The 541999-nt window shown below is 46.6% G+C and overlaps 1 protein-coding gene across 1 annotated transcript; it reads left to right on the plus strand.

The window, feature by feature from the left end:
- Nucleotides 1–23853: 23853 nt before the first annotated feature.
- On the plus strand, nucleotides 23854–480167 carry CHST8 (carbohydrate sulfotransferase 8). Its single transcript, XM_084812220.1, has 5 exons — nucleotides 23854–24226; nucleotides 121685–121738; nucleotides 134327–134549; nucleotides 476593–476630; nucleotides 479022–480167. Exons 3-5 carry the CDS (start codon nucleotides 134438–134440, stop codon nucleotides 480165–480167), a joined length of 1296 nt encoding a protein of 431 aa, XP_084668346.1. The 5' UTR covers nucleotides 23854–24226; nucleotides 121685–121738; nucleotides 134327–134437.
- The last annotated feature ends 61832 nt before the right edge of the window (nucleotides 480168–541999 follow it).

Here is a 541999-nt window from a genome sequence, read left to right on the forward strand (position 1 = left end):
GGAATTTATTGAAATAAATTTACTGAACAAATAATAATATTAATATTAATAAATAATTAAATAATAATTTTAAAATAATAATAATAATAATAATAAAATACTAATGAAATTAAACTAAATTTTATAATAATAATAAAATAATAAATAAATTTATTGAAATAAATAAATAAATAAATAATTTCTGAACTGGAGGGGCTGATATTTGGAAAGATATTTGGAAGATATATTTCAAAGATATTTGGAAAGCCTACCATGTGATCTGGAAGTCCCCCAAGGCCTCTAGCTTCTGTTTAGACATTGTCTGTTGTCTCTCAGTGAGGGGGGAAGTACGGTTTGCATTTGCTCTGTGGCACGTTTGCCTAAGCTTCCTGAGTTCCAGGGTTAAGCCCTGGAAACACCTTCTTGAGCTGAGCCCTGGTGAGGTCTGGCTCAAACTGCATCCTGAGGTGAGAGGTCAAGCATAATCTTGTCTTCCGAAGTCCCCCAATGCTGAATTCACCCCCATCACAAGTGGACAAATCTGCTTTCTTTCCCCACTTATTGTCATGATCAGTTAGGTGAATGGAAAGAGGTGTGAACCAAATTGATATTTATTTTGGTGCCTGATTGGAAACAGTTTGCCAGTCTAGGGAAGAAGAATAAATAGCAACACTAGCACCATCTTTTGCGGATTAAGCGTTTTCTACACGTGTCTTGCATATATGTGAAGCTCTGTGGGCACAGGGTGGATGTGCAGAAATATTGTGTGGGGAAATAGTTTTCCCCCTGTTCCAACCACCCTCAAGTGAAAATCGAGTATGGAAAATATGGAACTACTGAAAATATTAAGAAAAACTTATTTTTTAATGAAATAAATTTTGCTGTTAGTTGTATTATAAGTACATCTAGTTCTGAGGAGGTTCAACCCTCCCCCGCAACCCAATGACTAGGGATATGTGAATCAGCAAAACCTGCACTCGCCGAAGTTCTCCAAATTCCATCTCAAAGCTCGTTATGACTTGAGTCCATATCATATTGTGAGCTTTGATTTTTTTCTTTTTGCATGAAAACCCATGCAAATTTCCCTGCATTTTTTCCAAATGTATGCATCAATTGTGCACATCTTCGAAGTGTACATATTCTTCTCCCATTGATTAAAGCATTTTGGTACACATTTTTCAAAAGTACACCTTTCTCATGTACATTTTCCAGATGTATGCATGCTGTTGCATGCTGTTCACGAATCATGTTCACGAATCAAAAACCCCTAATTTTTTGATTCATGAATCACTTGGAGCACATTACAGCTTGGAAATATATGGACTTTGACTGCAGTTTGCAACCAAGTTTGGTCTGGAAGGTGCAAACTGGGTAAATCCTGATAAAAAATGAACTGAAATGAATTTCTCATATATCCCTACCCATGACTTATGGACTTTCTTCTCTTTCTGGCTGCATGATAATATTCTATTTCTAAGCCCAGATAATATAACCTTCCTTTTTGTTTACTTTAATATTTCTATTTTCAATTTCTATTTTATTTTTCCCACTTGCCAACTGGCAAAATATGCTTAGGTTCCTTAGGGTGCAAAACTTACAGCTTCATCTCTAACAAGGGGTATATTTGAAATTATTCTTTGAACAGTTTACCTGTTAACCTTGTAAAAAAAGTTCCATTTTATGTGCTAGCTGCTAACAAAGTTATGTATATTGCATTTGATGTTCTTAAAGTGGTAAATGAAGTTCAAGGCTGAAGGTCAGGCACACTGACTTGGGAGAAAAATCTTAGTTGTTGTTGTTAAGATATGATTTAATTTGATTGCAATTCACTGGGGAACATTGATTGGATCGTGGAATCAGGCAGAAAGGACTTGGCAGATCAGGAGCGGATAAAGTTGTTCTTGTGCTAGGACATCCTTCCCCAACCTAGCATCCTCTGGATGTGTCGGACTACAACTCCCATCATTCCCAGTCCCGTGCTGACTTGGTGAAAGCTGTGCCAGGTTGGGGGAGGCTGTGTTAGGAGATTAGTGAAACAGTTTGACAATTGCTTGAAAGTGGAAACTGATACAGAATGCAGACTAAAGACCTTTTTATTCTCCCAGTAATTTAGCATTTTAGTTTTCTCGTCTTTTAGCTCAGGTGTTTTAAATCTGCATTTTAAATCTCTGCATTGCTGTTATGTCTTATTCTGGTTGCATTGCTATATTGTGGCTAAAGCTTTCATATTTCATATTGTTTTATGCTGCATTCTGTGGTTTTAATTTTTGTGAACTGCCCAGAGAACTTTGGCTATTGGGTGGTATAGAAATCATAGAATCATAGAATAGTAGGGTTGGAAGGGGCCTACAAGGCCATTGAGTCCAACCCCCTGCTCAGTGCAGGAATCCAAGTCAGAGCATCCCTGACAGATGGCTGTCCAGCCTCGTCTTGAACGCCTCCAGTGTGGGAGAGCCCAGCGCCTCCCTAGGTAACTGGTTCCATTGTCATATTGCTAACAGTCAGGAAGTTTCTCCTGATGTTCAGCTGGAATCTGGCTTCCTGTCACTTGAGCCCATCATTCTGCGTCCTGCACTCTGGGATGATGGAGAAGAGATCCTGGCCTTCCTCTCTGTGACAACCTTTCAGGTACTTGAAGAGCGCTATCCTATCTCCCCTCAGTCTTCTCTTCCCAAGGCTAAACATGCCCAGTTCTTCCAGTCTCTCTTCATAGGGCTTTGTTTCCAGTCCCCTGATCATCTTTGTTGCCCTCCTCTGAACCCTCCCCAGTTTGACTGCATCCTTCTTCAAGTGTGGTGCCCAGAACTGGACACAGTACTCCAGATGAGGCCTAACCAGTGCTGAGTAGAGGGGAACTAGTACTTCCTGGGATTTGGAAGCTATGCTTCTATTAATGCAGCCCAAAATAGCATTTGCCTTTTTTGCAGCCACATCACATTGTTGGCTCATATTCAGCTTGTGATCGACAACAATTCCAAGATCCTTCTCGCTTGTAGTGTTGTTGCGCCACGTATCCCCCATCTTGTAACTGTGCATTTGGTTTCTTTTTCCTAGGTGCAGAACTTGGCATTTATCCCTATTAAATGTCATTCTGTTGTTTTCTGCCCAGCACTCCAGCTTATCAAGATCACTTTGAATTCTGTTTCTGTCTTCCAAAGTATTAGCTATCCCGCCCAATTTTGTGTCATCTACAAATTGGATCAGCATTCCCTGCTTCCTCCTTCAAGTCATTAATAAAAATGTTGAAGAGCACTGGGCCCAGGACTGAGCCCTGCGGTACCCCGCTCGTTACCTCTCCCCAGTTTGAGAAAGTCCCATTGATAAGCACTCTTTGAGTCCGATTCTGTAGCCAACTGTGGATCCACCTGATGGTTGTTTCATCTAGCCCACTTGGAGCTAGTTTGCTCATCAGGATATCATGGGGCACTTTGTAGAAAGCTTTGCTGAAGTCGAGGTATATTATGTCCATAGCATTCCCACAGTCCACAAAGGAGGTGACCTGATCAAAAAATGAGATCAGATTTGTCTGGCAGGATTTGTTCTTGACAAATCCATGTTGGCTTTGAATCATCACTGCCTTTTTTTCAAGGTGCTTCCAGATGGATTGCTTTATCATCTGCTCCAGAATTGTCCCAGGGATTGATGTCAGACTGACTGGTCTGTAGTTCTGAGGTTCCTTTTAAATGCAGGATTTAGGCTGGTGTAGATCTGCTCAAAATCTGGCAAGTACCAAATGATTTGCCCCTTCATGGATCACTGCCTTGTTGTGGCGAAGGGGCTTGCGTAACTCAGTGAAGCCATAAGCTATGCCGTGCAGGGCCACCCAAGACGGACAGGTCATGGCAGAGAGTTTTGACAAAATGTGGTCCACTGGAGAAGGAAATGGCAACCCACTCCAGGATTCTTGCCAAGAAAACCCCATGGAACGTATCACAAGGCTAAAAGATATGACGCCGGAAGATGAGCCCCTCAGGTCAGAAGGTGTCCAATATACTACTGGGGAAGAGCAGAGGGTATTTCCAAGTAGCGCCAGAAAGAGTGAAGCGGCTGGGCCAAAGCCGAAAGGACACTCAGCTGTGGATGTATCTGGTGGTGAAAAGAAAATCTGATGCTGTAAAGAACAATATTGTTTAGGAACCTGGAATGTCAGATCAATGAATCAAGGTAAGCTTGGAGGTGGTCAAACATGAGATGGCAAGACTGAACATCGACATCTTGGGAATCAGTGAACTAAAATGGACAGGCATGGGCGAATTTAATTCAGGTGACCATCATATCTACTACTGTGGGCAAGAATCCCTTAGAAGAAATGGAGTAGCACTCATAGTCAACAAAAGGGTGGGAAAAGCAGTACTGGGGTACAATCTTAAAAATGATAGAATGATCTCAGTACGAATCCAAGGCAAACCATTCAACATCACAGTAATTCAAGTCTATGCCCCAACCACTGATGCCGAAGAAACTGAGGTTGATCGGTTCTATGAAGACCTACAACACCTTCTAGAACTAACACCAAAAAAAGATGTCCTCTTCATCATAGGGGATTGGAATGCTAAAGTAGGAAGTCAAGAAATCACTGGGATAACAGGCAGGCATGGCCTTGGTGTACAAAATGAAGCAGGACAAAAGCTAATAGAGTTTTGCCAAGAGAACACGCTGATCATAGCAAACACTCTTTTCCAACAGCACAAGAGACGACTCTACACATGGACATCACCAGATGGTCAGTATCGAAATCAGATTGATTATGTCCTTTGCAGCCAAAGATGGAGAAGCTCCATACAGTCAGTAAAAACAAGACCTGGAGCTGACTGTGGCTCAGATCATGGGCTGCTTCTTATTGCAAAATTTCGGCTTAAATTGAAGAACGTAGGGAAAACCACTAAACCATTCAGGTATGACCTCAATCATATCCCTGATGAATATACAGTGGAGGTGAGGAATAGATTTCAGGGATTAGACCTGATAGACAGAGTGCCTGAGGAACTATGGACGGAGGTCCGTAACATTGTTCAGGAGGCAGCAACTCAATCCATCCCAAAGAAAAAGAAATGCAAGAAAGCCAAGTGGCTGTCTGATGAGGCTTTACAAGTAGCTCACGAAAGAAGGGAAGCGAAAAGCAAGGGAGAAAGGGGAAGATATATCCAACTGAATGCAGAGTTCCAGAGAATAGCAAGGAGAGACAAGAAGGCCTTCTTAAATGAACAATGCAAAGAAATCGAGGAAAACAACAGAATGGGAAAGACTAGAGATCTCTTCAAGAAAATCGGAGATCTCAAGGGAACGTTTTGTGCAAAGACAGGCATGATAAAGGACAAAGAAGGCAGGGACCTAACAGATGCAGATGAGATTAAGAAGAGGTGGCAAGAATACACAGAAGAACTATACAGGAAAGATCTAAATGTCCCTGATAGCCATGATAGTGTGGTCACTGAACTTGAGCCGGACATCCTAGAGAGTGAAGTCAAGTGGGCCTTAGGAAGCATTACTAACAACAAAGCCAGCGGAGATGACAGTATTCCAGCTGAGCTATTTAAAATCCTAAAAGATGATGCTGTTAAAGTGCTGCATTCAATATGCCAACCAATTTGGAACACTCAACAGTGGCCGCAAGACTGGAAAAGGTTAGTTTACATTCCAATTCCAAAGAAGGGCAACGCCAAAGAGTGTTCAAACTACCGCACCATTGCGCTCATTTCACATGCCAGCAAGGTGATGCTCAAAATCCTACAAGCTAGGCTTCAGCAGCATGCGAACCGAGAACTACCGGAAGTACAAGCTGGGTTTCGAAGAGGCAGAGGAACTAGAGATCAAATTGCCAACATTCACTGCATCATGGAGAAAGCAAGAGAATTCCAGAAAAATGTCTATTTCTGCTTCATTGACTACACTAAAGCCTTTGATTGTGTGGATCACAACAAACTGTGGCAAATTCCTAAAGTGATGGGAGTACCAGACCACCTTACCTGTCTCCTGAGAAACCTGTACGAGGGTCAAGAAGCAACAGTAAGAACCAGACATGGAACAACCGAGTGGTTCAAAATTGGGAAAGGAGTACGACAAGGCTGCATATTGTCACCCTGCTTATTTAATTTATATGCAGAGTACATCATGAGAAATGCCGGGTTGGATGAATCACAGGTCGGAATTAAGATTGCTGGGAGAATTATCAACAACCTCCGATATGCAGATGATACCAGCCTAATGGCAGAAAGCGAAGAGGATCTAAAGAGCCTCTTGTTGAGGATGAAAGAGGAGAGTGCAAAAGCTAGTTTGAAACTCAACATTAAAAAAATGAAGATCATGGCATCTGGCCCTATCACTTCCTGGCATATAGAAGGGGAAGAAATGGAAGCAGTGACAGATTTTACTTTCTTGGGCTCCAAGATCACCGCAGATGGTGACTGTAGCCATGAAATTAAAAGACGCTTGCTCCTTGGGAGGAAAGCTATGGCAAACCTAGACAGCATAGTAAGAAGCAGAGACATCACCTTGCCGACAAAGGTCCGTCTAATCAAAGCTATGGTTTTCCCAGTAGTAACGTATGGCTGTGAGAGCTGGACTATAAGGAAGGCTGAGTGCCGAAGAATTGATGCTTTCAAACTGTGGTGCTGGAGAAGACTCTTACGAGTCCCCTGGACTGCAAGGAAGTCAAATCAGTCCATCTTAAAGGAAATCAACCCTGAGTGCTCATTGGAAGGACAGATACTGAAGCTGAAGCTCAAATAGTTTGGCCACCTAATGCGAAGAGAAAACTCTCTGGAAAAGACCCTGATGCTGGGAAAGACTGAAGGCAAAAGGAGAAGGGGACGGCAGAGGATGAGATGGCTAGATAGCATCACTGATGCAATGAATATGAACTTGAGCACACTCCGGGAGAGAGCGCAGGACAGGAAGGCCTGGCATGCTATGGTCCATGGGGTCACGAAGAGTCGGACACGACTGAACGACTGAACAACAACAACAAAATGATTGGTGGTTGGTGGAAAAGGGGTGTGGGCCTTTGGGCAACCCCAGTGGGCAGGTTTCAACCCCAGGCCTGAGGCTCTGCACCCCTGCCCTAAATGGTCCATTTCCCCTATGTAGCTGCCATCTCCTGATCTCTCAAGATCTCCTTGCCTGACTCACCATCCCAATTAACATTCTTCCAGGAATTACAGTCCGTTCTGAAAACAATAATAAATAAGAATTAATAAGAGAATGTGAACATGGCAAATCAGAACTGAAAAAGAAAGGGAAAAATGACAAAAGGTGATATTGGGGAAAAGGAGCAAACATTTGTACATGGGTGAGTTACCAGTAAAAGATCAACTTTCAATTAGAGAAATTTTCTAGGAAAAATAGCCCAATTGCATTGAATTTCTTGTATTTATCCCTCCAGCAATACATGATTTATTATTTGATGGACATGTTTAAGAGGTTTTTAACCCAATTTTCAACTAGAGGCACCGGATTTGACTTCCAGAACAGTAAAATAATATGCTTCTCTTCAAACAACTTACTCTCAATCCAAGGTATTGAAGGTTTGGGAGCTGTCAAGGCACAGTGATCTACTCCAGTTTAAGGAACAGATCCCCTTAAAAAATCCCAAATTCAAGCCTCATGGGATCCTGAGCTAGCGGTGACCGGTGAGCGACCAGGAAAGAGATCTTGGGGTTGTGGTGGACAGCTCAGTGAAGATGTCAACCCAGTGTGCAGCTGCTGTAAAGAAGGCATAATTAGAAAAGGAATTGAGACTGAAACTGCCAGTATCATACTGCCCCTATACAATTCTATGTTGTCGTGGCCACACTTGGAATACTGTGTCCAGTTCTGGTCACCACACCTAAAAAAAGATATTGCAGAGCTGGAAAAAGTGCAGAAAAGGGCAACTAAAATGATCAAGGGGCTGGAGCAATTCCCCTATGAGGGAAGGATACAGCAGCTGGGCTTGTTTAGCGTAGAAAAAAGGAGGGTAAGGAGAGACATGATAGAGGTCTACAAAATTATGCATGATGTGGAGAATGTGGATAGTGAGCCATTTTTCTTCCTCTCTCAAAATACTATAACCCAGGGTCATCCTATGAAGCTGATTGGTGGGAGATTCAGGGCTGAAAAAAGGAAGTACTTCTTCACACAGTCACAGCGCAGAGTTAAACTATGGAATTCGCTACCACAGGATGTAGTGATGGCCACCAGTTTGGATAGCTTTAAAAGGGGGTGGGACAAATTCCCGGAGGAAAAGGCTATCGATGGATGCTAGTCCTGATGGCTATGTATGACCTCTAGTACCAGAGGCAGTGAGCCTATGTACACCAGTTGCTGGGGAACATAGGTGGGAAGGTGCTGTTGCGCTCATGTCCTGCTTGTGTGTCCAGGGTCGACAGCTGGTTGGCCACCGTGTGAACAGAATGCTGGACTAGATGGACCCTTGGTCTGACCCAGCAGCGCTCTTCTTATGTTCTTAAGGAGTTTTAAATCCATGAGAATCCATTCTGTCAATTACATTTCCCCCCAAAGATCTGATAATGGTGCATTTCCATGTTATATGCACCAGAGTAACTTTGTGAACCATCATAATTCCAGCATCAACCAATGACCAAGCTGGCTGGGGATGATGGGAGTTGTAGTGCAAAACATCCAGAGGGCGTCAGGTTGGGGAAGTTGCTACCAAGTGTTAGAACACCTTGCTCAAGAATGGCAAATTAGACACAGGCTGGTAATTATTCAGGGTATCCAGTCAGAGCATTTGAAATGAAAGTTTCTACAACAACACCTCCATTTTACATGTTTTCTGAAACAACAACACCCTGATGCAGAAAACAGGATTTTTTTTCTCCACTATGAGCTTCAAAAACGTTGGGAAATACGACATTTCTAGCCGTACATTAATCCTTTATTTACATCAGGCACCAAAGAAAGTGTTCTTCTGTTCAGCTTTCATATAGCTGGACTCTGAATGTATGTGGATGAGAAAATAAGCTCAGAATTTGAAAACTGTGGCATGTCTGTATGATATAGACTTATGGCATGGCTAAGAGAACAGTTGCAAATCAGGAAGTCCTTGAATAAAATCTTGCCTCTGCTATATAAATTCACCAGAGAAGCCACTCAATCTCTTATCCTCATCCCCCTCCCACTCTACAATATGGGTGACAATAATAGTGGGCAAACTTTCAAGGTTGCTGTAAGGATTACAATGTATGCAGTGTGCATCTATATGTTGGAATTCATGTGAGCTGACAAAGAATGACCAGGCTCGCATGATCATGAAGAGGGAAATAAGCCACCATGGTGTATTTCCTCTGCTGCATGTGTCAGTTGCATGCCAGGGGGATTTGCATAATTGCCCTCACTGGTGCAACTTACCATGTCACCCAGCAAGGGTGGCTTGTTCCTGTGGTTAACAAGCTATCCATGGATTGTTTTAGCACCATGGCTTATTTCCCCCTCCGTGATTGTGCGAACAGGCACAGAATTTGTAAACACCAGCTGTTACGCACACAGACCTGAAGAAATGGAGAATAGGCTCATAAAGTCAGTATGAACAAGCAGCAGTATTTTATTGTTTGGTCGCACATGGAAGTGTGAGAGTGTGTCATGTCCAAGTGGAGGATATGGATAGTGCATGAAATGCTATATTTGTGCTGTCACGTTCTGAACATTCTCCATGATCATTTGAACACTTTGCACATTGGCCAGGCAAATGGCAAATCCTGTTTCTGATGCTCATTTGTGCACATTTTCACCATGTCTGGTAAATGTGCACAATGGACACTCTTTATGTGCATTGATGTTTGTAAATTCAGTCCTGTTTAACATCAGGTCCTGCACCGTGGGTCCGAATGGGTCCGAAGCACCCTGATGGGTAACCAAGCTAATCCCAATGGACAAACATCACTACAGACAAAATTGTAAATTGAAATCTATTCAATGCTTTATTTCAGAGAAATACAAAATATAAAGAAAGTGGCATGGTGGCTATATGGGCGTTAGAAACTTTCTCTATAATTACAGGGAAAGAGAATGCAACAAAAATAGACGATTAATCAAAAGGATTGCAATTGCCAAAGCTGGTATTATGAATTTGGCCAATAAGATAATGGCTTGAGTTTCTAACATTGTTATGACTCCTCCTTCCAGCTTTCTCCTGTTTACTACTTGCTGTTCAAAGCTAAACTAAAACACCCTAAATTAAGTGTTAACCCTCCCATTACCTCCTCCTGCTTCTTACTTAAATACAAAAGCTATGCTAAAGCATTTCTAAGTTCCTCTAGGCATATGAAGAATAGAGGTAGAAGTCAGAGTGAAAGGAAAACCCAAGACCTGGAAATAATTCCATTGCCACCTCTGAAGATGGGATTCCACTATCCCCTCCTCAGAAATAACCTCCAAGTCTCAAGCTTAGAAAGCACTCTAAGTCCTAAACTCAGAAATAATTCTAAGTTCTACTTTCAGAAAACATCCTAAGTTCCCAAGTCTAAGAGTCTAAAGAGGTCCATAGTTATTAGGGATGGTGGAGAAATCTACCACGGACTCCAATGAGGCTGGATTCTTTAGAATCCGGCCCCCCGGAGTCCATGGTGGAACAGAATACTCCCCCCCCGCCACCCGACGAAGTACAGTTGGGACGGACCCTACCTGTCGCCGGCCGGGTCTGGGTCCAGGTCGGTCCTCCTCAACCCTCAGCTGTCTGCTGCCAGGCTGGGGATGCAAATGGCGTCCGGTGTAGCGGATGCCATTTGCGTCCCTGCTCTTTTCATGATAGGCTACGTAAATATTTATGTAGCCTATCACGGCAAAAGGCAGGGATGCAAATGGTGTCCATTACGCCAGACGCCATTTGCATTCCCAGCCCGGCAGTGGATGGAAGTCTGGCTGCGGATGGGATGGCCAGCGGTTCTGTGGAGTCGCTGCAGAGTGGAGCTGGCCGGGGAGAATTCTGGGGAGAGGGACAGATTGCCTCCCCCCGCACCAGTGGACCCCGCAGCGGAATGGTAAGTGGGGTTCGTACACCTCTAATAGTTACTCAGATCCTTGGGTCTGGTGGCATGGCAGAAAGAGTGAAGTGAAGTAGCAGCAGCAGCAGCAGCAGGAACCAGAGCAACAGGAACAAAAGCACCCCCCCCCCCGGAGCTCCCATTCCCTGGGCTTTTATATCCCTACTCTGGTCAAAGGTCGATCAGCTTCCAATCAAAATAGGATGCACATGGTTGCTCACCAATCAGAAACAAGGTGTCTCATCTATCTCCCACAATTCATGTGTCTGGGGAACGTGTCTGGCACCATTACAAACAGGTTACTTTGAAATGTCCCAAAATATGACCCAAAGTCTCCCATCTGGGCATGTTTTCTTGATTGACGCACTTCTCTCTGGTATATCTTCTTTGAACTCCTGGTCATCTTTGGCCATTTTTGGTCATATCCGCCCAAACACCTCCTCCTAGTTGTCGCTCGTGCGCAGGGCTGCACTTCTCTGCCCAACTAGCATCTAGTAAGGACATTCTCTTATCAGCAGGTGTACACCACGACATGTCAAAACAGTACTTCTCCTCCTCTTAGTAGGCATCTGAATATGCTCAGTTCTGCTGTTCATCTCACGTAGACACTCTGCCAGCACGCTGTGGCCTTGAATAAGCTCTGTGAAGCCGCTGGTAAAGACAGCTGCATTTTTTCTCCTTTCTTCAAAGACAGTCCTGCAAAATCTCAGTTAGAGTCTCAGTTAGTGAAATAATATCATTTAGCATAGGATCAAACTTCAAGGTCTTCTCGCCCAGGGGTCAAGAGTCTGGAATATAAAGCTGGTTATGAATCTGGGGTCTTCTAGGGGCTCTTCTTGTAGGTCTTCCCCAGATCAAATCAGCCATCTTTACTCTTTGTTAACCCTTTTAATACCAGATTAACAAATGTTCTCTGTTCAGCTCACAATCTCTCTCTCACACTCACACACTGGGTTTCTGAGCAGAACCTTTCTAAATCTCACTGCAGAATGTGCCTACTACTGCAGACATATAATATTTACCATCTATATAGCACTTTGGAATATTCAAAACACCTCACAAACAATTTTGTGTTGTGAAACCCTTAGGTGGGCCACTATTATTATCCCCTATATTGCAGATGGGGGGTTAAGAATGACAGAGAGAGTCTTACTAGAGGCCAAGGGAAGGACCTGTGGGCACACTCAATGCCGAGCATCCCCCAGTTTCAGGCTGGGAAAGACTCCCACCTGATACCCTGCAGCCACTGCCGGTCAGTGTAGAAAACACTGAGCAAGATGCATTAATGGTCTGACTCAGTGTGCGATGGCTTCCTATGAACTGGGGGCTTCAGGGTGTTTCTAAACCCAGGCTCATGGGCCCCATCCCTGAATCTATTTCCCAGGGCTCTGGATCTATTCCACAGAGCCCTGAGTGCCCACTGGTACCAAAGGAAGGTGTCGTTCTCAACTTAATTCCCATGCTGGGGGCCATTTTCAAGGGGGATTGCATCTTGGGAGGGAAGGGTTATCTCTCCCCTTCCCACATGCTACCCCCCCCCCCAAATCTTCTCCTGCATGGCAGTTAAGCTGAGAATAAACCAATTTTCCATTGGTTTGGGATGATCTGGTCAAAGGGCAAATTAGTCGAAGACTTCCTTTTATTTGAGATGATTTGGTTGAGGAAATTACTTGGCTGGCTTTGTCTCTGGTGCAATGTAAATGAGTTCTAGTAATTATTTCTAAATTTGCATATAGAGATATAAAGTAGCATATGCAAATTTGTGTCCTATGGACCTGTGTCCTGAGGGCCCCAAAACACCAGCTATGTTTTGGCCTCTAGAACCCTGGGCAGTTACGCATCTTCACCCCTTCCCCACATCTGAAGCATCCCTTCAGCTTTGAAATCTCCTTTCCAAGACTGGGACAGATCAGATGTTTTAAAGTGTTGCATTTGGTGAAATTTTTGGAGCAGCTCTTTCCACAGCTTTTTCCTCATATCTGTTTCTTTGTGGGAGAGCCACTGAGGGGCTTTTGTGGACAAGGCTGCAAACTTCTATACTAGTGGGATTAAATTTAAAAAACAAAACAAAACAGATGTCTGCTTAAAAGGAGATTCAGGATTTCACAGATACCCATGAGACAAATTATTACATTCCACTCCTCAGTTTCTTTTTTGAGCTTTTTCCATCTGAGTGCCTTAAATAGCGGAGAAACGTTCATGAGGAGTGGGCAGGAGGGTGCGTCCCATCAACATTTCAGGCTTAGTTATCAGATTCAGAGGAATCCAAGACTTCCTGCTCCAGCGTTGCATTTTGAGGCTTCAGATTCTGTTTTGACACTTTAGACTCTCTGTGCATTGCAGAGCGCCTTATGTTTTATTAACTATTTGATCAGACAGACGAGTATTTTAATATTTATTAACTTTATGAAGAACTAACCAGTTTTCCTCTTCTTTTCCCCCTTCAGAACAAAGATTCACACTTCTTTGCTATTTGTGGGCTGCCAACATGGTATGATGAAGACGATGGAAGGCACCATATGCTCTGTTCCCTCCCCGCTCCCCCCAGAACTGTTTTCTAGAGGTGAATAGAGACACATGATACGATGAACAACTGTCATTCATTGGCTGTCAAGATTTCGAAACACACACTTTTAACACTGTATGTAAGTAACCACCTGGGCAACTACTTTTGTGTAGTGGTGGCTGTGTACATTTTTCACAGCACATGGGCAAGACCCCCTCCATGGGCACCCTCCCTCAGTGAGCCCCCCTTCTCACCTCCATTGTCACCAGCTGCTCGTGCTCCCCTTCCTCTTTCCCATCATCACTCCCACTGGCTTGCTGGAAGGCAGAGAGCCAGGGAGCAGGGGGGCCGTGGCCTCTCCTGCTCCTCCTCCTCCCCACCTTTGTTCCAGGGCCAGCGCGAGAGGCAGGCCGACGAGCAGGTCGCCATGCTGCAGAGGAGGCGCAACTCCAGCGGGCTCTGGTCAGGGGGCCCCTGCTGGAGCGTGGGCCCTTGGCAGGTGCCCAACCATGCCTATCCCTGATGCTATCCCTGGTTCGGTGAATCATGCTGCCAAGCAGTAAGGAGAATTTTACCGCACATCACATCCCAAGGAGCACCTTCCCCCATCCCATATGGTTCTCTTTGTGTCCTTAGCTCTGCAGATGAGAACTTGCTCAGTGTTCTTTACTGGGGGAGGCATGGAGGCTGGCAATGAGATCCAGGAATTAGGATTCTGTGAAGAAGGGCCATAGCTCAGTGGCAGAGCAACTGCTCTGCATGCTCAAGGTTGTAGTTTCTACCTACATGATCCTCCCCCTTTCCATTTTATCCTCACAACAACCTTGTGAGATAGGTTAGGCTGAGAGTCACTGGTGGGCCCAAAGTCACCCAGTGAACTTCCTGGCTCAGTGGGGACTTGAACCCAGGTCTCTCTGGTCCCAGTCCAACACTACACCACACTGGCTCTCAACCGTATGCCAATTGCTGGAGAATGTGAGAGGGAGGATGCTGTTGTGCTCATGTCCTCCTTGTGGGCTCCCACAGGCACCTGTTGGGCAAACAGAGAGCTGGCCTAGAGAGACCTTTGGTCTGATCCAGCAGGGCTCTTATGGCTGAGAAAACTCCTAGCTGATGCACTGCAGAGCCATTGTAGAAAATCCAGGCAGCTTCCTGTTTCCCTGTCAGATGTGCTGGGCAGTAGCGAGGGGCACGCAGAAGGTCCGACTTCTAATCCCCGGGATCTCCAGGTAGGGCTGCAGGAGAAGATTCCTGTGTGAAACTCTGCACTGCAGCTGCCAGTCCGGGTAGACGGTACTGGGCTAGATGGGCCAATGGTCTGGCTCAGTGTAAGGTGGCTTCCCATGTTCCCTTAAGAGAAACCTGCCTTGTTCCCTGCCTTGTGTAAAGCTCAGGGACGTTTCCCTGAGAAACTAGAGGTCACCAAGCCACCGCCCAGCAATGGATTTCCTTCCCGCAAGATGTCCACCAAGTCAGAGGAAATGTGCTGCTGTTGCTCAAGAAGAGAATGGAGAAGCCCGCAGAGAAGCCCTTCCTAGCATTGGTGCCCTCCAGATGCCAATGCCATACAGTCTTCTGAAGGCCTGTGGCCACTTCCCATGCACCTGCATCAAACGTGCGTGTGTGCGTAGCTGCCATTGAGGTTACTGAGGAATCCGTTGGCAGTCCCAGGTTGTTTCAGGACATTCCTCTGCAGTATTTTCTGCAGTTTTTGTTCTGATAAGTAGCAGCCTCAAATAGCTGCTTTGAAGAGGGGGAAGAAGCACTGGGGGAGGTACCCAGAGCGTTTCCCCAAGGAAAATCCCCAACTTCTAGCTTGCCATCCCCGATTCTGCAGGGAAAAAGAGACAGGAAATATCTCCGTCCATTCTTTCTTTCCCTTGCAGAGCTGTAACACCAGGCATTTTGCAGATATGACCTATTCCTTCTAGAAAAGATTGGTGTTGTGTGTGCGCACATTACAATGGCCACATGCTACTTAAATCCAATTGGTCCCATTGATTTTAATGGAGTTATATAAGACTAAAAGGATGGTGGCCAGCAGCCAGTTTTATATGATTGGGTAATGAAAATAATTCCATTCTGCTGTGGTATCCCCTCCTCCACCCCTTCTTGAGGAGACTCCATTCCACATCCCTTATGGAAGCAAATGCAGACAAAGCAAGTGGTGGAACGACAGAGAAGTCAACAGGAAGTAGTGATCGATCTGCAATTACTGCTGGGTCTGACAACAGTGAGAAAATGGCAAAGAGGAAGAAGGAAAAAACTTGCTGGGGGGAGAGGACACATAATCAGAAGGGAGAGAACCACAGACTATCTTGAAAGCAGGGAGCAGTCTTTGAATGAGCTTCGGGGAAGTAATGGTGGAATTTTCCTAAAGCCCATCTAATCCAGCCTTCCCCAACCTGGTGCCCTCCAGATGTGTTGGACTGCAACTCCCAGAATTCCCAGGGCCATGCTGGCCATAGGAATGATGGGAATTGCTGTCCACCCATCTGGAGGGCACCTGGTTGGGGAAGGCTGATCTAGTCCAATTGTCTGTTGCAAGGCATGAAAGGCAGGGCCGGCTCTATCATTAGGTAGAGTGAAGGAATTGCCTCAGGTAGCAGATGCTGGGGGGCAGCAGCAGCCCCTCAGGCATTCCTCAGGAGTCTCTCGGCCACTCCGCTCTGCTGGGAGACAGAGTCATGTGTTAAACACAGCCTATTCCACAATGCCTACACTAGACTACTGCACTCAGGTGCAGTGGAGGACACTGCTGAATTAGAATCACCAGTGTGGAATTAAAATTCAATGGCCAGTCTTATCCTTTGCCTCAGGCAGCAAAATGTCTTGGGCTGGCCCTGATGAAAGATCATCCACAAATCATTTGAGGTTGCCAAGTCCAAATCCTGAGAGGGCACGTGTGCCATCAAGAGTTGTATAGAAGGAAATACTCCTCCTGATACGGCTGTTCCCATCATCAAAGGCCTGTGGGAAAAGTCATATCTGACACATTCAGCTAAAAGAGCATTACAAAGCTTTGCAGAGGATGCACCTGTCAATGGCTTTTAGGCTAAAAATGGGACCTCCCTATGTGGAGGTACGTCAATGTCATACCCCAGTGCTGGGGCCCAATAGCAAGGAATGGCTCTCTCCCATTGCACCTGGCGAGTGAGCTTTCCAGGGGCATCTTGCTAGCTAACGCTGGAGCAGAGCGATGGACTCGAGGGGCCTTTGTCTGACCTGGCAAGGCAGTTCTTATGAAGGCATTCTGGACTCTGGGCGAGGTGCCTGTGCAGCAGGGGTGCTGACCGCCTTTCAGCCTGCGGGCTGAATTCAATTTTGGAGAAGCTCTGGGGCTGCATCCCAGCAGGGCCAAAATGCCAGCGTGGTTTAGCGTAACACTCTTGCTGCTGGTGACTCAGCCTTTGGAGAGGCTTTCAGAATGGGGGAAACATCTCTGCAAAACTTTGCCTTTGGAGAGCCTTTCAGAATGGGGGAAACATCAGGCCTTTCAGGGGAAAGAATGGGGGAAACATCAGGCCTTTCAGCCTTTGGAGAGCCTTTCCGAATGGGGGAAATATCTCTGCAAAACTCGGGAAACCACTAAGCAATGCTGAAAACCATAACGATTTAAAAAGTTATAATAACGTGTCTTGATCCCCGTCCTAAACACACACAGAGAGGGGACCAGTCACAGCTCCAAAGGAAACCGGCAGCTTTCACATTCATGCCAAGGAGGGTCCCAGTCCCAGTGGGAGGAGCCGATAGCCGCTTTACACGAGCCGATTGCCATGCTGTGAAGCGTTGGCTGCATCATTTTGTATGACATTCAGTGCGTGCTGCAGAAAGTGGCCATGTGACTGCTTCAGCATGCACACCCAACCCATATTTATGGTGCCACTAAACAGACAGCCGCTTCCAAAGACTTTGCAGAAGGCAAGCTTAAATGTGGGATCGATGCGCACCTAAGGCGTCACACACCCTCTTTCTGCAGTGCAGGCTGAACAGGGTATAGGTTGGCCGCTTATGAATCAACAAAAAAGGACATGGATTTGCATAAAATTTGCATATGCTGATTTATGTGTATAGATTCAAATTTAGAAATAATTATTATAATTTAAATAGAAATGCAGTACAACTCAGCACAGTGTGGAAGATTGTGATCAGGGGACTGGTGTGCCTTGTTCAGTCTGCTACCCAGGGGCTAAGTATTGATGGGCAACTTCAAGGCCCTTTAGCAGTTCTTTCTGATGATTCTTTCTGTTTAAACCAGACTTGGACTGGGCAGTCCTTCAAACAGAGGATGCCTTCAAAATAGGGGACAGTGCCGACAGCCATTCAAATAGAGGACTGTCCTGTGTAAAAGGGGTTGCATGGCCAGCCTCCAAGCCACTCAACTCACATTAAGCAAATGCCCCAGTTTGTCAGAAAAATGCATGACACATTAATAATCCATTTATTTGGCATACCCTGAATAATCAGCCAGCTTGCTCCTGGCAGAATTGATCCTGTAAGGCATATTTCACTGTGTGAGGCCTTGTATTAAAGATGAGACATGAATCAAAGTCTTCTTTAAACAAACATATTTACTTTATAGCATGTTTTCCTAAAGCAACACCTGCTGTAAAACTGATAGAACACTCCATAATCCAAAGATCAGTTAAGTGACAGTTCTATTGTTCTGTCAAGGCCATAGTGACTATGAAGGATGCAGCACAGGGACTACAAAACTATCCCATCTACTCCAGACAGACTTGCTTGTGAGTGATATTTATGGGGTTAGAGGAGTACTCTGTTGCCACCTGTTCCAGGTAAGTATCACCACCTGTTCCAAACCAATATAACCTGAGGAGGAGCAGTAATTCCATAAACTGGAACCAGTCACAGGTTGTGTAGTTCCTATAACATACAGTTCTGCATAACAGCGGGATTTTCTGTCTTCAAAAATGGGGGATCAGCTATGGTTTGCTTGTTTCCCCATACCAGAAGCTCTTGGGAAAGGCCTAGGTTCAACCTCAGATCATCTCAGTGCCTGCTAGAGCCTTGTTTAAACATCTGCAGCCTCCTCCCACATCCCATCTTAGTACTGTAACTGCATGCAGACTCCATGGCTTCAACATCAGCCATCTTCCCCCCACCCTTCTTTTGCTTTGTTCACCATCTTGCCTGATGAAGAGTTCTGGGGAACTCAAAAGTCAGCACACTATTTTGTGACCTTGAATTGCCCTAATCAAGGTATCATATTGCCCTAATACAGAGCTTGGTTTTTTTAAAAAAATCGTATGGTCAAGTTGGCTACCTTTGCTTTTCCTGTACTGTTCTTATTGAGGGTGGATTAATTTATTTTTCTGTCTGTCTATCTATGAATGATATTTATATACCACCCATACCACAAAGTTCTCTGGGTGGCTTACAATAAACAAACATAAAACACTTTTAATATAGAATTTTAAAAATAAAACCCTAAAATTAAAAGCAACATAAAACATGACAACAAAACAAGACTCACAGCTAGGATGACCACTGAGAAATTAACAAAAAAGAGGAAGCACATCACTAAAAATGAGGATGAGAAAAGACACCAATTTGCATAAAGTGTGCATATGCTAATTTATATGATAGATGCACATTTAGAAATAATTATTTTAATTTAAATAGAGACACAGCACAGCTCACCACAGTGCCGAACATGGCAACCAGGTGCCTTGTGTGCGCAAGGATCTGTATTGGGATGAATGCTTTTCCATTTATTCATAAATGATCTCGAATTAGGAGTGAGTAGTGAGGTGGGCCAAGTTTGCTGATGACACAACTTATTTAGGATGATTAAAACAAAAAGGGATTGTGAGGAGCTCCAAAAGGATCTCTCCAAACTGGGAGAATGGGCATAAAAATGGCAAATGTGGTTCAATGGTAAACAAGTTTAAAGTGACACACATTGTGGCGAAGAATCCCAACTTCACATATATGCTGATGGGATCTGAGCTACCAGTGATGGACCAAGAAACAGATCTTGGGGTCATGGTGGACAGCTCCATGAAAATGTGCAGAAAAAGGCAACTAAGATGATCAAGGGGCTGGAGCAATTCCCCTACGAGGAAAGGTTACAACATCTGGGCCTGTTTAGATTACAGAAAAGGCAAGTAAGAGGAGACATGATAAAGGTGTACAAAATTATGTATGGTGTGGAGATGGTGGAGAGGGAGATCTTTTTCTCCCACTCTCATAGTGCTAGAACCCGGGGTCATCCCATGAAGCTGATCAGTGGGAGATTCAGGACAGATAAAAGGAAGGGCTTCTTCACACGGCGCACAGTTACACTGTGGAATTTGCTACCACACATTGACCTGGTTTGGGCAATCATCGTAGGCTAAGCGAGCCACGGTGGCTTGTTTAAGCCAGGGCATGTGCCAGGCGCAGTTTGCATAATCACCATGGGCTGTTGCTGGGTTATTTGAAAGTTGCTTCCCCCTCAGACAAGCCATGCCTCCCAGGTTCGAATTGGCCAGGTGGGCGATTATGCAAATTACACCTGGCAGTGGCACACTCTGTGGCTTAAACAAGCCACCGTGGCTTGTCTAGCCTGTGATGGTTTTCTGAACTGGCTCAGTGTTGTGATGGCCACCAAGGGGAACGGCACCTGTCCTGACTTCAGACTCCAACCAGCAGAGCTTGGGGTGGCTGTAAAAGAACAGGTTTATGTTGAGCGACCAGAAGTTTTCCTTGCTGTCTCCTTCTCAGAAAGGCACCCCCACAAAGGATGCCCTGAGTACTGCCCCCATGCAGGAGGGTGTGGGGATGCCACATCTGAGCCACCAAGTTCCAGTACCAACCCAAGAAGACTCTTAAACCTGACATAATCTCCACCCTTTTAAAATAAGATGTTATTAATTTTCAAAATACGAAGACAAACAAAAAAGAAACGGAAAATGATGACATCAAGTTTAAGTCTAAGTGTTGACTGAGGACAGTACATTTAACATATCTCTTACCTTACAGGCACAAATACGGTTGAGATCTGTTGGCTGCTTGGAGAATTTCTTTGTGGTTCTTCATAATAGCAAATTATATTTAGTCCCTTTTACACAATCCGAGGAAAAGATATATGTTGCTGCATATATCTCGGATTTGTATATGAAATAATATCATGCCATATTGTATAAAAATCAGATATTTTATCTTTGCCTTTAGCTAATTTACGTTGATGCTTCCATTTCTCTGCCATGGCTCTGTGCCACAGCTCCACGTACCAAGATGTCAGTGTCAACAGTTCTGCAGTTTTCCAACTTTTATATGATGCAGTTTTGAGCTGCTCTGGTGTCTATCCAACAGTTCATTAAAGCTGCAATCCTATACCCACTTACCTGGGAGCAATCCCCATTGAACTCAATAGGGCTTACTTACATGCATAGGATAGCACTGTAAATTATTTTTTATTATTTCTTGCATGCCACCATGTGACCGTTTTTCTTTTGAATGGTGGCTCCTAAATTTCATAAATATATAAAGTGCAAAAGTGCCTTGGAGGATTTAGTGCCCATTGCCTGGGGAGGGGCTGGGCTGGGCTGAAGGGACCCCAATTGTGTCATTTATGTCAGACGTTCTCCTCTCCATGCCCCCACCATCAGAGGTTAGGTGCATGATGACTGGGGAAAGAGCCTTTTCAGTGGTGACACCTCTCTCCAGGCAGCAGTGGAGGCTCGTGGCTCTGATGTCAGTGGGGCGGTGAATCTGCTCCGGGTTTCAGTCAGAACCAGTCCAAACTCCAAGGAGCTATCCAAGGTGCAAAGCTATCCAAGTAACTCCTTTACCATTCTGACTGGTTCTGACTGAAACCCAGAGCAGATTTCCTACCCCACTGGCATTGGAGCCACCAGCCTCCACTGGTTACATTTTTACAAAGAAGGGTGCTTAAGGCTGACCACTATGGTGGTCACTGTGGCCACTCAGCAATGGTGCTATATCCATCATCAGATGTAGCTTCTGTTGCTGTTATTATTATATTATATTGTTATATTATTATTACTATTATTACTATTGTTGTTGTTGGTAGCATTTCTTGCATTTATTTATTTGAAGTATTTTCATCCAGCTGCTCAGCCCACAAAGGCAAAAGGCTCCTGGAGTGGCTTAGATGTAATCAGCAAAACAAGACAGCCCATGCCTCCAGGTTTACAGTATAAACAGACATGACACACAAGGAGAAAGGGATGGGGAGGGAAGAGGAAAATATGGAAGTCTTCCAGCAGGGCTGGCTGAACGGCCTGCGCCCCCCTTCCATCTCCCTCAGTAGCACCTGCTGGAAGGGCTGCTGGTGGTGGCAGATGAGGGAAGAGGAGCCTCCATGGGGGAGGCCTTTCAACAGGGCCAGCGGCACAGCCCTGCACTGCCTCTCCTCTCCCTCAGTACCGCCTCCATTAGCGTTCCGGAAGTGCCAGGGCTGAGCTCTGCCTGATTCATCTTGACTCAGGTCACACTGAGCGTTCCCAAGGGAATACAGCCGAGAAGAGCTGAGCAGGAGCACCTGCGTCAGTGGTGAAAGCACCACCTGGTACCAAGTACTGGCATACACGCTGGAATATGCTGCCGCTGCCATGTCCCTTCAGTGCAAGGGCACGGAATGGTTTTCTCGCCATAGAAATGCTGGCAGGCAACAGCTATTCAGTGGTGAGGGAAAGGCGCTTTGCACGGCTCAGGGGCATTGTCTACATTCTTTCAAGACTCTAGGATCCACTGTGTGCCAGGTGAAAAGGCCATGCTACAAGATCATGCCCCCATTGCTGACACCCCCCCACCGCACATACATCACATAACCGGTGCATCGCCTGCTTGCTGAGAACCAGGCACTGTGGGTCTTCTGTTCTGGGGTGTGTGTGGCGGAGGAGTGGCCCGCCGCCCTTCCTTTGGCCAGTTTGCTTCCTAGATCCTGGGCAAACCTCCCTGCCTCTCTGCACACCGGGCACCTCATCACGGCTGGACATTTCCTCCTTTGCTTTCCCCCCAGCTCCTTCTCGCACTTACCCGCTCGGCGATTAGTCACCATCTCACCCTCTGGGGGATGAACCCTGGGTTTCTTGCTTTCATAACAATAAATCAAAATTTAGTTAACTGTTAAAGTGGGAGGAAGCATTGTGAAGAGAGTTATGTCTGGAATAAAGTACAACCAATTCAGTGAGGTTTTCTGTTCCCAGCTAGGAGTCTAGGACATATTTTTCTGCCCAGGCAACCAGAAACAAAGTGCAAATCCACCTGGGATTACCTTCCTTGGGATTTCAAAATGTTTCCATAAGTCAATGCAATTCTAGGTTATTTTATCCTGAAGGTGAGCAGTGCCTGGTTACAGATTTTTTAAACATATAAACAATGCCTCCTCCCATCAAAATTAATTTCCATCTTTAGGTGATGAATAATTCAGCAGCTTATTATATACTATGTCGTGATGGGTGGGGGGGTGGGGGGCATGCTACATTAAAAAACAAACTCATTCCATATTTTGAACATAAATTTTTATAAACAGCTCCCTTTGATCAAAATTAATTTCCTTGGCACATGATACACAAAAGCCGTTCAAGCTATGGTTTTTAATGTGTGTGTGTGTGTGTGTGTGCGCGCGCGCGCGCGCGTAACGAACAGCCCTCCTCCCCCACACCCTTTGGATCAGAATTCATGCATTTCTTCTACAGACAGCGCGTATGGATAGCGAGAGGTTCCACTACAGAAGGTGAGATGTCGCTCAGCGCGCAGTCTGACACGGCAGGCCGGAATGCCGAGCGCCGGGGTTTCTGGCGGTCACGACGCCCGCCCGGGGGGTGCACTGTGTGCGGCGCTCCGCGCGGGCACCCTTAACACGAGCCAGAGGTAGGCAGAGGGGCCGGCGTTCTTTGTCACACCTGCTTTGGGAACACATGGCTTGCTCGCGCCTCAGCTTTCACTGCGTGTCGGCGAGAGCTGCGGGACACGTCAAACTTCACTCGCATTTTGTTTACTTGGAAGGAGCTCCCTGAAATGAGCGTCTTTCCGCAGCTAGGAAGTTCTTGGCAACTTGGGTGCGCGCGCGCGCGACCAATACCTGGTGCGTGGGCAAAACTTTAGAAGAGGAGGGGAGATGCGGCCCGCCACACGCGCCCGCGCTGCCTGGGCGGCCCACGCGGGGAGGCGCGCACGGATCCTGCGCGCGCCAGGGGCGCGTCGCGAGGCGGGTCCCCGCGCACCTGCTCCCGGGGCGGGCGGGTCTGGGCGCGGTCCGGGCGCCAGGGCGGCGGCGGCGGCGGCGCAGAGGCGTCCCCGCGCGGAGCCGCAGCCTCCCCGGCGCCCAGGCGACGCGCCCGCGGCCCGGGGGGCTGCTTCGGGCAGGGCTCGCAGTCTCGGCCCCCTCCCCCGCGGCGTGTGCGGGGAGCGCGGCAGGTTCCCTGCCATGTTGCTATGGCGGAGCCGAGCAGGAGGGAAGGGAGCCCGGCGGCGGCGGCGGCGGCGGAGCCTCGCCTCGCCTCGGCCCTGCAGGCGGGGAGCGAGCGCCGCTTCGCCGGGAGCCTCGGCGAGAGAGGAGGAGCGGGGCGGGCGCGGCGGAGGGGAGGGGAGCGGAGGGGGCGGCGCCGCTCAGCCCAGCCCAGCCCCGCGCGCCGCGCGCCGCGCTCGCAGAGGACGCGGAGGAAGGATCGCGGCGCGCCCACCGACGGGGCCGGCACGGCGGACGGCCCGCCACGGCTCCGGGCGAGCGCCGGGATGCGCGGCTGAGCGCCCGCCTCGCCCCGCGCTGACGGCACGGCGCTTCGGCTAGGTCAGTGGCGGCTCCGGCGGGCGGGCGGGCGGCTCCGGCTGGCCGGGCAGCCTGCGGAGGGGCGCGGCGCGGCGCGTCTTCCCCGCGGAAGTCCCGCCCGCGACCCGCCCGGCTGCCCCGCACGGGGGGGACCCGGGGGAACTCGGCGCGGCTTCGCCCGAGCCAGCCACGCGCAGGGCCGGGCTGTGCCAGGCGAGGTGCCGCGGCTCGCGCCTTCCGCCCCGTGGGAGCCTGTCCAGCTCCGCTCGTGAGCGGCCAGAAGAAGCGCGCTGCGTGCGCCCGGGAGCATGTCGGCGCCCCCCCCGCTCCCCTCTCCTCGGGAAGGCGCTCTCCGGGCCCGGGCGGAAATCAGCTCCCGGGGCTCAGACTCTGCCCCGCGGCTCCCTCGCGCAACTTTTCCCCGACGCCGGGAAAGAACCGGGGCGGCGGGTGCGCGGGGCGCATCCGCGGCGGGGCGGGGCGGGGCGAAGCGCGCGGCGCCCGGCGGAGCGGTCCGCCCCCCCGCGCCGCTGTGGCCGAAGGGCGGGGGCCGGGGCGGCTTGCACGCGCCGAGGAGCCGGACGGGGCGAGAGGAGCGGGGGAGGAAGTTCGCGAGAGCCGAGGGAAGGGCAGGGGGACCCCCGCGCCTCTTCGGGGCCTGCGGGCGTCGCCCTCCCGCCGAAGGCGCCGCGCCTCTCGTCCGGGCCGCGGGCGCCGCGCGCGGGAAGGGCGCTGGGGCGCCCGGGCGGGAGAGGGGCGCGCGGCGAGCACGTGCTGGCCCCGCGGCCGGCGCGGAGGGCTCGGCGGCGCCGTGGCGGGTCCCGCGCCCGGGGCCCGAGTGAGGGGCGGCGCGAGGCTTCTGCGGGAGGATTTGCCCCGCCCTCGAACCGCTTCGCCCCGGTACACCAGCTGCGGATACCGGTGCTCGTCCATGGGAGCGGGGCGAGCCAAAGTAAATAGTAACAGCAACGGTAATAATAGCAAGAATACATTTATTGTTAATCTCTCTTATTAAAAATAAATATTAAGGATCAATTAGTTATTTATTTGTTTATTGAATCTATCAAATGTCTCATAACGTAGATTTCTCTGGGCACTTCAAAATAATAATAATAATTTAATTTATCCTAATAAATTTAAATGTAAATTTTATATAAATAACATTATAATATGATTTAATGTTTATTTAAAATGTATCAGGCGCAGTTAAAATGACCCAAGTAGGTGTCATGCATAGTGCTTTACACTGCTTCATGTGTAGTGGCCTAGAATGTACTCCCAACATGGTGACCCCTACAACAGCCCTGTAAGGTAGGTCTGAATCATTATTCCCATACTGCAGATGAGGGATTGAGGCTGAGGGTGGTTAGCTCAAGACCACCTAGCCCAGCCTTCCCCAACCTGGTGGGCTGCAACTCCCATTCTTCACAGTCAGCACAGCCATTGGCCATCCTAGCTGGGAATGATGGGAGTTGCAATCCACCACATTTGGAGGACACAAGGCTGACCTTGTGAGTTCATGGCAGAGAGCGGCATTCGAATCCTGGGCCTCTGAATCCATGGCTGAGACTCTTGGCAACATCATTATGAGGAGGCATGGATATAGTATTGCAGCCTGATCGTTCCTATGTTTACTCAGAAATCAGTCTGATTGAACTCAGTTGGATTTACTCCCTAGTAAGCCTGCGTAGGGTTACAGCCTTGCTGTGCAGTCCTGTGCATGCTTACTCAGAAGTGCATCTCGCTGCATCCCCCTGTAGCAATCCCTGCGACTTAGTTTCTCGAGGTCAGTGCAGAGCCAGCCAAGTTAGGTGCTACATTGCGATTCTCGCCCTTTCTAAATGCACCGCGTGTATCAGTGCAACATCGTGGGAAGTATCTGGGTTTCCTTTGGAAAAGTGGCACATGCCACCTTCAAGGGCAGGGCACAAGGGGGCAGCAGGCAGGGGGAAGTGGTCCTGGAAACAAATAGGAGCTCGGCAAGGTCCCCATTCATTTTCATGGGGCTGGGACATGACAACTCCTCCCTGGAGCGCACCATCTGAGTTTATGCTCAGATGTTTATGCTCCTGCATTGAGCAGGGGGTTGGACTCGATGGTCTTGTAGGCCCCTTCCAACCCTACTATTCTATGATTCTATACTATGATTCTGTGCTTCCATTCAAATAAATTCCCATAATCCTTTGGAGGAAAATGATATTTGGTCACAGACTCCCCTCCCCCATAGGTAGAGCTTTTCACCACAAATTTGGACCTAAGTTTGTGTCACTTGCAAACATATGTCACTCAGTCGAGGCTGACATTTTCTTTCCCCTCCCAAGCACAGGCGTTTTGGGGCAGGGCAACTTAGAGGAAATGTGTGTGGGGGGAGGGTTGCTGCTACGTTTCCCCACCTTTCTGCTCCATTTCCCCCCTGTGCAAAAGTGTGCTTGGAACCTCATGTGGAGATTGTCAGGCAGCTTGGAGTGAAGTGATGGGTGGGAAGAGGGTTAAGGTAACTCCTCCTTGAAATGCTTCTCCTCTCTAAAAATCGTTGCGGGTGTATGTATCTTATTTATTTACTGGTGTGTGTACATGATAAAGGAAGCAGTTTTTCACTGGTTAAATGGATGAGAGTTTTGTGGGTTGAACTCGAAACCAGAAGTTTAAGGAAGTTTAAGGATATTCAGTCGTCTCCCTTGGGAACAAGGTAGCGTACGCATTTTATATGATATGGGTACTTTATAAAAGGTGTTGTCGGAGCAAACCTACGGACTGTCCTGCTTAGGGATGTACGAAAGTCACTTACCTTGAACGAAATTTGATTCGCGGTGGGGGGGAGGCGCTCCGTCCCTCCCCCCGAAATTCTGGCGGGGGGGGCGCCCCGTCCCTCCACCCCCCCCCGAAATTCTGGTCGGGGGGGAGGCGCTCCGTCCCTCCACCCCTGAATCCTGGCCGGCTGGGCCGCAAATGGCGGTGGCCATAGCTGCCGCCGTTTGCGTCCCTGCAGTCAGCCGTGATAGGCTATGTAAATGTTTACGTAGCCTATCATGGCTGAGTAAAAAACAACAACAACAACCGTGTGTACGCAAATGGCGGCGCCCATGGGCGCCGCCATTTGCGTTCCTTATTTTGGCACGTCTAGTCTACGTAAACATTTACGTAGACTACGGCGAAAATAAGGGGAACACAAATAGCGTAGCGTCTATGCTATTTGAGTTCCCCTTATTTTCGCTGTAGTCTACGTAAATGTTTACATAGACTAGACGTGCCAAAATAAGGAACGCAAATGGCGGCGCCCATGGGCGCCGCCATTTGCGTACGCACGGGGTTTTTTTTTTTTTTTTACTCAGCCGTGATAGGCTACGTAAACTTTTACGTAGCCTATCACGGTATTTTTTTAAAATCTAGCCATGATAGGCTACGTAAACCTTTACGTAGCCTATCACGTTTTTTTGGGGTTTTTTTACTGGAAATGGTGGCCGCGGCAGCCGGTCGGAAGACCAGCCGCCGCCGGCGGACCCGCCGCCGCCGCCAGGAGGATTCGTCCAAGGTAAGTCCCGTCCGGGGGGGGGGGGGGCTGGGGGCAGACCGTTTCGCCACCAATTTCGGGGGGCCGAATGCGCTGGCATTCGGCCTCCCCGAGATTCGTGGCGAAATTCTCTGACATCCCTACCTGCAATACCTTATAGCCACCTTCCCCAAGCTGGTGCCCTCCAGATGTGTTGGAAGACACCTCCCATCATCCCCATTGACCATGCTGGTTGGGAATGACAGGAGTTGGCTGGCCTAAGCTATTTGGCTGCCTGAGGTGACGGACAAGATGGTGCCCCTCCCATGCCGTGTACAAAACTCGACTGGACTGGCAGATGAATCTGCCTTCAGCCCTGATGATGGGACAGCATTCCCCAGAAGGCAGCAGGCTAGCTTAGGGGATGCAGGACGGACCACATGGCATCCAATTCTCTCCTCCTCGTGACCACCTCCCAGTATCTGCTGCCTACTCCCAGCTTTACTTTGCCTATGGGTAGGGCCGGCCTTACCAACCCATCTGGACTACATCTGGTTCAATTGTACTCCACATCTGGATTTTAGTACTCTAGGCCAGATGTTTTATTGCTGCTGTTACTAATTTTTGATCTTTTATCACCATATCGTTTTTACTATACGGGACTTTATTGTTATCAGCTATGCTGGGGTGGGGGGCTTCTTCCCTGAAAGACAGCCTAGAAATATTTTAAATAATTATTTTAAAATAAATAAATAAGAAAGAAAGAAAGAATCTCAATGGTGCCAGGCTGGGGAAGGTTGCTTTATGGAGTCTATAATGTAGACCTGCCTTCCCCACCCTGGTGCCCTCCAGAGATTTAGGACTTCAACTCCCGTCAGCTCCAGCCAGCATAGCCAATGGTCAGGAATGCTGGGAGTTGTAGTCCAAAGCATCTGGAGGGCGCCAGGGTGGAGAAGGCTGGTCGTCGACTAATATAGGCTAATTAGCCAGGCCGCATTGTTGGTGTTGCTGCGACAACCAGTGCTGACCCAAGACGTTTGCTGCCTGATGCAGAGCCCAAATCTTCCCCCCTGCCCCCCAGGACCCATTCTTGAAAAAGCCTTGCTGCACCATTTCATCATGAAATCCTGCCTGCATCTATACCTGCCCCCACACCCATGTTGCCACTTGAAACAGGTTGTTTGACCCTGCTGCATGGCCCTGGTGGAAGCATCTCCTGCAAATGCAACGGTTACCTTTCCGTCCAGTGCATGCATGTAGGGCAGGAGCGCAGCTGCAACAATGCCTCTGTGTGATGTGCCATCATTCAGTGTGTAGATAAGCAGCTCACACATACAACAGTAAGGGCTCATATCAAAAAAACACGGGTGCAGTTGTGAGTTTTCACAGACAAAAGCCTACTTGCATCTGATGGATGAAGGAGCATTGTTTTTAAAGCAAAGCTACAGTTGTGTGCATTTTTTAAAAAATGAGTAGCTCGTGGTCAGGGCAAGCTGCTGCTATCATGAATATGATGTTTTTCTTCCTTGGGATGTTCAGAGGTATCCAGAGATGGAGATGGTTAGTGAGTGAACTGGACTGACACTGAAGAGCTAAGATGCTGTTTGTTTTTCAGGGATCTTAAGGGAGATCCTGGGTGTAGGGATGCCCCTTATTATATAATTGAGAACAAGAAGGAAATTCCCATGTGAATTTGAGCTTGAGGCTTTCCCCCTTTCATATGTGGCCCAGTTTGCTTGCCTGAGCCTTGTGGGTCCATCTGAGCCATGTGGGTCATCCAAGCACCCCAATGGCAATTTCCACCTGGGAGTTACATGGTTGTGTCTCGCTCAGTCCAGGCTTCTCCAACCTGGTGCCCTCCAGATGTGTTGGCCTCTTATGCTTAGGGATGTACAGATTTTGAAACATCAATTCTGTCTGCATTTTGTAGATTGTCAGGTGCCTTTAGTTCCATCATCTACTCATTGGCAGAATCAGATTTCCCCCCCACTTTCTCAAATTTGCACAAATTCACGCTTGTGAAAATTTGCACTTGCAAAACTACACATTGTCATGCTTTAGCCTATGGGGGAAATGGACATTTTTGGCTGGTGGGCTTTTTTTACACATTTTTCTATGACTAAATTTGCATAAAATTCTTGAAAGTATAAAAACCCAGTCCAGAAAGCCCGTCCACTACTGAATATGCAGGTCAGATTCATAGAAATCCAAACTCATTTGATTTCATTGCAGATTTCTCCAGCATCCCTACCTGTGCTGGCTGGGAATGATAAGAGTTGCAGTCCCACACATGTGGAGGGCCCTAGGTTGGGGGAATTCTTGCATTCAATAACCCTTTCAAGCCCTTTCAAGTGGAAATTGCAAATGCACATCAGCTGCTATGCATATTTGATGTCTCATCTGTGTTTTGTGATCCCCTTCATGGATCACTGCCTTGTTGTGGCAAAGGGGCTTGCGTAACTCAGTGAAGCCATAAGCTATGCCGTGCAGGGCCACCCAAGACGGACAGGTCATGTCAGAGAGTTCTGACAAAATGTGGTCCACTGGAGAAGGAAATGGCAACCCACTCCAGGATTCTTGCCAAGAAAACCCCATGGAACGTATCACAAGGCTAAAAGAGATGACGCCGGAAGATGAGCCCCTCAGGTCGGAAGGTGTCCAATATGCTACTGGGGAAGAGCAGAAGGTATTTCCAAGTAGTGCCAGAAAGAGTGAAGCGGCTGGGCCAAAGCCGAAAGGACACTCAGCTGTGGATGTGTCTGGTGGTGAAAAGAAAATCCGATGCTGTAAAGAACAATATTGTTTAGGAACCTGGAATGTCAGATCAATGAATCAAGGTAAGCTGGAGGTGGTCAAACATGAGATGGCAAGATTGAACATTGACATCTTGGGAATCAGCGAACTAAAATGGACAGGCATGGGCGAATTTAATTCAGGTGACCATCATATCTACTATTGTGGGCAAGAATCCCTTAGAAGAAATGGAGTAGCACTCATAGTCAACAAAAGGGTGGGAAAAGCAGTACTGGGGTACAATCTTAAAAATGATAGAATGATCTCAGTACGAATCCAAGGCAAACCATTCAACATCACAGTAATTCAAGTCTATGCCCCAACCACTGAGGCCGAAGAAGCTGAGGTTGATCGGTTCTATGAAGACCTACAACACCTTCTAGAACTAACACCAAAAAAAGATGTCCTCTTCATCATAGGGGATTGGAATGCTAAAGTAGGAAGTCAAGAAATAACCGGGATAACAGGCAGGCATGGCCTTGGTGTACAAAATGAAGCAGGACAAAAGCTAATAGAGTTTTGCCAAGAGAACATGCTGATCATAGCAAACACTCTTTTCCAACAGCACAAGAGGCGACTCTACACATGGACGTCACCAGATGGTCAATATCAAAATCAGATTGATTATGTCCTTTGCAGCCAAAGATGGAGAAGCTCCATACAGTCAGTAAAAACAAGACCTGGAGCTGACTGTGGCTCAGATCATGAGCTGCTTCTTGCAAAATTTCGGCTTAAATTGAAGAACGTCGGGAAAACCACTAAACCATTCAGGTATGACCTCAATCATATCCCTGATGAATATACAGTGGAGGTGAGGAATAGATTTCAGGGATTAGACCTGATAGACAGAGGGCCTGAGGAACTATGGACGGAGGTCCGTAACATTGTTCAGGAGGCAGCAACTCAATCCATCCCAAAGAAAAAGAAATGCAAGAAAGCCAAGTGGCTGTCTGATGAGGCTTTACAAGTAGCTGAGGAAAGAAGGGAAGCGAAAAGCAAGGGAGAAAGGGGAAGATATACCCAACTGAATGCAGAGTTCCAGAGAATCGCAAGGAGAGACAAGAAGGCCTTCTTAAATGAACAATGCAAAGAAATCGAGGAAAACAACAGAATGGGAAAGACTAGAGATCTCTTCAAGAAAATCGGAGATCTCAAGGGAACATTTTGTGCAAAGACGGGCATGATAAAGGACAAAGAAGGCAGGGACCTAACAGAAGCAGATGAGATTAAGAAGAGGTGGCAAGAATACACAGAAGAACTATACAGGAAAGAGCTTAATGTCCCTGATAGCCATGATAGTGCGGTCACTGAACTTGAGCCGGACATCCTAGAGAGTGAAGTCAAGTGGGCCTTAGGAAGCATTAGTAACAACAAAGCTAGTGGAGATGACAGTATTCCAGCCGAGCTATTTAAAATCCTAAAAGATGATGCTGTTAAAGTGCTGCATTCAATATGCCAACAAATCTGGAACACTCAACAGTGGCCACAAGACTGGAAAAGGTCAGTTTACATTCCAATTCCAAAGAAGGGCAACGCCAAAGAGTGTTCAAACTACCGCACAATTGCTCTCATTTCACATGCCAGCAAGGTGATGCTCAAAATCCTACAAGCTAGGCTTCAGCAGTATGCAAGTTGAGAACTACCGGAAGTACAAGCTGGGTTTCGAAGAGGCAGAGGAACTAGAGATCAAATCGCCAACATTCGCTGCATCATGGAGAAAGCAAGAGAATTCCAGAAAAATGTCTATTTCTGCTTCATTGACTACGCTAAAGCCTTTGATTGTGTGGATCACAACAAACTGTGGCAAATTCTTAAAGTGATGGGAGTACCAGACCACCTTACCTGTCTCCTGAGAAACCTGTACGAGGGTCAAGAAGCAACAGGAAGAACCAGAGATGGAACAACCGATTGGTTCAAAATTGGGAAAGGAGTACGACAAGGCTGCATATTGTCACCTTGCTTATTTAACTTATATGCAGAGTACATCATGAGAAATGCCGGGTTGGATGAATCAGAGGTCGGAATTAAGATTGCTGGGAGAATTATCAACAACCTCCGATATGCAGACGATACCACCCTAATGGCAGAAAGCGAAGAGGATCTCAACAGCCTCTTGTTGAGGGTGAAAGCGGAGAGTGCAAAAGCTGGTTTGAAACGCAACATTAAAAAAACTAAGATCATGGCATCTGGCCCCATCACTTCCTGGCATATAGAAGGGGAAGAAATGGAAGCAGTGACAGATTTTACTTTCTTGGGCTCCAAGATCACCGCAGACGGTGACTGTAGCCATGAAATTAAAAGACGCTTGCTCCTTGGGAGGAAAGCTATGGCAAACCTAGACAGCATAGTAAGAAGCAGAGACATCACCTTGCCGACAAAGGTCCGTCTAATCAAAGCTATGGTTTTCCCAGTAGTAATGTATGGCTGTGAGAGCTGGACTATAAGGAAGGCTGAGCGCCGAAGAATTGATGCTTTCGAACTGTGGTGCTGGAGAAGACTTTTACGAGTGCCCTGGACTGCAAGGAGGACAAATCAGTCCATCCTAAAGGAAATCAACCCTGAGTGCTCATTGGAAGGACAGATACTGAAGCTGAAGCTCAAATATTTTGGCCACCTAATGCGAAGAGAAAACTCTCTGGAAAAGACCCTGATGCTGGGAAAGACTGAAGGCAAAAGGAGAAGGGGAGGGCAGAGGATGAGATGGCTAGATAGCATCACGGATGCAATGAATATGAACTTGAGCATGCTCCGGGAGAGAGCGCAGGACAGGAAGGCCTGGCGTGCTATGGTCCATGGGGTCACGAAGAGTCGGACACGACTGAACAACAACTGTGTTTTGAAGTGAGCAACACTGATCCAACACCAACAAAAGAAAAAGAAAAAAGAGAAGTTGTATCCAAAATTGTTTTGGAAAATGTATTTCTTTGTTAGAAAGTCCCATGTGTTTCAGCTCTTCTGTGGGGGATTTCTTCCTTTTACCCCCAAGAAATAACTTCTTAGTCTGAGCATGCTATGTTTTCTAGAATATTGCAGCAGCGTATCCCCTCTGTCCTAAATGGAGTTCCAGCCAGCTACTTCTTCCAGTCATGGCATTCCCTCCTCCTCTCTGCCTCCCTGACCATGTTCCATTTTTTCCAACTGTTATTCTACATTCTGTGGCTACTGAGCATGCTCAGTCTTCAATGCGCTATTTGGGGGGAGTTTGCCCCTGTAGGATGTCTTCTTCTTCTTCCCCTTCTCCTTCTTCCCGAAATCCTCAGAGTTCTCCTAAAGCTACTGATAGCCCCCTTTTGTCTCTCAGTAGCACCATTCTGGCTACAATCCTGTCAGCACTCACCACCACCACCTGAGTTCACTACTACAAGGAGTGATTCCATAATATTTGGCCCAAAGCAAAATATTCATATATAAATTGTGAAGATGCAAAAATGATCCTTTCTGTTGAATTCATAATGCAATCATTTCTTATCTGATTTCTTCTGTTGTACATGATCTGTTGTACAACAGATCTGTTCCATATCTGCACAGCACAAGCCCCACAAAATGTCCAGAATATTTAAACCCTTTGCTTCCTGCAATCCCACACTCTGTGCGGTGAAAAAAGCTCAAAAAGTGGAGGCTCTGTGGCAGTTTCTTAGAGAAACTCCCTTTGAAAATTCTCCAAAAATGATTTCCTGTAATGATAATTGATAGTTTAATAATAATATAATCCTAAAATGTTTTGAAATCTGTTCTGGAAAGAAGAAGAAGCAACAATCTGGTATTGCCCCAGATATACATAAAATGCTTGGTCATTGTTGGGGTTTGGGATGTCAAAGAAATCTGCAGTGGATTCAAATGAGTTCAGACTTCAGCAAATCCAACCTGCGGATTCCACAGTGGAACGGCTTTTTCTGAGTCACGCGGACTCAGTGCTCTGCTGAAACCCCACCTGCCATTTTGCAGCTTCTTCCCTGGGAAGAAGGAAGAAACTTCCCTGGCAGTTGTTTTTCTCCCTCTTTCGTTGGGTTGCTGAGAATTTCGGAGCCATTTCCCAGGGCGCGGGGCTTTGGCGCTTGCCATACTGCGAGGAGGTGGCCGAGGGTGGCTGCTCTTTCTGTCACCATGCCCCCGGTCTGTCCTTGCAGCCTCTCCTGCTGCTTGAGCTTCTTGGAAAGCCCCCTAGAGGCCTTCCTCCCGAGGGGCTTCCCTGTGCCGCCGCCGCCTGCTGGGAGCCTGAAAGCGGAGCAAGGAGTTATCGTTATTTTTCTCACTATCGTTCTTCATGTTAATCGGACTTTTAATAACAACAAAGCAAAACCAGAAATGCCCCTCTCAGCTTTCAGGCACTCAGCCGGCAGCAGCACAGGGGAGCCCCACAGGAGGAAGCCTCAGTCCTCCAAGGCTTTTCCAAGAAGCTGAAGCAGCTGGGGAGGCTGCAAGAACACAATGGGGGGGGGATGGTAAAAGAAAGAGCAGCCCACCCCCCTCAGCCACCTCCATACAGTAAGGTAAGTGCTGAAGCCCCATACCCTGAAAAATTTCTCCAGAATTCCCACCCCTTCCCACAAATTTTCAGGTGCAATTTCTTTTTGCTCCTCCCCCTAATGAATGGTTGAAAAGAAACTGATCAAAAAATTCAGCACAGTGCTATATGGACTTGATGGACTTGCCAACTGGTTTTTCATGGGTGTGCGTGTGCGCGTGAGCGCGCTAATTCATATTAATGCGCAACTGTGTATTAGTACTAATGCAAATTAGCGCAAGTAGAACAAAATTCTGGCCAAAACCCCTGATTCTGTCAATGAGCGGATGACAGAATGAAAGATGCTGGCAATCCATGAAACTCAGACAGAATGGATTTAACAAAATCTGTACATCCCTAGTTGGGGTGAGACTGGATGATTTCCTAGTGACATCATACCATCACTCCTGTCATAGGTTTCCATTAACAAAAGCTGTGTTTCCCTTTAGTTTTTCTTTTTTCCTACCCTTGATTTTGAATATGTTTGGCAGTTTATACTGACTATCAGATCTTACAGTCTCTGCCTCCTCCACTTGAGACACTGAAAAAGTGCACCACCTGAAACAAAAGAAGGTGAATGCTACAGATATGTAAGAAGCAGCACCAGAAGAATGGGCTTCTATGGGGTGTTTTTGGTCTCTAAGGGCCACACTACACATGATATTAAAACACATGATTTAACATTGTGTTTACCTCCTTGTATGGAACAATAACTGGTTAAAGAACAAAAAGCAGAGCGTAGGAATAAATGGTAAAATCTCCCAATGAAGGGATGTGAACAGTGAGGTCTCACAAGGATCTGCATTGGTCTGGTGCCGTTTAATTTGTTCATAAATGATCTGGAGTTAGGATTGTCCAGTAGGGTGGCTAAGTTTGTTGATGACACTCAATTGTTTGGGTTATTAAAACAAAACATGATTGTGAAGAGTGCCTAAAGGATCTCTCAAAATTGGGAAAATGGGCTTTAAATGGTAAATGTGGTTTATTGTAAGCAAGTGTAAAATGATGCACATTGGGACAAAAAATCCCAACTTCACATATAAACTGATGGGATCTTAGCTAGCAGTGACTGACTGAGAAAGAGATCTTGGGCTGTGGACAGCTCGATGAAAATGTTGACACAATGTACAGGCACTGTGAAAAAGGCAAATTCCATATTGGTCATAATTAGAAATGCAATTGGGGGAAAACTGCCAATATTGTAATATCTTTATACAAATCTGTGGTGTGACCACACTTGGAATACTGTGTACAATTCTGGTCACTGCACCTCAAAAAGGATTTTGTAGAGTTGGAAAAAGTGCAAAAAAGGGAAACAAAAGTGATCAAGGGTTAGAGCAACTCCCCTATGAGGAAACGTTACAACATATGGGACTGTTTAGCTTAGAAAAATGGTGAGTAAGATACGATAGAGATGTACAAAATAATCTGTGGTGTGGAGAAACTGGATGAGGAAACATTTTTCTCCCTCTCACATAATACTAGAGCCCAGGCTCATCCCATGAATCTTAAATGCGGGAGACTCAGGCCAGATAGAAGTAAGTACTTCTTCATGATTCTTGAGATTATTATTTTTTAAATGTGGGAAAATTCATAGGCATTTCTGTGTGCATTTCCTCTAATACATGCATTTTTATATGCAATGTTTGCCTAATATACACATTTTTGCAGCTACTTCCTAATATAATGCATTTTTGATGTTCTGTTCATGAATACACACATGTTTGTGTGTGGTTTTTGATTGGAGAACTCCATTGCAAAATTCAGGGAAATGCAAATTCTGAAGGGTAACAGAAGTTTGGTTCACGTACTGGTTTGAAAGTCCAAAATTAGTTAAGTTTGCATTAAAATGTGAACTGAATCCATTTCTCCACCATCCCTAATTAGGAGTCAGATTACACCTAAGCAGAAACTTCTAGCAAACTTTCAACTTGAAACTGGAGTTGGGGGAGAGATGCCCACCAAAACCACCTCCTTTTTTCACTGTTTATTTATTCAATTTATAACCCACCTATATACAAAATATTCTAGGCAGCACACACAGAGTTAAAAACAGTATTACAAAACCCCCAAACAACCTACAATAAAAACAGTCCTGGCTAGAAACAGTGTATGACAATCAGCAAAGAGAAATAAGGATTCTAAAAAGGGAAGGCCTGCTGGGATAATGGAGTCTTTAATTCCCGCTTAAAAAACTTCAAAGAGGTCAGTAGGTGAATTTCAACCGGCGGGTCATTCCACAGCTCAGGGGTGGTAAAGGAAAAGACCTTCTTGCATGAGGCTGCCAATCTCACATTAAGCACTGGATCAGATCACCCTCAGAGGACTGTAAGTGGCGAACTGGGACATAGGGGAGGAGGCTCCCTTGTACGTTTTGCAGAGACGGCACACTGCTCGGCAGTTTGCTTTCACCCACCCTCCCCACCTCCAAAATATATGAACCCCCCCCTTTTCCCCACCTGCAAAGGGGATAGTGAAACTGGGGTGTCATTTCAGCTCAGCCCTAGACTGGGACTCATGTTAGAATCCAGGGAATGTTAGCATTTTTGCAGGACGAGAAAAGGGTTTCTGGTCCTCATGTTTCTAAAGATAATTCTGAAAACACCTGTGTTAGTTATGGGCTCAAAAGTGCTCCAGATTTAATAACAGCATTGTCTCAGCTGGAACTAGAGCTTGATCACACGTATGCATGTGTGTGTAACGCTACCTCAGCAGCTTCTATTATACAGACAAAACCAGCTAACAGTTTGTAGGAGTGTGTTGCTACATAGGTTGCAGTTCTGAGGCGCACACTGCCACAGCAGACAGACTCTGCATGTTCTCCTTTCCTTTTGGGGGAGGAATTATAGCTTAGTGGTAGAGTGCATGTCCTGCATGCAGAAGGTCGCAGTTCAATAACTGGCATCTCCAGGAAGGGCTGGGAAGGAGCCCTGTCTGAAACCCTGGAGAGCCCCACTGTATGGGGCCATTCTTGGGCTCATGGGAACATTTGGGATTTGGGGAGAGTGTCATGGGTGCCATCACAAAATGGCTGCCATGGAGGGCCAGGTCCATTCACAAAATGGCTGCCATGTCACAACCAGACCCGGAGAGAGGAGCGACACGTGCGCAGACTCAGGTCAGGGACAAACAAGGACAACACAGATGCATGGACCCAGAGAGGGCGATGGGGTGGGGAAAGACACAGATGGACATGCTCTGGTCTGAAGCAGAAGCCCTCGGGGCTCAAGGCCAGAAGTTGCAGCAGCTCGGAGAGCTCCTGGGGAGCACCTTGCCCTGGTGAGACCGGACTGAAGCGAGTAATGCTTCAGTCCAGAAGCCCTTCTGCAGCTCCATCCCTTGCTGCCGAATGGGAAGCCCTACAGGCCTCTGGTCTGGAACCTGGCACTACTTCATCTCTCATAGAGCTCGTGCTTGGTGCACTTGCTCTGCGGACCTCGGGCCTCATGGAGATGTGGGTGCCAGCCCAGTGCTGGAGCTAGGCTCGAGGGCTACAGTTGTTAGTCCAGGACGAAGGACCTCGGGTTCAGGGGTCTCTGGCCTCTCGGGGTCAGGGCAGGGGTCTTTCTTCCGCAGTGGTGCTTGGGCCCAGTGCCTGCCCTGCTTGTACTGCTGGATCCTCAGCCAGGGGCTGAGTCTGTGACCAGGTCACTGTTGTATTCTGGGGTCATGACGCCAATACACAGACTTGGTGGAGGGGATGTGGGGAAACCACAGACACATCCACAGATCCAGAGTGGGGTGACCTCCCCACCCCGCAGAACCAGAGAAAAACACTCACAGATGTTCTGCGCTTTCCCCTTTCCGGCTGGGTCACTCAGTGCCCTCCCCACATATGATAAGCTAACCATTTACTCTCATTTTAAACCTTTTTGCAGGGTAAATCCTGGTTGCTTCCCTTTCTGCTTGGCGCCTCATCTAATTTTTTGAAAAGTACATAGAGTTGAAAGAGCAGTGGGGAAGAATTTGGAGTGGAAGATTTGGAGCGGAAGGTTGTGGAAAGGATGGGGAAAGGATTAAGCACTTCCTTTCTTTGCTGCAGGGGTGTTGAACCCCTTTCAGGCCCAGGGCTGAACTTCAGTTTGGAGGTGCTTTCGGGGGCCACATTCCAATGGTAGGTGGGGCCGAAGGCAAAAAGGGCAGGGCCAGAACTGTCACTTGAGGCACAGGTGAACTCAGTGGCACGGAGCACTTTTTATCAGCTTAGGCTGGTATACCAACTACGCCCTTATCTGGACAGAGATAGCCTAGCTACAGCGATCCATGCTCTGATAACTTCTCGTCTGGATTACTGCAATGCGTTATACGTGGGGCTGCCTTTGAAAACGGTCCGGAAACTTCAGCTGGTCCAAAATAGGGCAGCAAGATTGTTAACAGGGACTGGCCTGCGAGCTCATATTACGCCAGTACTTTTTCAGCTGCACTGGCTGCCAGTCCATTTCCAGGCCCGATTCAAAGTGCTGGTGTTAACATTCAAAGCCCTTAACGGCTTGGGGCCAGGTTACCTGAAGGATCGCCTCCTCCCATATGTGCCTGCCTGGACCTTAAGATCATCATCAGCGGCCCTTCTCCGTGAGCCCCTGCCAAAGGAAGTGAGGCGGGTGGCTACTAGGAGGAGGGCTTTTTCTGTTGTGGCACCCCGGCTCTGGAATGAGCTCCCTAGTGAGGTTCGCCTGGCGCCTACATTGTACTCTTTTCGGCGCCAGGTGAAGACCTTTTTATTTTCCCAGGCATTTTAGCTTTCTAAATTTTTATCTTTGCTGTTTTAAATCTGTATTTTAAACTCCTGTACTGCTGCTAGGTTTTATTGTGGTTGTATTGTTATATTGTGGTTTTAATGTTCTATATATTTTAAATTGTTTTATTGTGTGTTGTTTGGTTTTAATTTTTGTGAACCGCCCAGAGAGCTTTGGCTATTGGGCGGTATAGAAATGAAATAAATAAATAAAATAAATAAATAATAAATATAAGAATGACACACTTCTCACTTCCTCTCTCACTTCTGTTTACTTCATGAGGCTGAGATCATTCCCTCCCCACTTTGGAAGGAAGGGCGGAATGACCGTGAGCTCAGGGAGCACAGAAACGTCACTGGTGCTGGCGGAGGTCTTTAGGGGTGCTTTTGCACCAGTGGAGGGCATCCTGGAGATGCCCTCCCAAGACTGAACACAACACTGAACGGTTTGACTGTTGTAAGCACCTTCCTAAAACTGGTGTGGAAGGGGGGCGGTTTGGATCAGATAAGCCCTCTCAGATGGAATTCTGCTGCGGTGGGGGAAAGCCACTGTGGAGAGATTTGAAGCGGAAGGTTGTGGAAAGGATGGGGAAAGGATTAAGCACTTCCTTTCTTTGCTGCAGGGGTGTTGAACCCCTTTCAGGCCCAGGGCTGAACTTCAGTTTGGAGGTGCTTTCGGGGGCCACATTCCAATGGTAGGTGGGGCCGAAGGCAAAAAGGGCAGGGCCAAAATACCAGAAGTATCAGCATGTTTCTGCTGAAAGCTCTTCCTGCCAGGCGCTAAGCCTCAGGAGGGGCATTTCGAGTCGACCTTTCAGAATGCAGGGGGGGGGGGTGCATAAAACCAGAAAAAATAGGTGGCTGGGGGAAGGGTGTGTGGCCAGGGGAGGGGCATGGCTATCTGGGGAACCTCAGAGAGCTGGATTGGGACCCTGGGTGAGCCAGATTTGGGCCATGGGTCTGAGGTTTGGCACTGCTGCCCTGCCATTTATCCCCCTGAAAACATAAAGTGGTGGTTGGATACTATCACAAGGAGTGTTGCCAGAGCCTTAATGTCCATGGCACTTGCCCCAGAAGAGTTCTAGGAGGTGTGTAGACCTAGGCAGGGAGGATTTGGATCTGCAAAGCAAGTTTGGCTCTGGTTGCATTTTATAGTTCAACATGCTTCAAAACAGCAGAGCAGCACTGACTGGTTATGTCAGGGAGAAAGAAAACATGGAATGGATGTGGAGCAGACAAACGGTCCTGAGTCAGAGCGTCCCAGACTTCCGAGAGCCGAGGCAAAGCTTTATTCCTCCCTGAGTGAAAACTGGAAGAACATTTTATTGTTGCAGTAAAAGAGGTTTGTTCTAGTTACCTTCCATTGGATGATTCATCTCCTGTGTTTCTGTGTGAGTCATTGATCTGAGCATGAATCCTGATGGGAAGGAGTCCAGTCGAGATGAGCAATTCATGCAGAGACTCGGTGGGCAGCTTCCTCTGGGGCATGTAATTCTGCTGGGCCTTAGCAACAGGATGCTGAAAGATGCAGTCACACAAATGCAGTGGAATTCTCCGCTCCCTACGGATTGCAGCGGCTGGTTCCCACTGGGCCTGGTGTGGTGGTAGGCACAGACCGGATGGGAGATTCTGTCGTGTTCGGTGTGGTCCAGCCCATGCTTTGCCAGGCTCTCTCAGAAGCCAGGACTCTCCCCACCAGAGTTAGGGAGGGGTGAGCAGAGTGATGCTGATGCCAGCCCATGCTGGGTCAGGTGACCCTCGTGCGAGGTGAGGCCTGCCTCCACCCGGGGGGGGGGAAACTTCAGTGCAGAGGGGCCCCCATGTGGGCCTTGTCCTCCAGCATGAGCATGAACAGACAAACTCGGGGGCGGGGGGGAGGAGAGAAGGGCCTCTCCTGCATGGCCAAGTGCATTTTTTAAAGCAATTATATAATTATTAATGGCAGAATACAATAAAAGTTCAATTCCTAGAAACCAAACACAAGCTTTATTGGAGCCTTTTCAATAAAAGGCAAATCACTGACCAGCGTTTACAGAGTTTCCCATTCCTGGCCCAACACCCTGCCAGCCCCAGGGGGCACCAGCCATTACTGCCTATGGAGGCTGCTTGGAAGGACCCGAGCTAGAGCAGTGACTCATACAGAGAGGCTGCGGGGAATCCCTTCTCTCTGTGCATCTTTCTGTGCGTGAGTGCACGCTCTGAGTTCACAGGAACATTTAGTCATTCAGTCTCCTTATTTCTCACGGCACATGAGCAGTCCTGTTGTGCCACACTAGCGTGCCCTAGCACACAGCTGCGGGAACCGCTGCCCTAAGCAAAGCTCTCCCAAATTAGAACAGTCCTGGCCAAATCCTTGTTATTTATTGGTGATGCTGCCATTTGATGAAAGGATCTCATTTTGTCTGACAACTGCCTTCTCATCAATTCCCTTCATGTCTGCAGGATTTGCTCTTTATTCCAGGAGGAGGCCTTGAAAAGCTCACTGTGTTGGAGAATAAGCTCTTTTGAATTCATGGGTTTCCAAATTAAACTTTGGCTGACACCTGCTACCTAGACCAGGAGAGGAAAAATGTCATTGTGAATGTGAGGGTTACAGGCAGGGCCTCTCCTGCATGGCCAAGTGCATTTTTAAAAGCAATTATATAATTATTAATGGCAGAATACAATAAAAGTTAAATTCCTAGAAACCAAACACAAGCTTTATTGGAGCCTTTTCAAGAAAAAAAAGGCTTGGAACAATTCACCTTCTAGGATGCCTTAGGAAGAGATGCTTGATCAATAGTAAGCCAATATCTTGAATAAAATCAAATGTATTACAACAAATGTATAAATTAGTATTGACACCCCCGGTTCCATCTCGTCTTCCCAAAGTGTGAAAATTTAGTGCACGCTAGTTCCCAGGTCTGAAAGATTTAGACAGCTGCATAACATAAGGTCAAAGCTTAATTATTTACAGGGGGACAGCTATCAGCTTGTGCACATGATTTATTTATAAATTGCTGGAGCTGTAAAGTGAAAAGGTGAATTCTGATTCTGCTTTTTTGTTGTTGCTGAACTTGGGGCGGGGATGTGTAAAGACCATGCTGGCCACAAGTTCTGTATGGGATGGAGCAGGACAAGGGGGTCTCATGTAAACATCATGACGATAGTTCGGAAGAGTTGTCTGCTTCCTTTCAGTAATGACATGGAATACTTAATTATTTCATTTCTATACTGCCCAATTGCCAAAGCTCTCTGGGTGGTTCACAACTTGCTAATTGAACCCATTTGCTGGTCACAACTTTCCTGGAAGGATTTCATGTTTAAACAACTCCATTCCTCCTCCTCCTCCTCCTCCGCCATCATGCCTGGAGACAGTTTGGGAAGGGGAGAAGCCAATAAGCCGCTGTCTCAGCCAAGCTGATGGGACGGTCCTTCAGCCCCACCACTCCCTCTGCTGCAGCCAGTGAACTCTTTATTGAAATCTTCATGCTCATCTAAATTGTTCTGATTTTTAAAATAAAAATTACTTGCTTTACAGCAGCTGTCCTCCAACGGGGACCTCCAGATGTGTTGAACTACAACTACCATCTTCCCCAACCAGTGGCCAACGCATCTGAAGGGTCCCAGATTCGGAAAGGCTGCTTTAGGGGTACTATCCACGTGGTAAGGTGACACTGCAAGTCTTAAGGTTGTTGAGGCTTGCATTATGGTCTGAAAAGGTAGGAAAACAAGTTTCTAGCTCTTGTTGAGCTAGGCATGATATGGATGGACATTTCTTTTATTCACATGTTTGTCTTGTGCACGAAAAAAGCATGGGGTGGCGTGGGGATCTGTGTTTAAGACAAGGAGAGGTAAATGGGCATGGCAAACAACCCCACACACACACCTTTACTCCCTATGGCCTGTTGCTTCAGGGACTATTCTCCCAGCCTGGCCCCAACAACCTTGCTATCAACCTACAGTGTGGGTACCATGCATCCAACCCCTAAACGTCCCCAAACTAGGGCCCTCCATTTTCCACTGACTGGGGACAAAAAGTCAGCAAAGTGATGAAATGTGGTGGAGTAAGGCAAGGGTGGCGTCAGCTTTTGATGTTAAAATTAGCCCCCCCTCTTCTGGTTGTGGAATGCCCTCCCCTTGGAGGCTGGATTGGCACAGACATTGGTTTCATTTCGGCGCCAAGTTAAAACATGGTTTTTTATCAAAGCCTTTGAGGACTAAATGCATTCCCTAAAGTAGCACACTGTTTTAACTGTTTTATTGTTTTAGATTTTAATTGGTATTAGCTTGCTTAATGGTTTAATATGTTTTTAGCTGTTTAAATTATTTATTATTTTATAATGTCTAAATTGATTTTATCTGTACACTGCTCTGAGATCCTAATGATATAGGGTGGGATATAAATATTTTAAAATAAATAAATATTTATACATCAGGGGTGTCGAACCTCAGGCATGGAAGGTTAATCAGGCCTGTCCTGAGACAGCTGAAATCTGTGACAATTTGTTGATTACTTTGGTGACATTCTAACTGTGTTGACTATTCTCCCGTTTTGACTTTAGGATCAAAAATAGCAATTCATTCATTCATTCATTCATTCATTTCATGTCTATACCGCCCAATAGTGCTATAGCATTTTCCCAGATGGCTGTATCTCCTTCTCCTGGCCTTTTCCTCCAATCACTAATAATTAGGTGGTTTTCCAGTGTTTGTATCCCCCCCCCATTTCAAAGGGGTTATTTGCCATCAGTAAGAGGCTTAAACTCAAATATCCTGGTATTTTTGGTGCTTTTGGAATTAGGGCTCCACTCATTTTGTCTTTGGCCCCACCCACCACTGGAATGTGGCTCCCACAAGCTTTTCTGAAATCAGATTTGGCCCGTGGGCTGAAAGAGGGTTCAACACTCATGTTATACATGAATAAAGCAGATACTTCAGCAGTAGGTGGGGTGATTAATTTTGCAGCACGATGGCATACTGTTCCATACTGAGCATCCCTAAGCGTTCCACAGGAGAGAGGAGATGGAGAGACAGGGCCCCTCTGTTTGGTGCAGCCTCGCATTTGCCATAACATCTAGTTCCAGCTACAGAATCAGACTATCATAAAATAGGTGCATCATATTGATGAAAACGTTATGCAAATCCTTCAAGGAGTGGAGTAAGCTGCTCCGAAGAGAACATCCAAGGGTGTTCACGAATCACCTCAAAGCAATAGTGTGGTTTTTGCTTATTTGGAAAGTGGAAACAGGCAGGGTTTTCCATCTCACAAGGAATGCTCCAAATCAGTTGGCTAACCTGCTTTTTATGTTTCTGCTGATCACAAACAGGATGGCTCTGTAAAAACATTTATAGCTGTCTGGTGCAAAACAGCATTGAACACGCTGACTCCACTTCAGTGATTTCTGTGTAGAAAAAAGGCACAGAACTGTCTTGTGTGCATGGAAATCAGGCCAGTCCTTAGACAGTAGAAATCTGTGACAATTTGTCGATTACTATGGTGAAATTCTAACTTTGTTGACTATCCTCCCTTTTTGACTTTAGGATCAAAAATAGCAATTTTATTTATTTCATTTCATTTCTATACCACTCAATAGCCAAAGCTCTCTGGGCAGCTCACAGAATTACAAACCATAAATACAGATAATAATAATAAAAAAATAAGATCTCTAACATACTGAATTTAAAAAAACAATTTAAACAGCTAAAGCAGTTATAGTGAGATACTGAACCTGATAAAAAGAGCTGAAATAAATGTCCCATCGTTTCCCATCAGATGCCTGGGAACAGAGGATGGTCTTAACCTGGCAGTGAAAAGATGACAATGTTGGTGCCAGACTGACCTCAATGGGGAGAGATTCCATAATCTTCACAATTCCATAGAGATTCCATAATCAAGGGACCACCACTGAGAAGGCCCTGATGGGGCAGAAATTTACCCTGCTGCAGATATTGACCTATTTTCAGTCCCTTTAAGAACTGTTGTTTCTCCATGTTGCTGTTTCTACTTTGGTGTGATTTCTCCCTGGCTACTTCTTTCTTCTTCCTGGTTTAGTCACATAGGTGATCCCAACTAGTCAGTAGTCAGAGACCACATAGTGAATGGGATGACATCATTATGCTATATAGTCAATGAGATTTAGCTGTATGATGATGTCACTGAGGACAAGTGAAGGCAACAGAGAGGGAGCAAATGAGAGCAATGCAAATAAACATTTTTACATGGGGTGCATGGGAGGGTTTTTTGTTTGTTTTTTACATTGCCAAAATGTTCACAAACATCTGTGAGGAGCCTGAGCCCCCAGACCTTTCAAGGGCCTGATGGGAAGATATGAAGAGTCACTTTGCATCCCCCTGAAATGTTCTCTTTTCGGATTGCCGCTGGTGTAATTACAGCACAGGATTCACCCAACCATCCTCAGTCAAGTTGAAATGTAGACTGCATCTTATTTATTTCCTTGAGCTCTAGAAATGTCAAGATTAAATTAGCTGTGGTGGAGAATGAAACGTGAAGAAAATAGGGACTGAAGAAAGGGGGAGACAGCATACAGGGAGGAAAGAGAATTTGCAAAGGGAATCTACACATGTCACCTGGGCCTATATTTCCTCCCTCATTTCATCTTACATTCTATGTTCCGGGGATGACCAGTGTTTGTATTCACTGTGCTCCACTCCAGACAGCAGTCTAATGATGTCTTGGAAAGTATTTTGTGACATAACGTGACTTCACTGGTGGTTAAACTCTATAAATGGCTTCACACTTCTCTATTTATTCACTAGTGAACAGACTCAGCTTCTCGTGGGTTGGAATAGCCCGTAGTTTGAAACAGTGAACCTTCAAGCAAATGTATGCACCCGCTGGAGTTGGGCACACTGTGCCTGCCCCATCTGCATGGACCCATGCCCACTGGTACCCCTAGGCATGGCCCCTGCCATGGTGTACCCCTCTAGTCCCCAAAGGCAGGGGTCTGTCCACTCCATTCCCCTCAGGGGGGCTGACACATAGCAGGGCAGAGGCATATCACTGTGTCCTTGCATCTTTTTAGGCTGTGGCTTCTGTCGGTGCCCCTACATGGTATTCTGGGCTGCAGAATTCTGCTCTGGGTCAGATCTTAGCAAGGGTCAGGTTGGGTTTTGCAGGGAAACAAGACGAAAAGAGATCAGCACCATGGAAAGCAGCAAAAAAACGAAACATTCAGCAACCAGCATACATTTGGAACGTGTATAGAAAAAGCACACAAACATGCTGTAGTCATATAATCATAGAATAGTGGGGTTGGAAGGGGCCTACAACACCATCGAGTCCAACCCGCTGCTCAGTGCAGGAATCCAAGTCAAAGTGTCCCTGACAGGTGGCTGTCCAGCTTCACCTTGAATGCTTCCAGTGTGAGAGAGCCCACCACCTCCCTAGGTCATTGGTTTCATTGTTGTATTGCTCTAACAGTCAGGAAGGCAATGGGTGTATGTACACAAGCATGTATATTTGAAACAAGTGCATAAGAAATGCACACAAAATACATATGAACTTTTGTGCAGGAAAGACAATGCTTGTATGGAAGTTGGACGGAATGTGCTTGGGAGTGGAAAGATGAGAACCTGGACCAGATCACTTTTGACAGATTCACCTAACTGTAATAGAAGGTTGGAAGCTGCTTGGTGCAGGTTCCTTTCCACTAATTGCTAGAGAGGAAAGGTATCTGCAGGGAGGGGTTTCCCACCTACAACTGTGTGTGTGATATAGTGTGTGTTTCTCTGAGCATCACCAGTTTGCCTTCTGTGAAATTGGTATTTTGTGGTGCTTTGTGGGGGCAAATACGTGATTTGTCATTTGGGGCACAGCCCCTACCTCTGCTGTGTACTCGGTTTCTTGGCCCAAGCTACTTGCCTCCAAGCCTCATCGGATTGCCTTCTGTGAAATGGATGCTGGAGCAGAAAATGGGAATTCAAAAGAGTGGCTTTGTGTTTTGGATCTCAGATCCCCTCTCTGCCTCATCCTTATATTCTTGGGCAAGTTTCATTCATTTTCATTTCACCATGTTGCCTCCAGAGAAATGTGTGTTTGGTGATTGGCCATGCCACAATGGTAGCCATTTTATGACCAGGCAAGTCCCCCATGGTAGCCATTTTGTGAGAGCACTCATGACACCCTCTCAAAATACAGGTCCACCAACCTAAAAAGTTTGGGGACCCCTGTTCTACTACTTTATAAAGCATCATGCACACTGATGACACCAGATCAGTAAATATACAGCTACTACAATTACTGATGTAATTGCCAGATGATGCCAACTTTAGGACAGCTTGGCCACCTGTGAGAAGGTCCTGTGTTGCAAATTGCACTCCCAGGCCCTGTGCTGTAATGCAGCATAGAGAATCCATCTTTCTCCAATCCAGTGGATCCCAGACAGATGGGAATATCCCTGAGCAGGGGCTGCAGCAGTGGTGGCGGCCATAGCAAGGCCCCTCCCATTCCTTTTGGGGAGGTGGGATTGTTGTGTGTCTGTGGGGAGTTCATAGCATTATAAACAGAAAGTTTCTTCTGGAGAAGTTCTTCAAAGTAGGGATGGGTGAGAATTTCATTTGAGTTTGGTATGATAAAAATTAACAAAATTTTGCAAACTTCTCCCTGTTCAGGACAAAAAGAACTTGAGATTTTAAAAGACCTGAAAATGACAGAGTTGTTGATACAGGCTCAGGGTGGTTAGCTTTGAGTGGTTAGCTATTGAAAGTCTGGGTTTGAATCCCTGCATAGTCAACCATGTTCGCGTTGCTGAATTAGGGTTGCCACCTCTTCTTTCTGACAGGCTCCTCATCTTTCACAGCTTTGTGGCACACAGATACAACATGGTCCCCTCCAGGCTGGTAATAGTTGTACCTATTTAATTTTGCTGGCGCGGATAGGTGAGAATCTCATTTCAGTTCATTTTTGATAAGAACACACCAACATCTGCAAAGTTTTTCATATTTAAGAGAAAAAGAACTAGTGATTAAAAAAAGAACTGAATGTGGGAGAAAGCTAAACTGGCAGATCTGCCCATCCCTAATTCAAAGACATTTGGAAGCTAGAGTCAAAACTTTTCTTTGGAGAACCCCACCCCTGCGCCCACCATTGGAAATTGGTTGGATGTCCCTATCTTGTCAATTAAATTGTGAATGTGAAGCATCATATTCAAAATCTGAATCCTCATGGTGTTGTGAGTGTGTCCCTTTAACCTCAGAATTTGAAACAGAATGCTTTAGACTTGTTTTGATTTTGGCAGGCTTCAAATATGACATCTCTTTAGCTCTCAACTGTCAAATACTGATAAATACTATTGCCATTCCATGCTAGCTATCAGATGCAGTGAGATTCCAACTGCTATTGCATGTTATCTATTTATCAACACAAGTACATATCAATGATCAAGTACTATCAAGTAATACATATCATTGCAGGTCAATTATCAAATACTGACAAGTGTCAAATTTCAGATATCACATATTAGAACTGTATGTCTAACGCAGACACCAGATTTGAAAATATTTGAGCACATGGAGAACTGGAGAATATTGGACATTAAATCTGTAAAGGAGAGTTTTGGGAAGCAGATTAATTTCATTTCCAAGTAGGAATATTTGTGGATGTTGACCATTGTGCATTCTAATACAAGCTAATCTTTTCTGCATCTTCTGGACTAATGTCCTCATCTGAACTTTGTTATCCACCAGCTTTTGGTACTTCCTGGGTGATCCAAGGCATTCAGCTCCAAAAAAATGTATCAAAATGCATTTCAAAATGCATGTTTTGAAAGAAAATACATTGAGAAATGCACATTTTGTAAGGAAATAAGTTTTTTAAAATGTATTAAAATGTGAATTTGGGTTCAGAGGTTTTTTTTAATGATGAGCTGTCTATTTTTGAGGGAATGGGATGGAGCAAAGTTATGAGTGAACATGTGTAAAAGTGACGCAGACCACAAATAGACTGATATGCCCATCCCTAGTTCCAAGAAGTACCCATGAAGAAAGGCTAAACATCCAGGGAGGGTGTGTCTTCTCTGCGGCGAGAAAAAAAGAAACCCCCCCTGCTTTGTCTTGTTCTGTTGGTGACATGCTGTTCAAAGTGGGTGTCATGCAAACCAAGTCCCAAGGTGGCAGATTTTGTAGATTAGTCATGGCCAAAGCAGGGAATTTCACACCTCCTACTGCATAGGAGTTAAGGGATGATCCACCACCAAGTGATTAGTGGAGTTCTAATTGGGTAGAATAATAAATGTGTGAGAATTAGTCATCAGGAAGGAGCTGGTGTTTCTCTCTGCTTTCAGATGAACAAAACAGGCACACATATACAAGAATGCTCTGGCCAAGACAACTTTTTCCAGTGTTGATTAAGGTTTTGGCAAGGGGAGAGGAAACACATAAAGTTGCCTGGTATGGCAGATGAAGTTTTGGCCCCCCCAATTGAAATTAGCTTCATGTGCAGGGTGCCCCATTCTGTGGCTCCTTGAGGCTTGCAGGGCAAGTTGGTAGCAACATCAAGGCAGGAAGGCAGATCAAAGCAGGAAAAGAATAGGACCTTGGATAGCTCCAAGTGAGTCCTGCTGGCTGGAACTCTCTCCTAGTAGGATTGTCTCCGACCCCCAGTTCCAGAGGCAGTGAGCCTATGTACACCAGTTGCTGGGTGGACAGGTGCTGTTGTGCTCATGTGCTGCTTGTGGGTTCCCAGTCGACAGCTGTTTGGCTACTATGTGAACAGAATGCTGGGCTAGATGGACCCTGGGTCTGATCCAGCAGGGCTCTTCTTATGTTCTTATGATGTTGTCGCAGCAGGTAGCTTAACACCAACTGAAGCCTTCTATAGGCAGGCAAGACCTATAGTGTGGAAAGCTCTGCTTCTCCTGATGGAGCTGACTAGAATGTTAAAGGACCCTCAACTGACTTTGTAGGTTGAGGCTTCTGTGAGGATGAGGAGATGGAGGTTCTGCTGGGGACTTATCCTCTGAGCCAGAAGACAATGGCAGGGCTACGTGTTCTGGGGAGGAGACCTGCTGACTGTCCTCCCCCCATGGACATAGCCTGTGCCTCATCCTTATCAGAATCCTCTGCTGCACAATGGAAGGCACAAGGACTGGGGGTCCTGACACTGGGTGCAACTCCACCCTGCCAACGCCCCCAGATGCAGGAGCAGAGGCCGGGATGAGTGGGGGAGGGCTGAGTAGAGTGGCAATCTTACCACAGAGGTGGCTGGTGGCCAGGTCTGTCCATCAGCTTGCTTAGAACAGAATGGGCAGGCAAAACATGCCTGTGATAGCAGCCTGACATGATTCCTTTGATATCGAGCAATGCCTCTTAATGAGTAAAGGATTGATGAAAAGCAAGGGCCTACTCCTTGGGATGCTGGGGACATTTGAGATGGGCTAAAATGAGCTCGGATTTCTAAGAATCCGACTTGTGGAATCCGCTGTAGACTGACCTCCTCAGGCCATGCGGAGCCCGTGGACTTTCGGATCTTTTTTTTTTGACTTTCCTGAAATTTCTGTATATTTATTCATAGAAAAATATGCAAGTTTCTGCTGAGACTGGTAAATATATGTGGAAAAAAGTTGAATGGAATGGGGGACAATACGCTAAATGTTATGTACTAAGGTAAATTATGTAAATTGTTGTGAACCCTCTTACGGAATTATTTGCATTTTTTTCTGCGTATCGGAAAAATCAAATCCATCTGTGAATGGATGATGGAAGGAAAAGTGCCTGACAATCCATGAAACAGAATGGATTTTGGACAATCCATACATGCTACCTACTCCTGAGTAAGTCAAGGCAGCCCAGGAACAGGTCTGGCTGGAGAGACATGTAGAAAATGGCAGAGGGAGAGAAGCCTGAGAGTAAGGAGGTCTGTAACTCCTCGTGATCAGAGATGGAGCCTCAGGAGAGAGGGTCTCACGTGACGATGGCCATTTCTCCTCTGACTTGAGGCCAAAGGGACCCGAGGCTTGCCTTGCCCTGCTTCCTCAGACTCCGTGCGAAAAGCCTAAGTACCAGCAACCAGCAAGGGGAGCGGTCTGTGGCTCAGGCATGCGGTTCCTCAGGCCTGGGGGCCAAATCTGGCCAGCCTGGGGTCTCTGTCTGGCTCTCTTGAGGTTCCTCAGAAGCCCATGCATGGTTCCCTTGGCACCACCCCATTCCCCCAACTGCCGCTTGTTTGGTGGTTTTCTGGCTTTTGTGCAGCCCCTTCTCCCTGCCTTAAAGGTTGAAATGCCCATCCAAAGAACTTCAAGTTAAAATATGCTGGTAGTTTTTGTAATTTTTGCCTCCAGTTTTGCCTTTGGCCCCACCCGCCACTGGAATTCCACCCCTGAGAGCGTCTCCAGAATGAAATTTGGCCCTTGGGCTGAAAAAGGTTCAACAACCCTGGGCTAAAGACTGGAGGAGAGCATGCGCAGCATCAGTGCTGCACTGGGTTGCTGCTGCTTGAGCCCCTAACATCTGTTTGCTCATCACCAATGAGAAGTTTGTGCTGAGTTCCTCCTAGAACACACAGCAGTAGATCCAGGTTTCCCAACTGATACTGCAGTTAAAAGCAAATGTAGAGTGGCCTGGAGTTCTGCCTGAGGCTACAATCTCATGTCTGCTTACAAAGGAGCATGCTCCCCAGGGCAAGGTGGAATGGACTTCTAAGGAAACAGCATGCATAGGGCACGTGTGTAGAATTTGGTTGCATGTCCTCAACCTGCCGGGGTGAATTAGCAATTACACCAATGCAAAAGGGAGAGAAAGAAAATGACGTGTGTGCAATAGTGCATCAAAGGAAGACTGGAGGAGCTCCCGAGGCAAGAATAACTCTGGAGTCAGGGAAACCAAGTTGTGGGGGGGGGGCATCTGGGTCAGTTGTTCCCGTGCCATGGGTAGAGTATGGAGGTCACATCACCTCAATTTACAAGGGCCTCACCCTGGCATCCATATCGGAGGAGAGCCCCAGTTTGAGGAGCATGCTTTCTTTGCTTAGCAAAGAAAAGTATTCTGCATTTTGGCCACAACTGTGACCTTAGGTTAAGACAGTCTTTGTCATGCTCCTACTGGAGGAATCCTCTTCAGAGAAAGCGCTAGAGCAAACTGCATCAAGGAGCAGCCCCTGCCAGGAGACCGGGGGCAGACCAAGAGGAACCTGGGCCCTCAGGGGGGGTGGCAGTGGGTCCATCCCCACAGGAGGAGGCTGAACAACCACCTAGTGCCTAAGAGTGGTGACATCTCAAGAGGTGTTCTGATGAGTCCTAGGTGGGGCTCTGAAAATTTCAGCATACAAGCTTCAGTTTTGAGCAGGGAGGGCTCCTAGAACAATGCTGTTACATGAGCTCTGGCCCTGATCTCCTTGTCTCTGACAACCTAGCCATTCCTCTGCTGGACCTACTGTGAGTAGACCCTGGATTGGCTAGTGACCTTGTGTTTGGACTGTTCCTTGCCTGATGCTGTACTCTTTGCTTGCTGGCATAGACCTGGAATTGCTCTGTGACTTTGCATTTGTACTCATCTTTGTCTAGTGCTGTGCTCTTGGGGTGAACGCTGTTGGCTTGACCTGACTGCATCCGTCTTGGCATAAGGATCTCCTCCAGCCTTGACTCCCTGCCCTGCCCCCCACTCAATAAGCAGGATAGTCTTTCCTTATCTGGTGTCGTCCCGGTGTTTTGGACCACAACTCCCAGCATTTCTGATCATTGGCTATATTGGCTGAGAGGAGTCAAAGTCCAAAACATCTGAAGGGCAGTAGGTTGGGGAAGGCTGGGTTATGAGCTGACGATTATTCTTTGGCCCAAGAAGGAAGTAAAAGATGGCAGGAACAGTCACAGACTCCCAGCTTCTCTCTTTTGCACGGTCTGAGCCAAACTACATGTAACCATTCTGCAGGGGATTTTCACAGTTTGCCAGTGTGCCCCCCCATCTGGATTGGGACCACCCTAGCATGGTGGGGTAGAGGAGCTTTCATGCCCCCCCACACTGTGGCCCTAATCTGGATCAGCCCCCCAGCAGCTGCAATTTGCATTCCCAGTGGGACTTTTTTTGGGTGGGGCAATGTAAAATGCAAGCATGGGGCTCCTGATCAGGACAGAAGATGGGTGTGTGGGTGGGTAGCGGTGGCTGCTTCCCCTCGCTGTCCTAGTTGCCACCTGTAGTGGAGGCTGGTGGCTCTGATTTTGGTGGGGCTGTGAATCCATTCTGGGTTTCAGTCAGAACTAGCCAGAGCTATAAAGGAGCTTTTCAAGGTGCTGATCCCTATCCTCAAAATAGGTTCAGCACCCCCGGTCATTCTGGCTAGTTCTGACTAAAACCCAGAATGGATTTACAGCCCCACCAAAATTGGAGCCACCAGCCTCCACTGGTAGAGGGGCGGCGGTGTCCTGTTCCAGGCCGGCGGTGGCAAGGGTGTACTGACCACGCACATCACGGGAGATCAAGACCATGGTCAGCTCATGGTGGATCTCTGCATAAGGCTGGCCAAGAAGCAGAGAGCTTGGAATGTTTCTCCAGCAACAGCCTGGACCCGGGTGTGAACTTAGGTACACCTGCAATAAGGTGGGATGTTTCAAGTTCTGCTCCTTCTGAGGAGAAGGAGCAGAATTTGCCATATTCTGCAGAAACTGGTTTATTCCGGTGAGAGAGTGGGTTTTCACCTCCCTGGATTACGGGTGTACGAAACCTCACTTACCTGGCTCTGCTGGGTTCCGCCGGGGGGGGGGGGGGGCGATTCGGTCCTCCCCCCAGAATCCTCGACGGGGGGGAGGCGATCCAGTCTTCTCCCCTGGAATCCTGCCCGGCCGGCTCCGCAGAGCGGAGCAGCAGGGCCTCCATCCGCTGCCGGCTGCTGCGGACACAAATGGCGTCCTGCTTAGGGGATGCCATTTGTGTCCCTACGCTAGGGCGTGATAGGCTATGTATATATTTACGTAGCCTATCACAGCTAAGGCAGGGATGCCAATTGCATTAGTGGCTGCCATTTGCATCCCCGCTTTAGCCGTGATAGGCTATGTAAATATATACGTAGCCTATCATGGCCTAGCGTAGGGACACAAATTGCGTCCCCTACACAGAACGCCATTTGTGGCCGCAGCAGCCCGGAAGACGACCCGGAGCTGCTGCTGGAGCCGCCGCTGGAGCTGCCGCCAGGTAGGTCTGTTCTGGGGATTTCGGGGGGTGGCGGGGGGGTAGTCCATTCCGTCACGGACTCCAGGGGGCTGGATTCTAAAGAATTCAATTAAAGTGAATTAAAAGTGGCGGAATTAAAAAGAATTAAAGTGGCGGAATTCTCCAACATCCCTACCCTGGATGTGGTGTGATACTGAAAGAGTGCTCCAGATGAGTTCCTAGAGGAAGGGGCGTGGAGCAGGGATAGCTCCTCAGGCATGGAGGTTGGAGGCAGCACTAGTCCTTGGGGCACCCCTTCCATGGGCGTCTCTGGCAAGGTGGCTATTTCAGAGGCGTTCTCTTGGGATAGTAGGGATGGCCGAGAATTCCTCCACAGACTCCAGTGAGGCCAGATTCCAAAGGATCCAGCCCCCCGGAGTTGTTGGCGGAACGGAGCACTCACCTCTGCCTCCCCGCAGAATCTGTCTGGGTTGGATCCCTCTCAACGTCGATCCTGTGGAGCCGGCCACCTGCTCCGCATCACTGGCCATTGCCATGCCGTATCGCTGTATAAGTAAGTCTCCGGACACAAATGGCGCCCACTATGCCATTTGCAGCTGTAAAACTGGTAGATTAGCCTAAATGCAGCCATTTACGGCTGCATTTAGGTTAATCTATCAGCTTTATGGCCACAAATGGCGCGCGCTACGCCATTTGCGTCCAGAGACTGACTTATACAGTGATACGGCACAGCAATGGCTGACAGCCGCCTGTATCAACGAAATTCACCAGCGATGCGGAGCTGGCGGCCGGCTCTGCAGGATCGATGCAGAGCGGAGCCAGCCTGGATGGATTCTAGGGGGAGGGAGGGATCACCTCCTCCCGCGGGTGGATTCCCCTGCGGAACGACAGGTAGGGAATCCGCCCATTCCTATGGGATAGTTCCTGAATCCAGTTTTCCCCATCCTCTGTCATCTGTCCCCTTCACAAATAGTAGGAGCACCTGGGAGTAGTAGGAACACAGGTGGTAGTAGCACAGAGTAGCAGGGAGTAGTAGGGAGTGGTAGGAGCACAGGTAGTAGGAGCACAGGTAGTAGGAGTAGCAGGAGCACAGAGGAGTAGGGAGTGGTAGCAGCTGGGGGTAGTAGGAGCACAGGTAGGAGCACGTGGGAGTAGCAGGAGCACAGGTAGGAGTAGCAGGAGCACAGAGTAGTAGGGAGTAGTAGGAGCACAGGTGGGAGCACCTGGGAGTAGTAGGAGCACAGGTAGTAGGAGTAGCAGGAGCACATAGGGAGTGGTAGGAGCACAGGTAGTAGGAGCACCTGGGAGTAGTAGGAGCACCTGGGAGTAGTAGGAGCACAGGTAGTAGGAGTAGCAGGAGCACAGAGAAGTAGGGAGTTGTAGGAGCACAGGTAGTAGCACCTGGGAGTAGTAGGAGCACAGGTGGGAGCACCTGGGAGTAGTAGGAGCATAGGTAGTAGGAGTAGCAGGAGCACAGAGTAGTAGGGAGTGGTAGGAGCACAGGTAGTAGGAGCACCTGGGAGTAGTAGGAGCACACGTGGGAGCACCTGGGAGTAGTAGGAGCATAGGTAGTAGGAGTAGCAGGAGCACAGAGCAGTAGGGAGTGGTAGGAGTACAGGTAGGAGCACGTGGGAGTAGTAGGAGCACAGGTAGGAGTAGCAGGAGCACAGAGTAGTAGCACAGGTGGGAGCACCTGGGAGTAGTAGGAGCACAGGTAGTAGGAGTAGCAGGAGTACAGAGTAGTAGGGAGTGGTAAGAGAACAGGTAGTAGGAGCACCTGGGAGTAGTAGGAGCACAGGTGGGAGCACCTGGGAGTAGTAGGAGCACAGGTAGTAGGAGTAGCAAGAGCACAGAGTAGTAGGGAGTGGTAGGAGCACCTGGGGGTAGTAGGAGCACGTGGGAGTAGTAGGAGCACAGGTAGTAGGAGTAGCAGGAGCACAGAGTAGTAGGGAGTGGTAGTAGCACAGGTAGTAGGAGCACCTGGGAGTAGTAGGAGCACAGGTGGGAGCACCTGGGAGTAGTAGGAGCACAGGTAGTAGGAGTAGCAGGAGCACAGAGTAGTAGGGAGTGGTAGTAGCACAGGTAGTAGGAGCACCTGGGAGTAGTGGAGCACAGGTGGGAGCACCTGGGAGTAGTAGGAGCACAGGTAGTAGGAGTAGCAGGAGCACAGAGTGGTAGGAGCACCTGGGAGTAGTAGGAGCACAGGTGGGAGCACCTGGGAGTAGTAGGAGCACAGGTAGTAGGAGTAGCAAGAGCACAGAGTAGTAGGCAGTGGTAGGAGCACCTGGGGGTAGTAGGAGCACAGGTGGGAGCACATGGGAGTAGTAGGAGCACAGGTAGGAGTAGCAGGAGCACAGAGTAGTAGGGAGTGGTAGGAGTAGCAGGAGCACTGGGAACAGGTGGCGAGATGCAGCAGGGGTGGAAAGTGGCTGGCTGATGGCAGTGAGGACAAGGAGCAGCATCAGAGGTGGGGAGAAGGCTGGTAGTGACTGCCTCACTGCCATTAACCACCCACTTCCCACCCATTTAAAAAATTGATTGTATCTTACTGATACTTCTAAGCCACTCCAGGGAAATTCCCTTTGTAGGATGGCATATAAATGTTACAATCGATAATAAAATAATCAGAATTTTGATTAGACTAGAGAAATTCCTGCAGGATGTCCTGCCCTTCCACAAAGGTTTTGCCCTTTTCTCAAGTGTTGCAGGACATCTCCTCTTGCTCTTGAGACTGGCCGAGCCACCCTCTGGTCCCACCTGACATTCCTTTCCCACCAGTGATTGACACCATGTCCTCCTTCTGTCACACTTAGAGAGAAATTAACATATTTGACGTGCTCTCTAGGAAGTCCCAAGAAGTACTTCCTTGTCGGGAAGGTTTGCCATATTTTTTTAAATAGAGAAGCCATGGATTGATTGGAGAACTTGGCATAGTTAACAAACCTTTCACTGCTGTTTTTCAGATCAATGATAATTTGATGCCCTGGATGGCTGCCTTATGCCAAGTTCATGTCAAAATGATATTAACCAGACACATTTCCGACAATGTTTATAGCCGGAAGGGCCATTAAGTATGCCAAATTGATAACTGCTCTACACCTTTCAAAACACTTTTTTTGAAACATATATCTCAGGCCTAGTTCTCATGGTGGCTGTGCTAAAGGAATTTGAGTGTTGTGAATTCTGGTGCAAGCTGGCCTGACATGCAGCTTCTGGACAGATTGGAACTCAGCTACCCCCTAGATTTCTCTGAATGTTTCAACACATTTTTGGCAGGTTAAATGCATCCAAATACATTTAATGTGCACATTTTGAAAGAAAATACACGGAGGGCGCGATCCTATGGGGATAGGTGGCCGCCTCCGAACTTGGAGGTGACCGCCTATCCAATGCAGGGCAGGAGAAGCGCAGAGGGGATAGTCCCCTCCGTGCTTCAGCCACCCTGCATTTGCAGATAGACAGCCGAAATCATACAAGGATGTGTCGTGCTGGCATTTCTGCCTTCCCCGCCCTGGAACGCCCCTGGAACTCCCCGTTTTCGCCGCTCCACAATCCTCTTCTGAACACGGAGCGCAGGGCCGTTCCGAGCTGCCTGCGAGGCAGCGCGGGATGGGGGGAAGGTCAGTTCCCGGAAACCGACGTATCCTATGGCCCTCTAGTCACTGACTAGCGGCCATAGGATGGCTCCCTTAAAATACAGGTCTAAATATCTATTTAGGTGCAAATTTTGATTCTGATTTTTTAAAAAAATAAATGTATTGCAGATTAATGCGGAAATGGGACAAAATACACGTGTAGGTGAGTAGATACAAAAGTAACATGGACTGGAAATAGATAGATTTTCCCCTCCTTTGTTTCTGGCCCATCCTGTAGATGGTCTTTCACATGATTCACAGTGCAATCCTATAATGTCGACTCAGAAGTAAGTCCCATTGTATGAGTAAATGGGAGAGCCAGTAGAGTGTTTGACTGAGAGTCGGGAGACACGGGTTCTACTCCCCACACTGCCGTGAAGCTCACTGGGTGACTTTGGCCCAGTCACTGACTCTCAGCCTAACCTACCTCACAGGGTTGCTGTGAGGGTAAAATGGGCAGGAGGAGAATCGTGTATGTCGCCTTGGGTTCCTTGCAAGAGGAAAAAGGCGGAATATAAATGTAATAAATAAATAAATATATATATAGGGTGCAGCCTCATTTTTCAGTAAGGTGAAAAAAACCTCCTCCCCATACAAGGCTGGATGTTCAGAGAGAAGGCCTCGCTTGAGTGCTGCTCTCAAAGATGTTAGTTTTTTCTATTCAGGGCTTTGTTTTGTACAAAGGAGGAACATTTAGTTATCTGAGCCCCCAGGCTGAAGTGGTGGATCCCAGACATAGCTTAGTCACCTCCATGAGAACTAGGCTTAAATGGTATTTTTAGCTCCCCATCACTAAGAAGCATGATGAAGGAGGGTATATCCCCCACACACACCTTAACAGATGACACTGAAAATCATGGGGCCACCCCCTTTCATAACTCTGGCCAATGACATGAGGAAAGAGCTAAGCAGTGCAAACCTATACATGTTTACTTGGAAGTAAGTCCCACTGTGTTCAATGGGGCTTTCTCCCAGGAAAGTGTGTATAGGATTGCAGTTAGGAATGTCGAGGAGATCTGCAATAGATCCAAATGAGTTTGGATTTCTGTAAATTTACTCGGCGGGGGGGGGGGTTGTGCAAATTTGCACTTGCACTAATGTTCATTAGCTCATTATTTGAAGGGGTTTTTGTCCAAGTCAGATGGATTCTGAGGACATGTACTTTTAGTTCTGGGGTGGATTTGTGCAAATTTGCTCTTGTGCTAATGCTCATTAGTATTAGTGCAAGTGGGACAACGTTTTGGTATATCCTTAAAAAAAATCTTATTCCACCAGCGAGTGGACAGTGGGATGAAAGACAATCCGCAAACACACAGATGGGCTGGATTTAAGACTGTGCCTCTCTAGCTGTAGCCTAAGGCAGCAATAACAAAAATGCTTCTTGGGAAGCACATCCCATTGACATCAATCAGCCTTACTTCTGAGCAGGCATACATGGGATTGGACTGTTAGAGCATTAGAAGGGATGGGGTATCCTAGTCCTTTCAGAAGGGTCCTCGGGACTCTGGATCCCAGCTATTTTCTGTGGACAATTTAAAGTGTGGATTCAACTTTCCAAGCCCTCAGTGGCTTGGGCCTGGGATTTCTTAAGTGTTGCTTGCTTCCATATGAGCCTCCTGAGACCCTATAATAATTAGATGGACCCCAATGTGAGAGCTGCCCCTGTCTTTGGGGTATTAGGTAGACCTTTGTGCAGCTCTGCAAGGCAGAAACCCAGCGGGGGTGGTGCTTTGGTGGGGAGTGCGGGGACTGGCAAAGCAGCTGGTGGGCCATCTTCGCTCTGCAGGCTGGGCGTTTCCTGTCCTTGGGTAAGGGGCTGTTGGGCTAGCCGTGTCTCTTAGTCTGGTGAAGGGGCAAAGGCCCTCTCATGGAACTGGTCCTGATGGCTGTGTGCTACCTCCAGTAACAGAGGCGGTGGGCCTGTGTACAGCAGTTGCTGGGGAGCATGGGTGGGAGGGTGCTGGTGCGCTCATGCACTGCTTGTGGGTCCCTGGTCGACAGCTGGCTGGCCACTACGTGAACAGAGTGCTGGACCAGATGGGCCCTGGGCCTGACCCAGCAGAGCTCCACTTAGGTTCTTATGAACTTGCTTCCCAGAAAAGTGCAGCAGGGGTGCTGGGCGGTGTTGGTCTTTCTTGGAAATGTCTGTCTCCCCCCCCACACACACACACACATAAGCTTTTCTTGATATTTTATGTCTAGTCTTTGCTGCCACTTGTAATTGTTGTCGATTTCTCTGTGAGTTTTTATTTTAATGGGTGGCATGTTATTGTTGTGATTTCTCTCTCTCTCTTTTTTCTTTGTTAGGTTTAACCTTCATGCACTAATGTGGAGAAGGCCAAACTACATTCAGTACAGTGTTGACCTAGCTGCATTAGAAGGAAACAGCAGAAGAAAGACTCATATCTTTGCAATGCTGTTCGTATAAAACAATATGCACCGGCTAGCCTAGGGAGCATGTTAGGAGAATAACATGAAAATAAAATAACATAAAAATGAACTGCTTAATGTAAAGAGTAGAATTCACAGTACTGAATGCTGAAAATTTACTTCATACAAGATAGAATTAAGATGACAGCCATCAGCAATTAATGTTTTTCTTTCTCCTCTCGCTGTCTCATTTCTGATACAATGGTGTAGAATTTACCCAGATCAGAACACTAACTAAAAATGTGGTTAGTCAAAACACAGATGACATAATAGACATTGCAGTCCATTAAATAAAACAACACCCTATTTCTAATTCCTAAAATGTTACAATCCTATACCCAGTTACTGGGAGTAAGCCCACTTGAACTAAGTGGAACTTATTTGTGAGTTTGACATCTGTAGGTTTGCACTGGTAAACTTCTAAACATGTCCTTGTCATTATAATAGGCAGGCACATGCTTCCTTATAAGGTGTAGTAGAAGATCCCATCTACGAACCAATCCTTGATTCAGATTAGAAGGTCTCTATCTTCCTGGCAGAAGAACAGCATGGACTTCAGGGAGAATGGCCAGCTAGCTCCATCTGGAAACTGGAGGACCCTCTTAACCAGAAGAGTAGGTTCTCTATATGTAGGAAGTTGCTTGTAAATTTGACACCATGGCAAGCCCTATGGTTAAGCAAGGTAAAATAAAAGTCAGCCTTGATTTCAACATGTTTCTTCCTAAGGAAGGAAGGAATATTGAGATCTGGATGTAACAAAAGGTCAAACTTGCATGGGAAAATTTGCACAGGAAAAAAATGAACAAAATCCATATTAGTATAATACCTTTATTCGGCCAGCCAAAAGAATGGCTTGATGCTGAAGTCGTGGTGTCTGCAGGACCACAATCTTGAGATGGAATGGGGGAGGAAGGGTCTGCAGTAGGGAAGTGCATTGGGTTTAAATGATGCCTGAAGCCCAGGCCCAGTTGGGCCCCTTTTGACTCTTTCTCATGCTTCCCAAGATGAAGTGGGCTTCCCTCCAAAGCCACCAGAGCTGATATTGGGGCAGAATGATGCTTTGTTACTGATTTCTGCTCAGAGATGCAGACATTCCCTCTCCTCTCTAAATAATGTCTTTTGGTTTTGTTTCTTCAAAACACTGATGGGCGGGAGGGAGTTGGAATGACTGACAGGTCCAACTTCTAATCCTAGGGCATGTTTTACCAGGGGCTCCAATTACTGTGCTTTGGGGGAGAATGCCAAGCTTCACTATGAAAAAAGCCTTAAGCTGGTTTTCAACCATCATATCTCCCTAGCCCCTGCACGTATCCTTCTGAAGTTTTGCTGGCTTCTTGCCAGGAACACCTGTAGGATGTGTGCCATTTTCATACAAATTGCCCCCTCCCCCCCAAAAAAAATTAGGGCGTAGGAAAAGGGAAACGAATAACAATGGCAGTTTTGGTGGAGGGAACTTGAGTTGTCCTCTGACACTTGGCATGATCCAAGAGGAACGTGTCATCATGCTTCTGACAGATCCATTCCTTGATCCTAGCCAGGTTTCTAGAAGACTGCAACATATGGGCAACGTGCACATCATGCAGAATGAGGCAGTAGGATTCTCAAATGTATTACCACTTTGGGGGACGGGACGGGACATATTGTTATGTGTGTGCACCCCACTTCCAAGTGGTGAGAAGGTTTCAGCAGTTCTGGCACCCACTCAGGGTTCAGTTTCCTTAGGAGGAGGTTACTGGAGATGTATGACATTTCTGCGATATAAGTGATTTATGCATACATGCAGGCTGAGCATAAGATGGGGGCTTCACAGCATCAACACCCCAACTCCCCATTAGATTTCTCGGGGGACAGTTCTCTGCCTCCTTTTCAGATCCAGTTCCAACACAGATGGACAGTTACTACAGATTTAGCTTGCCTCTGTTGTTCTCACACCAGACTGAAAGTAGCACGTTCCTTAGGGGGAAGGAAGAGAAAGGTAAGCCCCATTCCAGAATGGTCTATTTATGACCATCTCTGAGGAGGGCCACTGCTCGGCTAATCTCCATAACAGTAGGGAATCTGCCACGCTAAACTTTCCCAACCAGCTTGACCCATTCTAGCAATCTTTTTTCACAACCATGGACTCACAGCACTGGGGGGAGGGGGTATCCTTGAGAGAACCATTCAGACTAACTCCCACCCACATTATTTATATGTGAACTGCATAGGGATTTTATTATATTTAGCAGTATATAAGTACCACAAATAAATAAATAAACAAACAAAATGTAATTACAATATTTTAAAATTGCATTTAACACAGACTTTTGGGTGGAAAGATTTTGGCATCACCCTGAGCGAAAAAGATCAAGAAAAGAGAGGCTAGAGGTGCGCTAATGAAGAGCATATAAAGGATTTCTGTGGGAGCTGTAGGACATCTGCGTCAGAGAGCTTTTCTGTGCTTGTTAAGACAAACTCAAGGATTGTACAGAACTTTGTTCCCAAGGCTTGGGAGATTTCCTGGGCTCACTCATAGTTTCTGGAAGCCTCAAAAATAATCCTTTAGGAGCATTTGCTCAGCTCTGTCTGAGTTGTGATGAATGTCCAGAACTTGGCCCCCCAAATAGATTTAAATTAGCAGCCTGTTACCTGCATGTGCAGAATCTCATCTGTTTCATCCATGTCCTTGTTTGTTTGTTTATTTATTTATTATCGTAAGCATGACATGAACACATTTTTTATTCATTTACATTTTGTCTATGCCATCCCATAACCATTATTTCCTCGATGATGTACATAAAAACACCCAAAGAACATTTGGCTCCAGGATCTACTTTCTGCAAAAGGAAGGTCTCCACTCATGGGAGGTCCCTCTGCTTGATTTTTGGGGAGCCTCTTCCCCCCAACACCACAGCTCAGTTCAATAAGCAGGGTCCTCTGATGATCTGGGTAGTATATTCAGGGTGCTGAAGGGGGGTGGGTGGGGAAGTCCACTTTCATTAGTACAGTTGATCTAGCTTAAATCTGGATCCAACCCAATATGCACAATAAAACAATTTCAGTATAAAACACATCACAGCAAAGATTAAACAATGCAATTAAACACTTAGAACTTTTACAAGTTAAACATCCATGGAAAGGCCCCTGAAAAAACTTGAGAGAATTTTTAAAAAGTTTTCACTTAGCACTAAAAAATGCAAAGAGGTCACATGGCAGGCCGCTCTGGGGAGGGCATTCTACAGCTGCAGTGCCCTCACAGAGAAGCTGTGGTAGTCACCCACTGGAAGCTTCGACTTGGGCACCTTGATGCCATTAAAAGGTGCAATCCTATGTATGTTTAGACACAAAAAAGTTGTACAACTTCCAGCATTCCCCAGCCAGCCAGCTGGGGAATGCTGTGAGTTGTAGGACATTTTTTTCTGCCTAAACATTCATAGGATTGGACCCTGAATGTATCCATTCTTGGTTTATGGGAATCTGCATTTCTAAGTTAATATATCAATAATTATTTGTTGGGGATGTCACCACGCCCTGCGGGGATTTGCTGATGATTTGGCTTGCACTCCACCATCTTATAAAGACCTTTCGTCCATTATTCTTCCTTTATCAAGTGTTGTAAAAGATGAGACCTTGAAGCTCTGGCATCATGTGAATGCCATACACAATGGCATTCAGATGAAGAACATAAGAGCCATGCTGGCTCAAACACAAGGCCTATGTAGTCCAGCAGTCTGTTCACACAGTGGCCAACAAGCGGCCTGTGGGAAGCCCACGAGTAAGGCACGAGTGCAATAGCAACATCTCACTTGTGTTCTCCAGCAACTGGTGTATAGAGGCATGTACTGTCCCTGATACTGGAGGCAATATATAGCCATCATGACTAGTAGCCATTGATAGCCTTCTCCTCCATCCAAGTTGGTGGCTATCACTACTTCTTGTAATAACCAATTCCATAGTTTATAAATGTACGAATAAATAAACAATGTGTTGTGTGAAGAAGTACTTCCCTTTGTCTGTTCTGAATCTCCTACCATTCAGCTTCATGGGATGGCCCCAGGTTCTAGTATTATCGGAGAAGGAGAAAACGTATTTATTTATTTATTTATTCATTCATTCATTCATTCATTCTTTCACTCATTATTGCATTTATATCCCACCTTTTTCCTCTTGCAAGGAACCCAAGGCGGCTTACATGATCCTCCTCTCCATTTTATCCTCACAGCAACCACCCTGTGAGGTAGGTTGGGCTGAGAGTCTGTGACTGGCCCAAAGTCACCCAGGGAGCTTCCATGGCTGAGTGGGGACTAGAAGCCGGATCTCCCAGCTCCCAGTCTAACACTCTCGCCACTACACCATGCTGAGTGTTAGACCACACTGGCTCTCAAAACTTCTCTCTATCCACTTTCTCCACACCATACATAACTTTTGTATCCCTTATCATGTCTCTCCTTACTCACCCTTTTTCCTAAACTATACAGCCCCAAACACTGGAACCTTTCCTCATTGAGGAGTTGCTCCAACCACTTGGTTATTTTGATTGCTCTTTTCTGCACCTTTTCCAGCTCTACAGTATCCATTTTGAGGTGCGGTGACCAGAACCGTCCACAGTGTTCCAAGTGTGGTCCTACCACAGATTTATATAAGGACATTATGATACTGACATTTTTATTTTTATTTATTTTCTAATTAAGTCCAACATGGAATTTGCCTTTTTCACAGTGGCCCCACATTGGGTTGACATTTTCATCAAGCTATCCACCACAACTCCAAGATCTCTTTCTTGGGTAGTCACTGCCCAACAGTGTATCTGTAAAGTTAGAATTTTTTTGCCCCAACTTGCATCACTTTACACTTGCCTATATTGAATTTTAGTTGCAACTTTAATGCCCATTCTCCCTGTCTTGAGAAATCCTTTCGGAGTGCTTCACAATCACTTTTTGTTTGGACCACCTGAAATAAGTTGGTGTCATCCGCAAACTTGGGCAGCTCACTGCTCACCCCTAACACCTGATCTCACAACCATAGATTTCCATGTAGGTGTACACATTCTTTACATACACCACTACTCCCTGTCCCTTTCTGTTGGCTCTACTCTTTTTTTTTTCTTTTTTTTCTCTTTTTAACAAGGTATACCCTTCAATTGCTATATTCCAGTCACAAGTCTCATCACACCAAGCCCCGGTGTTACCTATCAGTTTCTACTTTCCATCCCATATGAGGATTTCAAGATCATCTTGCGTGTTTCACATGCACTGTTCATTAGTGGATAAACATCGGAGGTGCTGCATCTTCCCAGTTTCCCTGCTGTATTTAGCTGCAAATGCCTTGGCCCCACCTCTGCTACCTAGCTTCCTCCTCTGTCTCTCATGTTCTTGCATTTAATACTTGGAATTAGATTTTTGCACCACTTGTAATTTCTGGATAGTGTTCAAGGGCAGCCCCATGTAAAGTGCATTGCTCTAATCCAAACAAGAGGTTCCCAGAACATGGGTCACTGTGGCTAAGTTATCTCTGCCCAAGAGCGGCTGTAGCTGGTGCATGAGCCAAAGCTGGCCAAAGGTACCCTATGTCACTTAGGCAATCTGGACCTCCAGGGACAAACCTACATCATGTAGTACCCCAGAAAAATCCATGGAGGTGGAGAACTTCCCGCAGGGTAGCTGTTTCAGTCTGTGGCAGCAAAAAAACCCCCCAGCAGCAACAGGGAAGATGAACAAGGTACTATGGCACAAGTTCTCATGAACCAGAGGCCACTTCATCAGATGCAAGGAGGATGAGAGCTCTGTCAACAGCAAAACGCAACCTTCACATTCCATACACAAACCTCCTTTGAGATCCGTTGGGGAGGCCTTGCTTTGGATCCCTTTGCATTATGACCAAGAATCTTGTGTACGCCTTTTGGGGCAGGAGCTTTCTTTCTGGTGACACTGCAGCTCTGGAACCAGAAATCCAGAGGTCCTTACAGGCTACCACATGATTAGGATTTGGGTGCAGAGTGAAATGTTTCCTGCTTTCTTTTGCTGACCTTGTATTCCTTTAATACTCTTTGAGCTCTTATTGGCTGTTCTGACATTGTGAGTGAAATAGTTATTTATTATACCTTTTTGCAGGCCTTCCTCCAAGGGGCTCAGGATGGCTTACGTGGTTTTCTATGTCCATTTTCTTTTCAAAAAAGCTGCTAAGCAAAGATATGAATTACTATCCTGAGATCACTCATTGAGTTTTGTGGCTGAGCAGGAATTTGAACCCAGACCTCCTTGGTCTGAGCTAGATGCTCCAGCTCAGCTTGGCACAGGCTGTTAAAGCAGGGCAAAGTGTCTTTTTGATGGCTATGGCATTGTCTTCTAGATCAGCCTTCAGCTCCGTTGGCCATTCTGGCTAGCAAGATGGGAGTTGCAGCCCAACACATCTGAAGGATGCAAGCTTGGGGAAGGCTCTCTAGCTAATGCACCAGAGGGTTGCATCCCACACGTGCTCAAGTAGCTTAAAAGGGACTTGGTGGCCACATAACGCTGCTTCCGAGCCCATGTGCCTGTGCCTCAAACACAAATGGGACTTATTTCGCTGTATTTCTTTAGGCTAGAAGCAGAGTGCCACTTTTTTGTAGGATTTCGCAGTTCTCAGGAGTTGCAAAATAATTAATTTAGGGAAGGATAATAATTTGACACAACAAAAGGGAGAAATGGGAAGGTAAAATCCAGGCCAATAAAACATATGAGCCTTGAGGCATGCCAAATCTGCTAGGACATTGTGAGTCCGTTCTTTGTGCAGGGATTTAGAAGTGTAATTATATTTTTCATTTAGCCAGGTGCTGGGAAAGAAAACAAAAGCCTTTTTTTATAACACAGCTGCTTGGATTCCAGGGAGCAGAACAGTATTGAGTTGGCTTCTCTAGAGAGGGATTGAAGATTCCTTTAGAGCTAAGTGTGGGATCTGCACAAGACAGGACCCACACAAGAAGAGAGGATGAGCAAAGACTGGAAGAGGCTCTAGTCTGCTGAGGGTGGACAGACTGAGTCCCTGGACTGGTTCTGGCTCCAGGTTTCTGGGCACTTTTGGACAAGACCAGAGTGGCCACTTATAAATTTCCCCCCCAAAGGGAATGCATCGCAAAAAAGGGCAGCGATTTGTATAACAGCATATGCTAATTTGTATGCTTAGGTGCAAATTTAGAAAAAAAAATACAATTTAAATAGAAATACAGTACATCTCACCATAGTCTGGACGATTGTGACCAGGTGACCTGTGTGCCTGCCTGCTCAGTCTACTGTCCAGTTTGCGAACTGTGAATGGGCAACAGACCTTATGGTTCATCATCTTTAAACTGGAATTGTATGGAGCAGCCCTTCAAACAGAGGACCGTCCTCTGGAAAAGAGGACACCTGGCCACCCTAGGCAAGACCCCCTCCATGGCCCCCTCCCTCAGCGCCATGGTCACCAGCTGTTCTTGCTCTCCCTCCTCCCGCTCCTCCCCGCTCCTGCTTTCTTGCGTTATAAGCAGAGAATCTGTAGCGAGGAGGCCGCAGCCTCTCCTGCCCCTCCTCACCACCACCACTGTTGTCTGGGCCAGAGTGAGAAGCGGGTGAACAAGCAGGTTGCCATGGTGAAGAGGGGGAGGTGCAAGTCCAGGGGGCCCCTGCCAGTGGGCCCCTGCTGGGCTGTGGCCCTCAGCAGGTGCCTGACCAGGCCCACCCTTGGTGTTCTGGATGAGGAAGGCTGGGCAGCCTCCACGCTGGCAGGAGTCTGGTAAAGAGGAGAGAGAGGGAAGGACAGAGGGGAATTGTGTCCAGAAATGAGAGGGAGAGGCCTTCAGGCATAGCAAGGGGACATGGGGTAGAAGAGATCTTGGACTCTCTTCTGTTGACCGAGAGAATGACCTTTGGTTGTGCCTGATCTGGGGCCTAGTTTGGCAATAAGAAACTATCCAAAGGTGCTCCTGGTAATGCAAGTTGCTATTTTAGTTCACAAAATACTTGTTCAATAATGCCTGATAATTTATGAACTAGGAGAATTGCCCTGGTCAGTTGGTTAGTTACAGATGCACAATCAATGAGGATGCAGTACCTCCCTTTTCTACCCATGCCTCTCGCAGCACCACTCTCTCCACGTGTGCTTACATTTCTGCATCAGAAATACATTCCGGTGGCTTTTGTAGCTGTCCCAAAACCCAGTGCAAGGGATTTCTGTCTATGAAGGCATGGGGGGTTTTTTTGTGCAAGCTTTTTTCAAACTTACACAATATTCTCAGAGCCATGACAACAGCCCCACAGATGACTGTGATTAGAAGACATCACAGATTCCTAGAGGCATTTCTAGGCCATCGGCCTCCAGACTTGAATCTGTTTCGCAGGGTCCCTGACCTATTCCCCAGAATTCTGAGTGTCCATTGGTGCCAATAGAAAATCCCCCCTCCAGCTTAATTGCCACACAGGGGGCAATTTTCAAGGGGGGATTGCAACCAGGGAGGGAAGGGTTAGGTCCCCCTTCCCACATGCTGCAACCCCCCCCTCCCCATCTTTCCCTGCCCAGCAATTTAGCTGAGAATAATAAAATGATTTCCACTGGCTTGGGATGGTCTGGATCAGGGTGAAATTTAATTTAATAATTTAGTTTATTTGAGATGATTTGGATGAGAAATGAGCTGGTTGGCTTTATGCCCTGTCAAATTTAAATAAAGCCTAGTAATTATTTCTAAATTTGCATATATAGATATAAATCAGCATATGCAGATTTCAGGCAGACTTGTGCCCTCTGAGCGTGAGCCCTGAATCTTTTAAATGCCTAAGAGCTTCTCTGCAGACTCTGTGCCCGTTTCCCAAACCCCTGTTAGCTGAGGTGCGTTGTTTCCTGAACTAATAAAAAGAGAGGCACACTTCACCCTGACGTGATTTACTCTGAGTGTGTGAAAACTAAGAATAACCCATCTTCACAGGAGCTTTATTGTTGTTGTTGTTGTTGTTGTTGTTGTTGCATGAGTCACTGATCTGTGCCTCCAGAGCAGCAGCAGGCACACCCGCTGCACCACGCATGATTGATCCAGATGGAAGAATCCAGTTGCACGCAATGCCAAAGCCAGAGTGGCGCCTCGTACAAAAATGCAGCAGGCCTTTAATTATTTGGTGTATAGCTCAGAGCACACTGTGGAAATGAGTGGACAACAGACATATAGAGGTTTTCAATCAGAATGTTTTTATTTATTATTATTAATTAATAATTCATCATCAGCATTTATATATTTATTTATTTTTATTTATTATTACATTTATTAATCGCCCATCTGGCTGGTCACCCAGCCACTCTGAGCGATGTACAACATACAATAAAAACAGTTTAAAACAATAAAATTCTACAATAAAAACATTTTCTAAAATACCCTAACCCACCCCAAATGCCTGCCTGAACAACAACGTTTTTAATGCACGACGGAAGCTCATTAAAGAGTGGGCATGACGGAGTTCCCTAGGGAGGGAGTTCCACAGAGTGGGGGCCACCACAGAAAAGGCCCTCTCCCTCGTCCCCACCAGTCTAGCTGTCCTGGCTGATGGGACAGAGAGAAGGCCATCCGAGGCTGATCTTGTTAAGCGGCCTGTCTGGTGCTGCTGGAGGCGCTCCTTGAGATAGGCTGGGCCGGAACCATATAGGGTTTTAAAGGTCAAAACCAACACCTTGAATTTGGCCCGGAAAACAACTGGTAACCAGTGCAACTCCTTCAGCACTGGAGTGATGTGATCTCGCCGGCGGCTGCCTTTAATCAGGCGAGCCGCCGCGTTCTGTACCAGCTGCAGTTTCCGAACCGTCTTCAAGGGTAACCCCACGTAGAGCGCATTACAGTAGTCTAAACGAGAGGAGACCAGGGCATGTACTACCGATGGGAGCAGATGGTCGGGAAGGAAGGGGCGCAGCCGCCGTATCAGATGGAGTTGGTACAGCGCTGTCCGGCTCACAGCTGACACCTGAGCCTCCATGGACAGCTGGGGGTCCAAAATGACCCCCAGGCTGCGGACCTGGTCTTTCAAGGGTAGCCGTACCCCATTCAACACCAGGTCAACATCCCCCAGCCTCCTCTTGTCTCCCACCAAAAGTACCTCTGTCTTGTCAGGGTTCAGCTTCAGCCTATTCCTCCCCATCCAGCCACTCACCATCTCCAGACATTTGGACAGGGATTCTACGGCCAACCTTGGTGAAGATTTAAACGAGAGGTAGAGCTGCGTGTCATCCGCATATTGATGACACTGCACCCCAAACCTCCTGATGATAGCCCCCAGCGGCTTATAGTGCTTTAGAGTATCCAATGTCCTTCACGTGCCTTATCTCAATAATCCTTACAACACACCTGCAAGGTAGGTTAGCCTGGGGATCCAGAGATCTTTGTGCTTTGCATAATTATTTCATGGTTCTTCCTTCCCCCCTGGCCCCCTGCTTCTTTGGCTACCCAAAGAAGCTGCCCTCCTCTTCCTTACCACTGTGCTACTTCTCAGGGCTTTCAAGAGAAAACTGTGAGCAATATTTCAGTCAACCTGTGCTTGTAACAGATCCCATTCCAATTCCATCCAAAAGTAAGTTAAGGTTTCATCCTGCTGCTTTGGGAAATGCTAAATGTGGCTACCCCAGCCGGGGCCTTGGCTGCCATCCAGCCCTTTGCAATTTATTGCTCTCCTCGCTGGTTTTGGCACTGACCCTGGCACCTTAACTCCATCTAGACTTCTTGAGTTCACACACTGTTCTTGTTCACATTTGATGAAAATTTCAGCAAAGAATCCTCTCTTCATTCTGCAGCCTGCAACTAATAATATGATATTCCCCATTAAAAAAAGAGACAGAACTCCTCTGGCTACAGAAGCGGAGTACAAGACTGAAGTATTATTCATCTTTCTCTTATCCTTCTCCCCTCCCCCACCCCTGTGTCTAATGTAGGATAATAAAATAACGAAGCATAGTGGTTAAGTGACGAAAAATTACGATCTAACTTTGAGTTATGAAGCACTTCTGTAAAACAGCATTTAAATTATATCAGGCTCAGGCATTTCCCATTGAGATTGCTACAATGGAGCTATAATTGCAACCTCCCATCAACTGCTGAGGCTAAATATGCCAGAAATGAATGAACAGGGTTGAAAAATGGATAGATTACACTGTATTATTCATCTTATTTATTTACCTGGTGCTGGTGGTTGTGGGTTTTACAGAGAATTGGAGTCTACCGATCACTTAGTTTTAAATCCCAGACTGTAACATGAAGTGAGCATCTTCTGTAACAATGTCCTAGAACTAGGGGCAAGGGGAGACATTTGTTCAGTTCATGTTCTAATGCAAAGTTACCCAATTTCGCACTTTAGGACCACTATATGAACCAAAATTCAGTTATTGTACTTCTCCAAATGTTGCAATGGAGTTCTCCAATTAAAAAATGTGTACAGAAATTCATATATTTGGGAAAATAACATTAGGACAGCCCAAACTTAAGCCTGGAAAAATTCTCAGAGCTTGAGACTAACTAAACCTAAGACTGGAAAAAACAGAAACTGAGAGAAACTGAAATTGATAGATTTGTCCATCCCTACTTAGAACTGTGTGAGCATAAAAGTGACCACATCTGTCCATGTCTTCCATGTAAACTGTACATAGTTTACATGGAAACCAATAGAGGCAGGTCAGTGGTTGGCAGAAAGCAGAGAGGATGGTGAATGGAACAGACTGTTTTGGGGGAGGCAGCTTTCCAAGTGCCCCATTCCCCCTTGAAGAGAAAACCACAATACCTGATAGCCCCATGACACCTGCATTCCTAAGGGCTAAAAGGGTGGTGGCAGGGGGAGAGGAAGTGTATGCAAGAGGGCGTGCATATCCGCATGCACGGCCATGCACCCAGCGTTGAGCTGCAAGGTCTGAAGGAGGCTCCTGTTCACATTTGCTTCTACTTACATGGTCAGGAACGCTGATAAAGCACGGTTCCCACTTGTGTGGAGGGGTCTACTCTTGTTGAAGCAAATGTGAGTAGAAGCCCCTTCACACCTTGCTGCTCAACACAGCAAGGGGTGTGGGGGGGAAACACGGAGAGTGGCCGCTTGTGCGTGGCCAGAAAAGAGGATCAAAGGAGGTGCAGTTTGCAGAAAATATGCAGGTGCTAATTTATATGGACAGATGCAAATGTAGAAATAATAACCATAATTTAAGTAGAAATACAATACCACTCTCACCCGAGTGGGGAAGAATGAGGCCAGGTGACCTGTATGCCTGTGTAGTCTACTGACCAGGTGCTAATTGTGGATGGGCAACTTCAAGGCCCTGGCCTGCTCTCTCTTCTTGGATCTTTAAGCTGCCCTTTGATGGACAGTCTGAATAAAAAATGCCTTCAAATGTAGGGCTATCCTCTGTAAAGCAGGACACATGGCCAACCTAGGAACAGAGATCATGGAGTTAGGAATGTTTAGGGCAGGGCTTATGTGTAGGGATGGCGCAGGCACCCGACTGGGTTCAAGAGTCTGGCAGACTCCCCTCCCCCCCACGCTTGCCCCTGAATCCAGCTCAGCAACCTGCTGCCCCTGCCTGCCGAGCCATGAGTGCCCGGGATTTACTGGACCCGTCAACTCACACCCAGCAGCCACCCATCCTCTTGTCAAGCCACCATCATTTACGCAAGATGGGGCTCCATATTTTTGTATATTTACTGTTGCGCACAGCAGCAACCATAAATGGCCACTTCCACAACATTAGAGGCCTCTAATGTTGTGGAAATGGCCCTTTATGGCCACTGTTGTGCACAACAGTAAATATACAAAAATATGGAGCCCCATCTTGTGTAAAAAACAGTGGCTTGCATGGAGGAGTGGGCAGCTGCGGCATGCTCCCAGCCAGCTCTCCAAGCCCTCAGGGGCCTTGCGCATCCTGGCTTGCGCAGGCAACAGCAGCAGTGGCTGCTTGAGCGCCCGCCGAACATGGACTCTGGTGAGTCCGTCCATCCCTACTTATGTGTGCCCCCTCGAATCCACCATTTTAGCCTCCATGGGTGCATGCTAAATGCCTGTATAGGGGTTTGTTGTTTTGGTGCAAGAGACCAACAAGCTACTTCTCTGGAAACACTAACGCAGCCTTCCCCACCCTTGAGCCCTCCAGATTTGTTATGTGGGTGTCTCAACAACACTACAAGTGAGAACGATCTTGGAATTGTGCTAGATCACAAGCTGAATATGAGCCAACAATGTGATGTGGCTGCAAAAAAGACAAATGCTCTTTGGGGCTGCATTCATAGAAGCATAGCTTCCAAATCCTGGGAAGTGCTAGATCCCCTCTACTCAGCACTGGTTAGACCTCATCTGGAGTACTGTGTCCAGTTCTGGGCACCACACTTTAAGAAGGATGCAGACAAACTGGAGAGGGTTCAGAGGAGGGCAACGAAGATGATCAGGGGACTGGAAACAAAGCCCTATGAAGAGAGACTGAAAGAACTGGGCATGTTTAGCCTTGAGAAGAGAAGACTGAGGGGAGATATGATAGCGCTCTTCAAGTCCTTGAAAGGTTGTGACAGAGAGGAAGGCCAGGATCTCTTCTTGATCATCCCAGGGTACAGGACACGGAATAATGGGCTCAAGTGACAGGAAGCCAGATTCCGGTTGAACATCAGGAAAAAATTCCTGACTGTAAGAGCAATACGACAATGGATCCCATTACCTAGGGAGGTGGTGGGCTCTCCCATGCTGGTGGCATTCAAGATGAGGCTGGACAGCCATCTGTCAGGGATTGGATTCCTGCACTGAGCAGGGGGTTGGATTCAATGGTCTTGTAGGCCCCCTCCAACCCTACTATTCTATGATTCTATGATCCCCACCCTTGTTTTAAATCATGGATCAAGTCTCCGTTCAAGGGGTCAGGGGAAAACGAGTAACAGCACAATCCTATGGATGGCTACTCAGAAGTAAGTCCCATTGAGTTCTGGAGTTGCTCACAGTGAAGTGTATATAGGATTGCAGCCTTAGGCAGCAATCCTAAAAACAGTTATTGGGGAGCACGTCCCATGGAAATCAATCATACTTCTGGGTAGCCATGCATAGGATTGCACTGAGGCTATTAAAAGGGATGGGGGTATCCTAGTTCTTTGAGAAGGGTCCTCTGGACTCCAACTTACAGTATTTTCCATGCAGAATTTAAAGTGCTGTCTCTGCAGTTGCAGCCTGACTTGTTCACCCTGCTCCAGGATCCCGTCACACTTCTTACAAGGCACTGAAAAAGAAGGAAGAGGTTTTGTGCAGTATGGTGAGGCAGTTGCATTTGGCACTGATGGCACAATTCTGCTCCGCCTCACTCCAGGTAGGAAGGATTTGGGGAAGAAGCCAGCGATGGTGTGCCTGTGATTGGCAGACTCCGTGGCATCAGCTGTATAGTGGGGGCTGAGAAACTCCCAAAGGCAGTAACAGGATCCCCAAAGTTATCCCCATATGTGTTCAAGCCAACTGGATTGTTGCTCGTTGGGCACCCTGCGGAATATGTGTGAATCGTTATTCACTGTTGATATGCCAGGCAGCATGTCACGTGCTTCCTGTGCAGCTGTCCGGCAGGCAACGGGGGGATTCTGCTGGCTGGATTCCACTCCCTTTCTAAGGAGAGCGAGGGCTGTGATGGGAGGACCTGCATCCAAACTGACTCTGGAATCCAAGTTCCAAAAACATTAGTCACTTGTCCTATAGAGACAGCAAGTGTCCTCAACAGGAAGGACGCCTCCTCCTCCTCCTCCTGTCTGTTTTTATTGGTGCAAAGCCCTGTGTATTTTCAAAAGACACCGTTCAATTAACTTCTGTATTTCCTGCATTTGTGTGATGCTGCCTGACTGATCCCTTCTTTTATTGTGCAGATCCAGATGTTAAAGTTTTAGCATTTCTAGGAAAACCCAATCCACCTTTTTCTTCCGTGTGTGTGTGCGTGTGTGCGCGCGTGCATGTGTGTGCACTTGAGAGAGAGAGATCACGCCCCAAGAGGAGATCCTGGAGCTGATGTTTCTCTGAAGCAGAATCAATAACGTGCATTAACTGCAACCCTATTCACAAGTTGTCTATGCATACAAGGTTAGGGATGGGGAGAAAACTGTTCACTTCGTGTACCAATGTATCACTTTTAAGGCAATATGTGAACTAAAACTCAGTTATTCTTTGAACTTTGCACTTCTCCAAATTTTGCAATGGAGTTGTCTGATTAAAAAATGCAGACAACATTTGAAATTTATGGAAAAATGCACACAAAAATGTGTATATTAGTGAAAAGAACTTCCAAGCATTGTTAGGAAACTTGCATGCCAAGAGATGTACATTTGGCAAAAATTGTGTACAAAAATGAATGTATTAGGAGAAATGCACACAAAAATACGTACACATTTTCATGCAGACTTTTTCCCCTCAAAGTTTGGGGTGAACTGAACTTAAGACTGGAAAAATGACAAACAGAGAGAAACTGAAACGGACAGATTTGCCCATCTCTATACAAGTTACACAAAGGTAGGGGGGGGAGCAGGGCCATCTTGCTGGCCCCAACTGTCACATGTGCTACTGGCTCTACCCATCTGACATCTGCAAAAGGGATACCTGCTCATGTTCAGTTGAATGTGTGCAGGGGCTCCATGTGATCAGAACCCCCAAATGTGCAGACATCGAGGGGGCCGAGGGGAGTGGGGCCTTTTATCTCAAGGGCAAGGCCAGTGGCATGACCCCACTTTCTGTTCTCTATGCATACCTTGTCCACATGGATAACCTGTGAACAGAGATGATGTCTAGCCACAAGAAGAATCAGCAATTGTGGGCCCGCTAGACCAAGGGTGCAGAACTTCAGGCCCAGAGGCCAATCTGTCCCTTCTTGGATCCCAATCTGGCCTTCTGGGATTGACTTGCATCATGCATGCCATACCAGTCACAGACAGATTTCCTTCAGGAGAAAGCTCGACTAGAGTACGCCCACACCTGTGTCTTCTACCTGAGTGACAGTGAGCCCTTTTGGGCTGCAGGAAGCTTTTAGGTTTGGATATTCAAAGAGCTACATTGTTCTATAACTTATCCTTTCCATTGGTGGCAGCCATCTTGGATATCCATGTCAGATTTGGATGACAGATGAAATTCAAGATGAAATTCAAGAATATTAGCCTGTGAAAGACCCTCACCTAGTGTTTGGTGCATTCCTCCATCGGGTAACAGTAATTACTAGAGCTGTGTACAAATGGTTTCTCAAACTTCTCCACCCTATTTGTGGGCAGGGAAACTAGGTGAACAATTTCACTAAATTTCTCTAGGGGGAGGAGAAATTCTCCAACTGTTTTGCACAGGTAGCGTTCACCATTGGCAGGTGAGGGCTCACTGTTGACAAGAACCCAGAACCCAATACATGAGCATGTCTCTAAAATGTTCTTTTCCTTTGAATTTCTTTTCAAAGCAATTTCTTCTCTATCAAATTGAATGAGAATAGTGTGTGTGTGTGCGCGCGTGCGCGTGTGTGTGTAGACACACACACACACACACACACATAGATGAGAAATATTCACCACAGTACTAGTAATTATGCTAAACTACCTAAGAATCATTTCAAGGCAAGCCCCTGCCAGTCTTCCTAGCTTCTGTTTCAGGCACGTGAAAAAGCAAACCCATCAGTATTTTATTCATGTTTGGAGGCTGAGAGTATTCATTTTGGATATGGAAAAAATGGCTGGCAGAAGGAGAAAGATTCCAGTCTTGGCAGCAAAGTGGATCTGCCTTGTGATCCCACTTCAGTGTTTGTGTTCATGTTGGATTGATTATTGGTTAGAAGGTCAGGGAAGTGTATCTCATTAATCCAGTTGCAGTTGCAGGGCCTTCCATTCCCGTCTCCCCTGCCCAATACTATAATGACAACAGTTAAGGCTGTTCCTTATTTTATACCTGGAAACAGTTTCCTGAGGAGTGAACCATTATATGCACAGCAGAATTTATGAATGTGTACATTTGCAAGTGGAGGAGAGGTGATCCTTTCCAGGTTACAACTCTGCTATATTTTACAGAGGGAAACTGCATTTGATACACGTGGGCACCAGTTTCAATTTCTATATTTAAAGCAGTTTTATGCCACTCGTCAGCCAAAATGGCTCCACAATCAATCAAAACAAGATAGGCCCTGCCTGCAGGCTTAAAATCTAAAAAGACATGACACAAAAGGAAAAAGAGATGAGGAGGGAAGAGGGGGGAAAAGTGGTCTTTCACCAGGGCTGCTGGAATGGCCATACTTCCCATTTTATCTCCCTCTGCCATAGTATGCATGCACATTTTGTGTTTTATTCTCTGAGCTGAGAGCTGCTGTGTTGTAGTGGTTAGAGTGACTGACAGATTGGAGATACCTGGGTGCAAAGGTGCTCATCAGCAGGTAACACCTGGGCAGCAGACTGAGAAGGCCACCTGGTCACAGTCTTCCTTACTATGGGGAGATGTGTGGTGTTTCTATTCACATTAGAGTCATTGTTGCTAAATTTGCATCTATATGTACAGATTAGCATATGCAAATCAGTGCCCTCTTCTTTTTTTTTAGTGATGCATTTCCATTTTTTGGTGATGCCTAAGTGGCCATTCTGCCAGGTGGGGCTTGGAAAGACACTTATCTGAAACCCAGAAGAGCCGATGCTGGTAGACTGGATGGACTGTTTAGACCCAGACTGATCATTGATTGGATTTGATATCAGACAGCTCCCAGATTCATTTTAGGAATGTGGTCTAGTCTGAAATGAGTCTTGGAGGCAGACTTCAGAAATCCAGTGTTCCCCTCACCTCATTTTCAGCTTCCGCCTCACCACTACTTTGCATTCCAGTCCTTAATTCTACATTATTTGCAAAGAGGGCTCTGAGACTGGTCTATGCTTAATACTCCTTTTCCCAGGGTTGACACTATCTGTGCCTTCTGAAATGGAAGCTGTTTTTATCTTCTCATCTTACTGTAACTACATTTTAGAAGACATCCTTCCTCTTAGGTGGAATGGGGAATTCCCCCCCCCCCTGCAAACCAGTTCTTACGCTCAGTGTTTTGTGCTGGTGCGTGAATTAAGGGTTTGAGTTGTGCCAAATTGTTCCTCCAGCTTCTTCAGCACTCTTTACATTTCCTGCGTGCTTTCCCCACAAATGAAATCATTAAATACACAACCCAAATGACTAGACCTGTCCCATAATCACATACATCTATAACCGACAGCACAAAAAGCTGAGATCGCAGCGACGCATGCTGCTTGCTCTGGCTTGTTCTTGCCGTCCTCCCCTCCCCCAAGTTTAAAGGTCAAGAAGAATATTTTTCTCTAATTTGACAGGCACACGAGAAATAACGTGACTCATTTGTGGTCAGGTAATTCACAAAGAAATCTATAAATCAAGCTAAGAGGAATATTAGATCATGCTCATATCTGAACCCATCTGGCTCGGTTCACGAAAGAAATCAATAAGAGACAGAATGCTCGGAATTATCAGTGATTTATGCCCTTGTATCCTGGGAGAGGAACATTTGCAGTTTTTAAGTCTCATCCACTAGGGATGGCCTGGTTGCCCAAGCAGTCACTTGGGGCCAGAAAATTGTTTTAAAGGCCCCAGTGACGCTGTGTGAAGTCCTGAGCGGTGTGTCCCAGGAGACTGTAGAATGTCACGGAGGATGTTTGTATGCTCCCTGCAAATCATGTGTTGTAGCTGCTTCAGCACAACATTGTGTCTTGGGCCACCCATGCATCAGGGTGCTTAGAGAGAGAGGGTGTTTGCAGTGGGAGCTCACAGCTCGTGGGGAGCCTGTGTCTGCCATCCCCCACATCTATGTGTGAGGGTAGTTTTTTATTTTTTAAAAAACTTCGTAGCATGAGCCGATCTGGAGCAGTGGCAGAAGTGGGGGTAGAGGAAGGGCCTGGAACATGCTTAGGCTCTGATCTGATTCTATAGATGACCCAACATTGTGTGTGTGTGTGGGGGTGCAATTGTATGCCAGTCTCAGAAAATTTTGTTGGCAGCCCTGCCTGCATCTGAAAACTACGTAGGTTGTGTTGGAGGGGGGAAAAGCCTGTTGTAGTTGTTTACAACAGAAAGAGCAGCTTTTGATCATAGCTAATGGGGGAGAGAGAGCTGCTGCTGTGTCATCTCTGAGTGATTCAGCACTCTCAGGCAGGGCCAGCCGTAGGGATGGGCAAGGCGGGTGCTTGCCCAGAGTACCAAGCTGAATGGGGTGCCAAGCTGAGCTTGGTGATTCAGTGTTTGTTGAGTGTTCTGTGTGCAGTGAGCGAGGGCAAAGGAAAGCGGTAAGCATCTTTAACGTTTCCCCGCAAAGTTCTACAGGTTGTTTGGGTTGTTTCAGGTGGTACAGAGTGGTAGGCGGCAGTATTGAAACCGAAACTCTCCCCACGACCTGACTATAAAAATGAACCCCCATCAATTAGCTTTATTTATTTATTTATTTATTTATTTATTAAATTTATTAATCGCCCATCTGACTGGTCACCCAGCCACTCTGGGCGATGTACAACCCACCATAAACAATTTAAAACAATAAAATTTTACCATAATTTTTTTTTTAAAAAAATACCCTAACCCACCCCAAATGCCTGCCTGAACAACCACGTTTTTAATGCACGACGGAAGCTCATTAAAGAGGGGGCATGGCGGAGTTCCCTAGGGAGGGAGTTCCACAGAGTGGGGGCCACCACAGAGAAGGCCCTCTCCCTCGTCCCCACCAGTCTAGCTGTCCTGGCTGATGGGACAGAGAGAAGGCCATCCGAGGCTGATCTTGTTAAGCGGCCTGTCTGGTGTTGCTGGAGGCGCTCCTTAAGATAGGCTGGGCTGGAACCATATAGGGTTTTAAAGGTCAAAACCAACACCTTGAATTTGGCCCGGAAAACAACTGGTAACCAGTGCAACTCCTTCAGCACTGGAGTGATGTGATCTCGCCGGCGGCTGCCTTTAATCAGGCGAGCCGCCGCGTTCTGTACCAGCTGCAGTTTCCGAACCGTCTTCAAGGGTAACCCCACGTAGAGCGCATTACAGTAGTCTAAACGAGAGGAGACCAGGGCATGTACTACCGATGGGAGCAGATGGTCGGGAAGGAAGGGGCGCAGCCGCCATATCAGATGGAGTTGGTACAGCGCTGTCCGGCTCACAGCTGACACCTGAGCCTCCATGGACAGCTGGGAGTCCAAAATGACCCCCAGGCTGTGGACCTGGTCTTTCAAGGGTAGCTGTACCCCATTCAACACCAGGTCAACATCCCCCAGCCTCCTCTTGTCTCCCACCAAAAGTACCTCGGTCTTGTCAGGGTTGAGCTTCAGCTTATTCCTCCCCATCCAGCCACTAACCGTCTCCAGACATTTGGACAGGGATTCTACGGCCAACCTTGGTGAAGATTTGAATGAGAGGTAGAGCTGAGTGTCATCCGCATATTGATGACACTGCACCCCAAACCTCCTGATGATAGCCCCCAGTGGCTTCACATAGATGTTAAATAGCATCGGGGAGAGGATGGAACCCTGTGGCACCCCACAAGTAAGTGGCCACGGGTCCGAAACCTCCTCTCCCAGTGCTACCCTCTGGTACCTGCCAGAGAGGAAGGACTGGAACCACCGCAATACAGTGTTTCCAATGCCCAACCCCTCCAGGCGGTCCAGGAGGATACCGTGGTCAACGGTATCAAAAGCCGCTGAGAGGTCGAGGAGAACAAGGAAGGAGCATTCACCCCTATCCAGAGCCCTCCTCATATCATCCACCAAGGCGACCAAGGCCGTTTCTGTCCCATGCCCAGGCCTGAAGCCCAACTGAAATGGGTCTAGATAATCAGTTTCTTCCAAGTGTGCCTTCAACTGCACCGCCACCACCCGCTCAATCACCTTGCCCCAAAATGGCAGATTTGAGACTGGGCGAAAGTTGTTCAGAACTTGAGGATCCAAGGAGGGCTTCTTTAAGAGCGGTCTTATCACTGCCTCCTTGAGGGCTGATGGCATCACTCCCTCCTCAAGGGAGGCGTTCACCACCGCCTTGATCCCCTCACCCAGTCTCTCTCTGCAGCTCATAATGAGCCAAGATGGGCAAGGATCAAGTAAGCAGGTGGTTGGCCTTACAGATGAAAGCACCTTGTCCACTTCATCAGGAGGAAGAAGCTGGAACCGATCCCACAAAACCGGTTTGCCACAGGCCGCCTCTTGCTCACTAACTGTATCCACAGTGTGCAGAATAACACACCTAATCTGATCAATTTTATCTGCAAAGTGCCTTGCCAAAGCCTCACAGGAGGCCTTAGAATGCTCCAGTGGTTCCGGAGCCACAGGACCGACCAGGCTCCGGACCACTTGGAACAGCCTCCTGGGGCAGCACTCTGCAGACGCGATGGAACATAACTTTAAGGTATGTTCCCTTTTCAATTTCCATTTTAATGTCATTTATTCTCAAAAAAATCAGCAGGATGCAACTTTACTTGAGACATTACCAAGCACTATAAGAACTACAAATACTATACAGCTCTATAGATAATAATAGAATAAATTGAAGGTGACTGAGGGAGCACGGAAGGGGCATCTCACCTAGGGTGGTATTTCTCCTAGGACCAGCCCTGCTCTTAGGGTCAAACTAGGCCTGACGTGGGAGCTCGATGGTTAGAACCCTGCTTTCTTTTTCGGTTATTAAAACAAGTCATGGGGAGAGGGGAAATCCAGAGCAGAGTCACAGTACCTGGGAAAGGGGTTTAAGCCTTTCCTTTTTTGCTATTTCTCCACTGAAAATCCCCTTCCCATCAGCTTCTGTTTCACCCATTGGTAACGTTGCATCTCATTTGACCTCTGCAGTATGTTGGTTTGCTTTCTTCCAGGTATTGCTACTTTGGGGGTTGCTAAGAAACAGAATAGTTCTCTAGAGGGTCCTGAGGTCAGGCATTTGTTGGGCCCTTAAGAAAAGCGTCCACCTCCCCAAAGGCACCACCGTCCTCACTTTGCTTTTTAAATGGGCCACTCAGAAAGCTGGGAGGGCGTGTGACTGAGTTCTTGCCCTTTCCAAGTTAAGGGGACCCACTGAATGTGACTTGTTTGAGCCCCACCCCCCAACCTGAGGCTACACTGAATAGAATTTGCCTAAATTTCCACAGGACCTTGGGTTGGGTCCTTCCCAAATGTGGGGATAACAGTGTAAATACAACAATTACGCACGGTCTGCTTTCCTTCAGAGTTTGCCATTATTAGTTTCCCTAATCCTCACACCTGAAAAATGTATGGTCCAAATTTAATCCTGCCCCATGTCACATCAGACACTGAAGCTTTTGATCCACTTCAGAATGTGCAGGATTTATTTGAAAGCTTTTTGACGTACGCCTCACATCTCTCAACTTAATAAAAATCTCCAGCTGGCCTCGAGTTCAGCTTTCCCAAGAGGCAAAATGAAAAGTGCCAAATTGTCTCGCCGTATTCTGGTCATGCCCAGGAGATAGAGGCAGAAATAGGCAGGTGGAGGGTGAGAAATTCTGCCAAGCAATTAGTATATGGGAAAGTGGGATATCTGAGAGGAGGAGGAAGGATGGCGGGTGAAGAGAGACAGACACCTGGGAAAAGAGGGCTGGTGCTGCAAGTGGGGGCGGCGGAAGGAGAGAAATGTAAACAGCAAAGAAATAGAAGCCTCTGCTTTATATGAAATGTAAGTTGAAAAAAGTTTTGAATCACCAGAGGAGTGATATTTCTAGTATATAACCTTTCCAGAATTGATATGGGAATCAAAGAAATTCATTGGTGTAACAGCGACATTGGATCAATGTGCAAGGAGACAGGACCAGCCCGAGACATTTTGCTGCCTGAGGCAAAGGCGAAAATGGTACTCATGGACAAAAGCTGACCAGACTGGCAGTTGAATCTCATTCACTGCCTATCAAAGGGGCCATACACCAGGGGTGTACTGTCTGAAAGTGGCAAAACACAGAGCCAGCATGGGTGACCTGACATTGGTTCCAGCCAATTTATGATCCCACGGCGTGCCAAAAAGATGGGAGAGCTCCAATCCTAAGGAAGGCAGACGTTGATCTTACAGAGTTCAGAGCTTAAGGAAGCCTCTTTCCCATCAAATCTAGCAGGACCAGACTGCCAGAGACCCACATCTCAACCAAAGTTGTAGGGAATTGTTTTAAAGGGCACTAAGATAGTTTGCAGCTTCTCAGTTGGACCTTCTGCCTATGCTGCTGGGGACCTTTGAAGAGCAAACTGTCCTGGGTGATGGGTAGCCCAATTCATACTCCAAAGATTTTAGCTGGCGCCTCTTACACCCAGGTTTAGAACTCAGTGGAAATTCATCCTCCTCTTAAGAGAAGTTTTTGGGAAATTGCAGGTCCCTCAGACTGAAGTTCTGTGAGACCTCCTAGGCCAGTATTCTCCAGACTGGTACCCTCTAGATGCTTTGGACTTCAACTCCCATCAGCCCTATCCAACATGGCCAGTGGTCAAGAATCCTGGGAGTTGTAGTTCAAAACATCTGGAGGGCACCAGGTTGGAGAAGGCTGTCCTAGGCAAACAGTCATGGCTTGAAGACAACTTTAGGAAAGAATTACTCAACAGCACTTTCAAATAGCATCCCAAACACCAAGCCTCTGGGTATCTAGTCAGAAGCATGCACATCATGTCTACTCAAAAGTAAGCTGGACAAGTCCCTGCATGACTGCTCAGAAGCAAGCAGGACAAGGCTCAGAAAGAAGTAGGATGGAATCACTTACCACCCCAATAGGAAAATCCTCTTATTTCCAATCAGCAGATGCCTTCCCCTGCTAAGCATGGAGAAAGGGAGCCTTTTTCAGAGCTAAGCAGGAGAAGGCTCTTATCTCTGATCTGCTGACTGGAGATAAGAGCTTTTCCCCTCTGTGGCTGAGGGGGCAGAGCCAAGGGCAGGGGAAGAAGCAGCCAGGACAGATGGGGAACCCCTGTGGGCCTTACCAGAGGCTGGAGGTTTGCCATCCCTGGTCTGACGAGTCAAAGGGGGTGGGGTTTACGGAGAGAGGTGAGGTCTGCATGCAGCTCTTGGGCCACAGTTTCCCCATCCTTGGTGTAACTGATCATCCGTGCGGGATGGGATGTCATATCCCCCAGACAGGGTTGTTACCCATATTGCAGATGTCCAGATCCAGATAGCAAGGTTTGCATTGTGCACAAGCCAAATGTGTTAATCAAATACCTGTTTGCAAAATGAGATGGGTAACTAAGTGTAGCGAATGAGTGGGATTTTCACACAGATTCATGATGAAATGGTTCTAAATGAACAAAAGGCTGGATGTGCCTGATCTCGTCTGATCTTGGAAGCTATTCAGGGTCAGCCCCGGTTAGTACTTGGATGGGAGACTGCCTGGGAATCAGGCTTCTTGCACTGAGCAGGGGCTTGGACTCGATGGTCTTGTAGGCCCCTTCCAACCCTATGATTCTATGATTCTAAACCAGAGTAAGAAGAACCTAAAAATAAGGTCTGAGCTAAGGTTTTGTAAACTGTAGTAGTAGTAATAGGAGGAGGAGGAGTAAGTTTATAACAACAACAACAACAACAATAATAATAGATGTATATACTGTTCACCATGTTTAAAAAATATCTCTAAGGGGTTAATGTATTTTCATATGTTGCTGTATCATCATGGGTCACTTTACTCATGAAGAAATACACAGGGCCCACCCACTCTTCCAAGACATGGCCTTAGTAAACATTTCAGGGGTAAGAGTGAAGTGTGTTTGTGTGTATATGTGAAGAGAAGAGGGGAAGAGTGGAAATGCCTCCCCTATCACACATTTGGAAAATACTGGTTGAGTGTTTTTGTCATACCTATTTGGATCTAGAAATACTTTCAGAATACAGGAACACAGGAAGCGTGAGCATGAATAAAGATGTGGTACACCCAGAGATTTTAAAAAATGTAATCCTGTTTCCTTCGACTCTTGGTATATTTCCAAAACACTCGGTCAAGCATGGAATATCCAAGCATCTCTTCCTCAAAGTTTAGAGAAATTTCTCAATCTGTTTCCAGTATAGTGAATACTGACTGGCTATTGAAATGACACTTCGTTCCCTGAGACAAGAGAAGGGCAAGAAAAATGAAAACATCCATATGTACTGTTCATTTCCCACAGAAGAAAACCTGGAAATGAATTGTGTGTGTACTCTCCCTCCAGCCCCAGTGCGGACACGCGTGCGCACACGCACACACCCCCATCTTTACAACCAGAGAAAGGCCATTTCTCTGTGATGCTGCTGGTTGTATTGTAAGCATGTTGAAGATGCAAGTGTGCAAGAATTTGTGGCTGGGACTGATCGTATCAAATCATATATAAATATAGCTGCAAACTTACACATACTATGTAGGTCAGTTCAGGGTATCGATTTTTATTAGATCTCTTCTTCAGAATATATTATGGGCACTGCTTGATTCTGTTATTATGAGTGCTGTAAGAACAACAGTGCCATAAAAAATAATGTAGTTCTCCCTGTCCTCTCTGTCAGCTCACCCCAAGGGCACCATCCATTAAGAGATTCTCCTGCACCATCCCCACTGAAACGAATGGAGTTGCGCAAGAGCTGTGCAGAACCTGCACAGTAGAGATTGTGCAGGAAAACTGTCTAGTGCTTGGTGCACTACTGGCTGATTTATTTCCTTATATTTTAGGGATTTTTTTCTGCCTAGAAAGTAGGGGGTTAAGGAACATTGCTTTTTGGTACAAAAATGTCATTTTATTCAATATTTTGCTGGGGTCATTAAAATCTGAAGGCTTCCCCCCTCCCATTAAATGCAGCAAAATACCTTCTATCAGGACTTCCTTAATTGGTATCCTTCTGCATTGTAGATATGCCCTCTGTAAACTTTATTCTGAGGGTGGGCAGACATCAGGCTTGCAAGATCTACTTGGCTTTTTCCTAGAACGCTGAGGTCTACCAGCCAGAGCCCAGGTGCAAAATAGTGGTGTGGCCAAGCAGTCATATGCAGTGGCGTCGTGGTAAATTTTGACATGCAAGCATTCATCATAACAGTCCCCATAGCCATGCCTCCAAGGAGAGTCCAGAAATGCAGGCCTCTGTGTTGATCCATATCAACAGACCACTTCTAGTTTTATTTACGGATGTATGAGAATTTTGTTTCATTTTGCAAATCACTAAAAAAAGTCCCATTCACAGAGCTGAATGTGAACGTGAATATGTTCTCTGAAAATCTTCTCCAAAAATGTTTGCAAATTTCCGAACTTGCATTCACATCCACAAAATGCGCACTTTAAAAAATGCACAATTTTTAAAATGTGCAACTTTTAAATGCCCAACTTTATGTTGGGCATTTTTAAAGTTGTGAATTTTAAAAACATTCTTATTTTCATGCTTTAGTCAATGGGGGGAAAGTGCATTTTTGAAAAATGGACACTTTTCCCTGTTTGAATTAACAGAAACTCAAAACAGATCACAAATGAGAACGGGAGGGAGCTGAACTAAGCTTTGAAGTAAAATTTGGAAAACTGTAGCGAGCTTGAGCATCCCTGCTTCTCTCATCCCTAGTTTATTTTTACCAGGAGCAGGTCTTTTGTATAGCTCATGGGTTTTAATTACCCATTCAAGACCAACCCCCCCCCCAAATATTTTGCATTACAACAGGGAATAATATATTATTCTTGGGAAAATTAATCTCCCCCCCCCCACAGCTACTGCAAGGATTGCAGCCAAGCTCAGAGGGAATTCTGAGGCGGGTGGCAGGTGACTTCAGCATCTCTGCAATTCAGATGTGCCAGTGCTGTGCCCCATGAGCCCTGCCTCTGCTGTACCACTGGCCATGTCATTGATTTATTTATCCCATTTCTACACTGCCCACGAGCCGAAGCTATCTGGATGGTTCACAAAAATTAAAACCACAAAGTTCAGCATAAAACAATAGAAAATATGAAAGCTTAAAACTACAGTGTAAAACCAGAATAAACCTAGCAGCATTGACCAGGGGGTTGGACGCGATGGTCTTATAGCCCCCCACCCCCACCCCAACCCTACTATAATTCTATGATTCTCTGAAAACAGCGGAGCTAAAAGACTAGAGTGCTAAAATGCTGGGAAAATAGAAAGATCTTCACCTGGCACCGGAAGGAGTACAATGTAGGTGCCAGGCCTACGTAGGTGCCAGGCGAACCTCTCTAGGGAACTCATTCCATGGCTGGAGTGCCACAGCAGAAAAGGCCCTCTTCCTGGTAGCCACCCGCCTGCCCCGACATGCATGTTCACACTGGGGTTCCCACACAGGTCCCCCCTTAAATCAGAAATTTGTCTAAAAATGGGGAATAAGAGTGCTTTACACTTGTTGACATTTTTTAATTGTTTTGGCAGGCATCAAATGTGAAATCTCATAAGCTGTCAGCTGTCAAATCTGATAGCATTACATGTCACAGTCAACTGCTAAATACCAAATCTTGAAATAAAATATGATACGATACGTATCGTAAATAAAATATAATAGAAAAATCAAATCCATCTGAAAATTTTCAAGATTCAGGGAATATCTATACTGTATTGTGCATGTGGCAGTGAAGCCTCTGGAACTGACTGGCCGAGCTGCTGTGGTGGCATGGAATGTTCCGTTGTTGCAGGAACTGAACAGTTTGCAGGCCAGCTTCTGTGGGGGAAATGAAAGTAGTCAGTTTGGTTGGGATTGGAACTTTATTACATGGGAGCAGGATGAGGTGATCCCAGGACAAAAGGAAGTTAAAAGGATGGAGCCCAGAGGTGAAGATGCTGTAGTAAGGGTGTTGGTTAGGGAGTAGACTGAGGAAGAAGTACCTGAAAGAAGGAAAGTGGAGAGAATGAGACTTGAAGAAGTGGGCAAAGGAAGTAGGGATGTCAGAGAATTCCACCACGGATCTCAGTGAAGCTGAATGCCAGTACATCTGTAGCAGAACGAAGCCCCCCGCCCCACCACCCCATGAAAGGTGCGTGAAACGGAGCACTTACCTGGTGGCGTCCACACTGCTTTGCGAATGGCGGCCACATCTGCGGCCACCATTCGCTTCACCGTTTAGGCTGTGATAGGCTATGTAAATACTTAAGTATCCTATCACAGCGAATGCAGGGACGCCATCTGCGTCCCTGCAGAGGCCGTGATAGGCTACGTAAGTATTTACGTAGCCTATCACAGCAAAAAAAGGGAATGCAAATGGCGGCCGCCGTAGCCGCCGCCATTTGCGTTCCTGTTATTTTTGCCGTGATAGGCTACGTAAATATTTACATAGCCTATCACGGCCAAAAACATGAACGCAAATGGCGGCCGCCGTAGCCACTGCCATTTGTGTCCACTGGCTCCAGACGCCTGCGAATGCACCTGGCTGGCGACTCTGTGGAGTTGCTGTGGAGTGGAGCCGGCCGGGTTAGGATTTTGGGGGGAAGTGCGGAGCGCCTCCCCCCCACCGCGAATCACCCCTGCGAAAAGGTAAGTGACTTTCGTACATCCCTAAAAGGAAGCAATTGACTGGAGAAGGAACTCTAAAGAAACCACACAGTGCTTGTCTGCTATAGAGGGTGAGAGGTGGAGACAGGAGTGGTAGGGAGGCTAGTCAACAGACAGGGTGGCCCATGGAAATTGCTGCTGGGACTCAGCCTGATGGGGATTCTGTCAATTGTGGCTTTTATTTTCACTGAAATACTGTGACTTGGCAACCCAAACAGGGCAGCAAGGACCAAAAAGGAGACTGAATTTCACATATTGTTCTACAGTACCAACCAGCCAGTTCAAATATGGAGAATATTTGATGTTGACATTTATAAAGGAGGATTTTGAGGGCCATGTTTGGGAGTTCAGTTGCTTCAGCACTGCCAGTGCAGAGGTAGTTTGCTGTGATGAGTTCTCACAGCTGTCACATTCAAGGAAGAATAATTTGGTGGTCTTCAATTGGAATGGGATGCTATTTCCCCGATGGAGAGATCATCCTTTCCATCTTGTTCAGCCGGTGGTATTTGCTCATTGCAGTGAGATTGGCAGGCTTTTTCCTAATGACAAGGTCCTTCTGCCCTGGAGGTCACCATCATTATTTCTTTGTCAGGCAGCTCTTCTGCAAGGATTAACCTGTTCGAAGGCGTGCTATATATGAAATGTTCCACTATGAAAATACAGCAGTGGCCTTTGGCTTTTCCAGCAGAAGAAAAATCTCTCAGTGGTGCAAAGGGCGGGGGGAGGGTTGGATGAGATGGAGGAGGAGCATTTCTCCCCCTACCCTGCAGAGCTACAAGCATTAATTGGTTTTATCTGTAGATTAATTAACTAAAGCTTGAATAGGAGTTGTGCAAAGGCATGGGGCTTGTGCAGGAAAATGTCCCACTAGATAGTCCTGCCCACTCTGCTGCCAGACAATCTCTCTGGCTGAACTGGCATTTTCTGGGGTGGTCTTCAACACCCCCCCAGAAAATGCCTTTGCCAGCTTAGCCAGAAGCCACTTCTGTGGGACTTAAACGTTCATGCCAGAGTCACCTTGGTTGGGCTGGCTCAGGACTTCATGGTCATCATGACAACCATGGGGCTGATGACCCAATGCATATTCAGGTCATACTCTCATGGGTTGTGTGGGATTACGCCTCAGGATGCTTGTTAGGGTAACCACATGCCCTGTCATGCTCTCCCTGGAGGATTCTTTAGAGCAGACCTGGAGCTCCCTGAGCCAAACCTCGCAGAGTAGCAGCTGGTGTGGAGAGACCTTGTTGAGACAGATCAGGGCTCCTGGGCCAAGGTGGCAGTTGAACCTTCTCCTTAGGGATGGGAGAACCAGGGATACTCGTTTGAATGGGAAAAGTGTGCATTTTCCAAAAGTTGTGTGTTTTCAAAGTTCTGCATTTTTTAAAAATGCACACCTTAAGTTGTGCATTTTTAAAGTTGTGCATTTTTAAAGTTGTGCATTTTAAAAGTTCACTTTTTTTAAAGTGCACATTTTGCAAGCACAAATTTTTTTAAAGTGCACATTTTGCAAGCACAAATGCCTGAAAGCCTTCAGTTGTAGGCTTAGCTTGCTGGAATGAGGTCTGTGTATCAGCTCTCAGGTGAATGTATTACAGTGGTCCCATGCTTACCTTCAGGGTCATTACCAGAGAGTTGCATTGGGAGACTTCTGCTCAGCTTCATGGCAGTTGTGCTGTGGAGTTCTGCAAGGTTCCATCTCATCTCCTATTCTAGTTAACATTTGTGTGATGAAACTGCGGGTGAGGGCCATCTGGGGATCTTGAGCATGGTGCCACCAAGATTTGGATGACACCCACCCATCCATTCCCTTTGAGTCAAGAGAGGCTGTGAAAGCGCTGGACAGGTGCCTGGAGGCAGTGGTGGGCTGGATCAGGGCTGGTAAACTGAAGTTAAATCCTGATATGACAGAGGCTCTCTGTGTAGGTGATTTCCAGGTTCAGGAATTAGGTAGATAGCCTGTCCTGGAAGGTGTAGCATTCCCCCTGGTAGAGCAGGTACAGAGCCTGGGAGTAGCCCTCAATCCAAAGATGGGACTGGAGGCCCCAGTTGCCTCAGTGGCAAGAAGTGCTTATGGCCAGACACAGCTGTTCTGGACCAGGATAACTCAGCAGCAACAGTCCATGCTCTAATAACTTCCTGAGTGGATTACTGCAATGCTGTCTATACGGGGCTTCTCTTGAAGATAGTCTGGAAGCTGCAACTGGTGCACAGTGCTGCTACCTGTGTGTTGGCAGGGGCAGTGAGATGTGAAGTTATCATACCAGTATTGAAATATTGGCTGCCAGTGTGTTACTGGTCCCAATTCAAAGTCTTAGTACTAGTGTACAAAGCCCTAAATAGCTCAGGGCCCAGATGCTTGAAGGAACACCTTGCCCAATACCAACCAACCTGGGATTTAAGATGTGATCCATGGTGATACCACATGTGGCAGGGCCTTCTTGGTGGTGGCAACCTGGCTCTAGAACTCCCTTCCAGTAGAGATTAGGCTGTCCCCATGTGGTTACAATTCAGGTGCCACTTAAAGACAAAGTTAATTGTGTTGGCTTCTGGGATATGGGCAAGTGTTCTATCGGTTTTTTCATTGAGTCTGTTGATGATGGTATTGTATTTTATTATATATTTATAATTGTAGAGTTATGATTTTAATATTTATGTCAGGTGTAGGCGACTGTGGAAGGTCTGGGGGACATTTTGCCTTTTGGATCCCCCCAAGCCATGGTGAGCCTCGCCATCTGCAGGGCACCCCAAAAAACATTTTAAAAAGAGAGAAAAGCACCCGCTTGCCACAAAAATTTGGTGGCAAACTACTCCATTACAATATAGACCGCTACAAGGGTTACATTTAGCTTGTTTCCAAAGTAAACGTAACCCTTTCAGTGCATTGTAGCAGCTATGGAGTGCTGAAACTGTCAAATTTAGCTTGCAAAAAAGCTATATTTGGCTGCTTCAGAGCTCTGTAACCGGCCGCTATGGATGCCATTTTTTGGTTCCCCCCTTTTTTTGGATGTGGTGGGGGCTGCTTGCAAGCTGTGTGTTGCCCCTGGTTTATATGGTATACTGTGTTTCATGTAGGTTGTTCACCACCCTGGATGCTTTGTGAGGAAGGGCAGAATATCAATCAATCAATCTAATAAATAAATAAAAATTTTGCCCTTTAGTTGATGGAGAACAATTTAAAACAGTCAGGGCAGATTTTAACTGGTTATGAGTTTAGAAGTGTACTTTTATTTTTGAGGTTCTTCTGTGTCACAGTGATGGGGAAGTATATTCAAGACGTTTTTTCCTTACTGAATAATGGCTCAATTCTGGCAGCAGGCCAAATGGTGGCTCAAGCTTCCAAACACAGAATAGCAAACCAGCTGCTCGTCTCCTTTTGCTTCCATCCTCTTAGTTCACTCCTGTCTCCACGGCACAGCAGTCCCTGGAGGCAGAGCAATGTCTGTCATTGTGGGTTGCCAGTTCAGATATCATGCAAAACTATAGTTACGCTTCCTTAACCATGGTTTGTCATTTTATTTGCCTTGAGCCAAAGTGTACCTTTTAAATTGCAAGATCATTTCTGTTACTTGCCATGTCTCAGAAAGGTACCTATATTGAGGTTTTTTGTAATCTCTGTCTGTTTAATCGCATCCAGTTACCTACTTGATTAATCGGCTAAAAGGGTTAGTATTCAGTTGACGAAAAGCCCCAGTTTTTTTGTGTGTGCATGAAATCAAGTCTTCTCCTCTTTGCTCTTGAGCTTCTGAGAGACTCATCAATAAAACACAGAGATGGGTGTTCTGGGGCCCATCATCAGTTTATTTTGGACAGCAAATAAACATTCTCGCCCTTCAAAAGCTGATAATTCCATTTGCTCATTTCACCCATATGTTCCACAAAAGGTGTTGCTGTCTTTATTGTGTGTCTGTAGTTACGACAGTTTCCAGATTGTTTCCTTGGCAAGTGAAACAGCCATGGTAGAATTTCCTGCAGGACTTCCTCCCTGTCCCAGACAACTGTCAGGGAACTGGAGGATCAAAACAGACTTGGCTTGGCTGGGACCAGAAAGCCAGGAGGGTGTTTCCCTCCCACTTTGTTAGGGCACTTGAAGGAAAGAATAAGGAGTAGAAGGCTAAGGTCCTGGAGGCACCCTTCCACCAAAACCCCCATATCCACCGTATCCCTCATTTGCTACTAGGCTGACAACATGTGGGTTAGGTTGTATTAGGGTGGCCATGGGTCCTATTTTACAGAGGACAGTCCTCTATTTGAAAGGCTGTCCAGTGACAGTCATATTTTGAACAGACACACAGGGCACGTGGTCAGTCTCCTTCATTATGGTGAGATGTACTGTATTTCTATTTAAAACATTGTTATTATGTCTAAATTTGCACCTATATGTATAAATTTGCATATGCAAATCTGTGTCTTCTTTTTTAGCAATGCATAAGAGGCCACCCTACACCTCCTTCAACCACTGCTGCCATGCCAGCTTTCAGAGACTGAGATGCTTGAGCTAGAAACTACTTTGTCTGGGACTGGGTCAAGTGAACTACCATGTGGCAGGACCAGTGGCCTTTAGATAGAGGACTGTCCTCTTCCAGCTCTCCAAAACAGAGGACCGTTCTCTGTAAAATAGGACTCATGGCCACCCTAGGGAGACATAGAGTAATTACGGAAAAATGCATTTATTTATTTATTTCTATACCGCCCAATAGCTGAAGCTCTCTGGGCGGTTCACAAAAATTAAAACCAAACAGTACACAATAAAACAATTTAAAATATATAGAACATTAAAGCCACAATATAACAATGCAACCACAATAAATCCTAGCAGCAGTGCAGGAGTTTAAAATACAGATTTAAAACAGCAAAGCTAAAAGTTCAGAAAGCTAAAATGCTAAAATGCCTGGAAGAATAAAAAGGTCTTCACCTGGCGCTGAAAGGAATACAATGTAGGTGCCAGGCAAACCTCGCTAGGAAGCTCATTCCAGAGCCGGGGTGCCACAGCAGAAAAAGCCCTCCTCCTAGTAGCCACCCGCCTCACTTCCTTTGGCAGGGGCTCACGGAGGAGGGCCGCTGATGATCTTAAGGTCCGGGCAGGCACATATGGGAGGAGGTGATCCCAAGCCGTTAAGGGCTTTAAATGTTAATACCAGCACTTTGAATCGGGCCTGGAAATGGACTGGCAGCCAGTGCAGCTGGAAAAGTACTGGCATAATATGAGCTTGCAGGCCAGTCCCTGTTAACAATCTTGCTGCCCTATTTTGGACCAGCTGAAGTTTCCGGACCGTTTTCAAAGGCAGCCCCACGTATAGCGCATTGCAGTAATCCAGACGAGAAGTTATCAGAAGTTATGGATCACTGTAGCTAGGCTCTCTCTGTCCAGATAAGGGCATAGTTGGTATACCAGCCTAAGCTGATAAAAAGTGCTCCGTGCCACTGAGTTCACCTGTGCCCCAAGTGACAGTTCTGGATCCAAAGCACCCCCAAACTACGAACCTGATCCTTTAGGGGGAGTGCAGCCCCCTCCAGAACAGGTTGAATATCACCTAGCCGGGCAGACGAACCATCCACTGTCATTGTTTCTGAACCATTGGGCATTTGCCTTCCAACATCTAAGATCCAGAAGCAGCATTAGCAGATGCGTTTAAAATGTTGTTGTTGTTGTTCAGTCGTTCAGTCGTGTCCGACTCTTCGTGACCCCATGGACCATAGCACGCCAGGCCTTCCTGTCCTGCGCTCTCTCCCGGAGCGTGCTCAAGTTCATATTCATTGCATCCGTGATGCTATCTAGCCATCTCATCCTCTGTCGTCCCCTTCTCCTTTTGCCTTCAGTCTTTCCCAGCATCAGGGTCTTTTCCAGGGAGTTTTCTCTTCGCATTAGGTGGCCAAAATATTGGAGCTTCAGCTTCAGTATCTGTCCTTCCAATGAGCACTCAGCATTTAAAATGCCTTCAGGTCAAATAATGCAGACTTGCAGCTCACTCACAAAACTGGCTCTAGTTTCAGGTAGTGAGTTGTGCATAGCATCTGACAGGTGTATCCCTCATGTGCATAAAAAAAGATGCAGCCAGCCAGTTCAAGTGAGCTCAGGTGAATCCTACATCTACCCATAGGTACACGTGTGGATGTCTTCCTTCCAGGGAAGGGCATGCTGGATTTTGGTCGATTTTGTCCTCCTGTGATTTTGATCTGACTGGCAATCTTGCTTTGGCTGGAAGCCTGTGGAGCTGATGTTTGCTCAGTGTTTGCATGCGGCTGTGACTTTGCATCCAGCTACTTAAGCCCACTATATGCAGAGTCACAGCTCCTTGAGTGCCCAGCTGTAAAGTGAATGCTCGGCTCACCTTCTTTTTTTTGTCCTCCACCATTAATTAAATCTGCTCTTTCCTCCTGGGTGACAATTAAACATCTGCAGGATGTGGGGAGCTTTAGCACCGGGCAGGGAAGGAGAACTCTGCATCTTTCTGTTCTTGGCATAATTGCTTGGTTTTTAATGAGGAAGGGTGTGTTTGGGGGGGTTGTGCTGAATGTCTAACTATTGCTGCCATGGCTTGCGGGATTATTTGCATATCACTTCATCAAGTTAAAAAGGGTGTGAAAATGCCACACTCGTTTTCTGTCCCTATGCTAGGTTTTAATGAAGGATAAAGTTTCTCACTAATGACGGTAGGGAAATTAGTTTCAAATCCCTGAGGACTCATGAAAGAAGCACCAAGGATATCAAAAGGACAAAGAGAAAGAAAAGGAAAAAAATTGAGGCACCAGATATCAGGAAGGATGTCTGTTGTCGTGCAAGAGCCCAATGAGTTTGGTCTTTTTATATAAATAGAAATATAAAAATCAGGTAACTCTGTTGGCTGCTCAGAAAGGATTACTGATGTTGCACTGGCCAATAACTAATGCTAACAAGTGCACCATTCATAATCAGTCTCCGACTTTGCTAATATATAAGGACTACTGTGTGGTGTGTGTTTTTTTAACTGCTGCTTGTTGTCTTAAATACATCTTGGCAGGGCTGGCATTAAGGGTTGGCGTGGTTAGCACCTGCTGATGGCCCACATGCCAGCAGGGGGTCTACTGATGAGACCCCCTGGCTTTGCTCTCCTGGCAATCAGAAGAAACATGACTTCCGATTAGTGCTAGAGATAGATCGGAAGAAGTTCTGGCTTCTGCATTTTCAGAAGGAGAGTGGCCATATTTGCACCAGGCAAGATCTAGCTCAGCCTCCCCCGACCTGGTGCCCTCCAGATATGTTGTACCACAAGTCCCATAATTCCCAGCCAGCATGGCCAACACACCTTTCATGCAATTATTTGAGTGATAATCTGCAGAGACCTCTGACTCACATTGAAACCCTGACTGGGGGTAGAGGGTCTGCAATGTTTTGCCTCCATTGTGGTCCTGATCTAAGTCTCCCCTTGCCCCATGCTTGCTATTTACATTGGAAGGAAAGTTCCCATTTGCACAATGGGAGCTTTCCTTCCAGTACAAATGGCAGGTGCGGTTTAGGGGCATTCTGGATCAGGAGTTCAGCAGGAGGCAAAGGGCTGAACTTCTACTCCCAGCAGGATCTCAATTCAGATCAGACCCCCCTCCACTATTTAATATTTTAAAAATTGCTTACACAGTTGTTAACTGTTTGAATGGTGTTGCATCCAGCATGGCTCTAAACCAGCAAAATGCCTCCTCCATTCATTCTTTAAAAAGTTTTTGCAAACTGCAGGTTGGAGGCCTGCATTAGGCCAATACAATTCTTTTTCTCTCCACCTTTTTTGGTGATTTTTGTTTTCTTTAACATCTAGCTAGGGATGTTGCAGGAGTTTGAGAAGAGGGTGGAGTCTGATGGACTCCCCTTGTTTGGCCTCCTGGACCCCGTTTGCTGCGCCACTACCACTTATGGGGTCCATGAGTGCTTGGTGCCTCCCCCTCCCAGCCCCCTAGCAAGCAACTATTTTGCATAAAAATGGGGGCTCAGGGTTTTCCAGATATGTAATGTTATGAAATGACGGCCGTAAAGAGGTCATTTATGCAACATTACAGACATGAATGGTTGTGTAAATGGCCTGCTTATGGCTGCCACTGATGTGACATTGCATATCTGGAAAACCCTGAGCTGCCATTTGTATGCAAAATCGTGGCTCGCGAAGAGGGTGGGCAGCCCTGCAGCGCTTGCTGGGGATTCGTCGGGTGCTCCAGCAGCAAGCAGGAGTGGGTGGCGGTGGTGCTGGTTGTTTAGTGAGCGCCCAATGAAGCTGGATGGAGGTGAGTCCGTCCATCCTTACATCTAGCCTAAAGAGGAGTTCTGGTGAATGCGAAAGTTTATACACTGTTCTATGATTTTTGCTTGGTCTTACTTTTAGTAGAGTTCTTCTAATGGAAGAAGCACCATAGCATCCATGGTTAAGTCTGCATGCCTACAGACCAGAATCCAGAGATGGATGACACAGGCCTTTGCTCTTCTCTTCATCCCTGGTGAAGGACAAGGTAATGGTCTGTAACCAAGGCAGCCATAATGCATTAGTGATAAGATCGTTGAATATCAAGCTCCTCAGCCAGAAATATGGAAGAGGAGAAAAGCTGCTACTAAGCCATTGTATCCTGTGCCGCTGAGCCAGGGGTGCTGAACCTCTTTCAGGCTAAGGCCTGAATTCCATTTCAGAGAAGCTCCTGGTGGGGCTGCATTCCAGTGGTGGGCATGGCCAAAAGAAAAGGGGGTGGGGCAAAATACTAGCATATTATAGCTTAAAGCTCTTACTGCCCAGTAACTAGGCCTTAGGAGAGGCAGTGGGGGATGCATAAAAGCCAGAAAACCACCAAATTATCAGTAGATGGGGGAAAGGGGGTGAGGCCAGAGGAAGGGGCCATCTGGGGAACCCTGAAAGCTGGATCAGGGCCCCAAGTGGGCTGGACATTTGACACCCCTGCACCAAGGGATATTCTGCCTTGTTTCCCAAGGCCTAGCTCATTGGCAATAGCCCCAGTGCAGCCTCAGATGGCAAGGTCCTGCCCTGATAACTCATACTAATGGGGTGCTTCCATTTCAGAATGTTTTTTAAACTTTTTTATTATAACATGAAAAATAGGTGTGTGAATGACTCTTCTTTCTTTCTTTCTTTCTTTCTTTCTTTCTTTCTTTCTTTCTTTCAAACGAGCCACTGCAGTTGCTGCATATTCTTGAATGAATCCTTTCAGTGCTTTTGTATGCTATATGGGGGATATATGCTGAATTTCATTGTATATTAGCTACATATAAAGCTAACTGATCATGCTCAAAGAAAAGATTACAGGTACAATTGCAAAGATGGCTAAATAAAGGGGCAATCAGATTCCAAAGCTAAATACATAGGGGAAAAAACCCACCACTCCAGCTGTGCTCAATAAGAATATTAGACCTAGTTATTTGAGGGAATCTCAGCATGATGCTCTGGCCACTCCCTGATGTACGCAGCAAGCTATCTTCAGGACAAAGCTGTAATTTTCCCCCCAGGGTGTGTGCCAGACTCCAGTCATTGTTACCTGCTGAAAGAGGCTACTCAGCTGGAACATTGCTATCTGCAGACACAGGGGATCCTATAACAGCTTCTCCAGCGTGTGGCATTAAACTTCTGCAGCAATACCCAAGTGCCTGATTGCTGGACGTCCAGGATTAGACATTTCACCACACATTACCCAAGGCTGACTTATAAGTGATCCACAGAACTGACAGGTGAGCCCACCTTCCTACAGCAGTAGGCATGATGAACTGTCCCAGGACCTTGTTGCAGCTGTTGAACCCCCCAAAGGACAGAGAACTGCTGGCAAGTGGCCCAAGCCAGGTATAGTGATAGGAGAATCAGGGATGCTTGAGCTTGCTGAAATTCTCCGAACTTTACTTCAAAGCTCAGTTGAGCTCGCTGCCATTCTCATTTGCAACCTGTTTTTTCAGTTTGAATGGGAAAAGCACACATTTTTCAAAAGTGCACACTTCCCCCCCCTTGGCTAACACGTGAAAATGCACACTTAAAAAAATGCACACATCACATTTTACAAATGCAAACACAACTCTGGGAATTTGGGAACAGTTTTTGAGAACACCTGCTCCTGTTCGGGGTTGTGAATGGGGTATTTTTCAATGATTTGTGAACTGAAACTAAATTCTGGGAGCTGACCTGCCTGACAAAGCCATGCATTGGACCTGGCTTAGAAGAGCCTTCCCCAGCCTGGCACCCTCTTGATGTTTTGGGCTTCAGCACACGTCAGTCTCAGTCAGAATGGCCAGTGGTGAGCAATCTTAGGACTTGAACTCCAATATGTCTGGATGGCACCTGGTTGGGAAGGCTGAACTGGCTAATTACAGACTTAGGCACTGAAAATCCTGAAGTTAGCCTCTTCAAGGAAATTTATAGTGCATATCACGAGAGCATGGAAAAATCAGCTGAGCTTAACCTGCACTGAGATTTTGTTAGCACCAAATTAGAAGCCCAGTTCGCAAAGCCTCACATCATTGTTTCAAAGTGACGATGTGAAGGATGGCATGGACTTGTACACCTTGCTCCTTCCCAATATCCTTGTTCCTGTGGGAGGAGCTTCAGCGCTTAGTACATGGAGCATGCTGGTCTGAAAGGAGCTTCGACACGCATTCAGCTGGATGTGCTTAGAAGCTTTCTGAGCATCGAGAACCCTGATAAGGCAGGGTTACAGTTCACACGGAGGCTTCTAAGCTAGGCTGGTCAAATGTTTGATTGACTGTCTGAGGACAGACCTCTGTTTTGAATATGTCTGCTACTTGAAGGGTTGTCCAGTCCGAGTCCTGTTTAAAGTAGGGAGACCAGTAGACCTTGAAGTTGCCCATCAATATTTAGCACCTGGACAGCATGCTGAGCATCAGGCACACAGCTCACCTGGCCACAGTCTTCCCTACAATGGTGAAGTGTGTTGTGTTACTATTTAAGGGTGCAATCTTGTGGCCGCTACACAGCAGCTAGGCAGCCATAGGATTAGTCAGTTTCCAGGAACCGGCCTCGGAGCCATGCTCTGAGGTCGGTTCCTGGAGAACCACCTCCCCGCCCCTCCCCCACCACCTCATAGCTGATGCGGATCATAAGAGCAGCATAGAGCAGGCGGAAAGGGGGTGTTCCTGGGGGTGTTCCTGGGGGTGGGGAGTCTGTAAGTGCCGGTACAACATTTCCTATGTGTCGTCCAGCCTCCCCACCCCGCGCTCCAATGTCCCACAGCTGGATGCTCCCCCCTATGCCAGCTGCCCCCATATGCGATACGCTCCTGGTCTGTTCTTCCAAGCGTGTTGTGATTTGGTGGAGCCAAGTAGCAGTAGCAGCCAAGTCCCTCATGCAATGGTAAGGCATGGAATAGTGGGGGCAAGCAGAAGAGAAATGTTAATTATGTGCTTCATAACTGAAGTAAGAACATCAGAAGAGCCCTGCTGGATCAGACCAAGGGTCCCTCTAGTCCAGCATTCTGCTCACACGGTGGCCAGCCAGCTGTCGACCAGGAAGCCGGGGGGTTGGACTCGATGGTCTTATAGGCCCCTTCCAACCCTATTATTCTATGATTCTATGTCACAAGCAGGGCATGAGCGCAACAGCACCCTCCCACCTATGTTCCCCAGCAACTGGTGTACATAGGCTCACTGCCTCTGGTACTGGAGGTAGCACAGAGCCATCAAGACTAGTAGCCATTGATAGCCTTCTCCCCCAGGAATTTGTCCAACCCCCTTTTAAAGCCATCCAAATTGGTGGCCATCACTACCTCCTGTGGTAGTGAATTCCATAGTTTAACTATGTTACATTATTATTAGGATTTTGTTTTTATTTTTTTTAATGCAGGTGAGCATTTAAGAAAGTGATTCTCCTGTCTGTAGTGTCTGGTGCCTCTGGTACTGGAGGTAGCACATAGCCATCAAGACTAGTATCCATTGATAGTATTTTCCTCCAGGAATTTGTCTAACCCCCTTTTAAAGCCATCCAGATCGGTGGCCATCACTACATCCTGTGGTAGCGAGTTCTATAGTGTAACTATGTTCTGCATAACGAAGTAATATATGTGACAGTCTAAAGGGCCCCCCAGAAGTCCAGGGTCTAAAAATCCCTGGCTGTACCACTGTGTTCAAGAAGGAGGCTTGTGGGAGGGTTCTGATAGGGTCCCACGGGAACTGTTCTGATAGCTGTGGACAAAGGGTGCAGGATTGTGCCCTTTCTCATTAGAGCGGATTCAGCTTCAAACCACATATCCATTGCAGACTTTTCTAACAGAAAACTGAACTGTTTGTTGTGGCACCACCAGGAAGCTAGTATAGAACAATGATATATACTGAATTGAAGTTTCATTTTTTAATGCCTTGTCTCAGAACTTTTAAAATGGTTTTATATTCTATAGGTTGATTATTAACAGCACAACCGCAGGCAGCAGTTCCTCACCAAGTTTCTCACTAGAAAGAAATTGAGCGTGCAGATAGTCTTCCATCATAATCACAGTGATGGTGCAAAGTAATTCATAAAAGAAGTAGGGATATATTGAGATCCGATATTGTTTTAGTCCCAATCAATATTAATAATTGTTTGCATTTTTAAAGTGCAATATGCAATAGAAAAATGTGCAAAGATCAGCCAGTGGTTGCCAGCACATTAAATTCCTTTATTATACTTAAAGGCGCCATAATTTAACTTACAAATCTTTCTCTCTAAAATAAAACAAAATACAGGAGATGCCATTGATCTGTAGAAGAAAACAGTTACCTTTTATTTATTTGCAAAATCTTAGGCTCTGCTTTAATTATACATGAGCTAAAAAGGTCAGTAACTATTTTATTAAGACCTGCAATGTAGAACTCAAGAGATTTAGACAAATAATATTTATTTTATACAGTGTCAGGTGGCAAAGGTCTGCCAAACCTTCAGCTGCTTAGAAAGGCAGAAGGTTATGCACACATTAGAAAAGGTTAATTCTGGAATATCAAGGGGAGTGAGACCTTTAGCGTCCTCAACAACAGAAATTGCATTAGATATTTCAGAGGGGAGGGGTGGTTCAGTTTGCAATTATGGAAAAATTCTTAACAGAAACATGGTCTTTACTTGAAAATTCATGAAGAAGAAGGATACTTCAAAGGTTAAGATTCAGCTCTTTTTAGTAACTGCTTCAAAGTTTGGAGGGTTTATTAGTTGTGGTTGCTTTTCTTACACTTTGCTTTGATGGGATATCACAGAAGAGTTTGTGAAATGGACAAAGGGCACGGTGGACCAAATCTAAAGAAAGTTACTGTGTAATCCTATGTATGTCCCTCCCCCCCAAGCCCTACAACTCCCAGCACTCCCCAGCCAACACAGCTGCATGTGGAATGCTGGAAGTTGTACTGGTTTTTTCTGCCTAAATATCCATGGGATTGTGCCTGTAGTTACACATATCCCATTGAAATGTACTGTTAGGTAGGGATGCTGGAGAAATCCACTGTGGACCTAAATGAGGCCAAATTCCCAGGAATCTGACCTCTGGATTCTGCAGGAGACTGGCTCCCGCTTACCTGGCGTGTTTGCCATAATTCGTGAAGTGGCTGTCTGGCTGTCTAAAAGGCAGCTGCCATTAGCCTATTGTGAGAGAATTGTAGCCTTAAATTTTGTAGTTTACGGCATTTGCAGCCGTATGACGCTTCCTTCTATGTAAATTGTGGTGTAAAAGGCCTCGATTTACATAGAAGGAAGTGCTTTATGACTGCAAATGCCATAAACTATGCAATTTATGGCCATAATTTTCCTGTGATAGGCTAATGGCAGCTGTCATTAGCCTATCACACCTTTTAGACAGTCAGAGAGCCACCCCGTGAACTACAGCAGATGTGCCAGGGCTCCAGGGAAATGCACAGGGCTCTAAGTGGCCCAGATTTACCTGTGGCAGACACCCCACCCCCTACCAGACATCAAGGGGTTTGCCCATCCCTACTGTTAGGAGACGTGAGAACTAGTCCTGAGTGGATACCTTTGGACCAGTTTTTTTGGAGAGTGGGGAAAATGGGGGAGTGAAAGTGGCCACCAGAAATGGCAACGATTTTCAGGACCTTGCCAAATCCTACTACTGCAGGGGGGGGGGCGCTTGCCTCTACTGACAACGAGGATGCAGGTACCCCCCACCCCACCCCACACACACATTAAAAACCCTCTGCTGTTGCTTCAAGCTGTGGTGGAGTAGCCAAGGAAAATGCCCCAATGGGGAACAATGGCCAACTTCTGTAGTAGGGAAATACAGCTTTTGTTAAATCCATTCCATCTTTGTCTTGTGAATTATCAGGCAACTTTCCTTCCATCATCCACTCATTTACAAAAGTGGATTTTTTTAGGGATGTATGGACATTTTGTTCCATTTGCGCTAATGTGTATTAGCGCTAGTTTGCATTAGCGCTAATTTGCATTAGCACTAATTTGCACTTGCTCTAATATGCATTAGTGCAAGTGTAAATTAACACTAATGCGCATTAATGCAAGTGCACATGAGCACAAGTGCGCAGTAATACAAGTATGAATTTGTGTAAATAATCCCCCCACCCCCAGTAAAGAAAAAGGTCCACGAGTCTGTGGAATACACATGACTTGGAATAAACTGGACTGTTGCTGAACCATAGGTTGGACTCATAGAAATCCAAACACATTTGAATCTTTTGTCGATTTCTCCAACATCCCTACCCTGTAGCAACCCCCATTCAGATCTACTGTGCTCCTGTCCAGAATCAGATGTTTGCAGGTTCAGGCAGTTGCACAGCCCAGACTGATTAAGGTAACAACCCACTAACATCCCACACTGCGATCTAGGTTCTCTCTTGGCACTGGGTCCAGTCAAATTGGAGGAAGCAAACACAGTCACCAGTCCCTCATAGTGAGTCCCAGGTAGGGATGTTGGAGACATCTGCAGTGGAATCAATTTAGTTTGGAATTCTATGAACCTGACCTATGGATTCTGCATTAGACTGACTTTTTCCTAGTCACATGGATTCTGCGGACATGCAACCATTTTTTGTTTTACTTTCCAGAATTTTACACACTTTTATTTATGTATTTATTGCATTCATATCCTGCCTTTTTTCCTCCTCAAGGAACCCAAGGCGGCATACATAATCCTCCTCCTCTCCTTGTTATCCTCACAACAACAACCCTGTAAGGTAGGTTGGGCTGAGAGTCTGTGATTAGCCCAGAGTCACGCAGTAAGCTTCCATGGCCGAGTGGGCACTAGAACCCGGATCTCCCAACTCTCAGTCCAGTACTCTAGCCACTACACCACACTGGCTCTTAGCCATAGAAAAATACGTAAAATTAGGGATGGGCAGATCACTTACCCCATTCCCGGTGGGGGGGTCTGCACAGTGGGGAAAGCAATCCATCCCTCCCCCCAGAATCTGACCTGGCTGGCTTCGCTCCGTGGTGATGCTGCGGAGCTGGCCACTGGCTCTGCAGCACTGGCAATATGGCTGGCTGCCATTGCCATGCCGTATCGCTGTGCTAAGTCTGGACGCAAATGGTGTACACTATGCCATTTGTGCCCCTGTTTTCATGTGATAGGCTACGCAAATTATGTTTTTACATAGATATTTGCGTAGCCTATCACGTGAAAAAACAGGGATGCAAATGGCGTAGTGGACGCTATTTGCGTCCGGACTTAGCACAGTGATATGGCACAGCAATGGCGGCCAGCCGTATCACCAGCGCTGCGGAGCTGGTGGCCAGCTCCGCAGCATCACCATTTGGAGCAGCCGGCCTGGACAGATTCCGGAGGGGCACAGAGGTGAGTGCTCCGTTCCACCATGGACCCCAATGGGTCCGTGGTGGAATTCTCTGATATCCCTATGTAAAATAATAATAAAAAAACACTGGCCAAAAAGGTGCATTTTCCCCATAGCCTAAGCATGAAAAGGTATGGGGGGGGGTGCATTGGGGGGAGGGTTTGCTCTTTTTTTGCAAATGCAAATTTGTGTAAATTTGGAAAATTGGCAAAAATCAGATTCTGTCAATGAGCAGAAGATGGAACAAAAGGCACCTGGCAATCTGCAAAATGTAGATAGAATTGATTTTAGAAAATCTGTACGTCCCTAGTGCCAGAGGACCCTCTGATGGTTTAAGGCAGGGGCAGGTAGGTCAGGATCTGCCTGGTAGATCCTCCTGGGGTTATTTGCAGTAGATCAGCAAGTGGTGTTGATTCCCAGTTGTTTAACAATAGCACCAAAAAATTACTCCCAAGTCCCTAAATTAGGCTGCTGAAATGAAGAAAGCTGTGTGTGTGTGTGTGTGTGGCAGGGGGAAGAGACTACAAAAGAGTGCATTTTTGTGCAAGAGAACTATAAATTCAATTCTGATTTAAACAATGTGTTTCTGGGCTCAGAGGTAGGCTATTCCTTAATTCTGTGTTTTTCTGCCTCCCCATGCCTCCAGTATTTTACACCTGGTGCTGGTTGGTGGGTCTTGGGGTTCTAGTAAAATGATGCAGAAGTGGCCACCATCCTGGCAAGGTGTAATGAAATTGGGCTTCCAACTTCAAAACCTCAGCACTGGTCAGCCATAGGAACATGAGAAGCTGCCTTATCCTGAAACCTCTCCAGGGTTTCAGGCAGGATTCTTCCCTAGCCCTATCTGGAGATGCTGGGGATAGAGCCTGGGACCATATAAATGCAAAGCAGGGGTTCTACCACTAAGCTACAGCCCTTCCCATAAGTGACCTCATGCCAGTCACTCAGTTGTGAAAATAGACTCTAATAATGCCAGGATCATAACTATTATCCTTGCAGAATTAATTTGATTCAGATACATATTACATTAACTTTCTCTGTATTGCAAAGGATCCACTGAACATTTGCCAGACTAGGGAGAACAGAATAGTTGATTTTCTGGCTGAAAGAACATTACTTTTTCTGATATGACCAATGAGCAATCTATCTACATCCCATGGAGACAAATGGCATAATTCCTTTTGATTGCAATGTTCCCAAGACTCTGACTGTGTGCGTGCACGCACGCAGGCGCGTGCGTGTGTGGTGTTAGACAAAATGGCATGACAAAATTCAGAGGACCAGAAGCCACTCTTATAAACAGTATTAGTCATCTTCAATTTATTAGAGTTTCCTAGGAGTTTAAAAGAATGAGAAAACATTATCATTCGTTAATGTCAAAAGTAAAGTGCAAATGAGACATTATGAAAAGCTGCATATCTGAATAGAACCAACAGAGGAACCACTCTGTATGATGACTCTAGAAGGGTTCTTGAAGACCTTCAGCTCCTCTGTCTGTGATTCATTCATCTCACAACTGTCTGCAAGCCATTTTCAATGGCAGGAGTGTGTGTGAGAGAGACACCAGCATGTAAAATGGTCACTAGGGCTGTGCATGGACCCCTTGCTTTGTTGTGGATGCTGCTTCAGACCCTCTGAATCATCTCCACTTGGACCAATTTGGACCCTACCCGCTTCGACTCAGATCCAAATCTGAAGTGAGGTTTGGATATGTGGATCACTCTGTTTGGGTGTTTTCCCATTGACTTGCAGTGGAAAACAAAAATGGTCATAACCTTTTCAGTTTTCTTGATATTATATCCATGAAACTTGGAGGGCTCTCTGCTGCCATGGAGGGGATCCCACCTACAAAATTTCAGACAGTTTGGCCCAGTACTTTTTGTACTCCTACTCCTCCTGCCTGCTCGGCTGTAAACGACTGCTAGCCATCTCCTGCTCATGAGGAGGAGATGGCTAGCTAGTGGCTGGGGTGTGCACCATGCCGCTGGTCAGCTGTCTTTGACAACCAACCAGGTGAGGAAGAGGCCCGGTGCATGCCCCTGCAGCTAGCTGTCTCCTGCTCACAAGAAGGAGTGGGATAGTGGTTGGGGCGTGCACCACGCCTCCTCCTCTTTCCTGGGTGATTCACAGCACTCTGTGTGTATAAGTCTATGTGCACACATACACTTCTATGCAAAAAGTGCTGTGAATCGCCCGTATACTTAAGATTGATGGTGTTTTTTGCGTATTAGTCTAAATGCACATAGACTTCCAATTGCCATGTTTTTTAAAAACATGGCGATCAAGGCGGATGTCAGGGTTGCCTCTGAGCATATAGAGTGTCAGAGTAGTTCAGATTCTGAGGAAGAGCTGCAACATGTGGGGGAGGAACTTTCCCAGGCTTCAGAAGCACAGCTGCATGGAGGGTCCCCCCCTTCACACATCCCTGGGAGTGATAGCAGACAGGGGGAGGCAAGGGAAGAACAACCTGAACTTTTAGACGCAAGATGCAGGCACAAGCGGGGAGTCGCAGGGGCTGAACTTTGACGCTCTGCCCGATATCCGCCACCTCAAGCAGGGCAAGGACTCAGTTTCCAGCCATGCAACCTCTTTTCGCTTGCTGATGCAGGAATGATGCCGCTCTGGTGGCCCAATTTTTGGACAGTTTGAATGACGAGACCTTGGATGAGCTGGCGCGAGCACCCCATCTGCCAACGCTGGCGGAGCTCATCCAATTGTGCCTGCAGATTAACAGTCATTTGGAGGGGCGCTGTCTGGCTCAGAAGAGCTCCGTTAGCTGGGATTTCCCTCCTCCTATTCCCCCATGGCTGCTGCCCCCTCCCCCCCACAGCCCTGCCGCAGGGGCGGAAGAGACCCCGATGCAAATGGAGCAACCCGAGCCACGCTATTGCCGGAAGAACTGGAGAGGTGGCGTGCAGAGCGTCGGTGCTTCAGGTGTGGAAAGCAGGGGCACTTTGCCAGATTCTGTTGCTCCTGACTGACGGCCCCACCCCCTCCTCCACCTCCTTGCCCCCAAGCCTGACTAGGACACCCCCAAAGCCTGTTGGGGGTCTCCAGTGCAGGGGCCCACTCCACATCCAGGGGCCCCTTCCCCACATCCCCCCACCGTCCCATCTGCTGCTCCCTGTGCACATCCATTCTTCCCAGTGGGGTGGGGAAGATGTCCTGGCACTGGTGGACTCTGGGGCTACTACCAGTTTCATAGATGAACCATTTGCTCAGCAATGCAACATTCCTGCTCTGCTCCTTCCTATCCCGTTGAAAGTAGAGACTATCGACGGCCACCCTCTCTCTTCCGGAGCAGTTACACGAATTACAGCTCCCCTCACTCTGCGTTCCCAGGGGCACGTCGAGTAGATTGAATTTCACCTGGCCAAGGTGCCCCAATACCCAGTTGTGCTGGGCATCTCCTGGCTCTCTAAGCACAATCCTCAAACTTCTTGGGAGCGTCATCAAGTGCGTTTCTCATCTCCCTACTGCCAACAGCATTGCTTCCCAGGAGTGAAGATGGCCCCAACCCAGGCCTTAACCCTTTCCACTCCCTCCTCATCTTCCCTAAGCAGTTCTTCTGCTCCAGTGATCCTCCCAGAGAAGTCAGTCCTGGAGCAGCATGGTCATTTTAAAAGGTTTTTTCTTTCTTTAAAACAGCACTGCTTTAAACAAATAGTTTATCGCTCAGGCACAACTAAGACAGCCTCCTTTTGGGAAGCCCCTAGGAAGAGGAAGCGTTTTGGCTGAAAGTAAATGGAGATGGAGGCATTCAATTAAAACGACAACAACAGAAATATTTACGAAAAATGGCAATTCTTACGGAAGTTATGCAGACTCATGGAGACGGCTGGGCACCAGAATTACGGTTGTCAGTACGGATTTATCTTTGTAATTTTCAGAGCAGAAAAAAAAGAGGATAATTCCAGGGGCTTGTGAACGGCGGAACGGAGCACTGGCTGCAAACTGTGGAAGTCAAGTGGCATGGAAGGTACACAATTCGTACATCCCTAGTTCAGCCCTGATTTGGCAACTAGAGTTTCCATTCACCAAAGCTCCCTCCCTCCCTCTTCCTCCCCCCCCCACTTCCCCCCTGAACCTCAATCCCTCGCTGAACTTTCTCAAGTTGTTACTTTTGGCACCAGGCTGTCTAGGCTGCTCGGAATGAATCACCAAATCGGACAAAGTGCTTCATATACAAGCCATTTTGCTTTGGGGAGCCTCGTTGCTGTCCTGCTCTGCCTCATATCATGTGGAGGCACCTCCGAAGTAGCATGCTTTGACTCATTATTTGGGCTTCGGACTGAAGCTATGCACAGCCCTGATGGTCAGCCTCCACCATTCCACCCTGGTCTTCCATCTGGTCATCACAATCTAGCATAGGGGTGGGCAAATCTGCTAAGCTCAAACTATATCAGGTTGTTCTTTTTCCACCACTAGATTTGTTCTGCATCTTGGTTCTGCATAGACATTTGTAAATATTTTTGTGCACATTTTTCAATAGGTGTGCATTTTTGTGTGCAATTTCTTTCTTTCTTTCTTTCTTTCTTTCTTTCTTTCTTTCTTTCTTTTCTTAATTGCCCATCTGGCCGGTCACCCGGCCACTCTGGGCAATGTACAATAATACAAACACTTTAAAAATAATAAAATCACACATTAAAACATCATTTCTAAAATTTCCCTAGCCCACCCCAAATGCCTGCCTGAACAACCAAGTTTTCAATGCGTGGCAGAAGCTCATTAAAGAGGGGGCATGGCAGAGTTCCCTAGGGAGGGAGTTCCACAGAGTGGGGGCCACCACAGAGAAGGCTCTCTCCCTCGTCCTCACTAGCCTAGCTGTCCTGGCTGATGGTACAGAGAGAAGGACATCCGAGGCTGATCTTGTCGAGATGAAAATATGCATCTTTCATATTACACCTTAATGTACATGTTTCTATTCACTAAAGAGTATTTTCTATGTTTTTCAAATGTACACACTTTCCTGTGTGCATTTTAAAAATGTGAACATATTTTCAAATGCATTTCGTTTTGTGAAACACACCGTAAAGTCAGAAATGTACAGGTATCTAACTGCAAATTGTGTTTGGATCTTGAGTTCAGTTCTGGGAGGTGTGAATTGGGTATCTCACATAAAACTGCAAAGCCAATTGATTTCTCACCTATCCATACTCTAGTCTGACCAAGAAAGAGAACTCAGGAGAGGAGTAAGACTGGGGAGAGGCTTGATACTGGGAAATTCCCTAGAATCTTACACATTCCCTAGATCTTAAACAGCGCAGGAGGAGGCTGCATTTTGGTACTCTCACAGGAAGTGCAAGTTTAAAATGCTTACGGCATCTCTTTCATTGCCATCCTGATGTATTATATAACATCTAAAACCACTCTGAGATCCTTCACCTCATCTCTGAGTCTTGGCTCCATTGGACTGTGGCCTGCACCAGGGTGGCATCAAAACAGTTGTGTTGACTTCTCCTTGGTGGGTGTAATATGATGGTTTCTTTGCAGCATTATGTCATTTCTCGGTATGCATATTTATCTGTAATATGTACACAGTTATTCTGCTAAATGTAGCTCAAGCAAGGAGAAAGATGTGTGAAATTTGTATGGGTACCCCTGCTTCCAATTGCCAGCCACAGCCCCAGTTTCTTATTAACTCATGGGTGGCTTGTGTATGAAGGCAGAGTGCATTTTCCAGACCTCTTTTTAATTAGAGGTTTCACGTTAACAGCTCAAATCAAGATTAGTGGGAGATAGTTCATCTCGGAATAATGCATGGAAGTCGAAAATCACCTTGACAAAACAGATGGAGCTCTCAGTCATTAGGGAGAAAGTGTTTGTGCCGTTATGGTGACAGGCAAATTAGTCACCATGACTTTAAAGATTTAAGAGGACTAGTACTGGGTGAAAACAGCCTAGATGTGTTTGGATATGAAGGTTGCTGGGGGGGGGAATTAAAGCATTGTACGTCCTTCACTGCTGCCCACTGTATTGCTTCCTTAAAGCGGAGGAAATCTATAGTGTCATACCATGTGGACAGAAGAAGAGCCCTCTTGCTGGATCAGAGCAAAACTCTTAGGCTAGAGATGGATGAATCTTAGGGATGTCAGAGGGTTTTGCCACGGATCTCGGGGAGGCCGAATGCCAGCGCATTCGGCCCCCCGAAATTGGTGGCGAAACGGTCTGCTCCCCCCCCCCGGGACGGGACTTACCTTGTGCGAATGTCCCTGGCGGCGGCGGCTCTGGCGGCGGTTCGGTGGCGGCGGCTGTGGCAGCCGGTCTTCCGACCAGCTGCCACCGCTGCTGCCATTTCCAAGTTAAAACAAAACAAAACAAAACGTGATAGGCTACGTAAAGATTTATGTAGCCTATCACGGGTAGATTTTAAAAAAACACCGTGATAGGCTACGTAAATGTTTACGTAGCCTATCACGGCTGAGTTAAAAACAAAAAACAAAAACCGCACATACGCAAATGGCAGCGCCCATGGGCGCCGCCATTTGCATATGCGCAGGGGGGTTTTTGTTGTTGTTTTTTTCACTCAGCCGTGATAGGCTACGTAAACATTTACGTAACCTATCACGGCTGACTGCAGGGACGCAAACGACGGTGGCGACAACCGCCACCATTTGCATCCTGGCCGGCCAGAATTCGCGGCGGGAGGGACGGAGCGCCTCCCCCGCATCGCGAATCAAGTTTCATGAAAGGTAAGGGACTTTCGTACATCCCTAAAATCTGTCAATTCCTGTTTCTTTCAGTTTCTCATTTTCCCAGTCTTAAATTCCATTCATCCTGAACTTGGCTATATATTTGTTTAAGTTTCCATGAAAATTTGTACATATTTGTTCACTTTTCTCCTAATGCATACATTTTGTCTGCAATTTTGCCTATTATGCACATTTTGTGCAAGCAATTTGCCTAACATAATGCATGATCAACATTATTTTCACTGATATACACATTATTTTCACTGATATACACATTTTTGAGTTCGCCTTCCCCTAATAGCTGCATTGCCATACACATTGTTTGATTGGTGAATGCCACTGCAAAAATTCAAAAAAGTGTGAACTTCAAAGGATAAATTTTTTTTGGCTCACAAATTGGTCTGAAAGTGCAAAACTGGGTAAGTTCGCATTAAAACGTGAACCAAATGAAATTCTCCCCCAGCGCTAATCTACTCCATCATTCTGTATTAGGGATGCATGAAAGTCACTTACCTGGTCTCGCAGCTTGCTTCGCTGTGGGGGGGAGGCGCTTCGCTGCACCCCCCAAAGTTCAGGCCAGGGGGGGGAGGCTTCCCTCCTCGCCCGGCCGAAATTCAGGCCGGGGGGGAGGCTTCCTGCCTCGCCCGGCCGAAATTCAGGCCGGGGAGAAGCGCCCCGTCTCCCCGGCCATGAACTTCAAAAGAAAAAAAAAAAACCGCCCCTGTGATAGGCTACGTAACGATTAACGTAGCCTATCATGGCTAGATCTGCAAAGTCAGCCGTGATAGGCTACGTTAATCGTCACGTAGCCTATCACGGGTGACTTAAAAAAAAAAAGCGCATACACAAATGGCGGCCCCCATAGGGAGCCTCCATTCGCATTCCTTATTTGGTCCCTGTAGTCTACGTAAAGATTTACGTAGACTACGGCGAAAATAAGGGCAACGCTATTTGCGTTTTCCTTATTTTCGCCGTAGTCTACGTAAATCTTTACATAGACTACAGGGACCAAATAAGGAACACGAATGGCAGCTCCCTATGGGGGCCGCCATTAGCCGTACGCGCTTTTTTTTTTTTTAAGTCACCCGTGATAGGCTACGTGACGATTAACGTAGCCTATCACAGCCGTGATAGGTTACGTTAATCTAAAATCTAGCCGTGATAGGTTACGTTAATCGTTACGTAGCCTATCACAGGGGCGTTTTTGTTTTTTTTTACTTTTCTTGTAATGGCGGCGGCGGCAGCCGGTCAAAAGACCGGCTGCCGCCCCCGCCACTGACGAAGACCTGCCGAACCGCCGCCGGGACCTGCCGCCAGGAGGGACATTCGTGAAAGGTAAGTCCCATCCCGGGGGTGGGGCGGGGGGCGGAGAATTTGTCCCCGAACAACCTTCGGAGGACCGAATGCATTGGCACTCAACCCCCCGAAGTTTCGGGGAGAAATTCTCCCCCATCCCTATTCTGTATCTCCACAGAGTCCAGCCAAGTAAATATTGTTTGCTTGGACTTCCAAAAGGCTTTTTGACAAAGTCCCTCACCAATGACTCCTGAGCAAACTTAGCAGTCATGGAATAAGAGGAGAGGTTCTCTTATGGATCAGTAACTGGTTAAAGAACAGAAAGCAGTGAGTAGGAATAAAAGGTAAATTCTCCCAACAGAGGAAAGAAAATAGTGGGGTCACACAGGGATCTGTATTAATACCAATGGTTTTCAACCTGTTCATAAATGATCTGGAATTAGGAGTGAGTAGTGAAGTGGCCAAGTTTGCGGATGACACCAAACTATTTACGGTGGTTAAAAACAAAAAGGGATTGTGAAGAGCTCCAAAAGGATCTCTCCAAATGGGGAGAATGGGCATCTAAATGGCAAATATGGTTCAATGTAAGCAAATGTAAAGTGATGCACATTGGAGCAAAAAATCCCAAATTCAAGTATAACCTGATGGGATCAGAACTAACAGTGACCAACCAAGAAAGAGACCTTGGGGTTGGGGTGGGCAGCTCTAGGGATGGCGGAGAATTCTGCCACGGACTCCAGTGAGGCCGGATTCTAAAGAAGTCTGTGGCGGAACAGAACAATCCCCCCCCGCCACCCCGCGAAACCTCCCTGGGATGGAACCTACCTTTTGTCAGCCGTCCGCAGGTGCGAATGGTGGCCCTGGACTGTGGCCGCCATTTCCCTTGCTACATTAACCGTGATAGGCCACGTTAGTATTTATGTAGCCTATCACGGCAAAGAGCAGGAATGGAAATAGTGTCTGCTACGCCATTTGCGTCCCTGCTGTTTTCGTGATAGGCTACGTAAATATATACGTAGCCTATCACAGCTAATGCAGAGATGCAAATTGCGGCTGCTACGCCATTTGCATCCCTGCATTGCCATGATAGGTTACGTATATATTTACGTAGCCTATCACGGCAAAGAGCAGGGACGGAAAGAGTGTCTGCTAAGCCATTTGTGTCCCTGCTCTTTGCTGTGATAGGCTACGTAAATATATACGTAACTTTAGGGATGTCAGAGGATTCCGCCATGGATCTCAGTGAGGCTGAATGCCAATGCATTTGGCCTCCCAAAATCCATGGCAGAATGAAGCCCCCCCGCCCCACCAACCCGCGAAAGGCGCGCGAAACGGAGCACTTACCTGGTGCCGTTCGCTCTACTTTGCGAGTGGTGGCCGCATCTGCGGCCACCATTCGCTTCCCCATTTTTGCCATGATAGGCTATGTAAATACTTATGTAACCTATCACAGCTAATGCAGGGACGCCATTTGCGTCCCTGCGGAGGCCGTGATAGGCTACGTAAATATTTACGTAGCCTATCACGGCGAAAGACGGGCACAAATGGCGGCTGCCACGCCATTTGCGCCCCTGTTTTTTTGCTGTGATAAGCTATGTAAATATTTATGTAGCCTATCATGGCAAAAAAACAGGAACACAAATGGCGGCGGCTGTAGCCGCCGCTATTTGCGTCCGCAGGCTCCACACACCTGCGAATGCACCCGGCTGGTGGCTCTGCAGGGTTGCCACAGAGCGGAGCCAGCCGGGTTAGGATTTCAGGGAGAGGTGCGGAGCGCCTTCCCCCACCGTGAATCACCCCTTTGAAAAGGTAAGTGACCTTCGCACATCCCTACGTAACCTATCATGGCAATGCAGGGACGCAAATGGCGGCCACTACGGCAGCCGCCATTTGCAGCCGCAGCCCAGCAGCGGACGGAGGTCCAGCTGCGGGCAGCCCTCGCTGGTGGCTCTGCGGACTCGCCGTGGAATGGAGCTGGCCAAGAAGGATTCCGGGGGGAGGGATGGATCGCCTCCCCCCCCGCATGGATCCCCAGAACGGAGCCAGGTAAGTGATCCGCCCACCCCTAGGCAGCTCAATGAAAATGTTGATCCAGTGTGTGGCCACTGTAAAAAAAGGCAAACTCTATGTTAGGCATAATTAGAAAAAATTGAGAATAAAACTGCCAATATCGTTCTGCCCTTGCACAAATCTATGGTGCAACCATACGTGGAATACTGTGTACAGTTCTGGTTACCACACCTAAAAAATATTGTAGAGCTGGAAAAAGTGGAGAAAAGGGCAACTAAAATGATCAAGGGGCTGGAGCATCTCCCCTATGAGGGAAAGTTACAACAGCTGGGCTTGTTTAGCTTGGAGAAAAGGTGAGTGAGGGGAGACATGATGGAGGTGTACAAAATTATGCATGGTGTGGAGAATGTGGATAGGGAGACATCTTTCTCCCTCTCTCAAAATACTAGAACCCAAGAGAGTCATCCCATAAAGCTGATTGATGAGAGATCCAGGACAGATAAAAGGAAGGACTTCTTCAGACAGTGCATAGTTAAACTATGGAATTCGCTACCATAGGATGTAGTGATGGCCACCAATTTGGATGGCTTTCAAAGGGGGTTAGATAAATTCCTGGAGGAAATGGCTATCAGTGGCTACTAGTCCTGATGGCTGTGTGCTACCTCCAGTATCGGAGGCAGTGAGCCTATATACAGTTGCTGGGGAACATGGGCAGGAGGGTGCTGTTGCACTTGTGTCCTGCTTGTGGGTTCCCAGTTGACAGCTAGTAGGCCAATGTGTGAACAGAATGCTGGACTAGATGGACCCTTGGTATGATCCAGCATCAGGCTCTACTCATGTTCTTATGTTCTCTTGGGGAGCCACAAGCAGAGGGGGCCAGGAGGAGCTTTTTGCTTTGGTTTTATTCTAAGGTTAAAATTTTTATATATTGTTTTACTGTGTTATTGCATTTTATGCTTTGATGTTTTGTTTTACAACCCCCCCAGAGAGCTTCAGCTATTGGGCAGTATAGAAATGTAAGTAAACAAGTAAATAAATGTAAATAAATAAGTAAAAAATGTGCCTGCCTGCCATGTAGCTGTTACGATGTAGAGCGTGTCAGAAAAAAGAGGTGGCAACTCTAATCCAGCTGTTACAGGGCTGAATACAAAGCAGTTCTAGGCCTGGATGAATGGATGAAGCTGTTAGGTTTGGTTTCTCCCACATTTAAATGCTTTTAACATCAAGTTCTTTTCTCCCAAATATAAAGAACTTTGCAAATGTTTGGTAAATTTTGGTAAAACTGAATTGAAATGAAATTCTCACCCATTCCTAGTAGGATCCCACCTGCCTGCCACATACCTTGTCCCCCTTGGGACTGCCTCCTCTCCACCCCCTGATGTAGCATCTGAAGGAGGTGCACAGGCATTCAGTGCAATGTGCATTTGCCAGAAAGCAACCCTCCACACTGAGAAGGTGTTGGGTGCCCCAGATCCATAACAGTACAGTTGTAGTCCAAAGCAAAAAGTCCATAAACTATTAATTTGATATAAAAGATTGATGGGGAATGTGCACGTCCAGCATATGGACACTTCAGAATAACCTTTTGATTAGAGTTGTTGAACCTCAGGCCTGTGGGCCAAATCTATCCTGCCTGGGGACCCAGTCCAGTCCTCCAGGGCTCCCCAAATGGCCATACACCCTTCCCTCAGCCCACCCTCTGTCCCCCGACCAATTGCTTAGTGGTTTCTTGGCCGCTGTGCAGTTTTTTCCCCATTCTAAAAGGTTCAACTGCTTCTCTTGGTGGTTGGGAATAAGGGCATGGCCCTCTGGGGACCTACAGGGGGCCAGATTGGGACCCCAGGCCTGAGGTTCTGCACTGCCAGTTTAGAAAATTAGCATTCTAGTCTAGCATTCTAGCATTCCTCCTAACTGGAGGAAGGGTTTTCCACTTAAATAACTCAGTATTTCCTAGTAGGTGCTGAGTTTTAACATTTGTGTGCTTTATTTTCTGCCTTCCTTTAGAACTATATGCAATTCCCTCCATCTTACATAGGCAATAGTTTAAGAAATCCTATCACATGTCAATCAAGATGCCAATCCCAGCACTTCATAGAATGGCTGTGGTTGGAAATGAAGAGGCTTGCTTTATGAAAGTATTCTTTAATTCATTCAATTTATTGTTGTTGTTGTTCAGTCGTTAAGTCGTGTCCGACTCTTCGTGACCCCATGGACCATAGCACGCCAGGCCTTCCTGTCCTGCGCTCTCTCCCGGAGCGTGCTCAAGTTCATATTCATTGCATCGGTGATGCTATCTAGCCATCTCGTCCTCTGCCGTCCCCTTCTCCTTTTGCCTTTAATCTTTCCCAGCATCAGGGTCTTTTCCAGTGAGTTTTCTCTTCGCATTAGGTGGCCAAAATATTTGAGCTTCAGCTTCAGTATCTGTCCTTCCAATGAGCAGTCAGGATTGATTTCCTTTAGGATGGACTGATTTGACCTCCTTGCAGTCCAGGGGACTCGTAAGAGTCTTCTCCAGCACCACAGTTCGAAGGCATCAGTTCTTCGGTGCTCAGCCTTCCTTGTAGTCCAGCTCTCACAGACATATGTTGCTACTGGGAAAACCATAGCTTTGATTATACGAACCTTTGTTGGCAAGGTGATGTCTCTGCTTCTGACTATGCTGTCTAGGTTTGCCATAGCTTTCCTCCCAAGGAGCAAGCGTCTTTTGATTTCATGGCTACAGTCACCGTCTGTGGTGATCTTGGAGCCCAAGAAAATAAAATCTGTCACTACTTCCATTTCTTCCCCTTCTATATGCCAGGAAGTGATGGGGCCAGATGCCATGATCTTAGTTTTTTTAATGTTGAGTTTCAAACCAGCTTTTGCACTCTCCTCTTTCACCCTCAACAAGAGGCTCTTTAGATCCTCTTCACTTTCTGCCATTAGGGTGGTATCGTCTGCGTATTGGAGGTTGTTGATAATTCTCCTGGCAATCTTAATTCCGACCTGTGATTCATCCAACCCGGCATTTCTCATGATGTACTCTGCATATAAATTAAATAAGCAGGGTGACAATATACAGCCTTGTTGTACTCCTTTCCCAATTTTGAACCAATCGGTTGTTCCATGTCCGGTTCTTACTATTGCTTCTTGTCCCTCGTACAGGTTTCTCAGAGACAGGTAAGGTGGTCTGGTACTCCCATCTCTTTAAGAATTTGCCAGAGTTTGTTGTGATCCACACAATCAAAGGCTTTAGCGTAGTCAATGAAGCAGAAATAGACATTTTTCTGGAATTCTCTTGCTTTCTCCATGATCTAGCGAATGTTGGCGATTTGATCCTCTAGTTCCTCTGCCTCTTCAAAACCCAGCTTGTACTTCCGGTAGTTCTCAGTTTGCATGCTGCTGAAGCCTAGCTTGTAGGATTTTGAGCATAACCTTGCTGGCATGTGAAATGAACACAATTGTACAGTAGTTTGAATGCTCTTTGGCACTGCCCTTCTTTGGAATTGGAATGTAAACTGACCTTTTCCAGTCTTGTGGCCACTGTTGAGTGTTCCAGATTTGTTGGCATATTGAATGCAGCACTTTAACAGCATCATCTTTTAGGATTTTAAATAGCTCAGCTGGAATACTGTCATCTCCGCTAGCTTTGTTGTTACTAATGCTTCCTAAGGCCCACTTGACTTCACTCTCTAGGATGTCCGGCTCAAGTTCAGTGACCGCACTATCATGGCTATCAGGGACATTCAGATCTTTCCTGTATAGTTCTTCTGTGTATTCTTTCCACCTCTTCTTAATCTCATCTGCTTCTGTTAGGTCCCTGCCTTCTTTGTCCTTTATCATGCCCGTCTTTGCACAAAACGTTCCCTTGAGATCTCCAATTTTCTTGAAAAGATCTCTAGTCTTTCCCATTCTATTGTTTTCCTGGCTACATTTCGAACCCTCTGAAGGGCTTACATAATATTTAAGTTTTGCAATAAAATGGGGGGTGGGATTCCAAAGAGATGAGATTTTCTTAAGAACCTAACAGAGATCTAAAACATCTCAGTTGTGGGGAGAACAGCCTGTGCTTAGAGTTGACCGGCCTGGGCCAAATTACTCCTCCCATTGCCCATGCAGGCACAGAGCAACTGACTATCACTGCAAAGTTCGCTCTGGAAGGAAAGAAAAAGCTCCTTAGAAGCATCCTGCAACTGTTGGTCCTTTGGCCAATTGCTCCTTGCACCTGCTCTTGCTCAGAGGGAAAGGTAGCTCTATGTCTTCTGGCCAGTAAGTGAAGACAAGGGGTGGGGGAGAAATTTGTTTCAGCTCATTTTTGACCAGAATGTATCCAAATCACATTATGTTCAAAAAAATGTGTACATTTGAAAAATGTGCATTAAAAATGCATACCTTTGAAAGATGCACATGAACACGCTCAATGGGAGAAAAAGATGTGCATTTCAAAATGCACACAATTGAGGCGTACACTTTGAACAATGTACATGAAAACATACACATGTTTTTGTGCAGAAAAAGAAACCAAATCTTGTGATACAAGTCAGAGTGTGCTTCAATGTGGAATTTGGAGAACCTCAATCAGCCTGAATATTGCTGATTTTCACATCCCTACTGAAGATATCTTTTCCAGAGGTGTGCACTGACTCCCAGATTCCACTCAGACCCTGATTTAGCACTTCAGAAAATGGTCTAAATCTGTTTCAGTTGATTCAGAGGACAACCACTTCAACTTAGGTACTAAACTTTGGAAATTTGAGGTTTTGTGCCTCCCAATGGCTATCATGGGAAATAAAAAAAAATGGGTATAGCTTCTTTTTTCCTTTTCAGAATTGGGCAGTATCTCCATAGGAGGAGATTACACCTGCCAAATGTCAGAAAAATGGGTGCAGGGGGGGTTGTACAATTTTTTTTAATCTAGGATTTTTAAAAGGGAACAATCAATCATTTCTTTATATCTTGGCAGAATTGGATGAAACTTGTAGAGATAGTTGCCCCTTCTGAAGGGATCGAGCCTTCCAAGATTCAGAAGAATAGCCACAGGGGTTTCTGTGCAAGAGGAGCTTTATCATTTTGAGGGTCTCCAAATGTGCCTTATGGACTGTTTTTCTGAGAATCACAGACAGCCTAGAGGTTTCCCTAAGTAAAAAACCAAACCAAACACTAAAACATCTCCTAAGTTTCAGAAAGATAGGTGCAGCAGTTCATATGCTTCATAGTCCTCAAATTGGAGAGATTCTTGTCTCCCACTGGTTTTTTTTTGGGAGGGAGGGGAAATTTATATGAAAATGGCACACATCATAGAGGTGTCCCCAAGCAAGAAATCTGCAAAGTTTCACAAGTATAGGTGCAGGGGATAGTAAGTTATGATGACTGAAAACTAGTTTAAGGCTTTTTCATAGGGAAGCCTGGTGCCATTGGAAGAATGGCCATCTCAGGGTCTCCTCCAAAGCACAATGTCTGGAGCCCCTGGTAAAACATGCCCTATGATTAGAAGATGGATCTACCAGTCACTTAAACACCCTCCCTCCCGCCCACTCTCCTCTCTCAGCATTTTCAAGAAACAAAACCAGAATATACTATTTGAAGAGAAGATGGAACATCTGTGTCTCTGAGCACAAACCATTAATGAAGCCTCATTCTGGCCTGGCTTTGGTTCTGGTGGCTTTGGATTAAAACAAAGCAAAATAAGGGAAAGCTACTTGCCTTGGGAAGCACCAGAAATGGTCTGAAGTGGCCTGCTTTGGGCTCTGACTCCAACGCACATCCCTAATCCTTTCATCTCCCTTCTGCAAAGGGAATTAAACTACCTCCACCATTTCTGTTCTGAAAATGAAGGAATCATGGCCAATTGGCCCTCCCTTTTATCATTTGCAATGTTCCAAGGGGGCTCCTGGAAAATTTTCATTTGAACAACAACTGCTTATGATAGTTTTTTTTTTTTTTATCAAGAAGTAGTATAAACTACTCATCAAGGTCCTTCAAGACTTGCTCATTTACTTGCTAATGGATGTAGTGTGTTATTATGGAGATTAGTAACTCCTGAGACCTGTGGTAATTTGTACCCTGAAAGCTAGGAGGGGAAATCTTTTTGTCTGTGAAAGCAACATAGTTTGTTTACTGAGCTCTGTTGATCATGGCCTTTAGCAGTATATGGAATCAGGCATTTGAGGTATCTGGAGTGATACGTGATTAGAATGTTAGAGATGTTTTGGGTTTGTTTGTTTTGCTATATCTATAACTTTTACAATGCTTTCACATGTTGTATTAAGAATTTTCCTCTTCTCTCATAACAATTAAAAATCCTTGTGGTCACAGAATATGTGGTCTGGAATGTGGAAAACAGAATATATAGTCCCCAGAAGTGTGGTTGTTTTCTGTAAGTCATCGAGAGTGGGCTTGCAAAAGAGGCTTGCAATAATGACAAAAACGATTAGTCTGCTCACCCACAAGACTACCTCTTTAAGGCTTTCTACTCTTCAGGAAGAATAGATAGCTTCTAAAATTAGTAGCCTGCTTACTCTTCTGATAGTCATTGTCAAACACTGGTGATTGGAAAGGATTTTTTTTTTTTAAAACAACCTTCCTATCTGGTCACTTGGAGGAAATTCTTACTCACCAAAGGTGACTGATTGCTAACAAGCATCAACTGATGGATACAAATGTTTCTGCCTGTCAACAGGTGCAGTTTTTAAGGTGTGAAGGACAACCAGTATCTCATGTTTTTCTCTTACAGGTAAGCCCTCCTAGGGGGATGTTCACATGCAAATAGGCTTTGCATTTCCCTGCTGTTCTGGGAACCACATAGACAAGAGTTCTCTGCCTTCCTCTGGTATCCAGCTTAGGACCACTGAATACAGAATTCCCAGTTTCAACTCCAGCATCTCCAGTAAAAAAGGCAGCTTTATCTGTTCACTTAACAAAATGAAGATTTATTTCTAAAAATGAAAAATTGTAAACATCTGTTCATGCCTAATGTAGGTTGGAGCAACATCACTGGATAAACTCATGGTGTGGAGTGATGCATACATGCCAGTGGACTTGAGCTTTTGCATTCCTCCTGCTGGACTGGGATCCACACTGTCCTGTTCATGCTCAAGGTTCCCAGGGGAGCCAATCTGAATCAGTTGCACTTACTAGAAGGGCAAGCCAGTATTAAGCCTGATGAAGCAAAATGGCAAGGTGAGACCAAGAGGGTCTATCAGGACCCTGGACAGATCTATGCTGGCTGGAGCTCTCTCAGGAAGAGCTGTTGCTTCAGCAACATGTGGAGGCCTCTGAGGCTTTATGAAGGCTGGATGATCTGGGCCTCCTGTTAGCCCCACTCCCTCTGAGGGGCTGTCTGTCTCATAAAGGGCCAGTGCCAATTCTGCAGCCACTGGTTCCTCTGGCACACAGGTGGTGAGGACTGCATCATGGGGTGCTCTCTGAAACCAAAAGTTCAGGGCTTCAATCGCAATCATGAGGATGTATCTACTGAAAATATTCTTAAGTTGCTGAACATGTGCTCACATTTGATTTGCACAACTTTCCCAGTTCAATTTAAACACATTCCTGAATCACCCCTGCTTTAGTCTATGGAGGAAAGTTGTGCAAATTAGGAAATTTGCACAAATTTCACATTCAATCACTATTTGATTTGCGCAGTGCTCCTGTTTGTGCAGAGTGAGTAGTGATCGCAAATATGAACAGGAATTGGGCACAACATGAGCAGCAAGATGATGTCTGGATAACTGTGGCAATCTCAGACATCACTCATTCACCCATCCCTAGGATCACAGTCAGAGAACATGACATGCATAGGGCAAGGGAAGCTTTGCATGTGGTTCCCAGCTTTAGGGTGCTGTAACCAGCTGCTGGGCAAATAGATGCATTCTCCATTACTGGATCAGGAACCATATATGCATCACTGATGAAACTGTTGATGCTGTGCACTTGCACCCTAAAAAGGTGTCTTGTCCTTACCGTGAGAGGGGTGGGTGGGCATGGGTTATGGCAGATACTTGAATGGCTAGTCCATCAGGTAGCTGGCAGGGGGTGCAGAACCTTAAACAACTTCAAGCAGACAACTTTCTCAAATAAGTTCTAGAGTTCAGTTTAGCCCTTTTATCTGTCTTAGGCTCCACCCCTTCCTGAAGAACAGATTGCGTTAAGGGGGTAGTCCTCTGGCCTGGACCCTCTCAGGCATCTCTCTGAGTGCATTGCCTGCACCAGTGGTGAACAAGCCCAGGAAAGCAGAGAGTAGGAACAAATGGTCAATTCTAGCAATGGAGGGATGGGAACAATGGGGTAAGGGGCTGCCGTTTTTAAACTTATTAATAAATTATCTGGAATTAGGAGTGAGTCACATGTGCTGATGACGCCAAATTGCTTAGGGTGGTTAAAACAAAAAAGAATTGTGAAGAGCTTGAAAAGGATCTCTCCAGCATGGGAGAGTGGTCATTAACATGGCAAATGCAATTCAATGTAAGCAAGTGTAAAAAGATGCATGTTAGGAGTCAGCAGCCAGTCCAGTTGGGTTATATATGTAGAATGGGGAGGGGCATATTGCCCTTTGCCTCTGGTAGCACAATGACTTGAGCTGGCCCTATTGGGTCTCAGTGTGACTCCAGATGAACCGACAATGCATCTCCCTAAGACACACCCACCTGTCCTCTGCAATTGTACATTATTTTATTTTTATTTAATTAATTACATTAATTAAATAATGAGAGCCAGTGTAGTGTAGTGGTGAGAGTGACGGACTGGGAGCCGGGAGATCCGGGTTCTAGTCCCCACTTGGCCATGGAAGCTCACTGGGTGACTTTGGGCCAGTCACAGACTCTCAGCCCAACCTACCTCACAGGGTTGTTGTTGTGAGGATACAACGGTGAGGAGGAGGATAATGTAAGCCGCCTTGAGTTCCTTGCGAGAGGGAGAAAGGCGGGGTATAAATGCAATAAATAAATAAATAAATAAATACATTTCTATACTGTCCAATAGCCAAAGCTCTCTGGGTGGTTCACAACAAGTAAAACCATAAAATACAACATGATAAAATACAATACAAAAGTTTAAAACTACAGCATAAAATAAAAAGCGAAAAAGACTAAAATGCCTGGGAAAATAAGATTCTTGCCTGTCGCCAAAAGAGCACAATGTAGGCACAAGTAGAGCACAAATAAATGTAGGTTTATTTGTTTATTTAAAATTATTTTTAGGGTAGAACTTTCTCAAGGTGATGTGATCATGGTTGTCAAGCTCTCCTCCATGCAACTCTGTATTTCCTGATGAGAGTCTGAGGAAATCCTTGACTGACAGGATTGAGGTCACTCAACTTTACTCCCTCCCTACTCCCACCCCTGTAGAATTTAGAGAAATGAAACCAAAAGACACTATTTGAAGACATAAAGTCTGCTGGCTTCATTCTGTTGGCTTTGGAGGGAAGTCTGCTTTCCCTCAGGACCTAACAGAACCAGACCAAAGCAGCCTGATTCTTCTCAAGCTTTGGCCTTTGTCTGAATCTGATGCATAGTCCTACTATCAACACAGTCTGAAAACCACGGCTTTTGGCCACAGAAATTGGCATATCGTATCCACAGACAGATCTACATAGGGCTTTTATGCCAGCTGTACTGTGCCCCTGTATGCCCTGGCTATGGGCTTCCAGAATTTAGAGGTGCCAAGAAAGTGATAAGTCAGATCCAGGTTTGCTTACAAGGATATTTTGAGTACTTACAGCACACAGGCATACCCAATCATTGGATCAGACAAAGGCTCTGAACAAAGAACTCTGTCACAAGATGACTTTTATATCATACATGTTATTCAGGCATAGCAGGTAGTATGACAGGTGCAAACATTAATTAGAGTTCATCTACAACTTTCCCAGCATAGCCTAACAGTGCTTAGTAACATATTTGGCAGAAGCAAGACTATCATAATTTTCCCAGCACAGCCACCTGTAGCTTTAAGATAAACATAGCTTCACTTTTCAGGCACATCCTAGGCTCTGATAAGATAAACGATACCAGAGCTCGTTAGCATGGAATGTGCTGAGGTGGCCATATCAACCTTTGACTCATCTTACAAGCCAAGAGGCCCACCTGCAAGGGATTGCTACTAATAATGAACCAAAGCAGAGAGCATTATGGATCTCTAAGCCTCTCTAAACTACTATTAGCTGGCTTACAGGCCTGGGGCCTTACAGCCCTGAAGTTGATAGTGTCAGATGATGCATACCCTTCTATGTAGCCAGCATGCTGTTTCTAGCTCTAAAATCCAGTGTTTCTGAAAGTGCTTTTCTGATGGATTACCCTGCTGTGGAATTTTCATGGTGCTTTCAGAGTCTGTGAGAGCTGAACTGCCCCTGCTGGAGCAGTGCTGACTGGCGGGAGGGAAAGTGGCAGGGAGTGGGCACGGAAAGAGCAGACGCATGTGTACATGAGTCTGTTTCCCGCCTCCTAGCTGAGCAGAGCAGAGAGGAGCAAGCTGTTCCAGCTGGTCCAGGGACTACAGAAGCAGGCAAGCTCCCAGAGAGCGAGCGAACAGAGCGAGCGGACAGGGGGAGCAAACAGGAGTTGGCCAGGGGAGTTGCAGTGGTTGAAGAGACAAAGGAGACAGAGGCTAAGAGGTAAGTGGGTTGCAGGAAGCCCAGGGGGCTGCCCTTTATCCTTCTGATTGGCTGTGAGCTCACCAGGTGCTTCTGAGAGCTCCAACTGAATTGGAGGGGTGTGGCCTGAGTACTCCCAGCAGCTGAGTGGGCGGGAAGCTTCAGTCTGTTTCCCGCCTCCCAGCTGAGCAGAGAAGAGCAGAGCAGAGCAAGCTCCCAGAGAGCGAGCGAACAGGAGGAGCAAACAGGAGTTGGCCAGGGGAGTTCGGCAGGGGAGGTCAAGGGGGAGGCCCCTAACGTTTTTTTAAATTATTTTTATGTTTTATTTTAACTAACTTTTTTCCATTTATTTGTCTTGTAACACACACTTTCACACCAGTGGGACTCTGCTTTTAACCTCTACTGAGTAGAGGAGCAGGCACAGGCTAGTCTAGAACGATCACAAAGCTAGACACAAAAAGGGAAAAGAGGCAATGGAAGGACAAGACTCTCCAGTGGTGGTGACCTGCAAGGTGTGTGCCATGTTTGTTTTCTTGCCTGAGAACAACATGGCCTACACCTGCAACAAGTGCAAGTTGATCACGCTGCTAGAAGAAAAAGTAAGTGGACTGGAGCAGCGACTGTCGACCCTCCGGGGAATACGAGAACATGAAGAGTTCTTGGACAGAATGGGGGAACCACAGCAGCAAAGGGAAGACCAGAAGCTTGAAGAGCAACAGCAAGATGAGGCAGAAGTGGGAAATGCTGAGGTGAAGAAAAATGGAGTAGCGGATACTCCTTGGAAAAGGGTGACAGTTAGGAGAAGAAGAACTAGATGCCACTCTGCACCAGTGGCAGCAGTGGAGCTGTGGAACCGATTCCAGGTCCTTGCGGATGGGACTGGAGGACAGCCTGCAGAGGAAGAATCACAGGGGAACCTGCATGAGAGTGAGCAAGAGGCTAAAGGTCAGTCAAACAGGCGATGAAACCCAGGACTACAAGAAGAAGAAGAGAAGAGTGGCAGTAGTGGGAGACTCCTTGGTGCGTGGGATAGAGACCCAAGTATGTCGCGAAGACCCGTGGACTCGCCAGGTATGTTGTCTCCCGGGAGGACGGATTAGAGACGTGACTGAAGGGTTGCCTGCACTCATAAAGCCCATTGACAGGTATCCCTTTCTTCTCATCCATGTGGGAACAAAAGATACCACCAAGCGGAGCTACGAAGAAATCGCGTCAGACTTTGAAGCTTTGGGAAGGAAACTTGGGAACTTTGGGGCCCAGATAGTTTTCTCATCCATCCTTCCAGTAGTTAGAAGAGGGATAGAAAAGGAACGAAAAATACTCTGGGTGAATGACTGGCTACGAAGGTGGTGCCGACGAGAGAGATTTGGATTCTGGGACCATGGGCTATACTTCCTGGAAGATGGGCTGTTGGCTAGGGATGGGTTGCACCTCACAAAGGCTGGGAAGAATGTGTTTGGCCACAGCATGAAGAACTTCATCAGGAGGGCTTTAAACTGAATCCTACGGGGAAGGGAGATGTAAAGTTGGGAGTAACAATGGATGAAGGCTCATGCACCACAACGGAGAGAACAGCTCTGATAGCGCCCAATAATAGTCTTCAGACACATGTAGGAAGAAAGCCAGACTATGAAGCACATGCTCAGAGTATGGGGAAACAAACAGAACAAACTTGAACTCTTAATACAAGAGGGAAATTATGACCTGATAGGTATAACTGAGACTTTGTGGGATGACTCTCATGACTGGAATACAGCAATTGAAGGATATAACTTGTTCAAAAAGAACAGGAGGAACAGAAAGGGAGGTGGGGTTGCACTATATGTGAAAAATACATATCTCTGCACAGAAATACAGGAGGATGAGCTTGGTAGCCCCATCGAGAGCATCTGGGTTAAAATAAATGCAGCAAAGGATAACAGGAACCTGATGGTCGGAGTCTACTACCGACCACCCAATCAAGGAGAAGACAAGGATGAAACTTTTGAAAAGCAAATAGCCAATGTTTTAAGGAAGCATGATGTAGTAGTAATGGGGGACTTCAATTTCCCCGATATTTGTTGGGAGACAAATTCTGCAAAACATGGCCCCTCCAGGAAATTCCTGACTTGTGTGGCGGATAACGTCCTCCTACAGAAAGTAGAGGAAGGAACTACAGGATCGGCTATACTTGACTTGATCCTAACCAACAGAGATGACTTAGTGGATAAAGTAGCAGTTACAGGAACTCTGGGGGGAAGCGACCATGTTGTACTTGAGTTCTTGGTTCTAAGGGAAGCAAAAGCCGAGTGTAGCCAAATGCGTACCCTAGATTTTAGGAAAGCTGATTTTCATAAACTCAGAACAATGATCAGTAAGGTCCCATGGCAAGCGATGCTAGCGAGAAAAGGAGTCCAAGATGGGTGGGAGCTTTTAAAAAAGGAAATTCTCAAGGCACAATCACAAGCAATTCCAAAAAGAAGAAAAGGTGGAAGACAACAGAAGAAGCCAATGTGGCTTCACAAAAAGCTTAGGGATGACCTGAAAACAAAAAAGGACACATTTAGGAAGTGGAAAGAAGGCCAAGTAACAAAGGAAGAGTACAGGCAGATAGCACAGAATTGCAGGGATGGCATCAGGAAGGCTAAAGCTGAGAATGAGCTGAGGTTAGCGAGGGATGTTAAAAACAACAAAAAGGCTTTCTTCAGCTACGTGCAGAGTAAAAGGCAGAGGAAAGAAATGGTGGTTCAGCTATTAAATAAGGATGGCAAAACGATAACAGATGACCAAGAAAAGGCAGAGGTGCTCAATTCCTACTTTGGCTCAGTCTTCTCCAAAAGAGGGTCTATGACCCCCCTGGCAAAGGCAAAGTACAGGCTGAAGGGGCAGGATTGCAGCTTGAGATCGACAGGCATATGGTGAAGGAACACCTCATTACTTTGAATGAGTTCAAATCTCCAGGGCCAGATGAACTGCATCCTAGAGTCATAAAGGAACTGGCAGAAGAACTCTCAGAACCTCTGTCTATTCTCTTTGAGAAATCATGGAGGACGGGGGAAGTGCCAGATGACTGGAGGAGGGCTAACGTTGTCCTATCTTCAAAAAGGGTAAAAAGGAGGAAGCTGGGAACTACAGACCAGTCAGTCTGACATCAATCCCTGGGAAAATTCTGGAGCAGATGATAAAGCAATCAATCTGGAAGCACCTTGACAACAATGCTGTGATTACTCGAAGCCAACATGGATTTGTCAAAAACAAGTCCTGCCAGACAAATCTGATCTCATTTTTTGATCAAGTAACCTCCCTTGTAGACCGTGGGAATGCTGTAGACATCATATACCTCGACTTCAGCAAAGCTTTCGACAAAGTGCCCCATGATATCCTGATGAGCAAACTAGCTCAAAGTGGGCTAGATGAAACAACGATCCGGTGGATCCACAGTTGGCTAGAGTATCGGACTCAAAGAGTGCTTATCAATGGGACCTTCTCCAACTGGGGAGAGGTAACGAGTGGGGTACCGCAGGGCTCAGTCCTGGGCCCAGTGCTCTTCAACATTTGTATTAATGACTTGGAGGAGGAGGTGCAGGGAATGCTGATCAAATTTGCAGATGACACAAAATGGGGCGGGATAGCTAATACTTTGGAAGACAGAAACAAAATTCAAAGTGATCTGGATAGACTGGAGCGCTGGGCAGAAAACAACAGAATGACATTTAATAGGGACAAATGCCAAGTTCTGCACCTAGGAAAAAGAAACCAAATGCACAGTTACAAGATGGGGGATACGTGGTTCAACCACACGACAAGTGAGAAGCATCTTGGAATTGTTGTCGATCACAAGCTGAATATGAGCCAACAATGTGATGTGGCTGCAAAAAAGGCCAATGCTCTTTTGGGCTGCATTCATAGAAGCATCGCTTCCAAATCCCGGGAAGTACTAGTTCCCCTCTACTCAGCACTGGTTAGGCCTCATCTGGAGTACTGTGTCCAGTTCTGGGCACCACACTTTAAGAAGGATGCAGACAAACTGGAGAGGGTTCAGAGGAGGGCAACAAAGATGATCAGGGGACTGGAAACAAAGCCCTCTGAAGAGAGACTGAAAGAACTGGGCATGTTTAGCCTTGTGAAGAGAAGACTGAGGGGAGACATGATAGCACTCTTCAAGTACTTGAAAGGTTGTCACAGAGAAGAAGGCCAGGATCTCTTCTTGATCATGCCAGAGTGCAGGACACAGAATAATGGGCTCAAGTGACAGGAAGCCAGATTCCGGCTGAACATCAGGAAAAACTTCCTGACTGTTAGAGCAATACGACAATGGAACCAATGACCTGGGGAGGTGGTGGGCTCTCCCACACTGGAGGCCTTCAAGATGAGGCTGGACAGCCATCTGTCGGGGATGCTCTGACTTGGATTCCTGCATTGAGCAGGGGTTGGACTCGATGGCCTTGTAGGCCCCTTCCAACCCTACTATTCTATGATTCTGTGATACCCAGAAGTAATTTCAAATTGCATTTTGCTGAGTACAGGAGCAGAGGGCACGGGAGAATTCCTTTGCCTGTTGTTATAATATTCATTGAGCGCGGGAGTGGGTGTGGTGGAGAGCAAGCCTCAAGCCTGCCGATTCAAAACTACGCACCCGTACATGAAAGTAACTCATCCTTTGTTGCAGTTTACCGCCTGGGGGGTGGGGTGGGGAGTGTGGCCGAGACAAAACCTCAAACAGCAGGAGAGGGAAGGAATGGAAGGAGTTAATCTTTGGCTTCTCCCTATCATGGGCTTGGAAATGCATATCTCCTTATCTGCATACCTTCGAATATGAATGGGGGCAGTTCTCTCCTTTCTCCCTTTTAATTTATTTGACTCAAGAAAAAATGTGCTAGCATAGATAACCATGTCTACTCAGAAGTTAATCACATTTTTTTCAATGAGGCTTACTCCTGAGAAAGTCAGCATGTCGCTTTTGGGTTCCCTTTGTTAAAAACCAAACCATACAGCATCATAGTTTTACACTCATGCCCAGGCCGTGATGCCCTTCCCCTCCCCTCTTCCTGATCCTCAGGTGTGCAGAGCTTTAGTGATTTTAAGAGCTGATGGCCCCCAAATGACCCTAATCCCGCCAGGACCATTGTTGTATAGTATCATCATCATCACGGCTGCCGCTCAGTCATTCACCATACCGCTGTTCTGGAGGTGCGTTGTTGCGCACCTCTGCATTACTTCAGCTGGGCTTAGGGGAGCTGCTGCCGCTAGAGGGAGAGAGAGGGGCAGGAGAGAGGATGTTTGCACGTCTACTCAGAAGTAACTCCTCCACTGCATGCAAGCGAGGAGGGGAAAGCCTGTTGATTCAAAGCTGTGTGGAGATGGGGCGGGGGAGCAGCAGGCTAAAAAATGGAGATGCACAGGTACGCAGAGCTTTATTGACTTTAAGAGCTGATGGTTAGACTATGCACATATACAGAAGTGCAGAACTACACATTTCTACGATCTCAAAAAGCGATCATCCCCCAACCCCCCATTCTTGTCCATTTCACTTGACTGAGCACGGAAAGAAGAACAGGGCAAAAGTAATGTGGTGCCTCCTATTGATGTAACAAAGCACTGAGTGTGGAGAGCAGGGGTGGGGGCAAGCCTGTCTGTCTGCAGGTCCACCGAAATTTAATTCAAGTACTTTAATTCACCCCGACTTCCCCTGAGAGAGGGAGCATGCGAGGGGAGGTGTTCGCTAAATGTTCCTACTCGGAAGTAAGTCATGCGCATCCATTGCCTTTGACTGAGCAGGGAAAGGAGAACAGGGGCTGAGAGCAAGTCTCTGCTCATTCACTGCTCCACACCTACCCACTTCATGAAGTTGTTCTACTCGCACACCCAGCCCCAAACTAATGCGGCTTCAGGTGCCATTTGCCCAGTGCAAGTGGGGTTTTTAAAGGTGTACATCACCTTATCGGCTACTGTGTGCCATGGGAGAAGCAAACTCAAATTGATTAAACTCCAGATTAAACTGGTAACAGATCATGAAGCATCTCCATGTGGATGGGGCCCATGTAAAGAGCTTGTGGCTTTGGAAATAAACACTCAAGATCCCAAGGACAATTTTTAATTTAGATATTTCCTAGAAGTGTACAAGCATTTCAGTGTGTTTGCTAACTTTTAAAAAAGCCCAGTTTGTTGACTTCCTGTTGGTATCAGGTTGGGCACTGTGGGAACAGAATGTTAAACTAGATATGCCTTTGGTCTGACCCAGCAGGGCTCTTCCTATGTTCCTGTGTTCTTATGTTTAACATTCCTCCGACATCACCCCAACATTTTATAGCATGGGTACATTCCAATATGTATACTTCCCATTTCCTGGTAATAAACAGGGCCACGCAGGAACCCCCCAACCTGCTTCAGAGGCCAAAGTGGGATCCCGACAGCCAAAGCACCCCCCCAGCTGTGCAAGCCCAGCATCCACCCCTGGCCCAGCCATATGAGCCCACTGCTCCTTACCTGGACCCATAGGGAATGCCCACAGCTGTTGCTGTCTTGGATGGAGTCGCCATTTTCTTTTAAATTGTAAAATTTCTTCTGGAAATTAAATGCAGCCATAAAGGGCCCATCTGCGCAACATTACAGGCATAAATGGGCCAGTTACACCTGTAAGGTTGCATCGATGGCCCCTTTAGAGCTGCAGTCTACATAACATTTAATTTCCCAGAAGAAGAGGTGACTCCCTCCAAGACAGCGTTGGCTGCGGGCACTCCCCACAGGTCTAGGTAAGGAGCAGGGGGCTCGTGCGGTTGGGCGGGCAGCTGTCCGGATTGGGCTGAAGCAGCCCGAAGTGCTTCAGAGTGATCCAACCCCTTCGGGCTGCTCCTGACCTGCTCTGGAACCAGACTGCTTCAGTCTGAATCACTCTGATCCGCTTTGGGATTCGGACTGAAGCGGTTCACAGCCCTAGTAATAAATGAATACTCAATCCCAAAGCATGCAAGATACTATTGCAAGTTTAATTTCCAGTTAACACAGAAAACAGCCCATGAAATAGCATCCCAGAAAAATATATCCTGGAGTGAGCTATGCCTCAGATGCATGGTGCATTATTGTTTAATGTGGGCAAACAAGGACAATAAATGTAGGTGTTTTATTTAATTATGACCATAATATTGAGCACAATTGCAGCAGCTATGTAGAACATTTTTATTGCTGTTTTAAGTAGAACTGGCAATTTTTTGAAATGTCACTGGTTACCTGTGTGGCAGTTATTGGAGTTGTGCATTTGCAGAGTTTCAGAGAATGCTGAGTAGAGCACCCACCCCCACCCCCAATTCTTCCTTGCAAGTGCATGCATGTGGTCTATGATCTCCCTGACACACGAGCAGAAGGAAACAAGTATGATCTATAGAGTTAGATTTCATGCATGTATGAACTAAGAGGAGATGCCCAGGAGCAACAGCTTTTGCCCTGGAAGTTTCTTCCAGTAATTGCCAGATGTTTTGAGGTTGGTTGTGGTAAGGGAATGCACTTTACACATTTTCAAGGGCATTGCCTTCATCTTCCCCACATGGATAGGGACAAAATAAGACTAGAAGAGCCCATTGGTCCTGGAAGAGAGTGCAACAGGGATCTTACATTAACAGATGAATGCTCAGCAAGTTGGGAGACCTGATCCTGTGCATCTACTTTTGCAACAGCAATGTAATACTATGGTTGAATATAAACAACATTTTTTCATATTGGGGCATATGAAACATTTACTAGTTTTGCCTACACTCTTTTGGCTTCTCTTAAAATTTTGCAGTTTTTTTTTCTGAAGAAGACACTGACTAGCTCATTTATGATTTCAGTTTGGATGGAATTGGATTACCACCTCTACCATTTACTAAGTGCAAAACTAGATGTTAGCAAAACCAAAATGGGCAACCCCAATGTCTGTCTTTCCTCTTCCCTGTATATAGAGAGCATGCTTCTGAATACCAGTTGATGGAGAACATAAGCAGGGGGGTGCTTATGCACTCAGTTCCTGCTTGTGATCTTCTCATGGGCATCTGGCTGGCCACTGTACAAAGAGAGTAGGGATGGATGAATCTGTCCATTATGGTTACTCAGTTTCTCATTATTTCAGTCTTACATTCATTTTGACTCAAATTTTGAGACTTTCTCCAGTCTTAAGTTTGGTTTATCCCACACACACACACACACACACGAGTGTGCATGAACCTTCATAAGCATTTGTGTGCACATTTCACCCAATACATGCATTTTTGTATGCATGGTTGCCTAATATACAGATTGTCTTGCAAGCAATTTTCTTAATATAATGCACTTTTAACATTCTTTTCCCTAATATACACATTTCTGCATGCATATTTTGATTGAAAAACTCAATAGCAAAACTCAGAAGTGTGAATTTTGAAGGATAACTGAATTTCAGTTCACATAGTGGTTCGAAAGTACAAAATTAGGTAAGTTCCTATTAAAATGCAAAGTGAACAAATTTCTCCCACACATACCTAGAACAGAATGCTGGAACAGGTGGGCCTTTGGCCTGATCCAGCATGGCTCCTCTGATCTTCTGTAATAATAGTAGTGGTGGTGGTGGTGGTGATGATCATGATGAATTGTGTGATGTGATGCCACATGGAGTGTTTTCCTGCCTCCACATCATGGATGCCCAGGGCGGGGGGAAGGAAAGATGAGGGAAAGTTCTGATGTGATTTAGGTAGGTTAGTCAAGATCTATGGTATTAGTGGCTTTGTGCTCTCTCTCCCCCACCAGGTGGCACTGGAATGGAAAGCCAGATGGAATGATGACCACAATCTGTGCCTTGGAGACGGAATACCTTTTCTTCTTTCCGTGGGCTCAACTTGGATTGATCTGAGGACGTCAATGATGAAGCTTACCTGCATGTTCTCCTTCATCCTGCTGTTTGGAGCAGCAGGGCTTGTTATTTTCATCCACCTGCAGGATCCAGAAGAAGTTGTCCATCAGCAATCACCGGGTGAGTTTTTCCTGATTCTCTTTTTCATGTTGTTTCTCCTGAGTGGTTTTATTGGACAAAATAATACTCAATGGTAAAGAACATCCTTACATGTTCTCAGTGATCAAGAGGCCTGCATTTGTCTATTGGAAATGTTCCCATTATCAACTAAAAAGTTATGTCAAATTATGATGAGGCCCTTGGAAAGTCATGCTGGGTTCATCCATGCAAAGAGATTCATCAATTCCCAGCAGATGGTGTAATGTTCCTGCTCCAGAGGGAGAGCTGCAATCTTTGATACAAGCTACAGAGCCCAAGAACTGAGCTATCAGTATCTACATGCTGTCATTTGTACTGCTCTCTGTGTATTGCCAATTCTTCAATGACTCGTCTAGCACCAAAGAGAGAACATGTCTGGCAGTCACCTCCCAGTAGTGGACAGCAAAGCACATGAAATTGAAATCCAACATTTTCCTGGGCAGAAAGGGCAGTCCCCCATGTTCCAGGTTTGGACTGTCGCAAACAAAGCAAGGACTGAACCAAAACTATCCTTGAGGTTGCATTGTAATTATTACTGGGTAACATTTCTGATTTCATAGACTTTTTAACAGTCCTTCCTGTGGGTGAGGCAGATGGACTGGGAAAAGGCTCACTCACAGCAGATAAAGGGAAGTTGCTAAGATTTTGCCCAGTCAGGGCTGGAGAGATTTCCTAGGCTTGTTGGTTTGGTCAAGGAATTATACTGTTCCCTGGAGCCCTTAAAAACGGCCTTCTGCGGCTTTCTGTACAGCAGGGGTACAGAATGTCAGGCCAGAGGAGGGGGAAATCCAGCCCTCCAGGGGTCCCAATCTGGCTTTTGGGGTTCCCCATATGGCCCCATCACTTTCCCCCAAACACTGATTGTGGGATGTTTTCCCACCTTTTATCCAGTCCCCCCCCCCATTCTACAAGGTTGAAATGCCTCTCCTAAGATTTAGTTACTGTCAGGAAGAGCTTTAAGCTAACATGTGCTGTTATTTTAACCGTGCCCATTTGCCTTTGGCTCACCTGCTTTGCCTTTGGCCCCTCCCACCACTGGAATGTGGCCTTGAAATCTTGCCCAGAATGGAATTTGGCCTCTGAGCTGAAACATGTTCCACACCCCAGCTGTACAGCTTTCTGTGAGAAGGCTTTGTATTCTAGTCTAGACTTGGATGAAAAAAGTGAAATAATTTTTATTTCTGTAGTTTCATGAAAACTTGTTCCATGTTGAAAATGCACATTTCAATATAAAAAATTGAAACTCATAGAAACTCAGCTCAGTCCGTGACATGAGCCCATGATTAACCTCCAGTGTAGGAAATAGATGTGTATGAATCAACCTCAGTTGTCCCATAGTAGCATACAACCCCCTCCTTTATAGCTGAATGGATTCATATCACTTCCAAATGCCATCTGAACAACTTCTTAAAAACCAGATGCACTCACGTTTTCTGCATACCCTACTTCCTCAAAAGCAGAATAGAATTATACTCTGAGGAGAGAGTCATTGCTCATTGTTAATACATTCAGTCCAGTTTAATTTGGGATGGTGTAGCTTATAAAACAAGGTTAATAAAAGATAGTTTGGTTCTTTAGTTTTCGCTGTCTGCTGCTCTAGAAATGGTTCTTTATTGTTTTTAGCCTGAGTAACCATGATGCAAAACCCTTGATGTACTACTTTAGCCAGAATAAAACGAGAGTCATAAAACTTTAAGTAATGCTTACATTACTTCCCGTCAGCAAAGTACTCCTGACAGTAGCTGTTTGTGTTGATTTGTTACCATTCATTTATTCTTTCCCTGTGCTTCACACTGCAACCTAATTGTAATCTTGTACTGAGAAAGCAATATCAAAGTAATTTTCCACAACATTAGTTACAATTTTCTTCTGATCCTTCAAGTGAAACAATCCCATCCTGTTGGCTTCCCTGAGCATATAAACCTTGATTACATTTATCTGTTGGAAACGAAGGCTTACAATATATATTTTATATATGTGCCTGGGATGGTGCATATTGTGAATACTTTTTTCAGGTGGTTGACAAACATTCCATCCTGATACTTTGATGCACTACAAGGCATTTTTTGCTACATAGACACAGTTTATGACAGGCAGCTCTTTAAAAAGGACAAACCAGATTTCGTGAGCATTTGCATTAATGACAGGACATATTTTGCTGGCTGTGGCAGACGTGGTAGCTTCACTCACAGCAGAAGCTTGTAGGGATGTTATTACTGATGAATGCTGGAATGAAATTTGTAGGGCTGCACTGAATGTTCTGTGAATTTGATATTTGCTTTGGAAGCAATACGTGGGAGGCAGCTGTAGAGACGGCCAAAAAGCATTTGCCCCCTGAACATTTGCATGGTTTCACTGTTGATCTGCACCATTTTGTTCCACTGGTTGCTGCTGCGTCTTGGTCATCACAGCCCTTGGCTGGTTTGCCCACGCTGTTGCAGAATTCATTTGGTGGTGGTCTTCATGAGCATCCATGATGTCGTCGCTTCAGATGCAGTGTTTTGACATCATCAACAAAATCGCATAGGCTGCCACATCCAATAGGATTAAGTCACATTGTGGTTATGAAGGAACAGGACTGTCTTTCATCTTTTTGTTTAGTTTGGTTTCTTGATTCTATGGGGTTAAACCTTTCTTGTGTGTTTGCTGGACAATTTGAGCCCAAAGGTCAATTGTTTACTTAAGTTATATGAGCCAGGATATCTGCAAAGGAAAAAAAAGAAGAAGAAAGAGATTGCAGGAGGTTCAACAGAGGGAAAACTTAGGAAAGCAATTTAGGGCAAAAATGACCAAGAAGCTACCCTCCTGAATGGTTGGGGTTTGGGAGGGGAAATAACTAATTTTAATATCAAAGGCTGAAGCAAAGAGGCAGAGAGAGGGAAGAGAAGAAGCCCAGAAAGAATCAATGCTGCTGAAACAGGAGAACTTATGACAGTAAGATATTGCTTGGATAAACAGGGCCATAGTGTAGTTTGGTTTGGTTGCCTTTAGACTGGCTGGGCCCACCTCCATACTGACTGATGCTTTGTCTCTTAAAGGCCCCTGGCCTGTTTTTGCAGCCACAAGCTATGATGATGTGGGAGTGGCTGTGGCATGCTAGTGTTCTCATGGCCCAGGTCTTCAGAGCCTGAGAATGGTCATGTGATGTGACCTTCTCTGGATGCAAGGGAGGCCACCCTTTGGGTCTTTCTGGAGACTGAGTCCTGGGGAGACCTTTCCATGGTTGGGTCCTCTCCCCGAGACTCTGGATCTACTTCAGGTCCTCTGAAGATGAGGGATCAGGGTCCCACTCTGCCTCCATTCTTGGAGGCAGAGGTTTGTTGGTTTGTTGGTTTGTTTATTGCATGTATTTTCCAGCTTTTTTCCTCTTGCAAGGAACCCAAGGCGGCTCCTCCAGAGAGTCTGTGACTGGCCCAAAGTCACCCAGTGAGTTTCCATGGCTGAGTGGGGACTAGGTTGATCAAAGGGTTAATTTCCGGGGTCTAGGGGGAAGCATCAGAGGTCCTTGAGGGTCTTCCCTGGAGTGGGGTGAATAGTACCTCTTTGGGTTCAGAATCCTCTTTGAGATTACTTTGAGCCTCCAGACCTGGGGCCATCACACACACGAACACACACCATTTCTATTCCTTTTCCTTATTGCTCCCATGCAGCATGTTTTATACTGTTGAGCCTCTGTGATGTACTTATTAGAGTGTCAGATTAGGACTGGGAAGACAGAGGTTTAAATCCCCATTCAGCCATAACTTTCACTGAGTGACCTTGGGCCAATCACTACTTCACAAGGTTATTGTGAGGATACAAACTGGGTGGGTGATGAAATATGTATTCAGCCTTCAGCTCCTTGGAGGGAAGGTGGGATTTAAATGCAATGAACAAATATAGAAATGATTTATTAATTTATAAACTGATGCCCATGGGGCAGTTTCTAATAATAATTTTAAAAAACCAAAATAAAAACCAAAATAATAAATAAAACAATGAAGATATAAAAAATATTGCAGCATTAAGATCACAGTCCTATGCATGTTTTGAATGAGAAATGCACACTTCTCTCATTTGAATGAGATGAAACACAGGCTGAAAATGAAAATCGGAGTGAGCCAAAACAAGCTCAAAGTAATTTCTGGAGAACCTAAGTGAGCTCAAAAATAGCTGGTTCTCCTATCTAGGGGAGACGTATTTAGCTTAGTATTAGTATCTTTTTTAAGGTAGTAGCTTTAGTGCCAGAACACTGTGGAAGTAAAATGCCCATTGTGATATTTGTGGTGTTAGCTGCAGACAGCATGTTATTCTAAAAAGGTAAAAGGTAAAGGTGTCCCCAACCAGTCGTGTCCGACTCTAGGGTGCGGTGCTCATCCCCGTTTCTAAGCCGAAGAGCCAGCGCTGTCCGAAGACGCTTCCGTGGTCATGTGGCCGGCATGACTGAACACCGAGGTGCACGGAACGCTGTCGCCTTTCCTGCCGAGGCGGTGCCTATTTATCTACTTGCAATTTCTTGCTTTCGAACTGCTAGGTTGGCAGGAGCTGGGACTGAAGACGGGAGCTCACTCCGTCACGCAGCACTCGGGTCTCGAACTGCTGACCTGCCGACCTTCCAGTCTGCAGTTCAGCGTCTTAACCACTAAGCCACCGTGGCTTATTCTACCAATCTTTTTTTTTGTGACAAATCATCTGAAAATTTGCTATTGTGGGAATCCTTTTAGGGTTAATCCCACCAAACAAAATGTGACATAAATAAGCTTAAATCCATGTTCTCCTGTTTATATTTTTTGTAGAATAGGTTATTATGTATAGGTAAGTAAATTAGACGCATTGTCCTTGTGCATAGAATTACGTTGCTCATTCTCATTCAATAATAATGGTAAGGACATGCATGAGATCTTCCAGTGTGGTGAAGCATTAAAAAAAGGAGAGTATTACATGTTTCAATTCCTACATCTGCTAACAAGGTACTTGTGTAAGGTCATCCTTTGCACAATAGGAAATTAGTTGCCCCCAAATTGTACATTTGCAGCAATATACTTGGTAATTGCCTGCCCTGTTCTTATCTAGGTGCCACAAAACCAGCCAGCAGGTGCACTCTGTGGTGAAATCTCACAGAATAATGACTGGCCCCCTAAATATGGGGCATTTGTGATGAGTCAATCAACACCTTTTCTTTGCTAGCCAGGTCACTGACCCCTTAGCACTCAGACCTGACATGTTTGCTGCTGTGCAGTCAAAACAATCCGGACAAGTCATAGCAGTGTTAAAAGGAGCACACAGCTGAGGCAGATGAAAAACTGACCAACTATGAACTTTGTCCCATGCTTCTTTGTCTCTGAGGCAGGCTGCAGCAATCATGCTATCTGTCAGATGTTCCAGTCACAATGTTTATCATTCCCTGAAATTTGTTTTTAAATTATCAAAAGGTAACCAGAAGTTCACAGAAGTTTGCTTTCTGTCTTTCTTCTTTTCCTGCACAGATAATTAGACATTTTAGCCATTGCAGCATCCTCAAAGCATACGCCAGTACTTGGAGCTCTCTGTTCTCCATTTTTTCCCCCCAAAATTATTTTTACACGTAACTTCTATTACCCTTTCTGCAGTATCATAATGCCATTTTTTTCCAGCTGATTTTGGTATGCCTATGTGGGGACACTTCAGAGTTCATTTTCAAAATGTTCCTCCCTCCCTGCAAATTATCTGAATATCTTATACACTGGGTTGGATCCAAACATACCATTTGACATATGAAAGTCATCTTTCACTCACCAAAGGACTGTTCTACAGCTTGCGGAAGAACATTGCGTGGGAAAATTAAATAAATATATGAATGAGGAATGTGATTCAGATTCAGCTGAAGCCTCAAAACCTGAGCCAAATCAGGTTTTTGGTGTTTCCTAAGCTTCCCTCTGACATTACCAGGACCAAAGCTGGACCCTCCATGAGACGTTGTTTGCAATTCTATTTCAGAAAAGCAGACAGCATGTCTCCAAAAATTGTCTCTTTTGCTTTTGTTTCTCTAAACATAGATGAGGGGGGATGGAGGGAGGGAAGGAGTGGGGGTGAGTGACTGGCAGGTCCACCTTCTAATCATAGGACATGCTTCACCAGAGCCAGTCCAATGTCTGTGCTTTGGGGGAGGGCAAGGATGGGATTGTGAGATGGCCATTCTTCCAACACCATCAGGCTCTACTCCCTAGCCCCTGTGAAACTTTTCCTGGGGACACCTCTATGACGTGTGCCATTTTCATGCAAATTGCCCCCCCCCAAAAGCAATGCAATTCCCCCCTCCCACCAGAAATTGAGGAATGCCCTTCAACATGAACTGTGGCAACTATACTTCTGAAAACTGGCAGGTTTCTTACCTAAAAACACCTCTAGGCTGTATGGAATTTCTGAACAATAGTCCACAAGGAACATAGGTGGGATAAGCCTATGTCAAACGTGCTCTTGCCCACACACACCCATATCTATCATTCTGGAACTTGGCAGACTTGATTCCCTGAGAAGAGGTGACTATCCTTGCAATTTCTGTCCAATTCTGCTCAGAAATGGTGAAATTATCAGGTTCCCCTTGGAAAACAAAACAAAACACCCAAATGCAAGTAGCACAAAAGCCCTTGCACTTATTTCTATGACATTGGGCAGGCCTAATCTCATAAGGGGCTACTATGGCTCCAACTATTATCCAGTTATGTCCAGGATGGAAAAAAGCCCATGTTGGGATTAGGCAGCGGGAAGCATGGACCCTCAGATATCCAAAACTCGGCTCAGGTTCAGAACCCAAGTTGAAGACTTTGAATCAGTCCAAGCAGAAGTGGGCTGTTTTCTGAAGTGCCCAATCAGAGTCCAACTCAAATTAGGGGGTCAGTGTACATGACCTCTGTATTCCTGTCAGTGTGCCTCTAACAAAAATGTAATCAAAGACGTTCTTTCATTTACCTTTTGTAAAGTGCCCTGATAAACCTAGCTGAAGAGTGATATAACAATCTGTAAAATAAGTTAATATATAAACAGAGCTTGACCAGCCTCTCGTGAAAGCCTGAGAAGTGCTATACAATTTACTTATTATTTCTACATCATTTCTATTTTATTTTTACATGTACTTACTATAGCACTGCGTACATTCTGGTGCAAGTGTAACACTTTTCTTCAGGGTCTCTAAAGGGGCTCACAGGAAAGGCCTTACACAGGGACAATTAACATATATCATTTTAATTTCTTAATTAAAGACAATGATAATGCACATGTAATAATTTTACATGCATAACAATTCACTTATCACCCAAACAATAAAACACAGCACAGCCCTCCCAAAGTTCTGTCTTTCAGCTTGAGTCCACAACAAAAATATAAACAAATCTCTCTGAAGCTTGATTTTTCTGCTGGCCGAGGAAAGAAAACAGTCTCTACTCGGTGCACTCCAGCTCTGCAGCAATCTTCTCAAAATGGACCAGGATCCAGCAACACAGGAACAACTTTGTAAACAGCCCCTTTATACAATATAAAAGAACATAAACAACAAGGAACTCATAGTGTTTGGGGAAAAAAATTCATGACTCGTTTTTTTAAAAAATTCAAAAGGAAACTTGCCTACTAACTTGTCTCAAGGGTTCAGGGGCTTATAGGGAGGAGAAAGCCTGCTTTTTCCACACTGCATTTTGGGAACTGCCTAAAATGGTGTCCACTCCCTATCTCACTCTTTTACTGAGCATGTGCAGGAATATTCCCACTCAGAATTCTTAAAGAAAAATATACCAGTGGGTGCATAAATTCTGGTGCTTTTGCACGAGCATTTGCAGCATAGCATTAGCAATTATTTCTCCTAGTGCTTTGGATCCAACCCAGTCTCCTTCTTGCTTCTTGTTCCTTTTGAAGAGTACACCATCTTTAAGCCATTATATGGTATCATTTTACACCAATTCATTATTACTGTAATTTCCTATTGCTGTTTGTATACCTTGTAGGTGTTTAGTGAAAATGGAGGCTGAAGTGACAAGGTATGATCAGATTCCACTAGGGATATATGGATTGTGTAAAATCCATTCCGTCTGTATTTCGCTGATTGTCAGGCGCCTTTCATTCCATCATCTGCCCATTGATGGAATCGGATTTTTTTGTTTCTGAATTTGTGCAAATTTGTATGTGTGCAAGTGTGCAAATGTGCAAATCCTCCCCAAATGTGCATTTTCATGCTTTAGCCTATGGGGGAAATGCACATTTTTGGCCAGGTTTTTTTTATTTTGTGTATTTTTCTATGATGAAATTCGTGCACCATTTGGGAAAGTTAGAAAACTGGTCCACAAGTTTGCAGAATCCATCTGACAGGAGAAACGCCAGTCCACTGAGGAATCCACGGGTCAGATTCATGAAAATCTGAACTCATTTGGTTCCATTGCAGATTTCTCTGACATCCCTAGCTTCTGCCCTGCTCCAAGCACACAGTGTGCAAGTTCTCCAGGTAAGTGACCTTTCCTCACCACTGTGGCTATTGTCCAGGTCCAGCACCTGAGCAGAACAGTGCTAAATGCCTGCAGCATGTTAACTGAAACAGATTCTCAGTAGAAGTCAATAGCTTGGCTTTGTATGTGAGGGATTTGCTGCCAGAAAAGGTTGATTGATTGATTTAATAGATTTATGTATCACCGACCATATGGTAAGTGATAGGTAAATCTATTAAATCAACCAATCAGTCAAGCTTTTCTGACAGCCAGTTCCCCACATTCAAACCATATATATGTTTTGGAGTAGGATTACCAGAGAAATCCATAACAGATTCAAATGAGTTCGGATTTCTGTGAATCTGACCTCTGGGTTCCGCAGTGGAGTGGCTTTTCCCCGAGTTGTGCAGATTCTGTGAATTTGCAGACTGGTTTTGGGGGGGGGGATTTGTGTATTAGTGCAAATGCACATTTGTGGAAGTGGAATGAAATTCTCTTACATCCCTTGTATGAAAATGTGATTCTGTCAATGAGCAGGCAACAGAAGAATAAGATTCCAGAATGTATTGATCTGGAGGCCTGATTCTGTCAGGTCCCAGCCAAAGTAAATTCTTTTGATTACCAAGATGAAACAAGATTGTGCAAAAAGGTGACAGTTTATGGATAGAAAATGGATGCAGAATAAATATGCAAAGAAAGCTCACACCTCTTTCCAGCTAATCAAGCTGCCATAGTTGGTGTCTATCAGAGGCCCCAAGATAGACAGAAGCCATCCCTTGAGCCACAAGTTTCTCCAGGCTGGGAGTGCACATTGCCCCTGGAGCAAGACCAACTTGGCATGCTTTAAACAGTGCTTATACATCTTTTCTTCCATGCCCTAGTGGATGCATAAAGCACCATAGTCAAGGCAATAAATTACCTTCCTCAAGGGAAAGAGGCCCCAACATTCCAATCTGGCCTTGGAAGCTTCCCAGCTCTTCATGGACACATAACACTACGCTCTTATCTGAGAGGGACCAGAGGGACCTGGCAAGAATCAAACAGCTTCATGCCTGAAAAATTGGCCTTGTCTTGTACCAGCTTTCCTGTTTGAGGCAGCCTATTTAACGATCTAAAAGTTGCTCTCTATTCTAGGTTAACACAGGTCTCTATGCATTCAACAAACTGTGTACAACAACACGACTGTGAAAACTCACTATACTCTTCGCCATCTTCCAGTGTAACCATCTGCACTGACAATCCATTAAACACAGATGGAACAGATTTAACAAAAAACATTTATCTTTAGTTTGGGGGTACATTCTGTTAGAGCAGGGGTGCACAACCTTTTTGGCCCTGAGGGTGTTGGCTGAAGGGCTGGGTCTGTACATGCATGCATGTGCACTCAAATATGAGTGGTAGCAGGAGGCCTGAGATCTCTGGGGTGGGGGGAGGCTGCTTTGGGATCTGCTTCAGGGATGCTGAGTGAAGGGGAGACTAAAGCTCTCTCCCTTCCCTCAGCAATCCTGATTGGGCACACAGCTTCCTCTCTTCCATTAGCAGCACAGAAACAGTGACCTGGGCTGCTGCAGGATTGCTGGGGGAGGCTAAAGCCTCCTGCCTGCCCTACCAACTCCAATCAGGGGTGCTGCTCCCCCAGTGCCATTAGCAGTGCAGATGTAGAGACCCCAATGGGGGGGGGTCCCAGCAGCGGGAGGGGGTCATGGGGGCTGCACAGTAGGCCTTCCACCAGAAATTATCACTGGACTGTTTTTGGTCCATGTATCTGCCTCTAGCCCTCTGGGATGTGACCTACCTGTGCCCAAACTGGACCACCAACTGTGTCCTGTCTCTGGGCTTGGCCAATGTTCAGCTGTTCACAGTTGACCTTCTGCCAATTACTGCTTTCTCACATAGCTGATGAATAGCACTGCACACAAAGGCCTCTTGGGCAGTAATTTGCACCCTGTGCTGGGGCCCACAAGCACATCTGCAAGAGGGTAGTGGTGAGAAACCAATCAACTACTCAATTAAAATCTCTGTGTCTCCAAACCTCCTGTTGCAGCCTTCCCCAACCTGCTGCCCTCCAGATGTTTTTGGACTATGGCCACCAGCATTCCTGAACACTGGTCATGCTAGCTGGGGTTGATGTGAGTCAAAATCCAAAACATCTGGAGGGCAGCAGGTTGGTGGAGGCTGACCTACTGACAGAGCAGGCCTGCAGGGCTGCCCCCCCCCATGCTTGGTGCAGCAGTCTTGTTTGGGGGAAAGTCTATTGGTCCCAGTTTCAATCCTTGCATCCCCTGGTGTCAAGGTCTGAGACCCCCTGGCCAGCATGTAGTCATACCGAGAAGTCGATATCCAAGTGAATAGGCTTTATTATGCTAAGTAATCAGCAATTCTCATCACAGACTTGGTCATCTTTGCAAAACTCCCTGATTACATTGACACACTTCTAATAGCCTATCGCAAGATCCCTTTAGGAATGCATTACAATAGGATAGATGGTTGTTGCAAATCCAACAGTAATCTACAACACAGACCCTGAAAGACTTTCTCAGATCTGCCCTCAGGAAGATCTCTGGTGAGGGGCTACTCAGGTGGAACACCTTACTTGTTTGTGTCTCTCCTCCCTCTTTACTTTGCATCTCAGTCGTGCACCTGCCATGCTCAACTCCCTGTCTGAGAGCTGCTGAGTTCCCGTGGCAGGTGAAGTTATGGCTGGGCTATGAACCAACTGCTCAGATTGCCCTTGGAAAGATTCTTCCCTGTCTCTGTCTCCTTGAGCTCTCTGAGGCTTGGGTTCCTCCCCCTCTGACTCTGACCATTAATCTACTTCCACAGTCTCCACAGGGAGTGTGGGCCCAATCGTGACACCTGGAAAGCCTGGAAAAGAAACGCTGGAGAGCTGTTGCCAGTCAGTGTGGAAAATGCTGAGCTAGATGGACCAATGATCTGACCGGGCATTAGGCAGCTTCTGATGTTCTGCTGACCCAAGTGATTCTGTCCTGCCTCTGCCCCAGACATGATAGGATCATTCAGTCACTCCTGGTGCAGAGCAACAGAGCAACTCCTCTGGTCCTCTTGACAAATGAGATGAGGCAGGTGGCTACTAAGAAGAGGATCTCCTCAGTCGTGGCACCCCCATTATGGAATGCCCTCACCTGAGAGGCTCACCTGGCACCTACACTGGGGTCTTTGGGGGCCAGGTGAAGACCTTTTCATGTTCCCAGGCTTTTTAGTCTGTCACTTTTATGCGTAATTGTGTGTTTTTTTAACTTCAAATTGCTGCTGGTTTTTCCTCTAGTTTTATTCTGTTTTAAACTTTAAGCGTTTTTATATTTTATTGTGTTGCATTTGGAGTTTTTAATTTTTCTGAACCACCCAGAGATCTAGTTATATAAATAAATAAATAAATAAATAAATCTCATGAGGAAACTCAAAGACAGCCTCCTCCAGTAAGAATCTAGTTCTTATTCTTACACACTTTTACCAGACAGCTTTTTGGGGAGTGTAAGAGCTGTGGGCTTCCCAGTCCCATTTTAACATATAAAATCATGTGCTATTCACTCACCTGAGTCTGCACGTAGCAGTTATACTGTTATGTTGTTGTTGTTCAGTCGTTCAGTTGCGTCCGACTCTTCGTGACCCCGTGGACCATAGCATGCCAGGCCTTCCTGTCCTCCGCTCTCTCCTGTTAACATACTGTTATCATAACTATTGGTACACATGACCCCAGTGGGCACCAATAGTTATGATAACGGTATGATAATGGTATAACTGCTATGTGTAGATTCAGCCTGATCAGATAGCATAACTCTGGGAAAACCTGATCCAGGACCAGAGTGGGCTGAGAGATTGGAAAGCGAGCAAGTAAAGAAAGGAAAATAGAGCCAGCCACCATTAAAAAGTAATTTTCTAAGAACGGTGTCATTTCCCCCCTTCATACTGCAGAACTCTGATGTTATCCAATTTTTGCAGTTTTAAAAATAGATAAATAAATAATATCTGGATACAGACGGCATTTCACTGAGCACCCATAAGAAATTCATTCTGTATAGTTAACGATAACCCTGGAGCCCGTTTCATGTGTATTGGAATGGTTTCCCAGCTACTGAGGCCAAGATAACTGTCAGAAAACAGTTCACGTATTACATGTTTATCCCACAAGCCCAGGGTAACACTCATAGTCACCTGCTAAGAGACTGTGACTGGCCCGTGGTAGTCCAATGAGTTTTGGGGCTAAGTGGGAGTTTAGACTCAGCTCTCCCTGTTCTTAATATAACATTCTAACTGCCACACCCCACTGCAACTAGGTGGGGAATGTGAGCAGAATTGTGGCATGTGAGTGAACTCTACATGGGAAAATGTTGGTTGAGTCATGGGCAGAAGGCTAAGTTAAGGAGAAAAGCTAGTGAGGAGGGCATCTATTGACTAGGGCCAGTGACATTACTAACTCTCCAATCCCTGGAACAGTTTTTTTTAAAACTATTTGTAACTGATTGTAAAATGTTTGTAAATTTTGTTTCAGTAAGGAGAGTTGTTACTCTCTCTCTCTATTCACACACACACACACACACACACATTCCATTTAATATTTATTTATTTATTTATTTATTTTAAAGTTTAGACAGCCTCCTTGATGTGTGGAGGATGGGGCAAGATTGAGGACTGACAGATCTCCTTGGTGTGAAATGCAACAAGCAAATCACTGCTTTTAAGTTGCGTGCCTGTGTGTTAGCATGTGCCTGAAATGCAAGTTGCAAGTCCGGATTCACGCTGCAGTACATAACTTTCTGGGACCTCTCTCAGAATGCCACACCTGTCCTCATCCTATCTCTGCTCAACCAGCCTGGTGTTCTCTCCCATTTGAGAGAGAGAGAAAAGGCAGGGAGATGGTTATAAGAGAGAAGACCAGAGATCAGCTCCCTTAAAGTTCATTCCCTACAGCTTATCAGGGCCGGCTGAGCCTCCAGAGCTTCATCAATGCTCCGCTGCAATTCATTCCAATTACCTATTCCAAACACATGCACACACCATGTTGTGTACACCACTCTGTAATTTGCACCTAACGCAGCGATAACTGCTCATCTCCATAATGCTCTCCTACTCTATAACGCACAGCTTGTTATCTTTACAAGGAACTTCAAAAAAAAAAATCCTTGACAAAGCAATTGAGGATAAATGGGAAGCTATATGCAGTTTCGAAGAAGCATGTACCTTTTTAAGCTATAAAAAACAAACGGATAACTTTGTGTGGCTGTGCTAATACTGCCAATACGAGTGATGTTGTCCAGAATCTTCTAAGACACAAAATAAGAAAGAGATTACTTTTTTATTGAAGCAATCTTGTGAAAGAGAAATAGAATATAGGTTAGGAGCCTCTCATGACCATTCCTCAAACAGAAATGAGAATCAAAAGTGTGGTGAATTAAAAGTGTCAAAGAAGGGAGCAAGTAATCAAGAAAACACATAATGCAAATATTTCAGTGCATTGAGATAGATGACATCTCAACAACAGGCATTTAGTCCATGGTTTTAGAAGTGATTTAGGGAGCCCTGTCCTCAGTGACTGTTGCATTGTAGAAGATTCTGGGTAAGTTCTTCTAAACCCAATGAACACTGTTCCTGTGGGCCACTGGCCAGACTTTGTGGCTCTCACTGTTGCCTTGAATGAACTAAGAGTTTCCCCATTTGGTTGTGGTCCTGTCTTGACTACAAGTGGGAATCCAGAGGACACGGTGGTTGCCTGTGGGTTGCTTAGCCGGGCAGGTGGGAGTCAGCATCCAACTAGGGTTATAGGAGCTTGGATAGCTCCAGGCACAAGGGCTGGCTCCAACAGCCCAGTTTGGACATTTTACTTGCCCTTGTGCCCCATGTGTGCAGGAGGAGTGTGGCCATGCCAAGTAGTCATGCCCCTGACAAGACACACGCCGACTCACCCCACCTCCCAGTATCCATGCATACAGTGTAAATGCCCACCAGGGAAGTATGGATTGTGTAAAATCTGTTCCATCTGTGTTTTGCAGATTGTCAGGCACCTTTCATTCCAGCATCCGCCCATTGATGGAACTGGATTTTTTCCACTTTCCAAATTTATGCAAATTCACACATACAAAAATGCACAACTGTGCGATTTTGCACATGCAAATACACACACATCCCCCCAAATGCACATTTTCATGCTTTAGCCTATGGGGAGGAGAATGCACATTTTTGGCTAGGTTTTTTTTTTATTTTGTGCATTTTTCTACAACAAAATTTCTGCAATATTTGGGAACATTGTGGGAGCCAGTGTGGTGTACTGGTGAGAGTGTTGGACTGGGAGCTGGGAGATCTGGGTTCTAGTCCCCGCTCGGCCATGGAAGCTCACTGGGTGACTTTGGGCCAGTCATGGACTCTCAGCCCAACCTACCTCACAGGGTTGTTGTTGTGAGGATAAAATGGAGAGGAAGAAGAAGATAATGTAAACTGCCTTCAGTTCCTCGCAAGACGAAAAAAGACAGAATAGAATCATAGAATAGTAGGGGTGGAAGGGGCCTACAAGGCCATCGAGTCCAACCCCCTGCTCAGTGCAGGAATCCAAGTCAGAGCATCCCTGACGGATGGCTGTCCAGCCTCATCTTGAAGGCCTCCAGTGTGGGAGAGCCCACCGCCTCCCGAGGTAACTGGTTCCAATGTCGTATCGCTCTAACAGTCAGGAAGTTTTTCCTGATGTTCAGCCGGAATCTGGCTTCCTGTCACTTGAGCCCATGATTCCGTGTCCTGCACTCTGGGATGATGGAGAAGAGATCCTGGCCTTCCTCTCTGGGACAACCTTCAAGTACTTGAAGAGCGCTATCATGTCTCCCCTCAGTCTTCTCTTCTCAAGGCTAGACATGCCCAGTTCTTTCAGTCCCTCTTCATAAGGCTTTGTTTCCAGTCCCCTGATCATCTTTGTTGCCTTCTTCTGAACCCTCTCCAGTTTGTCTGCATCCTTCTTAAAGTGTGGTGCCCAGAACTGGACACAGTACTCCAGATGAGGCCTAACCAGTGCTGAGTAGAGGGGGACTAGTACTTCCCGGGATTTGGAAGCTGTGCTTCTATTAATGCAGCCCAAAAGAGCATTTGCCTTTTTTGCAGCCACATCACGTTGTTGGCTCATATTCAGCTTGTGATCGACAACAATTCCAAGATCCTTCTCACTTGTAGTGTGGTTGAGCCACGTATCCCCCATCTTGTAACTGTGCATTTGGTTTCTTTTTCCTAGGTGCAGAACTTGGCGTTTGTCCCTATTAAATGTCATTCTGTTGTTTTCTGCCCAGCGCTCCAGTCTATCCTGATCACTTTGAATTTTGTTTCTGTCTTCCAAAGTATTAGCTATCCCGCCCCATTTTGTGTCATCTGCAAATTTGATCAGCATTCCCTGCACCTCCTCCTCCAAGTCATTAATACAAATGTTGAAGAGCACTGGGCCCAGGACTGAGCCCTGCGGTACCCCACTCGTTACCTCTCCCCAGTTGGAGAAGGTCCCATTGATAAGCACTCTTTGAGTCCGATACTCTAGCCAACTGTGGATCCACCGGATCGTTGTTTCATCTAGCCCACTTTGAGCTAGTTTGCTCATCAGGATATCATGGGGCACTTTGTCGAAAGCTTTGCTGAAGTCGAGGTATATGATGTCTACAGCATTCCCACGGTCTACAAGGGAGGTTACTTGATCAAAAAATGAGATCAGATTTGTCTGGCAGGACTTGTTTTTGACAAATCCATGTTGGCTTCGAGTAATCACAGCATTGTTGTCAAGGTGCTTCCAGATTGATTGCTTTATCATCTGCTCCAGAATTTTCCCAGGGATTGATGTCAGACTGACTGGTCTGTAGTTCCCAGGTTCCTCCTTTTTACCCTTTTTGAAGATAGGGACAACGTTAGCCCTCCTCCAGTCATCTGGCACTTCCCCCGTCCTCCATGATTTCTCAAAGAGAATAGACAGCGGTTCTGAGAGTTCTTCTGCCAGTTCCTTTATGACTCTAGGATGCAGTTCATCTGGCCCTGGAGATTTGAACTCATTCAAAGTAATGAGGTGTTCCTTGACCATATGCCTGTCGATCTCAAGCTGCAATCCTGCCCCTTCAGCCTGTACTTCCCCTTTGCCAGGAGGGTCATAGACCCTCTTTTGGAGAAGACTGAGCCAAAGTAGGAATTGAGCACCTCTGCCTTTTCTTGGTCATCTGTTATCGTTTTGCCATCCTTATTTAATAGCTGAACCACCATTTCTTTCCTCTGCCTTTTACTATGCACGTAGCTGAAGAAAGCTTTTTTGTTGCTTTTACAATCCCTCGCTAACCTCAGCTCGTTCTCAGCTTTAGCCTTCCTGACGCCATCCCTGCAATTCTGTGCTATCTGCCTGTACTCTTCCTTTGTTACTTGGCCTTCTTTCCACTTCCTAAATGTGTCCTTTTTTGTTTTCAGGTCATCCCTAAGCTTTTTGTGAAGCCACATTGGCTTCTTCTGTTGTCTTCCACCTTTTCTTCTTGTTGGAATTGCTTGTGATTGTGCCTTGAGAATTTCCTTTTTTAAAAGCTCCCACCCATCTTGGACTCCTTTTCTCGCTAGCATCGCTTGCCATGGGACCTTACTGATCATTGTTCTGAGTTTATGAAAATCAGCTTTCCTAAAATCCAGGGTACGCATTTGGCTACACTCGGCTTTTGCTTCCCTTAGAACCAAGAACTCAAGTACAACATGGTCGCTTCCCCCCAGAGTTCCTGTAACTGCTACTTTATCCACTAAGTCATCTCTGTTGGTTAGGATCAAGTCAAGTATAGCCGATCCTGTAGTTCCTTCCTCTACTTTCTGTAGGAGGACGTTATCCGCCACACAAGTCAGGAATTTCCTGGAGGGGCCATGTTTTGCAGAATTTGTCTCCCAACAAATATCAGGGAAATTGAAGTCCCCCATTACTACTACATCATGCTTCCTTAAAACATTGGCTATTTGCTTTTCAAAAGTTTCATCCTTGTCTTCTCCTTGATTGGGTGGTCGGTAGTAGACTCCGACCATCAGGTTCCTGTTATCCTTTGCTGCATTTATTTTAACCCAGATGCTCTCGATGGGGCTACCAAGCTCCTCCTCCTGTATTTCTGTGCAGAGATATGTATTTTTCACATATAGTGCAACCCCACCTCCCTTTCTGTTCCTCCTGTTCTTTTTGAACAAGTTATATCCTTCAATTGCTGTATTCCAGTCATGAGAGTCATCCCACAAAGTCTCAGTTATACCTATCAGGTCATAATTTCCCTCTTGTATTAAGAGTTCAAGTTTGTTCTGTTTGTTTCCCATACTCTGAGCATTAGTATATAGACATCGAAGACCATGTGCTTCATAGTCTGGCTTTCTTCCTACATGTGTCTGAAGACTATTATTGGGCGCTATCAGAGCTGTTCTCTCCATTGCAGTGCATGCGCCTATGTCCATTGTTACCCCCAACATTACATCTCCCTTCCCCGTAGGATTCAGTTTAAAGCCCTCCTGATGAAGTTCTTCATGCTGTGGCCAAACACATTCTTCCCAGCCTTTGTGAGGTGCAACCCATCCCTAGCCAACAGCCCATCTTCCAGGAAGTATAGCCCATGGTCCCAGAATCCAAATCTCTTTCGTCGGCACCACCTTCGTAGCCAGTCATTCACCCGGAGTATTTTTCGTTCCTTTTCTATCCCTCTTCTAACTACTGGAAGGATGGATGAGAAAACTATCTGGGCCCCAAAGTTCCCAAGTTTCCTTCCCAAAGCTTCAAAGTCTGACGCGATTTCTTCGTAGCTCCGCTTGGTGGTATCTTTTGTTCCCACATGGATGAGAAGAAAGGGATACCTGTCAATGGGCTTTATGAGTGCAGGCAACCCTTCAGTCACGTCTCTAATCCGTCCTCCCGGGAGACAACATACCTGGCGAGTCCACGGGTCTTTGCGACATACTTGGGTCTCTATCCCACGCACCAAGGAGTCTCCCACTACTGCCACTCTTCTCTTCTTCTTCTTGTAGTCCTGGGTTTCATCGCCTCTGTTTGACTGACCTTTGGCCTCTTGCTCACTCTCATGCAGGTTCCCCTGTGATTCTTCCTCTGCAGGCTGTCCTCCAGTCTCATCCGCAAGGACCTGGAATCGGTTCCACAGCTCCACTGCTGCCACTGGTGCAGAGTGGCATCTAGTTCTTCTTCTCCTAACTGTCACCCTTTTCCAAGGAGTATCCGCTACTCCATTTTTCTTCACCTCAGCATTTCCCACTTCTGCCTCATCTTGCTGTTGCTCTTCAAGCTTCTGGTCTTCCCTTTGCTGCTGTGGTTCCCCCATTCTGTCCAAGAACTCTTCATGTTCTCGTATTCCCCGGAGGGTCGACAGTCGCTGCTCCAGTCCACTTACTTTTTCTTCTAGCAGCGTGATCAACTTGCACTTGTTGCAGGTGTAGGCCATGTTGTTCTCAGGCAAGAAAACAAACATGGCACACACCTTGCAGGTCACCACCACTGGAGAGTCTTGTCCTTCCATTGCCTCTTTTCCCTTTTTGTGTCTAGCTTTGTGATTGTTCTAGACTAGCCTGTGCCTGCTCCTCTACTCAGTAGAGGTTAAAAGCAGAGTCCCACTGGTGTGGAAGTGTGTGTTACAAGACAAATAAATGAAAAAAAAGTTAGTTAAAAAAGAAAAATAATGTTAGGGGCCTCCCCCTTGACCTCCCCTGCTGAACTCTCCTGGCCAACTCCTGTTTGCTCCCCCTGTTCGCTCGCTCTGTTCGCTCGCTCTCTGGGAGCTTGCCTGCTTCTGTAGTCCCTGGACCAGCTGGAGCAGCTTGCTCTGCTCTGCTCTGCGCAGCTGGGAGGCGGGAAACAGACTGAAGCTTCCCGCCCACTCAGCTGCTGGGAGTACTCAGGCCACCCCCCCCAATTCAGTTGGAGCTCTCAGAAGCACCTGGTGAGCAAACAGCCAATCAGAAGGATAAAGGGCAGCGCCCTGGGCTTCCTGCAGCCCACTTACCTCTTAGCCTCTGTCTCCTTTGTCTCCTTTGTCTCTTCAACCACTGCAACTCCCCTGGCCAACTCCTGTTTGCTCCCCCTGCCCGCTCGCTCTGTTCGCTCGCTCTCTGGGAGCTTGCCTGCTTCTGAAGTCCCTGGACCAGCTGGAGCAGCTTGCTCTGCTCTGCTCTGCTCAGCTGGGAGGCGGGAAACAGACTGAAGCTTCCCGCCCACTCAGCTGCTGGGAGTACTCAGGCCACACCCCTCCAATTCAGTTGGAGCTCTCAGAAGCTCCTGGTGAGCTCACAGCCAGTCAGAAGGATAAAGGGCAGCCCCCTGGGCTTCCTGCAGCCCACTTACCTCTTAGCCTCTGTCTCCTTTGTCTCCTTTGTCTCTTCTACCACTGCAACTCCCCTGGCCAACTCCTGTTTGCTCCCCCTGTTCGCTCGCTGTCTGGGACTCCCTGGACCAGCTGGAGCAGCTTGCTCTGCTCTGCTCTGCTCAGCTGGGAGGCGGGAAACAGGCAGGAGGCGGGAATATAAATGCAATAAATAAATAAACATTAGAAAATTCATCTGCAAGTCAGCAGAATCCACCTGACGGGGGAAAAGCCAGTCTGCTGCAGAATCCATGTGTCAGATTCCTGTAAATCCAAACTCATTTGGTTCTACTGTGGATTTCTTTGACATCCCTAATGTCCACAGGGATGGAACACACACATGTACAGCTGTATGCACGAAGACGTCTGCATAATCTGGAACCCCAGTTGTCCAGGGGGCAGGGCTTGTCAGCACATGTGACCTCAGGGGAGAGTGGCCACTCTGGTCACACACTGGGGGAATGCCTGAGTAAAACTTCTGAATAGGGCTGAACTCTGGACCTCAGCTGAGGCCATATATTCTTTTTGGGCCAGACTACCCCTCCCGGGCTCTGCCCCTTCCTGAAGCATGGATGGCCCCCCAGTGCACCCCCCCTCCACAACTGGTGTGCTGACAGCTCATCATTTCAAGACTTTAAACGGGCATTAGAAGCCCATTTATTTCAAGTAGCCTTTTGGTGCCACTGCTCTTTCAGAAAGTCCTTGTGAATATTTAGTGCTGTAAGCCTGGCCTAGTTTTGTGTTATAGTGTTGTTTGAATGAATTGTTTTATGGACATTATGATACTGTCCTTTATGCCTGTGCACGTTGTAGTTTTATGCTTTTATGTAGGATGCCTTGTTGTGAGGGTCTTTACCCTAAACCAGGGATGCAGGGCCTTGGCCTGATCTAGACTGTGGAGTTTCCACTTCTGGCCTGTGGAGCCGCCTGGGGTTCCTCCAGAGTAGGGGTGCAGCCAGAACCTCTTTCATCCAGAGGGCCAAATTCCCTCTGGGGAAGCTCTCAGGGGCCACATTCCAGTGTCAGGTGGGGCCAAAGACAAAAGGGGCAGGACAAAAAATACCAGCATATTGCATTTTCATTTCATTTATTCTATTTCTATGCTGCCCCATAGCAGAAGCTTTCTGGGTGGTTCACAAAAATTTAAAAACCATTAAAATACATTATACAAAGTACAAAAAAGCATTTATGTAAAAACATATAAGCAGATAGCACACACACAGAGACAACATATATCTAAAAACAACTTGTTAAACAATCAGCCAGAGACCATCCAGGACCTAATTAAAACTCATTATATGCTGCCAGATGCCTGAGAGAAGAGGGCAGTTTTAACCTGGTGCCGAAAATATAACATTGGGGAGATAATTCCATAATGGCGGGGGGGGCTCTCCCTTATTGCCATATCTTAGCTTAAAGTTCTTACTGCCAGCAGCTAAGACTTAGGAGAGGCATGTCAGCCTTTTAGAATGAGGGAAAAACTGCACAAAAGCCATGACTGGTGACTGGGGGAACGGGGTGAGGTCAGGGGAAGAGAGCTATCTCTGGCCATCTGGGGAATCCTGGGAGGCCAGATTTGTCCCCTGGGCCTGAGGTTCTGCAACTCTGCTTCAGGGGGTGGGGTTTGGCCTCCAAGCCCCACCCTTGGAGGAATCCCCACTGGAAGAACCCTTGCTGTTCTCTCAGATGGAGCAGTGGCAACGGAGGCAGGCGGGCGTGGACATGGCTGGTGCTGGGATGAGCGGCCACTCTTCCCAGCACCAGTGCCTTTGCATGTCGTGCATCCTCCCCGTTTGCTCGGTGATTATTATTGTAAGCTGCTTCGAATTCTTGTTCAGAAAAGCTAGACAAATGCATATGTCTTCTTTTGGTTTCAGATAAAGAAATAAAATAACCCTCCAGCCTCTGAGGAATCACAGAGGTCCCCAAAACACCATTTGAAAAATGGGGACTGTGCTGGTGAAACGGCAAGATCTGTAACACTGTTGCAAACCACCCCTCAAGGGCACATTCTGGGCTTCCCAGGCATACATGCAGGGTCTTCCCTGTCCTACTCTATGGCTTGAGGGTGCGTGCACTGGATGCTCCTGTGGAACATTTTCCAACTCTGGAATAGAATAAATGGAGCATTCCTGCCTAGGAGGAGTGGAATCCATGGAACTCTGACAAGCATCAGAGTTCCATGGATTGTGGCCATAAAGAATCCACAATGAGTCAAACTGTGAGGAGGCTTATGCATTTTTACGGTTTGGTTCAAGCCCTGAGTCATCTGAGCCCCCCTGAAATGAAACCTAGGGCCACACAAACCTTCTGTGATCTTCCCTTCCCTTCTCTCTGTTGCCTCCCCATTCTGTCGAGATTTTGTTGACCAGCTCCTCAGGAGGCATCTTTCGATGTGCTTGTGTTAATTTTTGCAAAGCACCATGTACACGTAATCCCCTTAGCCTGGTCTCTCTCCTTCGTGCTCTCCCCTCCTCTCTTGTTTCTCCAGTTGTCTCAAGGGTAAACCTTGCCATGCAGCCACTTTCTCCCCTAAACCTGACACACACACACCCCTGCACTGGAGGCTAAAGAAAGAAAAACTCCGTTGGTGCCAATAGAATTTTTTTCTTTCTTTAGCTTCGGGGTGGGGTGGGGATATAGGAGGGAAGCATTTGGGTGGGACAGTTTAACCCCCCTACCTGTGTGTGATTCTTTCAATCCAGATTGGGGCCCCACCAGGGATGTTGGAGACATCTGCGACAGATTCAAATGAATTTAGATTTCTATGAATCTGACCTGCAGGTTCCCCAGCCTACCAGCTTTTCCCATGTTGCATGAATTCTGTGGACTTGCAGACCAGTTTTTAACTTGGGGGGGGGGGATTTGTGCTAATTCACACTTGTGTAAATGCACATTAGCTTAAGTGGAACAAAATTCTCATACATCCCAGAAAAAAAAATCCAATTCCATCAATGAGGGAATGATGGATCGGCAGATGCCTGACAATCCGTGAAACACAGTCAACGGATTTAACAAAATCCATACATCCTTAGGCCCCACACATTTACACTAAAGTAAAACAGGAAGCTAAGATCACCTACATGCTACACATTTAGCATAGTGTGTAGTTTAGCCCAAATGGTGCTTCCAGACAGAGGGGTTCCAGTGCCAACACCCAGAAGGCACTGTGCAGATATTCTGGCTTCTTTCTAAATGGATTTCTTGTGGTCAGAAAAAATATGGAAGAGGTGGCAGGGAAACATGAGAGGGAACCAAATTGAAGACAGTTTTGTCTGGACCCTGCTGCAGAATTCCATGATTATGGTGACATGGCCCTTCCTCAAAAGCCTTGTCTGGAAACACCCTACAGTCCCTGCATCTCGCTCTCTCTCACTCTCTCTCCCCCACTCCACTCTTTGCTTCTGCTATTTTATATAATATTTTATGTACACTGATGGCACTCTATCAATAGAATATTGACTGTAGAGATGGATGAATCTGATCGTTTTGCTTTCTACCGCCATCAGATTTTAAAAAGTTTAACTTCTTTCCATCTTGAATATGAAGACATTTGCAAAGTTTGATAAATTCTTATAAAAAATGAACCAAAACAAAATTCGCACTTATTTGCATCAGCTCAATCCAGTAGGTACAGCTGTTCCTGCCATGTAACTGTTAAAGATGAGGAACTGATAAGAAAAAAGAGAGGTGGCAGCCCCAATTCAGCACTGACAGAGTTGAATGTACAGGGATTCAAAGCCAGATGTCTAAGAGCTAAGCACGCAACACTCTGGGCTTGGATGGATGAAGCTGTCAGTTTCGGGTCTTCCTGCATTCTAATGTTTTTAATCTCAAATTCTTTCCATCCCAGCTATGAAGAAGCGTGTGGATTTTGGCGAATTCTTATCAAAAATGAACTGAAGTGAATTTGTCATCCATCATCCCTAACTGATTGAGCGATTAACTATTCTTCAGGAAGTCTAACAACACACAGGTCAAATAAGGTTGTGAATGGTGTTGCTTCCTTGCTGTTTGCAAGGTCTTTTCTCACTTTTTGCAAGGTTCATCCAGTATTGCTTGGCTTGGTCTAAAGTTCCTCCTTTCTAGGACATTTTGCTGGTCCAAGAGAAACATTGCTTTTGAAAGGCCTGGCATACGTTTGATTTGAGGCTTCCCTGTGTGTTTTTCTCCTTTTCTAACAGTGCCCTTTGTCTTCTTGACAGAGATTTGTTAAAGAGGTGTTTGTTTTCTTCAGACAATTCTATTTTTAAAAGCCTTCAGAGGCTGACACCTTTTTGTTGTTTCTGGCAAAATCAAAAGCAGCGTGCTGTCATGGAGCTCTATTTTTGATTGGGCACTAGGCAAGATATCACAGGCAAAAGAAACAACAGTGCTGTGATGAGTCAAGAAAGATCAACAGTCTAGAATTAGAAGTTTAAAGGAAGCATACTCCTACCCCCCCCCCCCCACAACACAGTTCCAGCCCCGGTAGTCAAGAGATCTTGCTGACATTGTTACCCCCCATATCTTGCTGGGGGTAACAATGGACGTAGGCGCATGCACTGCAACGGAGAGAACAGCTCTAATAGCGCCCGATAATAGTCTTCAGACACATGTAGGAAGAAAGCCAGACTATGAAGCACATGGTCTTCGATGTCTATATACTAATGCTCAGAGTATGGGAAACAATCAGAACGAACTTGAACTCTTAATACAGGAGGGAAATTATGACTTGATAGGTATAACTGAGACTTGGTGGGATGACTCTCATGACTGGAATATAGCAACTGAAGGATATAACTTGTTCAAAAAGAACAGGAGGACAGAAAGGGAGGTGGGGTTGCACTATATGTGAAAAATACGTATCTCTGCACAGAAATACAGGAGTATGAGCTTGGTAGCCCCATCAAGAGCACCTGGATCAAAATCAATGGAGCAAAGAATAAAAGGAACCTGGTGGTCGGAGTCTACTACCGGCCACCCAATCAAGGAGAAGATGAGGACAAAACTTTTGAAAAGCAAATAGCCAATGTTTCAAGGAAGCATGATGTAGTAGTAATGGGGGACTTCAATTTCCCCGATGTTTGTTGGGAGACAAATGCTGCAAAACATGGCCTCTCCACGAAATTCCTGACTTGTGTGGTGGATAACGTCCTCCTACAGAAAGTAGAGGAAGGAACTAGAGGATTGGCTATCCTTCACTTGACCCTAACCAACAGAGATGACTTAGTGGATAAAGTAGCAGTTACAGGAACTCTGGGGGAAAGTGACCATGTTGTACTTGAGTTCTTGGTTCTAAGGGAAGCAAAAGCCGAGTGTAGTCAAACGTGTACCCTGGATTTGAGGAAAGCTGATTTTAATAAACTCAGAACAATGATCAGTGAGGTCCCATGGCAAGCAACTCCAATGAGAAAAAGAGCCCAAGATGGGTGGGAGCTTTTAAAAAAGGAAATTCTCAAGGCACAATTACAAACAATTCCAACAAGAAGCAAAGGCAGAAGACAACAGAAGAAGCCAATGTGGCTTCACAAAAAGCTTAGAGATGACCTGAAAACAAAACAGGACACATACAGGAAGTGGAAGGAAGGTCAAGCAACAAGGGAAGAGTACAGGCAGGTAGCCCAAAATTGCAGGGGTGGCATCAGGAAGGCTAAAGCTGAGAACGAGCTGAGGTTAGCGAGGGATTGTAAAAGCAACAAAAAAGCTTTCTTCAGCTACGTGCATAGTAAAAGGCAGAAGAAAGAAATGGTGGTTCAGCTATTAAATAAGGATGGCAAAATGATAACAGATGACAAAGAGAAGGCAGAGGTGCTCAATTCCTACTTTGGCTCAGTCTTCTCCCAAAAGAGGGTCTATGACCCCCTGGCAAAGGTGAAGTACAGGCTGAAGGGGCAGGATTGCAGCTTGAGATCAATAGGCATATGGTCAAGGAACACCTCATTACTTTGAATGAGTTCAGATCTCCAGGGCCAGATGAACTGCATCCTCGAGTAATAAAGGAACTGGCAGAAGAACTCTCAGAACCGCTGTCTATTCTCTTTGAGAAGTCATGGAGGACAGGGGAAGTGCCAGATGACTGGAGGAGGGCTAATGTTGTCCCTATCTTCAAAAAGGGTAAAAAGGAGGAAGCTGGGAACTATAGACCAGTCAGTCTGACATCAATCCCTGGGAAAATTCTGGAGTAGATGAGAAAGCAATCCATCTGGAAGCACCTTGAAACAATGCAGTAATTACTCGAAGTCAACATGGATTTGTCAAGAACAAGTCCTGCCAGACGAATCTGATCTCATTTTTTGATCAAGTCACCTCCCTTGTGGACTGTGGGAATGCTGTGGACATCATATACCTCGACTTCAGCAAAGCTTTTGACAAAGTGCCCCATGATGTCCTGATGAGCAAACTAGCTCAAAGTGGGCTAGATGAAACAACGATCCGGTGGATCCACAGTTGGCTACAGAATCGGACTCAAAAGAGTGCTTAACAATGGGACCTTCGCAAACTGGGGAGAGGTAATGAGTGGGGTACCGCAGGGCTCAGTCCTGGGCCCAGTGCTCTTCAACCTTTGTATTAATGACTTGGAGGAGGAGGTGCAGGGAATGCTGATCCAATTTGCAGATGACACAAAATTGGGCGGGAGAGCTAATACTTTGGAAGATAGAAACAAAATTCAAAGTGATCTGGATAGACTGGAGCGCTGGGCAGAAAACAACAGAATGACATTTAATAGGGACAAATGCCAAGTTCTGCACCTAGGAAAAAGAAACCAAATGCACAGTTACAAGATGGGGGATACATGGCTCAACAACACTACAAGCAGAAGGATCTTGGAATTGTTGTTGATCACAAGCTGAATATGAGCCAACAATGTGATGTGTCTGCAAAAAAGGCAAATGCACTTTTGGGCTGCATTCATAGAAGCATAGCTTCCAAATCCCGGGAAGTACTAGTTCCCCTCTACTCAGCACTGGCTAGGCCTCATCTGGAGTACTGTGTCCAGTTCTGGGTACCACACTTCAAGAAGGATGCAGACAAACTGGAGAGGGTTCAGAGGAGGGCAACAAAGATGATCAGGGGACTGGAAACAAAGCCCTATGAAGAGAGACTGAAAGAACTGGGCATGTTTAGCCTTGAGAAGAGAAGACTGAGGATAGCGCTCTTCAAGTCCTTGAAAGGTTGTCCCTGAGAGGAAGGCCAGGATCTCTTCTCGATCATCCCAGAGTGCAGGACATGGAATCATGGGCTCAAGTGACAGGAAGCCAGATTCCGGCTGAACATCAGGAAAAACTTCCTGATGATTAGAGCAATACGACAATGGAACCGATGACCTAGGGAGGTGGGGGGCTCTACCACACTGGAGGCATTCAAGACGAGGCTGGACAGCCTTCTGTCAGGGATGCTCTGACTTGGATTCCTGCACTGAGCAGGGGGTTGGACTCGATGGCCTTGTAGGCCCCTTCTAACCCTACTATTCTGTGATTCTATATCTCTGTGGTGTTTCTTCTTTTCTAATTAAAACACTGGACATGTTAGCAATTTCAGAGAAACACAGAAGTGTCGATGACCTGTCCTGTACAACAGTCTTGGATCACAACTAAAGCCCCTGGAAGTAGCACCCAGGCCAGGAATAAGTGAATATTGTAAATAGAGATGTCAGAGAAATCCACAATGGATTCAAATGAGTTCGGATTTCTATTAATCTGACCTGCAGATTCCATAGCAAACTGGCTTTTTCCAAGTCAGACAAATTCAATGGACTTCTGGATCAGTTTTTTACTTGGGGGGGGGGATTTGCACAAATGCAGAGTAGCACTAATGTGCACTTGCACTAAAGTGCATTAGTCCAAGCGGAATTAAATTCTTGTACATCCCTAAAAAAAAAATCCAGTTCTGTCAATGAGTCGATGACGGAACAAGAGATGCCTGCAATCTGCAAAACACAGATGGAACAGATTTAAGAAAATTGGTACATCCCTAGTTGTAAAATATATTTTCATATTTTGTGTGATTAGGTTTTCGGGTGGCCATGTGTCCTCTTTTACAGAGGATAAGACAGATCTTAGGGATGAACAGACTCACCTCCATCTGTCCTTGCCAGGCACTCGCCAAACCACTGCTGCCACCACCCACCCTGCTCACTGCTGGACAACTCGGTGAGTGCCCAGCCGCCCAGCCTCTTAGTGAGTTGCCATTTTGTGTAAAAATGGTGGCTCTGATTTTTCCGTAAAAGTAAGGTTGTGTAAATGGCAGCCATAAAAGGGACATTTACACAGCATTACAGGCATGGCGTAACAGGCATGGAGTGAGCAGGGTCTGGGAAGCCAAACAGGGGGGAGACCACCAGACTCCACCCCCTCTTGGACTCCCGCAACATCCCTATCTGTAATTCAAGACCTTCCAGAGGACATTTATTTGAAGGGCTGGCCAGTCCATGTCCAGTTTAGAGATAAAGAACCGTCAGAAGGGAGAGCAGGGAGGGGCACACCTGGAGACTTATAAGTGGCTCCCAGGACTCCTAGTTAAAAGGGTTTCATTAGGCCAAGCTGAAAGACCTCCCCCTTTTCACCACCCTGTTCCACGACAGAGAAACAGGGTGGCACTGAATCTACCCTGAACAGTCCCCTCGGTTATGGCATTCCCTTCCGCAAGGAGGCCCACTTGGCACCAGCATTTTTATCTGTTAGGCGTCTGGTTAAAAAACCCTTTATTTAGGCAGGAATTTCAAGCGCTGCTTCTGATCTTTTTTTCTGCTGCTTGTATTTGTGGCTTCATTTAGTATGGGGTATTTTCCATGTTCCTCAAGGGTTGTATACTGACCTGGAATCAATTTATTTCAGCAAAGGGAGGGAGAAGGATTGTTAATATCCCAAGGCTTGTTGGTTTGGGACTCACATAGGAGGCTGCAGGCAAAACTCCCTTGAATTAAACACTCTGAAGAGTAATCCATACACAGAATCCTGTAACCATCCCTCACATAGATTCCCTTTGCCGGGTCAGGACCCTGTTTGGTCTGTCTGAATCAGGGGTGAACAACCAGTGGGCCTCATGCAGCTCCCCAAGGCCTGTTGTGAGGACCCCATGACACCCCCCTGCTGCTGATTTCCCCTCCCCCCTCCCCCCGGGGATTGGGGCCACAGTTTATGCAGCACTAATAGTCGCTTGGAAGCAGTGCTGCTGATCTGGGTTCCTGGAGCAAATGAGAGGCTTTATTGGTGTTATCTGTTTTTATGGTGTTTTTTTATAGTATTTTATTGAATATTTTTTATTTATTGCTTTTCTATTTGTTTTTGGCACATTTAAATATTGTTTTATCTTGTATGCCACTTTGAGAAGGTTCTACCCTTAGAGCTGGCCGAATAATCATTGTAAATAAATGAATGAACAAATGACCGCCCAGACAGACGAGATTTCTGCTTCAGCACTGGGGATGGTGAACAGGCGATGTTTGCAATCGCCCAGATTCTCCAAACAAGGAGAGATGATTTGAAGTTCATCTCTCCTTGTTTCTCACATTTGCATGTGCTCTTTTCTCATTTTGCTTGAACAGGAAAAGTTCGCATTTGGAATGGGGAAAATGTGGGGTTTTTTTAAGGCACACCAAAAATGTGCACTTTCCCCCACAGAGTGAAGTATGGAAATGTGCATTTTAAAAAGTGAACATTTCTTCAAGCGCAAAATGCAAGTTTGAGTATTTGGGGACATTTTCAGAGAGCATGTTTTCCTGCTTGTGTTTGTGTTCAGGGTTGCACACAGGACATGTGAACATGATTTGCAAACATAAATTAAATTCTCATACATTCCTTTTCCACACTGCTAATGGTGGTAGTGAAGCAATGCTCCCACTGGGGTTGTGGCTAAAGCCCCCCCCCATGACCTTGAAACAGTTTCCCCCCACTCCCAGCAGCCCTGTTCAGGATCACTGGGATTAAGGCCCCGTTAAAGCCCTGCCCCCATCCCATTGTGTTTGTGCATGTATGTGAGTTGCGTGTGTGCATACATCTACATGTGCACCCCTGGGGCCCCACCTGACACCTGATGCGGCCCTCAGGGCCAAAATGGCTGTGCACCCCTGCTCTTGATAGCTACTAACCTCTTCCTCCCTTTTTGTAGGGCATGTCCAACTTCCATCATGTTCCATGAGTAGCAGTGTGTTGCCTCAAGATGTAGGGAGCAATCTTGTGCTCCTTGGGAGGGCAGTTTGTGGACTGAGGGGACATTCTACAGGCAGAGAGAAAGAGAGAGAGGCTTGTCAGCGGAGCCACCCCTGTGCAGCTGGAGAGAGCTCTGCCTATAAGTAGCTACCTTCTGCCCAGCACTGCTGGAGTTGTTTGCAGCTTGACTCTGCGGCTCTTAACTTGCCAAGAAAAGCAACCACTGATGTGAAAGAAAATGTAAAGTTTAATGGAGCGTCAGCATTGTGATTTGCAAGGGGAGGGCCCCAAATAAAAATTGCAACCACATCCACTGAGGTAACCTTTGTGTATGTTTTTGCTCAGGTCCTAAATCAACAGATTTAAAAAATTCTAATTAACTAGTCTCACTTGTTTGATAGCTTCCATTTATTTAGTTCGGGATAGGGTTATTAACTTGTAAACAGGAGGCATTCTCCAGTAGATACATAATTAACACTAGGAAGGTCTCTCATATATAAGACACCAGTTGCTTTCAACTCTTGATGGAACTGAGCTGTGATTTAGAGGTAGGGATGAGTTGAAACTACTTCCTTTGCTCCAGACTGACCTTCACAAACGTTGCTAATCTTACCTGCCCTCAGTTGGTGCCAGGCCCATGGAGCGGTGAGCATCCTGTGGGGGGTCTCACTCCATGTTTTGAGGGGGCAGTGAAACTATGTTGCCTGAGGACTCCCAAAAACTTGAAAAGGCTCTGTATATACCTAAGTAGGTTAGGTCCTGGACTCAGTTAGGGTGGCCTACTTTATAGAGGATAGTCCCCTGTTTTGGAGAGCTGGGAGAGGACAGTCCTCAATTTGAAGGTGGCCTGCATTTGATGGGCTGTCCAGTCCAAGTCTGGTGTAAAGCGAAAGAACCCTATGGAAGGAGAGCAGGCTGGGGCCTTGGAGCTGCCCATCCACAGTTACCACCTGAGCAGACACACAGGTTTACTTGGTCACTCTTCACCCCTACGGCGAGCTGTATCATATTTCTATTTAAATTGCTTTTGTTATTTCTAAATATGCACCTTTGCACATCGATTCGATGTTATGCAGATTGGTGTCCTCTTTTTGGATGCTGCATGCAGGGCCACCCTAGCCTCAGTTCACAATTTTCCAAGTTCAAACCCAGGATCTCCAACCAACACTGGAGAACAAGCTAGTCACTTGTATTCCTTTCCTCGTTGATGTCAGTCAGTGCCAATCATTGAAATGACATGCTTCCTACTGGGCAGTTTCGAAATGACAAGGATAATTCCTCAGTCATTTCACTGACCTTGAAATCGGCTGTTTTCACAATCAGCTGTATGAGATGACCCTCTTTTGTGGGGGGAAGGGATTGGAGAGTGGCCACCATTTTGTTTTTTACAGAAAGCTGTGTTCTGAGGTGCTTTTTGAATTTTAGGAAATTCAGAATGGTGGCCACCATAACAAAGGGAGACTCCTTTGTCACTCACTGGGGCTACCATTATTGTGGAATACGTACTGAAAAATACATGCTTTTGCAGGCTGGGGGTTGTATTCATATTTAAGTTGGCGGACACAACCCTTTGTGGATTGTTCCTCCAGAAACTCATTTTATTCAGGAGGTGCAGTGTTAAATGCCCCTCCATGTAAAAGCCAATGACTGAAGTAGGCTTGGCAAAAATACACGGTCACAGCATGCCATTATATGCAGCCCTATTTTTAAACCTGAACAACGACTGGAGGTTTTTTTTACATTTGGATTTATTTCTTTTATATACAAATGTCTTGCAAAACCTCCTAAGGATGCATCGTTACAATGCAGATGCAATGGTTTAAAATGCCTCCTAAGCATGCATCCCAACTGTGTAAGGTTGATGGGGAATCAGAGATGACAGTGCATTACTATGCATGCCTAATCAGAAGTAAAACCCACTGATTTCAATGGGACTTACCTTCTTTCCTACACTGGGTCATGTGAATTCCTCACCCATGTAATCACAGCTCAGTAAAACCATCTGGCACACTTCCAAAATGATGATGCATGCACATTTAGCAGATGGATATTGCACTCAATTTTCTGTGTAAGAAGAACACTGTGGAAGTGGCTCTAATTGTGTGTGTGTGTGTGTGTGTGTGCGCGTGTGTGTGTGTGTGTGTGTGTGTGTGTGTTGAGACAAACGAACAAGTGTTCTAACATTTCAGGGCAGTATGACAGAGGGTTCCACCCTTAAAGTTGGCCTAGAAATAATTTTAGCTAGCTAGAAGTAAGTGTGTGCAGTATGGGGCTATATATCACTGGAGCTCTGGTGTGTGTTAGGGATGGATTAGTCTGTCAATATCAGTCTCCCCAAGTCTGTAGTGTTTTTGTTGTTGTTGTTGTTTGAGATCAAGCTCATTCAGTCTCATTTGTACATGAACTTGCAATTTGTTTTTTGCTTAAAAAAAATCTGTGTGGAAATCTGTGTGCATTTTTGTAGCGTATACATTTATGGAAACATTTTGTGTGAATTTGTAAATGTGTACATTGTGGGACATATGCAGTGAATTGCATGTTTGCTTGCATTTTGGAAATATATGCACGATGTCGAATGCTTTTGTTTTATGTATGGATTTCTGACAACAAATTGCATTCCTGTCTGCATTTGGGTCCAGGAAGTGCAATTTTGATAAATCCATTAAAAAAACCCAAAATGGAGCACATTACTCACACAACCCTACTGTGCAGTGCATCTGTCCACATTCTGCACACAGAAACCTATCACATCTTTCCCAGTGGGCTCTGCTCTCTGCTGGTAGAGACTGGCCCCAGCCACCTCAAAATGTTCTGCATCTCAGATGGCAGATCATTCACTTTGTCCCAGAGAATGTAAATGGGAGCTGCTGAAAATCAAATCTGCTTCTAAATGTAAGTCCTTTCCTTCTGGCATGTGCAGAGAAAGGTGGGGGGTTGCACATTGCAAAGGCTGGACTTCAATCTTTGAGAATGGGAGAAAGTGACACAAATGCCAGAAAACCACCAAACAATTGCTGGTTGGGGGGAAAGGGTGGGGACACAGGAGGGGTGTGTGGACGTGTGACCATCTGCAGAAACTCAGAGGGCCAGTCCTGAGGTTCAGCACTCTTGGTCTACAGTGTGTGTGTGTGTATGTGAGAGAGAGAGAGAGAGAGGATAAGATGAGGATGAAACTTTTGAAAAGCAAATTGCCAGTGTTTCAAGGAAGCATGATGTAGTAGTAATGGGGGACTTCAATTTCCTCAATATTTGTTGGGAGACAAATGCTGCAAAACATGGCCCCTCCACGAAATTCCTGACTTGTGTTGCTGATAATTCCTCCAACAGAAAGTGGAAGAAGGAACTAGAGGATCGGCTATCCTTGACTTGATCCTAACCAACAGAGATGACTTAGTGGATAAAGTAGCAGTAACGGGAACTCTGGGGGAAAGCGACCATGTTATACTTGAGTTCTTGGTTCTAAAGGAAGCAAAAGCCAAGTGTAGCCAAATGTGTACCCTGGATTTTAAGAAAGCCAATTTTAATAAACTCAGAACAATGATAAGTAAGGTCCCATGGCAAGTGACTCTAATGAGAAAAGGAGTTCAAGATGGGTAGGAGTTTTTAAAAAAGGAAATTCTAAAGACACAATTACAAACAATTCCAGTAAGAAAAAAGGCAGAAGACAACAGAAGAAGCCAATGTGGCTTCACAAAAAGCTTAGAGATGACCTGAAAACAAAACAGGACACATACAGGAAGTGGAAGGAAGGTCAAGCAACAAGGGAAGAGTACAGGCAGGTGGCATAGAATTCCAGGGATGGCATCAGGAAGGCTAAAGCTGAGAACAAGCTGAGGTTAGCAAAGGATGCTAAAAGCAACAAAAAGGCTTTCTTCAGCTCCGTGCATAGTAAAAGGCAGAGGAAAGAAATGGTGGTTCAGCTATTAAATATGGATGGCAAAATGATAACAGATGACAAGGAAAAGGCAGATGTGCTCAATTCCTACTTTGGCTCAGTCTTCTCCCAAAAGAGGGCCTATGACCCCCCTGGCAAAGGCGAAGTACAGGCTGAAGGGGCGGGATTGCAGCTTGAGATCGATAGGCATATGGTCAAGGAACACCTAATGACTTTGAATGAGTTCAAATCTCCAGGGCCAGATGAACTGCACCCTACAGTAATAAAGGAACTGGCAGAAGAACTCTCAGAACCACTGTCTATTCTCTTTGAGAAATCATGGAGGATGGGGGAAGTGCCAGATGACTGGAGGAGGGTTAATGTTGTCCCTATCTCCAAAAAGGGCAAAAAGGAGGAACATGGGAACTACAGACCAGTCAGTCTGACATCAATCCCTGGGAAAATTCTGGAGCAGATTATAAAGTGATCAATATGTAAGCACCTTGAAAACAATGCAGTGATTACTCAAAGCCAACATGGATATGTCAAGAGCAATCTTGCCAGACAAATCTGATCTCATTTTTTGATCAGGTAACCACCCTGGTGGACTGTGGGAATGCTGTGGATATAATATACCTCGACTTCAGCAAAGCTTTCGAGAAAGCACCCCATGATATCCTGATGAGCAAACTAGCTCAAAGTGGGCTAGATGAAACAACGATCCGGTGGATCCACAGTTGGCTACAGAATCGGACTCAAAGAGTGCTTATCAATGGGACCTTCTCCAACTGGGGAGAGGTAACGAGCAGGGCTCAGTCCTGGGCCCAGTGCTCTTCAACCTTTGTATTAATGACTTGGAGGAGGAGGTGCAGGGAATGGTGATCAAATTTGCGGATGACACAGAATTGGGCGGGATAGCTAATACTTTGGAAGACAGAAACAAAATTCAAAGTGATCTGGATAGACTGGAGCGCTGGGCTGAAAATAACAGAATGGCATTTAATAGGGATAAATGCCAAGTTCTGCACCTAGGAAAAAGAAACCAAATGCACAGTTACAAGATGGGGGATACTTGGCTCAACAACACTACAAGCGAGAAGGATCTTGGAATTGTTGTCGATCACAAGCTGAATATGAGCCAACTATGTGATGTGGCTGCAAAAAAGGCAAATGCTCTTTTGGGCTGCATTCATAGAAGCATAGCTTCCAAATCCCGGGAAGTACTAGCCCCCCTCTACTCAGCACTGGTTAGGCCTCATCTGGAGTACTGTGTCCAGTTCTGGGCACCACATTTTAAGAAGGATGCGGACAAGCTGGAAAGGGTTCAGAGGAGGGCAACGAAGATGATCAGGGGACTGGAAACAAAGCCCTATGAAGAGAGACTGAAAGAACTGGGCATGTTTAGCCTTGAGAAGAGAAGACTGAGGGGAGATACGATAGCACTCTTCAAGTACCTGAAATGTTGTCACAGAGAGGAAGGCCAGGATCTCTTCTTGATCATCCCAGAGTGCAGGACATGGAATCATGGGCTCAAGTGACAGGAAGCCAGATTCCAGCTGAACATCAGGAAAAGCTTCCTGACTGTTAGAGCAATATGACAATGGAACCAATGACCCAGGGAGGTGGTGGGCTCTCCCACACTGGAGGCCTTCAAGACGAGGCTGGACAGCCATCTGTCAGGGATGCTTTGAATTGGATTCCTGCACTGAGCAGGGGGTTGGACTTGATGGTCTCATATGCCTCTTCCAACCCTACTATTCTGTGATTCTATGATTCTACTGTATCGTATTCTTTTTAAATATTGGCATTGTCCTTTATATGTTAACTGTTTGTGAGGCACTTTATTCTTTTATCTGTTTGCAACACACCCAGAGAACATTGGTTGTTGGGTGGATTAAAAATGAAATAATAAAAAATATATATTGTCCCCTCCAAACTTTGCCCCCGCTCCAATATAGAACGTTATGTTCCCTCATAACATTGAATGGCAGCCATTAATGTATGTGAGATTAAGGGGAGAGGGTGTGATTGGGGACATCACTGGGGCCTCAGTTTGCTCCCTGCTTCTGTCAGCTCCAGCCTTTCAGAACTGAGCCTTCTCCCAGCTGCATGGCCCCCTCCCGCTGCCATCTCAGGTTTTGTGTCTTGACTGCAGACAGTAGAACGTGGCACGGTGCTGGGCGCTCCTGTGGCATTCCCATCTTTCTCACCCTCTAGAGGCCCCCAGAAAGTGCAACCCTAAAGAAGATGTGGGCTCAATCTGAGAGTGCATTTTACACAACTGTGTACAGTATATAGAGCAGGATCAGGCCAGTATAATTAAATTTTGAGAGGAGAAACAGAAATGGGTCTCTGTTCATACTTCGAATGTGGTGGGATATTGGCAGCGCCGTGACTAATGTGAAGAGTAAATCAAGTACGATTCAAGCTTTGAAGTCATGTATGGGGGGAAAGAGCAAACCTCGGCTTGGTTTTCTCCTGCATAAATTCTGTAATTTCATGGAAGAAGGAAACCGTGTGACTGATTTCCCTTCAGAAGATAAGCGTGCCTGGCTTACCCGAGAGCTTCAAATACTGTTATCCTCTCCAAATAAACAATGAGAAGCGCGCTTTGCAGTGGAGGGGGAGGGATATAATTTCCATAGGTTGAGGCAATGTATTTTTCCCCTTTAATGCCTCAATTGTGGCCTACTGGAGACAGGAATGTGTCCAGCATGTGACTTTTCTTCTCCCCATCTCTGCTGGGGCATCAAGAAGTGCTAAAACTGGGGTAAGATGTTGCTTGATGAAGAAATGCACTTAAGTTTCTGTCAGGTTGATCTGTGCCTCATTCATACTTGCAGAAATGAAGCAATACAATTATTCCTCAATTGCACCACTTCAGACTACATGTAAGCAATCAGTTTTATTAATGTTTCCCCTAGGGGGGAACGCTGTACACAGAAAGCTAGCATATCAGGGAGAAGGCTATGCTAAGACTCTGACTCCATCCCCCTACTGCTGACATTCCCAATGTTCTGGGGTACACTAGTGTGCTGCAAGAGAACTGCTACTGTCTTGCAAGAAATAATTAAAAGTTCTTATGAATCCAAAGTGGAGAAGGAGGCTGCCTGTTGCCTCTCTGCATGATTTAGTGTTCTGACCTTGACTCCTTATCAGCCTCCTTTGGGGATGGGGACTTCTGTCCATCTCTGCCTCAGGTGTAATTGGATTATTCAACCTCTCCCAATGCATAGATACAACACAGTTATGCATACACAGAAGAGTCTGCTGGCCGCATCTCTCCATGAGTCAGCGCATTAGTCAGGAAAACATAGGGTGGCCATATGCCCTATTTTACAGAGGACAGCCATCTAGTTGGAGGGGTGTCCAAGGATAGTCCACTCTTTGAAGGTGTCCTCTAGTAGAAGGACTGTCCAGTCCAAGGCCAGTTTAAAGATGAAGAACCCAAGATAGGGAGAGCGGGGGGGGGGGCACGTAGCACCTGGACAGCAGACTCAGCAGCAGGCACACAGCTCACCTGGTCACAGCCTTCCTTACTATGGGAAGATGTATTGCATTACTAGTTAAAGTTTAGCCATTCTTTCTAGATTTGCATTTATCTCTACAGAGTAGCACATGCAAATTTGGGTCCTCTTTTGTCCTCTTTTTTTGGCATTGTGTAAGTGGGCACCCTAGGAAGATGCCTAGAGAAGTAACTCATGCAGAAAAGGGAAGATGTAAGAATGAAGGTGTGTCCTCAGCTTAAATTCGGGGGGGGGGGGAACCATGCATCAGTAATCAGATGTCTGGGAAACAGAAGTGTACTAGACTTTGGAGTAGTGGTGGATGAATCATTCTGTTCCATTTTCTCAAATGTTTGTTGCTGCTTTTTCAGGCACAAATTTGTTCCACCCCATTTCAAATCAGTTTGCAAATGTTTTTTTCTAAAAGGTTTGCACAAAAATGTGTATTTTCATGCACATTTCTCCTAATATATGTATAAACATGCATACACATTTTAAACAAAATTTCCCCTAATGTACACATTTCATACACATTTTTCCCCCACTGGAGAACTGTGCTGCAAAATTTGGAGAAGTGAAAAAATTCGAAGGACAGTTGCATCCCAGTTTGCATACTGTGTTTGGCTGGTTCATATTAAAACGTGAACCAAACAAATTTCTTACCATCCCTACTCTGGAGCAGAGTCTGCTGTTTGCACTCAGGATGTGACAAAGCATCCATGTTTTGGCTTGGGAAGGAATTTTGTCCTGGGTTCTCAGTAGTTTGGTGGTATTTTTTTTACCCCCCCCCCCATTCCTGCTCTCGTTTATGATGCACTTGTGTCCTAGTGTCACATCCTTAATTATATAGGCATCACCAGCATGTCACCAACCCATTGCATCCACACCAGGGGTGTTGCTAGGTGCTTAAAAGATCCAGGGCACAGGCACATAACACAAATTTGCAGCTATCTATCTATCTATCTATCTATCTCCGAGTCTAAGCGCACCTCTAATATATATATATATATATGTGTGTGTGTGTGTGTGTGTGTGTGTGGTGTGCATATGGTGTGCTTGCGTGTGTGTATAGATTATATGCATACATAGATGCATAAGAAGTGTGCCCGGCCCCGCCACCCCACTTCAACTCAGACCCCAATTCAACGTTTTGGAAAACATCCTGCTTCTGCTCGGGCCAATTTGTAGTCGGACCACTTCAGCTCAACACCAAACTTGAGTCAAAATGAGTCTTTATGCTTCCTATTGACTACCATGGGAAATTAGAAAAAAACTGTAACTTTTTTCTCTTGGCCAGAACTGGATGATAATTTCAGGCATAGTAGCCACCTAGAAGGGGATTAGACCTGCCAATGTCGGAAAAAGAGGTGCAGGGTTTATATTTTGATTTGCTTTTAAACTGTCAATAACATTGTTATTCCTTGGAAGAATGGATAAACATTTCAGGATTCATTGCCCCATCAGAGGAGATCATGTCTGCCAAATTTCAGAATGATAGCTGCAAGGGTTTTTGTGCAAGGATGGCCTTGACATTTTGAGGTCTGCAAAAGAGGACATACTTCTCTCCTTATTTTCCTTGTGGACCATTGTTCTGAGAATTACAGACAGCCTTGAGTTATCCCTAAGTAAGAAACCAGTGAAGTTTCAGAAGGATAGGTGCAGCAGTTCATGTGGAAGGGGAGGTCTCCAATTTGCGTGAGGGACTGATTTACTTTACTTTCCCTTCACCCTTCCCCAATAGTTTTTGGGTAAATTTGTATGAAAATGCACATGTCATTAGAGGTGTCCCCCAGGCAAGAAACCTGCAAAGTTTCTGAAGGATATACATGCCTGCAAATGTAGAATTACTAGAATTTATTTACATTTCACCAATATTAGTAGCAAGGGAACATGGGTGGGAAGGTGTTATTGCACTCATGTCCTGCTTGTGGGTTTCCCATGGGCTGGCCACTGTGTGAACAGAATGCTGGATTAGATGGACCTGGGTCTGATGCAGCACGGCTCTTCTTATGTTCTTAAATATAGACTGCCTCTGAGCATGTGCAAAATGTTTTTCTTTCACCACTGTGCACTTACATTCTCCCCCTACCAATTCTATTCCCTTCCATCATGCAACCATCCCTCTCCATCCTACCATCCTCCAGCAACTCTTCATAAAAACAGATGTCTTGTTTTGTGTAACTCCTCTCTACCTCCTCTTGGTTATGCACAAGCTCTCATTGTATCTTCCTCCCCATAACTTCATTTGTGCCAAGACGTCACCGGGATTCAGCCAATGAGTCTGTTTTCAAAACTAGAGCTAAGTTATGGAGAAACTCTGAGCATGTACTAAGTGCCTTTCCCTCACCGCTGAAGCTAGAGTTCATGCATTTTTTAAAAAAAACCCACAGACCCACACATGACAAAACATGCATAGGACTGAGCTGAAAGGGTTGTCAGTTCATTAGATGGAATTGGGTAGGCACTGTATTAAGCCTGCAGTACCATGCTCACAACTCAGGACTTATTTCTGAGTAAACATGCAGAACATCAGGGTGCAAACCTCCCTGCAAAAGCAACTTGTGCTGGAATCCTATGCACACTTTCCTGAGGGTAAGCCTCATTAAACATAATGGGGCTTCTGAAGAGGCATACATAGGATTGTATAAATTAGCAGTATTTATCTCCCCTCCACTGAAAAAAACAAACCCAAACCTCCTATTTTTATTAAAGCTTTCTGTTCAGAGGAACACAGGAAGCTGCCTTGTACTGAGTCAGACCCTGGGTCCATCTAGCCCAGAATGGTTGACACTGCCTGGCAGCAGCAGCTCTCCATCATTTCAGGCAGGATTCTTTCCTAGCCCTACCTGGAGATGCTGGGGATTGAACCCGGGACCTTCTGCATGCCAAGCAGGGGCTCTACCACTGAGCTACAGCTTCCTATTGCTGGATAATGGCATCTGACAAACAAAACAGGCCCAGTTTTGTTTCTCTGCAGCCATGTGAGTCCACATTTCTTGAAGACTTGGGTGAGGAGAAAGAGAAAAATCAACCCTCTTGTCTGTTTGTATAAAGTCAAATACGGTTCAGAACTTCTCTTGCCCACCAAAGAGAATTCTTTTTAAGAATTCCTCAAGATATGATCTGGGTGAAATAAAGAAAGAGAGAGAGAGAAAGAAAGAAAGAACAGGGGAGGGGAGGGGAGGGGAGAAGAAGAATGGTGATTGGAAATGCGGGGCGGGGGGGTAGAGAGAATTCCTTAAGCCAAGTGGCTCCTTTCAGAGAAGTAGTACTTCAGAGGAATTTAGGAGGCTGTGCAGGGTTTGCAAGGATTGCATGCACTTAAATGAACTTTATGAGGTGAGGTGGCTGAGGGCTTTTTCTAGCTTTTTTAAAACTGTAGAAGCTTTTTAAAAGCCTCAGCAGTTCCTCGATTGTGACGCCGCGTAGACCTAACCCTCCTTTGGGAATAATTTGAGTGCTACAGCTGTTTAGGAGAACTTAAAGTGGAGGGGGAGAAAGAAGTTTGTGGAGGCTGATTGGATCCTTTGCTGTACTGAAGCTACTGAACTTCTGCAGAATCCAAAGGTTCCAGTTTGGGACAGTAAAATCAGATGCTGGGTGAAACACCAGTATTTCACATGGAGCTCTTTCTTCCCTTCCTTCTCTCTCTTCAAAATGTCATTGCAAGCAAGCTCCCAACAGTGGGCATGTAAGAACAGAAAAGTAAGGGGAGAGAGTTTTTTTGCACCTCAAAAAAAATCTACACCAGAGGTTAGGGATACTGACCTCCTAATGGTCACTTTAAACACTTTCTGATTAGGATCTCTAATCCCCTGTGTGGCATGACAGTTTTTACTTTTTGTTATAGTCTTTGAGAAAAGGAAACTTTACACATGGCTAGCACAAAAGCCACTGGACCTAACTGTCTGAACTTTGGCAGGCTCAGTCAGCTCCATAGGGGCTGCCAGGTCCCCAAATTCCATGCATGTATGTGGAAGCACACAAAAAAATGGCTCTTTGCGTTGACAGATTTTCTTGAAAATAGCAAATTTTACCTGTGACTAGCACAAAAGCCACTGGACCCAAGTGCCTGAAATTGGGCAGGTTCAGTCAGCTCCATAGTGGCTACAGGTCTCCAAATTTCATGTATCTGTCATACAAACTAAAAAAAGTTATGTCCGTTTCTGTTTTCCAATGCAAGTCAATGGGAAAATGTTTTTTTAAAAAAAAAAAAAAAGGCAATCAGGACAGCTCTAAAGATCCGGGGCACAGCTCAAAAAAAGATCTGTGCCCCATGCTCAGCTGGGCCTTTTGATAACGACACCCCTGATCCACGCTTTGTACACAAGTTGTTGGTGCTATTGAGAGAGGTGTGAGTGCAACCACAGGATGTTTGTTGTTGTTGTTCAGTCGTTCAGTCGTGTCCGACTCTTCGTGACCCCATGGACCATAGCACGCCAGGCCTTCCTGTCCTGCGCTCTCTCCCGGAGCGTGCTCAAGTTCATATTCATTGCATCCGTGATGCTATCTAGCCATCTCATCCTCTGCCGTCCCCTTCTCCTTTTGCCTTCAGTCTTTCCCAGCATCAGGGTCTTTTCCAGGGAGTTTTCTCTTCGCATTAGGGGGCCAAAATATTGGAGCTTCAGCTTCAGTATCTGTCCTTCCAATGAGCACTCAGGGTTGATTTCCTTTAGGATGGACTGATTTGACCTCCTTGCAGTCCAGGGCACTCGTAAGAGTCTTCTCCAGCACCACAGTTCGAAAGCATCAATTCTTCGGCGCTCAGCCTTCCTTATAGTCCAGCTCTCACAGCCATACATTACTACTGGGAAAACCATAGCTTTGATTAGGCGGACCTTTGTCGGCAAGGTGATGTCTCTGCTTCTTACTATGCTGTCTAGGTTTGCCATAGCTTTCCTCCCAAGGAGCAAGCGTCTTTTAATTTCATGGCTACAGTCACCGTCTGCGGTGATCTTGGAGCCCAAGAAAGTAAAATCTGTCACTGCTTCCATTTCTTCCCCTTCTATATGCCAGGAAGTGATAGGGCCAGATGCCATGATCTTAGTTTTTTTAATGTTGAGTTTCAAACCAGCTTTTGCACTCTCCTCTTTCACCCTCAACAAGAGGCTCTTTAGATCCTCTTCGCTTTCTGCCATTAGGGTGGTATCGTCTGCATATCGGAGGTTGTTGATAATTCTCCCAGCAATCTTAATTCCGACCTCTGATTCATCCAACCCGGCATTTCTCATTATATATTCTGCATATAAGTTAAATAAGTAGGGCGACAATATGCAGCCTTGTCGTACTCCTTTCCCAATTTTGAACCAATCGGTTCTTCCATCTCTGGTTCTTACTGTTGCTTCTTGACCCTCGTACAGGTTTCTCAGGAGACAGGTAAGGTGGTCTGGTACTCCCATCTCTTTCAGAATTTGCCACAGTTTGTTGTGATCCACACAATCAAAGGCTTTAGCGTAGTCAATGAAGCAGAAATAGACATTTTTCTGGAATTCTCTTGCTTTCTCCATGATGCAACGAATGTTGGCGATTTGATCTCTAGTTCCTCTGCCTCTTCGAAACCCAGCTTGTACTTCCGGTAGTTCTCGGTTCGCATACTGCTGAAGCCTAGCTTGTAGGATTTTGAGCATCACCTTGCTGGCATGTGAAATGAGCGCAATTGTGCGGTAGTTTGAACACTCTTTGGCGTTGCCCTTCTTTGGAATTGGAATGTAAACTGACCTTTTCCAGTCTTGTGGCCACTGTTGAGTGTTCCAGATTTGTTGGCATATTGAATGCAGCACTTTCACAGCATCATCTTTTAGGATTTTAAATAGCTCGGCTGGAATACTGTCATCTCCGCTAGCTTTGTTGTTACTAATGCTTCCTAAGGCCCACTTGACTTCACTCTCGAGGATGTCCGGCTCAAGTTCAGTGAGCGCACTATCATGGCTATCAGGGACATTCAGATCTTTCCTGTATAGTTCTTCTGTGTATTCTTGCCACCTCTTCTTAATCTCATCTGCTTCTGTTAGGTCCCTGCCTTCTTTGTCCTTTATCATGCCCGTCTTTGCACAAAACGTTCCCTTGAGATCTCCAATTTTCTTGAAGAGATCTCTAGTCTTTCCCATTCTGTTGTTTTCCTCGATTTCTTTGCATTGTTCATTTAAGAAGGCCTTCTTGTCTCTCCTTGCTATTCTCTGGAACTCTGCATTCAGTTGGATATATCTTCCCCTTTCTCCCTTGCTTTTCGCTTCCCTTCTTTCCTCAGCTACTTGTAAAGCCTCATCAGACAGCCACTTTGCTTTCTTGCATTTCTTTTTCTTTGGGATGGATTTCGTTGCTGCCTCCTGAACAATGTTACGGACCTCCGTCCATAGTTCCTCAGGCACTCTGTCTATCAGGTCTAATCCCTGAAATGTATTCCTCACCTCCACTGTATATTCATCAGGGATATGATTTAGGTCATACCTGAACGGTTTAGTGGTTTTCCCGACGTTCTTCAATTTAAGCCGAAATTTTGCAAGAAGCAGCTCATGATCTGAGCCACAGTCAGCTCCAGGTCTTGTTTTGACTGACTGTATGGAGCTTCTCCATCTTTGGCTGCAAAGGACGTAATCAATCTGATTTCGATATTGACCATCTGGTGATGTCCATGTGTAGAGTCGCCTCTTGCGCTGTTGGAAAAGAGTGTTTGCTATGATCAGCATTTTCTCTTGGCAAAACTCTATTAGCTTTTGTCCTGCTTCATTTTGTACACCAAGGCCATGCCTGCCTGTTATCCCGGTGATTTCTTGACTTCCTACTTTAGCATTCCAATCCCCTATGATGAAGAGGACATCTTTTTTTGGTGTTAGTTCTAGAAGGTGTTGTAGGTCTTCATAGAACCGATCAACCTCAGCTTCTTCGGCCTCAGTGGTTGGGGCATAGACTTGAATTACTGTGATGTTGAATGGTTTGCCTTGGATTCGTACTGAGATCATTCTATCATTTTTAAGATTGTACCCCAGTACTGCTTTTCCCACCCTTTTGTTGACTATGAGTGCTACTCCATTTCTTCTAAGGGATTCTTGCCCACAATAGTAGATATGATGGTCACCTGAATTAAATTCGCCCATGCCTGTCCATTTGAGTTCGCTGATTCCCAAGATGTCGATGTTCAATCTTGCCATCTCATGTTTGACCACCTCCAGCTTACCTTGATTCATTGATCTGACATTCCAGGTTCCTAAACAATATTGTTCTTTACAGCATCGGATTTTCTTTTCACCGCCAGACACATCCACAGCTGAGTGTCCTTTCGGGTTTGGCCCAGCCGCTTCACTCTTTCTGGCGCTACTTGGAAATACCCTCTGCTCTTCCCCAGTAGCATATTGGACACCTTCCGACCTGAGGGGCTCATCTTCCGGCATCATCTCTTTTAGCCTTGTGATACGTTCCATGGGGTTTTCTTGGCAAGAATCCTGGAGTGGGTTGCCATTTCCTTCTCCAGTGGACCACATTTTGTCAGAACCCTCTGCCATGACCTGTCCGTCTTGGGTGGCCCTGCACGGCATAGCTTATGGCTTCACTGAGTTACGCAAGCCCCTTCGCCACAACAAGGCAGTGATCCATGAAGGGGCACAGGATGTTAGCAGCATATAAATGGATCCTGAGGACAGCCTGCAAACCAGTGTTTGGAGAACTATGCCACTTTGCATCCAATGTCCTATTTTCCCCCCTACTTCTTGAACTATCCCCACCTTTGCGCAGCAAAGTGCCCCCCCCCCAGTCTGGAAGTTAAATCTAGCAGGCGTGTAGTTTGGAGGCTGGTACCCCTTTTAGAATATAAGGCACATTACTCCCAATTTTCCCATCTTCACCCCTTCCTTGCCCTCCATAAATAAATCAGATTATTCCTCCAATCCGCCTTCCCAGAGACATCGCGGGGATGAGTAAGATATAGATTATGAAAACCTTTTGCATACTTGCATTCTTACAGAAATGATAAATATTAATAATAACAGGGATGATGCCCTTTATTTCCACTGGGCCACAATTACGAAGTGGAGCAAAAGCCTTCAGAGCAAGTGACAAGAGCACAATTGAAATATACGGAATATATAATAGGATCTGTGGATTCCAGACTAGAGGAGGAAGATCGTCACAGATATTAAGACTGCTTTGTCTCTCTCTCAGATTCACATGCTATAGAACATAATTTCATCATTATATTGCTGGGGACATTTATTGCCTCTTAAGATTGAAGTTGGCTGTGTTGAAATTCGGTAACGCTTCATATCGGTTCCACATCTCCTACTGTCATAATTTTATCACCCGTGGGAACTTTTAGCAATACAGATTTCTGAGCCCATGGTCTGTTAACATTAATTTGGAAATTGCAGCTATTAGACTTCTGCAGCCTAATTTAATTAGACTTCTTTTTTTTTGCTCCTGGTTTTCATCATTTGTTTATTTTTCCTTTCAACATATTTTAATGTGCCTGGCGAACTGAATCTCTCTGTAGATGGATTTTGTTGTTGTTTTTTCTTCATGAAAGTCAAACAATTGCAAATCCATTCATTATAGAGTAACAAATATACAGAAGTATAATTGTGGTGCCTGTGTGTGTTTCTTGAACCCTTATAATGCTGAGTAATTCAACACATATGGAATACTGATATAGTGAACACCAGTGGGGTACTCCAAAAGATCTGTGATCGCTGCCCTTTTTCTCATTTACTCTGGCTTTGATCGAAAGCTCCATCAAGCTCTACCATGTGCAGTGAGTGGGGGCAGGCCATGTCTGCGACTGGTGGATTGAGCGCCTATTGAGCTCAATTGAGGTGGATTGAGCTGCACTGAAATGTTCCATAAAACCACAAATGCCACTGGCCTGCTTTGCACATAATGCTAAGCCATGGCGTGGTTTGTTGAAATCTGGCTTGCTGAAGTGTCCAAACCCATCCCTGCAAAACAAACCCTGGGTTGCTAACCAGCTACAAGCCACAAATAGAAGTCATGGTTTGTTCTTGGCTTACAAAGTCTGACTTGTTTAAACAACGCCTTGTTGTGATATCCGAACCCAGTACCAAAGCTTATCCCTGGCTTGCTTACGTTGCTGTCCACCCTGAAACAGAGTAGAGATGGGGGAGAAATTAGTTCAGTTTGCATTTTAATGCAAATTTACCTAATTTTGCACTTTTGAACTACTACGGGAACTGAAACCCAGTTATTCTTTGAAGCTTGCTTTCTCTGAATATTGCCATGGAGTTTTCCAGTAAAAAAAAAGTGTACAACAATGCATATATTAGGGGAAATAACATTACAAATGCATTATATTCAGAAAATTGCTTGCCACAAATGAGCATATTAGGCCAAAAATGCATAAAAATGCACATGAATTTTCATGTGAACTTTTAAAAAAAAATCTCGAAGTTCAAACTGAACGTAAGGGAAAACGACTATCTTAGAGAAACCAAAATTGACAGGTTTGTCCATCCCTAAAACAGAGTGCTTTTGGCTATTGGGCAGGATAGAAATGTGAGATGATAGATAGATAGATAGATAGATAGATAGATAGATAGATAGAAACACACACACATATGTGTGTGAGTGTGTATGTGTACACACACACACACACACAGAGGTGCCCAGAAAGAGCAGCCTGAAAACAAACTGCTCTGAAGTTTTGTTTGCTCATTTGCAAGAAAATTCATGGCTAAAGAAACAAACCGCTGCTACCACAAACCATGGCTTAGCATTCTGTGCTGGTGCAGCCACTGTGGCGGTGCCAGCTCCCTGTTCCGCTTCCCTGTGGGGCCACTTGCTGGCAAGGGCGGGGCGAGCCCCTTGCAGCAAGGGCCAATGCAGCAGCGGAGCAGAGCTCTGTCAGGGTGGACGCTGAGCCCATAGAATCCCGGAGTAGTTCTGATTCTGAGGAAGAGCAGTCGCTCCTAGGAGAGGAGCGCGCTCCTCTTTCCCAGGACCAACAGCTGATGGAGATTCCTCCCACCAGCATTCCTAGTTTAGTTAGCAGTCCAGGGAGTGACCAAGCACAGATAGCAGACTTGGTGGATGCGCGACGCAGACGCAGAGAGCGGCGCCAGATGGAGGGCGCGGAAAGGAGGCGCAGTGCCCGGTTGGTGCGCAAACAACGGCTGCGCCCAGAGGCTCCAAGGGAAAAGGGGAGGGACTCTCCCTAGTCCTTAAGTTCAGGGGTCTGCCAGTAATTCCCTTTCAAACGGGGACCAACTGTTCCAACTTAGGGCATAGGTATTGTGCTGCTCAGATCTAGTTGCAATCGGTATAGTTGTTAAGTTGTAAAAGAAGAATAAAGCTTTGAAAGGAATCCCTTTGTCTGTGTCTGGACTTGGCTACTGGATTAGACTGAGAGAGGCCTCCAAGGAGCCCTCGACAAGCTCCCCCCGCTGGCTACCTGCTGTGACAGCAGGCGTCTCCAACCAGAGCACCAGTGTGTTTCAGGATAAAAGCCGACGAGAAGAACGGTTCAGACAATTATTCACATGTATCCAGACCAACCTTTCCCACACACGTACCCCATATTCGCACATCACTCCAGTGCAACCTGCATTCCTATACATGAAGTTTACAAACGAGCCCTATTGAAATGAATGGAGGCAGCAGCTCTGCAGCGCTTGGTGGACTGGCCCAGTTCTCAGTACTGCCCATGTCTAGGAACCGTAATAATACTCAGCCAGAAGGAATGCACAGCTCCACCTGGAACAGCCGACTCTGGGAGGCCTCACCCCCAGGTAAAAGCATCAAGGCATGGGAAGACTAACCGAGCCCCATAGTCAGCCAGAGGAGGGACAGCTTCTGGGAGCTTGCTTTGCCCTTCCTTCCCTCCCGGAACAACCTTCCTTCCTTCCTTCATTTCATTTATATCCTGCCTTTTTTCCTCTGCAAGGAACCCAAGGTGGCGTACATAATCTTCCTCTCCAATTTATCCTCACAACAACAACCCTGTGAGGCAGGTTGGGCTGAGAGTCTATGGCTGGCCAAAGTGAGCTTCCATGGCTGAGTGGGGACTAGAACCCAAGTCTCCCGACTCCTAGTCCAACACTCTCGCCACTACACCATGCTGGCTCTCTATAAAATCTCTGTAACTAAGAACTAGTGCCCAAATTTGCTTTCTTTCCTCCTTCTTCCCTGTCCCTTGTGTGCCATGTCTTTTAGATGGCAAGCTTGAGGACAGGCGTTGCCTTATTAGTAATCTATGTAAAGCAGTCTGGGAGCCTTTTTGTGCCGAAGAGCAGGGTAAAAATGCTGTAACGACGACGACACTGACAGCGTTCCTAACCATTGGCCATGGGGTGGATAGGAGTTGAAGTCCAAAACATCTGGGGGGCACCAGGTTGGGGAAGGCTTGATGAGTTTTCAGCAAATAAGGTGATACATAAATCTTAATAATACATAATAATACATAATGCAACTCTTCTCTGGCACTGATGTCCGCCACAGCTTTGTGGCATCCAATAGTAATGGAGGCCACAATGGTGGATGATGGGAGTTGTGGCCCAACACATCTGGAGAGTGCCAGTTTGGGGAAGGCTGAATCAATGCATGGCAGGATTGGTTTTATGCATAGATCATCCAACAGCTAATGGGAAACACATAGAGAACTCTTAACAAAATTTTCATCCACGATACTCTCTTCCAACATCACTGTACTTGCCCTCAACAATTTACAGTGCAGTAACAGTGGTGTGAGCGCGTGTGTACTTGAGCATGAGAGAGAGTGCTCTTCAATTTGCCCTAAGATCGAATGATCCATATTAACAAGGCTATTAAATAGCAGTCAGAATCCAACAAACAAAATTGGACCAAAATTTACTAGTCACCCATGGGGCAATATAAAAACAGCTCGAGCATAAGAAAACAGTTACTGCGGCAGCAGTCAATGCAAGACTTTCTCTCTGTGTGTATGTGTCTGTGTTTTAATGGAGGATCTATTTTACCAACACAGTCATCTTGAAAATGTCTTGAATTAGATGACTCTGAAAGGCGTCATTTTTGCAAATTGTACATTGTTTGGTGTGGCTTTTTTTCTTCTCCTTTGCCTTACTTAAATTCTCTTTAGAAGTATCAGATCACAGCATCCTTTGGATGATCTGGAAGAGGATGCCCATGTTGTTGTGCCATTGCTAGGAAACTCTGGGCTGTGGTCTCCAAACAGACCTCAGTGTGGTGGTGGGGTGGGGGCGGGGGAGCAAACATGCCTTTGGCACTTCTTATCATCTGCATCCCAGCTTCTTCCTTTTGCAGAGAAGTAAATGGCAGCCAGGCAGGCCGGGGTGCTCTTCAGAAGAGCTGCCAGGCACCTGACCGCTTTGGCACCCCCTGTGGGACAGTTGCCCAGGCTCATCTGCTCAATAGATGCAATATCTACATGGAGGGAGGCTCAAACCTGCGCGGCACTCATGGAGTCTTCACCACACTTCTAATTGTTGTAGGACTGTCATCCGTTTGCTAGATTTTGTACTAACATTAAACACACAGACAGAGAGACAGACACACACACACGCACACACACATACCCTGCATACATCTTACATGTTTACATAAGAAGACTACCAAACCAGCCTACATTTTTGATCTCAGGGAAAGGAAGCCCTCATGTCAATGGAAGCTTTCACACACACCCCGGTTAATGACAAAAAACAGCTTTCAAGGGAAGGGTGATTTTCATTGGGACTGTGGCATGCATGGGAGGAAAGGGTTAACCCGCCCCATCTGCCACGGCCCTGTTCCTGCTTGGGAGGGGTGCTTGTTGTGGCTGCTGTTTATAATTAAAGAAAGAGACACACAATATGAAAACACGGGCGCTCTGTGCCATGTCTGTAGTTTAAGCCACAGAGCAGCCAGGGCTGGCCTGGGTGAGAATATGCCATGTGATGAGCACCATTGTTTCTCCACAGTGAACGGGGAGAGGAGTCCCATGGGAAAGAATGTTCTTGTCATTGCCCAGGTGTCTTTCTGCACTCCTGGCTGTGCACTACAGACACCACCGTCTGGACATGCTCCTGGTTTGGTCATGGATCAGGAAACGCATGGCTATGTCACAGCCGGCATCCCTGATGATTCCCTGGCTTCATCCCCAACTGTTTCTCCGCTGCACCAAATGAATGAGTTTTTTTTAAAAAAATCACATCACCGAGGGGATAATGGACCTGCTGGCTTCCTCCAAGGTATCTTTTCTTTGCAGTGCACCTTCGTAAACAAGTGAAAATGCAGTGGAGGGGGAAATTGCTAGAGGCACCTTAGACCTCACTGCTTCTTCTGTGTTGCCACAAGTTGTGAACAGAAAAACCAGCCTGGACAGCCTAGCGCAGCTGTTGCAACAAGGAAATGGAGAATTCTAAAATGCCCCCTGGGCGTTTCAAGGGGAAGTGGCCCAAGACAGTGTCCCAGCCGAGCACCCCAGGCAGGGCCGGCTCCAGGTTTCTGGAGGGTGCTTGGGCAAGATGCCCTCAATGAGCCCCTCTCTTGGCGAGCCCACTTCCGCACTGCCTGTTTCCCTGGCTGCTCGTGCTCCTCCTCCTCCTTCTCCTCTTTGCTCCCACTGGCTTGTTTGACAGGCAGAGAGCTGGGGAGCAGGGAGGCCGTGGCCTCTCCTGATCCTCCTTCTCACGGCTGTCTGGGCCACAGTGAGAGGCAGGTGAACAAGCAGGTTGCAAGGATGAAGAGGAGGACCACGTCCAGAGGGCTTCTGTCATTGGGCCCCTGCTGGGGTGTGGGCCCTCGACAGGTGCCCAGCCATGCCTGCCCTTGGCACCAGTCCTGACCCAGGAGTCCTCGCCAAGTCCCAGGAGACTGTGTGATCTGGGGTGATCCGGTAGACATTGTTTGCTTGGACTTCCCAAAGGCTTTTGACAACGTCCCTCGCCAAAGACTCCTGAGCAAACTTAGCGGTCATGGAATGAGAGGAGAGGTCCCCTTATGGATCTGTAACTGGTTAAAGAACAGAAAGCAGAGAGTAGGAATAAATGATAAATTCTCCCAAGGGAGGGAAGTAAATAGTGGAGTCCCACAGGGATCTGTTTAGTGTAATAATGGCAATGATATAGGTGTAATTTTTGAAATAGAATGATACTTGAAGTCTGTGTGTAATGAAGTTTAAATTTAACCCACTGAAGTAACTTTTTCATATTTTTTCTTTTCCCCTTTTGCTTTCGTCCCCCTTGTCGTCGTCGTCGTCTTCTTCTTCTTCCTCTTCTTCTTCTTATTCCCTCTCTCTTTTTTTCTTTTTTCTTTCTCCCCCACCCTTCTTTCTCTTGTTATTGCTGTGTCCTCTTTAAGAGTACTGTATTGTTGGAAACTGTAGACATTGACTGGGTTGTTGCTATTGTTTATTTCATTTATAAAAATTAAAAATAGAATAAAAAGTATTTAAAGAAAAATAGTGGGGTCCCACAAGGATCTGTATTAGGACCAATGCTTTTTAACCTGTTCATAAATGATCTGGAATTAGGAGCGAGCAGTGAAGTGGCCAAGTTTGCGGATGACACAAAATTATTTAGCGTGGTTAAAACAAAAGGGGATTGTGAAGAGCTCCAAAACGATCTCTCCAAACTGGGAGAATGGGCATCTAAATGGCAAATGCGGTTCAATGTAAGCAAGTGTAGAGTGATGCACATTGGGCCAAAAAATCCCAACTTCAGGTATAGCCTGATGGGATCTGAGCTAGCAGTGACTGACCAAGAAAAAGATCTTGGGGTTGTGGTGGACAGCTCAGTGAAGATGTCAACCCAGTGTGCAGCCGCTGTAAAAAAGGCAAACTCCATGTTAGGCATAATTAGAAAAGGGATTGAGAATAAAACTGCTAACATCATACTGCCCCTATACAAATCTATGGTGTGACCACACGTGGAATACTGTGTACAGTTCTTGTCACCACACCTAAAAAAAAGATATTGTAGAGCTGGAAAAGGTGCAGACAACTAAAATGATCAAAGGGCTGGAGCATCTCCCCTATGAGAGAAGGTTACAACAGCTGGGATTGTTCAGCTTGGAAAAAAGGAGGCTAAGGGGAGACATGAGAGAGGCATACAAAATTATGCATGGTGTGGAGAATGTGGATAGGGAGACATTTTTCTCCCTCTCTCACAATACTAAAACCTAGGGATGTACGAAAGTCACTTAGTTGATGGGGGGGGGAGGCACTCTGTCCCTCCCCCCAGAATCCTGGCCATAAATCTTGACGTAGACTAAGACGTGCCAAAATAAGGAACGCAAAATAAGGAACGCAAAATAAGGAACGCAAAATAAGGAACGCAAATGGCGGCGGCCGTGGCCGCCGCCATTTGCATATGCGCGTTGTTGTTGTTTTAGTCAGACATGATAGGCTACGTAAACATTTACATAGCATATCACTTTTTTTTTAAACCTAGCCGTGATAGGCTACGTAAATCTTTACGTAGCCTTAGCCTACCACGTCTTTTTTGTTTTTTAACTGGAAATGTTAAAAAAAGCCGCTGCCGCCAGGAAGATCCACCCCAGGTAAGTCTCGTCCTGGGGGGGTGGGGGTGGCAAACCGTTCGGCCACCGATTTCAGGCGGCCGAATGCGCTGGCATTCGGCCTCCCTGAAATCCGTGGCGGAATTCTCTGACATCCCTACTAGAACCTGGGTCATCCTATGGAGCTGATTGGTGGGAGATTCAGGACAGATCAAAGGAAGGGCTTCTTCACACAGTGCATAGTTTAAACTATAGAATTCGCTACCACAGGAAGTAGTGATGATGGCCACCGGTCTGGATGGCTTTAAAAGGAGGTTAGACAAATGCCTGGAGGAAAAGGCTATCGATGGCTACTAGTCTTGAGAGCTATGTGTTACCTCCAGTACCAGAGGTAGGGAGCCTAAGTATACCAGTTGCTGGGGAACATGGGTGGGAGGATGCTGTTGCTCTCATGCCCTGCTTGTGGGTCCCTGGTCGACAGCTGGTTGACCACTGTGTGCTCTTCTGATGTTCTTATGTTCTTATGTGTGTTGGTTCATTAGCAGACTTTGAATACTGCTGTCTCAAGAGACTGTTTGGGTTGTTTGTCCCAAATTCCAGTGGGGTAGACCTGGGAGGCAGAGAAGGAGCCATTTGTGCAGAGCAGGGTCATTGTGCATGAGTCTCTCCTTCCGCTCCCAGGGCTCCAGAGGGGAAGAAGCCACCATTTGCACATGGCAGTGGCAGTGCCAGCTGGTGATGGGCAGCGGCAGGGACTCCTGCCTCTGCCTGCTGCCACTGCCTTGCACAACCCCTCACGCTTTCCTTGCTGGTACCGGCAAGGAGAGCGTGAGGGGATTGTGCGTGGCGGAGGTGGTGCCAGAAGCGGCAGGTGGCAGCAGCAAGCAGCTGCCACCCCCCGCCCTCACTTTACACGAATTACATGGATTTCCCGGGTTTCAGGAACTATCATGTGGCTTGGCTCACAAATGCCAGTCAAGCCAGGTCCGTTGTGCGGATTGGTCGGGCCCCCGAAGGGCTGGGTTTCCCTGGGATGGCTGCCCTTAGCCAGTGTAGACATTAATAAACCAGAGTGACCAAGAGTCTGACCCAGGGTAAGGCGGCATCCTTTGTTCCTATCTAAATCACCCCTTTACTGAGAGCTAAGAGGACTAGAATGTTGCTTTATTTATCTTTTAGAGAGAAGACACTCAGCATCTCCAGGTAGGGCTGGGAAAGGCTCCTGCTGTGACCCTGGAGACCCAATGGAAATCACGATAGCGCAGGGCTGCAGAACATCAGAGGAGGCTGGTGGCTCCGATGTCAGTGGGTGCTGAATCCGCTCCAGGTTTCAGTCAGAACCAGTCAGAACTCTAATGGAGCTTCCGCACCTTGGAGAGCTCCTTTAGTGTTCCGACTGGTTCTGACTGAAACCTGGAGCGGATTCAGCACCCACTGACATCGGAGCCACCAGCCTCCACTGCAGAAGGACTTTCAGCCTGAGGGCTGACTTCCCCTTTGGAAAAGCTCTCCTGGGTCTCGCGGTCCTGTGATGGCATTGGCTAAAGGCAAAAGGGGGCGTGGCAAAAGAGGCAGGGCCCCCAAACCCGAACACATAGTTTCCTTTAAAGTTCTTATGCTGTAACTGAGCATTCCAACCTTATATGATGGTGGGAAAACTGCACCAAAGCTGGGAAACCACGAAATGATTGGTGGTCAAGGGAAAGGGGCAGGGCCAGGGGAAGGGGTGGGGCCTCCTGGGGAACTTCAGAGGGCTGGAGGTGGCTCCCAGGTCTCCGGTTTTGCACCCCTGCTATAGACAGTGCTGAGCTAGACGGTCTGACTTGATGCAAGGCAATTTCCCGTGCCCTCAGATCTAAGACCTTGTCCCCATGGAGACAGCCAATGTGTGTTATGGCTGCACTCCTTCAAACTGTAAGTGTTGAAATTGCACACGTGTTGAAAAGCTTCTCTATTAAAAAAAAAAATCCTTAAAAAAAAACAAAAAAACCCAACCTGTACATGGAAAACAGGTATGTCGGGGAGAAGGCACAGCTTCGCTTTAACTTGCTAATTTATGATAGACAGGGAATGGAAGAGCATTCCATCATGTGAGCACACCTGCACACACCCTCTGAAGTGGTACAGTCCAGACGCTTGACCACCCCCATGTGAACCAGGCCACCGTTTCCCAGTCCGTAAAGTCAGTGCCAGCTTCAGGTTCGGAGGGGCCTTGAGCAAGGCACCCGCAGTGGGGCCCTCCCTCAGTGAGTCCGCGTGCCCACCACCAGTGCCCCCAACCTGCTCCTCCTCTTTCTCCTCCCACTTGCCCGCTTGACAGGCAGAGAGCCGGGGAGCATGGAGGCCGTGGCCTCTCCTGCTCCTCCTTCTCACCACCTCCGCTGTCTGGGGCTGAGCGAGAGGCAGGGGAACAAGCAGGTTGCCACGGTGGAGAGGAGGCGTGAGCCCAGGGGCCTCTTCTCAGGGGCCCCTGTTGGGGCCGGGCACGCTCGGCCGGCAGCTGGCCACACTGGCCGTGCATGAGCTGCCAGGGCCAGCCCTGCGTCAGCTGATGTCAAGGCAGCTCAGACTTGAACTTTCAAACTGCTCCTTAACCAAATGACAGGCTCTAATATGCATCGACAGTATTAACAATTCATAAATGCACCAAGGAGAAATAAAAGGCTTAACGGCTCTTGCAGGCATTGATTAAGCTCTGGACGTGCTGGTCTGTCATTCTAGCAGTTATTCGATAAACTCAGAGTTTGCCTGTCTCTTTCCTTTGTCATTGGGTTGGCTGCCCTGCCCCACCTCCGGCTGGCAGCAATTTCGGGAAATGAACCGCCACCATGGGATAATCAATTAATAAAGCTGTGGACCGCTTGACCAAGCCTTTTAATGAATGTTAACATGAAAACGCTGGTCTGACACGCTGCAAGTCACGGCATTCTGTACGTTCACAGCTTCATGTGCTGGAAAAGAGTCCACTGGAGGCCTGGGCCGAGCATGAGGCGCTGGGAGCGATGGCTGTCTCAGGAGGAGGATTTGGCTTGGATTCCTGCACTGAGCAGGGGGGTGGACTCGATGGCCTTGTAGGCCCCTTCCAACCCCACAGTTCTATGATTCGATGATTGTGCCTGCTGCTAAGGGTGGCAGAGTGGCAGGCAAGACAGATCTGACCTATGTGGCACACTTCCCAGGGAGGGGCCAGAGCTCAGCGGAAGAGGGTCATGTGCTTTGTGAGTAGAATGTCCAGTCCCATGTATTCATTGTCCAGGGGACTAAGGGCTGTTGTGTTGCACGAGTTTGGTGTGAGCGTGTGCTGCTATTATAATCATCATCATCTATCGCAGTGTTCTTCACTGCAAAACCCAAGGGCCACTGGTGGCTCCCAGTCCCCCCCCCCCCGGCTGCTCTCTGTTTTTGCAGAACATGAGTATTCTCAGCAAGGCTCTCTGGCTTTACCTCCTTGTTTGCTTTAGCAGTGCACCAGCTGTTGTGATCAGGGCTACTGGAGGAGACTTGGGGGCTGGGGAGTCAGGAGACCTGCTGTTAGTCAGCTGTAAGGTGGCTGGGGTTGGGGTGGGGAGAGTGCAGGAGCAATCAGCCTATTAGCCCTGCTTGCCCGGGGCAGGGAGAGGAGAGGCCGCCACAGCCAGGGAAAGGCCCCAAGTGGCCTCACTGGCCAGAGCCAAAGGGATTTCTGCTTGAAAAGTAGTGGGGATCACTGATCTCCTTTCATCCATCTTGAGGCAGAATATTGTATGTATTTTTTGAATATTTATAAACCAGCCTTCTCCAAAGATATCAGAACAGTGAACAATAAATATATAATAAAAACAACAAGAAACAAGCATGAAACAAAATTAAAAGGCAGTTTAAAAGCACACACATAAAACAAAGTGATCAGCTTAAAGCGCTCAGAGAAGCAGAGAAGTTTTGAGGAAACAATTGCAAGGTCAACACTGGGCTAGATCAACACTTAGGGATGGAGTGGGTGCCCAGTTCCATCTGGGAATCTGACAGAACCCCCTGCTCGCACCCCCAAGCCCTGCTTGCTGAGCCCCTGCCCCCGCTGGTCCCCTGCCCGCACTCGGCGAGCAGCCCGCACTCTCCCCAGCGGCCTCGCCGAGCTGTACGGTTGCCGTTTTTTGAAAAAATGGCGATTGCAAAAATGTGCATATTTTCAAATGTGCATATTTGTGTATGCATGAAAATGGACATTTTGCAAATGCACATTTTTGTGCATGTGCAAATACGCACATTTTTGCGATCGCCATTTGATTTGTTAAAAATGGTGACCGCAGAGCTCGACGTGGCCGTGGGGGTGAGTGTGGTCTGCTCACCAAGCACAGGAGGGGCTCGAGTGCAGTCTGGGGACCAGCAAGCGGGGGCAAGGGCTGGGCAGGTGCGCAGAGAATGCGGATGGGGGATGTTCACACATCCCTATCAACACTACTGCTTTATACTGGTATTGAAGTGCACTGATGACTGTTGGAGCACATTACACATTCAATATACCACTTTTGTACTTTTATTTCCTGCTTTTTATTCCACATTATCCAAAATACCACAACAAATGTCCTACGAGGTATACATGCGCAAGAAGGATATAGTGTTACCATGACAACATCGTAATGATATGACACAAGATGTAAATCTGGCACCTCCATAGGATATTACACAAATGCAGTGGGGGGGGGGGATGGGGACAACAAAGTAGACTCTTTTCTGAATTGTCGTATGACAAGTAGAAGGTACCTTGAGAAGACCACCTGCTCCCCTGTTTAGAACAGGGGGAAGCTGGCATAAGGGAAGGTGCTCCTTCAGGTATTTGGATCCCAAGCTGTTTAGGGCTTTATAAGGAAGCACCAGCACCTTGAATTGGCCCGGAAGGAAATTGCCAGCTAGCGCAGCTCAGCTCCCATAGAACTGGTAAGAGCTGCATTCTGGCTGTCACATCCTGTGCTAGTTGAAGCTTCTGGGTCATCTTCAAGGGCAGCGCCACATACCGTGCATTGCAATAGCTCAGTTGGGAGATTTTCAGAGCATGGACCCCTGTGGTCAGACTATCCTGGAACGGCCATAGCTGGTGAGCCAGCCAAAGCTGTTAAAAAGCACTCTGAGCCCCTGAAGACACCTGGGTCTCCAGTGACAAGGCTGGGACCAGGAATGCCCCCAAGCTTCACATCAACTACATAAAGTTACTACATACTAGGGCTGTGCAGGGACACCGCAACCCACTTCAGAGGCTGATCCAGAGCTTCTGAATCAGTCCCAACCCACCTCGGCCCGATCTGGAGCTGGGCCAACCCACTTCAGCCTCTGGATCCAAAGCAAGATCAGGACAGACACCCCCACCCCCACCCAGCCCCATGAGCCCCTGCTGCTCCTTACCAGGACCCGTGGGAAATGTCTGCAGCCATTGCTGTCTTGGGGTGAATTGCCATTTTCTTTTAAAATGGCGACTCTTCTTCCGGGAATTAAATATGGCATAGACTGTGGCCGTAAAGGGGCCATCTATGCAACACTGCAGGCGTAAATGGTCCGTGTGCGCAGATGGCCCCTTTACAGCCGCAATCTATGCATCATTTACTCCCTCCAAGCCAGCGACGGCTGTAGGTGCTCCCCATGGGCCCAGGTAAGGAGCAGGGGCTCTTGCAGCTGGGCAGGCAGCGGTCCGGATTGGGCTGAAGCACCCCAAAGCGCTTTGGATCGATCCAACCCACTTCAGGGTACTTCAGCCCAGCTGCGACCTGCTCTGGAACTCGATCAGTTTGGTCCAAATCACCACGATCCACTTTGGGTTTTGGGATTTGGACAGCCCTACCATATACATACATACATATGAAAAAACAAAGGGAGAAAACAACCAGGATCACTCCCCAAATGACACCCATAAAAAGGAAGGTCTTAACAGTGTTTCTAAATACAGCTAAGAGCTTAACTGGCAAGCCTCTCTAGGGAGGGAATTCCATGGCACAGGTTCTTCTCTTCTCTGGGTGAGGTCCAGATTCGAGCACACCCTTGGCAAAGGGCTTGCTGGTAGGGTGGCCCTAACACATTGCCAAAAAAGGGGACAAAAGAGGATACCAATTTGCTTATGTACAGTTATAAGCGTAGGTGCAAATTTAGAATGACCATAATTTAAATCAAAATATATGATATCTCACTGTAGTGGAGAAGAGTGAGCTGTACGTGCCTTGCTCAGTCTGCTGCCCAGGTTCCAACTGCAGACAGGCAACTCGAAGGCCCTGGCCTGCTCTCCCACCTTTGGGTTCTTCAGTTTTAAGCCAGACTTGGAGTGTACACCTCTTCAAATAGAGGACAGCTTCAAATAGATAACTGTTCTGTGCAAGCTCTCCAAAACAGAGGTCTATCCTTGGTAAAATAGGACACCTGGCCACCTTACCTGTTTATCTTCAGTGGCAACAGCAGCAGGACTCTAATGAGTGCCTGTGTCAGGGTCCCCCTTATGACCTGGATCCCCTGAGTAATGCCTTAAGGATCGCTTGCCTCCTTAAGAGTCCCACCTCCCTTCTTTTAATCTTCCCCTTCCAATAACGTGGGGTTTAGACTGTAGACATGGGGTGATTGGCACTTCAGACACTTGGGTTTTAACCACAACAGTTTACTGGTAAAGTAAGCAAGCAAAATTAAAACTAAAGGTATTCACAGAATAGAGCTGAAAGCAAAAGAGAAAATAACGGTTGCAGAAACTCAAGTTCTTCTGCCCGAGCTGCACTTAGACTTCTCCAGGCAGCTTCTTCCTGCTGTCTCTTCCTGCTCTGGTCTTTCTCTCTCTCACTCACTGGCTCTCTCCCCCTTTCTATCCCCTCCTTCCCCAAAACTGAAAGTACTGTTTCAAACCTGGAGAAATGAAACTTAACTCAGGAAGATGAAACTTAACCAGGGAAATGAAACTACTCCTCTCAGGGTTACCCCCTCTCAACAACCCCCCCCCAGGCCTCTCGGCCCGAACCTTTTCTTTTTCCTTGCCCCTGTAGGCCTCAAACCTTCACAGCCTGGTAGCTGGATCTTGGAGCCACCATTTTCATTTCTCATAATGCCCTCAATGTCGCCTTACCCTTGAGCATTGTGGGAAATTAAAATGGTGGCTCCCACACCCCAACTGCTCATTCCAAGGCTCATCAGAATGCCTGGAAAGAACAATGTAAAATGGGGGAAGCAGGGCAGATATCAGCAGTAGTGCTGCCATGGGACTGGGGCTCCAGCAACTGCCTGAAAAGGCTGCATGTGGTCACAGCCTGTTTTACAACAGTGGAGCCAGGTGTCCAGAACAAGACCTTCACTGCTTTGCACAGCAGCAATTGGAGACTGGGGTGGGGGTGTGTGTGATCATATTTTGCCTAATTGCTTGCGTCTCTCCAAATGATTACTCCCAGTTTTAGTTTTATTCGGGGTCAGTCTCTTAGGTTATAGCATTAATCATGCAGCTGTGCCACTACTGTGCATTAAATCATAGGACTGAGCAGCATGCATGAATGCACTGCACTCTCAACTAGAATGTCACTCCCCTCCCCATTCTTTGGGGGGGGGCATAGCGCTCTTTGTGGATGGATGATATTCTGGAGCTGACGGACTTGACCTTGGGGGAGCTGGGGGTGGCAACGGCCGACAGGAAGCTCTGGCATGGGCTGGCCCATGAAGTCACAAAGAGTCGGAAGCGACTGAGCAAATAAACAACAACAAACACATCTCCTCCTCCCACAGGATTCCCCCTAGGCACTTTGGCCCTCAGATGTGGGAGCTCTACTCCATGTGCCAAGTGTGTGTTACAGGTCTGGTTGGTTGGCACAATACTTGTTGCTGAGGAACACGAGCAGGAGCAGGGTTGACAGAATGAGACCACTCCCTCAGAGGGAGGGAGGCAAAGACAGACAACTCCCTCAGGTGGCAGATGATGGGGGGAGGTGGAACAGCAGTAGCAACCCCCTAACAATTCCCCTCTTTTGGAAGACAGAGCGGTGTGTGCCCCACAGCCTCTCAGCTAGCCTGCTATGCCATTACCAGTGTTGTGGTAAGATCCAGCTGCTAGTCCAGCTGGGCTTCAGCATGTGGAATGGAAAGGGGGTGTCATCTTCTCCTTTGCCTCAGATAGCAAAATGTCTCTGCCCAGCCCCGGGCAGGAGGGTACTGTTGCACTCGTGTCCTGCTTGTGGGCTTCCCACTGGCATCTGGTTGGCCACTGTGGCAACAGAATGCTAGACTAGACAGGTCTTTGGTCTGACCTAGGGGTAGGGGAGAAATTTGTTCTGTACTCATTTTAGTGCAAACGTACCTGATTTTGCACTTTCAAAGCAACATGTGAACTGAAGCTTGGTTATCCCTGGAAATCCACACTTCTCTGAGTTTTGCAATGGAGTCCACCAATCAAAAAATATGTACAAGTATCTGTATATTAGGGAAAAGTACATACAAAAATGGATATATTAGTGAAAATAATATTAAAAGTGAAATATGCTAAGAAAATTGCTTGCAAAATGTGTTCATTAGGAAAAACTGCACAGATAAATGCAGGTATTAGGAGAAATGCACACAAAAATTGTACATATGAATGTTTATGTGAACTTTAAAACAACAAAAACAACCTCAAACTTTCAGATGAACCAAACCTTAGATTGGAGAAATTAGAAAATGAGAGAAAGTGCAGTAGAGAAATGTATACATCCCCAGTCTGATCCAGCTCAGCTTTCCTTATGTTCTTAAGAAATGTGGGGCTTCTTTTTGGTACTGAGCTCGGAAAACCGTGGCTTTCTTCACACGGAACTTTTATCCTATGATTGAGATTGCTCCTTCACAGAAGTTTGCGGGCTGTTTACATGACGCCGTGACCCACCAGGGCATCTCCTGCACTAAATGCCCTTGTTCCGTTTCTAAATAGATCGCAGATAATGAGCTATCAAATCACCCCACTGTGTTTCACTTCAGTTTCCTCCGTGAAAAGAGGAAAAGCGGCAAGAAGAGGAGTGAGATTAATGAATGATAATGGAAGACTCAGAGATGGGGAGAAGGAGGGGAGAGGAAGCATGTGAACGAGGGGGTCATTGTGCTCCTGCATTTAAAAGGGAAGCAGAAAGCCCCACTTTAAATGCAGGATTTTAGGCTAGTGGAGAGATGCCCCATGGCAGCCCTGCTACACTGGGATTACAAGGGAAAGCTCCTTGCCTGCACTTTACCATCTGTGAAAGGGTCTCTGCTTTTGCTTTTAGTTTGGTGGTGTTTGGATGTTATGGGGATAAATCATTTTTGTGTGTGTACTGGTGTGTGTGTCAGACAAACTGGAACTGGAGAATTGGTTGGGACCTGGACCTATGACAGTAAGAGATTGCTTGGATAAAGCACCTGGATAAAATAAGGACACAGTTGAGTTCGGTTAGCTGGATGTGTTTATCCCTGGTAAATTTATTAGCCTATTGCTAATGTGGTTGTGTGGATGAATCCATTCAGAATTTAAAACTTTTCCCTGTCAACATTTTTCTTCAGTAACCCTTTAAATGTTGTTGTTTGAAACTTTGTTGTTTCTTTTCTTTATTGGGTTACCCACCCTACGTCTAAGAGCCAGCACCAACACTACCTCATGGAGATATCCAAGGCCCAGAGAGTTTTGGGGCTGGTTTGGTGGAGGCAGCCCGAGGGGGGGGAAAGACAAAGAATTCCACCTGGTGGCAGCAGAAAAGGCAACAGGAAGGGCGAGAAGGAGCATATTTCACCTCTTTTCCTTTCTACTGATGGAACAAGGAGTTTCTGGTCCATGTAACTATCTAAAGAGGGATTGACCCCACATCAGATAATTAAGTCCAGAGTCTTAAATTACCTAATGGCACCAGTGTTTACAAGCCCCCCCACACACACACACACACACCTTACTGCCTAGTGGCTCCCAGCTCAATCCTCTCACTCAGGAGGCACATCATGCATCTTGTAGGCAAATTGTGTTTTACAGACTGAGGCCTTCATTAGGCTCTTTCCTACTGACCTAAGACAGCCCCACCCCCAGCACAATGGTAGGTTTGCTGGGGAATTAGAAGGGATGGCTGGAGACAGTTCACTGATGCTTGGCTTTTTGGGAAAAGCTCAGGAAGAGATGAGTTTTTCATGGGCAAGCCAAGGGAGCTAGGCTCATTTTAGGTACTTGAGTGGGATAGTCATTGCTGTAATGAATACATGAATGGATGAATGAATGGCGGCCGGAGAACATCCAGGCCTACTGGATGGATGGACACATAAACAATTCACAAAGTCAGAAGAGACCCATTATTATGTAGTGCTGATTATCTCTGTTCCCCAATTCAGGTGCACATTGGGTGAATTTGCTGCTGAACTGGAAAGGTTCTTCAAGTTGATTTCTTTCTGGGTATACAATTTACTTACTTGTCCAAATGCATTATTTAGACTGACTTAGGCAATGGCAGTAAATGCTTTTTCTAAGAGTAGAAAAAATAGTAAATCCACTTTTGGTTTTTCTGCACACACAAAGTGGACTGTCTGTCAGAAAGTAGCCTTTTGATTTTAATTGAAATTGATTTTCTAATATCATTGCCACCTCTCTGGAGTTTATGAGACTCTGTGATTGACGCAGCTGCGGCGCATCTTTCATTCATCCCTCAGATTCCAGACTTGCAAAGTCGCAATTCATGAATATTTGTGACATCGAGATGTAGAGGTAATAGCATTCCTACCACCACAAATGAGGTGACTTTCTGTTAAATCCACAATATTCTTCCTTCATCTGAAACTTTGAGGAAATAGCCACAACTGGAGATCAGATCTTGTATGGTGTGGAGTGGTGTGTTTTAAGAGCCCATTTAATGCATCATCAACACAAAGGTTGAAATCCTATATCCTCTTACCTGGAACTTGGAGCAAGCCCTGTTGAACTCAGTGGGTCTTACTTCTGAGTAGTCATGTATAAGATTACACTATCAGTGTGAAGAGCCTGTGAGCTGAAAGTGTTCTGGAGGAATAATCCCACATTGTCTGAAATATGGAGGGGGAGGAGATTACATTCACCTGCCATCCCTAAATAGTGCTCCTGATGGTGTAGATCCGGTGTGGTGTAATGTTTAAGAATGCTGGATTAGGACTGAGGAGACCCAGGTTCAAATTCCCACTTGGCCATTAAGCTCACTGTGTGGCTTTGGGCTTGTCATTATCTCTCAGCCTAAACTACCTTACAAGGTTGTTTTGAAGATAAAATGGGAGGAGAGAATCATGTATGCTACCTTCAGCTCCTTGGAATGAAGATGCCATTCCTATTGCAGCAAGGCCAAAAATTTTGACTAGCTCTCAGTTTAACCATTCGTTGGTCATGCTGGCACAAATTGAAGCCCCACAAAATTGTTCAAGCGGAAAAATACCGTTCCCCCAAATTCTTGGGTAACCTTAACTTTACCTTAACCTTACAAGGCACCCAAGTGCCTCCCTGCCCCTGTTTTTCTTAACGGAAAAAAAGCCCTGTGCCACAAAAATGCTGCTTCCTGCCAGCCACATATCCAGAATAACTTGGAAGTGGTGTGATACGACATCACTACATTTCTCCCAAGGCTTTCCAGAAAGTGCAGCCAGCAGGAAGTGACAGAAAGAGTCTCATACTGTTGTGAGTGGCACAGGGCCCCTTTTTCAGTTTTTGTGGGAAAATTTGAAATTTTGGTTGCTCACTGTCCCATAGTGAAGTCTCTGATATTTTCATGTAAAAGAAGCAGATTTCCTTCCTTACTCAAATCTGCCCAACTTGTATTGTTGCTTCACCTCCCAGCCATTTTATATCATTCATACCTCTTCCTGTCATGAATCTGCTCTTTGTGAAAACCATCTCTTTTAAAGTGAAAAAGTGGTCCACAAGTCCATGGAATCCAGCAACTTGGAAAAAGCCAGTCTACTGCAGAATCCACTGATCAGGTTCATACAAATCTGAACTCATTTGATTCCGTTGCCGGCTTCTCCAACATCCCTAAGTCTCACAACTAGAGATGTATGAATTAAGAAACCTGAGTTCCTCAAGATTCTCTAAATACAACTGAGGGGTGATTGTAGATACTAGAGCAGTTCAGGGCCAGATGAACTGCATCCTAGAGTAATAAAGGAACTGGCAGAAGAACTCTCAGAACCGCTGTCTATTCTCTTTGAGAAATCATGGAGGACGGGGGAAGTGCCAGATGACTGGAGGAGGGCTAATTTTGTCCCTATCTTCAAAAAGGGGGAAAAGGAGGAAGCTGGGAACTACAGACCAGTCAGTCTGACATCAATCCCTGGGAAAATTCTGGAGCAGATGATAAAGGAATCCATCTGGAAGCACCTTGACAACAATGCAGTTTTGTTTTCAAAAACAAGTCCTGCCAGACAAATATGATCTCATTTTTTGATCAAGTATCCTCCCTTGTGGACCGTAGGAATGCTGTAGACATAATATACCTCGACTTCAGCAAAGCTTTCGACAAATTGCCCCATGATCTCCAGATGAGCAAACTAGCTCAAAGTGGGCTAGATGAAACAACCATCAGGTGGATCCACAGTTGGCTACAGAATCGGACTCAAAGAGTGCTTATCAATGGGACCTTCTCCAACTGGGGAGAGGTAACGAGTGGGGTACCGCAGGGCTCAGTCCTGGGCCCAGTGCTCTTCAACATTTGTATTAATGACTTGGAGGAGGAGGTGCAGGGAATGCTGATCAGATTTGCAGATGACACAAAATTGTGCAGGATAGCTAATACTTTGGAAGACAGAAACAAAATTCAAAGTGATCTGGATAGACTGGAGCGCCGGGCAGAAAACAACAGAATGACATTTAATACGGATCAATGCCAAGTTCTGCACCTAGGAAAAAGAAACCAAAGGCATAGTTACAAGATGGGGGATACGTGGCTCAACAACACTACAAGCGAGAAGGATCTTGGAATTGTTGTCGATCACAAGCCGAATATGAGCCAACAATGTGATGTGTCTGCAAAAAAGGCAAATGCTCTTTTGGGCTGCATTCATAGAAGCATAGCTTCCAAATCCCAGGAAGTACTAGTTCCACTCTACTCAGCACTGGTTAGGCCTCATCTGGAGTACTGTGTCCAGTTCTGGGCACCACGCTTTAAGAAGGATGCAGACAAACTGGAGAGGGTTCAGAGGAGGGCAACAAAGATGATCAGAGGACTGGAAACAAAGCCCTATGAAGAGAGACTGAAAGAACTGGGCATGTTTAGTCTTGAGAAGAGAAGACTGAGGGGAGATATGATAGCGCTCTTCAAGTACTTGAAAGGTTGTCCCAGAGAGGAAGGCCAGGATCTCTTCTCCATCATCCCAGAGTGCAGGACACGGAATCATGGGCTCAAGTGACAGGAAGCCAGATTCCGGCTGAACGTCAGGAAAAACTTCCTGACTGTTAGAGCAATACAACAATGGAACCCATCACCTCGGGAGGCGGTGGGCTCTCCCACATTGGAGGCGTTCAAGACAAGGCTGGACAGCCATCTGTCAGGGATGCTCTGACTTGGATTCCTGCATTGAGCAGGGGGTTGGACTCGATGGCCTTGTAGGCCCCTTCCAACCCTACTATTCTATGATTCTATGAGCTGTGCACAAATGGCTTCTCACAATTCTCCAGACTATTTGTGGGCAGAGAAACTGGGGAGACAATTTCACCAAATTTCTCCTAGGGGAGGAGAAATTCTCAAACAGTTTCTCACAGATAGGGCTCACTATTGGCAGGGGTTGTAGCACAGCTTTCTTCTTTTTTCCTAAGGGCTTTGGGTTTATTGCACTATTCCTGCAAGTGGCAACAGCACCAACTAAGTTGAGGCTTCCACTTTTCTGAGGCAGAATTTTGAATTTCTTTTGGTTTTTGAGGTTACCTATTCACTGCGAGGTGGCCGAGGGTGCTGCATGTGTTTTCTCTCTTTATTACACATCTTTCCATTGGTTTGCAGCCTCCCAGGCCACCTGCCATTCCTGAACTGAAAAAGTACCATGGGAGGAATTACCTCATGATGTCTTCCTCGTGATCGCTTTAATTGAAGTGTGGGAAGCTGAGGAGGCTACAGGCTGCCATAGAGACTATTGTACAATGAAAGGCAGGACAGTCATGCACACTCCATGGCCACCTCATGAGTAAAGGAAGGACAAGAACCCCAAACCCAATCCATGAGTATTTTCCACAATTTCTTCTCCTTTGGATTTCTTTTCAAAAGCAATTTCTTTTCTATTGAACAAGAATGGTCAAAAAAAGTGGGAGAAATTTTTAGCACAGCAGTAGTAGATACATTCTCTTGTCTCCCATGCAGGTGCTGATAATACCACTCCTGCCGTGCAGGCCCTGTAGCAGGTGTGAGGGGCTCATTGTTGCATCCAGCTCCAGGGAAGTGGTGGAGCTAGTGCTGTGCTAAAATCTAACCACCAGTTTCCTGAAAGTTAGTTTTCTTCCCCCATTAAAAAGGTTTCCATTTTTCTGCCTCAATATCAGGGTGTTTTATAATGTTTTTTAAAAATTATTTTGGTGGTGTATTTGACCTTACCTAATCACTGTGGGGTGGCCAAGGGTACTGTGTATGTTGTTTACCCCTTTCTATTACACATCTTTCCACTGCTGTGCAGCCTCCCATGCTGCCTGCACTTTCTGATCTGTAAAAGCCCTATGGGGAAATTACCTCATGATGTCTTCCCCTGGGCTTTAATTGAAGTGTGGGAAGCCAAGGAAGCTATAGGCTGCCTGAGAGATGATTGCCCAATGACAGACAGGACACGCACGCACTCCTCAGTGGCCTCATAAGTGAGGTAAGCACAAGAACCCCAAATCCAACCTATGAGAATTTCTCTGAAATTTCTCCTCTGTTGAATTTCTTTTCAAAAGCAATTTCTTTTCTATCAGATTGAATGAGAGCAGTCAAAAAAATATGTGGGAGAAAATTCTGGCACAGCGCTAACACAAAGGGAGCATGCAAAGCATCCCGTTGGACGACTTGCTCTAACTGCCAAATATAGGTTATGTCTTCATAAGTGCCAATAAGCTGTTTGGTCTTAGTTCCGCCCACTCTCCCGCCGTGCTTAATAACTGTTGAGCACAATTAATTGTTTTCTGATTTCCCAAGTGGGCTATAGTCTACACACAGCCCAAGCAGCTGCAAGAGTGCATCACTGGATTGGGGCCCTAATAACTTGCTGAAGGCCATCACGGCTGAAGGGGGATTTGAAGGTGAACTTCCCCAGTCCAAATTCTATGATCTAATGACTGCGCTATAAAAGAGTAATTGGAGTGTACAGGTTGGGGTTATTTGGGAAGACACGCTGCTTTACCTTTGACATAATACCAGGATACTGAGGTGTCATGCCTCACAGTTCTATCATCAGGATGAGGAGGGGCAGGTTCAAAATAACTTTGGAATCAACTCTCCCACACGCATATATTCAATTTGCTCCTAGATTTCACCGAGTAATGACATTCACAAAATAACAGGCATAACTTCTATGTATTTAAATTATTTTTATCCTGCTGCTCAGCCAAAAAGGCTGTCAGAGTGGCTTACATGCAATTCAGTAAAAGAGACAGTTTTGGTCCACAGGCTTAGCATCTAAAAAAGAGAAAACAAACAAGGAAAAAGGGGTGGGGAGGGAAGAGGAAAACATAAAGTCATCTTTCAGCAGGCTCCTTGCAGAATGGCCCTACTTCCCACTCTCATCTCCCTCTGTACAGCCTGCTGGGACGGCTGCTGGTGATGACAGTTGAGGGAGGAGGAGCCTTCATGAGAAGGTCTTTCCTCAGGGTTGGTGGAATGTCCCTGCTTCCTGGTGACAGCTGGTGGCTGGAAGGGCAGATGGCGGGCCACTGGCAGAGCCAAGGGGTCACCATGGGTGGAGCATAGGAGTCAACATTGTGCTCGAGAAACAAAGGCAGATGAGCATAAAAGCTGGCAATCCATGCAGCATAGGAGTTCTCTAAGGCATATCATGGTGCAAGGCAGAAACAAAGGCAGAAGAGCTTTTAAAGGAATAAAAGTTGGTCATCCATGCAGCATAGGAGTTCTGTCAGGCATAACGGAAGTGAGAAACAATAGCATAGCAGTTGTGAAAAACATGAAATTTGGCCATTGAGGAACATGCTTTTAAGTATATGAAATTTGTCTGCTGACGCATGTATTTCTTGAAGACATCAGCAATGGCTTTGAAAAAGATCACCAACAACAGCAAAGTTCTTTCTGTCCCATTTATGAAGACCTTTGTGAATTTTGTTTAAATCCTTATCAAGAATGAACTGAAATTAAATTCTCACCCATCTGCACTGGCCAAATTCAAGAGGTACAGCTGTTCCCGGCATGGAGAGGACTATGACGTACCTGCCTGCCACGTAGCTGTTAAAGATGAGGCATCTCATCTGGAAGAAAGAGGTGGCAGCTCTAATTCAGTGCTAACATGGTTGAATACACACAGATTTGAACCCAGACTTTTAAGAGCTCAGGACCCAAAGCCCTCAGCCTTGTTGGGCAAATCTGTCGGGCTTGGTTTCTCTGCACTTCGAACTGTTCTTATCGCAAGTTCTTTTTGTCCTGAATATGGAGTTCTTTGCAAATCTTGATAAATTCTTATAAAACTCAGACTGAAACAAAATTCTCACCCATCTCTACACCTGTCTAATCCATTCCCCTGCATCATACCTTCCTCTGCTCATGACTACTGAAGTCGCTGAGGTGGCTGAGCAACATTTGAAATGGTTGTTGTTGTTCAGTCGTTTAGTCGTGTCCAACTCTTCGTGACCCCATGGACCATAGCATACCAGGCCTTCCTGTCCTGCGCTCTCTCCCAGAGCATGCCCAAGTTCATATTCATTGCATCGCTGATGCTATCTAGCCATCTCATCCTCTGCTGTCCCCTTCTCGTTTTGCCTTCTTTCCCAGCATCAGGGTCTTTTCCAGAAAGTTTTCTCTTCGCATTAGGTAGCCAAAATATTTGAGCTTCAGCTTCAGTATCTGTCCTTCCAATGAGCAGTCAGGGTTGATTTCCTTTAGGATTGATTGATCTGACCTCCTTGCTGTCCAGGGGACTCGGAAGAGTCTTCTCCAGCACCACAGTTCGAAAGCATCAATTCTTCGGCGCTCAGCCTTCCTTATAGTCCAGCTCTCACAGCCATACATTACTACTGGGAAAACCATAGCTTTGATTATGCGGACGTTTGTCGGCAAGGTGATGTCTCTGCTTCTGACTATGCTGTCTAGGTTTGCCATAGCTTTCCTCCCAAGGAGCAAGCGTCTTTTAATTTCATGGCTACAGTCACCGTCTGCGGTGATCTTGGAGCCCAAGAAAATAACATCTGTTACTGCTTCCATTTCTTTCCCTTCTATATGCCAGGAAGTGATGGGGCCACATGCCATGATCTTCGTTTTTTTAATTTTGAGTTTCAAACCAACTTTTGCACTCTCCACTTTCACCCTCAACAAGAGGCTCTTTAGATCCTCTTCGCTTTCTGCCATTAGGGTGGTATCGTCTGCATATCAGAGATTGTTGATAATTCTCCCAGCAATCTTAATTCCGACCTGTGATTCATCCAACCCAGCATTTCTCATGATGTACTCTGCATATAAGTTAAATAAGCAGGGTGACAATATGCAGCCTTGTCGTACTCCTTTCCCAATTTTGAACCAATCGGTTGTTCCATGTCTGGTTCTTACTGTTGCTTCTTGACCCTCGTACAGGTTTCTCTACATTTGAAATGGACATGTACCATATTGCTCGGATTTTGCAAAATAAGTCCTATGCTATTTCACATGCCCCTAATTGACCCCAGCTTTGGAATTCTCTTCTCTTTGAGGTGTGGCCGGTGCCGCGTCTGTGGTTCTTTCTGTGACAGGTGAAAACCTTTTTGTTCTCCCAGGTCTTTCCCCTGTTTTTTATCCTGTAGCTTATCACCACTGTTTTATAATATAATTTTAACTTATATGTACTGTTTTAATATTTTTATGTGTACAAGAACATTAGAAGAGCCCTGCTGGATCAGACCAAAGGCCCAACTAGCCCAGCACTCTGTTCCCACAGTGGCCAACCATGGCAAGCCCACAAGCAGGGCATGAGTGCAACAGCAGCCTCCCAGTCATGTTCTAAAGCAACTGGTATTGAGAGGCATCCTGCCTCTGAAACTGGAGGTAGACTAGGAGCCATTGACAACCTTATCTTCCATGAATTGGTCTAATCCCCTTTTAAAAGCCACCCAAATTGGTGGCCATCACTACATCTGGTGGAAATGAATTCCATGGTTATCTATGTAAACTGTTTTGTAAAGTTATCATGAAAAGTGGTATATAAATACCTTAAACAAAGAAACAAACAACCCATGTGGGGGTAAGGGTATCTTGGAATTCACTCTATTACTTCCTTCTCCTCCACATCCACACACCCCTATCTTAGTATCTTCTGCTTAGTATGCACTGTGTTTTCCTGTGAGTAACCTTTGCAGCTGCTATAGTAGACACATGGTCAAAGACATCCCATCCCACTCGGTAGGCTGCAACTTTCTCTGTTATTAAGGTAATTGCTGTATTGTTGCTGTGACACAGGCAATCATTAGATGGAGGGAGGGTGTTTTCTCCACCTGTTCTCCATTTACTTCAGTGTTATCCCACAAGCTGGAATGGTAACTTGTATTTTAGCCAATAAATATCTAGAGTTTAGGATCATTATTGCTAATCACAGGGGGGAGTTTTCCATTGTTTTGACAACAGCAACATATTTCTGTCATCATTGCCTACCGTGCTTGCCTTCTGTCTGAAATTAATTTATAGAGGCAATATCATCAATGTCTCTGCCTTCATGCATTTCATTAAGGTGGGGAATCCCTTGACTACAAAGGTGGTAGAGGTGGTGGGGAATCCACTAGAAGTGATTGGTGATAGCTTGAGTGACTGGAACTGATTTTTTCCTTGATGCATAACACTTTTTAAAAGAACCTAAAGGATAATAAACTAAAGTAACTTTACAAGTGTTTTTGTATAATATTTTCTAGCCCATTAAAAATCACTGGTTCCCATTAGAATTTTCATCCAATATTTCCTTTTTCTAAAATCGCCTGAATTAGCCAGAACCATTCTGCAAATGTACTATCTTCCATATTTCTCTGTCATTCCTTAACAGAATCATAGAACTGGTTTACAAGGAATACAGTAGACCATTAAGCCTAGCCCATGCCTTGAACCTGCTTCTAAAGCATCCTTATCAAGACCTTGTCCAATCTTACCTTAAAAACATCCAGAGAGAGAGAGAGAGAGGAAAGATTGCCCCTAAATATTTTCTTGCTTCATTGTAGGCACCATAGTTTCACTTACATTGATTACTTTAAAAATCTAATGTTCTTTCCATCCTGTTTATGGAGAAATCAAGGTTGATATAAATCAATGATTTTTTTTTTAAAAAATCAATTTTTATTTAAATTAAATCAAATTTTGAAATTTTCTTAAAACAATTAGTAAAAAAAATAGAGCCTAGGTGAAATATATCATCATGAATACTAATTATACAACTTCTAATTATATTCTATCAATATGTTAATAGAGGTTATGGAGGTGGGAGATAACCTGATGAGTCCTATCCTTCACTGCAGGTGGTGTATGGAAGTGTGTGCGCTCGCTCTCTCTCTCTCTCTCTGTCTCTCTCTCTTGGCCTTGCCTCTAAGAGCAAAGATAGAGAGGGAGCAATCCTATGGCCACTAGTCATCAGCTAGACAGCCATAGGATATGTTGGTTTCTGGGAACTGACCTCGGAACCCACGCTCCAAGGTCAGTTCCTGGAGAACCAACCTCTCCACCCCCCCCATGCTGCCTCACAGGCAGCTCGGAACGGCTCCATGCTTGGAAGAGGAGCGCGGAGCAGTGAAAACAGGGTGTTCCAGGTGGCGTTCCAGGGCAGGGAAGGTAGAAATGCCGGTAGAACACATCCTATGTGTTGTCCGGCAACCGTTTCCCCCACTCCGCCTTTCTGCAGCTAGACAGCCAAAATCAGCTATCTAACCACAAATGTAGGGCAGCTGAAGCATGGAGGGGATGATTCCCTCTGCACTTCTCCTGCCCTGCATTGGATATGTGGTCGCCTCTGAGTTCGGAGGCAGCCACCTATCCCCAAAGGATTGTGCCCAGAAGGTCAATGAATAAAGAATTTGGGGAGATGGAGTAGATCTGAACAAGGAGGAGGCGTCTGGATATAAATACAAGGGATAGGGGAGGGGAATAGAAAATGAAACCAAAAATAGACATAACATATTCATACAGTCCTTACTCCTGAGGAAACTTCTGCTGCATGTATCCTCCTGAAAAATCCATGTGCATATTTTGCTAATGTTGTGGTTTGTTGAAGAAGGAAACTAACCAGAAGAATAAACAGTCTTATTAGCACAATTTAAAAGCCTCTTTGGTGGTGGTGATTCTAGCACATCAGGACAAAAAATATCATGATTAACTGAACAGCTAGAGCTGGTTCATCTCCTGAATGACTTCAGAAGTTCATCCCGCTTTAGTACTAAAACAACTAAATTATCATCCCATTTTTTGATGAAAATCAATCTGAAAACAATTCAGAATAATTGATTAGTGTGTACCTACCTTCTAATGAAACCTACATCTCTGAATATGTATTAAGGTTATATTAAACAATAATGTACTTCTACTAAAAATGATGATTAAATAGAATCTTCTTCACTAGTGATTTAAACTGTGATTTAAATAATTAAAATTGAGTTCTTCAGAGAAGTGATTGAAATCATGATTGAAATCAAATCAACCCTGGGATAAATTTGTGGATTTTGATAAGTTCTTATTTAAAAAATGAACTAAAAAATTCTCACCCATCCTTATTCATGATAGAAGTCCTTCCTGCTAAATCTTCAGCAGAGGGTGGCTGCAGTGTCTTGATCTTGAAGCAGACGCTCATGAGGGATGATGGGACTGCAAGGCAGCACGTCAGAAAACTCAAAGTGATCAGCTTGTTTCATTGAAAGCTGGAGACTGTCTGAGATCTTATAACTGAGTGCATTTGCTTTTTCCCTAGTCCACCCTCAATTTGACTTTTCTCTGCAGTGCAGATTGTTGCTGGAACATAAAAATGTGTGTACAAAGGAGGGCTTTTGTGTTGCTGTGTGGATCTCCTCTCCACTTCCCAGTTTGCACTCATGATCTTGAAGTGTTCAAAATCTTGCCTCATTTTTCCTTTTCTTTGCAATAGAGATTGTTTCTGGAACAAAAAGATATGGGTCCAAAGCAGTGTAGTTCTCTCCCTCCACTCCCCACCACCATTTTTTTGTTTTGAACCCATGACCTTTCACCATGTTCCTTTTCTGTGCTGCTACGGTTTCAGAAAACTGCTTTTGTGTGTTGCTATGTGGCTCTCCCCCCACCCACTCTCTGCTTTGCAGGCATGATCTCAAAGATAACTTGCTGCCGTTCCACTTTTCTGTGCAAAGGCTTCTGCTTTGTCTAAACCTACAGCAACCCCTTGGCTCTGCATACCATTAGCTACCCTGCCCTCCACCCCACCAGCTCCAGTGGGCACCAGCCACCACTATTCCTCATCATGAATTCAGGATGCATGACCTCCAGTGGCAACCATGGGCTATCCCAAATAGTCACTAGCCATATGGTTTGTGGTGAGTTAATAATTAGATTTGGTGTTTTGCTCTGGCCTTGGAAGAGGTGATCCTGTTATTGAGATACCACTGTTCACCTATCCTGGTTTTGCTCTTCCCTGGATGACACATAGCAATATGTTCTCAGGGTATAGAATGACCCAGGAAGGTTTAACAAGAAATGTGCCCCTCCTCATCCTCCCCCCACCATTATTTTGTGAGCACAAATCTTGTTCACAGAAGAGCTGTCAAGTTAGGCAGCAAAGCCTGCTTAGGTCCCCTGATAATCCCCAACTGCAGTTGTCCATGTATCCTGGCTGACAGCAGCAAGATGAAAATCGAAATGAATCGCTCAACAAATGAAGCACTTTTCAGCATCAACTTTCCAAATGTGACAGTGGCGTTTGTTTTCTCTGTCAGCCACATTTAAAACCTTTCAGAAGCTCAAGCTGGTGTCAAAAGGGGGTTTGCTCGGGAGGGGTGTTATCCTAGAGCCAAGCTGGGTGGGGCTGTCTGTGAACTAAACATTTCAATCCAAAGTTCTGAGCTCCACTCAAATCTCTGCCCACCAGCATTTCGGCCTCTCAAGATAGTTTACTTAAAATTAATCCACAGACCATTTACAGTTCTTTACAAATATAAGGAAAATGCACATGCAAACAGAAATATATGCTCGTAAGAGTATAGGGACAATAGTTGGTATACTGATAATCTTAATTACTATGAAAAACTGCAAGCAGGCTTTTAAAGGAAAATGATGGGACTTCCAAGATGCGTGGTTTGTGCCACTTTACATCTGGAATTATGTACAACAGCAAGCATTGCACGGAAGCAGATATTATGTTACTGGCTGCACCTACATTCGAGTGACTCAATCAGTGGATTTGCTTACCTGACTTTAATTAGGGATGTCGCACGACTCCAGGAAGGGGGTGGAGTCTGGCAGACATCCCCCACTCTGCCCACCAGACTCCATTCCACTGACCCCTGTGCTTGCCCAACCCACCACACACCAATTCAGGCAAGCACTAATATCCCCGACCCCTCACCAAGCTGCCATTTTGCGTAAGAATGGCAGTTTGTCCTTTTTCGTAAATGCCCATGTGTACAAATGGTGGCCATAAAGTGGCAATTTATGCAAAATGACAGGCATAAATGGACCAGTTATGCTTGTAATTTTGGGTAAATGGCTACTTTACGGCTGCCATTTGCACACATGGGCATTTACGAAAAAGGCTGTGGGTTGGCGAGGGATCGGGCAGCTGCACACCACTCACCAGGTGCCCACAGACTGCCCGGCAGCTCACCGCATGTGGCAAGCAGGGACAGGCAGCTGGTAGGGGTTCGGCGAGCTGCACGCCACCCGTACTAGGGTGAGTTCACCCATCTCTGAGTTTAGTTGATTCTTATGAAAGTATTCCTCAGTTATTACACATGCCTGGCTTTCATCAGTGGAACAATGGCAAGCCATAGCTTTAATTAAGCAGAGAACTCAGATATAGACAGACAGACAGACAGACAGACAGACAGACAGACAGACAGACAGACAGAATCAGTTAGCACAAGCTAACATGTTTGTTCATTAGCTGACATTTTCTATCATGTTGCAAAGTAGGGCTGTGCACAGACCCCCTGATCCACTTTGGATGCCACTTCGGATCTCCAAAGAAACCCCGATCCACCTCGGACCAATTCGGACCCCTTCTGATCTGACTTGGATCTGAATCCAAAGCGAGATTTGGAAATCCGGATCATGCGTTTTGGGCGTTTTCCCATTGACTTGCATGGGAAAACACAAACGGTCCTAACTTTTTTAGTTTTTATGATACGGGCATGAAATTTGGAGTCCTCTCCACACCCCTGGAAAATTACACCTACAAAATTTCAGACAGTTTAGCCCAGCGGTTGTTGTGGTAGGCGGAGTTGAAAGCAAAGAGCTGTAACCTCTCCCTTTTTCCACACATGCACATGACACCTTGGCTTCTCCCAGCCCCCCTACAGGGCATTGCACCCCCAAAAGCCCAGGCAGTTTTGCCCACTGGCTTGTGTGCTAGGCACAGGTGAAATTTGAGTTTTTCCAGGAAAACTCCCAAAGCCAATAGCTGTAACTTCTCCCTCTTTCCATGAATGTGTGTGAAACCTGGGCTTCTCCCAGCACCCCTTGAGGGCATCCCACCCACCAGAGTTCAGGCACTTTGGCCCACTGGCTTGTGTGCAAGGCACTGGTGAAATCTGAGGTTTTCCAAGGAAACTCAGAAAGCAAAGAGCCATAACGTCTCCCTGTTTCCACAGATGTGTGTGAAACCTGGGCCCCTCCCAGCCCCCCTCGGGGGCATCCCACTTGCCAAATTCCAGGCACTTTGGCCCACTGGCTTGTGTGCAAGGTGCAGGTGAAATTAGATTTTTTCTAGGAAGACTCCCAAAGCAAAGAGCTATAACTTCTCCCCTCCTCTGCCCCTGCCAACACCCTAAAGATGCTTCATATTGTGCTGAATTGCTTTGCCACACAGTGGACTGCTATTGGAAGAGGAAGGTGATTAATATAAATACTATGTGTCTTGTGCTTTTTCAACACTGCCTTGAAATTTGGATGTAATGCGTTGGTGGAACTACAGCCTAGCACGCACATGCACACATACACGGACACAGACACACAACAGCTAAAGAAAAGCAGAACTACCTAAGCAAAACTACCTTGTAGGCCCCTTCCAACCCTACAATTCTATGATTCTATGAAAAGATGGGTGTCTTTAATTTATTGTTTTATATTTCATGTTATTTTATAGAAGGCAGGATAACTTCAAGAAATATAGGGCGATAGCGCAGGTGATTAGATAACAGCCAAATCAAACCCCCCCCCCCCTTTAACTTCTTTAATTTCTGTTTTGGGAGGATCAACACAGAGAAGAGGCAGACGGTTCACTTCAGCATGGCTGGGGGGACAAACGCGACACACGTAGGCTGCTATAATATGTCTTTCTTTAAGGATTTAGAAAAAAGAAAAAACTGAATGCATGCATATGACTTAAAAGGGGGCGGGGGAACATGCCCAGAAGTCAATGTTGGTTTTTAAATTGCTAAATAAGAGTGGGTTTGTAAAAATCTAACAGACACAGTCGACTGACAAAAACGACAAGAGAACGGAGGAAGCAGAAGCAAGGCTCGACGTTACACAACAAATGCAGCCTTTTCCAGAGTCCAAACTCGAAATAAACAAACAAACACAGGAATGGAGGGGGAGGGGCAGCATGGCAGCAATTTGCATGGAAAAGCTATGTTAGTTTGAAAAAATATGGAAAGGAGAGATAGAATCTCATCAAATACAAATAACAATCAAGTTGTAGGTGCAAAGATATAGGAGAAAGAGGCTGGAAGAGGTGCTGCAAAAGACACTGTCCCAATGGGGACGGACGATGAAGCTGCGAGAGAGAAGGGAACGCTCCCAGTGCAGCCAAGCTGTTTCCTTTTAATTTAAATTCCGAGGAAAGCCTAATGGCGATCAAAATTGAATAAACTGAAGGAACAACTCCTAGGAATGCACACGCACACACAGGCACAAACTATCATCTCCCCACACCAGCCCTCTCTCCCAAAGACACAGCTCGCGCAATGACTGAACACAGCCTTTCACCGAACTACATGCCCCCTTCCTCCAACACTCTCTCTGATTGGAGACTGCTGGCGTCGGTTCTGGCTGAGGGTTCCTATTCACCAGAGCACACTCCCTCCTCCTCCTGCGCTCACCTCCCTGCCTCCCCACGTCCGCTTGCCTTCCCCCTCCCTCCCGCCTCATGCCCCTCCACGTGAGCGTTGAGAAGTTGATACACCTTGGAGACAGCCTGTCTGGACTGCTGAGGCATTCAGTGGCGCTCCGAATATACGAGGCGGAGGAAGCGCTTCGACCTGGGGCACCTCGGTACTGCTCTGAACTGCCTCGTATCACGAGGCTTTTGCTCCAAAACAGCTCGCTTTGCCTCGTTATTTGGACTTCGTAAGGAGGCGGTGCACAGTCCTATTGCAAAGCATTCAGCATTTACAGAACTCTCAAGAACCTGCTTCTTGGGAGGATGTACCCCTTGTTTCTAAGTGGCAGTTCTTAGGGAGAGTTTGCACAAGCATTTTGCAAATACCTCTGCAACCCATCCTTCTGTGGTTGCTCATTCCTGTAGATGCACCAACCTCTGATGAGATACATATACAATCACACTGAATTCTTTCTTTTGGCTGCTGCATTCCTGTCTATCATATGCGCTGGAGATTGCTGATAATTTTACCCTAATAATCACCAACCATGCCCTCTTATAAATTCCTCTGTTGAAGGGATTCTAGGACTTTTCTAGTATTTAGATCCAGCTATCATCTTATTAACCAGAAGCTAGATTTCTTTCTTAATTGACCTTCCCAGAGAATTCAATAAAAATGTTTGGGGAGTCGCAGGACAGGAAGGTCTGGCGTGCTATGGTCCATGGGGTCACGAAGAGTCGGACACGACTGAACGACTGAACAACAAAGAGATTTTCTCCTTTCATTGCCTGAATCAATTTTCTCACTTTGATCCAAAAATTATTAATCACTTTATCTCCCCAACAAATAAGAAGAAAATCTGCATTAATCACAGCACAGCACCAACATTGGTTAGAGGATACATTTTTTGTATCCAAGCCTGGGCATAGTATCATTAGTAGAGAACCATATAACAGTTTTCTCTAAATGCAACATCTACCAAAATCTGTGGCCTTCTAATACGTTTGCAAATGATTTTTGGACACCAGATTTAAGTTCATTTTTGCCATTTTCACATCAGTCTGTGTTTTGTTTTTTTAATTTTGCATGAAAATTCATGAGCATTTTTGTGTGCATTTATCCTTGTTTTTTTTGCATGCAGTTTTGCTCAGTATACACATTTTGTGCAAGTAGTTTTTCCTAATATAATAATTTGCAGTATGTTATTTCCATTAATATGTGTATTGTGTCTGTGCTTTGCCCTAATATATACATTTTTGTACACAGTTTTGGTTGCAGAACTGCATGACAAAATTCAGAAAAGTATGAATAACGAAGTATAACTTTGGTTTGCATATTGGTTTGGAAAATGAAAATGTGTTAAAATTGCATTAAAATGTGAATGAAATGAATTTATCCGCCACCACGACTGAGCTGGCAGGAATCCTCAAACATATTGAGTGTCACAGGTAATCAGTCAATTTGAAAACCCACCTAAACCAGAAACAAAACTCTTTTGGCAGCTTTCCCATATCACCAGTTGCCATGAGGCTAATTAACTCATCCACCTGCAGATTTCTCAGTCTGTAACCTACCAGCTTTCAGGGGCCGCTGCAGAGAACCTTGGTCATAAAGACCAAGGTCAACAAGCTAGAAACTATTTAGTTGCTACCCAGGACCAGAGAAATGCAAAATTCCTTTGTCATTTATAGCCTATTGAGCCTATGATGAACCGAAGTAAAATGTGTAACTGGAAAATAATGAATGATTACATGGATTAGTCCTAGAGATGTATGGAACTCTCTGAGGAATTTTGCTAGTATCAAAAATCAGTAGATTGTGTGGTTGACTCGCAACATTTTTACCCCACCATATGGTGCCACAGAATCCTCAGGGCAGCTTACAGCACAAGATGAAGCTATATAAAACAATACTAAATGCGAAAAGGGTGTGCCGGCCCACAGCTTTGGCTTGGACACTGATTCAGTGATTCAGGAAACAGCCTGATTCAGCTCAAACAGATTTGGAGTCCACCCACTTCAGCCTGACTTGAGGTTTGGAAATCCAAGTTTTCATGCTTCCCATTGATGAACATGGAGAATCCAAAAACAGCTCTATCATCTATCTATCTATCTATCTATCTATCTATCTATCTATCTATCTATCATCTATCTATCTATCATCAGTCTATCTATGGAACTGCCAGTAATGTTCCTATTTCATGGCAGAATTGGATGAAAATTCCAGAAGGAGTTTCCTCTTCTGAAGGGATAAAGCCTACCAAATTTCAGAATTAGAGCTGCTAGGGAGTTGTGCAAGGATGGCCTTGGCATTTTCAGGGTCTCTAAAAGAGGAAATGCGAATCCCGCTATGTTGCTTATAGACCATTGTTCTGAAAATGACTGACAGCCTAGAGGTGTTTCAAAGTAAGAAACCTGCAAAATTTCATAAGGATGTATGCAGCTGTTCAAGGGGAGATCTCTGTGTGTGTGTGCGTGCGCGTGTGCATGCACAGGAAGGGGGGGAGTGATTTGCTTCCCTTTGCTTCCCCCTCTGATTTTCTGGGCAATTTTATGGAAATGGAACACATCGTAGAGGCATCCCCAGGCAAGAAACTTGCGAAGTTTCAGAAGGATAGGTGCAGGGGTTAAGGAGTAATGATGCTTGCAAACCAGCTTAAAGGTTTTTCATATAGGAGAATAATACTACTATAATATGATGATTAATGAAACACACACACACGCACACACATGCATGAAAAACTGAAGGACTAAATTTAAATTATAATTTTTTTCTTTACTAGCAGAGTGGAAAATAGATTCACAATTCTACACAATGACAGAAACAGAGACCTCAACACAGAATGACTGAGTATCTCAAATGGTATCTCAATGGGAAAAGCTTGCAGGAAAAAGTCTGAGAGAGGAACTGAATTAAAAAAGAAAGATTGAAAGCATGAACAAAGAAAATCTGAAGCCAAGCCACTACCCCCAGCCCACCCCCACCCCCCAGTTCACTTTCTACTCCCAAGCAGCTGCAGTGTAGAATGGAAAGAAATGGAAGGCAGTGAGAACTTTTTTGAAACACTCAGTGGAACTATATCCCTCCCGCAAAGCACAGTGATTGGAATCCCTACTAACATGTGCCTTAGGATCCAGAGGTGGACCTGGCAGTCACCCAGCCACCCTCCCTCCCTCACCCCTCACCCAGCTCAGAATTGCAGCATTTAGAGGGATGAAATGGAAAGATGCTATTTGCAGGAAGTCATAACATCTCCATGTCTCCTGCATGTCTGAAGCATGAGTTGTTAATGAAGCTTCATTCTGGAGCAGGTTCAGTTCTGTCAGCTTCAGAGGGAAGCCCATTTCACTTTGGGAAGCAACACAACCAGGCCCAATTCTGCTCAGGCTTTGGGTTTCATCTGAACCCAATGCACATCCCTAATAAGGACACTAAGGGCACAATCCTATGTATGTTTAGTCAGAAATAAGTCCTACATCTCCCAAAAAGTGGACAAAAGAGGGCATAAATGTGCATACAATTTGTATATGTCTCTGTGCGTGTGCGCACGTATGAAAGATAGAAAGACTAACAACAGTATTAAAAATATATATTTTAAGCTAAACCTTTTGGCTTCCACCCTGTGTGTTAAAACAGCACAGCTACTAATGAAGATGGAGGCTGAAACATTTAGCTTAAAATATATATTTTAATACTCTGTTGTTGGTCTTTCTACCCTTATACATTTGACCTTCAGACTGATGGCACCTGCAGGGGGATCCAGAGCCTCCTTGTTGCTTTGCTGCTGTGCCACTTTACACCAACCTCTCTCTCTCTCTCCCTCTCTCCACACACACACGCGAGCTCAGGAGGAATTAAACTACAATACCATAGCGGGGAAGGCCGTGAGCCTCTGAGCTGCGTGCCTGCCTGCTCAGTCTGCTGTGCAGGTGTGAACCATGGATGGGCAACTCCAAGGCCCCTTCCTGGCCCTCCTTCTTCAGGTTCCTTATCTTGGGGCTGGACTTGGGCATGGCCTGGTCAGCCCTTCAAACAGAGGACTCCCTCTGGCCACCCTAGCTGTGAGTGTTATTCAGTCATCCGCTGAAACTGTTAATAATTGTTCTGCATGATGTTAAAGATGCTTCAAGCCGGGCAGTGTGTGAGGAATGGCAGGGGCTTTTTCACCTCCCCAAACTGGCATTGGACGTTGGACAGGCCTCTGAACCTGTCTAAGTCATTTGCCTTGCTGAGGGCAGGGTTGGGAGCTGAGAGGCTTTTGGATCTGGGGGATTCTTGGGCCCTCATCTCCCCTCCCCGCCCACTGGCACATCCCCAGCCCTCCCTCTCCTTCTTCTTCCCAAAGCCAGAGCTCAGGCCTCAGGAGAGGAAGCCATCATACAGCTTCCCATGGTGGCTGGGCATGTTATGTGGGGGAATCCCCCTCCAGATTTCTCCCTTCAGGGCCGTAGCCTTGCCTACTGCCTCAGAGAGGGCAATCTTTAGCATCCTATTGCCCTTCAGACACGGTCTAGGACCATAGCATTGCTCTTTGGATTGCTTAGTGGTTTTGCTAACAACCTGGTTTGTGATACTGTTCCGTGGCATACAGGAATGCATATTCCCGGGCAGCATGGGTGTCTGGATGGGGCTCGAAGCTTGGTGGTTTACTGCCAGCTTGGCCCCCCAGATGCCAGCTCATAGCGCCCTGAACCTGCCCGATTTGGTGCATGCGAAGTCGGGCAAGCTTGCAGTTTTCCACAGCCCACCACCCCTCATAGTCTCCTTGGAAGGAGAGAACAAGCGGTTGACACACGGTGACGGTTCCTTCCTCACAAGGAGACTGTGAAGAGTTGAGAGGTGGCAGGGGCAGGAGTCCCATGCCACCAGCCAACCTTTCATTCTCTCCTTGCAAGGAGAGAACGAGGGGTTGGCAGGCAGGGACCAGGACTCTGGCCACCGCCATTTTGTGCAAAATGGCGACTGGCTGGGCTTTTCCCCGCAGATCCCCCATTTTGTGCAAATGGTGGCCATAAATAGGGCCATTTATGCAAAATTACAGGCGTAAATGGTCTAATTAGAACATTAGTGTAAGTTACAGCACATAGAACAAGCATTCATCCTCCTGTGCCATCCTCCTGCACTGAAAATAACTGTGGCTTTGGAACAGTTCTTTCTCTCTTCTTCCTCATTTTTGTTGTTCTTCCCATTTTTCCTTCAATGTGTGGCTTGTGATGTGAAAAAAAGAACATTATAAATGAGCTCTTGCCTCAAATTCACACATCAAATACATCATCCACTTGTTCCTTCATATTCAAAGGAGGAGAATTTTTTGTTTGTTTCTTTCCAGGGCTCTGTGTATGTATTTGCTGCCTTGGCTTGCTGTTACGCTGGTGGCCGCAGTGGTGGTTTGTTCAGGAAGGGCCAGCTTCTGGTTTGGAGAATACCAGGTCAACAGGCAATATACACTTGTATAACATGCACTCCCTCCCCACACATGTACCCCAATCCCATCCCATACATACCATCTTATGAGTCATGAAAGGAACTTTTCTGTTTTCATTCTGAAACGACATTTTCTGCATTTCTGATATTACACAGTGGCCCACATGGGGGGCAGGGCAGGGCTACCTACCACACCACTAAACATCCCACCTTGTTGCCCATCATTATGAAGAATCTCTGGGCACCAAATTAGGCAGGAGTATCAGATCGGACAAAGAAACATTGGCCAACCGTGATCAAGTATAACTTCCCTCTTAAATTATATTTGTCATTCACTTGTTTTATCTCTCTTGTAATGCACCAAGGAATGTTATGACAGCACTGTAGCCTTCCCATTAATTGGCTGAGTAGTGATGATGTCGTAGACATAGAATCATAGAATAGCAGGGCTGGAAGGGGCCTACAAGGCCATCGAGTCCAACCCCCTGCTCAGTGCAGGAATCCAAGTCAGAGCATCCCTGACAGATGGCTGTCCAGCTTCATCTTGAGTGCCTCCAGTGTGGGAGAGCCCGCCACCTCCCTCGGTAATTGGTTCCATTGTTGTATTACTCTAACAGTCAGGAAGTTTTTCTGATGTTCAGCCGGAATCTGGCTTTCTGTCACTTGAGCCCATTATTCTGTGTCCTGCACTCTGGGATGATCAAGAAGAGATCCTGGCCTTCCTCTCTGGGACAACCTTTCAAGGACTTGAAGAAAGTACACAGATCGAGTACGCTTGTTAGAGAGCCCAGAGACAGGGTTGCTGAAGGGAAAAAGCCAACTAGGCAGTGGATTAAAAAATAGGACCCTGAGTGGAAGGTAGCTGGAGTGGAGGAGAAACACTCTGAGGCAAGGAAGGGATGTGGATGGGAGAACAGGCAGAGGGATATAAGGAAAGAAGGATGCAGGGAGGCCTAGAGAAGCAAAAGGTGCTTGGAGAAGAGCTCAGGAATGAGAGATAGGGTGGCCATGTGTCCTGTTTTGCAGAGGAAAGTCGTCTATTTGAAAGGCTGCCAGAGGACTGGCCTCTACTTTGAAGGCACCCTCTGTTTGAAGGGCTGTCCAGTCCAAGACCAGTTTAAAGATAAAGAACGATCAGAAGGAAGAGCTAAAGGGAGTTGAAGTTGCCCATCAACAGTTAGTACCTGGATGGCAGGTTGAGCAACACCTGGTCACAGTCTTCCACACTTGGGTAAGATGTACGGTATTTCTATTTAAATTATAATAATTATTTCTACATTTACACCTCTCTATATAAATTAGCATATGCAAATTTTATGCAAATTGACATCCCCTTTTGTCTTCCTTTTTGGCCATTCATAAGTGGCCATCCTACGAGCAAAAGGGAGTAGATGAGATAGATTGCATTTGCAACTTCAGGCTTCTTGTATGAATTCTGTTTTGTTGAAAATTTCATTTCTATTCCAGCTTTAATGCCCAAAGATACCAGCAGGCATTCCTCCCCCCGAACCAGAGCCAGATTGCATGAGCTCCCACCTTTTGGTGAAGCAACCAGATGTGCTAAAAATAGTCATCTCCCCGCAACTGCTTGACCTTTTGTCCTGCTACCTAGCAAGCACCACAGGGCCTAATTACCAGACCACCAGTTTATGCATCTTCTGTTTGGGAAGAACGTTTGACTGCCCTACATTGATATAACAGCTCTTTGAATTTGGCAGCTGCCATTTGGAAACCCTTTTCTAAGCCTCAATATTGGTGGATATCAAAATGCTAAGCAGATCGATAAGATCTCAGACCTTGGCCCAAGAGGAATAGAAAAAAAGGGTGTTCCAGGATTAATTGAGTGATGATGGACAGCTAATCATTGCACTTGTAGTGTTGAGCATTCCATAGATACGCTCATCTTTGTTTTCAGGTTGATGCTATGAAGAAGAGAGATGTTGCATCAGAAATCACTTTCTGCCCTACTGCTTGGCCTCATTCTTCAACTGTTCTTTGTATGCATGGGGCTGAAATAAATTAGTTGGCTCCACCACACACCCCAATTCTGCTCTGTGAAGAGGAGATATCTCCACCAGATACTATTGCAGCACTCAAATATTTTGTGAAAGTTCACCAAATATTTCCTGTGTTTGAGAATTGGTATTTGACAACATGTGACCATTGCAACAGTAGTTAGTACCGTAGTTAGACTATTACATAGCTGATAGGCAATAGTATTGAGTTTTTGTCCAGTTTTGGGATTATGAAATTGGGGATAATTCCCCGCCTCCAAGCAGAGGTCATCAATTTAGGAGGAGGGCTGGTTTGTCCAGGTTGGGGTGGGGGGTTACCATAGTGGTGGAGCAGCTTCTTAGTTTTTTATTTATTTCTTGGATCTTTTTTAAAAATGGCCACATGTTCCCCTGCTCCCAACAGGCCTGTGGAATACCAGGGGCATACCTGGACTAGGGAAGTACTCTTGCTCCAGCCATTACAGTTTTAATTTTAAATGGACATGATCATTAAGAGTCTCATCCCAGTACTGAGTAAACAGCCTCCTGAGCTCTACACACTTTGTTGAGTATTGAGATGATATCTGGAGATGCCCGCTCTTCGCAGAGAAGTTGTTATTGTGTGTGTGGGACGGGGGGGATTTTGGAAGTGCTCAGAAACACATGTTGGTATTGGATCTATTCAGAAGTGCTCAGTCTTTATTGGAAATGCCATTGGCTAGCAGCACCTGGGCATTTCAGGAAGAGCTCTTGCAATCATTCCACCCACCTCTGCCCTTTGCAAGTTGGAAGTCCTGCTCAGTCATGATGAAAATAAACAGTGAGGACTGTAAAGGCTGGGCAGGGGGGTGGGGGCTGGGACACCATGGAATGGGTGGTTAACACTAAATAAGGGATCTCACACATTTGGGGTGGGGGGGGTGGAGGATGGAGACATGCAAATCTCTATTTTTTCCCATGGTATTTCCGTTATTCACATTTTTCTTGGATGAAGGATGGGTAGATGAGATCGGGAACTTCACACAGCTGGAGGATGGAGGATGCAGGTTGGGTGGCAGGATCAGCTTGAATGGAGAATGGATGAAGTGGTATCCAAATGAGAAGTGAGGGAAGGTTGGATGTGGATGTTAGATGTGTGGGGGAATTGTACAGGAAATGTGCAGGCAAGGAGGAAAAAAAACACTTGCTCTTGTATGCCTGGAATGTGTCCAAGGTGGCCGCTTATGCATCACCAAAAAGAGGACAGAAGGAGACACCAATTCGCATAACATTTATACATGCAAATGTGTGTGTGTGTGTGTGTGTGTGTGTGTGTGTGTGTACAGTATATATGGGTGCAAATTTAGAAATAAAAACTATACCGTGCATTACATCAGACAGTAGTGGAGAGGACTGACCAAGTGACCCCAATGTGCCTGCCCAGTCCACTCTGCAGGGGGTAACTCTTGATGGGCAACTCCAAGGCCTTTGCTGCTGCCCCTCCTTACGGTTCTTTGACTGTAAGGAAGACTTGGACTGGATGCTTCTTCAAGGAGGATGCCTTCAAACAGAGCACTGTGCTCTGACAGCTCTCCAAAGGAGAGGGCTGTCCTCTGTGAAGCAGGGCATCTGGACACCCTACATTGCATCCTTGGTCTGATATAAGAGAGTTCCCCCCTCCACGCCATCCAGAACTCCATTACTTAGACACCAATGACTCAGCCGCATCACTCAAGAAGATGTATTATCATCTCCAAACTGAAACTTCTAATATATTAAAAACTAACATGCTGTACGTCTCAACTGGAACAAGATTTTTAATTAACAAAGGTGAGCATTCCATGACTACAGACTTGCCCATGTGTGGTTTGGTTTCCAACCACCATCAGAATGCAACCCAGGGAAGAATGCATTTCCCCGGATGGAATGTTGCCCTCAGGCTGGAAAAAGTTTGCCATCCCTCATTTCAGGAATGGCTCTCTGAACATGAATGGTCTTCCCTACCATTACTTCTCACCTCCCTAGGATCCCCATGCATCCTCTTTTACAGAGTGTAGTCCTCCATTTGAAGGACTGTTTTCTATTTTGAATGCATGCTCTGTTTGAAGGGCCATCCAGTCCAAGACCATTTTAAAGATAAAGAGCCATCAGAAGGAAGAGCTAAAGGGCCTAGGGATGGGAGAGAAATCTTCCACGGACCCCAGCGAGGCCAGATTCAAAAGAACACACACACACCCCCCCGGAGTCCGTGGAAGATCGGAAGACTTACCTCTGCCTCCAGGAGGAATCCTTGCTGGCCGGATCCTCCCCGCCAGCCAGCCGGAGTGCCAGCAATACGGCTGCCATTGCCATATCGCTGGCTGGGCGGATTGACTGCGGACGCAAATGGCATCCGGATGCCATTTGCATCCGCAGTCAGTAGTCCCCTTCAGCCAGAGATACAGCATGGCGGCTGTATCGCTGGCGCTTCAAAGCCGGCCGGCAGCTCCGCGGAATTGCCGTGGAGCGGAGCCGGCCAAAGAGGATTCCGGGGGGAGGAACGGATTGCCTCCCCCCCTGCGGACCCTCCCCTGGGATGGCAGGTAAGCGTTCCACCCATCCCTAGAAGGGCCTTGAAGCTGCCCATCCACAGCACCTGAACAGCAGACTCAGCAGGCAGGCACACAGCTCTCCTGGTCATGGTCTTCTGCACTATGATGCGATTTACATTATAATTATTATTTCTAAATGAGCAAATATGCATAGCAATTAGTGCATGCAAATGTGATGCAAATGGGTGTTCTCTTTTTTGAAGATGCATTTCCTCTGTTTTGGCTGTTTATAAATGGCTTGACAGGATCTGAGGCAGGCTGTCATAAGCCTCTCACACTGGTATGATTAAAAAATGGGGCAGATTCCCTTTGTTGCAAAGATACTCCTTGAAATAAAAACTTGGTCCTACTATTTTTGTTGCAGCAGCTACAACCAGAGAGAGAGAGAGAGAGTCTATTTTATTTGTTATCAGGCTATAAACAAGGAAATATGATTCTCTACCAGTCACATTGCTATGGGTTAGACATAATCTTAAATTATTCACTCCCATTTAGGATTTTAAAGAAAGGGGCTACCCAAGCACACTGCAGTTACCATAGCAATAAATTTTTAGGAGGGGATACATTTTCCACACGGGCATCCTCTGGAGACTTCCCTTTGACTCTAGGGCTGCTCATTAAAGCTGGGAGCAGGAGTTATGGGGCTCTACTCAGCCACATCTTTCTGGATCCTGACTTGCTGGACAGGAGCACTCCATCTTCGGGCAGCAGCTAAAAGGCGAAGAGGGAATAAGTGGCACTTTGCACCACTGCTTTGGCACATGCTGCTGGAACTGGGGCCAGAACTGGCCGGATGGTGCTGGCATGATGCTGGCAGTGTTTCGCTTTCCTGAGAAGATGAGGCAAGAGGTTCTGGCGCCTGAGAAGCTGGCACCGAAAGCCAAGGGGGGCTGCGCAGAGGGGCTACTGACACTGCGCAGCTGCAGTGGCCAGCGGATGGCCTGCCAAGAGCGTGTGAGCGTGTTTGTTTATTCATAACACTTGTATACCACTTAATATAATAAAATCTCTAAGCAATCTACATGCAATTAAAAATACCACTGTCAAAATACACTGCTAATAAAGAATTACAACTACAGCAACAAAGGTTAAAGAAGCAATGGAAAGTAACAATTAAACAGAGCCACATCATGAGAAGCAGCTACAAGCTGGGGAACGCTTATGTGAAAAGTACATTTTCAGGAGGTGCAAAACACACCAGATTTTCTGCTCCTGAACTGCACAAGGGAAGGTGCTCTGGTGGGTGGGTGTCACTCCTGAGAAAGCCCACTGCTGAGTTTCTAAGAGGCAACAGTCTGTCAGTTGCAGAACAAACGGCGAGGCCTCCTCTGGAGATCTTAACATTTAGCAGGGTGCATATAGGGGGAGATGGGCTGCTACAGACTCTGGTCCAAGTTCTTCAGGGCTTTGTCTGTCAACTGCAGAATCTTGAACGTGGCTCAGTAGCCAGTACATAGCCAGGGGTAAACTGTAGGTGGCCAGATGCCCCATTGAGAATCCTGGCTGCCGCATTCAGCTTCCAAACCAGGAGCAAGGGCAGTTCCACGCAGAGTGGATTTCAGTAATCTAATCGGGAGGTTCCCTGGGCATGATCCACAGTGGCTAGCCTATCCAGAAACAGGCATTGTTGCCCCAACAGCTAATGATGGTCATGGGTGCTCTGAGTGACTGAGGTCACCTGGGTCTCCAGTAACAAAGATGGATCCTTCCAGGAACACCCCCAAACAATGGGCCTGTTCCTTCAGAGGGAGTGCAACCCCAGCCAGATTAGATAAACAGTGCAATTCCTGAATCTGGGAACCACCCACCCATAGGGTCTCTGTCTTATCAGGGTTCCGTTTCAGTGTATTGGCCCTCATCCAGCCCATGACTTCATCCAGGCACCAGTTCAGAATGTGCATGGCCTCTGTTACAGCAGGGGTGGAGAAAGGCAGGCCTGGGGGCCAAATCCAGGCCCCCTGAGCTCCCAGTCCAGCCCACCAGGGTTTCCCACATGGCCACACCCCCTTCCGCTGGCACCACCCCCTCTCCCCCTGCCTCCAGTCCCCCCCCCCGCCCTCCTAGAAGGTTGAAATGCCTCCCCTAAGGCTAGCTTCTGGCAGGAAGAGCTTGAAGAGAAAATGTGCTGGTAGGGATTGTATTTGGGCCTCACTGCTTTTGCTTTTGGCCCCACCCACCACTGCAATGTGGTTCCTGACAGTTTATTCAAAATTGAATTTAGCCCTCAGGCTGAAAGAGGTGTCCCCCCACCCCTGCATTACACAGTGCCCCATAACTCCCCAGCACCCCTGTTGTAAGGCATTCTGGGCCCTGCTCTCACTTCCTGAACCTTCCGCAGTTAAACATGGAACATCAGCAGGCCCTGCTTTTGGTGTGGCTGATACCTCATAAAATGAAAATATTCCAGATGGCAAGTTCCTCATGTACAGCATCAGCAGGATCTCCATCTGTCCACAGTGCATATACCCCAACAAGAACCACTTTAGGAATCAGGGTTCTGAAGCAGGGCCAACAGAGACTGAGGGCCAATCTACATTGTGCCCGCCATTGCAATGCACCTATCCTCTTCTCCCCCCCACCTGCTGGAGGCCAGGGTGAGAGGCTGGGGGATGTCCGCTGATGCTCTTTTCCCCGTGCCAGCCCTTTGCAGCCGGCGCGAGGAAGAGGGGCAGCAGCAATGGCACCCTGCGCTCAGGTTTCGGGGTGGGGGGGCAGCTGCTAGCTTCTTCGAAGCTTCAAAGCTGCGCAGCTTCGAAGACCACCCTGTTTTTGTCCACCACTCATGAGATGACATTGTATAGCTACCTCAGCACTCAAAGGTTTATCAACAACAAGGAAACGGCTGGATGTGCGTGTGCTTGTCTGATCTTGGAAGCTCATCAGGGTCAGCCCTGGTCAGTACTTGGATGGGCAACCACCTGGGAATCAGGCGTCCTTCAAATGACACTAAGTTTTACCTCCTTCAGGATCACAGCTCAGTGCCTTTACACATGCTGCCTTCCCCCACCCTTCCTCCCATTCTGTAAATGATCTTAAAAAAAAATAAAATTAAGGCATTATCTTCAAATCCTCAGATCTTCAAATCTTTGAAGAATAGTGGCTTCTCCAGCCTTTCTCTGCACACAAGCATAATTTTTTTCACTGGGTACTCTTCGAAGATGCAAGCAGCCCCCCCCCCCACCTGAGCGTCTCTTGCCTCTGCATTTCTCAATCAGAGGGAGAACAGGGTAAAATGCCCCCCCTGCTATGAAGGGAGACACATCTGATCCCCCACCCCACCTCAGAAGCAACATCCTTTGTTGTTTCAGAGCATCCTATTAAGTTCCAAGGGGGTTACTCGAGGCTTGCAGACTTAGAGGGTGATCTTATGTCTACTCAGTAGTAAGTTCCATTGAGTTCAATGTGGCTTACTCCCAAGTAAGTGAGTGCCCAGGATTGGGGCCATGAGAAAACATTACAGCACAAGTTAAGCTTCCGGGAGAATGGGGGGGGGGAGGTAGCATGTGTAAAGGCACTCAGTTGTGATCCCTAATTTAAAACAACAACAACCCCAAAGCAGGGGATAGAAGGAGGTAAAACTTAGTGTCATTTGAAGGAAGCCTGATTCCCAGGCAGTTGCCCATCCAAGTACTGACCAGGGGCGGTCCTGCTGAGCTTCTGAGATCAGACAAAAGCATACACCTCCAGCTGTTTCCTTGCTGGTGATAAATCTTCCAGGGCTGAGGAACCTGCAATCAGCAGCAGGAAGACCACATAGGGGCACTGAGAGCTGTGATTGGACAGGAGGGAAATACAAACAACACCGTATATGGGGAGGCATGGGAGGGGACTACAACCTTATATGGTGGCGAGCATGGGAGAGCAGAGCACATGAATGGGAAATACCAGAATAACAGGGTATTGAAAGCAGGAGCACGGAAGCGGGAAATTCCGGTTCCAATGCGGGGGGGGGGGTGCTGCATAGTGTGAAAGACGGGTGGTGGAACCCCATTGGAGGCAGGAAAGAATGTAAGTGTAGATCGGTCCTGAAAGAACTGGGCATGTTTAGCCTTGAGAAGAGAAGCCTGAGGGGAGTAGGGATGGGGGAGAATTTCTCCCCGAAACTTTGGGGGGCCGAGCGCCAACGTATTCGGTCCTCCGAAGGTTGTTCGGAGAGAAATTCTCCGCCCCCCACCCCCCCGGGTTGGGACGGGCAATAGCGTTGCCCTTATTTTCGCCGTAGTCTACGTAAATCTTTACGTAGACTACAGCGACCAAATAAGGAACGCGAATGGCGGCTCCCTATGGGGGCTGCCATTAGCCGTACGCGGTTTTTTTTTTTTATGTCACCCGTGATAGGCTACGTGACGATTAACGTAGCCTATCACGGCTGACTTTGCAAATCTAGCCATGATAGGCTACGTTAATCGTTACGTAGCCTATCACAGGGGTGTTTTGTTTTGTTTTTCTTTTGAAGTTCGTGGCCGGGGAGATGGGGCGCTTCTCCCCGGCCTGAATTTCGGCTGGGCGAGGCGGGAAGCCTCCCCCCCAGCCTGAATTTCGGCCGGGCGAGGAGGGAAGCCTCCCCCTCCTGGCCTGAACTTCGGGGGGAGCAGCGAAGCGCCTCCCCCCCACCGCGAAGCAAGCTGCGAGACCAGGTAAGTGACTTTGGTGCACCTCTAGAGGGGAGATGTGATAGCACTCTTCAAGGACTGGAAAGGCTGTCACAGAGCCTTTCCGGCTGAACATCAGGAGAAACTTCCTGACTGTTAGAGCAATACAACAATGGAACCCATTACCTAGGGAGGTGGTGGGCTCTCCCACACTGGAGGCATTCAAGACTGTCAGGCTGGACAGCTGTCAGGGTTGGATCTGAGCCCATAGAGTCCCAAAGCAGTTCCGATTCTGAGGAAGAGATGCAATCTGTGGGAGAGGAACCTGCTCGTTTTTCAGAGGCGCAGCTGGAGGGAAAGCCCCCCCCTCACATTCCTGGGAACGACAGTGACCCTGGCATGGAGAGGGAGGGACAACTTGAGCTTCTAGATGCGAGGCACAGGTGCAGGGACAAGCGAGAGGTTTCGGGTGCCGAGAGGAGGCGCTCAGCCCTCTTGGTGCGACGACAACAGTTGCGCCCTGATGCCCCACGGGAAAGGGGGGGACTCTCCCCTCCTACTCCTTAAGTTCAGAGAGTTGCCACGCTTTTCTCCAAACGGAGACCAACTGACGTTCCTAACGCTTAGAATCCCGTGGTAGGCTGCTCCTTTGAGTTTTCCACTTAGTCTCAGGCAATTAGCATCTGTACGCATCAATAGATTGAATGGAAATAAAGCTTTGGAAAAGAGCCCTTTTGTCTGCGTGTTGATTCTGGCTACTTGAGGATTTGAGAAGGTAGCAGGGGCGCTCCTGACAACAGCCATCTGTCAGGGATGCTCTGACTTGGATTCCTGCATTGAGCAGGGGTTGGACTATCATAGAATAGTAGGGGTTCCAACCCTACTATTCTATGATTCTATGAAATACACCATTGTGATATGCCACTATTATTCAGGGCTCTCTGGGAGGCTGGTTTTGCTTGGATTTTTCTGCTTCAGGCCTGTAATGTTAAAGACCATTGCTGCTTTTATTGCAGTTGCTAGATTAGCAATGTTTTTAATTGTTGCTTACAACCCCCCTTGGGCTTCCTATTACAAGATAACAGGAAGTACCTATTTTAATAGTAAATATTTAAATATTTCCCCACTTTACTGATAAAGAACTGAGAGTTAACGACTTGCTCAGGTTCTGAGTCATGGGTGCAGAGGTGAAACTTGCAATTGGCATCTACCAGATCTAAAGCCATTTTGAAATCTAGTAGACAACTTCAGTTGTCCAAATCATGGAAACCAGGTGTCTAAAGCTCTTCAGGTCTGTCCGTGTTCTGAAAAGATGAGAGGCAACCATTCCCTTATTGCTGAAGAGCACTGCTCTCTCCTCTAGGAGGCTGTAGATTGTCACAGTGAGATTTCTTTGTCCCTGTAAAAAGTCTTTTTGAATACATGAATGGTATCAAAGTCTGATTGCTTCCATAATGATGGGCAAAGCAATAGATGTCTTCTGCATATCAAGCCTAGGATGGTCACTTACACACTGACAAACAAGAACTTTGTCCCCCCCAAAAGAGGCTGAAAGTGGGCATCACTATGCATAATATTTGCATATGCACATTTATATGTATAGGTGCACATTTAGAAATAATAACTGTGATTCAAATAGAAGTGCAATACATCTGACCATGACGGAGAAGAATGACTGGGTGACCTTTGTGGCTGCTCAGTTTGCTGTCTGGATGCTAACTATTGATGGGCAACTTCAAGGCCCTGGCTAGGGATGTTGCAAGTGTCCGGCTGGGGGCTCGAGCTTGGCAGGTTCCCGCCAGCGCAGCCCCTGGATGCCAGTCCACAGACGCCCTCGTTTGCTCGACTTCACACGCGCCAAGTTGGGCAAGTGCGGTGGTCTCTGTGTCTCTGCTGAGCCACCATTTTGTGGGAAATGACAGCTTGTCCTTTTATGTAAAGGGCCCCTTTGCGCAAATGGCAGCCGTAAATAGGCCCATTCATGCAACATTACAGGCATAAATGGTCTATAAGTTTGCATGAAAATTTGTATGCCTATTTCTGTGGGTTTCTCTTAACACATGAATTTTACATGATTTTGCTTAATGTACATATCTTTACAAGCAATTTCCTAATATAATGCATTTTAATGTTATAAAATATCCATTTATATTTGCGTTTTTTGGAGAACTCTATCGCAAAATTCAGAGAAATGTGAATTTTGAAAGATTACCCAGTTTTCATTTGTGTCTTGGATCAAAAGTGCACAGTTGAGTAAGTTCACTTTTTAAAAATGAACTGAATTAATTTCTACCCCATCCCTCTTTCCCCTGCCATGGTTAGCATTAGACCCTTAACCAGAAGGGGGTCAGTGCCTTAGCTTAGATGGATCACTCTTGAGCTCCAGTCTGTCTTTGGTGAAACTGACTGATGTGAGTTTGCTGAGCGGGAACTTTTAGGACTGGCCCCATCTCTTCTAAAAGCAGCAAGGCTCATTAGGTTATTTTAGTGATATATTTTGGTGTAAACATGATTAATTGTAAGCTAGTATTCTGTGGCAACTGAGAACAAGGAGCTGTGAATATGTTGTGGGGCAGGAGCAATCCAAAAACATTTGGAAAGGATTGTCAGAGCAAGAGCTTGGAAGAAAGGCTTAAAGAAAAGAAGCTTCTCTCAAACTGTTCTTATTTCTTCTTTCACATTTGAGAGAGAGAGAGAGAGAGAGAGAGAGAGAGAGGAATTGGTCACAGAAGTGCCTTCAGGGAAGAGGGCAACTTGGGAGAGAACATGTATCACAGGGGCGTTGAAACTCTTTCAACCCGAAGGCTGAATTTTTGGAAATGTCCTTGGGACTGCATTCCAGTGGCATGACTATGTGGGGAGCCCCAGGACCTGGGAAAAAGTTTTTGTGGTTCTTGTTGCCTATGGCCCCCAACATCCTTTCCCCTCTGGAATCTCATCTATGTTGCCTTCCCTACATAATTCTTTATGTGTTGGAGAATAGCCCCAGAGAGCTTCGGCTATTGGGCGGTATAGAAATGGAATGAATGAATGAATGAATGAATGAATAAATAGGCTGCAGGGCCTCAATGATGAGGGAAAGGTGCGCTGCACATACTGTACACATGTGCTTTTGTTGATCACTTCACAGATTCCAGGGCTCCATCACAGAACCAGAAGCAGATTCCAGGTCTCTGCTCTAGTACAACCATAACCCTGATCAGGGCATCATTTTCTGTCCGGTTTCATTAGAGTTATGAAGAGCCATGGCCAAAGATGGGAGGGGGACAGTTCAAAATACGTTAAAGGGGAAGGGGGACTTCTAACTGTTAATTCACACAGACAGGTTACGATTAGGGCCGTGCATTCATTTTAAAGATGAATGAACAAGTTAATGAATGCACCCCCATTCATTTAACATTCATGGTAATGTAATACAAACGTAAAAACAAAAATGAATGAGGGTTCATTTATCTTCTGTTTTTACCTTTGTTTTTGGTTTTTCACCTTTATTTTGTTGTCCCTTCTGAAATTTGGCAGGTACACCACGCTGAAAACACCGAGGTTACAGGCAGGTTAGGTCTCCCTTGAATTCAATGGAAAAACAGAAATGAAGGAAAAATGTATATAAAAGTAATTCAAATGAAGGTAAAAGGAAACAAAAGTGGTGCTAAAAAGGAAAATGGAAATGAATGATGAAATTTTTTAAAATCCACTGCACAATCATAGCATATGTAGATGTGGATGAACTGTGGTTTACTTTTGTAGAAATCTAAATATGCCAAATTATCTAATTGTGCATGGTTTTGAAGGCTGCAATCCTATGCGTGTTTAGACAGACAAAAGTCCTACACCTCCCAGCATTCCCCAGCCAGCTGCTGGCTGGGGAATGCTGGGGGTTGTAAGACTTTTGTTTGTCTAAACACACATAGGATTACACCCTAAGATTTCAAACTTATTTCTGTGATCTGCATTTGGAGGAGCATTTGGAAATGGCTCCCAGCAATAGTTTTTAGGATTGTGGCTTAGTATTATCCCCCCCGCCCCCACCCCAGTCTCTGCTTTGCAAAACTCATCACTTCAGAAATGCAGCATGTAATTTATGGCCTGGAGAGGGCATATTTTTGAATATTTTATTGTGTGGAAGTGGCTGGTTGGGAAGTTATATTTGCCCAGGATGTGAAAAGTTTTACAGGCAATGTCTAGCACAGCTTGCTCATGACATCTCGTCCTTTTTTCTGTTGACTGCTCTACTGAAGATTCATTTTAAGAGCAGCACTTTATGTCAGCATCTGTGAAACACTCACAATTATGGAGGCCTGTTTTGAATGCTGCAGTAAATAAATAGAGGCAGAAGAACACAAGGTTATTGGTGGTGGTTGGGGGGGGAGAATTCTATTTGGACATAAAACCCACACTACACAGGACCATATTAACCCTTTACAGGGAAGGCATGGGCCCTCAGAATTTATGGCCACCCTGACAGAACTCAGATCTCCCTATGTGCACTGGTGTCGTAGAGCCAGGGCTCACGGAGTGGCAGCTCCCGCACTTTTCTCTTAGCAGGGATGCTGATGTCACCTGCCCCCCACTCCCATCCCAGCTCAGAGAGAATTCCCTGCTCCCTCCGAGCTTAGCTGCCATCCTCACGGCTGGGGGGAAACTGATTTCCCAGAAACATATTGTTCTTCTAAGCTATCCCTGTTGTAATGCAAAGTATTTGTGGTGGCTTGGTCTTGAATGGGCATTTAAGGCCCTTTAGCTTTACAACAGACCTGCTCCTGGTAGAGAGGAAAACTACTAGAACTGGTTCGTTAATATTGATCAACACAGTTGCTTGCATTTTTGCACTCTCCTTGGAGGTGTGCCAATGGAGACTACCATGATGAAAATCTACCACTGCATCGCTGGGTTTTTGGATTCTTTCCTTTACTCTCCCATCCTCCAGGATCAGCAGAGGAGGTGTGGATCAAACCCATTACTAAGGCAATGGGGCTCAGGTCCAATGGTCCTACTGGACCACAAAGGAACTGGGGAAGTCCAAAAGAGCTTGCAGACCTAAGGGAAGGAGGGAGTTGAAAGACAGGGCAAGGAAAGCTCATTTGGGAAGATTTGCCTCCAACTCCTAGAAGCGATGGAGAGAGGAACCCCCTTTCCTCTGACCCATCATCAGTAGGGCCAACTCAAGAGCAGCCAAATACAATTTAAATATCTATATTTAAATTCTTTCTTCTCCTTCCTATATTTGAGGCAGATTAGAAGGCAACTTAAAATTTAACACCTGTCAAATTCAATGAAAAATAAAATTACAATGATATGCCCCCATTAAAAACAACAACAACACCAAACAAATCAAATTGCCACAGAATCCTGGGTGGCGCAGAAAAGAAACCCAAAGTTAGCAGCACCGGCTTCCAAAATAATTTTCTAAAAAGGCAGGTTTTTAATGCTGCTTTGAGGACATGAAAAGGTTGTAGGCCAGGGATGGGGAAAGCGTGGTCCTCCAGATGTTGTTGGACTACAACTTGCATGTGCCCTAGCCAGTATAGCCAGTGGTGAGGAATGGTGGGAGCTGCAGTCCAACGACATCTGGAGGGACACACGTTCCCCATCCCTGCTGCAGGCAGGGAAGTGCAAATCAGGAAAACTCGAGCTCACCAAACTGCTCTGAATTCCATCATGAAGCTCATTCCAACTCAAGTCTGTTTCAGATGGCGAACTTTGCTGTTTTCTTTTCACATGGAAATCTGTGCATATTTTCATGCATATTTTTCCAAGTGTACACATCAATTGTGCACATTTTTGAAATGTATGTATTCTTCACCCATTGATTAAATTGTATTTGTGCACATTTTTCAAAAGTCTGCATTTTTTCATGCACATCTTTCAAATGTAATGTACACATGCTGACAAACACATCTTTTTTACTCCGAGAATCACATTACAAGCTCAAAAATATATGGACTTCTATAGCAGACTGCCTCCAAGTCTGTGTTCAGTATGGAAGGTGTGAACTGAGTGGTAAAATCCCAATCAAAAACAAATTCATAGAATCATAGAACAGTAGGGTTGGAAGGGGCCTATGAGACCATGGAGTCCAGCCCCCTGATCAATGCATCCAAGTCAAAGCATCCCTGACAGATTGCTGTTGTCGGGATCTCATCTTGAATGCCTCCAGTGTGGGGGAGCCCACCACCTCCCTAGGTAATGGGTTCCAGTGTCGTATTGCTCTAACAGGAGGTTTTTACTGATGGTCAGCCAGAATCTGGCTTCCTGTAACTTGAGCCCATTATTCCGTCTCCTGCACTCTGGAATGATCAAGAAGAGAGCCTGGCCTTCCTCTTTCAAGTACTTGAAGAGTGCTATCCAGTCTCCTCTCAGTCTTCTCTTCTCAAGGCTAAACAGGCCCAGTTCTTTCAGTCTCTCTTCACAGGGCTTTGTTTCCAGTAACTTGATCATCTTCGTTGCCCTCCTCTGAACCCTCTCCAGTTTGTCTGCATCCTTCTTAAAGTGTGGTGCCCAGAACTGGACACAGTACTCCAGAGGAGTCCTAACCAGTGCTGAGTAGAGGGGAACTAGTACTTCACGGGATGTGGAAGCTATGCTTCTATTAATGCAGCCCAAAAGAGCATTTGCCTTTTTTGCAGCCACATCACATGGTTGGCTCATATTCAGCTTGTGATCGACAACAATTCCAAGATCCTTCTCACTTGTAATGTTGTTGAGCCACATATCCCCCATCTTGTAACTGTGCATTTAGTTTCTTTTTCCTAGGTGCAGAACTTGGCATTTATCCCTATTAAATTTTATTCTGTTGTTTCCAGCCCAGCACTCCAGTCTATCCAGATCACTTTGAATTTTGTTTGTCTTCCAGGGTATTAGCTATCCCGCCCAATTCTGTATCATCTGCAAATTTGATCAGCATTCCCTGCACTTCCTCCTCCAAGTCATTAATAAAAATGTTGAAGAGCACTGGGCCCAGGACTGAGCCCTGCGGTACCCCACTTGTTACCTCTCCTCAGTTTGAGAAGATCCCAATGATAAGCACTCTTTGATTCCGATTCTGTAGCCAACTGTGGATCCACCGGATCGTTGTTTCATCTAGCCTACTTTGAGCTAGTTTGCTCATCAGGAGATCATGGGGCACTTTGTCGAAAGCTTTGCTGAAGTTGAGGTATATTATGTCCACAGCATTCCCACAGTCCACAAGGGAGGTGACCTGATCAAAAAATAAGATCAGATTCATTTGGCAAGATTGCTCTTGACATATCCATGTTGGCTTCGAATAATCACTTCATTGTTTTCAAGGTGCTTACATATTGATCACTTTATAATCTGCTCCAGAATTTTCCCAGGGAATGATGACAGACTGACTGGTCTGCAGTTCCCAGCTTCCTCCTTTTTGAAGATAGGGACAACATTAGCCCTCCTCCAGTCATCTGGCACTTCCCCCTTCCTCCATGATTTCTCAAAGAGAATAGACAGCGGTTCTGAGAGCTCTTCTGCCAGTTCCTTTATTACTCTCGGGTGCAGTTCATCTGGCCCTGGAGATTTGAACTCATTCAAAGTCATTAGGTGTTCCTTGTCCATATGCCTATCGATCTCAAGCTGCAATCCTGCCCCTTCAGCCTGTACTTCACCTTTGCCAGGGGGGTCATAGACCCTCTTTTGGGAGAAGACTGAGCCAAAGTAGGAATTGAGCACTTCTGCCTTTTCTTGGTCATCTCTTATCGTTTTGCCATCCTTATTTAATAGCTGAACCACTATTTCTTTCCTCTGTCTTTTACTTTGCACATAGCTGAAGAAAGCCTTTTTGCTGCTTTTTGCGCCCTTCACTAACCTCAGCTCGTTCTCAGCTTTAGCCTTCCTGGTGCCATCCCTGCAATTCTGTGCTACCTGCCTGTACTCTTCCTTTGTTTCTTGTCCTTCCTTCCACTTCCTATATGTGTCCTTTTTTGTTTTCAGGTCATCTCTAAGCTTTTTGTGAAGCCACATTGGCTTCTTCTGTTGACTTCCAACTTTTTGTTCTTGTTGGAATTGTTTGTAATTATGTCTTTAGAATTTCCTTTTTTAAAAACCCATCTTGGACTCCTTTTCTCATTAGAGTCGCTTGCTATGGGACCTTACTGATCATTTTTCTGAGTTTATTAAAATTGGCTTTCTTAAAATCCAGGGTATGCATTAGGCTACACTCAGCTTTTGCTTCTTTTAGAATGGTATGCCCTGGCCGTGGGCTGCTAAGGTTCGGAGGTGCCAAGATAATGATAAGACAGATCCAGGTTTGCTTAGCAGGAGCCTTTATTGAGTGCTTACAGCACACAGGCATACCCAATGGTTGGACAGATAGCTTCTCTGAACCCAGAGCCATGGGGTAAAATGGGTTTTATACCATACATGTCAGTAGTGACTTAGCATGACAGCAGCAAGTGTTAATTAGAGTTCATCTGCAACTTTCCCTGCATAGACTAACAGAACTTGTTCAGAAGGAAAACAATCAGAACTTTCCCAGCACAGCCACCTGTAACTTGGCATAAACATAGCCTCACTTCTCAGGCACATCCTAGGCCCTGGTAAGATACTAGCCTTCGTTAGCATGGAATGTGCTGAGGCCGCGCTATCGACCTCTGACTCATCCCACATGCTCAGAGGCCCACTAGCAAGGAAATTGCACTTATAATGAACCTAAGCCAAGTATTATGGATCTCTAGGCCCCTCTAAAACTACAGGTGACTTGGTTACAGGCTTGGGGCCATTACAAGAACCAAGAACTCAAGTATAACATGGCCGCTTTCCCCCAGAGTTCCCGTAACCACTACTTTATCCACTGAGTCATCTCTGTGGGTTAGGATCAAGTCAAGGATAGCCAATCCTCTAGTTCCTTCCTCCACTTTCTGTAAGAGGAAGGTATCCACCACACAAGTCAGGAACTTCCTGGAGGGGCCATGTTTTGCAGAATTTGTCTCCCAACAAATATCAGGGAAATTGAAGTCCCCCATTACTACTACATCTTGCTTCCTTGAAATATTGGTTTTTGGCTTTTCAAATGTTTCGTCCTCGTCTTCTCCTTGATTGGGTGGCCAGTAGTAGATTCCGACCATCAGGTTCCTTTTATTCTTTGCTCCATTTATTTTAACCCAGATGCTCTCAATTCAGCTACCAAGCTCCTGCTCCTGTATTTCTGTGCAGAGATATGTATTTTTAACATACAGTGCAACTCCACCTCCCTTTCTGTTCCTCTTGTTCTTTTTGAACAAGTTATATCCTTCAATTACTGTATTCCAGTCAAGGGAGTCATCCCACAAAGTCTCAGTTTTACCTATCAAGTCATAATTTCCCTCCTGTATTAAGAGTTCAAGTTCATTCTGTTTGTTTCCCATACTCTGGGCATTAGTATATAGACATCAAAGACCATGTGCTTTATAGTCTGGCTTTCTTCCTACATGTTTTTGAAGACTATTATTTGAAACACATTGCTGTAGGCAACTGTCCATTTGTTTTGACCATGGCTGCACCTTTCCATCCTGTCTACTTGTAGCATAATTAGGTATGTAGGAGAATTCTGCTTTGGGGGTGAAATCTCAATGGATTTTTCTGCTTCATCCCTGGTGGATTTTGTTCCATTTCCCCCACTGATGTCGACTTGATCTATAGTGAGTGAATCCCATATGCAGATTCCTTTTTTTTTTTTTTAAGGGCAGCAATTTGTGCAAATTGGAACTTTTGGTGAAGGTAGGGAATCTTGAAATTGGTCCAAATGGGGTCATTATTTTTTTAAAAATTGTAATCGGCATTCTTGCACAAGCGTGCACAGCCACAAGTCCACCTGTCCGTTATGTCAATTTCATCCTCCATTTCAGCATTTCCCCAGGGAAAGCAGCAGGGGCGGGGCGGGGGAGGAATTAACAAGTTCTTAGACAACTACAGAATATGGCTGTGCTGGGCTACATGAAGTACTGCGTGGAGAGGATAAAACTGACAAGGATATTTACAAGAAGGAATATGTTTATGAGGGCAGGAGGACTTGCAGCTGTGTGCACTTGTGCAAGATCAGTGATTAAATTTTAAAAAAACAATTACAACTCCATTTGTGCAAATTTGAAGACACCCCACAGAAAAAGTTCCAATTTGCCCAAATTCCCATTTGTGCAAATCTTGGGACTCCCTCCCCCAATCCAGAACTGGAAAAAAATCTAGAGTCCACCGCCGTTTATCAGAATGGAAACACTGCAAAACTTCATCGGACTTAAATGGAACTGAATTCAGTTTGCCACACAATTCCCAGTGTCACACATCCCAAAGCACAATGCACATTTATTTATTTTCGTTTGTTAAAGTTATATCCCCCCTTTCCACACAAATACTGCTCAAGGTGGGTTATAGTAAAATACAAGATAAAATAGAAAATTATTATTAAACGTAAAAGCAAATCTATTCAAAACACATCAATAGAATTAAGTTATAGACAGCACCTACCCGTTCAAACTGGGGATGTATAGACTGTGTAAGATCTGCTCTGTCTGCGTTTTGCAGATTGTCCGGCACCTTTTGTTCTGTCATCTACTCACAGATGGATGCAAATTTTTTTAATTATGCGGAGAAATGCACAGATAATTCCATAAGAGGGTTCACAACAATTTACATAATTTACCTTAGTACATAACATTTAGCATATTGTCCCCCATTCCATTCAACTTTTCCTTGCGAATATTTGCCAGTCTCAGCAGAAATGTGTGTATTTTTCTATGAATAAATATGTGTAACATTCGGGAAATTTTAAAAAAAGATCTGAAAGTCCACAGATGCCACATGGCCTCAGGAAGTCGGACCACAGCGGATTCCACCGGGCAGAGTATTAGAAATCCGAGCTCATTTTAGTTCATCTTGAATTTCTCCAGCATGTCTAGTTCAAATCAAGTTCAGCAAGCAGGTCAGCTTAAAAGCCTTTCCACGTAAAAAAACCCTCTTTGCCTGCCTGTGGAAGGAGCTGGAGCCGGAGCTGGCCCAGGCTGGCCTAGCAGGGAGTTCCAGAGCGAGTCAGGGGCAGCACTCAGGAAGGCCCTTAAAACCCAGGCAGACTCACTTTTATATGTTGCCCCGAGAGCTATAGGGTGACTAATGAATTTTAGAAATAACATGGCATTTTTATCTCAATTGTACACATAGAGGAATGTGTCTTGTCTATTTAGGGGGGTTGTTTGTTTTTTGGCCTACATTGAGATCTTCTCCATGTAGAAGAAATATCATATATGAAGCAACTTTTGAAGTCCATTTCCCACTTTCCCCAAAGACTAATGACACCGGTGCTCTGAAGTCTTTGCAGTGGCTTTCTGTTGTCTTCTAAATGCAAATAAAAGTGCTGAGCAGAATAACCTACAAAGCTTTAAATAGTTCAGCCCATATGTAGGTCAGAAGCCACCTCTTCCCTAGTACCCCCAAGACACCCTTGGTAGCGGGTTGGACTCGATGGTCTTATAGTCCCCTTCCAACCCTACTATTCTATGATTCTATGTATCACGTTCAGCCAGCAAGGGTACCAATGTGGCCATGGCTCTCAGTGGCTGCCCTCGCTTACCCCAAATGTGAAATTCCTTCCCATTGCAAACCCACAAAGAGCCTGAGACTTACGTGCTTATGGTAACCTTTGAGAATCAGATTTAACTTTAAGTCAGGAATGGATAGGAAAATGTAATGCATTTAGGGCATGGCTAGTGGGGAATGCTGGGAGTTGGAGGATGTTTTTCTGTCTAAACATGCATAGGATTGCACCCTTAGATGGTTTAAATTAAGGTTGGGGGGGCCTCCAGCCAACAGCCCTAATCCATGGGCCAGAGGTTCCCCATCCAGCCTGCTGAGCCTTCAGGAATTCCTCCTGGGGGTGGGTCTCAGCACCCTGAAGGTATCCCCACTGTTATATCTGATTTGTGATTGCTACAACATGATTTACAAATTTCAGCAAAATAAACAGAGGAACCGGGTAATTTGAGGATTCCCCTGCATGCAAGCACTGCACAAGAGAATCTTTGCTGTTATCTCCAAACACAGATCATAGAGATCTCAGTGTGACGGGCGGGCAGTGAGGGACTCGGCTGGTTCAGAGAGGTAACTTTTGGGAGTCAGGTTTAAGTCAGCAATGGATGGGGAAATTTAATTCATTTAGATGATATCGATGACTTTTCTGCTTTGATGTTCCATCCAAAAAATGGACACAATGGTATCTCTGTAAAAGTGATGGTAACACCTCCCCTGACCCCAACCTTCATGATCGGTTGAGAGAGTACATTTCATGTGCACATTATCCTTTTGTCCTGAAAATCACACTGATGCTAAATGTTTGAATTTTTGCAGCATTATGGCTGAGGAGTTGAGCAATAATGAGTGCAATCAGGTGCCAAGTGATTCAGCTCCTGGGGGAGCCATAATCTAGCATGTACAGTAGCATGGCTCCAAAGAACTGCATCTATAATACAATTAGTATAAACCCACATTTTTAGCAGAACATAGTAATTATGCAATTTGCTCAATTGGCTTAGCAGAGAGAGCTTCCCATAAAATACTTTTTAAAAGCAGCCTAATTTGATCAAAATTAGAACTGAATTATCTTTGCATGGAGCTGTTCAACATTTGATTTGCTAGGAAGTACAAATCATCCTCACAAAGAGCTTGGTTATTTGGATGGATGTTGCTACAACATGATTTACAAATTACAGCAAAATAAACAGAGAAACCGGGTAATTTCATCAGTACTCTTTGCCTTTCTCATTTCCCCTTGTGCTCGCTGTCTCTCTCTCTCTCTCTCTCTCTCTCTCTGTGTGTGTGTGTGTGTGTGTGTGTGTCTGCCTAGTTTGGGTATCTAATAATAGATTAGTTAACAACATGATATTGCCCACAAATTTGAGGGAGGATAACTCAGTGTTAAAGCACATGACCTGCACAAAATACTTCAGATGCAACTCCCTGCTGCTCCAGCTAGAAACAAAAACAAAACCCCAGGTTGCTGGCTAGGGGGAAACCCCCCCAGCCCAGATCCACGAGCAATCATGTTGCAAACAACACTAGAGAGCAAACACCACTAAGCAAGATGGACTAGACTGGATCAATGGACTAAAGGTACTAGAGAGTGACCAGGATGGAGAGGGGTCTGGAAACCAAGTCCTGTGAGGAACGGTTGGAAGACCTGGGTATGTTTAGCCTGGAGAAGAGAAGATGAAGGGGAGACTTCCAAGCCAGGTTCAATTACTTTCTGTGGTATTGGAAGGTTGGTTCTTTGGAATCCCACTTGAACTCAGATTATACCCCTGCAACTCTGGTGAGACTGAGACTATTTCTCAGTCATGTGATGTTCTACTGTAGTTTCTGTAAAGGAGCAAAAGCTGGGTTGCAGTTAAACCTAAAAAAAACCAAGATTATGGCAACCAGCTTGATTGATCACTGGCAAATAGAGGGAGAAAACGTGGAGGCAGTGACAGACTTTGTCTTTCTAGGCGCAAAGATTACTGCAGACGCTGACTGCAGCCAGGAAATCAGAAGACGTTTACTTCTTGGGAGGAGAGCAATGACAAATCTTGATAAAATAGTTAAGAGCAGAGACATCGCACTGACAACAAAGATCCGCATAGTTAAAGCAGTGGTATTCCCCGTAGTAACCTATGGCTGAGAGAGCTGGACCATAAGAAAGGCTGAGCGAAGGAAGAGAGATGCTTTTGAACTGTGGTGCTGGAGGAAAATTCTGAGAGTGCCTTGGACTGCAAGAAGATCAAACCAGTCCATACTCCAGGAAATAAAGCCAGACTGCTCACTTGAGGGAAGGATATTAAAGGCAAAACTGAAGTACTTTGGCCACATCATGAGAAGACAGGATACCCCGGAGAAGATGCTGATGATAGGGAAAGTGGAAGGCAAAAGGAAGAGGGGCCGACCAAGGGCAAGATGGATGGATGATATTCTGGAGGTGACGGACTCGACCTTGGGGGAGCTGAGGGTGGCAACGGCCGACAGGAAGCTCTGGCGTGGGCTGGTCCATGAAGTCATGAAGAGTCAGAAGCGACTGACCAAATAAACAACAACAAAGAACAATTGTCATTTTCTGGAAACTGGTAGATTTCTGCTTGCATTTTGTTTGGATGGCTGTAATGTCAAGGCAACAATAACAGTTTCTGAGTTTTTGAACATTACTATGAACACTAGATCTGTAATGGTGGCAAACGTCATACTCTGAGCATGGTAGCTCTTGCTGTTTTTCTGTTTTTGTACTATGGCCTGATATTAGGATGCAGGTTATAACTTGTTCAAAAAGAACAGGAGGTACAGAAAGTGAGTTGGGGTTGCACTATATGTTAAAGATACATATTTCTGCAGGGAAATACAGGAGGATGAGCTTGATAGCCCCATCAAGATAGGGATGGGGGAGAATTTCTCCCCGAAACTTCGGGGGGCCGAGTGCCAACGCATTCGGTCCTCCGAAGGTTGTTCGGGGAGAAATTCTCCGCGCCCCCCCCCCCCAGGATGGGACTTACCTTTCACGAATGTCCCTCCCAGCGGCGGGTCCCGGTGGCGGTTCGTCAGGTCTTTGTCAGGGGCGGGGGCAGCAGCCGGTCTTCTGACCGGCTGCCGCCGCCGCCAATACAAGAAAAGTAAAAAAAAAAAACCAACGCCCCTGTGATAGGCTACGTAACGATTAACGTAGCCTATCACGGCTAGATTTGCAAAGTCAGCCGTGATAGGCTACGTTAATCATCACGTAGCCTATCACGGGTGACTTTGGAAAAAAAAGCACGTACAGCTAATGGCGGCCCCCATAGGGAGCCGCCATTCGCGTTCCTTATTTGGTCCCTGTAGTCTACGTAAAGATTTACGTAGACTACGGCGAAAATAAGGACAACGCAAATACATACATACACACACACACACACATACATTGCTGTCAAGGCGGGGGGAGGGAGTGTAAAAACAGGCAGGGCTTGAGATGCAGCAGGAAATTGGCTGCTCTGCTCTGCCCCAGTTCCACCCAGTGTTGCTCTGCCTGTTCTGATCCTCACGTTAGTCTAGGACAGAGATAGGCAGCCTTATACACTTGGCAATTTCAGAAACTGTCCTGGGCACCACCACAAAATGGCTGCCATGGAAGGCATGCCAATGGACATGTCACCTGCCCAAAAGACTGGACACAAGGCAGAGGTGGGGTCCGTGCCCCAGCACACCAAACAACTCCTTTGAATGCACAGTTTTCAGCACCAAAGAAACCAATTTCACAGCAATCCCAGCTGCTGGGAAGAAAATGTCTTAATTAAAAAAAAAAAAAAAAAACTATGGGAGGAGTTAGGCCAAGAAAGGGGTGCATAGTGGGTGCCAAGAAGGTATCACTGGTGCTTTGGCACCCACGGGCACCACGCTGCCTACCCCTGGTCTGAGGGGTGTGGATCAGGTCTCATCACAAAGACCGTATTCCTCATGCATCCCTTTTGATGGATAAGCAGTTCCCACATGGCTTGGGCAATGTGAAAGGGCACCTGTGTCTTGCCCTCCTTCTGTCCTGCAGCACAATAGACATCCTCCATGCCTTCTGGAGATAATTAGCGCAAGCCAGTCATGTCTGCGTTGCCACTGATAACAAGCATCTGCAAGGAAAGACAGAAAGGTTGTCATGGATAGAGCTGTAAAATCCATGTAGCAACATGTCTGGTTCTTCTAATCCTGAGCTTGTATTCAAGGATCATGAGCAAGGAGGGCAGGCAGAGGCAAGTGCTGTGCTTTTCCCAAAGTCTTCCTTTGAGTAATGACAAAATGCATCCACATCTCCAGGCCACTTGTGATGGACAGCAAAAGAGATTTCCTCCCTCATTTCGCAAGGTCTTTCTGGAATGTTCCTTCTGTTTATTTTCTTTGTGCAGCTTACGGAGGTATGATAGGATGTCCTCATGTTTTGCATTCTGAATGATGCACCCTGAAGTAGAGCTCTGAAGCCTGAACAACCTTGCAGTAAGCTTGTGGATTTCTTTCCCCTCATTAGCAGCAATTAACCACGAAGGTGATGCCTGCCAAACTGTAGTGCCTGTTTTGTTGCAAGGACACACAGGGAGAGGATGGGTGCAGTGGCATCTCAAAGATGTGTCTGTGTGGAAAGAGTTGTGACATGAAATGGCATTCCCGCTCCCCCTGAAAAATTATCCTTGTGAATGTGTCTCAGGAAAATGCAATGAAGGGAGGAGAGGCTGAGGGCATCGCCTAGAACAGGGGTGTTGAACTTCTTTCAGCCCAGATGCCAAATTCCATTTTGGAGATGGGCTTGGGGACGGCATTGCAGTGGGGGGCAGGGGAGGAAGGCAAAAGTGCAGGGGCAAAAATACTAATGGACCAGCATTCTTGAGCTTCAGGCCCTTGCTGCCAGCAACTAAGCCTGGGAGAGGCATTTCAGCCTTTTAGAATGGGGGGTGGGGCACACAAAAGCCAGGAAATCACCAAATGATGGGCAGCTGGGAAAGGGGTGGGGCCAGAGGAAGGGGGCATGGCCATTTGCGGAATCCCAGAGGGCCAGATTAGGACTCCAGGAGGGCTGGATTTGGCCCATAGGCCTGAGGTTCCACACCTTTGATATAATATGCAGGAGTGAGGACTGACAAAACACCCTATTAAACATTCATGTTTTTTTAAGAAAGCAAACTCTTAACGGATAGTTTACTAAGGCAGTGCAAGAGAGGCTATTGCAGGGTAGGCAAATGGCAGCAAAGAGGTTCCAGCAATTTGTAGTAGTGTGTGTGTGAGTTGGGGGGAGATATTGGGGGCAGTGTGTTAAGACTGACAGGCTGGCCCTCTTCTCAGCAGTGAAATAGCGGAGGGTATCCCATTCCCCACAGGGCTTTGCCAAATAATGCTGGGAAACCATCAGACAATGGGCAGGTAGGAGAAAGGGGGGGAAACATCAGAAGCTGCCATCTACTGAGTCAGCCCATTGGTCCATCTAGCCCAGTATTGTTGATACTGGCTGACTGGGGCTCTCTAGGTTTCAGGCAGGAGTTTTTGCAGCCCTTCCTAGAGATACCAGGTATTAAAAGTGGGAGCTTCTGCATGCAGAGCATTTGCTCTACCACTAAGCTCTACTGCCTCCATGAAGTGGGGCCATGGGAAGGGGGGGTGGCCACCTGGCAACCCGGAGGGCCGGATTGGGACCTGCCTTATACCTAATCAAAGGATTGGCGCATTTAACCCAGGTCAGACTAAGGATGTTTCTGAAATTCTTCCCAATTCAATTTATATATTTTGATGTTCCAAATAACCAGGTGTGTGGATGGGTTTTCAAAGGGAAACCAATATATTAGGAATCCTCCATTATGTTCCTTTTTCTAAAAAAAATTACAGAGTGCTGCACATGCCCCGTTTGCTGCAGTTTTCAATTCCTTCATTTATTTGCAGGCTCTCTGTCAGCTTCAGTACAGTTGATCACTCTCTCTTATTTCTGGGTCTCTGGGATTGTCCTCCGCCTGCTCCGTTGCTATCAGGCTAATTGCTCTGTCCCCGTAGGGCAGATATGGGCAACCTCTCTGTGGAGCTAGCAGAGCCGTGAGAGGTCCCATCCACTTTTCCTGGGCCACCAAGCTGATCAGCCAAAAGAGAGCTGTTTCCCTGCTTCTAATATTCCAAACACTATTCCTACTGGTGACCTTGACTCATCTACCTCAGGTGTTCAAGAGTTTCCTTCTCCCTGAAATGATTCTGTCCTTTCTCTCTTGCCTAGAATTGCCTCCCAGCATGTCTCCATGAGTCTACCTCCCTTCTTCAAGTGCCTCTTCAAAGCCCATCATGAAGCCTTTGGAATAAACCAAAGCCAATAATGCTTTGCATTATTTTATGCATATAAAATATAAAATATTTTATATTTTATTCCATTGCAATAATGCAATGGAATAAACCATTGGCTATGCTGGCTAGGGCGGAGGAGAGTTGTAGGCTAAAACAGCTGGGGGGCCACAAGTTGCCCACCCCTGCCATAGGTGGACAATTAACTGATCACGCTTGATTTCCTCAGAGCAGAATGTCATCTTGGATTCTATCCTGATGCAGATACATGGAACTTATATAAATAATCATACAAACAATCCTTATATGATAACAAGGCATAGGGTATGAGAGCATAGAATATATTCACAAATGCAAAATCATAACAAGCAAAACACATTTGAAGAATCTTTCTAAGCATTGTCATATGTTGCTTCCTTGTTTACCCTGCCTCTCTCCCCTTCCATGCCTTCAGTAGCAGGACTGGATGCCTGTTTGTTTCCAGGCACAATTCAAAGTGTTGATGACTACCTTTAAAGTCCTAATTGGCTTAGGTCCAGGATACCTGAGGGATCATCTCCCCTGATGGCAGCCTGCCCATCCCCGGAGATCTCCTGGGGAGGCCCTTCTCTGAGTTCCATCTGTGCGCTAAATGCTACATGATTAGCAAGGAGGAGGGCAAGGGCACCTTCTCTGTAGCTATGCCCAGCCTATGGAACACCTTAGCCCAGCCTTACCCACTCTGGTGCCCTCCAGATGTGTTGGACTACAACTCCCAGCATGCCCCAACCAGCATGAGGAAGGCTGCCTTAACCTGTGAGATTAACTTGGCCTACTTTCATATTGCTTCTTGCCAACTGGTTCAGACTAGAGCTGTGCACAGATGGCTTCTCAAAACTATCCACCCTATTTGTGGGCAGAGAAATTTGGGGAACAATTTCACAGAGTTTCTCCCAGAGGAGGAGACATTCTCCAACAGTTTCGCATAGGCAGGGTTCACTTATCCCCCCCCCATGTGTTTGTTTTTGCACTATCACTGCAAATGACAACTGCAGCAGCTGTGTTGACAGCCTGGCCCCTCTTTTGCATTCTCCACAATGCCCCATACCTAGCATCATTCTGGGGTATTGTGGGGGCAGCGGGAAGGTGGCCACCACAAACAGATATGGTGAAGAAGAGTTTTATTTGTCAAAAATAAAAGTTTTTGACAATTTATTTTATTTCTAGGGGGCAAAGAAAAGACATATTTCAGAATATTTCTGAGAAAAAAATGTCTTCTGGGAAATTTTGACTCGACTGTAATTATCATTCTTCTGTGTTCAGCACCTTCCCAGGGTCTTCCAAATGTTAAGTTTCTGAGTTGTGATTGTGGATACACCTTGTCTCTCATGCAGGTGCTGATAATACCACTCCTTCCCTGAAAGCCCTGTAGCAGGTGTGAGGAAAAGGAAAAGGTGGAGCTAGTGCCATGCCAAAATCTGTCCTCCAATTTCCTGAAAGTTTTTCTGCTTCATTCTTCATTATTCTCAGTTTATAATTTATTTCGAATTTCTTTTTGGTGGAGTTTTTCAGCTTACCTAATCACTGCAAGGCAGCAGAGGTTGCCATGTGTGTTCTTTCTTTCTATTATACATCTCACCATTGTTCTGCAGCCTCCCAGGCTGCCTGCACTTCCTGATCTGTAAAAGCTGTATGGGAGGAATTACCTCATGACGTCTTCCTCTGGGCTTTCTTTGAAAAGCAGAAAGCCGAGGAGACTGCAGCCTGCTGGAGAGATGATTGTACAATGCAAGACAGGACACTCATGCACACTCCTCAGCGACCTCATACGTTTTGCACAAGAACCCCAAATCCAACCTATGAGAATTTCTCAGATTTTTTTCCTCCCTTTCATTTTTTAAAAAAGCGATTTCTTTTCTATTAAATGGAATGAGAATGGTTGAAAAATTACAGCAGCAATGAATCCCTCTGTGCTTCTCCTGCCCTGATTGGATAGGCGGTCGCCTCTGAGTTCGGAGGCAGCTGCCTATCCAGGTGGGATTGCTCCCTTATTTATTTTATTTAAGCTGTTTCTGTCTTGACATCCTAGGATTTTGAAGTAGTTCACATAAAAACACATACAATACAATAGAAAAACCAATAGAAAAAGAGCATAAAACAATAAATACCTTAAAAACTTTACAAGAAGAGTAGTAAAACAGAGCAGTGTCATGATCAATTACAAGTCAGAGAAAGCCTGAGTGAAAAAAAAAGTGTTTTCAATAGGCATTTGAAGTTTGCCACAGTTTCTGCCTCTCAAACCAGATGTGCCACGTTGGTTGCAAAGCAGGCAATTGGGCCTCCTCTGAAGACCTCGGGGTTGATGTGGTGTGTAGGGAAAAGCGGTGAGCTGGGTGTCCTGGCCCCGAGCTGTTTGGGATTTTGAATGTCAACAACAAACCTTTGAGCATGGCTTTGTAGCTAATAGAGAGCATCTGCTACAAACTCTCATTTTGAGAATGTTTTTATCTGCTGAGCCTCTTCCCATTTTTTATAACCGATGTTCTATTTTCACGGGATTATATTGTTTTAATTGTTGTAAACCAGCTCTGAGGAATGCAGTTGCTCTGGAAGGGCAGAGTGTACTTTTTCTAAAATAAAACAAATCACTTGCCGCCAGCGGTACAGGGGCAAATTTTGAAGTGCAGATCTCATCATGACAGTCTCCTTAGCCAGGCCCCTAGGGAGAGACCAAAAATTCAGGCAACTCTGTTGGTCCATATCAACAAACCGGTTCTAGCAGTCTTATCTCCACCAGGAGCAGGCCTTTTGTAAAGCCAATGGGTCTTAATTGCCCATTCAAGGCCAAGCCACGCCAAGATACTTTGCATTACAACAGGTAACAATATATTATTGTTGGGGAAATTCCTTTCCCCCCACCTGCTGGGAGAAATGCAACTAAGCTCAGAGGGAACAGGGAAGTCTGAAGGGGGGGCAGATGACAAGGCAAGTGCTGGAGCTGTGTCCCTGGGAGCCACCAGTGATTGCTGCCTTTCTTCAGGCCATCTCCTCCATCTAATGTTGACCCTAAGCCCAATGAGCACAGATGGTGTCGGTTCCACGTTCCGCACAGAGTGCAGCTCACCGTTCTCATTATACAGTAGGCCTTGCAATTGTAATGACCCTCTGCTGTCCTCCTAAGGAGCCCTGTTTATTAATAGGCAATGCAGCAAACATGGTTTCTGCCAGCGCTGGAAATAAATATGCTGCTTTCAACGTGAATAAAGGATGCCTTCTGTGCTCCTGAGCCACATGACTCTGTTCCCAGAGGAGCGCCTTCTACCTGGCTGGAAATGTGACGGTGATGCATGTTGGCACGGATGGTATTAATGATTGTCTATTTTTGTATGAAGACAATGGCTGAACCTTTCCTACTTGTCCCTCGAGAATTTGGTCTCGGCCTGTTTTCTTTTTAAACAGAAACAGCAGAAGCACAGTCCTGATTCCCCCCTGGATACGCTTCATATTTTATCTGTAATATATATATTACAAACTACATACGGCTTGGTGTCACTGGTATTTATTAGCAAGTTTCCTGCCTTTCTAATTTGTTAGGCTTAACATTCCATGGAAAAGCAGAAGGCCTAATTCGATCTGGCACTACATGATCTGTTTAAGATCTTTACAAATACCCTTGCCTGGCAGTTGTTGTTTTTTTTTAAAAGGCAGAATATAAAGAGTAAAATCCACCAGGAATCTCCCTCAACTGCGCCTCTGAAATGAAATGAGCAGCAAAAGAACTTGTGGTAAGATTAAGAAGCACAATCCACGCAATGTTCTCCTTCGGCATCTACGGTACATTGAAATTAGTGATGTTGCCAACATCTTGTCATCCCTTGATATGATATGGCTCAGAAAACAAACCAGGGTGGCCAGATACCCTACTGGACAGTCCTCCATTTCAGAGAGCTGCCAAAGGACAGTCCTCTATTTGCTGGTGTTCAGTCCACATCTGGTTTAAAGTCAAAGAACCAGACAGAGGGAGAGCAGTCCGGGGCCTTGGAATGGCACATCCAGAATTAGCACCTGGACAGCTGAATGAGCAGGCACACAGGTCACCTGGGCTGGGCAGCATTCTCAACTATGGTGAGAGGTAGTGTATTTCTATTTAACTTATTATTTCTAAGTTTGCACCTATACATATCATAGAATCATACAATAGTAGGGTTGGAAGGGGCCTACAAGGCCATCGAGTCCAACCCGCTGCATATACATTTGTATATGCAAATGTTAGGCAAAGTGGCGTCCTATTTTGTCATCTCTTTTGGTGATACGATTCCTCTCTTTTGACAATGCATAAGTGGCCACCTTAATGCAACCCTTGGTGGCTGAAAATGCTTGTCTTAAATTGACGGATGCCTCCTGAGCTCTTATCCTGCTTGGATTTTAATCCCCCCCTGCCACTGACCTGGAGGTCACTGTGGGGATGGTGACAGCAGAGGCGCTCTCTCTCCCCCTGAAGGTAGAGCACATACTTTGCATGCAGAAGGTCCCAGGTCCAATCCCTGTCTTCTCCAGGTAGGGTTGGGAAAGGATCCTGCCTGAAACCCGGAGAGGCATTGGTGCCAGTTAGTTTCAACAATATTGGGGTAGATGGACCAAGGGCCTGACTCAGTAGAAGGCAGCTTCCTCGTCCTCCTCCTTCTACTACTTAGCAATAGTGACAGGGATGGGGGCATTTCTCCCCCCCTGCTCCCTGGCATGGGACACCTGAACCTTGGAAGAGTCACCCATCACTAATTGACGTGAATAGGAATTAGGCAATGATATGGTAGTAGACTGAGAGAGCATGGTAGATGCAGCGCTTCTCCTGAAGTGAATGGGAGCTACGCAGTATCTTAGCAGAAGAAAAGGAAACGCATAATCCTCGCTGTAGTTCCCCTTCATTCCATGAATCCCTGTGAGGTTTGTGCAGAAGGTCAGGTGGGTTGTGCTCAAAGCTCCCATGCCTTGACTTCCTCATTTTCTTAGCAGGGCTGACGTATGTCAATTTCCTGCCTGTGGAGCCATTGATGTGTTGTGCTTTTCACTCCGACACATACTTGAGAACTCAGGTGGTCTGAGATGTAAATTCCTCCTTCCTTTGTTTGGGGAATTAAGTCTGCTCCCTCATGCTAAAGTGCTTTTCTGTCAATCTCATCCATTTGAAAAAGGGGTCATGAAAATTCATATCCGTCTCGGATATCCTCTGTACAGGATGACATTTATCTCCATTGGGTCAGCTGAGAAATGAGTCGATATGAAAGAAAGAAGATGTTATGAGCTCCAGCAAGGGCAAAGGAAAAAATTGCAAAGGGAATAAGATAGCAGAGAACATCCCATCGAGACCAGGCCAATCAGAAGTATCTATATAGCGAGAAATGGAGAGTGTTACAGAAAGAGGAATGGGAGGGCAAGGCAACAATCCATGCTTGCAAAAAATAAGAGTTCAGTACGAGAGGGAGTAAATGTTGCAGCCACCCCCTGCAGTAGGAGTGCTGAACCACAGACCTATGGGCCAGATCCAGCCCTCTGTGGTTTCCCAGATGGCCACACCCCCTTCCCTTGGTCCAATGCCCATGCCCCAACTGCCAATTGTTTAGTGGTTCCCCAACTTTTGCACAGTTTTTCTCCCACTCTACAAGGTTGACCTGCCTCTCCTAAGGCTTAGCCACTGGCAGGGAGAGCTTTACGCTAAAATGTGCTGGTGTTTTGGCCCCGCCCCTTCTGCCTTCAGCTCCACCCACTGCTGGAATGGAGCCTCCAAGGGCTTCTCAGAAACTAAATTCAGTCCTCAGACTGAAGGAGGTTCAACAAATTAAAAACCCCCAGCAAAGCAACATAGAGCAAGGACGGCAGCAGCCATGGGCTCTTGATTCCCAATAGCCACCCGAAAGAAAAAGGTTTTCACATTCCTTAGGAAGGCTGTCAGGGAGAAGGTGCAGGGCCTTCTCTCTCTGAAGAGAGTTCCAGAGCACTGAGGCTGCTACGGAGCAATCAGAAGATCCTAAATGCAAGGGATCCAAACCTGCTGGGTGGCCTTGGGTAAGCACTGCATTGCAACATAACTATAACCAGCCAACGTTAAAACAAGCAAATGAAAGAACAAAATATATTTTACAGCAAACCAATAATCATGCCAAGGTATTTTCATAGATAGTGTCATTAAGAAGGGCTTCAGAAGACAATTGTGCACCAATCTTGGCATTGAATTTTGACTCCTGTTTCCCTGCTTCCATTATTGCATTAATCATGCTATTTTCCTTAAAGTTCTCAGAAATTCCATTTCTCCTAATATTCTTTTCCTTCTCTGCCTCATTTCTAAATTGTTTTCATTCTTCTGCTTCTGGCATTGGAGATTTTGCGGATTAAAGAGAAAGGAGGAGAGATCAGCATTTGGGGGCTATAAGGAGAGAAAGAAAAAGCATCTCATGTCTCTGGACCGCATCCATATCGCAAAATCAGCACAAGACACAAAGCAGCCTCTGCCAAGATGGCGTATTTCTTCCCACTAACCTAACAATGGTCACCAGTTGGGGTAGAAACAACTGAGGCTTTATCCTGCCAAACATTGAAATGAAGGAGAATTACACCATAGGGCTGGTGAGCTTGATCCATTACTTGCTGCTTCTTAAGTTCTATAAATTTCAGGTGTGTGCATGCATGCGTGCGCGTGCTCTGTAAATTTGGTCATGTTTAACTTCAGGACCTACACCCAATGTGTTCTAAACCTCCCAGTGGGTAACCAAGCTAAGTCCAAACAGGCAAACATCACCACAGACAGAAGCGAATTCGCATGCTCAGGACCACCCAGGAAACTCATTGCAATTAGAGATGCCAGTAAGTTTGCTAGGCTCGGGCCTGGATATGCACATCAAGGGTACATAATGCTTACCTCAAAGAAGAGGTGAGAATTTCAACCTCATGAGTTCTTCTCCAGCTTGAATTAAAATCCAGGTCAGAGAAGAATTCCCAGTTCATCCCTTCCTTCCACTCCACTCAATCTGAGAAGCTCTGCTTGGATCTCTCTTGGCTATGTGAAACTGTCAAAGGCAGCCAGGGATTGCAGAGTCGTTGAAGCTATGATCCCTATGTAAACTGCTGGTGGGGGAGAGAACGCTCTCATCTAGGGACGGCTGAGATTTTTGGTTCAGTTTGGTTCTGATGAGAATTTGCCAAAATTCACAAATTTCTTCATAGTCTGAATGGAAAAAACTTGAGGTTTTTTTTTTTTAAAGTCAAACGTAGAAGAAACCAGAGCTGACTGATCATCCATCTAGGCCCAGGGCTCCGAGTGTTTTGTGCATAGAAGTCTCGGTTTGAATCTCTGCATATTTAGTATTGAATTAGGGTTGCCCCCTCTCTCTTTTTCTGACAGGCTCCTCATCTTTCACACCTACATGGCAGGCAAGCACATCACAGCCCTCTCCATGCTGGGAATAGCTGCACCTGTTGAATTTGTCCAGGGCAGACGGGCGAGAATTTCATTTCAGTTCATTTTTTAATAAGGCTTTACCAACAATCCTGAATTTCTTCGTATCTGGGATGTAAAGAACTTGAGATTGTAAAGATTCAAATGTGGGAGAAAGTGAAACCAACACATTCGTCAAGCCCTACTTGCGTCCCATAGTGGACCCTTGGGTCAGGACAGTCCTCTGCAAGGGGAGATGTTTGCCCCCCCCCCCGGGCATTTGGGACAGCTGCTGCTTCACTGAATACCCAATTATTCCGTCTAATGTAGCCTGCTCACTCAGTTAGACTGAATGGGAGGGAAACTGAAAGAGGCTGCACCTGCTTCACTTGGCCAGGAGACATCTTTCCTGGAAGCCACAGGTTGGAAGGAAGTCCATTGGGTAGAAGGCCTCTTTCCCCAAGGGCCATCCTCCTCACCACCACCAGCTTTAGGCCAGCCTTCCCCAACCTGGTGCCCTCTAGATGTGTTGGACTACAAATCCTTTCATTCTCAAATGCTTCACTTGGCCAGGAGAGATCTTCCCTAATGGCACAACGCTGCCATTCAAAATCCAGAGATCTGGGAGGTTTACTAGCAACTCTTGAATGCAAGTTGTGGGGAGGGCAGATTAAGATTGGCTCAGAAATGAGCTGAAGGTGAAGGGGGGGGGTTAGCACTGAGACTGAGCACAAAGGAGCAACAACAAGAGAGGCAAAATAGCAAAAAAAGAAAAAAAAAGTGTTTTATAAAAGTAGCAAACTGCCAAATACAGTTCAGTGAAGTCCTTCTTCAGGGCCATAAGAATATGGTTTTCTTTGTCAGGGAACACCTTTTAAATGACATTTTCAGGAAATGGCTTGGCTTATTTTTGAGCCAATGTGGTGTGTTCCATAAGTACCTCAGACTTGTTTCATTGAAATGAAAGGAATTTGAATTGCATCCAGGGATAAGTAACATTAAGATTTTTGCTATTCTTATTGAGATCCTTTTGACTTCTCCTGAAATGCCTCAGAACCTTCCGCATTCACTTGGAACTTCACTTCAGGTGAGATCCAGGGACAACCTAGGGATTTTCAGGATCTGAGGTCAGGAAGATTTCTCTAAGCGTACTCAGTTTCAATTGAAATTCCACCTTAGGAAGAGTCCCAACGTTTGGCCATGCTGCTTGAGAATCACAAGGCTTGTAGGCCACCAAGGGGCTCCACCATGTCTGTGGAGCTGAATTAGGGTTGCTACTTCCTTTTTTTTTTTTCTGACAGGCTCTGAATCTTTAACAGCTACAAGTAGCTCCACTTAGCTCCACTAGGATTAGCTGTACCCGTTGAATTTGCCCAGTGCAGATGGTTGAGAATTTCATTTCAATTCCTTTGTGATAAGCATTTACCAAAATCTGCAAGTTTCTTCATATTTGGAATGGAAAGCACCTGAATTCTTTTTAAAAAATGAGTGTTGGAGGAAGTGAAATGGACAGATTCACTCATAGGTCCAGCACAGGGGGGGGGGGATAGGGGGGGACACAAAGTTGGAGATGGCTGATTTAGGTGAAATGTCACCGGCAACAGAGCTGAATGCAGATCTACAGCCACGCAAAGAAACCGTGTGTGTGTGAAACACTCCCCAATTTGAACTTTGCTTTTCTTCTAATAATGAGCTGAAGCTCAGCTACTGGAAGAAAGCTTTCCAGGTTCATGTGGACAGTAAAGGTAAAGCCCAGCTGTGGGCTATTAAGGCATGAAAGCAAGCATAATGGGAAAAGGTAACCAGCAAGCATGTGCTCACAGTTTAGCAAAGTGAAAGATTATTTGTGAACTTGTTTTGGCTTGGTAATGTTCAGATATTATCATGAATGTAAATAAAATGGCCAGCTATTTTCTTCAGTTACTGAGATATTTATTCACTTCTCCATCTTAGATGCACTTCAGTGTATGATTGTTGTTATTATCCACTATTTTTCTGTGTTCTGTATGACTGGAATTGCTGCCTCCCCCCCCCCCTCCACACACACACACCTGATTTATACAACAGCATTTGAGGGTTTCTTCCATAGATTTTCCAGACGCTTTTCTGTTGCGATTGTTTTTCAGAGTCGGGTCAATTCGCGTGACTTACTAACTTTGGCAGTGTCACTTTCCATTATGGGCAACCTACAAAGTGGCTGCTTTTGCACATGTTCCATATGGGTCATTTTAAATAAAAATTGACATCCTCGGCAAATCAAGCCGAGTGACATGGAAACAGTCACTGGCAGGCCCTGGTTATCGGCATGAAGCAATTTCAAGCAGCGGGAGTCAGGAGAAAGAGTACGACAAGAGAAAACGAAGACAGAGAATTTTCACTTACCGATGCTGGACTCCCCTACTGTTCCTAGAGTGGGGAATAGAAACATAAAAGCCCAACCTAGCACGGGGCCACTGTTGGCAATGAAAACCATCAGAAATTTCTTTTTTTAAGTGGCCAAAAGCATTAATCTTTAAAAGCTTGGGAAATCACTAGCAGACTCACATGGAGAACATACAAATTAAATAGCAAGCAAACCAGATTTTCTTCAATACAGCCACAAACTGCAGGGATGCTAAGCAATGCCAGCTCTAGATTTTGGGGGCTCTTGGGAAAGGCACCCTCAGCCAGTGCCGTGCTGCCCAGGCTGCATGGTGGCACTTCTTGATTAGCAGGGATGCTGAGGTCATCCGCTGCCCCCTTCAGAATTTATGTATGTATGTATGTATGTATGTATTTATTTATTTACTTATTTATTTCTATACCGCCCAATAGCCGAAGCTCTCTGGGCAGTTCACAAAAATTAAAACCAAACAACACCCAATAAATTCCCTCTGAGCTTAGCTGCAATCCCCATCGCAGCTGGATAGGCGGCGGGGGGCTCGTTTTCCCAGCAATAATATAGTGTTCCTTGTTGTAATGTGAAGTATTTTGGGTTGGCTTGGAATTGAATGGGCAATGAAGACCCGTTTGCCTCACCAAAGGCCTGCTCCTAGCAGATTGCAACTCCTGGAATTGGTTTGTTGATATGGACCAATGCAGTGACCGTGCAGCTGTGGACTCTCCTTGAGGATGTGGCTACGAGGATGTGGCTACGAGGAATGTCATGAGGAGGAGCTGCGCTTCAGAACTTATCACTGCCCCAATGCTCTCAGTGGACCCCATTAAGCTGGAAGAAGCAGGGCATGCAAACGGGAAGTCCCCCCATTCACTTTGCGGGTGCCTTGAGCAAAGCAAAAGTGGTGGTGCTGGGGGGTGGGGTAGGCCGGTTGTCGGTCCAGGGGCCCCAACAACTGCCTCTGGAGCCTGCCCCCATTCCATTGGGTCCAAAGCAGCAGTCTTGCAACACCTGTCTTTGGTTCTGACCCCCACCCCTGCCTGTCATATAACAAACATCTGCACACCCGGGCATTCTCTTTTCCTCAAATTGCAAGCATTTCCCCCCTCCTAAAAAGCACTAGTGGCATAATTCAACTCCTCCTAAATCACTACAAGGCTTGGAGGAGACAAACTGGACAGGGAGATAAGGGCAGGATGCTCTCATGCAAAAGGGAGGCTGAAGATGAAAAAACGTGTTCTAAGGAGTTTATGGGGCGGGGTGGGGGGTGGAGAGACAAAGGAGGCTGAGAAAAGCCAGGCAGGGAAAGAAAGACCAGACATTGTTCAGTTTCTTCCTGCTCCTCCTCCTCTTCCTCCAAGTCCATTTCTCTGTGCAGAGAGTGGCGCAGAGCTCCACGCCTCCACCCCTCTCTCTATGTGCAGAAAATAAAAAATTAAAAATGGAAAAGCGGGCAGAGCAGAGCAGAGTTGATGACATCATGTGAGAAGGCAGGGCTTCAGGGCAGCCCCCCCCCAGCATCATCCGACCTGCCAGCTAGGTCGGGGGGGGGGTGTTAATCCAGCCCCTAGACCAAAGGTGGTTGCCCTCCCCGGACAGTATTACTATCTCTGTAGTGAAATAGCCACCATCATGTTGGGTGTGTAGAGGGAAGATCTATATATTGCAGAGATCCTGTGTGCGTGTGCATACGAATGCCTGCACCCCCTCCATGCGGTCCCTGTTGGTGGGAGCTGGGCCATTCAACATTAGGGGTGGCAGATTGGTTTGGACCCTGTTGGAGAGCTTCTGAATGGCAATACTTCACATATACAGAAGAAAGTCAAAGCAGGCTTCCTGGGATGTAAGTAGGGTGAGACTAAGCTTGCCCCCTCTCTACTGAGCCATCCTATCCACTTTGTCTCATAGAATCTTGCTTGGTTCTCACTAGGCCAAAGTGCTCCACACTTCATTAAAGGTACGTTAGCCATAATCAATCGCCTCTAGACTCACTTTACTGCATTTACATACTGAAGGCCACCAAAACTTTAACTTGTTTCTAATAAATACAGTGCAGGAAAAAGAACAGTTTGACTGGACGGGCTGTTACATCCAACTGTGGTGGCAACACTGGAACAGAATGTTCATCTACCTTCAGCCAAGGATTCCCACTGTCTGTACACAGTATATTCCAAACAGATCACGATTTAGCCAGGACCATAATAGGGTAGGGATGGGAGAGAAATTTGTTTAGCTCACCGAGATCTGAACCGAAACTCAGTTATCCTTCACAATTTGGGCTCCTTCAAATTTTGCGGTGGAGTTCTCTAATCAACAATTATGTACAAAAATATATTTATTAGTGAAAATAATCTTCTAAAATTCATATTAGGAAAATTCTTGCAAAATGTGTGTATTAGGCAAAAATGCATGTATTAGGAGAAATGTGGACAGAAATTAATCTGAATTTTCATGGGATCTTTTAAAAAAATTCTCAAACTGATGTAGGAACAGAATGAGCCAAACTTAAGACTGGAAAAATCATAGAATCATAGAAAAGTAGGGTTGGAAGGGGCCTACAAGGCCATCGAGTCCAACCCCCTGCTCAGTGCGGGAATCCAAGGCAGAGCAGCCCCGACAGATGGCTGGCCAGCCTCGTCTTGAATGCCTCCAGTGTGGGAGAGCCCACCACCATCCTAGGTCATTGGCTCCATTGTCATATCGCTCTAACAGTCAAGAGGTTTTTCCTGATGTTCAGCCGGAATCTGGCTTCCTGTCACTTGAGCCCATTATTCCGTGTCCTGCACTCTGGGATGATCGAGAAGAGATCCTGGCCTTCCTCTCTGTGACAACCTTTTAAGTCCTTGAAGAGCGCTATCATATCCCCCCTCAGTCTTCTCTTCTCAAGGCTAAATATGCCCAGTTCTTTCAGTCTCTCTTCACAGGGCTTTGTTTCCAGGCAGTCCCTGATCACCTTTGTTGCCCTCCTCTGAACCCTCTCTACCTTGTCTGCATCCTTCTTAAAGTGTACTGCCCAGAACTGGACACAGTACTCCAGATGAGGCCTAACCAGTGCTGAGTAGAGGGGGGCTAGTACTTCCCGGGATTTGGAAGCTATGCTTCTATTAATGCAGCCCAAAATAGCATTTGCCTTTTTTGCAGCCACATCACATTGTTGGCTTATATTCAGCTTGTGATCGACAACAATTCCAAGACCTTTCTCGCTTGTAGTGTTGTTGAGCCACGTATCTCCCATCTTGTAACTGTGCATTTGGTTTCTTTTTCCTAGGTGCAGAACTTGGCATTTCTCCCTATTAAATTTCATTCTGTTGCTTTCTGCCCGGCGCTCCAGTCTATCACGATCACTTTCAATTTTGTTTCTGTCTTCCAAAGTATTAGCTATCCCGCCCAATTTTGTGTCAACAGCAAATGAGAAACTGAAATTGACTGCTTCACCTATGTTTGGAAGGGGAAGAAGAGGAAGATTTTTTTGCCCTTAGACTTTGCAATTAACAAAAATTTACCTGTAATATAAGTCATTTGACAGCTCCAAATCTCCTTGCTAGCCCACCTGCTTTTACCAATACAATGCCAATCAATTCTCTTAGGGCGCAATCCTATGGGGATAGGCGGTCACCTCCAAACTCAGAGGTGACTGCCTATCCAATGCAGGGCAGGAGAAGCACATAGGGGATTGTTCCCTCTGCACTTCTCTTGCCCTGCATTTGCGGCTAGACAGCGAATTTCAGCTGTCTAGCTGCAGGAAGGTGGAGCAGGGGAGGAGACTGCTGGATGACACATAAGATGTGTTGTATGGGCATTTCCACCTTCCTTGCCCTGGACACCCCCCCCCCCAGAATGCCCCATTTTGGCTGCTCTGCGCTCCTCTTCCTAGCACAGAGTGTGGGGCCGTTCCCTGCTGCCTGCGAAGCAGTGCCAAAGGGGGGGAAGGTCGGTTCTCACGAACCATCCTCGGAGCGCGGGCTCCGAGGTCAGTTCCCAGAAACCCACATATCCTCTGGCTGGCTATCTGCTGACTAGTGGCCATAGGATTGCTCCCTTAAGGAATCATTTTGTATCCTAGTATTAAAACCAAATATTTATTGCACTTGGCAAGTGAAGAGAAATATTTTGCAACAGAATATCTGACGCGGAAGTCTGGTAAAGGAGGAAAAGTTGGTACATGTTTTACCCACATGCTGCAGGCTGGTGTACTAAGTACTGAAAGCAACTTGAGCACCACAAAGTTGGTATCTCTTATCATGGACTCACCTTTCCACACAGTTGTTTGAAATCAAGAAAGCTAAGATGGGCTCAAACTGATGCAGCGCTGCAGCAATGGGATGTCCACAGCAGCTTAGTTTCTGGCAATCTGCTGGTCTTGACAGTATGAAGGAGCGTTATGCCCTTTCACACAGTTTCTCTGCACCACTTCCAGTTAGTTCTTTCTCTTCTGGGTTAGGGATGCACAGGAATTTCATTTCAGTTTGTACATCACTCAAAAATGCCCCCTTCACAACTTTGAACATGAATGCAAATGGGAGTGTATCTTCAAAAATGTTTGCAAATTCCCAAACTTTCATTTGTGTTCTCAAGATGTGCGCTTGAAAAATGCACAACTTTTGAAAAATGCACAACTTGCCCCATTCAAAAGAACTGGAAAACAGGTTGCAAATGAGAATGGGAGCTTTGTTCAGATAATTTCAGGGGGCGTGAGCATCCCTGGTTCTCCCATCCCCATTCTGGGTGTTGTCTCACAATCTGCTGTTCCTGGTTGAATCATTTATTTATTATTCACACTCATGTGGTGCCTTATTTGCTAAAAGCCATCAAGGCAGTGTAGAACAATTTAAAACAACCCCTTAAAACAATGCAATATAGGAACATTACGAATAGTAAAGCATCAAAAGATTAAAACCACAAAATTTAAAAGGCTAATTTAAAAAAGATGCACCTTCACACCTTTTCTGCAAGTGAGAAGAGTGGGGCCAGTCGTAGCTCTTCGGGAAGTGCACAGTACAGTTTGGGAGCAATGCAGGAGACAGCCCTTTCATGCATGTGTGCCTGACTAACAGGTAGGGATGAGGTGGGAGTCCGAAGAGACCCCGTCCAGCCTCCTGGACTCAGCTTGCCCAGCTGTGGGGTGCTGATGGCCTAGCCGCAGGGCACCCTGAGCTCGGCAAGAGGCTGGGAGTGGCGCCGAGGACTTGTCCTGCCCCTGCTGGCTGTCAAGGAAGCCTCTGACAACCGGCACGGGCAGGAGGGGCCTCGGTGGCACCCCAGCCCTCCAGCCCTGTCCTCCTCAGGAGGAGCAGAAGGCCAGAGTGCTTGGGGCGTGTGCAGTGCCGAGGGATCCAGCAGTCAAGCCCTTGTGTGCATAAAGCCCCGGGGCCTGGCTGCTGGAGTCCTTGGCGCACAGAGGAGGGGTGGCTCGCAAGACTCGGCAGGCGGGCAGGGAGGCTCACTGAGCAGGTCCAGGCTGCGAGGGCAGGGCAGCTTGTCTAGTTCCACCGGGCCCCAGATGGACATGAGTCCATCCATCCCTACTAACAGGCCTCTGCTGGTAATCGTGTCTGCAAGAGGGCCTCTCCTGCAGACCTTAATAACCAGGCAGGTTCAGCATGAGACAGACAGCCCCTAAGAGAGCCAAGGTCCTAAGCTGTTTAGGGATATTTGAAATATTTGTATACTGACCTCCAATATAGGGTGGTTCACAGGATAAGAACAACAAAATGCAAAGCAAAACACACGCCCCTCCCCCCAGTGAAACATCAAACAATAACACAGCAGAATAAAAAGCAATGTTTTAAAAACCCAGATATTAAAAACTCTGATATTAAAAATCTGGGAGAATAAAAAGGTCTTCTCCTGGCACTGAAAAGACATCAAACCTGGTGTCAGGTGAATCTCCCTGAGGAGACAGTTCCACAGGTGGGGTGCCACAACTGAGAAGGCCATTTCTCCAGTTGCTACCCAACTCAGCTCAGATAGTCAGGGAACTGGCCTGTTTTAGCAGCCTCAAGCCACAGTGATGTGGGAGTGGTTGTGACTTGCTAGTGTCCTCATGGCCAGAGTCCAAAGATGACAAGGCAACCTCCTATGGATGCAGGGGAGCTGACCCCTAAGATATTTCTGGTGAACTGGGTGCTGGGGAAGAGGAAGCCTTGTGATGTTTTTCTGTGACCAAATCCTCTCCATGAACCATGAACTCTGGAGCCTCTTCTTCAGAGGACAAGGGGTTGGGGTCCCCTGAGGATGAGGTTTTGGGGTCCTGGTCCATGACATCAGTTTAAGCACAAACTCTCTGAGCAGGCATGTCACCCACCAACAACACCTCTGTCTTGCCTGGATTGAGCTTCAGTTAGTTTGCATTCATCCCAAGCATTTTACTGATCCCAGTCACTTTGAGATGGAGACAGGCACGCTCAAAGTAAATTTCCCCATCCCCTACAATGCAGAATGGAAAGTCTGGTGTGAAGTGAATATTGGGGATAGCATTAGTTAATATTGACAAAAAGGATACAAATAAGGGGAAAAGCAGAAGGAGAAGGGATGGATGTTTGTGTGCTCGTGGCCTTATGCTCAGCGCTTGCACTACTCATTTCTCCACCCCCAATTCTCTCCTTTCCCTTGTTTTGCTTTGCTTTGCTTCAGTGCTTTCAGTATACAGTCCAGGCTGGTGTCAAGCACTGAAATCCTCTGATAGGTACTTTAAAAACAACAACAACCCCCCTCCCCCAATTAATGCGATCTAGTCAACCAGTAAAGGCTGAAGTGTTAGTGTTTGCTTACAGAGAAACAATTTATCTTTATTCTTTAGAGGCAAAATGAAATGGAGGTCCACAGAAACGTCTGCTAGATCAAATGAACAGTCCACCTCGTCCAGCACCAGTTTTGCTTTCTCGCACATTTGAATGTTTAAATCTTCTTTCCCAAATATGAAGAAATTGGCAAATTTTGGTAAATTCCTATCAAAAATAGGGATGGCGGAGAATTCCGCCACGGATTTCAGTGAGGCCGAATGCACTGGCATTCGGCCCCCTGAAATCCGTGGTGGAACGGCCTGCCACCCCCGCCCCCCGTGGATTCCCCCCGGGACGAGGCTTACCTGGGGCGGATGTTCTGGATGGCGGCTCCGGCAGCGGCTCCGACAGTGGCGGCTAGTCTTTCGACTGGCTGTCGCAGCCGCCCTTTGCATCCTGGTCTTTGCTGTGATAGGCGATGTAAGTATTTACATTGCCTATCATGGCAAGCCAAGAAAAACACACACAAAAAAACAGCATACGCAAATGGCAGCGGCTACGGCAGCCGCCATTTGCGTTCCCTATTTTTCGCTGTTTTAGTCTACGTAAATATTTATGTAGGCTATTACGGCGAAAAAGAAGGGGAACGCAAATAGTGGAGTGGGTGCTATTTGCATTCCTTTTTTTTCCCGCCGTAATAGCTTACGTAAATATTTACGTAGGCTAAAACGGCAAATAAAAAAGGAATGCCGTAGCTGCTGCCATTTGTGTACGACTTTTTTTTTATTATTGGCTTGCCGTGATAGGCTACATAAATACTTACGTAGCCTATCACGGCAGCCTGGCTGGATGCAAACGGCTGCTGCTATGGCGGCCACCATTTGCATCCACAGCAGCCCATCCGCGGCCGGAAATCCAGCTGCGGACGGCCCTGGCCGGCTGCTCTGCGGAGCTGCCGCAGAGTTGAGCTGGCTGGGCAGGATTCTGGGGGGGAGGACTGGATTGCCTCCCCCCCATCGAGGATTCCTGGGGGAGGGACAGAGCGCCTCCCCCACCACCGTGAAAAATTCCGCGAAAAGCTAAGTGAGTTTCGTACATCCCTAATCAAAAACAAACTGAAATGAAATTCTCACCCATCTGCATTGGCTAAATTCAATAGGTTCAGCTATTCCCAGCATGGAGAGGACCGTAATGTACCTCCCTGACATACAGCTGTAAAAGATGAGGAGCCTATCAGGAAAAAAGAGAGGTAGAAACCCTAATTCAGCAGTAAAATGGTTGAATACACAGGGATTGAAACCCAGACTTTTCAGAGTGAAGCACTCAGTGCCCTGTTGTTTCTATTCCAAATATGAAGAAATTTGCAAATTTTCATTAACAAAGCCAAACTGGAACAAAATTCTCACCTATCCCTAATTGAAGGCAATGGCCATTGCTACATCTTCTAGCTGCAAATTGTGCGGTTCTTCCCTCTTCCTGTCCTGAAGTCACTGCCAATCAACTTCACTGGGTGATCCTAAACTTCTTATTTAATAAGCAGATGTGGGGAATCCTCCCCCCAACACACACACACACACACACCTGTAAACCTCTGTTTAATAAATGAGAATAAATGAGGAATCCCCACCCCTATTTTCCTTTGGTCTATCTTTGAACATTCCGGAGCATAGTCTAAAGGGTGTGCAGGAAATTTCATTAAAGAGTTCTACAACCTTAGGGTTACTGTACAAAGCCCCATGTGTTAGTCTGGCCCTGCTAGGCCCAAGGAACCACTGGATTCTGCAAGACCTTGAGCAGGGGTGGCTTACGCATCCCATGATCCCTCACCATTGGCTATGCTGGTTGGGATGGATGGGAGTTGTAGGCCAAAACTTCTGGAGGGCCACAAGTTTCCCACCCTTACTCTTGAGCAGTGGCAGCCCATGTGGGACATTGGCATCTGGATGGACGAGAGGGACAAAGACAACGTCATGCCTACTAAGGGACTAGAGGAGCAGCAATGGGAATCACTACGGAGGATGCGACCCTTGGGCTGCTTTTAAAGAAAATGCTGATGTGGAACATGCTTATGAAGCAATGGAACAACAATGAAAGAAGCCCTGGTGACGTCTCCCCTAGAAAGACAATGGGCTACGGGAGGTGGAATAACTTCTATGTCTGCCCACATGCTCCGTTATCAAAGTGATGTAGATCTTGAGATGTGATGTGATCCCATCTCTGATCAATAGAAAAGGGGCTTCAGGGCTACTTTTATGGAAGGGAGGAGGCTGCACACGTCACCTCATTCCACTTTCATCTATTACGTATCTCCTCATTTTCCCTCTCCTTTGTTTCGTCTTTCTCCCCCACTTTTTTTTCTTATTGTTCCAGCTCTGATGCAGATTAAAGATCCATGACGCATTGCACTGGATGGCTAGATATGATTCCCCCCCACACACACACACTATTGTAGTGTAATAGTCAAGCCATGAAACTTATGACAGGAGCTGCAGGGAGACACAGACCTACGATTACTATTCAGATGGCTTTGATGGCTTTGTCAATTACACGTCAAGACCATTCTCATGCATGCCATTCTTTTGTTTCCTTGGTTTGTTGATTGCTTTCTTATGACCTTCTCTGATTTATACTATTGCCTAAATATTAGTGCACTGAGCAACTGGTTTTTTTTTGGGGGGGGGGAGGATTGACATAGCATTGCTTACATTTTGGGTAGAAAGGTAGGATAAAAATGTAATAAATAAATAACTGGACAAGATGTTCTGGGGGAAAGAAAACAAAAGAAAGGGGAGGACAAGAGATGGGAAGGGGAAAGTCTTAACAGTCTCTCTGTAGTAACCCCATCTGAATTAACACAAATTTGTGAGGCAAATGGAGCAGATCCATGGGCACCAGATTCTTTCTCTTCCCCATTTCAGGCTGAACGTACAGATAGCTCAATGGAACACTATTCTGAGAACATAAACTTAAGCTTGGATGTAGGATGGAGTTTGTGGTTTATGATCATAGCTTAAGCCAAGCTGCAGAGGAGAGATGTTCCAAACAATTAGCCCCAGCAGATGAAGAAAAGGAATGTGCAAGGTTGAGGCAGAAATCATGTCAAAGTTCTGAATGAGAACTGAAGCAGATAGTAAGACAGAAATTGGGTTTATCTATGAAAAATAAGCAATTAAAGGAACAGGTAGAAGGGGGAGATGAATTTTATTGTGGACAGTTAGGATGGCAGCTGGAGAGAATCAGAGAGTCGTTGATTTAGAAGGGGCTATCAAAGTCTTAACGTACCAGCATAAGGAACAGGGTATGTCAGGAAACAGGGAAAGCCATGCAGCTCCTTGTAAAATTTTGATTGCAAAATGAAAAGGAGCTTTATGGGCTCAAAGACTGATCAAGTCTGTTATTAGAGGCGTCTTTAAATATTGACACAGAGGATTTGGTCCCCTATGAGCAACAATGGGAGCCTGCTTGCAATATATGGAGGAGGGGAGGGGTGGAGAGGGGATGGTCCCCTCTGACTCCATATCTTGTGAGAAGGAGGCTGGGAACAGTGACTCTAAACAAGGCAATACTTTGTTAACAAAATAGGTAAGTCAGGAACATGCTGTAATTAAAACCTCTGAGTCACTGAAATAGCAATGTAAGGAAAAGGGGAGGGGGTGGGATCCAGACAGAGACAAGATTAATCCAGGGACAAGATAATCTCTCAGGTTACAATCAAAGTCCCTCACCGTACAGCCTCATTGTCTGTGAAAGAGACAAAGTATTTAAGTGAGAAACAGACCTTGGCAAAAACCCTGGCTCCTTTCAATGCTAAACACCTTTTTCAATGGGCAGCAGCAGTGTGGTTAAATAGTAATTAAGGGTGCAATCCTATGCATGTTTAGACAGGAAAAAGTCCTATAACTTCCAGCATTACCCAGTCAGAGTGGGGAACGCTGGGAGTTGTATTGTAGGACATTTTCTGACTAAACATGCATAGGATTGCACCTTGACAGGGGCAGGACATACTGACATTGATTGTAACATAAGTGATTCCCAAATGTGCCCCAGAGGTTGGAAAAGTCTTCCAAATCTTAAAGCAGAATTGGTCGGAAGAAGATGAGGAAGAATGGGAAAATTTAGGACCATGTGGAATATAGTATTTATTGCAATACCTTGGCTCCCACTTAATCTCCTCAGATCAGCGAAAACACCCATTTTTGACATCTTCACAACAGGACATGAGGTTGTGTCAGGATATGGCTTATAGTCACAGGACTGATGTCATGGCATATATCTTTGGATGGTACAAGAAAACCAGACATAAGTCCTAGATGTGAAGCATTGTGGTTTGAAATATTGAATTAAATCCAAAGACCTTCCTTATAGTACTAGCGGACAGGGTAGAGAGAGCAGAGTGGTTGCTGGATATCTTGTTCTGTGGTTCCTTAGGGCTTGCAGGAGAAGCTGGTAGCAGCATCTATTCACAGTCAGAACAAGGCAGGAAGAAAACAGGACCTTGGATAACTCCTCCTACTCTCTCTTACCATGACAATAGGAAGATGTTGTCTCAGGAGGGCGCTAAAGCCAACTGAAGGCTTATGTAGGCTGACAAGACCTGTAGTCATCTCCCGCCCACCCCTGGATGAGCTCACTTTACTATTAAAGGGCATAAGCAGAGGAAGAAGATGTTTTCCCTGGACAATAAGAAGTTGGCAGCAAGGGCTGGGCAGGAGGCATTTCAGAGACCATGGGGGCAGGAATGCAGCAGAGGCTCCCACATTTAGAAGTCTGGTATGGCAGCAGTTGGCACAAAGAGAAGAAAATATGGAAGAATGGCATTTAGCACACATGGGTGATTAGCTACTTGCCCTGACTAAATACACAGAAGAGGAAGTGCTATGGAGAGGAATTAAGGGGCTGTGATAGAATATTGGAAGAGAAAGTCCTGACTCTGCATTGACAAGACAACTAATTACAAGTGGAAGAAATAGAAATATCGAGCAATGGGATGTTCATGCCAGAGGGGAAAACTGGTTAAGTAGTAGATGTCAAATTTAGTAACACTTGGTGAGAGCAGGTGGCCCCTAGCTGAAGCCCCATTCAAATGTTTAATTGGTACAATGCCTCATAGTAACAGTGGCTCAAGAGTATCTGACTAAGCCGCAATCTTACCTGAGTTGGCTCTGTAAGAAAATAGCACTTCTGATTTGATCGACTGTTTCAGCAAAAGTGAAACTTAGACAAGCATTTAACATATTTTGTTGTTGCAGATCAATGCTTTCTTGTATAAGAAATATTATTGGCTGTAAAAGGCCGGGGAGCAACTTTATTTTTATTTTATTTTTGTATAGACACATTTATGTAACAGTTCAACTGAGTCAGAGAAGTTGGACGAGAAGATGGAGAAGTTGGAACACTGACGCTATTGTTTATCAAGCTGGACCACTGGTTCATATAATTCAGCCTTATCTATGCCAGAGATGGGGAACACGTTATCGGACTGCATCTCCCATCGTCTTTCACTATTGGCTATGCTGGCTATGGCTAATGGGAGTTGTAGTTCAACAACATCTGGAGGGCCACACATTCCCCTCCATGGGCTATGAAGTGCCGCTCCAGAGTTTCAGGCAGGATTCTTTCCCAGCCCTACCTGCAGATGCCAAAAATTGCAACTGGGACCTTCTGTAGGTAAAGCATATGGGAAAAGCCAAGTTCTGGAACTTGAACACAGTCTGCAAGTTTAGCACATTTGCATAATTTTTTTTTCTGTGTGCAGAATTTATTCTGTTTTTTCTGTTCCTTGGCTCTTGGCTATTGAAGCCCTGTCCCCAACCACTGAAGTTCCATTACCTCTGTAGCTTCTGAGATTTCAGCAGGGCTTGCTCAGACACTTTCGAGCATATTTCCATAGCCATAATTGCAGTGTGCTTCTTTTTAAACAGATGTGCGCATGCCCAAAGAAAGGATCTCCTGAAGAGAATTCTCAGCACCTCCTGTACTGACAACTCCCAGGGTTATTTAGGGAATGCACTGGAAGCTAAACCAGTTTCCAAAGAAACAAGTGGAATCTTGTCCTGTGCCCCTGGAGTGCCCCATGCCCACTGCTGATGCATGTTCACTGGTGTGTGTGCATGTGCACCTCCTATGTCTCTCCCTCCCTCCACTCAGTGCCCCACCAAAGGTGGCAGAGTCCTTCTTCCTGCTTCTCCTCCCTGAACACAGGGGTGGATAATGCAGGGGGGGGGAGAACAACTTTACTTTTTAGAATCTCCCCTTGCTGAGGCAGGAGGAGTTGGGGGCGGGGCTGGCCAGGGTGGGAGGGGATGCAGCCGTGCCTCAAGCTCCAGATGGGTCTTAGTTAATGGTGTTGCAGTGAACTCTCTCCCCGCTTCTTCCCCCTCCACTTTTCTCCCTGTGACCGCGTGCATCAGCAACCATCCTATTTTTCTCTCTCTCTCTGTGTGCGTGCATGTGTGTGTGGTGTTCACCTCTAATGGTTTTTAAAAATGATTTTATCTACTTCTGCAGACCTTGTGGCTCCCCGAGCTGATACCTCCCCCTTGTGCCTGGGTGGGGCCTTCTGAGTAACATAAGGATCAACATGAAACCCTAAACATTGCTGATACAGGGAATGATGTGTAGTGTAGGGATGCTTTTAGTGTCTGACTTCTCCCGACTGAGATTGGCTTGTAATGAACAATGGGAGGGGGGAACTGCCTCCATTGTTTGAAATATCCAAGACTCTTTGTTCTGCAGGTTCACCATCTTGTTGTTCAGTCGTTCAGTCGTGTCCGACTCTTCGTGACCCCATGGACCATAGCACGCCAGGCCTTCCTGTCCTCCGCTCTCTCCCGGAGCGTGCTCAAGTTCATATTCATTGCATCCGTGATGCTATCTAGCCATCTCATCCTCTGCCATCCCCTTCTCCTTTTGCCTTCAGTCTTTCCCAGCATCAGGGTCTTTTCCAGGGAGTTTTCTCTTCGCATTAGGTGGCCAAAATATTGGAGCTTCAGCTTCAGGATCTGTCTTTCCAATGAGCAGTCAGGGTTGATTTCCTTTAGGATGGACTGATTTGACCTCCTTGCAGTCCAGGGGACTCGTAAGAGTCTTCTGCAGCACCACAGTTCGAAAGCATTGATTCTTCGGCGCTCAGCCTTCCTTAGAGTCCAGCTCTCACAGCCATACGTTACTACTGGGAAAACCATAGCTTTGATTATACGGACCTTTGTTGGCAAGGTGATATCTCTGCTTCTTACTATGCTGTCTAGGTTTGCCATAGCTTTCCTCCCAAGGAGCAAGCATCTTTTAATTTCATGGCTGCAGTCACCGTCTGCGGTGATCTTGGAGCCCAAGAAAATAAAATCTGTCACTGCTTCCATTTCTTCCCCTGCTATATGCCAGGAAGTGATGGGGCCAGATGCCATGATCTTAGTTTTTTTAATGCTGAGTTTCAAACCAGCTTTTGCACTCTCCACTTTCACCCTCAACAAGAGGCTCTTTAGATCCTCTTCGCTTTCTGCCATTAGGGTGGTATCGTCTGCATATCTGAGGTTGTTGATAATTCTCCCAGCAATCTTAATTCCGACCTTTGATTCATCCAACCCAGCGTTTCTCATTATATATTCTGCATATAAGTTAAATAAGTAGGGCGACAATATGCAGCCTTGTCGTACTCCTTTCCCAATTTTGAACCAATCGGTTGTTCCATGTCTGGTTCTTACTGTTGCTTCTTGACCCTCGTACAGGTTTCTCAGGAGACAGGTAAGGTGGTCTGGTATCCCCATCTCTTTCAGAATTTGCCACAGTTTGTTGTGATCCACACAATCAAAGGCTTTAGCGTAGTCAATGAAGCAGAAATAGACGTTTTTCTGGAATTCTCTTGCTTTCTCCATGATCCGGCGAATGTTGGCGATTTGATCTCTAGTTCCTCTGCCTCTTCGAAACCCCGCTTGTACTTCCGGTAGTTCTCGGTTCGCATACTGCTGAAGCCTAGCTTGTAGGATTTTGAGCATCACCTTGCTGGCATGTGAAATGAGCGCAATTGTACAGTAGTTTGAACACTCTTTGGCACTGCCCTTCTTTGGAATTGGAATGTAAACTGACCTTTTCCAGTCTTGTGGCCACTGTGGAGTGTTCCAAATTTGTTGGAATATTGAGTGTAGCACTTTAACAGCATCATCTTTTAGGATTTTAAATAGCTCAGCTGGAATACTGTCATCTCCGCTAGCTTTGTTGTTAGTAATGCTTCCTAAGGCCCACTTGACTTCACTCTCGAGGATGTCCGGCTCAAGTTCAGTGACTGCACTATCATGGCTATCAGAGACATTCAGATCTTTCCTGTATAGTTCTTCTGTGTATTCTTTCCACCTCTCCTTAATCTCATCTGCTTCTGTTAGGTCCCTGCCTTCTTTGTCCTTTATCATGCCTGTCTTTGCACAAAACGTTCCCTTGAGATCTCCGATTTTCTTGAAAAGATCTCTAGTCTTTCCCATTCTATTGTTTTCCTCGATTTCTTTGCATTGTTCATTTAAGAAGGCCTTCTTGTCTCTCCTTGCTATTCTCTGGAACTCTGCATTCAGTTGGATATATCTTCCCCTTTCTCCCTTGCTTTTCACTTCCCTTCTTTCCTCAGCTACTTGTAAAGCCTCATCAGACAGCCACTTGGCTTTCTTGCATTTCTTTTTCTTTGGGATGGATTGAGTTGCTGCCTCCTGAACAATGTTACGGACCTCCGTCCATAGTTCCTCAGGCACTCTGTCTATCAGGTCTAATCCCTAAATCTATTCCTCACCTCCACTGTATATTCATAAGGGATATGATTTAGGTCATACCGGAATGGTTTAGTGGTTTTCCCTACGTTCTTCAATTTCAGCCGAAATTTTGCAACAAGAAGCTCATGATCTGAGCCACAGTCAGCTCCAGGTCTTGTTTTGACTGACTGTATGGAGCTTCTCCATCTTTGGCTGCAAAGGACATAATCAATCTGATTTCGATATTGACCATCTGGTGATGTCCATGTGTAGAGTCGCCTCTTGTGCTGTTGGAAAAGAGTGTTTGCTATGATCAGCGTGTTCTCTTGGCAAAACTGTATTAGCCTTTGTCCTGCTTCATTTTGTACACCAAGGCCATGCTTGCCTGTTATCTCGGTGATTTCTTGACTTCCTACTTTAGCATTCCAATCCCCTATGATGAAAAGGACATCTTTTGTTGGTGTTAGTTCTAGAAGGTGTTGTAGGTCTTCATAGAACCGATCAACCTCAGCTTCTTCGGCCTCAGTGGTTGGGGCATAGACTTGAATTACTGTGAAGTTGAATGGTTTGCCTTGAATTCGTACTGAGATCATTCTAACATTTTTGAGATTGTACCCCAGTACTGCTTTTCCCACCCTTTTGTTGACTATGAGTGCTACTCCATTTCTTCTAAGGGATTCTTGCCCACAGTAGTAGATATGATAGTCACCTGAATTAAATTTGCCCATGCTTGTCCATTTTAGTTCACTGATTCCCAAGATGTCGATGTTCAATCTTGCCATCTCATGTTTGACCACCTCCAGCTTACCTTGATTCATTGATCTGACATTCCAGGTTCCTAAACAATATTGTTCTTTACAGCATCGGATTTTCTTTTCACCACCAGACACATCCACAGCTGAGTGTCCTTTCGGGTTTGGCCCAGCCGCTTCACTCTTTCTGGCGCTACTTGGAAATTCCCTCTGCTCTTCCCCAGTAGCATATTGGACACCTTCCGACCTGAGGGGCTCATCTTCCGGCGTCATATCTTTTAGCCTTGTGATATGTTCCATGGGGTTTTCTTGGCAAGAATACTGGAGTGGGTTGCCATTTCCTTCTCCAGTGGACCACATTTTGTCAGAACTCTCTGCCATGACCTGTCCGTCTTGGGTGGCCCTGCACGGCATAGCTTATGGCTTCACTGAGTTATGCAAGCCCCTTCGCCACAACAAGGCAGTGATCCATAAAGGGGAGGTTCACCATAGTGGTGGTCTAAATTGTGCAATTTAGTTGTGCCAGAAAGATTTCCAAGGGCTAGTGGATGGATAGCTTTACCTTGCAGCAGAAGTTTCAACTAAATGGGCTTTTACCCCCTCCTGTCCCACAATTCTATAAGAGACACTGAAATATTAATGCAATATCTACTGCCACTTTCTCTTCTTTATTACAGAGTCTGTCAATAGTTGCATATGGAATTGTAGAGATTCTGTTTGGCTAAAAATAGTTTATGGTGAATTATTCTGACCTTGGCACATCGAAAGCCAATGGACAGGTTCTCAACATGCAAAGGAGGAAACCTGAGTGATTTTATCTCAAATTCCGAAGCTGTGCAGTACCTAAGATGGCACCTCCATCCCCAGCAGGTAGAGACAGCAGATGGAAAGTAGTCAACAGCTTTGGCTGCTCTAAATTAAATGAATCAAGATTTCACTTTCTCCACATAAGTGGGTGGTTAATCACATTCGCCCTTTACATTGCTGACAGATAATGTGCAGTTTTGATAATAAGCAAACCCAAGAATGCTGCAGGAGATGGAAATAAGTTTAGAATTCAGCAGGAGTGGTCAGTTTAGTATCTGAAAGTCACTGCACAGACTTTGTGCTGTTTGCAACATTTGAGGACAGAAAAGTAAGAAGGATTTTTTTGCAGCAAAAGCCCAAAAGATAAGGCAGGGTTGGGGGGCCTCCTTCAGTGGGAAGGCTGGTCTTGATTTGGGGGGATTTCTAAATGGGGCTGAAAGAAAAGGGGTGTGGCCCAAACACTAACAATACCCCAAAAGCCAGGAAATCTTAGCTTGAAGCACTTAGTGTCAGTAATGAAGCCTTATGAGAGGCATACCAACCATTTCCGATGGTGGGGGGCTGCAAAACATACATAACCACCAAACAAAGGTGGTGGGACCAAGGGAAGGGGGCCTGATCTTCTGTGGCCCCCCAAAGCGCTGGATTTGGTCTGTGGGTTTGAGGTTCCCCACCACTGGGATAAGGTGGCAGAATTTATTTTAAAACTAGGGATGGGAGGAGACTTTATTTAGTTCATATTTTAGAATGAACTTACGTAATTTCACACTTTCAAACCAGTACAAGAACTGAAACTCAGTTATCGTTCAAAGGAATTTTGCAGTGGAGTATATATGTGTATATTACTGAAAATAATGTTCAAAATTTTATACTGGGAAAAGTGCTTTAAAATGTGTATATCAGCTAAAATTGCATACAAAAATAAGTATATTTTGAGGAACACACACAGAAAAGGCATGCATGTTTTCATGCAAACTTTTGTATAAATTTGGGATGAACTGAACTTAAGACTGGAAAAATTCTCAAAGTTTGAACCAAACGTAATAGTGAGGAAATGAGAAACAGAGAGCAACCAAAACTGATAGATTCGTCCATCCCTATTTAAAACCAGCGAAATACTCACTACACGATGGGAATCTGAGTGATAATGTGGCTATAAAAGTGGGCTGTAGCTAGAGATGTGAAGGGCTGGGAGGAAAACCCCCAGAAAAATGGATTGGGGGCGGGGAGAGAAATGGAAATTTTCAAAAGAAATTAAAAGATCATTTTTTTCCCCAGGGACTTTGGAACATTTGGAAAAATTTGGTTACTTGGCATGCATGTTGGTTTTTCTGATTTTTCTAATTCCCCCCTTATTCTTACTCTTGGACAAACTTACGCACCTGCTGTTCCTCACTGGCTTTGCCTTGCCCCCCTCTCCATCCCTTGTAGCCCTCATCTATTCCCCTGCATCCTCAGGTCACTCCATTATATATCCAGACAGTAGCTTTGGGTTGTTGCTGACTTTTTCATGCCCACATACATTGTTGACTATTTCCTTCCAGTCCTGTTAAGCAGATCAGTATTTGCTCTGTTCCTTACTGGTTGCTAATCATGCTGCTGATTTCATAAAGATACTGTTACATCTGTATTTATTTATTTAATTAATTTATATCCTACCTTAATGCCAAAGATGGCACTCAGGGTGGCTAACAATAATAAAATACAGATTAAAAACGAAATCTTAATTAAAAATGTAACATAAAAACAAATATAAAACACATCAGTAAAAGGAATAAATGGTACCCAACCCATTAAAAACTCCTTCAGAAGTAGACCAGCTTACATGCCAAAGGTCTGCCTAGATAAAAACAACTGTGTCTGCTGGTAGAAGGACAGCAGAGAGTTCGGGGCTAGTTGGAGGGGGCAACCTAGCCCCCCTTGACAGGGAGTTCCAGAGCCTATGAGCAGCCACTGAGAAGGCCTCTCTTGCATCCCCACCAAATGTGCTTCTGATGGTAATGGGTCAGAGACAAGGATCTCCCCCAAAGCTCTGAAAATCCAGGCAGGCTCATATTGGAGAATGTGATCTTTCAGGTACCATGGGCCCAAGCTGTGTAGCAGGGGGAAAGAGTGTTCGTGCTTATTTCTTTTTTCTTTTTTTCTTTTATTTTGATTTATTAAATTAATTGTAAAATAGAATCCATCAAATCTGATACAAACAGAAAAAGATAACAGCAAACATCTTCTAATTATAACAAGAATAGTCCTCTGTCAAGATTCATATGACCACAGTAACTATTCCAGTAAAGAATTTATTTATTTATATTTATATTTATTTATTTATATTTATTTATTTATATTTATTTATATTTATTTATATTTATTTATATTTATTTATTTATTTATTGAATTTATTAATTGCCCATCTGGCCGGTCACCCAGCCACTCTGGGCGATGTACAACAATAAAAACAGTTTATACAATAAAATTCAACATTAAAAACCACATTTCTAAAATTACCCTAGCCCACCCCAAATGCCTGCCTGAACAACCATTTTAATGCATGGCGGAAGCTCATTAAAGAGGGGGCATGGCGGAGTTCCCTAGGGAGGGAGTTCCACAGAGTGGGGGCCACCACAGAGAAGGCCCTCTCCCTCGTCCTCACCAGCCTAGCTGTCCTGGCTGATGGGACAGAGAGAAGGCCATCCGACGCTGATCTTGTTGAGCAGCCTATCTGGTGTTGCTGGAGGAGCTCCTTGAGATAGGCTGGGCCGGAGACGTATAGGGTTTTAAAGGTCAAAACCAACACCTTGAATTTGGCCCAGAAAACAACTGGTAACCAGTGCAGCTCCTTCAGCACTGGAGCGATGTGATCTCGCCGGCGGCTGCCTTTAATCAGGTGAGCCACCGCGTTCTATACCAGCTGCAGCTTCCAAACTGTCTTCAAGGGTAACCGCATGTAGAGTGCATTACAGTAGTCTAAACGAGAGAAGACCAGGGCATGTACTACCGATGGGAGCAGATGGTCGGGAAGGTAGGGGCACGGCCGCCATATCAGATGGAGTTGGTACAGCACTGTCCAGTTCACAGCTGACACCTGAGCCTCCATGGACAGCTGGGAGTCTAAGATGAGGCCCAAGCTGCAGACCTGGTCTTTCAAAGGTAGCCGTACCCCATTCAACTCCAGGTCAACATCCCCCAACCTCCTCTTGTCTCCCACCAAAAGTACCTCAGTCTTGTCAGGGTTCAGCTTCAGCTTATTCCTCCCCATCCAGCCACTCACCGTCTCCAGACATTTGGACAGGGATTCTACGGCCAACGTTGGTGAAGATTTGAACAAGAGGTAGAGCTGCGTGTCATCCGCATACTGATGACACCGCACCCCAAACCTCCTGATGATAGCCCCCAGCGGCTTCACATAGATGTTAAATAGCATCGGGGAGAGGATGGAACCCTGTGGCACCCCACAAGTGAGTGGCCACGGGTCCGAAACCGCCTCTGCCAGTGCTACCCTCTAGTACCTGCTGGAGAGGAAGGACCGGAACCACCGCAATACGGTCTCCAATGCCCAACCCCTCCAGGCAGTCCAGGAGGATACCGTGGTCAATGGTATCAAAAGCTGCTGAGAGGTCGAGGAGAACAAGGAAGGAGCATTCACCCCTATCCAGAGCCCTCCTCATATCATCCACCAAGGCGACCAAGGCCGTTTCTGTCCCATGCCCAGACCTGAAGCTCAACTGAAATGGATCTAGATGATCGGCTTCTTCCAAGTGTGCCTTTAACTGCATCGCCACCACCCGCTCAATCACCTTACCCAAAAAAGGCAGATTCGAGACTGGGCAAAAGTTGTTCAGAACTTGGGGATCCAAGGAGGGCTTTTTTAAAATTGGTCTTATCACTGCCTCCTTGAGGGCTGATGGCATCACTCCCTCCTCAAGGGAGGCGTTCACCACCGCCTTGATCCCCTCACCGAGCCTCTCTCTGCAGCTCATAATGAGCCAAGATGGGCAAGGATCAAGTAAGCAGGTGGTCGGTCTTACAGATGAAAGCACCTTGTCCACTTCATCAGAAGGAAGAAGCTGGAACCAATCCCACAAAACCGGTGTGCCACTGACCGCCTCCTGCTCACTAACTGTATCCACAGAGCACGGAATAACACTCCTAATACGATCAGTTTTATCTGCAAAGTGCCTTGCCAAGGCCTCACAGGAGGCCTTAGAATGCTCCAGCAGTTCTGGAGCAACTAGACCGACCAGGCTCCGGACCACTTGGAACAGCCTTCTGGGACAGCACTCTGCAGACGCGATAGAGGCAGCATAATAAAATAAATAAAATGATTCCATTTATCAGCATTTTAATTTCCCATATAGTATTTCCCACTTATAGACTCCATTAACATATCCATTTCTGCAATATCCAAACCCAACATTCCTGGGTTGAGGAGAACACAACATTCTTCCAGCATTTTTGTGGCAAATAATAAATTCATAATCCTTTCTGTATGCGAGTGATATCAAGATCATTAACATCAAACAAAACTAACATAGTGGATAAACCCAAATTCCTGCCCACAACCTGGGAAATAATGCCCCAGATTTGCTGCCAATAATTCTGGGCAGATGGACAGTTCCACCATATATGATAATGATCTGCTTGTGATGCATTGCATTTCCAACAGTTAAACCTGTTCACTGAAAGATCCGGTTCAATCATGCTGGTGCTAGATACCATTGAAAAAGCAGCATATACAGAGTTTCTCTGATGGTTAAGCTCAGCGAAGCTGACTTTATAGCTTGAATTAGCCAATTATTATCAGTAAGTACTATTCCCAAGTCTCTTTCCCATGGAAGCTTAAAGTTATGTTTCTGTTTACTCAAGCCACAGACAATGGCATAATATTTTGCTAATAATCCTTTGGGTTCTTGACAACCGTTCTACCATGGTCAAGCTCCTGAGTATACATATAGGGTCCAATATTTTAAATATAAAACTCCAGCTCTGCCAATACTGAAAAACATGCGGGGGGGGGGGGGTCCTGTCTTCAATCCAATTTAATGTCTAGACAATATTTGTCCATTCATGATCAAATATGTAAACCTATCCACATTATTCCTCTCCCATGCCTGGCATTCTTGAGCATGACCTTCCCTATTAAATTAGCCATGTCTAATTTAGGGATGTCAGAGAATTTCTCCACGAATCTCGGGGAGGCCGAATGCCAGCGCATTCAGCCCCCCGAAATTGGTGGAGAAACAGTCTGCCCCCCCCCGCCCCTCCCCGGGACAGGACTTACCTTGGGCGAATCCTCCTGGCGGCGGCAGCTCGGGCGGCGGTGCGGCGGCGGTGTGGCGGCGGTGCAGCGGCGGTGCAGTGGCAGCGGCGGCCGGTCTTCCGACCGGCTGCCGCCGCCGCCATTTCCAAGTAAAAAAACAAACAAACAAACGTGATAGGCTACGTAAACATTTACGTAGCCTATCACGGCTACATTTTAAAAAAACACCGTGATAGGCTACGTAAATGTTTACGTAGCCTATCACGGCTGACTTTGGGGAGAAAAAAAAAAGAGCGTGTATGCAAATGGCGGCACCCATGGGCGCCGCCATTTGCATTCCTTATTTTGGCACGTGTAGTCTACGTAAATATTTACGTAGACTACACGTAATTATGGATGATAGTGGGAAAAGACCTGAGCTAAACATCTATTTCATTTTATCCAAAGTTTTCGAAAGTTGCTGTGATATCATCTTAGGCTCTACTTGATGGCCTCTATTTATCTCAGCTATACATGGTTATATATTCAAAGAGTGATCTATATATAACTGTTCCTGTCCATATGTTGTCTATTGACCAAGGCTCTAGCTGATAGAAGTGAATAAATAGCATTAATTCAATTAATAAACTAGAGTGCCAAATTATAATACTGTAGTGCTTGAAATTAAAACAAAAACAAAACACCATTCCACCCAGTCAAATGCTGTGGCTGCATCAATAAACAGCAAAAACAAAGAAGAAGAAGAAAGTTTGAATTGTACTGATATTAGCATTATCAATAATATTAAGTGATTTCCTCACATTTATATTAAATTGCCTATCCTGGATAAAGTCTGCTTGGTCTGGGTGGATGTAATTTCCTATTATGCTATTTAATCTGGTAGCTAGAATGCCAGTCATTACTTTATAATCTACATTTAGTAGCAATATTGGCTGATAAGAATCTGCATACGTTAGATCATTGCCTTACTTTGGGAAAAAGAACAATTTTCGCCTGATTCCAACTCTCTGGTATTATACCTTCTTTTAAACAACATGTAAACAACATCTTCATTTATGGAACCACTTTCTGGACAAAGACCTGATAAAATCCCACACCTAAACCATCCAGCCCTGGTACTTTGTTCTTTTTAAATTCCCTAATATAACATAAAATTTCTTCTTCTGAAAATGGTTCACATAGAAGCTGTTATCTTGCTGGCTAAACTTTGGTAACTGGCAGATATCTAGAAAATTCTTAACATCATTTTTGGGATTATCTGTTTGATAAAAGATTCATAATATATATTTCTTTTAAATACGTCCTTAACTTTATCTAAATTCTGAGTCAACTGCGCTATTTCTTTCCTCACTGGGGGAATTATGTTACCTGTTTGTCTTTTTGCAAGCTGTTGGTCCAATATTTTATCTTGCTTTGCCCCTTTTTTAAAATACTGCTGCTTTGTGTAGACCAATGCTTCCTGATCTTATCACATCTCCACTAAATCCACTTTTTTCCCTGGCTATCGTTAATTGGTGTAATGTGTCAGCTGACTGATCTATTTTATGTTGAGTTTCTAATCTCTCAACATCTTGTGACAGGCATACACACAAGAAAAATAACCACAAAGAGAAATGCAGCAGTCCATGAACTGTCCATATACTTTTTCTCTACACTCATAAAACAAACATCAGAAAACAAATGCCATACATATAATCTCAACTCAGCTGTCTCCTGAGTGTGGAATTACTTGGAGAATTCACATCTACAACTCCCTGGCTTGCAGTCACAGAGCTGTAAGTGTCGACAAGCATCTCAGTCTGCACACAAAATGGGATTGGCCCAAGATGCTCTAGGGTTCCCTTTTCCAGTCAACCGCAATCACAAAAGGCAGCTAGAACGGGCAAGGAACTGCCATGGGAGAGACAGATACTTCACTTGTGTCTGAAAATCAGGTTGGTTTTGTCAGGTTTCCCCACTGGGCTCTCATATCACTGTGTTGTGTATTAACTTGCCCACATTGTTGCTAAATGTTCCACAGCTGAGTTGTAGACATTTGAAAGTCATAGGCACAGCCATGGGTGAATTTTTGCACAACCAAGATCAGAGCACCTACTCAGTTTTTCACTGAACATGAAAAGACAGAGCAAGGTGAAGCTTGCTTGGAAGTACAGTCTAGTTTGCCTGGGTTGCAATTCTCATCTGCACAAGATTGGTCCCACCCATCTCTGTATGTATTCATTATGCAATATCCAGCCCAGATCACACATGCATTTTCATCATTTGATGGTTCTGCCATCAAATTGTGACTTCCATTTGGGAATGGACCATCAGAGGTCAAACACCATATGCAGAACTTGTGTGTCACCTCAGATATGACACACATTCCACGGCCAGGCATCAGGGTAGAGAAACCAAATCAGGAGCTCATTTAGGTAGGAGCATAGGTCTGCAAAGGGAACCGAGGTTGTGCCTTCTGGCCCCATGCCCATCTTCCATGCATCCAAGGTTTCCACTGGCGCACAACTTATGCATATTTCTGTGCATAGACATGGGCAAACAGGATCCATGAATGCATGGATTGGGGGGGCAGTTGGGGAGTTGCAGTGGGCACAGTTGGTTTCCATCCACTCATTTCTTTGTGAATGAACATGTGAACAGAAATTTGAACTTATATGTTTGTGTGACCCAGGGTTCCTTCAGATCAAAGTCCCAGGGAGAGTCAGAGAGAACACAGCTGCGGAATGCAGGATGCCATTTTTAAATGACTCCTCCAGTAACTCACTGATACGCATTGGCTCACGGCACTCAACTGCCGAACGCTTGCTTTGCATGCAGAAGGTCCCGAGTAAGGATGTCGGAGAAGTCCGCATTGGAATCAAATGAGTTCAGATTTCTATGAATCCAGCCTGTGGATTCCGCAGCAGATTGGCTTTTCCTGAATCACACAGACTCTGCAGACTGGAGGACCGCTTTCTTTACTTTCTGGAATTTTATGCAGATCTAGTCATAGAAAAATATTTAACATTTAAAAAAATAGCCAAACATGTGCATTTCCCTCATAGGCTAAAGCATGAAAATGTGTATTTTGGTGGGATTTGTGCATTTGGGGGAGGATTTGCACATTTTCCCCGAGTGTGAATTTGCACAAATTCAGGAAATGGGAAAATATCCGATTCCACCAATGAGCAGTCAACGGAACAAAAGGCACCTGACAATCCATGAAACGCAGATGGAACACATTCTACAAAATCTGTACATCCGTAGTCCCAGATTCAATCCCTGGTATCACCGGGTAGGGCTAGGAAAGACACATGCTTGAAAACTTGGAGCACTGCTGCCAGTCAGTGTAGACTAGGGATGGGGAACCTCCAGCCCACAGGCCAAATTTAACCTATCAGCCTGGCCCCTCCCCCAAGCCCTGCCCTAAGGCTCCTCCCTGAGAAAGAGCAGGGACAGGAATCACACCTGTCGTTCCCAATCAGTGACTGTATGCTGCTCACCCCCCTCCCACACACACACATCAAGCTGGGAGGGGGATTGGTGCACAGGGGAATCTATGCTGTTATCTCCAATCATGCATCAGAGATAACCCCCAGGATTGCTTACAAAGGGAAATCTGGAAGCTTATTGGGGTTCTTTAAGGGGTAAGATGCCCAGTAATTAGCTTTGACAGACAAGGTTCCCCAGAAGACAGATTGCTCTCTGCTAGTCACCTTCCCCTGCAATACACCAGCACAGGAGGGTGAGTGGTGTGCATTTCTCAGGAACACTCGGTGCAGGAGGAAGGTGTGGCCAGTTTTCTGCATGGAGTATCTATGCATCGGAGAACAAGCCCTCAGCACATTCTGCGATGCTCAGGGTCAATGTGCTGGGTTCCTTCACAGACACATAGAAGGATAAAATTAATTAGGGATGTTGGAGAATTCCACCACGGACTCCAGTCCAGATTCTAAAGAATCCGGCCCCCCGGAGTCCGCGGTGGAACGGGGCAATCCCCCCCGCCACCCCACGAAACTTCCCTGGGATGGAGCCTACCTGGTGTCAGTCGACCGGTCCATCCACTGCCCCGGTCTGCGGCCGCCATTTCCCTCGCTACTTTAACCATGATAGGCTACGAAAGTATTTATGTAGCCTATCATGGCAAAGAGCAGGGATGCAAATAGCCATTTGCATCTTTGCCGTGATAGGCTACGTAAATATATATGTAGCCTATCACAGCTAACGCAGGGATGCAAAAGGCAGCTGCTACAGCAGCCACCATTTGCGGCTGCAGCCTGGCAGCGGACAGAGGTCCAGCTGCAGGCGGCCCCGGCTGGCGGCTCCATGGACTTGCCGCAGAGCGGAGCTGGCCAGGGAGGATTCCGGGGGGAGGGACGGATCACCTCCCCCCCATCGCGGACGCCCCAGACTGGAACAAGGTAAGGGATTCATACTTCCCTAAAATTAATACCATTCATATCAGTGGTCTTACAACTTAAGAGTTGTTTCACATCATTGGCAACTAAAGGATCTGTATGTACAGAGGGATATTATGACCAGGACAGGCCCAAGACATTTTGCTGCCTGAGGCGAAGAACAAGATGGCACCCCTTTCCCATTCCAAGCACAAAAGTCAACTGGACTGACAGATTAATCTGTCTTCAAGGGGCAGCATCATTCACTGCACCTGAAGACACCTGAAGGCAGCAGGATAACTTAGGGGGTAGAGAGCAGGCCACATGGCACATGCGTCTTCTCCAACACCTTGCTGCCACCTCCCAGCATCTGCCGCCTGAAGCATCTGCTTCACTCTGTCTCATGGAAAGGCCAGCCCAAATTATGACTTCTCACTCTCCCCCACCTCCTCATGGATGATGCCGTACATGTTGCTGGGTATATAGCCATACACAATCCGCATCCCATTTTTCTAGTGCTTCTCGTTCAGAAAGGTGAGGGAGGAGGATTTCAAGAAATAGGGCCACCACTAGACAAACTGAACTGAAGACTGGAAAAATGAGAAACTGAGAGAAACTGAAATTGGTAGATTTGTCCATCCCTAGTAAGTACCATTGTGACCATTTCTGTATATTTATTCTAAGAGCCAATTCACACATTAGGTTGGGGCCATTTTGGTTAGGTTCCCCTCCCTGCAATTTCTGCAAGCAACCAAATGGGAGAGGCAAAAAATGTCCTGCAAGAGTAATGCCTGCATTTATTTAAAACAATGGATTCAATAAACTCTCCATTAGATGCAGCTTAATAATTGCAGATAAACAGTGACTGCGGAAACGGAGACTGGTTCTAACACTGGCAGCTGCGCAGGAAGACTTGCAGTGACTGAAGTGTTGGAGGAAAGATCAGCCAGGAGGGAGGGAGGTGTTTAAAAATATATCATTAATATCTTGCATGCAAACTTGATGCAACCCATAATTTATGCTGCCTTTTCTCTCTGCAGAACTTCTTTTACCTTGAGTGTCTGACACCTTTTCAGTAAGCAAATAACTTTTTACCATTGTACTGTCAACAGTTCAGTTCAACATGAATACCAAATGAGGAAAAATAACCTTTCTGCATAACTTGAATACAAAATTAGAAAATAGTGGGTATATTCCACTAGGTAAGATTCCTGCATACGCCTCTTGGAATGAGTGGGAGGCATGTGATGACAGCTCTGTTGCAAAAGTGCCTGGTGGATTTTGCTCACTCTCCACTTCCCCCCATCCCCATGCTCAGCTGCATAAAAAATTGATACCTGCAGGTATCAATCTTTGAAACAGGATTCAAAGATATAGCCTATGAAAATGTCAAAATTGTGTAGCAGATCCACAACAGCCACGATGCACAAAAGTCTTCTAAATACTTGGCTGATTGCATTAAATCGTTAATGATGGAAGGGAGGGAGGTTGTTGCTTTTTTCCACCAGTAAAAAATGATAATTTCATGCTAGGAGCTGTAAAGTTATGTGTAAAGTTATGTGTGTTACAAAACTCGAAGGATGCGCGGGGTCAGTAATGGCATGATGGACTCACAGTTGGTGGGACATAGCTGTTATGTCCATAATTAGCTGAGCCCATGGGTACAGCATGAGGACCTCTAAACAAGAGTTGCTTTCTCAGGGATTTATCTCAACATTTTGCAGGTAAAAAACATTTTGCAACGTAAGACAGTTGATACCTGGGAAACATGAAGAACTATGCATGCAGTAAAAAGCAGCCTATACTTATTAACTTAAATGATAAACTAATTTAGTAGGTAAATCCATTGCACTGGGAAGATCTGGGGGGGGGGGCGGAGGGAAGTATGATTCACATTACTGTAGAGATAGTTTTGGATTGCACATGTTTAGGGATGTCAGAGGAATATGTCCAGCAGGTGGCGCACACTGAGCTTCCATCAGCTTGACCCCCACAGACTTTGGGTCCTTTCCCCTCAAGCTGGCCCAGCGTGAACTGCATCGAGTTGGGCCAGCTTACAGTTTTTCCCTCAAAAAGAAATGTAAATAGAAATATGCACAAATTGCAGGGCACAATTTGCATGATTTACACAAATTTTGGCCATAATTCACATAATTTGAGCAAACTGAATTATGCAATTTGTGGACAAATTTGGGTAAATTACACAAATTGCAGCCAAAATGTGCTTAAGTTATACAAATTGTCCCCCACTGGAAAAAGTTCCCAGATTTTGGCGAAAGCCCTGTGGCTTGGCCCACAAATGTGAGTCAAGTTGGGTGCTCGCTAGGAGTCCATTGAGCCCCCCAAAGGCCAGATTCCACAGTGATAGACATCCCAATACATGTACGATGGAAAAAATAAATTCAAATATAGGTTTAGAGGGGGGGAAATTGCATTGGAGTGCAGAACCAAATCTGACCCTCCTAGGGTCCCAATCCGCCTCTCTGGGATTTCTCATATGGCCACGCCGCCTTCCCCTCGCCCAAGGGTGGTTGTTTGGTGGTTTCCTGGATTTTGTGCCATTTCCCCCCATTCTAAAAGGTTGAAATGCCTCTCCTAAGGTTTAGTTACTGGAAGAGCTTTAAGCTACAATATACCAGTATTTTTTGTGTTTTCACCTGCCCCTTTTGCCTTCAGCCCCACCCACCACTGTAATGCTGCCTCTGAGAGCTTTTTCCAACTGGAATTTGGCCCTCAGACTGAAAGAGGTTCAACACCCCTGATTTAGAAGATGATCCAGTCCCCTCCTGCATCTTTCCCTCCAGTTTCTCCTTCCAGTGACCCACCTTCCTGTTGTATTGCAAGAATCCCAAGACACCAGAGACAGCTACTTAAATGCTTCTTTATTCTAGGCCTTCACTAGGCCTTTCTTAAAACTGAAAGGAGGCTCACTCTCCAATCCTCCTTACTCTTCCCTCCCACGTCCTCTTCCTCCCCACTTCTTTCCATGCCTATACTACAACTCCCAACATTCAGTTCACTTATCACAACACCACATATCCCCCTTATTTAAAACACAATACCTTTTCCCCAACCAACCGATACATAAAAGACTAGCACATCTCTGCAAACAACGCAAGACAAGTTGTCCTCGAATCAACGACCTTGTTAATTGCAGCTAATGTAAGAAAATTACAGAACATATTCTTTAGCCCATGCGGGCTGTCATCATCTGGTGTGTTGAGAACGTTGATCAGGCAAAGGTCCTGGTTGGCTATTCTGTGCATAATATAATATGCCCAAGGAAAGGTAACTGGTAATACACTGGAGTCATCAGTGCCAACTAGGTGACCAGTAGTGTCGGCAACAGGATCATACTGAATAGGAGCCAGGTTGCTGGCATTCCATACCTGGCCATCGGACAGTTTATAGGTGTATTGTCCTACCCTGTTGAGTACCTTGAGGGGTAAAGTGAATCTTTCTGAATGATTCTCAGTTTCTTCTAGGGGTGTACGAACCCCACCTACCCGAGTCCGCTGGGGGGTCTGCGGGGGGGAGGTGATCCGTTCCTCCCCCCCAGAATCCTCCCTGGCCGGCTCCGCTCCGCGGCGAATCTGTGGAGCCCCTGGCCTGTGGAGCCACTATGCCGGACGCCATTTGCGTCCGCAGTCTGGGAGCGGATGGATGCGGACCCGGCGGCGGCAGGTAGGATCCGGCCGGCACAAACTTCACGGGGTGGCGGAGCTGAGTGGTCCGTTCCACCATGGGGGAGGCAGATTCTAAGAATCTGGCCTCATTGGAGTCCGTGGCGGAATTCTCCGCCATGCCTAGTTTCTTCACCCGTACAAATGAACCACATTGTATTCCTGGTTCATTGGCTTCATAACGGTGATCTGTATACCTCTTATACTTTTGTTGTTTCTTTTGTACTGTTTGCCTCACATCTGACTGTCAAGAAGTATCTGGCTTAAGCATTTGTAGTCCAGCAACGCTAAGCTTTGTATGCACCTCATTCCCGTGTAATAATTCAGACTGTGACTTCTGTGTTGTGGCATGCCTTGTGGCTCTATAAACTTGTAAAAACTCTGTAATGAAAGGTTTCCACGCCTTGCCTTCCAAGTCAGCTGATTGTAGACTTCCCTTCCAACTCCTATTAAAATGCTCCATCTCTCCATTTGCCTGTGGATAATAAACTGATGAGCGTCTGTGTTTGATATTCCTTTCTGACAGGAAAGTTTCAAACTCTACCGAAGTAAATTGGGTGCCATTATCTGAGATCAATTCCTTGGGATCTCTTTCTCTACTGAAAACTGAAGCGAGGAACTTGATAACAGTAGCAGAAGTAGCATTTGGAGTAAAAGCCACTTCGGGCCATTTACTAAAATAGTCTGTAAGGGTAATGGCATAACGACAGTCGGCAGGGCCCCTAATCAAATGGCCCCACAGTGTCAATGGCCAGCTGCTCCCAGGCTGAATCGGGTGTGGGACAGGCTGTAGTGGAGGCACACATGTGGTTGCTGTCTTGTCATGAAGGTGGCAAGTCACACAAGATTTGGTAGCAGCCTCAACTTGTGTATCCATTCCAGGCCACCAGTATAAATTACCCAGTCGTTGTTGGGTTCGTACAATCCCTTGATGTGTATCGTGGCCCAATTGTATCAGTTTTGCTTGTAATTCTGGTGGCATAATGAGACGTTGAGTACCCCAGATCACTAACCCATCATATAAGGACAATTCCTCATGAATCTTAAAGAAGGGCAACAGGGCCTGATCCACATTATGCATATTGTGTGGCCATTTCACCATGAGGTAATCCCGTAGTTTGCATTGTACTGGACAGGACAAGCAAGCAGCTTTAAACTGCTCCTTGGAAATAGCAGTCAGAGCAGATGTGATGGAAGCAATCACCTCTGGTTGCTCAGGCCTAAGAAGGAGTGCAGTGTTTGGACATCTTTAGGTGGTAGAGCATCTGTAACTGCCTTGACATGGTCGGGATCAGGTTTCAATCCATATTGTGATATAATATACCCAAGGAAAGGTAACTCCTTCTGTCTGAACACACATTTGGAAAGGTTCAACTTTAGTCCTGCATCTGTTATGCACTGCAAGACAGTTTGCAGACTTTTTCATGTTGTGCTGGGGCCATTGTGTGGCCATTTCACCATGAGGTAATCCCGTAGTTTGCATTGTACTGGACAGGACAAGCAAGCAGCTTTAAACTGCTCCTTGGAAATAGCTGTCAGAGCAGATGTGATGGAAGCAATCACCTCTGTGTCCTCATCTTGTTCAGTTTCTGAGGATGGCAAAGGTAGCCGGGATAAACAGTCTGCAGTAAAATTCTCAGTGCCAGGTCTGTACTCTATCTTGTAGGTAAAAGCCAACAGTTTAGCAGACCATCTGGTAATCCTCATTCCTGCCCTCCCCAAACCTTTAGTTGTAAGCAAGGTTGTCAATGGATTGTGAGTACTTGGATGGGAGACCGCCTGGGAATCAGGCTTCCTGCATTGAGCAGGGGGTTGGACTCGATGGTCTTGTAGGCCCCTTCCAACCCTATGATTCTATGATTCTATGATCAGTATGCAATGTGAATGCGCGACCCCACAAATAGGTCTGTCATTTCTCTGTAGCCCATACGTACGCCAGTGCCTCCTTTTCAACTGTAGAGTAAGATCTTTCTGACCCTTGTAAAGTTCTGGATGCAGAAGCAACTATCCTTTCACTCTTGTCTCCATGAACTTGGGTAAGTACAGCCCCAAGACCATAGTCAGAGGCATCTGTAGTCACAATGGTAGGTAGTGCTGGGTCAAATAAGGACAATGCTGGGCTAACCAATGATTTCACTGTCTTGAAGCTGGTTTGTGCAGCTGATGTCCACATCCAGGGTGTAGATCCCCGAAGCAACAGACGTAGGGGTTCAACTACAGATGCATAATCTGGCACAAATTTTGCATACCAAGATGTATGCAAGGAGGAGTGCAGTGTTTGGACATCTTTAGGTGGTGGAGTGTCTGTAACTGCCTTGGCATGGTCAGGATCAGGTTTCAATACATTTTGTGATACAGTATGCCCAAGGAAAGGTAACTCCTTCTGTCTGAACACACATTTGGAAAGAGCCAGCTTTAGTCTTGCACCTGTTATGCATTGCAAGACAGTTTGCAGACGTTTTTCATGTTGTGCTGGGGTCTGTCCAAATAGGATAATGTCATCCAGATAGCACTGAACTCCTGGCTGATTCTTAAGAATCAGAGACATCATCTTTTGAAAGGCACTGGGGGCTGATGCTAAACCAATTGGGACACGTTTAAAATGAAACAAGCCATCATGGGTGATGAATACAGTGAGGTCTCTGCTGTCCTCATCTAATAAGACTTGATGATATGCACTTTGTAGGTCGAGGGTGGAAAATAATGTGGCTCCCTGCAGTTCAGTAAAGATTTCTTCTGTGTGAGGGAGTGGGTGGCTATCAACTACCATGGCCTTGTCTGGCTCCCTCAAGTCCACACAAAGATGGATATTTCCTGTCTTCTTTGTAATTGCAACAATTGGGGAAACCCACTCAGAAGAATCAATAGCCTCAATGATGTCATTCTGCACTAATTTTTTAAGTTCCTGTGATACAGCATCTCTCACAGCAAATGGTAACCGGCGTAGTTTCTGTTGTACTGGCCTCACATTGTGTCAAATTTTAACTTTGTGAATGAAGCCCTTTGCACAGCCTAATTCTCCTTCTGTGTTGTGAGCTATTATGGTTGCAAGTGAAGTATGAACTGTAGTATTGTTGTGTGGTATGGAGGTGATAGTCCCATTAAGTACTTGCATGCACAGTGCAACAAAAAGATCTCTGCCCAGGATGGAAGTTCCCTCTGGTACAACGTAGAACTCAGCTGCCACACAATTTGTCTCAAATGCTACTTTTGCTGATAGACAACCAAGAACTGAGATGGGATTCCTTGAGTAAGTTACAAGACGCAATTTAGGTGCTGTAAGTGGTGAGCTACTGAAGTATTGTATATAAACAGACTTGGGCAGTATGGAGACTGCAGAGCCTGTATCTAACATCAACTCAATGTCCTGGGACTTCCTTATCGTAGGAACACACACTGTTAACAACGCATGTCATTCTGTCCACTGTAGTAGCTTCAGCAAGTTCTTCCAGACCTAAAACAGTAACTTCTGGCACAGCAGCTTCACCTATAGATTGTTGAGACTGGGCACTCCGGCATACCCTAGCAAAATGTCCTTTCCTTTTGCACGGTCTGCACTGAGCCTCCCTTGCAGGGCAGTTAGCATAATATGCTGTATGTTGTGTTGATCCACAGCGATAGCATACTGTCTGTGCACATTTTGAGGGCTTTGGGCACTTATTTGTAGGGATGGGTGGACTCCCTACCTGCTGCTCCAGGGGGGAATCTGCCCATGGGGGGAGGTGATCCGTCCATCCCCCCGGAATCCTCTTTGGCTGGCTCTGGTCTGCAGTGATTCCGTGGAGCCGGCCACCAGCTCCGTACTGCCAGTGATACGGCCGGCTGCCATTGCTGTGCCGTATCGCTAGGTTAAGGGCTGATTCCGGATGCAAATGGCATCCACTACGCCAAATAGTGTCCACTATGCTAGCCTATTTCGGGAAAAACCACAGACGCAAATGGAGTAGTGGATGCCATTTGTGTCCGTAAAGCCCTTAGTTTAAGCAAAATGCAGCCATTTACGGCTGCATTTAGGTTAATCTAAGAGCTTTACGGCTGTAAATGGTGTAGTGGACACCATTTGTGTCTGGAGTCAGCCCTTAACCTAGTGATATGGCATGGCAATGGTGGCCGTATTGCTGGCAATACGGAGCCGGCCGGCAGCTCCGCAGAGTCGCCGCGGGGAGGATCCGGCTCTGGAGGATTCCAGAGGGAAGCGGAGGTCAGTGGTGCCATTCTGCCATGGACTCCGGAGGCCAGATTCCTTTGAATCCGGCCTCATTGGGGTCCGTGGCGGATTTCTCTACCATCCCTACTTATTTGTACCATCTTTAAACTTGTCCATAGACCTCAGGATTTTCTTGAAATGCAGCACAACCTGTACTGGTTCTATCATGCCTTGATCCATTAGCTTTGCCTCTGCCACTGCAGTTTCTATCCGGCTGGCAACTGTCATGGCTTTCTGCGAGGTAAGATCAGTTTCTAAAAAGAGGCGTTCCCTGATGCGGGGCATCACTGTTTTCCCCACCAACTGATCCCGAATCATTTCCTCTGCCATATCTCCAAAATTACAAGTAACAACCATTTCCCTCAGAGCAGCTATATACTGATCTGTAGTTTCTCCGTGTTTCTGTCCCCGCTGGCGAAATTAATAGCATTCCACCACAATATTAACTTTAGGCACAAAAAGGTTTCTGAAAGCAGCCAAAGCTATCTCGTATTTATCATCCACAACAGGTAAATTATGGAAGATCCTCTGAGCTTCTGCTCCCAAGCGATGGATGAGCGATGCACGCTTCCTTGCATCTGGATGTTCCTTATCGTGAATAGCCAGCACACAGGCCTCAGGCATCCTAGGCCAAGAAGTAAAGGGGATGCCTGGCTCACCCGGGGCTTGGAGGAAAGGGGGTGCTGGCGTCAACGGTGGAAGAGCCACCCCACCCTCCTCTCCAAGTTGTTGTTGCAAGAATCCCAAGACACCAGGGACAGCTACCTGAATGCTTCTTCATTCTAGCCTTCACTAGCCCTTTCCTAAAACTGAAACTCAAGCAAGCAGTCTCCCCTCCAATACTCCTGACTCCTCCCTTTCACGTCCTCTTCCTCCCCACTTCTTTCCATGCCTATCCTACAACTCCCAACACGCAGTTCACTTACCACAATACCACACTTCCCCATCAGCACACTTGCCAGACTCTGGGGCCAATATTAGTAGGACAGGAGGGACTCCACGCTCAAAGTCTTTGCTGGGTAGAAAGCTTTCGGCAGCTTCATTTTCTGTCCTTCAACCAGGGGAGTCGTGGTGGCGGGTCGTGCCGGGGCTTTGCTCCTGTGCTTTTGTTGAAGCCAGCGCCCAGCCTGCCGCGGTCTGCTAGGGGAGGGGGAGGGAGCAGAGGATGGGGAGTGCGGGCGGCGGGCGGCTGTCTGCTGTCTCCCACGCAGAGCTGGCCAGACAGAGGGGGCGGGAGTGGGAGCCCGAGGGAGTGCTGCAACCTCCCCTCGTCTCTTCTGTAGCTCTGGGCTTGTCCGCCTGCCCCGCTCCGTGCTTGCACACCCAGCGCTGCCATCGTCATCCTGCAGCACCAGCCACCCATTCAGGGCTGCTGCTGCTGGCCACGGTGGCAGCAGGAGCGTGGGGGGTGTGTGCTGCCACCACTGTTTACTTGTAGGGCAGGGCAGGCAGCTGGAAGAGCCCTGGAGCAGTCACTGCTGTCACTATTGCTTGCAGCAGCTAGTCCTGATGGTCTTTAAATAAATGTGTTAAGTAAAGCAGCTGTTCTCTTGTTCTGCCTCTTCCCCCCCTCCCCATACATGCTCATTTCCTCCGTATATTTGCTTTGCCCTTACTTGAGAGTAAGCCCCATGGCCATGAGGCTTATTCTATCCATGTGATAGGGTTACTATTTTATCTGAGGTAGAAAAAAATATATCATCACTCTTGTCTACCATATACGATGTATTATTTATTTATTTAATTGATTGATTGGATGTATAGTCTACTTCATCCCCAAGGCTCAGGGCTGGTAACAATACGTTAATCAATCTACTTTATCTTTCCTTGTTGCTGGTCACCAAAAGACAGTTTGAGCAAAACATGTCTTCAGCTGCTTCCGGAAGATGCACAGACTTTGGTGTTTACAATATATGTGGTCCTTTACAGAGAATCTTAAGCAAAAAGGTCAGGTCTCTGCCCCTAGAAGCTTACAATCTAAATTTAAATTTAATTTGTAATCCAAAGTTACATAGCTGTTTGAAACTTATTTTTTGATTATACAGGTTATCATCAGCATCATGTCCTCCTTATTCCTCATATATTCCTCATATATTTAGGAAGTAAGGGTGTGGAGGTGTGAATGGCCCAGGCCCTTGTCCTCCTCTTGAACATAGGCTCCCATTGTTTTGTGCCTTTTATTTAAAACTGAGGATTTAAACCTTAGCTGAGGTTTGCTTATGGTGTGTGCAGCGGGGGGGCGGGGGGGGGTCATTGCTGCATCACCCTTAAGACTCCTGATGCTTAAACTCATTCTTGGCAGTTCTCCAAACTATACCCCGGCACCAGCAGCAGCCAGAGCCAGCTAGGGCACCATCCTATCCCACTCCTACAGTCCCAGGGCAGGAAAGGAGAGCAGGGCCGCAGCAGCGATACACCAGCTCCCTCAGTAAGTGTGTTTAGGATTGGTGCCTTTTTGTGCTTTACAGTGGGGGGATGGAGAAATTTTATGGAAAAGTTTCTTTCACATCTTGATGAACATGAAAAAGGGGGAGGCAGATGGGTGGTGCAAATGAGAAGCAAGATGATGTCTTGTTCAGCTATTGAATTATTAATATTCATTGTAAGAGCTGGTTTGTGCCAGTTTTTAGGATTTATCACACAGTCCTATGCGTGTTTACTCAGAAGTCAGTCCCACTATGTTCAATTGCCAACTGGGCTTTCTCCCAGGTAAGTGTGCACAGGACTGCAGCCTTAGCTGCCTTCCCAAGGTCTCTGTAAATTTAATTCGAAATGAACACCCATTGGATTGCACTGTTAATTCTTGAACATTAATTTCTACACTAAATGGAATTGCCAAATGCAACCTGCTCTGTCAGCTACACTTCTTGGTACAAGGCTGGCAAGTATCTGGGCAAACAAACCCCGGTGGAGGGGAGGGAGATAGAAAAAAAACCAGTTGCGGGGAGAGGAGAAAGAAGGTAGGTGTGTGTGTTTGCGGTTCAATCCAGCTGGGTGTGTGGACGTTTCTGTTGGAGCGGGAGGGGGGAGATATAATGAAGGAGCTTAGGGAAGGCCAATGGGTACTGTTGGGGTGCTAAGGAATGTGCAAGGGGGCTGTTGTGCAAATGAGAAGGGATCTGTCCATGAGGGCTGAGTTGAGAGGGTGACGCTTCCATAGAGTGTCATGTTTTGAAAACCTAAAATGTTTGCGTTTGAGTGAGTGAGTGGGTGACAAAGATTTTAACACCCCTGCAGTTTTTCTCAGACGTCCAGTTGAAATCCCCCTGCCTCACTCTCAGCTGCACTGGTTTTGGATCCCAGTTGAAGGCGGTATATCTTACAAGGTTGTACAATCTGAGGAGGGGGTGTGGCTGTGACTGTAAAGAAGGGACCCTGCACTTCTGAATTTGCCACTACGCTACCTTTAACCACCTAAGATTTGTATTTACAGTATACCTCCATGCTGTGGCCAAAATGGGTCCTTCACCTTAGGTTGATCAAGCAATCTAGTTGTGAAATAGCAATTCATAAATGTACCTATTATAATTGGAAACAGATGATCCTGTCAGCCAAAACATGTGCACAAGACATTCTGGAACCTCTTTGCGCATTCATCAGAGTGTGTTAGAAAAAATCCTGAATGAGCATAGATTCCTCACACTCATTTGGATTTCACAGTATGCCAGTTCCAGTTTCTGGAGCTTCTGCCATGCATTAAAAACATGGTTGTTCAGGCAGGCATTTGAGGTGGGTTAGGGTATTTTAGAAAATGTTTTTACTGTAGAATTTTATTGTTTTAACTGTTTTATTATATACATTGCCCAGAGTGTCTGGGTGACCAGCCAGATGGGCGATAGATAGATAGATAGATAGATAGATAGATAGATAGATTTCTCTCTGTTTCTCATTTTTCCAGTCTTAATTCAGTTCACCCTAAACACTGAGAATTTTTCCAGTCTTCAGTTCATCCCAAACTTTGAGAATTCTTTTTTTATAAGTTCACATGAACATTCATATGTATTTTTGTGTGCATTTCTTTAAATACGTGCATTTTTGTATGCAGTTTTGCTTAATATACACATTTTGTGCAAGCGGTTTTCCTGATAAAATGCTTTGTAATGTCATTTTGTATTTTTGTGTGCACTTTTTCCTAATGTAAACATTTTTGAACTCATTTTTTTGATTGGAGAACTCCATTAAAAAATTCAGAAAAGTAGAAATATTGAAGGATAAATGAGTTTTGGTTCATGTATTGAGTCAAAAGTGTAAAGTTAGTTAAGGTCAGATTAAAATGCTAAGTTGAATGAATTTCTTCCCCATCCCTACTATAACCTTGGTTCTCTGTCACCCCTCATACAAAGTACCTCTATAGATTCTCAGGGATTGGAAGGAGAGAAACTCTTTTAGCAATTCCAGAGTTTTCATTGGTGCATGCTTAACTCCTCCCACCACTTTGGGAGAATTACATGGGCCTATAACTCCATCGCTGCTTGAGGTGTGGGGATGAATACAAACCCGCAAGGGAAAAGGATTTGTTTCCGCCCACAAATTGCATTTCCCCTGAAGTATCATATTCACAAAGTCAAAAGATTGTGTTGTTAATCATTCACTTTGTAGATGTTGTGAAGGAATTCTGCTGCCAGGGAGTTGTTCTCAGTGGAGATTTTTCAGTAATTTTTCCATGTGAGAAGGTCAGGCAGTGCATCCAGCATAAGGCTTGATGGTAGCATGAGGCTGAAAGATAAATTTCTTGGTTAGAAGAATAACTGTTTCATTGGGCAATGCAATATGAACTGCCAAGAAGTTCTTAACATGGAAACTTGATCATTCCTCTTATAGCACCAGTGTCTTCTGATATATGTGGTAGTTCTTTTGATGCAGAAATATTGCTGGTCAATTTTACATAGACATCAGTTCAACTATGGTGCATGCATCTCACATGGTTACATTGCTTTCAAGTCATCTCACAGCATGACTCTTAGGGCCAAATAGTACATGGCATTAATTGTGTGATTGCAATTAATGCACACCTTTAAAAAAATTAAATAGCAGCTCCATGGAGGGACAAGCAGGATCAGGACCATGGGGAGTGGGAGTTTCATGCTTCTGTGGTCCAAATGCAAATTTCCCTAAGCTGCTACTTTTGAGGGGAGCAGAGCCAGGAACCACATGATATTTTTGCAATCAAAAAGAGTTTGTGGCCCCTTAAAGACTAACCGTGTTTTACTAAGTACTAATACTAACCGTATTACCAAGGCATGAGCTTTCGTGGGCTAAACACACTCCCGCCTTAGCAATAGAACACTGTTTGGCTTTAAGGTGCCACAAACACTTTTTGTTTTCATACCACAGACTAACACGACTGCCCCATTTGAATATGATATTATTGCTTGATACCATCAGCAGTACCTAGCATTGTAGGGGCGATATGATCCACCTATAAGTTTGATTTTATTATTGTGAAGCAGTTTTGAGAACCATTACAGCTGAAAAAATAGTATACTAACCTTACAAAGAATTTTTTTTTTTTTAAGCATACATTCTGGAATTCTTCAAACCAGGTTTGAACTTTCAATCCTCAGGCTGAATCCATGAAACTGCAAAGGAGTCTTCTCTGAAGACTCCGTTCTTGTCCAGTAAAAAAGAAGAAAAAACCTGGAAAGAACACTAGAGAAGTATGAGGAATTTGCTCCGTTGAGATTTTTTTAATGGATTTACCCAATTCACACCTCCTGGATCTCCTCCATATTTTGCAATGCAGTTCTCGGCTCAAAAATTGCATACAAAAATGTACATGTTAGGAAAAGCTGCATCCAAAAATACATATATTGGGGAAAATGGTGTACAAAAATGCATAAGTGAGGGGAAAATAAGAATGAGAAAATAAATACATTTTTCTGTGGCTTTTCATTTAAAAAAAGAATTCATACTGCTGTTGAAATTGGACGGAACAGACTTATGATTGAAGCCATGATAAACTGACATGGACCAGAAATAGACTGAATCATCCATCCCTTCTTGTAACTAAGGATGAGGGAGAATTTTGTTTCAGTTTACCAAGAATTTACCAAAATTCACGATGTTCCCCATATTTGGGACAAAAAGAACATGCGCTTATCTTCATCATCATTAGGGATGTGCAAACTCCCCAACGCCCTGTTTGGCTGCTGCTCACTGCGCTCCTGCCGCTTGCCCGACCCTGGTGGGTGCACGGAGAAGCTGCCGGATGGTTTGCAGGTGCCCAGCGAGAGCTTGTAGTTTCCTGGTCCTGATCGTCTTGCGGAAATGGAGAAGAAAACACTTGTGCCAAATGATCGGCGTTCAGTTGGCCACGACAGTGGGGAGGGGAAGGAAAAAGCAGAGTGCTGCTTCCCTCTCCTCCTCCCATGCCTGCTACCGCTATGGCAGTGGCAATGCGGGCAGGCTGGACGCTTATGTCAGTGTCAGACACTTGGGTAAAATGACCAGGGCCTGTCCTCGCTGTCACTGCTGCTGCTGCCACAGCAGTAGCAGGGATGGGAGGAGGAAAGAGGAAACACCTCCCTTCTCTTCCTCCTATCCCTGCCACCACGGTGGTGGCAGTGGGACAGGTAGCTCAGTGAGAGAGCAGGCAGCCGCGGGCCTCTCCACCTGAGTGCGCTGAGTCGGGCAAGCGTGAGCGGCTGTGAACTGGCGTCCAGGGGGCCAAGCTGGTGAGAAATCGCCAAGCTTCAAGCCCCAACCAGACGCCCACGCCATCCCTAATCCTCCTCCTCAAATATGGGAGAAACCAAAATGGGAAGAGGTGTTCATCCAGGCCCAGAGCTTTGAGTCCTTTGCTCTTAGAAGTCTGCGTTTGAATCCCTGTACATGCAATAATATTTGTGTTGCTGAATTAGGATTGCCACCTCCTTTTTTCTGACAGGCTCCTCATCTTTAACAGCTATGTGGAAGGCACGTACCTCATGGTCCTTTCCATGCTGGGAACAGCTGTACCTATTGAATGTGGCCAATGCAGATGGCTGAGAATTTAGTTTCAGTTTGTTTCTGATAAGAGTTTTTTTACCAAAAATGGCAAAGTTCTTCATATTCAAAAGAGAAAGAACTTGAGATTAAAAAAAAAAAAATGTAGGAGAAAGCCCCCCCCCCCAACCAGATTCACTCATCTGTACTTGTAACCTATCTCAGCACTCAAGTATAAACTGATTTTTTTTAAATCCTCTGGTAAAGCATAAAGATCATGTGAGTGTTCCCAGCTCCATTGTCCCAGGACACTCACGCTGCCCCTTTACTAATGTGATCCACAGAAAGGAATGCAAAACATGACATATTTCCTTGTGGCCGTTCTAATTAGAGGCAGCTGGGATCTCTGTTCTGTGATCATGCGGCACCCACGCATTTTGAGAAGAAGCGCTCCTTATTGCCGTGGAGTGCAACTGTGTACAATATAGCTAACTACCCAATTAACTTCCCAGCAAAACAAAACTCTCTCACCCCCACAGAACCCACTTCATTCAAAGTTGTTGGGTGAAGAAAGTCACATCGAAAACAGCGCTTTAAAGATCTCTTCCAACATATTACTTACTTAGATTCAAGGATACATTTTATCTGTTCTCTCAGTTCTTGGAAAAGACAATAATAGATCATGTTGTAAATACACAACAGAACAAAACAGCCTCCCCCATTACATGAGTAGGATGACCACCAGATGGAGAGAAGGCATCTCAAAATGTGGCCACCGTTGGGCCATATCTCTTCCCAGCTAGTTTTGCCGCAGTGTTCTTTCGCTTGGCCAACATATTTTGGATTTTTGTAGTTCTCTCTGGCTTCTGTGCATGGGATGAGGAGAGGACGCCATGTTGTCTTTCGCCACAGGCAGCAAAATATCTAGCGACAGCCCTGGGTAGGGCCGTTTACAATCATGATGGGTCTGAGGATACTGAGACGGAGGAGGAGGAGGACGAGGAGGAGGAGGAGGAAGACTGAAGATCTTTCTGCCCAATTAGAACCAGTTCGTGAGGAAAGGGGCACATCCTCTTTAAGTACCTGCTGTTTCCTTGGGGGTGGGGGACACCCAGAGGCATCAAACGTGTTAATGTGGCTGCTTAAACCCTCCATTAACTCCAGACCTCTACTGGAGTAACATCCATAGCCATGTTTGGGCATTATGCCTGAACGGGAACTAGCAACCCATGTGAGGGACATGTGACTGCACATGCCAGCCCTGTCCCCAGTATGCCTGGCCTCACCCTAACTATTCCCGACCTTCCTACACTGAGAAAGTTCAGAAAATAAGAACTGTAATTAAGACAGCTTCTGTACCTTTACAATGGGGCAGCACAGAGCTGGTGACAAATAGCTTCCCTTCTGCAGCCGCTCCAGAACAGGGACCAAAACATATAAGTGAATAAACATGCATGTGGTGCTTTAAAAAAAAATTAAGCAAAGCTTAAGCTGGCAGCTAGCCTGAAACATCATGGAGGGAGCAGAAAGGGCCGAATCAACATTCAGTTCGCTGGTGTGTACATCTGTCATGCAAACTCAGAGGCTACAAGGAAATTAAGTTGACTCCAGGGGTGAAGAACCTGTGCTATGTTACATTTTTCTTTAGTCCTAGGGCAGGGGTGTTGAACCTCTTTTTTGGGCTGAATTCAATTCTTTGCAAGCTCTCAGGGGCCACATTCCAGTGGTGAGTAGGGCTGAAGGCAAAAAGGGTGAGGCCAAAGATATTAGAAATCCCCCAAATGTCGGCATATTTCAGTTTAAAGCTCTCACTGCCAGTCATTAAGTCTTAGGAGAGGCGTTTCGGTGTTTTAGAAGGGAGGGGGGACTGTGCAAAAGCTGGGAGACCGCCCAATGATGGGTGGTTGAAGCAAAGGTGGTGGGGCCAGGAGAAGGGGTCATGACCATCTGAGAAACCTCAGGGGGCCTGGAACCCCAGGCAGGCTGGACTTGGCCCAGGGGGCGAAGGTTGAACACCTCTGCCCTAGGGTGTCTATATGGGGCAATTCATGTGTGGTGTGTTCATGAAGCTAATGCAACATATATGTGATCTTTCCCCTTAATTTGGGGGCAAACTGTGGACACAGAGATGAGAGTGTATGTTTGGATTCTGGATATTTGCAATATTTAGGGTTTTGCTGCTTTAATATCTTTGCCCAGCAAGGAACTCAACCTCCAGAACTTGAGCAATTTGCACGATGTGCAGATGGGAACGTTGGGGTTGTGCAAGGACTGCTCCCGCTCCTTGCAGTGTCCTGGGGAGCCACCACATGTGGAGCTCTGCACCCTGAGGGGAAAGGGGATGAGCCAGGCCTATGGGGATCGCTTCATGCCAGGGTGATGTGTCTCTCCACTAGCGAGGAACGTTCCCTGTGTTTTCGGAAGGGAGTTTCCAGCAGCTTCACAGGCAACTGACAGTCACATTAAAGTCAGAAACAGAAAGAAGCAACAAGTTACTGATGATAACATGGCTTCAGGGCAACATGCAATTACGAAACAGATAAACTGCTAAAAAAGTCTCTCTGTATGTAGCATTCTCATTCTGAATTAACAGCATTTGCCAATGGAGCTCTTTAGTATTTTAGATTTAATTAAGACCACCCCCCCAAGCCATTTCAGATCTAAAGCATTTTGAAATGTGGCAAAAAGGAGAGGATAAAATGAGCAATTGTTCTTTTTATGTCTATTGATGCCACAGTCAAAGCCACAATGCCTTTGTGTATATCTTTTCCTCTCTTCTTCGCAGTTTTAAAATCTGGGGAATTCTATATCTTACATCAAGCATCTTTCTCTTTTGTTGGGGTGATATATCACACAGTGCTTACTTTCAAAGTCTGTTGTGTCTACTTTATGTTAATTTGCTGTTGGGTTTCTATGCCTTGAGCCAGAGGCCTAAGGCAGTTTGGAATTTAGTACTGAATCTTTTCCTTGTGCCCTGAGGTTCAAAGCGCCCTGAGGTTCAAAATGGTCATTTAGATGTAAGCCATTTCCCATGTGCTCTGCTCAGGAAGCACGGCAATATTGTGAATGGACACAATTCACCATGAGAATGGGCATGGTCCTCCAGAAGAATAGCTCACGTTCGTTACAATGGGGCTTGTCAGGAGAATGAAGCCGAAATTGCTTATAGGTTTTTTGCATCGTTTTCAGGAGTGCCAAAGCATGTCACTTTTATGATGAGTTTTCAGCACTCCTTGTAAAAGTGTTCACCTTTCATCCTCCACATTTTCTTTACCATTCCTTCCTCGCAATTTCCTTCATTTGCTGTCATTGGTGTCATCATATAGCCAAATCCAATTGGCTACATTGCAAGCGTGAATAGACCATTCATGCCTGCAATCTTGCGTAAATGGCTGCTTTACAGCCACCATCTACGTAAAATGTCTTTTCCGTAAAGCAGTGAGCTGCCATTTTTATGCAAAATAGTGGCTCGCTGAGGAGATGGACGGCCGTGCATTGCACAGCGGGACCCGCAGACCACCTGCCAACATAACCAGGGAGCCAAACAAGGGGCAGGTACGTGGCAGAGGTATGGTGAGCGGCACGCAGAGCAGGTGTGTGGTGGTGCATCCCTAATGTTCAGCGCATCTCTAAGTCATAGAATTGCTGCCCTATAGCAGCACTTGAGCAATGTAAACAACATGCTTCAGAATAATTAAAGAGTAGGATGTGTGGGAGGTGTGACTGTGGAAAGGAGCAAATTAATGATACCTGCACATGACAACTGCAGAAGCAGAGTCCTCAGTCCCAGCCAGTCTGTACAGCAGGGGTGGGAGACCTTTGTCAGGCGAGGGCTGGCTGAATTCAACTTCTAAGACATTCTCGGGGGCTGCATTCCCTTGGTGGGTGGGGCTGAAGGCAAAGGGGGCAGCACCAAAGGCAAAAGGGGTGGAGCACAACGCCAGCATATCGTAGCTTACGGCTCGTAGTGCCAGTAACTAAGCGGGGGGGGGGGGGATTTTAGCCTTTTAAATTTGTAAAAAAACTGCACAAAAGCTGGGAAACCATCAAATAATCCGTGATTAAGGGAAAGGGGTGGGGCCAGGAGAAGAGATGGGGCCAGGGCAAATGGGTGTAGCCATATGTGGAATCAGAGGGCCACATTAGGACCCAGGGAAGGCCAGATTTGGTCCCCGAGCCAGAGGTTCCCACTCATGCTGCAGAGGTTGCTCCTGTCCACTTCCCAGCTGACATTTATTCCAGGTACAATTCAGTGGTCCTGCAACTCCGATAGGCCATTCACCTGTCCTTTGAATTAGAGAATGAGAACCAGTTAAAAGCAGCTCCCATCATAGGGATGTGCATGAACGCTCAGCCATGGGACCTGTCCCAGCTCAACTGTAGGGCATAAACTTTTGAGTGCCCCCAGAATGTCTTTGTCTTACCTTGCCTCACCACAACCAGGACCCATACACATGGGGCAGGACTTTCAGCTGGTAGGGTGTGGCTCCCGGTTAGGGTTGTGCTCTGGTGCTTTCCTTCCCTGCTAGTGCGTGGTATAGCTGGCTGGTGAGCCACAATCTCTCTCCAGCCTGCACTATAACACTGCTCAGCTTCATCATTCTTATTATTGTTCAGCTGTGACTTCAGGAAAAGGCACTGTCATGCCTTCCCCTGAATCCATGGTCTCGGAGGAAGAATCCGATTCATAGACAGAGGGATGTGAGTGAGGGCCTAGTCACGTTTCCAGTGGTCTCGGAGGAAGAATCCGATTCATAGACAGAGGGATGTGAGTGAGGGCCTAGTCACGTTTCCAGTGGTCTCGGAGGAAGAATCCGATTCATAGACAGAGGGATGTGAGGGCCTAGTCACGTTTCCAGTGGTCAGGGTGCCGGGAATTTGCCTCTGCCTGATTTCACAGTAGATTTCAGTCAGGAGGAAGGAGCTGCTCCTCCCTCACAGCAGCCAGATCTAGCCTGGCAAAAAGGTTGAATTGCCCCAGTTTAAGGAACATCTTTGACAAGAGGCCAGGAGGCAGGCTCAGCTGAGGAGGAAGGGTCATGTCCAGGGTTGTTTCCCAGGGAACACCACCAGCTGAAAAGCTGAGAGGAAAAACAACTTGTCAGGAAGAATTTTTGACTCCAGGTTAAGTTTTCCCAGGGGGATAGATTAACAAGTGAGGAACTATAGTTGCCCCGCCCCTGCACAAAAGCTGGCCCACAGACAAGCAAGGTTTGTGGGTACAGCATGGTTGATCCTGGACATTCTTTGCTTGGACTACTCTTGAACCCTGAACTACTACATGCCCATGTCTCATGTCTCTGTTGTGGATTAAACCACTGTAATCCCGTGTCTCTGTTGTGGATTAAACCACTGGCCTTTGAGACCCTGCTACTGGCTCATGTTTGGATTATCTGAGTTCATTTAAACTTGGGCTCAGGAAGGACTCTGATCTGTGGACTTTGGTGAAGTGCTTGTGCTTGTGTTGTGCTGTAATAATAAAAAAATAACTTGCTCTTCGTTGACATGTGTTGGATTGCTGATGTTGCGAGGGAGTCAGGTCTGACAGGCACTACCCCTGTAGGAGCTCTAAGGCTTCAACCAGAAAGGCATGGCCTGAGGCTTAGAGTTGGCCTAGTGGGCTACCATCAAGTGTGTGCATTCACTCAGGCTTTGGAGACTCCTTAAGGCACCAACAGGAATAACAGTGTGCATTGTTTTTGTGGTGTACATTGGGAGGCAACATGAAACCTTCGGGTTGCCCAGGCGAGGTATAAAAACATTGATGCCTGGCTGGCCTTCTAGCTTTGTCTGGTCAACAGAGCAGGATCTTCTGTTTCCTGCATGTTCAGCTCTAGAAATTGACCCCGGGGACCAAGGGCTGGAGAATACATGCTCCAGGAATGCATACAGGTAGAATCATAGAATCATAGAATAGTAGGGTTGGAAGGGGCCTATAAGGCCATCGAGTCCAACCCCCTGCTCAATGCAGGAATCCAAGTCAGAGCATCCCTGACAGATGGCTGTCCAGCCTCGTCTTGAATGCCTCCAGTGTGGGAGAGCCCACCATCTCCCCAGGTCATTGGCTCCATTGTTGAACTGCTCTAACAGTCAGGACGTTTTTCCTGATGTTCAGCCAAAATCTGGCTTCCTGTAACTTGAGTCCATTATTCTGTGTCCTGCACTCTGGGATGATGGAGAAGAGACCCTGGCCTTCCTCTCTGTGACAACCTTTCAAGTACTCAAAGAGCGCTATCTCCCCTCAGTCTTCTCTTCTCAAGGCTGAACATGCCCAGTTCTTCCAGTCTCTCTTCATAGGGCTTTGTTTCCAGTCCCCTGATCATCTTTGTTGCCCTCCTCTGAACCCTCTCCAGCTTGTCTTGTCTGCATCCTTCTTAAAGTGTGGTGCCCAGAACTGGACACAGTACTCCAGATGAGGCCTAACCAGTGCTGAGTAGAGGGGAACTAGTACTTCCCAGGATTTGGAAGCTATGTTTCTATTAATGCAGCCCAAAATAGCTGCCACATCACACTGTTGGCTCAGATAGGTAGGGTTGCATGTGCCCCCAAGCAACTCACACAGGCACATTCTCTACATCAGGAGGGTCAAACCTCTTTCAACATGATGGTCAAATTGCATTTCAGAGACTCTCTGGGGGAGGGGTGCATTCCAGTGGTGGGAAGGGCCCTGTGCAAAAGAAGTGGGGCCAAAATATCAGAAATATAATTTTTTTAATACTTAAAGCTTTTACCACCAGTAACTCAGCCCAGCATTTCAACCAAGAAGGCGAAAGATCCTGTGCAAAAGCTGGGAAACCACGAAACTATCAGTTGTTGGGAGGGCAGAGTGCAGCCATCTGGCAGACCCCAGGTGGGCAGATTGGGTCTCCTGGCAGGCCAGATTTGGCCCATGGGCCTGAGGTTGTGCACCTCTGCTCCACACCTTTCCATCCAGATACTCTTCTCCCCCTTTTTTCTCAAGCAGAACTGTCTGTGTAGAGGAGCAAGTGAGCACTATTCCAACTTTCCCAAGTCGCTTCTGTGCCTTTGTTAATACAAAATGGTTAGCTAATCTTAACGCTTTCTCCATGGAAATTAATCAGGAAACCCTGTAGCAGAGCGAGTCAACAAACATCTCAGTAACAACAAACTCATTTATCTCTAATTTCATGTTTGCCCTTTACAGGCAACTCATTAAACAACTGGATGGTGGCACCTCCACTTCTTAGGTTTACCCAGCACATCTGCATAGCTCAGAGTAAAGGTCATTTTACAGGTTGCTCTCTCTTTGCGTTGAAAGCTTCTCATACAACCAGATGTTGTTTTATTCTCCCAACTCAGAGTCCATGGCCTTGCTGTTGTCACTGTCATGCTTTTTGCTGTCCCCTGGGATCATTTCCAAAGCAGAGTTCCATGTCAAGATCACATTTGCAACGTGTACAGACTTCCCCTGGGTCAGCGCTTTGGTCAAGATCTTCTCCCATCTTCATATTAATAAGATGCCCAGCCAGCCTCCAATGGAGACTAAAATATTCATGTATTCAGGATGTATTGTTCAGCTGCTTATTACAAATGATGGTTGTACTGTCCCAGATGTCTTCTTCTCTGGAGATGGTAGATGTGATCAGACGGCTTAATAATCAGTCCAGATTTAATTCCAATAAGAGTGATCAGTCAGGGAGTTTGTTTATTTGTTAGCCAACACATACTACACAGTGTTAAACCATTAAAAAGAACCTCTTAAAACAGTGCTTACACATCAACCCTTTTAAAAGTAAACACCCTGGGAATTCTGCGCTGATTATATTGAAAATGCAATTACTGCTAGTTTAGATCATCTTGGAAGAATTAAAGGTCACCCTCATCATATGAGACTCTGTTCCATCTGTTCAGCAGCAGGTTGTGGAATGTCTGGTCCTAAGCTAATAGAAGCATGTGGTTCTTGCTACTAGAAGGGATGATCTATGTCCCAAATATCCGGCGGGGGGATGTGAAATGAAGCTGCCCTTCACTGTGTGTTTCTTTAAAGCTACAAGCATCCTTGACTAAGATTCTGGCACCCACAGGAATAACACACATCTTCCCCAAGGTTTCCTGAGGAAGCCTTTTGATATATCCACTCTCCCAGAGAAAGCTACAGCCATCTCCTTTTTAATTAATACTTTGATAGTCCAACTCCTAGCTCCAAAAGGTGAGAAGCAGCTCTTCCCGCATATGCCAGTCCTCTGATGGTTGAAACTTGTTGAATAGCTACCCTTGCCCTCCCCACCCTCCCACTTCCCCCAGCCAAACATAATAAAACTGGAATATGATTCTTTTTTTTTCTTTTCAAGGGTCACACCGGTCTCTGGTCACCCCCTCCTTTGACCATCCAAAGAATGCTGCATGTTTTGCAACCCTCCAGGTGACCCCTGCATTGTGGCTGTTTTGCAACCTATTTACCTATTTATTTCTATACTGCCCGATAGCTGAAGCTCTCTGGGCAGTTCACAGAAATTAATTTTGTACTTTGTATATTTTCCAGTACCCACTCTGCTTTTCCTTTTTGTCTCTTATCTCTTCTTTGAACTGTTCAATTTGGACCTGAGGTCTGAGTTTCTGGCAATACCAAGAGAGGCTTCCCTCCCCACCTGCCTAGCCACTTGGATCACCTCCCTGTGTTTACCTATTTCCACCCCCAGGGAAGTACAAGAAAAACAAGCTGCATAGCCACAGTGTTGAGAAGCCTCAGATGGTTGCTACCTAGGAATGTTGCAGGAGTCTGAGAGGGGGGTGGAGTCTGGCAGACTCCCCCCCACTCAGCATCCTGGACTCCCGTCCATGGACTGCCGCTACTAACCCACCATATTCAGCTCCTTGTTTGAGCTGGCAGGTGGTCCGTGGCCACCTGGCAAGTGGCGTGCGGCTACCCGACTCCTCAGCAAGCCACCATTTTGTGGCTTATTGTTTTACATAAAAGACATTTTAAGTAAATGGCAGCTGTAAAGTGGCCATTTATACAAGATTACAGGCATTAATAGACCATTCACACCTGTAATCTTGTGTAAATTGTGTAAATTCACACCTGTAATCTTGTGTAAATGGCCATTTTACAGCTACCATTAATGTAAAACATTAAAACATTACATTAATGTAATGTAATGTAAGAGTAGCTGGGTGACCAGCAAGATGGGCAATTAATAAATTTAATAATAAATAAAATAAATAAAACGTGTTTTACGGAAAAAAAATGAGCTGCCATTTTATGCAAAAAAGTGGCTCACGGAGAAGTCAGGCAGCTGTGCACCACTCGCTGGGCACCCATGGACCATCCGCCGGCTTGACCAGGGAGCAGAACAGGGGAGGTATGTAGTGGGGGTCCGGCGAGCAGCAAGCAGGGCAGGCACAGGGTGGTTCGCCCATCCCTATTGCTACCTCATCCCAGGCAGATAACTAGCTTGGAGTTCTTGGGTGCCGCTACCCAGGATTAGAGAGGGAAAGGAGTCATGGTAGCATCCTTCCAATCAGATAGACATGTAAACAACTGGCTGACCTCACAAGACAGATGTGGCACGGCAAATCATTACAGAGACCATATGACAAAGAAACATTATCCAGCCATGGGGTGAATTTTAAATTTAAATGTAGCTTGATCAAGTTGAGAAAAAAAAAGGGCAGGCCATGATGGCTAAGACAGAAGTATAGGTGGTTTTATGTCTGCAACTGTTGACATTTTTAAGATAGAAGATTGATCACAAGGTGACTTTATGTTATGGGACAAACTGGTCCTATGAATGTGCTCTCAGATGGCAAAATCACAAGATACGATATCCTGAAAACATATAAATCAAGTCCTTTTTCAGGGTGTAATCTTTGAGCACTCTCCTTGTGGGAGTAGTTTTCACAATATACCTTTGGGAGCCTTCAGCTTCCAGTTTTCTCAGCCAAAGTCTTCAAAAGTAAGCATGGGCCCTTTAAGGAGGAAGGCCTCATGATGTGTGTGGGAGAAGCAAGCAGCCTCCAGGAAGCCCAACTCCTATTTAAGGCTAAGTCTGAGTTAGCCACTTGTTGGAGCACCATCCAAGCTGTGCCTGTCTGGCTTCCAGCCCAGGCCCACTTGGAGCTCTCTGAGATGTTATCCATTCCTTGATTCCTCTAACTTGTATCTGAACTTGGCTTCGCCTAATCTTTCTTCTGGACTCTCCCCTGTACTCAGAAGGGCCTATGACCTGAAATTGTACAGTACTCTCAGTAGAGTAGTGGAGACAGGCATGCAGGGTTGGAGCACTGTAGCTTTTTGATTATTTATTTATTTGATTTGTATCCTACCAAGAAGAATAACACTCAAGGCAAATGCATTAGAAGACAATTAACAACACAATAATGACAGAATAAAAATAGCATCCAGCCCAACAGGCCTGCTTACACCCCTAAGGCCTGCTTGAATAAAAAAGGCATTTGCCTATTGGCAGAAGGTCAGCAGAGAAGGAGCCAACCTAGCCTCCCTTGGCAGGGAGTTCCACAGCCTGGGAGCAGCCACCGAGAAGACCCTCACTTGCATTGCCATGAAATGTACCTCTAAAGGCAGTGATCTCAAAAGAAGGGTCTCTATCAAAGATCTTAAGACCAGCCAGGTTTATATAAGAGAAGGCGGTGGTTCAGGAAGCCTGGTCCCAAGCTGTATAGGGCTTTATAGGTCATAACCAGCACTTTGAATTGTGCCCAGAAACAGACCGATAGCTGGTGAAGCTGTTGTAAGAAGGGAGTCAGGTGTGCCCTGTAACCAGTCTTGGTCAACAGCTGGACTGCAGCATTCTGGACCAGCTGGGATTAGCCACCTCCTCAGAATTCTCTGTTCCTTCTGAGCTTAGCTGCAGTCCTCACAGCAGCTGGGGAAAATGGATTTTTCCCAGCAAAAATATATTGTTGTGAGCTATACCTTTTATAATGCAAAGTATTTTGGGGTGCCTGGGTCTTGAAAGAGCAGCTTTACAGAAGAACTGCTCATGGTGGGGGTTGAAAGTGCTAGAATGGGTTTGCTGACAGGAATCATAGAATCATAGAACAGTAGGGTTGGAAGGGGCCTACAAGGGAATCAACACAGCTACCTGAATTCTTGGACAACCTTTGGGGGAACTGTTACGGCGAGCACCTGCACTCCAAATTTGCCGCTACACAACTGAATAGTCCACAGGGCACCACTCTGTGAAGCTCCAAAGCTTTGGGAGCAAAAAAGCTATGCAATAAGGCTGTGCACCGCTTTGATCTGAGACCCAAAGCGGATTGGGGTGATTCAGACCAAAGCAGTCCACTTCTGGAGTGGGTCGGGGTCGGGCTGAAGTGGTCTAAAGTGGGTTGGATCGATCCGAAGCGCTTTGGACTGCTTCGGCAGCCATCGCTCTCTATGGGGGAGTCACCATTTTCTTTTATGCCTGTAATGTTGCATGCATGATGGCCCTATGGACACCATTTGGACAGGATTGCATTACCAAAGAAGAAGTGTTGACATTGTAAAAGAAAATGGTGACTCCCTCGTAGAGGGCGGTGGCTGCAGGTGCTCCCCATGGGTCCAGGTAAGGAGCAGGGGGCTTGCACGGCAGTGGGGGAGAGCCATGTGGCTTGGCAACTGGGGGACACAGCTTGGCAGAGGGTGGGGGGCTGATTCAGGTGCCTGAATCTTGCTTTGGATATGGAGACTGAAGGAGGTCGGACTGGGTCTGAATCAGCCCAAAGTGGGCTAGGGCCAATTCAGAAGATCTGAATCAGCCTCCAAAGCGGGTTGTGGGGGGCGGGGTCCCTGCACAGCCCTGTGCAATCCCTGACCTTGTCTGAACAAGCTTGGGGAAACTCCCAAATGGACTGAGCCAAAGCTGACTACAGTCATAAGAGAATAAGAAGAGCCCTGCTGGATCACACCAAGGGTCCATCTGGTCCAGCATTATGTTGCTTCCTGCAGGGAGCCCACAAGTAGGACATGACTGCAACAGCACCCTCCTGCTCATCTTCCCCAGCAACTGGCACACAGAGGCATACTGGGAAGGGGAGCACAGGACTTACCAAGAGCATATAAAAGAACTCTGACTAAGCTTTAGCTCACTCAGATTAAGGAGCTTTCCTGAGCATGGCCAGACTTTTTCCAGTCTTTCAGTTCATAGCGACCTGAATTTCTACCTCAGCCTTCCCCAACATGGCACCCTCCAGATGCGTTGGACTACAACTCCCAACATTCCCCAGACAACCATGCATACTGGTCACCTGGTCAGAATGGCCATGCTGGCTGGGGGATGTTGGGAGTTGAAGTCCAACACACCTGGGGGCACCAGATTGGGGAAGGCTGTTCTACAGTCATAGTTCAAGTGTCCTGAATCCCGATCCTGACAAGACCGAGGTACTTTTGGTGGGAGACAAGAGGAGGCTGGGGGATGTTGACCTGGTGTTGAATGGGGTACGGCTACCCTTGAAAGACCAGGTCCGCAGCCTGGGGGTCATTTTGGACTCCCAGCTGTCCATGGAGGCTCAGGTGTCAGCTGTGAGCTGGACAGCGCTGTATCATCTCCATCTGATACGGCGGCTGCGCCCCTTCCTTCCCGACCATCTGCTCCCATCGGTAGTACATGCCCTGGTCTCCTCTCGTTTAGACTACTGTAATGCACTCTACGTGGGGTTACCCTTGAAGACGGTTCGGAAGCTGCAGCTGGTACAGAACGCGGCGGCTCGCCTGATTAAAGGCAGCCGCCGGCGAGATCACATCACTCCGGTGCTGAAGGAGTTGCACTGGTTACCAGTTGTTTTCCGGGCCAAATTCAAGGTGTTGGTTTTGACCTTTAAAACCCTATATGGTTCCGGCCCAGCCTATCTTAAGGAGCGCCTCCAGCAGCACCAGACAGGCCGCTTAACAAGATCAGCCTCGGATGGCCTTCTCTCTGTCCCATCAGCCAGGACAGCTAGACTGGTGGGGACGAGGGAGAGGGCCTTTTCTGTGGTGGCCCCCACTCTGCGGAACTCCCTCCCTAGGGAACTCCGCCATGCCCCCTCTTTAGTGAGCTTCCGTCGTGCATTAAAAACGTGGTTGTTCAGGCAGGCATTTGGGGTGGCTTAGGGTATTTAAAAAAAAAAATTATGGTAAAATTTTATTGTTTTAAATTGTTTTATGGTGGGTTGTACATCGCCCAGAGTGGCTGGGTGACCAGCCAGATGGGCGATTAATAAATTTAATAAATAAAAAAAATGTAATTTAATAAATAAATAAAATAGTTTCAGTTCATCTGAACATCATCATCATCATCATCATCATCTAATTACGTTTCTATACCACCCCATAGCTGAAGCTCTTTGGGCAGTTTACAAAGGTTAAAACATTAAAAGTACAATATACAAAATTTAAAATATAAAAAATGCACCAACAGACAATTTACACAAAGACAACATGTATCTAACATATATCATTGTCTTGTTTTGAAAATAACCAGAGAGGGGATGGAATCATGTGAGCTGCTTTGAGGAGTTTCCTTGAGGAAGAACGGTCAGATAAAAATGTAATTTTTGCAAGGAGTTTAAGGTGTGGATACACAGCATAATTGCTTTTGTCCCTTGCTTAAATTTATTTGTTCATTAATTTTTGTGAACCGCCCAGAGAGCATTGGCTATTGGACAGTATAGAAATGGAATGAATAAATAAAATAACAATTTATAATAGTTTCTTTTAAGTTGAGCATGCCCAGTACAGTTCTCCAGTGTTGTAACATTGGCTGGTAAACTAAAAATGCGTGTATATAGCAAGAGAAACAGCAAGCTGCACCTGTTCACTTTTAGCTTCTGCTTTTGGTATTTAAAACAAACCATCATGATAATTATACTGACACAGGAGTTTCCCCATTGTAAAAAAAATGGCCTTTTTGCAGAGTTCTTGGGGTTTGGAGAGAGAAGTTAGAGAACTGGGAATGGTTGGACAGATTGGGTTTTATGAATAGCCAAACATTGGCAAAATTGCACTGAGATTGGTTCGTTGTTGTTCTTCTTAATTAGCTGTCAAGTGTCCTGAATCCCGATCCATTCAAGTCAATGGGAACTTCTTACCACATAAGTCAAGCTGCCCAGTGCAAATGTGAGTGTATTTTGCAATGGTGATTCAAAAAGTGCACATTATGGAAAAGTGCACCCTTAAAAAAACACTTTTTGATTAAAAATGCATGCCCAAATGTACACTTTCCCTGTTTGAACAACAACAGTCCATTGTGACAGCCAGGCACTGATTCAGCACATCCACAGCCTCACCTGAGGAAGATGAAAAGGAGAAATAGAGCTACGTGTCATCAGCATACTGATGACAACGCACTCCAGAACTCCTTGACCGCACTCAACCGTTTCATGTAGATGTTGAACAGCATGGGGGACAAAACCGACCCCTGTGGAACCCCATATTGGAGAATCCATGGGGCCGAGCAATATTCCCAAGCACCACCTTCTGGAGCTGACCCTCCAAGTAGGAGTGAAACCACTGCAATGCAGTGCCTCCCACTCCCAGCTCTGACAACCGTCCCAGAAGGATACCATGGTCGATGGTATCGAAAGCCGCTGAGACGTCAAGGAGAATCAACAGGGTCACACACACCCTGTCTTTCTCCCAACATAGGTCATCATACAGGGCAACCAAGGCTGTTTCTGTGCCAAAACCTGTCCTGAATCCCGATTTAAATGGATCCAGATAATCGGTCTCATCCAAGAGCGTCTGGAGCTGGTTGGCAAACACTAACTGAAGGACCTTGCCCAGGAATGGAACATTTGCAACTGGCCTATAATTATTAAGATTTTCCAGGTCTAGGGAGGATTTCTTTAGGAATGATCTCACCACCACCTCTTTCAGGCGGCCCAGGACCACTCCCTCTCGCAAGGAGGCATTAATCACCTTCCTAGCCCAGCTGGCTGTTCCTTCCCTGCTAGTTTTTATTAGCCAAGAGGGGCAAGAATCCAATATGGAAGTGGTTGTGTGAACCTGTCCAAGCACCTTGTCCATGTCCTCGAGCTGTACCAACTGAAGCTCATCCAAGAAAACTGGACAAGACTGTGCTCTGGAAAAGTCACCAGATTCACCTGCAGTAATACTGGAGTCTAAGTCTTGGCGGATGCAAGAGATTTTATTCTGGAAGTGCCTAGCCAATGCATTACAGCAGGCCTCAGATGGTTCCATAGTGTCCTTAGGGCCAGAATGTAAAAAGTCCCGGACAATCCTAAAAAGCTCCACTGGGCAGCATATGGATGATTGAATAGAGGCAGTGAAATACGTTTTCCTCACCACTCTCACTGCCTTTGACTGTACCTGGCCATAGGCACACACCAGGGTTCAATTGCATCCACTAGGAGTTTTTCTCCACCTGCACTCAAGCTGTCTCCTATTTTGTTTCATCACTCTCAGCTCTGGGGTATACCATGGAGCCATACAAGCTCTACTCTGGAAAGGGCACTCAGGAGCGATCATGTTAATCGCCTGGGTCATAGAATCATAGAATCACAGAATAGTAGGGTTGGAAGGGGCCTACAAGGCCATCGAGTCCAATCCCCTGCTCAATGCAGGAATCCAAGTCAGAGCATCCCTGACAAATGGCTGTCCAGCCTCGTCTTGAAGGCCTCCAGTGTGGGAGAGCCCACCACCTCCCCAGGTAATTGGTTCCATTGTCGTATTGCTCTTACAGTCAGGAAGTTTTTCTTGATGTTCAGCCGGAATCTGGCTTCCTGTGACTTGAGCCCATTATTCCGTGTCCTGCACTCTGGAATGATCAAGAAGACATCCTGGCCTTCTTCTCTGCATTCTGCAGGTTGACCAGGGCTTTGACAGGAGTGCCAGCCATATCAGCCAGCAACCCCGCCAGAGCCCTCTGGAAACCATCTGGCCCATTAGCCTCCGGGGATGGACCATCTTCATAGGTCCCCCGCTCTTGCAGAGGGGGAAAACTGCTGTAAGTCTAAACTGCAGCAAGCAATGATCTGACCATGACAAGGGGACTGGTGCAAAGTCCCCCACCTTCAGATCACCATCTCCATGTCCAGTTGAGAAAACCAGGCCTGGGATATGCCCTGCTACATGGGTTAGGCCAACTACATGTCAGGACAGCCTCATGGCTGTTATGGAGACCATGAAATCCTGAGCCAACCCCAGACAAAGTGCCCTCAGCATGAATGTTGACTCTGAGATTTTTTGTTTACATTTGTATGAAAATTCATAAGCATTTTTGTACATATTTCTCCTAATACATGCGTTTTTACCCACTTTTGCCAAATATACACAGTTTTGTAAGCAATTTCCCAATATAATACATTTTAAACGTTCTTTCCGCTAACACATGCATTTTGCATGCATTCATTTACTGGAGAACTCCATTGCAGAATCTGGACACATGCACATTGTGAAGGACGTCTTAGTTTCAGTTCGCATCTTGGCTCAAAGGTGCACTATTAAAATCTCCCCCATCCCTGAAAATTACATGGGGGCAGTCAAAAGCACATCAGAAATGAAAACGCTTTCCAGTGAAAAGGGGACTTAATCGATTGTTCTAGCTCTACTCCAGTGGCGTGTGGATCCAGGGCTCAGAGGGATGCAGCACCAGCACTTCTTTATGAGCAGATATGATGCTGAGGGCATCTGCTGCCTCCCTCGCTCTTCACTGTTCCTTCTGAGCGTAGCTGGGTGGAAATTATTTTCACAGCAACAATAGATTGTTCCCTGTTGCAATGCAAAGAATTGTAGGGCGGCTTGGTCTTGAATAGGCTGTTCGCTTCACCAGAGAACCTGCTCCAGATAGAGGTGAAAACTGCTAGAACTGGTTTGTTGATCTGGATCAACACAGCAGCCTGACTTTTTGGGCCCTCCTTGCAGGCATGGCTACCGGATGGTTGTGATGAGTGCCTGAACTTCCAAATCTACCACTACTCAACTCTTCTTAAAATCAAGTTCCTAAAGTTTCCATTCATGGGATAGATGAGAGGATCTTAGCTTGGGATGAGCTGAAACCGTTCAATGTTTTTTTTAACAAAATTCCCCCGCCTGCCCAAACTCCTGTTATGATTACTTTTTGGCATGCCTTGCAAAAAATCTTTACTTGATGATTCAAAATGCCCTTATATGTTGCCCTCAATTTACCCTAATTGCTTTCTCACTTGATCATGTAGCCAAACCTGATTGGATGCCATGATTGGTCATGGCATCATCCCATTCACTACGTGGTTCCTGATTGGGTGGCATTGTCCATGTGGCAAATCCAGAAACAAAGAAACAGCAGCTAAAGTAATAAAATGTTGCAGCAGCAGCAGCCAGAGAAACAAGAGCACAAAACAGGATTGGGGAAAAGGTGAATGCTTGCATAGGAGAAATTTTTGCCTCACCTATTTCTACCTCAGTCATCTGTTGCAACCCATGAAACAAAAGTGGAGAGTATTTTGTGTAGTCCTAGTTTTAGCTGTACATGGAAGATGGGAACAAGAAGGATAGCCTTTGGACACTGATCTGTACCCAGAAATGTGTTGAAATTCTCTGCATCGTGCCTTATCCGCTTTCTTTGTTGTCCCAGAGATAGAACATCAAAAGCTGTTTCATGGAAGATCTGAGCCATGAATGTAATAGACAAGGAGAGATGTACAGTGTCTGCTGGTTGGAGACGGTGTGGTTCCCCCCCCCCCCGCCAGAGGAGTTAGAGTGGGGAGACATCAGGAGAGCAGAGATGCCTCTGCTTCTTGCCAGGCAAAAGCTAAAGGTCAAAATCATAGATTGAATGCCAAATGGATTTTGCAGTTGAATATTTTCCCACAGTATCTGGGGCTCTTTTATTTTTTTAATGTGACCATTTGAGTATTGCTTAATGAATTTTTAAAAATGTGTTATTGCTGGAAGCTTATCCCAATTTATTTTAGTTGCTCTTGCTATTAACATGTGTCATGGTTTTTCTCTTTCAAAACGACATTAAGCTTGTTTGACTGTGTTGGTATATTAGCAGCTGTTCAGTTATTCTTATGTAAAGCCTGTATAGTGTGTAGCCTGAATGGTGGATGGGTAATTTTCTTGTCTGGTTACCTTGAGGGGTGACACATTCTGTAGCCTTAAAAATGTTAGGCTCTTAGCTACAAACTGAGCTGATTTGAATGGTCAGGATATGATGTTAGCAAATCACTTTTTTCTTGTCTGATGCCCTAGATGTGGAGGGGTGTGTGTGTGTGTGTGTGTGTGTTCATATATATATATGAAAGAAGTTGTCAAGAACTGCATGCGCACTGGTGCCATGATTGACTTTGTGTTTCAGCATATGAACGATGACTGTGTCTGATAATGGGGACTGAGGAACATATAAAGGGAGGCCACTCCTGGTAGAAATTTCTTCCCTGTAAACTCCCAAGGTTTCCAAAATGGTTGGAAAGAATGGTGCCCTTCCAAACTTTTGCAGGTCCGCACCACTTTTATCACTTAAATCAGTCATTTTCAAACATGTTGCCTTCATTGACTAGTTTGCTGGTAGGGAGCACAGCTAGTTCGTGCAAACTGCTGATCAGGTCTGTTAGTACGCATCCTGCTTCACAGAGGACAATCCTCCTTTTGAAGGGCTGCCCAGGCCAAGTTTGGTTACAGATGAAGAACTCCAAGAAGGGAGAGCAGGGTTCTTGAAGGAATCCATTAACAGATAGCACCTGGACAGCGGAGTGACTGATCAGGCCCATATAGCACCTGGTCACATGCGACCCCATATGGCAGGACTGAGGAGGCACCGGAGCGCCCTTTTAGTTAAGGTGAGTTGTACTCAGAACAAGGTTCCACTGTTATAAGCCTCAACATTCTATCGCTTATAAAAATGACATCTATTGAGCTAATAATGGGGAACTTGGCATCCAAGACGTTCTTGATGAGGTCTACAATTGTGTCAAATGTCAAACCAATCTGATAAAAATTGTCACAGGTCTAGCAAGATAAAAATTGTTGAAAATTGACACACTTACCCTTTTCTACTCAATTTTTTGTACCAGGATAGCATATATTTCTGTCAAATTTGGATGAAAACTACTGATGCATTCAGGCTTCCCAAGGAAGGCAATCCTTCACTGGATCAGTGAGGTTTGGAACAGTGGTTCAAAAGTTATTCAGGTTTTCCTACCCCATGAAAGTTCACTGTTACAACAACTACTGGCAAAGTTACATCGCGCATGCTCCATTTTGTTAGGAAGCTAGAATGTTGCCAGTACTCCAGTGTTTTCAGAGGTTCTCGACATTGCAGAGGGAATCCATGGGCAATGTGCATTCTTTTAGTTAAGGAATGTGACCTCACAAAGTCAGACTATGTCACTAAGTGAATCAGGACCCTAGCATTGGGGGATCCTTCACTTTTTATATGATGCCTGGAACACAACCCATTTTGGGCCAAGGGGTTGCCATATGAGACTCTGAGGAATAGTGGAAGATGTGTGAGAGAAACAAGACTGGGGAGACCACAGAATGTGCGAATAAAAAGTACCGACTAAACAAGAAAGAGAACTGCAGCCTGATGCCCTCACACAGCCCTCATTCAGCAGAAGCAGCTTTGAGGCTGGAGCGTGACTGGCTGAGGCAGTGGAGGCTGGTGGCTCCGACGTCAGTGGGGCAGTGGATCTGATCCAGGTTTCAGTCAGAACTCTAAAGGAGCTCTCCACGGTGCAAAGCTCCACTGACATCACAGCCACCAGCCTCCACTGGGTTGAGGCCTGCCACAGCTTCCCAGCCCAGGGCTGTGTAGAAGCAAATCCGCTCCTATTTCTTGTTTGTTCTATTTCGCTTGGAGACCTACCTTAAATTGTAGAGTTTTCTGAATTGTTCTTATTGCTTCCTTTCCTCTTTCCCGTTCCTTACTAGACAAATCCTTATCAGCAAATTTTTTTACTTTCATTAGCATTTTTATTCAATTTTCAAAGTTTCATAGTGGTGTTTTTGGTGAGCGCGCACACACACACACACCTGGACTCCTTATATCCATAAAGGTTTAGAACTATTTATAACGGTTTAGAACCAGTAACTTTTCCAAAGACTACAATCCACTAGATCCTATTTCTGTGTAGATTAGCTGCAGTATTTTTTATGAACAATCACTTGAATAATAAAAAAGTAATCCATTTACTCAAGGTCCAAACATTCCTTATTAAATGTTTGTTAATCAAGAAGCTTGAACACAGCAACAATGTAAGTTACTGCAGTATGGCAGATGTTCTTCCAGAAGTTCCAGGTGAGTGAATGCCATTCATTGAGCAAAAGCATCCTGGGCTATCATCAGAAACCCCTGTATAACACATGTTCATTCTATGACATGCGAATAACTGTATATGCATATAGATCTGTAATCTATATACATTATACATAGATTTTGCACACGATGAATGTTACATATGAACATGTGTACAGTTCAACAATCTGTGTACATATCTACACAGATTATACACGCATTAAATATACTGTGTGAACACTCATATTCTCCCAGCCTCTCCTACATCATCAACATCGCTATGATTATCTATTACGTTTCTATACTGCCCCATAGCTGAAGCTCTCTGGGCAGTTTACAAAGGTTAAAACATTAAAAGTACAATATGCAAAATTTAAAATATAAAAAACACGCAGACAGCTTTTGATACCCGTCTACCCTTTTTCATGCCTGGAACTAGCCTTTCAGTTTAATTTGCCTTTTAGTTTAATTTATCCTTCTAGTTTAATTCACCTGTAACTACACCTTTTAGTTTAATTGAGGGGAGGGCAACATGCCACCACATGAGCTCCCTGCCCTCAAGTGCAGCCCCCGCTGCCCACCGCCAAATTTGCTGTGGTGGTGGCAGTGACAAAGCAACCAGCGGCTCGCCACCCCATTTGATGGCAAAGTATGTCCGAAAGTTTGGCTAGCAAGATGTCCTGCAGACTACCAGTTGTTTTGCTGCTGCTGCTGAAATTCAGCCATGCCTGGCCCCAGCAGGGGTGTAGCTTCCCGGGGGTTCCGGGCGATGAAAATGGCCCTGGCTTAATTGAAATGATTCTTGTAGAGTGGACTTCCACATCTGGACTGTTTCTAGACTTACTCATACTTAGAGTAAACCCATTAAAATCAAACGGATTTAAGTTAGTCATTAGCCATGCAAGTCTCATGGACTTCAGTGGGTCTACTCTAAGTATGACTAAGCCTGGAGCAATCCTGGTGTCTGAAAATATTAATAAAACTATTTTTCTTTCCAAAACAAACTTTTTTAAAAAGCTGAAGCACAACAGGGAAAGAAGTGTTAATAGTATTTGCCTTAATTAGGACTGGATAAGGAATCTCTGTATGCAGTATACAGAAACCTCCAGATATTGTGTGGGTTAAAGCACCAGATTAATCAGTGAAGAGACAGAGCATTAGAGGTTGCGATTAAACTTGTATATGATTTTTTGATGAATATATCAAGTCTGCATGTAATCTCCAACTAAAACAATTGAGCTGCCACCCTAGGTCACCTAATAGCTGAAATTCCACTAGTTAGAAGTGTGTTGTTATTTTCTTAAAGGACGTCCAAGTACTACATTCATTATGATGTCCTGGCTATAATCTCAAAGGGGTTGGAATGGAGGAAGATAGAGAAACCCGTTGGAGGAAAGTCCCTACCTCTCATTCCACTCATTATTATTACTAATTCCAGGCAGTGTACTTAGTAGAGTGTGTTCATGTCACATTTTCTAGAGATGTGGACCAGGGAAAATCAAGCTTTTTTTCTTTATTTTTTATCTTAAAAAATATTGTTGTCACTTCCTTCCTTCATAAAATTTTAATTCATATTTAGTTAACTTGGGGTTAGCTAATTTGGATTTCAATTTGGATTTGAAATCATTACTGCTAGGAGACCCATCCAACTTGTATTCACTAGGGATGGACGAAAGTCACTTACCTGATCCCGAAGTTTGCTTCGCAGTGGGGGGGAGGCGCTCCGTTTCTCCCCCCGAAATTCTGGCCGGGGGGGAGCGCCCCATCTCTCCGGCTGCGAATCCTGTTGTCCTGCTGGGACGCAAATGGTGGCGGCCGTAGCCGCCGCCGTTTGCGTCCCTGGCCTGCAGTCAGCCATGATAGGCTACGTAAATGTTTACGTAGCCTATCACGGCTGACTTTGGAAAAAAAAAAAGCGCGTACGCAAATGGCGGCACCCATGGGCGCCGCCATTTGTGTACGCGCTTTTTTTTTCCCCCCAAAGTCAGCCGTGATAGGCTACGTAAACATTTACGTAGCCTATCACGGTGTTTTTTGAAAATCTAGCCGTGATAGGCTACGTAAATCTTTATGTAGCCTATCACGTTTGTTGTTGTTATTGTTGTTTTTTACTTGGAAATGGCGGCGGCAGCAGCCGGTAGGAAGACCGGCCGCCGCACCGCCACCGCACCGCCGCCGGGAGCCGCTGCCGCGAGGGACATTCGCCAAAGGTAAGTCCCATCCCGGGGGGGGGGGCGGACCGTTTCTCCACCAATTTCAGGGGGCCGAATGTGTTGGCATTTGGCCTCCTGGAGGTTCGTGGAGAAATTCTCTGACATCCCTATATTCAGCCACCTTTTACTTCTTCATTTTAAATCCAAATGGAATGAGATTTTCAGGTGTCAGAATATTCCCTGTGGGCATCATGTCTGGCAGATTCCAGGTAGATTGGACCACGCAGACCCATTTCAGAGGCAATTTAAAAAAGGGTTGACATCTGAGAAACTTCTGAGAAACTTGATAAACTCTGATAAACTTGTTCTCACAATGAGCTGCAGAGGAGAAACGTATCCTGCTAATAGGAAAAATGTTATTTAGCCGCTGTCAGTGGTTGCTGGGCAGAGATTTCACTTAGAACAAAGTTCCCCAAATCTGCCCAGCAACCGTTGACAGCGGCTGGAGTATATTTTTCTGACAGGTGAAATATTGTTTTCCTTTGTATACACCAGAGGTGGGATAAAGGGGGCCAGCAGGCCACAGGTGCCCCCGGCCCCTGCCTTTCTCTGTGCCCCCTGCAACCCCTGCTGCTGAATTTGCTGCCAAAATGTGATGGCAAAGAAGTCACATTTTTTCCTTTAAAACAACTTGTTTTTACACCTTGTTTTAAAACAAAGCACACTTCCAGAATTGAAGTACACAGGGGCTTTGTTGTTGTTGTTCAGTCGTTCAGTCGTGTCCGACTCTTCGTGACCCCATGGACCATAGCACGCCAGGCCTTCCTGTCCTGCGCTCTCTCCCGGAGCGTGCTCAAGTTCATATTCATTGCATCCGTGATGCTATCTAGCCATCTCATCCTCTGCCGTCCCCTTCTCCTTTGGCCTTCAGTCTTTCCCAGCATCAGGGTCTTTTCCAGGGAGTTTTCTCTTCGCATTAGGTGGCCAAAATATTGGAGCTTCAGCTTCATTATCTGTCCTTCCAATGAGCACTCAGGGTTGATTTCCTTTAGGATGGACTGATTTGACCTCCTTGCAGTCCAGAGGACTCGTAAGAGTCTTCTCCAGCACCACAGTTCGAAAGCATCAATTCTTCGGCGCTCAGCCTTCCTTATAGTCCAGCTCTCACAGCCATACATTACTACTGGGAAAACCATAGCTTTGATTAGACGGACCTTTGTCGGCAAGGTGATGTCTCTGCTTCTTACTATGCTGTCTAGGTTGGCCATAGCTTTCCTCCCAAGGAGCAAGCTTTTTTTAATTTCATGGCTAGTGTAGCCAGTGTAGTGTAGGAGAGCCAGTGTAGTGTAGTGGTGAGAGTGACGGACTGGGAGCCGGGAGATCTGGGTTCTAGTCCCCACTTGGCCATGGAAGCTCACTGGGTGACTTTGGGCCAGTCACAGACTCTCAGCCCAATCTACCTCACAGGGTTGTTGTTGTGAGGATACAGTGGTGAGGAGGAGGATAATGTAAGCCGCCTTGAGTTCCTTGCGAGAGGGAGAAAGGCGGGGTATAAATGCAATAAATAAATAAATAAATAAAATGGCTACAGTCACCGTCTGCCGTGATCTTGGAGCCCAAGAAAGTAAAATCTGTCACTGCTTCCATTTCTTCCCCTTCTATATGCCAGGAAGTGATGGGGCCAGATGCCATGATCTTAGTTTTTTTAATGTTGAGTTTCAAACCAGCTTTTGCACTCTCCTCTTTCACCCTCAACAAGAGGCTCTTGAGATCCTCTTCGCTTTCTGCCATTAGGGTGGTATCATCTACATATCGGAGGTTGTTGATAATTCTCCCAGCAATCTTAATTCCGACCTCTGATTCATCCAACCCGGCATTTCTCATGATGTACTCTGCATATAAGTTAAATAAGCAGGGTGGCAATATGCAGCCTTGTCGTACTCCTTTCCCAATTTTGAACCAATCGGTTGTTCCATGTCTGGTTCTTACTGTTGCTTCTTGTCCCTCGTACAGGTTTCTCAGAGACAGGTAAGGTGGTCTGGTACTCCCATCACTTTAAGAATTTGCCACAGTTTGTTGTGATCCACACAATCAAAGGCTTTAGCGTAGTCAATGAAGCAGAAATAGACATTTTTCTGGAATTCTCTTGCTTTTTCCATGATCCAGCGAACGTTGGCGATTTGATCTCTAGTTCCTCTGCCTCTTTGAAACCCAGCTTGTACTTCCGGTAGTTCTCGGTTCGCATACTGCTGAAGCCTAGCTTGTAGGATTTTGAGCATCACCTTGCTGGCATGTGAAATGAGCGCAATGGTGCGGTAGTTTGAACACTCTTTGGCATTGCCCTTCTTTGGAATTGGAATGTAAACTGACCTTTTCCAGTCTTGTGGCCACTGCTGAGTGTTCCAGATTTGTTGGCATATTGAATGCAGCACTTTAACAGCATCATCTTTTAGGATTTTAAATAGCTCGGCTGGAATACTGTCATCTCCGCTAGCTTTGTTGTTACTAATGCTTCCTAAGGCCCACTTGACTTCACTCTCTAGGATGTCCGGCTCAAGTTCAGTGACCGCACTAAACAAGGTGCGTGCCCCTGTGTACTTTGCTGTAAAGGGAAACTGTGGCTTTTTGCTGTTATGCCACTGAATTTTGGCAGCAACTTCCATGCCACAGCAGCAATTTGAGTGGTGGATTGTTTGGGGGTGATGCAAACGGCAGATGCACGTACTGAGATCTACAAGGGATAGTGGCTTTCTTCATCATTTCTTTTTTTCCCAATGAAATCTGGGACTCTGGGGATTATGGCTCACCTGGCAGGGGGAACTCTGACCCCATCCACAGTTTTGCCCCACTGCAGCCTGGTCCACCCGCACTCCTCTTGAGGAGGAGGCTGCTGATATTAAAGCTCAAAACAGGATGGGGAACATGTGGCCGTCCAAGTGATGGACTGCAAATCCCAGCATCGCTTACAGCTGACTGTTCTGGCCAGAGCTGCTGGCAGTTGCAGTCCAACAGCAACGGGAGGGCCACACGTTTTCCACCCTGCTCTGAGACCTCATAGGTTGTGATCCAGGGAGCGCCTGGCATTTGAGGTCAATCCACCCCTTGCACATTGTGACTGGAGGGTGCTGTGGAAGAGAAAACCGACCGAGGGTGTGAGACTGTTGGGTAAAGCTGAGGATAATATGTTCCTATAGGACTCTGGGAGACTAATCTGTCAGCCTCAGAGTCTAAAGCCCTCACAGAAATTTGGCCACATAGGTTCAATTCACCAACTGTCAAAAGCTGCCTGCCACCAAAATGCAAAGTGTGTGCAAAGCTAAATAAACCAGAATGCGAGGAAAATCCAAAAGAGAAACCTGAAAGAAAAAATAATTTGGGATAAATTACTTTAGATTCATTGTAATTCATATATATTAAATCTAAAATAAAGATGAATGGGACTTATTCCTATTTATTTTTCTTTCAGATTTGTAGAATGCACATGCCTAACATTTTCTACTAAAAAAATGTCCAGTTGCTACAATGTACCAGAGAAGCTGTTAATATTTTCTTGCTAAAATAAACTTCCCATAAAACAAAATGGGAAGCCTAGTTACAGAAAAGTGACAAAAGGGCATGCTTTTATCCACTCTCTTGTTCCAACAAACTTTTTATTCACACTCTGGACCATTATTCCTTGTTATACGCTCTGGAATATAGCCAGAAAAATGACCTGTGAATGAACTTCAAAGGGACTTATGCAGGAGAGGGAGTTGCCAGTGGAGGCAGTCCAGGATAATGCATCTTTTAACTTGGGGATTGGGGAGCTTCTTGTTTGGTTTGTATTTTGTAAATTGCACTTCACAAACCGGTACAGGAACTGGATCACTGTTATCCTTCAGTATCTGCATTTCTCAGAATTTTGCGATGCAATTCTCCAAAAAACCCCAAATGTGCATATAACAATGCATATGTTAAGGGAAAGTGTGCAAAAATATGTATATTAGTGAAAAAAACCCACACAACAGCATTATATTAAGGGAAACTACTTGCCAAAAATGCATCTATTAGGCAAACTCGCGTACAAAAATCTATGTTAATGTGCACAAAAATGCATATGAATTTTAATGCAGACATTTTTTTAAAAAAAGTTTAAAAAGTAATGAGCTGATATGCAAACACAATGGAATGAACTTAAGATGGGAAAAATGAGAAACAGAGAGAAACCCAAACTAACAGACTCATCCATCCCTCTATGCCCTCAATATGCGCACCATGACACACGGATGGACATGAGGAGTTAACAAAATATATGCATTTATTGCATTTTTAGTCGGCCATTCCTTCTACAGGCATATTACCACTTTTCCCCCTCCTGCCTCTGGCTCATTAATGTTCACATGAACTAGCTTACGACTTTTTAAAATGTTTAGGATGTTTTAAAGATATTTTAGGATGTTCAAAAGATGAGATTCAGAAACAACAACAAAAATCTCTCCAACCATGTTTCCGTGGGATTCAATATGAAGCGGGGGGGGGGGGGATGCCCTCGCTGTTTCTGTATGTTATAATTCTTCTGAAGTGCAAACTGCCAATTTAAAATGACTGATTGCCTCTAAACCTGCATCCATCGACTTGAGGCAGTGACGTTTTCTGTTTCGGTTTGGTAGAATGTTTAGTCTTGTCACTGGTAGTGGCAGGTATCCTGGGTGAAGCTTGTGAGCACTGGAATGGATGTTGCCTAGTTGTCTGCTGACATGCCTGAGGGTATGGTGACTGACTCCAACATGGAGGGCCAGCAGGGAAGTCCGGGCTACAGAGCTCAGTGGTTTCGAGCAGGAGCAGATCAGACTAGCCTTACTGAGCTGTATCAACGACTCATTTAAACAATTTCTCTATATCTGCCAGGATCAATTTCTAGATGTTTTCATAATAGAAGGGTAGACATGTTAGTCTATTGAAGCAAAGCCAGCGAAGAGCATCGTGTCACCTTAAAGACTAGTGAATGTATCCTGGCATATGCTTTCATGGACTCTACTGACTATATGCCAGAACAAATTTGTTAGTCTTAGGTGCGACAAGACTTCATCATGTTTAGTGTAGACATACTGCAATCAATGGAACATACATTACTACCCTAGGGATGGGGGAGAAATTCATTCAGTTCACATTTTAATGTGGACTTCCCTCATTTGCACTCCCTGAACCAATACATGGTCCAATATTCAGTTCTCCTTCAGTATTTGTACTTCTCCAAATTGTTGTGATGCAGCTCTCCAATAAACAAAAAACAAAACAAAAAGGTCTCCTCTGTAGTAGTGATCTTTGTTGCAGAATACCAACCCTTCTCCTCCAAAGAGGTCCCCCCCTGGGCTCAGACTGGCCAGGAGCCTGTGGAGAGTACATGGTACAGTACGGCCCAAGTTCAGCGTCTCCCATCTCATTTTTTAAAGGTCTTCTGTAGCACCCCCTTGAGAAAAGACCCCTTACCTAAGAGGCTCTAGAGCAGCACTGGCCAACCTTCGCTCCCCAGTTGTTGGACAGACTCTCCTATCCTCCCTAACAATTGGCCATGCTGTCTGAATGGGATTAGAGCTGTACTCCAACAATACCTGGAGTCCCAGGGTTGGGAACCATTGCCTGAGAAAACTGCTGCCATTCACAGGACACAATACAGGGCAAAGACAAACCAGTGGTCTAATTTAATATTAGATTAAATTCCATGCATTTGTGAATGTGTGTGAAGCCTTGAGATTATCATTGTGTATTTATCACAGTCCTGGAGAATTCTTTCCTGTCTTCTTGAGCAACAGGTGGTTGCAATGTTCATAAACAGACAGAAGTCAAAACAAAAATGCACCCCCCCAATAACGCAGAAAATAGATGTGTTGCTTCAGATCTACCGAGGGAATGACTTGACATTTAAATCCAATTATCCCTTCTCCCCTCCCTGATAAAGAACATATATCAGGCAGGAGAAAGATCTGCTCAATAAATCTATTATATTCCTCTGATTTTTAAAAACGTTGCGATACAACTTCTGATATTTTACAGCCCTTTCTTTAAACCACAGTTTGATGAAAGGAGAGGGCCAAAGGTATATAATAAATAATAGCATATGACCAAAAGAAGAAGAAGAAAGTCCATAAATTGAGCAGGACAAGTCTTTTAGGAACCAGTATCTTCCCCCCAGTTAAAATCATTAACTGGAGAACTGGGATCAACGCCACAGCAAGAGAGAAAGCTCTTCTTTGTGATGAATTAAACTATCAGTCATTCAGCCTACCCCTTCATATCATACTGTTTCCCCAAGCTCTTAAATTACCAGCTGAATTTCATTTATCAGCCTTCCGTATGCGGAACAGGATTAATTAAACTCATTCCAGTATTCCAGTAAAGCTCAATGTCGCACAGCACTAAGGAATAATTGACTCCAAATGAATTGGAAAGTGGGTAAGTAATTGTAGTTATTATTCTGATGTAAATATTAGCTCTCGTCTGACATTTCAAAAGATTTAGTGGAGGCACTTTAGTGATAACACAGATCATTACTTTGGCTCCGAAGGAGAGATGGCATGGGGAAAGGAAAAACTATTGCAATTAGTTTAGGTACCTGAAACATACCTGTGTCATTTATTTTCATGTAGTTATATGGTCTGCAAAAACTTTCATTAACACCAGCCCATGATTTATAGTGATCGGTGGATTGCATTAGCAGCAAAGTAATAGATGTTGCACCTCTGGAAATATTTCAGTGTTACTATGTATTCCAGGAGTGCACCATAAATTACTCCACAGCTTTTCTTAATGCTACCAACTGATGGATACTCCTCTGACTTCTAATTGTAATAGCTGCATAACCAATAAAAAATATTTGTCAAGACGACATCTGCTAATGGGGGAGTCAGAATCCTTCAGATAAGGCACTGCTAACAAGGGTTTTGGCTGGCAAGCTGAGACAACTTGAACCAGTAGCCTGTCTTCCAACCCCATCAATCTTTAAAGCATAATTCACCAACTCTGAAGAGTTAGGATGAAGAATTTGAAAAATGTGGAATTGAAATGTCAGTTTCTAGATTGCATATTCAGTTAAACCAAACAAATGACTAGCTTTTCTTGCTGGGGTTCCATGAAAACTCAGATACAGAATATCTTTAAATGATTTGAATGCAGATGTGTGTGTTTTTAAAAAAATGTATGGACTCAGAGCCCTGTATTATTCATCAAATGATCTCCCTGGTGACAGGATCCTGATTTTTCTAGGTTACTTCTTAGAATCGTTATTTCTAGACTCTGTTCCAACCTTGCAAATCCAAAGGCAGCGATTCACTGACATTCCTGTATGTGGCAAGCAGAAGGGTCTCCCATATGCATGTGTATATGTGTGAAACATAGCCAGAAAACACTTTCTCTTTATTACACACGTTAGAAGTTGAAAAGCACACAATGGAAAGGGAAGGAGCTACAGTAACTCGAACCTCCTTACAGATTAAGTGTTCTGTTAATGACACAGTGAAGGTTAATCACATTGTTTTAAATTTCCATTGCATGAAAAAATAGGGGAGGTTCTTCAGACTGCAGTCAAAAGCAGATATGTAATACTGTCTGGCAGGTGTCTTTCTGTGATGCTTGCGTTTTGTGATGCTCTCTCAGGTGGCACTTCATTACCCAAATATGCAAGGCTGCTGACTCCAAATTTCATCAAGCACAGGCTCGTAATGGTCTTTGAGTTAATGGGGTGGGAGATAGAATGGAAGGGGACAGATGCAGCTTTTGGCTTCTTTTCTTAACTCTGCTGTTGTCTTTGGGCTTAGTGAAAATTGCTTAACAGTTTTTTTGATCATTTTTAGCAGAGCCAAAATCAATAAGCCGTGTTTCCATTTCAGTGATTTTCAGCTCACTCTGTGAATTTTTAAAAATTGTTTACATTTCTCCTAACTTGCCTTCACTTGCCTTCAGTGATGTCATCGCATAGTCAAAACTGATTGGTTACATACTGTGGTGATAGAATTCAGTTCCTGGCATGCACCTTGATTGGAAGGAGGCTTCTTCCATTGACCCATTATCTTCTGCTCCAAGGCCTTCCAGGCTAGAGGAGCCAGCAGCTGCAGAATCAGACAATTGCCCTATAACAAGTAGATAGCTCCTCAGAAGGGGCCAGAGTTAACAGCAGGTCCAGACCTCCCAGCCTTCAGAAGGCCTCTACATGTTGCTGAAACAGTAGCTCTTTCTGGGTAAGTTTCACCCAGTGATCTGTGCAGGGTCCTTACAGGCTTTGCCTGGCCTGACCTGTTGGGAACCTCCATTGCCTAACATGACCTTGCCTTACTGGATGAGATCTTGTTGTGCCAGATGTGATCCAGCCTGTCTAGGCAGTACTACTACTGCAACCCAGTTTTGCCTGAGAGCCCTCTGCTGAGCTAGGACAGACCACAACCCTTTTCAAACAAATCTCCTCCATGTCTAGGAGCCAGTGTGGTATAGCTAGTTAGATTATTGGACTGGGACAGGGGAGACCTAGGTTCTAGTCCCCACTCTTCCATGAAACTCACTGGGTGGCTTTGGGCCAGTCACCTCATAAGGTTGTTGTGAGGATAAAATATGGGGGGTGGGGGAGGATCATGTACACCGTCTTGGACTTCTTGGAGGAAAAGGCTGGATGTAAATGTAACAAATGAACAAATAAATGTGTACTGGGAACGCAAGGAAGGGGGACCGTAGATCAGTGGTAGAGCATGTGGTTTCCATACAGAATATCCCTGGTTCAGTTCCTGGCATCTCCAGGTAGAAAGATCAGAGAGAAGGTGATGGGAAAGACATTGTTCTATCTTTTAGCAAAATGTCTGAAGGGGAGCCTTTGTGTATATTGCTGCATGTGAATAGCCTCTCCGTCCCGTTGGGCCCCCTGTGCAACTAGGGTTCCCATTACAGAGCCTGCACATATATATTTTATGTGCATAAGTTCCCCTTTCCAGACATCATGCCAAACACATGGACAATGGGGGACAGGGGATGGTGGGTGTGGTCTCACTTCTACTTTTACATGTTTGCATGTCTTGTTTGCTAGGGATGAGTGGGGAAATTTGTTTGGATCATATTTTAATGCAAACTTACCTCGGTTCTCACTTACAATCCAATACACGAACCAGAACTGTTATCCTTTGAAATTCACACTTTTTCAAATTTTGCACAGGAGTTAAACATTTTAAAATGCATACAAAAATGTATACATTGGGGAAAACATTTTAGTGAAAATAATGGCAAATGCATTATATTGGGAAAATGGTTTGCAAAAAAATTTTGTTAGGCAGAAGTGCGTACAAAACTTCATGTTTTAAGAGAAATGGACAGAAAAAAGTATGCGAAGTTTCATGCAAACTTAAAAAAAAAATCTCAAAATTCAGGACAAACCAAACTTTAGACTGGAAAAATGAGAAACAATATCCAAAACTGATGTCCTGCAGACTACCAGTTGTTTTGCTGCTGCTGCTGAAATTCAGCCATGCCTGGCCCCAGCAGGGGTGTAGCCTCCTGGGGGTTCCGGGCGATGAAATTGGCCCTGGCTTAATTGAAATGATTCTTGTAGAGTGGACTTCCACATCTGGACTGTTTCCAGACTTAGTCATACTTAGAGTAAACCCATTAAAATCAAACGGATTTAAGTTAGTCATTAGCCATGCAAGTCTCATGGATTTCAGTGGGTCTACTCTAAGTATGACTAAGCCTGGAGGAAACCTGGTGTCTGAAAATATTAATAAAACTATTTTTCTTTCCAAAACAAACTTTTTTAAAAAGCTGAAGCACAACAGGGAAAGAAGTGTTAATAGTATTTGCCTTAATTAGGACTGGATAAGGAATCTCTGTATGCAGTATACAGAAACCTCCAGATATTGTGTGGGTTAAAGCACCAGATTAATCAGTGAAGAGACAGAGCATTAGAGGTTGCGATTAAACTTGTATATGATTTTTTGATGAATATATCAAGTCTGCATGTAATCTCCAACTAAAACAATTGAGCTGCCACCCTAGGTCACCTAATAGCTGAAATTCCACTAGTTAGAAGTGTGTTGTTATTTTCTTAAAGGACGTCCAAGTACTACATTCATTATGATGTATTGGCTGTAATCTCAAAGGGGTTGGAATGGAGGAAGATAGAGAAACCCGTTGGAGGAAGGTCCCTACCTCTCATTCCACTCATTATTATTACTAATTCCAGGCAGTGTACTTAGTAGAGTGTGTTCATGTCACATTTTCTAGAGATGTGGACCAGGAATATTTAGTTAATTTGGGGTTAGCTAATTTGGATTCCAATTTGGATTTGAAATCATTACTGCTTGGAGACCCGTCCAAACTGTATTCAGCCACCTTTTACTTCTTCAGTTTAAATCCAAATGGAATGAGATTTTAGGGTGTCAGAATATTCCCTGTGGGCATCATGTCCGCCAGATTCCAGGTAGATTGGACCACACAGACCCATTTCAGAGGCAATTTAAAAAAGGGTTGACATCTGATAAACTTCTGATAAACTTGATAAACTCTGATAAACTTGTTCACACAATGAGCTGCAGAGGAGAAACGTATCCTGCTAATAGGAAAAATGTTATTTAGCCGCTGTCAGTGGTTGCTGGGCAGATATTTCACTTAGAAAAAACTTCCCCAGATCTGCCCAGCAACCATTGACAGCGGCTGGAGTATATTTTTCTGACGGGTGAAATATTGTTTTCCTCTGTATACACCAGAGGCGGGATAAAGGGGGCCCACAGATGCCCCCGGCCCCTGCCTTTTCCTTCATCCTTCCCTATTCATCCTTCCCTATTCTTTAGGTTACTTGCAAAGCACCCCTTAGTAACAAATTCTGCCTAAAACTATTCCCATCTTGACTGAGTTGCTTGTGTAGTTGAGATGCCATTCATTTGAAGAAAAAAGAGAGTAACAGCCACCCCCACCTTCACCACCCCACTGCTCTACCTCAGAACAGAGTGCTGTTGTCACAATGTAGTTTGTGAATCACTCAAGGTGGTGGTGAGGCTATGAACTTAGAACAAATTGGTAGGTGCAGTGGAGCAGTTTTGGAAGCCTGGAAATGGTATGCAGTTGACTTACCTTCAATAAAGAGAGTGGCTTGCAAGAGCTTTTGATCTCAGGCAGTTGTACATTTTTATTTTTCACAGGCAGAAAAATCTGTCTTCCACACTCATTTTCCGGTACAATGCTCAATGCCTTGTCAACATCACTTTGAGGGCATCCTGTCCACCTTACTAGGAGTGTTCCATCTACTTTTTGTTAATTTGGATGTCGAGAGCCAAAATCAGCCCCAATGTAAGCAGGTGTTACTGCCTTTATGTTAGGCGTACATCTCCCCCAGGCCTGGATTTGGCTCCAGGTACCAGGTGTCACTGGCATGCGACAGAGGTGACATGTAGAATGCATTAGCAATGTGAAGACTAGCAGTTAAAATCCAGCTGGATCGCTCTGCTCAGGAAAACGGGAAAGCAAAGTAGGCAGGTATTGGGCAGTCGGAGATGGAGAGAACGTGGCAGAGGAGGGAAAAGCAGTTCTGCTGCTTCGCTGAGCAGGAAGCTTTCAAGTCCCCTGACCCACCCCACCCCCCTCTTGAAGCATACAATAATTGCATTTTGCTAGAGGAAGTGAGAATAAAAGATAAATGAGAAGTAAGTGTTGACGTGAAGGCAAAAAGAGAAAAAGCCAGCTTTCATGTGCAAGTCACTAATTCTTCAGAAATATACAAGAAAAAGTTTTATTCCAACATGATGAAAGCTACAAATATCCATTACTGAAACGCCTCTCACATCTGTTTCTGCTGCAATCTCCACTTTCTGTGTGTGCAAATGATACCATAGTGCCAATTAGTTAGCTAGTGATTACAATTTTATCCCACACTTCCTTCAGGAAGCTCAGGATGATATCAGTAGTTCTCCCGCTCTCCCTCCCCGCAACCCATTTGATCCTCAGAACCATGTGAGGCAGGCGAAGGTAGGTGAAGCCCTGTTAACATAGGCCCTGCATTCCCTGAGGGCTACAGGATTGTGCCAGGTGCCCCTGGTCCCAGTCTGCACACATTTCCACCCAGAGGGTCTCTAGGCACAGTCTCCGTCCATGCCTTTGGCAGGGCACCAGACTACAGAGAGAGCTTGTGTGTAGGTTCTTTTGCACCGGGAATGCACAACCTCTGCTCCGTGGGCCTCATTTGGCCCACAGATGTTCCAGTTGGACTGACGGAGCCTCCTTGCACTCCTCCAGGAGGTCGGAGTTGGCCTCCAACCCTCCCCCCTGCCCCCGAGGAATCCCTGCTGTTCTCTCTGATCTAAGCTCAGAGATAATGTGGATGACAGGGGACTGGGTCAGCACTGAGAGGAGCAGCTGGGCCTTCCTTGGCGTGCCTCGTGCCGCCCGTGATGGGGATGGTGAGAGGTGTGTGGAGGAGGCGCTTGACTCAGCCAGTGCATGGAGGAGGAGCCTCGAAGCTCTGGCCAAGGCTGGCCACGCACCATGAACAGGATGTCCAGCAGGACATGGGCTGGCTCTGGGAGAAGACGCTGTTCCAGAGCCAGCTGAGTCACCCTTTGCACACCTCCTGCACACCTCACTGATGGGGCTACTGGGAGGCACCTGACTCACCTGGTGCTTAGAGAAGCTGCTCCCCCCTGTGCCAGCCACATCCCTTTTCTCTGTGCTGAGAGAGGCGTGGAACTCAGTGCCTCTCACGCCGTGGAGAAAGATGCAATGGGTGGAGCCGGTGATTATGTCAGTGGGTGTGGCCACAGCCACTGATGTCATCCAGCCCACGGAGGGCTAAGTTGGGGGCGCAATTTGGACCCACCTGGAGTAGTCCTGCACTGCTGTTTTACACTCTCACCAAATGCACAGAGGTTGAGGGGAGAAAACAGGTGAAATTCCTCTCCCCCATCCATGTGTTCATATGAATATGTGAATCCCCCTGAAGTGACCAGACCCAAGCTCTCCTACTGAGCTGAAAGGCAGAGTGGAGATTTGAACCTGGGTCTCCCTATGTCAGGGCCAAATCTGATTTTGCCAGGGGGTCCGGGGGCCGCACATGTGTGCCCAATATATGGGCACACACTGGGGTGGGGATGGGGAGACAAACACACACGTACTGGGGTTGCGGGGAGACGGACGCACACGGACACCTGCTTCGGGCTCACTTGGAAAGGGAGCGGGCTGCAGCTTCCTCCCTCCCCCAGGGACCTGACCACTGCTTCACCACTGCCACTAGCCGGCCCCCAGCTCTGTGAAATGTACACTGTTTTAAACAAAAAGCATATTTTCTTGGAACTGCTAAGTCAAAGGGAGAAGGGAAGAAATGAACAGAGAATGGCTAAGTTTTATTTATTCATCAAAATCACTGGAGAATTTAAAGCAGTAGCATAAGTATGCAAAATCCTGAAGGGTGCATGACTGATGTTGCAGCAACAGGTAAACACACAAGTCCCCCAAGAAAACAGTGAAATGGGGAAAATCTCCACAGTAGTTCATCTAGCACAACCTGTGACCAACAAACTGAAAGCAGCCCAATAACACCTGTATTAAAGCTGGTCAAGTGTGTGACAGTTCCTCTATTTTTATAGTCCCCTGAAGGCAGAAAAAAGAGGTTTGGCCCTACTGAGTCATCATACATGGCTGATGCAGCTTTCTTTCTTTCTTTCTTTCTTTCTTTCTTTCTTTCTTTCTTTCTTTCATATCCCACCGTTGTGTCAAAAACTGGCACTCAAGGCGGTTCTATGAGTCACATTTTATGCACAGTTACTGTATGGCAGGGGCCATATTTGGAATTTGGGAACACATTTCAATTTTTTTTTTGAGTGCCATGAGCACTCTCACAAAATGGCTGCCATGGGGAGGGGCTTGTCCATTCATAAAATGGCCACCATGGTAGATATGATCAGTCACAAACTACCCATTTCCCAGAAGGCAAACTGGTGACACTAAAGGAAAAGGAACTTGACAAATACCCTACACCCATGGCAGAGCCTGACCTCCAAAATCCAAAGCCACTCTTTTGAATCCAAATACTGGGTGCTTTGCAGTATACTCCCAGTAAAGGTTTCCTAATATCTGCAGCTAAAGTGGGGCTGATTCACTCTACACAGGAAATTTGCACAAATTAGGAATAGGGAACAAAGTGAACACAAGCACACGTTTGACAATTTGCGAATATTTTCAGTGGACATGTGCTTGCGCTCACATTCGGAGCTTGAAATGAGGCATGCTCACATGTTTTGTGAGCAAAAACAAAATTCTCATGCATCCCTACAGTAAATGAGTTGTATTGCTAAGATCAAACAATTCAGCCAATTCTACTTTTTAGGCAAGATCTTCACCAGCATCTGGTTCCGCTGGAATCAGCTCAGATACAGGGCTTCTGATGTGCTGGATTAACATATTCAGGGCTTCAAAGCGAATGTGTCAATAATATAGTCAAATACAGCTCATAGCTCAGTTTGACCTTTGGGCAGCAGGAAAGATACCCCATCACTCCATATCTGTAGGGTTATAACAAAGAGCTATGATTCACTTGACTTTTCTGTGTCCTTGAGAAAGTGACCTTTTGCAGTTTTCATCTGGAGGAGATCCCTCTGGATTCCATAAATGGTTCCAGGTATTGTGATGGGAAATCTATTGTGTTGTGTCGAGTGAAGGGATAGCCATCTCCTTTGGAGATTTTGCACAGCTTTCTTGCTAAGTGGGCACTGGGCAGTGAGGGCTGGCTAGGAATGGAGATCACGCACCTAAGTGCTCTGGTCAGGGGCTGAACAAAACACTTTTGCAGTGGGGAGAATACTAAGCAAAAGAGCAACAAACATATTTTTGTAGCTGTCTGGGAAGAAACAGCTTTTGGATCCAAAGCAAGGGTTAAGTGAGGCTCATTGGGCTAAAAATCCCCAATGTATATGCTATTGGGATCTGATCTAGTGGTGACTGACTGACCAACCAAGAAACATATCCTGGGGTTGTGGTGGACAGCTTGAGGAAAATGTCAACCCAGTCTGTGGCTGCTATGAAAAAGGCAACTTTAGGCATAATTAGAAAAGGAATGGAAAATAAAATTTCCATTGTCGTGCAGCCCTTGTACAAACCTATGGTGCAACCATACTTGGAATACTGTGTACAGTTCTGATTACCATACCTAAAAAAAAGGAAAAAAGAGGGTATTCTAGAGTTGGGGAAAGTGCAGAAAAGGGCAGCTAAAATGATCAAGGGGCTGGAGCATCTCCCCTATGAAGAAAAGTTACTACATCTGGGACTATTCAGCTTAGAAAAAAAGAGGGTAAGGGGAGACACGATAGGGGTGTACAAAATTACTGTGGAGAAAGTGGATAGGGAGACGTTTTCCTCCCTCTCCCATATACTAGAACCTGGGGTCATCCAATGAAGCTGAATGGTGGGAGTTTCAGGACAGATAAAAGAAAGTACCTATTCACACAGCACACAGTTAAACTATGGAATTTGCTACCACAAGGTGTAGTGATGGCCACCAACTTGGATGGCTTTAAAAAGGGGATTAGACAAATTCATGCAGGACAAGGCTATTAATGGCTACTAGTCCTGATACTACTCCCTGGCCCACCAGCAAGAGCCATTAGGCTGGCAGGAATCAGAGATAGGGCTTTCTCTGTGGTGGCCACATGCCTTTGGCACTCACTCTCCAGGGAGATACATCTAGCCTCTTCACTGCTGGCTTAAAAAAAAAAGGACAACACATTTATTCCAGCCTGACTATGGTGCTTAAACATCATTAGCTGCAGCTGCTGCTGGTGGTGGTAGTGGTGTGTGTGGGTGTGGGTGTTTATTTGTCATTTGTATGTTCTTTCCCCCCAAAAAAAATATTGTAAGCCACCTTATGAGGGCAGTGTGCCCTGAAGGCAGGTTAAAAATCTTTTAAATGCATTAATTAATGTCCATCTATGACCTTCAGTATGCCGCTGTATACTAGTTGCTGGGATCATGAGTGAGAGGATGCTGTTGCGCTCATGTCCCGTTGCGGGCTTCTCATTGGGGCATCTGGTTGACCATTGTGGGGACAGGATGCTGGACTAGATCGGCTGTTGGTCTGAGTCGGCAGGGCTCTTCTGATGTTCTTGGATAGCTGCAAGGCTTACTTCAGAGGGGAATGGGCAGCTCAGCCTAGAGGTGCTGGAGAAACCCACAATGGATCAAAGTGACACTGGATTTCTATGAATCCACCCAGCAGAATACACAGAGGACCAGCAATTCATGTTCATGCAGATTTTGCAGACTTCCAGACCATTTCTTAAACTTTCCAGAACTGTACACAACTTTGGTTGTACAAAGCTAAGGAAGCGGTGTAAAATGCAGCAATGTCTACACCACTTCAAGCACATGCACGGAGCGTTTCACCCCCCTCTGGCCTTCCTTCAGCTGCTGCAGTGTGGCAAGTGCCACCCCTGGCGGTGGCTGGGCTGGGCACCCCACTCCCGACCAGGCATCCTTCCAGGTCATGGAGAACCTAGCTGGGCATCAACCGCTGGTGGCCATGTTCTCTTTGGAATGAAGTGTGGCAGTCAACACTTCAGACAGAACAAGAAGGCCAGTAGTGGCAGCTGCCCAGACATGCACTCCATGGCTGCCATCCCACCGGGCTGGCCAGCAGCTGAAGCACCAGACCTTGCAGCAGCCTTCCCAGAGGTGGAGGCAGTGATTAGGGATGGGTGAGAACTTCATTCAGTTTGTTTTTTTTATAAGAACCTGCCCAAACCCACAAATTCTTTCATAAACAGGATGGAAAGAACTTGAGATTGAAATAGGAATGTGTGAACTCACCGGAGTCAGGGTCATGCGCTGCATGCCAGATCCCCTACCGGCCTCCTGCCCTTGTTCACTGCACTGCATGCTGAGCTGGGAAGTCTGTGAGTGCCCAGTGAAGAATGGGCGGCCTCCTAGTTCCTTGCCAAGCTGCCATTTTGTGGGGAAATGGTGGCTCATCCTCATTCATAAACATCCATTTGCAGAAATGGTCACCGTAAAGTGGCCATTTACACAATGTTACAGGTGTAAATGACCATTTTATGGCTACCAATTGTGCAAATGGACATTTACAAACAAGGACGACTGGCCATTTTCCTGTACAGCTGTATGCACAAGGGGCCCGCTATAAATGCACCAGTGAATTCACATAGATCACGGGACGGGAGGAGCTGCTGCTGTCATGACCCCCTTCTGCATATTCATTCTGCAGGGATGACCAACAAGGGATGGGTGGATCTGATGCAGTTTGTCTTGGAGAAAATGTGCATTAAAACTAGAGCTGTGCATGGACCCCCCAATCTGACTTGGAAGCTGCTTTGGGGCTTCTGAGGCGAGCCTGGTTCAGTTCAGGCTGATTCAGGGGGCCCCCGACCCGCCTCGGACTATAAAGCCAAAGCAGGATCCAGACATCTGAGTCCTGCCTCGCCCCCACACACACACATTGCCCAGCCCCCAGCTCTTTACCTGGGCCCCTTGTTCGGTGGGGGCACCACCAAGGGGACCACTGCTACCACTGCTGCTGGTGCTGCTGGGGAAGCTCCTGCCACCACTGGCAGGGAAAACGCTGCCTGTCACAGCCCACCAACCACCGACAGGCACGATGGCAGGAGTCGCCCTCCAACTGCGCTCTCTCCCTTCCTTGGAAGAACGGGAGGGTGCCCGGTTGGAGGCCAACTCCTGCGAACGAGGGTGGGCTGCCGCTCCTGCCACCGCCAGCTTCTAGGCCCTCTGGATGGGCGTTGGCAGCCATCTTGTTCTGGGGAATGGGGGGAGCCATTTTTCCCTGTTTTGTGCCATGGCTGTGCCTGTGAGTGGCAGATCCATGATTTTTCTGGCTCAGTCCATGGAGGCAGATGTGCTCTGTGACAGGATGGTGGTTTGGGAGATTTGTTCTGCAAAAATCATATGAAATCAAGAGGATCCCTGCCAGGGATCCATGGTTTTGCACTGTGGCCCCACCCATGAGTGGCGGATCCATGACGTTTCTGGCTCAGTCCATGGAGGCAGATGTGCTCTGTGAGAGGATGGTGGTTTTGTGGGTCTCCCCTTTAAAAATCATATGAAATCATGAGGATCCCTTTTTTATTTTATGGATCTTCGTTTTACCCAGTCCCCATAGCACGTGCTTTCTTCTCAGCTTCGTTCTGCCAAAGGGGAGTGGGAAGGGTTAAGGCTTCCTCTGCCATGCCTGGCAGAGACTGGGGCAGTTGCTCCCAGTGGCTAGGACTGGAGCGGAGAGAGAAATGCCATGGAGCTTCCCCCTCAGCTCCCATCCCATCCTGCTGCTGCCGCCGCTGCCGCCACCACCACCATCACCATGATTGCACACAATGGCAGCTTGTCAGCACAGAGGGAGGCTGTTCAATTATCAGGAGGCTCGCACACCCCAATGGGTCATCTTGCACCCCCCCAGGGTGCATGCACCCCACTTTGGAGACAACTGCTCTAGCCAAATAACGTTCAGACAGTCCTCTCTGCTCCAGTAACTCTACCTCTCTCACAATGAGCAAATGGAGAATGACTCAAGCAGAGCTTGCTCCCTCCTCCTCCTCCCCCCTCTCCTCTCCTCTCCCCTTCCCCTGCCTCACCCAGTGGCCAGATCTCTCTCAAATTGATACATTTGGCACCTATGCATCCTCCCACCTTCCCCCCTCCTTCCTCCTCCTCCTCCTGCCCCTCTGCATGATCTTTCAGAAGTTGATACTTTTTGGAGACAGCCTGTCTAGGCTGGTCAGAAGGCATAAGAAGAGCTCCGAGTCTACGAGGTGGATGAGGCGCTTCGTGGAGGAGCCGCTTCACTTCGGGGTAGGGTTGGCGGAGAATTTCTCCCCAAAACTTCGGGGGGCCAAGCGCCAACGTGTTTGGCCCCCCGAACAAGTTTCGGGGAGAAATTCTCTGCACCCCCCCACCCCCCGCCCCCCCCCCGGGACGGGACTTACCTTTGGCGAATGTCCCTCCTGGCGGCAGGTCCGGCCGGCGGTTTGGCGGGTGTTTGCCCAGGGCGGGAGCGGCAGCCGGTCTTTCGACCGGCTGCCGCCGCCGCCATTCCAATCAAAGAAAAAAAAAAACCGCCCCCCTGATAGGCTACGTGATGATTAACGTAGCCTATCACGGCTAGATTTGCAAAGTCAGCCGTGATAGGCTATGTAAATCGTCACGTAGCCTATCACGGGTGACTTAAAAAAAAAAAAGCGCGTACGGATAATGGCGGCCCCCATAGGGAGCCGCCATTCCCATTCCTTATTTGGTCGCTGTAGTCCACGTAGAGATTTACGTAGACGACAGCGACCAAATAACGAACGCGAATGGCGGCTCCCTATGGGGGCCGCCATTAGCGTACGCACTTTTTTTTTTTTTTTAAAGTCACCCGTGATAGGCTACGTGACGATTTATGTAGCCTATCACGGCTGACTTTGCAAATCTAGCCATGATAGGCTACGTTAATCGTCACGTAGCCTATCACGGGGGCGTTTTTGTTTTTTTTTTAACTTTTTAGTTCGCGGCCGGGCGAGGCGAGGCGCCTCCTCCCCGGCCTGAATTTCGGCCGGGCGAGGTGGGAAGCCTCCCCCCCGGCCTGAATTTCGGCCGGGCGAGGTGGGAAGCCTCCCCCCCCTGGTCTGAACTTTGCGGGGGGAGCAGAGAAGCGCCTCCCCCCCACCGCGAACAAGCTTCAAGGACAGGTAAGTGACTTTCGTCCATCCCTACTTCGGGGTGCCTCGGTGCTGGTCTGATCCACTTTGCATCATGACAAGGCACCTCCGAATCCGCCCGCTTCACCTCGTTATTTGGGCTTCATACCGAGGCGGTGCACAGCCCTAGTTAAAACTGTACATATTAGGGAATAGTATGCTCAAAATAGGCATATTTATCCCAGGGATGGTGGGAACCAGTGCTGCCAGTAGGATTAATAGGTCCAAAAAATAATGCGAGTGAATTTCTAGTTCACACACACACACCCCTCAACCAATCATGCAACCATGAACAGCTATGAAGACAATTCAGGCAGCCAGATTTAAGAAAGGGAACTAAAAGAAGTAAAAGTACACTGATCAATCCTTCAGTTTTGCAAAGCAAACAAGGCCATTCAGCAGTCTGGCTCAGACAATATGCTAGCTAGGATTAGCCAAAAAGTTACAAAAAAGTCAAGAAGTTTTGATGGATTCTTTTTCAGAATGGATGATATATTAAACAAAAATAGCACGCACGCACGCGTGCACATACACACAAACAGAAGACTGCTTCAGGATGTGGTGGAAAAGTCGTAGCGTAGGCCATGATATAATTTCAGAAATATAAAACATACAATTTCAGAATTTAAATAGGAACTTTTGTTTCATGACTTATGAGTAGAGAAATTCGTTTTAGTTTGTCACTGATCAAGATTTACCAGGTTTGTACCTTCTGAACCGACATGGAATTGGATACACTCTGCAGTCGGAGTTCATACATTTCTGAGCTTGCAATGTCATTTGTGGACCAAAAAAATTTGACAGCATGTTTGACAGCATGTGTACATTTGAATAATGCTCATGAAAAAATGCATAGTTTTGAAAAATGCACACAAATACACTTCAATCAGTGGGAGAAGAATGTGGACATTTGAAAGATACACATGATTGATGCATACATTTGGAAAATAAGCATGAAAATATGCATGGACTTCCATGCAAAAAGAAAAAAATAAAGCTCACAATCTGATATGGACTCAAGTCAAAAAAGCTTCAAGATGAAATTTGGAGACCTTCAGCAAGCTCACATTTTGCTGATTCGCACATCCCTACTCATGAGGTTGTATGTATGGAATGGGATTCTGGTATGTGCATGAAATACAGCCTGTGTTACAAGTTTATACTGGGCCTCAAAAAATGATGCTTAACTCCTGCCATGAGCAACAGAAACAGAGCATGGTACTGAGTTATTTTTTAATTATTATTAAGCCTCTTAGAGCTCCATGCAAATCCTAAAACAAGGTACAGATTGTAAACTGTGGATTTAGCTGCTTCCTGCACAGTGGGGAAACCCAGCTGCCATATACAAATGGACTCTGAATAGTTTTCCCCTTGGTGAATCGTGATCTGTCATTCAGCCCTGTGAAGGCTTCCTCTCCCCACCCCATGTATATTAATAACATCAAAATCTTCATTAGTATGCAAATCTTTGCCATCTGACAAGCTCCTCTTTTCTTTTAGGAGTTCCTTCCTCTGTTGTTCCAACGGCATGAATTTCATTATGAAAGTAGATTGTTATCAAGCACAGTGTGGGTGAGAGAGAAAGAGAGAGAGAAAGAGAGGGAATGTCATGGAAATTTCACTTTGCGCTTTTAATAATGTATCCAGTTACAGGTTTCAGGGTTGTTGCTTTTGTTATTACTCACAAGAGGTGCTCCCAACAGAAATGGAAAAATAAATATCACACAAGCATATACACATGGAGGAAGATGCAACCTTACCAGGGATGGGGGGGATAATTAGTGATGAACAAGAAGTTCATTCTGTTCATATTTTCATGTGAACATCCTTAATTTTGCAATTCCAAACCAATACGCAAAATGAAGCTCAGTATCCTTTGAAATTCACACTTCCTTGAATTTTGCAATGGAGTTCTTCAGTCAAAAATGCTCATATTCACTGGAAGTGCACCCAAAAATATGCATTTTATTTATTTATTTATTCCATTTTGTATACTACCCAATAGCCAAAGGTCTCTGGGCAGTTCACAAAACAAAGCATGAAACACAATAACACAGTAAAAGACAATATCATAATATAAAATCCTTAAGTTGAAGACAGTATAGAACCAGGATAAATGCCAGCAGCAGCACAAAGATCTAAAAATGCACTAACATAATTTTTTAATCGGAAAGACAAAAAGCCCAGGAAAAATAAAAAGGTCTTCACCTGGTACAGAAAAGACCACAACATAGGGGTCAGGTAAGCCTCTCTGAGGAGAGCGTGCTGGAAATGGGGTGCCACCACTGACAAGTCCCTCTCCTTAGAGAAAATGTTCAGAAATGTATCATATTAGGAAAATTGCTTGCACAAATGTTTGCACAAATTGCTTGCACATTAGGCAAAATTGCGTACAAAAATACATGAATTGGAGGAGATGTGCACAAAAATGTGTGCACATTTTCATGTAAACTTTAAAAACAAACAAACCAAAACCTCTCAAAGTTCAAGACAAACCGAACTTAAGATAGGAAAATGAGAATCTGAAATCGAAACTGGCACATTCGTCCACACTTAAACTGAATCCAGTACAGAGCTGTTATCCTGTACATGGAACCTTCTTGAAATGAATGGGGCTTTATTTCAATGGGACTTGCACAGGAAAACAGGCAGGTGTACTAGATTTCCAAGCACTGGGGTTCATTAAAATGTGAATGCCACTCCAAATATCCTTTGTCCACTCAGGTAGGATCCTCAGTTTCATTAAAGTTGGGAGCTACCTTGGGGCAGGGACTTCTTTTAAATTCTCAATTTCTACAGCGTCCAGCACGCTGCTGGAACTTTAGAAACAACAAAAACAACATGGATTTTTAACATCATGGCTTGCTGTTATCTGCTGATAGTTATTTAAGCTATACATTAAAGCATTGCCCCAATCCTGGGAATATAGAATTGCATAGCATTATTAGAATACACAGTTCTGGTTACTGATGGTTTAATTATCAGACATACCATGATTTTCCATTTCCTCTCACAGAAATGCAGTTTGATAAGTAACCAATGGACTGTTCTTAAAAGGATGTGTTCCTATTCAACAGGTTCTCTGTTAACTTCTTTAGAAACATAGAATACGTACAACTGAGTGCTGCAATAAAATGTTGCCGTGCAGAGTGCTTCTATTGTGGTTTCCAGCCACTCCATTCCATTCCAGTGCACAAGCGCATGTATGCACACACGCACCCCCCCGCCTGACAGTCAGTCTGCCAGCGCTCCGGCCCCTCAGTTGTCATGGTCTGTTTTGGGCGCAGTGGGGGGTGTTCCCCTCAGTTGGGTTTTGTTTCTAAAGGTTTCCCTTTTCACTTCTACAAACATTGGGGCTCTGCTCAGCCAACGGATACCTGCCTCTTGTGTGCGGATGGTGCCATTTTGGCTATGTGACGAGAAGCATTCAGAGAATTCAGTTTGCTGTCAGCATAGCTATTGTTGTGCCACCGTATGGTGTGAAACACAGAAGTTTATTTATTTAATTATTTATGGGATTTATATCCTGCCTTTCAGCAGGTTCCCAGAGGAAGAAGTTAAAATTACAATAAAACTAAAAACATTATTCATTTTCCCTACCTACCGTACCCATTCTGATCACGCTAATATTATTATTTTCGTTTTTCATGCCTGGTAGTCTGAGTGCTTGCTCTGGTAGAAATCCAATATGCCAGACCAATCCATCATTCATTGATTAAGAATGTGTTTGTTGCATGCAAGTCTGGAGAATGACAGCTTTTAGCATTTTATTTAAAAGGAATAATGGCATATATAATATCAGGGGTGCTTGGAACTGTAGCTGATATCAAGTCATGTATTATATGAATTTTCTTTGAGTTTCCAGGCATACTTTATTTCTGAGGCTATTTTGGAATTATTAATTTTTTTCAACCTCATTTCCCCCCAGTCTTCTGCATTACAGTGACTATCATACGTCCAGGAGTTCTGTATTCACAGAACTATGCATGGTCTATGGCAATCCTTTGTTCTATCTAAAAAGCAAAGGAAGTCATGCTGACCATACATATTCTAAGACAATTGGTGGTGGTGAAAAAGGGTCAGCTTGAGATATAGTAGCAGAGGGTTCCTTAGGCTCAGAAATATAAGCATTTGCTGGAAAAATAAGAAACCCCAAAGGTGGGATTACCCAGTGAAGGAGCAGTTTTCCCCATACCTTTAATAGGCCATCTCAACGACTGAAAATATGTACAAGCTTTTGAGAGCTCCAGATATTTTCATCAGGCATGATGTTACAAAGAGCAGATGGGGGAGGAAGGAGAGAAAAAAGGAGGCTGATCTGATGTTGAAGTTATAAAGTCTGCATAGTCAAACTTAAGATGAAATGAGGGAAGAGGTTACAGATATAGAAATCAGGCACTATTGGGTGATGTGATGGTTTCAGATTGCACCTGGAACTGGCCATGGGAATCCTGGGATGAACAAATGAACAATAGTTGATCCCCCATTTTTGAAAGTATAACATCCAGTTGTTACTTGGAAGTGTCTCCATCCTTGGGTGAAACATGCAGGTTCCTTGGTAGTGGAAAACAAAAATAGAGAGAAACTGGATGGGTTTTATATTAACAAAGCTGGAGATAAGTTTAGATGATGTACCAGGTAAAAAAAAGTCAATAGAAGTCAAATTGGGTAGCTTTTCTTAGTAGTTGGAGGGAATATACCCTCAGAAAATAAAGTCCAAGCTTTAGGTGGTATAACATCCTCTTCCTCTATGTAGGATTCTGTTGTTGTTCTACAGTATCTGTTAGAATAGCTTTATCCAATACTAGAGTACCATTCAGGTGTTCTCATAGAATCATAGAATCGTAGAATAGTGGGGTTGGAAGGGGTCTATAGGACCATCGAGCCCAACTCCCTGCTCTCTGCAGGAATTCAAGTCAAAGCATCCCTGACAAGTAGCTGTCCAGCTTCATCTTGAATGCCTCCAGTGTGAGAGAGCCCACCACCTCCCTAGGTCATTGGTTCCATTGTCGTATTGCTCTAATAGTGAGGAAGTTTTTCCTGATGTGTAGCTGGAATCTGGCTTCCTGTCACTTGAACCCATTATTCCGTGTCCTGCACCCTGGGGTGATCAAGAAGAGATCCTGGCCTTCCTCTCTGTAACAACCTTTCAAGAGCACTTCTCTTCTCAAGGCTAAACATGCCCAGTTCTTTCAGTCTCTCTTCACGGGGCTTTGTTTCTAGTCCCCTAATCATCTTTGTTGCCCTCCTCTGAACCCTCTCCAGCTTGTCTGCATCCTTCTTAAAGTGTGGTGCCCAGAACTGGGCACAGTACTCCAGATGAGGCCTAACCAGTGCTGAGTAGAGGGGAACTAGTACTTCCCAGGATTTGGAAGCTATGCTTCTATTAATGCAGCCCAAAATAGCATTGGCCTTTTTTGCAGCCACATCACATGGTTGGCTCATATTCTCTACCCATGAGAGTAGCAAACACATGAAAGGGGAAGTGGAACATGCGAGACTAGCTTCACCTCTTTGATGATGATAGATGTACCGGCCATGCTCCCTGAGAGATGTATGATCAGCTTAGTCTGAAGGGGGCTGCCTTCTATGCAAATAGGCTTTCCTCCATGGGGACAGGACAATCAGGAATCCTGTCCTGATGGAGGAAAATCTATACACATAGAAGGTGGGTCCCATTCAGAATGAGCTGCTCACATCCAAACTGAACATCTGAATGTCCTGGCTGGCGTTGGCCCAGCCAAGGCAACTGGTTAATCAGATGTTTGAGGCAATTCTGATAGCAGGAGCCTGTGATTAGCAAGGCAGAAACCACTAGCACCTTGGGCAGCACTCTGCAAGAGCTGGTAGGCTGGGGTAGAATCATAGAATAGTAAGGTTGGAAGGGGCCTACAAGGCCATCGAGTTCAACCCCCTGCTCAATGCAGGAATCCAAGTCAGAGCAGCCCTGACAGGTGGCTGTCCAGCCTTGTCTTGAAGGCCTCCAGTGTGGGAGAGCCCACCGCCTCCCTAGGTCATTGGTTCCATTGTCGCATTGCTCTAATTCTTTACAAAAGGCACCATTGTTCCAGCAAGGACCTAGAGGCAACTGAGAGCTTTAATAGGACAGTCAGCTCAGGCCCTCAGAAGTACAACCTCCCACTGGATACTGACTTCAGCCTTAAAAGCCCCAGGGTCTTTTCTGTAGTCTTACGCTCCTACATGGTTGAGGGACCTGAGAGGCTTTGGGAGAGCTATTCTTGGAGGCTGAGTCCTTGGGTCTGGGGTTCCTGAGGGTCCCCCCTGGAATGGGGTGATACTGAGCCTTCAGACCCAGGACCATGACACAGAAGAGGGCTAAGCTTTAATCATTAGTCTCAAGAAGTGGGTCAGGACTCTATTCATTGGAAGGGGCAGTTCTGAAGTAATGAATTGGTACAGCATACCTGGTTGATGGTGAGTGGTTTTTTTGACCTGATAGTTTCTCGAAAGATATTTTGTATTAAGTAGGTTAGGGCAGTGAGGTATTCTATTGATTCTGATTGATCCCTGCATTTTCTGCAAGCGTCTGAATAGTGTTTGTTTTTCAGTAGTTATTGGTAGCATCCACTACACAGTTTTCAGTGGCAATATCTTCTGCTTTAGGTTGGCCTACTTGCAGCAGCTTCACTGATGAGGCTTCCTCTTCTAAGGCTTTTTGGGTATTACCCTGGTACCCATGGAAGGTGTTTCCATTCTTTTTCTTTTATTGACAATCTAGGTTGGGTAGCCTGACTGGAAAATTCTTTATCACTGAGGGTTAGGGGTGATATTTTGATCAGCCTTGACCACTGCTTCGAGAACAGGGTGAGTGGAGATCCTGAAGCAGTTTTGCAGTCTTCATATCTGATATTTGCCAAGTACATATATGTGGAGTTAGTTCTCTACCTCTCTCAGTTCTTTTTTTGGGGGGGTCTTTTGGGGGGAGTGTCTTCTGATGGAGGGAATGCAGAAATGTTTTAAATAAATAAATACATTTTAGACTTTCTACTGAGGCATTTGGCTAATACATTCTGAATGTTGTCATCAGTGTGCAGGTTAATCTATCACGCACATTCAAATCAGCATTGGAACATTTATTAGCAACTACAGAGGGACACACCAGTGTCTGTGACTGAGTGGAACTGCATGTAATGAGGGAAACTGATTCCCTTCCTTCCTAATACCAGGGCACCAGAGATATTTGTAGGGGAGAATTTGTAGGGCTTAACTCTTCCTGCACCCCAACATGCCAATCCCCTTCAGCTTGCTTACTTCCAAGTAAAGGGGCACAGGTTTGCTCTATCATACACACTTATTTATAGTATTTATTTATTTATTTATCATTTATTTATTTATTTATTTATTTACGTATTATCTTGTAAATCCCCAATAGCCAAAGTTATCTGGGCAGATCACAAACAGTTAAAGTCTGTCATGCCATACAAATAGTTAAAAATATAAAGTACAATACAAAAGTTTAAAAGAATAAAATATAATATGTTACACATTGACTTGTCAATGGCTAAAACAGGAGATTATACATTTTTCTTCATAATTCTAAAATATGTTTTATGATGGAGAAATGAATTCTGTCCCAGCACCAGCACTTTAAAATGGCAGGGGGGGGGCATTTTCATCTGACAAAAGAGGTCTATATTTAAGACTATTACACATCAGCTTTCCGAATGATATCCTGGTTTTAATAACCTGAGGTCTGCAACTATAACTATGTTTCACATTTTAATATCTAAAAGTCTGTGATAAAATTGTTAATTATTCAGGGGCTGTATGAGCTGAATATGTAAAGCAAGGCAGAACAGCTGAGCTGAATTCATGCGGTGGAACCATTGTTGCAAACACTTTTAAAAGCAGCTCTACAACTTAAATAGGAGGTGGCAGAGAGCTTAGTATTGTATAGACATGTACGCTCTCATGGCTTATCCAGCACCAAATTAAGCTGTTGTTTATTTGTAAAAACATTCACCCCTGCCAGGAAATTGCTTATAGGCCCAAGAGTTCTGTTGCATGCAAAAAGAGTTCTCCTCCCCAGAGAGTGCAGAAGAAACTTGGGTCCACCTCCATTTAAGTGAAGGATCACAGCACCTTGGATAGCATAAGTATTCCCCCCCCCCCTTGCTTGACTTTTTCACATTTTGTTGTGTTACAACCTGGAATTAAAATGGATTTACTTAGGATTTCTTGTCACTGATCTACAGAAAATAGTCCATAGTGTCGAAGTGGTGGTGAGGAATCGACATACTTTACAAAATGATTTACAAATAAAGAACTGAAAAGTCTGGATTGCAGAAGTATTCACCCACTTTGCTGAAGTCCCCACTCACAAGGTGACTTTGGGCCAGTCACAGACTCTCAGCACAACCCACCTCACAGGGTGTGAGGACAAAATGGAGAGGAGGAGTATTATGTTCACCGCCTTAGGCTCCTTAAATGAGGAAAAAAGGCGGGATATACATGTAATAAATAAAATAAATAAATAAGCTCCGGTGCAACCAGCTGCCTTCAGAAGTCACATAATTAGTCAAATGGAGCCCACCTGTGTGCAATTCAAGTCTCACATGATCTCAGATGAAATACATCTGTTTCTGGAAAGCCCCAGAGTTTGTTGGAGAGCATATCTAAACAAACAGCATCATGAAGACCAAGGAGCTATCAAAACAAGTCCGGGATAAAGTTCTGGAGAAGCACCAATCAGGGTTGGGTTCAGGACATTCCCTGCACTCACCCAGACCTGTCCGCAAGTGCCTGCCATCTTGCCAAGCTTATTTTTACAGAAAAAAGGAGGTCATTAATAATGGGCATATTTAAACATGTGCAAATTTGGGCTAGGAAAGCTTGATATGCAATATTAGAGGTGTAAATAGGATGGGATCCAAGCTGAGTGTGGGTGGCTCAGCAAGCTCATGGGGGCTCGAGCCCAGGTCTGGGGGGCTCAGTGGGGGCAGTGCTTCAGCAGGTTCCCACTGATACTGGGCAGGGGTGGGTTCATCTAGCCCTAATCAAAGATAACTATGAAGGACGTTGTCAGTCAGTGTGAATTTACTAGGAAGAAACGTCATCTTTGAGGGTATGGCAGTGAATGCAGGAAAGGATTGGCTCAACAGAGGGCACAGTTCACAACAGCAGCCATCTCAAACCTGGTGCCCTCCAGATGTGCTGGAATTCAACTCCCATCAGCCCCAGCTGGCATTATGTTGGCCATGCTGACTGTAGATGGTGAGAATTAGAGTTCAGCACATCTGGAGGGTACCAGGTTGGAGAAGGATGCACTAGAAGATAAATATATTTATTTATTAATAACATTCATATACCGCTTAACATAATAAAAATCTCAAAGTAGTTCACATACTAAAAAAACTGTTTAAAAAGCTGAGCAGAGCAGAGGAAGCTGCTCCAGCTGGTCTAGGGGCTATACAAGGAAGCAAGCTCCCAGAGAGCGAGCGATCAGAGCGAGCGAACAGGGAGAGCAAACAGGAGCTTGGCAGAGGAGTTGCAGTGGAAGAAGAGACAAAGGCAAAGTGGTGAGTGGGCTGGAGAAAGCCCAGGGGACTGTCCTTTCCATTCTGAGTTGCTGTGTGCTCACCATGTGCTCCTGAGAGCTCCAATGGAATTGAGGGGGTGTGGCCTGAGTAATCCCAGCAGCTGTGTGGGTGAGGAGTTTCAGTCTGTTTCCCACCTCCTAGCTGAGCAGAGCAGAGGAAGCTGCTCCAGCTGGTCTAGGGGCTATACAAGGAAGCAAGCTCCCAGAGAGCGAGCGATCAGAGCGAGCCAACAGGGCGAGCAAACAGGAATTGGCCTGGGGTGTTCAGCAGGGGAGGCTCCTAACATTTTTTTTTCATTTTTTTACATTTCTTTTTCTTGTAACACACACTTCCATACCAGTGGGCCTATGATTTTAACCTCCAGTGAATAGAGGACAAAGCACAGGCTATCCCAGTACCATCAGAAAACTAGAAATAGGGAATAGGGACTATGGAAGGAAAAGACTCTCCAGTGGTGGTGACCTGCAAGGTCTGTGCCATGTTTGTTTACTTGCCTGAGATCAACATGGCCTACATGTGCAACAAGTACAAGTTGATCACGCTGTTGGAAGAAAAAGTAAGAGGACTGGAGCGGTAAGTGTCGACCCTCCAGGGAATAAGAGAACATGAAGAGTTCTTGGACAGAACAGTGAAACTACAGCAGCAAAGCAAAGTACAGAAGCTAGAAGAGCACCAGCAAGCTGAGGCAGAAGAGGAAACTGCTGAGGCGAGGAAAAATGAAGTAGAGGATACTCCTTGGAAAAGGGTGACAGTTAAGAGCAGAAGAATTAGAAGCCACTCTACACCAGTGGAAGCACTGGAACCATTTCCAGGTACTTGAGGATGAGACTGGAGGACAGCCTGCAGAGGAAGAATTACAGGGGAACCTGCATGAGAGCGAGCAAGAGGATGAAGGTCAATCAAGCAGAGGCGATGAAACCAAGGCCTACAACAACAAGAAGAGAAGAGTAGTAGTAGTGGGAAACTCCTTGCTGCATGGGATCGAGACCCAAGTATGTCACGAAGACCCGTGGACTCGCCAGGTATGCTGTCTCCCAGGAGGATGGATTAGAGTCGTGACTGAAGGGTTGCCTACACTCATAAAGCCCCCTGACAGGTATCCCTTTCTTCTCATCCATGTGGGAACAAATGATACTGCCAAGCAGAGCTACAAAGAAATCACGTCAGACTTTGAAGCTTTGGGAAGGAAACTCAAGAACTTTGGGGCCCAGATAGTTTTCTCATCCATCCTTCCAGTACCTAGAAGAGGGATAGAAAGGGAAAGAAAAATACTCCAGGTGTGACTGGCTACAAAGGTGGTGCTGGCATGAGAGATTTGGCTATACCTCCTGGAAGATGGGCTGTTGGCAAGGGATGGGTTGCACCTCACAAAGGCTGGGAAGAATGTGTTTGGCCACAGCATGAAGAACTTCATCAGGAGGGCTTTAAACTGAATCCTACGAGGAAGGGAGATGTAAAGTTGGGGGTAACAATGGATGAAGGCTCATGCACCACAACAGAGAGAACAGCTCTAATAGCGCCCAATAATAGTCTTCAGACACATGTAGGAAGAACGCCAGACCATGAAGCACATGGTCTTTGATATCTATATACTAATGTCCAGAGTATGGGAAACAAACAGAACAAACGTGAACTCTTAATACAAGAGGGAAATTATGACTTGATAGGTGTAACTGATACTTGGTGCAATGACTCTCATGACTGGAATACAGCAATTGAAGGATGTAACTTGTTCAAAAAGAACAGGAGGAACAGAAAGGGAGGTGGGGTTGCACTATATGTGAAAAATACATAACTCTGCACAGAAATACAGGAGGATGAGCTTGTAACCCCATCAAAAGCATCTGGTTTAAAATCAATGGAGCAAAGAATAAAAGGAACATGGTGGTCGGAGTCTACGACTGGCCACCCAATCAAGGAGAAGACGAGGATGAAACTTTTGAAAAGCAAATAGCCAATGTTTCAAGGAAGCATGATGTAGTAGTAATGGGGGACTTCAATTTCCCCGATATTTGTTGAGAGACAAATTCTGCAAAACATGGCCCCTCCAGGAAATTCCTGACTTGTGTGTTGGATAACTTTCTCCTTCAGAAAGTAGAGGAAGGAACTAGAGGATTGGCTATCCTTGACGTGATCCTAACCAACAGAGATGACTTAGTGGATAAAGTAGCAGCCAGTTATGGGAACTCTGGGGGAAAGCGACCATGGGCCGATCTACATTGTGCCCGCCATCGCAATGAATTCGGTGTCCCGTTGGGTTAAACACTCTCGCATTAAAACGTGATTATTCACACTCACCCATTTTCCCCATTGCAGTGCTTCATCGAATGTGCGAGCTCGGTTCACACTCAAGCGCTGTGCTGTTTTCCTGCTGTTTTCCTGCGCGCGCTTGTCTGATCTCAGATGCTAAGCGGGGTCGGCCCCAGTCAGCAGTTGGATGGGCGACCGCCTGGGAATCAGGCTTCCTGCATTGAGCAGAGGGTTGTTCTATCCCTTCAAATGAAACTAAGTTTTACCCCCTCCTATCCCCCACTCCAGATTTTTTTTAAAAATTAAGGCATTATCCTCGCAGAATCGGGGCTTCTCCAAGATGTGTTTTTTAATAATTGAGGCATGATCTTCAAAGATTCAAAGTTGTGAAGCTTCGAAGATCATGCCTCAATTAGAAAAAAAACATCACGGAGAAGCCCCGATTCTGCAAGGATAACACCTTAATTTAAAAAAACAAACATCCAGAGTGGGGGATAGGAGGGGGTAAAACTTCTATTTTAGTCTCTCATTTGAAGGGATAGAACAACCCCTGCTCAGTGCAGGAAGCCTGATTCCCAGGCGGTCTCCCATCCAAGCACTGACTGGGACTGACCCTGCTTAGCTTCCAAGATCAGACAAGCATGCGCACATCCAGCCCTTTGCTTGTTGCTGAGGAAATGGGGGTTCCGGAGGAAGCTATGTGATCAGTAGCCGGAAGAAGACATGGGGCCGTCTAGAGCTGTGATTGGACAAGAGGAAAATACAAACACCATTGTATATGGACAGGCGGGCGAGGGGACTATGACTGGATATGGTAGCAAAGGCAGAAAATCAGAGCACATTAAGGGGAAATACTGGGATGTCAGGGTATTGAAAGTAGGGATGGAGGAGAATTTCTGAGAATTTCTCCACGAATCTCGGTGAGGCCGAATGCCAACGCATTTGGCCCCCCGAAATCAGTGGTGAAATTCTCCGCCCCCCCGCCCCCCCCCCGGGATGGGACTTACCTTTCACGAATGTCCCTCCCGGCGGCGGGTCCCGGCGGCGGTTCGCCTGGGAATCAGGCTTCCTGCATTAAGCAGAGGGTAGTTCTATCCCTTCAAATGAAACTAAGTTTTACCCCCTCCTATCTATTTGCGTTGCCCTTATTTTCGCCATAGTCTACGTAAATCTTTACGTAGAGTACAGGGACCAAATAAGGAACGCAAATGGCGGCTCCCTATGGGGGCCGCCATTTGCGTACGCGCTTTTTTTCCCCCAAAGTCACCCGTGATAGGCTACGTGATGATTAACGTAGCCTATCACACCTGACTTTGGAAATCTAGCTGTGATAGGCTACGTTAATCGTTACGTAGCCTATCACGGGGGTGGTGTTGTTTTTTTCGCAGCCTGGTAGATGGGGCACTTCTACCCGGCCTGAATTTCGGCCGGGCGAGGCGGGGCGCCTCCCCCCCCTCGCATGAACTTCAGGGGGAGAAGCGAAGCGCCTCCCCCCCACCACGACGCAAGCTTCGAGGACAGGTAAGGGACTTTTGTCCATCCCTAATTGAAAGTGGGAGCATGGAAGTGGGAAATTCCGGTTCCAATTTGAGGCGGATACTGCATAGTGTGAAAGGAGGGTGGTGAAACCTCATTGGAAGTGAAAAAAGGTGGTAAGTGTAGATCCAGCCCATGTTATACTTGAGTTCTTGGTTCTAAAGGAAGCAAAAGCTGAGTGTAGCCAAACACGTACCCTGGATTTTAGGAAAGCCAATTTAGGGATGTCAGAGAATTTCTCCACGAATCTCCGGGAGGCCAAATGCCAACTCATTCGGCCCCCCGAAATTGGTGGAGAAACAGTCTGCCCCCCCGCCCCCCCCGGGATGGGACTTACCTTGTGTGAATGTCCCTGGCGGCGGCGGCTCCTGGCGGCAGTGCGGTGGTGGTGCGGTGGCGGTGCGGCGGCGGCGGCCGGTCTTCTGACCGGCTGCCGCCGCCACCATTTCCAAGTTAAAAAACAACAACAACAAACGTGATAGGCTACGTAAAGATTTACGTAGCCTATCACGGCTAGATTTTTAAAAAACACCGTGATAGGCTATGTAAATGTTTACGTAGCCTATCACGGCTGACTTTGGGGGGGGGAAAGGCGCGTACGCAAATGGCAGCGCCCATGGGCGCCGCCATTTACATTCCTTATTTGGGCACATGTAGTCTACGTAAACGTTTACGTAGACTACACGTGCCCAAATAAGGAACACAAGTGGCGGCGCCCATGGGCGCTGCCATTTGCGTACGCGCTTTTTTTTTAATTTTCAAAGTCAGCTGTGATAGGCTACGTAAACATTTACGTAGCCTATCACAGCTGACTGCAGGGATGCAAACGACGGCAGCTACGGCCACCGACATTTGCGTCCCGACAGGAGACGAGGTTTCGCGGCTGGAGGGACGGGGCGCCTCCCCCCTGGCCAGAATTTCAGCCAGAGGGATGGGGCACCTCCCCCCCGGCCAGAATTTTGGGGGGGAGGGATGGGGTGCCTCGACCCCCGCCCAGAATTTCGGGGGGAGGGACGGAGCACCTCCCCCTCACTGCGAAGCAAGCTGCGGGATCAGGTAAGGGACTTTCATCCATCCCTAATTTTAATAAACTCGGAACAGTGATTTACCTAGGGAGGTAGTGGGCTCTCCCACACTGGAGGCATACAGCCATCTATCGGGGATGTTCTGACTTGGATTCCTGCATTGAGCAGGGGGTTGGACTCAATGGTCTTGTAGGCCCCTTCCAACGCTACTATTCTATGATTCTATGATTCTATAAGTAAGGTCCCATGGCAAACGACTCTAATGAGAAAAGGAGTCCAAGATGGGTGGGAGCTTTTAAAAAAGGAAATTCTCGAGGCACAATTACAAACAATTCCAACAAGAAAAAAAGGTGGGAAACAACAGAAGAAGCCAATGTGGCTTCACAAAAAGCTTAGAGATGACCTGAAAACAAAAAAGGACACATACAGGAAGTGGAAGGAAGGCCAAGCTACAAAGGAAGAGTACAGGCAGGTAGCACAGAATTGCAGGGATGGCGTCAGGAAGGCTAAAGCTGAGAACGAGCTGAGGTTAGCGAGGGATGCTAAAAGCAACAAAAAGGCTTTCTTCAGCTACGTGCATAGTAAAAGGCAGAGGAAAGAAATGGTGGTTCAGCTATTAAATAAGGATGGCAAAATGATAGCAGATGACAAAGAAAAGGCAGAGGTGCTCAATTCCTACTTTGGCTCAGTCTTCTCCTGAAAGAGGGTCTGTGACCCCGTTGGCAAAGGCAAAGTACAGGCTGAAGGGGCAGGATTGCAGCTTGAGATCGATAGGCATATGGTCAAGGAACACCCAATTAATTTGAATGAGTTCAAATCTCCAGGGCCAGATGAACTGCACCCTAGAGTAATAAAGGAACTGGCAGAAGAGCTCTCAGAACCACTGTCTATTCTCTTTGAGAAATCATGGAGGACGGGGGAAGTGCCAGATGACTGGAGGAGGGCTAACGTTGTCCCTATCTTCAAAAAGGGTAAAAAGGAGGAACCCGGGAACTACAGACCAGTCAGTCTGACATCAGTCCCTGGGAAAATTCTGGAGCAAATTATACAGTGATCTATATGTAAGCACCTTGAAAACAATGCAGTGGTTACTTGAAGCCAACATGGATTTGTCAAGAACAAATCCTGCCACATGAATCTGATCTCATTTTTTGATCAGGTCACCTCCCTTGTGGACTGTGGGAATGCTGTGGACATTTCACGACTTCAGCAAAGCTTTCGACAAAATGCCCCATGAACTCCTCATGAGCAAACTAGCTCAAAGTGGGCTAGATGAAACAACGATCCGGTGGATCCACAGTTGGCTACAGAATCGGACTCAAAGAGTGCTTATCAATGGGACCTTCTCCAACTGGGGAGAGGTAACGAGTGGGGTACCGCAGGGCTCAGTCCTGGGCCCAGTGCTCTTCAGCATTTGTATAAATGACTTGGAGGAGGAGGTGCAGGGTATGCTGATCAGATTTGCAGATGACACAAAACTGGGCAGGATAGCTAATACTTTGGAAGGCAGAAACAAAATTCAAAGTGATCTGGATAGGCTGGAGCGCTGGGCTGAAAACAACAGAATGAAATTTAATAGGGATAAATGCCAAGTTCTGCACCTCGGAAAAAGAAACCAAATGCACAGTTACAAGACGGGGGATACTTGGCTCAACTACAAGCAAGAAGGATCTTGGAATTGTTGTCGATCACAAGCTGAATATGGCTGAACAATGTGATGTGGCTGCAAAAAAGGCAAATGCTATTCTAGGCTGCATTAATAGAAGCATAGCTTCCAAATCCCGGGAAGTGCTAGTTCCCCTCTACTCAGCACTGGTTAGGTCTTATCTGAAGTACTGTGTCCAGCTCTGGGCACTGCACTTTAAGAAGGATGCAGACAAACTGGAGAGGGTTCAGAGGAGGGCAACAAAAATGATCAGGGGACTGGAAACAAAGCCCTATGAAGAGAGACTTAAAGAACTGGGCATGTTTAGCCTTGAGAAGAGAAGATTGAGGGGAGATATGATAGTGCTCTTCAAGTACTTGAAAGGTTGTCACAAAGCCAGGATCTCTTCTCACTCATCCCAGAGTACAGGACACAGAATCATGGGCTCAAGTGACAGGAAGCCAGATTCCGGCTGAACATCAGGAAAAATTTCCTGACTGTTAGAGCAATACGACAATGGAACCCATGACCTAGGGAGGTGGTGGGCTCTCCCACACTGGAGGCATTCAAGTTGAAGGTGGACATCCATCTGTCAGGGCTGCTCTGACTTGGATTCCTATGGTCTTGTAGGCCCCTTCCAACCCTACTATTCTATGATTCCATGATACTACAATACAACAATGAACAGTTACAGCTCACAGCTCACAGCAACAACATTAAATAAATAAATAAAATGGAGCACCATCATAATCAGTTACAAGCCAGGGAAAGCTTTTGTAAACAAGTAAGATTTCAGGAGGCATTTAAAACTCACCACATTTCCTGCCTCTCAAACCACATGGTGGAGGGTGTTCCAGAGGTTTGGTGCTAGGGATGGATGGAGTCACCTGTGCCCAGCTTTGTTGGGCACTCGCCAAGCCACTGCAGCCACCTGTCCCTGCTCACAGTGTTGTGTGTGAGCTTTGTCACAGCCCACTGATGGCCTGTCCTGCCCAGTGAGCCGCCACTGTGCACAACAATGGTGGCTCCGGCACTTCTGCATAAGTAATGTTGCATAATTGGTAGCCGTAAAGAGGCCGTCCCTTTATGGCTACCAAGTACGCAACATTACCTACCCGGAAATAGGGGTGGCACGAGAGTTCAAGTAGAGGGTGGAGTCTGGTGGACTCCCCACCCGCACCCCATTCGCTGGGCTGCGGGGGGCTCACTTGCCCACTTGGTGACTGGCGGGAAGTGTCATGAGGCCATCCATCACCTTAGTGAGCTCTCATTGTGTGCAGAAATCATGGCTCAGTTACTTCCACATATCTAATGTTGCATCTACGGCTGCCTTAAAGAGGCAATGACTCAACATTACAGGGGTAAAGGGCTGATCAGTCACTTGAAGGGACCAGACAGAGGTGAATCTGTCCATCCCTCCCTGGAGGCGCCTGAGCCTCCATTTTTGCACACAATGGCGGCTCGCTAGGGAGGTTGGGCAGCTGCCAGGCACTTGCTGAGCTGTGGGGTGCTCGCTGAGTGTGTCCGCGAGCACCTCGTGATTCGGTGAGCACCCCCGCAGACTCTCGTGACATTCCTATTCAGTGCCCAGTTGATCATCACAGAACAGCCGACAAGTCCTGCTCTAATGATCTGCAAGCTTGACTAGGTGTACACAGGGGAAGGCAGTCCACTAGGTAGAAAGAATATACTTCTCCTGGAAAGATTTAAATGGGTTGTGCTCTGGTCAGATACTTTCTGATAAGGTTGAGCCAAATGTTCTTTGAGTTTGCTTTTTGACTTAGTGGTTTTGTGGAGCTGAAAGCCCTCCCCTCCCCAAATCTCCTCCATTCTGCTGTTTAGTGGGACTTTGCAGCCACTTTTCTCCCTCTGCTGCTGCTTCGATAGTCAGCCCCGCTTCTGTTGCTCCTCAGGTAATCTCACCCAGTTAGTGATCATGCACTAGATGTGATGATATTGCAGCTCTAAGTATCCTATCAGATTTTGATCAACGGCCATCTGTCAGTGATGCTGCAGTTGCATCCAACACTGAAGATCATGCATGGAGCGGCGGGTGAACTAGACGGACCTCAAGGTCCCCTCCAAGTCTGTGATTTTAAGATCCCACCAGAGATAAGAAAATGAATATTTTCACAACCCTTTCATAACCATCCCTGAAAAGTGCCAAAAGATTCTTTCAATCCTAATTAGGGTTGCGCGACCAATTTCTTTTGGTCCATGAATCACATTGCAAGCTCAGAAATGTATGGACTTTGACTGCAGATTGCATCCGAGTCCATGTTCAGTCTGGAAAGTGGGTAAATCCTGATGAAAAACAAACTGAAATGAATTTCTCATACAGCCCTAATCCTAATGTAGGTTTTGTTTTTTTCCCCAGAACGGGACCCATCTTTCTGTTCAGCCCTATTATCGACACTGTGTGAACAAAGACAAAATGAATGTTTAACAAAAGCTCTGAGTTCAAAAGTATGTCATAAAGTTAGGACAATGTAAAACGCTAAACACTACAAGGTACATGATTAAGGATGTCTCAGGAGTCAAATGTGTAAAAATGGCAGCTCAGTGTTTTACATAAAAGATGTTTTACATAAATGGCGGCCGTAAAGCACCATTAATGCCTACGATCTTGCATAAGTGGTGCTTTGCGGCTGCCAGTCATGTAAAATGTCTTCTACATAAAACAACGAGCCACATTTTATGCAAATGGTGGTTCACCAAGGAGTCAGGCAGGCACCCACAGACACACACCCCCCCGGCAGCTTGACCAAGGAGCCGAACAGGGGTGGGTATGTGGCAGGGGGCCGGCGAGCAGCGGGCAGGCCGGGCAGGGGCAGCTCACCCACCCCTGTTCATAATCCAGCAATATACTTGCACGTCCAGTGACCAGTCTCTGTATACCAGTAGGCTTCAGGACATGCCTGCTTACCGGCCTGAGCAACTCGGAGGTTGTGCTGGCACGGCTAGCTTTAACCTCCACCCAGCCGCCCGCAACATGAGCTGGGTCTGCCAGATAGACAGAGTAAATTTAGCTGCAAGTAATATTTGTATTTACCTTTCTATGCAAGTAATATTTGGGGGCTGAGGAAGGGGCAGGCTTCAAAAGAAATCATCTACATTTAGAACATGACTTGATTTAATCATGCATGAATTTCCACGTGGCGTCCAAATGCAGGAATGGCGTAAGGCAGTGGGTGCACAAATCTTTGCACCCCAGGGGCTGCCTGGGGTGGTGCCAGGGGGTGGTGCATGTGATTGGAGATAAGGAAGGGATTTCCTTGCCTGTGCTAGCAAATGAAACCCCAGGCAGTAGCACCTTGATTTTTTCAGTGGCAGGCGATACAGGGCCACCAAAAATGGCGTGGCAGGCCAGACAGAGGCTGTGGACAACACTTTTTGCAGCCCTGTCATAAGGGGTCTCTGCTTCTTGTAAAGGGCAGGCATGGAGTTAAGACTACTGTGCTCTATATTAAGGGCATGAATTGCTCAGCGTTGCCAGTGCAGGCATGTTGGCATTTGCATTTTCCTAACTGCATGCCTTAATTCTGCACACTGCTTTCTGACTAGTGAGCATACTGAGATTCAGAGTAGTCACTCAGATGTACCATTTCCTCACATCTTCCTAGTAGGAGCCTATTAAGTAAATCCAGAAATTTTGTCACGTGGAAGTCAAACAAAAAACATACGTATTTCCTTTTTTCTGATCCTCATTAAGGGGGGAAAAATGTCATTAGGCAGATCTATTTAAAGTTGCCATGGAAATGTGTTTGGACTTTGATTACAGCAATTAAAAAACTCAGCTATTGAAAGACAGTGTGTTGTATTATTTAAATAACATTCTTCATTCTTGAAACACATTTTTACTAAGGGAGACTGTTAAATTAGGTGATAAAAGGTTACTTTTGTCTTTGAAGTTAAAATATGTAACCATTATTTCTTATCTGTCTTGAATTAGAAAGGCTTCCATGTCATATATTTTAAAGGGCTCATTATCAAAATTCCCCAGCATTCATAAAACAAACAAATGCTTCACTTCTTGCCTTGTTTAATCCCAGCTCAACACTTTATTTGGGGGGGGGGCAGGATTTTTTTGATGTTTGACAAGAAAAGATATCTTTTCAGTTTGAAATTGCATGAAAGGTGCTTGGCAAACTGTAACAGCTTCCTTTCCCTAGCATGAGAAATGGGGCCAGTTGCCAGGGATATATTTTAAGAGGAGAGCTCATATATAAAAGGGGAAGACAAATAGAGCTCTCTAGTTTGTTTAAACCCAACATGACTGGGATGGAATGGCATTGAAGGTCACCACCTCAGTCTGGTCCCTGATGGCATGTGGATTCATCACTCAGTTGCCAGCTGTTTGCCTCCATGCTAATTCTCCCTCACTGTAAAGATATTGGGTGATGGCCAGGTGTAGATGAAGACACCAAGAGATTGTCCTGTGAGTAAGACATACGTGGGTCAGCTCAAGCTGTCTCTGGACCCATAACTGTGGCAGAGAGTGGGAACAAAGGAAGCATGATGGAAACAAGAAGGAAATGGGGATGGGGGGTAAACAGATTAGATACTTATGCCAGAGGCCTAACATCTCCATATTAAAAACATGGATGAAGTAGGGATGGATGGAGCTGAGATTGACTTTCTTTTGTTGTTGTTTGTTTTTTGTTTTGAGGCCAAGCTCATTCTAACCTGTTTCTACATGACCTTGCAATTTGAAAAAAACTGAAAAATGTATGTACTTTTTGTAATACATTTACAAAACACAGCTGCACCTACTGACAAAAAGGTGTTTGTGGACATTTTGTGAATGTACACATTTTTGTGTGGCAACACTTTGCAGGCTCAAAAATGTATGGATTTCTGACTGAAAATTGTTTTGGGGTTTGTGTTTGGATCCAGGAATTGGGTAAATCCAGGAAAAAAAACCACCCCGATGGAATGAATTTCTCACATATCCCTAGGATGAAGTGATTGTGCTTCTGTACTATGGTTCTGTGGGATTCAAAAAGGCACAAGCGTAGATTTAGTAGATTGGTTGGAACCAAGAGCAGGTCTTGAACAGGAGTTGTGAGGTAGGGATGAGTGACTCAGCAAAATTTGACATCATTGAGGTTCCTTGGTTACACCTTGAAGCTCATTCTGACATGTCCATAACAGATTGCAAACCTTATGGGCGGGGTTTCATGTACATTTTCCCAGATGTCTGCATCAGTTGTGTACTTTTTTAAAATGTACGCATTTTTCTCCCATTGATGAAAGTGTGTTTGTGCACATTTTTCATATGTACACATTTTTCATGTGCATTTTTCAAATGTATGCATTTCTTTAATTTTTTTGTTGCATGAATCACATTGCAAACTTGGAAATGTATGGATTTTATACCTTAAATTGCATTCAAGTCCTCATTTGATTCTGGGAGATGTGAAATGGATAAATTCCCATGAAAAATGAACCGTAACAAATTTCTCGCCCATCCCTAGTGTGAGGCAGGTGTGGGAGGCAACCTATTTGCCACCACCCAACTGTGGCCAAAGAAGTGAACTGCAGGGAAGCCAGCCGATGAGTGACAGATGTGCCAGCTACCCTTCACTCCTCTAAAAGCTTTTAGATCAAGCTTGTTCATTGCTCTAAGTAACCAGGAGATCTTCTCTTATTGTTTGTATACCAACCATCTTCAGATCCTGATCCTCAACTGCTCTGGAGCTTGGCCTGGCAATTGGCTACAAGTTCCGAGATAGCTTGAAGGTAGCTCAATGTCCTGCAAAAATCTGCCATTTGCTCCCTCTGAGCCAAGGTGAGGAATAATTCACCAGAAACCATTTTGGCTCAACCTCCCACAGTGCATGCAAAATGCACTGAGTAATTATTAGAGCTGCCATCAAATTCCACTTAAAGTGAAATCTGAGGCAAATTTGGATGGTTTTGCTCAGGCAAGACATCTGTAGGAATTTTGAGATATGCTAAAATATTCTCAAAAAGACTGTGAAATGGGTCTAGAACCTCTCTAGTTATTGTGAATCCACAACATGCATTACCCAAGGCAAGGGATCATTTCAGATACTTCCTGATCATCTCCAGGAACACCAGCCCCAAGAGTAAATAGCCAGGAACACCTAGCTTAAAAAGTAAGGGGTGCCCTAAGTAGGGTGCTCAGGTCTGGCAGTAATTTCTATCAACTATATTGTACTGCAATTCTGGTGAGAAAGTCTCTGACCGCAGTTGATGACACAGAATGTTCACAAACATGCCAGTGTCTCAAGGAAGGAAGCTGTCAGAAGAGTTAGACGGTATCCAGTATCTGTGCAGGAAGGGAAAGTTGTGTTTGGCAGGGAGTAAAAAGGTACCCAGACCCTAGGGACAGGAGTTGCTCTGTGGGGCAGGCTGAGGGACTTGGAAAGATGAGGAAATGAATGGATAGGGAGCCCAGAGGCAAGAAGGCTGAAGGAAGGGTGCCAACTTGGCAATGGGCTGAGAAACAGAAAACTGAGGTTGTTGAAGGAAGAGGGGGCTTGAGTGGAAAGAACAGAGGGGACAGGGAACAGAAGTAAAAAAGGGGGTGCTAATGCAGGGGGTGAGGTTTTAAGAAACCTTGCAGAATTTAAGGTGAGCAGGTCCTGCCTTAATATGCAGCAAGATGAAGCAAGGTGATTCAGGTGGCGTGGCACGATTTAGGGCAAGATGAAGACAGGAATTGCTGTCTGAATGGTGCCATGAGACTTTTTAACATGTTGGCCCTAGCATGGGGAGAGGGCACCATTTGGTGCTAGGCTGGACAGGTATGCATTGCAGAGGAAAAGGAAATGCATCACCAAAAAAAAGAGGACAAAAGAGGACAGTGGTTTGCATAAGAGTTGCCTGTGCTAACTTTATGTATAGATGCATAGATAGCACTGTGTCCCAGTACTGGGGAAAAGGTGGGGTATAAATAAATATAACAACAATACAACAACAACAACAATGCAACAACAACTAAGAAATAATGGCAATAATTCAAACAGAAATACAATTCATCTCACCACAGTGGGGATGACTGACAGCGGGACCTGTGTGCCTGCTCAGGCTGCTGTCCGGGTGCTAACAGTGGATGGGCCCCTCCAAAGCCTCCGCTGCTCTCCCTCCTTAGGGTTCTTTGACTTTAAAGCAAAGTTGGACTGGAGAGCCCTTCAAATAGAGTCCTCTGTAAAGTGGGATTCATGGCCACCATATTTGGTGCTCTGCTTCAGGCAATTCTGCCCAATTCCTTCCTTGAAAGAGGCAAGGAGATTTGGAGAGCAGAGGGTCAGGGAACCTTGGGGGCATAGGCTTGTTGGGGCAAAAGTCTAGAACAGGATTAGACAACCATGTGCCCTCCAGATGTTTTGGACTAAACTGCTATCAGTTCCAGCCAGCATGGCTAATGGCAAGGAATTGTGGGAATTATGATGATGTTCCATAGCTCATTGGAAGAGCCCCTGCTTTACATGCAGAAGGTCCCAGATTCAATCCTGATTCCCGAACATCTCCAGGTAGGGCTAGGAAGCAATCCTGCCAGAAACCCTGGACAACTGCTGCTAGGCAATACTGACAATATTGGGCTAAGTGGACCAGTGATCTGATTCAGCGCAAAGCAGCTTCCTATGTTCAAATGAGTTGCGGTCCAAAACATCCGGACGACACCAGGTTGCCTACCCTTCATCTAGAACCTGATAGGGCAGGGATGGGGAACATGTGGCCCTCCAGATGCTGTTGGATTGTAACTGTAACTCTGTAATCCCTAACCATTAGCTCTGCTGGCTGGGGCTGATGGGAGTTGCAGTCCAACAACTTCTGGAGGGCCATGTGTTCCTTACTTCTGTGACAGGGTGACTCTACCAGTCATAGTGGCTTCTGGCATTACAACATTGTGACCTGACAATCTAAGCAGGGAAACAGGGTCAAAAGCAGTATTGAGGGCAGGATGTCTCCGAATTTCACATATTGATCAAAGTTAACCAGCCAGTTTTCTGGCTCCAGGCTTCTAGTACTTTAATGTAAGACTAAGAAATATTATCTTAATGTCATATTATGCAAAAGAATCCAAATTTATGTGGACTTGATGCTTTTTCCTATATTTGTGAACATTGCTTAGTTCTTTAAAGCAGCCAAAATTAAAACAATTTGCAACTCTTGTTTTATTGCCATTGAAATAAAGCATTGCTCTTAAATAGACTATTACAGCAAAGATTAAAGTGTGGTATAGATTTATTTTTTACAATAGGAACTGATGCAGGAGTCACATCTTAATTATTTCTCTTTTTGTATTAAAGTGGAGAACATTCTCTGAACCCAAATACTTCATCAAGGGGATGTCACTTTTTGCTTTCAGAATAAATTAAATAAATCAGTACAAATATGCTTATTTTGTGTAAATGCTCCCACATTGCACATTCATTCTGTTGTTGATTCTTTATTTTCTGCAGTCTCAATATGTGTAGTTGCTGTTTCTTCAGCTTCTCCTTGTGTACAGGCTGGAATTGGAAATTTTACATAAATAATAGGCAATAGGGGTGTTTGCTTAACACATGTGGGCATGTTGTGGTACTGATTCCTTCCTACACACACCCCATTCACACACACACCCCAAATTTTGCACCATTCTATGAGGAGGAAGTTGCATGAGGAGAATCATCCCTGCCCACGTTCTTCATGTAGAACATGCTCCTCCAAGCCCACTAAACAGCAGTTTGGTAGACTGGAAGGAGCACATTTAAAAGTCGTGTGTGTGTGTGAGTGTGTGTGTGAGGGAGAGAGAGAGAGAGAGAGAGACAGACAATGTGTGAGAGTGTATGTGAAGGAACAGAACAGCCCTCCCTCCATGTTTGCATTTAATTTGGGTTTTTAATATTATGGGGTTAAATTGTTCTTTGTATGCATGCTGGTCAGTTTCAGTCAAAAGGCTAATAGTTTAGTTGTCAAAAGATTGGAAAGAATGTAGAGTTCAGGAAGTTTGCTCAGGAAGCTAGGAGATTATGATGTTTGGTTGGAGCACAGGAGGGGAAAATACTAATTTTAAGATATGAAGGCCTACATCAGTCTCCACCTCAAGGTGAGTACAGTGGTTCAGGGAGTGTATTTGATTTACCATATGAATCAAAAAGTTGTGGGTTACCCTTTTCCAGGCCAGTCCCTCAAGCTCATGCAAACTTCACCTTCTACTCCTGAATGCTATTTATCTAGGAGGGGAAGCCGTCATTAATAGCTTTCACAACAGAGAAAGAGAATGGATTGGGTGAGAAATGCCATTTTATTGTTGGCTCAGTTCATATTACAGGAGTGAAAAATGGATGTGAAGGCTCATTCCACCTTTCAAAGGCAACGTGTTTAAGCAGATTATACTCCTTGGCACTTCAAAGGGAAGGCTGCCTTCAGAGTCTGGGTTTGTGACCTGAAGCACCTTCTAGATTCTTCTACCTTCAGTTGTCATTAAATTGACTCGTTACCCAGCTGTTCTGACCTCTGCCCTTATTATGGTTTATAATTTGCATGGGTGTCTATTAAGCACTTAAAAGACACCCAGAATAGAGTGAAGGCAGCACACTGTTAGCAGTGGAGCTGCAGCCCAGCTATATTGCATTCGAGGGCACGCTGGTTGTACGGGTTTTATTCCCGAGGATCCACTGATGCTACAGCAGTGTACCATTTCAGGCTGCATCAGGTCCTGTTCAGTATGGGGGAGCAATGTCAGGCAAAGCCAAGGCCAGATACTAGTTAGTACCATGAGAGTTCCAAGTGGGCCTGGGCTAGAAGCCAGACAAATTCAGCTTATATGTTGCTCCAATAAGTGGCAAACTCAGACTGAGCCTTAAATAGGACTTCAGTTTCCTAGAGGCTGCTTGCTCCTCCCACTCATGGCATAAGGCCTTCTCCCTTAAAGGGGCCATGCTTGCCGTAATGGCATGGAGGCATCCAGGGTGTGGTGGTGGCTTTGGAACTGGAGTCTTCAGAATCTGAGGATGGGAATACAACCTCCTCTGGAAGCCGGGGAGCTAGTCCCAAGGGCTCTTCTAGGGAGGAGGGCCCTGAGGTGAAGGGATGTTGATGGGTGTTTCTGTGGCCGCATCCTCTTCTGGGCCTGAGCGGTCTCTATCAAAGGCTTCTTCTCCTGGAGAGGGGGAATCAGAACCATGGGTCATAACAGGGATGAATGTATGGCCCTTCAGGTATTGGGCTGCAACTCCCAGCATCCCTCACCATTGGCCATACTGGCTAGGGCTTATCCAACAATATCTGGAGGGCCACATGTTCCCCATCTCTAGGCTACACAATTCCCAGGATGTCCATCTTCTGTCTTCTGTTTGCAGCAGCCACTCTGCCATCCACATGGTGGTGTGATGGCACAGAGGCATACTTTGCTAGACAAACCAACCCCTTCATGGCTCTGTAGTCAGCGTCATGGTTAGAGAAATTCACAAAGAGATGTAGTATTCAAATGTGGGACACCTTAGTCTCTTTTGAAATAATTTTCTTTTCTGCATCAGCAAAAGTGTCAGCAGATTTATACCTTGCATAAAATATGCTGGGATTGTCAGGGGCCAGATCAAATTGCTTCAGGGGCCAGATCCAGCCTGCGGGCAGCCAGATACTTTGGCTTGAAGCAAAGTGCAGCATTTTGCAATATGTTATTTATGTGTTTGTTTAGCTATGCTAAAAGGTTGATAACAAAAGCAAAGTTCTATGCAGGAAATATACAAGATCAGTGCAACACAGCAAACTTGAAAGATGCCCCTCCCTCCATGGCTGGAAGTGGAAGATGTCAAATGCCTGTAACAGGGGTGGCCAATGGAGGCCACCCACGGGCTCTCTCCCTTGCTGGAGGTATTCAGACAGAGGCTAGATGGCCACCTGTTGGGAATGCTATAGATTTCCAGCATCAAGCAGTGTTTTGGACTAGGTGGCCTACATGGCCCAACTCTATGGTTTTGTGATTCAAGGAGAAGGGTATAGAGCACAACCTGCATCAAAAAGGGTCCAACTCTGTATTCTTCTGATGATGGTGAAGATTCCTAAGGTTCCTTGGTGCTGTACAAAAACCAAAATGCTGCATAGGCCTTGCCTGAGGCCTAAAATCTAATAGAGACAATACAGAAGGGATGGGGTTGGAGTTGATATCTGAATGTGCTTATTTTACCAGTTATTGTAAATTGTCACATAACAAAATTGTTACATAATTGTTAGAATGACCGGGTGGAGCAGTCACTGAAGGAGAGGGGCTGAGGATAGGGGGGCTATTAAGAAAGGGGGTCCCACTTTGTCCTGTGAGATAGATTAGGCAAAGGAAGTGTGACTTCCCCAGCACCCAGGAAACATTACAGCTGAGCAGGAATGTTGACCCAGGTGCCCCTGGCTCTACAACCTGACTAATTATGGTTCTTACGTGATCAACATGCATTCTTTCTTCCTAATCCTTGTAAGGCTGATACATACATTCAGCTGATGATATTTATAGGGATGGTGAAAATTTCATTTGGTTCATTTTTTTAACAATACTTGCCATATTACCAACATACACAAATGTCTTCATAAACAGGATGGAAAGAACCTGGGAGTTAAAAAAAAAAAAACTTGAATGGGAGAAGGCAAAACTGGAACATCCATCCAGGACTTTGAGTGTGTAGCTCTTGAAAGTCTGTGGTTGGATCCCTGTGTATTCACCTTGGCCACAATGTGTGGCACTGAATCAGAGCGGCCACCTCTTTTTCCTGACAGGCTCCTCGTCCTTCGCAGCTACACGGGCAGGTGCATCGTGGTCCTCTCCGTGCAAAGAATACCTGCACCTATTGGATTTGACCAGTGCAGACGGGCGGACATTTTGTTTGGTTCATTGTTTGATAAGACCAAGATCCACAAATTTCTTCAAAAACAGGTCTGAAAGAACTTGTCGGTTAAAAACATTAATGCGAGAGCAGATGACACTGACAGATTGGTCCATTGCTAGATATTTGTGTGTATCTACACCCTAGTTATCCTTGACATTCTAATGGCCCACTTGCATTCAACATCTGATTCTCAGAACATTCTGTCCGATTTGCCATGGCTGTGATGGAGTGGCTGGATTATCTCCCAAGGAGCTGCTCCAGAGTACGCAGCAGTTTGGGGATGGTGGCCCACATGAGAGTGGCAAGAGGTGGGTGTCGCTGCTCACAATCAATGGTGCAGTGGAGCCGGGGCTCACAGGGTCAAAGGCACCTTTGGATTAGCAGTGAGAATGGCGCCCTCTGCCACCCCCCTCAGACTTCCTGTCCCCTCTGAGCTTAGCTGCAATCCTCACAGTACCAGGGGGTGGGGGAATCAATTTCTCCAGCAAAATATATATCGTTGTGAACGATGCCTGTCCTAATGCAGTGTTTTGGAGTGCCCTGGTCTTGAATGGGCAATTAAGACCCACTGGCTTTACCAAATATCTGCTCCTGGTGGAGATGAAAACTGCTAGAGTCTGTTTGGTGACATGGATCCACACAGGTACTTCAATCCTTGGACTCTCCATAGGAGTGTGGCTATTGGGACTATCATGATTAGCACTTGAAAATTTCCCTCTACAACACTGCTTATAATCTAAACAGAAGGACTTTATTTAACTAGAGCACAGGTGGTAGCATTCTGCATCATAGCACATTTGCAGAGACAAATGTATCTACACATTTGCAACAGCCATTTAACTGGGGTTGCCAGTATATTTCCAGCAGGAACGCATCCACATATATCCGCAAAAAGGTTTTGCGTTGTCCACTGAATCCAGAGGTGGGGCAGCAGCAGCTCCTCCCATCTGCATGTCCGCTGCCCTGCGCTTTGTTTCATTCACCCTTCTCCTGCAGTCCTGCTCACTGCTCCCAGGAAACAGATGAGACAGATTTTACTGATGTGATGCTGCTTTGCCCAATAGCGGAACTGCAGAGCTGAACACTGCTTTGTAACTGCAAACTTGCAACAGCCATCTAATAACTCAGTGAACAATGATCCTTTAAAAACTGCTGACGGCCCAACTCCAGAGCAGTAACAACTAGCTGTATCTTCTCAGAAAGCACAACAGAATATTAAGTGTTTATATGTTGGAGCTGTTTAGTAAGACAAGCAGTTCACCCTTGCCTCACCAAAGAGTGCCTTCAGTATGATCCGTGCTGAGCCATAAGCAGCCATCCAGACACAGGACCATAAGAACTAAGGGTGGGAAATGCCTGGGAGCCCCAGAAGCATTTTGCCAGAAAGCCAAAGTACGACCCTCAAGCATGGCCAGCAAAGACAGACAGAAAGACAGCGGCTGCAATCCAAGCTAATTACACTTTTGCACCATGAATGTGATCCAGATTATCGCGTTCTTTACTGACAGCTCCGCCAGCATCTCTGAGGTTCTACTTGAATTTTTTTTCATTTTTGAAACAATTTGGGTTCAGAGGGCAACTGATTCTTTCTGGAACTTGTGAAGTGTGGACCAAACACCTCCAAAAGTAATCATGAAAGGCGGGGGCGCTGTGAGCCTGTGCAGAGTGCAGCTACCCATTTGACTGTCCTTGGGGGGGTGGCTATGGCGACTGTCAGGATGAACCTGTCCTGAACTTCAAAATTTACCTCTACACTAGCTTATATGTGCGTATGTGCATGCACCACTTGGATTATCCATCTTGGTTGCCAAAATGCCCTGGGCTGGCTCTCAGACAGGAGTGTTTTGGTATCAGAAGATCTGGCTTAATTGTTATGATTTCTACTTCGAGCTGAGTCATTAAAAAGGAAGAGCTAGCTTGGGAAATTGAAGGTTGTCCCTTCACTTTCCCTTTCTTTTATATGCCGTTTGGCTGATTGGGAATGGAATGCCCTGGAGCAGCGTCTGCTGTAAGGGGACAGGGAAGGTGTCATGTTTCACAGAAAAGGGAGAGCTTTCTAAGCTTTCTCTGCCCTCCTTCTGAGGTATCGCACAGATAGCTGTGGCTTTGAGTGTGCTTCAAAGGAAATGGGATAATGCTCAGGATGCCTCATATGGAGTCTCCCAGCCTTGTGACGCTCGTTTACATGCGCACAGGCACTTACGCAGCCCTCTGCAAAGATGGCTATCCACAAACCAGCATAACACAATTTGTATTCAGCATTCCCTAATTTTCAGGATTTGAGCTCAACAGTTAAGGATGAGGCAAAGCCAAAGGTGCACATCAGCTTACTTTGCCAGTTCCCCGCCCCCCTCTTGACAGAAGTTCAGACTTTGCCTTTAACAGCAATATGGGCAGCAAAACAAGAAATATAGGAAACGAAAACCCAGCACTCAGAGTGCTGATAGTTGCCCCTGTTGGATTTCTGTCCATCATGCAGCAGCTAATGGCGCGGAGCGTCTCTTGGGGGAAAGACAGCAACTGAAGCTTGATGAGTTTTATGATGTTCAAAAAAATCAACTGTCCACAGTTAGCATCCAAGTAACGTCCAAGTCAGCATCGCTAATAGTCCAGTAGAGGCCGGCATTTCATTCCCAAACCATTTTAGTGGCTTTGCTTCCCCTGCACCTGTGCATTGCATTGAGCATAGCTCAGGCACCATTACTGGTCTTCTCTCCTGCCTGTTCTTTTCGGTCCATCCCTCAGTGCGGGCCCCGCTCTGTGTCCACTTGCCTTCAGAGTAGGGAATGGGCAGATCCATCAGTTCTGTTTTCTCCCATGTTTTTTCTCTCCTGTATATGAAGAACTTTGTGGATTTTGGTAAATTCTTATCAAAAATGAATGGAAATGAATTTTTCACCCATCTGCATCAGCCAAATTCAACAGGTGCAGCCACTCCCAGTAGGGAGAGGGCCGTGTTGTTCTTCCCTGCCATGTAGCTGTTAGAGACGAGGAGCCTATCAGAAAAAAAGAGGTGGCAGCCCTAATTCAGCACCAACATGGCTGAATAAACAGGGATTCAAGCCCAGACATGTAAGAGCTAAGCACTCAAAACTCTGGGCCTGGATGGACAAATTTGTCAGTTTCAGATTCTCCCATATTAAGTTTCTTTAAGGTCTCAGATCCTTTTTGGGCCTAAATATGGAGAGCTTTGCAAAATTTGGCAAATTCTTACCAAAACCAGACTGAAACAAAATTCTCAACCATCTTCTGTTCCTGCCTGCTCTTTAAAGTCTACCCGTCAGTGCAGGTCCAGCTCTGTGCCCCCCTACCTTCAGGGATTAGGCTCGTGAGCACATGGGTCAGAGCCGACCTCATTCTGCCTAGGCTCTGGAATTCTTTCCACCAGTACGCTCCCCTGGCCCCCACCCCAAATTCCTGGCCTTTCAACGTTTGATGAAGACCTTTTTATTTGGGAATTAGCTTTTGCTCATTTAAAACATTTGGTGTATCTGCACTATGATTTTCTTTAGAGTCTCCTGTATCTTTTTATTATTGAAAGCTGGAAAGAGAACAGGGAAGGGCCATAGCTGAGTGGCAAAGCGCATGCTTCCTCTGCAGGAGGTCCTGGCTGGCCAGCTCTAGGCTGAGTCCCAGCTCTTTGCAAGCAGATACAGGGGGGTGTAGAGCAGTCAGTCTGGCAAGCCAGTGGTCAAGCACATAGGTTTCAGGCCTGTGGGGTTCAGGCTAAGGCAGGAATGGTCAAGATACAATCAAAAATCAAAACACAGTTAAGCCGCAAGTCAGCATGCACAGGCCGGAAGCAGCGTCAAGAAACAGAGCAAGGGTCCGGAGCACGGAGCATCAGTCACGGGCAAGGCCCAGGGCCCAGGGTGATGGGCGCTGGAACTGGCAGAGGCCTTGTTCCCAGTAGCTCTCAAGTTCCCGGTGAGAGCTGACCTAGCTAGAGCCACCAGAGACCCACCCAGCGTTCAGCTGCAACCCATTAGAGGCTTGTCAGACGTCCTCCTCATGAAGAGAGCCCAGCTCATGAATAATCCCTACAGTAAGTGAGCACTCCTTTGCCTGGCCACCATAACAGTGGATCTTTAGGCGCCAGCGTTCTCAGGGGCCAGGTGATGGCCCAGCACCTCCCTCAGCCTCAGACGCTGAGCTCTCTGCATCTCGAGGAGGCAGATCCAAAGGCATCACCCCCGAGGGCCCCAGACCATCTTGGCTAGCTCCAGGGTCTCCTGAGGGGCCAGCTGGCTCTGAAAGTTCTGGGTACTCCTCTGAACACAACTCCAGTGGTGGCATGACAGCTGGGACCGTGACACTGGCTCCTAGGTTCAATCCCAGCCACGTTCACTCAGGGGTGGGGGAAGACCCGTCTGAAACCCTGGAGAGATGCTGCCAGCCAGCGTTGATCAGCCTCCCTGGACCTCCAGATGTTTTGGACTTCAACTCCCATCTGCCCAAGCCAGCATGTAGTCCAAAACATCAGGAAGGCAACAGGTTGAGGACAGCTGGTGCAGGCAGTACTCAGCTCTAGGACTCCTCGTCTGATTCTGTGTAACACAGCTTCCAATGCACCTGTTTAAATCTGCCCCTTTTTTAGAAACATGAAGACTGGAATCTTACTTTAATCTTAGGGAAGGGGCTGAGTGGCAGCTTTTGCATGCAGAAGGTTGCAGGTTCAGTCCTGCAATCTCCAGGTAGGACTGGGAAAATCCTCTGTCTGAAACCCTGGAGGATCGCAGCTGGGGTGGTCATCGGTGTTGCCACGTCTTTGTCCCGGCTCTGCTCCTGTGCTTTTAACTGCAATCTGACACACAGACATTTAGCAACTAAAAATTTTCCTGGAAAGGAGAGACAGAGCAATGAAGGAACAGCTTCACCTGCTGTACAGGGCAGATGCTTCTTACGCTGGCAAACTGCAAAGCAGGAGCACATGGGCAGCTTATTAAAAAAATCTCTGTGAGAAGAACTGAGAAAAATAATTACAGTATTTACTTCAAATCTAAATTCCCTGACTGCAGTTTAATGAGCATATTTACAGAGTCATGAATAATAATAAGGTTATCCATAATGATGTTTGGAAGCAGCGTCTTGAGTGTTTGGAGATTTGTCTATTATATCTCATAATGGACTAAATCTATGTCATATTTCTATTTGAAGTGGCCAGAAAAGGGACAACAGTGTAAACAGATAAAGACTGGTATATGGCAGGGTGGGGTGGGAGGGGCTCAAACCCCAACATCTGCAGATAGGGCTAGGAAAATCTCCTGTCTGAAATCCTTGAGAGCTGTTGCCAGTCAGGCCAGACAGTACTGAGTGAAATGGACAAATAGTCTGCCCTGGAATAAGGCAGCTTCCCATGCAACTTGGCTCACTTAGCTGAGACATCTAGAGTGGGCCTGTACAACCTATGAATATGACTCACCATGGCAAATACAACTTACCCAGGGGATACAGGCAACCTGTGTTTTGCTCCATTTCTAGGATTGCTAAAAAGGGGAAGAGATTTCTTAGCACTTGGCAGGCACTAAAATATGGATTATGCCTTATGAGTTGTGTCTAGCTTTGCCTTGTTTGAAACCCCAAACGGGAACAGGAGTGCCTTTTTTTAATTGGGAAAAGCTCAGACATTCCCAAATGGACAATTGTGTTAGATAGATGTGTATTTTGGGGGAAATGTGCACTTTAAAATGTGTATTTTAATGCATTTTCATGCTTTAGGGCTCCTTCACATAGAGCTTTTATCCTGCTATTGAGATTGCTCACTCACAGAAGTTTGCGGGCCCTTTAGATGACACTGTGAACCTCCAGGGCATCTCCTGCACTAAATGACCTTTATTCCATTTTTAAATAGGTTGGAGATAATGAGGTATCAAATTACCCCACGTGTGTTCTGCTTATGTTCCCTCCACGATAAAGGAAAAGCCGCAAGAAGAGGAGCAAGACCAATGAAAGATATGGAAGACTCAGATAAGGGGGAGAAGGAGGGGGAAAGGGGAGGGGAGAGAGGAAGCAGGTGCAAAAGGGAGTCGTGATCCTGCATTTAAAATGGAAGCAGAAAGCCCTGTTTTAAATGCTGGATTTTAGGCTGGTGTAGAGATGCTCTTAGTCAATGGGAGGAAAGTGCGCGCTTTTGAAAAATGTGCATGGAAATGCACATGTTCCCCATTTGAAATTTTTGAGCGTTTTCCCATTCAGAGGAAAAGAAAAAAAACAGGTCACTGATGAGAACAGGAGCCAGGCTGACCAAGCTTCCAAGTGGAGTTTGGAATGTCAGCAAGCTCCACCATCCCTGGTTCTCCCATCTCTGCTGGGGAGTGGCTGAAGCTCTCTTGTGGCTGGACATTGAACTATATTCATTTAATCATCATTGTAGCTGATCATCATTGTCGTCGCCATCCCCATCTTTTTGACCCCCTTGCTGATCAGTGGATGGCACTGTTTTTTAGGGGTGTGTGAACCCACCCCCGCCTGGGTTCTCCAGGCACCCACCCAGACCCTGCCCCCGCTTGCCAGTCCCCAGACTGCGCTTAGGCCCCTCCCATGCTCATCAAGTGGCCCGCACTCACCCCGGCCACCTCATCGAGCTCTGCGGTCGCCATTAAAAAAAAAAAATGGCAATCACAAAAATGCACATATTTGCATATGCGTGAAAATCCACAATTTTGCAAATGTGCATATTTGCGTATGCGCAAAAATGAGCATTCTGCAAGTGCACATATTTACATATGCATGAATATGTGCATTTGCAAAATTGTGCATTTTTGTGCACATGCAAATATGTGCATTTTTGTGATCACCATTTTATTTTTCAAAAATGGTGACTGTGGAGTTCGACAAAGCCGCCGGGGTGAGCAGGGCTCGGGGGTGTGGGCAGTGAGGGTTCCACTGGATTCCCAGATGGAATCGGGCACCCACGCCATCCCTAGTTTTGTAGAAGCCTGCCAGAGCTGCTTAGAACATTTCTGCCAGTGCTCCCAGTCCAAGACTGAACACCACCATCATGATTACTTTGGGAGGCATTTGGTCCAAGCTTCACTAGTTTCAGAAAGAGTTTACTTTTCCAATGGTTATACTGGCTGAGAGTGATGGGAGTTGCAGTCCAACACATCTGGAGGACACCAGGTTGGAGGAGGCTGAAATCATGTGCCAGATCCTGTTAAGCCATCCTTCCATTAGCTTTTTTTTTTTTAAGTGATTTTTTTGGTAAGTTGATGTTTATTGTGAGCCAGGTTAGGCACAGTCCACTGTGGAAATCTGGCACAATCCACAGACTGAAACTAAAACAGCCACCGTGTGCTCTTGCTTGAGTAGAGCTGGCCAAATAGCTCATTAGGACGTGGAAGGTCAGATCCTTTTTGAAGCCGTTTGCAGTTGCTTCTTTAGCCAAGCAACCTGTAGATTCACAGCCACAAGGGCCAAAAGCATTCTTTGTTTTGAAACAGAAAATGGCAGTCAATATACTCAGGGATCTTACGCTTTGAAAGTGGGCTCTGGCACTCGCTCCCACAGGGAAACACCAGTGCCATGCAAGTGCATAGCACAGATCCTACATTTCAAATAGTTTTCCCAAGCAGTTCTTTCCTTTCAAAGCAAATGCCCTGGATAATGAGCAAGACAACCATGCAAGAATGTAACAAATTGTATTGCAAATGGGAGAAGATGCCTGCATGATGGAGAAAAATGGCTTCTGTTGAGATGCTGAAAATAAGCTGAGCACCATTATCTGGCCATTTTCTGTTCAGCATTAATCAGACCCCATCACCTGTTTGCTTTAGGTGTTTTCATTCATGTCGGTTTCATTTTTCCTCCCACCCATCTAGCCGTTTATGGTGAGAAGAATGTTTTCTGCACACTGAATCTGTGTGTCAAATATGTGCCTCACTCTGCATGCTCACAGTAACTCCTGTTCTGTAGGGAGGGTATAGGAATGATGAAATCCAGTGCACACGTGTGTGCGTGCACGTGCACACACACACACACACACTTCCCATACTCAACAGCTCAGCTGCACTTTCATGAGTTTCTGAAAGGGACCTGAACATGCAGGTCTGATTGCTGGATCCACACTGCCAGAGCCAGGCATAGGGGTTGGGCAAGCTTCCACTTGCCAGGCTGAAGGGGGTTAAGTGCCGAGCCAAGTGCTCTTTGGCCATTCAATCCTCACATGGTTAGAATTGTGTGAGGGGGAGACCCCAGCTGCACTAATTGACCCCATCCCTCTCATGCCTACCATCTCTGCCCCCCTCCACAAAACTGGAGGAGAAGGTCTGAAGCCGGGAACATGCTGTGTACATGTAGGCTCCCTGCATGATTTAGGACCCCGACTGTTCAGGGCAAGGCATGGGGATGAGATGGAGTTGCAACTGGGGCCATGAGGCTAATGAGCACAGCTCCATGCCCACCCACCCCCCGCCCAGCACTACCCCGCAATTCTAACCAAGTGAGTCGGAATGCCTGAATATAACAGTGGTCAGTATGTGGTGTCCTCATGGAGAAACATCTTCCTCCTTTTTCATTTGTTTTTCTTTTAGCTATCCAGCGTGAGAGAGTTCCATGCAATTCAAAACTTGCAGCTGTAATTCAAAACTTCCCACTCTTCCAATTGTTCTTAAGCTTTAAAACCGGTGCAGAATCTCAGGTCCAGGGGCCAAATTCACCCCACATATGGCCCCAATCTGGCCCTCTGAGGTTTGCCAGATGGCCCCACCCCCTTCCCTTGGCCCCACCCCCTTTCCCCCAACCACCTATTATTTGGCGGGTTCCTGCCCTTTGTGCAGTTTTTTCCCCATTCTAAAAGTTTGAAATGCCCCTCCAAAGGCTTAGTGACTGGCTGTTGGAGCTTTAAGCTAATAAATGATTGTTTGGCCACTCCCCTTTTACCTTTGCCCCCTCCCACAGGAATTCAGCCCCTGAGAGCTTCTCCAAAATGGAATTTAGCCCTCTGGCTAAAAGAGGTTCTGCACTCTTGCTTGAATGAGCATGTTAAGGGGATATGGGCTGCAACTTATTGTGTTAAGGGGAGATGGGCTGCAACTTATTGTGTTAAGGGGAGATGGGCTGCAACTTATAACCCCAACTTATTGTGCAAGTGATTGTCAGGGGCAGGAAAGAGCCAATTCAGCCCCCGCTGTGCCAAGGGTGCATGTATGAATTTGACGGGGGGGGGTTGCAAATTGAGTTCTGCCTACCTTTTGGCGGCCATAGCCACTTTGGTGGCCATTAAGGATGGCGTGGGAATCCAAGGAGGGGGTGGAGTCCAACAGACTCCCCCTGTCCGGCCTCCCAGATCCTGCTCGCCGAGCTGTGAGGTGCTGATGGACAATCCCACCAAACGCCCCAGAGCTTGGCGAGCGGCTGGGAGCAGTGCCAAGGAATCATCCTGCCTCCGCCAGCTGTCAAGGAAGCCCTTGACAACTGGCCCAGGCAGGAGGGGCCTCGGCACGCCCCAGCACTCCAGCCCGGTCCTCCACGGGGGTGCGCCCTGCTGAGGACTCCAGCAGTCAAGCCCTCGTGCGCATAAAGCACAGGGGTTTGTCTGCTGGCATCCTTGGCGCACAGAGGAGGGGTGGCTCAGTGGGCGAGCAGGGAGACTCACCGAACGGGCCCAAGGTGCACAGGTGAGTCCGTCCATCCGTCGTGGCCTTGCTTTTGTGGCAGCCACCATTATCTCCCCAAACCCTGCAGAATGTCTATGTCTGAATCATTCCCGGGTGAAGGACATGGTGGCCAGCCTGTTGCAATTAGAGCTACTGCCAAGGCCCCGCCCCGCCCCACCACCATCACAGACAGCCATGAGATTCGATTTGTTTAAAAAAAAAGAAATCAAGGGAGCTGCCTCGGCCGCCACTGTAAAAGGCAGCCTACAGACACACCAAAAACTGGAGATACGCTAATGAAATTCACACTGTGCAAGTACAGCTGCAAAATTCACGGAGGCATTTCAGCACAGCCCTAATGTTGAGAGAAAATGCACAGAACGTTTAAATACATTATTAAAAACACACATTTAAATACATACACTGGATTGAATCCAGGCTTAGTCATACATAAAGTACACCCATTGAAATCAATGGGACTTAAGTTAGTCATGCTCCAAGTATGACTAAGTCTGGATCCAACCCTTCGAGAGGATTTTTTAAAATTGTAGATTATTGCGGAAATGGAACAGGATAGAATTATGTGACCAAGAAGATGCAAAAGTGGCATGGACCAGAAATACATGTCTACCCTCAGAGATTTGAAGGCAGCTTGAAAGAAGGGTCACTGTTCATGATGTGTAACTCTCCCACCTCTGCTAAACAGGTATTGCTGGTTTTTGCATCATTTCATAACCTATTTGACCAGAGGGAACTGTGGGACAAAATAAATGTGTCTGTGCACCATGGGAAATGAAACCACATTTGGCTGTCTTAAAATCTATTATCTCACTCATGCCAAAGAGCCCAAATGGATAGACCACTTCCCACCTAATCATACTTTCTAGCAATATACATGTTTTAATCATGTTAACAGTGGCTTTTTCTTGCTCCAAATGGACTTTTAAAAGCTTTTCTGCCAGTTTGCTTTTCAGTTTGCTACAGGAGAATTATGCTTGGAGGGCACGTAAGTGTGCAAATGTCGTACATTTTTCTGAGTCATTTCCACTACAGAAGCAGGCAAGCAGCCATTAGATGGACCCGTGAAACTATTAAATAAGGTTTATATTTATCTCCTGCATCTAAAGGGTTCTAGTTGCAGTATTTGTTTATTGCTTAGCCATGCTTTAAAGGCTGACGTTCTGGAAGATTTATTTTATATTCAGACCGCTCACAGTGGTTTGGGCTGTTTTCATATATTTCAGTAGCAAGACCCTGGCAATTAGCATAAAACAATGCATATGCGCAAGTCATGCAGATCTGCTACCCCTTAATGTGTGTATTAACCACTCCAACATATATTCAGAGCAGTTAAAAGTTAGTAAATGGGTGGATTTTAGTTACCCCCTTAACATAAACTTCAGAGAGTTTCTAGTCCAATTCAGATTCCCATCACACACACATGTGAGTGTGGCCACACAGAGCACAATGCTGGAGTAACTCAAGGGTGAAGAACCTCAAGAGTGTGGGCCAGATCAGCCCCACCTGGGTTCCCCAGCTGGCCACACCCCTTCCCCTGACTGCACCTTTTTTTCCTGACCACCAATCATTTTGTGGTTTCCTGGCTCTTGCACATTTTTCACCATTCTAAAAGGTTGAAATGCCTCTCCTAAGGCTTAGCCCCTGGCAGTGAGAGTAGGGGTGCACGAAAGTCCCTTACCTGTCCTCGAAGCTTTTCACGGTGGGGGGGAGGCGCTTCGCTGCTCCCCCCGCGAAGTTCAGGCCGGGGGGGAGGCTTCCTGCCTCGCCTGGCCGAAATTCAGGCCGGGGAGGAGGCGCCTCGCCTCGCCCGGCCGCGAACTAAAAAGTAAAAAAAAAAAAAAACACCCCCGTGATAGGCTACGTGACGATTAACGTAGCCTATCACAGCTAGATCTGCAAAGTCAGCCGTGATAGGCTACGTAAATCGTCACGTAGCCTATCAGGGGTGACTTAAAAAAAAAAAAAAGCGCGTACGGCTATGGCGGCCCCCATAGGGAGCCGCCGTTCGCGTTCCTTATTTGGTCGCTGTAGTCTACGTAAATATTTACGTAGACTACAGCGACCAAATAAGGAACGGGAATGGCGGCTCCCTATGGGGGCTGCCATTATCCGTACGCGCTTTTTTTTTTTTAAAGTCACCCGTGATAGGCTACGTGACGATTTACATAGCCTATCACGGCTGACTTTGCAAATCTAGCCGTGATAGGCTACGTTAATCGTCACGTAGCCTATCACGGGGGCTTTTTTTTTTTCTTTGATTGGAATGGCGGCGGCGGCAGCCGGTCGAAAGACCGGCTGCCGCTCCTGCCCCGGGCAAACACCCGCCGAACTGCCGGCCGGACCCGCCGCCGGGAGGGACATTTGCCAAAGGTAAGTCCCATCCCAGGGGGGGTGCGGGGGGCGAGGGGGTGCGGAGAATTTCTCCCCGAAACTTGTTCGGGGGGCCGAACACGTTGGCGCTCGGCCCCCCGAAGTTTCGGGGAGAAATTCTCCGCCAACCCTAAGTGAGAGCTTTAAGATGAAACATGCTGGTATTTCTGGCCCTGGCCCTTTTGCCTTCGGACTCACACACTGCGAGAGTGCAGCCCCCAAGAGGTTCTCCAAAACTGAGTCTGTCCTTCGGGCTGAAAGAGGCTCACCACCCTTGGAGTGACTCCTCCATGGTGTAATCCCATCCTCTTGGGGAGTAGGTGCTGCTTGCAGCTCTAAGGGCTCAGCCAGTTGTGTGGGCCGGCTTGCCCATGCAGCTGGCATGGAAGATGCTGCTAAAATTCTCCTGAGCCAGGCTTGGAAATGGAAACAAATGTCAACGGCTTATCAGAGCCCATCTCAAAAGCAAGGTGTACTTTATAAGCAACAACATTCCCTGGCTTGGATTTCGATCTCAGCAGGAGGAAAATTTCTGGCTTCCCCCCTCCCCATCTGCCTCTGCTGCCCTCTGCCACATCCCCCAAACACATGCCTGCCACCCCCACCCCCTTTCCTTACCTTCACGGTTGGCAGCACCGGAGGAATGGTGGAAGTGGCAACAGAAGAGATAAAGGGAGGCTTTTTTCTCTCCCTGTAGCCCCCTTGCTCCCCTCGGTAGCTGTCAGGGTTGCCCCTGAGCACAGCGATTGGCAGAGTAGCTCAGAGACTGAAGAGGAACTGCAAAACGTGGGGGAGGAAATTTCCCCAGCCTGGACAGAGATGGATAGGCCTACTCCTCAAGCTTCAAAGGCACAGCTGGATGGAGAGGGCCCCTCTTCTCCCATCCCTGTGAGAGATAGCGAACAGGGAGAAGGGGGGCTGGCAGAGCCTGAATTCTTAGACGCTAGACGCAGAGACAAGAGAGAAATGGCAGGGGCAGAGCTTAGGCGATCTGCCCGATTGGCCTGGAGGGAACAGCTGCGCTTAGAGTCCTCACGAGATAGAGGCAGATATCCCCCACCCCTTAAGTTAGGAGAGCAAGCTCACCTGTTCCTCAGATGGTGAGCAACTTTTGTAGTTTTCCTTTGAACTCCCTGAAGGTATTTCCTTTGTAGACTGTGGGTCACTAACCATTAGCATCTGAATGACCCATTGAATTATGTGGATTACAAGCCTTGGAAATGAAGTCTCTTGTCTGTGTTTTTATTTGGCTTTTGAAGTTTTACAGCAGGGGCAAAGGGAAACGTGACAGCAGCCTTGGTAACAGCATGATGGTCTTGGGGGCCTCGGGAGGCAGCTGCTCTTCCAAGGGCTCCTGCAGCTCCCTTAGGCCACTGTTTGCCAGGACAACTGGGGCGGGGAAAGGGGGAAACCTCTCTTTTTGTTTCTCTCACTACTGTTGCCACTGCTGGTCCCACACCTGGGAGGGAAGGAAGGAGGATGGGAGTTTGGGGCAGGGGCGGCTGGGTAGGGTGGCTCCTTCCACATCACCAAAAAGGAGGAGATGCATCACCCAAAAAGGTGGGCACAGAATCGCATAGCATTTGCATGTGCTATAGAGAGAGATGAAAATTTAGAAAGAATTGCTATACGTAACAATGCAATGCCCCTTGCCATGGTAGGGAGGGCGGTGGCCAGGTGTGCTGTGTGCCTGCCGCCTGTCAGGGTGGAAACTGAGCCCATAGAGCCCCAGAGCAGTTCTCATTCTGAGGAGGAACAGCAATCGGTGGGAGAGGAGCCAGCTCATCCCTCACAGACACAGCAGCTGGCAGAGATTCCTCCTGCCGGCATTCCTGGGAGAGATAGTGACCCTGGCAGCGAGAGAGCACTGGAGGGGGACTTGCTGGACACTCGACACTGACGCAGGGAGCAACGACAGATGGAGGGCACGGAAAGGAGGCATAGCGCTTGTTTGGCGCGCAAGCAACGGTCGCATCCCAAGGACCCAAGGGAAAGAGGGAGGATCTCTCCCTAGCCCATAAGTTCAGGGTCTTCCCATGGTTCTCCTTCAAACGGGGACCAACTGCCTTACCTGGAGCTTAGGCTACTCACCTATCTTTCCCCAGTGCTGTTCCTTGCTTTGGCGCTAGTGATTAGTATCTGAAAGAGTCAAAGAAATAAAGGAATAAAGCCTTGGAAGGAATCCTCATCATCTGTGTCGTGAGTTGGCTGTTGGTGAGGACTGCAAGAGGCAGCTGGGGCACTCCTGACACCGCCAGCCGCTCAGTCTGCTGCCCAGAGGCTCAATACTGATGGGCAACCTCAAGGCCTCTACTAGTCTCCCTTCCTTGATCTTTAAACTGGACTTGGACAGTCCTTCTAATAGTCAACACACCCAAAATAGAGGACTGTCCTCAAGCAGACCTTTACGTAGAGAACTTTCCTCAGTAAAATAAGACATATGACCACCCAATGGGAGGGATCGCCTTGGAGTGAGGAGATATGGTGGAGATTCAGGCAGCGGGGAGGCTACACCTTTCTGAGCCTTTGTATTGGCTCACAAAAAAAAATCAGTTTGTTTCTCCTCCCGTCCCAGGATGCTGGTGAAATCTGCACCCAAATGAGGCCAAATCCCCAGGAATCTGACTTCCAGAGTATGCAGCAGACCAGACCCCGCTTACCTGCGCATTCTCAGATTTCATGCGGAGTGGCTCTCAAAATGATGTAAATGCCCAAAATTTAGGTAGAAGTAAGTGCTTTAAAATATGCCAATTACTGCCATAATTCTCCCATGACTGGCTGATGGCAATCACCATTACCCTACTGCAACCCTTAGAAAGATGGAGAGCCGCCCTGCAAATTCTGGCAAATGTGCCAGGGCTCTAGGGAAATCCACGGGACCCCAAGCAGCCCAGATTCCCTCGCAGCGCCCCTGCCCCAGACCAGACATCGGGGCGTTCACCTATCCCTACCCCCCTATCCACGGAAAACCCAGAAAAGGTACAAGCCAGTCTGAGGGCTCACCCGCATATGGGGTGGGGGGTTGTGTGAAACTCCCCAGAGCAGCCTTCTCCAACCAGGTGCTCTCCAAGTGTTTTGGACTGCAACTCCCAACATTCCTGACCATTGGCCAGGCTAGCTAGAGTTGATGGGAGTTGAGGTCCCAAACATCTGGAAGGCAGGTCACTCAGTTGAGGAAGGCTGCTGTAGAGGAAGAAGGAAGCCTCATTGACTCTGAGTTAAAAACTGAGGGGGTTAGTTATGTCAGTTTAGTGAATGCAGAATGCAGGTGTGTGCTTTTGTGCACCGAGTTCATAAAGCGGCAGTGATCAGGCATTCATACTAAGCTCCAGCTATCTGAAAAATGCCTAAGCACATCCCGGCCCATGATCCCCATTATTGGCTGGATTGCTCATTAAATAATGTACACTTTCAGAAAGATTCTTTATTGACTGAAATGCAGCTCCTCTTCCATAATGCTAGAACCCAACGGGCTCATCCCATGAAGCTGAATGGTGGGGGATTCAGGACAGATGAAAGGACTTCTTCACACAGGGGCATTGTTAAACTGTGGAATTCACTACTACAGATCGTACTGATGGTCACTAACTTGGATGGCTTTAAAAGGGGATTAGACAAATTCATGGAGGATAAGGCTATCGATGGCTACTAGTCCGGACCGGATGGCTCTGTGCTACCTCCAGGTTCAGAGTACAGCAGTTGTTGGGGAACAAGCAGGAGGATACGATCTTGTCCTCCCTGTGGGCTTCCCATGGGCAGCTGGCTGGCCACTGTGGGAACAGAACACTGGACTCGGGAGACCCTTGGTCTGATCCAGCAGGGCTCTTCTCACTTTCTCATGCGCACGGAGACTCCTGGCAACATACAAGCCTTTTGAAATAAAGGAAGGGGGGGAAAGAGTTCGTAATCGTCTTCTTGGTCCTCATCTCAGTTTCACATAAAGGCATGAATATTGTCAGGCTACACTCCCAAGGCAGCTCTTGAACACCGTGGAATTCGTTGTGTGTGTGTGTGTGAAAATCATCTTGATCAGCTGTTCTTTTATGTTCTCATAAAGTGATTCAGACATCAGAATGGCCTGGGCCACCATAAGCGGTTTTCATTTTATCCCAGCGCTTGCAGATAGAGGTTTTCACTTATTAAACTCAACATAAAGACCAATTGCCTTTCACACACATATGAGTTCTGCCTTTGAAGATATATTAATCTCTCCAATAAGACTTCACTACTTGGTATAAAAGTTGATTCAGAGATTTTCATAAAAGTCTGAAATGAAAGTCTGTTGGTCAGGCTGCTTCTTCCTGCTCCCTCTTCAGGCTCTGGTCTCCCCGACTCTGCTGTTATCGCTCTGGTCTTCCTGTCTCTCCCTTTTTATACCTTCCTCCCCCAAAATCAAAAGTACTGCTTCAAACCTGACGAAATGAAACTTAACTGAGGAAATGAAACTGAAACTTAACTGGGGAAATGAAACTACTCCTCTCAGGGATACCCCTCCCAACAAAAAACTCCAAGCCTCAAGGCCTGACCTCTTTCCTTGCCTCTATAGGCCTCAAACCTTCACAAGCAGCCTTGAAGTTGCCCATCGATATTGAGCACCTGGGCTGCGGACTGAGCAGCTGAGTGGCAGGCACACCATTCACCTGGGCACAGCCTTCCCTGACACAATGAGGTGTGTTGTATTACTATTTAAATTAGAGCAATACTTTCCAAATTTGCACCTCTCCATATAAATTAGCACAAGCAAATTTTATGCAACTCTCTGCCCCTTTTGTCTTCTTTTTTATGTATTCCTCTTCTTTGGTAATGCATAAGAGGCTACCCTAATCACACAATCAGAAATCTGAAAATACTGTGTGTGCAAAGTGGAGCAGCAGCCCCACACATCCTACCATGCTTTGGACATCATGTGTGATCACAGAATCACAGAACCATAGAATAGTAGGGTTGGAAGGGGCCTACAAGGCCATCGAGTCCAATCCCCTGCTCAATGCCGGAATCCAAGTCAGAGCATCCCTGACAGATGGCTGCCCAGCCTCGTCTTGAATGCCTCCAGTATGGGAGAGCCCACCACCTCCCTAGGTCATTGGCTCCATTGCTGTATTGCTCCATCAGTCAGGAAGTTTTTCCCGATGTTCAGCTAGAATCTGGCTTCCTGTCACTTGAGCCCATTATTCCGTGTCCTGCACTCTGGGATGATGGCGAAGAGTTCCTGGCCTTCCTCTCTGATGTGGGTGCGCACAGTGTTGTCGTGGACCCAAAGGTCCACCAAGTCGAAGCACCAGGACATTTTGATTAGCAGGGACAATGATGTCATCTGCCCCCCCACCCCACCCCCACCCCACCTTCCCTGTTCCCTCTGAGCTTTGCTACAATCCTCACAGTAGCTTTCCCCAGCAGTAGTATATTATTGTGAGTTATCCCTGTTGTGGGGTGGCTTGGTCTTGAATTGGTAATTAAATGGGTAATTAAAACCCATTAGATTTACAAAAGACCTGCTCCTAATTGGTTTGATTAACACAGCTGCCTGCATTTTTGGACCCTCCTTTACGAAAGATCTGCTCCTGGTGGAGATGAAAACTGCTAGACCTCCCCCTGAGGCAGCGCGGAGAAGCCCCGTCCTCCACCCAGTGACTGAAAAGCGGTGTTCCAGGGGGCATTCCGGGGCGGGGAGAGCAGAGCTGTGCATACGACACATCCAATGTGTCATACAGCAGCCTCCTCTCCTGGTCAGCCCCCCCACAGCTAGACAGCCGAAAACAGCTGTCTAGTGAAAAATAGCAGGGCAGGAGAGGCGCGGAGGGAACGATCCCCCCCATGCCTCTCCTGCCTTGCTTTGGATAGGTGGTCGCCTCCAAGTTCGGAGGCAGCTGCCTATCTTGATAGGATTGCACCCTTAATGTGTTATTGTATTTTATGGCCAGGGTTTGGGAGAGTTGTTTGTGGGATTTTCTGCCTAGGGGTCAGACCTTGAGCAGGGATCTGGGTAGGTTAGATTTAAAAGGGAAGTCAGACAGGAATATATCAGTACCATGAAAAGCTCTGAGTGAGTCTGAAAGCCAGACAGTGTCTGCTGAAGGCTGATCTAAAAAGGAGCAGAGCAAGACTGAGCCTTAAATAAGAGTGTGGGTGCATTTAGGCTGGTTGGTTCCACCTCCACATTAATTGAGGCTTTGTCTCTTAAAAAGGCCTGGCCTGCTTAAGCATCCTCTAACTGTGATGATGTGGGGATGGCTATGGCATACTAGTATCCTCATGGCCTGAGTCATCAGAGTCCAACAATAGAAATGTGGCCTCTCCTGGGATCTTTCTGGGCAATAGATCCTGGGGAGATAGAATCCTTGTGATGCCTTTCCATGACTGAACCCTTTCCCTGAACCACTAACTCTGAAGCCTGTTCTTCAGAGGACAAGGGCTTGGGTCCTCTGAGGATGAGTCCATGATGCAGGCCACGAATGAGCACCAGATAGTTGTAGCGTGCCATTGTGTTAATTCCACAACAATGTGCTCAGGCTCTGATGCAGCACCATTCTGGAGTGATGGTGTTACATAAGGGCCTGGGGACACTGTGGTGGAATTAACATGGTGGTGTGCTACAGCAGCCCAGCACTCCTCTCAGGGCCGGGTGGCAAGAAGAAATTAGAGGGGCCCATCCAGTGCAGGCAGGCAGGATGCAGTGGCAGTAGGACATGCTGGGCACACAGAGCTCTGACATTTGCCTAAGGATATTGATGCCATGTCTGTGCATGTGCATTAGGAACGGGAGAGAAATTTGTTCTTTCACATTTTAGTGCAAGCGTACCTAATTCTGCCCTTTCAGACCACTATGCAAACCAAATCTCAGTTATCCTTTGAAATTCACACTTTTCCAAATTTTGCAAGGGTGTTCTGCAATCAAAAATGTTTCCAAATATGATTATATTAGGAAAATCTCTTGAAAAAATGTCTATATTAGGCAAAAATGCACATATTCGGAGAAATGTGCATTAAAATGCTTATGAATTTTCATGCAATTTTCTTAACATTTGGGACAAACTGAACTTAATGCTGGAGAAATTCTTGAAGTTTGAGATTAACTGAACCTAAAATTGGAAACATGAGAAACAGAAACTGACTGATTTGTCCATCCCCAGTGTGCCTGCACAATGTCCTGGTTTTTGGTGAAGTTTCCATCCCTCTTTTGATGTAGAACAGGGGTGGGAAACTTCAGGCCTGAGGGCCAAATCCAGCCCTCCTGAGGCCCCAGTCTGGCTCTAAAGGGTTCCCCAGAATGCCACACACCCTTCCCCTGGCCCCACCCCCTTTCCCTAACCGTCAGTAATTTCACAGCTTCCTGGCTTTTGTGCAGTGTTTTCCCCCATTCTAAAAGGCTGAAATGCCTCTCCTAAGGCTCAGCCACTGGCAATAAGACCCTTAAACGTTTTGCCAGTGCTGGGTGGGGGGGTATTTTGGCACCACCCCTTTTGCCTTGGACCCTGCCCCCCTTGCCTTCAGCCCCACACATCACACGAAAGTGTCTCCAAATTTGAATTCACCATGGGCTGAAAGGTGGTCTCCACCCCTGAGGTGTGAGAATCAAGTGTACACAGCACACCATAGGTCGTATATTCAGTATGGACATCACATTGACATTTGCGCATTTGGGGTTGTGTTATTAGTGCTGCACCAAATATCCGCCGTGTTTGGCCCTCATGCTGAAGGTCACCGTTTGGGAGAGGCCCGCTCTTGGCTAGATCCTTGCAGTGACCCACCGTGCGGCATCTCTCGGTCTTTATCTGTGTGGGAGGAGGAGCATATTCTGCTGGCGTGAGGGCTGCCATGTCTCCATCATCCCAAGGCCTAAGTCTTGTGTGGCAAGGCATAATGAAGTCATGGTCAGGGCTGCTAAGGCACAGTGAAGCCATGGCCAGGAAAATTGAGGGGGGTGGGGAATCAGGGGGAAAACAATTTGGTTTGGCTTGGTTTTTGAATAAATGGGATTTCCCCCATTTATTCCATTGGGATGAAAAATGGGCATTTAGGGAAGAACTGAATTTTTTAAAGGAAAAAACTGCCTCTTGTGTAATATTTTATCTTTTGGAATATTTGTTTTCTTAAAGCAATGTTTTAAAATAATACTGCTGCAAAACTCCTAGACCCAGTTTTCAAATGTAGGCATTCCAGACATGTTGACAGCCCAGAGATTCCTGAGGCTCTGAGTGTCAAGACCGAACATTGAGAATGGACTCTGAAGGACGATTCTCAGGGCCAGAGCCTGAGACGTGGCGTCCTCCCTGTTCCATTGTACCTCTGTGGTATAAATCCCAGGGTTCCCAGCCCTGCGACAGCTGCCTCTCTTTCTGATGTGCCTTCCATGGTGGAGCTGTCAGGGGTGCCATCCAGGGGGCAAAGGGGGGCATTGCTTCAGGGAACGTGTAGGGATGTACAAAAGTCCCTTACCTGTGACAAAATTTGATTCGCGGTGGAGGGGAGGCGCTCCGTCCCTCCCCCCGAAATTCTGGGCGGGGGGGAGGCGCCCCGTCCCTCCCGCCACAAATCCTGGCCGGCCAGGACTGCAAATGGCGGTGGCCGTAGCCGCCGCTGTTTGCGTCCCTGCAGTCAGCCGGGCCCGTGATAGGCTACGTAAATGTTTACATAGCCTATCACGGCTGAGTTAAAAAAAAGAAAGAAAGAAACCGCGCATACGCAAATGGCGGTGCCCATGGGCGCCGCCATTTGCGTTCCTTATTTTGGCATGTGTAGTCTACGTAAACATTTATGTAGACAACAGCGAAAATAAGGGGAACGCAAATAGCGTAGCTTCTACGCTATTTGCGTTCCCCTTATTTTCGCTGTAGTCTACGTAAATGTTTACGTAGACTAGACGTGCCAAAATAAGGAACGCAAATGGCGGTGCCCATGGGCGCCGCCATTTGCATATGCGCGGTGTTTTGTTTTGTTTTTTTACTCAGCTGTGATAGGCTACGTAAACATTTACGTAGCCTATCACGGTATTTTTTAAAAATCTAGCCGTGATAGGCTACGTAAATCTTTATGTAGCCTATCACGTTTTGTTTTGTTTTTTTTAACTTGGAAATGGCAGCGGCGGCAGCCGGTCAGAAGACTGGCCGCCGCAGCCGCCACCGCCGAACCGCCGCTGAACCGCCACTGGAGCCGCCGCCACCAGGGAGATTCGCCCAAGGTAAATCCCGTCCCAGGGGGAGTGGGGGGGCAGACCATTTCGCCACCGATTTCGGGGGGCCGAATGCGCTGGCATTCAGCCTCCCCGAGATTCGTGGTGAAATTCTCTGACATCCTAGGAACGTGTGATTATTCTTCTGGAGCATTCTCTGTTTCTGCTCCTGCACACGGCATGACCTACTGAAATGCACAATTAAACCACCCTAGATCAGGAGTGGGCAGCACACAGCCCACGTTCTGCAGGTGGCCCACCGGGGCCATTTGTGTGCCCCAACCTGTTCCCTGCTGCCATTGCCATTGCTGCTGCCACCCCTGAAATCCCAGTGATTCTGCATGTGCTCCCTGCATACCTTGTTTCCCAGCAGAAACATTGCCTCTGGAGAAAAACAGAGCCTGCAGGTTCTTTGATGGCCTGTCAGGTGCCTGATTCTCCTGGGATTTCAGTGGTGGGGGAGTAGTGCCACCCCTGCAGTGCAGCCCCCTAAGTCCCAGAAGTTGCCCTCCCACGCTCTATTCTTCATTCATTTCTTTATTTAATGTGTAAATTGCACCCTCCACCTACTAAGTGCCCAAGGCGATATGCAACACAAATACTAAATTGTAATATTAAAGGAACTAACCTGACCTCCTTCAGGAGGGAGTTCCCCAATTGGGGTGCTGCTACCAAAAGGCCCCATCTCTCCTAGCCTCTCCTGGTGGCTGGACATATTAAAGGACCTCCAACCATGATAATAAATTATAGGCAGGTTCAGATCCCTCAGGCAGTCCTTCAGCCATCCCGGCCCCAAACCAGCATCTTGAATTCTACCTGGAAACAAACTGGAATCCAGTAACCTTGATCCAACATCAACATACTATGGTCTACAAAGTGCACTTCTGACAATGCCGCATAATGCCCTAACTCTAGTCTCCAAACACTTTCCAAGGGCAGCCCCACAGCGAGTGCATCACAGTAAGCAAAGCTGCACTGTTAAGACTAGGACTTTCAGGGCCCAATCCTAGGCATGCTTAGACAAAAAAAAGCCCTACAATTCCCAGCGTTCCCCAGCCAGCAATGCTTTTTTCTGTCTGAACATGCCTAGGACTGCACCTTAAACCTTGTCTGAGAATCTTCATCACCAGCACCCAGCACCGCAACCACACACACTGGTGTGCCTTTTCATTTTCCTTATTTATCTATTGAAATGTTTATAACCCCCTTTCTATCAGCAAATCTTTTCACAAAACACATTAAAATGTTATAAAAACCATGCCAAATGTTAAGGATTCCAAATAAAAATTAATTAACAGAAAACTTAGTCTTTGCACTGCTCCTTGGGCATTCCGACATCCCAGGGGTGGGCAACCATTTTTCTGCCAAGAGCCACTTTCCCGGGGGAGTCATCTGTCAGGGGCCCCGCCAGTGGTGGGTGGGGCCTATGTCAAAAGTGGGTGGGCTTCCCTCTCTGTTTCCTCCTGCCAAGCCCCCTCTCTCAGTCGTTCTCCATTTCTGACACCCCTCGCCAGCCCTGTCTAGTGGGCTGCCGGGGAAGGGACAGATCTCTCTTTCCAGTGGTCTGAACTGATTGCTGCAGAGAGCTTTTGAAATTAGACTGGGGGGCTGCATAAAATTAGGCTGGCCCATCCCTGTGTTTTCACTTTATACCAGGGGATTTGAACCTCAGGCTTGAAAATCAAATCCCCACCCCCGGGGTACCAATATGGCCCTCCAGGTTTCCCTTTATGGCCTCAGCGCATTCCCTGCTCTGCAATGCAGCCTCCACGAGCTTCTCCTAATTGACTTTGGCTCTTGGAAATCTACAGTAGTATACTGAAGGCCCAGGACTCAATGTCAGCTGTAGCCACACACGCCGCACGCACACACACACACAGCAAGACTGGGACCGTTCTGGGGGGAAGCCACTCAGCGGTTTGGGAGGCAGCTGTGTTTGTGAGTGGAGGTTGCTTGAGAAACCCTCTTGCTAGCGAGAGACATGGGGGATTCTTGTCCCCATCTCAAGAGGCAGATGGAGAAAGCAAGCCGCCCCTTCCCTTGAGAACACTTTGTTAAGCTTAACTGCAATAAGCTGCACTTTTGCAACATCTCTGTGGCAACAAACTTTTAGGAACAGCTGAGCAGCCCTCTCTCCTCAGCACACTCATCTCCTTGGTGAACCTGATCGCTGAACCCGAGTGGAAGTGTGAGCAGCGGAACCGGCTCTTTGCGGTCGGTAATTCCAAAGGTGATAGGAGCCCTTCATTCCCGTGCTCATAGAGGAGTATCAGAACATGCCGAGGCTGGATTTTGTAATGGGATTTGAGGCCTTTAATCTACCAGGTCAGTGGTTCAGATCCAAGCAAAGTCTACAGTAACTATCAGCCATTACTAGGCAGCAGCCTCTGCAGTGTGCTGTTTCAGTCTCTTCTGCAAGGACCGTTTGAGGAGAGAAAGGAAAGGGGGGACATCCACAGACCTTTCTGCTTTGGCGTCTGATCTCCCAGCTTTGCCATGGTTCCAGTCAGATGTTCCTTTATTGCCACCTCTAAACACTGGCCTTGGTCATTAAGAGAAGGCTTGAAAACGTTGAGCCGCTGACTGTGGCAGAGCAAATGCTTTGCATGTGGGGACGGCACGGGCGTCCAGTTGGGGCTAGAAGCCCAGCCAGAAATCCCCAGCTCGGCCCCCCGGACACTAGTCCCTGGTCCCAAGCAGTTGCCCCGCTCAGCGCGTGCTGAGTCAGGCAAGTGCACAGGCGCCTGCTCCCTCAGCCACCCGCCTGTGGCCAGTGCCACTGCCACCACAGTGGCAGAGACATGATGGGGAGAATGGCGCTATTCTCTTCTCCTCTCCTCTCCTCCTCCCACCCCCACTTCAGCACAACAGCGATGGTGGGGGCGGGCCAGTCATTTTACATAACTATAAGAGACTTACGTCAAACGACCAGCCTGCCCCAGTCTCCGCTGCCGCCACCACTGTGGTAGCAGGGATGAGAGGGGCAGAAGGAGGAACCGCTCAACTCTTCCTCCTGCCATCCCTGTTACAGTGGCCATGGCTGCCTGCTCCTCGATGCAAGACACCCTCTTGCATGAAAATGGCTGCTTGCAGTGAGGAGTGGGAGCTGTGGGGCGCTCCTGGACTGCTCGCCAAGCCCACCAGGACTTGCGCAGCCCAGCTCGCAGGGGCAGGCAGAGGTGACTTGGTGAGCAGCCGCGCTGGGTGAGCACAAGTAAGTCCGCCCATCCCTATTTGCATGCAGAAGGGCCAACTGGAATCTCCAGTTAAAAACAGGGGCAGACAAATCTGCCAGTTTCACTTTGTCCTGGATTTTTTTAAAACAAACCTCAAGTTCTTCCCATGCCATATATCGAAGATGGAGGAGCTCAAGTCCAGGGCTGAGGAGGGGTGGCAGATGATTCGGTGCCCTGCTAATCCCAAAGGGCCAGTGCTGAGACACTGCTTGTCGGAGAGTTGCCCACGCTGCCCTGGCGGCTTCTTAGATGTCTCCTATTTTTATTCTCTCATTGAATCACTTCTGATTGTGCCTTCAGTAATTCTGTTTTCAAAAGCTCCCAACCCTCTTGAACTTTTTTCTCCTTCAGAACTTCTAACTTTGGGATCTCACCCAACTTTTCTCCAAGCTCTTTGAAATTGGCTTTTCTGGTGTGCAGGGCACATATGCAACTTTTCTGTTTCCACATTCTTTCCTGTCACAGATTCCAGGATGACATAGTCACTTTCACACAAGTTTCCACCCCATTCACTTCATCAACCAGTTCTTTCCTGTTAGTTAGAATTAAGTCCAGGATAGCAGATCCCCTTATACCTCCTTACCCCTTCTGAGAGATGAAGGTTGTCAGCAAGGCAAGGCAAGCATTTACTGCGATATGTGTTCTGGGCCAAACACAGAAAGATGTTGAGGCCCCATTGGCCTGACCAGCACCTGCATCCTGGAACACTACCCAGAATCCTCTGCAAAACGCTGGGGTTCTGTGGCAGGCCTGACAATACGGAAAACAGGGCCAATGTCAAGGGTAGGCATGACCAGGCATGTGCTGAGGGCCCACAACCCAGCAGGGACCCACTGACCAGAGCCCCCTGGACTTGCTCCACCTTATCACCATCACAGCCCACCTATTCACCCGCCTCTCGCTCTGGCCCAGGCAAGGGTGATGGTGAAAAGGAGGAGCAGGAGATGCCACGGCCTCCTTGCTCCCTGGCTCTCTGCCTGTCCAGCAAGCAAGTGGCAGCGACGAGGAGGGATGTATGGATTGTGTAAAATCCATTCCGTCTGTCTTTTGCGGATTAGTCAGGCACCTTTCATTCTGTTGTCTGCCCATCACCAGAATCAGATTTTTTTTTGTTTCCAAATTTGCGCAATTTTCACACGTAAGAAAATGTGCAAATTCCCCCAAAATGTGCATTTTCAGGCTTTAGCCTATGGGGAAAATGTGCATTTTTGGCAGGGGGGGGGGGTTTTGCATATTTTTCGACAACAAAATTTGCACACATTCGGAAGGTTAGAAACCTGGTCCACAAGTCTACAGAATCCAACTGACAGGGGGAAAGGCAGTCCACTGTGGAATCCACAGGTTGGATTCATGAAAATCTGAACTCATTTGGTTTCATTGTGGATTTCTCCGACATCCCTAATGAGGAGCAATAGCAGCTGGTTCAATGCAATGAAAAGGTAGACTTAGTGAGGGAGGGGGCTCCTGGGGGTGTCTTGCCCAAGGGCTTTCAGGAACCTGGAGCCCGCACTGATGGAAAGTAGTCCCTGAAACACAGAACCTTGAAAACTCCTGAGCTAGAGTACCATGCTCTGTGTAAAAGTTGGGTTCCGTAGCCTGGAGTGCCTTCAGAACTGATGCTTGTGATGCGTGGCAAGGGTGGAGTGCCTTCTGTCCTTCCCCTCACATGTCTAATGCTTTGCCAAACAGCAAATGATCCAGCACTGAAACTGGCCTGCGAGGCATAAACACACGAGTCCTGTGTTGATTCCAAGTAAAGGCATTATCCGTGCTCTATTCAAGGTGATGGATGCTGCCAGCAATTATTTTCTGTGCATAGACCTGAAATCTGAGTGTGCAACAAGTCTGAGTCACCCCGGCAGCCCTGCCACCAGCTCCAACTGCCCCTGGTCTGCGAGAAGAAAACTTTGGCGGCGAAATCACCTTGAAACCATATTGCAGATCGGAAGAAACCCAGGGAAACTTTCGCTGAAGCAGAACCTAGCAAGGAGCAATATCAGGGGATGAGATGAATGTGAAGGCGATAAGGAATTAATGGCACATGAAAGCATGCCTCTTTGCTCTCTGACTTGGGCTTTAAATCAAGGGCATCGCTCAGGCATATTACTGGAAAGAGAGGTGGAAATTAAAAAAAATGTACAGGGAGAAATTCTGAGATAGATTTGGGACATGGAGGATGACCACAGCTCAGAAGCTTGGGAGGGAATGGACTGACCTGCAACTTGCGAGTCACGTTGACCCACAGGTGGGTGGCAACTGGCCCCGAGGTGGACTATACCAATGCGTCTTTTTCGTTGCTGCTGATTGTCAGGAATGCAAATGAAAAGATGATGCCAGATTTATAGCCAGAAAGCGGTGGGGGTGGGGGGAGATTATTGTAGAATGGCCAGAACATAAATGCACACACAACAGACATACATCTGTATTGCTTTGTGATGAGCAATTGGGAAGGACCCTGCCTGCATACCTTTGGCTACAACTAAAAGGGTTGGAGACTTCCTGCAATTTTTAAAAATAAAAGTTTGTTTGTTTTTTATTATTACATTTATTATATCCCACCATTTTTCCTCTTGCTAGGAACCTAAGGTGGCTTACATGATCCCCCTCTTCTCCATTTTATTCTCACAACAACCCTGTGAGGTAGGTGGGACTGAAAGACAGTGACTGGCCCAAAGTCACCCAGTCAATGTCATGGCTGAGTGGGGACTAGAACCTGGATCTCCCAAGTCCCACGCCGGCTCTTTGTAGTTGGAGGAAGAGGCCTAGAATAGCTCTGAGGCAGTCTACTCCCCCCCACACACACACTTTGTGGCTATGACCTTGCGTGGTGACTGCCGCTAGATGTTTGTTAGGTGTTTGATCGTTTCAGGAGAAGGGAAGCAACAGGATGCCAGAGAGAAAGACAGAAAGAAACAGAAAAGGGTTTTAAAAAGCCAGTGATCCCACACTGAAAGTTGTGGTCAAGGGTGGGATGGTAAAGGACTGCAGGTCAGTGGTAGCGCACCTGCTTTAAAAACGTAAGGCGAGCCAAGCTGGATCAGACCAAAGTCTATCTTGTCCAGCATTATGGTGACATACTTGCCAACCAATTGCCTGTGGGAAATGCACAAGTACAACATGAGTGGAATAAAACACCTCCACCCATGTTCCCCAGCAACTGGCACTGGAAAACAGAAACAGCCATAATGTTTTTGGTTTCTATGATAAGTACATGAAATCTGGAGACATGGCAGCCCCAATAGGGGCAACTGAATCCGCCAAATGTCAGACAGTTAGGTCCAGCGGCCTTTGTGCTAGCCACAGGTAAAATTTGCTTTTTTCGAGAAAATCTGTCAAAACAAAAAGCTATATCTTTTTGTGCTTCCACATAAGTTCATGGAATTTGGGGATGGGGCAGCCTCTGTGGAGGTGACTGAGGTTGCCAAATTTCAGCCCGGAGATCCAGGTTCTAGTCCCCACTCGACCATGGAAGCTCACTGGGTGACTTTAGGCCAGTCACAGACTCTCAGCCCAATGTACCTCACAGGGTTGTTGTTGCAAGGATAAAATGGAGAGGAGGAGGATTATGTACGTCACCTTGGGCTCCTTAAATGAGGAAAAAAGGCGGGATATAAATGCAATACATACATGCATGCATACATACATACATACCAGTTAAAAAGAACTGTCAAACCCCACACAGGGGGTTAGAGATCCTAGCCAGAAGGTGTATGCGGTGTCAGTTAAGAGGTCACTATCCCTAATCTCTGGTGTAGGGTGTTTTGAAGTGCAAAATGAGCCCTCTCCCCTAGTACTACTTCCCTTTTTTCTGTCCTGAATCTGCCACTATTCAGCTTCACTGGGTGACCTGAGGCTCTTCTCATTAAGGGAAGAAAAAAATCAAACCTTCCTTTGGCTGCAATACGCATCACCTGGGAGTAAGTCTCACTGCGCTCGGCACCAGCCTCCTGAAACAGGGGCCTCCGGGCAGGGCTCTGGCTGCTGCTGCTGCCGCCGCCGCCGCCGCCACCACCAAAGAACAGGACACACCATCCAGCCTGTGCTGCAGGTCCCACCAGCACCGTGCCCGTGCCCGCCTCTGCCTTGCCGAGAGCAGCCCCGCTGGTGCCGGGACCCCCGAGATGCTCCCCATGTGTGCTGCGTGTCATGCTTTGCCCCACAGCATATATTGGACTGGGTATGAACCGCTTTGGCCTCACACTGTTTGCTTGTGCACAGTGATGTGTGTGCTGCAGTCACACAGCGCGCACGCCCGCGCGCACACGCACACACGTCCAAGATCAAGAGAAAAGCAGATGCAGAAGGGAGAACTACCAACATAAGCTAAGGAGTAGGACTGGGGGAAGGGGAATAACACTAACACCACCTACCTAAAGCCTAACAGAAAAGGGGTGTGTGTGTGTGTGTGTGTGTTTGTTTTATAAGAATATAGATAAAGAGTTGAAAAATGGGAAGGGAGGGAATAGTAATTGAGAAGGGGGGGAGCCAAAGAACAAGCAATAAACCAAGCAAGGAAACAAACTGAAGCCTAACAACTAGAAGAGAAAGTGTTTAAAAAAAAAAAACTTTTTCATTTGTGTTTTAAAGAATCTTGAAGAAGGATTTAAGGGAAAGGGAAGACTAAGAAATGGAAGTGAGAAGGGCTGGGTAGGTACGGGGAAGAAGCTGCACTAGCACAATCAAGTAACAAGGAACTCTCTCCTCCTCCTACCAACTGTCTCTCTCTCACGCTGGGAAACGAAAGCAGACTCTCCCATTCTGCGCAGGCCCCCCTCCACCACTGTGACTGGAGCCGGCTGGCTTGAACGGCCAGCCCTGGGGGCAGCTAGAGATGTCACTTGCCAAGGCTCACTTGCCCCTCCTGACTCCTCCTCTCCCCCTCCATAATCTTAAGCAAATGGTCACATTTCCGAGACAGGCTGTCTCACCTTTAGAATCATCCGGATCAGTCCAAATCACCCCACTTCGGCTCGGAACTCGGATCCAGAACCAGACCAGTGCACAGCCCTACTATTTATATCCCTCCCTTGGGAGAATTTACCATTTATTCCTACTCTCTGCTTTCTGTTCTTTAACCACGTCCTGATCCATAAGAGGACCTGTCCTCTTACTCCGTGACTGCTAAGTTTGCTCAGGAGGCTTTGGTGAGGGACTGTGTCAGAAGAAGTCTTTTGGAAGTCCAAGTAAACGAAGTCGGCTGGATCACCCCTGTCCACATCTTTATTGACACTCCCAATGAACTCCAAAAGGTTAGTGAGACAGGACTTACATGCTTTGCATGCAGAAAGTGCCAGTTTCATCCCTGGCAGCTCCAAGTAGGCCTGGGAAAGGCCTCTGACTGAAACCCTGGAGAGCAGCTACTTAGACTAATGGCATGACTCAGTGTAAGGCATCTTCCTATGTTCCTAAATGCTAATGGCCACCAGAGTAAGTCACTAATTTTGGAATAGGCTTTGGAACGGATCTAGATTTATGCTGGATCACTTGTGCTGACTGAAGACTCTGCTCCCCCTCCCACAGCAGCCCCTCCAGCCCCCTGAAAATGCTACACAGAGAGTCAGAAGACCCTGCTGAAGGAGGTGAGTGGTGACATGGGAGGGAATCCCCGGAAATTGGGCAGAGGGACCTCCCATGGGTGGAGCACTTCCTCTCATCAAAGGTCCCTTCCTCTGCAGGTGGTAGATTCTGGATCCAACTTCAGAACTTGTTGTTTCTTGCCCTACCGCTAGAAAAGGCACAAGTTTCTCAAAACACTGAAGATGACGTTGCATTTACCCAGAGCCTGCCAGCTGGGCATCCAAATATCTTGGACCAGCCCCGTGTGGAATGCAGTGACAGCCGGCATTCAAAGCATTTGTTCCAAAAATGACTAGCCCCGCTGATGTCAATACAACTGAATCAGTGGCTTGCTGAGGATGGACTGCAGCCAAGGAGATTATGGCTTCTACTCAGCGTTCTTTTTAAGTGGAAATCAATGGAAGTGCAACCAATGGTATTGCTGGGAGCCCCTGTGCAGGATATAAAAGATTTTGTTTGTTTTGAGCTGTTTAAGCCTTCCTTTTTTGGTCAAGAGAGACCCACACAGCAGCTAACATCACAATAAAAACACAGTAACAATCCACAGCAGAACAAATGATACAATCTAAAGCAGGGGTGCAGAACCTCAGGCCCGGGGGCGAAGCCTGGCCCTTCTGGCCCTCCAGGGCTCCCCAGGTGGTCACACGCCCCTTTTCCCCAACCACCAATCATTTGCTGGCTTCCCGGCTTTTGTGCTGTTTGTTTCCCCATTCTAAAGCTTTGAAATGCCTTTCAGAAGGCTGAGTTAGTGGCAGTAGGAGCTTTAAGCTAAAATAGGCTGGTGTTTTTGGCATTTCAGCCTCACTCCCTTTGCCTTCTGCTCTGCCCACCACTGGAATTTGGCCCCGAGAGCTTCTCCAAAATGGAATTCAGCCCCTGGGCTGAAAGAAGTTCGACTCCCCTGTTCTAGGGGAAGTGATAGGAGCATGCCACCTCCACTTACAGATACCCCTGAGCACCCACAGGCCAAATGCAGTGCTGGGGCCAAGCTCTGAAAAGACCCCATGGTGATGGTTGCTCTTCAGAGCAAATGTGTTTCCCGGCACCATGTGCGTATAACTCTCAGTCGGGATATTCAGTCTTTGCTACCTTGATTGGCTCCATGGAAATGGAAGGCAAAATCGAGGCTCTGAGCTCTGCAAATTACAGTGGTCCCAGTGGATGATCCTTGCCATGGCACTGGAAGTATTTTTAGTAACTTTAATACTTCCGTCTCACAGGGCAGTTCCACAGGGTACTGCTGGAAAAAGAACAAAGCTAGCTCAGTCTCTTGCCGGATTCATTATTTCCATTTTCAAGAAACTATCTTGTTGGATTCTCCAGGGCAGCTGACAGCAACAGCCTAAAGATGCAGCTTGGATTTCTCATAAGAGAGAGATCAATAACTGAGCTGCAGCTGAGACGCTGAGCACGTCGGCAACGGCTGAGATTCAAACTTGTCATTTTGGACAATGCCTTTCTATTTTTCTGCAGGATGGATGAGGCAACTGAGGGGGGGGGGAATAGAAAGGGTGTTAGTCCATTTGTTTAAGAAGATTACCACTTACTTACATTCATAACAACTTCTTTTATTTCAACTGCAGGATATGTGAGAAAGCACTCCAGTCACTTATAGACACAGTAGCCCCTGGTCAGCTGTAATAGCACACAATCATTGGGGGGGGGGGTGATCTCGGGGATTTATATCTTGCTTTTCCATTTTAATTACACTTTTCATACAATAAAAGCAGCATACACTAAAAACTAAAACTGTTAAAATATCAAATTAAAAAAGCACAACTGGCAAGTACAAGTAAAATAAAATTAAAATTAAAAGCAACACCAACAGGGCAATCCGAAATGTGTCCCCTCAAAGGAGGACACCGGTTTTCATAAAATTTGCATGGCCTAATATATATATATATCTAGATGCAAATATAGAAGCAATGAGTTGAATTTAAATAGAACTACAATACATCTCCCCACAGAGGACCAGGTAACCTGTGTGCCTGCTCCTCAGTAGGGATGTCGTGAGCACCAGGCAGGGTCCAGGAATCCAGCAGACCCCCCTATGTCTGCCCCCTCCGACCCCCATTCGCTGAGCCGCTGGGTGCTGACAGATCCAGCCCCTGAGCGCCCCGGGGCTCAGCAAGCACCTGACAAAGCCAGGCGCGGGGGAGTCCATCCATCCCTCCTACTCAGTCTGGTGTCCATGCGCTTAGCATTGAAGGGCACCTTCTGGGCCCTCCTCGTCTCCCATCTTATGGCTCTTTTTCTTTCAGTTGTGCTTGGAATGGACAGGCCTCAGAGGAGATCCTCAGATAGAGGACTGTCCTCCAACAGCCCATCATAGAGGGGACCATCTTCTATAATGGCTACTAGGAATGTACAACAAATTTGTTTCAGTTCAATGTTGACCAGAATTTACACAGTTTGCATCTTCTTGAACTAAGGATAGGAGAACCAGGGATACTTGAGCTTGCTGAGATTCTCCAAACTCCACTTCAAAGCTCAGTTCACCTCACTCCCCTTTTTATTTGCAACCAGTTTTTCTTTTTATGTGCACTTTCCCCCATTGACTAAAATGTGAAAACGTGTATCTTTTGAAAAATGCACATTTTAAAGTGCATTTTAAAAACAAAAAACACTTTTTTGAACATGATGGAAAGATGCGAGCTTCTTTACAAAATGCACATTCACATCTGGGATTGTGAATGGGGCCAGTTCTGATGATTTGTGAACTGAATCAAAATTGCCATATATCCCTATCCAGAACCGAGTGCAGAACAGAATGCAACCTGAAGTCTAAGTCCATACATTTTGGAGCGTGCAATTTGGTTTGTGGAACAAATAAAAATTTGTGTGGAAAATGCACACAAACACACTTGAATCAATGGGGGAAATGTACATTTCAAAAATGTGCACAATTGATGTGAAAAAATATTAACAAAGATGTGCATGTATCTTCCTGCAAAAAAAAGCAGGGGAGGGAAGCTCACGTTCTGATACAGACACAGATCAGGACAAACGTGGAGGAGGAATTCATAGAGCCTCGAAGACCTCAGGTTTTGATGCACACTTCCCTAATGGCTGCGCTACCTTGTAACCACAGTTCAGCTCCAAGACTCTTAAGCTGAACTCCATGTTACATTAAATGCCTCTGAACACATCCCCTGTATGTCAGATTTCCCCATCCACCTCTGTAAGACGACTTGTGCATTTCCGCACACAACCGCCCCCTCCTCACCAGGCAGTTAAGACAACCACCTCTGACACCAGACGTGGAACATGGTCCTTCAAATATCCAGCTAAAACAGGGCAGAAGGCAGCCACATTTTTCTACGCCCTCGCCATAGCTGTAGCAGGGATAAGCAACTGTGTTGGGCCTAAGGGCTGAATCCAAATTTTAGAAGGGTCTGAGGGCCACATTCCCTAGTTGGGCAGGGCTAAAAGCAAGGAGGCGGAGCTACTTGCATTGGGTGGGGCCAAAGGGGTGGCTTTTTTTCCAATCCAATTTGTTTTTAGCAATCTATTTTATTTACCAACTTACAGTTACAGTAGGAGTCTGATGGGTGTGATACTACCACTCACAGCTATCTTTCCAAGTTGAAGGACAATTGCTGTCACACTGGTGCATGTTTAGTAAATCCCCCCCCCCCCGCAACACAGGTGCACAGATGGACAGGAAGAACACTTTGTACAATCCTCCTCTCACCATTACAGACAGTTCAGCTCCACTGTTTGCACGTTTACTCAGAGGTGAGAGAGAACACCTTCCCATGTGGAATCTCCAGCCCACACTAATCTTCCAGGTTACAAAGAAACAAGAAACGTACAGGCAAAAAAGGCAGAGAGACTGAGAGAAGCTTCAATGAATTGACCAGGAATGGGCAAAGGAGGGCGCCCCTGGGGCAGGAAATGGCCGAAGAAAGATTGCGCTCATGGGAATGTGATCTTTCCCCCACACACACATTCCAGCTTAGGATCAAGTTAAAAAGAGAGGGTGATCCTTCTAATGCAAGGGTGGGGGGAAACCAGTGATTGCTGGTTAGCCCTTCTTGACAGAGGATCAAAGGCAGAGAGAAGCAACTGGGTGGTGGTGTCAGCAAGGAGGTGGGGCACCCTTCGTGGAGGCTCCCCTCCCTTGTGCTACTGCATGCCGGTCTCCAGGGTGGGGAAAGGCACCATACTGAGATGCCAAGATGTGCATAAGTTGCCCTAGACATTACTGAATGGGAATTCATTAAACACAGCATTGCTGTTTTGGGAGGCAGCTGCACATTCTGCCCAATGTGTTGTTCCAGCCTGAGACAAAGGCCTTGTCTCCGAAAAAACAGTCATGGAGGATGGATCTTTTTCTCACTCTTATCACTCCTGGGTATGAAACTTTGGCTCACTATCCCTGCTTTCGGGAGCATAAAAGCAGAATTTGAGTTGTGTCTCTGAGGTGCAGTTTTCCTTTCCTTGTTAATTGCAGGCAGCATAGATTTCTGCCATGTTTGAAATTAAAAAGAAGGTCATGACATTCTAGGGGGCTTTTTACCATTTATGAAGCTGTCATGGACATTTCAAAAGCCAGAGACTTGAGTTATGCAGGGAAGGGAGCAAATGCATATGGGGCTTCTGGGGGAAATTGCCTTAATTTATTCAGCCTGGAATCTCTTTACGATGCAAGTCAAGATAGATGAATGGCACTTACAAACATGCACTGGTTAGGCATCATCTGGAGTGCTGTGTCCAGTTCTGGTCACCACACTTTAAGAAGGATGCAGACAAGCTGGAGAGGGTTCAGAGGAGGGCGACAAAGATGATCAGGGGACTGGAAACAAAGCCCTATGAGGAGAGACTGAAAGAACTGGGCATGTTTACATTGAGAAGAGAAGACTGAGGGGAGACAGGATAGCATTCTTCAAGTACTTGAAAGGCTGTCACAGAGAGGAAGGACAGGATCTCTTCTTGATCATCCAGGAGTGTGGGACATGGAATAATTGGCTCAAGTTACAGGCAGCCAGATTCCGGCTGAACAGCAGGAAAAACTTCCTGACTGTTACAGCAATACAACAGTGGAACCCATTGCCTAGGGAGGCGGTGGGCTCTCCCACACTGGAGGCATTCAAGAGGAGGCTGGACAGCCACCTGTCAGGGATGCTTTGATTTAGATTCCTGCATTGAGCAGGGGGTTAGACTCGATGGTCTTATAGGCCCCTTCCAACCCTACTATTCTATGATTCTATGGCCACTGTGACAACTACATGGCACACAATACATGGAGAACATCTTTCTTATGTTGCAGCCTTCATGCAGAAATCATGTAATCAGGTGCTCCAAATGGTGAACATAAAAACCTTTCATTGATGGGGATGTTTCTGTCACATTAAAAAAATGGGACAAATGGCCAGGAGAGAGAGTGACAAAACAACCATGATGCCTGGCAGTTACCTGTGTTGCTGTTTGTTAGCAATCTCTGTGCAGATAAATGACACATTAATACGATTGGTTAAAGGTGCATTTTGCTTTATAAGAGAAATGGAGCAAATCATGTTGCAGCCCAAGGTGCTCTTATTATATTGTCTTCTGAGCCCAAGATTATTTAGAGCAGGGTGAAAAATTGCTCAAGGGTCTTAAAATGTTACAGCTGTTTGAAAAGAGAAATCATGTTTTAACGTTGTCCACAGTGTTATTTTCTTCCAGCGCAAATGTTTCCCAACTTTTTAAGCTAAATTCTAAACATTAAGGCTGAAATGTATGATCAACAACAATAATAATAATAACAATAATACTTGTCCAATTAATATTTTGAATTTGATTTTTCTCCCTCAAAATTTGAAATGTGATTGCTGTGGGTGTATTTGTATCTCTAGATTTTTTAAAAAAATTGATTTTACCAGGTGACAAATATGGAATCTCATCAGGTTGTCAACTGTCAAATACTAATGACATTGCATTTCATCTCTCAAACACTACCAGATAATAAATATACCATTATGTGTAATGATGAAGTGCTCCTGAAATAATATAAAGTAATATGAACAGCCAGAAATGTAATCTGGACTCTAGATTGCAGCTCTAGACACTGAGGATATCATGACTACATATAACTGCTTGGAGGACAAGACACTGTGTCAAGCTACTCCTACTCCTAAGCCTACTCTTTTGCCTTGTTATTATTATTTTAGCTTTAATTTCTATTTTCAATACATTTTATTGTATTGTTTTTATCTGTTGTTGGAAGCCACCTTGTAAGGACATCATTCTAAAATGTAAGGTATTTATCATCATCATCACCTAGCAAGCTATGAATTGAGACCCTCCCTATCATCCTTTCCTTTGCATTACTTTCAGAAACATCATGGATGGTTCCATGTGCAGCCTGAACAGCACCAAAGAGCCCTGGGCCCTGGACACCCCCATGTATGTTCTTGTCTGTTCTTTGCTTTTCAAGTTTTCCTGGAGAAAACCAGTTCTCTGGATCCATTTGTCTGTTTTTTGGACTGGTTTTGGAACTAGAATTGCCTTGGTGAAATTGCACCAAGAGAGAGAAAAGGAGAGTTTAACATGGTTAATTTTCCTGGGCCTGTCAGTGGCTTAATACCACAGAGCCTGGTATCCTTCTTGGGGCACCCTACTGAGGAGGGACCATGCTTAAGTGCTCCAATTGTTGCTGAAGGAGAGGTTCCAGATGGTGGTGCTGAAAGACTGCTCCTCCACCTTGTCTCCTAAGGGATACTGCAAGGTTCCATCTTACCTCCCATCTTGCTCAGTATCTACATGAAACCACTGAGGGGTTGTCTGGAGATTTGGGCTGAGACCCGAGTGCCGCGTGACAGAGTGAGCTCCCGTCTTCAGTCCCAGCTCCTGCCAACCTAGCAGTTCAAAAGCAAGAAATTGCAAGTAGATAAATAGGCACCGCCTCGGCGGGAAAGGTGACAGCGTTCCGTGCACCTCGGTGTTCAGTCATGCCAGCCACATGACCACGGAAGCGTCTTCAGACAGCACTGGCTCTTCGGCTTAGAAACGGGGATGAGCACCGCACCCTAGAGTCGGACACGACTGGTTGGGGACACCTTTACCTTTTACCTCATAAGCATGTTGATTTATTTATTTATTTATTTATTTATTTATTTATTTCACTACTATACCACCCAATAGCCAAAGCCAATGATACCCATCTCTGTCTTTCTTTTTGATCAGATCCTAGGGGGGCAGTGGAAGCTTCCATCACTGAAGACGGAAGTACTGCTGATTGGAGGAGGGGTGTGGGGGAACCTAATCCGAATGTGAGTCTACATTCTGGATCTACACTTGTTCTTAAAAGTCAGGTTGGCAGCTGGGGGATGCTGCTGGACCAGATGCTGCTTCTGGATGCCCAGGTGGTGATGATGGTCAGGAGCACCTCCTACCAGCTTAAGCTTATACGGCAATTGCACCCTGAAGGTTGGACTACTACAGTGCACTCTACATGAAGCATCTCTTGAAGACTGTCCAGAAACTGTAGTTGGTCCAAAATGAAGAAGCTAGGCTTGTACTAGGGCTCACTGCATGAAGCATAAAACTTCAGTATTGCGCCAACTGCATTGGCAACCAACTTCATTTGTTTCTATGTCCAATTAAAAATGCTGGTATTATCCTTTGGCCCTAAATGGTTAGGGGCCAAGAGATCTGAAGGACAGCCTCATTCCACACATGCCTACGCATGTCCCCATGCCTTCAGATGTAAGGTAGTTGGATGTCAGAACGAACAAGAACAAGTGGGGCTTGGTGTTTTTTTTACCAAGTTGCACAGAAGAGATTATTTCATCAGTTTAGGCTTTATGGGCTGATCTGAAATTTTCTCTTCTGTGAGTCAAAAATACAGGAGCCCTTTCAGGGTGGATAAGAGCCAGGAATGCCCTAAGCAGGGCATGGATCATGAATTTCCTTGCCCATATGCACAGTCCCATCCCTCAATTCTACTTTGGCCACCCTCCATCTCTAACATTTTTAGCGTTTGGGGGCCATGGGATTTTTGGTTTTCTTTGTGATATTTTCCATAGCCTCCGTAGCCATCTGTTCCTACAAAATGAAGTGTTGCTGTTGTTTTCATTTCTGTACCATTTCAGATCAAGACAGGTTCAAAGCTACATTTCTTTCTTTTTAGCCTCCCTTTCCAACCTTCACACCTCATACTTATCCACATAAACAGCAATAACAAATCAATCACCCTGAAAATTCCATAATGCGTACAGGAAACAAACTCAAAAGTCAGACCAAATATTTTGACCTTTGCTGCTCGGAGTCCATTCCATCCCTCTATATGCCAACATCTGTCAGCTGCTCACTTAGCACACCCGTTTGCCCTTTTGCGTTTGTTCTGGTTTCTCAAGCCAGTGTGGCGCACAGCATGTGTCTTGCAGTGGGGGAGGAGAGATGTGCGATGCCTGCCTCCTTCTATGAGCTCCGCCCTCTTCAATTTCACATGAGGGCCCATCAATGTGCATGAGCAACCCAGGCTGTTCTCGGGGCAGCAATATTTGGAGCATGTAGTCTGTGGGTGTCTCCAAGCACAAAAACATGCATCCTTTCCAGGACTTCCTGCTTTTGCTTTCTTTGTGGGATTAGGATGGGCTTATTCACACAGTAGACACATGGTTTGCATAGGGGAAGCACCTCCCTCCCCCCTCCCTGGCTTGTGTGCAAAGGAGTGGCAGTGGGGGAGTCTTGCTTTCATTGCTTAACTTGTGCTGTACTGTTTCTTCACAGCCCTCGGCACACTTACTTGGGAGTAAGCCCCACTGAACTTAATGGGGAGCTCTGGATCAACAGAGGACATTGATTCTGAGCTTGGTGGGGTGGGGGATCAGATCAGTCTCCCTTTGTTGCAGGGAGGCATTTTACTCTCTTCTCCCTCTGATCAGTGATCGAGACATGTGGTTTGAATCGAGGAAAGTCCTTCCTCGGCAAGTTCATGGCACTAAGCCGGCATTACACACTGCCGATATGGCACCATTAACTTTTATTACTAGTTTATCTCTGATCTTTTTGAAAGTGTGATAAAGTGGAAAATGTGCACAAGGCCTCCTGAAGGTTGACGACATCATGTAAAGGATCCGTAAAATTCCGTGAGTGACCAATCACAAGTGCGCAATGAATTTCGCTCTTATCAGTTGTTTCAGAATGCTGGAATAAAGGGCTGTTTTGATATGTGGCTGTCTCAAAATCTCACGAGGTGATAGATTAACAAAAAGTGGGGCCATCATTACAATCCCATTACTGCCAACACAGATCGGTCTGGTTGAGATTCCTCATCTTAGGCCAGGGAGCTGCCCAGCAGGGCAAAGAGCATCCACAACAGAGTTGCTTAAGCTGGAAGGGAGCTGCCCAGCTCAAGAGACCAAACTGCCCCTCACTGGGCAGAATAAGGTGTGGCACCAGCTGTCAGGGTTGTATCTGAGCCCATAGAGTTCCAAGGCAGCTCTGATTCTGAGGAGGAGATACAATTCGTGGGGGAGGAAATCTCTCAGACTTCAGAGGCGCAACTGGAGGGGAACCCCCCCCCCGCTCACATCCCTGGGAGCGACAGTGACCCAAGCATGGAAAGGGAGGGACAACTTAAGCTGTTAGACACAAGGCGCAGGCACAAGCGAGAGATTGCAGAAGCCGAGCTTAGGTGTACAGCCCGATTGGCTCAATGTCAACAGCTGCGCCCAGAAGCCTCATGGGATTGGGGGAGATCATCCCCTCCCACCCCTTACGTTCAAAAAGTTGCTGCATTTTTCCCAAATGGAGATCAACTGACATCCTAACCCTTAGAAACCCCTAGATGGCTGTTCCTTTGTAGTCTGTCTGAGTCTCAAGCAATTAGCATCTGTATGCCTCATTAGGATAAATGGAATTAAAGCCTTGGAAAGCAGCCCTTTTGTCTGAGTGTTGATTCTGGCTGTTGGAGGATTCAGTAGGCAACAGAGGAACCCTGACAGCAGCAACAGCCAGGCAACATGAGAAGCTTTCTAGGTGGCCCTGCTAGCCCACTCTTTCTGAAGCATGAGTGGGGTGCTGATCTGGCATATACTCTCCTGGCTAGGGTTGGGCCTCAGGAGAAGCAGTTGGTCGGTTGGGTACTCAAGTAGGCTCGGGCACAAGGAAGCTATGATTAGGGATGGACAAACTCACTCAAGCCCACAACATGCCAGACCACTGCCAGCTGGCCGCCCTGCTCATCACATGCAGCGAGCCACTAGGTGGTCTGCGGGTGCCCGGCAAGCAGTGCGCAGCCACCCAATCCCTTGGAGAGCTGCTATTTTGCGTTAAAGTGGTGGCTCATTCTTTTACATAAAGGGCCTTTTACCCAAATGGTGGCTGTAAAGCAGCCATTTAAATGGTCCATTTGCCCCTGTAAACTTGCATAAATGGCTGCTTTACAGCCACCATTTGGGTAAAAGGCCCTTTACGTAGAAGAACGAGCCACTATTTTAATGCAAAATTGTGGCTCAGCAGACCAGTGGGGACGGCCGCACTTGCAAGCATGGTGGTCCGCAGACCGGAGTCCAGGAGTCCAAGGGGGGGTCCGCCGGACTCCACCCCCTCTGGGACTCCTGCGCCATCCCTAGCTATGGTTAGCAGTGCAAGGGTCAAGTTCTGCTGGCAGTTATTCTGGGTAAACAAGAGCGCAGCAAGGCAGAGACAACCAGCACCTCAGCCAGCATTCCTCGGGAGCTGCTAGGCTGGGGCACTTCCTTATAAAAGGAGCGGATGTCCCAGCAAGGGCCCAGCAGCAACTGAGGGCTTTAACAGGCCAGCTGGCTCAGGCCCCCCAGAAGTGCAACCTCCCGCTGGATACTGGCTGCATGCTTATTTTGGTGGTCTTCATCTCCTACATGGCTGAGGGACCTGAGAGGCTTTGGGAGAGCCACTCCTGGAGGCTGATGTTGAGGGGAGGGTTGAGCCCTTGGGCCTGTGGGATGCATCAGGCGTTCCTGAAGGTCCTCCCTGGAGTGGAGCAACCAGCATCTCATTGGGCTAGGAGTGCTCTTTGGGGAGATGCGGAGTCTCCAGACCTGGGGTCATGAGTGGAGATGTTGGAGAAATTCGAGACAGACTAAAATGAGCTCAGATTTCTAAGAATCTGACCTGTGGAATCTGCTGTGGAGCACACATGCACCCCACCCCCCAGGCCATGTGCAGTTCATAGACTGTCAGATTTTTATTTTTACTTTCCCAAAATTTACACATATTTATTCATAGGAAAATACGCAAGTTTCTGCTGAGTAGAGGTGTACGAAACCCCACTTACCTGGGTCCGCCGGGGGTCCGCCCAGGGGGGAGGTGACCCGTTCCTCCCCCCGGAATCCTCTACAGGTGGGAGATGATCCATTCCTCCCCCCTGGAATCCATGCCCAGCTGGCTCCGCTCTGTGGCAAGGCCACGGAGCCACCAGCCGGGCTGATCCACAGCCAGGCCTCCATCCACTGCCAGGCTGCTGCGGATGCAAATGGCGTCCTGCGTAGGAGACACCATTTGCATCCCTGCTTGGGCCATGATAGGCTATGTAAATACTTATGTAGCCTATCACGGCTAAAGCAGGGGCGCAAATGGCGTAGCGGACACCATTTGCATCCCTGCTTGGGCCGTGATAGGCTACGTAAATACTTACGTAGCCTATCATGGCTAAAGTGGGGATGCAACTGGCATAGCGGACACCATTTGTGTCCCTGCGGGTAGCCGTGATAGGCTATGTAAATATTTATGTAGCCTATCACGGCTACCCGCAGGGACACAAATGGCGTCCATTACACACAATGCCATTCACGGCCAGACGGAGGACAGCAGCGGCTGGATCCGGACCTGCCAGAGGCAGGTAGGATCTGGTCCACGCAGGCTTCGCGGGATGGAAGAGGGGATTGCTCTGTTCTGCCATGGACTCCGAGGGGCTGGATTCTTAAGAACCCAGCCTCACTGGAGTCCATGGCGGAATTCTCCGCCATCCCTAAATTTTACACCAACGCTATGTTACGCCAATGCTAAATGTTACGTACTAAGGTAAATTATGTACATTGTTATGAACCCTCTTATGTAATTATTTGCGTATTTTTCTGCATGACAAAAAAGTTTTTTTTCAAATCCGCCTGTGAGTGGATGATGGAATGAAAGGCGCCTGACAATCCATGAAACACAGATGGGGTGGATGTTACACAGACCGACCATCCCAAGTCATGACATATACTTAGATTTATGCATTCCAGTATCACACAGGTTTCAGGATGGAAGACCTCATGCTGCCAGATGTGCTGTGCTTTCTGTCTGGGCATTTCTCAGACAAACTCGATCTTTACTCTTGGAGCTCCAGGAGCAACACTGGGGGGTTGGGGGGCCAGGAATGATGCATGTGCCCCATTGGAGCTCATTGCATGCCTTGGCTCTGCAGATTTCCCAAGTGTGGCTTCAACTGATGTGTCAGGATTCCATTAGGGTAGGCTAACACCCTTGGTCACAGTATATGCTCAGAAAAGCTTAGGACGAAGGTGGTCTTCTGGTTCTGGGCATTGGCTTATCCTGACATATATGAAGAGCTGCCCCCAAATTATTTCAGCTAAGATCTTCTTTTTCAATATTTGCAGTTAAGAAGTTGTTTGTTTGAAGCAACAAGGCCTTTTTTGCCCACTAACGAAGATTGAAAGACTATTGTTTCCTGTGATCTCACAAAAAGGATTATGGTCAAACGTTTGCAAGTTATTGACAGAATTGCAGCTTCTTGATTTTCTACATAAAATACATGGGAAAATATATTCCAACTACAAACCAACTATGATGGTTGTATATATGTATTGATGGACGTCATTATTTTATTGAAAGCAATTCCAGAGTAAATTCCTATCAGCTGTTGTATTTGCAGAACCATACACCATGGAGGGGTCAGAGAATGTTTGTATCAGCCAGCTCTCAGAGCTAGCAGTGCAGCTCTTTAAGCATATCTTGTGGCCATGTAGGGATAGTGGGTTGGATCCAGTCATATCTACTTGCACTTTGGTCCCATTGAGATCAGTGGGATGCCTGTTAGTCATGACTAACTTTTCACATTGATTCGGTGGAATCTAACAGCGATGAGTGGTGTCTGGGTCCAACCCACTGAAAATTTCCAGAGAAATATAGCTGTAACTATGGCCCACTTGGAGTGTTATATGCATGACAGGGGGCACACATTCAAAGGGGCAACAGGACCCCCCCCCCATGTCTGTGTGTTGCATGTGGATGTCTGAACAGGGGGAGTGTGAACACCAGGATTGGGGAAGCCATGATACATTGGGGGAGGCTCAGCATCATGCTCCTGATACTCCTTTCAACATGTGTAAGGTATGATGAGGGTCATAATGAGCATCAGGGCTGGTGGCATGGGTGCTTGAGCACCTCCTGAGGGCCCACACCCCAGCAGAGGCCCACTTAGAGGAGCCCCCTGGGCTTGTTCCTCCTCTTCACCAATGCAGCTTGCTTATCCACTCACCTCTCGCTCTGGCCCAGACAACGGTGGTGGCGAGAAGGAAGAGCAGGAGAGGCCACGGCCTCCCTGCTCCCTGGCGCTCTGCTTGTAAGGCAAGAAAGCGGTAGCAGCGATGAGAAAGCGGATGAAGGGCAAGAGCAGCTGGTGACCGTGGTGGCAAGAAGGTAGACTCACTGGGGGAGGGGGCCCGTGGAGGGAGTCTTGCCCAAGGGCCCTCAAAAACCTAAAGCCAGCATCCTTGGATATAACCACTTTCTTGAACTGAATGTATTTTCATTGGGCTGCCTTACAAGGGCAGCAAAAAGAAAATTTGTTGTAAATGTCCTGACTACTACATGTCTATTTGTAGCACATACTGGATACAGCAAAACCTCCCATGTACAGAAGATGAGCAAACTATGCCTGTCTTGTCACAGAGGTGGAAGTAAATGTGCATGGGATGAAACTGCATGGCATATAATGCTGATGAATACATTTATCATTGTTGGCTGACTGGTGTCCAATTATTATTTCTGGGAGTAAGCCTAAAGCTTCTGAAACTATAAACTAGTACATCCTGGTAACTGTACACAAAACGTTATTAGACAGGGTTTTTTTCTTTCTATATTCTAAGTCTCCAACTCTGTGCACACTTACCTGTGAGCAAGCCCCACTGAATTCAGTGGAACTTATTTCCAAGTAGACGTGCATAGGATTGCACGGTAAATGTCAAGTCTATGTTGTTGTAATTTCTAAGCCGATTAAAAAATAATAACACCACACATACACACACACACACTGCATTCCAGTTTTCCCTACTCGGTATTTTTTAATATGGATTTATCAAAACTGTTATGATAATGTTATGTTTATGAACCTTTCTCTTTTCTGAGTGTGATGTAAGTTATGTATTTGCTATATTGATTAATAAAATGCATCCTTTAAAAAGCTCAATGATTCACAGGTCCTGAGACCAAAACGTTATTTTCATTCATTTGTGTATATATTGTACATCTTTCCAGTCAGCTTTCACGAGGCCCTCAAACTGGCTTCAAAGAAAAACAGGAATATTAAATAGAAAATTGCATAAAACCATAAGAGCTACAAAAGCAAGAGTACACCATACCCGGCATTTCTTTCAAATAACAAAACAAAATCTTGTTTGTTTGTTTGGGAAAGTGCTGGGAGCTGGAAGATGAAACTTCTATGAAGCTAAAGCCACAAGTACATAAATCTGGTGGGGGGGGTGGTGATGGAAGGAGATTCAGCTGTAGGGAAACCGCTGCATCCCCCATCTCCCTTCTCGCCGCCACGGTCCCCAGCTGCTCTTGCTCCGCCTCCTCCTCTTTCTCATCATTGCCACCACTTGCTTGCTGGACAGGCCAAGAGCCAGGGAGTGAGTAGGGAGTGTCTCTGCTGCTGCTTCTCCTCGCCACATCCATTGTCTGGGTCAGAGGGAGAGGCAGGTGAGCAGGCAGGGAGCAATGGTGAAGAAGAGCAGCGACCCCCGGGGAATGTCATCAGTGGGCCCCTGCCGGGGTGGGGCCCCTGGCAAGTGCCCAACCATGCCTATCCTTGACACCTGCCCTGAATGGGAGGAGAAATAAGCCAACTCCAGGACTGGTGTACATCTTCAGCTTTTCGGGCCATGTTGGCAGGATTAGGGATGTTGGAGAAATCCTCCACGGACTCCAGTGAGGCTGGATTCTTTGGAATCCAGCCTCCAGAGTCTGTGGCGGGATGGCACCCCTTACCTGCGCTCCAGGAGGATTCCTGCCGGACCGGCACGCCTGCTCCGGATCCTCCAGCGATACAGCAATGGCAGCTGCCATTGCCGTTTTGCTTTGAGAAAGACAGCCATAAAGCCCTGAGTTTTACGTAAATAAAGCCATAAACGGCTGCAAGGGCTTTACGGCTGCAAGTGGCCTCCACCATGCCATTTGCAGCTGTCTTTCTCAAAGCAAAATGGCAATGGCGGCCGCCATTGCCATATCGCTGGAAGATCCAGAGCAGATGTGCCAGTCCGCGGAACCCAGTGGACACGTGGATGCTCAAGAGGATCCTGGCGGGGGCAGGAACAGTTCGCCTCCCTCCCCCATGGAACACCCCCCCCCAGCATGAAAGGTAGGGGTTCCGCACATCCTTAGGCTAGGGATGTACGAAAGTCACTTACCTTTCGCGGATTATGTTTATGGTGGGGGGGAGGCGTTCCATCCCTCCCCCCAGAATCCTCGACGGGGGGGAAGGCACTCCGGAATCCTCTGCGGCAGCTCCGCGGAGCAGCCGGCCAGACCCAGCCAGCCCAGAGCCGTCCGCAGCCAGATTTCTGGCCGCGGAGGGCTCTGTGAAACCCCCCTCCAAAAAAAAACACATACGCAAATGGCGGCGGCTACAGCCGCCGCCATTTGCGTTCCTTAGTTTGGGCCGTCTTAGTCTGCGTAAATATTTACGTAGACTAAGACGGCGAAAATAAGGGGAATGCAAATCGCGTAGCTGACGCTATTTGCGTTCCCCTTATTTTTGCCGTCTGAGTCTACGTAAATATTTACATAGACTAAGACGGCCCAAACTAAGGAATGCAAATGGCGGCGGCCATAGCCGCAGCCATTTGTGTACACTTTTTTTTTTTTTTTAACCCAGACGTTTTAGGCTATGTAAAAACTTACGTAGCCTATCACGTCTCTGTAAAAAACAACAGCTGGTCGGAAGACTAGCCGCTGCTGCCGGAGCCACCGCCACCCGGAAGATCCGTCCCAGGTAAGTCTCGTCCCGGGGGGGGATCCGCAGGGGGGTGGGGGGGCAGGCCGTTCCGCCACAGATTTTGGGGGGCTGAATGCATTGGCATTCAGCCTCACCGTGATCCATGGCGGAATTCTCTGCCGTCCCTACCTTAGGCAGGATGAGAGGGCTTTGGCTCTGGCAGATCCAAGGTGTCCCTTGACACTATGACTTTGAAACACCTGCTCCACTGTGGGTGGTACAGCAACAGCAGTGCAGCTTTCCACCCTGGAGAGGGAGGCCTGCAGCATCCAGCTGTCCTCTCCGGGAACTTAGTATTCCTCCCCAATGCTGTTTTAATACCTGGGACTGGCTGGGACCAACCAATGTTCACAAACCATAACAAAAAAAGGGGTCCATGTCTCACGGACTTCAGGCTGCCAGGAAATTTGCATTTGTTTGTTTGGGGTGGCAAGATGTATATACAAAAGCTGTTGATCGATTCCATGGATGCAGAAATGAATGAATGGGCTTGCAGCTTCTGAAAATGGTAGACCATGGAACATTCCCATTAGGGATGTCACGGGAGTCTGAGAGAGGGCGGAGTTCGGCAGACTCCCCCCGCCTGGCGTGGCCTCCTGGAATCCAGTCCATGGACCGCTGCCACTTACTTGCCCCAGGTTGGTTCCCTTCACACGCCACCAGGCAGTCGAGCACCCAGGAGGCGGCACGCAGCTGCCCTTCCCCTCAGCAAGCTGCCGTTTCACATAAGAACGGTGCCCCATCGCTTTACATAAAAGGCCTTTTACACAAATGCTGGCCATAACGCGGCCCTTTGCGCAAGATTACAGGTGCGAATAGACCTGTAAGGCATGAACAGGCCAAACAGGGGTGGGTGAGTGGCAGCCGTCCAGCGTGGGGCAGGCGCAGGTTGCTTCGGCCTCCCCTAATATAACAAATACAGAAATGATCATTCAGAAGAGGGAGAAATTCAGTGATATAACCTTCCCAGCTCGTTTTAAATAAGTTCATATCGCAAAACCGGGAGGGAAATCTGGAAGTCAGATTATTTCTGTGGGGGGGGGGGTGTGCGTGTGTGTGTGTGTGTCTCCTCCCTAAGCCATAAAGCTTGAAGTCTTTTTTTCCCTATCACCAGATTATTTCTTAAATTTTTTGGTCACCTTCCTACCAGAAAAATCTGTTATCAAGGCAACTCACAATGATAGGTTATTAATATAAATATAGTTTTTGCAAACATTATTCATAATATAATGCATTCTTTCTTTGGTTCACATATTGATTCAGAAATATGAAATTTGATAACATTACATCAAAATGTGGACCGATGAAGTTCTCCCCCATCCCTAGAATAAGCACAAGGCATAAAATCAGCATGCATCAGCAGCTGTAGACACCAGCCAGTTGGTGAAAAGGCTTGGCCCCTGCCATGGTGCACCCATGTAGCCCACCGAGGGAGGGGTCTGCCCACTCCATTCCTCCGAGGATGTCTGATCCACAGCAGTGGGGGGGGGGGACAATCCCTCCCTGGCTTCAAATTGTTTTGACTGCAATGCTATGGGCTGGTTAGGGATGTCTGCCACTGAGTGAGTGAAGATGGTACTGTAGATTTCAAACACGTGGACATATTTAAATGAATTTAAATTAATTAAGGCAAGTGTGTGGTGGATAACTTCCTCCTACAGGAAGTAGAGGAAGGAACTAGGCTATCCTTGACTTGACCCTAACCAACAGAGATGACTTAGTGGATAAAGTAGCAGTTACAGGAACTCTGGGGGAAAGTGACTGTGTTGCACTTGAGTTCTTGGTTCTAAGGGAAGCAAAAGCTGAGTGTAGCCAAATGCGTACCCTGGATTTTAGGAATGCCGATTTTAATAAACTCAGAACAATGATCAGTAAGTTCCCATGGCAAGCGACACTAACAAGTAAAGGAGTCCAAGATGGGTGGGAGCTTTTAAAAAAGGAAATTCTCAAGGCACAATCACAAACAATTCCAACAAGAAGAAAAGGTGGAAGACAACAGAAGAAGCCAATGTGGCTTCACAAAAAGCTTAGGGATGACCTGAAAACAAAAAAGGACACATATAGGAAGTGGAAAGATGGCCAAGTAACAAAGGAAGAGTACAGGCAGGTAGCACAGAATTGCAGGGATGGCGTCAGGAAGGCTAAAGCTGAGAACGAGCTGAGCTTAGCGAGGGATGCTAAAAGCAACAACAAGGCTTTCTTCAGCTACGTGCATAGTAAAAGGCAGAGGAAAGAAATGGTGGTTCAGCTATTAAATAAGGATGGCAAAATGATAGCAGATGACAAAGAAAAGGCAGAGGTGCTCAATTCCTACTTTGGCTCAGTCTTCTCCCAAAAGAGGGTCTATGACCCCCCTGGCCAAGGCGAAGTACAGGCTGAAGGGGCAGGATTGCAGTTTGAGATCGATAGGCATATAGTCAAGGAACACCCAAGTACTTTGAATGAGTTCAGATCTCCAGGGCCAGATGAACTGCATCCTAGAGTCATAAAGGAACAGGCAGAAGAACTCTCAGAACCACTGTCTATTCTCTTTGAGAAATCATGGAGGACAGGGGAAGTGCCAGATGACTGGAGGAGGGCTAACGTTGTCCCTATCTTCAAAAAGGGTAAAAAGGAGGAACCTGGGAACTACAGACCAGTCAGTCTGACATCAATCCCTGGGAAAATTCTGGAGCAGATTATAAAGTGATCAATATGTAAGCACCTTGACAACAATGCAGTGATTACTCGAAGCCAACATGGATTTGTCAAAAACAAGTCCTGCCAGACAAATCTGATCTCATTTTTTGAGCAAGTAACCTCCCTTGTAGACCATGGGAATGCTGTAGACATCATATACCTCGACTTCAGCAAAGCTTTCGACAAAGTGCCCCATGATCTCCTGATGAGCAAACTAGCTCAAAGTGGGCTAGATGAAACAACGATCCAGTGGATCCACAGTTGGCTACAGAATCGGACTCAAGGAGTGCTTAACAATGGGACCTTCTCAAACTGGGGAGAGGCAACGAGTGGGGTACCGCAGGGCTCAGTCCTGGGCCCAGTGCTCTTCCACATTTTTATTAATGACTTGGAGGAGGAGGTGCAGGGAATGCTGATCAGATTTGCAGATGACACAAAATTGGGCGGGATAGCTAATACTTTGGAAGACAGAAACAAAATTCAAAGTGATCTGGATAGACTGGAGCGCTGGGCAGAAAACAACAGAATGATATTTAATAGGGATAAATGCCAAGTTCTGCACCTAGGAAAAAGAAACCAAATGCACAGTTACAAGATGGGGGATACGTGGCTCAACCACACTACAGGCGAGAAGGATCCTGGAATTGTTGTCGATCACAAGCTGAATATGAGCCAACAATGTGATGTGGCTGCAAAAAAGGCCAATGCTCTTTTGGACTGCATTCATAGAAGCATAGCTTCCAAATCCGGGGAAGTACTAGTTCCCCTCTATTCAGCACTGGTTAGGTCTCATCTGGAGTACTGTGTCCAGTTCTGGGCACCACACTTGAAGAAGGATGCAGACAAACTGGAGAGGGTTCAGAGGAAGGCAACAAGGATGATCAGGGGACTGGAAACAAAGCCCTGTGAGGAGAGACTGAAAGAACTGGGCATGTTTAGCCTTGAGAAGAGAAGACTGAGGGGAGATATGATAGCGCTCTTCAAGTACTTGAAAGGTTGTCACAGAGAAGAAGGCCAGGATCTCTTCTCGATCATCCCAGAGTGCAGGACATGGAATCTGTCCTGGAGGGACCTTCTCTGCATTCGGGAAACAATGCGTCCTCTTGTGGTAGCAGTCTTCTCCCAGTCATATTCTGTAATCGCCTTACAAACTCTGTCCACCTGCTTTCTCCCCTAATGCAAAGTGTCTTCATGAGACAGTCACTCTATCTATGTTTCTGTATTTTCGAAGTAGCAATCCTGGGGTGGAAGCACTCCAGTGATGGTCTTACACGCTAAGACTGGGCTCATCCAATAACCAGGGAGGGATGCCAAAATTCCCCGATCTCGTCTGCAGCACCAGTGAGGCAGTGAGCTGCCATTCTTCTATTCTTGGTTTCCAGACTTGCACGTGCAGTTTTATGTTGAGGAAACAAGAGGACAAAAAATGGAGGCACCAGAGATTTATAAAACTGTGGGGAAAGCGGATAGAGAGAATTTCGTTCCTCCCTCTCCCATACTACCAGAACCCCAGGTCAACTGATTAAATTTGTGGGCAGTAGATTCAGGTCCAACCAAAGAAAGTCCCCCCTCACCCAGTGCATAGTTCGTTTACAGAACTGGCTGCCACAAAATGTACTGTCTTCCAGATGCTGGGGAACACAAGCAGAAGGGCGCTTTTCATGTCCTGCTTATGGGCTTCGCTTTCAGGCATCTGGTCAGCCACTGGGCAAGATGGGTCTTTGGCCTGATTCAGCAGGAGGATTTCTTGTGTGTGTAAAGTTGGGTTGAAAAAATTCATGGAAGACAACCTTATCAACAGCTATCAGCCATTATAGTGAAGTGGAAACTCCAGGTTCTGAGGTAGTGTACCTCTGAATATCAGCAGTGGGAGATGGGAACAAAGGAAGACTGTGTCTTCATGCCCTGCCTGTGGGCTACCCAGAGTTATCTGGCTTGGCACTGTGGGAAGCAGGTGGCTAGACTAGAACATCACTTCATATGAACCCACGAAAAACAACAACCAAGTCAGCAGCAAATAGGGATGTACGAATCCCTTATCTTGCTCTGCTGAGGGGCATCCGTGGCGGGGGGGAGGCGCTCCGTCCCTCCCCCCGGAATCCTGCCCGGCCGGCTCCGCTCCGCTCCGCGGCCAAGCCGCAGAGCCGCCGGCCAGCTCCGGCCACCCACAACCAGACATCCGGCCGCTGGGCAGCCCTGCAGGGACACAAATGGCGGCTGTCGTAGCCGCCGCCATTTGCGTCCCTGTATTGAGCCGTGATAGGCTATGTAAATACTTACATAGCCTATCACGGCAGGGGGAAACCCCAGCGTACGCAAATGGCGGTAGCTGCCGGTTCCCCCCCGCCGTGATAGGCTACGTAAATACTTACATAGCCTATCACAGCCTCTGCAGGGACGTAAATGGCGTCCCTGTGTTAGCTGTGATAGGCTACGTAAGTATTTACGTAGCCTATCATGGCTTGAAGAGGAGGAAGCGAATGGCGGCTGCAGGACGGCCGCCATTTGCAAAGCAGCACGGACGGGAGCAGGTAAGTGCTCCGTTTAACGCTCCTTTCATGGGGTGGGGGCGTCGAGGACTTTGTCCCACACGCCTATCGTGGGGTGGGGGGGCGGGGGCTTCGTTCCACGACAGATTTTGGGGGGCCGAATGCACTGGCATTCGGCCTCACCGAAATCCGTCGTGGAATTCTCTGACTTCCCTGGCAGCAGAGCGGGGGAGGAGTGGCCTGAACTCTAGGAAACAGACACAAAAAGGTAGGATGAAGAGGATTTCCAGCTAGGGTTGGGTAGGGCTCCCCCAAAGCCACTACTGTCACACCAAGAAGTGAACCGAGAGAGCATCTGATTAGGGATGTGAGAACTCCCCGCTGCTCGCCTCTCCTCCTGTTCGTCAAAGCGCAATCAATGATCACCATCGATCACCCCACAAACCAGCTGCAGCTTCGCCGATTTTTTTTTACTCAGTCACTTATATGCGCAAAAGGGGATGTGCGCACACATTTTCCTCGAAATTGCACACTTTTAAATCTCTGAAATGCACACTTTCAGCTACATCTGCGCAACTTTGGTATACAGTATTTCTCAATCAACCGTTCGCCATTAGGGATGTACGAAAGTCACTTACCTTTTTGCAGCTTGCCTTCACGGTGGAAGGGAGGCGCTTCGCTTTTCCCCCCGAAATTCAGGCCGGGGAGAAGCGCCCCGTAAAAAAAAAAAAAAAAAGACCCCGTGATAGGCTACATGACAATTTACGTAGCCTATCATGGCTAGATTTCCAAAGTTAGCTGTGATAGGCTACGTAAATCGTCACGTAGCCTATCACGGGTGACTTTGAAAAAAAAAAAAAAAGCGCGTACGCAAATGGCGGCGGCCCATGGGCGCTGCCACTTGCGTTCCTTATTTTGGCACGTCTAGTCTACGTAAAGATTTGGCGTGCCCTTATTTTCGCCGTAGTCTACGTAAATCTTTACGTAGACTAGACATGCCAAAATAAGGAACGCAAATGGCGGCGCCCATGGGCTGCCGCCATTTGCGTACGCGTTTTTTTTTATTTTTTTTCAAAGTCACCCGTGATAGGCTACGTGACGATTTACGTAGCCTATCACGGCTGACTTTGGAAATCTAGCCGTGATGGGCTACGTAAATCGTTACATAGCCTATGCACGGGTGTGTTGTTGTTTTTTTACTTTAGTTTTTTTTTTTTGCAATGGCGGCAGCCGGTCGGGAGACCGGCTGCTGCCCCCGCCCGCGACGAAACACCGCCGAACCGCCGCCGGGACCCGCCACCGGGAGGGACATTCGCCAAAGGTAAGTCCCGTCCCGGGGGTGGTGGGGGGGTGGCGGAGAATTTCACCGCCGATTTAGGGGGGCCGAATGCGTTGGCGCTTGGCCCCCCGAAGATTCGGGGAGAAATTCTCCACCATCCCTATTCGCCATTGCAATGATTTTGGGGAGGAGGGGACATGAGGAGCATTGAGTTGTTGCTGCGATGTGCTAATTTTTTTCCCCGATTGGATGGACAGACTGGCTAACTTTATTACTGGGGGTATTGATCCTGAAGTACTCCATTATGCTTCTGTCTCCAAGTCTGTTCCCTCTCTAGTCTGCCTGCTTTCCTGCCAGCCGGTGCCTGCCTGGAGTGCCTGCCCTGCTGCTGACACAGACACCCCATCCCCCCAGCCAAAAGAAGAAGCCGATGCTGTAACCGTGGGGCAGGTCCCTGTGTTTCCCACTTGAACAATGATCTTTCCGTGTAGTGAATGAATCCGACCAGTTTTCATTCTGTAAGCCATTAGCATGATGAGTCATCTCTATGACTCACTCATTGATTCTGCCTGCTGCACCTCTCCTCTCCTTTGTTTTGCTAATGCATTGACATTTGACAAGGATCCTCCGGGCACTAGGCACTTGAGTCTTTTGTTGTCTGAGAATATGCACAATTATATGCTGGGGGGTGGTGGTCAGGGGTCAGTTCAGTTCAGTGCTATCGCAGATTAGCAGACATGGAAATTTTTGGAAGAGGTTCTTCTGTTGCTCTAAGAAAACGGAATACTTCTGGTCCAGAAGATGTGTGGGTTGCAATGCGCACTAGCTCCTGTCTGCAGAAGAGGGCTTCAGCCAAGAAAATATATTGCTTTTGTTTGTTGGGAGGAGGCTCTTACAAATTGTAGCTTCCTCTCCACCCCTACTTTTCCTTCTGTGTGTGTGTGTGTGTGTGTGTAGGCTTCAGGCTACAGAACTTGGCTTTTTATCCCTATTAAATTTCATTCTGTTGTTTTCTGTCTTCCAAAGTATTAGCTATCCCACCCAATTTTGTGTCATCTGCAAATTTGATTAGCATTCCCCCATCCTCCAGGATTTCTCAAAGAGAATAGACAGCGGTTCTGAGAGTTCTTCTGCCAGTTCCTTTATTACTCTAGGGTGCAGCTCATCTGGCCCTGGAGCTTTGAACTCATTCAAAGTCATTAGGTGTTCCTTGACCATATGCCTATCGATCTCAAGCTGCAATCCTGCCCCTTTAGCCTGTACTTCGCCTTTGCCGGGGAGGTCATAGACCCTCTTTTGGGAGAAGACTGAGCCAAAGTAGGAATTGGGCACTTCTGCCTTTTCTTTGTCATCATCTGTTATTGTTTTGCCATCCTTATTTAATAGCTGAACCACCCTTTCTTTCCTCTGTCTTTTACTTTACAAGTAGCTGAAGAAAGCTTTTTTGTTGCTTTCAGCATCCCTCGCTAAGCTCAGCTCGCTCTCAGCTTTAGCCTTCCTGACACCATCCCTACAATTCTGTGCTACCTGCCTGTACTCTTCCTTTGTTGCTTGGCCTTCCTTCCACTTCCTATATGTGTCCTTTTTTTGTTTTCAGGTCATCTCTAAGCTTTTTGTGAAGCCACATTGGCTTCTGCTAGGAGGAGGCTTGCTGAAATTAAAAGCTGATCTCTGGTAGAAATGATGTAGATGATGCAGAGAGAGAGATGACCCTGCTAAGGGGAGGTGGTCTCCTGGCCTGTAATAACTCTGACTTGGATTCCTGACTTGGACTCCTGCATTGAGCAGGGGGTTGGACTCAATGGTCTTGTAGGCGCCTTCCAACCCTACTATTCTATGATTCTATGAACTCTCTGCTCATTTTGTCCCTTTTCAAACTCAGGGCGCAGTTGGCTTCAGTCATCTCTCAGGTTGCCTGGGGCGGCAGCAGCACCAAGGGCTGATTCATCTGGGTTCGCCTGGCACAGCCTCCTCCATCTTTTCCGTGCTCCTCTCCATCACTTGGAGAGCCGGTGTGGTGTAGCGGCTAGAATGTTGGACTAGGAATCAGGAGACCCAGGTTCTAGAACTTCTAGTCCCCACTCGGCCATGGAAGCTCACCGGGTGACTTTGGTTTGGGCCAGTCACAGACTCTCAGCCCAACCGACCTCACAGGGTTGAATGTGGGAAGACCCACTTGCTCAGAAATCAGCAATACTGTTCATCTGGTAACTGAGGGCAACAAACAAAATCACCTCTCCCTTGTTTTAAGAATGCATTTCCATGATAAAGGACGGACCGGGGCAGGTGACTGAGCACCTCATTAATTCTCTCTAGCTGACTGCCTAGGCATATAACTGAATGTCTATCGACTACAGTCAGTCAGACATTCATTCACATGCCTGGCTGTGGAAAGGGCAGGGGGGAGGGGGACTGATTTAGGTGCATGCTGCTATGTCTGAATGGAGAGGTGCCTTTCCTTCTCTATACCTAGCAAGCAATACCTCTGCTTGAGAATGTTAAAGTGTACACCTTCTGACACAGGTTTCATGGGACTGGTGTACGGCGTAAGTCACTGCAGACATCCCAGTGCAATAAGAGCCAGGTTGGAAATGGTATTAGTATATATGTGCTCCTTGGTTTGTCCTGGGCTCTCTTCCCATGCCTGCAATCTTTCCTGTCTACACTGGGATGTCATCGCAGAGCCAGCCATACAAGGGAAACTGGTGTTCAAGTAGCATTTCCCTGCCCCCACATGCACACTCTCCATTGCGTAGCACATTCTTCATGCAAACGTGGAGGAATTGCCCCTTGTAAAAATACAGCTAGTTGGAAGCGTTGCCTCTCAGAGCATGTTGAGAGAGAAAATGCCATAGGTCCCCTGTACTCTTCCTTCTTTCAGGAATGCATTGTATGTTTGTGAGATGCCATGGTACCCAAATACCTATTCCAGCAGCAATCTGACTATTTGTTACTGGTAAGGAGAATACTTTTCAGAACATATAGGTAGGAGGGTTAGAGTAATTCTTGTTGTGAAAAAAAGGCACATTTCCGTCTTCTCTTATCAATATTGGGATGTGTTGTTGGTTAAATTCCTCACACAATGGTATTCCGGTATGTACAGCTACAGTTAAATCATAACGAGAAATGAGAAAAAAAGGGAGAGCTTTTTAAAAATGCACTGCACATTCAGTGGGCCACAAGAAACTCCAGCCCTGCCTGGCAGTTCTTCCCACTCATGAAGGTCTTCCAGCTGTTTCCTGTGAGACATCGGGATCCTTGGTTTTGGGGGGGGGGGGCAGAAGTTTTGGCAAGGTCCGAAACTGAAGCGGAATAATTCAACAAGGATTTGGGGATGGGGAAGATATTAGTTCAGTTTGCCTTTTGCACTTCCAAACCAATACATGAACCAAAACCCAGCTCTCCTTTGAAATTTGCACATTTCTGAATTTTGCAGTGGAATTATCTGATCAAAAATACATTCAGAAATGCATATATTAGTGAAAAATAATCCATTACATTACAAAAATTGCTTGCAGAAAATATGACTTAGGCAAAATTGCCTACAAAAATTCATGTATCAGGAAAAATGTCTACAAATATGCATACTTTTTTTTAAATGTTCATGCAAACTTTTTAAAATTTTCAAAGCTAAGGACAAACTAAACATAAGATTAGAAAAAACATCTCCATGATTGGTTTTGTTTTGTTAAAATCACAAAAGACAAAAAAAGTTTAGAAAATGTCTCAAAGTCTGGGACAAACCAAACTCACGAATAGAAAAAATGAGAAACAGAGGGAAAACAAAATTGACAGAATCATCCTTCCCTAGAAGGACCCCGTTTTGTTTTTGGTGCATGTATAGTTTGGACCTGTTATGTAAATACACACCCAAGTACTAGTATACCATTGAAGACCCTCTCCCTGGATCATTATAAGATCGTGCTGACATCTAAAGAGAATGGAATGACAGAGTGAACAATTTCAGGTTCTGTACTGTATGCATCGCAACTAAATTGGCTGTGTTTGGTTAACCGTTGAGTTAGCCATTTTTTTCCCTAATGGGCTCTGTTTAGATACACCGTATCTTGGAAAATTCTATTTAACAATTACCTGAGCAAACTTACCTACATTTACAGGGGCACAGGGGGGAGGTTCGTTGGCAGAGAAAATGCCAAAGCAGCGCCCTGTCATTCTAGTGTAGCCATGGCGGGAGGAGGGGAGGCAGCTTTGCGTGCTTGTTTTTAATTCTCCCTCCCATTGACCGCCATGAGAGGGAATTTACCCTACCTGTCCAAGGGCTGGTGTAGCATCACACTGGTACCTGGAACATGTCTGAGAAATCAAGGGCCTTCTGAGGAGGCACCTCCACACTTGTGCTGACATGTTTCTGCACGCTCACCCCATCCCACCCCCTGGCTGCTCCATTCCACCAGTGGAACACTGCTGGTGGAACACCGAGGCCGGCGGTGCTTCCTGCAGCTGGGTCAGTAGTCCCCTCCAGTGGCAGATGCTGGGAGGCAGGAGCCCAGTACTGGAGGAGAATGCTGCGTGCCAGGACTTCCGGTAGGGGCCATGTCGCCCTGGCAAGCGTCCTGCAGAGGATCCGCAGGTCGCCTCCTCAAATAGCTTTTAAAAGGTTGAAAAACCTTTTCATCTTCCCCTGGAATTAAACGGGGAAGCTAGAGTACCACCTGGATAAGATCTTGGAAGAACAACTCCTTTTGCGGAGTGGCAGAAGAGTCTAAGGTTGGTTTTCTGGAGCGTCATCTACTCAAAGCTGTTTTGAAACTCCTATGCAATAAGGAGACTTCAGGGCTGACAAGTTCCAAAAGTATTTATGGATTAAAAATACCAACAATATCTGAGGACCTGCAAAATATGTTGAAATGACTGTTTGTTTGTAATTATACTTACTTGCTTTTGTTACGTAAGAGGAGGATGGCAGCATCAAGGGGAAGGAAAAAAGCCATGGGACCACCGCCAGCTCCCCCAACACCTCTTTTGGCAAAGGGTTCTAGAGATGCTGGAAATGTACAGGATTTGCTGGCTCTGATAAAAACTTTGTCTTCTCAATTAACAGAACAGGCTAAGAGGCTGGATACAATCCAAGATTCTTCAAGGGGCTGTGGATTTAATTAATAGTTCTTTGCAAAATATGGCATTGAAGGTTAATGCTCTCCAAGACCAGGTGTCTGTGCAAGATACCGCTATGCATGCCTCCCATAATATCTGCGAGAATGTCCATACTGGAGGCATATACTCGTAGAGCAAATCTGTGTATCATTGGTATCAAAGATCTGCCAGCTGATATAAGTCTGTTTAAATTCTTGGATAAATTTCTGCATGAGCTACTCGTTCTCCCATCTGATTTTATTTACTTGATATTGAGCATGCATACCATGCTCCAGGTCCAGTTCGTGGCACCAAAGGGACTGCCTATACTGTTATAGTTCAATTTGCAAGAGTTTCCACAAAAAAAATCATATTTTGTGCTTGGCAAGGGAAGTAGGAAAACTTTTGTGGGGGCCAACATGAGACAAAGTTATGTTATTTCTGGATTACACTAAAGAAATCGCTGACAAAAGAAGGCAATTTACCAAGACAAGAAATCAGGCAAGACAAATGAATCTGCAATATCATATCAAATACCCTGCTATATTTTGCATTCTTTTTGAAGGCCAGATGAAAATGTTTTTAAATCATGAAATGGCGGAGGCTTGGCTAGCTGGCATTCAAAGTAAGGCACGGGAGACAACTTCCCCAGCCTTATGAGATGGGAACTTTTCAATTCTTATTCTTTTTCAGATTTATTTGTGTTATAAGGTCCAGGCAGTACGCCAGTCCAGAGGATTGTTTACATATATCCTTTTTTCCCCCTCTCTCTTTCTTACTTCCTCTTTTTTTTACATTAGACATGATATACTCTATAATAAAATTCCTGTTTGTGTGTGTATAGATATGTATACATTCATATGTAGATTTAGAAATGACACTATCTAAAATATAGATAGCATAAAGTTGTTATTATTATTACTTATCCTTTTAAATTTCCTTACTTTTTTATTATTATTACTATCATTATTATGAGACTTTGTTTAGTAATATTTTTGGCTGGTTAAATTGTCAAGCTTTACTATTATATGTTAACTGAAGGGCAATATATGGTTATTGGAAATGAATTGTAGGCTTGCTTCCCTTGCTATAAGACTGAAGATATGATATTGAAATGTAAGGTTGATTATCTATGCTGAATTGTAATATTGGCAATGTTATAGGTATAACTTTTAAGTAGAACGATACTTGAAGTTTGTGTGTAATGCAGTTTAAATTTAATCCTTTTAAGTAACTTTCTAATATTTTTTTTCTTTTTCTTTCTTGCTCTCTTCTTCCTCTCCCTTCTTCTGTTCTTTTTTTCTTTTTCGTTATTGCTGTGTCCTCCTAAGAATACTGTATTGTTAGAAACTGTAGATAATGACTATGTTGTTTATTTCATTTATAAAGATAAAAAATAGAATTTAAAAAGTATATAAAAAAGAGAAAATGCTGCGTGCCATGCCAATTGACCTGCACCCTGTGAGTCAGCCTGTTGCTTCTGGGCACAGTGGAGGGTGCTATCGCATCATCAGTATTGAGGATGGGTTCCTCTGCCAGTCCAGCTGGCTTTTTGTCCATGGAATGGGAGGGGGCGCCATCTTGTTCTGTGCTACAGGTAGCAAAATGTCCCGGGCCATCCCTGTAGCCAAGGCTAGGGTTGCAATCAAAGTTATTTTTTTGAAACTCAGGTACATAAATACTTTTTATGAGACGGCAAAAACAACTGCCCCACATTGTATGACTTGCCCTGGTAGTGGATATGGTAGTGGATGTGATTGGGCGGTGGGGTTCAGAAGGCAACATGACTTTGCAACCCTCATCCAAGAAGCCAGATGGGATCTAATTTGCATCCAAGTCAGAAATAAGCAGTTCTCATTTACTCTGGAGAACTTTCACCAACATCCAGTTTATTTTCTGCAGAAGGAAGATGCTTTGGGAGGTAATGCTATTACATTCTCAGAAATGGTGTGTGCTATTAAGCAAGTGCCACTTAAATCCTAGCCTGGGCTAAGAGCCAACTATGATGTTTTAATCATCATAAGCACACCTGCAGCCCATCATAATGAGATGTAAAGTCACCCCAAACAGTAAACAGCAAGTTCAGGAACTGGAGGCTGAACAAGATCTGGAGCAGTTTGTACAGAAGGAAATATTTTATGGTTCCACAGAAATAGCATAATGAGCATTCTGCAAGAACTTGCAGTGCTCTGGGGTTGAAATACAGCTGTCATTTCTAAAATGGCACCTCACCTATAGGCTGCTGGGGTAGCGGCTTACAAAATAACCACGGGTCTTCTAGCTTGCTTGTTCAGCCAGTTAAAAACTGTTCATACTTCAAATGTAGGCCCAGGCTGGATGGTATTATTTGCATATTGCAGCAGCTTGCACAAACCATAAATTTGTCAGCTACTTCTTTTGTACAGATGCTTCCAAAATTCCCCCTAGATTACCTGGCCTTGCGTACCTCAGGAAAGGATTAGAGAGGAAACCTTTCCTCCCAGCTCCACCACACACACACCCAAGAGTGCTCCTCGTCTGCAGGGTGGTGCCATACCCTGTGAGGCCAGGCCCTGAGGCCACAAAAAGAAGTTCGGGCCACCCCCTTCTCCCGTACCCCACCCCCCCGCAAATAGGCCTCCAGTAAACAGAGACTTTTAAACTGATGATGATGATTGATTAATTGACTGATTGATTGATTGACTGATGATGTCAGTAAATGTCAATCTTGAATTTCAACTTTTGCATACAAAATTTGAATAGTGAAATTGGGAACTGTGACAAATTCTGAATTGGAAAATTACAAATATTAGTTTCAGGTCCATTTATTTGTTTGCATGACGAATTAGCATTTCCGATTTAGACTTCTCAAATCTAAGTTATGTGGGAAGAAAGTCCCCAAAGAGGTTAAGCTCAATCAGCCTTCCCCACCTGGTGCCCTCCAGATGTTGTGCGCTAATGACTCCCACCGTCCCTCACCATTGAGCATCCTGGCTGGCCCTGGGGGTGACAGGAGTTTTTGTCCAAAACATTCGGAGGGCACCAGGTTGGGGGAGGTTGGGCTAAGCTGATTTCAACTTAAAATCTTGTTACTGCAACCTAGTAACCTTCTTTATTTATTCTCTGGCTCCCACAGAAGGGAAGAATTATTTCTTCCATGCATTCAGTGTAAGCTTAAATTAGAAATGGGCACGTATCTTGCAGCATCATTAGCCATTTCCAGTCTGAGTTCAGGAGCGAGAGGAAAATACAACTGATCTGCTCAGCAGTGGAGTAAGTGAAGTCAATACGCACTGCAGGGGAGTATTTCAATAGTCAGCAGCAGTGGGATCTGATGACGGTGGCTTCAGAATACTCATCAGGGCTGGCCCTCCCATGGGGTGGGCTGAAGCCCCCGCCTCAGGCAGCAAAGTAGGTGGAGCAACAAATCAGGCCACTCCCCCTGCTGCCACCGCCAGGAGGGCCCACCGTGTCCACCTCCAGCAGGTGCTGCTGTGAGCCCCGCCAACCCCTCTCCCGCAACGGCATTTGCTGCAGCAAGAGGGCGGCCATCAAGGCTGTTCGGAAAGCTGGCCAGGCTGAAAGGCCTGGCTCGGAGGGGGCCCTTCCTCAGAGCCAGGCATGGGGGGGGCATCCCAGGAGATCACCTGTATAGGTCATTGGAAAACTAAATTGAATATTTGGATATATTGCTTTACTTCTGCAAAAAAAAACCCCACACAACCCAAAAAACATCATTCTCACATAAAACACGATAGATCAGGCAAACACTAAACATCCGTAACGTGCTTGATTAAGACAACGATCCTTAGCTCTCTGGAATCGGAGGCTGTGCTCCATCCTGAGCCTGACAGAAGTCAGGGGCAGGCAGCACTTTGAGCATTTTTCTTCCATCCATGGAAATGCTGCATTTTTCCTCCCATTGCTGGAAATGGGAGGAAAACATTTAGGCCTGCTCTTGAGCACATTTAAATGTTTGCTGGGACTGGGGGCAGGGCTGGGAGGTGAGAGGTCAAAGAATTCAGTAGATCCATTGCCTCTTCTCCCTACCCACCACCACACCCCTGCCACACCCATCCCCCCTTTCCCCAAGGTTGGAGGTCCGACCTCAGGAGAGAGACCCCCCGCAGAGGTTTCCACAGTGGCTGGGAGAGGGAGCTGATCTGCAGTCAGATCGCCTCCAGTGTCAGAGCTTTGTCTCCAGCCTCAGCGGAGAGATCCCCTGCACCTGGAATGCTGTCTAGCAGCCATAGGATTGCAGCCTAACTTCATTAGAGCTGATTCTTGGCCCACTGAATAGAACAACACTCCTTTGGGATTGTTTTTGCAACAGTTACCAAGATTCCAATGGCTGACAATAGAGGAAAAAGCAGCATCCTTCTCTGAAACATCATCATCTTTGACTCCTGTGTCTCTTGTATAGTTAAACAAAACATTTTGATTGAGCCCATTTATTCAATTTGTAGCATGAGAGTATGGAGCACTTTGGACTCTGGGCAAAAATGATAGTTACCCAACAGCCCAATTGCAACAATGTGCTTTGTGCTTATCATCAATCTTCAAGAATTTGAAGCAAGTCTCCAAAATATGTCAAAGAGAGTGATTGTTCAGATCCTTCTAGCAACATCCTGCTTTCTTCCTTTCATTGTGTTTTTTCAGTACTTTCCTTTCCTTTTCTTTCTTCTTAAATGACAAGAGAGGTATCAAACATGTCATAACAAACTTAGCAGTAGGAATTAATGAGGATGGAGAAAAACAAAGGCACATTTTCAATGATTTATTATTAAATTCTTCAGTAAAAAATCGAGTAAGTTGAATTTTCCTATTAACACAATTGAGAATGTAATGAGCTTCTTAATTTACGACTTCAGTAAGTTTCTCTGATTTGAATTATAAAACTATCATGCAAGCTACATTCTAATTGCCCAAGTGTGTCTGAAGATGAGTTTGTTTAGCTTTCATTCCAGCATCTAATCTAAATAAATTAACAAACAGAAGACAGTCTCTGCCGCAAGTCATTCTGATGTAAGTGAATAAATAGGATTTTTGAAAAAATGGAACGACTCCAAGTTATTAAAATAAGAATAGTAAATGTACCTCTGTCGGAACATTTCCCACCCCCATGGAGAACAGTTTTATCACTGTTATTACCCACAACTATAGCGCTGAGCCCAAATATGAGGTGCATTTTGCAGATATTTTCATGCATTCCTCTGCTCCACACTCCATAAGACCATAAGAGGAGCTCTGCTGGATCAGGCCAAAGGTTCATCTCATCAAGCATCCAGGTTTTCTGCAATAGCCAACCAGATGCTTCTGGGAATCTCATGGGCAGGACCTACAGGCAACAGACAGGGAGGTGGGTGAGGATTTCAGTTTGCTTTTGATAAGAATTTACCAATATTTGTAAATGCCTTAATATTTGGGATGGAAAGAGAGTGAAACTAAAAAAAAAAAAAAAGTGGGAGAAAGCAAAACTGTCAAATTCATCCAGGATGAGAATGACAGAATTTGTTCAGGATGTATTTTAATGCAAACATACCTGCTTTCACACTTTCAAACTACTATGTGAACCAATACTCAGTTAGCCTTCAAAATTTGAAATTCTCTGAATTTTGCAGTGAAGTTTTCCGATCAAAAATGCATATGTTAGGGGAAATAATGATACAGTGAATTATATTATGGAAATATGCTTGCAAAGATGTGTATATATTAGGCAGAAATGCATACAAAATGCATCTATCAGGAGAAATGTACATATGCTTATGAATTCTCATGCGAACTTTTAAAAAGAAATTCTCAAAGACGGAGATGAACTGAACTTACTATCTGCTCTTAAAAGCCTCGTTTTGAATCCCTGTGTGGTCCACCGTGTTAGTGCTGAATTAAGGTTTCCACCCCTTTTTTCTGACAGGCTCCTCGTCTTTAATAAGCAGGTACAACCTGGTCCTCTCCATGCTGGGAATAGTTGCACCTGTTGAATTTGGCTGGTGCAGACGGGTGAGAATTTCACGTTGGATTTTTTTTAATAAGAGTTCGTGAAACCTGCCAATTTCTTCATAGTTGAGCTGGAAAGAATGTGGGATTATTTTTTTAAAAAAATGAACGTGGGGGAAAGCAAAACAGACAGGTCCATCCATCCCCAACAAGCCCTCCCACCTTGTACGCATCCAGGGCCAGGCATTCAGAGGGGTCTTCTGCCTGTGAACATGGAGCCTCCCTCATGGCTAGCAGCTTGACCTCCCCGCCGCCGCCGCCGCCTCCTCCAGGAATCCATCAAATCCACTTTCAAGCTAGTGGTGATTACATGACACGTCTTGTGGCAGTTTAATTGCTGCTCTGAGCTCATTGGACAAAGGGCAGAATTCTTTTTTTTCTCTTTTTTTTAGATGAACATAATGTCCGAGATCCAAACAAAGCATGAACTTGAAAAGTCTTCTAGGTTAGAGAACATCTTCTCCCCTTAGAGACCCACTACACAGCAAATTAAGGCCACAGCAAAACAAACAAACAAACAAACACAAGCCCTGCAAGGCTGACAGTAAGTGACTTGTGCAAGGCCACTCCATCACAATGTCATAATAGCAGCGATCCCTCTCTGCACTGCCAACTGAATCCCAATGTGACATCATCACTCTGACACTCCCAAGAGCTCTAGTGGACCACAGTGGAAGAAATACATGCAAATCCATTGTGAGATTATACATATGCATATATTTAAATGAAAGGATATAGCTGACATTATTCCTGAACTGACTCCCAGTGAGAGGGATTCATAAAATTGGGTGTGACTTCAGAATGACGGTGGACCTTTCTGAGTATTGCTACTAAAATTCCGAGTCATCCTTGTTCAGAAGTCACATCTCTCTAGTTTTCTCCTTCCTGTCAGCAGCATTCAGCAGCTAGATGTGCTTTTACTGAGTTAAGATTTTAATTATTTCGTGGATGAATGTGCTTTACCATGGAAACGTTTGTATCTTTAAAGGCAGGAAATAAATGCTTATGATATATTAAATTAATAAACAAGCAGCAGGCATGGGGACCATGCGGTGATGCAACAGTGCCACCTTTCCTAGCCTTATTGCCTGCATGGGGCCCTGAGCAAGCTGCTCTCTGCCTTTCCACCTAACATCTTGAAAGCAGGCCAAATTCTTCCATGCTGAAAAGGAGATGTTGCATTATCTGACACTGTTTTAATCATCGTCACTACATTAGATGATTATGCCAGGGCAGTTGGGTTGGTCTTTAGTAAAAGCCTATTAACGGAAGTTGCTGTAGCACATAAAGGTCAGTGCCATATAGTGCATCACTGCTCACACCACTGGAGGGCACCACAACTAGGGGGGTACATGCAAGCAAACCCCGAGCTCGTCGGAGTTCTCCGCATTCCACCTCCAAGCTCGTTCTGTCTCATGCCTGTATCAGATTGCAATCCTTGTTTTGTTTTTTTCCCCATGAAAATTCCTGTGTATTTTTGTGCATATTGTTCCAAATGTTCGCATCAGTCGTGCACATATGTGAAATGTCTTCTCCCATTAATTAAGGTTTGTTTGTGCACATTTTTCAAAAGTGCACATTTTTCAGGCACATTTTTCAAATGTAGACTTGCTGTCAAATGCCTTTTTTTAGTCCATGAATCACACTGCAAGTTGGAAATGTACGAACGTCAACCACACATTACCTTTGAGTTCTTATTCGGTTTGGGAGATGTTAACTGGGTAAACCTTGATCAGGTATGAACTAAAACTAATTTATCATCCATTGATAACCACAACAAACCAGATGGAATGGGCCTAGAACTGTCTAAGCAAGAACCTAGCACAGATGCCAACAGAAACCACCGATGGGACTGATTCAGCTCAGACCAATTCAGAAGCCTTGCAATTCAGCTCAGGTACCAAACCCAAGGTGAGATTCAGAAATCCAAAGCTTCATGCCTCCCATTGACTATCATGGGAAATTAAAAACGGATATAACATTTTATTCTCTTTGTCAGAACTGGATGACATTTGCAGGCATCGTATCCCCTTGGGAGGGAATTATGCCTGCCAAATGTCAGACAAATAGGTGCAGAGGATTTCATGCTATGACCCTTTATATTTTGAAATATTTTTAAAAAGAAACTGCTGATAATGCTTTTATTTCTTGGTATAATTGGACAAAATTTGGAAGAATAGTTGCCACTTCTGGGGGGATCATGCCTGCCAAGTTTCAGAAGAATAAGTACAGGGATTTTTTGCTCAAGAGTAGAAGTAACAGGAATTAATTCTGCTTGATCTCTCTTTGGCTTTTGATACCATCCTGGATTGGCTCTGTCAGTTGGGCATTGGAGGTACTGTGTTACAGTGGTTCCAGTCTTACCTGCAAGGTCAATTTCAGAGAGTAACATTAGGTGGCACTTCCTCAGCCCCTTGACAATTGAGCTATAGGGTTCTGCAGGGTACCATCTTGTCCCCAATATAGCTCAACATCTATGAGGAGCCCCTGGGAGTGACCATTAGGGGATTTGGAGCAAAGTGCCATCAGTATGCTGATGACACACAGCTCTTTCTCCCTGTGAGATCTGAATCAGGTGAGGCTGTGCAAGGCCTGGATCAAGAACTGTCACTTGAGGCACAGGTGGACTCAGTGGCACAGAGCACTTTTTATCAGCTTAGGCTGGTATACCAACTATACCCTTATCTGGACAGAGAGAGCCTAGCTACACTGATCCATGCTCTGATAACTTCTCGTCTGGATTACTGCAGTGCGTTACACGTGGGGCTGCCTTTGAAAACAGTCCGGAAACTTCAGCTGGTCCAAAATAGGGCAGCAAGATTGTTAACAGGGACTGGCCTGCGAGCTCATATTATGCCAGTACTTTTCCAGCTGCACTGGCTGCCAGTCCATTTCCAGGCCCGATTCAAAGTGCTGGTATTAACATTTAAAGCCCTTAACGGCTTGGGGCCAGGTTATCTGAAGGATTGCCTCCCCCATATGTGCCTGCCCGGATCTTAAGATCATCGTCAGCGGCCCTCCTCCGTGAGCCCCTGCCAAAGGAAGTGAGGCGGGTGGCTACTAGGAGGAGGGCTTTTTCTGCTGTGGCACCCCAGCTCTGGAATGAGCTCCCTATTGAGGTTCCCCTGGCACCTACATTGTACTCCTTTCAGCGCCAGGTGAAGACCTTTTTATTTTATTTTCCCAGGCATTTTAGCTTTCTAAACTTTTAGCTTTGCTGTTTTAAATCTGTATTTTAAACCCCTGCACTGCTGCTAGGTTTTATTGTGGTTGTATCATTATATTGTGGCTTTAATGTTCTATATATTTTAAATTGTCTTATTGTGTGCTGTTTGGTTTTAATTTTTGTGAACCGCCCAGAGAGCTTCGGCTATTGGGCGGTATAGAAATGGAATGGAATGAATGAATGAATGCCTAGACTCAGTGACAGGCTGGATGAGGGCTAACAAACTGGAGCAGAATCCTGGCAAAATGGAAGCCCTGTGGGTGAGTGGTTCCTTATCGCTTGTTCTGGGTTGCACTCCCTTTGAAATATCAGGTTCGTAGTCTGGGGTACTCCTACATCTATCACTGTTGCTGGAGGCCCAAGCGGCCATGGCGGCTCGGAGTGCCTTTTACCAGCTTCGACTGGTACAGCAGCTACGGCCTCTCCTGGACAAGGACAGCTTGGCCACAGCAGTACAGGCGCTAATAACCTCAAGACTGGACTATGTGGGGCTGCCCTTAAGGCTACTCTGGAAGCGCGGCTAGTGCAGAACGCAGCAGCTCAGCTGTTGTCCAGAGCTGACCCTTTTCAGCATGCAGCTCCTCTGCTGAGGGAACTGCACTGGCTGCCTATTCGCTACCAGGCCAGGTTTAAAGTTCTAGCACTAGTGTACAAAGCCCTAAACAACTTGGGACCAGGATACCTGAGAGAGCACCTCCTTCCTTACCAATCTGCCCAGTCACTGAGGTCATCAGAGGGCTCGCTCCTGGTGGTTCCACGTGGACTTATGGTCCGACTGGAGTCCACCAGGAGAAGAGCCTTCAGTGTGGTGGCCCCCTTTCTATGGAATTTCCTGCCTTTGAATATCAGGCAGGCACCAACATCTTTTTGTTTCTGGCATCTGCTGAAGACATCTTTATTCTAATTAGCTTTCCTTGATTGAGCAACCACAGTTTTTAATGGTATTCTGTTTGTTTGTTTTTAAGAACATTTAATATTGTGTTTCATTCCTTTTATCTTTTATTGTTCAGTGCTCCAGAATCTGTTGAGATGCAGAGCAGTATATAAATGTTTTAAATAAATGAATAAGTAGACCATACTTCCCTCTGCTCCCTCCTGGCCTCATCAACATTACAAAGAAATAAAACCAAAAGATCCTAGTTTTGGAGACAGACTGTCTGCCTTTCCAAAGCCCTAATTGTGTACAAGGCTTCACCTCAGCAAGCACCTGAAGTCGTTCAAAGGGGCGCAATTCAGCTTGCCCTTCAGCCAAAACTGATGCACATCCCTAGTAGAGAATAATCTAAAAAAAATGCATACAAAACTAATTAACATTAATTTAATTCAAGAGAAAATTCCTAAGGTTGGATATAGTCCTGTAAATGATTGTTCTAAAAAGATTGCAAAAATTATCCATCTTTGTAAAGTTATTCTTCCAAGTTCTGCTGTATATTATTTTGGGGCAAAGGAGTCTGTCTCCCTGGCATTCAGAATAGCTGTGAAATATGGATTAAGGTTATCAGAAAAAAACACAGTCAATGGAACCCATACAGAAATGTTACATGGGTATTACTGATAAGACATGACAATGCCGTGTGTTACACTATGATACATGAGAACCACATGTGAAAATAATGCATATTGTAGCCAAAAACAGCTAGATAAATGAAATATACAGCACAGGCTGAACACATGAAGTTACTCCAACTATAAAGTTAAGGCAGAAATGAAGGTGTGGTGGAATTGTTGCTGTTCTTGTTAATGACATCTCCAGATTGTATCTCATTTCATTACTTTATCAAAACCATTTTAGGAATGAAAAAATTCTCATGGATGGCAGCTGCAAATGACTCCCTGCCTCTGGGCCCCTATTTATCTCTTCCAAAACACTGGATGCCAATCACCCGGGGTGTCTCATCCAGAAGAATTGTACCCTTAAGGGGTTTATCCTTCCCCAGAAGCTTCAGGGTGAAAATCAATTAACAGGGGTATAAAACGCTCAAAAATGACTTCAGGCTGCTGGTTTGGGTTCCATCAACTCTGCGTGTTGGTTTTTCTGCATCTTGCAGGCCCTCTCCATTTATTTATTTATTTATTTATTTATTTATTTATTTACAACATTTGTATACCGCTCCACATCTAAAGCCAATTTCGGAACAGTGAACATAAAAGGTAAAATAATAAAAAGATTAGACGAATTAGAACACCATATTAAAATTGTTCTTTTAAAAACAGAATACCAATAAAAACCATGACTGGTCATAGAATCATAGAATAGTAGGGTTGGAAGGGGCCTACAAGGCCATTGAGTCCAACCCCGTGCTCAGTGCAGGAATCCAAGTCAGAGCAGCCCTGACAGATGGCTGTCCAGCCTCGTCTTGAAGGCCTCCAGTGTGGGAGAGCCCACCACCTCCCTAGGTCATTGGCTCCATTGTCATATTGCTCTAACAGTCGGGAATTATTTCCTGATGTTCAGCCGGAATCTGGCTTCCTGTAACTTGAGCCCATGATTCCATGTCCTGCACTCTGGGAGGATGGAGAAGAGATCCTGGCCTTCCTCTCTGTGACAACCTTTCAAGGACTTGAAGAGCGCTATCCTATCTCCCCTCAGTCTTCTCTTCTCAAGGCTAAACATGCCCAGTTCTTTCAGTCTCTCTCCAAAGGGCTTTGTTACCAGTCCCCTGATCATCTTTGTTGCCCTCCTCTGAACCCCCTCCAGGTTGTCTGCATCCTTCTTAAAGTGCGGTGCCCAGAACTGGACACAGTACTCCAGGTGAGGCCTAACCAGTGCTGAGTAGAGGGGAACTAGTACTTCCTGGGATTTGGAAGCTATGCTTCTACTAATGCAGCCCAAAATAGCATTGGCCTTTTTTGCAGCCACATCACATGGCTGGCTCATATTCAGCTTGTGATAGACAACAATTCCAAGATCCGTCTCGCTTGTAGTGTTGTTGAGCCACGTTTCCCCCATCTTGTAACTGTGCATTTGGTTTCTTTTTCCTAGGTGCAGAACTTGGCATCTGTCCCTATTAAATGTCATTCTGTTGTTTTCTGCCCAGTGCTCCAGTCTATCCAGATCACTTTCAATTTTGTTTCTGTCTTCCAAAGTATTAGCTCTCCCGCCCAATTTTGTGTCATCTGCAAATTTGATCAACATTCCCTGCACCTCCTCCTCCAAGTCATTCATAAAAATGTTGAAGAGCACTGGGCCCAGGACTGAGTCAGTTAAGGAATGCTTTCTGGAAGACAGCTGTTTTCAAGAGGTGCTGGAAACAGCACAGTGTTGGTGCCTGCCTGACCTCCAGGGGCAGGGAATTCCAAAGCAAGGGGGCCACTGCACTGAAGGCTCCTCTCCTGGTGGACTTCAATCGGGCCACAGCTCTATGTGGAACCACCAGGAGCAGGCCCTCTGATGACCTCAGTGACTGGGCAGGTTGGTAAGGGAGAAGGTGGTCTCTCAGGTATCCTTGTCCCAAGTTGTTTAGGGTTTTGTACACTAGTACCAAAACCTTAAACCTGGCTTGGTAGCGAATTGGCCTGTGTAATATCTGACCCACAAGGCTGCCCAAATGGTCTCAAAAGCCTCCTGGATTTGTTGCAGGAGGTTGTCCAGTACCTGGAAGGCCATGGTATGTAGGTAGTGGGTTCCATTTGCCTTGGTGGGGCAGAAGTAGGGATGGATGAATTTCAGTTTCTCTCAGTTTTTCTGATCTTTAGTCTGTCTCAAACTTTGAGCATTTTTCCAATTTTAAGTTCCTCTAAATGTGTTCTGTGTGCATTTCTCCTAATACATGCACCTGTATGTACAGTTTTGATCAATATAAACATTTTTTCAAGCCTTTTCCTTAATACAATGTATTTTTCAACATTGTTTTCAGTTATATACACATTTTTTCAAGCACACACATCTTTGTAAAAAATATATTGGATTGGAGAACTCCATTTCAAAATTTGGAGAGCTATGATGTTTTTAAAAGATAATTGACTTTCCAGTCACATGTTGGATCAAAAATGCAAAATTAGGTAAATTTGCATTAACATGCAAACCAAACACATTTCTCCCCCGTCCCTAACCAGAAGTCCAGCGAGTCTGATCTAAGGCCCCTCTCAAGTGCTGGGGAAACAAGTCTTTTCCCTTTAGTGTTTCTGAGATCACTCCAAGAGCTTCTGATCTTGCTGACCCAAGTGGCCCTCTTCACTGGCCAACGCCCAGCGGGCAGGGGAGTGGCGTTTGTCGAAGCGCAAGCAGCAGAGACCGTCGGCGACTGGGCGCCCCCCTGGAGACAGAGAGCAAGCAGCTCGGTGATCCCGTGAGGGAGGGAGAAACATCCAGGCCCAATGGGGCAGTTTGTCACCGCCTAGACCCGCCAGGCATGGGGGATTATAAAAGAGACTATTGGAAAGGTCAAGGATTTGTCTGCAAGTGATATAAAATTGGAATTTATAGCACACGCTTGGGGAGAATAAATGTTCGTGCCAGTGATGGAAAGGAGCTGGCAACAACTCTGTGCTCTGTGCAGCTGCCAGTTGCATCATCCTCGGTCTTTGTTAGGACTTAGGAGAGCCCATCTGCCATGTCACCGCTGAGCAGCATGGCAGGGCCATGTGGGAGCCAGGGTGGGTGTTTGTGGGTGGCTGCATCTGCCTTGTGGCACATCAGAGTGACCCAGGACATCTCTCTTCAGATCTCAGCCACAAGCTGAGGAAACGGCTTGAGGCAAACCACGATTACATTTTAAGCCCACGTAAGTCCTCCCCCACTTTGTCTTCACAACAGCCCTGTGAGGTATGCTAGGTGGAAAGATAGTCAGTTAGCCAGTGGGTTTCATGACGGAGTGGAGATTTGAACCCACGTCTCCCTGTTCTAAGTCCAACCATCCAGTCCCTAATTGACAGCTCCTCTCCCAAGATGGAGATAATCATGGTGGTCCAACTTACAGACTTGTTGCAAAGATTACTGAGATAAGAGCTGTGTGCAAATGGCATCTCAAAATTCTCCACCACCCTATTTCTGGGCACTGAATTTCACCAGGGGGAGGAGAAATTCTTCAACAGTTTCTCGCCAATAGGGCTCACTGTCGGCAGGGGTTGTAGCACAAGTCTTTTTCCTTTGGGGTTTTGGGGTTTCTGCACTGCCACTGCAAGTGGCCACAGCATCAGCTGTGTTGGCAGCCTGGCCCTCATCTTGCATCCTCTGCCATGCCCCGCACCTAGCGTCCTTCCGGGGCATTGTGGGGAGGAAAGGGAAGGCAGCCACCACGCCCCAAAAAGGGTGAAGAAAATTGGGAGAAAATTCTGTGATGTGGCCTTTTATATCTAGGGGCTGAGGGGTAAGAAAAGGAAAATCTCAGAACTTTTCTGAGAAAAATGTACTCTGAGAAATTTTGACTCAGCTCTGGTTGTAATTCTTCAGCTTTCAGCACCTTCCCCGGGGTCTTCCAAACATTACATTTCTTGGGGCTGATTGTGTATACATCAAGCCGGCTCAGGTCGACTCAGCCCTCCATCCTTCCGAGGACGGTAAAATGAGGACCCAGCTTGCTGGGGGAAAGGTAGTCACGACTGGGGAAGGCAATGGCAAACCACCCCGCTACAGTCTGCCATGAAAACGCCAGCGCAAGCGGCTTCCCTGTAGGGGTCAGTAATGACCCGGGGCTTGCACAGGAGGAGCCTTTCCTTTCCTCTTACACAGATGCTTATAATACCACTACACCCCCAAATGACCTGTAGCAGGTGTGAGGGACCCATACTCTGTCCAGATCCAGGGAAGAAGTGGAGCTAATGCTGTGCCAAAATCTGTCCTCCAATTTCCTGAAAGTTTTCTTCCCCCATGAAAAAGCCTTCCATTTTTTCTGTCTCATTCTCACGGCATTTTAGCACTTATTTTGAATTTCTTTTGGTAGTGTTTTTGAGCTTACCTAAGCACTGAAAGTGGCTGAGGGTTCCGTGTGTGTGTTTTCTTTCTGTTATATATCTCTCCATTGCTCTGCAGCCTCTCTGGACTTTAATTGAAGTGCAGGAAGCCAAGGAGACTACAGGTTCATGGAGCGATGATTTTACAATGAAAGACAAGACAATCACTCACACTCCTTGGCCACCTCATAGGTAAGGTAAGGACAAGAACCCTGAATCCAACCCAAGGGAATTTCTTTGAAATTTTCTTCTCCTTTGAATTTCTTTTCAAAAGTAATTTATTTTCTATCAAATTGAATGAGAATGGTTGAGAATAATGTAGGATAAATTTTTGGCACAGCACTAAGATAATGTGCTTGAAGCACTTCAAATTAGCGATGGCACGGATGCCCAATTCAGTCAGGGAATCCGGTGGACCCACTCTTGCCCGCAACCCCGAGCCCCACTCGTCGATCCCCTGCTCCTGCTCACTCTCTGCCCACGCTCAGCGAATGGCCTGCACTAACCCCAGTGGCTTCATTGAGCTTCGCAGTTGCCATTTTTTGAGAAATGAAATGGTGATCGCAAAATGCACACATTTGTGCACACACGAAAATGTGCATTTTTGCAAATGTGTATATTCGCATATGCGAAATGCACATTTGTGAATGTGCATATTTGTGTATGCATGAAAATGCACATTTTCACACACACACTAATGTGTGCCTTCACAAAATGCACATTTCACATATGAGAATATGCGCATTTGCAAAAATTGTGCATATTCTCATGCGCATGTCTTTGTATACAAATAATGCACATGTCTTTGTATACAAAAACATGCGCATTTTTTCAAAAGTGCATATTCTCATATACAAAGACATGCGCATTTTTGCGATCGCCGTTTTATTTTATTTTATTTAAATCGCAACCGCAGAGCTTGACGAGGCCACTGGGGTGAGTGCGGGCTTCTTGCCGAGCATTGGAGGGGCTCAAACGCAGTCTGGGGACTGGCGAACGGGGGCAGGGGCTGGGTGGGTGTCTGGAGAACTCAGACGGGAGTGAGTTCGCACATCCCTACTTCAAATACTTGGAAATGCACTACAGAAATGTTAGGCATTAACTGTGGCAGCAACATGGAATAGATGGCCCTCTAACTTGGAGAAATTAAAAAGAATTGTGAAGACTGCTGAATGTGGTAGAATGTTGAGACCCCCTTGCAATACACAATTTTATGAAAACTCATAGTTGGCTTTATGGGTAGACGAACCGTCGTCAGCATTTCCCTCTTTATGTCCACCTAATGACATTTTAAAGAGCTGTAGTTCTGCAAAAATCAATAAAGAAATAATGGGTTACAAGAGAAAGCATAACCCGCTTGGCGCCTTCAGATCCAGGCCGTTGAAGTAATTTGAGCACATTACCAAAAGTTAACTGTAACTGCAGATCAAAACTCATCACAATTCATCCAGTCCAGGGAGGAGGAGGAGGGGGAGGAGGGACATTCGTCATTTTTTTCCTGTGGCCATTATCACATCTCACCTCTTTATTTCCCCAGTTAGGTGGATTGTGTAAAGCTGCCACATTCTAAGTCAGATCATTGACATCTGTCCCATCTATGGACAGATGAAATATTTCCCACCTCCAGCCTTTTTCATCAACTTTTGTGTGGTTTAGATGTGAACTTCCAACCCAAGGCTCTCTTGAAGATCTGTGAAGGCCCTGCCATTCCCCTCCACCCTCTTTTCAACTCAGTGCACTCCAGAGCCTTTCCCATCTTACTCCCATGAAGGGGGTACCACACACTTACTGGGGAGTGGGCCACACTATGGCCCTGCTGCTAGCATTAGACACACTGTTGTCTCCATGTCCAAATATCCACTCATCAGTGTGGTCATCTGCAATGGCGAAGCTCACACATGAGCAGATGATGGTCCATTAGTTTTCCACACGACTGGAAAATCCAATTGTGCTGATGTACTGATTACGCCAAGCATACATGGGAGAAGCTGCTCATGCAGAGTCTTCTTCACTGTAGACAACAACGCAAACTCATGGATGTCCCAAGGTTGGACCAACCCAGCCATGTGCCTGGTGCCAAGGAAGGGATTGGGATCAAAGCTCCACTCCCCAGACATCACATGACGCCCCTTCCATGAAGTATCTAATCTCCCATCAGGTCCTGACTAATGTCCCATCTACTCAGGGCCGGCCTCAAGATTAGGCATCATTAGGCACTAGCCAAGGGCCCACACCTGGCAGAGGCCCATTGACAAGAGCTCCCCAGAGCTGCTTCTCAACTTCACCGCTGTAACCAGCTTATTCGCCTGTCTTTTGCTCTGGCGCAGACAACAGTGGGGGGTGAGATGAAGGAGCAGCAGATGTGACTGCCTACTTGCTCAGTGGCTTTCTGCCCAGGAAACAACCCAGGGGGAGCGATGAGGAGGAGGAGCAAGAACAGCTGGTGGCCATGGTGGTGAGAAGGTGGACTCACTCAGGGAGGGGCCCAAGGAGGGGCCCTTGCTCAAGGGCCCTCAGACACCCGGAGCTGGTGCTTCTGATATGGTGCTGCTTAGCTAGAGAAAAGTGCCATCTTGCCATTACATGAAGAAGACTTCTCTGATATTGTTGGAGGAAGATAATGTGGGGCTGAAGAACATATTTCAGGCCACATCTCTGCCTCTACTTGTGTGCCAAGTCCCAAGACCAGAGTTCTGCGGCAGCATAAACTGGTGGTTTTTATTTTGTTTTGTTTTTTGCCTTGCATGAGACTCCCATAAGTTGTAGAGTACTGAGGTGAGCCCTTTTGACAAAGAAAAGTGTGACGCAGTCTTTCTGCCCCCTTAATGTTGTCTAGTCAAATCCCGAAATCCTTCACAGAAATGAAATAATAATCCTATAAGACCCACTTAAATTAAGCACACTGCAGCTCTGAATCATCCTTATAGGAATGGAAGCTTTTGGTCAGGACTGGGGAACCCATGGCCTTCCTGATGTTGTTGGATTGCAACTCCCATCACCCCTGGCCATTGGCCATGCTGTCTGGGGTTGATGGAAGTTGGAGCCCAACAACATCTGGAGGGGCATGGGTACCTCACCACTGCTGTGATGGCAACTGTTAGTAGGCCTCATTCTCACCGACCTCCTGGCATTAAATGGGACCCGGACCGACTGGGGGTGCATTAAATGCAACTTTGCAACAGAAATGCAATTTTGCAGGCCCATACAGCAAAAATTGTTGTAAGATCCATTTTCTAACCATCTTCAGTGGTGAAAGATTTCCATGAAAATTGCAGAGCAGCTGATGGGTGACAATTCACCGGCTGCCATAACACACAAAAAGATTCATCACTCCAGATTCCTTCTAGAATAAACCTGTGACACCCTCTCTTCATTCTGTAAACTTTGTTTCACTTTATATCCTTTAGCCTGCAGTGTTTGTGTTTAAAGACACATAAGTTTCAAACAGATTGAAATCCCTCAGGGTGCTTCCAGAGCCTTCAAAAACAAAAATGAACAGCAACATGTAAAGAAGGAAGGACAGAAAAAAATAAAGTAGGTATGCTGGAAATTCGGACAGACATATACACCAGTTCATACTCAGTTTATCTGCTGTGGTATTTTTAGGAAATAAAAATGAGTTAGTTGTTTGAGAATGAACTGAAACTGTCCTTTTAGGAAAGGCTCATGATTAGAAGTGGAAAAGGTTAAAGGGCGTCCTCCGTGCCACTTGGCAGGGGGACATACAAACGTTTAAGCTATCCTGGGGTGAGAGAGATCAGCTTGGGAAAGTTTAGGCCTATGTCTGTGAGCCAAAAATATATTCCTAACCCTTCTGACTATGTAAAAATAGCTTAAGGCGATGGAGACTGTAAATTCTACTCCCACGTCAATACTTATTTATTTATGTATTGCATTTCTATACTGCCTTTCAGGAATCAGTCAAGGTGGTTCACAATGATTTTTTTTTTAAAAAAATAGTAAACTAATACAAACTTAATAAAACATTAAAAACAACCTTAAAACCATAACAGTTTTAAAAGCCACAATTTAAAAATTCATCTTGACCCTTCCTGAATGCAGAGAGCGAGTGGGAACCAGCGGCAACGCCACAGGGAGGGCATTCCAGGCTTCGGGAGCAGTGCAGCAGAAAAGCCCAGGCGTCTGCAAGCGAGGCTGCGTTCAAAAGGGCCTCTGCTGCTGATCTCAATAATCAAGCAGGTTCCTGCCAAGACAGGTGGCCCCCCACACAAGTCAGCTGAAAGAAGTTATCACCATTATTTAATTTCCCAAGAGAGGCATTGGCGGGGGCAGCGGGGATAAAGACTCAGGTTTCTGAATCTTGACCCAAGTTTGGTACCTGAGCAGAATCAGGCCATTTCCCAAAGCTCTGAAGCGGGGTTCAAATTGAGCCTTGTGGTCAGCGCACACCTCTGGTAAATATATGTGGTCATTTACCTAGTGGTAACTCACCACATACACATTTAATTACGGCTTTCTGCTCCTATCCTTGAACCATGCTTCCACCTGCCTTGATAAGAAATCCAGGGAACCAAGAGACATATTGGTGGGTGAGTGGGGAGCATTCCATCATGTAAGCAGTTTGAAGTGAAGGTTAGAATTAAAACATCTGTTTGAGAAAGGTCAACACAGAATGGAAGAAATTGTTGGATAACAGGAACAACTCCGCATGCTTCCAGACACTAGGGGGAGATAGGGAATGTGTTGTATCAACAGCCGCTTGTCTTGTTCAACCCCCTTCTTGTCCTGTAACTTGATCGGTTCCTCCCCCCCCCCACTTCCTCTTTGCCTCTGCAATGGGCAACACATGCTCTCTCCTTGAGGGAAGCAAGTAACTATATCTCATGCTTTTGCTTACTTACACTCACATACCCAGCTTTAGGGGGTGGTTGTAGCTGAACAGTGTTAGATAGTCTTCTTCAATGATGTGTATAAAAGTAAGTTGATTTTAACTTCTTCTAGACTGGCTATAACCTGCATTTATTGCCTCTAATAATAAATGCTGTGTTACCACACTTTCTTTGTATAAGGCAGCTCTGCTGTAAGTCATGCCAGACTCTCCAACAGAAATGAGATAGCTGTGCTTCAAGTGTGTAAAGTGGAGACGTTGCTAAACATACAGTCATTGTTCTGACATCTCCAACCTTGTTGAAGATGAGAGATTTCCTGAACGTGGGCTGCTCTGTGCTAAGTCTGCAGTCCAGAGCCCTCAATACAAGCCAAAGTACAAAAGTCTTTAATAACAGCAGGAACGTTTGCTCTTAAAAATGCTAGAATTAAAAAGGAAGCACTTCTGCCATTAGCCCACAAAAAAACCAAGCCTATTGTAAACTGCTAAGGCTGCAATCCTATACCCACTTACCTGGAAGCAAGCCCTGTTGAACTCAAAGGGACTTCCTTCTGATTGCGCAGTTAATGTGTCCCCCACATTGAAGCCCAGCCACACCACAGCGGCTCTCTGGGAAGCATGTCCCACAACAGAATGTTCAGGGGGGAAATACTAAGTTCAGAATGCACATTCCCTTTATAACCAGAAAGCAGAATCCTTTACATTTTGATTCAAGTGCTATGTCAGTGTAGCTTCCGAATACTACATGGTGCATTTTGAGGCTGCTTTACATGGAAATGTCTGCAATCGGGCACCAAAGCCAAGAAGGCCTGTGTTCTACCAAGCAAAGAGATAAACTTGGAGTAGGGATGTCAGAGAATTCCGCCACGGATCTCGGTGAGGCCGAATGCCAGTGCATTCGGCCCCCCGAACTCCATGGCGGAATGGCCTGCCACCCCCCCGCCACCCCGCGGATCCCCCCCAGGACGAGACTTACCTGGGGCGGATGTTCCGGGTGGCGGCGGCGGCTGCAGCAGCTGGTCTTCCAACTGGCTGCCACCGCCGCCATTTGCAGTCTTGTCGTTTTTTGTTTGTTTGTTTGTTTTTTTACAAGACGTGATAGGCTACGTAAATCTTTACGTAGCCTATCATGGCTGGGTAAAACAAAACAAAACAAAAAACACCGCGTACGCAAATGGCGGCAGCTACGGCCGCCGCCATTTGCGTTCCTTATTTTTAGCCGTCTTAGTCTATGTAAATATTTACGTAGACTATGACAGCAAAAATAAAGGGGAACACAAATAGCGTAGCGGGCGCTATTTGCGTTCCTTTTTGATTTGCCGTTTTAGCCTACGTAAATATTTACGTAGGCTAAAACGGCGAATCAAAAAGGGACGCAAATAGCACCCGCTACGCTATTTGCATTCCCCTTTATTTTCGCCGTCATAGTCTACGTAAATATTTATGTAGACTCAGACGGCCAAAAATAAGGAACGCAAATGGCGGCGGCTGTAGCCGCCGCCATTTGTGCATGCGGTGCTGTTGTTTTTTTACCCAGAGCCCTCTGCAGCCAGAAGTCCGGCTGCGGACGGCTCTGGCCTGGGCCTGGCCGGCTGCTCTGCGGAGCTGCCGTGGAGCACAGCCGGCTGTGGAGGATTCCAGGGGGGAGGAACGGATCGCCTCCCTCCCCCACCATCAACATAATCTGCGGAAAGGTAAGTGACTTTCGTACATCCCTAATTTGGAGCATGTGCTTCAGGACAACAGTTGGTGCATGGCAGGGAAACAGGGAATGCGCCTATTTCATTGCTACAGCTGGGGATGTCAGAAACCATCCATGCAAGCTAACAGCTGTCCTGGGACATGGTTTTGGAAAACATTTGACCTCATTTAAGAAAAGGAATAGATTATGCTCTCTTCGGACAGTCCTTCATTGCAAAGAACATTCACACGTTGTACCACCAGTTTTGTGTTTCCTATGATCCATCAAACAATTTAAATTTACGCTTTTAGGGGAGTGGTGACGTTATTTCTTCCTTCTGTGCAAATCCTAAACATCCTCATTTATGCACTGGACACTCTTTACAGCACCCCCAAGAGCATCCTGGGAATACTGACATAGGAAACCAGCATGCTAAAGAGCCGCTGACTATCTGTCCCTCAGTGAATGCCAGTTATTAAGAAGGGTTTGGCAATCTCCTCCAGAGTTCCTGACAGTCCGTGTGAAACTCACTCATACAGCACTTTGCAACACTGTGCTACCAACGGGGTGGCAATTACCGTTTTCTTAATGGGAGCACACAAAAGATAAGGAGAAATTGGGATTTGACATTTATCTTTCTGCTAATAAATCTCTATGGCGTGCATTTAGATCCAAGGAGAACTGGTAAATTCATAACTGGGTGGATTATGTATCAAATGCATAAAACTGACCCTTCTTAAATCAGGCTAGCTATTCTTGTATCACCATGGCAATTTGCCTAGCTAGCCATAAGAACATTGGCAACATCTTTGTAATATGATAGTGCAAGCAAACAAAATGTAAAAATGTGGCTTCAGATTATATAGTCCTATATATAGCTACGTAGTCATACACTGGACTGAATACAATTTGATCAGACCTTCTTTAGGCAAAGATCTCATCATATGATAAAAAAAGTCCCTGAATTTTATTACTCTGGATTTAAGGTGGGAGTTTGCAGGCTTGAATGTATCTCATGGGAGAAAAATATATCTCTGCACCTAGAACAATAATATGTCAGTGAGAAGGATGGGCTAAAAAGCTTTTCCCCAACTTCTGGCTGGTTCTCTATGTGCAGGAATTTAAGATAGATAGATTAGAATAGATAGATAGATGATAGATAGATAGATAGATAGATAGATAGATAGATAGATAGATAGATATTTCATGACACCTATATCACTGAGTCATGCAATCCCTCAAGTCTGGAGTGAAAAAGGAAACATCGGATTAGTGACAAACTCCCTGTCTACCTGGGGCCTTTTATAGCCGCCCTCTTACAATTTCTTACCAAAGTATTTATTTATTTATTTATTTATTTCATTTCTATACCGCCCAATAGCCGAAGCTCTCCGAGCTCTTCAAACTCTTCAAAGTAGTTTGAAGAGTGTTACAAAAATAGCCCCGTTATCTCAGAATCTTCTGAATTCCTCATCCTGAGAGTAATCTGACCCTGAGGAACTTCAATATAAATTGCAGGCATGGGGCAGATCTGGACTGGACACATAGTGTGTGTGTCAGGGGGGAAGGTTAAAACTCCCCTACCCGCACACTAGAGTCCCAATCCAGATCACGGCCCCTGCACTTAAAAAAAAGAACAAAAGGCATAGCTGCTTGCTACATCTTTAACATCATGCCTGCTTTGGCCCTATGTGCCCATCAGATCCAGTGGTGCCCTCACCCATCCCTTTCTGCATCCGAGGAGACATGTTTGCCGCTAGGCCGGCCCGCCCTTGCCTCTTTGCAGCTCACGGGCATCCAGCCTTGTTCCACTGCGCCTGAGCAGCAACAAATACATCGAGGTGGTGCTGGAAAGACAAGGAATCCATGCTTCTGCGGGGGAAAAACCTTCTGCTTTCAATGTAGTATTGACTATAAGGTAAATTTCATTGGGTCAAGGAGAAGAAGAAAGCGGGGGGACACAGACAGCCAAAATGAGGGTTGTATTGATTCACCGAGTGCAAGGGGAAATATTTATCAATAAACCTAATTGATGCACTGTGAACAAAGAAACGTTATAGATCCAAGGGGTTTTTCTTTAAGGAAAATGAAAGTTTTCCTATCATAATCCAGCCTGCAGTCCAACTGTGATTCTTCTTGCCATATTCAAAATTAGCTTCCATATACAACAGGGGTGTTGGACCTCTTTCGGCCCAAGGGCCAAACTCAGTCTTGGAGAAAATCTTGGGGGCCACATTCCAGCAGTGGGTGGGGCTGAAAGCAAAAGGGGGTGGGTGAAATGCCTGAAGCAAGGTGGTGCAGCTTTCCTCAGGCAGCAGATACAGGAGCACCATTAAAACAGTCTTCGCCAACCTGGCTCCCTCCTGATAGGTTGGACTACAACTACCGTATGTGTTTGTTTATTTGTTTATTAACCATTTTTATATACCGCTTCTCATTTGAAGCAAATTATGCCAATTGCAGCCCAACATATCTGGAGAGTGCCAGGTTGGGGAAGGTTGCACAAAAGGGTAGCAAAGGGCTAATTACTTTATTTATCATGAATTCAACATATCCACCAGGGATATGGAACTTGTTTCTGGTTTCCCTTGCCCATCATAACCAGAGTTGAACTGAGCTGAGCTGAACAGTACATCTTCTGTGAAGCACCAACCACGTTGTTGTGCCCACTGCCATGACAATGTCACACAGCTGGAGAAATGGGTCCACCTGGCCCCACCAACATCACAGCAGCAGCAGCAGAGTAGTAACACTCAGTGTGTCGAAAGCATGTCAGTACATTACTCCTACAACAACCCTGAAAAGTGAACAGAGGGGATGAAAGAGAGAGCAAAGTTTGTCTAAGGCTACGTAACACGTTCATGTCGGAGGTAAGATTGGAACTGGTGGGGACCTTCAGATGTAGAGCTCAGTCTCCAAAGAAGGAGAAGCTGAGGGTGGCTGGCAAGCATACCATGGTGTAAATGCGGCAGCTCCCGAGGCCATGCCACTAGGAGCATTTCACTGGAGTATTTTCAGTGATGAATAGTTATCGCTTTACTCTATCCTTCTCCCAAGGAATGCAGAGCAACACTGGAAGCTAAGAGCGGCATCCATTTGCCAAAAGGCACCCAGTGAGCTTCACAGAGTGATGGTTCTTCACATGCTGTTCAAACGACGAATAAGTCCTGGACGTTTCAGCAGGACTTATTCACAAGCAAATGTGTGCCGACATATAAAATACTCTTGTGATTATGCAGCCTAAGAAGGCTGATGGAAATATCTATCACACATAAAAGTCTGATTGCTCTCTGTTCCCCTGCTGCTTTGCTTTGCAAAGGGAGAAGAATATGTTTCTCACTGGAGGAAGGGATCAAGAGTCGATTCTGCCTCGCCTGATCGCGCAGCTTTGGGCCAAGCCTGCCCCTTTTTCTGTCTATATCCATGTGCTGCAGTCCAATGCAGAACTGCATCCCCCTGCAACAAATGGCTTGCAGCCTTCCTTCGTTAACGTAGGTGAAGTGAAGGATGGCCCTTCCAGGCAGGCACCAGCTTGGTACTTGTCTCCCAAATGCTGGGCTGACATTTGCAAAACCATGCTGCCCATGCAAAGGGGAAGGCAGCAATGAAGGCTTCCAGAGCGGGCCTGGAAGCTGCCACCTTGCTGATGGAGGCCTGCCTGGTGATGCGCCTCTTGGCCCCAGTGGACATTTGGGAACAATAATGATATCTGACTGGTTTATATTTCTGCTGGCTTTGTGATTCAGGGATGGCTGTATCACTCTGTTGCTGCATGGCTGGGATGAGGCAATACCAGCCAACTCAGCCATGCAAATACACATCCGTTAAAAGGTCAGGTAGCTCCTATCGTGGAAAACCTCTGCCTTGGAGAGCTACGGCTAGTCTGAGTAGACCCTCCTGGATTTAGGAATGGGTGAGAAATTTGTTCAGCTCACATTAGCTACCTAATTCCGCACTGTCAAACCAATGTGCAAACTGAAACGCAATTATCCTTCGAAATTCAGACTTCACTGAATTTTGGAATGGAGTTCTCCAAGCAAAAAGAAATGCAGGCAGAAGTACATATATTCGTGAAAGTATATGTTTGGGACAGTCAGAACTTAATACTAAAAAAAAGATAACGAAGTCTGGGATGAACAGAATTTAAGTTTAGAAAAACGAGGAACTAATAGAAACCAACATTGTCACGTCCGTCCATCCCTAACTGGATTAAATTAGATCACATCTGGTATAAAGCAGGTTCCTCTGTTTCTGTTGCTCACATGACTGCTGCAAAGGGACTTCAGGGGGAGGTGATATGCAGCGCAGAAGTGATGGAGGGGGAAACGGGTGTTTTACCTTTCCTTGCCTGCTATTTTCCTACTGTACTTGCAGGGCGCCATATCTGTGTTTACAGTGAAAATGGATGGCCCAAGTCAGTGCTGGTTCCAGGTTTTTGAGGGTCCTTAGAAAAGACACCTTCAATGCCCCCATCCCTAGTGCACCTACATTCTCACCGCTGTTGTCACCCTTTCCATCATTGCTCCCACTTGCTTGCTTGACAGGCAGAAAACCGACGAGCAAGTAGGCAGAGTGGCTTCTGCTGCTCCTTCTTCTTGCCACCACACTTGCCTGGGCCAGTGTGAGAGGAATGTGAACAAGCAGGGTGCCATTATGAAGAGGAGCAAGTCCGTGGGGCCCTTGTCAGTGGACCCCTGCTGGGGTGTGGGCCCTTGGCAGGTGCCCACTAGGGATGTACGAATCCCTTACCTGGCTCTGCGCAGGGGCATCCGCAGTGGGGGGGAGGCACTCCGTCCCTCCCCCTGGAATCCTCGATGGCAGGGAAGCACTCCGTCCCTCCCCCCAGAATCCTGCCCAGCCGGCTCCACTCCGCGGCCAAGCACGGAGCCACCGGCTGGCTCCGGCCACCCGCAGCCAGACATCCGGCCGCTCAGCAGCCCTGCAAGGACGCAAATGGCGGCTGTTGTAGCTGCTGCCATTTGCGTCCCTGTAGTGAGCCGTGATAGGCTACGTAAATATTTACATAGCCTATCACAGCAGGGGGAAAAAACCCAGTGTACGCAAATGGCGGTACCCACCGCCATTTGCGTACACTGGTTTTTTCCCCCCCTGCCGTGATAGGCTACGTAAATACTTACGTAGCCTATCACAGCCTCCGCAGGGACGCAAATGGCATCCCTGCGTTAGCCGTGATAGGCTACGTAAGTATTTACATAGCCTATCCGGCTAGGAAGAGGAGGAAGCGAATGGCGGCCAGGACGGCCGCCATTTGCAAAGCAGCGCAGATGGGAGCAGGTAAGTGCTCCGTTTTGCGTGCCTTTCGTGGGGTGGGGGTGGCGGGGACTTCGTCCCGCACGCCTTTCGTGGATTGGGGGGGTGGGGGCTTCGTTCCACGATGGATTTCGGGGGGCTGAATGCACTGGCATTTGGCCTCACCGAGATCCGTCGTGGAATTCTCTGACATCCCTAGTGCCCACCCATGCCTACCTTTGGCACCAGCCCTGGACCAAGTGTTTGTGTACATGGTTGTAACTTGTATTTCCTGCCTGTTCAACCATATCTTCAGAAGATTTATCACAGGGTTTTGAGCTTTATCCATTACTGGAGAAGACAGATCTGTCCATGGTTACACATGCCTTCGTCACAGCCCATTCAGACTGCTGCAATGTGCTCGATATGGGGCTGCCTTTGAAAAGTGTTGATGAAGTCCATTGGATGCCGAACACTGCTCTCTGGAACCTGTAATGTGGAGCATGTGACTTCACTTGTATTCAATCTGCACTGGCTCCCAGTGTGTTTCCCAGATGAACTCAGACTACCCGTTGCCACCTTTAAAGTCCTAAATGATTTGGGTTCGGAATACTTAAAGGAATGCATGCATCTGCAGGAGATCTCCTGCAGAGGCACTGCTCCACATTCCACTACCACCTCCAAAGTAGGGTTGATAGCTATGCATGACAGGATCTTCTTCGTTGTGGCACCGAAACTCCCATCCTTGGGAGATCCATCTAGCCCCTTTCCTCTGACCTTGTCTTCTCTCTTTTTTTGTGGAGGTTACAGAGTGAAACTGCTTTATTTAGTTGGCTTTTCTGTGTGGATTGATTCTGTCTCCCCAAACAATTCTTGCTTGCCTCTGTGGGTGTTCTTCTGTTTTGCTGCCTTTCTTTCTTTCTTTCTTTCTTTCTTTCTTTCTTTCTTTTAAATGTTTTATTGTATTTTGTTGTTATTGCATGCTACTTTGGGGATTTCATCAAAATCAGCCTCTGTATTTTAAAAATAAAGTAAAATAAAACAAATCAATCTGCATTCTTGGAGCCATTCTATACATGATACAGCAAAAAGAGCCTACAAATGTTCACCTGGCAGGAAGGCACAGACAATCCTAGCTCTCTGATGATACAAGTATTTTCAAATAGCAAGTTATTACATCCACACTTCACATGTTTAACTTCTGCTCAAACTTCAGAGTGGTTGGTAGAATCCTCCTGGATTCCAAGATCTACTCCAGGAACTCCTCTATTCCACGCTGTTGTGTGGCATGATTCAGGTCTTCATGGGTTAGTGAGAACAGGAAGGAGAAGCGGAGCATTCTCCACTGGAAGGGACATTTGCGTTTCTGGTTCAACATGGCAGCAGAGAGCAGAACTGGGAGAGGTCCCTGCTTGGGAGACCATGAAGATATGCTGTCAGTCAGGATAGCTAATGCTGGTCTGGTTAGGCTAGAGAGCCAGCTCAGTTTGGGGCAGCGTCCTGTGCCCTGGAGTGGGCTCCTGCATCCCTTGTGACGCCCAGGAGGTAGTGCCAGCAGTCAGCTCCCAGACCGCAGTCGTAAGGTTGGCCTGGTTTAGTGGCCATGCTAGACCTGCGCTGCATGTTTCTAGAATGTAAAACAGGAGTGCAGAACCTCTTTCAGCCGGAGGGCCAAATTCAGCTTCAGAGAAGCTCTCAGGGACCACATTCCAGTGGTGGGCGGGGCCAAAGGCAGAAGACGGTGGGGCAAAAACACCAAAAATACCAACATGTTTCATCTTAAAGCTCTCGCTGCCAGTAACTAAACCTTAGGAGAGGCATTTCAACCTTTTAGAAGGGGGAGGAGGGGAACCGTGCAAAAACCAGGAGACCACCAATGCACAGATGGTCAGGGAAAGGGGGTGGGGCCAGAGAGGGGGGATGTCCATCTGTAGAACCCCAGAGGGCTGGATCGGGGCGCCAGGCAGGCCAGATTTGGCCCATGAGCCTGAAGTTCCCCATTCCTGATGTAGTGGGTCCCAGGCCTGTTCTGGTCAACTGTCATTCCGACCCTGATTCTGGCCTGGATTCTGGTTTGGACAGAACATTTCTCCATGCTTAATCTAGGTTTTATTTATTTTACAGAACTTATAAACTGCTCTATAGCTAAAAAAAAATTCCCAAGCAGTGAACAGTAAAGAAAGAATCAAAATATGCATTAAACACAGAAACTGGGGCCAGAACGTTTTGAGCAAAGCTGGAATATTTTTCCAGTAAAAGGCAACAGCAGCAACAGCAAGTCCAGTTAGTGTGCATGCCTGAAAGGCATAGGCCCTGCATGCACCCTAAAGCCTACACGTCTCCTATCACTCCTGCATGCAAATTGCAACTTGATGGTCTGTTTCCTATGCAGCTGCTCTTTACAGGCTTTGCTAAGGCAGAGGAAGCAGGGCAGCAGGTGCCCGGAAGAAAAGTGAGGTCGCCGTTTCAGCGTTCGCAGTTACTTCCCTGGGCAGCTCCTCCACCTGTGCAAAACCCCAAGCCAAAGGCTTGGCCCGCTGTGCCTGCTAGGACCAGCTGCAGGGGCCCCCTGGAAGTGTTTGCTTCTCTAATCTACCAGACTCTACCTGTCTTTTCCTGCCTGGGTTCTGCACAGGTCCCAGAAAAGCTGGCAAACGTATACTGCTTTTATTGGATAATAAAAACCTGAACAAAGTCCTGTGCTGTGGTTAGAGTCACGCTTTCTCAGAAGGGTGCCTTTCCACAAATATTAAATGTGACAATGGAGAATAACTGAAAGGTGTTAAGTCAAAACTGCAAGTAAGTGCTGACAGGTCCTGAACACTAATTATGCTATTAATGATATTCCCAGTGATAGTGCTCTAGGAGGACTGGGGAATGCAAGAGCCCTGCTTGGCTTTTCACTTTCAGCTCTGATTGTGGAATTCTTAGTGAATATCAATTAAGTCCAGGAAATGTTGCTCTCTAATTAGGATGCCTAAAAGGATAAGCAGAAACATAAAGTAAACAAGCAGTGCTACCTTCCTCCTTATAATAATGCGGGAAGCTTCTTGGAGTCTCTCAGTTAGGCTTGGACACAGAAAGTATTTTGAATTTCCCATCTCTGTCTCGCATCATATATGAAACCACCGAATAGCCCCCAGTTTAAGTGTTCACATAGAAAATAGCAGTTTTGGTCAGACTGAATTTTTTCTTTCCTGGACTAGTCACATAGGCGAGTCCACCCAATCAGGGATAGGATAATATCACAACAGTGCAGAGCCAAACAGATCTGAATACACAGTGAAATAACTAGGGATATTTAAGATTCAGGGAATTATGCACGAATGTTTTGTCAAGGTGCCAAAAACCAGTGAAAACTGGAGGCAGTATTCTAGGCTCCCCTAACCTGGTGCCTTCCAGATGTGGGTGTTGCAGTCCAACACATCTGGAGGGCACCAGGTGGGGGAAGGCTGCATTATTCAGTACTTCCAAAAAGCTCTCACAGGCTTGTTTCTTGATCATTTCTGTTCTGCTGTAGTATCCTGGGAGCCAGTGTGATGGAGGGTCCAAGATCGGAGAGATGGGTGTTAAGGAGGTGCAAATCAGCAAAACTTGAGCTTGCCAAAGTTCTCTGAATTCCCCCTTGAAGCTCATTCCATCTTGAGTGTGTATGAGATTGCAAGCTTTGTTTTTTTCTTTTTGCATGATCCATGCGTATTTTCATGCATATTTTCCAAATGTATGCGTCAGTTGTGCTCATCTTCAGAATGTACACATTCTGCTATGTGCACATTTTTCAATTTGTATTTCTGCGCATTTTTCAAAAGTACGCATTTTTGTGCACATTTTCAAAATGCGCACGTACTGTCAAACACAGTTTGGGCAGTCCATGAATTGCACTGTATGGACTTCAACCTCAGATTGCGTCTGAGTCTTTGCTTGGTCCAGAAGGTGCAAACTGGGTAAACCCTCACCAACATGAACTGCAACTAATTTCTCTTACATCCCTATGATCAAATCCTTGCTCTGTTAGGATGCTCATTGAGAGGCCGTTGGGTACTCACCACCACTCAGCCTAACCTACCTCATACAGCTGTTGAAAGGATAAATGTGGGGTAGATGAACCACGTATGCTGCCACTGACTTCTTTGAAGAACCTTGGCTTCCTCCTGGTGCCCTCCAGAAGCTGGGAAGAAATTCAGTGCTCACGAATCTTGGCAATTGGGGGAGCGGATTAGAGGGACTCCACAAATCGCTGTGTCTTGCCTCCCTTGTGGGTGCTGCAGCCCCTTTAAAGAGCTGCACTGCCCACTCCGTTCAGTCTCTTGCCGAGCAAGTGGGTGGACCAAACTCTGGCCATGGCCATGAGGGCCTCTCCGAAATGCCTGCAGCAGCCCAAGAGAGGCAGGCTGCAGCCAGATGCAGGGAGACCATTTTACGCCAGGCCGCTGTTGCCTCCAGAACCACCCCGGCCTACCATTTCCTTCAGACAGAAATGCACATTGCTCAGAAAGCACAGTTCCCAAACCCGCAACTACTGAGGTCATATGAACGTAGAGGGTCGCGGCAGATTCAGAGGGAACATTGGCAAGCAGGACGAAGGGGGTTTTATTGCTCCTGTCCACCAGTTTTCCTCTGAAAATTCCCCTCTATCTTTTTTCTAGGGCTCTGCACTGCTTCGGCCCGAGGCCTGAACCCCGAGTCAAAGCGGGCTGCTTCGGGCCACTTTGTGCCCCTTCCTAAGCGAAGCGGAGGGGGCACGAAGTGGCCCAGAGCAGGACGGGGGCTCGGTGCACTTCGGCCCCCGGCCCAGCCCCCCCAGGGGCTCCAGCTCCTTACCTGGGCTGCCATCTCCTCCTTTGCTGCTGCCTCCGATGCCCAACGCCACTTCCTGAGGCCTGGACGTGCGGGACTGGTCTTCTTCCAGGGCGACTCCCTGCAAGAAGAGCCGCCACATGTCCAGGCCTCAGAAAGCCGCAGTGGGCGGCAGCAGACTGCTCCCACTTTTGCCGCCTCTGCCTCCATCCCCTGAGGCCTGGGCGTGCAGCAACTCTTCTTGCGCGGAGTCACCATTTTTTAAATGGCGCTGGAAGAAGACCAGTTGCCGCACGTCCAGGCCTCACAAGGGAGCAGCTGAGGCAGCAGCAGTGGGCGGTGGCATGGCAGTGGGTGGCACGGCTGTGGCGGCAGCAGAGGAGGCGGCAGCAGCCCAGGTAAGGAGCTGTGGGGTTGTGTGGGGGCATCGGGAGGGGAACCCACTTTGGGTTCAGAACCGAGGCGGGTCGGGGGGCTCCCAGATCTGCCCAAGGCAGATCGGGACCAACTCGGAAGCTGCGAAGTGGCTTCTGAGGTGGATCGGGGGGTCCTTGTACAGCCCTACTTTTTTCCCCTCTGCTGCAGGTCTGACCCTACCCTAAGGCAGAGTGAGGACGCTGCCACAGGCAGCCTATTGGGCGGGGCGGGGGGAGTGGGGGCAAGGTGTTGGAGGGCCAGACTGTATGGGCGATGCAGCCTGCCTGCAGTCCCTAATGTAACGTGCTGCCTCAGGGTGACACTGTGCCATCCCCAGCATCAAAATAAGAGTCAACTGCCAGCGCCTGTAAATGGAATGGAGGGCGGCATCTTCTCCTTTGCCTCAGGCAGCAAACGTCTTGGGCTGGACCTGCTCAGCTGGGAAAGTTCCTTCTGGTCTTTGAGCCCAGCTGGGAGGCTAAGCTCAACCGGGGGCATTTGCAGGGGAAGGCTGGAGCAGCCCCTTCCACCCACCGAGTCCTTTCTGTAAATGTCCCATCCACTGGAGGCTGGTGGCTCCGATGTCAGTGGGGCAGTGAATCTGCTCCGGATTTCAGTCAGAACCAGTCAGAACTCTAAAGGAGCTCTCCAAGGTGCAGAGCTCCTTTAGAGTTCTGACTTGAAACCTGGAGTGGATTCACTGCCCCAGTGACATCAGCACCACCAGCCTCCACTGGGCCCATCCCACATTCGGACTGGGAACCTCAGGATGTGGAAGTGTAGCTCCACCCATTACCAGCCTCCCTGACTCTAAGGTTTCCTGAATGCTCCCAAAAAGGTTATGGGAGCATTCTCTCTGGGCTCAGGAAACCTGAATGGAACTTGCATACTCATTAAACAAACGGTTCATTTTCGTTTACTCCAACTTTAGCTGGAAAAGATCAAGGAGTCTCTCGTTGTGGTTTATTTTAATGTGAAATGTATGGGAAGCCCTTGGGGTTCCTTATGGTCCCTTAGAATGCTATGGTGAGCCATGATTTAGCTAAAACTATTGGGGGTCAGAGAATGGGGCTTGTGGATTTTCTTAAGGGCCTGCCTACCTCCCCCCCCCCAATAATTTGAGTACTGGAAGTAATATCCACTAAGACAGAATGTTTCTGTTTGAAGGATGCTTGGAATTTTGGAAACAATGCCTGGCTGGTGTCCAGGAATGGAGGAGAAATTAGTTCAGTTCACACTTCAATGCAAATTTACCTAATTTTGCACATTCAAACCACTATACAAACCGAAAGTCCATTATCCTTTGAAATTCTCGTTTTCCCAAATTTTGCAGTCAAGTTCTCCAATCATTCCAAAATGTGCATATTGAGAAAATAATGTTGAAATATGCATTATATTAGGAAAATTGCTTGCAAAAATGTGTATATTAGGCAAATATACATTATGAGAAATGTGCAAAAATGCTGATGAATTTTCATGTAAACTTTTTTTAAAAATTCAAAGGTCAGGACAAACTAAACTTAGACTGGGGAAACTCTCAAAGTTCAAGGTGAACCAAACTTAAGACTGAAAGAATGAGAAACTGAGAGAAACCATAATGACATCCCTGCTGGAGTCCGGTGGTTCTGCCTTCTCTTCTTTCTGTTTTGTGGTGCAGTCCCCTTTCTGGTTGCACAAGGTGAGCAAGCCAGATGTGGCACAAGCCCACTCATAGGCAGCTGTGGGATGAACCATGCACCATTGCACAAACTTGCAATTTTAATAGCATGCGCAAGACTGCAGAAGTGGGAGTTGACTAACTTCAATTTCTTCAAAGGAGCCAGGTATTTTAGCATTCATTGTAGGACTCATTGTGAAACTGCCTTTCTGTGGAAATGTCACTGGCCACTTGAAATGACACTAAAAACCAGAAAAGATTCATCACACACAGTCTGATAGAAACTCCGTGCATAGCCCCTCCAGATCTATTAACTTTCCTTGCTTCACCCCATTAATTTCCTCTCCCTTAACAAAATTGGGAAGCATGCCAGCGATTGAGCTGAGACTCTTCTCGGTAGAGCTGAGGGTTCATTTGACAAAGACATTACTGACAGGCTAAAAACAAAAATGAACAAGACTGGTGTTGGTTGTTAATCAAACCTGCCTCCCAGTGTTCAGATCCAAGAGCTGACAAGTCAGCACTGGGCTGTGTCCAACGTGCGGTGGGCTGACATGATCGTTCCCCTGGACTGCGCAAGAACAGAAGATCCAAGAGAGTTCATCCAGGCAGGGACACGCAATTGGCTAGCCAGTGTCACCTGGTTCCTAGATCAGGAGGATTCTGCCAATGGTGCTCAAGGACCAGCAAAATGGTGCTTCTGCTCCCTCTGTCCTGGCTAGCATGGCTCAAGGTTCCTAGGGGAGCTGATCTGAAGTAGTGGCGCCTCGCTAAAAGGGCGAGGCAGAGCCAAATCCAATGAAGCAGAGTCAAGTCTCACTATGCAGGATTGCAAGGCAAAGTCTTTCAGGACCTTGGGCAGATCTATGCTGGCCAAAGCTCTCTCAGGAAGAGCCGTTGTCTCAGCAACATACTCAGGCTTTCCAAAGCCTTGTGAAGATTGGCCAGGTCTGGGCCTTCTGTTAACTCTGCCTTCTCAAAGGAGCTGTCTACTTCTTAAAGGGTCATTATCTGGTTCTGCAGCCTCTGGCTCTCACGGCATGGAGCTGGTGAGAACTGCATTGGAGGGGTGCCCTCCGAGTCCGAGGAGTCTGGCAAAGCCATGTCCCCCAACCTGCAAGGTCCCAGAGCAACAAATGGTGGGTTACTGGATGAAGCCTCCTCCCCCTCTGTGTCCTCCTCTGAGCCAGCAGGGGGTGTTGAGGCCACAGAACATTACACCCTCCTCCAGTTAGTGGGACAGAAAGCAAGGAACCAGGACAGTGCCTGACTTCCTACAGGATGCCTGGTTCACACCATGAGGCACCTGACGTCTACAAACTTCACCAAACGTTTTCCAACTTCCCATTTCCTTCATCTGGATTGTACCTCAAGTCTAGAATGGGACGCTGGCATGGTGCTGGCCACCACTTGTCTATCCCTGCTTTGGGGGAGTTTGTTTTTTCATAAAGCTTTGTTTTGCCCTAAGCAACTAGTACAATTTCTATCTCTTTATTATGTTTTTATTATCCGCAGATTTTTAAAAACATTATTTTTGAGAATGTCCTAATTAACCTTTCTAGGTCAATTCTAAAAATTCTGCAAAATGTGTTAATAGGTTTTTATTTGGGAATGTAAACAGTCAAGAGTACCTGCAGTGACACTGGAAAAACCCTATAAAGAAGGTGGTTTAAAGGTTTCTCATTTAGGCAGCAATCCTATGGCTCCCTGGGACCAGGGCTGGCCCTACTGTTAGGCAGGAAGATGCCGTCACCCCAGGAAGCAGATGCTGGGAGGTGGTAGTGAGGTAGAGGAGAGATCTGTGCGCCATGTGGCTTGTAAATTTGCCTGCTGTCTTCAGGTGTAGTGGAAGACACAGTCACATCCTCAGTGTTGAACACAGATTCATCTGCCACTCCAGTCAGCTTTTCATACACAGACTGGGGAGGGGGCGCCATCTTGTTTTTCGCCTCAGGCAGCAAAATGTCTTGGCCAGCCTTATGTGTGTCTCAAGGACTGCTCGGGATTAGCAACCAACTAGCTTCCATTTACCCTCCCTGACAACCCTGTTCTTGTTTTGACCACTTCATTTAAAAAGCTGCTGCCATCTTGATGTCCTTATCTGTCTCTCCAGCAAGTGGAATTTCCTCATTATATGTAACAATTGGAAGTACAGACTGTAAGTGCACAGAACTCCCCTCACCAGCCCACTGTGAAGACGCCACCTTTAGACTCCATTGTTGGCAGCAACAGCATTGCAAAAACCACCGAGGCTTTCGCATGGAGTAGCATAGGACCCTCAAGTTGGGACCATATTATCTAAGACATGTAGCTGCCAGTGAAAATGGCAGGTCACAGACTTGTTCTCCCCTTTTTTGCTGCTCTGTTTAAGGGGGGGCATGACCCTCTCCCCATGTTGAAAGAATGCATGGACGGGGCCCCAGGGCCGCCCAGGCTAGCTCCGTCCACCGACAGGACTGCATGCCACTTTCCCTTTCCTGTGATGAACATGCCAGGGATGTTTATGAGAAGTAGGGATGTCAGAGAATCCACTGTGGATTCAAATGAGGCCGGATTCTTTGGAATCCAGCCTCAGGAATCCACAGTGGATCGGGACCACTTACCTCCACTCCAGGAGGACTGGAGGCAGAACGGCACTCTGCTGCTTCTTGCCAGCCAGAGCCATTCTCCTCTTCCCTGTCCCTGCCGATTGCCATGTCTTTAAAAAAAAAAAAAAAAACAAGGCGATCGGGAGGATGTGCCCAGAGACTTATATGCAAAATAGAGCTGTGAATCTTGAGTATAAGCCTATGGACACAGACTTATACACAAGATTCATGACTCTATTTGTGTATAAGTCTATGGGCACATCCTCCCGATCGCCTTTTTTTTTTTTTAAGACATGGCAATCGGCAGGGACAGGGAGGAGGCGAACGGCTCTGGCTGGCAGGAGGGAAGGTAAGTGCCCTCAAGCCAGTTCCCCCCACCCCCAGAATGTGAGCAGAGTGGAGCCACTCTGGAGGATTCGGGGGGGGGAACGGATTCCCCCCCCCATGGATTCCCCACTGGAACAGACGGTGAGGAATCCACCATTGCAAAATAAAAAAAGAAAGTTAAAAAAAAAACCACACCCATGATAGGCTACGTGACGATTTACGTAGCCTATCACGGCTAGATTTCCAAAGTCCGCCGTGATAGGCTACGTAAATCGTCACGTAGCCTATCACGGGTGAATTTGACAAAAAAAAAAGCGCGTACGCAAATGGCGGCGCCCATGGGGCACCGCCATTTGCATTCCTTAGCTTGGCACGTCTAGTCTACGTAAAGATTTACGTAGACTACGGCGAAAATAAGGGCAACGCAAATAGCGTTCCCTTATTTTCGCGGTAGTCTATGTAAATCTTTACGTAGACAAGAGTGCCAAAATAAGGAACGCAAATGGCAGCACCCCACGCCATTTGCGTATGCGCTTTTTTCCCCCCCCAATGTCACCCGTGATAGGCTACATGACAATTTACGTAGCCTATCACGGCTGACTTTGGGAATCTAGCCGTGATAGGCTACGTAAATCGTTACGTAGCCTATCACGTGTGTGTGTGGGGTTTTTTTACTTTACTTATTTTTTTTGCAATGGCAGTGGTGGCAGCCGGTCGGGAGACTGGCTGCCGCCCCCGCCGAAACACCGCCGAAACGCCGCCAGGACCCGCCGCTGAGAGGGACATTCGGCCACGGTAAGTCCCATCCTGGGGGGGGGCGGGGGGCCGGCGGAGAATTTCCCCAACACTTTCGGGGGGCCGAATGCGTCGGCGCTCGGCCTCCCGAAGATTCGTGGAGAAATTCTCCGCCAACCCTAGTTAGCTATTAGATTTCTTAATCACCCATCCAGCCAGTCACCCGGCCACTCTAGGCAATGTACAGCAATACAAACAGTTTTAAAACAATAAAACTTTACATTAAAACACTGTATTTCGAAAAACACCCACCCCAAATGCCTGCCTGAACAACCATGTTTTCAATGCATGGCGGAAGCTCATTAAAGAGGGGGCATGGCGGAGTTCCCTAGGGAGAGAGTTTCACAGAGTGGGGGCCACCACAGAGAAGGCCCTCTCCCTCGTCCTCACCAGCCTAGCTGTCCTGGCTGATGGGACAGAGAGAAGGCCATCCGAGGCTGATCTTGTTAAGTGGCCTGTCTGGTGTTGCTGGAGGCACTCCTTAAGATAGGCTGGGCCGGAACCACATGGGGTTTTAAAGGTCAAAACCAACACCTTGAATTTGGCCCGGAAAACAACTGGTAACCAGTGCAACTCCTTCAGCACTGGAGTGATGTGATCACGCCGGCAGCTGCCTTTAATCAGGCGAGCCGCTGCGTTCTGCACCAGCTGCAGCTTCCAAACCATCTTCAAGGGTAACCCCACACAGAGCACATTACAGTAGTCTAGACAAGAGGTGACCAGGGCATGTACAACTGCTGGGAGCAGATGGTCAGGAAGGTGGGGGCGCAGCCGCCATATCAGATGGAGTTGGTACAGCGCTATCCGACTCACAGCTGACACCTGAGCCTCCATGGACAGCTGGGAGTATAAAATGACCCCCAGGCTGCAGACCTGGTCTTTCAAGGGTAGCCATGCCCCATTCAACACCAGGTCAGCATCCCCCAACCTCCTCTTGTCTCCCACCAAAAGTACCTCAGTCTTGTCAGGGTTCAGCTTATTCCTCCCCATCCAGCCACTTACCGTCTCCAGACATTTGGACAGGGATTCTATCGCCAGCCTGGGTGAAGATATAAACGAGAGGTAGAGCTGTGTGTCATCTGCATATTCATAGAATCATAGAATAGTAGGGTTGGAAGGGGCCTACAAGGCCATCGAGTCCAACCCCCTGCTCACTGCAGGAATCCAAGTCAGAGCATCCCTGACAAATGGCTGTCCAGCCTCGTCTTGAAGGCCTCCAGTGTGGGAGAGCCCACCACCACCCCAGGTAATTGGTTCCATTGTCGTATTGCTCTGACAGTCAGGAAGTTTTTCCTGATGTTCAGCCGGAAACTGGCTTCCTGTAACTTGAGCCCATTATTCCGTGTCCTGCACTCTGGGATGATCAAGAAGAGATCCCGGCCTTCCTCTCTGTGACAACCTTTCATGTACTTGAAGAGTGCTATCCTGTCTCCCCTCAGTATTCTCTTCTCAAGGCTAAACATGCCCAGTTCTTTCAGTCTCTCTTCATAGGCTTTGTTTCCAGTCCCCTGATCATCTTTGTTGCCCTCCTCTGAACCCTCTCCAGTTTGTCTGCATCCTTCTTCAAGTGTGGTGCCCAGAACTGGACACAGTACTCCAGATGAGGCCTAACCAGTGCTGAGTAGAGGGGAACTAGTACTTCCCGGGATTTGGAAGCGATGCTTCTATGAATGCAGCCCAAAAGAGCATTGGCCTTTTTTGCAGCCACATCACATTGTTGGCTCATATTCAGCTTGTGATCGACAACAATTCCAAAATGCTTCTCACTTGTCGTGTGGTTGAACCACGTATCCCCCATCTTGTAACTGTGCATTTGGTTTCTTTTTCCTAGGTGCAGAACTTGGCATTTGTCCCTGTTAAATGTCATTCTGTTGTTTTCTGCCCAGCACTCCAGTCTATCCAGATCACTTTGAATTTTGTTTCTGTCTTCCAAAGTATTAGCTATCCCTCCCAATTTTGTGTCATCTGCAAATTTGATCAGCATTCCCTGCACTTCCTCCTCCAAGTCATTAATACAAATGTTGAAGAGCACTGGGCCCAGGACTGAGCCCTGCGGTACCCCACTCGTTACCTCTCCCCAGTTTGAGAAGGTCCCATCGATAAGCACTCTTTGAGTCCAATTCTGTAGCCAATTGTGGATCCACAGGATCGTTGTTTCATCTAGCCCACTTTGAGCTGGTTTGCTCATCAGGATATCATGGGGCACTTCGTCGAAAGCTTTGCTGAAGTCGAGGTATATGATGTCTACAGCATTCCCACGGTCTACAAGGGAGGTTACTTGATCAAAAAATGAGATCAGATTTGTCTGGCAGGACTTGTTTTTGACAAATCCATGTTGGCTTCGAGTAATCATGGCATTGTTGTCAAGGTGCTTCCAGATGGATTGCTTTATGATCTGCTCCAGAATTTTCCCAGGGATTGATGTCAGACTGACTGGTCTGTAGTTCCCAGGTTCCTCCTTTTTACCCTTTTTGAAGATAGGGACAACGTTAGCCCTCCCCAAGTCATCTGGCACTTCCCCCGTCCTCCATGATTTCTCAAAGAGAATAGACAGCAGTTCTGAGAGTTCTTCTGCTAGTTCCTTTATGACTCTAGGATGCAGTTCATCTGGCCCTGGAGATTTGAACTCATTCAAAGTAATGAGGTGTTCCTTGACCATATGCCTGTCGATCTCAAGCTGCAATCCTGCCCCTTCAGCCTGTACTTCGCCTTTGCCAGGAGGGTCATAGACCCTCTTTTGGAGAAGACTGAGCCAAAGTAGGAATTGAGCACCTCTGCCTTTTCTTGGTCATCTGTTATCATTTTGCCATCCTTATTTAATAGCTGAACCACCATTTCTTTCTTCTGCCTTTTACTATGCACGTAGCTGAAGAAAGCCTTTTTGTTGTTTTTAACATCCCTCGCTAACCTCAGCTCATTCTCAGCTTTAGCCTTCCTGACGCCATCCCTGCAATTCTGTGCTATCTGCCTATACTCTTCCTTTGTTACTTGGCCTTCTTTCCACTTCCTATATGTGTCCTTTTTTGTTTTCAGGTCATCCCTAAGCTTTTTGTGAAGCCACATTGGCTTCTTCTGTTGTCTTCCACCTTTGCTTCTTGTTGGAATTGCTTGTGATTGTGCCTTGAGAATTTCCTTTTTTAAAAGCTCCCACCCATCTTGGACTCCTTTTCTCGCTAGCATCGCTTGCCATGGGACCTTACTGATCATTGTTCTGAGTTTATGAAAATCAGCTTTCCTAAAATCCAGGGTACGCGTTTGACTACACTCGGCTTTTGCTTCCCTTAGAACCAAGAACTCAAGTACAACATGGTTGCTTTCCCCCAGAGTTCCTGTAACTGCTACTTCATCCACTAAGTCATCTCTGTTGGTTAGGATCAAGTCAAGGATAGCCGATCCTCTAGTTCCTTCCTCTACTTTCTGTAGGAGGAAGTTATCCGCCACACAAGTCAGGAATTTCCGGGGGGGGGCATGTTTTGCAGAATTTGTCTCCCAACAAATATCGGGGAAATTGAAGTCCCCCATTACTACTACATCATGCTTCCTTAAAACATTAGCTATTTGCTTTTCAAAAGTTTCATCCTTGTCTTCTCCTTGATTGGGTGGCCGGTAGTAGACTCCGACCACCAGGTTCCTTTTATTCTTTGCTCCATTTATTTCAACCCAGATGCTCTCGATGGGGCTACCAAGCTCATCCTCCTGTATTTCTGTGCAGAGATATGTATTTTTCACATACAGTGCAACCCCACCTCCTTTTCTGTTCCTCCTGTTCTTTTAGAACAAGTTATATCCTTCAATTGCTGTATTCCAGTCATGAGAGTCATCCCACCAAGTCTCAGATACACCTATCAAGTCATAATTTCCCTCTTGTATTAAGAGTTCAAGTTCGTTCTGTTTGTTTCCCATACTCTGGGCATTAGTATATAGACATCGAAGACCATGTGCTTCATAGTCTGGCTTTCTTCCTACATGTGTCTGAAGACTATTATTGGGCTCTATCAGAGCTGTTCTCTCCATTGCAGTGCATGCGCCTATGTCCATTGTTACCCCCAACATTACATCTCCCTTCCCCGTAGGATTCAGTTTAAAGCCCTCCTGATGAAGTTCTTCATGCTGTGGCCAAACACAGTCTTCCCATCCTTTGTGAGGTGCAACCCATCCCTAGCCAACAGCCCATCTTCCAGGAAGTATAGCCCATGGTCCCAGAATCCAAATCTCTCTCGTCGGCACCACCTTCGTAGCCAGTCATTCACCCGGAGTATTTTTCATTCCCTTTCTAAAACACCGCACCGCACCGCACACCTCCTGATGATAGCCCCCAGCGGCTTCACATAGATGTTAAATAGCATTGGGGAGAGGATGGAACCCTGTGGCACCCGACAAGTGTGTGGCCATGGGTCCGAAACCTCTTCTCCCAGTGCTACCCTCACGTACCTGCCGGAGAGGAAGGACTGGAACCACCGCAATACAGTGTCTCGAATGCCCAACCCCTCCAGGCAGTCCAGGAGGATACCGTGGTGAACAGTATCAAAAGCCACTGAGAGGTTGAGGAGAACAAGGAAGGAGCATTCGCCCCTATCCAGAGCCCATCCACCAAAGCGACCAAGGCCGTTTCTGTCCCATGCCCAGGCCTGAAACCCGACTGAAATGGATTCAGATAATCGGCTTCTTCCAAGTGTGCCTGCAACTGCATTGCCACCTCCCGCTCAATCACCTTGCCCAAAAATGGCAGATTCAAGACTGGGCAAAAGTTGTTCAGAACTTGGGGATCCAAGGAGGGCTTCTTTAAAAGCGGTCTTATCACTGCCTCCTTGAGGTCTGATGGCATCACTCCCTCCTCAAGGGAGGCGTTTGCCAACACCTTGATCCCCTCACCCACCCTCCCTCTGCAGCTCATAATGAGCCAAGATGGACAAGGATCAAGTAAGCAGGTGGTCGGCCCTACAGATGAAAGCACCTTGTCCACTTCATCAGAAGGAAGAAGCTGGAACCTGTCCCAGAAAACCAGTTTGCCACAGACCGCCTCTTTCTCGCTAACTGTATCCAGAGCACACGGAATAACACTCCTAATCCGATCAGTTTTATCCGCAAAGTGCCTTGCCAAGGCCTCACAGGAGGCCTTAGAACGCTCCAGCGATTCCAGAGCAACTGGACCAACCAGGCTCCGGACCACTTGGAACAGCCTCCTGGGACAGCACTCTGCAGACGTGATAGAGGCAGCATAATATTCCTTTTTTGCTGCCTTCACCGCCACATGATAGGCTGAAGATACAGCTCTAGCCCATGTCTGATAGTATTTGGAGCGAGACTTCCGCCACCAGCGCTCTAGCTGTCTCACCTCCTGTTTTAGAGCTCGTAACCGTGGATTGAACCATGGTGCAGTCTGAGCCCTGTTCAGGGGGAGAGGGCTTTTCGGAGCCACCCGATCTAATGCCCCAGTGATTGCGGCATTCCAGCCACCCACCAGGGTCTCAACTGAGTGGCCGTTGGCGTGCTCCAGAGAATCCCCAAGTGCATTCCTGGGGCGGACCATTTTAATGGGTCCTCCACCCCTGCGGAGGGGTGGAGGAACTGATAAGTCCAATGTCACCAGATAGTGATCTGACCATGACAAGGGGGTGGTGGATATACCCCAACTTCCAGATCACTCCCCGCTTCTCCAGAAACAAACACAAGGTCCAGCGCATGACCAGCTACATGGGTGAGCCCAGTTGGAATAGGGTGCAGCTCCCAGGAAGCCATGGTCTTCATGAAGTCCCGAGGTACCCCCATAAGGACAGCCTCTGAATGTACACTGAAGTCCCCCAACACCAATAAGTTAGGGGACTGCACACGCACATCAGAGACTACCTCAAGCACCTTGGCCAGGGAGTAAGTCATGCAGCAGGGTGGGCAGCACATGAGCAGAATCATAGAATGACAGAATAGTAGGGTTCGAAGGGGCCTACAAGGCCATCGAGTCCAACCCCCTGCTCATTGCAGGAATCCAAGTCAGAGCATCCCTGACAAATGGCTGTCCAGCCTCATCTTGAAGGCCTCCAGTGTGGGAGAGCCCACCACCTCCCCAGGTAATTGGTTCCATTGTTGTATTGCTCTTACAGTCAGGACGTTTTTCCTGATGTTCAGCCGGAATCTGGCTTCCTGTAACTTGAGCCCATTATTCCGTGTCCTGCACTCTGGGATGATCAAGAAGAGATCCTGGCCTTCTTCTCTGTGACAACCTTTCAAGTACTTGAAGAGTGCTATCATATCTCCCCTCAGTCTTCTCTTCTCAAGGCGAAACATGCCCAGTTCATTCAGTCTCTCTTCATAGGGCTTTGTTTCCAGTCCCCTGATCATCTTTGTTGTAGGGTTGGCGGAGAATTTCTCCCCGAAACTTCGGGGGGCCGAGCGCCAACGTGTTCAGCCCCCCGAACAAGTTTCGGGGAGAAATCCTCCGCACCCCCCCGCCCCCCCCGCACCCCGCCCCCCGCCCCCCGCCCCCCCTTACCTTCACCGAATGTCCCTCCTGGCGGCGGGTCCGGCCGGCGGTTCGGCAGGTGTTCGAGCAGGGCGGGAGCGGCAGCCGGTCTTTCGACCGGCTGCCGCCGCCATTGCAATAAAAGAAAAGAAAAAAAATGCCCCCTGATAGGCTACGTGACAATTAACGTAGCCTATCACGGCTAGATTTGCAAAGTCAGCTGTGATAGGCTACGTCAATCGTCACGTAGCCTATCACGGGTGACTTTAAAAAAAAAGAAAAAAAAAGGGCGTACGGATAATGGCAGCCCCCATAGGGAGCCAACATTCCCGTTCCTTATTTGGTCGCTGTAGTCTACGTAAAGATTTACGTAGACTACGGCGACTAAATAAGGAACGGGAATGGTGGCTCCCTATAAGGGCCGCCATTAGCGTACGCGCTTTTTTTTTTTTTTAAGTCACCCATGATAGGCTACGTGACGATTGACGTAGCCTATCACAGCTGGCTTTGCAGATCTAGCCGTGATAGGCTACGTTAATCGTCACATAGCCTATCAGGGGGCGTTTTTGTTTTTGTTTTTTAAACTTTCGCGTTCGCGGCCGGGCGAGGCGGGAAGCCTCCCCCCCGGCCTGAATTTCGGCCGGGGCAAGGCGGGAAGCCTCCCCCCCGGCCTGAATTTTGGCCGGGGCGAGGCGGGAAGCCTCCCCCCCCCCGGCCTGTACTTCGCGGGGGGAGCAGCGAAGCGCCTCCCCCCCACCGTGAACGTCCTTCGAGGACAGGTAAGGGACTTTCGTCCACCCCTACAGTTTGTTGCCCTCCTCTGAACCCTATCCAGTTTGTCTGCATCCTTCTTCAAGTGTGGTGCCCAGAACTGGACACAGTACTCCAAATGAGGCCTTACCAGTGCTGAATAGAGGGGAACTAGTACTTCCCGGGATTTGGAAGCTATGCTTCTATTAATGCAGCCCAAAAGAGCATTGGCCTTTTTTCCAGCCACATGACATGGTTGGCTCATATTCAGCTTGTGATCGACAACAATTCCAAGATCCTTCTCACTTGTAGTGTGGTTGAGTCACGTATCCCCCATCTTGTAACTGTGCATTTGGTTTCTTTTTCCTAGGTGCAGAACTTGGCATTTATCCCTATTAAATGTCATTCTGTTGTTTTCTGCCCAGCGCTCCAGTCTATCCAGATCACTTTGAATTTTGTTTCTGTTTTCCGAAGTATTACCTATCCCGCCCCATTTTGTGTCATCTGCAAATTTGATCAGCATTCCCTGCACCTCCTCCTCCAAGTCATTAATACAAATGTTGAAGAGCACTGGGCCCAGGACTGAGCCCTGCGGTACCCCACTCGTTACCTCTCCCCAGTTGGAGAAGGTCCCATTGATAAGCACTCTTTGAGTCCGATACTCTAGCCAACTGTGGATCCACCGGATCGTTGTTTCATCTAGCCCACTTTGAGCTAGTTTGCTCATCAGGATATCATGGGGCACTTTGTCGAAAGCTTTGCTGAAGTCGAGGTATATGATGTCTACAGCATTCCCACAGTCCACAAGGGAGGTTACTTGCTCAAAAAATGAGATCAGATTAGTCTGGCAGGACTTGTTTTTGACAAATCCATGTTGGCTTCGAGTAATCACGGCATTGTTGTCAAGGTGCTTCCAGATGAATTGCTTTATGATCTGCTCCAGAATTTTCCCAGGGATTGATGTCAGACTGACTGGTCTGTACTTCCCAGGTTCCTCCTTTTTACCCTTTTTGAAGATAGGGACAACGTTAGCCCTCCTCCAGTCATCTGGCACTTCCCCCGTCCTCCATGTCTTCTCAAAGAGAATAGACAGCGGTTCTGAGAGTTCTTCTGCCATTTCCTTTATTACTCGAGGATGCAGTTCATCTGGCCCTGGAGATTTGAACTCATTCAAAGTAATGAGGTGTTCCTTGACCATATGCCTGTCGATCTCAAGCTGCAATCCTGCCCTTCAGCCTGTACTTCGCCTTTGCCAGGGGGGTCATAGACCCTCTTTTGGGAGAAGACTGAGCCAAAGTAGGAATTGAGCACCTCTGCCTTTTCTTGGTCATCTGTTATCATTTTGCCATCCTTATTTAATAGCTGAACCACCATTTCTTTCTTCTGCCTTTTACTATGCACGTAGCTGAAGAAAGCCTTTTTGTTGTTTTTAGCATCCCTCGCTAACCTCAGCTCATTCTCAGCTTTAGCCTTCCTGACGCCATCCCTGCAATTCTGTGCTATCTGCCTGTACTCTTCCTTTGTTACTTGGCCTTCTTTCCACTTCCTATATGTGTCCTTTTTTGTTTTCAGGTCATCCCTAAGCTTTTTGTGAAGCCACATTGGCTTCTTCTGTTGTCTTCCACCTTTGCTTCTTGTTGGAGTTGTTTGTAATTGTGCCTTGAGAATTTCCTTTTTTAAAAGCTCCCACCCATCTTGGACTCCTTTTCTCGCTAGCATCGCTTGCCATGGGACCTTACTGATCATTGTTCTGAGTTTATGAAAATCAGCTTTCCTAAAATCCAGGGTACGCGTTTGACTACACTCGGCTTTTGCTTCCCTTAGAACCAAGAACTCAAGTACAACATGGTCTCTTTCCCCCAGAGTTCCTGTAACTGCTACTTCATCCACTAAGTCATCTCTGTTGGTTAGGATCAAATCAAGGATAGCCGATCCTCTCGTTCCTTCTTCTACTTTCTGTAGGAGGAAGTTATCCGCCACACAAGTCAGGAATTTCCTGGGGGGGGCATGTTTTGCAGAATTTGTCTCCCAACAAATATCGGGGAAATTGAAGTCCCCCATTACTACTACATCATGCTTCCTTAAAACATTGGCTATTTGCTTTTCAAAAGTTTCATCCTCGTCTTCTCCTTGATTGGGTCCCCAGACTGCCCTTCTGGCCCAACCTCCAGTACATGCACTCAGCAACCTTGGTCTCCCGGAGAGGGTCTGGTGAAGACCACGGACTCCCAGTAGGTAACAGCCACTCCCCCTCCCCGATCCCCAGCCCTCGGCTGCTGTGCATACGAAAATCCGGCTGGACACATGGCCGCCAGAGTTGGAGCAGCAGCCTCGGCCAGCCAGGTCTCCGTAATACATGCCAGGTCTGCACCCTCGTCCAGGATCATGTCATGGATGAGGGAGGTTTTCTGGGTAACAGACCTGGCATTGCAGAGCAGCAAACGAAGGCCAGAAGATGGGGTCACGCCTCCCCCAGCCATCCTTTGGCTCTGGACAGGCCCGGAGCAGGGGACAGATATTACACATCTCTCCCATGTTCCCCTTACCTGGCATGGCTGCCCCTCGCGCTCCGCCAGCGCCTGCCGCCCAGCCTTGGTATGTTCTGGCTCCCAATGCTCCCCCCACTGCCTCCATCAGGTGGACTCACTCCTGCCTATCAGGCAGGCTACCCACCCCTAAAAACACAACAGAATCCCCCCAAAAACCCAACCCCCACCAACAATTAAACAAAAATCAAAACAATACATCCCCCTCACAAATAATGCCAAACAGGAGTCCACAAGGAGAGCAGTGATGGCGGCAGGCAGGCTCTCCCTCTCCCTCTCTCTCACACACACACACACACCAGCAAGAACAAAAAAAAAGGGAGAGCCTCCCATTAAAAATTAATCTGATGGGACTGAGCTATGTTCCGGCAGTGCCGTGAACAAGAGTATCATGCTGTTGTGTAACAATGTGTTGACCTGCAATTCTCCTTGTCAAAAGTCTAGAGATCGCAAAGCCCCATTAATTAAACTGACGCTTTCTCAGGCAGCACTGACAGTGACAAGTGGCGGTATCCTTACCAGGGAAATGCGCAAAAGAACCAGCCAGATTGCATCATCCTGAAGAAATTTCAGTCACAGAGACTTCATTGCTGGTGGGGGAGCATTTGCTCCCGAGCAGAAGACAAGAGACCTTGGCACGGGCGGCGGTCTTCACGCACGCCCCTAGACAGCCGCGGGAGCGGAAGAGGTGGAAGAGCCACGCCTCGCCTGCCACTGCTATTGTGGTATCGGCATTCCAGTGGTGCAATATATACAGGGAACATTATTTCGCTGGATGGCCTTGTAAGATGATTGAAATGCATGGATGGTTCAGTCTGGGTAGCTGTAAGAGCTGATTGTACAGACCTGTTCAGTGACAAGAGGCTGGGAGACACAAGGAGACCAGGATTCTTCCAGTGTTTGCGGGCATCAGACATGGGGCTTCCACGTGATCCCCTTCTGTGAGGCAGGACCCCTGAGTAGGCCACTGCGGACATGGGTAGACCTAGAGCATGAGTATGCTAGAATCATCACCATCAGAAATTAGGCACTGCTTCCCACTCCAAGAAGCAGTCTCAAAGCAACTTACACAACAAGTACAGAAAGCTATAATATTAAAAAATCAAAACAATATAAACCATAACCGGCACAATTCGAATAAAAACAAACACCATAAAACATGATGTAAAAACAGTATGAAAAGTGCTTTTTAGTATGTTATTTATATCCCACCTTTTCCCCTCTCGCAAGGATCCCAAGGCGGCTTCCATGATCCTCCTCCTCTCCATTTTATCCTCACAACAACCCTGGGAGGCAGGTTGGACTGAGAGTCTGTGACTGGCCCAAAGTCACCCAGTTGGTTTCATGGCCGAGTGGGGACTCGAACCCGGATCCCCCGAGTCCCAGCGCAACACTCCAACCACGACACCACGACAGCCCTCCAGTGATCTTCCACAATACACAAAATCTCTTCCCCTCTCCCACAAAGCCTAAAATGAACACCACCAAAGCTGCTCACAACAATTGGGCCATAACTAGGGATGGCGGAGAATTTCTCCCCGAATCTTCAGGAGGCCGAGCGCCAACGCATTCAGCCCCCCAAAGTTGGTTGGGAAATTCTCCGCCAGCCCCCCGCCCCCCCCCCGGGACGGGACTTACCTTCGGCGAATGTCCCTCTCGGCAGCGGGTCCCGGCGGCGTTTCTGCGGCGTTTCATCGCGGACCGGGGCGGCGACCGGTCTCCTGACCGGGTGCCGCCGCCGCCATTGGAAAAAAAAAAAGTAAAGTAAAAAAACAAACAAACACCCGTGATAGGCTACATAATGATTTACATAGCCTATCACGGCTAGATTTCCAAAGTCAGCCGTGATAGGCTACGTAAATCGTCACGTAGCCTATCACGGGATTTACGATTTATGTAAATCGTCACGTAGCCTATCACGGGATTTACGATTTATGTAAATCGTCACGTAGCCTATCCATGGGACTTTGGAGGGGAAAAAAAGCGCGTACACAAATGGCGGCGCCCATGGGGCGCCGCCATTTGCGTTCCTTATTTTGGCACGTCTAGTCTACGTAAAGATTTACGTAGACTATGGCGAAAATAAGGGCACGCTATTTGCGTTGCCCTTATTTTCGCCATAGTCTACGTAAATCTTTACGTAGACTAGACGTGCCAAAATAAGGAACACAAATAGCGGCGCCCCATGGGCGCCGCCATTTGCGTACGCGCTTTTTCTTTTCTTTTTTCCAAAGTCAGCCGTGATAGGCTACGTGACGATTTACGTAGCCTATCACGGCTGACTTTGGAAATCTAGCCGTGATAGGCTACGTAAATCGTCACGTAGCCTATCACGGGGTCTTTTTTTTTTTTACTTTTTGTTTCGCGGCCGGGGAGACGGGGCGCTTCTCCCCGGCCTGAATTTCAGCCGGGCGAGGCGGGACACCTCCCCCCCCTTGCCTGAACTTCGGGGGGAGAAGCAAAGCGCCTCTTCCCCACAGCGAAGCCAAGCTGCGAAAAGGTAAGTGACTTTTGTACATCCCTAGCCATAACTAACATCCAAATGCCTGGGAAAATAAGAACGTCTTTGCCTGGCTCCCAAAAGATGCCAGTGTCAGTGTTTGGCAAGCTTCCTTGGGGACAGCATTCAATACAGTCAGGGGCTAACACAGAAAAGGCCCATTCCCAAACTGCCACACATACCCCAAGCTTCTCTTGAGGGGCACACGGGGTAAGGCCCTGAAGCCAACCATATCAGGAGAGGAGTTCCTTGAGGTACTGGAGTCCTGAGCCATGCAGAATGGACTTCAAGCTAGGGATGTCGCAGGCGCCTGACTGGGCCAGGGAATCCATTGGGCACCCTCCGCCTGTGACCCCTGGACTTTGCCTGCTGAAACACTGTCCTCGCTCACCCCCCGCTCGCACCCACTCATGCCCTCCTGGACTCACCGCGATCCCATCCGATGAGCACCCACCATTTTCCTGCCTTTGATTTCTACATAAAAAAAGGAAGTTAAAAATGGGCATATTCAAATATGTGCAGTTTGGGTCCGGGAAAGCTTAATATGTGCAATATTGGTGGCATAATCCCTCTAATATTGTGCTTATTAAGTTTTCCCAGCCCCAAACTGTGCATATTTAAATATGCACATTTTTAACTTCCTTTTTTATGTAGAAATCAAAGGCGGGAAAATGGCAGGCTCTCACCGGACGGGATCACAGTGAGCCTGGGCAACTCGCCGAGCTCATGGGAGGCCCAAGCGCGGGTCCGGGAGGGTGCAAGTGGGGGTGCCACTTCAGTGGGCACCTGGAAAAGCTGAGCTGGGGTGGGTTCTCACATCCCTACTTGAAGCCTTCTGAAGCTGCAGATTTTGCTGCCATAGCTGCTAATCACCCTGACCAGTCAGTATGCATGTGCCCCCCACTCATCAGCCCCCACCCCACCTGCATGGAGGAGCTCAATGCATGTGCATCAGGATGCATGCAGAACCCAGCCACACCCCGACCAAAGAGGTGGATGGCAGAGGACGCAGCCACTGCATGCAATGGGGCATGGTTGGGGCATACCACCAAGGGAAGGTTAGCCCAGGTAAGATTGTCGCAGGACTCCGAGAAGGGGGCTGGACAGACCCCCCCCCCACGCTCAGCCTCCCAAACCCCACTCACCGTGCTGCCACCACTGCCCACCCCTGCTCGCCGACGGCCATGCACTCTGCAGGCCCTTTTGCAGGCGGGAGGGACTTGCTCACAAGAAGAGGCGGTGGGCAAGTCCAGCACCTGTCGTTGCACGCAAGACTCCCTCGGCGCCCCAGCAGGGAGAAGGGAGACTTGCTCACAGTGACAGGTGCTGGATTTGCCTTGCCACCTCGTTGCCATTGCTGCCCCTCACGGGTGGCTTGCTCAGGGGCGGGCGGCCCCGTGGTGCTCGCTGGCGCCTGTCAGGCCATCCAGGGCTGGTGGGGGCGGGCGGAGGCAGTGGCTCCACAAGCCCAGCAAGCAGGGACAGAGGGAGGTCCATCCAGCCCTAAGCCCAGGTGGCGCTGCAACCCTCCTGACCCATTCTTTCAACACACAGGCGAGTTACTCATTTATTTAAAGCGTGTTTATCTCACTCCTCAGCCAAAATTGCTCCCGGGGAGAATTACATACAATCCATGAAAACAAGACGCTTCTTACCCACGGGCTTGCCGTCTAAAAGAGAGGCCCATGACCTTTCTGGCCCTGAGGGCTGCGTCAGGCGGCACCAGGAGGCCATGTGTGCAGGTGCACCTGCAGTCACCCGTGCATGCGCTAGCACACACACCAGCACACCCCAATCAGAGGTGAGGAAGGGGTTACCTTGGGAGTGCTGTTGGCTGTTGGCCAGGGAACCCTGTCCTTAGTTCCAGTCTCCCTGCACTAGCCGTGGACACCCCAGGCAGGGCCGCCATGAGTCGCTCACTAGCAGAGGCAGCAGGGGTGGGATGTGCTGCCAGAAGTGGCTTGGCAAGCCGCAGGCCGGCCGCACGCTTTGCGTCCATGATCTAAACGGGCTCGACCCAAAGGGGGGGAGGGATGGGGCAGGAAGAGCGGGGAAAGCGAGCGGACATTCAGCCAGGCTGGGTGACGGATCTACTTCCCAGCCCCTCTCCTTCTGCTGTGGCTTCGAATCCTCCTTACCCCACATCCAGCGGAGAAACATCTCCAGCTGCCACAAGCCATTTCTTCTTTCTCCAGTCTTCTCAAACAAATGCACTGATGTGCCACAAACAGGGACAAAACCACCCGCAGCAGAGGGTTGGTGCGGGCAGGGGAGGGGATTAAGATGCACATCTAAAGCAGGAACCCATTATGAAACTCCTGTGAGCCTGTGGTCTTCAGGAAATAGCTGTGTGTAATCCAGCATTTGCAGAAGAAGAAGAAGAAGAAGAAGAAGAAGAAGAAGAAGAAGAAGAAGAAGAAGAAGTAGTGAAAGGGAAAAGAAAAAGAAAAAGAAAAAAAGAGCACAAAGGGACATTGCACAGACAGAGACTGAGAATGGCCAACTACCATTTGTGAGTGAGCTTCAGCCAAGCAACCTAAGGTGCTGCTGAGTCCATTAGGTGTTCAGACATTTGAAGAAATGCATTCACTTGAGCAACACAACCAGAATAAGTCATACACTTCTATGTTCTCTTAAATGATAAATATTTGTTATTGCTGCTTCCTTTTTCCTTTTCAACTTATCTGCTGCAATACTATTGGCCTCAGTGGATGATGAAGAGTCTCCTAATTGCAAACTCAGGGGGTTACGTTCCAACAGGACTGATGCCAGAATGAGACCACTGAGAAACATGAGGGTGGCATTAGCAGGCCCATAGGAACCCCAAAGTCTGGAGAAGTACAATAAAAGTATTCTTCTTTTTAAAAATGAAGGGTGTCCCCCACTCCCAATAGTCCAGTGAAGGTTGAGCGTACTCATTAATCATAGCATGTTGCATGTCAGTTGAAAAAGAAAAACAGCAAACTGGGGGGGGGGGAGAGAGAGAAAGGAATGCCTATATTGGGAGGGAATGCTAGCGGGATCCTGAGCAGTAACACTCCAGTTAAGAGGGAGGATATGCTGCAATATTTTGTTGCAGAGGCCACTCGTAATAATGCTTTTCTTTCTTCGTTTAGGAATGAGATACAACATGGGATCTCAGCAACCCAAAAAAGTAAGTTGTCTCTTTGGAAAGTTGCATTTGTGACTCACATTTGCAATATTGGAAGGGGAGATAGGAGATGTGGAATGGCAGAAGAGAGGCTCTAATGACTAAGAGAGACTGAAGAAGGAAGGCTGCATCACTATTCCCCAGAATACAAATGTCCTTATTAAATTATCTCCATTTGTTAAGCTGTTGAAATGTAGCTTTCTCATAGTTTGTTAGGCTGGATAAATCTGATGCACTTTGCCAGAGAAATATTTTGCAGATCCACATTTTGAATCAAATTTGACTAATAAAAATCCCCTTTCAAGCAGCATTACAGGCATTAAAAAAGCTTGGTGAAATTGCTCCATCTAGTGGCTATTCCTTATTCGTAACAGCAGGGAGCCATCCTTAACTTTTCCAAGCGCAGGCCATAGGGAAGCTGTGTTTGGAATGACTGGGAGTCGTGCAAGATTTTACTTGCAGGGGGAATTTTGTCCCTGGTATTTGCATAACATGAAATACTAGTATTGGATTAATAATACCAGACATGATCGATTACATGCCTGTCTTTGGACAGGCTGTTCTGGAACACTCAACGACATGGTTAGCATGTTACGGTAGGTTTCTATTTGATCAAGGCCCTTCTCTGTAGAGGCTGCACCTTCAAGCTCCCTGGATGCAGCGGCACAGGGGTCAGTGAGCCAGGAAACCCTGCCAAAGTGAGGGGTCCAAGAAAAGGCCAATAAAAAGAGGCTAATAGGAAGAGCAACTCTTTCAGCCCAAGGGCCAAGTCCCATTTCAGAGAAGCTTTCAGGGGCTGCATTCCAGTGATGGGTGGAGCCGAAGGCAAAAAGGGGTGGGGCCAAAGTACCAAAAATACCAGCATATTTTAGCTTTAAGCTCTCACTGCCAGTGGCTCAGCCTTCGGAGAGGCATTTCAACCTTTTAGAATGGGGGAAAAACTGCCAAAGCCAGGAAACCACCAACTGACAGTTGGGGGAAGGGGGGTGAGACCAGGGGGAATGGGCACATCCATGTTGGAAACCCCCGAGGGCCAGATTGGGACCTGGAGGGGCAGATTCCTGAGGTTCCGCACCCCTGCAATACGTGGCTACTCCAAAGGGAGCTCCATTGAGTTCAATGGAACGTATCCCCAGATGAGTGTCTATAGGATTGCAATATACATCATACGTACTACTTCACCCACAGTGGCCCAGCTGATGCCCTCTGTCTCCAGTAAAACCATGTGGGCAACGAGTGTGGAAGACCTGAATATTTTTACCATGGCCCGACCCCACCTGTGCAACGGCTCCCCATTCCTTCGCACAACAGGCAGGTGCACAAAGTAATGTTCCATTGAATGAACCAAGCACAGCCCTCCTCAGTGAAAAGAATGAGATGCAGCACACACACACACAGTGAGAGCCACTGGGGCGTCGTCTGTCGAGCCTCATCTTACTGACAGTGTTTCACCCAAGCGGGAGCTCCCAAATTCACTCTGACATTTAGGGGGTACAAATGGTAGCCACCCTAGATTAGCATTATTGGTGGGTGAATCCATCAGTTTCACTTTTCCCCACATTCATATTTTTTTTAACATCTCAAGTTCTTTCTCTCCCAGATATGAAGAACTTTGTGAATTTTAGTAAATGATTATAACAAATAAACTGAAACAAAATTATTACCCATCTTCACTAGCCAAATGCAATACGTACAGTTATCCCTCGCATGGGGCAGACCATGATGTACCTGCCTGCCATATCACTGTTCAAGATGAGGAGCCTGTCAGAAAGAAAGAGGCGGCAGCCCTGATTCAGCACTAACGTGGCCTGGGATTCAAAGCCAGGCTTCTCAGAGCTGAGCACTCAAAGCCCTGGGCCTGAACGAAAGAACCTGCCAGGTTTGGTTTCTCCCAAATTCAAATTGTGTTCATCTCAAGTCCTTTTTGTCCCAAAGATGGAGAACTTTGCAGATTCTGATAAATACTTATCCAAACTGAGTTGAAATGAAAACTTCTCACCCACCCCTCATTAATATTAAAGAGGGGAAACCCGCAGTGCAGGAAAACCCGCTTTCAAGCATACCTTGAGATATGGATTTGAGGGCAACACCTTTCAAGCTGAACGCTTCTTTTCTGTCACTCATAAACTATGAAAAGCATTACACCTGTTTCCTAGCCGGGTCTTTCAGGTGTATCTGTAGGACTGATGTTCAGGTTAAGAGCAATACATTCAAAAGCAGAGGGCGAAAAACCATTACTGCAGCACCAAAGCTGCATGGAAAACAATGCCTTTCATGCCATAGTTAGGCTGAACTAAAACGGCACAAATAGCTTGCACCATTAAACTCTACACGCTGTCTATGGTGATGAATGCTCCCTCATTTAGTCATTTCTTGGTCCTTTTCTTCCGTTAGGACTGCACATCCAGTAACAATCATGGACAAATACAGGGAAATGCCGATGATGAATTCCCAACTGTAGACCAGGGGGCTTCATTATACCCAATGCAGAATGGACCTATGAGGCATCAAAGCACAGGCATAAAGCAGAACATATTGGTCATGATTAGAGACCATCAGGGAAAAGGCACAGGAGTTCATTCTGCCAGGACTCACAAAAGAAGGAGGAGATTTGTCATCAAAAAGAGCCCTATCCCAATTGCTGTAAATGGCTCCTTTCTCAACTTCCCCATTATGAAATCAGAGGACAGACATGATGTCAAATGGAAAGGCCTCTATGAGACTCAAGGAGAGCGAAAGCGAATCATGCAGGAGACATGTCTGAAATATAGGAGCAACAACAAAAGAATCATCACACCTTATCACGTTTCCAGGATCTTTGTTGAAGATAAGTACCGAATTTTATACTGCGAAGTACCCAAAGCTGGTTGCTCCAACTGGAAGAGGGTGTTGATGGTTCTTAATGGACTGGCCTCCTCAACCAGAGTTATCCAACACAACACGGTGCATTACGGGAATTATCTGAAACGGTTGGACGGATTTGATCGCAAAGGGATCAACCAGCGGCTCAACACTTACACGAAGATGCTCTTTGTTCGTGAACCTTTTGAAAAATTGGTCTCGGCCTTTCGAGACAAGTTTGAGCATCCCAACAATTACTACCATCCTGTCTTTGGCAGACCCATCATTTCAAAGTACCGCCTTAATGCCACAAAGGAGGCACTGAGGACAGGTTCTGGGGTAACATTTAAAGAGTTTGTTCAATACCTCCTTGACGTGCACCGGCCTGTGGGCATGGACATTCACTGGGATCATGTCAACAGACTCTGCAGCCCATGCTTAATAGACTATGATTTTATTGGGAAATTTGAAACCATGGAGGAAGACGCCAACTTCTTCCTGCACTTAATAAACGCTCCCCCAAATTTGACTTTCCCTAGGTTTAAAGACAGACATTCTGATGAAGAGCGAACAACCACTCAAATTACACAGCAATATTTCACACAACTTTCCCCTTCTCAAAGGCAACGCAGCTATGATTTCTATTATATGGATTATATGATGTTTAATTACTCAAAGCCTTTTGAAGACCTATATTAACCATGGATGGGTGAACAAGCAATGTGTGAAGACGATGAGGTTCTCAGAATCTTCCTCAAAGTTAATTTCACTTTGCTTGTGTTCCTGGATGTGAGCATCTTTTTTTTCAATGGGGAAAAAATGTACATTTTTAAAGTGCAGATTTTGCACATTTTGTAAAGTGCAGATCCCCCCCCCCCGATTTGTTAAAATGCTAATTTTTCCAGACTGAAAATGTGCATTTTCCCCCATAGGCTTACGTGAGAAAATGCTGAAGGGGGGGATTTGCACTTGTGTGCATATGCAGAAGTGCACAAATGCATATTTGCAGAAGTGCACACTTGGGCACTTTCAAATGAAAACACAAGTTTGGGAAATTGCAAAAATTTCCTGAGAATTGCACTCCTGCTCGTGTTCACATTTGGGGCTGAGAACAGGACACGTTCTCAATATTTGTGAACAGGAATGAAATTCATGTACATCGCTTTTGGGAGCCACTGGGCACGATCCTGGTGGAGGTCCTCATATGCATCTTTGCATAAAAGAAGTTTCCAATAAATTGTACCCATCTGCAAATGAGCTTGTACCCATCTGCAAATGAGCTATCTAACCGCCACAGGGGATGGGGTGGGGGCTCCAAAAAAGGAATAAAGCCTCCAATTGCTCCAATGGAAACTGTTTTTCCTTTTTTTAACCCCTCCCCCTGGAGTGGAATCTGGTGGAGGGGGGAAACGGGTGTGGGAAGTTTTAATCCTTCTCCTGATCACTGTAGTCCCTGGTCCAAACTGAGGCCACAGACGTTTACACAAGAGAAGGGAAAACTATCACGCATAGCTACACTATGCACAATTAGCAGAACGTTTAGTTTGGCCCTAAACCAGAGGCATAAACTTCTCCACAGGAACCCTGGGAAGTGTAGTTCTGTGATAGGAGGGGGGCAGAAATAGGGCTTGCCAAACTACAATACTTTTCCAAACTACAATACTCAGGAGTCTTTGTGGCAGAAGCCATGACAGCTAAACTGGTTTCAAACCAATACAGGTTGGAAGTGTAGATCTACCCTAAATAAACTCCCACAGTCAGGACAATTGCTGATATACTCTGGAAGCACACTCTGTCCTCATAATTTTCAAGGATCATTGATGATTTCCAGTCTCCCTCTCTCCATGTTAAAACAAAATCATTTTATACTAAATATAAATAAAAATGGTCACCTTTAACCTAGTCTTAGGCCTACAAAGTCAGTGGAGAAGAAGTCCCAGTTGTCTGTGCCTGTTCGTGGTAATCCTAGGCATTTAAAAAGGGTCTGCTGCACAGCCCTTCCACAGCTGCAGCACAAGAAAGATACAGCATAACTTACAATTAGCGATGTATACATGTGCACTTTAACCGTCTCCATCACATAATAATTTTTTCTATGATTTCCACATTTGTTATATTTATACATCTAATGTCAGGGCTCCTAATAAAGCACACTTTTTTCCAATATGGCGTTAGCGTCTGTTTGCTTTATACAGTAATGGAAGAAAGAGGGAGGGGAATTGATAGTTCTCCATGATATCCTCCTTAATAAGAAAGACAAGCAAGATTTCACAGGAAGATGGCTAGCAAAATGCTGTTTTATGGAACTATTTCTGGTTGCCTTCTGGGAATACCGGGGGGGGTGGTGGAGGGAGAGTCTTTCCATATTAAAGTGTGGTTTCAAGGATGCACCGATGGAAAGCAACTAATATTTAATGAACACAGGAGTGCAAAATTAAGCCAGATGTTAGAATTCGCAGGATATGAATACATTCTCTTCCATCTACAGCTCCCTTATGGCACATTCGTCTGCAGGAAAACGAAACACAGCACATTTACATCTTTATGCATGCTATTAAAATTCTTTTAATCCTTGGCATTAACATAAATCTTCAGTGTAATCTATATAGTCTCAGGGAATATCAAATGTTGCCTTTAAAGTAGCAAATAAATTTAGACGCAGCTTTCTGCTCATCAGGGCTCTTTATTTTTAATGGTTACAAACAGTTAGCTGCCCCCTTAAAAGCCTCAGAGCCTCAATTCAAGGTGCTGTTTTTGCCATATAAAGCCTTAAGGAACTTGGCCAAGGCCACTTAACACATCTGTGTCATATTCCTGCCTAAACCACTGGTTAAATCAGAAGTGAGTGGTGACATTTCAGGACAGGTTTGTTAACCAGCCAGTATTTTACCGGTCTGATTAGTAACACTGTGTTATATCAAAATCAAGTCTGTGATCAGAATTGGGCCCATTTAGTGGTGGTAAACACAGCAAAGAAGCACTGCTTCACTGCCTTGGTTGCATCCTCCCAATGCCGACTGGCAGAACTTTACCGGGAAGTTTGAGCCTATTACACACTGGCCAAAAGACGTGGTTGAAACCTCGGCAACCCACTGTGATCTGTTTGCTCAACATTTTGAGGATAAAATCACTTGCATCCATTGGGGCCTTGACTGCCCTGTTTTAACAGATCGATCTCATGAGGTGTCCAGAGACCTGTTTGGTCCAATATTACTGGATAAGTTTCCGTTAATACGGCTCAAGGATATGGACGAGATGCTTCAACGGGTCTGTGTGACCACTTGCATGTTGTATCCTCACCCTTCATGGCCTGAAAAACCCAGCAGGGAAGGGACAGCTGAGTGGGCCAGGGAGGTGATAAATGCCTCCATATGAGAGGGCATGTTACCAGGTCGCCTGAAAGAGGCAGCGGTAAGACGCTCCCTAAGAACACCTCCCTGGATGCAGAAGATTTGAACAAATAAAAGCCAGTTGTGCAGGTCCCTTTCCTGGGCAAGTCCTCAAGCAGGGGGTCACTGACCAGATCCAGGCCCTCTTGGATGAGACTGATTCTCTGGATCCATTTCAGTTGGGGTTCAGGGCCAGTTTTGATACTGAGACAGCTTTGATTGCCCTGTATGACGTCCTGTGTTGGGAGAGAGCGGTGGGGAATGTGTCCCTGTTCATAATCCTGATCTCTCAGCAGTGTTTGAAACCGTGGTCATGGTATCCTTCTGGAGCAGCTGTCCAAGCTGGGAGGTAGAGACACTGCTTTCTGGTGGTTCCACACCTACCTGAAAGGTCATTTCCAGAGGGTGGTGCTTGGGGGCGTTGCTCAGCTCCATGGATCCTCCACTGTGGGGCTCCACAGGAGTCCATTCTAACCTCCACATGAAACTCCTGTGTGGCATCGTCTGGAGTCTCGGGGTGCACTGCCGTTAGCAACTCTACTTCTCCTTTTCATCTCAGGCAGGTGCAGCAGAGGATGTGCTGAACCGGTGTCAGGCCTCGGTAATGGACTGGATGAGAGCCAGCGAACTGAGGCTCAATCCAGACAAGACCGAAGCTTTGCTGATGGATGGTTCCTCTGTCTGGATGGTGGACGTGCAACCAGCTCTGGATGTGGCCACATGCCCCCTGAAGTGCGCAGCTTGGGGGTACTTCTGGATCCATTATTGTCACTGGTGGGCTCTGTGGCATGTGCCTTCTACCAGCTTTGATTGGTAGCCCAGTTGCAATCTTATCTGGATAGGGATAGCCTAGCATCCGTGGTCCATGCTCTGGTAACCTCTATGTTAGATTACTGCAATGCATTATACACTGGGCTGCCCTTGAAGATGGTTCAGAAACTGCAGCTAGTGCAGAATTTGGCAGCCAGGCTGTTGATGATGTGAACACATAATCCCAGTCCCAGCTCACCTGCACTTTGTTTCCAGTCCAGATTCAAAGTGCTGCTTTTAACCTATAAAGTCCTACATGGCTTGGGGCTCCAATACCTCAATGCCTCTCCCCACAGGAACCTACCTGGTCCCCAAGGTCAGTTTCAGGGGCCCTGCTCTATGTACCCCTCTGAGAGGAGCTTGGAGAGCATCAGTGAAGGGACGGGCCTTTTCTGTGATAGCCCCGTGTTTATGGAACGCTTTCCCTAAGGAAGCTCATCTGACATCGACACACACATCACCTTTTCAGTGCCAGGCAAAGACATACTCATTTCCCCAGGCATTTGGACATAAGTTATTATGGCCCAACTCCTGTGAGGTGCTTCTGTGGTGTTCATTGTAGGCTGTGTATTTGTGGATGAATACTTTGAATGGCAGGGAAACTGCGCAAAAGCCAAGAAACCACCCAACGGTCAGTGGGGGGGGGGACAGAGGTGTGGTCAGGGGAAGGGGACTCAGCCAACTGGGGGAACCTGGAGGGGTGGATTGGGACCCCAGGAGGGGCAGGTTTGGGCCCTGGGCCTGTGGTTCTGCACCCTTGGGTGAGAGGAGAGGCTGGCAAAGAGGATATGAAGAGCTTCTGCAGAACACACAGCTCCCTTGGCTTAGGGCGTTGCTGTGCTTGGCCATAACTCCTGTCTGGAGCCTTAAAAATGACCCTTTGACTGTGTCGGCTCAGCTCTGTCTGAAGTGTGATTGAGTTTGTGGACCTGGACAAAAAACATCATCTGCTTGAGCGGAACCTTGTTCGACCTGAGCCTGTTGTGCAGGGCTCCCAGCTGGAGAAGAGAGCCCAACTGCCCCTGCTTCCGAGCCCCGCTCCCGGCTGGCCCCAGCCCTCGGCACCCGCATGTGCACAGCGGAAAGGCACCCGGGGCAGCCGCTCCTCATGCGTCCACGCTCCGCATGGGGCCCCAATTGCCTGGAGGGCCTCCACCGCCTCAGTGGCGCAGGTACCCGCCCCACGGCAGATAGCCATCGCCAAGGGCAGAGCTTCAAGCTGCCACGGAAGGTGTGGGGCCTTGTGATTTGGACACGACGGCATTTCATTTTAAGGAGTTACCACCACATTGGAACATGTTACCTGCTAAAGAGAAGACCAGGATCCCGAGGAAGCAGCACTAAGGGGCCTTTATGGATCTTGCCCCACCAATGCACAGGGCCATGTGAAGAGTAAGATTCCTGCCCCAAGGAGATTATAATAGGAATGTTAACAGAGGATGGAACATCGGGGGTGGGGGGGGAGAACAGTGATGGGGGCCAAACCACTCATACATAGTTTACTTCAGCCTTCCCCAACCTGGTGCCTTCCGGCTGTGTGCGACTACAGTTCCCATCGTTCCTAGCTGGGAGTTGGGGAAGGCTGCTTTACTCTCTCCCGCCTTCCTCCCTCCCTGTGCATGTGTCCATGCAGGGGATGATGACTAAGGATTTAAGCCAAAGGCTTCACAAAGGAAGTGGGTATTTTGAGGAGGGGGCTGAAGGAAAGCGGAGAGGTGGTTCTCACAGGGCCTGTGGGCAGGGCCAGCGTCAAGGGTAGGCATGGCTAGCCACCTGTCGAGGGCCTACATCCCAGCAGGGGCCTAATGGGGGTTGGACTCGATGGCCTCGTAGGCCCCTCCCAACCCTACTATTCCATGATACTATTCTATGATTCTATGACCAGAGCCCCCCAGGTCTTCTTCCTCTTCCCCATGGCAGCCGGCTTGTTCCCCTGCCCCCTCGCTCTGGCCCAGGCCACGGTGGTGGGGAGGAGGAGCAGATGCCCCGGCCTCCTCGCTCCCTGCTGTCGAGGAAGCGCGTGGGAGCAATGGGGAGGAGGAGGACAGGGAGCAAGAGCAGCGGGGGCCCATGGCGCTGAGCAGGGAGACTCACTGGGGGAGGGGCTGCGGAGGTCGCCTTGGCCAATGGCCCTCAGAAACCTGGGACCAGCACTGGCCCTAGGCCCAGGTGACAGAATGGAACAAAAGCAGGTGACAGGTGACAGGATGGAACAAAAGCAACCAAGAATCTTGTGGCGCCATGAAGAATAAGACATTTATGATGGGGTATGTTTCCACCTCCCTAAGTGGATTCTCATCTTTGCAAGTTTGTGCCATAATAAATCTGTAAGTCCTTAAGGCTTCCTTCTCCAACCCGGCACCCTCCACATGAGTTGCACTGGAATACAATTCCTATCTTTCACAGCTCGTTTGGGGAAAAGTTTGCTTTAAGGTCCCACAAGACTCTTGGTCATTTTTGCTGCAAAGACTGACAGGGCTTCGCCTCTGGAAGCTGGTTGGTTAAGGTTAGTCAGGTTGACAGAGCAGGCAGTCCAGGGGCAGAGAGCTATCGTGGTCAGAAGGCAGCGAGGTGGTTTAAAAAAAAAAATGAAAGAATGACAGCGCTTGGAGAAATACAGATTTTGAAAAGCATTAAAAGTCTCCAGTGTTCTCCCTTTTGCCAACAGACAAAATCTGCATCTGAGAACATTTTCTCATGTGAGGTTTGAAACAGGTTTTGCCTAAACTGGTTCGTCATGTGAATGTACATCCCCCTGGACCCTGAAAACTGTAGACAAAGTAGGTCATATAAAACATTCATAAAGCCCTATTCAGTCAGCCTCTATCTCCACACAATGAGACTTCCACGGGCAGCCGAATGGCGGGAGAACAATGAAGGGGCCTGGTCCCTTTCCAGAATCGGCTTTATTTATAAATAGCATGAGTGAAGGCGGAGAGGCACCCCTTCCGCACACAGCACGGCCGCTAATTTTGCATCTCCAGAGATCTCCCCATGCCACGGATCACACACACACACACACTATCAGCTAACTCCAGGCAGAAATTCCCACGTGTCCTTCTTTCATCAAGATTCAAACTGCAAAAGTACCTTCTTTTACACTGTCTGTCTCTCTCTTACTCACTCTCTCATGCACGCACACACACACACACACACACACATACTTACTTCACAAAGCATTGGGCTCGGGTGAATTGCCCATTCAGGACACTACCCCACCAGTGTCAGACTTGGACAAGGGGGAGTGGGGTTCAAGCCTGCATTCGTCTCTCTCAGTGACCTTGAGCCAGTCACTTTCTTTCAGCCAAGAAGGGAGAACAGCCCGGGGCATCCTGCTGCTCTGAAGGGCAGGACACAAACAGAATGAAAAAACGATAATAGCTGAAATAGGGGGAAACTCTCTCTCTCTCTCTCTCTCTCTCTCTCTCTCTCTCTCTCTCTCTTGGGGGGGGCAGTCTTCCCCCAATCTAGTGCCCTCCAGATGAGGCATTGACTATGCTGGCTGGGAATTATGGGAGTTGCAGTCCTACACAGTGCAGGCTGGTGGCTCTGATGTCAGTGGGGTGGTAAATCCTCTCTGGCTTTCAGTCAAAGACAGTCCGAACGCCAAAGGACTTACTTGGATAGCTTCAGACCTAGTTCCTATAGAGTTCTGACTGGTTCTGACTGAAACCCAGAGCGGATTCACCGCCCCACTGACATCAGAGCCACCAGCCTGCACTGGTCCTACACATCTGGAGGGCACCAGGTTAGAGAAGGCTGATGCAGGGCCCTTTCCCAGCAAGTATACAAAGTCACCCTTGCAGCCCTCCCTGAAACACGGAGATCCTGCGTGTTCTCTGGGACCCTGGATTATCCAGAGCGCTGACCTGGGGAGACGGGGCATGTGCTGGGGCTTGGCTGCCTCCGCTGTGACTCGCCTTACCCCCGCTTTGACCGCAAAGGCGTTTCCCTCCGTGCCCTGCTGCGCGGCCTGCTGCTCACAGAGAACAGGAGAGGCGGCGCACTGGCCTCTTTCCTCCCACGAGCAGCAGTGCTCTGATCTAAAACTCCAGGGCATGAACTGTCTTGACGGATTGTTAGAGCTGCCAGCCTCTCCTTGGAAAGAAAGGCATGGCTACTGTTTAGGTGTTTCCTGGTGAAAGAACGGAAGCCGCGCATTTATAGGTTTAATAGCTTTAATATCCACTGTTCCTTTCTGGAGGGAGACAACAGAGAACTGCGGCAGGAAATGAGTCTCCGAAATGCAATTAGATTGCTCTAAACCAAAAGGCATTGCAATTAGAGCTCTCCCTGCTACAGGTGCTAAATAGGGATATTATGCAAAAGGGGGAGCCGAGGCTTTCTGCGGCTTGCTTTTGCGGCGTGCGCACGTGCCGCTGTAGCATGCTGCCCTCCTTTGGCAAAGTGATGCAGAAGCCAAAAAGAACTGAGCGAGACAAGAAGGGGCGAGAGTTACTGGTATATGTGCGTGGGCGGGGGGCCTTAGAAGACTTGAATCTGTAGGCATGAAGGACTTGGGTGCAATAAATACACATCAGAGGACTTGAGAAGAAGCAGAGGAGCATTCTCTGGGGGAAAGGTTGATATTGTGCAAGATAAAAATAATTTTAAAGCGTATAAGGTTGTTTTGTTTTTTTACAAACATGCCTAAATCTCCCCTACTGAAATCAACATGGTGAACAAAGATCACTTTGAGAGGCGCGTGCCCCTAGTTTGCAAGGCAAGGTCCCAATCTGGAATCTAGATAGCCCAGTGTTTAACAGAAGTATGTCACCTGACATCCATGTGAAATGAGTTTGAACTCTCTCAACAGTTTAGAGCAGAGGTGTTGAACCTCAGGCCCAGGGGCCAAATCCAGCCCATCTGGGGGCCCAATTTGCCCCCCTGGGGTTCCTCAGAAGGCCACACCTCTTTCCCCTGACAACGCCCCCTTTCCCCAATCACTGAATGCTTGGTGTTTTCCTGGCTTCTGTGCAGTTTTTTCCCCATTCTGAAAGGTTGAAATGCCTCTCCTAAGGCTGAGTTAGTGGCAGTGAGAGCTTTAAGCTAAAATGTTTAATTTAAAGTACATTTGGCATTTTGGTACTGTCCCTTTGGCCTTCACCCCCTGCCCACCACTGGAATGCATCTCCCTAGAGCTTCTCCAAAACTGAATTTGGCCTTCAGGCTGGAAGAGGTTCAGCTCCCCAGGTTTAGAGGAAGGCAGAGGAAAAGGAACCAGTCTAGGTAGTGAAATGCCAGAAGTCGTTCTGCTGTTGCCAAAAGAGCAGCGGGACGTCCCCTAATGAAATAGCAATGAGACGAGTTGCAATTTCCAGAAGTCTGAGTGGTGGGTGAATCCTTCCAGGTGCTGAGTGCCTTCAAGACCCGCTGCGTTGGGAAGAGTGGAGCTCTTCACCTTGCAGAGCTGGGCCCTTAGGGGAGCCAAGAAACACGCAGATATTGGTTGGGGGATTCGTTTAATGGGAAGACGCGGATTTTTACATCCCAACTTTGTGTTACTTGAAACATAAAAGAGCACAGGGACTCTGCTGGAGCAGCAGCCACAGCCATGGTTATGAAACAGGATGCTTTATACAAGTGATTTTTATATTATACACACACACACACTTGTAGAAATGCAAATAGAATTGAATGGCTGCCTCAGGATTGTCTCCTGGACCAGCTCCACTGCAGCAAACAGACTGGAGATCATAGAATTGAAGGCAGTTTAAAAGAAGGATCACCGTTTGTCATGTGTACATTCATTCCTCTTTGGTTTTGTATAGTTTCCGGAAACTAGGAAAACCTGCTTGACTCAAGGTGCCTTTCTCAGGAACATCTGCCCCAAACCCTTTGACTTTATTTATATATTTCATTTCCATACCGCCCAATAGCCAAAACTCACATTAGCACTCTCACAGGGACAGCATATACATGTCTACTCAGAAGTACTTCCCACTGAGTCCAATGAGGCCTACTCCCAGGTAAGCGGGTATAGGATTGCAGCTGGGCAAAGCAATCCTTCCAGGCCAGGGAAGGCAGGATCTGTGATAGAAGACTTACCAAATTCAAGCCCCCACCTGCTCCTGGTACGTCCCGCTTTCTGTTACTCCCACTGGAGCATCAACAGTGGAGCTACAAGTGTAGCCAAGGTTTCTGCACCCATCACCAGGAGACTTGTGAGGGTGGATCCCCCCGCCCTGCATACCTGTGGAGCTCCCTCTCTGCAGCTGGAGAGATCTACTCCATGCTATGGCCCCTGGAACACCCTCCCTGTTGCACAAATTCTCATTTGGTTCACAGGGCTCTATGCTGGAGACAGTCCCAGTGGATTGGGACTATGTGCTATACGTTTGGGTGCCAGATTCTAAAAAGGGGAAATATCATCCAGGGATAGGAACCCAAATACCATATTCTCAATTATATGATCATTTGTAACGTGATAGAAAAGGGTAAGGGAAATTGACCCTTTTTATTATAAACAAACTAGTATTGGGCAAACGTACCCCAGTGGAATTTGTTATTTCCTCGGAAAGGCTCAGTTGACTTAGATGAAGTTGCACTCCCCCCCAAAGGTCCAGGTGCGCAGTCCGGGAGCCCTCCTGGACTCTGCACTAACTGGGGAAGCCCCGGTGGCTGTGGTGTCCAGGAGTGCATTTCACCAGCTTAGGCTGGGACGCCAGCTGCGGCCCTATTGGAAAGGATGAACCTTGCCTCAGTTACCGGTGCACTGGGGACATCCAGGTGATGTCACCATGCACTGGTGATGTCACCATGCACTGGTAACCTCCTACTGTAATGTGCTGTACATGGGCCTGACTTTGAAGAAGGCTTGAAAACTTCAGCTGGTGCAGACTGCGGCTGCCAAGTAGGGATGGCGAACTCCCCCATGCCCTGTTCAGGCACTGCTCACCAGACTCCCGCCACTTGCCCAAACCTGGCAGGTGAGTGGGCCAAGCCACCAGACAATCCGGGCCACAAGTTCCCCACCCCGATGTAAATAAATAAGGTTCTTGGTTTACACTTAGGCATTTACCCACTGCATCGTGAGTATGGATTTTCCAGAAAAAGCCAAATGGGAGTTAAATGTTTTCAGCGCAAGATATTCTGAAATGAAGAAGAAACCTACTTCATGTATTAGTCCTCAATGGTTTGCAACCACTGCTGAGGGAAGGAGGGCTCTCATAAGGCAAAGAGCATCCTGCTGCTGCTAGGAAATGTCATTTCTAAAACTGTTGATCATTAGCCAAACGGCACAGATCAAGATCTTTTTAACCAGCAGCGCTGGAATAACTTGAGAGGGCGACTGAAGCCAGTGATCACAATTTTTCCTGTAATTACTGCATAATGAAACTAATTTCTGTTCACCCTGGATGCCTTTCACCTCTTGCCGACAGCATTCTTGTAGAATATGAATGTTAATAATGAGGTGACTGCAGACAGAGAATGCTTTAAGACTGGTCGCTCGGCGTTTTAATAGTGCTCCATACATAATACCATGGTTGCATAGTTTATGCTGCAGACCCCTGCAAAATTGTTCTTTAAAAAAAGATCACAAAGATATTTAGGGCTGACTGGCATGTTTTACCACTTTTCTTCTTCACTGGCTTTTGCTTAGATCATGTTTAGTCTCCTTATTAGCCATTCTCCATCACCAGTGTTCTGCGCTGAGGTAAGACATTTTCTGTCATTATTCAGTATTTCATCATGTCCAGCAAGACTAACAAGTTTTTACCAAAGCTCTGTCTTAAATTCTGTTTTCCAGAATCAAAAGTGGCTTCCAAAATTATTCCTGGCTGAATTTCTCCATATAGTCTGGGTTCTTGACAACCTGCTCTTGTTTACAGAGCAGCACTGAGTTAGCGATCTACTGAGTACACAATCCACCCTTCCTCTGTCACCCCATTTCTGTACTTCATTCAAATAGTTGCACGTATGGCAGTTGATGCAACTTATAGCTCATGCTTTTTTAGCCTATACATTCCTGCCGCACAGGAGTGCACGTGTGCAGTGATTAAAACATGGTATAAGGTAGAATCTGGATGCAATCACACTGATTGCGTCAGGATTCCATTTTGCATGGCTTTTATCAATACACTTCCATAGCCCTGCACATTTGTAGCTTTTAAGGGGGAGAAAGTCATCAGTAAGTAAGCTGGAGCCCTTCCATTGAATGCATAAAATCTAGGGCTGAGCTGAATGGTATTTGCATTCACTTTTTTGGCTTGACAGCTGTGATTTCAAGGGGGATGCACCACTCCCACAGACCCCTTAATCATGCTTTTTTATGGCTGTTCACCGCCACTTTTCCCTGTCTGCTGTTGGTTTAGTAGCCATTTGTTTCATTCCTCTACTAGTGATCCCAGCCAATCAGGGACCATATATTGGATGTAATGAATATCATGTCATGCTACCATGCAGCCAATATGTTTTGACTGTTTTCTGTCATCCCTATGGACAAAAGAAGTTCATGTAAAATGAAGACAGTGTTTCCTATAAAGGTCTCATAGCAGATCCAAACCAATCAGGGGTCACATAATGAACATTTGTGCAGCACTTTGCAATGATCCTTGAAAAAAAAAATGAGAGGGGGACTCTTTTCATCCTGACAAAGATTTTCATGAAATGCTCTCCCCTTTCACTCAGCCCTAATGAAATCTTTCCTAAAGCACCTTGAACCAGCAGATTTATAATCCTTATTAAAGATAAGCTTAGTTTACAGAAACTGTGCTAAGTGAGCCTGCAAGCAATTGTACACACATTTTAAATATGCACTACTGCAGTGGGATGAAAATTTAAAGGGAGGTTTTTCAAATGCTCAACAAAACAAAAATCTTAATGGAAAACAGCAAGAAAGAACATTAAAAGTAATAAACCAAAGGGAGGGGGGATAATGCTAACCATTTTGAATGTTGAAATACCATGGTTTGAAATGTCATTAAAAAGAATTTTAAATACATATAAAGTTGAAAAGCATGTTTACAATCAAAAGAATGTTGTGTTTAATTTATAGTTAAAATGGGGGGACAAAAATCTACAAACCCCACACGCCCCTAGCTCTACTTGTACAATAATCATTGCAAGAGGTCCTGATGTTTGTAATTAGAATTCTCTGCCATGTGTTCAGTGACATAGCAAAGCGCGTATTTCAGCCTTAGTGCTTTCCAGCCTTAAAACTGGACTTGCTGCTAAGGGGCCAAGCACGGTAAGGAAGAGTTCTGTTACTTCTGATCTCTACCTGACAAGGAACCTGTATGTCTTGGTTTGGACTGGAAATGGATCTGAGTAAGTGCTGAGCTGTATGTTTCCAAAAATGGGGGAATTACTATTATTTATTAGATGCCTTTCTCAGGAAAAAAAAATGATTCAGGGCATTTTATAACAGGGATTAAAGCATACAAAAATGAATGGAATTTAAAACAGCTAAAACGGTTAGCAATAAAATGCGAGACATGATGAAACAACTGAATTAAGAAGCCCATCCGGTGCCGTCAAATGCCTGGGAAAAGAAACCCTTAACCGAGCACCAAAGAGATGACAATATTGGTGCCAGGTGGACCTCACTGGGGAGAGCATGTCACCATCGGGGAGCCCCCACCAAAAAGCCCTTCTCCCTTGTTGCCATCCTCCGAACCTCCATAGTGTACTGTTAAGTTCATCCCAGGAGAGGCTATCTGTCAGGTATTGTGGTCCTAAGTCGTGTAAGGCTTTATAGGAATCAGCCCTTGTGTTTCTTATTGTGGCCCTGCTTCATTCATGGAATTTTACCGGTATGTGCGTGTGGTCCAGATGATGACATCTTCCACTCGTAACCCAGCTGTGTTACATTCTCGTCCCACTGCCTCTTCTGCCCTTTTCCTTACCACAGAAAATCCATTAAGGAGAAAAAGAGCCACCTTTGATAGCTCCTTTAGAGTTCTGGCTGGTTCTGACTGAAACCCGGAGCAGATTCACCGCCCCACTGACATTGGCGCCACCATCCTCCACTGGAATGTGGCCCCTGAGACTTTCCTAGCGTGGTATCCAGGAGTGCATTTTACCAGCTTTTACACTCCAGTTCAGCCCTTGGATTGTAAATAGTCCCCCCCCACACACCCCTTGCCTTGTCTGCTTGCATCCCTTTTGTGCAAGCTTGTGCTCCATTTTGTTTTCCTCATTTGGACAAGGCGTCCATCTTCTGAAGGAAGCCTGCTTTTCTCTAATAGCTTCCTTGACACTGCACGTTATCAGTGTTAGGGCCGATCTACACTTATGGGTTTTTTTGCTTCCAATGAAGTTTCACCACCCGTCTTTCACACTATGCGGTACCCGCCTTGAATTAGAACCGGAATTTCCCACTTCCATGCTCCCGCATTCAATACCCTGATATCCCGGTATTTCCCCTTAGTGTGCTCTGATTTTCCGCCTTCGCTACCGTATCTGGCTGTAGTCCCCTCCCATGCCTGTCCATATATGGCGGTGTTTGTATTTCCCTCCTGTCCAATCACAGCTCTCGACGGCCCCATGTCATCTTCTGGCTACTGATCGCATAGCTTCCTCAGCACTCAATGTTTCCTCAGCAACAAGCAAAGGGCTGGGTGTGCATGTGCTTGTCTGATCTCAGAAGCTAAGCAGGGTCGGCCCTGGTCAGTAGTGGGATGGGCGACCGCCTGGGAATCAGGCTTCCTGCACTGAGCAGGCGGTTGTTCTATCCCTTCAAATGAGACTAAGTTTTATCCCCCGCTTCAGGGTTTTTTTTTAATTAAGGCATTATCTTTGAAGAATCATGGCTTCTCCATGATTTTTTTTTTTTTCTAATTCAGGCATGATCTTTGAAGATTCAAAGATTCGAAGCTTCACATCTTGTGTGCCTAGGGATGTACGAAAATCACTTACCTGTTCGTGGATTATGCCGATGGGGGGGGAGGCGCTCCGTCCCTCCCCCCGGAATCCTGGAGGGGGGGAGGCGCTCCATCCCTCCCCCCAGAATCCTGGATGGGGGGGGAGGCGCTCCATTCCTCCCCCCCCCCTGGAATCCTCCTTGGCCGGCTGTGCTCCGCGGCAGCTCCGCAGAGCAGCTGGCCAGGCCCAACCAGGCCAGAGCCGTCCTCAGGCAGATTTCTGGCCGCGGAGGGCTCTGGGGGGGAAAAAAAACCACGTACGCAAATGGCGGCGGCTACAGCCGCCGCCATTTGCGTTCCTTATTTTTGACATCTTAATCTACGTAAATATTTACATAGACTAAGAGGGCGAAAATAAGGGGAACGCAAATAGCGTAGTCTACGCTATTTGCGTTCCCCTTATTTTCGCTGTCTTAGTCTACGTAATTATTTACACAGACTAAGACGGCCCAAAATAAGAAAGGTATTATTTTCTTATTTTTGCCGTCTTATTCTACGTAATTATTTACGTAGACTAAGACGGCCCAAAAAATGACGGCCGTAGCCACCGCCATTTGCGTACGCCTTTTTTTTTTACCCAGACGTTTTAGGCTACGTAAAAACTTACGTAGCCTATCACATCGGTGTAAATAAAATTTAAAAGAAACACCTGCAAATGGCGGCAGCAGCAGCCGGTTGGAAGACCAGCTGCCGCTGCTGCCGAAGCTGCCGCCGGAGCTGCTGCTACCCAGAAGATCCGCCCCAGGTAAGGCTCGTCTTGGGGGGATCCGCGCGGGGGGTCGCAGGCCGTTCCGCCACAGATTTCGGGGGGCCGAATGCACTGGCATTTGGCCTCCCCGAGATCCGTGGCGGAATTCTCTGCCATCCCTATGTGTGCCTCCTTCTTCCCTCCACCCCCACCTGCTACAGCGGTGGCGGCAAGGGACAAGCTGGTTGTTTTCCCCAAGGCCAGGAAAACATGTGGAAAACGACAAGCCTCTCCCGTGCCATTGCCATGCAATGGGCGTGGAATCAGCAGAAACAGGAAGAGTTTCTGATCCTCCAGTGAGAGCTGCCGTCTTTAAGAGCAGAAAAACAGCACAGCGCTCAAGTGTGAACCAAGCTTGCGCATTCGATGAAGCACCGCAACGGGGAAAACGGCTGAGTGTGGATAATCACATTTTAATGCGAGAGTGTTTAACCTGACAGGACACCGAATTTGTTGCAATGGCGGGCGCAATGTAGATCGGCCCTCTGTGTCCTCTTGGACTTGGCGCTACCTTTCATGGCATGCAATATACACTCTAGCTGGGCTTCTACTATTGTCATTCCAGAGAGATTTGACCTTCCAACATTTGCAGGGGAAAATAGGACCACTTTTGTGTAGTGTAACAGCTCTGTTCACACACCCATGTTCCCGGTGTGAAGTGCCTCCCCCCACTGTTACATGTTGCTGGCCGCTTTTGTCCACTTCCTGCATAACCATCAATATTGGTTATTGGTTTTTTTAAGAAGAAACTGTTACACCCTATTTACTAACACACGCTGCTTCAAAAACTCACACTAAATGATGCCTTACATGCAGTGGTGTAGTGGTAAATTTGGAAGTGCAGGCACTCATCATGACAGTCTCCATAGCCATGCCCCCAAAGGGAGTCCCAAAACTCAGGCAGTTGTGTTGATAAGCGTGTGTGTCTTTATTCTGTGTATATCTATATATGCTCGTACCAAAATAGCAGCGGTACATAGCATAATGCCCAGTCTATTAGGATCAGCTGTCAGTCATGTGGCACTTTGGCTGGAGAGACCTGCAATCCCATGAGAACGGGAAGGAGAGGGGCACAACATGTCCCCAGGCCACCAGCTCGAGATTTTCCAGGAGTTCCCTTTCCCAACACCAGGGAGAAACATTTTATCTCCAAGTCAATAAAACAGCTCTAGCCGTTTCCATCTCCACCGGGAGCAGGTCTCTTGTAAAGCTAACGGGTCTTAATTGCCCGTTCAAGATCAAGCCACCCCCAAGACTTGGCATTACAATAATATATTGTTGCTGGGAAAAGGCCCCTCCCACACACACTACTATGAGGGTTTCGGCTAAGCTCTGATGGGGTGGCAGATGACATCATTCTGCTAGCAAAAAAGCCCTGGTGCTCTAGCCCAGAGCGCCCTGGCTCAGCTACGACACTGCTCATGTGCATGTATACCCATTGCACGCCTTCCTCGGAGCTTTATGTTCTAGACATAAAGGCACCACTGCAGGCACTAGCCAGTTGCTGCCTTTCAGTCTCTTCACTTCCCATCCCCACCCAAAACAGCTGTTCCGTTGTCAGCTTCCCTTCCACGACAGAGAGCGCGCGCCAGGCTAGACGGGCGAAATGTCTCTCCAGGCCAGGATTCTTCTCTCTCTCTCTCTCTTTCTCTCTCTCTCATTCTCACACACACACACACTTTAATTTATAATTCATTTAAAGACTAACAAGGTTAGATCGCGTTATTAAATGATACAATAACTCTGTTCATCTTTAGGGCCTCACAAGACTCTTCCTTGTTTTTACTTCTTCCCCCATTCGCCTTAGAAACCAAAAGGAAAGGGGGAGTGGGGGGGAGCGAAGGGAGCCTCCGCGTTACCCTTTTGCGAGCAGCAGGCCTGCTTTGCGGCAGCTGCATCCTCCACTAGACTTCATTGCCTGAGGGAGATGCTGCTCTTGTCATGGTTTCCATGGCATTGCCAGCGCCTTCCGGCTGAGGCCCCTGCGGTCGGAGGTGCCTCTTCCAGCTCTCAAACAGAGAGCTTTCTGTGACTGCGATTGTCCTTCAGTCCTTTCAGTCCCCTGTCACACCATCCCAAATAGCACTTTTCTTCCCTGTATTTTTGCCAGCCAGCAGCCCTAGACTCCCCACATTAAAAACAAACACGCAAACAAAATTGGGAACCATGTTGAGTAACAGAAATGTGATGCATTGTGACCATATCAGGAATCAAAATTATAGGTGACTGCAAGTACACCCCCCTTCTTTGCAAGGAGCCCAGGGCAGCTAACCACCCATATAACACAATACAACAGATGAACACTGTAAAAATCATAATTCTAAAATTACAAATACACAATAAAAACAATAAAACCATCACTACAACATCAGAAAACAGAGAAAACACTTGCCTATACCCCAAAATCTTAAGGAGCTCCTCCAGCAACACCAGACAGGCCGCTTAACAAGATCAGCCTCGGATGGCCTTCTCTCTGTCCCATCAGCCAGGACAGCTAGACTGGTGGGGACGAGGGAGAGGGCCTTCTCTGTGGTGGCCCCCACTCTGTGGAACTCCCTCCCTAGGGAACTCCGTCATGCCCCCTCTTTAATGAGCTTCCGTCGTGCATTAAAAACGTGGTTGTTCAGGCAGGCATTTGGGGTGGGTTAGGGTATTTTTTTAAAAAAAAATTTATGGTAAAATTTTATTGTTTTAAATTGTTTATGGTGGGTTGTACATCGCCCAGAGTGGCTGGGTGACCAGTCAGATGGGCGATTAATAAATGTAATAAATAAATAAAATAAATAAAAGCTTGTACAAATAAATACATCTTCAACTGGTGCCTGAATGACAACAGTGTAGTGGACAATCAAATCTCTACTAGAAGGAAGTTCCAGAGTCGGGGTGCCACCACTGAGAAGGCTCTGCCCTGTGTGGTAGCCCCACAGGCCACATTCCTCAGGGGCACCACAAGCAAAGCCTCCTCTGGCCAATCTGAAAACCCAGACTGGTCAGTACTGGGAAGGTGATCCTTCAATCACTGAGTCATTTAGAGATTTGTAGAGTTGTACTAAGACCTTGAATTAGGCCCAGTAGCACACTGGCAGCCAGTGCAGAGATTCCAGAACTGTGTTATGCTCACATCTCACTGCCCCTGTCAGCACACAAGTAAGTGAGATCCTCCGTATGTTCTTCTCCACTCATGTGCTCCATTGCTCACAATGCACTACTGGAATATAAACAGCCTGGACCTGGGGTATCTCACAGACATCTTCTCCCACATGAACCTTAAGATATGTTGAGCTCTCCATGCTTGGCTCGTGCGCTTCCCAGAGGCCTAATAGGACCTGGAACTAGGTCAGAGGTGGGCAACCTGTGGCACTGTGGAAGTCGCCAGAGTGCATCTCCCATCATTCCCTCACCCTTCGCTATGCTGACTAGGGCCAATAACCGTTGCAGTCTAGCAACATCTGGAGCACCATGGGTTGTCCACCCTGGAACTAGATGGACCCCTTGTCTAATCCAGCAGGGCTGTTTTTACCTTCAGTAAGCTCTGCTCCAGGTTCCGACCTTAGCAGAAATTGGGCTGACTACGGCTAGCAGCAGAACCTTTCCAGTGGCGGCACTCTCCCTCCTTCTGGATATCTGCAGGCTTTGGATGCCTTTGGTGGCTTTCATGAGATGGTGTCAGAGGTTTTCCTTTCTTCAGGCCTTTGCAGATGATGAGGAGGTATGGGGCGGCCCTTTTGAATAAGTTGCTGCTCAGTCCGATGGGTTTTTGAAGGCTGCTTTTATGGATGGGCGCAATCTGAGTTGCTTTAGTGGCAGTCAAGCCACACTGAGGGGCATTTACTGAAAGGTATGAATATGCTTGTATAATGCGGATACCAGAATTCCTTTCAGACACCATTGCTGGGCTCCAACAAAAACTGACTCTTACTCATTAGCTGATTGCCTCTTTTTACTCAGAGAGGCAGGGGATGCCACCACCACCCCGATGCCTTGCCTTGGTGCCTTTTTGCCATTTGCTCAGGGTCAGTCATTTGGGCCACTTCCAGAGGAAGAGCTGGGAGCAGTGCTGAGGCTGCATGAGGAGAATAGACGCCACATGGATGTTGCACAGGGAGTCCCGTTTGGGTAGAAGACTAAAGGGCCAGCAGCCTAACCCCAAGGTGAAATGCTATTTGCCTCAGAAGTCTGCTCCTCTCACCCCAAGGTCTCCGACAACCACCACCCCACCCACAACTCAATAGGATGGACACTGATGCATCACCAAAAAAAAAGGGATGAAAGAGGACACAACTTTCCACAACATATACACATTTATGCGTACTACTGCAAATTTAAAAATCTTTTAAATAGAAATACAATACATCTCAGCGTAGTAGAGAAGACTGATCGGGTGACCCGTATGTGCCTGCTCAGTCTGCTGTCCAGGTTCTAACTAGATGGGCCACTTCAAGGCCCCGGCTGTCAGGGTGGATACTGAGCCCATAGAGCCCTAGACTAGTTCTGATTCTGAGGAGGACCAACAACCCGTGGGAGAGGAGCTCGCTGAAAGAGATTCCTCCTGCCTGCATTCCTGGGAGAGATAGTGACCCTGGCAGTGAGAGAGCGGGGGATGGGATTTTGCTGGACGCTTGGCGGAGACAGAGGGAGCGGCGCCTGATGGAGGGCGCCGAGAGGCAGCGCTCTGCCCACTTGGCGCTAAAACAACGGTCGCATCCCGAGGATCCCCGGGTAAGAGGGAGGACCTCTCCGTAGCCCATAAGTTCAGAGGTTTCCCGCTCTTCCTCTTCAAACAGGGACCAACTGCCTTACCCGGAGCCTAGGCTACTCTGCTAACTACCCCAGTGTGTTTCCTTGCTTAGTTGCTGGTGATTAGCATCTGAAAGAGTCATTAAGTTGTAACGGAATAAAGCCTTGGAAAGAATCCCTTTCGTTTGTGTCGTGAGTTGGCGATTGGAGGGGACTTAAAGAGGCATGTAGGGCGCTCCTGACACTGGCCTGCTCTCCCTCCTTAGGGTTCTTTGACTTTAAACCAGACTTAGACTGGTCAGGCCATCAAATAGAAGACACCTTCAAAGAGAGGACTGTCTTCTGCCAGCTCTTAAAAATAGAGGACTGTCCTCTGTCAAGTAGGACACCTGGCCACCCTACAGCTCAAAGTCTTATGAAAGTTTAAGAGCCACACACTTCACACACTGCAGCACTGACACATGGCCTGGGGTGAGACCCTCCTGAGCAACTGCTCGTGAGGATGGGCCCTAGTAGGCCTGGTGCGCAGGTAGCCAGCTGTCCCTCAGTCTCTCCATCCTTGGAGAGAGAAATGGGGGCACTGGATCTCCCACAGTGGCTAGCCGTAGTAGCCTGGGCTGGCTCACACATCTTTCTCCTTACAGGGGTTGCTGAAGAAAGCACCACCTCAGTCTGAGCTCATTATTCAGGACAGTAGTGCCCTGAGATAAGTAGATACACGTGAAAATTCAAGGGTGGGGGTATCGGGCATCACAAACCTAGCTCCTCTTACTTGTATTCAGCACAGATTTCAAAGATATACTGTCCTTGACCAGGGATATTCCATTCAGTGGTGGTGGTGGTGGTCCTGTACCCCGGTTCTCGGAGTGGTGAGCATTTCCAGGGCACAGGGCATATCTGGGTTGCTTCCTTGTTCGAAGGAGGCCACGGCTAGGGATGTTGGAGAAATCCGCAATGGAATCAAATGAGTTCAGATGTCTATGAATCCGACCTGTGGATTCTACAGTGGACTGGCTTTTCCTGAGTCATATAGATTTCATGGACTTGTGGACCATTGTTTTTACTTTCCAGAATTTTACGCAAATTTAGTCATAGAAAAATATGTAAAATTTAAAACACTGGCCAAAAATGCACATTTCCCCCATAGCCTAAAGCATGAAAATGCACATTTGGGGCGGATTTGTACATGGAGGTGGGTGGGATTTGCACAAATCAGACAATGGAACGAAAGGCACCTGCCAATCTGTGAAATGCAGACAGAACGGATTTCACAAAATCTGTACATCCCTAATCACCGCAGGCGTGTGGTGTTTGGTAATATTTGTTTTTATTTACAAATTGACAAGGTTGTGAGCACAGCTGAGGGGGCACAACGTGACACTCCAGTGGGCATTCAGAATCCACTGCTCCCACGTCCAGCCTTACAGAGGAACAGCTGACACCCTAAGATGCTCCAGAGCCCAAAGTCAGTTCACTCCGATTCTGCCCTCTCAATTTGCTTCCAGACTGAAAACAGAAGCCCCCTCCCCCTCTCAACATGGGCATTTGGGTTACCACCTTCCTTAGTGGGCAGGGCAGGAAGAGGCATCCCATTCAAATATTTGCTGGTCATGGATAATCCATTAAAAGCCATCCGGCTACTATTCGGTTCCTAGGGCAACCTATAACCTCAGATTTACCTAACCATTGGAGTTGCCTGGCTCAACCTAACTGGCACGTTTCACCCAACCCCCAGGCCAAAACAGACATTACTTTAAATCTGCATCTAGCAGTTACATTTGTGTTTGTTTGTTCCATTTTTACTCTTATTTCCATTATACCATTCTGAAATAACCATGTTTTCGAAGAAGAAAACAACGAAGCTGCCCCCTGTGGGGTAAGACCAACTAATATACTTCACATCAGCATTTTTGTCACTTGTTTCTCCCTTACAACAATGCAGAACTACAATATTCTACAATATTATAGAATGACAATATCATGTTTCATGTTCCAGAACTGTTTAAAATATTTCCATTCGTCTTCCAACTTTTTGGTTCAGTTTCTGCTTTAACTATTTGTGGTTGATCATCATTCATTTCCACTTCCTTCTGCTTCCTCCTCCATAGATACTACCACACATAAGAGAAAGCCGTCACCTCCTCCTCCTCCTCCTTTTTCTTCTTTCTTTTCAGCATCAACTTCAGAGTGTAAGAGGCAGAAATATTTCCATTCCTGCAAAGGACAACAAAACCAATAAATTGCTTAGCTTCTCTTTTGCAGTTCTCAGGAAAGATGCATTGCAAAGAGAGTGCTTTCCCTCTGTGTGCCTTGAGAAACTGTCGCTCGCAACTACACCGTCTGTAGATCATTATGGTTAATTCCTCCCATTTAATGGATAGTCTCTCTCACTGAACTCCAAAGCAACCCCTTACTGTGATAGTATGGAGCTGGAAGAAAGCAGATTTCCGGGGAACAAATAAACAACAATTGGGGAGGGATGAAGAAAAGTGTGTCTCGTGTAGTATTATCATGATTTTCCACTCTTAAACATGAAGCAATAGTGGCATCCAGTGGCACTTCCCGTTAATAAAACACCACACAGCATGGTCAGAATGACGCATTTCATTGTACTGCCTGTGCTGATGGGACTACAGGTTTGTGGGTTAGCACAGTCTGATTCTCCTAAATCCCTGAAGAAACGTTTTGAAGATCTTGACATTCAGGATGTGCGGACTGTGAAAAATCCATTCTATCTGCATTTCATGGATTGTCAGACACCTTTTTTCCATTGTCCACTCATCAATGGAATTGGATTATTATTACTATTTAGTTTCTGAATTCGCACAAATTCACATTTGCAAAAATGTGCACTTGCGAAAATGTGCAAATCCCCCCATACTGCACATTTTCACATTTAGCCTATGGGGGAAATGTGCATTGTCAGCCATGTTAACAAAACATTGCAGATTTTTCTATTACTAAATTTTGCAAAATTCCAGAAAGTTAGAAAAATGCTCTGCAAGTCCACAGAATCCACCCGACCGCAGTCCCACTTCATTCAGTAAAGTATCGCACAAGCTAATGATGCTAAAAGGGTGACGTGGGCCTCCTTCTAGAGACACCGAGTATGCCCACACCTTACACTATCACAGGCCTGCAAAGCTTTTGACTCATCGCAATAACAGTACCAGTCATACACACGGCCTCATCCACTGCTCGGTTGTGGTGGTTGTTATTGTTGTTGTTATCCCACTTTTCAGACAATTATTTCTCCCAAAGAGGCTTACATCAATGAGAGAGAGATAGAGAGAGGCCATCTGCCATCAGACTTACAAACTAAAAAGACAAGAGGCAAGGGAAGGGAAATAGAGGGGAAAAGATGAGGAGGGAGATCAGTACTGCAAGGCCAGAACAAGGTGGTGAGCTCTGCACAGCATTCAAATGCCCTTCAGGCCAGGCTGGCCTGCCCTGCCCCTGCTCGTGCTCTTGCCCAAGTAGCCATTGTTGGCTATTCGGGCAATGGGCTGGTCTAGAGAGTTCTTTCCTCTTCCTTCTGCAGTCCCAGGGCTATAGGCAGGTGGAGCCGAGTTTTCTTCCTGGTGTGTGTGTGGGGCGGTGAGCTCCCTGCAATGGCTCCTTCTCTGACCGACAGATGGGCCAGGCTGCCCCAGCCCCACCCCAGTTTGATGTTATTTCTGGGATGTGGGTGGAGCAGCTTCCAAGTGGCCTTTGGCTCCCTGGCTGGTGGCAAAAGCCAGAGTGCGCTTCCCTTCTGCTCCCCAGTCCCACAGCAACCATATGCCTCACTTAAGGCTCCATGTGGCCCAGTCTTCTCGGGGGGGTGGGGATGGGAGATACCATAGAGGGCTGTTACCACTGTCTTACTCTAGGGCCTGATTCACTCAGGGCCCTCAACCAGATTCGAGGGTACCAATATGACTCAAGTCCACCCGTGTGAAAGAATGATTTATTGACGCGAAATGGATGCAGAGAAAGCAAGAGAAAGCTAATATGTCCCTTAACCCTTGGTTCAGCCACTCTGGTTCCCAGGGGACTGACAGGTGCCATTCCTTGGGGCTGGTAATCTGAGCAGGTGGTGCACCTTCCCCATCTCAGTCGAGATCTGGTAACAGGCCAATTTGCTCCAGATATTATGGAGCAAGTCTCAAGGAGTTAGGAAACTGTCAGGAAGCACCCATGCAGCTCACACACACACACCCTGCCCTTACCAAGGCCTTTCTCTTGGCAGGAGAGGGACTTTCTCATAACAGAAAAAGGAGTATCCTTCTCAGCGGAGAAAGCCCGGACCATCACTGCCACTGTGCATTGTCTAAATTTCTGTTTGTTGCAAAAAGCTGACCTCCACTACCTAGCTGTGGGAACCAATTCTAACATCATACTAGTTGCCAACTACTCTGCTAAAAGAAAATGCCTATGCTTCACAGTATATGGAACTGTGAAACGTTTATACCCGACTCCTCACCACGCTGTTCCACAAATCTCCCCTATACCCACCAACAGTGAACGTGTGCTCTAGGCTTTGATGAAGGGCTGAGAATTGCCCATTCCTATCCAGCCCCCCAAAAGAGGTACATCAATTTTGCATTTAAAGCAGCCTTCCCCAACCTGGAGCCCTCCAGATGTGCCGGACTGCAATTCCCATAATCCCCAGCCAGCATAGCCATATGGCTTATAGCAGCAAGGAACTTTTTTATGGACTATCAAAGCAGGCAGGTTATTATGGCAACTGAATGGCGATGCTGATAACTGGGCTGATCCCATCTAGTCTTTTCCCCCATCTCTGAAATGCCCTCGTTGTATTTAAACTTTCCAAAAATGACATAAGAATCACAAAAACACTAAATACACACACACCAAACCCCATGAGTACAGAGGGATGGACTGCCTTAGGGTGCAATCCTTTCAGGATAGGCGGCCACCTCCAAACTCGGAGGCGACCGCCTCTCCAATGCAGGGCTAGATGGCCAATTCCAGCAGTCCAGCCAGAGAAGTTCAGAGCAGGAGGGGCGGCCGGACAACTCATAGGAAGTATTGTAACGATGCTTTTGACGTCTTTGCCCCTCCCCGCCCCTGGGAACACCCCCTTTCCTCCCGGTCCATGCCACTCTTCTGAGCATGGAGCATGGGACAATCCACACCACCTCTTAGGCGGTGGGGGAGAGGGTGGGGAGGAGGTTTTCTGAGAATCAACCTCAGAGCACAGGCGCCAAGGTCGGTTCCCGAAAACCAAAATATCCTATGGCCTTCTAGCAGCCATAGGATTGCACCCTTAAATGTACACCTTGTTCAGGAAAACAAAACCCTAGAATGAATGAAGAATAAAATAGATTCCAAATTATGGGAATGGGAAGCTTTTTGCGGCCAAAAGCAGACTGCAGCCACGTCAGGGAGGTTTATGCTAGGCATAAGGAGGGAGAGATGTGAGACGCTACAGCGTGAGCAGTCCCCCTGTCAGCATCGCTCTCTCAACCCAGGAGCCTGTTCCCGTCATTTCTTCTCTTTGTCACACGTGGAGCCCTCGGGCTCAGTCAATGCAGGCTGGGCACAGGGCTGGCAGGCCTTTCCTGCATCTCCCAGCAGGCTCCCTTTGACCATGCAAGGTCCCTTCAGCCAGGAGTGCAGAACTTCAGGCCCAGGGCCAAATCTGCCTTCCTCAGGCCCAAACCGAGCCCATTGGGGGTGCCCCCATCCCTGCCCCCAACCACTGTTGTTTGGGGGTTTCCTGGCTTTTTTTGCAGTTTGATTCCCATTATAAAAGGTTGGAATCCTTCTCCTAAGGCAGTAAGTTAAAATATGCTGGTATTTCGCCGCCGCCTTTGGCCCTGCCCTGTTTTGCCTTTGCACAGGCCCGCCACTGGAATGTGGCCCCTGAGAGCTCCTCCAAAATGGAATTTGGCCTTCGGGCTGAAAGAGGTTCAGCACCCCCGCCTGATGTGATCCAGCGTGCCAGGGAGGGCCAGGGCTTCACTGCAGTCCCGCTCTGTACTAGGGATGCTGGAGAAATCCACAACAGATTCAATCAGGACCAGATGTGTGAATCTGCCCTGCAGAGCTCACAGCAGACCAGCTTTTTCTGAGTTCCACAGATTCCATGGACTTGCAGACAGTTTTTTTTAACTTGGGGGGGGATTTGCACACTCACGCTAATGTGCACTTGCACAAGTGTGCGTTTGCAAACAAACAGATTTCTTGTTCAAAAAACTCAGTTCCATCAATGAGCGGACGATGGAACGAAAGATGCCTGGCAATCCACAAAGAAAGCAAAAATGGAACAGATTTAACAAAATCTGTACATCCCTAATCTGTAGATGTGTAATGCAAGTTATGAAACCTTTATTTCAAACACATTCAGGACACACGTTAGGACAGGCCCACCAAGATTGCACGATGACGTGTGAGTGGATGGACCCTGTTTCTCGAGAGCAGGAGTGGGCAATTCATGGCCCTCCAGATGTTGTTGGAATGTAACTCCCATCATGCCTAGCCAACACAGCTAGTGGTGAGGGATGATGGGAGACACAGCCAGCCATCACCTGGAGGACCACAAATTGCCCGCCTCTGCTCTACAGACAGGAAGGCAGCAAAACAGGAGGTTCACCCAGTCGTATATGCTGCTCGTTCCCCTGCCTCTCACTCCAGCCCAGACAACGGTGGTGGGGAGAAGGGGGAGCAGGAGAGGCCACTGCTTGCCCCCTGGCTCTGCGCTTGTCAAGCAGACAAGAGGGAGCAGTGCTGAGAAAGAGAGGGGGAGCAAGAGCAGCTGGTGGCCATGGCAGGGCGAAGGTGGACCACCTGAGGGAGGGGCCCATGGAGGGGTCTTGCCCAAGGGCCCTCCAAAGCCTGAAATGGGCACTGACCAGTATACAAGCACTCTGGCAGTCATTTGCACAAGTTGTCTGCCTTGGAGCTATCGGTGGTCCAGCAACACATGTCGGGTACATCTTTTATCCCCAACGCTGCTCTCCTGATAGCTCCTCTTCATTGGTTCTCCTACAGTCCTTCAGCTACCACTTTCAACTGCTGTCTTCTGCCTATCTATGGAGCTGCAGTCTGTTCCTAGCAGACTTGATCTCATTCCTGCCGGCCTCAAGCAGCTAAGGGTAGACAGTGTTCCAAAAATACCCCCCACCCCCTGATTCTTCTTCCTCCTCCTCCTCCTCCTTCACCACCTCAGTGATCATGTAATTAATCTGGTTGTCCATTGTTTTATTTACTCACACCCAGTGATGTCACCATATCGGACGCAACAACATAGGAAGAGCCCTGCTGGATCAGACCAAGGTCCATCTAGTCCAGCATTCTGTTCACACAGTGGCCAACCAGATGCCCCTGGGAAACCCACAAGCAGGGCATGAGCACAACGGCAGCCTCCCACTGATGTTCCCCAGCATCTGGTATAGAGAGGCATGCAGCCTCTGGTACTAGAAGCAGCATATATAAATCAGGAGTAGTAGCCATTGATAGCCTCCTCCTCCAGGAATTTGTCTGCGCCTCTCTTCTAAAGCCATTCAAATTAGTAGCTGTCACTACATCTTGTGGTAGTGAATTCCCTAGTTTAGGAATGCGCTGTATGAAGAAGTACGTGCTTTTGTTGATCCTTTATTCAGCTTCATGGGATGACACCACTGAGTTCTAGTATTATGAGAGAAGGAGAAAAATGTCCCCCTATCCACTTTCCAAAGTTTCCATCATATACTGTTACAATGAATGATGTCATCCCATTCACTACATGATCCTTGCTTGAGTGGGATTCATGACATGGCTAAGAGGAAGAAGAAGCATCAGGCATCAGAGGACATGATAATGTTGAATGGGCTGGGGAAAATGTAGATATTTCCAAGTCTTTCTGTTCTAGAAAGTTTTCTAGTTATGGCCTGAAAATTGAATCTGGCCATTATTTGGTGCAGCCCTATAGTACAAATTTCATTGCTGCAGCTTATTTCTCTAGGCATCTGCAAATCATAGCACTCTAGGAAATTAATTTCCATTGAAATCATGGCTAAGCTGAAGTCTTTTTAAAGAAGTTGCTCCAGGTTTCGTTGTACATTTCTTTCCCACTGATGTCCACAAGATGGCAGCAGATGCATTAACTGTGTTCGGAAGAAGTATCTTACAGGTAAAATAAAATTTGTTCACAATTACGTTTCTGAATCTTCACGCACAGGAGGAAGATACATCCTCTTTATATTCACACTCATATTGTATAAAGAAATCCATTAAGGCAGCTGATTCTGTCGACTGGGATGTTGACGGCCTCCAGTCTCATTCTCAGTGTATCTAATCAGAGAGAATGAGGCTTCCCATCTAAATATAGTTAATGAGCCAACATTAAGAGCTAAGGCTGATAAAGTCGTGTCCAGCATGCGACCTGCATTAAAAACTAGGGCCGTGCACTGCCTCGGTACAAAGCCCGAATACCAAGGTGAATCAGGCTGATTTGGAGGTGCCTCGTCGTGATACGAAGCAGATCAGACCAGCACTGAGGTGCCCCAAAGCGAAGCAGCTCCTCCACGAAGCGCCTCATCCGCCTCGTATACTCGGAGCTCTTCTTATGCCTTCTGAACAGCCTAGAGAGGCTGTCTCCAAAATGTATCAACTTCTGAAAGATCATGCAGAGGGGCAGGAGGAGGAGAAGGGAGAGGGAAGGCGAGAGGACATGGAGGCACCAAATGTATCAATTTGAGAGAGGTCACTGGGAGAGGCGGGGGGGCGGGAGAGGAGAGGGAGGAGGGGGGAGCTCCCACTACCTTGGCAAGCTGACATTGTGTGCAATGATGGTGGTGGCAGCAGCAGCAGGATGGGACGGGAGCTGAGAGGGAAGCTCCATGGCATTTTTCTCTCCGCTCCAGTCCTTGCCACTGGGAGCAACTGCCCCAGTCTCTGCCAGGCATGGCAGAGGAAGCCTTAACCCTTCCCACTCCCCTTTTGCAGAACAAAGCCGAGAAGAAAGCACGTGCTATGGGGACTGGGTAAAACGAGGATCCATAAAATCAAAAAGGGATCCTCATGATTTCATATGATTTTTAAAGGGGAGACCCACCAAACCACCATCGTATCACAGCGCACATCTGCCTCCACGGACTGAACCAGAAAAGTCATGGATCTGCCACTCGTGGGCGCACCCATGGTGCAAAAACAGGGATCCTTGGCAGGGATCCTCTTGAATTTATTTTTGCAGAGCAAATCCACCAAACCACCATCATATCACAGCGCACATCTGCCTCCATGGACTGAACCAGAAAAATCATGGCCCTGCCACTTGTGGGCACAGTCATGGCACAAAACAGGGGAAAATGGCTCCCCCCATTCCCCAGAACCAGATGGCTGCTGGTACATGTCCAAAGGGCCTAGGAGCTGGTGGTAGCACCCTGCCCTCATTGGCAGGAGTTGGCCTCCAGCCGGGTGCCCTCCCCTCCTTCCAAGGAAGGGAGAGAGCGCAGTTGGAGGGCAGCTCCTGTCCTCGTGCCTGTTGACAGTTGGCGGACTGCAGCGGGAAGCGCCTTCCCTGGCGGCACCGGCGGCAGTGGCAGTGGCAGCTCCCCTGGCAGTGGCTCCCACCTTCCATGGAAGAAGGGCCTGGGTAAGGAGCTGAGGGCTGGGGGGGGGGGTGCTGAAGCAGGATTCCAGTGTCCGAATCCCGCTTTGGCTTGATAGGCCAAGGTGAGTCGGGGGGCCTGAATCAGCCCAAGCCAAATCGGGCCCACCTTGGAAGCCCCCAAGCAGCATCCAAGTTGGATCGGGGGGGTCCCCACACAGCCCTATTAAAAACCCATTTAGTCACAGAAACAAAAACAAATCTCCACTTCTTGTGAACCGCACAGAGAGCTTTGACTTTGGGGCAGTATAGAAATGTAATAAGTAAACAAACAAAAAAATAATGTGGATTGTTCAGGATCATACAATCATTGAGTTGGAAGGGACCTCAAAGACCATCTAGTCCAACCACTTGCTAATGCAGGAAATTCTCTACTGCAGCATCCTTGATCAGTCGCCATCCAGTTAACCTCGGACAAGACAGGAGGAGGAGGAGGAGGACAATATCAATGACGATGAAATGTATTTGTATAACGCAGCCAGTGTGCGTGTTGCTTTAGAGGGTATAAGAGGGCAGGTTCATGCCCCAAGGAGCTTCCAATCTAAAACGCAAGGGAAGCAACTGGGGAAAGGAAGGGAAGTGGAGGCCAGGCTGAGCAGGAGAGCACTATGCAGTTGTTTCACTCTCGTGTGCTCAGGCTAGGTGACAGCACTAGTCATTTTCATCTTTTTTATTGTGTTTTGTCTTTCGAAGCTCTTCCACCAAACAGCTGCGATCTGCATACGTTGATTCCGCTGATCAGCATAGCTGTGCTTAGTGATGCTGAACCCCTCTCCACTCGAAAGGTTTTTGGGCCACTGATTATCAGCTTCCAGACTTTGTTTCTTTTTATGCTCCCTCTCTGTTTTCTCTCTCATCCCTGTTATATCTGCATCCCTAATCTTAGAAAAGCTTCTTAATTTGGAACCTGGGGTTTGACTGAATGCTCTTGACAATCCAAGGGTCTTTCCCCTGTGTGCCAGTCTGCAGTTTCATGCCTCGTGCTTTGACCAAGGGGAAAATAGCTGAACTCGCCCAGTAGTGACTGGGGAGTTTGCAACCAGTTGTCTCTTCCTGGGTGCAAAACTAACCCGTGGCCCTCAAAGTTCCTCTCACTCAGGAGTTAGGGAGACTCGGGAGCAGGGGGCAGACATAAGTGGGAGTATTGCAGGGCTGGCCTTCTCTTCGAGACAGCTGGGCAATTCTTCACAGAGACCCTGGTAGCTCCAATGGCATTGGCAACAACGTCAGCCTTCCCAATAAATGGTGGGTGGCCACTGCCACGGAGGCACCACCTGCTCATCCTTCTCCCCGTGTGGGCGTGGAGCCTAGTGCCAGGAAGTGACAGTGTGGTTTCTGGGTGGAAGTAGGAATCATGTGGATGGGAACTGGGACAAATCAGGAAGCCACCAGCTAGGGATGGGAGAGAAGTGTGTCCAGTTTGGATTGTAATGTGAATACCCCTAATCCCATGATTTTGGACCCAGAAGTGAACTAAAACTCAGTTATCTTTTGAGATTCGCATTTCTCCGATTTTTGCAGTGGCATTTTCCAGTCAGAAAATGCATACAAAAATGTACGTGTTAGTGGGGAAAAAACATGAAAATGCATTGTATTAGGAAATTGCTACAAAAGCATGTATATTAGACAAAAATGCATGCATTAGGAGAAATGTGCATAAAACTACAGACACATTTTCATGCAAACTTTTTTTAAAAAAAATCTCAGAATGAACCAAACTAAGATAGGAAAAACTCTCAACGTTTGGGACAAACCAAATTTAAGACTGGAAAAATGAGAAACCCAAAGAAACCTGAATTGACAGGTTTATCCATGCCTACCATGTGTTGTGTGTTGTTTGGTTTTAATTTTTGTGAACCGCCCAGAGAGCTTCGGCTATTGGGCGGTATAGAAATGAAATGAAATGAAATGAAATGAAATGAAATAAATGAATAAATAAATAAATAAATGTAAATAAATACCACCACAGCCCCATCTACGTACATGAGCCATTTACTCTGGGGCTGCTGCAGTCCAAGGACCTTCGGGACATATGACACAGTCGCCACTTTGCAACCAAACCAAGGTTTTCACAGGAAAAATGCAGATTTCCACAGAGGCGTTTTGCTGCAGTTTTTAAACTTGCTGTGGGTTTACCGCGGTTGCTGAGCTGTCTGTCCCTTCCTCGAACTGACTTTGCAGTTTGCAGTGGGCCTGGGGCAGGCATGCTTAGTGATTGCATCATTCTGTGATGCCTTTTCACTCCTCCCCGTTCCTCCCTGTTCCTTTGAAGCTGTGCAGTAACCGCGAGGCACACCCGAGGCTCAGAGGGATGCATTTTGGAATGATGGGTAGGCATGTACCTCTCATGTGGGCATGCCCCTTCGCATGTGCGAACCATCGCAAGAACGTGGGGCTGGAGGGCTGCTGCTGTGATTGCATACAAACAGTTGGCATGGAAACGAAGGAGCAGACTACCCACATCTTACCAAAGAGGAACGGACAGACACAAAAGAACCCCTAAAATACAAAACAGCCACTAAAACCCCGAAGCATCGCACCCCCATCCTCACGTGGCTCTGCAGCTGTGCATTTAAATGTAATGGTTAAAAAAAGAGCAGCGTGACTGTTGCAGTTTACTTCACTTTAATGGCCATGTGTCAGGGCACAGCAGATATTTCCTTTGAGAAGTCTGCAGTAAATCGTGCGTGTAACGCAGCAGAAGCTAATTCGCAGTTGCAATGCTGCGCAGTCATGACGGAGTGAACGTTGAAAGCGGCACCATGTAGATGGCCCCCAGAACCTGAACAATGGGGATATTAAGACTGGACTAGGGATGTGCAAATCAGCAAAACTCAACCTCACCAAAGTTCTCCAAATTCCATCTCGAAGCTCATTCCAACGCTAGTCCATATCAGATTGTGAGCATTGTTTTTTTTCTTTTGAATGAAAATCCATGCATATTTTCGTGTGTGTTTTCCAAATGTACACATCAATTGTGCACATCTTTGAAATATATTCATTCTTCTCCCATTGATTAAAGCATATTTGTATGCATTTTTCAAATGTACACATGCTGTCAATGCAATTTTGGGGTCCGTGAATCACACTGCATGCTTGGAAATGTATGGACTTCAATTGCAGATTGTGTCTGTGTTTGGTCTGGAAGGTGCGAACTCAGTAAATCCTGATCAAAAACAAACTGAAATGAATTTCTCATACATCCCTCGACTGGACTAAGATGTAGCTATCAGGAAGGAAGATCAATTTCTCATCAACATCAAATAAGGGGTTAGTCAAGTTGCTACCAGCTCCGCTGGCTTCGTCCAATGAATGCAGGCTGTGTACGTGCAAAATCTGAGTAAGAATTTCAGGATAAAGGTGCCATATTCATAATATAAACAGGTATTATGAGTAGTGAAAATGCATAATACGAGTGTGTTACTTGCAAACTTGGTCAGAATCACTAGAACTGTTTTTCTTTTAATTCCCCTTGGATGTTCTGTATAAAGTCTATTCCCAAAACAACATGAATCTGAATGACATTCTTTAGAAATAATAATAAAATACCTGAAATACAATGGACAGAAAAGATATTGTTAATAAAATGTTCTTTATTTCTAGAGTTAAGATTAATAAGCTCCTCATCAATGTCTAGAGGGGTTACGGATGTATGGACTGTGTAAAATCCATTCTGTCAGTGTTTCACAGATTGTCAGGCACCTTTTGCTCCATCGTCTGCCCATCGGCAGAATCAGATTTTTTGTTTTGTTTCCAGATTTGTGCAAATTCACACATGCGAAAACGCACAAAATCCCTCAAATGTCCATTTTCATACTTTAGCCTACAGAGAAATACACATTTTTGGCCTTTTTTTTAATGCATATTTTTCTACGATGAAATTTGTGCAAAATTGGGAAGGTTAGAAAAAAACATCTGCAAGTCCACAGAATCCACCCGACTGGGGAAGAGCAGGTCCTCTGCGGAATCCGCTGGTTGTATTCATCAAAATCCGAACTCATTTGGTTCCATTGAGGATGTCTCCGACATCCCTAAGAGGGACATCCATGTTCATCTGCTGCCGTAAAAACAAGAAAGAGTCTTGTGGCACTTGAAAGACTAACACATTTACTATAGCATAAGCTTTAGTGGTTTACAGTCCACTCTATTAGCTGCATGAAGTGTTATCCCAAGTTACAAATATATACACAGAGAACTGCTTGGAGGAGGGGAGGGGGGATGATTATAAACAATGAGGTCAGAGGGAAATGAGATGCAGAAAGTACAATCAGTGATAATTTACCTTATTAACTCCTAGTCAATGGGTGGACTAGATCTACCACTGTAAGATTAGGGAGGAAATGATCATGTATCGACTCTCAATTTTGTAACGGAAGAACAAGAATTAATTTCAGGCATTGTCAGTCCCAAACCTGACTCCAATTTCTCCATCTGTCCAATGGAGGAATGTTAAAGCTGAATCACGTTTCCCAAGAAATGAAGGAATATCGCAGTTGGTTTTCTCAAAACATGTGCTTATTCTTCTCAACTTCTAAAGATTGTTGACATCATGAATGGCTTAGCAGTGTTGGTAAATTCAAGATTAAACATGGATTATAAGTTTTTCATTTCTCCTGATCAATCAGTCCTAATTACAGTTGGTGTGAGCAGTTTTGTTTTTGACATCTTCAGTGTATATATCTCTCCTAAAATTTCTAAATAGTATGATGATACTATTTGGCATATCCTGGAAATTGTAACAGAAGAAGCTCGTAGTCCTAATTCATTTAAAAGTTTACTTGGCAGTTTCAATACCCATATTGCTAAAGATGAAAACAAAAGTATGGCACGTTTAGTAGGAATGGAAAAAGTTAATCTATTTTGCTGTTTCCTTGAGGGATAGTAAAATTAAGTAGGCTAAAGGAAAACTGTTGAAGATTTTATATAAATTTAACTACAAAATATTAAGGCAGCAATCCTATGCTCCCTGGGGCAGCATCTAAATCTAAAGCAGGGGTGGGCAACATGCAGCCCTCCAGGTGTTTTGGCCTATAGCTCCCATGATTCCTTACCATTGGCTATGCTGGCTAGGGCTGTGGGAGTTGCAGCCCAAAATATCTGGAGGGCAACAGGTTGCCCATCCCTGTTCTAAAAAATCTAAAATTTTAGAACTAGAGAATCTACAAACAAACTCATTCAAGGCGGCCTAGGAAAGATCAGATGTAGACAGAGCTCTAACCTCAGAGGAGGGGATCCACCCCCTCATGTCCCCCATGGATCTTTCTGTTGCTGTTCCCTCTCCAATGTGGGGAGAAAAGTGGGAGAATCAGGGGTGTGTCTTAGCCAGAGCGAGGGAAGCTATGGAGCCATAGGACCCAGAGCCTTCCCAGTACCTCATTATGCCCCCAACATGGAACGGGTCTAAATTATCTCCCTCCCATTGCTTGCTTACATAATTTGCTTAAATGGTTAAATAAGACTGAAAAAAAACTGGTGGGAGAGCAATGAAGGTTGCTCTTTCCTCCCTTCTGCCCTGCTGGTTGCCCAGGAAATATTGGGGAGCTCCAACCATAGAGTGCAACGACCCAACAATAGGATTGCCCTTCCTGTTGCTTTCACAGCAACAAACGACAACAGCTACTCCTTTGGAAACATAACTGTGTGTGTTATGGATCTAGACGAATACTGGAAAGGCCTGTCCACAGAGAGAACTGGACTGCAAGTACATACTTTCTTCCTTTTTTCATGCAGTCTGACAGGGAACCACAGCCACAGCTGGGTTCTTTCCATGTTGGTTCAAACAAAACGTGGCTTTGATGCTAGGTGTCAGGGTGGACACTGAGCCCATAGAATCCCAGAGTAGTTCTGATTCTGAGGAAGAGCAGTCGCTCCTGGGAGAGGAGCGCGCTCCTCTTTCTCAGGGCCAACAGCTGACGGAGATTCCTCCCACCAGCATTCCTAGCTTAGATAGCAGCCCTGGGAGTGACAGAGCACGGGAAGCAGATTTGATGGACGTGTGACGCCGACGCAGAGAACGGCGCCAAATGGAGGGCGCAGAAAGGAGGCGTAGTGCCCGGTTGGTGCGCAAACAACGGCTGCGCCCAGAGGATCCAAGGGAAAAGGGGAGAGACTCTCCCTAGTCCTTAGGTTCAGGGGTCTGCCAGTGATTCCCTTTCAAATGGGGACCAACTGTTCCAACTTAGGGCATAGGTACTCTGCTGCTCAGATGTAGTTGCTAACGGTAGAGTTGTTAAGTTGTAAAAGAAGAATAAAGCTTTGAAAGGAATCCCTTTGTCTGTGTCTGGACTTGGCTTCTGGATTAGACTGAGAGAGGCCTCCAAGGAGCCCTTGACACTAGGCACTGTGCCAAGTGAGGACTGAAGAGTTACCCCAAATTACAGAGTCAGCGTTCAAAACCATGTGCCTCAGAAGCACCCAGGAAAACAACAGCGATATAATGAATAATTCATCACCAGAACAATAGAAAATATGGGCTAACAAACAGTTTCTTCAAACTACAACAAAACCAGGAGATAACTTCCTCTTCCCTGGGCCCTTTTACTCCAAAGCCTTGGATTCCTTGGAACAAATTGTGTCAGCCTCAGATGCTGGGAGGGGGCAGACAGGTTCCCACCGGGAAGGGAGATTTAGGGCTGCAGCTGACTGTGGACATTAATGCTATGTCCACAAGGTAGACTGGGGAGGCCTCACCCCGGCATGCCCTAGCTTGCTCTCTTTCCCTCTTGCCACTGCCACACCACACTGCAGATGCAGAACCTGTTTCTCTCTCCCGGAAAAAGCAGAGGGTGGCTTCCTCCCTCCCTCCTGGCCCTTGCAAGCAGCTGTGACTATTCCTCAATGAGCTCAGCTGTGTAGCAATCACCTGAGCTACAGTTTTCTCTTGGGTGGGATCAGTTGGCAAACTCAGGAGCATCTCGGAGTCACCATCCCCGGTAGGTAAGGTATGCTGATAGGACTGGGCTAAAGGGGAAGCGGGGGCTTGTGACCTTTCCCCACTACAGGATACTCCCATGAGCCTTTAATAGGTTGGTGCATTTGGAGAGGTGGTAGCTTTACATACATGTCTTTGAATGGGGGCAGTGTAGTAGACTATATTTGCATGCCAGGCACTGTTCCTGATTGCCATAGACTATGAGATGCTTGTAGTCTCAACAAGTGACCATCAGCCTGTTACAGTTGATGGTTATGTTGTGCCCTCATCAGAAGAAAGGTTGGCCTTTAGTTTATGCCATCTATCATAATAAAGACTGCGTTAGCAGGTTCAACAAAGTGAAAACAGAGTGGTAAATTTGCTAGTAAATTATGAGCAACTGATACCACTTTAATCCACACTATTGATACTTTCCAGCAAATTGTAAATGGAGTTACACCTGTCCATGTGACTAATCACAGACCTATGGAAAATCCTTAGTAGAGCATCAAAAAAGACCCAATATGTAAAACAAGCTACCTGAAGGATTATTTTACTAATTTCAGTGATGGTACAAAGACCTGTATAGATAGGAAGAGAAAACCCAAGAAGCTAATGAAGACTAAGGAATTGGTGGGAATGAAACTGAACATCCAATTCATGTGACCTTTTGAAAATGAGTTGCTGAAAGTTATAGAAATAGTTAAAAACATTTAGTTTCAAATGTGCCCAACAGTACATGGGAAAGCCATTTTTTTCAGATCTTTAAAACGTTAGCTGGCTTTTTGAAAACCAGGATATTACTGAAGATCTGGATGTACTCGAATCCTGGCCTAATGAAATTACAAAGGAGCTAAGTTGTCTTGTGATAAATAGAGCACCTAGAGAAGCCGGTATCTTTAATGACAACTTGGTTAGTGGGTTTCTGTAAACACTAAGCTCTTTAATTCCTTGGGTCGCATTCTTCAGAGTTGGAATACAAGTGCCATGATTCCAATTTGCAAGAAAGGGAACAAAGACCAGTCCAGAAATATTAACCCCATATGAGAGCAGAGGATCCTTCAGGTAACCTGGCCTAGGGATGGGAGAACCCTGAGCTCACCAAAAGTCTCTAAACTTCACTTCAAAGCAGGAATGGGAATGTGCACATTTTCCCAAAGTGTTCATTTTCCCCCTATTGACTGTAATGTGAAAAGGCAAATTTTTAAAAGTGTGCATTTTTTTAAAAGTGTGCAATTCTTAATGGATGCATTTAAAAGTTTTTGTTAAGTGCATATTTTGTGAATTCCTGAAATGTTCAGGAATTCGTGAACATTTTCAGAGAACATGCGTGTTCTTTATCCAGAGTTGTGGATAAAGCATTTCTGAGTGATGTGTAAACTGAAACAAAATTCTCATGCATTCCTGACCCGGCCCCAAGCCATTTAGGGCTTTGTAGGTTAATACTACCACTTTGAATTGAGAGGCCCAAAATGGCAGCCAGTGCTGATCATAAAGCACTGCTGTAATATGGTCAAATTGGCCAGTCCCTGTAAACATTTTTGCTGCCCCTTTTTGGAGCAGCTGAAGTTTCTGGATCATTTCCAACATCAGTCCTGTGTAGAACACATTGCAGTCATCCAAATGTGAGGTCACCTGTGTGTGGATAACTGTGGTCTACTTAACATGATTGCCACAGCTTCAGCGTTCAGTCTTATTACACAGTCTAGAAAACTGAGCAACAATGTAATGTCTTTTCAGAAGGAAAAGGCTGGATTTAGGGCGGGTTCTTCCAGAGCAGAGGATTGCTCCATTTTAGATAATCTTATAGTTCAATATTCTAAGCAAATAAGAAATGCTTTAGTTATGCCTTTCTCAATCTAATAGCGGCTTTCACTTGTGCTCTAAACTCCTAAACACAAACTTAGGTCATAGGTTGCTGAATTGTCTTTATACCGTTATCATTGTAAGGCAATGCACACAATTTTAATCCAGAAAATTAGCACAGTGCTATCAGAAATTTGGGGAAACCTTTCATATATGAAGGAACACTGAATAGTAGTAATGTTTTGCACCCACCTGGTTATGAATAATTCCAAAATCCATATAGTGTATTACCTTTATTAGGCCAACTGAAAGATCACTAGAAATGTACAAGCTTTCACGATCTCCAGATCTCTTCATCAGAGATTTGATGAAGACGTTACAAAAAGACGTTACAAAATGCAGTTTGGTGGGGAGGGGAATAGTGGGGAAAGGTGGATTTGGTGCTTTAGTCAGGGTGTCTGCATGGTCAGTGTCTTAAGATGACATGGAGGAGGAGGGATTACAGACATTCAAATTGGACTCTGCCAGGTGATGAGATGATTTTAGGTTTCAGTGCCCCTAAGACCACAGGTTGTACTGATCCATTTAGTTTTCATGGCAAGAATACTGGGGTGGGTTGCCGTTTCCTTCCCCAGGCAAAACTGAAGTACTTTGGCCACATAATGAGAAGACAGGATACCCTGGAGAAGATGCTGATGCTAGGGAAAATGGAAGACAAGAGGAAGAGGGGCCGATCAAGGGCAAGAGGGATGGATGATATTCTGGAGGTGACGGACTCGACCTTGGAGGAGTTGGGGGTGGCGACAGCTGACAGGAAGCTCTGGCATGGGCTGGTCCATGAAGTCACGAAGAGTTGGAAGCGGCTGACCGAATAAACAACAACAAGACCACTGGAAAGAACAAAGTCTCAGACAGTTGTAGACCCTCCATTTCTGAAAATATAAAATCCAGCTGTTAACTCAAAACTGTCTCAATCCAGGGTGAACCAGACAGGTTACTTGGTTGGTAGAAAACAGAAGCAAAGATAAACTAGGCAGCCTTTCTATTAACAAAGCTGGAGATAAATTTAGGGAGCAATCCTATGGGGATAGGCGACCACTTCCAAATTTGGAGGCGACCACCTATCCAATGCAGGGAGGGCAGACAGCAGAGGGGATCTTCGCCTCCACACTCCAGCCACCCTGCATTTGTGGCTAAATGGCTGATTTCGGCTGACTAGACTTCAGAGCGAGGTAGGCGGGGAGGCTGGACGGCACATAGGAAGCATCGTACCAGCACTTCTGCACTCTCTGCCCCTCCCCACCCCCAGGAACACCCCCTTTTGCCCTGCTCCATGCTACTCTTCCGAGCGCAGAGTCCAGGGATGATCCGTGCCACCTACAAGGCAATGGAGGAGGGGGAAAGGAGGGAGTTTTCCAGGAACTGACCTCAGAGCATGGGCTCCGAGGTCAGTTCCTGAAAACCAAACAATCCTATGGCCATCTAGCTGCTGTCTAGCGGCCATAGGATTGCACCTGTACTAAGTATTAAAAAAAGTCAATTATCTGAGGGTTTATCACCTCCTTCTGCTAGGTAAAGCTACCTAATTTGGCTTCTAATGACGCTTTTTTGTGTGATCTTTGAGTTGGCCTAATACAGGTAATATACTACTTGGATTTTTGGAATGTTTCTTATGTTCAATACAGCTTATAAACTGGGAGGCACACAGCTTTGAAGGGCATCTAATTATGTTCATTATATTCAAGGCTATAAAAGCAAATGCAAATGAGCCAGATGATGATGTGCCAAATGGAAAAGTCATCCAGGTTTGTAAGAAAATTGTTTTGCACCTGTGCAGAACTGTTTTGCACCGAACCTCTTTGTCCACCAGGTGTCACACTTCTCTTTTCCATCATTCTTACCACCACCACCTTAGGTTTACCTTTGCCTTTGGATCACTTCTCCACCACCCCATCCCACCCTGCCACCCAAAAAGGGAAGGTTGCCATCCCTCCGGCTTGACCTAATCTTCTTTTGCACTGGGCAGTGCTTAAACATTAAAACATTAATCATTGTTATGTTCCACCCTTGCACGCTGACAGCCCACAAGAACACTGCATGAAGCGATGCATCTCCTTCTCACAACGATGGGGAATTTCTCTGGCATATCTCATAGCCCTCCAAAATCATGGATTACTTAAGGCATGTTTTCTGGCTCAGGGAAGAAATCAAAGGCTTGTGTGAAAGTTGGAAAAAAGTGGAGAAGCTCCTCAACGATCCATCCTTGGAATCTGTCCTATTAATATTTTTATTACTGCCTGAGGGAAGTGTGCTGAAGATGTCCGGTGGGGGTGGGGGGATCATTAATGCAGATAAATATTGGGATGTTAAGCAAGAAGAATTCAATAATTTCATACAAGGAACAGAGATGGAAGACAGCGAAGCAGATCCACAAAGCAGAATATTTTGAGATTTTATTTTGATACCTCTGATGTAACCAAGAGAAGGCAGGAAAACTTATTTCCAGACATTTGCTCCTGCCCTCTATTTCTGGCCTAGTAATATCAGGATGAGATATTGGCAATGTGGGTAAATACATAGGCTCCAGTCCAGCAAATGTTAGTCATGGAATAAGTTATCCATGACTTCCATAAGAATGTAAGAACTAAGAAGAGCCCTGCTGGATCAGACCAAAGTCCTGTCTAGCCCAGCATCCTGGCTCCCCACAGCTGGCCAGCCAGATGCTCATGGGAAGCCTATAAATGGAACATGAGGGTGACAGTCATCCCTCTTGGCTTTTCACATGCTGCTTCCAATTTTGGAGGTAGGACTGGTAGCCATTGATAGCCATATCTTCCATGAATGTGCCCAATTCCCTTTGAAATCCATCTAAGTTGGTGGCCATCACTATATCCCCTGGTGGAGATGTCCACAGCATTTGCCCCACCATCCATCTTCATTGGGTTCTAGCATTTTGTGAGAGGGAGAAAAACATCTTCCTAGCCATGCTTTCCACATCACACGTCATTTCATACACCTTTATTATGCCCCCCCCCCTTCACCTGCGCTCTAGACTAAAAAGTGCCACAGTTTGAAGCCTTTCCTCATAGTGGAGTTACTCCAGCCCCCTGATCATTTTGGCTGCCCTTTTCTCCACCTTTTCCTGCTCTACAATACCATTTTTAAGATGCCACAACTAAAACCGTACACCATATTTCAAGGGTAGTGAGTGACACTATAAATTTATGTAATAGCAAAAGAATATCAGCACTTTTATTTTCTATTCCTTTCCCAATGATCCCCAACAGGGAATTCACCATTTCCACAGCAGCTGCACACTGGTTTGCCATTTTCACTCTGACCTGAAGCTCCATCTGCTTACTCATACCCCATCAGCATCTGTGTGACTTTTTTGCCCCGATGTGCATCACTTAAGTCTCATCACTTTCAACAAGATGCATAGCACAAGCTTAGTATATGCATTTATTCTCAAAAGTAAGTCCCATCTTATTCAATGAGACTTAAGGGAGCAACCCTATCTAGATAGGCAGCTGCCTCCAAACTCGGAGGCAACCACCTATCCAATGCAGGGCAGGAGAAGCACATAGGGGATTGTTCCCTCTGCACTTCTCCTGCCCTGCTTTTTCGGCTAGACAGCCAATTTCGGCTGTCTAGCTGCAGGAGAACAGAGTGGGGAAGGGGGCTGCTGTAAGACACATAGGATATGTTGTACAGGCACTTACACTCTCCCCACCCCGGAATGCTCCCAGCCATGCCCCTTTCTGGCCACTCCGCACTCCTCTTGCGAGCACGGAGGACGGGGCTGTTCCGCGCTGCCTCTGAGGCAGCACGGAAGTGCGGGGAGGTTGGTTCTCCAGGAACCGACATCAGAGCGCGGGCTCCGAGGTCGGTTCCCGGAAAACAACACATCCTATGGCCGTCTAGCCGCTGTCTACTGTGTAGCGACCATAGGATTGCTCCCGAAATCCCTAGTATATGTGTTTAGGACTGTAGCCAGAGAGTACGAGTTGATGCATGTTTACTCAGAAGTGAGTGCCACTGTATTCAATGAGGCTTACTCCCAGGAAAACGTGTATTTTACCTTAATCATCCTTAAGTGTAGCTGGATCAGAGCCCTAATATATTTTTATTTGATGTTATCTTTAACCTGCCTTTCAAGGTATCTACCTTCAGAAGACAGCTTACAGCACAATCAGTGACAAATAACAATGTATTAAAATTACACATTATTAAAACAGCAAAACAATAAAGATAAAATATTAAAATTAGCAGCAGCAAAGCCATCATTACAACATAGCACCATAAAATTACTCAAGTGGGGACTGGAACAAGAAAGTCTTCTAAGAATCTATCTTGAGATTTATGGGCTAATCTTAAGATGAGAGTTATTAAAATGCTGCTGGTTACCTCCTTATTTAACGTCACATGCTTCCCTTCCTGGTTATTTGACAATGACCTATTTTGAGACACACATCACCATGACAGGGAATGTCACTTGATAGAATACCATCCTGAAGATTCAAGTCTGTCACAAATAAATATGTACGACAAACTGGTACATGGAAGTTGCCTCTGAGACCTGCTTTCCTGTCTATTCCAGGATGTAGGAAATGAAAATCATTTCAAATGAACATCGACTGGTCCCTGCTGTGTATCTCGGATGAAGCCTGCACATAAAAAAATAAGAAAAGAAACAAAGATGAGCTTTTCCAAACTGACAGCCTTAAGAAAAACGAGAGAGGCCTATTTCTTAGCATAAGATGATTTCCCCACCTCCATCCTCCATTTCTTGCAAGCTGAGAGGGTCACCTGTGTGTATGAAATGTCATCAGATGCATCTCTCTATCACACACATGCGCGCGTGCGCGCACACACACACACACGGTAACGTTCCATTTTAAGCTGTCCTAAATATACAGTATTTTATACAGAAATTATTTTCCCATATTCTACAGAATAAATATCTAGTGCTGTAATAATAAATCCTAGAACAATCTAACATACAGAGCAGGAGTTAACTGTTTACACCCATGAAGTGATTGACTTTCTCTACCTTGCCAGTTGTAGGGATGTCAGAGAATTCCGCGACGGATCTCGGTGAGGCCAAATGCCAGTGCATTCGGCCCCCCGAAATCCATCGCAGAACGAAGCCCCTGCCCCCCAACCCACGAATGGCGCGCGGGACAAAGTCCCTGCCGCCCCCACCCCACAAAAGGCGCGTGAAACGGAGCACTTACCTGCTCCCGTCCGCGCTGCTTTGCGAATGGCGGCCGTCCTGCGTCCTTTGTCTTCATGGCTGTGATAGGCTATGTAAATACTTACGTAGCCTATCACAGCTAACGCAGGGACTCCATTTGCGTCCCTGAGGAGGCCATGATAGGCTACATAAGTATTTACGTAGCCTATCACGGCAGGGGGGAAAAAAACCCAGCGTACGCAAATGGCAGCAGCCACCATGACAGCCGCCATTTGCGTCCCAGCAGGGCTGCCCAGCGGCCGGATGTCTGGCTGCGGGCAGCCGAGCAGGATTCCAGGGGGGAGGACCGGATCGCCTCCCCCCCCCATCGAGGATTCCAGGGGGAGGGATGGAACGCCTCCCCCCCACCGCGGATTGCCCGGTGCAGAGCCAGGTAGGTGTTTCGTACATCCCTAGCCAGTTGCCACCAAGGCCAATGTGTCAGAAGCTCTGACTTCAACAAGGCAATTGTCTCACTGTCTGCTTCAAAACATAACTTTGTTTTTCAAAGTGAAGCTTTGATATATCTGTAAGTTTGAGCTCTATAAATATGATGCCAAGCCATTGAGTGGCATGACCTTATATTGAATTCATTGCGGTGTTCTGGTTAACAAAGCAAATCAAGATCTCCGTATTGTATATGGACAACTACTGGCACATTTGAAAATATATAGGTGTCATTCTAGGGATGGGGAAGACATTTGTTTGGTTCACATTTTGATACAAACTTACCTAATTCTGCACTTTTGAACCAATATGCCAACCAAAACTCAATTATCTGAAATTTTCAAATTTTGCAATGGAGCTCTCCAGTTTAAAAAATATGTATATTTGGGGAAAATGCACAAAAATGCACACAAATTATTGTGTGGGGAGGGGAGAAATCTAGAATGCATTATATTAGGAAAGTTGCATGCAACAATGCATGTATTAGGGTAAATGTGCACAAATTTCATGCACATTTTTTTTAAAGAAATGTCAGCGTTCATAATGAACCAAATGTAAGATTGGTTCAAGACAAACCAAACTGATTCCTTATACATGTTCACTTGGAAGAGAGTCCCATTGATTTGAGACTTATTTTTATGACTCACTCCCCATCTCTGTTCTTCTTGCACGCTTAGCTGTAGAGGAGACATTTTGGTTTCTTAGACCACATTTTCTCATGATGTCTTAAAGCTGTCTACAAACCAGGATTGCAAATCAAGATCAGATGGTGTTACGGCCTTCTCCAGCCTGGTAATCTCCAGATGTTTTGGACTACAGCTTCCCTGGACCACTGGTCGTGCTGGCTGCATCTGATGCAGTCAAAAATATCTGAATGGAACCAGGTTGGGGAAGACTGAAGCAGCACATTTGGTCTACAGCAAGGAGAAGCGAGAAGAGGAGTGAGCTCAGTCTCATCACTTGCGTGTGCGCCAACAAATCCTGGGACCTTCTATAAGTGCTCTGCCACTGAGCTCTTGTTTTGTTGGAGTGGCCTGTTACATCTGAACAACTGACAGAGGCCTCAACAGCTGTCCTGATTCTTCCCAGCCTCTCAATCAATGGCTAGAATGCCATCTTCAAAGAGCGATGCCCTGAGGGCTGCCGTCTACAGGGCATAAGCCATTTGGAGAAGCATTTGAGCTAGGATGTATTTCATCCATCTTCTGCCATTGTCCTGGAGCAATCAATAAAAGTGATGGAGTTCCATATGGCCTTTGCCATTCTTGATAAACCACATGATGTTCCATTGATACCGGCAAGGTATTCGCCAGGATCTCTGGAGGAATGAAAGCAAACATCAGGAGAGTCACAGAAAGAGTTGAAAATCAAGACATATCTTTATTTCAGAAATCCCTTATCTGCAGTATTTATTGTAAGGTGCTTGGAGTTTTAATGTCAGCGGTGTGGAACTTCTTTCAGCTCAAGAGCCAAATTAAATTTCAGAGAAGCTCTTGGGAGGTGCATTCCACTGGTGGATGGGGCCAAAGGAAAAAGTGCCAAGATACCCCAATACCAGCAAAACCACAGGACAGTAATCCTAAGCCAGGGGTGTCCAGCTTCTTTCAGCCCAACGGCCAAATTCAATTTCAAAGAAGATCTTGGGGGCTGCATTCCAGTGGTGGGCAGGGCCAAAGGAAAAAGGGGTGTGGCCAAGCAGACCAGCAGATGCTTGCTTAAAGGTCTTACTGTCACTTTAGGGGAGACATTTGAACCTTTTAGAATGTGGGGTAAGAGGAACTGTGCAAGACCTGGGAAGTCACCAAACAACTGGCAGCCAAGGGAAAGGAGATGCGGCCACTTGGGGAACCCTGGAAGGGTGGACAGCAGCCTCAGGCGGACAGTAATCAGCACAATACAAATATGAACACTATAATAACATAATCTAAAAACAGCACAATATGAAAAGTGTTCATCCACAATACACCAAAATATTCACACACACCGCCTCCCAGCCAAAAAGCAGCCCACCGCAATTGGGCTGTAACTAATGTCCAAACGCCTGGGAAAATAAGTACACCTGGAACCAAAAGGATGACAATGTCAGTACCTGGTGAGTTTCCTTGGGGAGAGTGTGCCATAAACATAGGGCTATCACAGAGAAGGCCTGTGTCTGAACAGGCACACACACACACCCCTTCTCTTGGAGGGGGCATACAAAAAAGGGCCTCTGAAGTCAGCCTCAGGGACCAGGCAGGCTCATACAGGCAGAGGTGGTCCTTGAGGTATTGGGGTCCCAAGCCAGCTTACCAGGTAAGCTGGTAGAACAGCAGCTTAAAAATATGTATATAAATAAAACAACTCAAACTCAGATGATTCCGCTCTTGCGCTCTCTCTCTCTCTCTCTCACACACACACATATGTCTGCTCTACATTAATGGTGGTGTGCAATTCTCATGCACTCTTGAACTACAGAAGAGTCCCATGCAACTTAAAAGCTCACATACTGCATTTTGAGCACAAAATGTTCCTAATTAAGGAATTATTTACTTATGGTTTATTTCTTTATGAAGAAGCATTTTTACAGCTCTTCTAGAGACGACTCAAGTTATCTCACACTTGCTCATTGATTCTTTCCTCGCTCACACGTGTTAAGCCTCTAAACCAGGGGTGTTGAACCTCAGGCCTGCAGGCCAGATTTGGCCATCTGGCGAACCCCCTTCCTCTGGCCCCGTCCTCTCTCCCCCAGCCTCCAATCATGTGGTGGTTTCCCAGTGTTTGTGCAGGTTTTTTCCCAGTTCTAAACGGTTGAAATGCAGACAAACAGACCAAAAAAATAGCAAGAAAACTTTGAACTCACAATCACAGCGGATGGGGGGAGAGCATCTATTTTTGGGAAGCCAAGTGTCAGCACAGCTCAAGCCGCACTCCTGAGAAATTCAACAGTTGAAAGAGGTTGACTACACTTTGCAATGCAGCGTGAAATGCTGGAGCCTGGTGCTGTAGCTGCTGCTGCTGTCGAACTGGCTGGATATTTTCAGCTGTTTCCTACAGGCTGCATTCAGGCTCTTAAGGGCACAATCCTATACAAATATATCTGTGAGTAACTCCCAGTGACCCTTCTTCTGAGTAGACATACACAGGATGGTGCTCCTAAGTCTCTTCTTTTCCCACACTACGCTGTTCAGAGGAGGAGGGGAAAAGACAGTGTACTATTAATCTCAAAATAGAGAGTTTCTAAAATGGCAACAGCAACAAAAAGCTTTACCAAACAATCCATTCTGCATAGCTAGCAGGTAACTGTACCCACTGAAAGCCCTTTTTCATCCCGTGCAAAGGCAGACTGCTTTAAAAAAGGAGGATCTTAAATGCCAACTAACTGGTGGTAACTTTGCACATAGAATCATAGGGTTGGAAGGGGCCTACAAGACCACCACGTCCAACCCCCTGCTCCATGCAGGAAGCCTGATTCCCAGGCGCTGCCCCATCCAAGTACTAACCGGGGCTGACCCTGCTTAGCTTCTGAGATCAGACAAGATCAGGCACATCCAGTCCAGAACATGTATTGGGAATGATCGTTTCCCAGTGCAATGTCATCCAGTGCTGGCGTACAGGAAAACTTGAGATCCCCATGTATTTGGAATTCCGTGACTCATTTCTTCCAATGGTGTTTTAAAAACAACAACAACAACCAAACAAAACAACAGTCTGTTACATGGTGGCTATAGGGAGGGATGGAGGAGAAATTAGTTCAGTTCATATTTTAATGAGAATTTACCTAATTTTGCACTTTTGAACCACTATCCAAACTGAAACTCAGTTATACTTTGAAATTCACACTTTTCCAATTTATGCAATCAAAGAAAGCTTACAACAATGCATGTATTAGAGAAGATAATGTTCAAATATGCATACAAAAATGCATGCACTTGGAGAAATGTACACAACAATGCTCATGAATTTTCATGCAAACTTGTAAAAACAAATTCTCAAAGTTTGGGATGAACCAAACTTAAAATTGGAAAAAAGAGAAACTAAGAGAAACTACAACTGACAGATTCATCCGTCCTGAACTGGAAGTACTTGTCAAGGGCTCCTTGGAGGCTTCTCTCAGTCTAATCCAGTAGCCAAGTCCAGACACAGACAAAGGGATTCTTTTCAAAGCTTTATTCCTCTTTTACAACTTAACAACTCTACTGTTAGCAACTGGCTCTGAGCAGCAGAGTACCTATGCCCTAAGTGGGAACAGGTGGTCCCCGTTTGAAGGAGAATCACTGGCAGACCCTGAACTTAAGGGCTAGGGAGTCCCTCCCCTTTTCCCTTGCATCCTCTGGGCGCAGCCGTTGTTTGCGCGCCAACCGGGCACTACGCCTCCTTTCCGCGCCCTCCATTTGGCGCCGCTCCCTGCGTCAGCGTCGTGCATCCAGCAAGTCTGCTTCCTGCGCTCTCTCACTCCCGGGACTGCTATCTATGCTAGGAATGCCGGTGGGAGGAATCTCTGCCAGCTGTTGGCCCTGGGAAAGATGAGCATGCTCCTCTCCCAGGAGAGACTCCTCTTCCTCAGAATCAGAACTACTCTGGGATTCTATGGGCTCAGTGTCCACCCTGACATCATCCCCGCTCCCATGAGGCCCCCCCTCGGGCTCCTCCCCTGGGGCCCCGGGTTTGTGGGGGTACAGCTGGTGGAAGTGCCTCAGCAGTGACGGAGCATGCACATTTTCCGCGGGTTCCCAGGATCACTCACCAGGCCCGTACCCCTTCCAGTCCACCAGATATTGCAAGCGGCCGCGAGAAAGGCGGGAGTCCAGAATCTCTGCGACCTCAAACTCCTCCTCCCCCTCCACCAGCACTGGCAGCGGGGGGGAGCCAACTGAGCGATGAGGGTCGCCAGAAACCAGGGGGGACAACAAGGACCGATGAAAAACAGGGTGGATCTTCATGGAGGGGGGGAGAGCCAGGCGAAAAGCAACAGGGTTAATCTGGGTCGTAATCTGGAAAGGCCCTGTGCGGCGAGGCGTGAGCTTCCTTGTGGGCGAGTGAGAGGGGAGGCATTGGGTGGACAACCAAACCCAGTCCCCCGGTTGCAGAGACGGACCCAGCTGGCGCCGCCGGTCTGCAGAGGCCTTGTAGGCTCTCTTGGCTTGCTCAAGGGAGTCCCGTAAGAGGTGGTGTACCGCTTGCAACTCCTCTAAAAAGTCATGGGCCGCTGGCACTGAAGAAGGAGCTAGGGTGGACGGGAAAGCCTTGGGGTGGTAACCAAAATTGGCAAAAAATGGAGTTTGGAGGGTGGAAGCATGGCAGGCATTGTTATAAGCAAATTCTGCGAGAGGCAGCAAGGAAAACCAGTCATCCTGCTGGTAATTGACATAACAGCACAAATATTGCTCCAGAGTCGCATTGGTGCACTCGGTTTGATCGTCTGTCTGTGGATGGTGAGCGGAGGAAAGACAGAGCATCACATGGAGCAACGCAAGTAGCTCCCTCCAGAAATGGGCAGTGAATTGGGCCCCCTATCCGAAATGAGAACCTCGGGCCATCCGTGGAGGTGGAAAACATGCGCCAAGAACAGCTCTGCCGTCTCCCTGGCTGTGGGCAACCCAGAGCAGAGGATGAAATGGGCCATCTTAGAAAACAAATCCACCACCACCAGAATAGTGGTCTTACCATGTGAGCGAGGCAAGTCAGTGATGAAGTCAAGGGAGAGCAGTTTCCAAGGTCCTGAGGGGGCAGGCAGGGGGTGAAGCAAGCCTGTGGACCTGCCTGAGGGGGCCTTCGCCCGCTGGCAGGTTGGGCAGGAGGCGACATAGGACTTGACGTCCTGACACACACGAGGCCACCAAAAATCCGCATCACTCCATGCAGGGTCTTGGCGACGCCAAAATGCCCAGCTGTGGGGGAGTCGTGGCACTGATGGAGGACCTTCTCACGGAGGGGTCTAGAAGGCACATAGACCCAGCCGGAATGGTAAAACAGGCCACCTCGCGAAGAGATGGGGGGGGCAGAGGCTAGCCTCAATTCCTCCACCTTTGTGCGAACAGAGGCATCCTGAGCCTGTGCAGAGAGGAGCTCCTCCCAAGAATGAGGCACCACAGCTGCCACCAGGCCTTGGGGGGGAAGAATCGGGGGGGGGGATTTTCCTCACTCCCTGGCTGGAGGTCAGGCTTACGAGAAAGAGCATCCGTTTGTAGGTTGTCGGAGGCTTTCACATGGCAAATCTTAAGGTGGAACCAAGAAAAAAAAAAGCGACCACCTAATCTGCAGCTGGTTTAAGGCACGGGCTGTCTGAAGATGTTCGAGGTTGTGATGGTCAGTTCTAACTTTGACTGGGTGCTGCGCCCCCTCCAGGAGATGACGCCAGGTCTCCAAAGCGGACTTGATGGCCAACAGTTCCTTCTCCCAGATGGTATAATTTCTCTCAGACATGGTCAGCTTCCTGGAGTGGTAGGCGCAGGGTTGCAGCCCGCCACCCTCCCGATCTGGCTGAAAGAGCACCGCCCCCACCGCAAAGTCAGAGGCATCAGTCTGCACTACAAAAGGCTTCCTCGGGTCAGGATGTAACAGGATTGGCTCAGAACTGAAAAGCTTCTTAAGTTCCTCGAAAGCCTGTTGGGCAGATGCTGTCCAATGAAAAGGAGATTTCTTGCCCTTAAGGAGGTCCGTGAGAGGAGGAGTCAGCCGAGCAAAACTGGGCAGGAACTTTCTGTAAAAATTAGCAAAACCCAGAAAACATTGCAAGTCCTTCTTGGTGGACGGAGCCTGCCAGGAGAGGACGGCCTGGACCTTTGCAGGATCCATCCTGATACCGTCAGGCGAAATAATGTAGCCAAGAAAGTCCAAAGAGGTTAGGTCAAACGCACATTTCTCCAGCTTGGCATAAAGATGGTTCTCGCGGAGGCGCTAGAAGATGTCGGAGACATGACACTGATGGGTGTGGGGGTCCTCAGAAAATATAAGTAAATCATCGAGATAAACAATGAGGAAAGTGTCCAAATAGTCCCGGAAGATGGCATTCATAAAACGCGAAAAAGTGGGATAGGCAGGCGAGCCCAAAAGGCATTACTAGGTATTCATATGCTCTGTACCGAGTCCCGAAAGAGGTCTTCCACTCATCCCCCTCCGGATGCGAATGAGATTGTATGCGCTACGCAGGTCCAACTTTGTGAAAATCTTGGCATGCCCCAGGCCGCTCCAGCATCTCAGGTATGAGGGGGAGGGGTACTTGTCAGGGATGGAGACCGAATTTAGATTTCTGAAATCGTGCACCGGGCGGAGCTCTCCAGATCGTTTGGCCACAAAGCAGGTAGGAGCACAGGCGGGGGAGGAAGACGGGCGATTGAAGCCGCGTTTGAGATTCTTGTCCAAAAACTAGGGATGTACGAAAGTCACTTACCTTTTAACGAAATTTGATTTGAGGTGGGGGGGAGGCGCTCCGTCCCTCCCCCAAAAATTCTGGCTGGGGGGGGGGCACTCCATCCCTCCCCCCCAAAATTCTGGCTGGGGGGGGAAGGCGCTCCATCCCTCCCCCCCGAAATTCTGGCTGGGGGGAGAGGCGCTCCATCCCTCCTCCCCCGAATCCTGGCCGGCCGGCTCCACAAATGGCGGCGGCCCTAGCCACCGCCGTTTGCATCCCTGCAGTCAGCCATGATAGGCTACGTAAATGTTTACGTAGCCTATCATGGCTGAGTAAAAAAAAAAAAAGCGCGTACGCAAATGGCGGTGCCCATGGCCGCCGCCATTTGTGTTCCTTATTTTGGCACGTCTAGTCTACGTAAACATTAGACAAATGTTACGACAAATGTAGACAAATGTCTACGTAAACATTACGTAGACGCTACGCTATTTGCGTTCCCCTTATTTTTGCCGTAGTCTACGTAAATGTTTACGTAGACTAAGACGTGTCAAAATAAGGAACGCAAATGGCGGCGCCCATGGGCGCCGCCATTTGCATACACGCGTTGTTTTTTCTTTTAAATCAGCCATGATTTACGTAGCCTATCACGGTATTTTTTTAAAAATCTAGCCCTGATAAGCTATGTAAATCTTTATGTAGCCTATCACTTTTTTTGTTTTTGTTTTTACTGGAAATGGCGGCAGCGGCGGCCGGTCAGAAGACCGGCCGCTGCCGCTGAACCGCCGCCGAGCCGCCGCCGAGCCGCCACCAGAGCTGCTGCCGCCAGGAAGATTTGCCCAAGGTAAGTCCCGTCCCGGGGGGGGACGGGGGGGCAAACCGTTTCCCCATCGATTTCGGGGGGCCGAATGCGCTGGCATTTGGCCTCCCCAAGATTCGTGGTGAAATTCTCTGATATCCCTACCAAAAACTCCCACAAAGCTCGAAGTTCCAGCTCCGACATCGAATACAGCTGGCCAGCGGGGATGGTCGCCCCCGGAATGAGCTTAATGGCACAGTCAAAAGGGCGATGGGGGGGAAGCCGGTCAGCCTCCTTCTTGTCAAACACATCCCAAAAAGCTGCATACTTCTCTGGGAGGATGACGGTAGCTGAAGGACTGCCAGAAGCAGAGAAGGAGGGGGAAAGGGTTAATGCCTGGGCCGGGACTGGCACCTCCTCCATGAGGCAATGCTGCCAGCAGTAGGGAGACGCAAACTCCACTCGCTGAAGCCCCCAAGAAATCTGAGGGTTGTGCTTAGAGAGCCAGGAAACACCCAGCACGATTGGGTATTGGGGAACCTTGGCCAAGTGAAACTGAATCTGCTCAACGTGGGACTGGGCACGCAGAGTGAGCGGAGCTGTAATACGGGTCACCGCGCCCGAAGAGAGGATGCCCATCAATGGTCTGCACTGCGAAGGGGGCAGGAAGGGGCAAGGTAGGATAGGAATCTTGTGGAAGAGGGCGAAGGTCTCATCCATGAAACTGGTCGTAGCCCCTGAGTCCACTAAAGCTAGGGCCTCCACCCCACCCCACTGAGAGGAGTGGAGGTGAACATGCAACAGCAGATGGGAGGGGGGGTTGGGGAAGGTACCCACCCAGTGGGGAACTGACCCCCACACTGGAGGCCCCCAACAAGCTTGGGGGGCAGCCTAGTCAGGCCTGGGGACAAGGAGGAGGAGGAGGGGGAAGGAGAGGAGGAGGAGGCAGCGGGGCTGTAGACTTCACTCGGCAGGTCTTGGCGAAATGCCCCAGCTTTCCACATCGAAAACATCGGCGCTCAGCACGCCGGCGCTCAAGCTCCTCTGGCGGCAGTGAGGCTCGGGTAGCTCCCAGCTGCATCGGGGTCTCCTCCACCCCCAGCGCTGGAGCGGGGGGTGGGGGAGGAGGCAGGAAACGTGGGGAAATGGGAGGAGGGAAATCCCGGCCCCCGGCGTCCAGCCAGGTCTGCCGGCGCCCCTCCAGCCGACTATCTATCTGAAGGCAGGTCTGGATGAGGTCCTCCAAAGTAGGCGGGCTGGGCGTGCACGCCAACTCATCCAAGCTCTCGTCGTTCAAACCATCCAAAAACTGAGCCACTAGTGCGGCATCATTCCACTGTTAATCCTGAATTAGCAAGCAAAAGGTTGTCACGTAGCAAGAGTCCTTGCCCTGCCGGAAGCGGCGAATCTCCTGAGAAGCTGTCTGCGTGTGCAGGGGGTCACCGAAAAAATGGGCCATGGCTGTCATGAAACCTTGATAATCCCCGAGCAGGGGGTCATTAGCGAGCAGGAGCCCCGAAGCCCATCTAGCTGCCATACCTGACAGTAGGTTAATGATGAAACTCACACGAACCTGTTCCGTCTGGAAATCCTCAGGCCTAAGACGCATGTACAGCTCTGATTGGGCCCTGAAAATCTGAAAAAGTCCTTTCTCACCAGAAAACTTCTCTGGCAAAGCCACCGGGCACTCGTGGCGGGGGGGAATCGGAGGTGGAGGGGGTTGAACCGCAGCCTGTAGATTCTGCACGGCAGCCATCAGTTGAGCCATCTGATCATGGAGCATCTGGTTCTCTTGCGCTAGAGCTTGCACTGCCGGGTCCCCGGCACCCTCCATAAGGCAATAGGAGAAGAGAGAGAGAAAGGGGAAAAAAAGAGGAACGGGGACCAAGCTGTCAAGGGCTCCTTGGAGGCCTCTCTCAGTCTAATCCAGTAGCCAAGTCCAGACACAGACAAAGGGATTCTTTTCAAAGCTTTATTCCTCTTTTACAACTTAACAACTCTACCATTAGCAACTAGTTATGAGCAGCAGAGAACCTATGCCCTAAGTTGGAACAGTTGGTCCCCGTTTGAAAGGGAATCACTGGCAGACCTTGAACTTATGGGCTAGGGAGAGTCCCTCCCCTTTTCCCTTGGATCCCCTGGGCGCAACCATTGTTTGCGCGCCAACTGGGCACTACGCCTCCTTTCTGCGCCCTCCATTTGGAGCCGCTCTCTGCGTCGGCGTCGCGCGTCCATCAAGTCTGCTTCCTGAGCTCTGTCACTCCCAGGACTGCTATCTAAGCTAGGAATGCTGGTGGGAGGAATCTCCATCAGCTGTTGGCCCTGGGAAAGAGGAGTGCGCTCCTCTCCCAGGAGTGACTCCTCTTCCTCAGAATCAGAACTACTCTGGGAGTCTATGGGCTCAGTGTCCACCCTGACAGTACCTGATGATGTCCATCCATCCCCAGCACAGTGCCAGCCAGTGCTACTGTGGCTGCCTTCCTCTCTGGTTGGGGCATTCCTTGCTTGGGTCATACCATACATGCTGCTTGGTCCCCAGAGCTCTGACTCAAGCACACCTGCCTTCTGGAGCTTAACACTGTATTTCTGGTGGTCAAAAGCTTTCATCCCCTGCTGTCAGAGAAAGTCATCCAGAATGCAGAGCCACCAAATTCTAGAGATGAGCAAATACTCCCCACAGCTTGGAATCAAGTGTGTCAGTAACTAGTGAAAGCTTTAGCTTTACATCCACACCAGTCTGGGAGCAGGAAAATCAGAATTGTACACAGAGAGGGAGGAACTACCCAGAACCACCCAGTTCCACTCTGGAAAAGGTTCAGCAGACTAAACCTTTTGCCTTGCTTCTAGAATCTATTCCAGATTGTTGGGGTCACAGTTGTCCTTCATATCAGTGGTGCAGTACCTGAGCCTGGGTTTGGATGATCACAGCGCGGAGGGGCGGGGAGAAGCTACTAGGGCTTCTCCATCTGCCCTGCATGTGCCACACATGTGCCCATCGTTTACACAATAACCCGCCGCACTGCAACACAGGTTGGCATGTTGTCTGAACCCAGCACGTGGGGTTGCAGTAGGGGTTGAAGGGTGGGTACAATGCCATTCCCACTGTGCCGCATGCCAGGTGGGGATGATGCACCAACCTGCACTGCAGCACAGGGAATTGTGTAAAAGATGGGCACATATGCGGCACGTGCAGGGGACGGGGTGGGGGGAGCTATGATGGCTTCTTTCCCCCCCCCCATGATTGTCCAAACACTCCCTGAGGCACATGGGCCAGATCCAGCTCTCCTGGATCCCAATCTGGCTCTCCGGGTTTCCCCAGATCACCCCACCCACCTCTCCTGGCCCTACCTCCTTTCTGCTGACCCCCAACTGTTTGGTAGTTTCCCAGCTTTCCCGCATGTTTTTCCTGTTCTAAAAGGTTGAAATCCTAAGGCTGAGTTCCTAAGAGCTCAGTTAGTAAAAACTTTAAGCTACAATATGCTGGCATTTTGGCCCCACCCCTTGTGCCTTTGCTCTTGCCACCCCCGGATTGCGGCCTCCAAGAGCTTCTCCCAAATGGAATTTGGACCTCGGTTTGAGGTTCAGCCTGAAAGCAGTGCAGCATCCCTGCTTCTTATGTGCCAGGGTCCAGGGGACATTGGGCGGCTGGGGGGGGCATCCTGTGGATTCCAGAGGCTTGCAGGGAACAGCAGGCCTTCCACGCACGTGCACAGAGCTTCAGTGCTGCTGTGGCAGCAACAGCCCACTGTGCAGGTGCTGTGAGGCAGAGGTGCTCCCCCACTAAGGGGGGAAAGTAAGGATGGACGAAAGTCCCTTACCTGGTCCCGCAGCTTGCTTCGCGGTGGGGGGGAGGTGCTCCATTTCTCCCCCCGAAATTCTTGGCAGGGGGGAGGCGCCCCGCCCCTCCCGGCCGAAATTCAGGCCGGGGGGGAGGCGCCCCATCCCTCCCCGCTGAAATTCTGGCCGGGAGGAAGTGCCCCGTCTCCTCGGCCATGAAATAAAAAAGTTATGGGGAAAAAAAAAAAAACACGTGATAGGCTACATAACGATTTACATAGCCTTTCACACGGCTAGATTTTCAAAGTCAGCCGTGATAGGCTACATATCGTTACATAGCCTATCATACATAATCGTTACATAGCCTATCACGTTTTTTTAATTTATTTATTTTACTGGGAAATAGCAGCGGCGGCAGCCGGTCGGAAGACCGGCCGCCGCTGCCGAAACGCCGCCGGGACCCGCCGCCGAGAGGGACATTCGACGGAGGTAAGTCCCATCCCGGGGGAGGGCGGGGGGCGGAGAATTTCCCCACCAATTTCGGGGGGCCGAATGCGTTGGCATTCGGCCTCCTGGAGATTCGTGGAGAAATTCTCCGCCATCCCTAGAAGAAAGTTCCACAAATGTAGGGCAGCCCCCAGGGCTCCAGACCAAAGAGTGGGGCATGGTAGGTATAAAGGGGCTTCTCAGTTTTACTGAGAGAAAGGCTTCTCTGCAGTCTCCAAATGATCGCACGTGTGCTTGCAGAGAGGCGAGCGCAACTGCACTGAGGGTAGAGGCATCTCTGGCTGGCAGATGGGGCTTGGGTTGTCCTCGCCCTCCCCCCCTTTTCCTCCCTCCCTTCCTGGAGTGCTTTCTAATTAATTAAACCCCAAAATCGAGCTGTGGCTGTATATTTTAATGAGAGGTCATAGGCGGATGACCCAGTCTGCTGCAGAACATCTACGCTTATCAATTAAAAGTAACAAAAGAGAAAGCCTCCTTCGTGCCCCCGGGAGGCCGGTGCCTTGATCAGAAGGCAGGCCTGGGATGGGGGCGAAGCGGCGGGAGATGCTCATTCTCAGCCGGAGCGGAACCTCTGTGGGGCCATCGCAGGCACAGCACAGTTACTTCCACCACCAGGTACCTCCTGGAGCAGGGATTTTAATCTAAGCAAAGCAATTCGACCTACGGGTGACCCCCGGACTCCCCCCCTCCACACTGCCTCTGTCCACAGCAGCCGAGCCACCCCGTCACGAGAGCCACGCGTCCTCCATCGTGCAGCGCAGCAGCTTTTCCGCATCCTCGGATGACGGACTCGGGGTTTCATTTCACCCAGGGAGGGCTCACCAGGACGTTGCCCCTGCTTTTCATACCTGGGTTCACCCTGAGGCACATGGAATACATTATTATTGCTTCACACACCCCACTCTCCAAGACAGCCAGGCGGTTCTTTTGGATCAGGACCATGTCTGGCGCTGGGTGAGCTCCCCTCTGATGTGGAGTTGGACTTGGCAAACCAAGTTCTTTCCCTCCCTTCACCCCACAAAAGATTTCTGAGCCCAGTCCTGATGTGCAGACCCCCACTTGTGATCCCAGCGACATCACTGAGAGAGCCACGTGGTCCAAAGGCTCCCCCCGCCCAGAAGGACAAATGTGCATTCTGAGGCAGGTCACTACAAAGGGCAGCTTCTCCCCTTGCCCTGGGCCTGGAGAGCAGAAAGGCAGCGCATGCGGGCTTCAGCCAGCAGCCGAGGGGCCTCGGGCCACTGGGAGGCTGCCCCCACCCCCGCTTTGGGGGAAGAACATCCAGCCAAAAGGGAGCCCAACCTGGCCGAGCGTCGGCCAGCGACAGAGCATTTGCAGGGAGCTGGCTTGCCCCTCCCTGCCGGATAAGAGCATTCAGCTCCTCCAACTGAGTACGGGGCCGTGGCAGCTAGGAGCAAAAGGAACCTGATGGCAGCATGCAAGGCTACCCACCTTTATTGTAGCTGATGTTCTCACTCTGCATGTCCTCCACCCAACTGGAGCTAATGGCAATTGTCCTTCTGCAGTATGGAACGCACGCGAACTCTGGATCATAGAATCATAGAATAGTAGGGTTGGAAGGGGCCTATAAGGCCCTCAAGTCCAACCCCCTCCTCAATGCAGGAATCCAAATCAGAGCAGCCCCGACAGGTGGCTGTCCAGCCTCATCCTGAATGCCTCCAGCGTGGGAGAGCCCCCCACCTCCCTAGGTCATGGGTTCCATTGTCGTATTGCTCTAACAGTCAGGACGTTTTTCCTGATGCTCAGCCGGAATCTGGCTTCCTGTCACTTGAGCCCATTATTCCGTGTCCTGCACTCTGGGATGATCGAGAAGAGATGCTGGCCTTCCTCTCTGGGACAATCTTTCAAGGACTTGAAGAGCGCTATCCTATCTCCCCTCAGTCTTCTCTTCTCAAGGCTAAACATGCCCAATTCTTCCAGTCTCTCTTCCTAGGGCTTTGTTTCCAGTCCCCTGATCATCTTTGTTGCCCTCCTCAGAACCCTCTCCAGCTTGTCTGCATCCTTCTTAAAGTGCGGTGCCCAGAACTGGACACAGTACTCCAGATGAGGCCTAACCAGTGCTGAGTAGAAGGGAACTAGTACTTCCCGGGATTTGGAAGCGATGCTTCTATTAATGCAGCCCAAAAGAGCATTGGCCTTTTTTGCAGCCACATCACATTGTTGGCTCATATTCCGCTTATGATCGACAACATTTCCAAGATCCTCGCTTGTAGTGTTGTTGAGCCACATATCCCCCATCTTGTAACTGTGCATTTGGTGTCTTTTTCCTAGGTGCAGAACTTGGCATTTATCCCTATTAAATTTCATTCTGTTGTTTTCTGCCCAGCGCTCCAGTCTATCCAGATCACTTTCAATTTTGTTTCTGTCTTCCAAAGTATTAGCTATCCCGCCCAATTTTGTGTCATCTGCAAATTTGATTAGCATTCCCTGCACTTCCTCCTCCAAGTCATCAATAAAAATGTTGAAGAGCACTGGGCCAAGGACTGAGCCCTGCGGTACCCCACTCGTTACCTCTCCCCAGCTTGAGAAGGTCCCATTGATAAGCACTCTTTGAGTCCGATTCTGTAGCCAACTGTGGATCCACCGGATCGTTGTTTCATCTAGCCCCCTTTGAGCTAGTTTGCTCATCAGGATATCATGGGGCACTTTGTTGAAAGCTTTGCTGAAGTCGAGGTATATGATGTCCACAGCATTCCCACAGTCCACAAGGGAGGTTACTCAAGCAAAAAATGAGATCAGATTCGTCTGGCAGGATTTGTTCTTGACAAATCCATGTTGTCAATGTAATGACAATGTAAATGCCTTCATGACCTCCAGATTTCCGCCTTAGTCAAGTGACCCATGACTGTGACTGAAACTGGCCAACCTAAAGCCTTGTTGGGGGGGAAATAATTCAATCCGGAAGTGTTCTCACCTCAGGATGGATCAGCAGGTAAAAGCACCACCTTGGTAGCCCTTTGTGAAGGTCTGAGGCCTACAGAAGCAAGGAAAAGAAAAAAGTCAGGCCTAGAGGCCTGGGGGGGCGGATGTTGTTGAGAGGGGATATAAAGGGAAAGGGAGCCAGGGAGAGGAAAACCAGAGAATCAGGAAGACCAGAGCATGAAGAGAGAGGAGGAGGAAGCAGCCTGGAGAAGTCTAGGTGCAGCTAAGGGAGAGGAACTTGCGTTTTTGCAACCGCTATTTTCTCTTAATGCCTGTTGTATCACCCAGCTCTATTCTGTAACTACCTTTAGTTGTAATTTGCTCATTTGCCAGTAAACTGTTGTGTTCAACCCCTAGTGTCTGAAGTGCCAGTCACCCCACATCTGCAGCCTAAACCCCACCTTACTTGGAAAGAGAGAATTAAAAGGAGGAAGGCGGGACTCTTACAGAGGCAAGAGGACGAGGTCCTCGAGGAGTTGCTCAGGAGGTCCAGATCATAAGGGGAACCCTGCCCCCCTCACAATCCCTTTGCTCTAGGGACTTCCACCTAATTGTCCCTCGGAAGTGTGGCTTTGCCGTTCTTAACTAGCCAGTCAAGAAGCCTGGAAGCTCTCGAAGGCTCCGATTCGTTCCGCAGAATCCAGCTGTTGACTCCTCTGCTTAAGCCAGTGGCCTCGTGGTAGTTTTCGAAGTGCAGACACTCATCATACTCTTCCCTGTGAGGAAGGATCGCAACTAAGGCCAGAGGGAACAGGGAATTGGGGGGGGGCAGATTACACCCATGTCCCTGCTAATCCAGAAGTGCCGGCACTGCACCCTGCCTCCGCTCCGCCACTGGCTTGAGCTCATCCTGAGCTGCTGCCCCTTTTGTGCCCTCTGCCTGCTGCTCAGTGCTCGATGGCAGGGCCAGACACTCTGCTCGGTGGCCCCAGGGCCTGTCTGGTGTTCATCCAGCTTGCCCCTCATTCCTCGCGACCTCCCCCCACCCATCCCCTCCGAGGCCAAACCCACATTCCCAGGCCCAGAATTCCTCCGCTGGCTTGCGCCACCTTGCAGACTTGTGTGCCCAGAGAGAGTCACTGCCTTGTACTCCCAGAGGAAACTGCCTACACAGTGAATCTCTCCAGGCACACGAGGGAGCGCCCTGTGGAGAACCCATTGCTCACTTTAGCCTTTAGCCATCTCAGTGGCATGGCCCAGTTCCGCTGGGAGCTCAACCCACAGCCTGGGCCCACCTCCAAGGGGGTTTATCCTGTATACATGCCCACGGTATCGGGGCCCAGGGAGACCTTGTCTCACAGTGTCCTGCTTAAAGTGGCACAGGGACAGGGCTCCACGGATTAAGCCAGGGTCAGTTCCAAAGGCAAGGTCAATAGGCCATCCAAAGTCCAAATACAGAGAAGTGCAGAGAAAAGCAAGGTGAGCAGGAGGAAGACAAGGCAGAGGTTGGGGAGCTGCTGCCCAGATGTTGTTCCAGCAACTCTCCCTGCCTAACAATGAGGCTTATAAGACTGAGCTTTCAGACCACACACGCACACCCCCACCGAGCACCTGGGCATTGCGCTGACGGTAAGCTGGGTGCCATCCAGGACTTAGCTAGTTTACCACCACTTCACAGTTCCCTTGCCTCTTTCTGTGTTGGCTACTTTCCTTCAGGTCAGTCAGGGACCAAGGAGAGACATTGCTTTAGAGCCCTTCCATACAGAATTCTGTTTTTGATCGGCACACCATGAGGGGCTCAGGGGTTCCTACAATGGCTCTGCGTGCCATTGGTCCCCGATTATTGCCTGTATCAGCCTTTATCTCTATGGGGCTGCAGACCAGAACCTTTTGTGGTCCAAGGTGATTACTCCATTCAAACCAAGGGCCAACAGTGTGTGATCCAGGTAGAAGCCTAGGTAGCCTGTTTCCGCAGTTTGGATATATGGATTTTTAAATCTGTTCTGTCTGTGTCTTCTGAATTGTCAGGTGTCTTTCTCTCTGTCATCTGCTCATTGACTAAATCGGATGTTTTTTAGGGATGTATGAGAATTTCATTCCACTTGCACAGGTGCACATTAGCACTCATGCGCATTTGTGCAAGTGCACAAGTGCAAATCTGTGCAAATTCCCCCCTCCCAAGTAAAAAACAGTCCACAAGTCCGAGGAATCCATGTGACCCAGAAAAAGCTGGTCTATTGCAGAATCCGGAGGTCGGATTCCTAGAAATCCAAAATCATTTGACTCTGTTGTGGATTCCTTCGACATTCCTGGCCCACAGTGAGCTTCCAAGGAAGTGTGAGCAAAGAGGATTTACATGAAACAGGTAAAACTGCTCTGATTTCATTTCTTCTTCTTTCTCCTCATAGTACTCCAAAATTTAGATTGAGACCCCAGGAGGATCAGAAGTGGCCCACAGGCCTGAAGTTCAACACCCCTGCTCTAATCCTATCCATTCTGGCCCTCATATGGCTGACCCTATGCCATGGAATGTGTGTTATTTGCAACTGCAATTGAGCCTCGGCCCCCAAAGACCACCGTGCCCTCTCCCTAGAGCCCTCCCCACTTCTTATTTGCTGAAGCATAACTGCTCGCCTCTGTCTTCTCTTGGTCTAGCATTGCTATTAGGAATGGTCTTCCAGTCCAGTATTAA

This window comes from Heloderma suspectum, chromosome 8, assembly GCF_057233095.1.
Source record: "Heloderma suspectum isolate Gila_16-S chromosome 8, 16-S_ref, whole genome shotgun sequence".
Lineage (NCBI taxonomy): Eukaryota > Metazoa > Chordata > Lepidosauria > Squamata > Helodermatidae > Heloderma > Heloderma suspectum.

Bases quoted from the DNA above. Each gene is read 5' to 3' on its own strand.
- CHST8 (XM_084812220.1), top strand. From the start codon at position 134,438: ATGATGAAGCTTACCTGCATGTTCTCCTTCATCCTGCTGTTTGGAGCA. The intron at 134,550-476,592 runs GTGAGTTTTTCC...TTCTTCGTTTAG, and splicing joins TGTCCATCAGCAATCACCGG to GAATGAGATACAACATGGGA. The intron at 476,631-479,021 runs GTAAGTTGTCTC...TTCTTCCGTTAG, and splicing joins GATCTCAGCAACCCAAAAAA to GACTGCACATCCAGTAACAA.